The sequence below is a fragment of the Spermophilus citellus genome (assembly GCF_964194105.1).
Source record: "Spermophilus citellus genome assembly, chromosome: 11".
NCBI classification, from domain to species: Eukaryota; Metazoa; Chordata; class Mammalia; order Rodentia; family Sciuridae; genus Spermophilus; species Spermophilus citellus.
This window is the reverse complement of record NC_138192.1, coordinates 119021067-119597782: the sequence shown is the minus strand read 5'-3', so window position 1 is coordinate 119597782 and position 576716 is coordinate 119021067.

Here is a 576716-nt window from a genome sequence, read left to right as displayed (position 1 = left end):
GGAGAAAGACTGTGCAAGGTCTAGAAAACAGGGTCTAGGAGTAATTATTAGAGGGAAAAAAAAAAAGACGTTCTAACTGGAGACAAGCACAAAGGTGTGATAATCATTTTCAAATATTTAAAATTCCATTTTAGATACTAGGGACTGAATTTACCCCACAAAGCTCTAGAAGACAAAAGTATATCAATAGCTTGAAGATTTGGATATGCAAATTTTAATCCTGTAGAAGAAAGAATCTACCAGTAATTGCAGCTTTTTAAACAAAAGAATGAAATACCAGTATTGCCAAGGGTATGCAGACATGGATATTTTTATATAATTGAAATGGGGATGGAAATTGGAGTTTCTTCCTGGAGAGACAATTTGGCAAAGTAGTTCAGAAAACTAAAAAGCCCATATCCTTTAATCCAGAAATTACAATTATAGATATTCACCCAAATAAATTAAAGATGCTGCAAAAATGTTTACAAGAAAATTAATTGCAAGAATTTTTTGAATAGTGGAAAATTTGATATATATAAATGCGTAAATATATATATATACATATATATATATATAAATTTGACAGATGTAAAATTTAATACTATGGTGTATTTAAAAATTCACAGTATAAAAATATTTGTAGCAGCAGAAATAGTTATATTAGTTGAAAAAGAGATTTTAATCTTTTAAATGTAGAAAGATGGAAAGAAAAAAATTAAGAAAAACATTCAGGTTGTAAATGTTTTGTGATATGATCATTTTGTGGACTACATTGGCATATGAACATCCAATTTGCAATCCTTGATCATTAATATTCCAAAATATTAATACTGCCACCTGTAAGTAAAGAGCAATTTTTTTTTTTTTTTTTTAGTTCTCGGCGGACACAACATCTTTTGTTTGTATGTGGTGCTGAGGATGGAACCCAGGCCACACGCATGCCAGGCAAGCGCGATACTGCTTGAGCCACATCCCAGCCCCAAAGAGCAATTTTTAACTTATGTGTGTTTTGCTGTTTTTTCCTATTCTGTCTAAACTGAAAATATATATGTTTTACAATCAGAAACAAACAAAAAACAATGAAAGCATAAAACACGTGCTCTTGCCTCTAGTACCTGACTCACAGTAGGAGGCTACACATTTTTTGTTGAATAAATGAATAAATTAATTAAATGTTATAAATATTTTATGGAGTGAACTCTCTAAAAGAGTTAATAGCTTCTCATTACTGGAAGTGTTTAAGCAGGGGCTGAGTGACTCTCAGCATACTTGGAGGGCATTCTTGTTTTGATTTAGATCAGTGATTTCCAAACAGTGGCACCTGGGAAACCTAAGCTATTCCTGCATTTCACAAAATACAAATTTCCAGCCCCTCGTCAGATTTATTATGTTGAAATCTCTAGGAGTTGAGTGGAGTTTTGGGGAAATTTGCAGGAGCTTTTGAAATTTTCCTGGGGAAGGGGAAATGTGTTTAAGATTGTTTTCAACTTGTTCATCATGAACTGATGGCTAAGAGGAGAACTTATATGGGGTATGCAGAACTTTTGCACTGACTGTCCCCTAGCATGAAATTCTCTTCTCTGGGAGCTAAGGGCTTACTACCTCTCCTTCCATTTCTTTGTTCAGATGCTCTTGCCTCACAAAGCTTTCCTTGGATTCCCATAAATTGCAACTCCTTCCTAGGACTTCCTACTTACTTATCCCTGCTCTTTATTTTGCTATGGCACTTATTATTTTATGCAATATAACTAGCTCATTTATTATTAATATTATTTATGGTCTGCCTCTCCCCCATGATCTATGATCTATGGAGATGCATTTTTTTTCTAATTTTTGATCACTTAAGCATCCCAGAATAGTGCCTGGCACATAGTAGATGCTCTCAGTGAAAGTTTATAAATAAACAAAAATAAGTAAATAAAGTGAATGAATGAATTTCTATGGTTCTAGCTGTAGGTGTCTAGTTGATTTTTCATGCCAGGTGATATTCCAGATAGTCTAGCCCAAGGTTTGGCAAATGTTTTCTGTAAAGGACTAAATATAAATATTTTCAGCTTTTATTAGTCATAAGGTCTCTATCACAACTACACAGCTCTGTCATTGTACCACAGAAGCAGCCAAAGTCAATACACAAAGATGAGTAGGGCTATATTCCCATAAAGTTTTAAGACAGATTTGGCCCATTAGCCCTAGTTTGCTGACCTCAGTTGTATCCACATTTCTGCAAGCCTCATTAAGACAGAATTCTCTAAGGGGAGTTAGAGCTGCTTCAGGTCATGTCTGTGGCTTATGCAACTTTGCCAAATCTACACACAAAGCTCTTGACTCTAAAGGATGAGCTGTTGGGGAAGATAGTCCTTCTAACTAACACTAGAAGGGCTTCTTCTACTTGGACTTCTTTATGAAGATACCAGATGTTTGCTGATAATGGCAAAATCCACACCAATAGGAAATAAATATTTGTATTTATTACTTGAAGAATGTACAGTGTATTTTGATAGCAATCTCCAGCTCCTCATTAGTTTTGGAGTACACCATCCCTAGCTCTTCTTTACTGGTCCCACCTGCTCTCCAGGGTGGGTGTTTTGCCTCATGTTCTGGACGCTTTTTCCTTGGGAAAGTATATGTCACAATGTTTTTTTTTGTTTTGTTTTGTTTTTTTAAAGAGAGAGTGAGAGAGGAGAGAGAGAGAGAGAGAGAGAGAGAGAGAGAATTTTTTTAATATTTATTTTTTAGTTCTTGGCGGACACAACATCTTTGTTGGTATGTGGTGCTGAGGATCGAACCCGGGTCGCACGCATGCCAGGCGAGCGCGTTACCGCTTGAGCCACATCCCCAGCCCTGTCACAATGTTTTAAACCAGTCTTTGCGGGAGAATTCTGCCTCAGTGGCTTTCTGCAGAGCCTTTTATTTTCCTTCAGTAGTTCCTGTTCCTTGCAGGTGTGTGGGGCTGCAGCATTCTTCACTGAATCCTCTCAGGGTGTCTATCACTTGCCATAGAGCTCTGGAGATTCAGCATTTCCTACCCAGGGTGAAAAGCTAGGGTGGTGGACACATGGCAGAGACAGAAATTGAATTCCTTTGCCCTGAATAGCTCCTTCCTGTTCTGTCTGATCTTAAAGCATTGCACATTTGCAGAAACATTGTGTGGTGAGAGGTCAACCTGTCTCTCAAGACCCAAGTGTATCTCTAGTGACAATGCCAAGACTTCAAATAATCTAAGAAACTCTAAGGTAAAACTCTAAACAACAGACATTTTAATAGACCTTCCTGGTTTGGCAACTCTTGTTGAATTACATTGCACCCAGTATCAATATGATAACCAGATATTTGGGCAAAATCCAAGGGATTCAATCAATCTTGTGGATATTCTCCTTATATAACCATATATAATTACCTGTTTTTAAATAGCTTATGCTGTGTGATCTAAGTTGGGTATCACCAAAGACCTCTATTCGGGGTGGCCATTCCATTTCTAATTAGCAGGGCAGCAATTCTCTACATTAACTAGTTGGACCAAATAACTGGAGATAACATCTGGGTAAGGGCAGTTGGTTTGGCTGCTGCAGGTCATGTGTATAGCCCATGGGAAATAAAGGTCAAACATTTGGCCTCTAGTTCAGCCCTTTTTTTCAAATAGTGCAACCAATTATAAGAACAAATCTATTTTATCAGAGAAATTGTTATTGTTAAAATTATCTTTTAGTCATAGTTTTTTCATTGCTATGACCAAAAGATCTGACAAGAATGACATTAGAAGAGGGAAAATTTATTTGTCACTCAGTTTCAGAGGTCTCAGTTATAGATGGTGAACTCCGTTCCTCGGGGCTCGAACATCACATAGACAGAACATCATGGCAAAAGGATGTGGTGGAGGAAAGCAGCTCAGGACATGATGATCAGGAAGCACAGAAAGAGAGCTCCGCTCGTCAGAAACAATATTCTTACCCCAAAGACACGCCCCCATAGACCCACCTCCTCCAGCCACACCCTATGTGCCTACAGTTACCACCCAGTTAATTCTTTTCAGGAGAGTAATGCAATGATTATGTTTTGACTCTCATAACCCAATCAGTTCACCTTTGAGCTTTCTTGCTTCTGGGAGACACCTCACATCTAAACTCTAACACTTATCAAGTAAAATAGAGTCAAAGTGGAGAAGAACAGACCTCAGCAAAACATATTCAGATTGCTTCCCAAATTTCAACTTTGTCCACTCAAAATATTCTCTAATCCCTCTTCAGGAGTTCGATCAAAATGACTCCTTTCTTGGATTTTTTGGAATCTGTACGATTTTCTTTATTCTACCTAAAGTCAACATGTGGAGTTTTCTTTCAAAGTTCTATTTGCTCTTCTAAAGCAGGCCTCTTTGTTGATTTTTTTTGCTTCTTCCTCAGCTTTCTGTCCTGGGTATTGACTGGAGAAACTGCCTCCCGGCTCGTCCTCTCAGTGGGCATTGGCTCGAGCTTCCACCCAGTTCCTGGTTCTTCACTCAGGAAGTGAACAAGGACACTCTCAGCACAGGACACTCCAACTTTTTCCTGTAGCTCCCAAAGAAAGAGGAGCTTTTCTTTTATGTTGACCCATCTACCGCTGAGCCACCTCACTAGTGTTCCAGGCTCCACACAGCCCCTGTCCTCTGCTTCCTGCCCACTCAGGACAAGCTCAGTGGCACAGGCTGGCCTCAAACTTTCTCTGCTGTCCCATAATCTTCACTGGTGATCAGGGGTGAGGTAGGAGAAGCTGTCATTACAGACCTCACTTCTGAAGTATACATCAGGCACAGAGTGAATGGATTTCCCTTGCCTGTGGGTGAATCCCCCTCTGATCAGTACCCTAAGGATAAGGGATCCCTGACTACTAAAACTTTTATCCACTCCACTGGGTAAATGAAAGTCTCACTTGCCTGAATTCCTACCTCTTATTTTGCTTTCCTACAGTCACCCAGAACAAAGTACTGCACAGATCTATACAGGTGCCGTTGCTAACTAGCAATTCAATCCTATCATACCCATCCTGTGGATTATGTACCTTTAATTGCTCTTATAAGAATCAATTTAATTGTTGAAATCAGAATAGACATTAATTTATCTATTTAAGGGTTGTATCCCATGCTTACTTGTCCCCTAAGCTTGTTGCATTAAAAATCACATGTTGATTTTGGAAAGGTACCGTACATACTTCTATGGTAATAAGTTGAAAGAAATCCATCCAACCCATTTTCCACCTTATTTTCTCCAGCTAAGACAGACATAAAAACAAACAGCCTTTGTCTCTAGCAGACAGCAGCATTTTATATCCATTTATAGATGAACTAAAAATACCCTCAAATATTACTTGTAATTGCAGGCAAAGAGAAGAACTCTCTTAGTTCTGAATTTTTTAATGCATGCAAAAAAGTTGCAAGAACTCATGATGGAATAGATGTTAATGCCACTGCTGACACCAAAAACTCCAATTACCCCAGGATTGAGTGCTGACTGATTCCTGATTTATTTTAGGCAAATTAGGCAGCATAATGAGTAAAACAAATACTTCGAGGATCAAATTCAAATGAAAAAATGCAAAGGAATTCAGGTTGATTTCCATGGTTATTTCTTCAATCATGGTAAAGTCTTGGCAGCTGCAAAGACCAATTAATGGCCTGGAGTTCCAACAATAACAAATGGATTGCTCAGAATGGATTTACGGAAAATTTGGCCAATCTGATCCACAGCTACCAAATTGGCAAATTCACTAGAAGTAGACGGAGTAGATTATTCTTCACAAGACCATGACCAAAAGACAAAAAGAAACTAATGTATGGAAAATTACTGTCTTTAGGGATCTGGGAAAGAAAAATAACTTTATTGGCCATTCCTTGTTTGACTGGACATGATAACCAACATGTGTGTTGTATTTAACAGTTTAAAATACGCTTTCATGAACATTATCTCTCAGAAGTCTCACTACAGCCCAAATGTCAATGAAACATACTTGACAAAGAAGCAAAGGCTCTGAACAGTTGAATAACTTCCATGATATTGAGCAGAAACAGTTCAGATGAATGGCATAAAAACACCTGAAACTGCAAAATAAACAAATAAAAATAGACATTTGTTAGAAATTGCCAGATTGTGGCACAAACACTTCCTTTGTGACCAAAATAGGCAGCCTCGTCCCTGGGCAGTATTTTTCTGTTAGACAGGGTGACCGATTGGTGGCCTGCAGGATGTGGCACAGCTGAAGTGATCAAGGGCACTCTCAGCACAGGACACTCCAACATAACAAATGCTGACACATGCCTCCTTGTAGCCCAACTGGCTTGAATTTATCTTCAGCCAGTTCTGAAACACATTTAGTACTTTCCTCTTTGGGTTTCCAGGGACTCAGGTGTGTGTACTTTCAACAAAACAACCTTACACACAAATCACTGGCATTGTTGAATTCTGTATCTTGCCCTTTTTCTCACCTCTCTTCACTTCTAGACACACATGTCTGGGCATAGAAGCAAAACTGAAAAATATCTGAAAAAAGTTTTAGCACTTTGAAAATGCAGATTTCAATTTGAATAGAATGACCCAATATATTGAGTAGTGCTCAGAACACAAATTGTTCAAACACCTAATAATCAGTTTCCTACATGGCACTTCAGAGAAGGACTTTTAGAATCACAGATACTCCCATTGTAAGGGAATTTAGACCTCCTGATCCAAACCTCTCATTTTCCAAAGGAGGAAGGCCCAGTAACAAAAGTAACTTTTTGTAGATCATGCAAAGAATGAATGTTTGAACCAAACTTAAAAAACAAAAGTCTTCTGGCCCGTATCTAAGGATTCTCTGCTCTGACTTCATATTAAGATGCCTTGTTACCTAAGCAACCATTTTTAAGATCAATTGGCAGGAAGCTACATGAATATCCTCCCCTTGTTGTGAACAGGGACCAAGAAAAATCTCACTTTTTACCTCTGATGTTTCTCAGGAGAAAATAAAATAGTCAAAGTCAAGGGAAAGAGGGAGCTATACAAATATTTTACCAGCTCCATCCCTGGCACTGCTGAAATTGCATTATCTTGAGGCCAAGATGCTTTAAAACTGTCTCTAGCCTGGAATATTAAAGCACTAGAGTCAGAGGTACAGAAACTAGAAGATGTGGGGGGCCCAATAAAAATTGTGTATGTTAAAGACATTGACCATAGTAGTGAGAGGTCAAGGGTGTGTGGAGAGGAGGTTCTCATTTTGAAGTTTTGCGACGGTACATGACTTCAACAGAAACTATCCACTGGCAGCATTTTCCTATCTGATGGGGAAGTCCAATTAGTGGCCTGTGGCATGTGGCAAACCAGAGGGGCCATTTGTTCCTGAACACATGTCACTTTTCCTGATAGTTTGAAAGGACTTAGAAAGCACAAAATTCATTCATTTCTTCTATAACCTATCAACATAGGACACAGAACAGGTGCTCAATAAAAGTATTTTAAAAATTACCTTGTTTTAGTCTTTAGGAAATAGCCCTCCTTAGGTAAAATAACTCAAGAAATATGAATTTCCTAAATTCCCTGAAAAGGTAAACAGAACTTTTTTTTTTAATAGAATAACAGCTAGAATCAATCTCCAGGAGCACTGAATCTAATCTTTCTTTGTTCTCTGCAGGGAAATGGGAGTCCAGGGAGGTCAGCCTGTAGTCTCCCTTTGTGTACTCCTAGGAGACACAGCCAGGATTAAGTCCGAGTCCAGTGAGTCACCAACATCCCAAGAGGACTCAGGGAGTTCAGGTCTTATGGGATATCACCCAAAAGGAAAGCATTTGACCATGATACTGGCTTCAGTTGTCCAGTCACACAGCAGAGACCATCACATAATGCTTCACACCACTATCCTTTTTCCTGCCAGTAAAAGTCCAATCCCCCGTGTGCCATCTTTATCTTGCTCTGTATTATTTGTCTGACCCACCATCCTTCCTTCCTCTCCCTCCCCAACCCTCCCATCGTCCCTAGAATTGTTTCTTAGCCAACTGCAAACTTCTCTATGACCTCCACATTTTTGCAGAAACTTGTGCTCACTTCTTGTCTTAACTAAAACTTGACTAAAACTAAAACTCACTTGTCCTTCAGGTACAGCTTTGAAGTCTGCTCACAGAGAAGAGGTTTTGAATTTTCACATCATGTGTCAGGACAACCTCCTTGATTCTTATCACCACTTATGGTCCAGCACTGCCCCCTACCTCCTGCCAAAACCACTGTCTCTGAGGCTTACATCATACAAATGCACCACCCTTGTCCTCTAATCCTCATGGTTGTGTATCAACCTCCTGGCCACTCTCCTCATTCACAGAAGACTTTGGTCACCAGCTCGTAGCCTTCCTCCATGCCTCATTATTTTCATGACTCATCACGAACATGGAGAAATCACCAAACGCCCTGGCCTCTCAGATCCCAGCTCTTTTACCTAGCATAGGTTTTCAGACTTCAAAAAATACAAGCTGTAGCACAGGAAACCATAAGCTCCTCTATCTTACTAGTTGAAACGTGGCAAGCCTCATGGTGGAGGAAGTATAAGGTACAAAAGAAACCAAGTGAACGGGTTTCCTCAGTTCTGTCTGTGGGGGTTGGGAAAGCAAGTACAGGAATGGCTAACATCTGTGATGAACCCTGAAAGACGAGCATCTGTTACAAGATGAACAATAGCAGAGGACAAAGGGAACAATGCAAGCCAAGGAGGAACATGATGTCAAGGTGGGAAATGGCCGAGAGCCTGATATGGCTAAAAAAAAAAAAAAAAAAAGAAGAATGCTAGAAAAAAGTGAAGAGAGAGAGAGTAAAGATACAGAATGAGGACAATTAGGGAGTGTGTTAAATACCAGGCTGAGAAGTACCGAGGGTCTGACAAAGAATGATATGTCGTATCTCTGTTTTTAGACAGGCTGCAACTAATAAAGACAGACTGCAACTAACAGTCTATAAATTATAGAAATAAAGTGCTCTTGGATCCTAGGTGTTATGAACTGAATGTTTGTGTCCTTCCAAACTTCGTGGGTTGACATTTTAACCTCCAATATGATGATATTGGTATGTGAGACCTTTGGAAGTCAATTAGGTCATGAGAGTGGAGCCCTGATGATGAGATTAATACCCTCTCCTAGAAGAGAATAAGAGGTCATGAATCTTTCATGAGATTGTTCTCTCGATGGACACAAATGAGAAAGCAGTCATCTGTAGACCAGAAGGAGAGTCCTCACCAGAACCCAACGTGCTGACACCCAGATTTCAGACCTCCAGCCCCCAGAAGTTTGAGAAATAAATGTTTGTTACTTAAGCCCTTCAAAATGACTAAGAACTGGAGCAAGGGAGAAGTTAATTCCAATTCAGTATCTAATTTTTGGCAGAAGCTGAAATTCACCATGTAATAAAAATATAGTTTTTATGGCTAATAATAAAATTCTAACTTAGATTTCATTGTTTAAAAGTAGAGGGGAGCTCACTGAAGTTTAATTGATATAAACAAACACTGGGCCTTTCTGGGCTACTTCCCAGTAGCACTTGGCTGTAGCTTCCCATGGCCCTTACCCAGTCACCAGATGTTGCTTAGACACTTGGAAGTCTCAGACCTAGAAAAGACTGGGAATTCCCCAAGTGCCACAGAAGAAATTTGATTTTTTTTTTTTTTCAGAAAGGCCTGAATTTGAATGGATTGACTTCATTTATTTTTTATTTTGGTCAGAGGCCACCCCATCTCTCAAGACCCAGGTGGCAATATCAAGACTTCAAATAATCTAGGAATTGAGAGGTTTGGGAAGAATGAGTGCTTGCTGCCCTGAAATCGTTGACCTGTGATAAACTTACTTGTGATTCTCCATTTGTGACATCAGGGGATTTGTATGCCTCACAGAAATCAAAGTCAAAAATTGAACTTGATGAAATTTTGTTTTTATCTTGTGTAGCTGAACCCCTCTGTGCAAAACACAATTCTTCATTTTTATGATTGCTATATGAAAATACAAGAATGTATGATTGATAATTCTGACTGAGCCGGAATTCAATTCAAACATTGAACACTTCTTATTCCATCAAGGTGATCAATTTGATAAACAAAACAAATATTTTAATTGAACAATGTTCACTTTGTCTTTAATGTCTTAAATGGTTAATCCAGTTATCTCATGTATTCTACAGTGACCCTGGAAAGGAATGGAATGTAATTTTCTTGCAAATCACCTTATAATTAAAATTTACTGTTTTTATTTTTTCCTTGAAAATACAGACATCCTTGTTTTTACAGCTTCAGATGGTAATACTTACTGCCCTGCTACGAAATGTATTATGAGGTCCCTCAGGGGCCTATCACCTTTACCCAAGATGACTTTGCAGATTATTTGGAACTCAATTGCAAATCTGCAATATAAATACATCCAGTTAATACTTACAAACACTTAGTTTGCCTTGTAAGGCCAAATATTGACTGGGATTTTATACATGAATTGCAAAATGACTACTGAAATGATATTTATAATTTCTCTTAATGACACTGCTAATGAGATTAATATTAGTTTGGAATATTTTAGTATGCACACTTCTATAAAAGGCAACAGTACCTATTGTTTTGGATACATCAATCAATGCAGAGTATATACACGCGGTTTTATTTAAATCAACTTGCTCCCATGAAACCTATAAAGAAATGTGCACATTTTCTCATTTTGAACCTCTCAAAAAATAATCTCTTCTGAATGAGTTGCAATTATGTATATCTCAAATTATGTCTAATTGCATCTTGGCGTTAGATTATAGGGAAAGATACAGCACAAGTGAATTGGAGTTTCCACGGGGACTTCCATGTTTGCTGACAGATTTCAGGTCTGTTGGATTGGAAATTTGGACAACTTGGACTCGAAGGCCTTTTATGGTGTTTGTCTTTGGGCAAAGCTGAGCATGTTCCCATGCATACTGGTCTGTGGGAAACTCACAAGCGTGTTCTCCCATCAGGCTGTGGGACAGTGCTCCAGCTGTCACATCGTGGCATGTCTGACCATCCTTGTCTGCCTGAAGTGCCAACTCATGTCTGCTTTATCTCCAGTCCATCTCAGTATAAATGGATGTTTGCAGGGCCTTGAGACCATACGGATTACCTCAGGCGGAATAATAATTGTTCTTGTAGCAGGAGAGAGGCTATTTCATGGACATATTGGGTTGGCAGAAAAGTGAATCGTTTTTTTTTTGTTTTTTTGTTTTGTTTTTTTTTTTTTTTAAGAGCAGAGCATTAGATAGAGCCCAAGTCCCCAAGGTCTTATTTGATGATTCAGTTTGTTTTTCAAAAATGAGGTACCCAGAGGTATTGGTGCTCTATTTTAAGCTGAATGAGAGCTTAACAGGAAGGGGCTGACATGCAGTTGAAAGGTCATCAGTAGACAGTGCTGGGCATCTAACTGAATTCAAAGTTTGCAACACACAACTACATCTGGTGTAAATAGTGTTTTGTGTCAGAGGGTTCTAGAACAGAGGCTGGCTCTATTTCCCCAAGGTTATGCATGGGAAGCTGATAGTTATCTAAATCTCTCTTTTTATTTATTTTTTCCTTTTGAGTATAAATATAGCACTCATCATTGGAATTGGGCCCTAACCTGAGAACACTTAACACCAACTGGGAGCAAAGAGAGAGACAGAGTAATTCCCTGAAGCGACATTATAGTAGTGGTCAGCAGCTATGGGAGTTGAGGCTTATAAATAAAACATGAAATGTATGATCTATTTTGTTTCTGAATTTATTCCTGGGGGTCAGGTGAACCAAATAGATCTAGTCTGATAGAGGAAGATTAAAAAGTCCAAGGAGAGTCTCACCCATGACGACCAATGTAAGTTGCATGAAAAACTCCTATTATGAAAAAAGAACAGGGGAAATAGAAACAGAAAAAAGAATGGATGATGGAATTTAATCTCTTAATTGGTGTCTCTGCTTCTGTTGTCTCTCTGCTCCAATTCCTCCACCTCACTATTCCCAAAGTTAGCTTCTGGAAATACAAAACTGTGCATATTACTAACATGTTTTAAATTTTTCAGGGACTTCCTGCTATCTAGAGAATTCCTTAATTTAGGATTCAAACCCTCCACTCCAGGCTCCCATCTATGGTGCCAACCTCATCCCTACTATGCCCCAGTGGCACCTTCCTTTCCAAACTTCCCCTGTGTATCCTGCCACTTCCTGCTCAAATGCTGCTTTTCAAAAAGCTCCCTCTGCTTTTGCTCCAGGTTTTGAGATTCAAAAAAGCAGAAAATATGTCTTAATTATGGACAATGTCTATGAGCTTTATTGGATGCAAAGCAATTGCTAAAAGATATATTTCTTTATCTTATTTGATATTAACATGAACTATCTGAGGTGTCACATTCTTCATGGGAAAACTGCAGTAGACAAACTTCAGTATGTTTTAGTCATCTTTGTATCATTGTAACCAAAAGACTTGGTAAGAACAACTTTGGGTGGGGGGAGTTTATTTTGGCTCGTGGTTTCAGAGGTTCAGTCCACTGTTGGCTGACTCCATAGGTTTGGGCCTGAAGTAAGGCAGAACATCATGGTGGATGGATGTGGAGGAGATCTAGGAAGCAAAGACAGAACTCTCTCTACTTAGCAGGGGCAAAATATAACCCCCAAAGGCCCGCCTCCAGTAACCTACTTCTTCCAGCCATACCCTACCTGTCTACAGTTACCACTCAGTTAACCCATATCAGTGGATTAATCTACTGATTAGGTTATGTCTCTCATAATCTGATCATTTCGCCTATGAACATTCTTGCATTGCCTCACATGTGAGCTTCTGGGGGACATCTCATATCCACACCATAATAAAGCAATGTGCCCAAGGTCACATAGCTGGCAAATAAGGAAGATAAAAGGAAATTAACAAAATCCAGAGCCCATGCTCTGAATCTCTTCAACAAATTGCATTACATCTATTTTTTTTGTGATCAATCTTCTACCAACAGGCACTATTTTTAGCCACAATAGATCAAATAATGCTCTATAAAATGTTGCTAAATCAAAGCCTCACTACATAATATAAAAAAAGAAAAGAAGTGGTTACTACAGACTGGGAGGAGAGTGGTTACTACAGACTGGGAGGAGAGTGTTTATGTCAGGGGAGGGGGGGAGGGGGGGGAGGGGGGACGGGTTCTGAGGAATGGAGGGTTTAGTGAAGGGCAGAGAGTTACAAGAAGAAAAAATAAGCTTTGGTGTTTTATTCCATAGTAGAGTAACTATAGTTTTAAAATGTATTATATATTTCAAATAGCTAGAAGAATGAATTGAAATGTTCTCATCAAAAAGAAATGATAAATGTTTGAGGTGATGAATGTGCTAATTACCCTGAGTTGACTATTTTACACAATGTATACATGTATTAGAATATCACTTTTTACCCAATAAATATACTTGATTGTTATGTGTCTTGAAATTTTTAAAAAGAATAAAAATGATAAAGAGACACAAAAGCATATTACCAAGAAACAATGAAATATTGACTTCAGAGAGAAGATTAATGGAAAGAGAAATACAGTTATCCTCATTAAATCCAGGGTGCAGTAGAGTAGCCTCTTTAACAAAGATCTAGACAAGAGAAGAGTAACTTACTATGACAGTTCTAAAGACCTGCTGCACTAGCTCTTGAGGTTGGGGAGGACGTTGTGAGCCTCAGACATACCTGCACAGGAAATCAAGATTTAATTCCAGGCTTTAAATGCTGACTGAACTCTACTCTATTAGGTCTTGTCTGATAATAGTCCTTCATGCTTTGTTAGGCTAAGGACCACTATGTAAATAAAATCAAAACAGTCAAGTTCAGCATGACAAGAGAGCCATCAAAACAGAGATGACACCAAGACAAAGAGTCCAAGTGACATTACAATGAAAGTGACATAGCCAACTGAATTGAGGGAAAGAAACCTAGTGCTGGCTGGCACGGGCAGTGCTGGCTCTTACAGAAGGGACTAGAGTTGAACTAAGAAGAGTGAATAGTTAGAGTTAAGTGGAGAGAAGTGAGACAACTTCCTCCATCGAATGTTGAATATGAGCCTGGATCTCCTGCAGATATGTCAGTCATAATATTTCCCAAAAAGTTTGACAGAAAATATGGATCCAGTCAGAAGACCTATAGAAATGGGTTAGAGGTTAAGTTCTGGACAGGCTGAACTGTACAGGTCTTTCCCACAAACGCATAGCATTCAGCACACAGAAAGCCTCAGCAATAGGAGCAGCTTACATTTATTGAGCGCTTACGATGGGTGGTCTCTGTGTTAACATTTTACGTGAACTACCTGCACAGAGCAGTCCTAAGTCCCCATTTGACAGCTCAGACAGCTTAGATAATAAACAAATCACCCAGTGTCATGCAGCTAGAAAGTGGTAGAACTTAGATTCTCAATCAAATACTGTGATCCAGAATACAGGTTCTTAAAGACCACACTACCACTTCCCATTAATTGCTGCTATTGAGCCTATTTTAATGCACTTTCTGGAGGTTAAGATTTGCACCTTGACCTTCAGTTTTCTGTAACTCCCCTTTGACCTAATAAACTTCTGTATAAGCTGATTTTATTCATAAGGACTATGCAGAGAGGAAGTGCCCTATCTTGCTGCTTGGATTTGGCTGTGATTTGGCGAGGAGATGAAAATCCTGTCACCCTGATTTACTAAGTATCCTCTGAAACTGAGAAACACCCTGCGTGAGAAGGGCCTGATTTTCACCCGAAGAGTAAATCATCAGAATTAAAGTTATAGCTCATTCCTTTTCCCCACCCCACTTCCTCCTCCACTGACAAAAAAACAAGATGGTATGCTTATTACATTTCCATTTAATCTTTCTATCAGAAACCTTCTTGAGTTATATAAGAAAATACATATGGCTGTGTCTTATCCAATTCTTGGTAGGCATGTTATGTTTGACAATTAAGCCAAGTTTATAAAATTTATCTACAGTACAAAAATACCTCTTCGTGCTAGCCAAGGGTGGAAAGGGTAGGGGGAGGTTTGCTTTCAAAATCCCATCCAGGAAAATGCTGACTCTTAGCAATCTAACACCAAGCTGATGATCGCAGAGGCTGACAGAGCAAGGCCTGTGAACTCCAAGGGGGCTGGAAAATAGGTTTAGAAACAATATCAGCATGGGCGACACATTTGGGTTTTTCCTTGCACACCTAAATATAACAGTGACTTGGGAGAGGTTTTTCTAGGAGACACTGGAAGACCAAGGACAGGGCAAAGGCAAAGAGTGAATTTCTATAATAGCTTTGCCCATTACCCTGCCCAGTGACTCCCTGGGCGAAAACTCAGTGGCAGGCACTGGGGGTGAGGATCTTTAGGGAGACCTATCAGGAAGGGAGAAGGGAGGTCCATTAGCCTGCTCAGGGCCCTGCTCTCCCTCATCCCTACTCTGTGTGTCATTTAGCCAAGACCTTAAACCTTCTACCATTCCATGCATCTCCATCTGTTAGCATCATTTAAAAACAAACACTCCTATCAGCTTCGTAATTGATTCCCAATTGATGAAAAGCAGCTGACTTTCTACATTTGCCTAACATTTCACTAAAAAAGAAAAACAAAAATCCGGCAGTAAATTTCTCAGGGACTGCCAAAAGATTGATTAAGTTGGTGAGCCTTCTGAGTTTCTTTTCTGTTGACAGCTGGTTTTCTTAAACAAGTTAGTACCTGCTGAGATGGGTTGGATTTTTATCCGATCCACCAGAGTCCGTGTCTTTAAAACACAGAAAACAGCTCTGCACTTTGATTATTTGTAAACCACCACCATGTAGTTAAATGGGTGCTCTGTGAGTAAATAAAGGAAGGCCTCGTAGCCCTGTTCAGGGAGCATGAAATACAGCTTGCTAACTTAAACTCTATTTTTCCCAGGCTAGACACACATTGTAATTTTTTTTCCTTTTGATTACATGATGTCAGCGTACACTCCATCGCCTCCTATATAAACTGACACTTGACAGGCCTATTTCAATGTCTTCCAAGCTGGCCGGCAAGGTTATTGTTTCCAAGCATCTATGCAGTCACAGGAATGGGAGTGAGTTCTGCTTGATATCCAGGCTGGGAAGCCTAGAAGGAGCCAGAGCCATTCCCCTAGCTTCACCTCCAAAGCCTCCACTGTCAGGCCTTTAGAAGTCTTCCCCTGCCCCCCCCCACCCCCGCCAGCTCTTGTGGGGGAATAACCTTGGTGGTGGTTCTGAAAGGTTTCAAAAAGAAATGTGTATTCAGTCACCGTGGACTCAGAGAATAACTGTTCCATGCTGGTCTCCATCAGAGCAGATCACATTTCTAAATGTGAAATTTATGGAGATTAATTTGTGAGAAAGAGGACTCCATCCCACCCAGGGGTTGAGCAGGCTTTTAAGAAACTCAAACATCTAAATGGTATTGGATCCTAGTTAACCTTTTGCTACTAACTATAAGAGTGTGTGTGTGTGTGTGTGTGTGTGAGAGAGAGAGAGAGAGAGAGAGAGAGAGAGAGAGAGAGAGAGAGAGAGAGAAGGTCAAGTGACTATGAGAAACTGTGAGAAACAAGGCTCTATTTTTTTTTAAAAAAGAAATGCTCCTATTTTGGGCCAGAATCTTTGGTTTCTCTTTTCTCTAACAGTGCTTCTCTTTCTTCCCACCCAGTACCCATGTCTGGTGTGGCCCAGCACTGATCATTATTTCTCAGGGAATCCTACTTATTCGTAAATCCACAAAATGGGCTCATTATAAACAGTATCAAGCTGAAAGTATATTCTAGAATGTAACCCTATGAGAAAGCTATTATAACCATTTCATAGTTATTTATCACCCTCAAGAAATGCAGAATTATTTCTTGTTAGCATCTTCACAAATCAGAACTTCCTTAAGCCCCAAGCAGAGTAAATACTTTTATCCTAGTGACCAGTTTTCAATCCAGAGGGAAAGGAAGAGTCCTTCATGCTATAATTGTGTCCAGGTCATTATTCCAAGAGGTGAGTCAGCTTGGCTAACTGAATAGCTTTCAGCAAGATCACTCAGAAAGCCCAGACACCTACAGAAACTCTGCGGGCTGTAGCCCCTAAGAACTCTTCATCTAGGGTGGAGTGAGCAGAACATGGTCTTCAGGGCTAGACAGATGCAAGCTGAACTCAACAGTCTGGCGCTGGCCCTGTGACACTGGTCTGGTCACTTTAACCTCTTTCTACCTTAGTTTGCACTTTTGTAAAAGGAAGTTGAAAATACTCCACCTTACAGAGCTCCTGTGAGAACTGAATGATATAACCTGGGACTATCTGCACCTCAGGAGTCCAAAATACACAATGGTCCCCACCTAGGCATCTTGTGCCCAGGAGTAATCATGTTTCCAAAACAGAGGATGCCTTATCAGTGGAGGCTCAGGCTGGGACAGCACCTTGCAAATCCTGTGAACAATCTTCTCTTGTCAGTAGGCATCTGTCTCCACCTGCCATGGTGCTAGAGAAGTCAGTTCCACTGCCCTCTGAATGTCAGCCCCATCAGCACAAATGACAGCTCTTTTACGGCTTGGTGGGGCAACCTGTAGAATTCTCTTTCCTCCTCCCAACCACATTAGCACCAGGGAGGCAGACTTATCTTTACTTAAGCTTAAGCTTCAGAACTTTCATTGATTCTTTCCAATACCCTATTCCCAACTTAGAACACATACCATTTGTATTCTTTTTCTTAAAGACAACATCCCCATTGGAATGAGTTCTGGACTCCAAAATACATATACTGATCCTGAGTTCACCACAGTGACAGTCTTCATCATTTTCCAGTTAATGAAATGAAAGACCCAAGATGAACATGCATAAGATTTGAGCTTCTCTGCCCAGCCTCAAGCTTTAGATTCGATTTAGGCCACATGGTTAAAACAGGACCATCTCCACCCTACGCCACATGACTCTGCTCCAACAGCCCCAACCCTGGACCGTAAGACCCAATTAGGAAAAAGCAAAGTGGAGATTCTGTAACCCTTCATCTTGCCAAGAACCACAACTAAGTAGCTCATATTTTTGTCAGTATAAGTGGTAGATAATTTTCATTTAAGTATAAATATCATATTTTGTCCCAGACTAAAGCAAACCCTGATAATTATACAGTTGCAAATTATTGTGTTAACAAAAAAGGTCTAAATTATCTCCTTCTAGCCTTTAATGAATTCAGCCACTTAATGAATTCCCAAAATGCACTGCTCTCCCCGATTCCACATTCCCTTGCAAAAACAGATTTGTATGGCTGTTGGAGAGAGGAGGGCTCCCATGTCATCCTTCCAGAATACTATTTATTTGCCAAATAGAAAAATAGAAAAAAGAGACCAAATTGTCTTTGATCAGTGGGAATTAGTTGCAAATGCTCAATAAAAATAAAAGCTGGATTTGACTCTTAGTATGTTTAGGACTTAGATGATGCAATCACCCAAATTTAGAATTTACAAGGTTGCTTTGTTCAGTTCCTCTGCTCAGTTCCCATGTAATGTTTTCTCTCAGGGCAAAAACATGAAGCATCTGGATGGAATCTATTCTGGCTTCAGGAAGACAAAATGCCTACTCTAAAGAAAAACTGTCCATCTTTAAATTAAATTCAAATCCAAGCAGCTTGCACCATAACCAAAGCCTGTTTCTCTATATCTTTATAAACTATATGATTTAAATCATCTGTGTGGTGACTCGTTTTTTTTTCTCCCTAGTCTTCGTGATCTTTTGGAATAAATATGGTGCTTGTTAACATGAGGAATTGATAGTTTGTTGCCATTTTCTATGGTCTTGACATTTGGGAACATTTGTAATCAATAAAGGCAGACACAAGGAAACAAATTTGATAACTGTTATTAAGGAATAAAGGGAGAATATTAAAACAGGATTCAAAAGAAGTGCCCCTGCCCAAAATCTAATAAAGTTGCGGCTTGAAATTTGTGATTAACTATCTGGGCATGGCACATAAAATCCTTCTGCATTTTTAGGAGAGTTTCTTCTCATTCATGTTTGCCCACATGACACACAAAATACCATACTATTTAAGCATCAGAGACAAATCCCTTCACTAGTGTCCATCAATTCCATTCAGCACTTGATGTGACAGCCAGCCAGTCCTGTACAAAATCATAGAACAGTTAGAATATAATCTATATGCCACCATTTTCTTTCTGTCTTTTTTTCTTCAGTCTCTCTCTCTCTCTCTCTCTCTCTCTCTCTCTCTCTCTCTCTCTCTCTCCTTCCTTTCTTTCCAGTAGTTGTCTTGCATTTATTCACTAGTAGAAATGCCCACATCTTCCCTGTGCAATTTGCTTGCACAGGATGGCTCTTCATACCTGCAGAATATGCTGTGGTAGACATGTCTTCAGTTGAAGCTACTTCTTCCTGCCTCTGCTGGCCCATCGATATCTCTCTCTGCCTGATATCTGACCTCACAGAGGCATAATCTATAGAGGACTCTCACCCACACTCAGCTCTGCTGGTGGAACGGGTTTAGCTCCCTTCTGTTTCATTGTGGAAACGTTCCCACTCAGCATTTACTGGAAGATTCCATTGGAATGTGGTAATCCTTTCAGATAAAGTTTGTTTTTGTTTTTCCCATAGGGACCCATAATAGTAATAGTAAAGAAGTAATTCCAATATGAAATGATAAATGGGGAAAGAAGGAAGGTGCTTAGCAAGGCTCGAGAGGCAGAAAATGGTTGGCTCTTCTCACGTCACACTACCCAGGAGGCTCCCTCTGTCTAAAATTTTCACCAAATGAAGCTATTAGAACTACAAACATATGATATTATTGCTTAATTAGAACAGAATTTTTTTCAAACAGGGTTCTGCAATGCAGTGATCAAAAATATTGAATAGCAGCTGAAGAAACTACCTGGGAAGAGGAGGAGTTGAAATGTAGGGTTCCAAGCATCCCATGCTAGCATTTACCCTGGAAGGCCCATGCCATACTTATACATTGGGATTAGTTGTACTTCAATTGTAAATATTATGAAGATTACACCTAGATTATCCTACTTGGCAGGTTGAAGAAAATTCATAGAGAATAAGAGGAAAACATTTCTTCCTTCTCTCTCTCTCTCTCTCTCTCTCTCTCCCCCCACCCCCACCCTTCTCCCCCTCACCCCATTGGTTGTCATTATCCTGCCCTGGTTGTACAAGTGATTTTACTGGAGAACCAATCTTCTCAAAGCTAAGAGGGACATAATGGAAATTCTCGGACAGTCTTTACATGTGTGTCATTTCTGCTCCCCTGTGGAAAGCTGTGAAGACTGATTCCAACTATAGAGGTACTTATTTTCTTAGCTAAGGATAGATACAATTAACCATACAGAATAATAAAAGCATCTAGCATCCAAACTGAATTATACTGGGTAGCAAAAGATTCCAGTCATCATACGGCTTAAGCTACGCTCAAGACGGCAGACATGTCTCCTTATTGTCAATTTTTGAAAATAATCCTAGTAGAGGTCCTGTGAGTTCATCATTGCCCCTGATACATAGAAAGGCAAAACTCTGCTCACACACCCAGGGGCAGCTATGTGGGAATTACCTAGATCATATTTTTGCTATATTTATCCCCAACTTACTTAAGATGAATATTGAATAGAGAAACAAAAGAAAGAAGGAAGTCCTTCAATAATATTCTCTAGGATCCCTGGAGATGTTCTCACCAGATGCAAAAATAAACAGACTCTACAAAATCCATATTAAAAAGACTACACCTTATTTTCTCAGTTGTGAAACTCCAAGCAAGGAGGTGGAGTAGAGCAAGACGGAGCTAGCTGCTTGTGAGGTCGACAGCTTTCCTTTTCCTCTCATTTGTGTGGGTGAAACACTCTGGAACGTGGTTCTCAGCACATTTCGCCTACTCCCTATCCTGCTGGCTTCTTTAGGAAACAGACTCTTCCAGTCTCTCCTGCAAGGAAAATGCAAGCTTGAGAATGTGCATTATTTCCCAGTATTAGATAACAAATGAAGAAAAATGCAGAAAAATGTTTTAAAGAAACCGGAGCATCTCCCAACAGAAAATAAAATACAGTAAATTACCATTTAGCTAGCTTGCAAACAGTTACACAAACAGAAACTAAAAGCGTTTTTGCACATTTTGCACTTTTTTTATGAGAAAGAGACAAATGATAAGTAAACAAGCTGTCATCAGGGATGGATTCAAGGTCCAGAAAGCACCCAAGGCTCAATAGCAGTTGGGCCCCGTCTTCTGAGAAATCTGAGTTCCATTATGAGTCTGTGTCCTCAGGTTCTTCTAGACCTTAGATACAATATGCGTAAAACAAATCAGGTTCCGGGTTCAAGTCCTTGAAACCTGGAAGTTCACATACGTAACATAGATAAACCCAACTTCCAAAATGCATTTGCTACTCACTCTGGGTTACACTGTTTGCCAAAGAGATATATTTTCTCCTCTCCTACTTATTTTGAGAGTCAAGTTCTAGAAGAAGCCAAGGAAAAGAATCATTAACAAGCCTGTGTCTTTTTTTCAAGGTCATTTGCCCTTTTAGGGAGTGGCAAAGTTGGTAGGCAAGTGAATAAATAGGTCAATGTAATTAATCATAAGCCATTGAAACCAACTCTGGTCATTTTAAGCGAAATGCATTCTTTAGTTTTTGAAGCCCGCTGGAATCTCATAGAAATAATGTGAGTCTGAGCACTAGGCTCCCGCAGAGTTGGCAGGAAATAAGGTAGACCAAGCAGCATCACTTGGACACAGTTACCACCAGCACAATTGACCTTTTCAGCATCTTCATTAATGGCAATCTGACTTCCTGCTACCAGCTTGCCTCAAGGTGCACCCTACGTCCTCAGTAGCCCAGACGTAGCAGTTTGGTGAAGCTTAGATGGGCATGTGCATCCTACCTTCCGTGAGTGGGAAAAGAGAGATATGGCACCTAATGCTGGGAACAGCACTCGGAGGGAGATGCTAAGAATCCCTCTCCTTCCTAGAACAAGTGTCCAGTAGCAGAGGAGTTACTAGCCACAGGGAAAACGGGGTATGTTGAAAAGGGAACAGCTGTTGATCAATCTCTGGGTACTTAGGGACTCTACAATCTACCATCAAAGCTCCATGGGTCCCCCTTCTCTGTACTTCACTCCTGAGTTCATAAACTACTCCAGTGGCCAAAGTGGGACATGTGGGTGACCTAGGTAAGCTCATTTTTGTGCTCTTCTAATATCTAACTTTTAATTTTTAGGGAGAGAGCTGGATTTCCATTCCTAAAAATTATAGTCATCTTTATTTATGATCAAGTGAAAGGATTTTCTTGAGAATAACATAACATCTTAACTTTATTTGGGATCTGCATTTCATATTAGTTTTTCTTTTTTCCTCAGCTGGACAACATTGGTGACTCTATGACTTAGGATAGAGGTAACTGATATGTGAGTACTTCCAAAGGCTTCTTTGAAATATACATAAAATTCCTTTTACTGGTCCTAACCTAGGCTCCCTAGGAAACAGACCTCAAGATTTACATGCAGAAAGTTTATCAGGAAACTTACTCAGAAATAATACTGGCAAGGGCTGAGGGAGAGAAGGCCAAGCAGAAGTCAAGGATAATCTACTCTTCAGTTTCAAGGGGGACCTTAGCCAATGCTATGAAGAGTTCTGGAGCCAGAATGCCTTTCAGAATTACCCCAGCTAATTCAAGGTCCAGAACTTTGTACCTTCTCATTAAACAGTTGGTGGGTATGAAAAACCATCACAGGGGAGAATATGTCTGCTCCAAAATTTTGGTTGGCTTCTTTTCCTAGAGAAGCTTACAACAAGAAGGTTAATTGGACAAATTATAGGCTCCACTTTCTTTAGCTGGTTCTTAAACTGAAACTTGTACTCCTCTTCTTCCTCCTTCACTACCCACTCTAGGTTCCTCTCATCCTTGATTAGTTCCTCTTTTGTTCTTTATAACTTACTTCCTGGAGAAACTCTCATCCTTGAAAGGTCTGAGATCCTGGTTCACAAGCTCTTCTCCTACCAGGGCTTTATTCTAAAGACCATCAAAATGAGCCAGTTGTGCCCAGACTTGCCCTGGTGAATCATCTGGAACCAAGTAAATCCTTCTCTGCCCTCATTGTGTAACAGTAGCACCTTCTGTGGGTGGTTAGAGTTAATGATCTCTGTCAGAATGTTGACTGTTCCTTCCCTGCTGGTTTTTTTTTTTTTTTTTGACACAAGGATCTCAAAGTGATTGGCTGGTAACTGAGGTATAAAATTTAATGGTATATTCATCATGTCCCTTGGTCTTTATGACTCAGGAATTCTAACAACCTACACAGCCTAGATTTATGGAAGCAACAAATTCCTGAAGGGATCAGATCACTAGGTATGTTGGTAGCAGGGTTGTCCTTATTCCTACTCATTGGCTCCTAAACCAAGTATTCCTCACCTCTGGGGCCCAGCACCATAAAATATTAAAACCTTCCCTGTAGGATATCATCTCTACTCTGGTACCTCATCTCTTCAAAAATCATCCTGTCATTCTACCAGGACATCACTTTTTATGGTTTGTAATAGGACCAGTAGATTCCACGACCATGTGGCTACTGCCGCATCTCCTTTATTATGAGTCCTTGAGTCTGATGCAATATTATGGATCCAGCTGTCCAAGCCCTCAAAGGTGCTGACTGAAGTCCTATGGGTGAGAAAAGCAAACCCTTACACAGAATATCAGTCTATTCCTATCAAAAAAAGTATATGCCACTAGCAAGAAGTTTCATTCTAATCAAAACCTTTCAAGTGACCATTTTTGATTAACCATTTTTAGCCATTTACTGTCCTTCAATGCATCAGTGGCCTCCAGCAACAGTCATACCATACCATAGTCCCTGTAACTACTATTTACTCTACACCTTGCAAACGAAATCACTCCTGCTTGTGGGTGACCAAGCTCCAAAAGCTCCCATAGGTAAAGAAATAGTAAAAATGAAAAAGATTACAAAATCCTGAGATTTGCATTAAGGAGGTTTATCAAAACATTCTCTTGGGAATAACATCTATGAAGAATGCAGAAAGACAACTGGGCAGAGGTAGAAGCTGATCTGTTATAGGCTGCAACAAAGGCTTGTGGAACTAAAGAGTTGTCCTAATTGAGAAAAAAGAGCCAGAACTTGGTATTCATGTTCCATCCAGACTTTGGATATAGGCTGCCCCAAAGAAAAGTTTAACCTTGGAAGAGGCAGCTTGTTTAGTCAAGGGCAATTCTAGAATGTCAATCAACTGTAATATCTATCAGCAGCTTTGGCCCTGGGAGTTGGGTGACAGCTCTAGTGGTGCCTTGGTGGCACATCATTGTATCTCTTGGTCTACATTATGGGCCAAACCAATTTTCTTATTTTACGTCCAACAAAAGAATTAATTCCAAAGTTAATCTACACTCCAGTTTCATTCTGTTTTCCCATAATAGAGCATTATGCTTCTTGGGAAGTAATTGATGGTCCCTGGCATTAGGCTCACAAAGTCCTATGTATTCTACTTAGAACAGAAAAGGAAATAATTTTTACTCCTACCAAAGGAGTCAAACTGCCAGACTTCAGCTTCCAAATATGGTCAGTGGAGTCTTGCTACTGAAGAAATCAATCAATAAATAAACTCAGTAGAAAAAAAGAAAAAGGAAGAAAGGGAAGCCGGGAGTAAAGGTAAACAGAGAGAAATTTTCAGTGTGTTAGACTATTGACTCTGTTCAGATCATCTTGGGGAAATATGGAACCATATTTCTGATTTTTTCCCAATAATATAAATGATCCCTAATTTTTTGATGGCTTAATTTATGATTATTTTCCACATTATGATGGTGCAAAAGTAGAAACCATACTTCAAATTTAGACTTTTGATCTTTTCCCATGCTAGTGACATGCTGGTATAGATTCTCTCTCTGGATGAAAGACAACAACATAAACCACAGCACCCAGTCAGCCACACAGTTACCAGGAACAACAGATTCTCACAGGGACTGTGTTACCAGTGTTTACAGATATTCAATAAATTATGTGAGATATCAATACTTTATTATAAAATAGGCTCTGTGCTAGATAATTTTGCTCAGCTATATGTAATGTAAGTGTTCTGAGAACCTTTAAGTTACTCTAGGCTGGTCATTAACGTGTTTTAAATTCGTTTTGACTTACAATGGTTTATTGGAACTTAACCCCTTTGTAAGATGAGGAGCATCTGTACTTTAGTATGCTTTTATGGTTGAATGTCCCTTCCACAACTTGAATTGAAATTATTGAAATTTAAATGCTAATGTATCAGTAGTAAGAGGTAGGATATTTAAGGGGTGACTAAGCCATGAGGGCTACACCCTTGTGAGTGGATTAATACTGCCAAAGAGGGAATGGATTACTTATTATAGGAGTGGGATCCTGGTATAAGGATAGAGTTCAGACCCTTTCTTCTGTTTTGCATTTTTGCTTGTCTTCTGCTTTCCACCATGGGATGATGCAGCATAAAAGCCCTCACTAGATATAATCTTGGACTTCCAGCCTCCCTCCAGAACTTTGAGAAATCAGTTTCTTTATAAATTACCCAATCTGAAGTATTGTGTTATAGAAGCAGAACATTGACTAAGACCTGTGTCTAGAAGATCAATGCATTGAGCAGCTGCCTGGTTTACCATGTAACCCAGATTATTCAGATCCTCCTTATTCAGGTAGGTGGTTTCTCTATGATTTTGGCTTCTTGTATATTTTATTTCTCATACCTGGTGTCATTAACTCTTATCCTTTTCTTCAGACATCAAAAAAAATGTCTAGAGTGCTCAGTATCATACTTTCTTCCCCCACTTTTTGGAACTTAGTGATATTATAGTTGTTTGAAGCACCCAACATTTTTTCCTTTGTCCCTTTAGTGTATCTTAGAATTAACATGATCCCCCTGAAACTTTTTCAAAAGTTGTTTCAAGGTAAAGTCATTCACTTATTCATGGTATTAAGAGTATCTGTTCTTTACATCCCTCTCTTTCATTGGACATAAGAGAATATATTAAAATTATCATCTAAGAATGGTTCTGGAAACCTAAAATATTTGATTCCTTATCCCAATTCATTTTGACTCATTAAATATCCCTGCAGTAAGCAGAATGTTAAATTTGCCTCAAGAAAAATCTCAGTTATTCTGAAGAATTAGTACCTTCGAATCTATTTTATTAAGAGGAAAAAAGTACCACAAATACTTGCAGTAGTTTGTTAGACTCTAAAAGAAGGGTCAGTGTTTTATAATTTATGGAATAACAATAAGAAGACATGAATTTGTCTTAATATGCTAAAGATGATCTGTTATAATATTGCAAAAAATATATCATTATGTTTTTGTGCTTCTAATAGCACTACAGAATGGGAAAATGCTTCATTCCAGTCCTTTGGAGGCTGTGACAAGGTAAAAAATATTTCTTTATATATGAAATCACTTATAAATTGTCAGGCAAAATAACTTCTATTAGTGTTAGAAGCAATTTTTAAAAAAATCTTATCAAAATTTGTTTCTTCTTAAGCAGCAATACCAATATGAGATAATTTATATTGAATGCAACAGAATACACTGAGTCATTTGTTCCTCAATTAAACACTTAATAAAAACAACACTTCTAGGCATTAGACAAAAATCATAAAATGATGACCATGATTCATTTGCTCACTTCCAGAAGCTCACCATCTGGTGAAGAAGAAAGACATATTTGGTTATATCACAAGGGGTTTCTGATACACATTAGTAACTGTTTAAGTTACAAACCAGAAAAGGTAAATAGTATTACTGCATATTAGAAATGTTCACATTTAATGTTTCTATCTGATTCCCACTACAACTACATGAAATAGTCATTATTCTTTTAAGTAGGTTTATCTGAGTTCTTGTAACTTGTAAATGGTTTATACCCAGCTCTCTCCAAAATCTCTGACCTTTGTATACTACCAGGGGTTGGCAAACTACAACCCAAGAGCCAAATCTTGTCTGCTTCTTGTATTTGTGAATAGAGTTTCACTGAAACAAAGTCATCAGTCCAGATTCTGTCTATGGTTGCTCTCATGTTTCAGTAGCAGAGTTAGGCCATCACAACAGGGGCCATATCACCCATAAAATTCAAAATATTTATGATATGGCCCTTTATGGAAAAGATTTTTCTGACTCTTGCTCTTTACCATACCACAGGGGACTCACTCGGGAGCAGTTTTTCTCCCCAGAAGACATTTGGCAATGTCTAGAGACACTTTGTTTTTTGTTTCAATTTGGCAATACCACTAGCATACTAGCAGGAAGGAGCCAGACAATTGTTAAACATCTAAAGATGCACAGGGCATCCACTCAAAGCAAATTATCCAGTCTAAATTATTCAGCCTAAAGTGTCAATAATGCTAAGGCTGGGAGGCTTTGCCATCCCAAATCCCCAATATGATGAAGCTTGTATAGTTCCATTGTTCAACTTCATGAAATATACATCCTTAGCTGCGGTACTGGCTAAATATTTGGCACTTTTAGTATGTTATTACATCAGTAAGTATAATACCAACTAGAATTCTCAAAATATTTGCTTCTTCCAAAAAAGTAAATTTGCCAGCTTTGGTGTTAATGCATCATGAAACTATGATCTATAAAATAGACCACCTGAAGATATCTATGTAAAGATGACTGATCAAACATAATCCCCCATTTTTGCACACTCTCAAAAGCCAACTAAAATGACAGTGAAGAGATCTTTCTGAAGACCTACAAGAATGGCAATGATGGTTGAAGTTATTACAGCAACACTTTGGAAACTAAAAAGCAAATGAGCCATAGGTAAATCATACCAAACCTAAGGAACTGAATCCTAAGGCAACAGTGGGAAAAGCAGACAATTAACAAGATTTTCTATTGAAGAATTCTCTCAAATCGAAGAAATTGGTTTAAAAAAAAAATCCTCCAGAAGGATGGTTAAAGCTAGTGAAAGTATACAGGATGGTTTGAAAGTCTAGTAAAGAAGTGGTGAGAGAGTCAGATGCCCTGGGGTAGGACACACCAGGCCATGATCAGGGATACACTGTTGTGAGAACAGAAGAGAAAGGTTAAGGGGAAAAGTCTATTCTGGAATCCCACCTGCAACTCCATAACCTGGGTGTCACTTAACTCCTGCAATTCTGGCAAGAGAAGAAAGAATACAGCAAACAATAAACAAAAACAGGGACATGGTTTATTTCTTTTTCTTTTTTCTATTCATGAAGAAAGATAAAAAGCATTCTGAGAAATTTAAAATGTGAGAGCAGAAATGAAAAATTCAATAAATGAATGATTAAAGTTGTAGAGATCTTCTAGCATATGTACAAAGAAAGAAGGCATGAAACAACAACAAGTAATTAGAGGGCAAGTTTAGAAGATATCTGAGTGACATAATTGAGAGAGAGAGAACCCAGAGAAAACAGCAAAGAAACATAAAAATAAAGACTAATCCAAGAAAATTAAATGTCTAGCACAATGATGATAAATCCACCAAAACTTAGAGTCATGCATTTCAGATGAAGAAAGAGGGATGATCCCAAAAGGCTTCAGAGAAGGTAAACATAAAAATCAAGATACAAAAGTGGATCCGAAATGGTTTTTAGATCTCCTGACAACTGGAAGATAGAAAGGATTCTGAAGAAAAATTATTTCCAACTTTGAATCCCATTGAAAGCCAAATTCTCATCAATTATTAGACCAAAATAGTATTTTCAAACATCAAATTTGCAAAAATCTTAGCTCCTCATCTTGCACCCAAACTTAGGAAGCTCCTATTCTCTGATAAAAGAGGTAGAAAAACCAATGGCCATGATGTCTAAAAAGCAGAGAATGAGACAGGTAGTGTGTTGCTGTGAAGCCTGGTGCAGGAAGCAAGATTGATAGGAGAGCAACTCATGGAAAAAGAAGGTATTTTTCAGAATATCCATCCAGAGGAAGAAACAATCAAGCATTTATACTTAATGCCTGTCCAATGTTGGTCAAAGCCTTTTCCAAAGCCAATTCTCCTGCCCTACCAGGGATCACCAAGTGAAGTTCCAGTAGCATCAGCTACCAAGATATCAGATATAGGCAGACAAAAAAATGAGAAGTATGCAGCATAGGCTCAAGTTAATATGCACCCAGGTTGCTCCCCAGTGAAGCTGCTCACAGAACTGATGGTCACATTGTGTCTGGATTAAGGAAGAGGAAGATTTGAAAAAATCTGAAGTGTTGCAAGAGGGTTGTGGTAACATTTAGCTGCTTGATTATTATTTTCTGCTGTCCTCCCTTTCCAAGCACACTTTTATCTGAACCCTCATGGATAGGTATAACCATGGGATTTTGTTTAGACAATGATTAGATGTAGCTACTTCTAAACTGAAACTTTAAAAGTGGTTATACAACTCTCATTGCTTCATCCCTTATCCCTGCAATTATAGAAATTCATATGTATGTGCTGGTACCACACTATGAAAATCACCTGGGATGCTGGTCCAATAAAGCTGGTGAAGAGTCATCCAGGGGAATCCAGACTTTTAGTGAACCTTTGTGCAAGTGATAAACAACTTTTATCAAGTGAAGCTACTCATATTTTGATGCTAGATTGACACGAGACAGAGGAAAAAAAACATTGGTCCTAGAAAAGAGTCGACTTAAATTACCAGGGTGATAGAGAATATCCCAAGATGATAGTTAGGAATCAGCACAGAGTACTCTGTTTACATGGGAGAAACTACAAGGACATACATCTTGAGGAAGGAAAAATTGAAATAACAGTTCATGAGTCTAATTTCCTGACAAGAGTTAAACAATTGGCAAAAAAAAAAAATTAGATTAAATTCCTAACCAATACATAAAAAAATCAACATATATAAAGCAAGATGACTCTTAACTACTAGAAAGGGGTAAAACAAGAGCTATAATTTGCTATGGTGCTCTGATAAAAGAAGTATTTACTCACTCATAAATATATAAACCCTACATATTGAGCTAAAACACACACACACATACACACACACACACACACACACACACAGCTTGCATGCACCAAGAAGGCTCTTAACAGATGTTGGCACCATGCTCTTGGACTTCCTGACCTCCAGAACTGTGAGCTAAAGAAATATCTAGTCTTTATCTAAGAAGAAAGGAAGGAAGAAAAGGAAAAGCACAACTATTTGTTAAGTGGAAGAATAAGAAGTATATGCCTGGGTGAGAAAGACAAGGAAGGCTTTTGTTTTTAATTATTTTTTCCAAGTTGGAAGTAAGTATAAAGTGAATAAAATCTTTAAAAACTATCAGTTCAAGGCTGTTATTTGAGGCAGGAAAGGAAATAGAGTATCAGAATCATCATCTAGAGAAGTTGGAAGTGTTTTCCTCTGAGGTGGGAAAAATGTGAAGAAGTAGAGATACATGCTACTTTCCATAACAAATATTGAAGAACTATTTGACTATAAACTATTTGCATATACAATTTATAATATTAAAATGAATAAAAATCAATTCGTTTGCTATGAATGTTATTTTAGAAATGCCTAGTTCATCTTTCCCCTCTCCATTTGTTGTTATGTGCTCAGGGAAAAGATAAACCCCTCCAGGGCACACCCCATCAATGTTTAATGTAATTATTACACATCTATGTTTGCATAACATAGTCTCAAACAACTCATCATGCTAAGTGATAGGTACCTATTGTTATTTAAAGTCTCAGAATTAACAGATCCAGGCCAAACTATAAACTCACACACTTCCCTCTACAACACCTTGACACTAAAGTGTCATGGTTTTATGGAAAGTTGAAATGCACAAGAAGCCAGAAATGAAGATTTGAGACAAAATCTAATACCAGGCAAACCTAAATGGTTTTGACTCGACTTGAAATGATGCCCTCATAATTAATTAAAAATTCTTACAGAAAAATTACAGAGTTATCAATTGACAAATCAGGATAGTGAACAAGTATTCAAAGAACATGACTGGGTAGATTCAGGGCAAAATAAATGGAATTTTGTGCTGAATCATAAGCTTCTTCTGATCACTCCCTAAGGCCAATAAGGACTTAGTCAGCACAGGCAGCATACAAGACACTGAGGGTCAAGATGAATATCCATAGTCTTTGGCCTGTTGCTGCCTCTCTTATGAAAATTGTGATTTTATATTCATTGATTTACTTACTATCAGGGATGTCATCTGTTTTTACTCATTGCTATATTTCTTGTATCCAGTAAGATGATAGTTTGTAAAGTAGTGGTCAATACATGTTTATAGAATGAATGAAGAAGTGAATGAATAAATAAACAAGAGGACAAATGACCAGCCATGAACTCGGGTCAGATGAACAACTCAAAGGATTGGGAGAGTGCTAATCAGACTACTTCCCTACTTCCCACCTCCAGCTCATTCCTGTCATGGTTTTTCTGCCTGTTTCATAGGTTATTTGATTTTCCCTGTGGCCCAATGATTATTCCTAGGAGAAGTGACCATGAGCCAACCATCTGAATCATTTGTAAAACTGAGAGAAGATATAAAACTTAACACACAGTCCATGGATAGGTACAATCAGTTCAGGGGCTCTTGCTGACAAACCCTCATTACAAGGCACATGTGTGAGGTGGTTGTTTTGTTTGTTGTTGTGGTTGTTGTTGTTTGTTTGTTTGTTTTTGCCACTGTGGCCAAAATTCCTGACAAGAATAACTTAAAGGAGGAAAAGTTTATTTTGGCTCCTGGTTTCAGAGGATTTAATCCATGGTTGGCCGGCTCCATTCCTTTGGGCCTGAGGTGAGGCAGAACATCATGGTGGAAGAGAGTGGCAGAATTAAACTGATCACCTCATGGCAACTGGGAAGTGGAGATTGAGGATAGGACCAGGGAAAAGATAGGCCATTCCATGTCACACCCCAGTGACATACTTCCTCCAACTAGGTCCCACTATTCGTTGTATTAATCCATGGATGAGCTTAGAGCTCTCATGATCCAATCATTACTTAAAAGCTCCACCTCTGAACCTGCTTCATTGGGAACCATGCTTTCAGCACATGAACCTTTGGGGGGATGTTCCAGATCTAAGCATAGCATGAAAGTTAGCCCACAATACTCGGCTGAATATGAAAGGCTATTCATCATTCCTTCTTACCTAACCTTATCCGACTTCACAAGAAACCTTCAAAGAATAGAGAAACTAAAAATGGTTTTGCCACACTCCTTTAGATAGAAAGTAGAGAGCAAAGAGCTCTCCTACATTCATTAATTCATTTAATTTGTATCTTTGTTCATCCAATAAGTTCCTATTGAGTCAATACATATCTATATGAATCAATCTGAGCCAATATCATTAAGTACTTATATGAATTTTTTTTATTCAACAAATGTCTATTAGACAATAAATATCTATATGATTGATGGACAAATATATATGAGATAGTCACAACTGACATGTATCTTTACAATATCACTCTAAAATGTGGGTAATGTGCTTTGAAGAACATTGAACAATGAAAAGATTCATCAATAAGGAATTTTTTCCTCTACTTAAATTTCCAGAAGAAAATATATTTATTTATTTTTGTATTGCATAGCAACATGTCACCAAGAAATACAATGATCCCTAGAGAAAGGTCATCATTTGCATTTTTTTTGGCTTTAAAGATTATCCAACATTAAACAACTGGTATGTTTTGCATGTAACTTGACATGTGCAAACTTGGCTCACATCTGTTAAACAACTGGCAGAGAGAGAAAAATAATCCATCCTCTTTTCTTCAATTACATAAAATCAGTAATCATTGGAAGAGATTTTGTTTCTGCTGTGAGTGGCATTCATGAAAGCCTCATGAACAGTAACATAACCAGATGCTTCCCCAGCAATAGGTAGGGATTGCCAGAGACAGCTCTACTCTTTGGAATACTGCAGTAAACATTCCTCGAGCAGCTTCTAGGAGTCAAACACCATATTAGATGCTAGTAGGGAAAAAGTGAAAAGAAAAAATAATAATGTTCCCTTTTTTCAGAAACCTCCTCCCTTGGGGGAAGGTTTGACAGGTCAACAATTACCATAAAATGTACCATAAAATGATCGCAGCTATAACGGTGTAGAATTAAGTTCTGGGAGCAGGTGCCTACTTTAGTCTGAAGTGATCATTGGAATGGACCTTGATGGACAAATGGAATTTTCAAGAAAGCAAAGGTGGGATGAAAAAGGCATTTCAGGCAGTGAAAACAGAGGTCCAAAGTTTAACTGAGAACTTTTGAGTACCACCAAAAAATATGTGGAGAGAGTAGAAATGAAGTCAATAATGCTGGAAAGAAAAGTTATAATAAAATAGAAGAGCTTGTTTTGCCAAAAAAAATAAATAAATAAGTAAGTTGTACACAGGGTAAATATGGTGAACTTGAACAATTGAGAATCTCCTGTAGTTAAAAACAAACAATAACAACAATAAGCATATAAAGACTAACTCTCAAATAAAAAACTCCCAAATCCTAAGTTTACTCGTTTTTTATAATTGTTCTATAAGAAAAGACTAAGTAGCAAACTACTTAGTTCCTCTCTAATAGCTACTTTAAAAGTCAAAGTGATTCAATTTTAGAGAACAAATATGAAATTATCTGTGGTTTTACTTCATATGATCATATTAAAGCTGAATTATTAAGAAATAACTACTAGTGTGGACATAAACATGAACTGCCACTTCTATATTTGCCATTTGGGGATTTGGTGTCATGCTGAGCTTCAAAACTATAAGCTTTGGCTAAACTTTCTGTTCTTCCTTATACTTAAATATATCATAGAAGTTTCAGCAACTAAACAACAAAAACAAATGTAGGTAGCAACTCATAGCCACTCCTTTCTCAAAGTCTTTAAGACCAGGAGCTACTTCTATTTAAAGATCATCTCAACCTATCATGACTCTGCAAAACAAATCATTTCTAATCAAAATGTAAAACTTCTGCTCTACAAAAGACACTGTTAAGATAATGAAAACAGACAAGTAGAACTATTCGCTAAAGATGTAACTGATAAAGAACTTCTACCTAAAATATACAAAGAACATTTAAAACTCAACAATAAGAAAATAAACAACACAATCTTAAAATGAGCAAGCAATCCGAACAAATAGCTTACCAAAGAATATATACAGATAGCAAGTAAGCATGTGAAAAGATGTCCATATCATAAGTCATCAGGGGAATGCAAATTTAAAATAATGAGATACCACTAAACACCTATTAGAACAACTAAACAAAACACCAACAACACAAAATCCTGCCCAGTACAGATGTGGAGCAACAGAAACTCACTCACTAGCTGTGGCAGCACAAAACAGTACAAGAACTTTGGACATACTCTTACTGTATGACCCAACAATCACATTACTAGGTAATTACCCAAATATGTTGAGAACTCGTGTCCTTACAAAAACCTGCACACAGATGATTACGGCATTTTTTATAATAACTGCCCAAATCTGGAGGGGTCCAACATAGGTAAATATATTAACAAGCTGTGGTATAACTTGACAATAAACTATTATTCAGCAATAAAAATAAATGAGCACTTAAGCCAGAAAAAAAAATGGAAGAATCTTTAAATGCATATTGCTGGATGTCACGCTGAAAAAGTTATGTATTGCATGATTTCCACTCTATAGCAATACAGAAAAGGCAAAACTATGGAGAGTAAAAATCAGTGGTTCCTATGGACTAGAGGGGAGGATGAATAAACAGGCAGAGCACAGAGCACAGCACCATTTTTAGGGTAGTAAAAATTCTGTGGGAACCTGTCGTGCTGGATACATAATATTATGTTTTAGTTAATAAATAGTAATGAATCAATATTGACTAATAAATCATATCAAATTGTTGAGAGCCAAAGGGGCCCCAGCAAACTTCCAGCTGCCAGCAAACTTCCAGCTGCCGGCTGATGATTGGCTCACAGCGGCCCCAGCAACATCTAGCTGATTGGCTCCTCCACGGAGCTGCTCATTGGGGGACTTCTTTGGCTCCGCCCACGCGACCCAGCCAATCAGCCTCAAGAGCAGGAGGATTGTGGGAGGTGGAGAGGTTTGTGTGGGGGTGAGAGGCTTATGGGAAGCCGGTGGTGGCAGTTGGGCTCTGAGGGTTTTTTCCTGAGGAGCTGTTTTGTTTGGCGTTTGTAGTTCTAAAAATAAAGTTAGTTTCTTTTGACAAGTGGCTCCTGAATTGTGCCCAGCCAGACTGCGGCATCAAATGTTTCACATTAATGTGGTACATTTATATTTTAATAACAGGGGATAATGGGGATTATAGGAGTTGTCCATATTATCTGCTCATTTCTTCTGTAAATGTGAACTATTCCAAAAATAAAATACATTCATATTTTTTAAAGTCAAAGAAACTGAAAAGTGCGATCTGATTTAAAACAACAACTAGTTCTAGCACAACTCCAAACTGACTCCTTATTATGAAGTAGATTTGGGTTTAAAAATAGTTTGACCAGTTCATGCAAACCCCCCTCAAAAACCCCCAACTGCCACCAAATAGCCGAGAAGACACAGCGTAGAAGATCTTAGGCTTCTGGACCCATTGCCACATGTGAACCTGATTTACATGCTGGAAACTGTACCGTAGTAGTTTTCTATGACTGTGACAAATTACCCACTGAGTGACTTAAAACTGCACACATTTATTATGTCACATTTTTGTGGGTCAGGAGTCTGGGCATGGCTTAGACAGCTCTCCTGCACAGAGTCCCACAAACTACAATCAAGATGTTGGCTGGGCTGCCTTTCATCTGGAGGCTTGACAGGGAAAGACCTTGTTTCCAAGCTCACTCAGGTTGTTGGCAGAATTTGTCTCCTTCTGGTGGTTGGCATTTTTCTGAGTGTTGGCTGGAGGCCACCCTCAGGTCTTCGAGGTTGGAGGCCCACAGTTCTGTGCCTTGTTGGCTTTTCAGTGTCGCTGCTCAGTTCCGTAAGCCAGCTGGGAGCATCTGCCTACATCTGCTAAAAAGGAGCCATGTGGCATAATGAAATCACCACAGGTGTGGCATTCCATCTCCTGTGCTGCATTCTATGTGTTGAAAGCAACTCACAGGTGGTGCACAGGATACAGATGTCAGGAAGAGAGGACTTACTAGATGTCACCTCAGGGTCTGTCTATAACATAAGCCAAAGACAGGACTTCAAGAACAAGAACAGAGATCATCAGACAACCCCAGTAGATCTCACAGCCTCATGAAGAAGCTTCAGATCTATGAAGATCAGCACTCAGGCCAATAGCTGAATGTTTGACAATTAAATGGGGATTATCTGAGAGTGTATATCCTCAAAACCCAGTGAGCATGCAAAAGATGTAGGTTTTTTTGCATTTCTGAGCTGAACTAGGAGCTTCTTATTTTTATTCTTTTCATTGAAGGATAATAATAGCATCAAGCATGTATGTTTCACCTATGTGTCAGACACCTTTCAATGTCTCGGTTAATCATTATTTTCTAAATATCTTTACATCTACAAAAAGGACTCAAAATACAGACAAGTTTCACGGCTAGTAAATGATAGAGACTGGATTCAAGCCCAGGCTACCTGAATCTTTGTTTATGGATGATGTAAAATAGTGAAGTGAGGCATGGAAGGCACTCCTGGAAAGGTCATAACATTTGAAAAGAAAATTATTACTCTATCACATCTAAGCTCAATCTCCCCAGCATGCTCTTTACCATCTGGTTCATTCACAGATTTTAATGAATGTTACTAGATCAAATTTTAGAGTGCTATAGTCCATCTGTGATAACGAGGACTGTGGAAATACAACTTTAGTGTTCTGCTAGTCAGTGGCCAAGGCTTACTATTCAATTTCTCTTTCTAATCTACATGTCATAATCATTTTTGCCTCTACAACAACAAGTTTAATTTCAAAAAGAGGGAGTTGACAAGCTGCATATCGGTGTGTAGTAAATTTCTGACATGTGAATTTCCAAAACGTGTGGTATATGTAAGGGTTTGTACTAAATACAGACGCAAGTAGAGGGAATAAAAATGAATGTGGATTATTTTTCCTCCAAAGAGCTCATAGTCCAGTTGGAGAGGGAGGCATATAGCAAATATAATAGAAGACCGAATGAAACGAGTCCTACTAATAGAGGAATGGTCAATGGTATGGGAACACAGAGGAACAGGGCTGGGTGTTTCTGGATGAATCAGTTGTCAAATTTGCTCCCAGCCATGAACTAGCTGCAGACTTCTCTATGATCCAAAAATGTTGACTTTAAAAAGTTCTCTTGTCCATTTAGAGAGTAAAGAAGAAGGAGTTATACAGAGAAGCCATGACTCTAGAGGGACCATGAAAACCACTGTCAGACACAGCACCCTCCTTCCAATGCATTAGTTTCTGATTCACCTGTGAATAAGCGACTTTGAGAGACTAACACCACAAGACCTCCCTTTCATGTAGAAAACTGGACAGAAAGGAAAATTTTCAGAACTCTAAGAATATCAGTGAAGGTCACCAAGCACTCAATTTGTTATGGTGAACATAACAGGTCCAGACTTCTGAAGAGATTTTATGCGGTGTTACAAGAGTAAGATTTCTGTTTTTTGTTTTTTGTTTTTTGAAATGCCTGGAAATGTTGTTAAAAGCACAGATTCTGGTTCAAGTGATCTCAGACTGAAAAATTCTGAATTTCTAACGAGACTCTGGGATATGCTGATGCAACTGATTGATGAACCCCACTTTGAGTAGCAAAGAGTTAATAAGAAAACTTAAGTATAAACTAGGTGTTTGACCTTTTCACCATAATGAAGCAATTGCGGTCCAGCTTAAAGATTGAATGACTATGGAGTGGATTAGGGAGAATTTCCTTTTTCTCTTTCCATATATTTTATTGGAGCATATTAATTATACATAATGGTGGGATTCCTGAGCATGGACACAATATAATTTGATCAATATCATTTCCCAGTGTTTCCTCTTCCTCTCCCCTCATTCCTCTCCTAAGACCCTTTCCACTCTTCCATGCAAATCCCTTGGATTTTCATGATATACTCCCACCTTTCTTTTCTTTTTTTTTTTCCTCTCTAGCTTCCACATATGACAGAAAACACAACTGTTGACTTTCAAAGTTGGACTTGTTTTACTTAAAATAATGGTCTCAAGTTTCATTCATTTTCCTGCAAATAACATAATTTAACTTTTCTTTGTGACTGAATAAAACTCCATTGTGTGTGTGTGTGTGTGTGTGTGTGTGTGTGTATACACACATACACACCACATTTTGTTTATCCATTCATCTCTTGATGGACACCTAGGCTGGTTCCATAGTTTAGCTATTGTGAGTTGTGCTGCTATAAACATGGGTACTATGTTATCACTATAGTATGATGCCTTTGATTTATTAGGATAAATACTGAGGAGTGGTATAGCTGGGTCATATGGTGGTTTTATTCCTAGTATTTTGAGGACCCTCCCTACTTATTTCCATTAGTGGTTGTATTAATTTACAATTCCACCAGCAATGTCAAAATATTCCTTTTTCTCTTCATCCTCTCCAGCATTTATTATTGTTTATATTCTTGATGGCTGCCTTTCTAACTGAAGTAAGATGAAATCTCAGTGTAGTTTTTATTTGCATTTGATTAGGGAGAATTTTGAAATTAGGCCTCAGTTGGTGAATTATCATAAAGAAGAATATATTCTGCTCCACTGTGTGCCATAAAATATTTTTTACATGATAGAAACTTGCTTCAAGAAATATTTACATATTCGTGTTCCATGATGTCAGCACATTTCAAAGAATTATTTAGTTGTAATTCTGTTTGTTCATATGAACCTTCACCATCTGTCCTTTAATATAAAAATGTCTAGTTTGATATTATGTAACAGGTGGACTATTCTACGTTCCAAATAGATGGCTTCCCAGAGAAGTTTTCAATGTGGGTAGATTCCCAGAGAGGATTTCGATGTGGCTGCATCTAGGTTTTGAGGAAGGTGAATCTTACATATTTGGAATATAACACTTTAAGGAAAAGAATATCAAGTTGAGAAAACAAAATTAGGTATGAAAGTGAATATTTACTTAGAAAATAAAATAGCATGTTTTTAAAGGCACTATTTTGCCTATCCTAGGCAGGGGTGATTTAGAAATGACCTTCTCTGGAAAGGCAGCCATTTGGAACTCACAGCAGCCTTCCTGTTACAAAATCAGCATCTCAGGGAAGTCCTCAAAATTTGTTTATTCTATAGCACATATTCTATAATATAATAATTAGAACATTAAACCTGTATTAACCCCTTTTAATATCACATCGTATGAGAATTACTGTGCTCTGAGATATCCAGAGTATTTCTAAAGATGTGGGATGCCCAATCTCCAATGACCTCCAGACCCCAGTCACCATACAGGCAGGATTACAGCCTTCCAGCTGATTGTCAATGACAGCAGCAACACCCCCCCACACACACACACAGGAAGAGAGAAGGGAAGGAAGAAAACCAGGCAGAGGGCATTCCTAATCCTCACTAGGAATGTTCCTGGTCCCAGCTCAAACCAGGTGCTTTGCTCTTCCTTAAGAAAGTCCCAGAATGTGGTCTGTCTCTTTCTGCTTCCATCATTTACTACTTTCAGTCTGGGCTCTACTCCCTCTCTGGCCAGTGGAGGACAAGACATATCACCACAGCCTTTCTTTTCCTCCTGTTCCCAGCATAATAGAATTTTGCTATTTTCAAATGTGGTAATGCTGGTACCTACCTCTACAAGTAAAAAAAAAAATGTTTTGGAAGTTGAGCACAGTGGCACATGCCTATAACCCCAGTGGTTCAGGAGGCTGAGGCAGGAGGATCAAAAGGTCAAAGTCAGGCTTAGCAACCTAGCTAGAACCTGTCTCAAAATTAAAAGGGCTGGGGATGTGGCTTAGTGGTTAAGCACCCCTGGATTCAATCTCTGTTACCAAAAACAAACAAACAAACAAACAATTAAATAAACAAAACAAAAAATAAAAGTATTGGAATAGAAAGGCTCTTTTCTATCTTTCCTATGCACAGAGGTCTTTGGGTAGGGTATGCCAAAGAGAAGATTTTTCTTTGTTTATTCATCATGCTGGGGATCAAACTCAGGGTCTCACACACATTGAGAAAGTGTTCTGCCACTAAGATATATCCTCACCCCAGTTTACCTTGATTTATGAGAAAAATACAGTGTTGGACCAGGCTGTTCAAGGTATCTAGTTACAGAAGTCAAGACCAGCTGCTGGCCTGGGTGTGGATGGGGTCCTGCAATACTAGCAGAAGGGTTGAGTTGGTGGATGGAGAATGGGGAAGCTGATTAGGATAGTGAGGCTACAATAGTGACACAAGGGGACAGTCCCCTCATCCCATACCTCAACCTAGTTCTGCCTCCCCAGACACTTCCCTAGATCTTTATGGACCTGCAGGAAAGAAGTGGGGAAGGGAGGACACAAGGAAGTTTGTAGAAGCTCTGCAGGGTGCCAGCAATAGAGATTAGAAACAGAGAACAGCCAAAGCAGTAGCCAGAGAGAAGAAAGGGGATTTGTGTAGCTACCTAATTAAGGAGGCCTCCTGCAGGGACAAGTCCAACTCCAGGGATGCAGATGTTGGGAGGGTTGTCCCCTGCCCTTTCCTTGAAGGTCAGAGTGACCTTCAGAATACTCTTGACTCTGAAGCATGGCATTTTTGAAATCTTTATCATCTTTCTTGACTCTGTCCCTTTGTGCTTGAACAAAAACATTGCTCACTGCTGCCCTCCACAAGCACAATTGCCACTAGAGAAAGTTCTCAACTCCTGGTTAGACTCAAATCTGAGGAACACATTTGCAGAGAGAGGTGTCCAAACAGCTTTTGGCGACGCAGTAAGGTGTGTTTGGTTTTTAATAAACCGATTGGGCCCCAGGGAATCTGTGATCCTGACAACCTCTAGTATTCACCCCCCAAACTCATGATCTATCACTTCTGTTTCATTTCCTATAGACCCTCCCCCTACTCACTTTAATTAAATGGAATGTTTTCAACTTTTATTAAAAGATACAGACATTTTAACCAAGTGACTTGATGTGTTTCCCAGAACTATAGTTGTGTCGATAAAATTCTCATTTATTGCAAGCTAGTTATTTGCGTGGTCAAAGAGTCACATAATTTGGGCATCCCTTCCTCTGACAACACATTCCCAACAGAACGCAGACAGATAACCAATGCAGACATGTGTTTTCAAGACCCACATCTCTTGGGGCTTCAGGTGGGGTCCATTTTTTTTATTTAGTGGCTCAGCCACGCCCCCCAACACATACTTCCTACCCAAACCTCATAAATTGGTAGGTCCATGGGTCCCAAGGTCATTTGCCTATAAACCTGATTAAGTGAAATCTCTATATCCTCAGGCCATACCACTTTGAGTGTAAAAACAAAATCAGTATTCACCTTACTCTGCCTTGACCTATTAAAACAGGTCTCCAAACTCTTCATCCTTCCACATTTTTCTAGTTCTTAGAAAATGCATTAAATGTGATCCCAAATTCAGCCAATTCTACCAGAATATGGAATCTACTTTTTTTTTTCCTCCACCGGTTCCACCCTGCTGTACTAATACCCAACAACAAAGTTCCCAGGCCTAGAGACCACAATGAAAGTGCCCCCTGGGAGGGGAAGGGCCACAGTGTGAAAGCCAGGCCATGCCACTTGCCACCATTTGAACAGGAATTCTGGGACTCAATCTGATTGGCAGGGAACATCCCTCAGATGGGGACATCTTCTTGTTGCCCTTGCTGTTGGCATCAGCATTGGAATTCTGAGTCCCTCTGGTGCCAAAGTCATCAGTATCATGGGGACCACAATCAAGAGGATGGATGTGCTCTCTGGACTCTCTCCCCACCTTGGTATCAACAGGGCTTACTTACACTAAGGAGCTCCAGAGAGCACAGCCCTGCCTCCTTCTCCAGTTCCCTCACTTTGCCCACATCTTTCTCTTCGCTGGCCTCAATCAGAGACCCCTGTTGAGGAGCAATCTGAAAACAATTTGAATGAGACACGCAACACTTTCATCATCCGTTCATTTCTTCACTTGATAGATGTCAAATGTTTTCCTGGCCCAGTTCCAGGAGCTAGATTATATAGCAGCAAATGGGTAAAAATATGCCCCTTCCTCCACATTCCGCACTCTAGAAGGAGATTGGGTAAACAATGAATGGCATATGCAGGCTGTCCCACCAGGGAAAAGCAGAGACCTGCCAAAGCCCAACACACTAGTTAAAAGCAAGGTCCTTGGATCATAGTCTCTAAGGCTGAATTCTGACTCTGCTGCTCTCCAGCTGGGTGGCCCAGGTAACTTCCTGTCTTCCTGTGTCTCATTCTACTCATCTAAAAAAATTCTACTGATGGAGATGCCATTGGACATACTGGATAGAGTAAACATGCTCAGGAATTCCTATTGTCTCACTTAACTTTGTGAAGTGATTCTAGCTAACCGGTGCTACTTAGCCATGTGTACAGTTTGAGTTGCTATTATAAACACATTAAAAAGTAATTATTGTTAGTGTGTAATTTACAAAATTTGTATAATTATCTCTAGTCTCTGGAAATCATGGGAAACAAAGTATTATAAAATAAGCAGACAAACTCATGACCCCATTTGAGAGGTGATTAGAAATTAGGAAAATTATGATCTAAAGAAAAAAATAGATACATTCCTCCCAAGAAAACTTAATGCAAAGAGAATGTAGAAGCTCATCCTCTATAAAGTCTATATGGCAATAAGGGGACTTCATGGGTTTGGGAGGGTGGGTGGAGACTAATTTGATTCGATGTTTTGTTTTGTGTGTATCAGCACAGCTGTCTGGTTGTCTGCATTTTGGGGTCATCTAGACAGCTGTAGGGCTGTTGGGTAGACCAGAGAGCTCTATGATGACGAAGTAATTACAACTCCTTTGACTACATATTTTATGGCAACTCATTACTCCACACCAATGATTTATTGCATTTGTACATATGCACATATAAGTTGCCATGACAGGATGATGCTTAGTAATTAATTTGCCAACATAGTTTTATGTAATATAACCCAGCCCTACTAAACGCACTACATTTAACAAAAGAAAGTGCTTAAACAGAACTCTGTTCTGAAAAGCCATTTGGTGTGATGCTGAAACATCATGAAACCAAAGCAGAAATGTGAGGCAGGAAGCCGAAATCTAAAACAGTGCTACAAATCCCACAGAGGCAGCCTGTGGGAGCTGTGAAGACTTCCCACCCCAAACTGCACCCCTCTTGCATTACATAAAACTAAATGGTCTTCCAAGAACCCAAAGAGAAAGAAATGAACAGTTTCTTCTCCTTTCAGATGGTCTGCAAATCCATCCATGAAATATTAGAGGAGACATGGGCTGGAGACATGTGAAGCTCCAGGAGTGTTTCTGTGTGAAGCCTCAGTTCTCAGAAGTGACATCATTGTGAATGTGGTTTACCTCTATGCAGGGAGCATCTCAACTCATGGGTGAAATTGTTTTTGTTTAGTTTGTTTGGAAAGCAAAATTGATGCACATGTTTTTCTTTTGTTTGTAGTATAATATTAGTGATATGCTTTCTTGAGTGGAACATCTCAGAACAGACCATTTTTCTTCTCTCAATTAATTGCTGCCGAATTTCTTATCACTTAGATAAGCTCTCTTTATTTTTTAATGACATTTGAGCTTGAAAATAATCACAGCACTGTCTGTACAAGTTATAAACAGTAACAGGACCGATTAGTTTTAAAAAGGTCTGCCTGAATATCGTGTCATGGTTAAAAGACCTCAAGGTAAAATAACATCTGAATTCCCATGTCGTTTCCCTCACCACCCTACACAGCCCACTCTCTCTACAACTCAACTCATCCCCTCCTGGCAGTAGCAGTTGGTGTCGAAGATGACCTGCCATCCCTCTGCTATTTGGCTCCTATTTCATGATGGTTGTGCAGAGGATAATAACCTATGCAAATTAGACTGGAAAAAAATCATGACCTCCACCTCCCTGTTAATGTCACTGCGTATCTCCTAGAGAAGTTTTTCATGATTTATGTCTCTCCTCTGCCCTTATTGACTTCTTTTGTCCTCTGCTGATTTGCATTCCTTCATATGTTGAGTTGAAAATAGTATTTTTCTGTAAGCATAGTCTCCCAATCATTCTGCATACTTCTTGAAGGCCTTATGTCCAATATTCCCTCTATAATGCCAGCCAGGACACAGGAGACCTTCTTTATATCATGTGCTGTCACAGGAATTTAAACTCTGGAAAGATACAGGGATTACTACACTGAATTCCTTGCAAAAAGTGGTCTTGCAATCAGAAAATAGCAAATGATAGGCAAACATGTTTACTTCAGGAAATTTGAAACTTAAAAGTCTTAGAGAGTATGATTGTAAGATGTGGGTGTACTTGCTTCATGTCTATTCTAAGAAATATGCATAGACACATCACTTTGTAAGGTTATTATACCAATCAAAAATAACCCTAAGCAATTAATGGGGTTGGCAGCAATTTCACAATTATATTCATGGGCATTTTGCATAAATATTCAGTCTTTCTACCCAGAAATACACTCTATGCTTATTTGTCTGATTGGAATCCCTGGTAAAATTTCATAACTTACTAAATACTTTAGAAGTCTAAAGTCCATCTTTTAAAAATATTTGTAAACATGTAAGCATTTTTTTCCTCTTGTGAATGGCATCTGATCTTCCTATTTTCTAAATGAGTTATGGCTAGTGTACTGAAAAGTATATTTCAGATATTTATTTCTTACAAAACTCCAATTAATCCTGATAGTTCTTTAGGGGAACCTGCATTTTTTTTTTGCAAGAGAAAAACAAAGATCTCCTGTGGATACCAAAATAAAAAACAAAAACAAGAGAACACAGAAGCGAGGGGACGATCATGCTGGAAATGTCTGGAGTTTCCCTGGCTGAGTGTGTGTTTGTGTAGATAAAAAAAAAAAGGAAAAGTTGAATAACATTTTTGACCATCTGTTTCTACATGTCTTTGGATGCCTATTTATATTGGGAGTATATGGCATATAATAAATTCTCGAATAATGTTTGCTAAAGAAATAAACATAGATAACAAAGCATAATTTGAATAAATGAGAAATAATAGCCATATTGCATGCAGGAAAACATGAGTGTTATATTTATAAAGGAGTAGTGAGGGTGAGTGTACCCCACAAAAGGCAAATAAAGGCTCAGTGGATCAAACTGGGACCTGAATCCATGAACTCTATCTGTTACAGTTGACAGACTTTGGATTTTAAATAGTGTTATATACATCAATTCAAGACTCAAAAGCAAGATGAATTCACATTTTTGAGTCAGGGAGTTGAACTTAAACAAAGCTGCCAAAAATGTATGTTCTGGGCCTGGTGGTTACTAGAAATAGGCTTCAGCAGCTGTGGAGCGTGTGGTGAGGGTCTTGAGATCCCAGCCCTCCTCTCCTGGGTAGGCTAGCCACAGTGGCCTCTTTTTTTTAATCCCTTTTTATTTGTTCTTTTTAGATATGCCTGACAGTAGAGTGTATTCTGACATATCATACACACATGGAGTATATACAGTGGCCTTCTTAAGACTACTAAAACTAATCATTCCAGACCAAAAAGTTATATTCCTCCATGTGAAGTTTACTCTTTAACTGGTGATAGGATCATTTTCAGGTGTTTAAAAATAGTAAATAAAGGTAGGATGAGAAACATGATTATTCAAATCAATCAGGAATTCATTAAGCCACTGGGTTGGCTCCCTCTATTGTGGCTGGCAGCTCATTGTAGTGAAGAGAGCTCCTAATAAACTCTAGGCTGTTAATCCTTCTAAATACTTGGGATGGAAAAGAACCATGAGAAAGAAAAAAGCTCTCAAAAAATCCAACCTCAGCATTTTGTTTCCTTGAAAAAAAATCACGAATTCCTAGGTTCACCAGCTGAGGGTATTGGGCATGTGTATCCATGTATGTTTTATAAACTCAAGGAAAAATCCCCATCAACCTGGTTTTAAATTAATTTGTGCATAAATCTGTGTAGGAAACCTCTTTATTTGGCAAAGGAAGGAGAAAAAAGAGACATCAGCTTGTCTTAAAAGTTTTGACTGATTTTTAACTGTGCCTGAGAAGTTTCCACTATATCTTCCAATCGGTGAAGGATTTGTGACTCTTTTCAGTGTGCCTGAGATTACATAGACAAATTACTTAAGAGCCCAAGGAGATTATCTCTAATTGGCATAAAAAGGATATGGCATTAAAAACAAAACTCTCTGAAATTCTGACAGTGTTTAATGCCCAAAGGGTAAGGCAGTTCCCTGAGTGAAAATACTAGAAACAGACAGAGCAGCATGTGATAGAAGGCCACCTTTTGAGGTCTTAGTTAGGTCTGGGGAGTTTTATTTTTCTTGCATCATGCTTCACAGAGATGTTCTACTTGCTGAATGAGGGTAAATGACACTCACCTTGGCAGGAATTCTGGGTGCTTGCCTGTTATATCTAGTGGAGTCTCCATGATAAACTACAAACACCAATGCTCACTAAAAGTCAACATGAAATACTTGCTGTCTGTATTACACAGAGATCAAAAGTGGAATAGGCAGAGAGATGAGGTGCACACTTACAGGTGGTAAGAATAGGTAGCCGTGAGTTTTTTCAGGGAGGTTGACAGTGATTATAATCACAAGTCACTGGGATAGGTGTTGGACTGGTCCCTAAGTCCCTGCTGTCGATGGACTTAAAATCCCATGGGAAAAATCAGACAGATTTATTGTAAGAAAATGAATAATATCAACACACAAAAGCTAACAGATAAAATCTTAAGACAAAGATCCAGAGTTGGGTAGGTCACTAGTGCTCATCCTGTTGAAGCTCATCATTGTACAGTTGCGGAAACTGAGGCCCACAGGGATTAAGCAGCTAACCTATGGTCACTCAGATGTCAGTTAGTCTGGCTCAGAACTCAGATATTTATGTTCATCACCACCAATAAAGAGGGAAAATGATTCATAACAAAGTAGGCTCAAAAAGTTTTACTGAATCTGCATATTTCAAAAAAAGAAAGAACCAACAAGAAAATGTTAAAAAAAAAAAAAAAACACAGACCTTAACAAATGATGCTGTGAACTGAATGCTTATGTTCCCCTTCCAAAACTGTCATGTGGAAAACCTAATCACCAACGAGGTGGGGCCTTTGGGGGGAGATTAGAGCACCCTCCTGTTTGGGGTTAGGTGCATGACAGCATCCTTGTCCCTTTTCCATCATGTGAAGTTACAAGAGAAAATGGCCTGGACCAGACATTGAGTCTTCCAGGGCCTTGATACTAGGCTTTCCAGCCTCCAGAACTGAAAGAAAGAAATTCCTGTTGTTTATAAGCCACCCCATTTATAGTATTATTTTAATAACAGCCCAGGTGGATTATGACAAAGGGATGAAGTATCAGAGTAGAAAAGAATCAGGTGGGCTCAGGCTAGACCCCACACACAGGCATAAATGGTGAGACAGAGCCACGAGAGGCTGGCTGAGCTGAAGGGGCCTCAGTGGGAATAGAAGGATGAAGCGAACTTCTTCCCTCTCACATCCTCCGGAACTAACTTTGGTTTTGAGATGCTCTTCATGAGATAAGGGCAACATAGCCCAAGCAGTGCAGTTCACCCATGAGCCTCTAAATACCTTTGCTTACACTGATCTTTCCAGGACACATCTTGTTGGACTTGAATCGTCAGATGGGAAGCCTGCTTCCCTGATCCTTGGGCCCATGTAAAACCCTCTTTCCTGAACTCTGCTGCTCACTGGTTGAGTTACTTATCCAACTGTGTACATTGTAAACTTCAAACAAATATGTGTTACAGTTTATACTTACTGTGAGTTGCACTGCAGGTACACAGCAATACAAGGTGTATCATCGGTCAAATTAAAGGCGATTCTTCTAATAGATCATGCTTCTGTCATGGAATCCTCATCCACAGGTCTTAATGTGAGCTACAAAATAATGATGATGACGAAAATGGTGATGATGACATCATTGATAACTGTTAGCATTTCCTGATATAGACACTCTTCAAAGTATAGACATGCATCACCCTGCTTATTCCTTGAAACAAGTTTTTGAGATACATACTATTTTCAATGTTTCTTAGAAGAATATTAGGCACCAAATGCTGATCATAAGAGACCAAAGAATTTTCTGTGCAGAGAGTTTCCTTTCAGGGCTGTGGCCTGCAGACTGCTTTGTATTTTAAATAAATTCAGATTCTCATAAGGTAATTGGGGTTAAATATCTCTTTCTCTGCTGAAACACTTATCCCATATTTACATTGTTTCCTTACATAGAAAAACAGCCATGACAGGTAAAAATTTAACTACTTGTAAGGCAAAGACATTGGCCTTTAACTATAAATACTTGACTATCAGTTCCACATACACCATGGCTCTGTCTCCTCCCTCTCACAGTAAAACATCTGACTGGAAGGCTCAGGAGAAGGATCTGAGCAGGTGTTACTTGATCCCTTATTTTAATTTTTATAGGCTGGTGTCTGCAAGCTGTGCACATTTTGCTCAGTTCCCTGAGCATCTACGTTTAGCAGAAGGACCCTGCTGATGAGCTAACAGAGAGTCCACAGCTGGACCACTGCTCAAGGCTGGGCATCCTAACATTCAGTACTAAGGAGCACCCTAGTGCCACTTAGCTATCTCAAGATCAAACAGCCCTACCAGAAATGAAACTGATGTTTTGGTGATGCTGTGCCTGACTCCTTGTCTAGCACTCAAAGGTTCTGAAATTGGTCCTGGATGAATGGTGCTATTTATGGGGCTCTCTAAATACTGCACCATGAACCAAAAGTTTTTTTTTCCTCACAAAATAAGAATTTGCAATAAAATACTTTATAGCAAAATATTGCTATTTATATATTAATATTCAATATTTAATACGTAATTTTGTTAACCAATATTTTATTTAATCTTTGCAACTGAGAATGAGACTGTCGTCAAATCTATTAAATCAATTTCTTTAATAACAGTTAGTTATATCACTAAAGAAACAGTTTGGATTCTTTAGTAATGCCTTCTGTACCTGTTTTTACCACTCCTCACTGCCCCCTACAAAAATGAAGCACATACTGTTAACTAGGCTTTACAGAACACATACTTTATACAACATGAAATGACAATATCTACTACTAAAAAGGGGGTAAAAGAAGAAAAAGGAAAGTGACTATATCTACTAATGAGGAAATAATTCCATTCTTAAATGTTTCCATGTTAAAAAGTAGCACTCGAATCTGTTTCAATATGTTTTACAATGATATGTCAACCATACCTAAATCTCCACATTTTGAGGGGAAACATCTTTTCAGACTTTTTCCCCTATAAAGTTGATAATCCCTATTTCATTTGAGAGAGAGACATTGGCAAAATGTTACGATGTTATGTTTGGGGATTCTTTAACATTCTTAAGCCCCAGACTGGCAAGAACAAAGAATCACTTTGCTAACTAATGTATTAAATATGTTGTCTATTTATATAGTAATTGTTTGATGGAAAATTCATCTCTTTTGTTCCTTCTTATCTTTTCTCTCTTCTTGTCCATGCAGTGTATCTATGAATTATGCATGTGAACATAATTAAAAGTAACAATTGGTGAATTGTACTCCATGGACATTGTTCCATGTTTCAAGTCTTATTTAGACTAAACCAAATTTATGCAAAGAGAAGAGCTTGTAATTAAATTCATAACCATCCTTTCTAGGGAAGTTTCCTTTATGTAAAAATGCATTGCTTGCTAGAGGCTGTTTTTCTGACCAAAAGCTTTGCATAAAAAAAAAAATCAGTAGACAATTTAGCAGTAATCCACTCCTTCCTAAATGAAGCTTTCCTATAACTGATTATCCATCATCCTTTATCCTTTACAGCTCTGTTAGTCTGCAAGCCATGTAGAACTGTTAAATATTAGCTTCTACAATGGTTTTGTTATTTGCAAACTAGGAAAACAACAATACCGAAAATGATGGAATGAGATCAATTCTTGGAACTCTCTCCTTTGATTACTCTCAGGAGTTCCCATAGTAATTTTTCATCTTTTGTTTGCTTGTTTGCTTTTATGTTTTAAGTACAAGATTCCTGGAAAATGAAAAAGACAGCCAAGACACTTAGGAAGATATTGTTCTATCCATAGGAATCTTACTCTGTAAGGGGAAAAAAATGTTACTGTGCTACTGTAAATGCTAGCCCAGCTCCAAGACTTTTTCTTCTGTGTTCTTTTTAAGTTCTCTTTCTTTAGGAAAATATATTTAATGAATGTCCCTATTTTATTTTTCAAACTATGATCCAAACCGCCAGCTTACTGCTATCCACACATTTTCTGAAAATCATCCGCACTCTATCATCTCTGAAAGCCTGAAATATTCTGTTCAGAATCCACCCCCATATTTTACTAGCACATACCTGGATAGTCTTTCTCTCTCTCGACCTGGGTCATCCTTAGCAATTTCTATCTCTGCGCTTATTATTTCCCTGAATCCAAAAGCTCCTCTGTAAAGATGGCACATGATGAATTTGTAGTAAGGAATTGACTATTTCCTGTCACTGTCAACAAACAATCATTTCTGACTCTGAGTCCATTTCTCTGCAGTGTGACAATATCGTAAGGATGGATAGACCTGAAGCAACTTTGGGTTAGCTCTTCGGCTCCGGGATGAATGTGCTGTGTGATCGCTGCTATCTGGCCTGCTTTTCAAAAAATGCAGTTTTTTAATTCTCTCTTCTTCCTCCCTCTGCTCTTCTCTTCACCCATGATTTGAAAAATGTCATGTTTAAAAGCTTTGGCTGGCCCACAGTGTCATCCACTTGATCCATCATCATCTTCTCAGCTCATCTTTCTCTCTATTAAAAATAAGATATTTATATTTCTAGATGAAATGGAGAAACCTGGGCCTGATAAATGACTTCCTGTTGTCATTATTGCCGGGTAGTGTATTATTGGAAGGAGTTCAGTCATGATCCAGTGTTACTGCCTTCCGCTATGCTGGCTGGAAACCATCACTCATATCCACATACCGTAATGTTTATTTTTAAGAATCAAACTGTTAATTAAAGAGAAGAATAATTAATACAGGAAGCATGGACAGAAAGGTGATGACAGGTGCCACAGGCCGCAGGTGTTACGACCCATTGCAGAAGTGCATGGGTTAAATTACCTTAAATTATAATAATCTTAAATTATCCCTGATCTCCAAATGGTTGAGTGAAACTAATCATTGTAGATCTTGGGGGAGAGAAACAGTTGTTGGAAATAAGCAAAGTCTTGTTTACTACAAAAAGCCCTTGGCAATGGGAAAGGCAGCCCTCACAGCCTGAAGACCCCCTCTTACCCAAAGCCTAGAATTTGATCATCTCGTAGACCTTTGAAATCCCCCAGGGGGTTGGGGAGATTACCTTGGATAACACCACATATAGGATTAAATACCCTGAATCACATCTTTCTCTTTCCAGCCCCTGTCCCCATATCTCACAATGGTTCTGAGTATTTCTTTAACATCATTCATCATAGGCTAAGCCTTCTGTTTAACCCAAAGAGAGAAGACCAAACTTTCTGGCAAGACCTGGATACAATTTAGAAATGTCAGCTTACATTTTATTTTCATTGCTATTACTTTCTATTTACTGTAAGCAAAACAGATATTCCCTCCATGGCAGTCACATGAAGTTTCTTTTAAAAATAAATTAGTTCAAGTTAAAAAAAAACATAAGTCAATTTAAATAAAATTTTATATTTGTAGTAGTCCATGTGATAGCATTATAACAGAATAATTGAAGAAAAGCCCTGGTATGAGTACGTGGAAAAAAAAATGTTAAGGTTTTACACAAGTGACTGAAGTTTGGAATAATCTGGTTTAGTATAAACCTAACTATTTGTGAGGATGTGTGTCAAAAATCACACAGAGGACAGAGGTAAGTCCTTCATGCAGTGATAAAGATATCAGGGGGAAAAAAAGAAAGAAAAACAGATACTAAACTAAAATCAGTATTAACCCCAGGAAAAAATTACCTGATGTTTCAAGAGCTATTCTTATGGTGTCTGTTAACACCCAACACTAATTAAGTCCATCAATTTCCTTTATCCTAAAAACAAACAAAGGTATTTAACAAAATCAAATGAAAAGGGAGTTAACAATACTTGATTCCTGGCATCTCATGAGATGTATTATAAAGTGGCTTATACTGAAACATATAAAAATAAGAGTATTTTGTCTGAGAATGGAAAAATCAAAAATGAGAGATTCAAGCTCAAAGAAGTGGCACACTCCTATAATCCCAGCAGCCTGAAAGGCTGAGCCAGGAGGATCACAGGTTCAAAGCCAGCCTTAACAACTTAGTGAGGCCCTACACAACTTATCAAGACCCTGTCTCTAAATCAAATATAAAAAAAGAAGGGTTGGGGCCAGGCGAGGTGGCGCACATCTGTAATCCCAGCAACTCCAGGAGTCTGAGGCAGGAGGATTGAGAGTTTAAAGCCAGCCTCAGCAAAAAAAAAAAAAAAAAAAAAAAAGTGAGGCACTAATCAGCTCTGTGAGACCCTGACTCTAAATAAAATAAAAAATAGGGCTGGGGATGTGGCTCAGTGGTTGAGTGGCCCTGAGTTCAATCCCTGGTGTCCTCCTGCAAAAAAGTGAGGAATTTATTGTCAACTCATAGGACACTTGGGGGAGGGATATGGAAGAATGTCTGATAGGGAAAACTGAAGTCTGAAAGATTTCTCTTATTTTGTCTGGAAAGCCCTGATTCTGATAGTAGGCTTTCCTCTTTCCCTATGGAATATCTTCTGTGCTAGGCTAAAGAAAGGCCTCAGGGGTCATGTTCACTGTGTTTATCTCCAGAAACCATCTAGTGTCTTGACCACAGCCAGCCCTTGTAAATAATGAGGGAGGGATTAATGAATGAATGAATGAACTTGACTTTATACAAGACCCATGAAATATAATAAGTGGCAAGGAAAAAATACCTCCTCTCCCAGAAAACATTATCCAAACTATTTAAGTCAACAATATTTCCCCCACAGTTAACCTTCACAGTGAAGGTCAAAATCAACGCAGTTCAGTCATTCTCTGCTTTATACTCGGGGCACGAGTTTTGTTCATCTTTCTGTGAAGCTGAAAAGATTATAATGAAAATGCCTAACGAAAGAAAGGAGGGACAATTGTAAATAGTTTTCCCTGACAACTGGTATCAGCATTTTCTCATAGCCTTGCATTTATTCAGACTAAAATGACAAATGTATTACAAAGAAAAGATAAGATCTGTCTGGATATGGCTTGAAAATAAAACAATACTGTACTGATTTTTCTCTCTGAGTATTGTCCTCCTTGCACAATTGCTGAACATTGGCAGAGCTGTTAACACCATTGATAGAAAACAAAGCCAAACTTGGGAGAGATTCTGCAGCCGGAGGCTTGCAAATGTCTAGGATTTACAGCGCAGCTTGGTGCCACTGTTAGAGTCCTCTGACTTGGATATTCTGCCTGCTACTGTGGGGGATTTTTCTCTTCATGCAAGTGCACCTTTTCTCAAGGTCACACATTTAGAGTTTCTTAAAGGGAGTCCTACTGGTCATGGGACTCCTTTCAGTTTGAGGAGCCTCTTGGGTGCTTTGAAGCCCAGTTTCTTGCAAGCTGCCACGCAGTCCTCCTCGAATGGAGCTTGAATATGTAGAGAAGAGCCATTTAGAAATAAAGGACCTCCAGTATTTCACCACAAAGTCTCTGCTCCCTTCCTCTCCTCTCTCCCAAGTCGATACTTCCACAGAAAAATTTTGATCATTTTTCAGGAAAACAACAATCCTTATGAAAGTTTTATGCACATTCAAATATATCTTAAGCAGGCATGAGAGCAATTAAATTAAGTCCTTAATCTACAGCACTCTGGACAAAGAGCAAGCTCAAAATATTCCCTGGCCTGTGCCCTACATTTCAGTTTTTAATATAAGCACAGTAACTTCAATTCTGGAAGTGATCGATCGGCAGGGTTCCAAATCGTCCCCCACTGCTCAGCAAACTACTGGAGGGAGGGAGTTTCATTTCCTGATGAATCATCCAAACCCACCCTGGAGGGCCTTGCAGGCCAAGGGAGGCAAGGCCAAGTTCTCCTGACTCTCAGCAGCTGCAATCAGTTCCACCATGGAAGAGGAAGAGATGCTTTGCTGATGATGCCAAACTGTGTTTCAGTAGCCCTCCATCTCTTCTTTTATCTCTTTTGACCTGTAAAGCAAAGAGACTGCAGTCTTTAAGATCCTGACACCTTTTCAAAGGAATCAGAGTACAAGGACTCTGACAGTGACGGCTTAAAGTGAACCGGCTAAAATGCCCTTGGAAAATGACACTTATTAAAGTGAGGGTCCCAGTTAGAGAAGAATTATCGTGTCCTGAGAAGAACATAGACACTGATGTCTATTAGGCCTGGATTAGATTCCAAGCATCTCCATCTTAGAGGAACAGCATAATTTGACTAAAACTCTGCTTTCTCATTTGCAAGTGACAGGAAGGGATGTGTTTCAGGAGGAGGACATGATGTGCATAAAGTCCCCTGTATATAAAATGCTAAATGTGTTGAGTCACTTTGTTAATCTTGTATCTATAAGAATGTTTTCTTGAAGAAGAGAGAATTTGAACTGTCATCTGTTTGTATATTTTAAAATTTTACTCTGCTCCATTTTGCCTTCAACATGTGTAATTTAATTGATCCCACTAGAATTAAAATTCACAAGAGCAGTATCTCTGTTTTCCTAACTGCTGTATTGCCAGCTATTAGGATATCTCCTAACGCAAATGCTATTCTTTCTTCTAGAATCAGCTCTTCAGACATACCTTCCCAGAATACCTCAGGTCCCATTTGCAATTTCTCATATGTTTAGGGTTGTGTCCAATATCTACAAATCAAGTGAAGTCTTCACAGCCAGGAGGTCTCATGTGTCTTTGGACAACTTCTAGCTTAGTACTTGTCATGTGAATATTGACCAAGCGAGGACTCCATGTGAGAAACTGCTGCAACTCTGGTAGAAACCTCCTCCCAGTCTTATTTCTCCCAAAGCACTTGATTTTTCTTCCCTACCATTAATCATGATCTATTTTCATCTCAGTCTCTCCACTTATTGTAAACCATGCCAATTCAGTCATTCAACACCCCTTATGAAACCAATAGTGACTTTTTAATTGGGCTTCTTTTAAAAAGGCAAACAGTATGCTACCTTTTGTTCTCTACTTAGTCTTTTAGAGTAACTAGGAGAGATTTTACTTCTTACAAAGTGTATCAATCACTCAACATTCCAAAGAAACAATAGTGCTCTATCAACTCAACTCTCTGAGCCTTCTGACTTCATTAGGAGGCCTCCGACTAATCAGAACGACTGCCCAAAGTGCACATTCTCCCACAATTCATCTTTCTCCGAATGCTACAGAGTAAAGCTGTGCTGATCAATCATTCAGAGATGAAGCCACTTCCTTCCTACTTGACTGAATATGAGGAAACAGTAAATGAGTGTCCATCAAATATTGACTGTGGAGATAAGAATTGTGCTCCGTAGGAAAAAAAAACTACTTTTCAATATATGCTCATGGCATATTTATTTCATCTATTTTACCATAATTTGGCTATACAAATCCCTTTCTAAAACATGTTCAGAATATCAAGAAATCATTTTATATATCTATCACATAAGTGTATGTGGATAATTGATTCAAGACCATTTTCTTGTAGCTTTTGATATAGCCTCTTGAGAGAAGGGACCATCATTTCTAACACTCCTGTTCTCATAGGGATGAAGTACAGCCAGAGGAATCATGTTGGAATCCTGGACTATTCCTTCCTACCCCAATATCTTTCAGTTTTAATTCTAGAATAAATTCTGGTATTCCTCAAGGTCATGTGGAGGACACACAACCAGGCATTTCCTAGAATGAAAAACTCTTATGCAAAGCAAAGGGGTAATTGTTCTTATTTTCCTAAGAAACATTCTCTATTCTCTCTGATGGCTACAATAGAAAAAAAAATACATTTTTTGCTTGATTTCACTTTAATTTAGGTGTGTTATATAGTTTTGGGTCACCGAGACAAAACACCTGACATAAGCAACTTTAAGGAGGAAATATTTATTTGGGCTCATGGTTTAAGAGGGTTCAATCTATAGTTGCTTGGTTCCATCACTATGGGTTTGCAGTGGGACAGAATGTCATGGTAGGGAGGGTGTGACAGAACAAAGCTGCTCACCTCATGGTGGCCAAAAACAGAGCAAGAGCAGGGAGGGGTTGGAAATGACATATACCCTTGTAGGCATGTCCCAGCGACCCACCTCCTCCAACCACTCCTCACCTCTCACACTTTCCACCACCTCCCAATGGGCCATTCAGTTATGAACTTATTGATGAAGTCAGAGCCCTCCTGATCCTATTTCGTACAAAAGCCCCACCTGTAAACAGTATTGCACTGGGGACCAAGCCTTTAACACACACACCTTTGGGGACATGCCCAAACTGTAACAATAGTACATCTTCCACCACAAAAGTCAAGTGGGACCAGGACAGGATAACAAGAAAGAAGGACTGATTCAAGCAGATCTTTAAAGGCAGTGGCAGACAGCTGGAAAACTCTCTCAAGCATTAAAACATTAGGTAGACTCATGCTTGTGGTTAAATAAAAGTGTGTAGAGATCTTCTGCTTCTGGACAAAATGAAATAACAGATGACATTTATATTCCCACCTGAAACAACCAGAAAAAAAAATGAGGCAAGACATATGCAACAATGAGTTTGAAGGCATTGAGTATTAGGCAAAATTAATAGCGATCCCAGAGAAATAGGGAACAACTAAGGTGATGGTCCCAGCTCAGGGTCTTGAGAGAGGTTCCAGGCTGAGATGTAAAGAAGGGGAACCCAGGCAGAGTCTAATTTGCTCTTTTAGTTAAGGAAATAGCTGAAAATCTGGGGAGACCAAGGTGTCCAGAGCTCACATGCCAAGCACTGGAGAGGGAGGAGATGCATAGGGTAAGGGGGGGCAGTGAACAGAGTCTCTCTGAGTGTGCAGAACGGTTAATCAGTGCACACATGTGAGGTCACTGCCCACAGCTAGGAGAGGACCTCTCCATACAGTGCCTAGTTCTCATAAAAGGCTGGGAACAGAGCCTGGTCCCACCAGACAGTCTGGAAATCTCATAATTCACAAAACACTGGGTAGACTACTCAGAACTGCCTTGCCACTATGGTGAGGAATAATTAGACCTAGACTAAATAATACACGGGTCCCACCTAACAGATCTAAATAGTGAGATTTGAAAGAATCAAGCTGTTTCCAAGTAACATAAATGTTTCCCATAACAAAACTCAAACATATTTATAGGAATACAGAAATAGCCCATTCCTAAATGAGGCAAAATTTACAATATCTGTCATCTAGTAAAATAAGATCAGACATTTATAAAAAAGCAGAAAAATAAGATACACAATGAGGAGAAAAATCAGTCAAACCCAAAACTGACCTGGATGTTAGAATTAACTGATAAAGATATTAAACCAGCTGTTTATAATGGTATGTCAATGTTCCAAAAAGTAAGTAGAAAAAAGGAAAGTATTTTTTAAAGAACCCAAACTGAAATTTTAGTGGTTAAAAACTACAATATTCAAGATGATAAATACACTGGATGAGGCCACTGGCAGATAGACATCATAGCACAAGAGATCAGTGAATTTAAAGACAGTCACAAAAGGAAGAAATTCAAAACAAAACAGAAAAGGGCTGGGGTTGTGGCTCAGCGGTGGAGCATGTGCCTCACATGTGCAGCGCCCTGGATTCAATCCTCAGCACCACATTAAATAAATAAATAAATGAAAGGTATTGTGTCCAAATACAACTAAAAAACAAATATTTTATAAAAAAGAAGAAAAAGACAATTTAAAAATATGGAGAGAATCAATTTCATGCCATTTAACAGATACATAATTGTACTCATTGAGGAAATGGAGAAATACTGGGACAGAAAAAAAAAAAAAAGATTGAATCAATAATTGTCACAAGCTGTCCACGGGAAGCATGTGGGTCACCGCACGTGAAAGCCTTGTGGATAGAGACATCTGGTGTCTGGGTATGGCCAGTGGACATTTCCTCTGGTTAACTGCCCAGGGACAATGTGAATCTCTTTTCTGCTCTGCCATGGCCCACACAGCACCTGAGATGGGTGTGACCTGCCAGTCAACCTGCTGACCATGAGACACCAGGAAGCAGGCTTTGCCCTTGAAACCTTATCCCCACCTTTGATGTCCCCAATATAAATAAAGCAAGCACGGGCTCTGTTTTGCCAGAATATAGAAACTCCATCTGATCTGCATGATCGGCGACCCTGTCCTGCCCCGGCTTTCTGAAAATATTTTCTGTGTCCTGTGGTTTTTCCATCATTCCCTTTTTCCTAGGTTTTATTTCTCAGCCAGCCCAATCCAAGGAGGGGAACCCCATTTCTGTTGCTCATGGGGGACACCCATGAGAAGTAATGGCCAAAATGTTTCCCAAATATGGTAAAGAACCCAAATTCAAGGATCCAAGAAACTCCATGAACTTGAAGTACTGAAGAAAGAGAAGAAGGAAGAGAAGAAAACTCTACCATAAAACTTAAATTACCCAACTGGTGATAAAAGCAACTGGAGAAAAAAGAAACATACAGAGGAACAGAGATAAGGCTACCAGTAGATTTCTCATTAAGTCCACTGCAAGCAAGAACACAGTGGAGCAGCATCTTTAAAAAACAGAAAGAAAAAAAGACAACCAGAAGTTCTGTATCTGGCAATAGCATCTTTCAAAAATAAAGGTTGTAGAGAAGCTAAGAGAGTTCACCTATGGCAGAACTTTAATACAGGAAATATTAAAGGTAAAGGAAAATTATTCCAGATAGAAATATGGATCTACACAAAGAAAGAACAATTAAAATGGTAACTACTTGGCTAAAAAAATTTTGAAGTTGCTCAATCTTATAATATAAAACTCCTTAGAAGATATTTGATGATCCCACAAAAATTATAAATATATAGCCTATTATGAACATAAATATTTATGACAATTAAAGCATAAAGACTAAGAAGATGACAATAAAATTATAGTTTCCCAAGGTTCATAGACTACCTCACAGTAGTATAAATATCACTTGAAGACAAAGCATGACTTTCTATACTCTAAAAACCTGATGGAACCAGCAAATTAATAAAACAACAATTATACCAATCACTGAACAAGAAAATAAACAGAATTTAAGTCTCAACAATGCAAAATAAGGTAGTAAAAGAGAAGAGAGGAACAAAGGAGAGGCTATATAAGTGGACAACAAAAGAAGAGATGATAAACTTAACCCTCATCATATCAATAATCACATTAAGTACCGATTATCTGAATGCATAATTAAAAGAAGAGATGGACACATTGAATTAAAAAGCAAGTCCAGACTAAAAACTGCTATCAGAAACACACATGAAATATAAACTTATAAATAGGTTAAAAGCAAAGGCTATGTCATGTTAACTTGCATCAAATAAAGCTGAGCATCTTTATTAATATTGGACAATGGAGGTTTCAGAACAAAATATATGATCAAGGATAAAGGAAGTCATTGATCATAGATAAAGAAATCAATTCTCCAGGAGGACATAATTCCAAAAGTCTACACCACTCATAAGGAAATTTCAAAATATATGAGGCAATAACTGAGAGATCTGAAATGAGAAAGTGTACCACAAGTGCAGGAGATGCTCTCCACACCATGCTGTCAATGGCAAGCACACTGCTACTGCAATGACCCTGCAGACCTGGACAAGAGCACAGCTGCCGGGTGTCTGTTCTCGCGACTAAAAGGCTCAGGGATCACTCTAGTTAAACTGGGCTAACTGGGCTACACGAAATAACCACACAAGAGACACAAATACCTTTTTCTTTGGGGTTGCTGTGACGGCTCCTCTGACCTTAAGGGTCTGCAGAAAGAGAGAGAGTGAGAGCAAGCGCTGACCCCTTTTATTGAGGAGAAGCTATTCAAATGAGGCAAGGGGTCAGGTTTCAGGGGGCTGAGTCTATCTTCATGATGTCCACTGTCAGAAGGTTGACTGACACCTGGGTAGGCCACACCCAAGGGCACAGTAAGAGGAGGGGACACACACAAGGCACTTCCATGGAAGATTCTATCCTAAACAGGGCAAGGGGTTATATTACAAAGGAACAGGTGAGCATAGCTCCACCCATGCATGGAGCTGTAGCAAGACACACCCATTTCTGTGACTAAGCGCCTCAGCACCCAGCTGGGGAGTGTAACTCAGTCACCCATAAGGTTAGCCTCCCACACACAGCCAACTTGAACCAATGGACACACAGAGCTTCCTACCCAGCATCAGCAGAATCCAGAATCTTTTCAAGGGTGCATAAAATATTTACCAAGATGTGGTATATGCTAGGCCATAAGCAAGGCTCAGTAAACTTATAAGGATTCAAGCCATAAAAAAAAAATATGTCAATGAATGGTGATGAAATTAAGATAGAAATCAGTAATGTAAAGATTTCGGGAAAATCCCCAAATATTTAGAAACAAAATAACAGATTTCTAATAGCCTAGAGGGAAAATAAGACTCAAAGGAGAAGGATTTTTGAATTGAATGAAAAGAAAACACAACATATCAAACTTTGTGGTTTTGTACTGAAGTACTGTATGAGGGGAAATCTATAGTGGTGGACGCCTAAGGTAGAAAAAAAGAAAAGTCTCAAATCAGTTAAAACCTTTCTGCTTCCACCATCAGAAATTGTATAGGGGGGTCAAATTAAAAGTTATAATGATCCGAAAGGCAATGAATGAAACAGAGAAGAGCAAACCAGCAGAGAAAATCAAGGAAACCTAAAGCTAGTTCTTTGCGAGTACCAGCAAATTTGATGAACATCTTCCCAAACTCGTCACACACGCACAAATATTAAATCAGAAATAAGGGATGTGACCATCAATAGAGATTCTATTGATATTAAAAGGATAATAGTGGACTATTGGGGAGAACTTGATGACAGTATTTGATGCTTAGAAACACTAAACTAATTCCTTGAGCTCACAAGTGACAGAAGCTCACATAAGCAATCATCAGTGTATTGACTCTAACAATTTTTTGAAATTGAACATAGAGTTTAAAACCTTTCCCTGTGTAAAACTGTAGGCCCACAGGTACTCACTAGTGAATTCTACTAAACCTTTATGAGAAAATAATAGCAATTCTACACCAGCACTTCCATGCAATTGTAGAAAGGCTTTCAACTCTTTCCAAGGACATTACCTTGATACTAAAGTTAGACAAAGATTGTAAAGAAGAAGAAGGAAAAAAAAATGAGCTAATATTCTTAATCATCATGCAAAAACTCTGAGCAAAATTAAAGAAACTTATTCCAAAAATGAATAATACATGACCACCGATTGGAATGTATCCCCAAAACAAAAGGTTTGTTTGACATTTTAAAATAGGTTAATTTGGTTCACCATATTGACAAGCTAAAAACAAACAAAATGTCTTGTTTTTCCTATAGATGCACAAAGAACATTTAAAAATTCAATATTTATTCCCAATAAAAAATATGCAACATTTTTCTATTTATTTATATATTTACTTTTGGCAGTAATGGAGATTGAAATCAGAAGGGCTCTACCTCTGAGCTACACCTTCATCCCCTTTTATTTTACTCTGAGACAGGACCTCACTGAATTGCTCAGGCTGCCTTGAACTTCTGAAGCTCCTGCCTCAGCCTCCTGAGTCACTGGAATTACAGGTATTCACCATTGCTCCTGATTCCAACATCTATAAGTAGAAGGGAACTTCTTCAACTTAGTAGAGCACATTACACACACACACACACACACACACACACACACACCAAAAAAAGAAAAAAAAAACTCCAACAAATATCATACTAATGGCAAAAGGCTGAATATTTTCTCCCTAGATCAGGAAACAGAATGTCTGCTTTTATTGTTTCTATCCAACATTGTACTGAAGCCTCTATTCTGGGCAATCAGGCAATTAAAAAGATCCCTCTTTTAAGAAACTTGGGGAAGGGGCTGGTTTATTGTGGCATGAAACAATCAGGTATGAAATCCCTTAATTGTCCTTACTAGTCAAGAGAATAAGACAAGCTGAGAGAAAATATTTGCAAAAATACATCTGACATAACTCTTAAAACTCACCAATAAGAAGACAACCAATGCAATTAAAAATGACCAAACGATCTCAATAGACACCTCATCAAAGGAGATATAGTAATGGCAAGTAAGCATGGAAATAAGCCCATATCACATGTTATCAAAGAAATACAAATGAAAATAACAGTTAGATACCACCGAACACCTATGAAAATGGCCAAAATCTAAAACCTCACACTACCAAATGCTGGCTAGAAAAGATGTGGAGTGACAGGAGCTTTCCATTCATTGATGGCAGGAATGCAAATTGGTACAGCCAGTTTGGAAAACAGTTTCTTACAAAACCTACAGCATATGGATTTTTATAGCAGCATTATTCATAATTGCCAAAATTTGGAAACAACCAAGATGTCTTTCAGAAGGTGAATGGATAAACAAACTGTGGTACAATCAGACAATGGAATGTTATTCCATGCTAGAAAGAAATGAGCTATCAAGTCATGAGAGACCATGGAGGGACCTTAAATGCATATTTCTAAGGAAAAGCAGCCAATCTGAAAAGGCTACATTCTGTGGGATTCCAACTAGATGGCATTTTGAAAAAGGTGAAGCTATGAACACAATAAAAAATTCAGTGGTTGCCAGGGTTAAGGTAAAGAGAAGGGAACATGGAGAATTTTCAGGGCAGTGAGAATATTCTGTAAGATACCACAATGATAGATAACGTGTCACAATACATTTATCAAAACCCTCAGAATGTATACAACACACAAAGAGCAAATCCCAATGCATGGGCAACAATGATGTGTCAATGTAGACTTGTCAATTATGATGAATGCACCTGTTGATAGCTGGGGAGGTTGTGCATACATTCCCTAGCTCATGGGAATTCCATGCACTTAGTACTCAGCTTTGCTGTGAATCTAAAAGTGTTCTAAAGAAGAAGTAATTTTTAAGTGATTTAAGAGGGAATCATTTGCATTGAGCAAATGGGAGACGGCAGGAAGCCAGAATGGGAAATCTTGTCCTTCACTAATCTCCTTTTCCCAGCTGAAGGTCCTAAAATATTTTTTATGCATAGAGGACAAGATCAGAGAAATGTACAATCTTTATAACTATAGAGTTTGACTTGAGCTCTGAGCCCAATACTGGGAACTCAGGCAGGAGAATCCTTCTGTCCAAGTGGGAGGCAGGCCCAGGACAAAGGAATAAAATGACCATCCACATGCTCCCCAGTTTCAGTACTGCCACCCTGAAATAACTCATATTCTTCCTCAGCTCATTAGCCCCCCTCTCCATAGCAGCCCCTTCCTCTCTTTGAACTTCTTATATTTAGATGTATACAATACATAGAAATCATCAAAATAATGTTCTATTAATGATCAATCAGTGGGAATTCATTGATATTAGATTGAGTCCATTACATATATGTAATTATACACTCTGGAAATTGAAAATGCAGAAGCAATCAGAAGTATGGGCAGAAGAGAACCTTACAAGTGTTATTCAGGGTCCCACCTTTCTCCCTGTCCAGTTTGAACTAATTGCTAATGTTTTCTCCCTGAAAGTTGCTCTCTACCCAGTTTCTCTTCCCTTCAAACTTCTAGATATGAAGGATTAAGGAAAATATACCAAGACTTTGTGACCACTGTCTCCCTAGTGATTGTCTTGGTTATGTCTGCACATTACCCACTTCACATTCTACACTGCAAAAACCACACAAAAAGCTATCTTTGTGTTTAAAGATGATAAGTAAAGGCAGTTATGGAGAGAGTGAAGTATAAGGAACATTCTCTAACAATTAGAACCACAGTGGTTTTATCTGCTCCTTGTTACAAATTATTTCTTAACCACATTTCTGATTCTCAGACCAAATGGTTTATGGCCAACCCTAGATTCTTACTGTGCAATCCTGAGCCTAAATCACCTGTCTCCCCTGCCTGGACTTGATTTTGACAGTCTTGCTAGCCAGTCTGGCCAATTCCCTTTCTCTAAGGAGTGCAGGGCCCCTGGTCAGGTAGTCAATGCTAACACAAAGCTCCAGATTCCTGGGTGCTCTCCTAGAACCCCTCAAGTTCAGCTTCATCCTCTGATCACCAATAGGAGGCTGTACCTCTTTTCTATCCAGAGCCTAGCAGACCCACTTGCTCCTGACCCACATGCTACTAAGCATGATTTTCTTACTTCTGTTGTCTTTAAATGAGTATGTACTAATAACCCTGGTTCACACCCACTGCTTCACCTAATGAGAGACTTTCTAAAATGCTCAGAGACTTTCCATGCCTTCTTTTATATGTTCAAGTACAATATCTCCATACAACCACTTTGGAAATCTATTTGGCAATGTTGACAAAAGCTAAATATTAGCATGTGTTAGGACACAACAGTTAGGTGTGTAGCCATCAGAAATGCTCATGCACTGTTCAGCAAAACTACAAAAAAGGATGTTCACAGTAGCATGCTTGGTGATGTCCAGAAAACTGGCAACAAACTAACAAGCCAAGAGGTTCCCTCCTATAGAAAAGATAAGTTGAGGCATGTTCATACGATGGGATTATTATACAGCAAAGAGAATAAACAAACTACAATTACAGACAATGCAGATGATTCTCACAAATATTATTGAGTGAAAGAAATCTGACCCAAAAGAATACATGTAGTTTGCTCCCATCTATAGCAGGTATTAAGGCAGATATTTCCTCAACTGTGAAGATAGATGTCAAGCTAGTGGTTACCCTTGATGAGGGGTTTGGTTAGTGACTAGAAAGGGCATGGGAGCAGTCCCAGGATTCTGGCCAAGGACTGTTTCTTGATCTTAGAGCTGGTTGTATGGATGTGTTTACATGGTAAACATTCACTGAGCTATGTTCTTATGATTTTTGCACTTTCAACTAACACTATGATCTCATATTTCAATCAATTACTTGAAAGAACTTATAGAAAATAGTGAAATGTATTTATGAGATTTTTACCAATGGCTCTATACCAGATACATTGACATCAAAACACATATAATTTTCATGAAGGAAGATCCCAGAGAAAGAGGCATCTTTTCCAAAAATCATCTGTTAATTTGGGTTTTTCAGATGAGAAACACTGAAATCAAATTCCTGGGGAGATTTTTTTTAATGCTTTTCTCAAGTTTAAAACACTTTGGTGGAAAAGTTAGACTAGAAATTCTAAACCCCATGACTCATACTGGCATTCCTGGACCACAGAGGAAACATCTTGAAGTTCTCTATTAAATAGTTGAGGCATCTTAACTCAACATATGATTCTTCTACCACATATGTAAAATTGTAGACATTTTTGCATAATGAAAGGTTTCAGGCAATGGATGTTGTGGTCCCCCAGACAACCAGACCACCTTTTCAATCCTGGTTAAAAAGTCCAAGGCCTGAAAAGACCCAGACCCTGCTTCATATACATACAGCATCTTCCTCACCTGTATAGACCACCTGAACATATTCACACATTCAATATTCAATCAGTCAATATAATTAACATGAGTCGCAGATACCAAGCAATGTTTCCATTATGTTCTGTTCCAGCAATAGCATTAGCAATCTAATCCCAAGCCTTCCAAACTCAGATTAAACTTCATGATAACCACAAATTATTTATTTGCAAGACTGTTGGCTACAATCTTTGGCTTTGCTTCATCTCCTGAGAGCAAGCAGATGAATCTACATCACTCCACGTGTAGGCTCAGAGCCAGGTACTCTGGCTGGGGTGGAGCCTATAAAGTTGAGTAACCCTAAAACTCAACCATTTATTGCTTAATATGTCTTATTGGTCCTAATGACCCCTCTCCAAAGCCCTATTTCTTACCTTTTAGCTATAAGATCTTGACCACTTTGCTTAATATCCATAAGCCTCATTTTTTTTAGCTGTAAGATGGGAATGATGATGATAACATTTTTTCCCATTGGACCCTTGAAATAATTCAATAAAAACCCTATGGACGGAAATTGACAATATGTCTGAAAAATAGTAAGAATTCGTATGAGGTGGGTTATTATTACTCTGATCATTCATGACCTTGTACTTTTGACTCTATTCTCTTGTCTACTGGTTACTGTCTTAGGGCAAGTTCTCCAAGAAGCACAATCTGAGTCAGGATACAAGTTCAAGTGTATCCTGCTTGAAACTGCTCCTAGGAGATGCTAGAAGAAGAGTCAGGGAAGAAGGATTAGACAGGGGGATAAGGCAAGGGAAGGTGGGAATTCAGGTGAAGTCTGGCCTCAGCCTGGTCTCAGAGGGAACTGTGAGGTATAAAGTGCACCTGTCTCATCTGAAGGCAAAGGTACTAAACATTTGAACCCCTCCATCTGTCATCACTAAGGAGTGAGAGGGTGCTGGGAACTGCCCCCAGAGGGTGCAACTTCAGAGGATTTTAGGCTCTATGTTGTAGCGAGGCAGCTCTGGGAACCTAAGGATGATTCTGTGAAGATTAGAGCAGAAAACCATGGACCAACAAAGCTGGTAAAGAAGAGCGAGTCTGGATAGGCTGTCACAGCGGCTGCTACAACTTCCTGTGAGTGGATTCATGAAATCCGTTGCCAACTCTCTTGCTCAGTATCTGTCTAGTGAAGCTCTCTGCCAACTCTTTCTAGCCCTCCTTGTCTTGAGACTCAGCTATGCCTTCCAAACCCAGACCTCCCCATGCCAGTCCCCATGAGAATGACTCCCAATCTCCTTGCTAGGTGGGATCCCTGAATCAACCTAAACTTGATGGTCTTGACAACTTTACCAGCCAGATATTAGTCCGGCTTCTCCACCCAACTGCCAGCAGACAAACTGGCATCAAATCTCTCTCAATTATGAAGTAACTCCAGAACTCTGCTGGAATCAATTCATTAACTTTTATTGGCCATATATTTCATATATATGCATCTGTATGTACAAATGTTAACAAAACAATTTTTGTTAACTTATATTTGACTTGTTTTCAGAATATGGGCAGTCACAGGAATAACAAAATTGAACACCAAATACCAGTATCTGTTAAACCAGGGAAATAACTTGTAAACTAAATAAATACACAAGGAGAAAATGTATAATATCAAACTTGGCACATACAAACAATGAAAAATGAATCAAACCTATGTTAAAAAAATCAATTCTTTTCCCCATAATTTATGGCAGTATTTTACATATAATAAAATCCTCCCTGAGCAAATAACTGATAAAGCAATAAAGCTGTCAGACGCAATAAACGGACCGCTTGCCTGAACTATCTGGAAACACTCCCATTCGGAGGCAGATACCCTGTTATATTAAGCTACATGAAGAAAACATTTATCTATTGTGTGATAAGCTTGACAAGTGCCTAAATCAGCTGCCTGAGAAGACTCTGTGGAAATGCATCTCTACAGAGGCTGATATTTAATTATATCACCCTGAGTGTGAGACGTAATTGCACCTATTATGTGATAGGAGCGGAAAAGGGGGAGTAGAAATTAACTTCCATTGAACAACAAAGTAATTATCCATTATTGAAGGGAAGGCAGGACATCACCATTGTATTTGAAGACCGGATTCATTCATTCAAGTTTCTGTTGCTCCCTCTACGATCTGCACGACCTCAAAAGAAGGTCACCCCAGCTGCTAAAGTGTTATCCACAGGTGAGGCTTCTTGTTATCTGGAAGCACTCACTGCTGTGAGCTTGAACATCCGGAACTCAAGATGTCATCTTTCTTCCTGGCTATTCTTCTTGTGCCCACACCCCTCCACCCACACAGTGGCTCAAGGTGGAATATTTGGAATTAATCTTGGCTCCCTTCTCATCCCTTGCATCTTTTTGAACATCAGTTCACAAAGTTCTGTATTCTAAATTCCTATCTGTCAGAAGCCCTCATCCCCATTTTCGGGTCCCACTGTCTGTCTTCAGGTTCCGGCCATTTCTTTCAAGCCCATTTCCTTTGCCTCTTCCCAGGTCCTACCATCCCTGTGCACCACAGGCTCCTTCAGAGCACTGACTAAGGTCCAGGTAAACTTGTTGAAAGGTCGATCTGGTCATGTCACTTTTTTGCCTTAAAATAAATGGACTAAGTACAACAAAGAGTTCAGAAGAACAAGACAGACCAAAAAAAAAAAAAAAAATGCGAGGGGGCATTCTCAAGGGTTCTACTTATAGAAAGTTAAAAAAATAATTATAAGTAGAGTTAAGAATGTACACTCAGGTGGTAGATCATTAACCAGCTGCTATTGTATCAAAGTTCCATGAATTCTGTGACTTAAAAACAAACAGATTTATTATCATGGAGTTCTGGAGGTGAGAAGTCTGAAATGAGTCTTATGAGGCTAAAGTTAAGGGACCCACAGAACCGTGATGCTCTGGGGGAGAATCTTTTCTCTGTCTTTTCCAGTTTCTGGAAGCTTCCTGAATGTTTTTCATATAACCCCTTTCCAACAATCAGAACATTCCGACCTCTGCTTCCCATCCCTTCTCTGACCATCCTGCCTCTCTCTTTCATTTGTGAGGACCTTGTGATTCCATGGGGCCTGGCCTAGATAGTCCAGGACAGTCTCTATACTGCAAGATTCCTGCCCTTTTTCACAACTGCAGTCCTTTTGGCCAACGCCTTATCTTATTTTCTAATGACATACCAGAATACCCGAGACTGAGCAATTTACAATGAAAAAAGCTCATGGTTTTTTTGGAGACAAGGAAGTTTAAGATTAGGCCACCATATCTGACAAGGGTCTCATGCTGCATCATAATATAGAAATGGGACCACATTACAAGAATGTATGTGAGAGTGGCCAGCAGACCTATGGGGAAGAGACAAACACACACACACACACACACACACACACACACAGAGTAACAGTGCTTTATAACAACCTACTCTTAATAACTAACTAATTCAGTCCCACAAGAGCTTCAGCCTCATGACACTTTTTAATAGGCCCTGCTCCAACACTGTTGCATTTCAGAATTAAGCCTCAGCATGAGTTTTGGTGGGAATAAACCATTTTCAAGCCATAGTAACCATGGAAGGTGACCTGTTCACAGATCCTGGGGACTAAGACATGGGCACATTTGGAAGAATTATTATTCTGCCTATCACAGGTGATAAAAACATAAAGAAGTGAAGAAATCATGATGTTAAGACTCGTAACTGAGTTTACCATCATGGGGTAAGAGTGGTTTTGAAGAGAAAGCAGCATGAAGAGGTGAGAATCTAGAAGACTGAGAATTATCTATTTCCTGCTGGTAGCTATGTAAGGATTCAGTTTAAACAAATGTTTGAATGCATACATTGACAACTTGTATATTTTAATATGTAGGTTGTGTATCCATTACCCAAAATCCTTGGGCTTGGGACTAGACATATTTTGGACATAAGAAGAATTTTTTGGATTTTGGAATATTTGTGCGCGCGCGCGCGCACACACACACACACACACACACATATATATATATATATATATATATATATATATATATATATATATATAAAATGAGATATGTTGGGGATGGGACCCAAGTCTAAATGGAACTCATTTTCATTTACATTTCATATATACCTTATATACACAGAGTGAAGGTAATTTTATTCAATGTCTTAATAATTTTGTGCACTAAACAAAATTCATGGTATAGAATTTCCACTGTGGCCTCATGTTGGCACTTAAAAAGTTTCAGATTTTGAAGCATTTCAGATTTTAGATAAGGAATTTTCAACCTAAATATGTTTATTTTGTGTTGATAAAAAAAAAAGGCATTTAAACCTGCCTAAAAGTTTCTATTATTCTATTCTGAATACGTGATCCTTACAATATGGCCTCAGTTTCTCCTTCCAGCCTCATCTCAAGGCACCCTCTGCCCCTCTTCTTGGTCCTCCTCCCCTTCCACCACCTCTAGCTCCACCCTCCAGCTATTCTGACCACATGTTCTTTTACTCCTTTGTATCTTTGCACATGAAATTCTCTCTACTTGGTCTCTTCACTTGCTTTTTTTTACCTCTTTACTTGATCCAACACTACCATGTACATTAAAGCCCAAGTCAAATGCTATTATTATCTTGTATTAAGCCCTCCCCACTGCCCACTCCTTCTAAGCCCCTTGGCTGATCCATTCCTTATTGCCACTGTATTTTGTCCATAATCCATTGCAGTGCTGGCCACGTTCAATTGTGAATTGATATTATGTCTCCATCTTCCTGAAAAAAATTCAAGAAGCTTTTGAGCATCTATTCCTTAGTAAAATGCTTGGTGTACTTTCTATACTTAATAAATGCACTTTTAAAATTTTTATTAAAGTATGACCTTTTTTCTTTTTTTTTTTTTTTTTCTGTGTTGAGAAAGATCTTGAGAAGAGCCAAGTTCCTACAGTTATATTCTAGGTGCTCCAAGTTGGATGTAAGGAGTTGCAGTTTTGAAAATAGGCTTAAATCCAAAGTGTACAGACACTTTATATACAGTTGATTCTCATCATTCACAGTTATGTTTTATAAAGTTGATGCAAATACCAAACAACTGTTCCTTGGAGAAATTCAGCGTTAGGTATCTGCAAGTCTCTGGTGACAACATTTTCATCAACAAATTGAGACATAACCTTGTTTTAGATGTGTTTATGTTTAATAGTACCTTATTTAATATATTATTGATTCATTAACCTTGAACTCACAGCCAGCAGTTCCATAACTCATAATTGGACAAAGCTCAGGCAACACACACATAAGCCTTCCAGTGCTCAGGGACACGTAGACAGCACTTCAGCACTTTACTTATGGGTTATTTTAAACAGAAAATCACCAACAAAAATCACAAAGATGAGAAAAACATGGCAAAAACTACCTCAGAAAGGTCACGAGTTTACAGTTTAAGAGCTGAAAGAAAGAAGGCAGGACGTCATGCATGTTGTCATCACCTTGTTCAGTCTCAGCTGGGAACACGGCATCTGGTGACTGACATTTTGTGCAGCTTTGTGCAATCACATGTCCATGAATGATCACCGGAACTCCACTGAGTATTAGTTTGTGAGTTGTGGTACTTTTTAATGAGTGTGCAAATTGGAAAATATGAAATACATGAATCATGAAGATCAACTCTATTTTGACCATCCCCGTTTTTCAAGAGCAGAAACAAAGACTCAGAGTATTGACTTGCCTAAGGTCACACAGCTAATATATGGGAGATACCATACTTAAACCGAGGATCTCCTCTGCCTGGAGATAAAGCTTGTGCTCTGACCCCCACAAGATAGTCATCAACCTGCAAAGTCACTTTTGGAGAATGGGTTATTGGGCCCACCTATGGGTTTGGGGAACCATCCTTTTTATGGTTTCTTTTGTTCAGTTGCACTCTTATGTAGGAACACAATTAGGTTCCCTTTCTTCTTTGAATTAGACTAGAGGATTGTAGTTACTGTTACTTTTCTTCACTGGTTTTTAATTTGCTCTAATGTCACTAACAGATTATTCAAAGGAATTATACTTTCCTACTTGTGCTCCCTCCAAAAATAAATTTAATTGAAAAATATTCACAAGCCTGACACCTGAGAGTTTATTAATTATTCTTCATTATTAATTAATAGGAACTCAGTAAAGATTTGCTGTTCTCTCTCAGTATAATCTATTGACTTGATTGACCTTGGATCTTTAAAAATTACAAGTGTATATGCTTCCTTTGAGTTCATCTCACACTTCTGGGATATAGGAAAGGAAGAAAACTTGCACACAGAGTCTTTCCTGTGTGAATTGCCAGTCTGTGGACAGCATGAAGCTTCAGGATTCTTCCATGTGCATGTTTGCAGCCTGGCTCACTTTCTATTTAGCCACAGATTAATGAGAATTAGGTGATTTCATTATTGATTTATGCAAAAAAAAACGTGTTTTCCATAGTATATATTCCAATGGAAGTGCTATCATGAGCAAAATGTTTTTAGGTACTCATTTTATGAAACTAACAGTCCAAAGACAAGGCAGATTACGATTCCTGTCTAACTATTTTTCCAGAAGATGCCTGGTTTGGACCAAATTTCCAGTAAATATTATGCCATCAACCTCTCTTTATTAATGTTCTCTTCAATATGATTATGATTATGACATTCATAGGATGAAATTCTAGAGTTACATCTAATGGAAACCAAGTAATTCTATAACGACTGCTAGGAATGAGTTTGTTCCAAGATGTTGAAATACAATTGGATATTGATCAAGTCAACCCATGTTTCAACCTCTCCCACGTTAAAGTTTAGTCCCTTCTTTCCTTTTTTTTCACAGAAATAAAAAAGGAAAATAAATACTTAGCAGCTATTTAGAGAAGTTTTGTGTTTACATGCTTTAGAGATTTTTAAACTAAATTTTTCCTCATATTCCCATTAAATTATATTGATCATTAGCTACTCTTTACTTTAGGGAGCTCTCCAAAGCCACCCAATAATATAACAGGTCAACAGTTTATTTCGTTTGTGTTAGAATGAGGTCCAAATGGCTTCAATTTCTAGGCTTAACACTCACCAGGTGAAATTCTCACTGCCCTCTCCGATTGATTCAAGAATTCCACAGCAATCTTAAATTGTCCCGGTGAGTTAGTGTCTGAGTTTTTACAGTTGCAGTTTTATTATCCTAAAAATGACAAGCATCCCTTTCCTCTGGATGCTATCGGAGGTTAAAAAAATATTTATGTAATCAGCAATGAGCACACAGAATATAAGAAGTCACTAATGACAAGGTATTTTATGTGAGGGATTGTAGGAGGGTCAGATTCAGAGCTTAAGCTAAAGTATTTTCCTGTAACTTTTCTGTAAATGAGCACATTAAAGTCAGAGAGAGAACAATGCTTTCACCATAATTCATAGTTTTCTGAAAGCTAAATGACCTTTTAAAAAAATTCTTGGCCTCAAGATGTGATAAAAATGGAAGGGATATGAATACTTACAATGCAGTAATGAATCGAAAATGGCTTGGTAATCCACATCCAGGGCTCACAGACCTTGTCCAAAAAGCATCCATTCATCCATCAGAACCATCCAACAATAGCTCCTTCTACTGGTATCTGAATTCTATATCAAGTTGAAAAATTATCCTGGTTATAAAAAAAAAAAAAACTTTCCTAGAATGATCTTAGTACATTTCTTTTTGTTGTTTACTGTAACTAATTTAAAATTCATTCTAACATATCAAAACCAGTAAGTTATAGATCAAAATAAATACATTATATTAGTCAGCTTGCTCCATTAACTTTACAATTTAAGAAAAAAATATCGAAAGCTACAGTCATTTTCCTCTTTCCCAGCAGGACTGTCTGATGAGTCGCAGATTTTGCCCTGAATGGAGAATCCAGATCTGTCCAGCTCATAAGGCATGCTGTCTGTCACTCACACTTTTGAGTCCCATTCCCCAGCAGACACATCCGGGTGCTCAAGTTCACTCCGGATCTCAGCAGCATTCTAGTGCTTGACTTCAAGCCTTGTTGCCAAAAAGAGATTGAATAGTGAGACCCCACTGGGCCTATAGCAGGGGCCCTGGGTGTTTGTTCACCATCATATTCCACTCTGGTTATTGTTATGATTAAATGAATTCACCTTGAGATATTTTCCAGTGTAGCCCAGTTAGACCCAGATCTCAGGGGCAGGGCCTGGGTAGCAGCATTAGGTGAAGCTCCCTAGACAATGCAGAGTAGAGTATCCCCAAGCTGAAGTATTTCTCTGGTGGTTTCTCTGTTTTGTAGAACTTTGATATACAAATACACAGCCACAAAACAGTATGTGGTTAGGCTGGAAGCTCTTTCTAACTCATGCTGACATAGTAAATCAGGAACAACTAAGCCTTGGAGGAATGACCTGTGGAACCCATGTAGCAGTGAATAACATGGGGAGTAGGCTTAGATGCTCTGCAAATGTCTCTGTGGCCCAGACAAGGTTCAGGCCCAGTAGTGTCAACCTTACAATTATGGAACAGGTAGAGCAGATGGCTTGGACCCAGCTTGTTCAACAAGGACTACAGATAGCAACAAGTGAAGCTAGGAAGGGAGAGAGCAGGACACCCTTAGTGAACTCCTCTGGCTATTTCTCCACTTGGAATCAGGAGCAGGTCTGCCTCCACTTGAACTGAACTGAGTAAACCTCCATGGTGCTTGATCCACCAATCTGCAGGGACTGAGGATAAAGAGAAAAGTGAGGGACCTAAGTGGGATACTATGATGCTATTCAGCATTTTGTGATTTATCCCATATATTACTATGTATATCACTTATACTGTATTATCAATATATTGCTGTTTTATATAATCTAAAAATTACTATGTATAGTTGTAGAATATATTCAATCTGAAAAAACAAGTTATTGAAAAACTTGGCCCTAGACGTTTCTACACCTAAAGGATTCAAATCACATCTTTGTGGCAACTCTTCTTCCATTTAGCAAAACAAATTGGTGGGCCTATTGGTTATAAAAATCAAGGCCACAGAGCATGAGAGGAATGATAAGTGAGTATGAATGAAAGAAAGGAGTCTCTCTGCACTGTGATTATATTATCATTGAATATATGAATCCTATATTATATTATAGGATTCATACTTTCTTTTATTTCTCTGCACTGTGTTCCAACTAGTGGCCGTATTATGATTGGTTTGGTTTTTCCCACCAATAGAAATTTTGGTTATTGCTAATTTTTTGCTATTCCAAGTGCATACACACACACACACACACACACACACACACACACACATGTCAGTATTTCTGTATGATATATCTCAGCAAGTGAGATTTCCATGTCAGAGGATAGCATTTCTTAACTTTAATAGGCGTATGGATCATTGGGGTTCTCATTAAAATGTGGACTCTGAGTCAGTAGGTCCAGGATGTGGTCTGAAATGCTCCAGTTATCCCAAGCTCCCAGGGCGTCAATGCTGCTGGTTCATGGACCTTGCTTTGAGTAGTAGATTATAGGATTCATACTTTCTTTTATTTCCATGGTTCTTGAAATGAGAGAGAGTGAAGATTAAAACTGAAAAGCAGAAAAGTGAGGACCGAAGTCTTTTTCCAACTCCACACACTTATGTAGCCCTGGAATTTAGTGAACATACTATTGAGTCATTAAAAAAGTAGAAAACTTGACATAGGCACTAAGACCATTGTAATAGATAATAAGTGGATGGAAATATTTTTTCACTTCCCAGTAATAACCAGGTGGTTTTCCCCTATTCCTCCCAGTGTAAATGATTTTTGCAGTAATCCTATCAAATTTCCTTTAAAATATTTTTATATGTATGTTTTCCTGCCTCTGCTTTAAACTCACTTCTTTCAGATTTTTTCCCCCAACCATATACAAGCTTTTACCCTCTTCACCTAATGGGCCAAACCTGCCTTGTGGGCTGCCAGTGTATTATAAAAGCCCTTACAACTTTCATTTTTCATAAAATGCAAATATCCTCAGAGGGTCCTGGGCCTTCCCTGTTGGGGGATGAATAAAGGAATTTCCAGCATGAGACAATGCAACAACTTACAGGACACCTGAAAGTCAGGTATGTTACGGAACAACCCAGGGTGATGGCAGGCCAAGTCTATTGCTCTGCAAAATCTTTTATGACTAGCTTTGGAAAGTGAGTTCAAGCAAATCACAGATGTTAAATTAATGTTAGGCAACTGACAAGATTTCTTCCATCTTGTCCTTTCTGGTAAATCTTTTTGTCAATCTGTTTTCCAGAGTGTTTCACTATAGAAACCAGAGACGTTTCAGATAGCTGATGAGGTCTCACTCACTAGGTAGGTGAAAAATAGCATCTGAGTCTTAGAAACAGAAATCCACAAGAAACATAGGAACCTAAGAAGGGATTTGAAATCATTTTGATATTATAGCGTACCCAGGCTCACCTTAATGACCATCTCAACAGAAATAAACATTGAAGTCAGTAAGTAATTTGAAGATTTACTTAATGCACTGACGGATGTTAGACAATCTGGAGATTATCATTCTACCTAGTTTTTTTGATTTGGTTTCTCAGATCATTTCTGAAAAATTAAAAACCTGCCACTCAAAAGGGTCCCTGGCCCTTATCCATTAGTGAGTTCAAGCAGATGATACAATTACTCCTTCAGTCTCTAGCAAGCAAAGAAATGGTGTTGCCAATGTCTGAATGCTAGGCAATGTGAAATTCAGGGATTCGCTGTTTTGGGATTGGTTGAAACTTGGAGGATTCCTGGGAAAGTTAACAATTTATAGTTTATAAACTATAAACTAGAACATAGAGGTTTATTGGAACCATGGATCCCATTTCTTGATCTTTTACAAAGACAACACTCCAGCATTTCTTTGAGAATCTGGATCATCTCCCTGGTTACAAGGACCCACTTACATAGGCAAAGGCAGAGTAGATTTGTGATTACAGGCAGATAAGATGGCAAAGACAAGCTCGTTGGCGGGTAGAGGGTAGTAAGCATCTGAAACATGCTTTTCAGGTGTCTTTAAACCTAAAGTAATCAGGGCAGAGTTTCTCCTCAGGCTTTCTAAATGGTGCAGTGTAACATAACAGCATCAGAATACAGAGGGAGTATCACAGCACCAGTCAGTGAGGGGCCGTTACAATGCCTGTCACATGTAAATTGTGATGGACTTCTGATTTGGTGGCCTTGGTTAGACAGTCTCAAATATTCATATTCTGTTTGCTTTTCTATTTTACTTTTGTTTCTACCCTCTCATTACAGGCTGTGCTCACTCTGGCAATATGATCACAGTTGAACAATTATTCTATAAAAGAATTATACATGGCAACCTTTTCAGATTCACTAGGAGACACAGAAATTAGAAATTGGGTTTCAACCAAAGATGCTATATACTGAAGTAGCTGCAATAAACTGAAACCATTAGGGTTATTTGCAAACTAAGTGGATGTGTCTTTGTTAAAATTTGATGTTTATTTTTAATATGGTTGCCTGCCCTTCTCTATTTGAACAGCTCATTACACCTTAAATATAAACCACATGCGCACTGGAGCATTTATGTAATTTTCTGGGGCAAAGAATTTGGGCTGTGATCCAACACAAAAATATATTACTTTAATATTTATTTGCATCTGTTTGGTATTGTCATGATCCATACAAGACTAAATCATTTTGCTTTCCTTTTAAAAAGTAAAAAGGGAAGAAAACTCTGTTCACAGACTACTTGTAGTCAAGTGGAGTTGAAAAGCTTCATTTGAGATTCCGTTCTCCTTGCAGTTATTAGAATCATAAGCATTGATGAAGAATGATGTAATGAATGACAAGTTCTGAACAATACTAAGGCTGATTTGGTAAAGCTATGTTTTTGGCTTAAACAATAAGATGTTTGATCAAATCAACCACAGAGAAGGAAATGGTATTGCAAAAGATGAGTTTCTAATTGAGACAGACAATGAACTGTGCATCAGAAACAGCTGCAGGGAAGCAGATCCTGCTGCATTTTTACATGTCAATATGCTGAATTTCTATATTAGACGGTCACCATTTTGATTCCTGAGACATCCAGGTGCCTTTACATCTGTGCTGTATATTTAGGAAGGAAGAAAAATAAGAGTAGAAAGTATTTTATGTTCACAATAGGGCTTTTTAAAGGTTTTTTCCTTATTAATTTCATTATCATATTAAGCTATGCAATAAGAACAGCATGTACCACAATGATGTTACTTGTAAGGTAAGAGCTCATAAAGGAAATGCACTTTGGTTCTATGCTAAACATCTACATTTAAGTGGTAAATTAAGAGAATTCGGAAAACAAGCATTACTTTTCTGAAGAAGGTACTGGAATTAGGCAAAATTAATTCTGGCATAACAAAAAGACCCCAAATCTCAGCGACCCCACGCCATAAACATCAGTATGGTGCTCACATGTGTTCTCCAACATAGACCAGCAGGGGCTCTGCTGTATATTCACCTAGTGCCCCAGGCTGAGGACACTCCAATGTCTGGTAATATCACTGTGTCTGTCCACTCTTGACATTCGAGATGTGGCATTAAGGGAAGAGAACCCCCAAAATCCACACACATCCTTCAATCTACAGTGACAAAGAATCGTGTTTACTCCCAGGACATTGGCCAGAATTAGATGTATGACCTTACATCAACTACAAAAGAGGCTAAGAATTGAAAGAAGAGAAATCTTACATTGGGTGAACATCAGAGTCCCTGTGGCAATGTTTCCTTTAATCTGTATGTTAGAGGGCTAAAAGTTGATTTCTTCCTTCAGCAGAATATATCAATATATCGTGTTGGGAGTCAATGCCATCTCTTTACACACTACCATATATTCTGTATCTAATGAATCCAGCTTTAATATGCTATAAAATTGTTGTAATTTATAAGAAACTATAAAGTGAGGTTACATATCATTAACAAAAATTAATTATTTTGTAATGGTTACATCTCTTGGATTTTGTGAGTTATTTTTATTTTCAAATTCCTTTTTAACATTTTTCCAGCAAGGCTCTTTGTTCAGAGACAAACAAATCATAAAATTAGTGAAAGTATTGACAGTTCCTCTGAACGGCTTCCACAGAGACAGGCTTATTATGAACCATCTTCATTGCATGAAATAATATAGGAATTTATATCCACTCTCATTTTGGAAACAACTAATTGAAATGCATTCTCCTTTCATACAACTGAAAGCAATTTTTAATTCAGCATTCCTTTATGGGCTGGGTAGCAATGGATCAACAAATCCCAAAGGCAAATGACATACTCATTGATCTCAGAAAAGGGCTGAGATCCAAGAGATTTTTGGAAAAATTCTAGGCTGAAATGGTATAAAGCGGAGAAGCCTGTGATGGTCTGAAGTGTGCATGTTGACGGACATGGGAAATAGACCAGGATATATGGGGATATTAACCCAGCTAAAGAATACTCCTCAAATAGGAAGAAATAAAACCTGAGATTGATGAGTGAACTTACACTGACCAAAAGGATAAGGAGAGGAAAGAAGATGTCAACCAGCAGGACAGAGATGTCCACATTCATAACCCACACAGGGAAAATGACTTTAGAATGAGGATCTTGTTTGCAGGGCCCTTCTTTAGTCAAATGTCTAGTTGTTTTAAGGGAAAGGATTTTCTTGCCTTTGATGTTTTAGTGCCATGGAGAAAATGTAAACTAAATTTGAATTTTCATAACCTCTAAATTTTGATGGCAGGCACTATTAACAGTTTTCTGTTTCAACACCTGTTATCAAATCACAACATTTTAGTTAAACTGGCAAATGATTCTCTTTCAAAATGAAAGTGTAAACGAACTCTGATTTTAAATCATTTTGACAATTATTTTCTATAGTTTGACTATTAATAGTTGCCTAGTATTCTGACATGACCTAAACACCCTTATCATATCCTTATGCAGTATGCTGAAATAAGGTGTATATATTTCTATCTTTGCCATTGGAACATAAGCTTTACAAGGACAAGTTCAATGCCTTATTTTTCTCTGAATTAGCTCGGCATCACTTGAATAAATTTGGTTATCAGTAATTGCTTACCAGATACTTTATACACATAGTCCAAAGGAGAATAGGATTTAATTTGATTGATGTACCAAGAATGAGTTTGGGCTCAGAATCTCTTGTTGACAGAAGGCTTTCAAAGTTAAAGATGGACTTTTCATCTTTGGAAAGAAACAGAATGTCTCAGGCCAAAGATTATCAAGCAACTTTCTAATTTTTGTTGGAAAGGGCTCTCTAAAGATTTCTCAGCAAAATTGGGATAGAATGCCACTGACCTAGATTATCATATTAAGCATTATTTTTAAAATGTATGCTCGGTGTCTGGTTCTCTGTGAATAACTCATAAAGGAAGGTAGTTTCAACATAGGCATATGGTAGCCTCACCAAAAGGCATAAAAGTCACAAAGCCTTAAGAAAATTTTTTGAAAATGGTCACAAAGGGGTCTTCTAAGAGAACACACCACACGAAATAATACTGTTAAAGTTCAGGAATCTCCATTTCAATAATGTTAAAGCAACCAAAATTAAGACAAAAGTCAACCACATTACATTACAGTGCATTTAAATGAAAGCAGAAAGACCAGTTCTGAGACACTTCAATAAGCCAGATCAGAGATGATGGTAGTTTAGATAGACCACAGTGATCACAGTGCTAATATAAGAAGCAGATGGGCTTGAGAGGTATTTGAAGATTGCTATGGTTCAAAGTTTGTCCCCTTCAAAACTCATGCTGAAATGATGTAATGATATTATTGGGAGGCTGGGCCTATTAGAGGTGATTACAGAGAGTGGGGGTTAATGCCTTTCAAATGGATTTAAGGAGTGGGTTCTCTCTCTTGGCCCTTCCGCCTTCCACCATGTTTTAATACAGGAGGAAGGCCCAAATACTGGCACCTTGGCATTGGACTTCTCACCTTCAGAATTACTAGCCAATACTTTGTTTATTAAAAATTGATCTCAGATACTCTGTTATAGCAGCACAAAATGGACTAACACAAAGGTTGTCCCAATATTGTTTGCTACAGTTGAATTGCAGGGTATGAGAGAAAGTAGGGAGATGAAGATTCTGACTCAAAGAAGTTCTGTTCACGCAGATGGGGAGACTACAAAGGAAGGGTATTTACTGAGTAAATCAGGAATTCCATTGGAATACATTGTTGAGATGCCTGTTAGACATCCAAGTACAGAGGTTTGCTAGGCAAGCTGAAGCAATTTACAAACTATCGCTTTAATTGTTGTAGCCCTAAAAGAGAACCTAATTGTTTAGGTGAAAAAAGGCTCAGATGAATAAAATAACCTTTCTAAAGCCCACATAGTCATAAAATGGCAGACAGTATATATACATATATAATGTGATATATGATTATATGTACATTTAATTTGAGATTTGTCATTCATTTATTGGCTTGTGGTACAATGGGTTTCGTGCATCATGTCCCACATATCTAAATGGGCAGCAAAGGATCTGCAGGACAGGAATAAAGGTATAATTCTATAGCCTCAAATTTGGCTAACATAATATTTTAGCAATTACAGATTTGTGTTAATTTTATCATTTTTGTTCCTACCAGTCAACTGAACACAGTATATTAATAGTTCAGTTATTAGCATAACAGAGTCCCTACGAATCATTCTCCACGACTATTCCCCTCCCTCCTTCCTAAGGAGACACCACCATCTTGACTTGATGGTCATCATTTCCAGTCATGCTTTTAACTTTTAATGTACGTGTACCATAAACAAAGACAGAATTCTTCAAGGGAGCCTAAGACATAATGTGCCCCTTGGATGACTGTATTCTTAACTGGTAGAGAGTTTATATCCTTATAAAACATGGATGTTTCCTCAAACCAGATGATATCTGAGAACTGTTTCTAAGTAGCCTTCCAGGGATTGTAAATTCTGTCTCAGGGGAAAACAGCAGACTTGTAATTATTTAAACTCACATATGAAGATCATTCTGGGATACGGGAGAAGAGTGGAGGGCATGGTTTCCAGTAAGGAACACCACAAGGTTTTCACAGGGAAACTAAGTCCACAGAACTGAGGAAATGATCCAAACCCAGAGAGAAGCTGTCCAGAGGCAAAGCTGCTAAGGGGCTCAATCTTTTCTTGGGACGACCAGACTGAGGACTCTCCCTTCTTGCACCTCCTCCCCTCATTGTCCCAATTTTAGCTACCTCCAGTGCTGGGGGCACTTCAGCTGTCTCCCTCATCTCTGGGACTTCTTAGGGAGGTACTCAGCTTTGTGCCATTGAAGGCACAGAAGAGAAGAAGAGAAGCACAGAAATGGTGAATGTGAACTGAGGCGGTCAGGACCAAGCTCTGGTCCACTCTAGATAATGGGTCATTGTGTTTTTGTGATGATCAAATCACTGATCAGAAATCAGCTTCTTGAGGGGCTGGGGATGTAGCTCAAGTGGTAACGCACTCACCTGGTATAGTGCAGGGCGCTGGGTTCAGTTCTCAGCACCACATAAAAATAAAATAAAGATGCTGTGTCCACCGAAAACTAAAAAATAAATATTAAAAAATTTTCTCTCTCTCCCTCCCCCCCCCCCTCTAAAAAAGAAAAGAAAAGAAAAGAAAAGAAATCAGCCTCTTGAGTTGAAAGTTCTTTTAATATCTGGACTTTCCCAATGCCTCCCAAATCAGACTTTGAAAATAGACTTTAGGCAGTCATTAAATAACTTCTGCCTTGACTCAAACACATAGTGAACTAGAGAGTCTGGGGGGTAAAAAAAGTGTTCAGCTCCTTTTCTTTACACCTATCTGCTTGTGATCTCCCTTCATTTTATCAAGCCAGTATTTGTCCAGTTCCATCCTGAGGTTACCTTGCTGTCATACCTCACTGTGCAGTTAGGAGATATCTCCAAGTGACAGAAGAGTAAACAAGGAGCTTTGTTCTCCTGCCTCCATGGACACTCATGTGACAAGAGCTCAGATCAAGCCGAGTTCACTTTGGTATTCTTTGCGTGTTTCCCATAAACACACTTTCCCCCTGACATCAGGGGCTCAATGACCCAGCAAAGGCCAAACTTGGTGTTTATGAAAAACAAATCCCCACATGAGATCAACCGTGCCAGCAAAGGGACCTCAGAATGAAAATGAATCTGTAGTACGTGATCCTTACCTATTTATCCTCCGTGGGGATGTTTGGCTGGCTGCTTTGGGCAGTTGCAAAACAGGGTGAGGCCACACATGAGTTCCAGTCAAACTGTTCTGGGAACTGTCTGTACAAATTTACAAGCTGAATGGCTACTGAATGGGTATTTTCAACATGCATAAGCAAATTGGCATGCTGTGACGGGGTGCCATCTTATGGAAATGGGAAAACATCCACCTCATAAGAGAGATTTTGTCATAGGCCCAGTAAAATACTTCATGTAACTAAGGAGAAAAGATGTCTCTAGGAAGTTGAAGCAGAAGTACTTGTCAGTCATGATTCCGTCTGTTGTCAGTCCCAAGCTCAGCATGGGTGAGCATGTCCTGAACTGAACTGGGATGACACTGAGAGGTAGTGCATATACATAGTGCAGAGACACTGCAGCTGAGTGGAGGGTGGGGAAGAGAGGTGAGGAAGGCTGGAAATCAACTCCTCTTCAGCCCTTCTGCCCTATTCTCTATTCCACATTCACTGAGGGACTTTTAAATCTTCATTATTTTTAATTTTTAAGGATGAATCTTTGAAAAACATGTAAAGCATACAGAAAATTAAGTGATAACCTAGAAAATTAAGTTTGGCTATTATATAACCATGGGTTTAAATGTAATTTTTTTAATGCTTTATCCCTTTTGGATCTTCTTTCAAAAGCTTCCCTATCATAATATTATCACAATCTTTCTTGTGTTTCCTTCTAAATATGTAACAGTTTTTCTTTTCACATTTTGGTATTTAATCCATCTGGAATTTATGTCTATATGTTAAAGGGAGCTTAACTTTTTTTTTTTCCATATGGGTTGCATAATTTTTGGAGTGGCCTATCTTTCCCTCAATGATCTGTAATGCCACCTGTGTCACATGCCTCATCCCTTCCACCCGATTCTACCTGGTTCTCTTTTTCTGCTCCTGGTTGATTTCCATATCATTTAATACTATCTATATTCTAGGCTTAATGTAAATTCTGTGCTAGACGACTCAAATCTGTACTTGCTCTTCTTAAGATTATTATGGGTAGTTGGCTCTTTGTTGAAAAAAAATTATGAGGAGTTCATAAAGTTTACTGTGAGTTTGGTTGGGGTTTAATTGTAACTATAGCTAAAATGGAAGGACTTATAATTTTACACGGTTGATTCTATCTGTAAAGAAACATGATGTGTTTTTTCCATTTACTCAGGTCTTGTTTTATGTTTTCACATGTGAAGCTTAAAGCTCATAATGTTCTTTATCTTTTGTCAAATGTACTCATAGGCACATTAATTTTACTGCTGTCCACAGGAACCTCTTTTAAATTTGCATTTCACTTATTGATTGTTCATACATAAAATGCCATTAATTTTTATATATTAACCTTATATCTAACAACCTTATTTTACGCTTTCATTATTTGTAAAACCTCTGTGATTGCCTATACAAACATTAAGATTATCAGTTAAGAATAAAAGCTCTGTTTCTTAGTTTCCAATATTTATCTATTTTATCTTTTAACCTTACTACACTGCATTGTATCTATCAGTCAAGGTGAAAGTTAAGAAGTTTAACTCATACTTACTAAGAGTATTTTCTTATAATCAGGTTGAATTTTATCAAATCCATTTGTGTTAGTTTACTGGGATTATCATGACTCTTTTTCCTTCAAATGTGATTGTATTGTGTTGTAATGATAGATTTCTTTGAAGTTGAAACCTTTTTATATTTAATTGGATAAAATTGTCTTCATCTTGATAGTTCAGTTTTTGTATACACTGCTGAATTCAATGTCAGATTTATTATTTTTGCATTTCTATTTGCAAGTAAATTTGGTCTATATTTCTTCTTTCTTGTGTTGTTCTGGATTAGTTAAGATAACTTCCTAAATTCATTTCGGAAGGTTTTTTTTTTCCCTTCTTTTTCTAAAAAAGGGCCTGTTTATTATTTTTCATGACATTTTGAAAAAGATCACCTGAAAACCATCTGAGTCTAATGGGCTTGGGGTCTAGAAGTTTTATTCTATCCATTTAATATATTTAAGCTTTCTATTGCTTCTTTAATCAGGTATAATAAATCATATTTTTCTAAGAAATTGTTCATTTGGTCTACATTACCAAATTTAATATCACAAAGTCATTTTATAGTATTATATCATAATTTAATCTGCAATTATAACAGAATTCATACTTTTATAATTATTTATTATTGCAATATCTGTCCTATGTTTCCATGTTATTGTTTTTATCTATTATTATTCTATCATCAGAACCGTTTTGAATTTTATTGATATTCCTTTTAATTCTTTTATTCCAATTTATTATTTTCTGCACTTATAGTTCCTTTCATCCTACTTTCTTTGAGTTTATTCTGCTTTTGCTTTCCCCCTAACTCCTTTATTTGGAATTGGATTATTAATTTTCAGTCTTTTTGTCTAATATGCTGTGTGATTTTGCTTTCATTTCCAAATATATGGAAAAGATAACTGCTTTTCTCTAGGTCTCTCTTTCTATTTCTACTTTTTTTGAAGGTGTTCTATGAAATGTTTCTTCTTATTTTTGTGGCCTAGAAAATGGCTAATTTTCATGATAGTTCTGTGTGCTTCTGAAGAATGTACATTCTTGAATAAAAAATACTTAGATCCTCATAAATGATCCATAAACACAAGGCCCATCAAACCTGATAATTGCTTTGTTTGAAAATTCTATAATTGTCCTAAATGGTGCCACAGATATATCAAATAAAATTATTTTAATGTATTAAAATTGTCTGTATTGAGGTCTCTGTCACATTCTAGTTGCAACTCTGCTGACTTTTGGCCTACAAATACCAAACACAAGTATCCAAATTACTGCATATAATTATTAATACTGATAATTATATGAGCACCACCACTTCTTTCCTGTGAACTCGACTACTTATTTATGATATTTTAAAATATTTTATCTAACTTTTCTAAATAGTTGTGCCAAAAGTGTTTTCAATTTTTTTCTTCAATTATCCATATTTCCAAAAGTAGATATGTAACAGGAAGGAAGGAAGGAGGGAGGGAGAGAGGGAGAAAGGAAGGGAGGAAGGGAGGGAGGGATGAAGGAAGGAAGGAAAAGAAAACAGAGGGAAGGGGGAAAAACTGAAACTGAGTAGACATTTTGGTCTTTTCTTCTGGGATTTCCGTGGCACCAGCCTAGAGTGAAAAGGTGTATCAGAATGGAGAAGTTCACCATTCCAGACATGTAACTTGTCGCCTTCTCCACTGGAGCAGAGAGCTGTCCCCACATAGGCCTGTTGGGGCAGCGATTTCTATTACCCAGCAAGAGCAACTGGACTGCAGACAAAGTGTTTTGCTATAGCACATGTTGGGGGCCATCTCCTGTACCTTCTAACCTAATTAGCTCATATTTGAAGCTTTCAATAAAAGGACACTCTTCGGAGGCTTCTGCTGAGTTTTTCTTTTCATGTGTGCTAATTATCATACCTACAATCACATAATCAACCTCTTGGGTTGCGAGGAAAAACAAGGGTGTGAGTGGTTAATTATAAATGCAAGTGGCCCATTGCTTGTGCAATCAGTAGACCTCCAGCATATTAAATTTTGTGCCCAGTTGTAGCATAAATATTGTAAGTAGCAGAGGCTTTCCTTTTAAAACTGACTTCACAAATCCACTTGTAATTTCCTCAAACTCTTCAACCTTTGCAACTTTATTTTATTTTACGTATTTATTCATTGTGCTGGTGCTCTAACATGTTAGGGAAGCTACTCTATCTCAGCCCTTTGCAACTCTTTTAAAAAGCACAAACAAAAAAAATAATATAAAGAGATCTCTGTCCCTGGCACCCTTGATGAATTCATTTCTTCTATTTTCCAAGTTGTGTCTTTTGGGCCCTCCCATCCAGAATTTTTAAGATGAACTGAACTGTAATATTGTCATACTGGGGTGCAATCCAATTGCATCTTTCAAGCATAAGAACTGTTTCAGTGTTGTTTGCTAAATTTATCATACCAAATCTAAAATGAAAAACAGTAGTAAGCTATAAACACTAAGCTAACCAAGCTAAGCTAACTAAGCTAAGTTTTCCACTCTAGAACTAATAAAGCTCAAACCCTCACAATGGAAATAATTGAACAATATTTACTTAGATGATGAGCCTGGTGCTCTGACCCATATGGTGATGTACCGTGAAGTCATACAGTAGAAGTCTTCTAGATGGCACTCAAGTTCCCACCCATTCATAACACTGGTGGAACAGACATACAGAGGAGGCAAATTTAGCTAATTTTTGAAATTTACCCCGGTAGAACTTGGATCCACTAAGTCAATTTTAACCTCTCCTAAAAGAGCTTCTATAGGATAGCTATAGAAAATCACTTTCAAAAATGTGACCCACCATACCAATATTTATTTAAGGTTCTAAAAATTAGTGTCGTTATCCAGGATTTATGATCAGACATTGGCAAATAAGCCTAACTCTCCTCTATGACCTTGAGAATGAGTGAGCCTCGTGAAATCTCAGTTTCTCCATCTGCAAAACGGATGTTGTAATCCATAGCCTAATTGCCCTGAAAAGTTGGGGGGCGGGGCAGTCCTCACTATAAAATACAAGAAAGAGTGAGATGTTATATTTGTTATTTATGGGGTTAATTTAACACTGACACAAATCATGCGTTATTGTGCTGCCACACCTCATTAGATCTGCAATTCTGTGTTTGCAGTGAACTTTTGGCCTGTGACTTTCCTTTAAGCTCTTTGGTTAACTATTCCAACAGCCACATGTGAAGGGTTGGTTCTCTTTTGAGTGAGCCTGTGGGTGTGTTTCCCTCATAGTTTCTGCAGATGCTTCAACTGAGTGTCATAGGCTGGCCTCATGGAGACAGCAGTATGAAATAAGCTGTCATTTTACCTGACCCAAAGTCACCTAACCCAACTCTTTCTTTTCCTACCCAACGTCAATTTCCAGGTAAACTTCAGACTTTCATTTAGAGTTAAGTATCATGCCCACGAGCACAAAGGCATTAAGGAGTCCAGGAAGGACCTTCTCATTGGTGCCATCTTATTGTGGGATAAAGCTTTTCTTTTGATTCCATATTGTCTCTAGTAGTTTTCTGAGACTGAATTCATCAGACAAACTTCAGACTAATGATCAAAATCTTACTTTTAAAAGTCAATGTTGAGAATAGCTTTATATTTTAAAAACTGCAATTTACTTTTTCAATTTTCTGTCATTTTTAAGGTATTTCCGTCACCTCTACAACCATACATATCAAGCCTTAGATCCTAGTATTAGAAAAAAAAAAAGATCTCATAACAAATCAAAGAAGGGGTTAAGGAGTTGATGCCCTTTACGGGGTGTTTTTATATTAGCCACATAAGTGGCCAATGCTTGACTCCCGAAGGATTAGTACTTCAGGCACAGGTATCATAAGAGGAATCTTCCCATTTCCCTGGAATCATACCAGTTAGAACAGGGAACATCTATTCACCATGCTGCCAGGAACTGGCCCCAAGAAAAATCCACCATCATGCCAATTTTTTTTTTCCCTAGTGAACAGTGTTAGTGAAAATAAATCCCATGTGTCCAGACAGTCTTTGGGAAATCAGACATAACTGGTATGGAAAGGATATGATGAATTCATTTTCATATTCTCATCCCTAAACTCTACTTTTAGCCCATAAATAGCAGCTCATAAACATCTCAGAATGATGCAAGTCTGTTTTGTACTTTTATTAAGTGATCTACTAAATCAACAATCCCATCCACTCTGAAAAAAAATCATGCTCTGATACACTCAAAAGAGCTTATAACTCAATACTATAACATTGCCTGTCCTTTTATATTTCTATAGTGATTCTCCTACTACACAGAGGGAAATCACCCATTTTATTGTGTTTACTGATATATGATCAATTTACAAAATCAGTTTCTAACCAGATATATCATACTTTAGTTGTTTCCTCCAAAGCTCACTTATTTTCATCATAATGGGATAGTACATAAGAAGAGAATAACCTTTTCTCTCTCTTTTTTTTCATGTCATGAAGCAAAAACAGAGTAAAAGCAAAGAAGTGTTTCCATTATTGCCTTATGAGAGTGTTTGGTTAACATTTTCATGTTTTGAGGAAGATAGAGACCAAATCTCCAATTACCCAGCTTCCTCCATGAGCACCAAAGTGGGATAAGACCCATCACAGGGAGCACAGAAAATTCAGAGGTAGTTCCTCTTCTCAGGAAGGGACTAGGTTTGAGAGCAAATAGTTAAGATGAATTTCCACACAGACCTGGGTTATGTAGTAAGGGGTTCTCTCTGAGGATATCTGAGATTTGTTGTAAGAAGTTGTGGATGAAGGCATCTAGTGTGATCACAACCCTGTCATTAAGCAGGGAAGTCCAGATAGAGACCAAATCCAAGAAGACAGGAAACAAATAAGAGAACACTGAGCTTTCTAACCTAATAAAAAAGCAGAAAAAAATCTAATCACCAGCAGCAAGTATCCATGCCATTAAGAGGAAATGGGGAGAATTGTCTGATCTGGGGAACCAATAAATTGGAATTTGGTTTAAGGATGACTTCTTTAGGTAGGTGGTGAAGAGAATTGCCTTGAAGTTTCTTAAAATTCTCTTTGAATCATCTCTTACTTTCTCCTAAGTCTCCTCTCTTTTCAACACCAGTCCTAATCACTCCTCCCAAACTAACCTAGCCTCATTATCTTCCTTTCTCTAACCACTTTCTCTGGTTTTCATCTTTTCCCCATGATCAAAGCTGCTTGGATTTTTCTAGTTTCTTTCTTCCATTTTTTTGTCTAAAAATTGGACTTACTTCAATTAATACTCAACTCACCCCATTACATCTTCACATTTCCCCTGCTCATAAAAGAAATGCTTCTAGAAACTTGAACTACTTCAGCAAATGAAATACCAACTACTCAGTCCAAATTTACCATCTCTCCATTATATTTCTAAGAACCGCAGTTTATCCTGCAACTACACACCTTTTTAGGAGACTTTCTTTCCTTTATTAACTCACTCATCTGCTCTCTCAAAATTCATTTGAAAAATATTAATTAAGTTTTTGTTGGCAGAGAAACTCTGTTAGACGCTGGAAACAATAACCAAGACATGGCTCCCATCTACAAAAGTTTACAATCCTCTGGGGAAGACACACATCTAAATACATTCAGTTAAGTATAATGTACATATGTACAGAATGATCCAGAGGCATAAAGGAAAAGCAATGGTGTGCCTGAACAGACAAGGGAAGATTTAAGCAGAAAGTGTATATGAAATGGTTACTGTGGATTAGTAGAATTTTGTCAAACAGAGGAAGAAAAAAAGTAATGCCAAGAACAATTATCCAGTTCATATGTGCCAGAGACCATGCTAAGACCTTTTCATTGATTATCTTAGTTAATCCTCATAATGGCCTCTGTAAGAAAGATGGTTTTATTATCTTCATCTAACAGATGACAAGACAAACTTTGAGAGGTGAGTAACATGTCCAAGAGGGAAGTCAGGTAACGGAAAACATGCATGCAAGGCACTACATATGACAACATAGGAAGAATTAGGAAAACTGTGGTAGTCTGTTCAGGAAGCAATAGGGGGAAATATAATTAAATAAAGGAAAAGAAGTAAAATAATAATCTGGAAAATCTATCTAGACAGCACGGATTAGTTGAAGAATTTTCCCTCCCTTTCTCTATTATGTTTATGATATAAAAAAAAGAGAGAGATACCTCCACCTAGTCTTCTTCCTCTTTGTTAATGAACTGCTAGGGGGAAATAAATGTGTTTGACTTAAGCCACAATAGCTATACTTTGGGTAATTCAAAGTATATCTGGCTTAAATCCATTCTCAGGATGATGTCATGACGTTATAACCCACTACCACCTTTCAAAGCTCTTACATTGGGGACCAAATTTTCAGCTCACAAACATTTGGAAGACAAACCTTAACAATGGGGATTATAGATTGGTTCTTGTTTTAGGGAACCCACTTGCCTAAGGGAATTTTGGATATTTTCAAAGAAGACAAACTATCTAGTATCCACAGCCTAGCTCAGTTCTTGCCTCTAGGCCTGGTAGATTCTCCAATGGGGTCAACTAAATGTTGAACAGAAGGGGTAGGTCACCTTCCCATTGTGCTTTGGATTTTAGTTGTGCCTTACTCAGGTCAAATATTTAGATGCTCAAATCTTCAACATAGAGAGAAATTTACATCTGCCAAGCAAATATCATGAACTGCTAATGGCCTATAATAATGAGACAAAGAACTAAAATAGAAACAGCTGAATTAATAAATTCAGCCCTCTGAAGACTCCTCTTTGAATAGTAATGGAATTGATGTGAATGCCTCCTGGGATCTAGGTCCTCTGGAAGAGAAACCGGAGACCACACCATAAGCCAAGAGAACAAAACACAACACCAACAGCTGTATTGCAGGTAGAAGCTGCCATGTGAAAAGGGAGATGCATCATTCTCTAAGAAACCAGAGGCAAAATCAGCTCCCTTTACTGATCTTTTCTCTTTTTCAGAACTTGGTCATAAATAGAAAAACTGGATGCTATTAAGATATTGCTTTTGCTTTCTCTCCACAAATGAAAGTTATGAAAAGTGAAGCAAAGTAAATGAATGATCCACAAATTGAAAATGCAGCATTGATCACAGGCCTGCTTCCCAGGACATCTGGACAAATACATATATCACCACTCTCACTTCACAGTAGCTCTCTCTCTATGAACAATTTGCATGTTCTTGCTCCTGTCCCATCAGCTAAAGTAGAGACCAGCTCAGAGCAAAGAATTTCTGGGAATCTCCATGGATTGACAAAAAACAAACAAAAAAGAAGTTTGTAAAAGTATTTTTTTCTCTTTTATTCTGCTTTCTCCCCTTGAGTCCATGCTCAAAATCACACAATTACAGTAGCAGAGCCAAGTCCAGACTCAATCCAATTTTGTCTGACTCAAATCTAAAGCTCTTAACCAGGCTAGATTCTCATTATAATATTTCTAAGAAATAATTTTAGGTCTTGGTTAAATTAGTGTGTTTCTAACAGTCATGATTCAGAATATATTGACCATGTCCCTGTGAGTTTTCAGAACTTAACTTGAATATTCTGTAATTCAGATAGGAAAGGGAAGTGAAAAACCAGTATGTAACCAAAACCCCATTTCATTCACTCATGAGTTCACTTATTTATTTACTTATTTAGTTCCTTCCAATTTTTCATCTTTCAACATACATTTATTCTACATCTCTGAACCAAACACTGCTGAAGCTGAGTATATAGGGTGGACAGGTCAGCCTAGCCCCTTGTATTATTGGAATCTAAAAGGGAACAAAAATCACTTTGAGATCACTTCTTCCCCTAATCCATCCTGTAGGTCACCAGGTCATACTACCAAATCATCTGTGATTCGACAGAGATAGTGCAATCCTTCTTATCTTCTAAGGGCCCAGGTGTGACCCTAATCTAACTAGTTATCTGTGGGTCTATTACTGAAATAGTCATTCTGCTTTACACATGATGGAGCAGAAGTCCCACTGGATAGGGAGAAAGGAAAGAACAAGATTTGTATCTCATGTCTGCCATCATTAACTCCAGCATCTGAAATCCATAAGTTAACTTCTTGAAAGCCCAGTTATCTCATATACAAAATTGGGAAAAGGAATATATCTAGATTCAACATGCTTAAGAATTATTCTCTGAATATCTTTGAATTTCACCAGGCCTTTTCACATATTAAAAAATATATTTTATTTAAACTGCATTCTCATGATAAGCAAACTGATGGAAAATGATGTTAGCCTGAGTAAAATTACATAGCTACTAAATGAAATAGCTTTGGTTTGAAAACAGGTGTTCCAGTTCCACATTAAGACCAAAACAGATGAAAACAAAAGACTCTTTCAGGTCAAAAATCATTAATTCCTGTCACCTTTACAGTTTAATCTTTACTTCTCATCTACTTAGAGCCAAATCCTTACCAAAGTTGACTTCTTCCTATTTCCCAAACATACTTCCCTTTGATGCTTAGATCCCCTTTCCTCTCCTTCTTTTTAGATTGTGGGCCAATAAGCAAGATGGTAACCTCATTTATCCTTTACTGCTTGCTAGTAGATAGTCACATGTATCTTTTTATTTGTGGGATCTAAGATATTTTATATTTAAGCACAACCTGAGATGCAGGTGTGGAAAACTAACCATTGCATACCCCAAACACCCTAGATGCTTTATAAAAAGCAATGTGTTCAAAGTCCCATTATAGGCACACCTAGCAAAAGTCCAAGGGTCTCTTTTGGAATGGATACTAAGAGGGGAATTTCTCAGATAAATTTAACAAAACAAAGACACTTCAGGGATAAAAACTTTGAAGAATTTACTCCTGTCCCCATCTCTTACACTTGATATCAGAACGTTAAATACATAAAATTTTCATGCCATGCCAGGTGATCGGGCCCTTGAAAAGGAAGTCCTTCTCTGTTGGTTCCAGACATATGCTGAAACCTGACTATGCTTTTAATGAATGATGCTGTGGGATAAGCCAAGAATCTCTAACTGGTCAAGAATAACTCAATTCCATCCAATCCCATCTCTGTTTTAGTGGAACTGATGCCTGGAAGTTTCCAAAAGGGCTCATAGGGAAGGTAAGAGAACAAGTAGAAAGGAAGAATTGTACCCTGTTACCTTTTATTGGCTGCTGTTTAACCTTAATGGGATTGTTGATAAAAGCCCACCTGTCACAAACACATCATTTGTTTGGTTCGAAACAAGTTGAAAGGAACCCGAGATGGTGCAATTTGATCTCCAAATCTCCCCCTTGTATTCTAGACATAGCCAAGAGTCTCCTGGAATAGGAAGCCTGAAAATCTTTGCTACTGCATCAGATCTATCGCACATACTGACTGCTCTGTGAAGTAGGTCTTGATGACTCGACCTTACATAGCTCATATCATTCTTATCCTTTCCTTTAACCACAACCCACTTCCTGAACACATGTATAATTTTGGTCTCTAATTATAAAGTGTAGTATGTGTCATTGTCCTTGGTCTACTGATCACTTCTTCAGGCCTAATCCCCACCCCTCCCCACACCCTGCAAATGAAATCCAGAATCTAAGGACAAAAAGAATGCTTGTTGGGATTTTCAAAGATGTCCTACCAGTCACTGCATTTTTATGCCTTCTGGACTGTGAACTAAATGATAAGTATAAATCAAAGAATGTCATAAAGAGGCCAAAATATCACCTGAAAATCTGAGAAAGGCTAAACCGTAAGCTGTAGCTTTAGGTTAGAGCCATAAGGGTCTTCTAAGTGACCCACTGATGACCATAAAGTTGATTCAGAATAGGCCACCAGGTCGCTATTGAGTCAGAGTGGAGCAAGCTACCATCAAAGCAGAGCACGGGGAAGGTGGATCAAGATACTGGCTTCCTACAAGGGTTTCATTCCCAATAGGAACAAAGTGAGAGTAGAGCTCAGTGTGATGAACTTCCAATCAAATCATTTCTTCTAGCTCCTGGAGACATGGATATGGGAAATTATATATCAGTAAATTTTTCTCCACTTGGAAAGAATCATCAGGATTAGAGAAAGGACTGTTTTCCATTTATACTTCTCACTTTTTGTTTTCTTAAATCAATAGAATGTAACATTGAGGTAATAATCAACCAGAAGTGTGCATGTCCCCTTTAGAGAAGGACATCGGTGATCTACAACAATACCCCCATTGCTGCCTTCATGAAATCGTCTTTCCCATATCAATCACTGCCCCTTTGGTTGTGTTCCTGAGACCACTGGTGAGCAGTTTAGATTTTTCTCCCAAATAGATTAAGGCTATATCAGGGCAGAATATTAATTAAATCGACTCCAAGACCATACTCTTTTCAAGGTAGAAAATTCATTCTCTCTTTTATTTCCTACCCAAATGACATTAAGCCACGCCACTCAACATAGTACGCAATGACACTGCAAAGCAATTATATGACCACATTAGGATATGACAAGGATGAAATACATGGATGCACTCCTGATCTTGCATTCCCACTTTATTGTTAGCATTGACACTATTATTGAGATGCTCCAAATTTTAATAGAAACTTCTGTCCAAAGTGAAATTTCCAGGGAGAAACTCATATTAAAAAATCAAATTTCCAAGCAAGTTCAAGTGCAAAGGCATTGAAGTTCAAAGGAACTAATATCCAATTTTAATTCTTCTACCTAGTTGAGTTAAAGTCTAATCAAATTAAATCCTAAACTCCATCCTCCTGCACTTATTTTCTCTGTTTTCACCAGTGGAGTTTTCTTAGTTCCCTTTAATAGCTACATCCTAGACTGTCTCCCTCAGCACTGAATGTAGCTCATTGAATGCCTTTGAGGTTACATTAATTCAATGTCAAGTTCTGAAGAACTTCATCTTTTAAAGCAGCCAAGAAGTTAAAAGGCCTTGTAAGAAAATTCGCCCTTCAAACGTGGAGAATGCCAATCCCTAACCTCTAAAGGAGCTTCCCCAGACCTGGAAACAGAGCATTCCCCAAACCATAACACTGACTCAGTGACACCTCTGTGAAGAAGAGCAAGATAGGAGGGTTTTCATTTCAGCCATTGTTTGCCAACTTCTGTTGTCTAAAATCCAGAACTTGTGAAGTTATATCAGTTAGCAGATACTTGATAATTAATAATTTGCACTGTGTTCCCTGCATCCCACATTTCTTGGTTTCCCCCTTCCACTCTAACATCTTGGTGTTAACCTGAACCTGGGTTCTTTGTAATTGCAGAGTCCACCCTCTGGTGACCAGCGATGTTCTCTCTGTGCTGTAAGGGGCACTTCTATGTCTGTTTTATAGATTGCTTAGCCCTAGTAAAACTACCTGCTAGCAAAGATTTTGACCTCATATACACTTTTGTTTCAGCTGAAAAAATATCCCCCAGTGGATTTCTGAACTGGAACTCTATTGCCATTTGCATGCCTGAGATCCCAGAGGCCAAGCAAAGTCCTGACCCTTGGGTCCTATGTTCCTCGAGACACCAGCTTCCTGTGATGTGAATTCTAGATTTTCTCTGACATGATTTTTCAGGATGCATGCACACCTATAAAAATCATCTCTTTGAAACTCATCCAGGAGTTCTTTGAAAATTTTCCACTCTCAAATCTGTGGGCTATGCACGTGAATTTAGAATTAGCCTCCCACAGCTTTCCTCTTTGCTCCTGGATGCAAAATGGTATTCAAAACAGCTGACTCAGGCCCAACATTAGCCATGTAAAGCTAGAACCTTCCCTGTCCTTCAAATATAGCTAATAGTGTTCTACCCACGAATGCCAGTGGGGAGGCTATTTCCTCTATAATCAGATATTTGTCTCAGCTTTTTGTCCACCCACTAGCCCTTTATAGCGGCCCCACATGTGAGCACTCTGAAAACCACCTGGGTCAGTTGCAGTTCCCCATATGTACAGTTCTCCCCATAAAAATAATCTCTTACTCATGGACAAAACCACCATAAACTTTTATCCTTTCCCATGATCAAAGTATCCTGTGGTTGCCTTAAAGACTCTTACTTAGGTCTCAGTAGTAAAGTGACAATTACGTGACTATAAAAATCACCTGCAGTTTTGTTAAACTTGCACAAATGACCAAAGTCAAAAGACCATACCCTCACACTAATCTGTAGCCCAAAGCCATACATCTTGGCCCGCCAAAAGCCCTGCCACAAGTATAATTTGCTCCCCAAAATTTTACTCTTTTTTTAAATTTTCAGTGACATCAGCCAATGCAACATATTAGAGGACTTTATAATATTACCTGAAAACTACATCCCCTTTCCTGCTGGCTAAAACTTAGTAGCAAAAGGCTCTCACAATGCAGCATAGAGCAAATGCTCTCTGCAGGAAGGCAGGTTTCTAGGAAGAAGGCCAGAATCAAGTCAGCCATTCTTCCAAAATTCCCCCAACTTCAGCAATGGGAGTTGAGTTATGCGTAGAAAGAAACCAGGTGATATACTCAGGGAAGAAAATGTCAGGGAGGGCAAACAATTTTTTCCTCTCACGATGTCCTATTTATCTCTAGCAGCACCTAGCAATGAACTTCTTGTTAAATGGACATTCAACATGTGTGTAGTTTTGGCCCAAAACTGAATTGGAAAGAAACCTGGATGTTTTGGCTTTTCTGTTTTACAGTCATTCTAACAAAAAACTTTTACAAAATGTTCAAGAAGCAAACCCCACTGAAATGTGTATTAATTCCTAGATTCCTCCGGTACACACGTTTAATCAAGGGATGCGTTTTTCTCTTTTTCAAATTCAATCTAAGAGGCTTAATTAAAGAGTCCTTTAGAATTAAGTTCATAATCGTCATTTCACACTCTGGCTCGAGACATGTTTCCAACCAGATGTTTTTAACCTGTTTTCCCCCACGTGGGCCAATAAGAAAGACCAGAGAAGACTTTTGCTCTGGAAACTTCACTGTACTTACTGATTTTCCAGGTGACTGTCCCCAGGCTTGGCCAAGGTCAGCCTTCCTTCATATCTGCATAACTGCAGACCATGAACCCTGGAAGCGCTGGCACAAACCATCAAGGATAACTCTCTCAATACTCAGTTTAAAAGCTGAAGTCTAGAGCAAGGGATATTTCCAGCCTGCCTCAGCAGCTGCAGGGACGATGCCCAGGGGGAAGCCCAGGCCGTGCAACCTTGTGAACGGAAATCTCACTGCCCATGGTTTTTTCATAATCTTAGGATCAGGACCACCATTGGGGTTATTCCATTCTGGTGACTGCAATGCCATCCACTAGGAAAAAATGGGCATATGAGCTAAAACAATTTTGATTCCACCAAAATCGCCTTGCAGGCTCCTTATGGTGCTGGGGCTGGGAGGTGCAAACATTCTTCCGTCTAAAGCTGCTTGACCTCCATTTGATTGAAAGCAGCATCTGGTCTCCAGGCTGCCAGTGGTGTTGCTCCTATTGAGAGGTAGCCAATTGCAGACAGATGTGACATTTCCTTAACACGTTGTGTTGACATCACTGACATATACCTTATTTGAACAATGGGCAACCAAGCTTCTCAACACTTTTAAATCTGAAGCAATTCCAACCCAATGTAGCCCAAAAGCCATTCTCTGCACGGGCTATTCCACAGAGAGATACAGAATGAGTCGGGCCCTGGGGCCCGAGCTGACCCTCCCCCATCTTTGTTTCTGCTCCATATCCTGTCACTTAAGCCCCAACCATTCCCTTTCTTACAATAAATGCGAATCACAGAACATAGAGTTAGAGTCATGAACAGGTATGTGGCCTATGAAAACATCTTAGATTTCAGCCACCCAAAAGCCCTCAGATGAAACACTCTTCCTTACAGCTGTCATGTAAGGACTTAATCCTCTCAGCAGGTCCCCAGCCTCTCCCTAATCCCTTCTCTCCTACTTATCTGGCTCTGTGTACCCTTACTGCCCTATACGCCATGAGGTAGACAGGCAGATACTATTACATCCAACTGCCCGAAAAGGGGATGTGGCTGACCAGAAGACACTTCAGTAGATTGTGGCAAAGCTAGAATTAGATCTGGGTCCTGATTCTAATTTTCAGTGGATCAAAGAGACAAGTCATGCAATCACCTAAGAGTTGTTAAGCTTTCATGATGGAAATGCTGCTAATATTATTTGTGTTATTAACATTATTACTAATGACAACAGCTAGAATTGCCCTTGCTCAAGACAGTGGCTAGAGTGGCTTCTTGCTTTATGAATCATGTGGCATCAAAGGCGTTGTTCAGATTTCTTTCTAGGCTTATTCTATATCAACTCTCCTCATTTCCCACTGTACTTAGGCATGGTATTTATGAAGTGCTTATTATATGCCAGCCACTACTTAGAGTGCATTACACGAATTAACTCATTTGATCCTCATACATAGAAGAGGGAAATTAGTATGATCTGCATTTCCAGAGGAATAAAAGTCAACCATAGTTACTTAGAAATGGAGACAGGAGTTGCCCCCAGACAGCACCAAAGCCTATGCTCTAAATCATGTGCGACATTCCTCCGAGATGCACACTGAAAGCCCTCTGATCCATAGTCAGGTTCAGTGGGGGAAAAGTTAACTAAAGCAGGAAGTCACTAAAAAGATAAATGCACGTCTAAATTTTTTCTGTACATTTATTTTAAATTAAAGGTTTTCAGCAATGTCTTATTTTCAAGTCTTTCAAAACCATTCAACCTAGTTTTTGTAAAAAAAAAAAAAGTCATTCTTTGATGGAGTTCATATTTCAATGGTCCACATAATTATAATGGCAAGTTTTAATGAGACTTGGGATGAAATATAACTGGATCTTGAAAAATACAAAAATCAACTAAGAGCATTCAGCAAGCCACAGATGTGTTAAAAGCAGGAAAGGAAAATGTCAGTTAAACTGATAAGTTGAGTAAATAAGAGCCACTTAATGCAAATTCTGCTACATTGAATGCTGATGTGCTCTTATACTACCAAATATTATATGGCAAATCTAAATGGCACATGATATTGAAATTCTGCTGTCTCTAAATGAAAATTAGTAATGCAAGGACTCATATAAGTACCCTCACTGTTGGGTTATATAGAAATTGTTCCATTAATTCAGCAAAGATGTAGATCAAAGGAATAACAAAATGTCTAGGCTTCGAAATGTCTAGTGCCAGAAAACAGAGGAGTCAAAGGCAATTCTGAAGGTTCATGCCAGAGTGTCCCAGGGAGTGAGCTCCAGAAGGAAGTCGAGAATCTTGGATGGACATGGAAGGGTACTGTCAGACCTCACCACATACCTGTCATCCATTTGAAGTCAGCAGAACATCTCTAAGTAAATACTCACTAATACTTTACAACTGAGGACTAATTCTGAGAACCAAGGGTCAAGGGCAAACCTGAGGGAAAAGTTTGAACGTCAGTCTACTGAGGCCATAAATTTGGGTACATTCTCCAAGGAAAAGAAAAGAGAGGGGAAAGAACAGATTTTTCTTTAAACAAGAGCAGAATCTTTTCAACACACCAACATGTAAAAGTTAGGGTCTGGAGGAACTTAGAGGAGTTGTCCAGAACTTCCCCGTCATGGCAGCCAGAACCCTTTTAGGACCTCAAGGCACAATACCAAGTCACCATCTTTTAGCGATTCTAATGCCTGGAAGTTCTAGAAACGCCTTGCTCCTTCCTTTCCAGAGTATTCCTTCCACAAAACTTCAAGACTTTGAGGAATGCTTATTCAATTTAAGGGATCAATAGGTATTAGTGCTTTGAGAAAAGAAAGTAAAAAAGCAACCAAAGGAAAGCACTACTCAGCCATCCAGGATGTACAATTATGTTTGAACATCAAAGGGGCAAAATTAAAGAGTGTATGTGTAAAGATTAATCCAGTTTATCTGATAGTGAGGAAAGAAGGCAAGGCAAAGTGGTATAGACAGGATTAAAAAGAGACAGTTTCCAGACAGGAGAAACGGATGCCTTACAATGCTGCCATTGAACTTGGCTGAAAGTCTTTCACAAGCCATGAGTCATGGGTGGGATTATGACTCCTCAGGGAAACTTGCTCACCCAGCAAACTGATCTAATCCCTCTCTAAGAGAGAGGTGCTTATTGTTCAAGGGTCACTTGCACAGCCCTGCAGTAGCTTTCTTCTCACCTGGGGGTAGAAAAAGATATCTCCTTTCCCTGCAGGGTTACACTCCACTGTCCCAACACGATTCTTCCCTTGGGGCCAAGGTTTCTGGTAGTATATTCAAACTTTCATATCCATGTGTTCCTCATCCATAGATTCAACCAACCTCAGATCAAAAATTTTGAAAAACAATTACATCTGTACTGAACATGTACTAACTTTTATAGTCATTATTCCCTAAGTGAAGTAGTATAACTATTTGCATAGCGTTTGCACTGTATTCAGCATTATGAGTAATCTACAGATGATTTAAAGTCTATGGAGGATTACATAGGTTAAATGCACATGCTATATCATTTTATAAAAAAAGGATTTAGTGTCCTGGGATTTTGGTATCTGTGAGGAAAGGAAGGGACCCAGCAACAAACCCATTGAGTACAATTGAGGGACAATTGTACTATTTTAATCTTAAGCTCACACATATACACCTGCTGTCTTAGCTGAGTCTGTTTAGCTGTATTATGAAAGTCATATGACTCTCTCAGCCTCCTCATCCCAGCAAAGCAGAGAGCAGAGCAAGTTCCCTGCATCTCTGGCCCCACATCAGTTTCCATTCCTGTCCCAAAGCAAGTAATTTCCTTTCAATCAAGATACCCACTCTCAGTATTGCTAGTTCCGGCTGTCTGTGCTTCTGGTTAGAGAAAAGTAAATCTAATACCTTACTGGGAATATGTCAAATGTGTTCCCCTCACATGAAAACATTCTTGTGGTTAGTTGCATGAATCAGTTTTGGATAGGTAAGAAAAGGTAACAAAACAAATTAATATTTAGTAGTAGAATTGTACACTTTATATTTTTGTAGAGATTTTCCTAGTAAACCCTAGAGCCCTCTGCTTGGATGGCCATCTGCTGTTTACACCAGTCTTTTTTATGTTTTGCATTTTTTGCTTTGTGCTTCTCAGATTTTTGCACATTTTCAAAGTGAGAAGTCTTAACAGAAATTCAGCGCTGCAAGAAAGAAATGACCCATGATCCTCAGGGGTTGGAGTCTGGCCAGGATTCATAGGGCATCTATAAATTCATGGACAGACAGTATCCCTAAGCTAGCTGCTCAGAGTAACATGTATCAGTGCCACAATTGAGTCAGACACTATGTTTCCAGATTTTAAATTGTAGTGGCAATTTTCCTAAGTTGTGTTACTTTTTGTGCTTGAAAATAACAGGGGAAAAAAATCACAACTCTTATTTTAAAGTAACATTTTTTATTCTAATCATTTTTGGAAAATGAGTAGAAAATAAAATAATCCAGAATCTCTTTCTTTCTTGAAGCAATCGCTGTTAACATTTAGTTATGTTTGTTTACTGTTGCTGCCTTTCTATTTTACCTATTTAGCTATTTTTTGCACAAGATTATGATATTAGTTCTATAGCTAACTTTTTTTTTTTTTTAGAGAGAGAGAATATCTTTTTTGTAGATGGACACAACACAATGCCTTTATTTTTTATGTGGTGCTGAGAATCGAACCCGGGTCCTGCGCATGCTAGGTGAGTGCTCTACCACTGAGCCACAATCCCAGCCCAACAGCTAACTTTTTTTGGTGTACATTTTATTTAGTTTCTCATGCCTTTTATCATAAGCATTTGGTGGCTGTATGATCGTTCCATGTGAAGATTTGTCACCATTTGTTTAACACGTCCTGTTATAAGACATCCAGGTGATTTCAGTATCTTGTTCTCATCTACATCACTGTGATTACCAACTTTGAGGATAAATGTTCCCTCGAATTCAATGGCTATTTTGAGATCAGACAAGCTGCTTCACCTCTATGTGAGGCATACATTTTTTCTTCAATAAAATAAAAATAATAATGATTATCTAGTCTCCGAGCACCTTAACAGATTAAGAAGTTCCTATTTTCAGAGTTCTTAGAATAGTATCATAAAAGTTTTAATGACAAAATGAGTAAATCTTTAGTTCTTGTTATTTACACAGACTAAACACTAATTCAGTGAAATCTTCAGTCTCAGTTCTATGCTGTGGGTTAAGAGGAAGAAAGGACAAACTAAAACAAGCTAATGTCATCTTTCTTATCTTCGGTAAAGCCGTTGGTGATCCCAGACCACACAATAGATGATACTTCAGCACTAAAATCCAAAACATACACCTTAAAGGGTCTCTTCAGAAAGAAGCGTTCTTCCTACAAATCAATAGCTAAATAAGTGGATGATTACTGTGTATAATGAAAACATGTAATCCTTACCTTTTTGTTCTCTGTAGAAAATTCTCATCTGTCCCCAAAACATATCCTTCTTTATGAGGATTTTATAAGCTTTTATCATTTGGTTACATATGTATTTATATCATATAACTTTGTGTCATATTTATGTCATATACCTTTGCTCGAAAATGTATATTTCAAAAAAGAAAAAAAACTACCTAAAATCTACTTATATAAGCACATATGCAAATGTCATTTTGTTGGCTGTCATCTCAGTGTGAATCCTTCTAGGCCACCTTCCCATTCATGCCTGACAAATATGGTTTCTATTCAATACTACATGTATTACTTTGTAAAAAGCCTTATTACTTAACACAATATCAGTAAACTTCCATAATGATAAATTGCAACTATATGATTTTATAGAAATCCATTTTTGAGTGTATGGTAACTGACTTAAATGAATCCCTCTGATTGTATAGCTGTGATCTTCTTGCTGTTATAAACAAGACAGAAATAAGAACCTTGAGATACATATATTTAGATATTTATCTAATCCTTCCCCTTAGGATAAATTCCTCAAAACAGACTTGCTGATCCAATCATAGGCATATTTCAGACTTTCCCAAATTACTGTCCAGAGTTTCAATGGCCATGTATATAGTATAAGAGTGTCCATTTTACTATAACTTTGTCAACACTGAGAAGTTTTATTGAAATTTTCTACCATGTGACCACAAAAATGTAATAGCTCACAAATATTTTTCCATTTCTTCCAGAGCTAATAAACTTAAAAGATACTCTACTTTTTAGAGGCATGTCAAATAGAGAATCTAGAAATGCAGAGTCTAGGAATAAAGAGCCTGGGAATATTCCTAATGTAGAATTTCTTAATGTTATTTGGGCTGGGGACCCCTAAGAACCTGAAAAATTTGCATACAATCTCATAAGTCTCTACCTATGGGCATAATAATGCACAATGATGTCTGCCATAATTAAGTTTAAATAAGAAAGCACAATCCACCATATGTCCACTCTACTTCATTGGAATAAATTCAATTAGTCTCTGTTTTCCAGTAGCACAGAGTTAGAACTAATCTCACCAGCCATGTTTTATTTAAACAAAGTTTCAACATGAGAAAGGTAAGCAAACTTGGTAATGGATGATTTAGGTAGATGAACCATTTTTCTTCAGGGCATTTGAGGTTGTGAGGTCTAAGAGGCGAGCCCAGGACACCAGCGAAGAAGCACAGAGGTTGAGTCATTAATCCTCAGATAAGTCACATACAGCTCCAAGAGCCATTAGCCCTTACAGATTCATAAAGCTTATTGGGGGTAAAATGAGTACAGGCAAACTCCTTTGAGAAAATCTGCTGTAAAATAGCCAATCTCAAAGAAATACATTAGGGGATAGTTATTAACTTTTCTTACAGATTTTTCATTTGACAATAGGTTTCATTATAGGTCTCCTCTAAACAGTACCTAAGAGCATTTTAAAAATAATTCAATTTTCAAAAAATGTGATTTACCACCCACTTATTGTGTAAAATGTCTTGTTCTCCTGAGACTAAAGATGTTCTATGCCAATAAACTACTTTAATGTATCAGCTGTGGCTCCTCAGGAGACCACAATACTTGATAGATAGCAGGAGTAATCCACTGTGTTATCACAGAGGCTGTACTCAGAAGGATAATCAATAGATTGGTGTCAACCTGAGGCAGATTGGGGGGATGTCACTAGTGGATTTCTTCTTGATTTAGACTTCAGAATATTGGTATTCTATGTCTCTGCCACTGATCTGCATGATAGAATAGTTAGCCCAACAGTAAGCTTTGTAGGTGACATAAATCTAAAGTGGCTGGCATTTTGCATCAGAAGATTAAATGTCCCTGTGTATTTGAAGAGTGTCCAGAAAGAAAGACAATTGAACATGAAAAGGATATGTGAAGGAGTTTCACAGGAGAGAGGCAACATGGGCACCAACCGAAGACAAAGACCAAACTGTCTGGAAAAAGCCTAGCAATCAGAAGTATAAAGAATCAGAATGGAAGAAATGGTGATAACAGTTTTAAAAGACACTGTTCATTTATGACGTTAATAGTATTTCTCAAGCACATAATCTGAGCCAGCCCAGATAGGTTTATTCACCTTTCCAACAGATCATTGGTGATAATGCAGTGTGTTTTAGTAGGGGCTAAAATCCAGGGAGTTTCTTCTCAGCTTGAGAAAAAGTCTTAAGACTTTAGGAACCCATAGAAAGAGAGGCACAGAACAAACGGGGTTAAAAGGTAAGCCTTGATTGAAAAGATTAAGCAACTGGTGTTTTCAGTCTCAAGAGTGATCCAAGAGTGTTTAATGGAGATAACCAGCCATTTTCCATTTACCTAGAGTGGAATTTCTTATAAATGGGCCTAAAGCACCGCACAAGGGTATAGAGAAAGAGGATCCTGGGAACAGTCAAAGTTAAAATAAGATTTAAGTAGATAATATGGGACCCTCCTTTGTAAAATCTGAAAATACAATAATCTCTTTTGGCTACGGGTTCAATGGCCTTTACATGGATGGAGGATACGATTCCTGACCTCCTGTGTCCCTTCTAATTGGCTCTGTCTAAAGAGCACAAATTCATGGATGTGTTTCAGATCTTCAAACTGGAAAATAGCCCATCACACAGATAAGAATAAACTTTTCCCAGACTTGTTCTGATTTTAGGCATTTATCTCCTTATTGTAACTATTTCAGCCACTTTTTTTTAAGTGGCTCTAAAATTCTAATAGGAATATGGGGTGTGGGTGCTAAATTGAAGAATTACAGCTATTATATTTTAGAGTCACAGATAGTTCTTATTACATGGGCAAACTCTATTTCATAGGCACTTTTCTTAACCTTGCCCATTCATTTATTTCTAGCAACTGTTTTGCTAATTTAAAAAATAGCATGTATTTACAAAGAGTTTGAAAAATGCATTTAGAAAAATGTAAACAAACAAACAAACAAACAAACTCAGGTAAGCAAAAGAATAAAACAAAAGTTGTTCCAAATTCCATGGCTCAAAGATAACCACTATTCACATTGTTCTCTCTCCTAGCCTATGATTTCAGTATCTATACCTTCCCTCTGTGACACACTTTGACACATTTGGGACATTCCCAGGGGCTTATCCAGATGTGGATAGTTGAGGTGTAGGATACCAAAGCTAGCCTTTGGATCATTCACAAGTCCAACAATCACTGCATCCATGTCTCACACTTGAGGCAAAGGACAATGTAAAATAGTGAGAGGAAAGGAAAGCCTAGTGGTTAGGTCTTGCTGAGTTGAAATCTTCGCCTTCTTATCAGTGTGACCTCAAGCAACACAGGTTAACTTCTAAGGCTGTTTCCTCATCATTAGAATGGTTAAGATTGCATATCTCGTGAGCTTATCACTTGAATTAAATGAGTATTCTCAAAACATGCCTAACACAATGCCTGCCACACAGAGGGGGCCCAGCAAGTATTGGTACTTATTTTTTTACCTTACAATTACAATAAAAAAATATTCCAACAGAGAACTACTGCTCTGTGTATGTGTATGCAACCTCCTTGGCTGAAAGTTAAATTATAATGATCATTTGTTCATAGTGATGATTATCCCACATATAACTTTGATTTACCTTCTAATGGTCTACTAATAATTATCTGCAGTTATTACATGTCATTACATGTTCCCTGTATAGGCCAGGTAGATTGTTTAAACTTTTTTAATTATTATAACTGGTTTGGGAAACTAGTAGATCATGGAAGTTCACAGCTCTTAACACAAGGTGCTGAACTACCCTCCACAAAGGCTGGGCCATCTCACAGTCTCCTAGTCCCACACACAGTGTATAAAGGTCACTTCTTGGTTTTAGGCCACGTCTTCCTCTCCCCAAATCCCTATCCACCTCCATTTAACCCTCAGGGTGATGATAAAAATGAAGTTCTTCTCCTTGCTGGTATACTGCTATGCCAGTCCAGCTTTACAAAACTGAGCTTAACTCCGGACTTACCATGTCCACTGTCCCATCTACACTTGGAGTTCACCTTGATGTCTGCTCTTTCCCTTCTTCTATCTTCTCTTTCAAGCCAGTTGCAAACTCCTGTGACTTTTAAATCCAGAATAACTTTTTGGTCTTGCCAATCACAATGACGACCCAGTGGATTTTTCTACATCTGAGCTCTTCCTTTTTCAGCAGCCACCATATCAATATGATCATGCTGGTTTTTGCTAAAATATGCTCCCGCGGGTCTATGCCCACTGTTGGAAAAAGTCCAGCCTATGACTCTGGTGTTCAACATTCTTCAGAGTCCAGTCAGGCTCTAGTCCTTCTGCTCCTTCAGAGACAAGAGAACCCCATGTTTGCTTCGATACCACTTTGGGAATCCTCTTTCCTCTAGCTGTTTGTCAAGATTCAGCTCGATGCCATCATCGCCTTAAACTCTTCCCCACCCTCTACCCAAAGGAATCTCTTCCGTCTATGTGTTAAGCAGGATAATGCAACCCCACCATGAGGTCAGTCAGTGGTGTTCTGATACCCAGAGTCTGGGAATGTTTTGTGTGGCTGAACATAAGGGGGAATTAAAGTTGCAATTGGTTAAAGTAGTTAATCAGCTGACCTGACCTAAAAATGTGAAGATCAACCTGGATTATCATTCGGGCAGACCTAAAGTAATCACAAGACTCCTTTAAATGCGGGAGAGGAAGGCAGAAGAGTGGGTGTCAGCATGATGCCAGGTGAGAAGGTGAGGATCAGCCATTGGTAGCTTTAAAGCTGGACTGGCCACAAGTCAAGGAATGCAGGCAGCCGCTCAAAGCGAGTAAAAGAAAGAAAACCGATTCTTCCCCAAGCTTCCAGAGCATGGTTCTGCTGACACCATGACTTCAGTTCAGTGAGATTCATTTTTGGAATTCTGACCTCCAGAAATGTAAGATAATAAACTGGTGCTATTTTGAGCCACTAAGTAAGTGGTAATTTGTTATAGCAGCAATCAGAAACTATCACAGTACAGTGGAAAGAGTATAAATGTGAAGTAAGGTACATCTGATTGACATCCCAGCTCTGTTGCTGCCTAGCAACATAACATGGAACATTTTTTTTAACTTCTTTGTACCATAGTTTTCTGATCATAAAATGTAGGGTAAGATGCTTACATTATGGGGTGGTTGTAAAAACTAAATTATAATATATAAAATATATATGTGGGGCTGGGGATGTGGCTCAAGTGGTAACGTGCTCTCCTGGCATGTGCAGGGTGCTGGGTTTGATCCTCAACACCACATAAAAATAAAGATGTTGTGTCCACCGAAAACTAAAAAATAAATATTAAAAATTCTCTCTCTCTCTTTAAAAAAATATATATATGTGTATATATATATATATATGTGTGTGTGTGTGTGTGTGTGTGTGTACATAGGTGTAAGTGTCTGGCACATAATAGACAATAAATTTTTAATAGTCCTCTAATTCTTTACAATGGACTCTTTTAATTTGTTCTTTCTAGATATACATGACAGTATATTTTGACTTATTGTACATACATAGAAAAGTATAACTTGTTCTAATTAGGATCCCTTTTGTGGTTGTACATGATGTGGAGTTACATTGCCTATGTATTCATATATAAGGAGAGGAAAGATATGTCCAATTTATTATACTATCTTTCCTATTCCCATCCTCTATCTTCACTTCAGCTCCCTTTGTCTATTACAATGAACTTCTAATCTTCCCCTCTTTTTGTTTTAGGTTAGCAACCACATATCAGAAAGAACATTCTGCCTTTGGTTTTGGGACACTGTTATTTCATTTAGTATGATAGACTCCAGTTCCGTCTATTTACCAGCAATCACCATAGTTTCATTCTTCTTTATGGCTAAGTAATATTCCATTGTGTTTATATACCATATTATTTTTATCCATTCATCTGTGGTAGGACACCTAGGTTGATTCCATAGTTTGGCTATTGTGAATTGAGTTGCTATAAACATTGAAGCATTGAAGTGGCTGTGTCACTGTAGTATAATATGCTGATTTTAAGTCCTTTGAGTATAAACCAAAGAGGGATAATTAGGTACTGACGATATTCAGAAACTACTTTGAAGATCTATAATCCAGTAAAATAAAAAATCATAAAGACATCTACAAATTTCTAGAGACATATTACCTACCTAAATTGAATCAGGAGGAGGATATAGAAAATTTAAAGAGATCAAATTGAAACAATGAAAGTAAAGATGCCATCAAGGCCTACAAACAAAGAAAAGCACAAGACCAGATGGTTTTTCAGCTGAGTTTACACCAATCCTCCTCACATTATTCCATGATGTAGAAAAGGAGGGAACCCTTCCAGATTCATTCTATGAAGCTAGTATCACCCTGATATCAAAACCAGACAAAAACACATCAAGGAGAGAAAATTTCAGAACAACATCCCTGATGAACATAGATGCAAAAATTCTTAATAAAAAACTGGCAAATCACATACAAAAACGTATTAAAAAGATGGTGCACCATGATCAAGTAGGGTCCATTCCAGGGATGAAAGGTTGGTTCAACATACAGAAATCAATAAACATAATTCATCTCATCAATAGACTTAAAGACAGAATCACATGATTATTGAGAGACACAAAAATCAGCATTTGCCAAAATTCAGAATTCAGCATCCATTCATGCTCAAAACACTAGAAAAACTAGGGATAGTAAGAACACACTCAACATTGTAAAAGCTATATATGCTAAACTCACGGCCAACATCATTCTAAATGGGGAAAAAAAAAATGGAAGCATTCCCTCTAAAAACTAACTACACAGGAACAACACAGGATGCCCTCTTTCATCACTCCTATTCAACATAGTCCTTGAAACCCTAGCCAGAGCAATTATATGGAAGAAATTAAATGGATACAAATAGGGAAAGAAGAACTCAAACTATCCCTACTTGCCAACAACATGATTCTATATTTAGAAGACCCAAAAAACTCTACCAGAAAGCTTCTGAACTCACAATGGCTTTTATATTCATCTTTTATTGCCTTGTGGGAACTTGATACATCTTGAACAATAAATTGAGAGTTGCCATGTAGGTATTTGATTATTAATCTGTTTTGTTTTACTTCTGCCTTTTACACCAGGTCCTTACCATACAATAAGCCAGAAGGAAAGAAGGAAATTTATTAATTTGGGGTGGTACATTCTGTTGTATCATTTTAAAAGATTCTGCCAATCTGGATACAAAAGAAGAAAAACGATTCATACAACTTCTCGGAGCAGAAAGAAAAGTTAATATATTTTGTCACAACATATAATTAAATTTCAGCTTTTCATGAATCTTCTCCATCAATCAATGGTACAATTTCAAATCGTAAATAGCCTATGATGATCCAAACAAACAGCAAAAATAGGCCACAAATTGATACAAATAATTTTCTCTCTAAGGTGTTGATTAAACAAAATGGAAGCTCATTGAGATCCAATTAAGAAGAACTCACCAGGACACCATAAATGACCCAATGTATCTTGTGGGTTTGCAAAAATAGCTCATAAAGTGGAAGAAGCTGTCTGTGGCTGTTTTTTTACTTTTTTGTGTCTATCCAAAGCATTGTTTTAAAACTCATCTCAGTAATCAGTTGCATATTGACATAAAGTTTTCATATCATAATTAGAGCCAAGGAGGGAAGAAAAGATGGAGGGTAATATCTCAGTAGATGCATGTTTTTCCATGCATCTCACTTAATTAAAGAAATTTGGAGTTTCAAATCCAACAGGTTGTAAGTAAAGGGTCAGGGAAGCATGCTGACAACAGAGCTCCTTTCCAAATGCTTCACTAAAATCTCAGCTCCAGCCCAGGGTTCAGGGAATTCAGCTCTTGCTGAATTGACCAAATATTTTCAGTCCAGCAGAACATTTTTTTAAATTCTGGAATGAATCAAAGCTAATTTCCTGAAGTATAACTTTCCAATGTAATTCTCCAGGAAATAAGGCAAAGAAAAAAAAAAAGCCAGGCATGGTGGTGCATGCCTGTAATCCAAGCAGCTGGGGAGGCTGAGACAGGAGGATCTTGAATTCAAAGCCAGCCTCAGCAAAAACAAGGCGCTCAGCAACTCAGTGAGACCCTGTCCCTATATAAAAATACAAAGTAGGGCTGGGGGTGTGGCTCAGTGTTTGAGTGCCCCAGAGTTCAATCCCTGGTACTCCTTCCCCCCTCAACAGTAGCTCACTCTTATGAACAGTAAGCAGACCAGCCCTGACTAATGACAGCAGGTACTGTATTTTGAAAGTGACAGGTGGGACTTCTTTCTTGCCACTTGATTTCTCTCATGTGAAGGGACAATTTGCTCACCACCATCACCGAACAGCCATTAGGTATCTAATGGAAGGGGAAGCCATGCAAAGAGATTACCACACAGCTCCCTGTCCTCCTCATCTTAAGTCATGCAAAATTAGCTCCCCCAACTACCAATTTTCAGAAGATCATTCTGATGCCTAGCACAAGTAGCATGTTATCTTGGGGAAAACATAGTTGCCAAGCTTCCCAACCTTGGAATTCTGGGCTTTATAGATTGTTCACATTGTTGTTGTTGTTATTGTTATCATTATAACTAAGCATTGTACCCAAGAACTACTTTCTGAAATGTGAGTTTAAGACAACTAACTACCAAGATCACCTTTTACCTCTCATTTCATCTCATACATATCTCAGTACAGAAATAAGCAAATTTAGTGCAATGATTAGAAATGGCCACTTGACAGGTAAAGTGACCAGAAATCTCTCCAAAACTTACAAAAGTGCTAAACTACACAATACCATAGTATTTATTCAGTCTGAAGTGCTCAGTACTAACCATTGTGCCAACAACTCTTAAGTTTATCACAATAATCCCATTGAGTAATTACTATAATGGTTTTTATAGATGAAGATATTAAGGATTATGGGGGTTAAGAAGCATGAACAAAGTCACACACTTAGTGAGCTGTGAAGCCACAGTTTGAACCGAGTTCTTTTGATTTAAGCTCTTTGTTCTTCTCTTCTGTCATTACTCCATGTCTCCTTAACAACCCCTACACACACACATGCATGTGCACACACACACATACACACATTCCTTTAATAAATTCAAAGCTACAACTATGCTTCTCAGCCCCAATTCAACTGTTCTCTGTGCTTTAAATATCAGTTTTATCTACAGATAAAATGTGCCAATGGGATGATTGACAGCTTGCCTACAGCTCATTTTAACAGAGTGAGGCCAAGCTTACCTCCAGAACATTCACTGATGAGGTTGAAATAGTTTAAAGCATCTGTAATGTAATAGTTAATCTGTCACACCCCTACATGGAAACATGTCCTAGTGAATTCCCTTTCTTATTCAAGACATTTTTTTTTAAGTGAGATAAGCCTCAAGTAGCATGAAGAAGAAACCAAATAATAGAAAGTATTCTGTGTCTTCTGAGTCCGGCATTTATTAGCTACGAGACTTGAGCAAGTCATGCAGTCTTACAAGATCCCTTTCCTCCTCTCCAAAGTGTTAACAGATATTGTATCAAACACAATGAAGAAGAAATGGTAAGTGCTAATCATTTGGAAATATTATTTGATGGCATTTTGTGTCCAAAATGTGAATAGTAGACATTAAACTTGGGCTCCTATCTACTGAATTCCTTCGTTAGTCCTAGCCCCATCCTTTGATTTCTCCAAGTCCTTCTTTGAGTCTCCAACAAGTTATACACAGGCAAAGAAGCCCCAGAAAGGAAAACTGTGATTAACATTAAACATCTGCTGCATTTCCAGAACAATGTTGGGGGTCAGGATATGAATGGACCCCAAACCTGCATGCTTTCCCAGGGCCCAACCTCAATCCTTTCTGGGGAAGGTGGGAAGTGAAAAAGCTTCCTTTCTCCTTGGAAAAAAAAGGAGGGGAAACATTCCATAGAAATGATTCCTCTGGTATTTCTGTGATAATATGAGAAAATTACATCTGAGATTTTTACGTTCCTAAATAGAAAATTTCTTGATAAATGGAAATTAAAAAGTGAGAACTTCTTGGTTCTTATTATTGAGTCCCAATTGCACAGTAGTGGCCACTGTGACATATAGTATCTCATCTAGTTCCCAATTTGGTGTTCCCATTGTTTCAGCAGTACAAGAAATAAAAGAAAAATTCAAATAATGTCACATCCACCGTCACACAGGTACCCTAGGACCTGCAAGCAGGCATCTAGAAAAAAATGAAGAATGCAGGCACTAGGTGAGAGGCTAAGGAAATCATGATTTTCAGGTTCTAACTCAATATTTTCACACCCTAAAAATAACATTCTTTTATTGTGATGGCATGAGAAAAGCCAGTTCAAACAGTTTTTTTTATATATATATAAGCCGAGAATATGCAAACCATGTACACTGGACTCAGATGACTTCAACCCTAAAAAGGAAACATACCTACAATCAAGAAACCTCAGTCCAAGCATGCTTTCCCACATTTCCTATGGGAAGCCAAAGGAAGTTTCTTTACAAAACTCGTATCATTTTCTCCAAGTCCAGGGAAATTAAATGGATCACATGATACTGATTGAAGGAAAGCTACTCAGAACCACATATGTAAGATGTTTTAATTCCCTGACAGAATGAGTTTCATGTTAATGCCTCTGTAGAAGGCACTGTATGACATTTCCTTACCTCTTCCAAGGTAGACAACCATCAGGCCAGCAGAGAGCACATGCCATGATCAACAAGCTGCCATGCTCTGTGAGACCCTCTACTAGGAAGCACATTTTGGAGGAAGAAAACCTACCAACAGACTAAGAAGAGAAGAAAGGAAACTTAACCTTCGTTTATAATGCATGACATCAGCACATAAGGTATTTCATTAACCAAAATTCCCTGTGCTATTCCTTTTGATGTTCAAGTCAGACGGTTTGCTTTTTCATTCCTGGGCTTTGCTAACTCATTGTGTATCTAGATGGTAAAGAATACATTTTCATATGACCAGTTTGGGAGTGAATAAAACTAGCTGAGTTTTTATTGAAGCAGATGAGATGAAACCTCTCATCTGGCCTAGAAAAAGTTGGCTTCAGGAAAATTAATGAGAAACTGTAAAATTTAATCATAAAATTCCCACAATATTTTAATATTTTGATTGCCCAAAATATACCATTTTCATATTATAGGCCTAACAGGAAGAAAGAGAGAACGGGATGAGGGGAAAAGAAAGAAGGGGAGAAAGGAAGTTTAATGGTAGTCAAAAATGTATAGTCAAATCTCAGCTCCTCCAGTATGTAGTTAGTAACTGAATGTATAAATTAATAAACATCTTCAGATTATTATCAGCAATATTAGTAGTACTTCAGCTACTAATAATAACTCACACCTTTTAGTATGCTCATTAGACAGGCACCATTCCAAGCACCATACATTTGTTCACTCATTTAATCTCTAACCCCAGAAGGTTAGGTACTATTTTCAACTCTATTTTATAAGTGGGAAAACGGAGACCCAGGAATTTTAGGTGACTTGCCAAAGACTACACATCTAGTTAAGTGGCAGAGTAATATTTGGACCTGGGAAGTCTGGTTGCAGAGTCCATGCTAGATCTAACCCCCATGATTTCTGAAAATCTTAGTCCAGGCGGCGTAAGCAATCAAGGGATGATGCATTGGAAGTCCAGAGACAGAATAAGTTTCAAGGATCATATAAACTGTGACCAATATTTTTGCCTCTAAAGGAGCCAAGGTTTTTCATCGATCTGTTCTTTCAATGCACTATTAGTTTCGTCCTAAGCACTTTCCCCTTATGGACACAGACTGTCCTTGTTTGCATGTGGGAGAAGAGAAGAGAGAGAAAATTTGGCACTCAACCTTCATTGGAATAAAGTCTCTGTTCCAATCTAATTGAGGAAATTGAGGGCACATACTCCACCCTAGACCAAAAGAGCCACTGGGAAAATGACACAGAATCAGATGAATTCTGTGGGGGTAGAATGGTTTTAGGAGAGTCAACCAGATTATCTACTACCATATTTTAGAAATGCCTACAGAAAAAAACAGTATATTCAGTCTTCAAAATAATCATGTCTTAATGACTTTATCACAAATGTTGTGAATTAGAGTATCTCTACATTTCTCTCCAATTCTGGCATTCTATGATCTTATGAGTTTATTCAAATTTTATTAACATTTCTCAGGGAAAAATGTTCTAGAGAAATATTTTCATGTACCTCAATTTTTCTAATAAAGCACAATTATGCTCACATCTTGCCATACCAGTCACTTGGGGAAAATCTGATGAAATAAAGGAAATACATAAGCCATTGACTTTTCTGTCTTCCTAATCTTCAGATATTTTCCATCATAATCTATGATCTACCCATTTGCATACCTCACGAGTGGACCTTCAGTAGGCCTGATATGTGGGCAAGATGTAGCACAAGATCTGGGATTCAGTTTGTCTTGAGTGAACACTCAGAAGGTACTCATCTCATTTATTCAAAGAGACCTGGAAGACAGGCAACCTGATTTACCACATTATAGTTTACGACATGAAAATAATGCACCCCAATAAGCAAAGAGGCACTTCTTACCCATGCAAGAATTCTCTAACTCCATGCATGTATCATTAACAGTTGCTGTGTGCTCCAGTAGAGACCTAGAGACCAGGAAGTCTCCATCTGGGAGCATGCCTGATGGTCTGCTACTTTCTGTAACAATCTTCACTTTCTATATCCTTTGCCATTAAAGAAGCATTGTGGAACTATAACTATGTCTACTGACCTCTTATTATCAATCACATCATTGTCCTATGGAGACACACTTGCAGTTACACAGGAAATTGAACAAGAGTGGTTTGAGAGTCAATCATTTTCTGTAAAGTCCCTATGTATTGAACATTAAAGGTGGCTGAAAGGCAGTTTTCCAAGGTGTTCTACATGGTCTGGTAGGTACCCAAGAACACCCTGAAATGACTGACAGGATCCTCCTAACTTCAGAGTTTAGAAAGTTGATAAAAAAAAATGCACCTATCTTGGTTGTCAGAGTATTCTTTACTGAGTCCAGGTTCTGTAGAAACTTGTGACTCAAAAGAGTAATTCAGAGACCACCCCAAGAGCTGCTCAAATACAGCATCTTGAGATTTACCCAAACCTATTGATTCAGGATCTGATTTTCAACAAGATTCCCAAGAGTTTCCCATGCACACTAAAGTTTGGGTAGTTATTATTTCCTTAAGGAATGGACCTATTTGACTTATAACAAACTATTCCCTCCCATCCCTTCATTAAATAGAAAACTCAAGTTGAGTCAGTCATACACCTATTTGCAAATGCCAATCCCTGGAGCCATGTGCTTAGAATAATGTATTAAACAAGACAGACATACAAAAATAGTGTTTCCTCATAAGTGCATGAGTACCCCTTAGATTCTAGATAGTCTCAGGTTAGAAACTACTGATGTTTTTATATATGAATTATCAATTAATAGGAATAAAATGAAAATGTTCTTTTAAAAACATGTGCAAAGTACTAAAAAATCTGCAATGGTATGGATATGGTTCTTCCCCTATAAAAACTCATGTTGAAATTTAATCCCTACTTTGAAGTATTTAAAGGGTAGAAAGTAGTATTTAAAGGGTAGAAAGTTAATTCAACTATGGTTTTCAGAGGTAGCATCTTTGGGAGGCGGTTAGGATTAGGTAAAGCCTTCAGGAGGGAACCCCAGGATTGACTCCCTGTGGTTCCATAAACAGAGAGACAAAGATCAGTCCCTACACACATTCTCCCTGTACCTCACCTTGTGGTGCCTGCCCTGTGCTTCCTTGGGTCTATGCCAGTGATAAGGCCATCACCAGATGTGGCCCCTTGACCTTGGACTACAACTGTGAGCCAAAATAAACTTCCTTTATTTCAGACCATGATATTATGTCATTAAAACCAGGAAACAGACTAATACATAATCCAATTTAGTTAAATGAGACTGTGTCACCTGAAGAGGCTTCAGAAGACATCCTGCCATGTTCAAGGGTGTGAAGGCTGGTCACGTGAGAAGGGACTAATTCTCTGTAAGAGGAAAAGGATAGGAACAGAGCAAAAGATGTGCAATAGGGGACATATTTCAGCCTCATTTAAAGAAGAAGTCCTTAACAATTAGAACTATCCATGGTATTGAACATGTTGCTCTCAACATCATCCAAACTGCATTAAGAATGAATGTGGGGGCTGGGGATGTGGCCCAAGTAGTAGCGTGCTCTCCTGGCATGTGCAGGGTGCTGGGTTCGATCCTCAGCACCACATAAAAATAAAATAAAGATGTTGTGTCCACCAAAAAACTGAAAAATAAATATTAAAAATTTCTCTCTTCTCTCTCTCTCTCTCTCTCTCTCTCTCTCTCTCTCTCTCTCTCTCTTTAAAAAAAAAAAAGAATGAATGTGGCCACGTGATACCAGGCCTCCGTGTCTCTAACCATGTCCCTCCTGGTTCACTGCATGCACCTTCCATCACATTAGCCTCCTGATCTTTCTCTGACTCATGCACCACGTGCATTCTGGCAAGGGGTTCTGCACCTCCTGACACCCCAAGCTGAATGATCCTCTCCTGCCATTTCCCTGACTGATGTCTCCATAAAAACTCATGTTGAAACTAGGTCTCTGCCCAAATGTCCTATCATCCAGTTCATGAGGCTGCTACTGACCCTTCTGTCTAGAAGAACTTCCCTTCCCATCTCGCTCTGTATTAACAGTTGTGCTTAAGAAACACACAACCTCAAATCCTCAGTTCTTACAACTATCAGTTACTTCTTGCTGGAATGACACCTAGACTCTTGGTTCATTGCAGATGGCTATATCCCTGGTCCACATGCTCATTCACTTGAAGGGGGAAAGAGCAAGACTTCAAGCTAAACCAGATGATAAATATTTCTGTCCAAAATGAGGGAAATCAAATCAGAGTGTTGCATTGTATCAATGTCAATATCCTAATTGTGATATGATACCAGATCTTACAAAATGTGGCCTCTGGGGAAAACTGAATAAAACTCCATGAGTTCTCTCTGTTTTATTTCTTCAAGCTGTGTACGAACATACACCTATCCCAAAGTAAAAAATTAGTTTTTTAAAAAATTATCTCCCTTACTCAAATGTGGCATGTAGCACATCTACTTAAATTTTATTGGGTACACAAGTCATGTGGAAAATATACCAGCCAAAGGAAAATATACCTGCTATGAAGAAGCGCAGCAAACAACACAGCTAGGTATGAGGATGTACAGCTCTTATCACAGGGTGCTATCCAGAAAACAAAACCCACATGAGATGCTTCAGTCAGCTTTTTTACTGCTATGACTAAAAGACCTGACCAGAACAATTGTAGAGGAGGAAAAGTTTATTTGGGGTCTCACACTTTCAGAAGTCTCAGTCTATATACAGCCAGGTCCATACCAAGGGGCTCAAGATGAGGCTGAACTTCATGGTGAAGTGTGGCAAAGGAAAGTAACTGACATGATGATCAGGAGCAGAGAGAAATTCTATTCACCAGATACAAATATATACTCCAAAGGCACATCCCTAATTCCTACCTCTTCCAGCCATACCCTACCTGCCTTCAGTTACCACTCAGTTAATCCCCATCAAGGGCTTAATTCACTGACTGGGTTAAGGCTGTCATAACTCAATCATATTACCTCTGAATGTTCCTGAATTGTCTCACACATGAGCTTTTGTGGGACACCTCATATCCAAACCATAGCATTAGGTTCATTCACAGAGATAATTTCATAGAATGAATTATTATATTAAAATCTTTCTTGAAAACTAAAACGGCAGAAAGAGAACACCGAAGCAACCAAACATAGTTTCTGCAAATATAAAGCTATATCCTCTAGATTAGGGAATCTAGATGAAGTTGGTTTTATCGGAAATTAGATGCATGAGAAGGAGAGGCCCCAAAGAGATGAGACCCAGAGAAAGTGAGGTACTACGCAGCTGATGATGTGCTTCAGGAAATAGGAAGCTTTGCTATCATCCTCATTTCTATCATTGTTTACAAGGCTGTAGTTGGAAGTTACTTTTTCTTTCTTTATCCACAACTTCATGTTCCTTTGCCTTTAGGTAGCACACTTAAGCTGGTGATTTCTTTTCTTTCTTTCTTTTTTTTTTTTTTACGTCAGGAAGTGATCTAAACCATCATTCCAAAAAGTTTTGATTCTTGATAGTCTCATCTCTTTTTTGGTTGCTATAGTTTCTCTTTAACTTTTACCAGAAGACAAAGGAAGCCTCAGAGGTACCTCATGGCCACACAATTTCTCTTGGAAATCAGGATCAATTACCCTAGCCAGTCTGAATTCCTTTCTTTCCCCATTTGGCCAGGAGATAGTCTTCCCACATCCAAATCCATGGAACCAATGCGGTATCCATACATGGAAGTATTTCTTCCTTGGGAAGAAAGGCAAGCAAAACCATTCATCTCACCATTCCAAAGATAGGAAATAATATAGGAAGTAAAAATTCTGAAAGTGGGTTATCCAAAGTAATAGTGAAGGAAACTATCCCTACTTCTAGCTTCCATCCTGGGACCCAGGTATTCCTGCTGTGGGAAAAACAACACCATATACTGATCACTGATCTGTCCTTAGGATAGACCCCAGTATGTTGTCTCCTCCCTAGAAAATTAATTAAATCTTCAGTTGGTCGTTCTACCATTCTATGGCATAGGCTGCATCTGGGTGGTAACGTATGTGATCAATCCTTCAAGGAGGAGTGAGTGTCTTCAATCTCCCTTCCTATTGTAATGGTCCACTCTGCACAGGTGACTGTTTCTATTTTGACTATATCTTTTTTTTTTTTTTTGCTGGTATTCTTTATTTATTTATTTTTTTAAGAAAATATATTTTACTGTTACTGAACATGCAGGATGGTTTACAAGCCAATTTGATAGTATCAAGATTCTTTTCTATCTCTTTGATGTCTTTTTTTTCTTTTCTTTTTTTATTGGTTGTTCACAACATTACAAAGCTCTTGACATATCATATTTCATACATTAGATTGAAGTGGGTTATGAACCCCCAATTTTACCCCAAATGCAGATTGCAGAATCACGTTGGTTACACATCCACAATTTTACATAATGCCCTATTAGTAATTGTTGTATTCTGCTACCTTTCCTATCCCCTACTATCCCTCCTCCCCTCCCCTCCCATCTTCTCTCTCTACCCCATCTACTGTAATTCATTTCTCTCCTTGTTTATGTTCCCATTCCCCTCACAACCTCTTATATGTAATTTTGTATAGCAATGAGGGTCTCCCTTCATTTCCATGTAATTTCCCTTTTCTCTCCCTTTCCCTCCCATCTCATGTCTCTGTTTAATGTTAATCTTTTCTTCCTGCTCTTCCTCCCTGCTCTGTTCATAGTTGCTCTCATTATATCAAAGAAGACATTTGGTATTTGTTTTTTAGGGATTGGCTAGCTTCACTAAGCATAATCTGCTTTAGTGCCATCCATTTCCCTGCAAATTCTATGATTTTGTCATTTTTTATTTCTGCATAGTACTCCATTGTGTATAGATGCCACATTTTTTTTATCCATTCATCTATTGAAGGGCATCTGGGTTGGTTCCACAGTCTAGCTATTGTGAATTGTGCTGCTATGAACATCGATGTGGCAGTATCCCTGTAGCATGCTCTTTTAAGGTCTTCAGGGAATAGTCCGAGAAGGGCAATAGCAGGGTCAAATGGTGGTTCCATTCCCAGCTTTCCCAGGAATCTCCATACTGCTTTCCAAATTGGCCGCACCAATTTGCAGTCCCATCAGCAATGTACAAGTGTACCCTTTTCTCCACATCCTCGCCAGCACTTGTTGTTGTTTGACTTCATAGTGGCTGCCAATCTTACTGGAGTGAGATGGTATCTTAGGGTGGTTTTGATTTGCATTTCTCTGACTGCTAGAGATGGTGAGCATTTTTTCATGTACTTGTTGATTGATTGTATATCCTCCTCTGAGAAGTGTCTGTTCAGGTCCTTGGCCCATTTGTTGATTGGGTTATTTGTTATCTTATTGTCTAATTTTTTGAGTTCTTTGTATACTCTGGATATTAGGGCTCTATCTGAAGTGTGAGGAGTAAAAATTTGTTCCCAGGATGTAGGCTCCCTATTTACCTCTCTTATTGTTTCTCTTGCTGAGAAAAAAACTTTTTAGTTTAAGTAAGTCCCATTTGTTGATTCTTGTTATTAACTCTTGTGCTATGGGTGTCCTATTAAGGAATTTGGAGCCCGACCCCACGATATGTAGATCGGAGCCAACTTTTTCTTCTATCAGATGCAGAGTCTCTGATTTGATATCAAGCTCCTTGATCCATTTTGAGTTAACTTTTGTGCATGGTGAGAGAAAGGGATTCAGTTTCATTTTGTTGCATATGGATTTCCAGTTTTCCCAACACCATTTGTTGAAGATGCTATCCTTCCTCCATTGCATGCTTTTAGCCCCTTTATCAAATATAAGATAGTTGTAACTTTGTGGATTAGTCTCTGTGTCCTCTATTCTATACCATTGGTCCACCCGCCTGTTTTGGTACCAGTACCATGCTGTTTTTGTCACTATTGCTCTGTAATATAGTTTGAAATCTGGTATCGCTATACCGCCTGATTCACACTTCCTGCTTAGAATTGCTTTTGCTATTCTGGGTCTTTTATTTTTCCATATGAATTTCATGATTGCTTTATCTATTTCTACAAGAAATGCCATTGGGATTTTGATTGGCATTGCATTAAACCTATAGAGAACTTTTGGTAATATCGCCATTTTGATAATGTTAGTTCTGCCTATCCATGAACAGGGTATATTTTTCCATCTTCTAAGATCTTCTTCTACTTCTCTCTTTAGGGTTCTGTAGTTTTCATTGTATAAATCTTTCACCTCTTTTGTTAGGTTGATTCCCAAGTATTTTATTTTTTTTGGATATTGTGAATGGAGTGTTTTTCCTCATTTCCGTTTCAGAAGATTTGTCGCTGATATACAGAAATGCCTTTGATTTATGCGTGTTGATTTTATATCCTGCCACTTTGCTGAATTCATTTATTAGTTCTAGTAGTTTCTTTGTAGACCCTTTTGGTCTTCTAGATATACAATCATGTCATCTGCAAATAGTGATAATTTAAGTTCTTCTTTTCCTATTTTTATGCCTTTAATTTCTTTCATCTGATAATTGCTCTGGCCAGGGTTTCGAGAACTATATTGAATAGAAGTGGTGATAGAGGGCATCCCTGTCTTGTTCCAGATTTTAGAGGGAATGCCTTTAACTTTTGTCCATTCAGAATGATGCTAGCCTGAGGCTTAGCATAGATAACTTTTACAATGTCAAGGTAAGTTCCTGTTATCCCTAGTTTTTCTAATGTTTTGAACATAAAGGGATGCTGTACTTTGTCGAATGCTTTCTCTGCGTCTATCGAGATGATCATATGGTTCTTATCTTTAAGTCTATTGATGTGGTGAATAACGTTTATTGATTTCCGTATATTGAACCATCCTTGCATCCCAGGGATGAATCCTACTTGATCATGGTGCACAATTTTTTTGATGTGTTTTTGTATTCGATTCGTCAGAATTTTATTGAGGATTTTTGCATCTAGGTTCATTAGAGATATTGGTCTGTAGTTTTCTTTCTTTGAGGTGTCTTTGCCTGGTTTCGGAATCAGGGTGATGTTGGCCTCATAGAATGAATTTGGCAGAGCTCCCTCTTTTTCTATTTCCTGAAATAACTTGAAAAGTACTGGTATTAATTCTTCTTTAAAGGTTTTGTAAAACTCCGCTGTATACCCATCCGGTCCTGGGCTTTTCTTGGTTGGTAGTCTTTTGATGGCTTCTTCAATTTCATCCATTGATATTGGTCTGTTCAAATTGTGTGTATCCTCCTGACTCAGTCTGGGCAAATCATATGACTTAAGAAATTTATCGCTGTCTTCACTATCTTCTATTTTATTGGAATATAGGTTTTCAAAATAATTTCTAATTGTCTTCTGTATTTCTGTAGCATCTGTTGTGATATTGCCTTTTTCATCCCGTATGTTAGTAATTTGAGTTCTCTCTCTTCTTCTCTTCGTTAGCATGGCTAAAGGTCTGTCGATCTTATTTATTTTCTCGAAGAAACAACTTTTAGTTTTGTTAATTTTTTCAATACTTTATTTTGTTTCAATTTTATTGATTTCCACTCTGATTTTAATTATCTCTTGCCTTCTGCTACATTTGCTGTTGTTTTGCTCTTCCTTTTCTAGGGCTTTGAGATGAAGTGTGAGCTCATTTATTTGTTGGTTTTTTCTTTTTTTGAGGAATGACCACCAGGCGATGAATTTTCCTCTTAAAACTGCTTTCATTGTGTCCCATAGATTCTGATATGTTGTGTCTGTATTTTCATTTATCTCTAAGAATTTTTTGATTTCCTCCTTTATGTCTTCTGTAACCCATTGATCATTCAGTAACATTTTGTTCATTTTCCATGTGATGTAGGAGTTTTCATTCCTTCTTTTATCATTGATTTCCAGTTTCATTCCATTATGATCAGATAAAATGCATGGTATTATCTCCACCCCTTTATATTTACTGAGGGTTGCCCTATGGCATAATATATGGTCTATTTTTGAGAAGGATCCATGTGCTGCTGAGAAAAAAGTATATCCATTTGATGATGGTTGATATATTCTATATATGTCAGTTAAGTCTAGGCTATTGATTGTGGTAATGAGTTCTATAGTTTCTTTATTCAACTTTTGTTTGGAGGATCTGTCCAATGGTGAGAGAGGTGTGTTGAAGTCACCCATAATTATTGTGTTGTGGTCTATTTGATTCTTGAAGTTGAGGAGAATTTGTTTTATGAATGTCGCAGCACCATTATTTGGTGCATAAATATTGATAATTGTTATGTCTTATTGGTGAATGTTTCCTTTTAACAGTATATAATGTCCTTCCTTATCCCTTTTGATTAACTTAGTCTTGAAGTCGATTTTATTCGATATGAGGATGGCCACCCCTGCTTGCTTACGAGGACCGTGTGCGTGGTATATTTTTTCCCATCCTTTCACCTTCAGCCTGTGTATGTCTTTTCCAATCAGATGTGTCTCCTGGAGGCAGGATATTGTTGGATTTGTTTTTTTAATCCATGATACCAGCCTATGTCACTTTATTGGAGAGTTTAAGCCATTAACATTCAGAGTTACTATTGATATATGGTTTGTACTTCCATCCATGTTTGATTATTTTTCCATTTTTTAAAAAATTTAGTTTGTTTCTCCACGATTTCTTTCCCCTCGCCCTCTGTCTTTACCGAGGCACTTCCCACTGACGGTTTTGGTTATTGTTTTTCATTTCTTCCTCGTGTAGTGTTTTGCTCAAAATGCTTTGCAATGCTGGTTTTCTGGCTGCAAATTCTTTTAACTTTTGTTTATCATGAAAGATTTTTATTTCGTTGTCATACCTGAAGCTTAATTTTGCTGGATACAGAATTCTTGGTTGGCATCCATTGTCTTTCAGTGTTTGAAATACATTGTTCCATGACCTTCTTGCTTTCAGTGTCTGTGATGAAAAATCCGTTGTTAACCTTATTGGTTTACCCCTGAATGTAATCTGTCTCCTTTCTCTTGTAGCTTTTAATATTTTCTCTTTGTTCTGTATATTGGATCTCTTCATAACAATGTGTCTTGGGGTTGGTCTACTATGATTTTGTGTGCTCGGTGTCCTGTATGCATCTTCAATTTGTATATCTGTTTCCTTTTTTTATTTCTGGAAAGTTTTCTGTAATTATTTCATTCAGCAGGTTACTCATTCCCTTGGTTTGAATCTCTGTACCTTCTTCTATCCCGATGACTCGTAAGTTTGGTTTTTTTATGTTATCCCATAACTCTTGGATGTTTTTCTCGTGATTTTTTACCAGCCTTTCTGAGTTGGCTAGACTCTTTTCAAGATGATATATTTTGTCTTCATTATCTGATGTTCTGGCTTCTACTTGCTCCACTCTGTTAGTGATACTCTCAATTGAGTTTTTAATTTGGTTTATCGTTTCCTTCATTTCTAGAATTATTGTTTGATTCTTTTTTATAATCTCTATCTCCTGATAAAGATGCTTAAATTCTTCTTTTATCTGTTTATATAAATCATTCTCAATGTGTTCTTTCACTGCTTGAATTTGCTGTCTTGTATCCTCTTTAAGGTTCCATTCCATCTGTCTAAAGTGTTCCTTGAGTTCTTTATATGACCATTTTTCTGATGACTCTAGGTCCTCCTGAATATTTAGGCTATCCTGCATTGTTTGTACTCCCTTTCTTCCTTGCTTTTTGAAGCTGCTCATGTTACTTCTTGTTCTGTTTGACTGCTGAGTTACTGTTTACTCCTATAAATTTATTTGATGCTTGGGAGGAAAGGTATTAGAAGGGAAGGGAAGAAGTCACTAAAGAGAATGAGAGTAAGCAGGTAGAATTCAAGGAAGGGGGGATAAGATAATTGAAAAGAAATGAAAAGCCAAAAGAAGAAAAAAAATAGGAAATAAAAAAAGGAAAAAAAATTTTTAAATAATAAAAAAACTTAAAATTAAAATTAGAAGAAAAAAAATTTTAAAAATTGTAAACAAAATTTAAAAAAACAAGAAAGAAAAATGAAAATGAAAGAAAAACCCAAATCAAAAAAAAAAGAGAGAAAAGAAAAAAGAAAAAAAAAACTAATAAATGCAGTCTTAGAGTTTGATTAACTTCTCTTCCAGTAGGTGGCGCTGTGCCCACCAGGCCAAGTTTCTCCTGTCAATACGCGGGAACCAATCACTGTGCAGCAGCTCCTCCCAGACTGGGCGAGTCTCCAATCCTGAGTGCCTAGGGCCTCCTCTTGTGTCTAGTCACTTCCCACTTTTCCTCTAGCCAGGCCCCTCTCACGGGTGCCACTCACCACAATACTGGCTACACGCCAGGTTTCCTGCTCCCGGGAGCCCTGTTTTCATGAACGACTGGGCATACTCTTCCAGTTTGCCATTCCCTCAGACCCAAAGTTTGTAGAGCTTAGGGCTGAGAATCCTCAGCGAATTTTACTTGCCCTCCGGTAGCCACGCCCCCGGTAGCTGGTGCAAGAGACCTCAGCTGTCAGTACTGGTGGGAGCAGTATTTCCGCGCCGCGGGTCCCGCGCCACCTCTGATTCCCTCGGGCTGGCTATCGCGCTCACGGGAGAGCTGGGAGGGGCCCTTAAGGTTTCCCCGATGTGTGGAGAGGGAAGGCTAGGGAATTACACACCTGTATCCGCAGGTTTCAATGAAGTTATCTCCTCCGCTGCAGTCTGATGACGTCAGTTCTCTGCCATGGTGGTATCTCTTGCAAATGGAGACAGTTCGTTTCCCTTTGCAGGGCGACTAATGCAATGGGTGGGTCCTTACTGTCTCTCCCAAGCCCCGTTTCAAACCTGTGGCCACTACCTATGAAGGCTTGGTAGGCATTTACCTCCGTAGGATGAGAAGGGCTGACCAGTTGTTTCAGCTGGATGGATTAGTGCTGAGTCACAGCTGTTTGTCTGCGGGAAGCAGGCGAACGGGAGCTTGAATTCAGCCAATCCGGGCTCAGTGTGTGTTCTGAGAGGCCCAGACTGCTTCGCCCCAGATCCACGTCAGCTCAGCATTGCCTAGTGATCCTGAGCAAACAGATTTAGGTTGTTTACGACTCCCTATGCCTGCACAGCTGAAGAGGTCAGAGACTTGATCTCTCTGCGCCCGCCGCCATTTTGGAATCCTCCGCTGGTATTCTTTAAATATTTCCCTAAGTGTATCTTCATCTTCGGGCGCGCTGGCTAGTGCGGCGGCAGGCGTGCGGGACCGTCAGCGCCCGGCAGAGGGCTGCGGGTTGCGGGCGGCAAGAGTCCGTCGGGAGCAGCGCGGCTGAGGTGGCAACTGCAGACTCTTGACTATATCTTTGACAAAAGGGAAAATGACCATGTGAAGGTCTATTGATGCACTTGGCCAATCGTGAGACAAACTTGGACCCAATTTTAATGTATTACTTGTCCACCACCTGCCTCCCAGGAACTAGTGGACCTCAGAATTGCTTTAGGTCTCCAAGAATTAACATCATTTCATAGTCAGTACCTTTATTCCACTGAATATGTCCCTTTTTGCACTTCCCTTCTCCTTTGCCACAGTCACTCATGGAACACTTAAATGAACATTTAAAAATAATAATACAAACCTACTGAACTTTCCCATATCCTTTATTTTTCTTCATAACATCATTTTTAAATTTGTTTGTCTTCCTGATTAAAATATAAGCTTATGAGGACAGAATATCTTATTCATTACCATATTCCCAGTAGTGCTTAGAACATTGCCTGAACATAAATAAGGATTTAATAAATGCTTCATGAACAAATGAGCATTGCAGGAAAGCAGTTTGGCAATGTATGTCAAAAAACTTCAAGGTCTGGGTAAAGCCTGTGACCTAAAAATTTAACTTCTAGAAATTCATCCTGAGAAAATCCTTACATTTCAAAATAATTCACCATTGAAAGAAATGTTCATCATAGCATTAAATTTGGATTTAAAAAGGAAATAAACATACAGAGATTGTGCATCCATTATTTTAGTAAATTTATACTGAGTGCTTACTAAATTCCAGGCATAGAGCTAGGTACCAAGGACACAATGGTTAACACAAAGAATATGATCTCTCAATGAAGCTGGAGAGACTGAGAGGTCATTTCACTTTTTATTTTTGTAATACAGCAAACAAGTGAACATTAGCTTATAGACACTCCACTAATAATAGCAATAATAATGAGAATATTTTACATTTGCATAGCACTTATAACTTTTTAAAGTAATTCTCCAGCCATTATATTTCTTAAAATTAGGTCATATTAAACTGCACTTGAGCTTCATTATTAGATCTTTTCTGAGAAAAGACTTGAGAGACTGTTGGCCCTTTTACATTAATTATGGACATATAAGATGAATTAATCAAATTCTGCTGTATTTGCTAGTAAGGTCAATTGAGTGGGGGAAAAAAAGCCACTCTGCAGGGTTTTGAGTAGGATGCAACAGAGAAAAGTGTGCAAGAATTTTTAAAAAGTTCTTGAAATGATTTTATTTTTAAATAGACCCTAAACCCACTGTCTTAATGAAGCATCACTAATAGCCTACAAAAATACCACCATTTTGCAGACTCAGGTCAATTGGCAGAGTTAGATATGTGGAGAGGCTAATGAAACCCTGGCTGCAAGACCCCATTGCATTCTTGATCCCCCTCTGAAGCTCTGTGAGAGGACCCAACAATGTTTTTGTGAAATTTACTAAAAGAATTTTTTTTTACCCTCATAGTTTAGATTGTCATCTTTTTTCATCAAACTTCTTCTCTTACATATTATTTTTTCTGCAGGTGGTGTTAGAGCAACCAGAGGCAGGGCTTCCCATAGAGTACGCAGGGACCCAGGCAAATATTTTTGTGAGACCCTGTATAAATAAGCATTTTCATTTTTTAAAAAAATCATGGGACTATATGAAGCACAGTGATTTATCAATGAAGATATGGAATTATGGGAGATGAGAGGAATTTACAAATGTTTATTGTCTAATCAAGGAATATATAGATATCATTTGTGGTATCCAGGTATCAGCTCTGCCAATTCAGGCAAAGGAACCATGACACCTATTCTTCAGGATCAAATATGTGGTTCCCAGGTCATTTTAAGACACACACCGCAAAAGAAAATTTGCAACACTTGTCGGACAGTGTCATGGCTTCCTGAAGCCTGTGGTAAGGAAATAATCCTGATCCTCCTGCTTCTGCAATAGTCCCCAGGATGCTGTTTGTTCAATGTTTACTCATAACACTGCATCACCCATTGTGCTACCTGAGAATACTGACTTTCAGTGATTCCAAAGTGGTTCTGTGCTTCATTGCTGTAGATCACAAGTGTAAACCTTAACCCAAGTAGGCAGGGCAATGTGAACAGTGATTATTTTTTTCTGATCATGTTGAATTTATCACTTATTAGGTTATAGTCTAAATGCAAAGGAACACATTGGTTGTCTATTTTTCTTTTTAAACTCTTCAGGCCATAATCATTGTTTCTAGAATGGGATCATTTGTCGTTTTGACTGAACCTTTGCTTTCCACCCACTCGAGAGGAGAGGAAAGCAGAGGATGGGGGAAAAGAGAAGTGTGGTCCTGTTTGTAAAAGAAATGTCCCTTCTCATTCAGCATGGTCCAAATAAATATCAGGGAGAGTATGTCATCACCATCTCTCACCGAAAGACGGACAAGAGACAACCTCAATCAAAGGGCCAATTGTCATTACCAAGCAATGGTCTTAAAACCTTTGGAAGAGGTATATAAAGCCACCCCTAGAAGCCTACCTGATAGATGGAGCCTACAGCAGGGTTAGGGTGACAGCCCTGGATGTTAATGGCAAAGGTCCTATGATGTAAAAGATACTGCTGTCTCCCTTCAGGAGCTGCAGACCAAAGGACTAGATTTGAGGAAGGACTGCTAAGAACCCTCAGTTCAAGGTCAAGGATTAATAGAGAGAATCCTTAGCTCAAAGCCCTTGTCCTGTGTCAGATGTGAGCATGAAAATCATCCTTGCAGCACTATTCTAGTGGCCCGGTATCACAGTTCATCAAGTAATGCCACACTGATTAGAGGGCAAATCCACTTATCAAGAACCTCAAACTCTGGGTTTGAGAATCAGGGCACATGTGCTCGCAGGGACAAACTTTAAAAAAAGCTGCTATCCAGATGACACTGCAGTTCCAGCCCGTCTCAGGAACCAGAGAGAAACAGATAATTTTGAGGAAAGCACCTCAGGGCGCTTGATTCCCCCAAGGCTCAGTGTTCAGGGTTGGCCAGGATCTACAAGCAATGCCAGCAACAGGCATTTTTATATGTCAATTCAGAAGATACTTTTAGTTTGGGTTTAGTAAACTATGCTTATTTTGTTTTATACCATTTCCATGCATAATTAAGATATCCTAGCCATCCCATGGCAGAGATGACTCCCCAAAATTTCTAACATCCATTTTAGCAATTTACACAGCATCATAGTACAAAGTTATAGGGCCAGAGGCCATGTCACAGCAAGATAGGACGCCCTAAAAATATGCCTAGTGGTAGTCGTGAGAAACATGGCTTATAAATAGAAAGCCAGAAGCTAGCCCATGGAAATCATCTTCAATCTTGATAGCTCACTTATGAAAGGAGTAAGATTGAAGCATCCCCACATTTAACAATAGTCCCAATAATTCCCATGAAATTAACATAGATAGAGAAACTTCAAACATGTTAAAGCAGAGACTGAATTATCTTTTTCTCTTCTGTACAGAAGATTTATGAAATCATTGTCATGTAATAACATGGCCAGAGTATACAACAAAATTATAGGGAAAAGTATCATAGAAGGATGTAGTCCATCTATTAATAGGGGAAAAATGTTTCTGAATTTGGTGATGTTTATGGAAATTGTCTTTTTAGCTTTGTGGCTTGCTGTGATTTCTTATTCTGAGTAAATATTTACTTTCACCCCTGATTTTTAATTCATTTTATTTAAAAACTGATCCTCAAAATTTTAGACATTTCCAGACTCACAAGGTGTAGATCTATCCCTGTTTACAGGGCCACACTTCAAAATAGCTGACTTATCAATTGAAATTTGTTATTAGCCATAAAAAATAAAAAATGTAGATTTATGAGTTCCTCTGGGTAGCAGCTACAGTATTTACACCCCAAAAGGAGGTAGTAACACTTAAAATAAAAAACTACGTATATTCTTATCAACTGAGACTTTCACCAGATGTAAACACGCACACAAATAATCCCTAACGGCTTCATCTTTGCTGTCAGAAGACTGATAAATATCCTACCTGGCAAAGATCCTGTTTCTGAGAATCCATTTAATTCCTAAGCAAGGTTTACATTAATTTTATCTTTGTTTTCCTACCAGCTCCTACTTTTATGGAATTCTCTTGGGAGAAGTTCCTGAAGTATCCAGGACGGTTATGGCCAGCTGTGCAGGGCTGGGCTGTGGGCCAATGTGTGTAACTGCCTGGAAGGCCAGCAGGTCAGCAGATTCCTGGCCAGGTTCTGCTCGGGCTGTGTTCTCTGAGGGCTGGTTCTACACTTCATCACTGGGGCAAGCTATTCCCACAGTCCCATGTGGTATATATGGCCAAAAACACACCCCAGTGGAATTTGAGCATTTGAATTTAGGGTGGTCAATTTTAATGCCACAGATGGAAAAGAAGAGCAGGATACTGGTGGGAGATGTTAGAAAGCAGAAACACTTTAGCGCTATATATAATCTTATATAATCTGATTTTAGAACAATTTCCCTAGGACAAGGCAGGAGTAAGACAAGGTGCATCCTGTTACAGTCAATAAGAAAATAGTGAGCTACTACCAGCCTCTTACTCTAGATTTAGCTTCCAGAATCAAACATACTTTTATTCTCTGAATTTATGTCAAAGGAATTAACATGAACTGTGTTAAAAAACAATCAAAATCAAAATTCAAAAATAAAATCTCAGTAGCTAATAAAATAAACATTTGCTTCTAACCTACATGAAATCCAGGACATATGCTTGTGGACTGTCCTCCAAATAGTGACTCAGGAACCCAGTTGCTCCAATCATGTGGCTCTGCCATCTTGTTGCCTTGGAGGATGGGAGATGGGAGGGTCACCACAGCAAATGCCAATCAATCAGGCAGGACTTTGTATATGCCAGCACTGGAGCTGGTGTTCCTCACTCTGCATCGGGCAGAACTCAATCACGTGGCTTTGTCTAATTGGAGGACAGACTGGGAAGTATCAACTAACAGGAAATAGATTTGGTGCCACTGGTATCATAATAAACCAGCTAAACCCTGAGCTTTAATATCAGTTCTCCACACACAGCATGTTTGCATGCTGAAGAGACTTTGAACATCTCCACTTGTTGCTGGCAATCATTTGTTTGACTCTAGGTTTTAAGTCAATAAAGCAAGGTTAGAATCTTATTTCTATAATTCTTCTTGTGTTTAAGTAAATCAATTTGACATCTCTTTTCTCTTATTTGGGTCTAGCTGACATTGGCTACAGGGATTTGAAGCTGGTAGAGTAAATATTTAAAATACAGAAACGTCATCTCACCAATGCACTAACTCTTCCAGGTCTCTTCATTAACATCATTAATACTGTCAGGCCTCCACTGTTTTGTTTTGTTTGTTTTGTATTTTTCCAGTTCGAGCTCCTTCTCATGGGAGTTTCATAAGGTATGTACAGTTAATTTGGTAAAATATTTTGAACTGAAGAGTTAGGGCGGTTAATAATGATTTCAAATATTTTTATTTCCCTGTTCTGATTTGCATTATAACTGTTATACCAAAATGAATATTACACCGAGACCCTCGAATAACTCTCAGACCACACAGTTTTATGCCAATAAAGCTTTCATTGATGGCCAGTGGTGAACACTCTACTTCCTAAAAGCCAAGATGCTCAGAATAACACGCCTGCCTTCAGTTGGCCTCATATTTAAGCCAAAAAACCACAAAAGGGATGTCTGGGGGCTTAGCCAATGTAAGCAAGCCAAGTTACAGAAGCTGTATTGGGCAGTTAACGAGACAATGCAATGGGTACATCGGTATTTCCCACAGGACTTTCCAGGTTGGCATAGCAGCAAGCAAGCAGAAAGTAAGTGGGTCAAAATGACCCTAGTTGAGTACAAGTTGGAGAATGGTTACTAATGTCTGGATAATCAGTCTCTGAGAAGGTACGTTGCCCAAGAAATATGGAAAGCCAAGAGAATAATTTTTCATTATTATAAGAATTTCTAGGTAACTATTAATGGGAACAGAGGTGGGGTGTTCCCACGGGAGAAGCACCTCTTACATGACATGGAGTCTCAGGGTAAATGGAGTCCGTCTGGTCATTGCTTAGCCTGGCCCGTAACATAACCAGCATCTTTTCAACACTCTTATGCAGCATTTCCTCTAGGGAGGTCCCCCTCTGTTGGTGGGGGGAAAGGAAAAAATTCCCCCTTTCTGCTAGGTTTGGACCTCTTTACCTGGCTCCATCCTACAGCTCTTTCTCTTGGAGATTCAGGTGGACATGGAAATACTACATATCCTGGGAAATCCTGAGCTAAAGGCTTCGGTTTTCTTCTTTTTTTTTTTTCCAATTTTCTCAAATCTTTCAACCATGGAGCTTATTTTAAATTTGGCTTATCTTTTATAATTTCTTTTTGGCTTTGCATTGCTCTACACAGATCTTGAATACTTTCTAATAAGGGGAACATAACACCCAAGGGGGAGTCCATAAGGGCGACAGTTGAGGCAGGGGGTTTCCTGAGGCCTCAGGCACCATCCTCAAGCTGTTGGGCCCACCATTGGCTTCAGTTTTTCATCTTCCCCCATGACTCGATTTCTCCTAACTCTACAATCAATTCATTTGTAGTGATAAATAAATAAGGAAAAGAGATTGTAAACATGAGACGCCCCGGGGGAGGAGATTCCGACCTCCCTCCCATTTAAATTAAAGAAAATTCATTCAGGTTTACTGTTTTCTTCAGTGTGTTCCACGTCAAAAAAAAAAAATTAAGTCAGATTTAAAATTTTCCCACTTTGGGCTTTGCACTTAAAAAGAAAAGAACTTTGTCCTCTCAGAGGGAAGGACTTTTAGAAAAAAAATAAACCAAATAAATCCAATAAACCCCCTACCAGCCATCTCCCTTCTCCTCTGGCTTTTCCCTGCTGGGGAAAAAAAATAAACTTTCCATTTGATTCTCCCTTGCTGACAGTCTCTTCTAACTGCATCACAAATTGAACTTTAAAGTAAATAAATGAATAGCACCAGCTGCTACGGGATGGGAAATGCAGAGACACAGGAGAAGGACCTTATGAGAAAGAGAAGCTCAGCCTCACAGACCTGAAAACTACCAGTCAGGGCTTTTCATGTGCCCCTAATGCACATGAGAATAAAGGGCTTTTCAGCAATAGTGATGCCCACACCAACAGCAAAAGCTTGAAGCTATGTCTAGGTGATTCACCAAAACTAGACAGTGAAAAAAATATATAGGTTAACGTGGACCATGCCTTTCCAATTTCCATCTTCTACTAAAAACACACATGCACATGTATGAAGACACGAATGGTGTGAATATACTATGTATACAACCAGAGATATGAAAAATTGTCCTCTATACATATAATATGAATTGTAAGGCTGTCCTATAAAACAAATCAGGATAAAAAATTTTAAAAAAATTTCCTTTATGTGTGTGCCTGTACACACACACAGCAACAACTGGGAGAACCACACTCAATTGGGGTTATTGAAAGCAGTAGAAGAGGTCATCTGTGTTCTGATGAGAAGTAGTTCTTTACCTGCAGGTATTTCCCCTCAATGAAACATGATGCCTTCAGTCATATGAGGATTAAGCAGAATGCTGTGTATCCCCCATGCCTCTCTGTTCTTTCAAAGTGTGAGTATGTATCTCACAACCCCAAGTGAACCATACTTTTCACATAACTGGAAGCATTTTGTTATATTACTTTATATCCTCACAGGGTTTGGAACAGTGCTTTAGACTTGCTGGACATTCAGTGAGGGTAAGGCAGAGATGACTTAAGACATGACCCCCCGACATTTGTCCTACCATTATTGACCATGTAATCTTAGGCAAAGTCATAATTTCTCTGAGCCTCTTTCTGCATCTGTAGAGTTGACATCATGAAAACCTTTAGGGTTCCTTCAAATAAATAAATAGCATTTAATGCAGTGGAGTAGAGTGGGTGAAGTGGGGTGCAGTGGGAAGGAGGGGATTGGTATTATGCAGGTATTATGGGGTTAAGGAACCCTTAGTTCAACTCTAGAAGCTCTGCTTTTCTCTATTTTAGATTTCAGAATTCCACAGTGAAATTTTGCTTAAAGATAGAACTGTGATGTTTAGAAAGATTTGGAAAACATTGTGTGAGAATGTGCTTGCTAAACTGAGCAACAGTGTAATGTGCTTTTATAGTATTGAGATACAATTCACATAAAGGAAAACATACACATCTCAAGTGTGCACATAATGGCTTTTTAAACACACTCCATATCTAAGTACATACTCTCTGTGTACCACCTAAGTCATCATAGTGAACATTTTTTTTTCACCCAGAAAGTTCTTTTATTCTACTTCCAAGAGTCCACACACATCTGCCCCCAGGAACACATTAATCGAACTTCTAGCACCATATATTACTTTTGCCCATTCTTATATAAATGCACTCATATAGTATGTGCTCTCTGTATGGGGCTTCTGTTTCTTAGGGTAATAGCTTTGAGACTCTTCTATGTTGTTGCATGTAACTGAAGTTTATATTTTTCTTTGCTACATAGTGTTTCATCCTATGAATACACCACAATATGTTTCTTTATTAATTGTTGACATCTATGGAGCTGTTTCCAGTTTGCAACTATTATAAATAAAGCTGATGCTGTGTGTGTGTACTGGGGATCACACTCAGAGCCTCATGCACATTAGGCAATGCTCTAACACCAAGCTATATCCCTAGTCCTATTTAAGCCTTTTTGTGGTCATCATTGTTATTTCTCTTGGACATCTAGAAGCAAAATGGTCAGTTTACAAGGTAAGTAAGTAACCAGATGTTTAAAGTAAACAGATGTTTAACATCATAAGAAAATGCCAATAAATCCCCCACAATGGTTAGACCATTTGATATTTCCACCAGCAACGTAAGAATAAGACATCTTTAGTTGTTCACATGCTAAATTTTAAATTTTAACAATTATAATAGGTTAAAATTATCTCCTGGTTTTAATGTGAGTTCTCCTGATGTTGTAACTTTTTTATATGTATATTAGCCATTATAATACATATATTAGCCATTATAATACACATATAAAAAGGTTATAACATACCTTTTGTTAACAGTTCAAGATTTTTTCAATTTTCTGTTTAACTTGGATGGTTCATCTTTTTACCATTGGTTTATAAAGGATCTTCATATATTACAACAGGATCTTTTATTAGGTGTATGTATTGTAAATATTTTTCCCTGTTTTCTCCTTGTCTGTGGATTTTCACTTTCTTAACAGTGTCTTTCAAAAGCAAAATGTTTTTAATTTTTATTGCTTTACCTAAAAATGATTTTCCTACATCAAAGACAAACAAAAAGATATTCTCTTATATTTTCTTCTATAAGCTTTATAAATAGGTAGGACCAACATGAGAAGTGTACATTTCCATTTGTTAGTTTCTTATTGGATCTTAAATAAGACATCTGAGGTTAAGAAATGCTACCGAAGCAACTGGATTTAAGATTTAGAGTCTTGTGATCTCTATTAAAGCTTCTAAGAACCAAAAAAATAATATTTAAGCATAATCTTATTTTGTTTTGCACCTAGCTAGTTGTAAAAAAGTTTGGAATGGCACGCATTGACAGAGGACAACCGCTCCTTCCCCAACAAGGCCAAGACAAGATTTGGCGTTCCAGTCTCCTGACTCCTGCTTAAGCATCGTCCTAGATATTTTCCATTAAAAGTGTCACAGTCAACAATGGTCAGCTTCTGCAGCCATGGCCATGTTTATTGTGATGATTAAAGCAGCATTGAAATGGCAAAAAACGTTCAAGATTGCTCTCCATCTCCTTGGTTAGGTCTGGGTCAAAGGACACCGGCTATGGTTTGCAAATCCAGACTGTGGCTTTTGCATCCTTGAAGACCGACCCTTGGGACTGAACAAAGAATTTTCAACCCTGGTGTTCTCCATCTCCTTTGGGAAGCTCTTCTAAAAAGACATATTGTTACTGTTCCAGTTTGCATCACCATTTGGTTTAATTATTATTCGTAATTGGGAAATAATTAGATAAAACGATGATGTAAACCCCAGTGGAAAATAGACATCTCTTAAGAACTCTAATGTTTTCCGTCACTTAAAAGAAAAGGGATATGACTTACTGGAGGAAAAAGCTAATTAGAAAAGCAGACACATCTTCTCCCTCTCCTCATATTTCAGGCATGCTGGCAAGTGCTCAAAAATGATCAGAGAGTGGCCTATTTCTCAAGGACCCCAGGAGAGTATGATAATTTAAATCATCATCTCGGGGAAGTGCCTTGAGCACTTGTCTTTGCCAGTTTATGATCTTCAGTGGGAAGAGAGGGTTTGGCTCTCCAAACTGGCATGGCCGTGCACAATATTGGCTCAAGAAATACCCAGGTCACACCCACACCAAATGAATCCCAGCAAGTTAGGATTCCCTACCAAGAGAAGCACATTTGAGCAAAGTGAGTAGACAGAATTGTCTAAGACAATGCACCCCAGCAAAATGAGAACAAGACTCTTCTTACCCAGGGTCACAGATCAGAAATGTTTGACAATGCAAAGAGAAGAGAGAGACATGAATAGATGCTCAGATGGGCCTCTCACAACTTGATAACCCTCAACGTGTCTCTCTAAATTAGTTTGTCCAGAATAAGATCATTTTATTTAAAAAGTCAAATTAAGGATAAATATCGGGTAACCTCCTAAGAAAAAAAAATTAACAAAAAAGAAAATTTTATGAAAGTGATCCTTCAATGTAAGTTCTTTGCTTTGAAAACCCAAATGCGTACTTAGCAAATCATACTGTGGTCATTTGAAAATGAAAAATCAGAAATCTTGAAAAGAAAGAGCTAGGATTACAAAAATCCTTTTTATCCCAACTGGTCCAGTTAGACTACTATTCCTCAAAAATTAGACCAGAGGGGCTGGGGAGGTGGCTCAAGCTGTAGCTCACTTGCCTGGCATGCGCAGGGTGCTGGGTTAGATCCTCAGTACCACATAAAAAAAATTAAGATGTTGTGTCCACCAAAAACTAAAAACGAAATATTAAAAAATTCTCTCTCTCTTAAAAAAAATTAGACCAGAGGCAAATCTGGCTTTCCAAGTCTTAATAATTGGCAATAAATCAGAGTTTGTTGATGGCCTTAGATCAGCCTTTCTATGGATGTTAAACCCCACAATCATCCCTTCTTTACCACACCCACCATCATTTTTCAATTCGTGAAACCTACACTTCTTCCAAGGTGAAGGGGAACCCTTTGCTTATAGGGTGCAGGACATCCTGGAACTGCCATTTCAAATTGTTCAATATTATTTACTGAATTACCACCAAGTAAAGGGCTTTACGCTTGGCAATTTGACATAAAAATCAATAAATACTGCAGAGAAGATGAGCTGCTGGGGGAAAGGTTTCTTGAGAAGATATAACTTTCTTTGAGTCTTGAAGGATCAGAAGGGTGGTAAAGAAGAGGCAAAGGCACTTAGATACACAAGCACTCAACATGTCTCAGAGAGTGAAAAGGAAAAGAAAAAATCTGATCAGAGCGAGGCACAAAGTGACAAAGAGAAGCCTGAGGGTCCTGACTCTGAGATGTCCTGTAGTGAGCTTTCACTAAGGAACCATGAAATGCTGATGATGCCTTAGAAAGTAAAGGACTTTCACTTTGCCATGGACACAGGGCCTTCTGAAAGTGCCTTTGCAGATCATCTGTTTCTGTTGTATTTTTTGAAGAAAAGAATAGTAGGCATGTCGGTGGAGGGGAAATAAAGCTGTATGATTATCAGGAGCTTTATGTGAATGGAAAGGAGTCAAAGCAAAAGTACTGAGACCAGTTTTCCCAAGTTGTTCAGGTTTATAGATCAGACCAGGGGTCATTTTTAACAAGACAAATAAATGAAAACCCTTGCTTCTCCTCCACATGATATAATTAATCTCTCACTATGTTGATTGATGTGACTCTCAAATTCATGATCCATTTGTCATTCTACCAGTAGTAGACTGGAAAACTAGCTCTCGCAAAAAGAAAAAAATATCCCTGATCAGTAGTGATTGTCAGTTTCCATCATGTAAATCTCTGACTGTGACTACTTCCAAGCTTCCATGACCAGTTTCATTGACCATGAGCTTCCTCAACAAAAGGGAGTTGGAAAGAGAAGCAAAAACCCAACTCTTGCAAGCTGGTCACAGGCAACTCTGCCACACCATGACACCAACTTCTAATTCTCCCATCTGTGACTCTTTCCCACCTTGTACCTCTCTTAGGTTCAGTCTCCATGGTCATCCCAAGGTAAACATGGTGTTTTTAGGAGATGTACACAGTTCCTCTTTTTCCTCCCAGGAAACACTTATAAGTCTGGAAACAACCTGGACTCTTTTCACATCTGCACTGGTCACAAGGATGTTGGGAAATGAAAGAGTGTAGAAATTTAAATCCATCTCCTCCTTCTAAAGTAAAAATCCCAAAACCCTTGCCTACCTACTGGTGGGTTCATATCAGTAGCTTGCAAACAGAAAATAATGAGTTGCCTTTTCTATAGTATGCCAGATGTAAAAAAAAAAATGACTCTAGATCCCTCTTTAGAAATCCCTTTATTCATAAAAAGTCTATTTTTATTTATAGTCTTATTTGTTTTCTCTATTCAGTATAAAATGTTTGGAAATAAATAATTAACCTTGTGGGTTTTTTCCTCTTCAATCATTCTTCTATAATTAGTGTCATGTATTCTTTCAAAATCAGTAGGAAAAATGTTTTCAGAGTGTTTTGCTCTTTCTTTGTGGAAACGTGGTTTAATGTTTATTATCATAATTTTGATTGCTGCTGCACCACCTTGAGTGATGTATTTTTTACTCCATGAGCTATTATTTGGCTTACACTCATGATTTGTGCATTAATCCCATTCAAGGTTATACAATAACAATCAGAAATTATGATAATAAACATTGAAACCACATTTCAACAAAATATGATAAACTCATGTGAGTTTTTAATCTTTTCATTAACAAAGCATCTTATGCTTCAGTGACACTTTAATTACCAAGAAATTACCCAAGAAAATATGTAATTATTTCTAGTAATTGACAGTGACTCTATACATAACACCTCTTTATATTAAAATAATTGCTAAAATGTGACCTTTTTTTTCCCCAGGCATGTGGTCTAATGGATTGCATTCTGGTTTTCAAATAAAAGGTAATTTAAAAATATGATCACTAAAGTACATAAGTAATTCTAGTTCAACGGAGAACTATTTAGTGACCTCAAAATAATCTTTGATAATGACTGGTATTAATAAAATTATCTTGATAAAATAAGGGTAATCCTTTAGATTTCTTATTCTATCCTGAGGTAGTAAAACATGCTATTTCCCAGAATGATTTTCTTAGTCATTCTAAAATTTCATGCAACAGAACATCCTTCAAGTAATGATGCAAAAAATCAGAATCCTTTGTTTATACATGCACATTCACCAAAAAAAGGACAAGCTACTTTCTCAAAATCCAAAGGTGTTTTTGGTTTTTTTAAAAAAAAAAAAGTCATTTTGATCCTTTCTACCCTTGAAATTTCAATAGTTTATGATTCTATGAAATCTTTTAATAACTTAGACACTTCCTTTAAACAAAAAGCCAATGGTTCAAATGTGTTCATTTCCAAGTTTCCTATCTGTTTACCTCATAATCTCATTTAGCAAGAGCTCTCATTCAAGAGCCAGCCACACAACTCTTCCTTATACCTATGCTTCTGTTATTTTCCACAGTTCTTCTTCTTTTCTGAATCAGAGCAGAGCATCTACTAGATAAGCCATCATCACACTCTGTCCCTTGAAAACTGACCAACATAGTAAATTTTTTTTTCTACCAACAACAATATACAACCATGACCCACACAATAACATTTTATCAATATAATTTAATTTGAAAAAAAATCAATACAGTTTTTCACACCACAGTGAGAGACTGAATTTTTTGTAAAGGCAAGGCATTGCCCACCTCAGACATTCTCTTGTACATGTCTATCTTCTTTGTAAAATCACCTCCAAGGGTCATTCTCCTAGTGAAATTTTAGGAGAAAAAGCACATAAACCTAAAATCACAGTAACAAAGCCGGTGTTCCTGCTTTGTGCTCTCTTGGAGGATTAGCACCGAAGGCTATCTTGGGAACTGTGAATCCTTAAAGATTCCATTAAGCCACTAGAAGGAAGGGGCAGTGGGAAGGAAAAGAGGACCAGGCAAGTCCTGGGATTCTTTGTTATTATCCAACCAGAGCCTCCAAATTTATCTGTTATCTACATTGGGCTTTCTGGTTGGTTATAATTTGAGGAAAACCTTCATTTTGTCTCAGTTTATAGATTAGAAAATGGAGCTTTTCAAGCACAACTGAGTTGCCTTGAGCCAAACACCTGCTCAATGGTGGTGTGAGGTCTAGAATGTGGTGTACGTGTCTCCCAGTGTTCCAGTTTTCTAGATGTCTCTATCCCAACACAGGGTTAGGCTCCAACAGTTGGGCTAATGGATTTCTTTAGAAGTCTCAGCATGTTTCCTCAGGGAGATAAATTTAGCCGGGGAGAGATTTGAGGCAACAAGCATCATTAAACAAAATATTGGCCCTGAATTAGGACCCAGCATGACGAAATATGCCAGAGCATTTACTATAACCCTCTCTCTTTCCATCCACACTCCAGATAATCAGTCAACCCTACCCCTGGGAGCCTGTGACTTGAGAGCTATGATGTTTAGACACTAAGTAGGACTTCCCATTGTTATGTAGACACCCACTGCTCAGGTGAGGTCTCAAGCCTGACTCTTCACCACAGTGGCTGAAGAACAGCGTGCTCCATTTATGTTGCAGTCCAGTCTTCACCCAGCATCACGCTGGCATCCCCTTCTTCCCATCCCATTCAGTAAGGATTCATCGTCTCCTACACTTGCTGGTGGGAAAAAAAAAATGCTTTGGTTTGGTTTGGTTTGGTTTGGTTTGGTTTGGTTTGGTTTGGTGGAATGGGAAGATTGAAAACATAATGCTTTCAGAATAATTTCTTCTGTCTTTGTTTTCTACTTGTCTCTATAAATTTCAAGTTTGACAGGGGAAAAAAGGCTTTTTAAAAAAAATTTTCTATGTGCTAGAGAAGGTCTCATCACTCACCAAATCCCATGAGCTTTTGTATTCACAGCACTGTGTCCTTCTTCTGACCTTCAGCTTTCTTACTGTCTGAAAATAAAGCTTTCCATGGGCCCTTGAAGAGCCCCACAGGGAAGTGTGACAGTGAAACAGGAGGTGCACAGGGCAAGTAGTCATCAGAGGAAAGTGTGACTTCCTTATTGAAAATCAAGTTTTAACATAAATCCCGGGAGTCTCCTGCAGGTTACCGGACTTAAAATTTCTTAGGAACAGAGGACAACGGTGGCACTTAGAGAACGCGATGATTTTACTTCTCTGGGCATTAGATACACATACCCCAGTTTCTGGCATGTAAGATTCCCAAGTTGTTTTCAGTCCACCTCTAGGAAGGTCCATTAGCTGGAGCAGACACCACCACTTCAGATACTTCTGTTTGGAATTCTACTGAAGAGACCCTAAGAGGAGTGTTTTAGTCCACTTTTTTCACAGCTATGACTAAAAAAACGCAACCAGAACAATTTTAGAAGAGGAAAAGTTTATTTGGGGGCTCACGGTTTCAGAGGTCTCAGCTCATGGACAGCTGGCTCCACTCAAGGTGAGGCAGGACATCATGGTGGAAGAGTGTGGCAGAGGGAAGCCGCTCACACACTGATCAGAAAGCAGAGAGAGATCTCTACTTGCCAGATACAAATATATACCCCAAAGCCACACCCTCAGTGCCCCACCTCCTTCTGCCACACTCTACCTGCCTTCAGTTGCCACTCAATTAATCCCATCAGGTGATTAATTCACTGCCTGGGTTAAGGCTTTCACAGCCCAATCATTTCTCCTCTAAACTTCCTCATATTGTCTCACACATGAGCCTTTGGGGGACACCTCACACCCAAACCATAACAAGGAGTAAAGAAGAAAAGAGCAGGAACCCAAACTACAGATTAGAAAATGAAACTGTCTTGATCACTCCAGGTGGGTTCCACCAGAGAGGGACTTCATCTGCCATCTCCTCGTCTGTAAAACAGGGCCAGTTACCATAGCTGCCTGTATGAACCTGTGACTTTTAGGCAAGATAAAAAATGTGAAACAAAGAGCCCCCAGCTGGTCCAAGCTCCATGTTTAATAAATGGCATCAATGAATAGGACTCAGTGCCCTTTCATCTTCTTAACAATTCTGGGAAGAAAGGGTTCCCATTTCACAGATGAGCAAAATCAGACATAGGATCTAGAAGGGACTTGTGTAAGATCACATAAGCTTTGGGAAGGTGGAGTGCCAGGGTCCAACCCCAGGGCTCCCTAGCTCCCTTGTAGGTAGCAGCCTGTGCAGAGAACGTCAGATCCCTACGAGGTTCTGATGTATGAGCAGAGAAGCGATGTAAAACTTCCCCTGGGTTGTAGGCTCCTCATCTCTTGGCAGGAGGGAGCAGCCTAGTCCGAGGTCATAAAAAAGCTAGGCCACATTGCCCAGGGTGGCTCTGCTATCCTCAGGCTTGCTGAAGCATAGCCCCTCGCTCCTGGTGAGAGTCTGAAACCCATCATAAAGGGAGCCCCCAGACTGTAATTGCTTTTTGTTTAATTTTCCACCTACTGTGAACAGAGTCAAGGTCCGGGCCACTGTACTTCAAATCTCACCCACGTTATTGTTCCAGATTTTGCGGTTCCGTTATTTCAGTCGAGCAAGGACAGGCAGCGATATGTAAGTCCCAGGTTCATTGTAAACAAAGAAAATCCATCAAAAGGGGGGATATCTCAAGAGAAATCCTTTCCAGGCTTTCATTACTGACTGTGAAGGATGAAATCTCTCAGCCGGCTCATGGTGTGGTGTCCCATGCACGTTTACAGTGCGGGGATTATTTTGTCACGGGAAGGCTTATACATCTTTTGCAGCAAGCCCATCGACAGGGTGCTTGTTAAATATATGTGTGGATCTCGGAAGCCCTCAGTGTCACCTGGCTTAGTGTCCAGACCCAGTGCAGTGCCAAAGAGAGGAAATGTTGTTAAACTGTCACTCCAAACACTACAGCTCTCTGGGCTACTGGAGGGACGTTTTAGCAAGCAGCTGCCTCCATTTTAAAGTTGAGAAATTAGTAAACCAGGAACTTCACTTTTCTCCTAGTCTCAGAAACTCACTGTGGAGCCTTGGGCCAATTGCAGAACCTCTCTGTGCCTCTTTAATCATCTGTGTTATAGGAATAGCAACTGACCTTCCTCACTCTCAGGGCTTGTGTTGGTCAGAGTAACCAATGAAATAGAACCAATAGGGTATATATATAAAGAGAAAGATTTATTTTAAGAAACTACTTCACATAGATTGGCAAATTTGAAATCTGTACAGCAGTCCAGCAATCTGGAAATTCCACTAAGAATTGATGTTGCAGCATTAAGTCCGAATTCCACAGGGCTGCAGGGTGGCAAATTTCCATGTTGCACTCTTAAAGCAGAATTGCTTCTTCTTTTAGAAACCTAAGTCTTTTGCTCTTAAAATTTCATCTGATTAGAAGAGGCCCACCCACATTATTTACTGAAAATCAATTGATTGCAAGTTAATCCCCTCCAAAAATTCCTCATGGCAACATTTACACTAGTGTTTATCCACACAACTGAGCATCATGACCTAGCCAAATTGACACATAAAATAAACCATCATAGGACTACTTTAATCTCAGATTAGATTAAGTCATACATAGGAAAGGCATTTCAAAGATATGAAGAGCTGAACAAATATAAGTTATTTAATAACCATTGAAATCCTGTGTCTCATGGGGCTTTGAAGAATGTAGAGATGAATGAGTCAATCAAAAGACCTGTACTCAAAGAACTTATCATCTAATTGAGAGGGCAAGATGCAGGGAAGTAAAATGCTCCTTGGCTCCCAAGAAGGTGCTAGAACTAGTGTGAAGACTTCCTGTCCCAACAGTTACCCCTCCCTCATTCAATTGCTGTCCCCTCTATCGCACGCGCATGTGCAAGTGCGTGTTCTCTCTCTCTCTCTCTCTCTCTCTCTCTCTCTCTCTCTCTCTCTCCTCTCTCTCTCTCTCTCATGAAAATTTATTCTTGATTTTCTTTATAACAGATTGCAATACATGATTATTCATTTATCTTCATGTCTCATGGCTTCATGCTGCTCACAGACAAACTGAAATTCCATGAGAGCAGAAGGGTCCTGTCTGTGTTCTCATCACCTTCTCCCCAACATTTAGTCATTTAACACATGGCTGGGCATGTGACTTGCATGCTAACTATAGTTGGTGAAGGGTTTGAGTAAATGAATATACATATATCTAAGTATTCACTACAGTAAAATTTTATCAGCTTTTTATTATTAAAAAAAATTCAAATATACAGAAGAATTGAAATTTTGTTTTAAACTATCCGAAATGCACTACCCAAATTTAACACTTTCAATACTTCCACCATTTTTTGTATGATCTCTCTTCTCTCTGTGTATTCATTTGTTATTTCTTTATCTCTTTAACTTTAGTGTTAAATTGTTTGAAAGTAATTGGCTAATGTTGTGATATTTTACCCTATTTTAACACACATCTTCTAAAATTAAGGTATATGTTTTCAATAACCCCACTACCATGCAGCCAGACTATGGAAATTAGTAGTAATTCCTTACTCTCCTCCACTATTTAAACCATATTCAAATTTAGCTGATATTTGAAGTTCTTTCACTTTCAAATAAGCCTATAATCAAGATTCTGGAACAACCTTACCAATACACACACAAATTAATTATTATTATTTTGTATTAAAATCGTGAAGCAATTCAATTGTCCTATAGTATGTTCCATGCTCTGGATTCATCCATTGTCTCTTTATGGTCTTGTTTAACCTGACCTTCTAGCCCCTGCCTATCCTGGAAAAATCAAAGTTAGAGCCAATAGCTTGAGGAGATTCGGTTTAAACATGTTGTGTCAGTCACCTTTTTGTCATTGTGACCAAAATACGTGGCAAGAACCACGTAGAGGAGGTAAAGTTTATGTTTGCTCACGATTCCAGAGGTTTAGGCCATGGTCAGCTGACTTGGTTGCTCTGGGCCCAAGATGAGACAACACATCGTGGAGAAAAGGCATGGCAGGGGGAAGCTTCTTCAGTCACAGCAGCCATGAACAGAGAGAGAGGCGAGAGGGAATGGGACACAGAGAAGATGCACCCTCCCAGCACAGGCCCTCAGTGACCCATCTCCTCCAGCCATGCCCCACCTGCCCATAGTTACCACCCAGTTAGTCCATTTAAACTAGGCTGGACTGCTTAGGTGACAGCTCTCACAATCCAGTTACAATTTCACCTCTGAACATTCCTGCATTAACACAGGTGCTTTGAAGGGGGCCACCTCATATCCAAACCACAACACCATCTTGTGAGATTCCTGACTAGATCATGCCTCTAACTTCACATTGCACCCTATCAGGGTGTTGGCTGGGCCACCATTTAGGAGGCTGAGGTCAACCACATGACCGAGATGCTGACATCCCAATCTGTTACATGTTCCATTGGTGCATTTCCCGCTTTGCATCAGCAGGAACTCATTCAAGCAAACTTTTGGAAAATGTAGTTATAATTTAAATCCAAGTTAAATTCCTTTCCCTGGGACATAATACAATCCAAAAGGATTGGTTTATTTGTATTACTTCCCTATCACTGTTCTATTTGGGGGGGGGGGGTGTGCTATGCAGGGTGCTCCGCAATTACCTTTGCAGAAAGTGTTCCTGAGCCAAAACTCAAGTCTTCATGAATTTTAAATAAAATCACCCTTCCATATACTTAAATAGATGGCATTTTATACAAATCTTTTGACTATGACATTTTCACTCAGCATTAATTACATATATCAACCTTTCATCCTTCCTGTAAACTAATATTATTTATTAAACTCACAAAAACTGGCACAATTAATCTTTACAATTCACCATTTCTCCTGCAAAGAACTAAAACATACAGAGTTGATTTTTGTCTCTTGAATTTTTTTCCCAACTGGGGCTGTGTAATTGGGTTAAATTTGAGCTGCTCAAATCCCCAGTACCACTGGGAGTAAGTGGCGGAGCGCTGGGGGTAGTCAATAAACGTGGAGCCTCTTTTGAAACATCATTTTTCCTTAATGGTAAGTAATTTTAAAACATCTTTATGTAGCAAAATAAACTTGGATATAATATAGATTACATTGCAAACTTCACATGAAATTGACAATAAAACATAAGACCACTTAGGTTAAGCCATCAGTCAATAGCCTCTCTCAAGTGCCTGCCCCTGCTCCACAGTTTCCCTACCACTGAAGTCCCTCTGTCACTCTCCCCTGCTCTTTGGAATTCCTGGTAACTGAAGCTCCAGGCTAAACTGTCAGCAAACACTGAAATTTACAGAAGCAAACATCTGTAAATGTTACCTAAGACTTTCAGTAGCCAATCTCTCCAACCCCGTCCTCTGTCCAATATATTTTAGTGTGGAAACTGGAACTGGGTTTACGGCAACTCACCATTTTTAGTTGCACATCTCAGGAAATGGCATTCACCTTCCTTACACCCATACTCGGGCAAGTGCCCCACTGTGTTAGCGTCCTCCTTTCTCCTACACCACATCTGTGCCAGTCAATTTTCTATCAATATAACAAATCACTGAGATAAATCAGATTAGAAGGGGAAAAAGTTTATTGTGGCTCATGATCTTGGTCCATGATCAATTGACACTGTTGCTTTGGGCCTGTGGTGGCCCAGGGAGGGAGTGCATGGTAGAACAGATCTGCTCACCTGAAGGCCAGAATGTGAATAAAAGAGGGAGAGGAAGGACTAGGGTCTCACTATCACCTTCAAGGCACACCCATCAGTAACCAGAAGACCTCCCACTAGACCCACCTCCAGAAAGTTCCACTGCCTCCCAAAAATACCACTCTAGGAGCAAGCCTTTAATCCACAAGTCTCTGGGAGATAGTCAAGGTATAGCCTATAATAACATTTTTTCTTCAGCAAATATTTATAAAAGGTTGACTGTGAGCATCACCCCTTCCCAAGCACTGCATAAGCAATATCTCACTTCACACCAACCTTAGAATGCAAGTACTAATACTCTCCCCATTTTAAGGTGAGAAAAAATGAGGCACAGAGAGTTAAGAGACTTGCCCAGCCAAGCACTGAAGCCAAGACCTGCTGTCAGATGTCTGGCATTTTATGGATAGAACTTGTCCTAGGGTTTTATATTTAGGAATACCTTGAGTTATAATATGCTTGATCATTTTGTTGATTTCAAGAAAATTTGCAGTCATCTTTGATTTCCCCTCCAGCCTTACATTTAAGCAATCAGCAAGTCCACAATATTATGGATAATCCTTTGCCTTTCTTATGTTCCCTCTGCCCCAGCCCCTGGTCAGGTCCTCGTGCTTTCTCACCTGGACACTTCTTACCTGGCATTTCTGGCCTTTATTTTTTCCTTCTCTGCAACTCTTGCCGCAGTTGTCTTCCAAAGCAAAACTCTGATTATGCTGATCTCTGACACATGTCTGCCATGGCTTCTATTGGCTCACATAATGGAATGAAAACCCAGACCCAAACTTGCCTTTCCAGGTCTAGTTCCCTGTGCACCACATACATTGCCCTATGTTCAGCTAGAGCAGGACTTCTCAAAGAGGCCTCAGGACCCTTTTGTATATGTAAAAACATAGGTTCCCCAGTTCTTGCTTTCCTTTACAAAGCTCAGTGCTCTCGAGACTGCTGATTGTGCTATTTTGAGACACACAGTGAATAAGTAAATTATTTTATAAGCATTTGCCACATATAAATTGAATGGAGAAACTTTCAAAATGCTAAATTTTCTTAAAAACAACAAATTTAATATACATTGACAAATGTAACAATTATGAAAAGTATCTATATTTTTTGAAACAAAAACCAGTGGAGTGGTGGTTTACATCTTAGCAAATCTCTCTAATGTCTGACCACTAGATTCTTATATTTGCTTCTTCATTCAAACTCGTGCACTCATTGTATATCAAGTAGCCTCCAGAAAAATGCTATTATATGTTTATGGAGAAATGAAAGTGAAAAGGCAAATACCATCTTAGTATTACAATGAGGAGTTTGGATCTCATAGATGTGGAGAATCCCTGAATTCCAGGGACCCCACTTTGAGAACCACACTTTATAAAAATTACTTTTTGCTTTTATACCAATTCATCCTAGGCTTGTGACATTTCTTTTTCTTAGAAGGTTCTTCCCACTAAAACTCAACATGTCCATCCATGCTCAAACTGTCACCTTTTAATGAAATCTTCCTCCATCTCTAATAGGAACTCCTCTGTCTGGTGGTGTAGTCCAGTGGCACCCCAGGATTCAACCCCAAACACCCTTCCAACCAAAAGAATTCCTTCCTCTTTTGCAGTTCCATAGCGCTTTTATTATACCACAATTCACATTTAAAACACTTAATTACTTGATCAACAATTACTGAGTGCCTACTATGTCCTTAGTATCTCTATTATACATAAACCATACTAAAATAGACTTAATGCTCTTCAGTAAACACAATGTTAAAAGCAATGCATCTGACAAACATCTATAAGGCTAAGTATCTGAGTCACTGCAGTTGTTGATGAATTTCCAGATGAGTAGAAGGATCCTGTTGGCCCACTTTTTTACATTAAAATTCAAGTAAACACCAGCTTTTTGAGGAAGGTGACCCAAATCTGATACCTATCTCTGTAGCAATGATGTGGTATGCATAACATTAGGTATGACATTTGACATTTCTAGAACTCACTGTCTTCCACTAGACTAGAATCCTCTTGACACTAGAAAATCTGTTTTTTTTTTAGTCTCTGCCTACTAGTGCCTATCAGTTTACAAACTGTTACAAAGTGTTTGTAAAATTTTGATGAACAAATGGCCCCCTGCTGAAAAAAATTATGTTAAATAAAGACCAAAGTCTTTCTCAGAAATCTCTTTGCACGGGACATGCTATTACCACTTGTATATTTGATGTACACACAAAGAGTCAATATTTTATGATTCTACTATGACCAAGTCGCAGCCCTGGGCACCATGGTGTCATAGTAACACCCAAGATGGGAACCCTACCGTCACAGAACTCAAAATTTCACCCAGTGTTACCTGTTAGGACAAACACCCATGGTGCAAGCAAAGCACCTAGATTCATGATTCTTTGTCTGACTTACAGCACCAGGCTGTTTCAAATTCCACCTCTGACTGGAAAAATCCCTTTTTATTTCTGCTTCCAACAGACACATAACTAAAGGCAAGGGCTAATGGGATGTCAAAGCAGTGTCATCACAGCTCCTTAATTGATATGAAGGTGCTCACATAACTATTCAAGGCAAAATGATGGTCTCACTGATGGGAGATATAGAAGGTACAATTTGCATCACATCAGAAAAAAAAAAAATCCTTGGTTTCCTCCACAAAGCACTAATGTTGTCAATACTGCTGACTGTGCTATTTTGAGAAATAGCCATCATACCCTCTACACAGTTAGAGAGTAAGAGGAAATATTGCCTCCCCAGGTGTCAAATTTCCTTTCTGTAATGGAAGGATATGTGGGACAGCATTTCAAACACAGTCACAGAGGAAAAAGGAGGCTGACAAGTAAGATGGATGGATGAGAGGGAAAACATGTGTTGAGAAGGAAGCTGTCAGATGCAGATCCCATTTGTGCATCCAAAGTGTCCTAATTAAAAATGCCCATCACAGAAGCCTTTGGGGAGGAAAAAGAAAAGGAAGCCCACATCTTTGCCATAGGAGAGATCTTAGAATAAGAGCTGGATTCTGGGGGTGCACTGAACTGCAGTGCTCACACCAGGGAGAGAATCCTGGCATATAGGATATTAACTGCTTGTATATCTCAACCCAGGAAACCTTCATCTTCATCAAGCATGCTTTTATTTTTGAAGACTATAAACATCCAGTTGAAGAACTGGGGTTTAGCTCAGTGGTAGAGTGCTTCCAAAGTATGTATAAGATCCTGGGTTTGATCCCCAGCAACACACACATGCACACCCCAAAACAGAGTTTTTAAAACTTTTGTTGGGCTGGGGTTGTGGCTCAGTGGTAGAGCGCTCACCTAGCACGTGAGAGGCCCTTCAGCACCACATAAATAAATAAAATAGAGATGTTGTGTTCAATTACAACTAAAGAAAATAAACATTAAAAAAATCTTTTGTTGAAGTTTTTTAAGTTGGAAACATTGGGGAGTTCCTGTGGAACTTGGGGCTTAGTTCTTCCAACTTCTCATCAATAATGACTTCTTTCTTTCCCATAATCGGAGCCCTGAGACTTCTTTGTTTATAGTAATATTAGTCAATTCCCTAGATGCTCTGGGCCAAATTAAATAAAGGACCGTAGGGAAATTTATCTATAAAACATGAATCTTTAATGAGCCGACATCCCCATAACTCTTGTCTAAGAGAGAGACCTGCAGAAGCACACAACCACTCACAGAGCGGAGTGGAGAGGGGGGATTTGAACAGATGAATGAGCATCCAGGATCACCTTTTGCTTCTCCTATAACATGAGGAAGATGGATGAGATAATCATGGAAGTCCTTTCCACTCTGACCTGTAAGCTCTATCATTCTTCTCAAATTTCTCTCCTTTCTAAAGGGTACTTACTGGCCATTTTTACCATGGAGTGAATTTGTGGTGGGAGGGAAATTGTGGTGGTTGGGAATATGGGCTCTCATATGAGATTGTCAGGTTCAATTTCATTTCTACCACTTATTTGCTGTGTGACTTTGGATAAACTACTGAAGCTTTCTGTCTTGTTTTCCTCATCTATAAAATGGGGTAATAATAGTACCTATATATCACACAGTTGCTAAGATTAAATAAAATAATCTACAAAAAAACACTTGATATAGTCCCTGTTACACAGTAAACATACAACAAATGTTTGCTGATTTGAATGTACTAGTGATGTACTAGTGATGGAAGAAGGTATTTTCTCTGTAGAATCTACCACTCATGTGATCAGAGACACATCTGCTAAAGTAGAAAAATATCCAGAACTATGAGGGAGATCCCTTGCTACAAAACAAATAAATGCTATTTAGTGATGTCCAGATTTCTTTTATAGTACAAAAGGAGAGAATAATACACTAGTTCAAATTTAAATTATGCTGCAAACAAATTCTGATCATTATCAACTTATTTTAAAAAGGCTTATTGAAAAGATTATGTGACCCAGCTCTCCCACTCCTCGGTTTACACCCACAGGACTTAAAATCAGCATACTTCAGTGACACAGCCACATCAATATTTATAGCAGCTCAACTCACAATAGCTTAGCTATGGAACCAGCTTAGGAGCCCTTCAACAGATTAATGGATAAAGAAAAATGTGATATACATACACAATGAAATGTTACTTAACCATAAATAAAAATAAAATTATGGCACTTGCAGATAAATGGATGAAACTAGAGAATATCAAGCTAAGCAAAATAAGCCAACCCCCCAAAACCAAAGGCCAAGTGTTTTCTCTAATATGTGGATGCTAATTCACAATAAATATTGGGGGGGTGGTCTAGGGAAGAATAGAGGTACTTTAGACAGGTAGAGGGGAGTGGAGAAAGGGAGGGGTTAAGAGAATAGGAAGGATAGTAGAATGTGTATATATGATTACATGACCCATGTAATTCTATATCATATACAGCCAGAAGAATGAGAAGTTCTACTCCATTCATGTATGATGTGTTAAGATGCATTCTACTCCTATGTATAACTAATTAGAACATTAAAAAAGACATACACACACACACAAAAAAGAGTATGTGACAGAAAAAGAAGAATATCTTGGGAATAAATAATGATGCCAGAGAAAGATAGATGAATGAAAAACTAGCTTCTTTTTCCTCTAGTATTGCTTGGTTTCAGTCCCTCTCTTGTGTCTATTTATGGCTCAGATTTCATTTGTGCTTATATAATTAATAAATTCTTTTAAATGATTCAAAAGACTCAATTTGGGGAGACTATGCACAACCTGTAGCCATGATTTGGTCATATATCCAAATCTGGTTTAGATCCTGAATCCCAGGATGGGCATTTTCATTGGCAGCAAGCCATCTTAGAGGTTCTTTATAAATAGTCTTAAGACATTCAAGTGCCAAATACAACTGAGACATTCAAAATGTCCCCAGAACATTTGACTTCACCAGCAGCCTTGCTATCACCTTGGAAACATTAAGTCAAAGCCTATCTCAAGCAAGACCTTATAACTGACCAGAGTGCAGCATCAGTGACAGATATTTATGAAATTGGGTGGTATCAATACACAACCACAGATTCAAATTAAGCTCATGTCAGAATGTGTTCAATGTCCTATGAGTGCTATGGCCACCCAATTGCTGGCTCCTCACACAAATAACTTGGTAAAATACACCTGACAGACATGAAGTTTAGCAAAGAAATGCTAGCTAAAGATTATAACCCATATTAACTGAAAAATAAAAACCCACCTACATTAGTAATTTCTGGCTAGCAGGATTTCCTCATCAGTCCTAGTGAACTATGGTTTTTATTTAGTATGTTACTGATGTGAAAAGATCATGACACAATCCTGAAGGATACATCAATGTTGATGGAAGGGAAGGAGGGAGGGAGCTTAAAAAAGTCTAGCTCTAAAATTATGCCAAACCAAAAGCAATAAATCCAGGAAACAGTGACTACTCTCTCCAGCCAGAAGGTTTGTGTGCACCTGTCTGTCAAGTTCATTCAGATGTTGCTCTTTATTTTTTCTGTTGCCTCATTGACTAAATCAGGCCAACCACATAGCCAATTCAATTCACTACCGAAAAATAAGCAGATGACCTCTTTCAGTGATATAGATGACATGTTTTGAAAAACAGCAGTCTTAGTAAAACCACACTATGCAGTATCTTCTACAAAGTGATCATTTAAGAATAATTTATTGGTAGGTTTAGTTATCCTTTTAACAAAAAAGGATGACAAGGAGTTCAATTAATACTTATTAAATCAAAATCCACATAGGAAATCTGCTACTTCAAGGAACTTAAACACCCTTTGAGGTTATTAAAATCTAAGAACCTTTAAAAAAAGAAACACCTAATCATTTCCAAGAAAAATGTGCAGATTTCCTTTCAATTGGTAGTTTATACAGGACAGCAAGCCTTGAGTATAAATGCCTTCAAAGGGATTATGTTCTACATGCCAGTTCTATCAAATGACTTTAAAACAGCAATGGCAAGAGAGGGACTTAACTCCCCTCATGTTCTCTATTGAAAAGTAAATAAGAACCTGCATGGTTAAACTGGTCATTTTTAATCAATGTTTAATCATTTATGATATAGAGAATGCACTAATGGTCCTTTTATGAATATTAAATGGGCAGAGATTTTCTGTACCCTTGGGTACAGAGGAAGGAGTCAGTCAGTGGCACCATTTGGCCAGTTTGCATGAAATAGATAGTAAACACTTTGGCGGACGTTTAGCACATAGAGTTTTACACTATGACTACACAGAAAGGAGAGGTAGGTATTTACAAAAAAAAAAATTGAAAAATAAACACCTCTGAATGGAGGAAAAAGCAAAGTCAAACATTTTAGGTGTTTTTCCCTGATTTCATAGATTTTCATGGTACTCAAAGACAGACACCAAAATGCAGTGACTACTAAAAACGAAACAGTGCTTGAGGCAAATTTCTTCAAGCTTTCAAGGGACATTGATAAAGTGAATAAAATAGAGGACACTTGATGAGCAGATTCAAATAAAATAAGATGGAAGAGAAATGGAGATTATTAATCCACTCGATATAAAATGTCAAACGGGAAGACAGGCAAAGATACAACATACACATAATTGGTGTTTGAAGAAACCAGAAAATTTAGAATGGAAGATTTTATCCTCCCCGTATATCTAAGAGAAGAAAATATTCATGATGTAAATCAGGACCCAAATCCTATAAGCTAAAAGACCACATCATGTTCCAAGGGGGATGATACTGCATGATCTTGCAGGCTTCCCCTCATGGAACTTCCAGACAGTGTGGACATCAGATCAACCAGGAGAGTATACAGAATCATCAGGTTGGACTCAGGCTTCCCTGCAGCCATGCTCAATGCCAAAGTACTAACCTGGCTACAAAGTTCTGGGGGAAAAGACATGCAGTCCAATAATTATGTGCTCAACTAAGGTATCATGGAGCTAGAAAGGCAAAGATATACATCCTCATGTACCCCAAAACTGAAGCAATATAGTGTGCATAGACACTGGGTGGGGGAAACAATGGCTTAAAGGTAAATTCTGGTCAATTGAGACATATGTACATAAGCCATAGTGAAAAGATGGGCGTGACCATTGAATAAGCTTAATTATAGAATTAGTGGCCAAATAATTGAGCAGAGAATATAAATTATATGGACCAAAGCAATGAAATAATATTATACCCAAAAAAGTTGAAAGGTAAAGGAGATAGTAAAATAAAGAAAAAAAATGCTAATCTCTTCTTTTGGAGTTGGCATTAAAAGATGCAGATTAAAGCAGAGGAATCATAAGCATATGTATACATTTACATATATACATATATGTACATGAAAATACAATCTTAGCAGAGCTTAAAATGTGTGTATGTAGGTGTGTGTATGCATATTTAAGGAAGTTTCACATGCTAAAGTAGTAAATAACAAATAAGTCATTTTGCAGGGGAGGGCTGGGGATTGAATCCAGGAGTGCTTAAACACTGAGCTACAATATCAGCCCTTTTTATTTTTTATTTTGAGACAAATTCTCATTAAGTTGCTGAGGCTGGCCTTGAACTTGCAACCCTCCTGCCTCAGCCTACCAAATCATTGGGATACAGGTGTGCACCACCATGCCCAACTAGGCAATAAATTTTGTTAAGAAAACATGAAAAATAATAGGTTACATTTTTGTACATTGTATCAAGATAAACTCCAGATAAATAAGAGAGATACATATAAAACTTAAAACAAAACTAGAAGAAATTACAAGGGAAAACTTAACTGATATTCCACTGGGGAAATTTTTCTAAACATTATGAAAAGACAAAGGAAAAAAGACATGAAAGTATTTGCAACAATAATGCAGCAAAAAGGTGAATATTCTTAATATTTAAACATCCCTTACAAACCTTTAGGGAAAATACAGCCCTATCTAAAAGAAAAATTGTCAAGAGTAAATATAGATAATTCTCAAAAATAAATATAGATGTTTCCATCTATTTTTATGGGGTTTCTAACGTGGGGTCCTCCTGCTCTATGCTTGGAGAGTTCAGAAGTGAGCTGAGAGCCCTCACAGAGTTTAGTCTATTGGAGGAAGAAGCTCTATTAAGGTGGATTCTCATCTTACGATTGGTTTCTCAGAACTGATTGACTTCATAATTACAAAAGGGTCCACAGTAGTGCTTTTTTGAATAATCATCTAAAGCATTTTCAAGCCAGCTGTTAACTCGAATCAATTAGGATGCATTTCATAAGAAAGCAAAGTGACCCTTTTCTGCTGCCTGCTATGCGGCAGAAGTGCATTATCTCATTTAGTACTCATGACTACTGGAGATTGGCTACTATTATTTTCTCCATTTTGCATATGGGAAGATTAAGGAGCTTTGAGAGGTTTAGCAATTTATCCAAACTCACACATTTAATAAAAGGCTAAGGCATAATTGAAGTCCTCTCAAAATCCACGCAACGAGGCAAAAATATTAGCAAAGGGCAAAATGGGTCAGAAACATATCTGCTAGGTCAGATAATGTGCTCCGTAGACAGAAGCTAGCTCTCTGTAAAATGTGGCTGCTTTTGCAACATAGACAAGATTAATTTACATATTCTTTGACTTTCTATAATATATTTTCACTTTAATACAGGAGCGTGCATGTGTGTGTAGGGTGTTTTCATTTTTGTCAGTTTCATTCTGCCTCGGATAGTCACAACCAATGCATTCTGATTCAATGATGTAATTACCCTTGAACTCTCTCTGTATTCCCAGGCAGCAGAGCAGGAAGTAACATATGGCACCAGTGCCATGGCAGCACAATTTTAGGCCTCCTCAAGAATTATGTGGTCATGGTAGTGATTTGCTATCAACAATTCTGTGACTCCTAATTCAGAGCAATGGATTCGTGGCCTTCAAGTGTAAACCGGGAGGTCAGCCAGGCAGCCGCTCTCCTATTCAGAGCAGCCTGACTTCAGCACACAGCATCTGCCTTTCCCTTCACATGACCACCGCACTCAGGAGAATTTGGACCAACTCAGCATGCAAGGACAATAGGACAGGAGTTTGCTCTGTAAATAGCACACAGCATGGTTATTAAAACAACTGACTGCATGAAGAAAAAAGGCAGAAGAGGACTCTGTGTGTGTGTGTGTGTGTGTGTGTGTGTGTGTGCTTGTGCATGCACACAGATGCACGCACAAAACAGGAAGTTGTTCATTCTGTGACCATTAACAAAACCTTGTATCCAATGACTAAATTATGGCTTTTGCAATTGCCAATGTGCGAGTTTTAAAAATATAATCTCGCATGGGCATTGGAATTTTCTCTTAGTTAAAAATCCACAGTGCCCACAGTTCTCATGACTGTAATATGGCATTTCTTTCTAGCTTGTTGAATTTATTTTTTTTTCTGCAAAGCTATGCTGTAGCTATAGATTTTTATTGTGTGAGGCTCTATATTCTAGCAAATTTGCAGTTGATTATCCTAAGCTCGTTCATGACCAATTTCCAGACCCAGTCTGCATGACCTTAGGGAAGCAAGTGTAGGACAACGATTTTTCTTTTGAAACTCACTGGACCTTTTATTATACTTGTGGTGGAGAGAAAAGCACAGTTAGGGACTAAAATCTATGTTCTCCCATGAAAAAGATATGGAGCCCTGCTTTTCATAATGCTATTAAACATATCAGTGGTTTCCTTCTCTTTTGGACATGCTGTATACCAAATCCTTTGAATCATGATAGAAAGTGTTCCCACACTCATTTTCTATTATAACATATCCATGTCACTTAAAATATATACGTGTCACTCTCTGCAGTGTATTTTGGTTTTAGAAATGGCTCCTTATTATTGCTTCTATTGTTAATCATTTGATGAATTTCATTGTGCCAACTGACAATAGATACCATACTGTCACTAAAAGTCAGATTTGCTCATTATGATGGTGTGACCAAAACCAAGCTGCCCCTTCCTTCCTTGCCCTGCCTGGTAATGGTGCAACACTCTGTCCTAAACTAGGATGCAAATGCAGTGTACGGTAAGAAAGAAAGGAGGCCACACAACCCAGTTTTGGAGTAAGAGATGGAGTTAGTACCAATGCTGCCATTAGACAAGTGTCACAGGACCTGAAAAAAAGACGAAATGTTATGAACAGCACTCATGGAATTTCAGAGACTGTCCTTCATTGGCTCAAACTTTGTGGCCTTTGACCTTCAGCACTGAGAGGTTAACTTTGCTATTTTATGGGTTTAAAATCCTTCAACATCTTTCCCTTGAACAGACTAAGCACCAAGGATTTAACCAGGAACACAGGGGAGTCTATATTTTTCGTCACTCCTCAGGGACCTTTGAGCACTAATATAAAACTAAACTCTTCAGGAACCCCTCACCCCGAAAGTTGTTTGCACTTGCTGACCTCTGCTTAGGTTCTCCATCTCCTTAATTCTCTTTGCTCCCATAATACCTAACAATGGGTCTCTCTGCTTTTTTCTCATTGTTGCTTATTATTTCTATGTTTCCTTGAAGCACTGGTCATATTCCATATGACCATGATATAATCTAGTCAGGGACATATTCTAGACATATTCTAGACACATTCTTAGGACATAGAGAATATATGACTCCATCTATATATCCTGAAGCCCTACAGAGCTTAATAAGGATGGGCTGACAGTGTAGCAATTATCATTCAAAAATTACAAATGCCAGTAAGGAGGTAGAAAAAGAGGAACTCTCTTATACTGTTGGTAGGAATGTAAATTAGTACAGCCAGTATGGCGGTCCCTCAAAACACTAGGAACGAAACTACTGTATGACCCAACAATCCCATTAATGGCTATATATCCAAAAGAGTTTAAATCAGTATGTAGAAGAGACTTCTATGCTCACGTGTTTTCTACAGCACTGCTCACAACAGCCATAATATGGAGTCAACCTAAGTTTTCATTGACAGATAACTGGATAAAAAAATGTACACACACATACACAGATGTACACACAATAAACTAATTTTCATCTATAAAAAGAAATGAATTTCCATCATTTGCCACAACATGGATGAAACTGAAGGACATTACATTACATGAAATAAGTGTGTGCAGAAAGACAAATGCCACAAATTCTCACTTATATGTAGGAACTAAAAGGTGAATTTCACAGAAGTATAGAATACAATAGTGGTTACCAGACCCTGGAAAGGATGTGGGGAAGGGAAGTATAGAGAGGGGATGGTTAAAAGATACGAGCATAGAGTTGGATAGGAGGACTATTTTCTAATGCTCTGTAGGACAAATCAGATAGGTATGGTTGACAACAGTTAATTGAATAGTTCAAAATAGCTAGTTGAAGGAATTTCAAATTTTCCCAACACACAAAATCTAATGATAAATGTCTCAGGTAATAGACACGCCAGTTACCTTGATCTGATCATGATAAATTGTATACGTGTTTCAAAATGTCACACTGTATCCTGTAAATATGTATAATTGCCATATGTCAATTAAAGATAAAGTGTAGGAAGGGAGGGAGGGAAGGAGGAAGGAAATGAAGTTGGTTGAATGTATGCATTATCTTAAAAGAGTTCAATGTTGCATCTCTGAATATCAATTAAAAGGGAAAAGTGAAACATTACATTCAACTTGCTATTTCTTTGTTCTGTTATCTTGAGCAAGTTACTCTTCCTTCAAATTTCTCATTCCCTCACTTGTAGAATGAGTATAATATCACCCACCCCACAGAGTTTTGACAAATAAAGAAGAAAATGCCTAGAAAGTTGTTTAGCCAAATTTGTAACCTATAATAAAAATCAAATGACTGTTAGATATTATTATCAACAAATTATTTAAAACGAAGATAAGTCTTTGACTTCTAATATTCATAGTTTTACATCAGGGCATTTTTCAGAATTATTTGCTGTTTGCTCTTGCTGTATTTGGGGCATTTTTGATTTTGTCTTTTATTGAGGATTTTGTTGTGTTACATTACTCTTTCATCTGATTTATTTTGAGACTTCCTTCAATTTTCCTCCTTTCTATGTGAGGAGAAATAGCCAGTAATTCAGGTGCCCAGTAATTCAGGGCTGGGAAACTCTTACATGTGTAGTCAGCAAGGACTCCAATTTAGAACCACATCAGCAGACATCATCCTCTGTAAATATTTCCAAAAAAACAAAAATGATGGACATGACTGTTTCTACTATTCCAAATTACCATATGTGTCCATCATTCAAATTTGTCTCCATTCACAAATAAGCCTCATGATGTGATTCTTGAATAAAAAGAACCATGAATCCAAATTCCTATGTACATCAGTTTTAGTCATTCTCATTATCATCAAGGTTTGGCAAGGAAAGGGAAGCTTTATAAATTGATGATAGGAGCAAATTCTGCATAATTTCACTGGTCAGCAATGTCTTAAAGCCCTTTAAAAACTAAAGGTCAAATCCTCCAAGTCAAGAGTCACTTATCAAAGGCAGCAATCTTATTTTACTTCTTTTAAAACCACAAACATACTTATTTCCCGAAAGGTCTTGGAGATTTGCTTGTAATATAAGTAGAAGTGGAAAGAAAGTTAACTTTAGTACTCTACTGATTGCTGACCACCCTGGTGCTTGAGGCAGGGTGGCCTCCTCCTTGTGCCACAAATATACCATGCCCTTCCCATCTTTTTGCTTACATTCAAATTTTCCCCATCCTCTAACCTACTATGCCTTCAAATCAAATCCTGGGCTCCACCATGTGTTAGTTCTGAGAACTTTGAAAACGTATTTAACTTCTCTAAATCTCAATTTCCCCATCTATGAAATGGGGAATAAAAATATTATCTATCTCAAATGGTTAAATGATTAAATTGTACAGTGATTTAATTTTTAGTCTAATTCCAGGCATAGCATAGCATACACTTCCTGGCCAAAGAAAACAATATCACTATTGTTATTCTGCCTTTCCTATCCTACCCAACAACAAAGCACAGTTACCTTACACCTTTCTGAGACAATTTCTCCCTTTACTATTCCAACTGCCTGGGTTTCACTCAGTGCTTGACTTATATGTTAATCAAATGTATATGGTTGCAAGAACAAGAACACTAAGACATCATGCTATGAAATCAATTAGTCAGAAGGACACCTGGCCAGGAAATGATGGTTTGATAGTTCTTCCAGTGATATTTCAGATGCCATTCAGTACACCTATAAAATAATTTTCTTTTGCACACAAACAAATAATTGTGAGTTTCCTGGAGAAAATTACATGGCAATACTAGACAAAGTAAACAAATTAAAATAGCCCAGTGTTATGGTGTCCCCAAAAAAACTCATGTGTAAGGCAATACAAGAATGTTGAGAGGTGAAATTATTAGATAGTGAGAGCTGTGACCTAATTAACGGACTAAGCCACTTGAATGGATTAACAAGATAGCAACTACAGCAGGTAGGGGGTGACAAGAAGCAGTGGGTCACTGAGGATATATTTGGTGGTTATATTTTTGTACCTGGTAAGCACAGCTACCTCTCTCTGTTTCCTGGCTGTCATGAACTGAGTGAGCATCTTCCCCTGCCAGGCCCTTCTGCCATGATATTCTGACTTACTTTGGGCCCAGAGCTATGGAGTCAGCCGACCATGGAATGAACTTCTGAAATTGTGAGCCAAAAAAGCTTCTCCTCTTCAAAGATGCTCTTGTTAGGTCTTTTGGTCACAGTGATACAAAGCTGACTAAAATACCCAGAGAAAATTTGACTTTGTTTTGCTAAATTCTGCCTAATGGTAGAACTAGTAATGTCCAGACTTATTATTAAATGCCAATCCTGAATGGAGATAAGTCATAAAGACTTGGGGCAGGATGTTCAGACATCTGCAAACAAGGTAAGAGAGGGCTCACAGCCAGATGGGAGCAAACCCTGGATCATCCAAGTTTATTTCAAATGAAAAAAAAAAGTAAAACAGAACACACACAAAAATAAATAAATAATATATAAATAAATAATACATAAATAAGGTACTCCTCCCAAAATTCCCATGTTTAGCTGATAATCTGAGTCAACAAGTACATTTTTAAGAATACAGACAGGTAGCACCTCAGAATTACTCAGAACCTCCAGAGATAAAGGAGTGAGAATGTATATTATTAATAAAATTATCAGTTGAGTTGGATGATCAGTTGGGTCTGGAGACCTCAACTGTATTTTCCTAGAGAAGAATCAATCATTCCTTCTGCAGCTGGGGATGCTCTGAATCCCAGAGAGACTATCAAGGTGCTGCCTGTCCTATAGAGAAAGACACCTGGAACCCTGGGAGGATGGGTAGGAACTGTTCCAACTTTCCTCTTGCCGTTTGAGACCCAACAACTAAGAGGAAGTTAGGGGTTCCAAGGAAAACCGGGTGGTCCCCAGCATAGGTTTAATTGCATGATTCCATTGCCAGGTGTTTTCCCAAGGGACAAAGCCTCAGTTCAGTTACCAAAAAAAATCTAAGAAGCATCCTCGGGAATCTTTCTGCCTCTGTGTTGTCATTTTACCTGCATCAAGAGAAAGTTCAAGACAATGTAAATAATGTATATCTTTTCCTTAAAAATCAGTGTAAATATTTCATAGACTGTACAGTAAATAATAAATACATTTGGAAAAAAACAATATAAATATTTGATAGTTTGTAGAGCAACTGTTAAGCCTGGGATTACATATGAATGTTCAAAAAAATCCAATAAATCCTAAATTACATACAAATGGTTCAAAAGTGACCCACACATAGTAGTGGGTAGAGTTTTTTAAATTGCTGTAGCTGTATTTGTTTCTTATCCAGGGGAGTGCTAAATCAAGATGTCACAGTCTGCAACAGCCCGCTTGTGAATCATCTGAAATTTTGGTAACTCCCAAGTGCCTATGTCTTCTGATTATACTTGGCTTGCATCTTTAAATAATAAAAACACCCTCTGCCTATGAGAGAAATGCAGGAATGCCACGCCATGCAGCTGCTGCTTTTAAGGCAAAAAATGTCCAATCCTACAAGGATTGCTCCCACAGAAAGACTGGGTAACAAGTATCAAAAGCCTCTTGCAAATCCAGAAGGTAAAATATTCTTATGCTTATCCGTGGGTCAAATCTTTGGATAAGAAGATTTACACACACAAAAAAAAAAAAAAAAAATGCTTTTTTTTTTTGGCTATCAGGGATTTGGATGATATTCAGGAATTCATTCACCCATCCTGCTGCCAACCCCTACTCCTTCACCTGTTCCATTTTCACCTTTCTGTACATATATGGAACTCCAGTCCCCACAACCCACACAAGTTCATCTGTGTCCTCTTCCATATCTATTAATTCCTGTCACATATGTCCTTTAAGACTCAGTCCCAGTACAGATGCCTTGGGAAATTGTCCTCAGTGAAGTGTGCACAGGCCTCTATTGTAGCATGTGCCCTACAGAATTCAAATAGATGTTTTTATTATTTATTCATTACCAGATTCCAAAACCTAAAAGAGTGCCTGGCACACTGTTGATCCCATGAGTATTGGGTGGATGGATGAGTGCATGGGTATCTATGTATGTCCATCTATTCTAATGGCCAGGGTTAGGGTTTTTATGCATCATGTCCTCAGACCCTGGTACAGTGAGTGCCTCACTGATATGTTGAGTGGACACGCAGATGGAATCAGGTAACGTGTCTGTGCATGGAGAGGGCTTATGCAATGTGTGAAAGAGAAAGGAGACAAGAAATAGGGAAAGTGCCTAAGGATAGCTTCACACGTCTCATGGACACATATCCCTGGGGTAGGTTTAAAAGTACATGCCTTAACAAAGGTTTACAATGAAGAATATGTTTTTCAAAAACAAATCCCCATAATATTTTTTTAAAGTTCCTGGTTACACCCATATAGTATTTATACAGTACATGCTTATAAGAAGCTGGAAGCATACCACATTTTGCACATTCAATTTTACATCAAATCACCCCTGTGCAGTTGATGGAGGTAATTTATTCACCTCATTTTCTCCTTGGAGGAAGCAAAAGCAAATTTAAAAAAAAAAGAAAGAAAAAGATCTAATGGCTTGCTCAGAGGAACATGAGAAGCAACAACTGTTCTAATTTCTTCTCCACAGTTCTGTAGCTCACATTGCTCTAAAAGGTTAGGTGATAAGTCTGGTATTAAGACAATCCAGCTCTGGGTGATCAGTCAAGAGTCAACATGGTGTTGAGCAGCACTCAGGTCTTTGACAGTGACCCCAAAGAAAAATAAGGTATGATCCCTGGCCTCAGAGAGCTGAGAATCTCAGGGAGTGGGATTATAATTGACTAACAAAAGAATCCAGCTGATAAGACAAACACTTAAGGAACACTTAAATCTCCATGCCAGCACTAGATGGCAGGTACCACCGAATGGAAGAAATAATGTATCATTTAGAGTTTGTTCATTGTACAAAACTGTAAAAGAAGGAGAAAACGAATTTACTGTTAGCAAATGAAGAGCCAGAAGATAGAATTGAAAGCCAAATAGGCAGGCAGCCCCCATGGTCCTTAGTCAAAGGAGCTTCTTGAAAGCCGAATCCAGCTGCCTTGGCTGGAATAAAGGAGTGATCCTCTTTTCCGTGAGTTCAGTTCAAGAGTCATTGTCCTAGAATAGAGAGTTCAGCTAGCTGATCCCTATGGCCATCCCAGGGCAATAATAGGAAGGATCCGAGAGGAGTAGACCCTAAGGACCTCTCAGCCTCTCACCAGAGAATCAGAGCCTCCTGATTCATCTTCCTCCTATGACTCCACCCAAAGAATTATTCCCAGAAAGGGCACTGAAGAACTATCAAGAGGCAAGAAGGCACCACAAGAGAGCAAATTCTTACAGTCAGTTTCTGTGAAAGGAATTCCACAGGGAGAAAATCCCTGGTCATGGATCAGGAAAGAGTCATGGAGAGTTAGGACTTCAGGTGGGTCTAGACATCTTGGCAGCACTTAGCTAGATGGAGCGAGATGAAAACTCCCAACCGAAGCACCAAGAGGTGAGGTGAGGTGAGGTGAGGTGAGGCATCTAAAGACAGCAATGTTACTGTCAATAGTAAGATTTACATAATAATAAATTTAAATTTTTTTAAACAATAGTTTATTTGGTTGCCAGGCAAAGAGAACACACACCAACGAAGATATGCACTGAATTAGTGGAAGAAATCCTGTGGGTTTCAAGGACTAGAAAATGGTTCCATAGGGCTGGGGATGTGGCTCAAGCGGTAGCACGCTCGCCTGGCATGCATGCGGCCCAGGTTCCATCCTGAGCACCACATACCAACAAAGATGTTGTGTACGTCGAAAACTAAAAATAAATATTAAAAAAATTCTCTCTCTCTCTCCCCTCTCTCTTTCTATCTTTAAAAAAAAGAAAAGAAAATAGTTCCATAGTGTTTATGTCAAACTAGCTCTCTGAGGGATGCAGAATAAGCTAATAGGTGTGTGTCATGTGCATGATTGTTCAAACATGTCCTGTTGTTTGTTGGTAGTGTTTCTAGTTAGATTCAGTGAGGACTTGAGTAAAGAAGTCACCGTGGTCCAATGTTCTTTGATTATTCTAAATAGTTACAACAAAACACAGCACTCAGTTTTGATATCTCTTGGACATGAGGAAGAATTCCCTCATGGAGCAGTTGGCTACAATTCGGCTTTCAATACTGGTGCCTTGTATGTACCTAATACTTTAATGTATATTAATTCCTCCAGGAATATAAATTCAATTGAACCTCACAAAACTTCTCTGCTATGCCTATGACCCCTGATTCTATGTTCATTTTACAGAAAAGAACCAAGCTCAGAGAAGTAAATGACTTGCCCAAGACAACAGTCGGGGTCAGCTGGCTGACTCTGTGTGTTTCTTTTTCCAAGTCATGTGTAACAAAGAGTCAACAAATATCACACCATGTGTAAATCTTAGTGATCCATGCTCTCCTAAGGTTCAAATTGAATTAAATAGCCTAAAAAATATGTTTTTTGAAGGATAGTGATGAAAATCCTCAGATTTTTAAAAAATAACAATACCCCTTTCAATGGGACAAAGAAATGTGGAGAGCACTTGTCATCAGCTAACAAATATTGACTTGGTCTGCACTTCATGCAAACTCTCCTCCAAGACAAGCCAGGGCCTATGGCCATGAACCTGGAAAAAAAAAATCATCAGAGTTGCTCTGGAAGGAGAAATGAGGAAGAAGCAGGACTGGCCTGTAACCAGAGCTCTAAGGAGGAAGAATCCAATTTGTATTGAGGGCAAAGGTGAAAACTAGAAGCAGAAGAAAAGATGGGAAGAAACCCAAGAGTAACAAGACTGGGGCCAAGGGCCCAAGAACAATGGCGGAGAACTTTTGGAGTTGGGGAGTTTTCCCAAGGCTTGCGATAAATCACCCACAGCCCCACCCAGTGCAAGGAGAAGGATGTTAAGGAAGAGGGCTGAGCAAGCTCCCAGATCTGGGTGAATAGGAGACACCAGAAAACATAAGAAATAACCTGTCTTGATGAGCTCTGAATGAAGCTGGAAAGATGAAACATAAACATTTGAAGATACAGGTAATAGCACAGGACAGGAAACCAATAATAAACCAGAGAAGCTGAGATGAGACGTAGGAGGTCAGGGAAGGGAGAGACAGTCCACGCTAGCACATTCTCTGAAAATTCCACCCAGGAATGAATGACCTAAACCTTGAGAAATGTGCTTATGGCCTATATGTCTCACCAATTTGCTTTGAAATGTTATCCTGGACTTAAAAATCACTCCTCAATCTGTCACTCTTGGGAAGTGTAGCCCTTGCTGCCTGTGCTCATTTTTCTTAGTCCTAGGCTAGATGGTTTCTCTGAAAGCCAGTTAGGGTATCACACTCATGTGTTTCATTTTATCTAATTTCAACAGATGTATGTTGATGCCCTGGCTCTGCACTTGGCACTGTATAATATATTGGACATGTGAAAATTAATAAGTCAAAGGCCTTAAGAAATTTAGTCATTCAGGAAATAGACATAAATGAAGGTTTGGAAAACATGGTAGAAAGATCTACAAAAGTAATCAGCATAAACGCTAAGAATAGTAATTTCTGTCACTAGGAGGAAGGATTTTTTTTCCTTCAGTTATTTAACAAATATCTGGGTGTTGACCAAGTGCCCAGCACTGTGATGAACACTTAGAATCAACTATTCAATAAGTCACAGTCCATCTGCTATGGTTCAAATGTGAGGTGTCTCCCAAAAGCTCGTGTGTGAGACAATGTGAGAAGTTTTAGAGGAGAAATGATTGGATTATGAAAGTCTTAACCCAATCAGAGAATTAATCCTCTGACGAGGATTAACTGAGTGGTAATTGAAGGCAGGTTGGGTGTGGCTGGAGGAGGTGGGCTTTGGGGGCATGGATTGGGGTACACATTAAACATCTGGTGAGTAGAGTCTCTCTCTCTGCTTCCTAATCATCATGTGAGCTGCTTCTCTCTACCACACTCTTCCACCATCATGTCCTGCCTCACCTGGAGCCCTGAGAAATGGAGCCGACCTTGTATGAACTGAGCCCTCTGAAAGCTTGGGTCCCTAAATAAACTTTTCCTCCTCTACAATTGTTCTGGTTGGGTCTTTTAGTCACAGCAGAAAAAAAAAAACTGACTAAACCACCATCCATTGGAATAGTTTGTATTATAAGTTGAGGAAGAAGTCCATCTGAGTCAGAATCAAGAAGAAACATTTGTTCATTGTGAGACTGTGCCACCAAAAAGGATAAAGAATTGTTGGGGAATAAATCCTATTAGGAATCTTCTTAGGAAGGACTACTCGGCATATCACCTGTTCCCACTATGCCTGCCAAACCACACAGGGTCCTCTAGAGGATTTGCCATGAGCACTAGTAACAATCCCAAACACTCATTGTTTAAATGAGAATTCCTCTGTTACTCATCACAAGGAGCACTTGTTACAGCAGGAACAGTCTACGTGTGGACAGAGGTGGGGCCCAAGTCCTGCTGGCAGCAGCCTTTGTACTACCCGTTTGTATTCTGGTGCCAGCCAAAGGGGAACTAAGCTGGGGTCTGCAGCTCCCCATCCTGGAGACTGTCCCAGGTTCTTAGACTGTACCAGACTCACAGAGTTCTTGAAAAACTTCAAGTCCACCACACAGAATCATCTCTGGCCACTGATTAGTATCTGTCTCTTAGGGATGCTGAGAGGATCAAATAAGTTAATAAATTCCAAGGTTTACAACCGCCTGCCACACAAGAAGTATCTTGTAGGTAACAGTTATTGTTATTTTTACTACTAGTATTATTCAGTAGTCAGTCCAAATATGCCATGCAATTGCTTTTCAAATTACCAGCAAGCAAAGAGAAAATGGGGAAATCAGTCTATCAACTTTAGACACAGGGAAAGATGGCAATTGGCTGCAAAATTCCATTACCTTTTTAAAACTCAGAACCATGTTTATGTCCCCATTTATGAAAACAAGAGGCGCCATGCCCTCCTAGTTATTAGGAATGGCAGGTGCCATGCATAAAAGCAGCCTTCAAGTATCTTCTTAAAAATCATGGGCAGTGTTTTTTTTTCCCCAAAATATTTATCAAGTAATTCACCTCATCATTTTTTCTGTCCATCCTAATCTTCATCTAGGTCTGCTATGTTCCCTGCAGGGAACATAAAATTATAAAATCCTGAAATGGGAATTATATTTTGGCCATGTCGTCTAACATATTTTCCTTTTTCAATAATCTGATTCCTCCTGAAAACTTTCCTATTACTATTTCCTAAGGGAAGGGGGAGGCATAATTATCCAAGGCAAAGCCAAAGCTATGCATAAGGATGGTTCCTCTGGATAAAAAGGGAGAACCTGAAGCTCTTTCAACACCAGAGAGTAGAACAGAGAGGAGGAAAACACAGGGAACGGAGGAGGTCCAACCCTGGGGCTTTCTCTCCCCTCCTCTATGGGGTTAAACCTTGAGCTGTGAAGGAAGTGGTGGGAGCTCCCAGATTGGCTTGGTGGTCCCCCAAAGGATAGGGGTTTGCTCCTCACTTTTCAAAGCACACACTGAAGAAAGCATTAGCTTACCTGAGAAGATAAAATGTGGGTACAAAGCCAAATGGGTGAGTGTATCTCTACACAGTACTCCCTGGCCAAGTGCAGTCTCTGGGACCCCAAAATGTACTGCAAGCCCTGTCTTCAGGAGAGCTATGGGGACTGGTGGGCCATCCTGGGATTGTTGATTGCTGTGGTCTTCAGCAACAGGTGCCAGCATGATGCCTAGAATAGCTATACTGAGCAGCCACCAGCTCAGGGGAGTGAAGGACCTATCAAAGGAGTCCAGAAACACCCATCCCCACCCTCCATAGCCCACACAAACTTTTTCTTGCACTGTGGGCTATTGGGAAGAAAAGAGGGATGAAAAGATCTCTTTATTTTATTTTATTTTTATTGGTTTGAAACATTACAAAGCTCTTGATATATCATATTTCATACATTAGATTCAAGTGGGTTATGAACTCCCATTTTTACCCCAAATACAGATTGCAGAATCACATCGGTTACACATCCACATTTTTACATGATGCCCTATTAGTAACTGTTGTATTCTGCTACCTTTCCTATCCCCTACTATCCCCCCTCCCCTCCCCTCTCATCTTCTCTCTCTACCCCATCTACTGTAATTCATTTCTCTCCTTATTTTTTTTCCATTCCCCTCACAACCTCTTATATGTAATTTTGTATAACAATGAGGGTCTCTTTCCATTTCCATGCAATTTCCCTTTTCTCTCCCTTTCCCTCCCACCTCATGTCTCTGTTTAATGTTAATCTTTTCCTCCTGCTCTTCCTCCCTGCTCTGTTCTTAGTTGCTCTCATTATTTCAAAGAAGACATTTGGCATTTGGTTTTTAGGGATTGGCTAGCTTCACTTAGCATAATCTGCTCTAATGCCATCCACTTCCCTGCAAATTCCATGATTTTGTCATTTTTTAGTGCTGTGTCATACTCCATTGTGTATAAATGCCACATTTTTTTATCCTTTCAGAAAAGATCTCTTAACAAAGAAAAAATTGAGAGTTGGAATTCTCAAATGACTATTTTAAAGAAACAATTAGAAATGCCACAGATCAGGTCATCTTTACTCGATGAGATTAAGATACCCATTTCACTACTAAGAAAAAAAATTGGGGGTGGGGGGTGGGAGGAAGTGGAGGTCAGAGGAGCCTCACTATAAAAAGAAAGTTACATGTTCTTACAGCTCTTATAAAAGACTACATGGGCTTTCCCACAAATAAAGGGACAGGGCACCCAGATATTCTAACAGCCTATATTCATTATTAATAATCTGGCCTGTTGTCCCCATAATCTTGACTTTTCATTTGGAAAACAGAGTGTTGTCCAAAAAGTATTATCATCTCAGACATGCTTAAATCTTTTAAAGAAGCATCATGTTCTTCTCAACTAAAAGGAAACATTACTAAACTGTAGAAAATACATAACAGGCTTCACACAGCAAATGATACTTCTCTTCCGAAGGTGACTCCCATGTCTTTGGAGAAAATTTTTTTTTCTTTTGTCTTGCTTTCAAATTAAAAAAAGAATCTGCTATACTGTATATACATTCTTCCCAATTTATGGAGAGAAGGCAAGTTCACAGTAAAAATATTACAGCCAAAGAACACCAGAAAGAGAGAAAATTATTGTACTATTAGAAGATTTCCACAAAGGATAGAGAGCAGAATAGATCTTAAAATGGAATTTTGGGTACAAAGAAGCAGACTAGCCCCTAACCCTCAATTCCTTTACTGGATGAAAACTACACTATCCATACTTTATTTTTCCCAAATCCCAGAGAAGCCCTTTTTTCCAGACTGGGAATGAATCTACTTTGCAATGCTGTACAACAGTAGAAATGGAGCAAAAAAAAAAAAAAAAAAGTAGTTTTCTACTTACCATAGATCAGCATGAAAACCTGAAATTATCACTGCCAAAAAAAAGAAAAAAAATAGCAAGCATGATAAAAGATAATTTCCCCCTTTAATGGAAATAATATAAAACAAAGGCTAAGGTGTTATTTTACAGTTTCAAGATCAAGGAGAAAATATTGCTAATGATAATATGAAATCCTGATGAGGTTTCAGTAATAAAAGTGTGCTCACTGTTCCTGGCCTATGATCTTTTGATAACAATGCAGTAAGATGTAATGAGAGCCACAGAAATATCCCCAGTCTCTGAACAGCAACACTATTACCCAAACTCTGAGAAGTAACCAAAACATTTTTTCAGAAAAAGCAAATAGCTTTTTGCAGAAAGATATTTACTGCAATCTTTTCTAGACTGCCAAACCAAATACAAAAACTAGAAAAAAAACTAGGTACTCAATATATGCTTATGAGACATTAACACAATATTCTGTTTCCTTCAAGGTATTTATAATGCAAACCATGTGGAAACATGGGACTACTTTTATTTTATATTACATGGAAAAATAATAAATCAATGTGTATCTGCCCTCTGCCAAAAGATATGAATTTGTTTACATTAATAGGAAAATAATAAATATAGTTTTATTTAGATGGTATTCTTTCTAAAAACTTCATATTTTTTTGCTTTAATAAACAAAACTCTTCTATCTCTTCAAATGTGCACTTTAAAAAAAAATAGTTCTTTCAAGAGGTAACATGACTCTGATATAAATCCAGATGGCAAAATCACAACGTATTTAAAGAATTCTCTTTCAAATGTAGACAATTTGGGATTAAAGCAGAAATGGAGGGAAAAGGGCAGGAATAAAAAGTACTGCCTGGGACAAGCCTGTCTCAAAAAGCAGAAGCCAGGTGATAAAATTTTTGTATTTTGTTTCAGTTTTTCCTTTCTGAAGTTTTCTGCCTTTTAACTATGGAAGGTGAGAGATTTAACAAAAAAAAACATAAAAATAAAAAGACTCTCATTGGCTAGCTGCTCTACAGAACTGCCAAATCTGAGCAGAAAAGAAAACAGCAGCTTTGACAAGAGTTAGCAACTAAATAAGATTCTCACACCTATGAAATGAATGCCCCCACCAAAAATACCCACAGGAGCTTTTAAAATCAAAGCTAAAAGTAACTTATGGCTAGTTTTGCATTGGACAAGCCCCAGGATTTGAAGGTTAAAGTGTTTTCTAAGGAGAGAATGGAAACCAAACTTAATTAATTAGAGATGGATAGTAAATTGAATTTAGTGCTCAAAGGTGCATTATACTTGGGAGCTGTACTTCTTTAAATAGCATGGTGGAGCAGAAACAGCACTAAACCCAGGTGTCAGAATATTGGGTGCCAGTCACAACTCTGCCCCTGACTACCCAATGGTCTCAAAGAAGGTAAATCACAACTTGCCTTGTTCTTCTCTGGGTTTCATCTAAAAACTGAAGGAATTAGGTTGGATTGCCCAGGTTTGCTCCTAGGGGTGATCTATTCCTGGTGGGGCTGTTTAGGAGGCTGGCACTGCAGGTTTAGGAGTTGTGGATCAGGTCAAGACGGATTCTTGTCATTGAGTGAATACTTCATAGGATTGGGTCTCTATTGATGATGCTCTCCAGCCCGGATCACCAGAAGTACACCTATATTCAACAGTCAACTCCCTGGCTCCTTGCAAGGAGAGAGACACCACTTCATGAACTAGAGGACAGTCATGACAGTGAGAAGGTTTCACAATGACCTTGTGTTAGGATGTGGACTTGTTAGGGAATTTAAAGAAAGACTTATAGAAGCATGGTTTTGTTTTGAACAGGGATGTATCAGGAAGTGGAGCAAATCTATCACTGGAAAGCTTAATGATTTTTTCCTAACCAAAAGAAGAAACAGCATCGAACTAAAGCTGTAATTTGTGAAGAAGTAGCAGACATTCATATTAGACCAGAAAGTGGAATGAATGTTTAGCCATTTTGGTTTGGACAGTGTTCTTGGTTTTGATATGTTCAAAATCAAGATATGTTCACAGAGAGGCTCTGTTTTTATCTTGCTCCATCCACCATCAGAGGGAATCGTCTGGTATTGATAATCTGTGAAATAGTTTATGTCCAACACAACCCCATAGTCTAGCTGTTACAGTCAGACAGTTCCAAGCTGACAGCAGTCAAGGGCTGCATTTTTCTTTCTCACCACGAAGGAAATAATTAACTCCAGGGGTAAGTAATTAGCTCAGGAGCCAGAAAAGAAGGCCCCAGGCTAGAAACTATTGAAAGGTAGTCAATCCATAAAGCTGAAGCTCTAGGAAAATGAGCCAGAAAACAAGTAAAAGGTATTGACTTGAGGGGGTAGGGAGGAAGACAGACATAGGAGCAGGTGACACAGGATAGCTGCAGAGCTAACCCCTGGAAGATAGGACTTCCACCAAGCTGCTCCAGATATGCACAGAGCAGGGGCAGTTCATTGCTAGAGAGTCTTTATAGGGATTCAGCTTGGTCAGACATAGAAGAGCTTGAGTATTTCTCATTTGTATGATATTTGTGAAAATTGATTTGTGTTTGAAATAACAGCTGTCGGTCTAATTTAATAGTTTATTTTATTAAAAATGGAATTAAGCCATTAGATGTACACAGTATTTAATTTCTCAATTGTCTATGCATGAATCAGAAGGAAGACCATTTACATTTTGAAAGCTATCAAAAGTATAGAAATAATATTTAAGAGAAAATAAGTTTACCCAGGTGGGGAAAATATTCATTTCAACTTACATGGAGCCTTTTCTGGTTTCAGAAAGTACACCCACTACTCAAACTGTATGTCTGCCCTATCAGAGCACATACTCTGATTTTTTTTTCAAATATTAAAAGAAAAACAGGTCTTGCCAACGCAGAACCATTTAGCAATGCTAAAATTCCCAGTCTGTAATGGTTACGCAGTTACACATTCCAGTAGGCATCTGCAAGACAGGAATTTAGATAACACCAAAAAGTTTAAAAGTTAGGCTGTACATGCTGAGGCACAAATCCTCTTTCCCCACATCTCTGGATCTCCTGGGGTATATGCTAAAAATGCAATGATACTAGATGCCACACAGCTATCAGCACCCTAGGGACCCAAACAGTTTTTGGAATTCACTACAGTTCTCATGGCCTGCAGAATGATACAACAGAGATGTGTTCGTTCCGGTAATTAACTTTGAGGCATCAGGGGCAAGAAGGTCTCTGCAGAGGGTGTCATAACTCCTTTCCTCAAGGGGAAGTCTTACTGGTGCCTGGGTGTACCCATGACCTTTGGCAGATGGAGTAGTATCGGAATATACAAAATCGGGTAAATAAAAACAATTATAAAAAAGGCAATTTGCTAAATGAAATCTGCATAAACTAACAGTTCATCAGAATATATGAGAGTCACCCTGAAGATTTTTTACCCCCTGAACAATTCCAACGGATCCTCAAATACCCTCTTCATTTTAAATTTCCTGCCGCAGTCTGCCTAGGCACAAAATCAGGAGCCACTCAAGCAGGAACAAACTTTATTTCTGCAACTCCCACCAATGCCACGTATGCTCCCGGGAAATATGCCGAACCACACATGCAGCGTTCTCCCGGGCCACACTACTCCAACAGACAAATCCCTCCTCCAGAAATCCCTCTTACCGCACTTCCCCAACCAATGGGAACTCTCCGGAGTCCAGCTAGAGCTCCAAAGTAGCAGGCCCAGGCAGACAGCAGGGGTCTAATATCCATTTGAATGCAGATCTTAACATAATCATATCATCTCAATGGCTTGCTGGTGTTACCTTTCAACCAAAAATGCCATGCATCATTCCTACTTGGCTATGGCTCTCAGCAATTTCCCTCTTGAAAATCCGTCCTGTGGGAATCAATAGAAATCAACTTGGCCTCCACATGTCTTAGACTTTGTTTCTTGGTTCGTATGTATATTTGTGCCTCATATTACACACACACAAACACACACTCGTATTTAATTTTTTATAATTTTATACCCATTGTAATTTTTATCTAATAACAAAAATCAAAACATCTGTGTCCCTCTCGGAGAAAACTTTTAGAAGACTTTTCTGAACAAAGTTATAGTGGAAAGAAGAAAGCCACTGAGTTATGATTGGCCACTGAGACTTCCTGGTGGTTCATACTGCAGTCTGTGTCACCTCAGTCCACTGTGACAGTGACACTGAACTTCAAAATAATGCCAAAGTTCACAGAAGCTCTCTGGAGGATGTTTCTTCCCACTGCCTGCTCACATGCAGCACCCTGTACCCACAGATGTCTGTGTCCACTGAGAAGCCCAGACGGTTGCAGACAGTGGTTCTCACACTATGCTGCAGGTTAGGATCTCCAGAAGACCTTTCAAAAGTCCCCCTAGGAAGTCCACCCCAACCATTTATAGCAGAACCTCTGCTAGTAGACCCAACTAGTGAGGTTTGTTTTTGTTTGTTTGTTTGTACCAGGGATTAAACCCATGGGCACTCAGGGTAAAGCCATTGGTTCTCAAAGCAACCTAAGTTCAGTAAGTATCTCAGTACTGTGACTTGTTTGAAGTGGAGCCAAGCTAACTTCCAATGACATCTGAGAGCCAGCCACCCATCAACCCCATCCAGAATTTTGGGAGCAGATAAAAGGACCCTCTTCTCTTTTCCCTTTTTGGGGACACTAGCACTACACATCTCTCAGAGCACCATATGTTTCCACTAAATAAACTTTGATTGAACAGATGAATAATAACAATGGCTCTTATAAATATATTTACTATGGACCACTGTTCTAAACACTTCATAGATATTGATTCATTTAATGGGTTCGAGCCATTGTAAATTTCAGGCCACTAGAGTACAAAGAGATATAATCACTCCATCAAAGTCCCCAAGCTTGAAAGAAATCACAGAGCTAGAGGAGCTGAGGTTCCCAGCCTGGCCAGTTGGCTCAACACTTGTCCCTTTGTGAAGAATGAGTGAATGACTAAACCCCTTTTTGCTGTTGGGTGCCTCTTCCTTTACAACATATGACCTCTTAATTGGTTGCTTACTTTTCCACCCAAAATTACTTTTAAGACTTCTGTCTTAATCTACTTAGTGCTGTTATAACAGAATTCCACAGACTGGGTGAGTTATAGGCAACAGAGACTTTTTTTTACCATTCTGGAGGCTGGGATGTCCAAGGTCCAGAGGGCTGCAACTGGCAAGGGCTTCTAGCTGCATCAAAGCATAGCAGAAGACATCGAGTCTGCAAGAGTGAGGGTGACTGTGATCATGGTCTCTCTCCTGATAAAGCCACTAATCCCATCATTGGGGCCCCACCCCTATGACCTCATCTACCACTAATTACCTCTCAAAGACTCCACCTCCAATTACCATCCAATATGAATTTAAGGACTAAGTTTCTTACACATGAACTTTTGGGGGACGCGTTCAAATCACACCAACCTCACGATGCCAGAGGGAAGTAGAGCGCGTTGCTTCCAACCACTGTGTCCCATCATAAGCATAAAATGAAAATCATTTCTTCCATAATGGAAACCTAGGTTACTTCCCACTCTTGCCACCAAAAAAAACAGCAAGCAAGGGGCACTCTAATTTGTATATGTTTTGTGTGGACTTTACAAGAGTTTCTGGAGTATCTGCAGAGGAGTGAAACTTTGTGGGTGTAAAGCAATCATGCATTTAAGTGTACACAGATTATGCACATTGTCCTCTTACTCTCCAGGAATAATAGAAACATTTTCTCTCCCATCTATGGTGCCCAAGAATAGTGTTGTATAGGTTCTGTGACCAAGCAAAACTGAATAACTAAAAACAATTTAGAGTCTTTTATTCTTTAATTGCCATGGTTATACCTAAGCCCCTTTCAGCATAAGCCAATTTTCTTAAGAATTGTTGCAATTATTTTTACTCTCACTAAAAATAGATTATGTATTACTTAGCCTAGTTAATGCCACATTCCAAATCCCAGTTATAATTTTTAATATGACTTCATTCTGTAAATAACTCAAAATGTATAAAAGCTACCATGTGTATTCTTGTTTTCCATATAACAATAATTCAAGATTAATAGGAAAGTTGCAATATACTTATCCCTACAAAATATGTACAAATATGTGCTTGGCAATAGTGTACAGCTCAGGCAACTACCTTAACCACCTTAATATTAGTCCCACTAAAAGTGTGTTAGAGTTTAAGAGGGTTCTGGGGGGCAGCAGGGGAGAAGAAGAAAGAGAAAAAAGAAACTATACCAAACATTCAAACCACCAAGAATGTGTTGGCCAGATTCAGATTGTTGGCAGGAAAAGATTTTTATAATTTCTTTTCCATAATTTAGCCTAGCTGGATAATTACATTTAGAAAAATGAAAAAGCAACCACAGATGTATATGTAATGGAAATTTTTTTTTTTTTAAATGTAGATATATCCCTCCTGGAACTAAAAGGGGGCAATAGAAGGCTATCATTATCAACTTTAGAACAAAAGTTGTATTCACTCCAACCAAAAGAATAATTAAAATCAGCCAGGAAGACACAGAATGCCGATCGTAAGCACTTGTCATTTCAGAAAGCCAGCTTGACAGTTGTACACCCACTCTCCCTGACAATCAAACATATTTCTAAGGAATAGATAAGCTTCCACAGGTGTGGGTAGCAAAGGCTTTATTTCCAAACCAGTTTCACCCAAGGAGTTGAGAACTTTGTTTGAAGTCGCTGCTTTGGCTAAAATCATTCTCCATAAAGAGTTGGAAGAACCTGGGAAGAAAGAGAGAGTACAGGCTCTGGGTCACTTTGGAGGTAATTGAACAATTTTAAAATCTGGGAAAGTTACTGAGCGTCTCCTTCTGAAGGTTCCAGAGGAGATTGTTTGGTGGCCATTTCCAGCTTTTAGCGGCCACCTGCACTCCTTGGCTCATGGCCCCCTTATGGTGATCACACCTCCCTCTACTCTGACCTTCCTGCTTCCCTCTGCTACTTTTAAGGACCCTTGTGATTATATCAGGCCCAACCAGACAATCCAGGGTAATTTCCTCTTCTCAAAATCCTTATTTAATCTTATCTACCAAATCTCTTTTGTCACATATTCACAAGTTCCAGGGGTTAGGACATGGACATCACTGGAGGCCACTATTCTGCCAACTGCATTAGCTATGTGCCTTTTGCAAGGTGCAGTTTTGCCAGACCTGTTTCCTTATCTTTAAAATGAGATTTTTTCCTTGTTGTTGTGAGGATTAAATCAAATTATGAGGGTCTAGTACTCAACACAGGGCCCAGCCCACAGAGCAAGAGCTCAGTAATCACATCCCACAACACAGGAAAGAAAATGTAACAAGAAGAAGAATGATGCAGGTAGGCTGAGGGTTTTTTTTTTTAATTAAACTCTTTTAAATTTTCTATTGCTCACTCTTGAGAACCATCTTTATGATGATATTGAAATAATAAGTTACTTGATTTCTTTTAGTGCAGATCAAAACTGGTGTTTATGTCATAAGATCAGAAGGACTGCTTAGACTTTAGTAATAGGTTCAAAAAGCACCTAACAGAAAAGACTGAACAAACCATACCCTAGTTCAAATGGAAGGGAGAAACTGAGGAATGGATACTGATATCAGCAGACTTTAAATGGCATATTTCTAATGATTCGACCAATAGATTTTCAGGAGTAAACAAAAGGATAAGGACAAAAACTTAGCTACGTGGATGTGTGTAGCAACGTTGTTTATAAAAGGGAAAAGGTATGAACATTAAATTGTCTTATGGTCCAAAATTGCTTAAAATTAGGCCTACATTGGAAAGGAAGCAAAAACCAGGAGCAGTGGCACATGCCTATAATCCCAGCTGCTCGGGAGGCTGAGGCAGGAAGATCACAAGTTCAAGGCCAATTTCAGTTTCAGAAGCTTAGCAAGACCCTGTCTCAAAATAAAAAATTAAAAAATTAAATAATAAAAAGAAGAGAGGAACAAATTATAAAAAAAAATATTGAATTATGATAACTTGTACATGATTTTCTCCCATAGGCTTAGCTTTATTTTCCAAGTTTTCTACTTTATAACAGGCCAAGTTCAATCCTGTTTGTCTGTTTAAAGAGTCTATTGATTTTACATTGCAATAAAGAATGAGCCATCGGGTTAGGACCTGCCTGACCTGGGCTCACCTACCAATGAGGTGGTTGATTCTCGTATCTCAGAGTCACGCAAGAGATGGAGCTTCCCGGTAGTCAGGAGTCCAGGAGATACATTCAAGCCAGACATGAAAGCAAGGGTGACCAGAAGAAGGCTGAAAATACCCTGCATAATGAAAAAGCTTACAAAAAAATATGTTTAAGTCCTGGATTGGATGCTGATGGAATTTGAGTGGTTGGCTAAAGACATCAAAAATAAAAAGATCTCTGAATAAAAATCTAAATTCTGTATTCTGTATGATACCATGTTGATATTATCATTCATTCTTACTCCAGTATTTACATGTGTCAACTGTACCCAAAAGCATTGGCCTGAGGTTATGGCAGGACATGGTAACAGGGGCACAGGGATGGAGAGCTATAACGCTGTTACAGTCTAGTGCCAGAGCCACAGATGATATGACCTTCCTCAAGTAAGTACACCTAGGCCCTGGACCAGCTACTCTTCCTTAACTATGTGACCTTGAGCAGATCAATTACCCTCTCAGAATTTATTTCCAGAAGAACTCAAACTAAAATCTATTGGAAATAACAGGAGGAGAAATAAGGGGAGGGAGATGAATGAGGAAAAACCCTAGTCCTTCAGCTTTTAACACCAGAACAATTATAATCTTTATCCCTTTTATTCATTTGTATTTCCTTGTAAGATTCTGTTTAAAGAAAGAGATCCACTGCTTTTTAAAAACAGTTCAAAACCTGCTTGATCTAGATGAGGTCTAATGTATTTCCAAACTCTCAGCCATCTATTTATAAGGACCTTGAGGTGAGCCACAAATTCAGGATACAAAGGAGTCCAGGGTGAGGGCCATATAACAAAGGCTAAATGTAAGGGAACACCCCGGGACAGCCAGGAAGCCAGTGTAGCTGGTTCTAAATCCCGTCTTTCCACTTTTCCAGTAAATTCCAACCACCCACATTTCTTAAGTGCTGGATTTGCTTTTTTTGTGGTTATGTGGGCCAGGTCAAATGGGGCAAATATTGGACTGTGATTACTGCCGTACCTCAAAGCTTTAGATGGAAAGAAAAGGATGGGAACAAACACCCATTTCTTTGCTGCTGTCCCTTGTAGTTCAGTTGGTTACCAAGATCATGGGAAAGAGAGGCCCAAAGAAGGACAGGAAAGTTCTATATTTGCTCAAACATGGCAATAAGAATAAAAGCCAGCAATTGCTCATTGTTTCCCTTCTTTCCCACTCTGAAATCCTGTACTCCTAACTCCTTCTCAATCCTGTACATTAACAAGAATGGCTTCCACTTAGTTAGCACCACCTACAGGTCAAGTGTAGAACTAATGCTCTTTGGTGAAAATCTCATTTCTCAGCTTACTCCTTGTAGCTACTGGTGACCCATTTTAAAGATAGTAAAGACGAGGTTCAAAAAGTATAAAAAAAACTTGCTCAGAACGAATCAAAGAAGAGGGCTCAAACTTTGACTTGCCTGGCTGCAAAGTCTGTTTCTGGAGCGCAGGCAGAATCATCAAGTTTATCGCATGAGCCACAAAGTATACAATGCAAAACTAGGAAATTCACGTTGTAGTCAAATACCTAGTAATTTTCTCCCACTATCTAAGTATTCTTTGTAACAAACGCATTTTGAGTAATAACAGAGCACATAATTTCTTTCTTCAAAATGTCTTCTGAAGGTCGTGACTTTTAGCAGAGATAACTATTTTCTATTTTGGTCTGGCTTTAATTTGAGTAATAGTCTGATTGAACACAGATATTTATGACATTTATTAAAGGCTTTTATTACTAATTTTGCCCAGAAAAAAATTCTAATGGAGATGTATTAGAGAATTTACATAAAATTAATGTCCAGACTTAATGGATGTCTAAGGTATCATTATTAACGGGAATGTTCCATATACTAGTTTCTTTGATTAGATATTAGATACAGTCAGAACTTATTTAAAACTGGACACATGCCAAAGTATCCAGAAATTCAATTTAAACACATTCTACAGGCTAATGCTTTATTTAGGTTGTGTCTTTACCATGCCAAACAGAAGCTGCAGTTACAAAAATCAATTGATTCGGTCAGCTGCTGGATGATCTAAAGGCCATATCATGCTCAGTTTGATTCCTGCTGATGCCTACATGAAGCCAGTCAGTGGAATCAAGATGAATTTTCCATCTATAGAAATTGACAGCCACCCATCCAGAAGGGCACTCTCACTGGACCAATAGCCTGGGTCTCACACAATTTTTGCTTGGCCCAGGGTACACTGACAGACTCTGTGGGATTTCCTGTCTTTCCTAAGACCTCCAACTCCACAACTGTGACTCTGGACAATACGGGCAAATCCCATGTCTCCTGCTTGCATCCTGCACAAGGCATATCAAAAACATCGAATGTGGAGTGTCCTCCCACTACACCATCCTCCAACCTTGAAATGCTGAGAGGTCACCCCCTTTCCTAGATTGAGAATCCTCTCTTTAGAGCTGGCTTTGAAGTGTCCATAAAATATGACACACAGGTGTGATAGCTTTAGTTCTCTCTAAGGAGTTCTAAAGCCATTCTCAACACCCTGAAGCAACTAAAAGCAGCCTGAAAGTGACTGAAAATATCAAAGAAGAGAAGGACCTGGGCATTTCCAATCAAATTAGGAATAGAATTGAGATTCACTCCTCTTATCATCCACAGATAATTTTCTTGTTTGGTAGCCATGAGGTCACCCATCCCTAGAAGATAGTAGAGGATAAGCCACTTGGTTCCAAAGTCAGTGAGTGCTATGGTTTGTGTGCATCTTCTGGTATTCATATGATGGAAACAACCCTACAAATTCCATTAAACTAACAGTATTTGATGGGTGGGACTTTTGGGAGGTGATTGGTTCATGAGGGCTCTGTCATTATGAAAGGATAAATCCATTCAAGGATTAAAGTGTTATCAATAGAGTGGCTTTGTTATAAAAATGAGCTCTCTCTGATACATGGTTGCTCTACCTCACGTAAGATGCCCTCTGCCATGTTACAGTGCAGCAAGGAAATAACGACCAGATGTCAGCACCTCTGTCTTGGACTTCCCAGCCTCCAGAACTGTAACTAAGTAAAACTCTGTTCTTTATAAATTACCTGGTCTATTGTATTCAATTATAGTAGCAGAAAATGGACTGAGAGAATGAGTGATTCTGTTTTTGTTGAAACTTTCTCCAAAGAACTCTCATTTTTTAGATTTTTTTTTTTTTTATTTTGCTGGGCCAAACCAGAAGGAGAAAATCAGTGACCTAAGATATATTGTGTTTGGCTCCCAAAGCAGTGGCTCAAACAATACTTAAAACAAACTTTAAAAAAATGAATTAATAGCTAGTTTTTAGAAATTAAATATATATATATATATATATATATATATATATATATATATATATATATAAAATATGTAGATTCCCAGCTTTTCTGAAGCATTCAGAATATATGGTACTACTGAGCACCCATTCCCAGCATCACTTCAGGACTAGTACTTGGTTTACTGAATCTCCACTACTCTCCATTGTCCCTGGTGATAAGTCAAGTTTTTCTTACCCTTAGTTCATTTGACTTGTTAATATCATCTGCCTAGTCCCTGTAGACATTTGATTTTGCAACCCTACCTTAAACTGAAAAATCTAGATACAATCTTAGAGACCATCTTCTCCAATCATTTCTTTCTGTAAATGAGAAAATGAAGATTCAGAAAAAAGAACTGACTTTCCTCAAATAGCTCAACATTCTGATAGAAGATGTGGGAGTACATTCCAATTCTTCGTTTAACCCATTGATTTCAACTCAGAATAAAATCACCTTCATTTTCACTCTCACCATTAATACCAAAAATAGCTAAATTGTATTGAACCCCTACTATAAGCCTGCACAGTGCTTAACTCCTTTTAGATGCAATTCCATTTCATTCTCAGAACAACACTAGCATTAGATATTTATGTTTATCCTGTTTTACAGATAAGAATGTTGAGTCTTGGAAAGATTTAAAAATCAGCCCAGTGATATATACAGCAAAGCACTGATCATAATTGAAATTCCAAAGTTCTATCTGTTAACTACAACATAGACTGCTTCTTCTGCTTCTAGATTTGAATTCATGCATTCATTCAACAAATCTGTGACCCTCCATTATGAGCCCTGCTTTCTTCTGGGTGCTGGGGATAGAGCAGTAAAAATCCAAAGTGGCTGCTTCATAGAGCCTGCAGTCCAGGGGTGCCCCTGCTGTCCCTATCATAATAAATCATATAATTTTATCCTGCCTCATAGAAGTTTTATACATGTAATCTTCTGCCTATCCTTTCCACTAAATTCATTAGTTTTTCTTCTCTCATTCAGCCCACAACAGCATTCATCCAGGGATTGTCCCCTTGTAGGTGTTATATAAATATTGTTAATTTAAATACCAATGAGGCTGCATGTAATGGTGCACCCCTGTAATCTCAGAAGCTCAGGAGGCTGAGGTAGGAGGTTAGCAAGTAAAAAGCCAGCCTCAGCAACTGAATGAGGCCCTAAGCAACCCAGTAAGACCCTGCTTCTAAACAAAATATTTTAAAAGATGGTGGGGGGAATCCAAGATGGCAGAATAGAGGAGGTCTTATTCTTGGTTGCTCCATGGCATGAAACCAAGAAGCAGACAGGCAGCTTCTCTGCAAGGAACTCTGCCTATGGGGTTATATTACTCACTCCAGCAATCCAGAGAGTGGAGCATCACACTCCAGAAGACCCAATCTAAAACTGCTGAGAAGAGAAGCTGACAGCATTTTGAACTCCAACAGAAAGTATTCTTTAACTTTTCATCAAGATTATTTTTCCCTTTCTTTGCTTTTTTTAAAAATTTTTCACTGATTAATTATGATCTTGATGGTACATGGACATTTATACAGTCTCCTATTTTTTAATTCTCACCTTTAGTATATTTAAAGGCAGTTATTTTACATGGATTAGTTTTTTGTTTGATTGTTTGTTTTATGTGAATTAGAATTTTGATTAGCATATTTTAGTTTTGTTTTATATTCTTTTATTTTTAATTTTAATTTTTTTGAAATTTTTGCTATATATATAATATTTGATATATATCTCCTACCTGTTTCCCTTAATTCTCTCTTTTTTTCTGCTGAAAGCCAACTCTATTTTTCTCTCTTGAAATAATCCTTTAATATTTTACCTCTGTCTTCTCTCCTCCCTCATAATCATCATATCCTATATCACTCTGTTCTCTCCCTATCCACCATTTGAAAATGTAATCCCTTTTGCAAATTTGCTATTTTTATTTTTAGACAATAAGTGATCATATCATTTCTGCTTATTGTGATAATTAACATTGTTGACATCACAATGGGAATTATTTGGTTTAATTCTATAAATTGTATGCATTAGTTGTTGTTATTATTTGTCTCTGCCTAAACAATGTGGTACTAGAAACCTTCAGGACAGTATATGTCCACAGGGTATAAATTCTACTGCCTCAGATCCATACTGTTAGGATGGGTAGACATACAAACAACATGAAAAAGAAAGGGAACAAATCACCTCAAGCAAGCCAAGATACTCCAATAATATGATCCATCCAAACCACAGTCTAAGAAATATCAGAGAAAGAGTTTAGAATGTACATAGTTAAACTGATCTGCAAAGTAAAGGATAATGATAATTTTTTAAAAGTGTAAAAAAAAAGAAGTAAAGGGTGATGCAATAGAACAAATACAGGTAGAAAAAGATCACTTCAATAAAGAGAGATTCTGAAAACAAACAAACAAAAATCCTTCAAATGAAGGAAACAATAAGCAAAATTTAAAATTCAATAGAAAGCATCACCAACGGACTAGGCAACTTGGAAGACAGAACCTCAGGCAACGAAGACAAAATATACAATCTTGAAAATAGAGTCGACCACAGAGAGAAGATGTTAGAAAAAAAACATAAACAGAACTCCCAAGATTTATGAGATAACATGAAAAGACCAAATTTAAGATGTATTAGGATAGATGAAACATGAAGATACAAACCAAAGTAATGCACAATCTTTTCAATGAAATAATACGACAAAATTTCCCATACCTAAAGAATGAAATGGAAAGTCAAATACAAGATGCTTACAGGACCCCAAATGTGCAATATTAAAATACCCACATCAAGGCACATTATAATGAAAATACCTAGCATATAGAATAAGGATAGAATTATAAATGTTATGAGAGAAAAATATCAGATTACATATTGGGGGAAACCAATAAAGATATCAGCTGATTTCTTGGCCCAGACCCTCAAAGCTGGAATAACATATACCAACCTCTGAAAGAAAATGGATGCCAACCAATAATCCTATATCCAGCAAAATTAAGCTTCAGATTTGAAGATGAAATAAATATCTCTCATGTAAACAAAAATTAAAAGAATTTGCAACCAGAAAGCATGCATTTCAGAATATTCTCAACAAAACATTCCATGAAGATGAAATTTAAAAAAAAGTGAAAATCAGCAAAGAGAAGAACTATACTAAAGCAATAATCAATCAAAGGAGAAACTAATTCAAATTTAAAAAAAAAAACTAAAATAAGCCAAAATGACAGGAACACAAATCATATCTCACTAAGAACCTTGAATATTAATGGCCCAAGTTCATCAATCAAAATACATAGACTGGCAGATTGGATTAAAAAACAAGAGCCAACAATATGCTGTCTCCAAGAGACTCATCTCATAGGCAAAAACATCCACAGACTGAAGGTGAAACAATGGAAACCAATGTATCATTCACATGAATGGCATGAAAAAGCAGGGGTTTCTATCCTCATATCAGATAAGTGAACTTCAAGTCAAAGTAAATCAGAAAGGACAAAGAAGGACATTTCATACAGCTTAAGGGAGTTATACATCAACAAGACATAACAATCATAAATATTTATGCCACAAACAATGAAGTATCTACATACATCAAACAAACCCTTCTCAATTTCAAGAATTAAATAGACCACAACACAATAATACTGGGTGACTTTAATACACCCCTCTCACTAGGATAGATCTTTCAAACAAAAACTAAACAAGGAAAATATAGAACTAAAGTACTATCAATAATTTAGACTTAACAGACAAATGTAGACTATTTCATCCATCAATGACCAAATACACTTTCTTATCAGCAGCACATGAATTCTTCTCTAAAATAGACTATATCTTATGCCATAAAGTGACTCTCAGCAAATAAAAAAATAGATATCAGATACAGCATCCTACCAAATCATAATGGAATGAAATTAGAAATCAATGATAGAATAAAAAATAGAAGCTACTCTAACACCAGGAGACTAAATAATACACTACTAAATGATGAATATATAACAGAAGAAATCAGGGATGTAATAAAAAAATACTTAGAGTAAATGAGAATAGTGATACAACATATCAAAATCTCTGGGACATCATGAAGGTGGTGCTCAGAGGAAAGTTCATTCACTGAGCTCATTCATTAAAAGAAGAGAAAGTCAATGAATAAAAGATGTAACATTACATATCTCAAAGCCCTAGGAAAAGAAGAACAAATCAATAACAAAAGCAGTAGAAAACAGGAAATTATTTTTAAAATTAGAGATAAAATTGAAATGAAAGAAACAATTCAAGAAATTGACAAAACTTTGGTTCTTTAAAAAAATAAATAACATTAATAAACGCTTAGACATGCTAATGAAGAAAAAGAGAGAGGAAACTAAAATTACCTAAATTTGTGATGAAATAGGAAACATCACAACAGACACTACTGAAATACAGAAGATAATTAAAAACTGTTTTGAAAATTTGTACTCCAATAAAATAGAAAATTTTGAAGACATCAACAAATATCTAGACATGTGACCTACCCAAACTGAATCAGGAGGACATACACAATTTGAACAGATCAATCTCAAGAAAATGAAATACAAGTCACCATCAAAAGCCTACCAACTATGAAAAGTCCAGGACCAGACGGATTCTCAGCCAACTTCTACAAGACCTTCAAAGAAGAATTAATACCAATACTTCTCAAATTATACCAAGAAATAGACAAGGAAAGAACACTTCCAAACTCATTCTATGAAGCTAGTATCACTCTGTTACCAAACCCAAACAAAGACACATCAAGGAAAGAAAATTTCAGACCAATATCCCTGATGAACATAGATGCATGGGCTCCCTCTTGTCCAGCAAGGAGGTCCACGGAACAGGGTAGAGGAGAGTGTGGCTCTGGGGTCACTAATCAAGACCTCCAGAGACCAAGCAGGAAGCAGGTCTGATTTTATTGCGCAGTTACCATGTATATATATACTCAGGCAGTAGCTAAGCAGATTACAGGCAGCCACCAATGCAATTTCTGCTAACTGTCCTTGTAGCAACCAATAAAGAAGTGGGCCATGGAGCAAACACAGGGACTGTAACACATGAACTCATGCCCAGGGGTAAGCGGCCTACCACTCTCACAGCTAGCACAAGGAGAGTGGCCTGCCACTCATACACCCTTAACATATGCCATGTATGCAGTTCTCCATGCACTTGTCCCCACACATAGATAAAAAAAATTCTCAATAAAATATGGCAAATCACATACAAGAACATATTAAAAGTATAGAGTACCATGATCAAGTGGGATTTATCCCAGGGATGCAAAGTTGGTTCAACATATGGAAGTCAATAAAGGTAATTTATCACGTCAATAGAATGAAAGTCAAGAATCAAATGATCATTTCAATAGATGCAGAGAAAGCATTTGACAAAATAAAATATCCCTTCATGATCAAAACACTAGAAAAACTAGGGATGGTAGAAACATATCTCAACATTGTAAAAGCTATATATGCTAAACCCAAGGCCAACATCATTCTAAGTAGAGAAAAACTGAAAGCATTCCCTCTACAAACTGGAAAAAGATAGGGTTTCCCTCATTTACCACTTCCATTCAATGTAGTCCTGGAAACTTTGGCCAGAACATTTAGAAGAAAGAAATTAAAGAGATACAAATAGGAAAAGAGGAACTCAAAACTGTCACTGTTTGCCAATGACATGATTCTATATTTAGAAGATCTAAAAAATTCCACCAGAAATGTTCTAGAACTAGTAAACAAATTCAGAAAAGTAGCAGGATATACAACCAACACCCATAAATCAAATGTGTTATTATACATTAGTAATGAATCCAGTGGAAAAAAAATTAGGAAAACTATCCCATGCATAATAGTCTAAAAAAATAAAACAAAATATTTGGGAACTAATCTAATAAAAGAGATGAAAGACCTGTACAAAGAAAATTACAGAACACTAAAGAAATAATTGAAGAAGACCTTAGAAGATGGAAAGATCTCCCATGCTCTTGGATAGGAAGAGTTAACATTGTCAAAATGGCCACACTACTAAAAGCATTATACAGATTTAATGCAATTCCTATTAAAACCCCCAATGACATTCTTCATAGAAATAGAAAAAGCAATCATGAAATTCATTTGGAAAAATAAGAGACCCACAATGGCAAAAGCAATTCTTAGCAAGATAAATGATGCAGGAGGCATCACAATATCAGACCTTAAATTATATTACAGAGCCATAGTAATAAAAATGTCATGGTATTGGCCCCAAAACAGGTACATAGATGAATGGTACAGAACAGAAGACACAGAAACAAACTCACATAGATACAGTTATCTCACACTAGACAAAGGTGCCAAAAACATACATTGGCAAAAAGATACTCTTTAGCAAATGGTGCTGAGAAAACTGGAAATCTATATGTAGCAAAATGAAATTGAACTCTTATCTCTCACACTGCACAAAAATCAACTCAAATTGGATCAAAGACTAGCCACTAGAACAAACCCTATGCGTAATAGAAGAAAAAGTAGTCCCAAATCTCACCATGTTAGCTTAGAAACTGACTTCCTTAACAAGACTCCTAAAGTGCAAGAAATGAAATCAAGAATCAATAAATGGGATGGAATCAACTAAAAAGCTTCACAGTGAAGGAAACAATAACATGAAGAGACAGCCTACAAAATGGGAAAATATTTTTACCACATGCAACTCAGATAGAGCATTGATCTCCAGAATATATAAAGAACTTGTAAAACTTAACACCAAAAAACCCCAAATAACTCAATCAATAAATGGGCAAAGGAACTGAACAGACACTTCACAGAAGAAATACAATTGATCAAAATAATATGAAAAAAAATGTTCAGCTCTAGCAATTAGAGAAATGCAAATCAAAACTACTCTAAAATTTCATCTCACTCCTGTCAGAATGGCAATAATCAAGAATACAAGCAACAATATGTTGGTGAGGATGTGGGGAAAAGGTACACTGATTTATTGCTGGTGGGACTGCAAATTGGTGCAACCACTCTGGAAAGCAGTATGGAGTTTCCTCAGAAAACTTGTAATGAAACCACCATTTGACCCAGTCATCCCACTCCTTGGTATATACCTAAAGGACTTAAAATCAGCATACTGCAGTATGGTGCTGGGAAAACTGGAAATCTATATGCAGCAAAATGAAATTGAACTCTTATCAATGTTTATAGAAGTTCAATTCACAATAACTAAACTATGGAACCAACCTAGGTGTCTTTAAACATATGAATGGATAAAGAAAATATGGTGCATATACACAACGGAATATTACTCAGCCTTAAAGAAGAATGAAATATGGCATTTGCCAGCAAATGGATGGAACTAGAGAATATTATGATAAGGAAATGAGCCAATTCCAAAGAACCAAAAGCCAAATGTTTTCTATGATATGCAGAAGCTATTCACAACAAAGGGGCAGGGAGAATAGAGGTATTTTGGATAAGATAGAGGAGAGTAAAGGGAAGGGAGGAGGCATGTTGGTAGTAATGATAGTAGAATGAATTGGACATTATTTCCCTATGTGCGTATATGATTACATGACCTACATGTAACTCTACATGATATACAACCAGAAAAATGAGAAGTTATGCTCCATTTATATATGATGTGTCAAAATGCATTCTACTGTCATGTATAACTAATTGGAACAATTTTTGAAAAAATGGTTGGGGATGTGGCTCTGTAGTTGAGTGCCCCTGAGTTCAATCCCTGGTACCCAAAATAAATAAATACAATAATTTATACATACATACATACATACATACATACATACATACCAACGAAGACTGAACAGAAAGGCAGTATAGGACGAAAGTTCTGCTTTTGTTCTCCCTGGAGTTTGGCCAGAAAGACAGGACACACACTTATTGTTCTGGTTTGTTCCTCTGTATACAGAATTTGCCTGTCTGACTGATGATACCCACTCTAATTCTAACACATGTACAGGTCTCCCTCCCAACTTCTCTAGCTTGCCCACCCCATTGTTGCAGAATCTTATAATCTGGTCTGTGAACTAAAAACAAGAACAGTTTATATGCCTCATAGAAGATAATTCTACTCTCTTCAATGGGAAATGCAGGGCCTCTTCCCCTTGGGCTTCTACCCAATCAATTTGCTGATGGATGCAAATAGACACCAGTTCAAAGGGACTGGAAGGACCTGTGTGCAATTTGATTAGAAGAGGGTGCCTGATTACATCCTAGTCAGAAGAGAGCTCTTCTTGCCCAGGAAGTGGACAAAGTACCAACCTCCTCTTTGTGATGAGATCATCTGATCATTTAGTGAAGAGAAATCCCCGGGGCCCTCAGCTGCCAGCTGCTGTCAGCCTGTAAAGCAATTGCTTGGCCCCCAGACTGCAGGTGCCCTGGTTGTTAGCTCTGCTGGTGTGGAGCCAGAACAAGACACATGGAAGGAGGGCACACAATGCTCCTTGAGTCCAGTCACAGTCACCTGCACAATCCATGAATATCCTCAGCCCATTGAAATATCCCTGCAGCACCCAGAACGTGAATATGCAAAGTGTATCAGAGAAAGAAGCCGACCTGGCACGTTTCCTGGCTTTAAAAGGACTCCAAGATAGAATTCATCTTCCAAATCATTGTTTATGAATCCACTCATCAATCATCCATTCAAAAGCAAACAAGGAGTGAGTACCTGACTTGCTCCTGGCACACTCCAAGTTCATTAATAAATCTTCATGAATCAGTTTTCCTTGAGGTTAATATTTTTAAACTTTCAGAAATACTTGCCTGAAACAGCTTAGGCTTTGGTATTATATAGACTTATATTTATGTAATTTTAATACTATTTTTCTACCATTCTCTAGGCTCATGACATTTATTTATTGGCAACTTCTGTAAAGCCCAGCATCTTTCAACAACCCCGTGAGGTGATGGAATTAGAATTTTACATCCTGATATAGTCTGAGACAAAGTTAGATCACATATACAGAAAAATGCTGCAAAGCGTTTCATATCCAGGAAAGCACCCAATCAACAGAGGCTTTGATTTTAATCTATTACATTGATAAACATTATTTTTTAAATTGGGTTTTCTCTTCCAAAAGAAAAAGTAGTCATATTTCCTTTAAAATGTAATATTACTAAAGAATTGTATTCACCTGTTTCATGGAAGGCAGAATATTAGTGAAGCCCCAATGAAAAGCTACATAAAACCAGAAATGTAAAGGAGAGAAGTTTTCTATTTCATGATTGTTAACATTTGCATATTAGAGAAAACACTACATTATAACATAAAGAAGCACTTGAAACTGAAAAAAAATCACCTAAAAACAAGAGTAATGAGGAAATCGTGTAAATATTTTAAGACTGATGTTAGTGAAAATTGGAAATAGTGAAAAAAAGATTATAAAAGATATAAGAATTAAAACTTACAATAAAGATTCATCAAGTCCAGGAAAAATAAAAAAAAAAATCAAGGAGAACAAGAGATAGACCATCAATAACCAGATTAATAAAGTAAAAAAAAAAAACCAATTTTTAAAAGTTTTCTATTCCCATTATTGGCAAGAGCCAAAAAAAAAAAAAAAAAAAAAGAACCAAATTTTAAGAATAAAATCTTGGGCTGAGGATATAGCTCAGTTAGTAGAGCACTTGCATCACATGCACAAGGCCCTGGGTTCAAATGCCAGCACCATACAAAAAAAAAATCTAATATAAAAGTCATAACAGGTCCTATCAAAGATATCTTTAAAATTTAAATATATGTATAATATATATACTTTTAAAATATTTTTAAAAGAAAACAAGAGATCATACTCTAATGTCAAATTTGATTTGATAGCACAAGAGGGTATGACATGAGATGAGATCCTTCTTCTAATCCTCTGTTTCTATCAGCTTTTAAATTTCTGCACAAAAATTAAACTCAAATATCAATTCTTCTACTTGTTCAGCATTTTGTGGGATAGCTGGTATATATGTGTAAAATGCAAATGAAAATAAGTTCAGTATCTAAATTATTCAGACACAGAGTTGTTTTCCATTATTCAAAGCAATTTCCTGTTGCTTTTTCTATAACACATAGATTTAAATATGATATTCAGAATATCTCCAATTTGAATTAAAAGCCAGTATTTTCCTGTTTTCCATACAAAAAGCAGGTGCTGGTATGAAAATATATCTGATAAAGAGCATCATGGCATGAAGTCCCTGAGGTAGTCCTTTGGATTTTTAAACATATTGGACTTTCTTTAAAGCCTTTATCAGTAGATATTTTTGCTTTTCCTTTTAAGATATTTTGGTTGCAAGCAAGAGAAAATGAATGTTTGCAAAGATGCAGTAGTATCTCATAAAATTCAACCAACCTTTGAACACACAAGGCTAAGAGAAGTTGGGAAACAGGGATTCTCTATTTTCTCTCTTAAAAAAATAAGAGTTATATTATACTAAGGTAACAAAATTGACTTGAGGAGAGACAAAAATACTGTATATATAAAGCACAGACACACATACTCATAAACACAGAGAATATCAATGGTATTAAAATGTCATTGGGTGAGAGCCATTCGGGAAAATAAATGTCTAAAAAGCCTCCCTAAAAAGACTGAGAAGCATGGCTACAGTTAACCTACCATTATTGAGACGCAAGGATTTCCCATTTTCCATTAATGTGATTCTCAATTTCCTATTCTACATTCTTAAAAACCAGAGAAGGCTAATGAGCCCCAGACAGAGGGTCAGGGCTGTGAAATAGACACCATTATTGGGGACCCACTAATCTGCTCCACAGGCAAGTCACAAAGAAGACAGAATTGGGGAACCAAAGCCACCCAAGAAGTGTCTAATACCCTATTTGTGTACTCCATACCTCTCTTCCTTATGGTGCAGCAGACTTTTGATATATTAGCTTTCCTTCTTTGTAATCCTTCTCAATGCTTAGGAAATAGGACAAAGTATTTGCTTTTGTACCTTCTTGGAAACTTTTGATATTGAAGTTTAACATACCTAAGTGCAGAAATATGGCACTTGCCGATAAATGGATGGAACTGTAAGAGATCATGCTAAATGAAATGTCAGTCCCCCCAAAAACAAAGGCTAAATGTTCTAATATGTGGATGCTAACCCACAACAGGGAGTGTAGGGAAGGGAAGAATAGAAGTTCATTGGATTAGACAAAGGGGAATGAAGGGAAGGTTGGGGGAATGGGAATAGGAAAGAAAGTAGAATGAATCCAATATAACTTTCCTTTGCTTATATATGAATACACCACCGGTGTAACTCCACATTATGTACAACCCCAAGAATGGGATTCTCATTGAAATGCGTTGTACTCCATGTATGTATAATATATCAAAATACACTCTACTGTTATGCATATCTAAAAACAATTAAAATCAAAAAAAGAGGTAGGGCCCAGTGTCAAGAAGTTGGGTGACTGGAGGCATGCCCTTGAGTGGGCTATTGAAACCCCAGCTCCTTTCTATTTTTTTTCTGTTGCTTTGCAGCTGCCATGAAGCAAACAGCTTCCTCTGCCATGCCTTCCCACCATGGTATACTGCCCGACTACACCTCCACACCACTGCAGACTGAAACCTCTAGAACCAAGAGCCAAAATAAATCTTTCCCCTTACCAAAAAAAAAAAAAAAATCTTAGTTATATAGATCAATGGATTTTTTTTCAGAATAAACTCATAGAACTACCAATCAAGATGTATGGCATTGCAGAATCTAGACACCTCCCTTGTAGGTACCCTTTAAGTCACTTTTCTTCCCAAAGAAGACCACCTTTCAGATTTGGATCACTATAGACTGACTTTTTCTGATTTTGAACATTGCATAAAGTCACATCCTACTCTCAATATTCCCTTTTGTGTCTGTAATCCATTAATCAATATTATATCTCTCATATATAGGTGTAGTTTATTGTGCATTGCCACACAATGTTTCAGGGTGTGTGTGTGTGTGTGTGTGTGTGTGTGTGTGTGTGTCTGCATACACGCACGCACACGCATGCACACATCATAATCAGTGTATCTGTCTAATGTTGATAGATGCTTTGAGTTGTTTCTGTCTTGGGACAATTATGAATAAATCTACTAGAGGCATTCTTTTGCATGTCTCATGATGAAGATATTTACTTTCCAGTGGAGAGTGGATTGTTGGCCATGTTTTGGTGGACACAATTTGATCAGTTACACTCTCTCTGGTAGTGTAAGACAATTCCCATTGATCCACAGCTTCACCAATGCTTGATACTGTCCGGTTTTTCTTTAGGTTTTAGCTATTTGGCAACAGTGTCATCGAATCTTGTTATGATTTTAACTTGAGTTTCCCCGTGTTAATCAACTTTCTTTCACAATAACAAATACCTGAGGACAAAAGATTTATTTGGGCTCACAGTTTTGGAGGTTTCAGTTCCTAATCATACATACGTACATGGAATGTACATACATCCAGTCATATTGTCTATTCTATTCTGCTGCCCTTCCTATCCCCCCCACTCCTCCCCTCCTCTCCCATCCTTTCTCTCTATCCAATCTAATGTGACACACTTCTTTTTCTTTTTCTCATCACAACATCATATATGTATTCTGTATAACAATGAGGTTCTCCTTCCATCTTCCGTGCAACTCCCCTTCTCCCTCTTTTTCCCTCCCACCTCTCTTCCCTATTTAGTGGTAGTCTTCCTCTCATGCTCTTCCTCCCTATCCCATTTTGAGTCACCCTCCTTATATCAGAGAAGACATTTGGCATTTGTTTTTTAGGGATTGGCTAACTTCACTTAGCATAATCTGCTCTAATGTCATCCATTTGCCTGCAAATGCTATGATCTTGTTATTTTTTTAGTGCTGAGTAATATTCCATTGTGTACAAATGCCACATTTTTTAATCCATTCATCTATTGAAGGGCATCTAGATTGGTTCCACTTTCTAGCTATTGTGAATTGTGCTGCTATAAACATTGATGTGGTGACACAGCCTATCAATTTCTATCAAGAGAAAAGCCTGCTGAGATTTTGCTGCCATTACGTTAAATCAATCCATAAATCAATCAGAATTGTTACAAATTTTAATGCTTTCAATCCATGTACATGGTATAATCTTCATTTATTTAGGTTTTCTATAATTTTTTTTCAAAAATTATCTATGATTTCCTTCATATCTTGCATTAAGTTCACTTTTAGATATTTGGTTATTTATATGTTGTGATAGCATTATTTTAAAGTGATGTCTTAATTTTTTTAATCTTTATTTCTGGTTTATACAAATTATTTTTACACTGACCTAATATTCAATGACTTTGCAAAATTTGCTTATTTATTTCAACAATTTATATATAAATTCTTTAAAATATTCTATAAACTGAATTATATTATCTTCAGTAATTTCACATCTTCTATTCTAATCTTTGTAACTTTTCATTCATGCTTGATCTTATTCCCCTGTCTAGGCCCTCCAGTATAATATTACATAGGAGTAGTAATAGTAACTAAACTTATATTACTTTCTATTACAAGGAGAAAGTATTTAACACTTTATCATTAAATATAATGTTTGCTGTATATGTTTTCTATAGATACCCTTTAGACTGAGAAATTTCCCTTCAGTTCCTAGTTTGCTAAGAGTGTTTTGATTATGAATGAAGACTGAATTTTTAAAATTTTCATAAATAAGCTTTTGTTTTTCTTAAAATTAAGAATCACTTTTGTTGGTTTTCTAAGGTTAATCTAGCCTAATATTCATGGAATAAATTGAACTTTATAATGAATTCAATACACACACACACACACACACACACACGCACACGCACACACTATTTCATTATTTAGTGTTTTATTTAGGATTATGTATTTAAGTTCATTAAAGGTTGATCTGTGATTTTTGTTTCTTATAATACATCTGTCAAACTTTGGTATAAAAATTAAGCCATCTTCATAAAATAAATTGGAAAGAGTTGCCTCCTTTCATGTTCTCTGGAAGAGCATATAAGATACTTGGAAAAAATTACTTTTGAGGTATTTGAGTCTGAAGTTATCTTTATGTAAGAGGTTTCATAACATATTCAACTTTTAAAATGAAGACAGGAAATTCAGATTGTCTTTTTATCTTTGTTCAGTTTTATAAAGTTTTCTAGGAATTTTCCATTCTGTCTAAAGTTTTTATTTTGAACCAGGTTGCTCATAATTTTCTACGACCTCTTCAATATCGGTATGATGGCTATGGTGTCTTTTTTCTTCACTCTTGATATTTTATTCTCTTTGTTGGTTTCCTAGGGGTCTTTTGATTTCATCCATGCCTTCAAAGAACCAACTTCTGGTTTGTTGATTGTCCCTAGTTACACTTCATTGACTTGGGTTTTTAATCTTTATTTCCTTCCTTCTATATCTTTTGCTTTCAATTTTCTATTTTGTTCTTATTTTTAGCTTCCTGAGATGTTAGATGAGACCTTTTATTTTCAGCTTTTCCTCTTCACAGGCACATTGGTTTAAGGCCATGCATTTACCTCAAATCCTTTTTTAGTTTTATCCCAGAAGTTTTAGATTGTATTTTCATTATCATTCAGTTTTTTAAAAAAGGGGAAAAAAAAGTTGTTGTTTTTTTTTTTATTTTTCCTTTAACCACTGGTTTTCTCAGAAATGTTTTTCAAATATTTAAGAATTTTCTAGTTACCTTTTTGCATTTCTTTATAGCTTAATTCCACTATGGTTGGAAAATATACTATACACAATTTTAATCTTTTAAAATTTGTTGAGACTTGCTTTATGACCCAGAATGTGGTCAATCTTGCAACTAAATGTTCTAGGGAATTTGAATTCTATAGATATTGAGTGTAGAGGGTTTTTCATATTAATTAAACCAAGTTGGTAGATCTTGTTGATAAACTCTTCAGTACACTTATAATATTTTATACCTGAAGACTCTAATGATTTTGTTAGAATAAGTTATGTTAAAATAATTGTTCACTCCAACAGCTTTGGCTATTTATTCTTACAAATCCAAATATGACTGTAGATTTTTCAGTACCTCCTTCTACTTCAGCTAGATTTTGCTTTATATATTTTGTACTTGTATTATTACTTTTATAAAATTTGGTATTATTATATTTCTTTTCCATAAGTTCCTTAAACATTATTATTTAATAATAATATGTCCTTATTTATCTCTGTAACGCTTTTGACATTAACATCTACCTTGTCTGATATTGGTATAGATACACTTGGTTACTTATGGTTCTTGAGTGAATAGCATACCTTCTTACATTATGTTTCATTCAAACTTTCTGTATCCTAATAGTTAAAAGTATGGCTTTTATGAGCAGGATGGGTGCCAGGAGTTAAAGTTACATTGATTTAAAGAAAATAAAGCAAAGCAATGTTTCCTGCACACCTGAGCTTATTAAACATGATCCATACTCACTGTACCTACATGTAGGCATGTGGGGGCAGGGTGAGTACCTGGCCTAAGAACAAGAAACGGGGGAATAATTAAAATAGCAATATGGTTAAGAGCACAGACTCCCTCCTGGCTCTTCCAGGTCCTAGTAGTATCCAGGACAGATGGTTCACAACCTGATTACTAAAACTAGAGAAAGTTGGAGCCATGAATAGTATGGCAATGGAGACCGAAGGAATGAATTTCTCTGAAACTAGAGAAATTTGTTCACATAAAAGAATGTGCACACAATAGCAAGGAAATATATCTAGAAGGAATAAGTATCCTGATAACGTTTATTAATGGGAAAAACTGGTTATATTCCAGCCACATGAAATTTTTCATTTATAAATCTCCTGACTCCGTGTTAGAGCTAAACTCGTGGGAATTCCATTTATAGCTATTACACTGTCAATAGTGCAACCTGGAATAAAACTCTGAACTTGTCTTACATTTTCCACACCATCTCTAACATGACCAGAACTCTTAAAATAGATGGCATGATAAACTTAAGAAAATCCTTCTTCCTCAAGATATAATTTGGTATGGAAAATACTAAGAAGTGACAATTGTGCAGTCATGATCCACTTAGTTCAAGTGATCTAGAGAGGGCCACAGAATTAAAGAGTGCCAGGCTACACTCTTATTTTTTTTTCTTCATGATAATAAAAAATACCAGACTATTCACATAGATTTATTTTGCAAAATATTACACCAAGAAATATTTAAATGCACTAAGTATATAAATGCAGTGGTATGGTTAAATGTTATAACCTCTGAAGTCAAGAAATTCAAATTTATAGTCACCACATTAAGCATAGATGTGAAAGCATTAAAGTTAACACCATATAGAGTCATATAAAATATTGCATGTGCAAAGGGGCTGAGTTACGTTCATACTGGGAACCATAATTTAGAATTTCCTGACTTCTGAACATATAACACATCATAGTAATTGATCTAGCTCCTTGGAGCTAATATAAAATATCTTGTTAACATGTTTTCTATCCAATTCTTTCATCATTTACCTTTTGGCTCTTGGAGAAACAATCCATCATGCTCAAATGTTTTCACACACCTGCACAAAGCTAATATAGCAATGGAAGAACCAAAGCGACTAGCATTGAGTGAAAAGATTTGTAAATCATGTAAGTGTATTATTACTGTGGACACTGAATCTGGATTATGCAAGATGGCACTTTGTCTTGGAGGATAGTATTCTTTTTTCTTTGTCTTGTCACATTGATGGCCTCATAACTCTGCTGGGTACTATGGAGTGTGAGGTATCAAGGTAGCTTATGTCTACAGAATATCTATAGATTGGTAGTTCATAAAGCTAAAATAGAAATATAGAAGAGAGGATGCCTATTTCATGATAGGCTAAGCCATGTTGATTTTATGGTTTTAAAAGTGCATCACACACTTTAGGGCAATTTTCTACTAGGTCCCAAGACTGGAGATAGATATATAGATATAGATATATATATATATCTTCTCCCAACTCTCTCCTGTCCTTCTTTCCATTTGACTGAGTCTGTAATTCCCTGCATTCTCCCTAGTGCACAAGGCTTGTGGTCTTGCTCCATGTCATACAAAGAAAACCAACAGCCAATGGTTCTAAAGAGATTCTTACATTCCAGGCACTGCTTACAGTACCTTATAAACATTGATTTATTTAAACTGGTAGAGCAGGCCTTGGCAAAATACAGCCTTCAAACTAAATCTGGCCTTCCAGCTCTTTTGGTAAATAAAATGTTTTAGGAACACAGTCCCACTCATTCATCTAAGGATTGTTGATGGTTGTTTCTACATGACATCAGAGTTGAGTAGTTACAATACTTATAGTTAGCAAAGCTGAAAATATTTACTGTCCGATGTTTATAGAAAAAGTCTGCCCACTCTGCAATGGAAGATCCCCCTCTGTGCTCACCAAGCCTCGCTCTCCAAGTCACATGTGACGAACTTAGATTCATGTATAAGAACTCTTTGTTTTCAGAAGGGAGAGGAAACTTCAACAAGAACAAAATAGTTCAAGCCTGATATTTAAGCCTTTCTCATTATAGAGCAGGTACTTGGGGCCCTGCTCATTACAAGTCCTAGCCATCACTTTTCATCCTTGTTATTCTGTTCCTCACACACTGTCATTGCCCGAACTTTACTTTTGCAATTTTTAATCACAAATTCAAGAGTGGCTACCAGCATCTGAAAGAAGGAGTCCAATAGCAAATGGTTAGACCTCTTCAATAATATGTTTGTATCTAAAAAAAATTTTTTAAGTATTTTGTAGATTGTAGTTTGCATATAGAGTCCTATTACCCTGTTTCCAAAAAGAAATGTTTTTCTTTTTGGAGAGAAGGGATCTTCCTTTGGCCCCCCTCAGAACGCCCCACTTTTCCCAGAAGCTACTTCCTTTGACAGCCATTGAGTACATTTTAGCGATATCTTCACTTGCCAAAACATCTGGGGTGAAAAATTAATGTAATCATTCAAACTATTATCCCCTAAAACAATGCTAAACATCTGTCTAACTAGAAACAGCTGTGTATTAGTTTTCTCTGGCTTCCATAACAAAATACTACAGACTGGATGGCTTAAACAACAGAACTTTACATTTTCACAGTTTTGGAGGCTGAAAGACTTAGATCAGGATGCCAGCATTGTCTGGTGCTGGTGAGGATTCTGTTCTTTGCTTGTAGACACCTTCTCTGTGTCTTCATATGATGGGTGGAAACAGGGCAAGCTCTCTGGTGCCTTTTTTAAAGGGCACTTATATCAAAAGCCCTACTCTCATGGCCTCAGACAACCTAATCACTGTCTAAAGGTCCCATCTCCAAATACCACCACATCAAGGAGTAGGACTTCAACGTTTGAATTCAGTCCGTAACAAGCTACATCTCTAACATTAAGTAAGTCTGACCTTTGATGCCCAGAGACGATCCCCCTAAGCAGAGGTTCAGTGAACCAAAGCACCAGGTGCTGCATGCCCTCTACCCGCCTTATACCACCCCTGTGCTGTGTACCTCATCCTCCCATGAAACTCTCTCTCTGAGAGATTCCATACCAAGGCAATAACCATAGGGGTGCTACAGGCTTTGAGCATTTGAAAGCCTCCACTGATATTAGTATAAATCCAGGTTGGTTGGGCCAGGAGAAATATGTGCCTGATACTTTCTGCTGTTCAGAGCACAGAGATTTGGGAAACATGTAGCTTGAAATTCCAGAGCAAAGCCAGGATCACATAACCAGATACCATAGTATTGTATCTTTCATTGCTGTTGAGTGTCAAAAAATAACCCCAAATTTCATTGGCTAAAAACAGCAAGCACTTGTCATTGCCAAGCAGGACCATTTAGGTGACCTAGAGCAGATGTGCTTGACATCTTCTGAGCTTCTTTATGTGTTTGCAGTCAGGTGGCAGATGGGACGGGAGATGACTGGTCTGGGATTGTCTTAGTCAAAGGTCTGACACCTTGGGTGATGGAGGTGACAGGCCATGTGGTGACCCAGTTTTATCCTCAAGGTGGTGGCAAGTTCCAAGATGGAGCTGGAGCACACAATCCTGACCCAGGCTCAAGATTGGCATGCTGAGACTTCAGCCATCTACTAGTCAAAGACAGTCATGAGGCCAACCCATATTCAAAGCCTAAACATGCATGCAACCTTTTGATAGCAGAAGCCTCAATGACACTAGATAGGATGGACATAGGACTGGGTGAAGAACAGTGGCCAGCTTTGCAATATACCCAATTAATGTAAGCTGAGAAATAGCAACTGTTCAATGAATGAATGAGCTCCAGACAGTCGTTCATGTCTTTCTCTCCATGTGCTGTTCTTTCCTCTCTATGGAATGACCATGGTGGTGGAAAAGAAAACAGAAATCTAGTGATCAGGTGAGCTATGTCGACTTGAACCATCACTTTCCTCCTTTGAGTCTGACTACTTAATTTTAAAGGCTTTTCTTCTTTGGAGGTCCTATGTTTAAGTCAGATTAAATCAGATTTCCCCCTCTCAGCCTTTCTTAGTCGACCTCCTTCAGCATTGTACTGGAGGTGCAGACATAGGTATTCTCTAGCTCTCAAAAGCAGTGCTTTGTTGATATAGGTGCTGAATAAACGTTGATTGACTGGTTGATTCTAGGTCTGCCTGACCCAGTGAGATGGTGTGATTGGAATAATTAGAGCTCAGAAAAAGATTTGGTGAGCACCTTTTTTTTTTTTTTTCTGAGTCTTCTTGAGATCAGTCCACACCAGCAGGATAAAAGTTGACATTCTCAGCCTAGAGAGAAGATGAGCTCCTGAGATGAAGGTAGCATATTTTTGTCTTACCATCATCTCATGAACTGAAACTTACTTCCTCCCTGTCTCCATTATCAGAGGCCTCCAACATATGGAAACTATTTTGATAAATAACTCACACACTGTCCAGGACATAATAGTTATACCAAATTAGCAAATTTAAAAGGTATGTGAGAAACACAATATCCTTATTTGAAAAAAAAATGAGTTATTTGTTATGTTTGCTCCAAACAGGCACCGTCACACTTTTTCATAAAAACAAACTTTTTCATATCAGCTCAATAATTTACTAAAGATTTGCATTTTGTATTCCTCATTACTGTACCTGGCACATAGTATGTGTTCATTAAATATTTTATAAATTTAAGTATATTGAGGCAAAAAAAAAGAGATTTACTTACCATACTTAGATTGTGTTTGCATGTTGCAAAAACATCTAGCTGACAAATGAAAACTCCAATCATTTCAGTGCCTAATTATGCCACACATTCAGACATCTGGGAAACATTTGGAGCATTTTGCGTTACCCCTGAATGTTTTGGTGTCCTACAGAGGAAAGCCTCAGGAAATGGCTGTGGGTGTTTGTGGTGAGGGGAGTGTGCAATGTGGGAGGTAATATTTTGAAAGTGGCTTCTGGGAGGGACTGTGCTGCAGAAGTTGAATTGAAAATTGGTTCACCCCTCTATGCTGACTGCCACGTAAAGTAAATTTGGGGTAGTTTTTGATCATAATAAAGCAATTAACTTCAAGAATCCCTGCAACATCCATTATGCTTTGCTTTACAAGCTTATACCAATGATTCAACAGGACATACAGCTTGAGAAAATCATTCTATACCAATTTAATGAATAGCAGCTATTGATTAAAAATAGAAAACATAAGGGTTTTGAATCCAAATGGAAAAATATTTATAAGTGGCTAACTAGAAAAAAAACCAGAAGATAAAATATCCTACACGTTAGCAATACATACAGCTCTATCTATTGAGTAAAGACTGGGAGACTCTAGGAAGATACCTTGTCTGGTCATGATTGTATCTTAAATGACAATGTACACTGACCTGTCTCCACCCAGCATGGAAACTTCATATGTGGATAGTTTTACTGGGTTCACATATCACACCTTCGAAACCAAGTCTTTTCTTAATTCATTATTCTTTGCTTGTGAGCTTTTTCCATGCCAGGTTCTAGTTCACAATGTATACCTTTGAAAGACTCTCACAGCCTAATAGGGTAGGAAGACAGGTCACCAAATAATTGCTAAATATAAATTTAATATTTTTGTTATACTAGTCTTGGACTTTGAAAGGTCTTTGAAGCAATCTTGTGTGGCTTACAACACATTAGTGCTCAGCTCTAATCTCCCTGTGGTAGGTAAAGTAAAATGGGATACCTGAAATGAGGAAGCAGAAAAAGACTATAAAGACAAGAGTCCTTGTTTCCTAAGGGGACAATAATTTTAGCTACACAGTTCCTCAAAATGATTACTTGCCATTGGAAATAATCCAGGCAATAGAGACTCTTTAAATCATGCATCTTTTATATATAGTTATGAATCTAAGAAGCTAATGCCACTCTTCCCCAAACCTCTACCTGAATCCTAGCAGTTCTTTCACCCTCGTGCTTTCAACCAAATGATGGTTTTTCACATTTTGTGATTTGTGTGATATAAGAAAATGAGATTGGCATGCTTATTTTTTTTCCATACTAGACACTGCATATTTTCCAAATCAAATGTTATAATACAAAATTATTGTGATACACTGTTGCAACCTGGTGGCCCATCATTTCATTGCTCCCTGCCAAGTGAAAGTTAGGAAGGGTTCATGCCTTATATTTGGAGAGCCTACTGGCTGCCACAGTTGAGGACTTGAAATAGCAGAGAATTAATGAGGATTAGTTCTAAAATGGCACTCTGAGGTATGTAAGCTACATGTGGGCATTAGATTCACAAATTTCCTCAGTTCCCCAGATATCACTGATAACCAAGTTCATAAGTAGAAGTTAGAGTCAACAAAGGCAAGGTGTTCAGACTCAAGGGGAATCCATTTTTCCCCCCACATTTTACATTTAAAAATATTTTATTTAGACTAGGTCTAGTTAAATTTCTTACCAAAGGCCACCAAAAGGGTTTAGCCTGAAGAGTATGTGGAATGGTTCTGGAACTATTGCTAAAGATAGACTTTTATTTTTTTTATTTTATTTACACATAAGCCCAAACATTGTTTATTACTGTTTTTTTTCCTATGCTAACTACTCCCCTTCTTTACAGTTGCCTGGTTAAGACACCACATAGAAGACCCCAAAACCAGGACCTGAAAAACACATATCAATTTGTTATATCCCAATTTGACTTGGATGGTAATTACATAATAATTTCTTTGATGAATATTTGTACTTCAATGTTTTTTCTTCCCATTTTAGGCTCGTAGAAAAATTATGTGTCAACAACATAGCTAGTCAAGGAATTAAATAAGTCATTTAAGAACAAAAAGAAGGTAAAAAGAGCATGTGAATAATCAATATATCATAGGCAGCAAAGAAAAATAGCCCATTTCAAAGTGGAAAACAAAACGGTATTGAAGAAAAATAGAATTTTCCATAACATCAATTGCACTTCATTCTCCAAACGTGTGCCATTTTAAATGATTAAGGTTTTTAACAATCCAGAATAAAAAGAGCAAAGAGTAAAGAAAATAAATCTTTCCCTCTTCAAAATTTGCCATATTCAAACTAGCCAACAAAAACATGGGATCACTTGGACACAGCTCTGGCCATAATTAAATTAGAATGTGTTTAAATTCTTAATGGCATGGTATTTTACACTGAGTTTGAAACATACACCTAAACACGCAGGCCATCATGAGTTATTAACATAAAGTGCCCCATAACTGGAGAAGTGTGGCAGCCTATTATCACTCCTCCCTGGTTAATGAAACCAATCATCCTCTCCAGGGTTTCAGCCACACAAACCAAAATCACTCTCCTTATAGCTTGAAAGGTTTCAGAAAGCATGCAAGCAGCTAAAAGACAGCCCTTTTACCTGATGAAATGACCCTGAAATAAAGGCTGGGATGTTTTTACTGAAGTGTAGATGCGTATTTTCTTCTAATGCTTTCTACCTGTCCACCTCTCTGCGTGAAATAAAAAATTCTATTCAGATCCCAAGAGACTCAAGCAGCATGACCACAGTTTACTAATTACTATTGAGAACCCTCGATGTCAGGAGAAGATCACAGTTCAGAAAGATAAGTCTGCCGTATTTGCTGAGCTTATTTTGATCAGGTTTTGCTGAAGTGTATACATTAAAAAAGCCTTTAGCATTAAATTACAGAAGATGAGAGGATTCAGACTTGTAAGAAATAGTGTGGCTATCAAAGAATGCACTGTACAATCAAAATTTTAATTGAAATTAGGGCTGGCTGAACCCCTTAGCTATCAGGATTCATGAGCCAGCATTGGGACTCAGGACTTTGGCAAGAACCGTGATCTCTCCTCTCTAGACATTTTGGCATAGACCTTAGGCACTTTTGCCAAATGTGTCTCACTGAGCTCTACCCATTGGGCTAATGATCCTCCTAATCATTAGGCCAGACCCAGTTAAACAGTTTTCATAACAATAGGTGCCAGAGAGTGACAGTCAGAATGGACAAGATTGCTAATACTATAAGCAAAGGAGACAGCTAGCAGCCTTCTCACCACGGAGACAAGGAGAATTGATCTTAGAATCCTCTTACAAGCCAAACAAACTAGTAGAAATGAAAGAACATCTCGTAAAGAGGAGAATTTAATATTAGAGATAGAAGTTGAGGTCAAATGAACATTTTGAGATAATAATAAGAGAAGCAATTTGATTGATGGAGGACTTCCTAATGGTCAAACCCAGACCATGGCTAGATTTTTTCCAAACCCCTTTTGGGAAGCCCAGCAGAGGCCAGGGGAGAGGCAGAAGTCTTTGGGAGTCACAGAAGAGGTGAGCCATGTACAGAGAGTCCCCAGGTTAATACAGGAGGATCGGCTGGCCACCTGATCCATGGTCCTTAGGGGTTTATATGGAGCTGAGAGCGTAAGACCCAGCTTCAAGTAAGACCAAATGAGAAACCAGAAACTAGAAGGGGAGGAGCAAAGCAGATATGGAAGAGCAAAAGAGAAGGTGGAATGAGCCCAAGGGAGATAACCACTCACATATGGGTTGCAGATTAAAGATTCCTTTATTGGATGTTGGCAGCCTGAGACCTGGTTAAATTGGACTCCTTTAAAAAACAGAGGGCTAAGAGGGAAATTGTATGCAGAGTCTTAAAGGGGTCTTGTCACAATGAGAACAATAAAAACAAAACCTGCTGCTACTACTTACTATTTCTCTGTGTTAGATATTATCTTAGGGGCTTTTATTCACAATAAATTAGAACCAGTATTAAAACAAAAATAACTACCATTCATGGCCCAGAACTGTACTAAGTACTCTGATCACATTATTTTTATCTAAGCTTCCAAAATCTTCACAGCATTGTCATTTACTGATTATTTCCATTTTACAGGTGAGGAAATTGAAGCTCAGAGAAGTTAAGGAATTGCCCACGTTTGCCCAGTGTATAGTATTGCAGCAGCCAAGCCAGCACTTGAATAAGTTTTTGTCTGAATACCAAGATCAAGACCAGGCATGATGGCCCCCACCTGTAATCCCAGCGACTTGGGAGACTCCAGCAGAAGGATCGCAAATTCAAGGCCAGCCTCAGTAACTTAGCAAGGCTGTAAGCAGTTTAGTGAGCTTTTGTATCAAAATAAAAAAATATTAAGAACTTGGGATGTGACTCAGTGGTTAAGCACCCTTGGGTTCAGTACCTGGTGCCAAAAACAAAGATACATTTCCAAAAGTTGAGTGAAAGTCTAGACACTGGGTCAGGGAGCTATTGGGGTGAAGTGGAAGCTCAACAGTTTTGAGGATATTACAGCAGTTACCCTTATAACCAGTCACTTATTTCATATTTGGGGTGGCACCACCCATGTCTTGCCACCTATTTCTTACTTAATGATACTTTAAAATCCTTTAACAGAACACAGAACTTTTTCTTGATGGCTACAGACAAATTTTAAAGACTCTCGAATACAGCTAATAGTGTGCCAAATTTACTTGAAGATATTATATGACAACATGGGAGAAAAAAAAATCTTCTAACAAAGGCTTTGGATAAAAACAGAGATAAAGCATGTGAAGGAAGCAGGAAGAGGCAGGGTGGGGATCAAAGGAAGAAAATAGTCATTCAGTCCTCAAGTCCTTACTGTGCTTTTCCTATGGCCCCTATTCTTATTTTCAAATGTGGAAGCAAAGGCTCAGAGAAATCACACAAATAGTGGCCCAGAAAACAGCTGAGTTCAAAGCCAGTTCTCTTTGTACGTTGTCTACTTTGGTAAAAGCCAAAGTCCCCAGCAATGTCATTAAGTAATGGTGGAATAGTAAGGCCTTATCCATCTATGGATGCCCCTTACCACCACAGATTATGGCCCAATGCCAATATCCAAAAAGAGTTCTCTGGCCAGGCCCAGTGATGCATGCCTGCAATACCAGCTGCTCAGGAGGCTGAAGCAGGAGGATTGCAAGTTCAAACCAGCTTCAGTAACTTAATGAGGCCCTATGCAAATCGGTGAGACTCTGTCTCTAAATAAAATAACAAATGGGCTGGGGGTATGGCTCTGTGGTTAAGCGCCTCTGGTTTCAATCCCTGACACAAAAAAAATTCAAAAAAAAAGAGCTCTCTGCCTTCAGAATTCTGGAGGCACCGGTGGTCATTTCTGGTTCTGATCATAATAATTCCTGTGGAGGACAGAGAGCTCTCGTAGGGTTGCAACTCCTCATGACACATGAGCTGGTAAACACTCATGGACCTTGTTAGAGCCAAAACCATGTAACTAACTCATCCAAACTTAGTATGAGACACTTTAATGTCAACTCTGAATTCCATGTTATAATAAACTTCTCTCACCAGCAAGAGAAAGAGAAACTCCAAGATGCTAATCTGCAAGTGAGCTTGTAAGCCTGAATACAAGCAGAGCTCACAGGGAGAACTCTGAGGTTTCCCTGATGGGGTGCCTCCTTTCTTTGACGGCTTCTTTCCCACAGTGTTTTTCTTTTACGTGTTCAAGTCCTGTCTAGGGAGAGAAGCACTAATTCCTCTTGAACAACCTGTGGCCTGGTCCCTGGTTGCTTCTGTAAAGAAGGTGGTGTCCCGACCATCAGAGATACACAACGGGCATGGAAAGTGATTCCTTTCATTAGATTGTTAGAAAAGAATGGAAAGCAGAAGACTGGAAATGGCTGAGTATCAGAAATAGCTCGTGTTTATTTTAATTGCATTCCCCCTCCCCAAAATTCTCCTGGGTGAAGAGAAGTTAAAATACCACTCTTAAAGAGATCACAAATCACATGATTATTAGGAGGTGACCTGGTGGTCTAGCAGTGGCTTAGGGAATGTGCTAAACAATCCTTTGTGGCAGTATTTAAGTCATTACAGTTGGCACTAATTATAAAAGGAAACCACATCTTTTTCTTGTAACTGTTTCACCATATGCCAGAAATAAGTTCCTGTATCTCCACTTGGATTACCGTACCTGATCTCTCAAAACAGACTTCCTCTAAGAGGAGGAAGTTGTGGGCTTAATTGTGTCTCCCATTCCCCACTTAAAAATAAAAAAAAAAGAAAAAACATATGTTGAATCCTAAATCCCAGTACCTCAGGATGTGACTGTATTTGAGATAGAGTCTTTAAAGAAGTACAAAGGTAAAATGGGGTCACTAGGATAAGCCTTGATCCAAGATGACTGACATCCTTATAAAAACATGATGTTTAGACACAGTTACATGAAGAGCAAAGCCCATGAGAATACAGGGAGAAAATATGGCTCCCAAACCTAGGAGAGTGGCCTCAGGAGAGACCTGACACCTTAATCTTAGATCTTCAGCCTCCGTAACTGTGAGAAAACAAATCTCTGTTGTTAAAAAAAAAAAAAAAAAAAAAAAAAAAAAGTCTTTGGTACTTTGTTATGACAGCCCTAGAAAACTAATACACAGTCCAAAACTGTAGGTTTTTGACATGGACAAGTCCATGACAGCCGGAATAAATCTCCCAAGTGGATGCTTACTCCCGTGATTATTTTAACTCAACTCTCAAAACCGCTGATGTAAAGAGTATTGCTAATCCTGAAGCTAGATGGAATAACATCTCCTCCTCCAAACCCCAGAGGCCCAGGGATAAGATGGAGTTGGGTAGCTCAAGGGTTGATGTGTCTGCCCTTCTATCTAACAAACACCATTAATCATAATTAAATGAATATTCTTTCTTTCCAGACCAGTGCGGTGGCCTGTTAGTGGTTTCTTCTATTCTTACTCCCTCCAATCAATTCTCAGAGCAATAAGGCCTCAAAGGCTTTGCATTGCACTTACAATAAAATCCAAAATCCTTAGTGTGACCTATACAGCTGCCTAGAATCCAGCCTAGGCCACCTCTGTCATCAGCCCCCCACAGTCTCACCATCCTCAGTTTGGGGTGCTTTCTGCCTTCCCTGGGTCCCTGCTGAGAACTTTCTGCTATTTGTTGCTGGGGGACCTCTTAGCTTGCTGGTTCTTCTCTAGGGGGTACTCTTCCCCATTCTATACATGGCCAACTCCTGCTGGACTTCCAAGTCTCAGTTTGAAGTGACTGCCTCCAAGAGATTTCTCCACCATGCTCCTAAAATACACCCTCTGTGTTCACGTTATTGTCCACCCCACCCAATGAGTCATTACTTCACCACAAGTATTATAACTCCTAAATATTTCATTCGCTGTCCCGTGTACTTGTTTTTCTCTAACCAGAAGATCAAGGGCTCTGTCTGATTGATCACCACTGCAGCTCCATGGTTGACTGAGTGAAGGGATGAATAATAGAGAAGGTGAGAGGACTTCGCAAACTCTATGCTGTTGCATAAATGCTAATTATAATTTTAAGATTTTTTAAGTCCTGTTGAAAGAACTTGTGTCTTCTTTTCTTTTCAGGCCTCATTTCCTCAGTAAAAAGGTAACTGAATTGATTAATTCATTCATTATTTGAAAATGATGTTATGAATGAACTGTCATCACAAATAATTTATGATTTATAGCGATGTGTGGGTTTTAAAATGGTTTTCACATATCTTAGCTCACATTAATTTTCACAGCTACACCATGAGTTGGAATTCATATTCCCATTTTACAGATGAAGAAATTGAGGCTAAGTAAACTACTCAAGTCCATACAGATCATAAATGGTAGGTACAAGACTTTTTCATGGCCTCACTGCCATTATCACAATCAAACTGCCTAATAATTACACTTCCTGCCAGGCATGGTGGCACATGCCTGTTATCCCAGTACCTGGGTAGACAGGAGGATTGCAAGTTCAAAGCCAGCTTCAGCAATGGCAAGCTGCCTAGCAACTCAGTGAGACCCTGTCTCTAAATAAAATAAAAAATAGGGCTGGGAGTGTGGCTCAGTGCCCCTGAGTTCAATCCCAAAATAATAGTACCAAATAATAGTAGTAGTAGTAGTAATAATAATAATAATAATAATAATTACACTTCCTGAGTCAACATGATGAATAAGATACTAGCATTGGGAGGATCCAAGCATATGTAATTATGAGATTGCCCTGTAGTTTGATTTGGTTTCAGAGAAGAGACTTTTCCTGTAATGGGCTTTGTTGAGCCTCTATGAGGGAGGGATCCTACATACTTTATTTTTTCTCTTATAAACTAATTCTTGAACTTGAGCATATTCTGCCACTAAAATATTATTGTTATCATTCTAATTTCAGGCAAATTTCCCCCAAATTACTTTGTTCTTTATAGCCCAGCATCATATTTTTTGCCTAATGAAAAATTATATTGCTTTTTTCTAGGAGTAGCATCTCATTTACCGAATTGGGTATTATTTTCCAGAAGATGGATGGTTCTGTGAATATTATCTCATTGATTAAACAGATATCTATATAATAATGTTATTATTAGGTTAGTATTCACAACAGATTATATTCCCTCTTGAGAGGATAGTTACAAAATAATTTTGCTAGGAAAATAGATTTTGTGGTCAAAGTTGAAAGACAATAGAATATGCAAAAAAACAATGTTAGTAACACTTAAAAAATAGTCAAGATTAATATAGGTACTATTTAAAATCCCCTGGATAAATGAGAAAAAGCAACAACTCACTATAAAAAAGAGCAAGATATATGAAAAAGGGCTTGCCGAATACATGCAATTACACAGCTAACAAACATAAAATACATAACATCACTAAAAAATTAATGCACATAAAGTAGCATTTGTATAAAACATTAGTAAAAACTTTAGAAGTTGAAAACATTTATGTAAGCAAAAGCATTCTGAGGTGTATATTATTTTAATTATTAATACAGATGATTTTATAATATCCACTTAATTTTAAAATGTGCATATATATGATTCCATCTCTAGGGCTCTGTCTTCTTGAAGTACTAGATTCTCTATGTGATCATAACAAACTGTTGTTGCATTTGAAATTTTTACATTTGATTCAACAAGTATATACCAGTTGCATCATATATTTGCCATCAGGAAAATTTACTCAAAAGAAATTGAGGAGAGGCTAAATAATAAACTCTCCTTGAATGGGACTGAAAAGGTGATTGAACTGACAAAGTCATGAGGACATTCAAAGAAACCATTCCCATGTCCTACAGAAGAGCCGCCCTCACTGCCAACAAGGGGCAATGGAAAAGACCAGTCGGTTTGGACTCAGCTGTGTATAAGTTCCAGTCTTTGATCTGATGCTACTTATGTGACTTTTGGACAGCCTTTTCACCTGTCTACCCTCAGTTCCCTAATAATAAAATACATGAAAATAAAAAGGCACATCTTAAGAAAAAAAAAGAATAGGCTGATATCTTGGTTGGCTGTTAATTTTTATAAAAAAGAAGCAGCAGAAGTCATGGCACGTATTATGCAATCAACAAATATCAGTCCCCGTGCTACAAGACTAAGGATCAGTGCAGGGAGGAAGGTGAAGCTGGGGCAGATAACTGCTCCTCTAGCCATTATTCATCATTCATTTCTCTATATTTGTTTAATGCCTTGTCAGAGAAACATAGCACTTGATTCTAAAGGTACAATAGACAATAGACAAGTTTGCTGCCAAGGAGCTATCCCTGTATACCTTTTAACATGTCCCATCACTTAGATTGGGTCAAAGGAATTCCTCCTAAACACCAATGGAGAAAACAAGCATCTCTGTAGCAAGAATAACTGAAAACAGCACTACTGATAAGACCAATACAGAGCGTTTAATGGGTGCCAGGCACCATTCCCTTCAATATGTAAATTATCCCACCCAATCCTTTCAACCCTGTGGTACAGGTTTTGACATTACTGAACAAGTCTTAGTGGGCAATGAGAAAGGGTCTTGCCACTTTGGGGCACTAAACTTACCCAAAGTTTTAGATGTTATGACAAGGTCATAGTTTAGAGCAAGCCGCTCTATCATGGACTTACACCAGATTCTATAGACAGGCTTCAAGTCAGTGTGATTCAGGAAGAATACTGGATCAAGAAGAATAAAAACTATTTCTTTGGTTAAAGCCAACAATCTGAGCAGTTCACCATGTAATCAATGACAGACACTCTAAGGTGCCAAGCCTGTGCAACTGGGTAGCTGACTCCAGATTCCTGCAGAAGAGACATGTGAGTCATGTAAACTAATAAATGCCTTGGTCCAGAATTTATCATCTGTTCATTCCACAAATGTTCATGAATAACTCCAATGTGCCAGATACTCTTTGACACACAGAACATAGCAGTGAACAACACAAACAAAGGTATCTGTCTACCTGTAGTATATATTCTTGCATGGACCTATATACTAAAATAAATGAGTAGAACACACATCTCCTTTATGAAAATTGCTACAAAGAAAAATAAAAATAGAGGTTGGTGCTTTAGCCCCTTTGTGGTATTGCAACAGAGTATCACAGACAGGATAATCTCCAAACAACAGAAAATTATTTCTCACAGGCTTGGAGGCTGGGAAGTCCAAGATAAAGCACCACAGGTTGAGTGTCTGATGAAACCCATCGCTCATAGGCAGAACCGACTGAGGTCTTCACATGGTAGAAGAGTGAAAGGGAGCAAACCCACTCCCACAAGCAATTTCAGAAGGACTCTAATGTCATCCATGAGGGCTTTGCCTTCATGGTTTAATCACCTCCTGAAGACCTCATTTCTCTCTTTCCATTTTCTCTTTTTTTCCAGCACTAAGGATTGAACACAGCACTTCACACATGCTAGGCAAGTGCTTCTACCAGCAAGCTACATCCCTAGCCATTTGTTTAATTTATTTTGAGACAGGATCTCATCAAGTTGCTCAGGCTGGCCTTGAACTTGTGACTCTCCTACCTCAGCCTCCCAAGCAGCTGGGATTACAGGTGTACGCCACCATACCTGGCTTTATTTTTAATTGATACATAATAATTGTATTTATTTGAGGGGCTAAGACCTCATCTTTTAAACTTATCAAATTGTCCATTCAATTAAAATACATGAATATTGACAGACACATTCAGAGCATAGCAGAAATTAAGAGCTCTGCTCAGGGGAGGGGAGGGGAGACAAAGTTTTGTTAACTTTTATCCACAACCTCAATACGTTGGGGAAGATCATTCCACATGAGTAAATGCAGCAAAACAGTCTTCCAGATAAAAATTAAAAGAATACAAATGAATAACAAAGAAACAAATTGCTATATTGCTATTTTTATGGTAGATTTTGCTGTAAGAGTCCTGATTAGTACTGTAAACACATTAACTATGAATGCTGCCTGCTTACTGAAGAGTTTAAAATATTTACAAGAATATGGTGAGTCAGACTTATAATTTTAATTAAATATTTAGAAATTAGATTTAGCCAGTAATCACTGTGTACATGTTTAAGAAAATGTAATTTATAAAATTCATACCTTTTTATTTATTTGTTATAAAAACAATATATAAAGAAATAGAGGAATGTTAAGCTTTTATACTATTGAAAAATACCCATTGATTAATATATTCATAAGACTAATACATTGGGCACTGGAAAAGTACAAGAAAAACCAACTGCTTCTCTCAAAATAAAAAACCTCAAACATATTACATATAATACCAAGGTCTGGCAAACTTAAGTAACTTATTCTCTTGAGTGACAAAGTCATCAAGGATTTGAAAGTGACCACTAAGCTAATAGCTTCCTAACAATCATAATATATGATTAAAGTGTGCAGAAGAAAACCTGATTCAAATAGGCTCTTAGTATTCCTCTCCCCTTGACCCAAGGCTAAACCAAACTGTAAGTGTTACCAGGGTAATTCAGGCTACCACTCAGGCACCCACCAGCACACATGCACATACACCCTCACGGATTATTCAGACACTGTGAAGTAATCCTAAAAAAAGAGTTTTCCTCTGTTCCCTTCCCTCCGACCAACTCTAAATCTTTTATAATGAAAAACTCATAGAATTTCACCTGTCCAAATGATCTGGACAGATATATGACACCAAAATGGTCCTCCAGTGAATCAAGCATCCCTCTATTCACTCCTGAGCTAAGACCTCTTGTTGAACCTGGACTGTCCCTATGACTTATCACAACCAACAGAAGGATGCAGAAGTGACCCTTCAGCACTTTCAAATCCAGTCTAGAAGAAATCTTGCAGGCCTGATTTGGTCTCTTGGGGCTCTCGCTCTGGGGGAAAACAAGTGGCCATAGGAACAGACTGATTCCTACTTCGGCTTCTTCCCAACCTGAGGCCACCATGATATGCACAAGTTTCAGCCAGCCACCTGGTAAAAGAAATGACCATGCAGTCCTTGGATGTTGCAGCCTGAGAGCTGGACCAATGAGCAGTGCAGCATTTAGATGTCTCCAATCTGAGCCACCATCTGACTACAGCTGCATGGGGTGCCCTGACAAGCAAGAACAGCCCAGTTGAGCACATCAACCCTCAGAACTGTGAGAGATGGGGATAAAACATTGCTTTAGACCACTGTGTTTTGGAGTGGTTTTTATATTGCAGTAGATACACAGTGATTACTCTGCAAATACTCCTTTTAGCATCTTCTCAGTACCTCTTTAGTTAATAAGCCCTAAATGATCCATCAGCCATGCTCCTTTTTACTCTATCCAGACTCCGACCAGCAAAAACAAACACTTTATCTAGTATTTCAAAATTATCACCTATTAGGATATCCAGACAAAGAATATTTTCTTTCTCCATTTTCAGGAAATAGTTGAAAACTAACTTAATAATGAACATTTTCCAAGCAACATTCCACTCGAAAACTCATGGGAGTTATAAAATAACCCCAAACTAAGAGAGTGGAATGGCTCACCCTTTAAATTCTTTATATCTTGAAGTCTTTGATTTAAATCATTATATTTTTAAAAAAATCAAATCACACAGTACTCTTAATAAAGCATTATTATTTCAAGGAAAAGGATAAAACTTTCCAAATGCAAATGTTTAGCTGGGGTAGAGTTGTAAAAGATTCCAAGACATTAGTCAGGAGATGGATTGCTTTGCTATTACAAGTCTGGGTTACAATATCACTGGAACCGAATTCCCGTCAGATTAGTCTTTACTCAAAATGAATGTTTGTAATTATGAAATGAAATAAGTTTTAATTTGAATTGCCTAACAAGGGGAAACCAAATATTGTGTAATTACAGGAGAAGAAATTTGAGATGGAAAACAAGATAGTGTTATTTACAAGTAAAAAGGCTTTTATGGGATTATGGGGCATTAATGTGCATATTTGTAGGATTTGGGGTGGCAGAATTTGGAACTAAAATATTTTTCATCAACGTTTATTTACAGAGTGCATGCAAGAAATGGAATCCCAGACACATCTGATATTGGGCTTATTTAAACCTTTTATATCCCTACTAACTCTGAAAAGACTCAATGTTAGCCACACATAATGGAAGCAATCACAGAGTGTGATAAAATAAGTATTTGAAAACCACATGCAACTTTTAGGCTCAAATCCAGAACTATAAAATCCACCTAGAGACATAATAAGCCTGCCTCTCCTTGCTCTCCTTGGAAGAGTAAAAGCAGTAAGGAGGAAAGATGTCTTTATTCTCTGTACACACCTCAGGGCACCTGAGTGGAGCCCCCAAATGACTTGCTAGTGCTTTATTGCAAAGGCCGCCCACAAGTGCCATTTTGCTCCTCTGGAGGACAGACACTTTTTATGCTTGGCAAAAATGCATCTTAAGCAACTCTTAGTCTCTTCCATTTTCCCTGTCCTCTCTCCTACAAACCCATTTCTTACATCCAGGAACTCAAAACTGTAAAAAATAGATTTGTCCCAATATTCTTTTCATAGATTGCTCACTCAGCCTTTGTGTCTCTGAAACTGTTGCCCCAATCTTTTCTGGGATAAAACTTTCCAATTAAGGATCTCCTTCCTCTGACAAAAACAAACGACTTCACACTAAACCACCCTTTCCAGAGGCATTGTCTCCTTAAAAGGAATGACAAAGAGACAGGTCATGGTTCCCTACATATGTATGTACTTCTTCAGACATTGTAGTTATTAGCAGAAAGTGGAAACCAGTCAGGCATCAGAATCCCTTGCAGTCTGTTGCAGCTTTGGGACTCAGTTCTGACCAGTGAAATCTAGACAGAAGTGTCAGACAATACCCTTATGTCTGGCCATGAAAAATTTCCATGCAGCTTATTTCTATGCTCCTTCCCCCATTCAGCTTACTAGAAGGGAGATAACCCCCATGATGACTTGGCAAACATCACTGAATCTGGGTTCCTGATTGACTTCATGGAAGAAGGTCAGCCATATTTATGTTTTCCCTCCCAATGTTGTTTAAAAGCAACAGGTGTGTGTGTGAGTGTGTGAGTGTGTGTTTAAATTGCAATTATAGTGCCCTAGAAACTAGTTAAGCCAAAGGAATCATTCTCTAGTGACAGCAAATCAGACAACTTGGAGACAGATTTGGGAAAGTTAAACCTTCCAATTCCTTGCAAATCACCTAGTTCAAAAGTCATCTACACATAGAATAATTTTAGGAAGGATTTGCCATTAGTCAGAGACAGAAACACATATGTGCCCAAATGTGTGAGTTAGAGAGTTAGAGTGTCTGTCCTCTTCCCTCTTCCTGCCCAAGGACTTAATTTAATCTGGCTTCTCACTGTCTATTCTCAGCAATCATTTCCAAGCCTCAGATAATTTCAATCAGTTTCCCCAGAATTTTAATTTAGAAGTTTAGTGATCAACAAAAATCTTCTGTGTCATGATCTACTCGTTCATTCATTCAAACACTTATTAAATATCCCAAATATCAAGCATTGTGTTAAGCACTGCGTACACATGGATTATTGTTCACTGGGGCCAGCAGATACAGTAATAGCCATGAGAACTAATAAGAACTGTAAAACAATAAAATAGGTAACCACATAGGTATCATTATTGCTTAATTTACTGATCACATCATGTGCTATAACATGTGCCAGACACAACACTCAGGATATTCCTTATTTTATTTATTCATCACGACAATCCTATCATCATTTTATAAATACAGAAATCAAGCAACATGAAGCAACATGAGGAAGTTGTTCAACACTAACCACTATGTTCAACTCTTCTTCAGTGTCATAATGAAATACCCAACAGGCTAACTTCATTCAGAACAGATTTATTTGGCACTCAATTCTGATGATTCAAAAGCATCACACCAACATCAACTTGACCCTGATGAGGACTTTATGGGTAATGGTGTCACAACAGTAGGAACTCAAAAAGAAGAGATCATATCACAAAACGGGAAGCCAGAAAATATTTCAGTGTTGTTGCTCTTATGACAACTCAGTCTCTCAAGAGTTCAGGGTCTCACAACAGCTACATTAACCCCATCCAGGGGCAGTTACCTGGTGACCTATGGACCTCCCACTACCCCACCTCTAAAGCTCCCACCATCTCTCAGTACCATATCAGTTATTAAGAGAAAGTGAAAACCAGTCAGGCACTACATTTGTCGGGACCAAACTCCCAATACAGGAACCATTAGGAGACATACTCAAACCATCTCCAGACCATGGAAACACTATCAGGTTGGGATTTAAAACAAAATTCTATCTCAATTCCAATGTCATTTCCTAACTGTATGACTTTTGGCAAACCAGTTAAATATCCTAAGTTACCATTTCTAATATGAAATACATCTGAAATGCCATCTTGGTCCCAAAGAAAATAACTTCTACTAAAAGTTAAATTGCAAGGCCTAGAAGTTCACAGTGTTTGGATGTACACTATGTATTCAAACCCCAACAGTTCAATTGCTTCTGAAATGTCAGTGGGGGAAGAGGAAGCTTAAATAAATATTCAGTGTCATATTATGGTTGAATTCTAGATGTTGGGTCTTAAATTTCTGCTTCTCTTCACACAAACTGAGACCTTCATCGAAAGATTTTATCTTCACAACATAAACCATATGATAAGTTACCACCAGTGTTCCTGTGACACATGGAGTTCATGTCTCACACGACCCCATGTAGGTGTGACTGTGGCTCTGGAAGAGCCCACAAGAGGACATCTGATAAGCTTCTGGGCTATGAGACGCATGCTTTCTAGAGTTCACTCTGTAGATACTGATTGGTGCTACATGCCCCTTGACGGAATCCCTGCAGGACTCCAGGTGCTTATTCAGGCTCAGCCCCAGACTATGAGTCCAGCATCCCCAGGAAAACTGAGAAGTACACATGTGGAAGAGACTTTGAGACTCTGCTGCAATAAGAACCAGGGAGTTAGACCCCTGGGCAGTCAGGAAACAAAGTTCATCAATACTGATGGGTTAAAGATTCATGAGTATGGGGGGTCTTTGTCCTTCAAGCATATTAGGAGCAGCAGGAATCAGCTTTGGCTAACAGGGATGAAATTCAGTGGTCCTCACATAGGATCAGATAAAAGAGGATGACCAAAGTAGCAACATTTAAAAAAAATCTTTAACACCACTAGTCTCTAAGGAAACTGGAACATGTTCATTAATTTATTTATATAAATTATATATAATTATATATATTATATATATATAATATATATATATAATTTCTTTTCTTTTTTCCATTTTGTTTTATTTTTCAAGTGAGTTCAGGTATAAAATTGTTAAGAGTGAAACTTCTGGAATCAGATGCCTACGTTCCAATCTTCACTATTTCCTAGCTTTGAAATGCTGGAAAATTTTCCTAACCTGTGTAAACCTCAATTTTCTTAACTATAAATGACAATAATAATGATAGCTACCTTCCAGGGCTAACAAATAATTGAGCTCCATGTAAAACACTTAACAAAATGCCTGGAATTTAATCAATGCTAAAGGAATTTAAGACATTCATCCAGCATATTTGAAATAGGAATCAAAGAGAAGAAATGAGAAAATATTTCAACAGCCTTCCACAGTTTTGCAGGCAAAAGAGATCAAAGATTGAACATGAGGAGCCAAAGGGAAAGAATTAGGGAAGAACAAGATGGAGAACAGAATATGAATTCTAAAGGTGGTAATGAACTTGGCCTTGGAAAAAAACACTTTCTGTGCCCTTGATCCTTTCTTCCTTCTGTAACTAGTTCCCCACTTCCCTGACATTCCAAGCTCCCAAAAGCCTTTAATCTTTCTTCCTTGCAACCTGTTCCTGGGAATGTATCTAATATCAGTCCTTCATAATGTAATGTGGAAGTAAATTATTATGATTATTCTTACAGGGATATTGGTGTTTTAAGTTACACTGTTAACTATACAATGTGTTTTGCTTTAGGGGGGTTTTGGTTTTGTTGAGGGGGAAGAACATGAACTTAGTATGAAACAGTAGTGGATAAGTGGTGGTGGGGGAGTACAGTTACAGCTAGAACAGAGCAGAGAGTTCCTTATCAGTAGCCTTGAAATCACATCATGATGGGCAACATAGTAATGAAAATAATAGCAGGCCCTGAGAATGTGGAAAGAAGGTACCATCTATGAACCAGGACACAAGGCCCTCACCAGACCCTGCATGTGCCTGCACTTTGATCATGACCTTCCCGGCCTCCAGAACCATGATAAATAAATTTCTATTATTTATAAGCTATTCCATATATGGCATTTTATTATAGCATCCCAAACAGGCTAAGACAGCCATTCATATTTGTGGGCACTTGCCATGAGATAGGCCCCGCTCTAACCAATTTACCTGCCATATCAACTGAGAAATTGAGACCCAAAGACAGACTAAAAACTCACTTGAAGCCCACTAGCAACTCAAGTGGTAGGAGTCAAACCCAAACAGTCTGGCTGCAGCAGAGAGCACAGGATCTTGGTCACCCCACCCCTCTGCTCCCTTCCACTCCCATTCAATGCACAGAACCCTGACCAGGTGGGCTTGCCTCACCTTGCATTAGCATTGTGGTTGGGGCTAGTCAAATTCCACTCCACTGTGATTGTACTTTCCTTCTTTTTGAAATAAAGAGATTTGACCAAATAATCATTCAGTTTCCTATAATTACTATCATTCAATGACTCTGATGATTTCAGATGTAAACTTTTAGAACTTTTCTTCTTCCAGTGTCATTTGTACTGAGCAGCATGACCATGTACTCAGCGTCCTCTTAAGGAAATCTGGCAACCAGAGCTGTGCTCTACAGGGATCCCCACTGTTTCCTCCTAGAATTATCTCCTGGATAATTCCCTCAGTCATCAAACCCAAATCCCCATTCCTTGATTTGGTTGATCTCTTTTGAGAAAAAGAAAGGAAAACAGAGTAAACTAATTCACATAAAAGTGTGAATGAATTTGGGGCTCCAAAACCTTATTTTATTACTCAGTGTTAAGTAAAAAAACTTGTCCAGATAGTGGGAAATGGAAAGATAGAGGGGTGTGACAAACCTTGGTATCATCACCAGCTCATCCCTCTCCAACTCTCAAATTGTTCCACTAAAGTGGCCCCATATTTCTTTTGTTTGTCATAATATTTAGCCAAGAGCTAAGCTCAGAATCAGTATTAATAAGTACTTGTTGATTAATTGAATATGAAAGTAATGGCTCTGTGCGCTCCAAATTTTATTTTATTAAGGTATTTTCTGTTGGAATCAAGTGAGAATTTGAGATTAGCTCTTGAAAAATCATCACCACCTAACAAGTCAGGTATTTAGCAGAACACTTTTACATGCTCTGACCTGACATCTTCCTGGAGAGATCTAGTGACACATACCCAGTACTTTGCTACTCAAATTATCAATAGGCTTAGAAGGAATGAAAATGTCTGGCCCCACCCAAGACCTTCTGAAATAGAATCTATATTTTGACAAGACTCCTACATGACCTATTTGCATATTAAAGTCTGAGAGGTAAGGTCCTTTTATTTTGCAGAAGGGTTGGAGAACCTGCACCTTGACACACAAAGCTACCTAATGAATTTCATGTTTAATCTTGAAAAATACCTTACATTTTTAGAGACAATTTGGGCCTACAGATAGGAATTAAACACACACACACACACACCACACCACATGAAAATACACACAGAGACTTTGTCCTAGCCCTGCAAGATGTTGTGTTATGGTGAATGACAGATATCTTTCAAAAAATAAAGAAATAAAAAAGCAGCCAGCACCCATTGTGATGTTTCAAGAATGTGTGAGAGAATTTCCTCATTTTACCCAGGTACTCAGAAAGTTTGGCAAAAGACATAGAATCAAAACCCTTTCTATTTTCAGTCTTGAGACACAAAACTATTTCAGGGCCGTGAACCATGTCTCATGTAACTAAACATTCCAGGGGCAGTTGACATCAGGCATAGCTGCATCCAGAGGGTAAGTAATGGCCTCCATTGTCTCCATTTCTTGTTCTTTCCTCTACATTAGTTTTATTCTTAGGCAAATTCCCTTTAGGAGTTTATTACACACAGGTTTACCAACGCTTCTCAGAACTCAAGAAGAAAGCCTCTCTTTCCAATTGTTCCTAAAGCCTTCCATTGTCCTGTTACGTGTTGTATGACTATCTCTGAAACAATCACTGTGGATTATAGACCAGCACTTGGATTTGCAATCTAACTAATTATAATCATTATTATAATTATTACTATCTTGCTCAGCCTGCATGAACCTCAACATTAACCTATATGAAGCAGCAGGGAGTAATTCCCAGTTGGCAATAGTACATATACTGAATGCTCACTGGTTGGTAGCTGTAATTATCATCATCATACTAGGTCCTTGTTCCTAAAGAAATTGACTTGATTGTTCAATATTGGAAACTTCTATTTTTGTTTTACAAGCAATCCTCTCTGATTATAAGTTTGTGAGCCCTATACCTGCTCAGCATAAGTCCTACTAAGAGCCTCTGTCATACCAGATGACCCACTGTAAGAGACAAGAGCCACCAAAGAGTAACAGGTGAAATATTCTGGACTTTACACAGGTTTTAGATAGCAACTTTAAAAAAATTTTTTTTTAAACCTCAGGATCATGAAGATTTAAATATCATTTTTCTGTGTCTTCCATAGGCACTTCAGATTCTGATTTGGATCCTGGCCTTACTCCATGAGAGAGGATTTAAGGGAAAGCTTTCTGTTTCTAAGTCACATGAGGATCTTAATCAGGAAACCCCTGATTTCTGCACCTAGTTTCCATTTGTAGGAGTGGTCACTAGAAACCCCACCCCACTGGGACCATTTCCACATGGAGTTTATTTGGGACAAGCACCCATCCAAAGGTTATTCCTGGGCCCTATAGAGTGAGGCTTTGGAGAAAAGGAACCACAAATGATATGCCTTTGGTCAGCTGGAGTTGTGGAAATAGTCCTTTTCAATATACATCAATTTCCAGAAGACATTCGGGACATATGCTCTAGAAACGAGGTAGGACATGTGTCTAGGGGCATGACTGGCCATAGATACAACATCAATCCAAATGGGTCAGAGTTCAAGCCAGCACTTCCCCACACAGAAAAGACCTGATGACAAACTGTCTCGCTATGCTTTCACTATCAGCATTTACCATTCATATGAAATTAAAACTCCTGTCCCAAAGGATGATAATATTTTAATTTCACCAGACTCATTTCTTAGCAATCAGTGGAATCTCAACTAATATTTTCAGGGACAGATCAAGGAAAAACTACTTCTTAAAAGTTTACCCAGTCAGTCCACATAAATACTTCCTTAGGAAAAGAAAAAAGTTTAATGAAAAAATACAGCCAGCCTGCTGATGATGGACAGCTCTCTATCACAGGGGCAGTGAGGGGAGAAGACAGATGGAGGGAGGGATCAGGACCACTCTCAAAGGCAGCATTGCCTATCATTTCTCCTCCCATGACTTCACCTTTCCACTTTCAGGGAAGTTCTTCCTGCAGGATTAGACTAACTTTCCTTTTTAATAGAAGGAAAAAAGGAAAAACAAAGGAGAAACACCAAATGAATTGCAATGATGACCTTCAGACTGCTGAGATTGGAGGTCCAGTCTTCACTCTGTGCTTGTAGCAATTTCTCAATAACTGATTAAAGGATTAACCACCCAATTCATTCAAAAGAACACAAGATTCATATACTTATAAAGTCTGGGAAGACATACACCTGAATTAGCATAACAATAACCTACACCACAAGAATCAGATAGAAAAGTAATTCACATTCATAGTTTGAATTTTAAAACTAACTAAAATAGAAAATAGGGACTACCTTGCCACTAGCTCTAACAGCATTAAAGAATGAATACATGTTGATGTTATCTGTACCTCTCAAGCAATCAGGGCTAATTAGAAAGGAAAAGTGTGCATCCATCAAGTGAAGGTTAACAACTGACATATCTATACATGTTTTATCTGGAGATCTTAAAGGGATTCCATCTGATTCTAACTGGCATGCACAAGAGGTGAATTCCCAGTTACAATAGAGCACAGAGATATAAGCACACCCCTATATTCCAGAGAAGGTGGAGTGGATTGGAAAAATGTCATTATGAGTAGTGAGCTCACCCCGGGGGAGGTAGGTGCTAGAGAAACAACATAATCCCAGGCTTTTGTTTTTTAATCTGACCCCACCTCTACCTTGCAGAACTGTTTACTCAAAAGGACAAGAATCACATTCCCTGGGTTAGTACAATTGTAACACACCCTTTTGGGGAGGATCAAATGACTTGGTTCAGGAATGGGTGTTGGTTCATTGGCCACAGGGGAAGACTACCCAAGCAAGTCAATGCAGGCAGGTGTGCCCCTGGGAACTGGCAGTTGACTCCAGGTTAATCTGTTTGCTGATGTCTGACAGTTTGCACAGGGAGATGAAAGGGCAGGGAGAGAACCCAAGGCCACCACCACTTCTGACCTGACACTAATACTCACCTTACAAGGAGCAATTTCTGGCTGCTGATTCCAATCCCTAAGCAAGAATTTAATAAAGGAAATGAGAGAGAAATGCAGATTCTAGTGTCAGAAATTAAGACTGATACTCAGAAGCAAGCAAAAGGAAAAATCCAATGTGAGTCTAATTTCACTAGGTTTTTTGACTTCTCTCAGGGATGGGAGATTCTTTGTCCATCTTCCCCAAGCTTCTTCCATCTTCTCAGCTAAGAAGGCAATTTAGTGAGTCCTTGTCTTGATCTTTAATTCCAGTTCCTCAAGTCTAGCTCCAAGTAGGACAAGACTTCAAGGTCTTCCTCTGCCTTTCCAAGGGACTCTGAAAGGTGTCCTGCTTCAGAATGCAAGTTCACCTTATCTACTTGGCTACTCCCAGTTGCTGCTCCTGCTTGGGCTTTGCCTTTCTCTCCCTGGGTGTGCCCCAGATCTGCTGTGCAGCCTGTCTTCTTCTTTGACAACCTGTTTCAAGTGGAAGAAGGAGGGAACCTTTCCAAAAAGTTCTACCCTTCTCTACTACAATAACCTGACCAACTCCCATTCCTCTGACTCTGGGCTGGGTTGAGTTGTTCCACTGTGTCTTTGTTAGTGATTATCATGTTCCTCACCCCCTACATATCCCACCAAGGTAGACCCCACCATATTTCTGTGCTCTTGACTTCCTCAGCCTCCTGCTCTGAACACTGACTGGTATTCAGTCACTGAAACCAATGAACGTCCTGTCTGTGTCTGGGCCTGAGTGGGCAGATCAAGGACACACAGAAAGGAGCTAATCCAATTAGTATTGAGCTCAATGAACAATCAGGATCATTATCTAATTTCAGCCACTAATCTAAATGTGAGGAGTGAACTCGAGTGAGTCAGTTTTTGTTGTTCCTGGTTTGGTTCTGATGGAGAGACCTAAGCTGTGTTAATATACCAAAATGCTGCTGCTTGATTTTTAGTAACTTCACTTGAGTCTTCTTTCTGGCTATCATACCATAGGTCCACAATCACCGGGGCTCCAATTCCTGAAACCAAGCCAGAGGCATAGTCCAGCAAACCAAACTTTCTTATTTCTAAACTAACGTGAAAAGTATCATTAGAAGGGCCAAAGCTGTAGCTCAGTGGTAGTGCTTGCCAGCCATGCACAGGGCCCTGGGCTCAATCTTCAGGACCACAGAAGAGAAAACAAAAGGTATCATTAGAAAAGTATTATAAGAATATAAAAGTAAGTCCACTTTCATTTTATATTAACAGATCATCCATCATCTTTCTAGACAGGAATAAAAATTATTTGAATTAAAGAATTTGGGAAAACCAAGAACATGTGATCATCACAGGTGGCGCAAAGAAATCCTATAAATTTCTATAAATCTCTCCACGGTAACTTAGAAAATAAACCTGGTCAATGGTAAATAGGATTTTGAGATTAGTAAGAGATACACTCATGGATTTATTTATTCTGTGTCTCTGATCTGACCCCTTTGACACAGAAAAAAAAAAAACACATGAAAGTGTGTGAGTCTTTTGGAATGAACCCTGGAACCCCATCAAAACCAACCCAAGTCCAGAGGAGTTTTGAGACTGTCCCAGTGGACCAGAGCCAGCAAAGGGACAACCAGAATCATGTTCAGATCTTCAGTGAATAGGAAAAAGCAGCAGGTGGTGTGGGTAAGGACCAAGATAACAAGGACAACTCAGACTGAGGTGACACCCGCTGGCAACTCTCATTCTCACAGATGACAGAGCACCACTGGGACTTTACAATACAAGAACAGCCAAAAAGGGTCCTTTTTTTGTGCTGAACAAAGTGATTTCCCAGCAGGGAAATCCAGTCCCAACAGGGTTACTTTGAAAAGCATCACCAAAATGCAAAAAAAAAAAAAAAAGTTCTCAAACCCATCCCCTCTTCATGCTCCCCAGCCTCTTGGCAGTGAGATGGTGCAGGTAACTTGTGGACCAACATCGGTCTCAAGAGTCAGCTCTACTCAAGTATTGAATGTATTTGTCTTCACACGTGCCTCAGACACAAATGGATTTGGGCTGCTTGGTTTTTTTAATAAGGCCATAGAAGAGCAGTTTCAAGGAAACCTGTTCATGATTTATAATATGAAGCCATTTTTCTGATCGTTTTCCACTGAAGAGAGAAAAGAGATTAATTGGCATGGAGCAATTTCCAAAGTCAGCTCAGTGACTTTTCACTAATGGGAAAACTATATTCTAGCATCATAGAGTTTTAAAGATTGACAGGACTTGGAGATCATCGCATCAAACTTCACATTTTCCAGATGAGTTACCCAAATCAGAGATAATCAGCAATTTTCACAAAGTGACATGCTATTATTATTGAAAAGGCAAGAAGTCCTAGACTCAACCTATACACCCAGCTCTATCCTGTTTCCTTCTCCCTATGAACTAAAAAGTCATTCGGGACTACCAGGAAATATAACAGCCACACAGTTGAAGAATACAGACTGGCTGAAGGCTACCTTGGTCTTAAGAAAGCCCCATCAACCCTAATATTCCCAGTTAGGTTCATGTTTGGATGTGTTTTAATACCTGAAGTTATGCATTTCTATAAAGAACATAGGAAGATTCATTATTCTAAATACTAATATTATGAGAGAACCTATTAATGGATCCCAACTCCTGCTCCCCCTCCACCCCACCCCAGGGAACTCTCAGAAACCTCTGGAGAGGCATCTGTTTTCACCAAGCAGACGTTTACTGGGTGGGAAGTTATCTGGAGAAGACACACAGGCTAGCTTGGGCACTGAAAAATCAATTTTGTACAAACATTAAACACTTCAAACATGTCTTCAAGGCCGTCTGACTGCGATGATCCTGGATACAGCATTTCTTAAATAATTTTTCAACATTTAGGTAGTTCAGACTGTTTCAATGGAACCATTTTATTACTCCAGTAGAGGGGTACAAACCTGATGAACCACCACTGCAGGGCATTCAGGTTCTTGGTTTTCCTGAACTCCAGCTCCAGTATGCTCATAGCTGATGCCCTGTCCCCTCACATTTACTGACCCAGGATGTGCCACAGCTGCCACTTACCCCTGCCTTAACCATTAGTGGCAAATGCTGAAATTCCAGGCCTCTCGCTCTCATTTGAGCTCACCATTAGATCCAAGGCAACTTTCATCTACATGGAAAACGCTACAAAGTCTCACCCTAGGCCTCCTGTGGCTCCCTCCAGGACTCGGCCACCTAGGGAAAGAGAGCTAATTTCTACCCAGTGACCCATGCCCATGCAGGTCAGTCACCCTAGCTTCACTTTTCCATCATCTTTGGTTCCCTTTTCCCAGCCCCATTTACCTGCAGTCCCAGCCTTCCAACTATTTTTATTCCTTGAAAAAAGAATGATGAAGGGGAAGTTTTGCAAGACAAGAGAGGAGAGGTGGATTCTGTGATCAGAGCTATTCAAGGCCAATTCTTATCTCATTTGATGGAGTCTATGCCAACTGGAACTCTTGGTCTTCAGTTGGTGTGTGTGTGTGTGTGTGTGTGTGTGTGTGAGAGAGAGAGAGAGAGAGAGAGAGAGAGAGAGAGAGAGAGAGAGAGAGAGAGAGACTTTAACTGTCCTAAAGACTTGACCCATAGAACTGGCACACAGAATTGATATATGGAAAATAGTGTGTAAAGATGTATGGAATTGAATGGAATGCAGTTGCATTTGTGTGGATTTATTTTAGGCTTAGTTAACCAGACACATAATTTGTAATTTATACTAACACTTCTCAGAACATTTTTGTGACTATCCCAAGAAATTATTCCTTGGTTGTTCAAATGCTGAAAATCCATGTTGTAGAATAAAGGGTTAGGAAGAAAAACAGAAAATTAAAGAGTTAAAATTAAAAAAAAATAAAGAGAGAATATGGGAAGAAACAAGATATATCATAGAAAAAGAATAAACCCAAATTCGAGACACCTATTTAAAGAAATAAAACAACTAATTATTTGAGACTAAATTTCCCTGTATATAAAAATGGAGAATATGGTATCTATTGGTGTTCTGTGGGAGATAAATGCTGTAGTCCATGTGAATTTGCTCTAAAGACCATAAAACACAAGCTCCTGGCACATGCCAGTAATCCCAGTAGCTCAGGAGGCTGAAGCAGGAGATCGCGAGTTCAAAGCCAGCCTTCTCAAAAGCAAGGTGCTAAGCAACTTAGTGACACTCTGTCTCTAAATAAAATACAAAATAGGGCTGAGGATGTAGTCAGTGGTCTAGTGCCCCTGAGTTCAATCCCTAGTACCAAAAAAAAAAAAAAAAAAGACTACAAAACACTAGCAAGTATAAGCAAGTATAAGGAAGAACAGCTATAGTGACCGAATGGTTTATAACATGGTCAAACTAACCAGGTTCATCTAATCTTAGCTTTGATTCTTATTAGTTGTATGTTAATCTGTCTGGATCCAAATATCTTCATCTAAAAAATGAAAATAACAATAGTAGCCACATTGCATTGGATTTTTAAGGGCCAAATGAGATTAGCCATAAACCTAGCACTGTGCTTAGTACATATAAAGTATTCAAAAGTGTCAGTCATTTTATTGCTATTATTTTAGTAAACTAATAAAAATAACAAAAGAAAAATATAAATAACAACAAATAAAATAAAGCGCTTACCATGTGTTTGGTCTAAGTGTTTTATGTATTCAAATTATTTAATGGCAGGAAAAGATTATAATTATCTCTTGGGTATACAGTCATAGTACAGATCATTACTCACCCTGGAACTGCAGGTCCTAGATCAACTCGCTTGTGCTGATTCACAGCTTCAAAGGACACATGCATTTTCCTATCACAAAATTTCCCTTCTGCAGACAACCATCAATACCATGTTCTAAACTTTAGATTAGACTAGAAAGAAGATGAGGATAAGGGAAGAGTATGCTATGGAAGCCCTCTGTACCTTCCAGATGATAATTACCACTTATTCTAGAGCATTTTTCTAAAAACAATAATCAGCTCTCTGATGCTACAGACACAAACCGAGTAGCCAAATCATTTAACTTCAGTCTAGCAGTACCCACCTGCATTTAGCATCAGATCCCACAAGGGACTCAGTCCTATAAACCGCCTTACTTCAGATGCCAACCTGAGCATCTTGGGCCACTTGTATTTTTGACCAACCAGCTATATATTGGGAGTTCACGCGACCCTCTCCTCAGTTTCAACAATTTACTAGAATAGCTCACAGAACAGGAAAATGCCAACGTTTGCCAGTTGTTTTATAGGACACAACGTAGTAACAGTTTAATGAAACAGATGCATAGATCAGGTATGTCTGTTGGGGGTAGTATGGAGTTTCCATGCCCTCTCTGGGCTCACCTTGATGTGTTTACCAACCCAGAAGCTGAAATGGTGACTAAATCCATAGTCAGGCTCTGCAATGGTCTTAATGTTGGTCCCTTGGATTTTACGTGTTGGAAACTTAATCCTCAAAGTCATATATTAATGATATCTGGAGGTGGTGAATGGGTGAGTAATTACCTTGTGAATAGATTAATCTATTCATGGATTAATGGGTTACTGGATTAATGGATTAATGGGTTATTAAAGGAGTGACTTTGTTGTGAAAGTAAGCTCTCTCTGGCATGATTCTTCTATCTCACCATAGGCTGCTCTGCATTATCAGCTGTGTCCCCTTGACTTTGGGTTCCACAACCTCCAGGACTATGTGAAATGAGTTGCTTTTCCTCATAAATTATCCACTCCTTAGATATTCTATTATAACATCTGGAAAGAAATTAGGGGGGAAGGGAGGAAGACAGGAAAGGGAAGGTCCTGGAGAATGAGACTGGTCAAATTGTGTGCATGTACAAATATGACAAAATGAATCCCACTATTATGTATAATCATATACACCAATAAGAAAGGGAAAAAAGAAACCAATGGGAGAGATCTGAATAACACTGTTCAAAGTGTTTTTTTCACAGCATGCCATCCCATGGGACATTCTCTAGAAAAAAAGATCATCTGGGATTGAGAAACCCTACATGTTCATAGATACACACATGAACATACTAAAGGCACCAAGACATAAAAAAACTGTATAACTTCATTTACTCAAATATTCTCGGACTCAATTGGTCATAGAATCCTTATTTCTGCATTAGCACACTGTAAGAGAATGCAGCTTAGAAAATGTTGAACTGGAGAACTCCTTGCCCCTCCAGGTAACATGCACCTTTTTCTAAAGGACTTCAATGCTTATTGAACATAACACAGTCAATCTGATGATGTTCGAAATGGATGTCAGAAGTAGAGTAGTCAGAGCAACTATCTCAAGGGAATATAGTCTTGCAGCAAATTGCTCCATGAAGTCGTCATTACTGTTGTTCACCAGATTTCTCCAAGCCCATAGTAGGAGTGTACTTCTCTGACCCCTTAATGTTAGGTCTCATCACATGACTTGTTCTGGCCAATTAATTATTAGTGACTGGGTTATGTGAATCTTTCAGAAAGAAATTTTAAAAGCCAGGATATAAGCCACCACATTTTTTCCCCATTGATGAGGTGATTTCAGAAGCCTGTGTTGAAATGTAGCCTCTGTCTACCTTATCCCTAATGCACTATTATGAACAGAATCCCTTTTATGATCCATGATTGACATGTAGACAAAGAGACAAATGAATCTTTGTTATTTTAAGTAAGTAATATTTAGATAATGCTTGTTATAATAGCCTGATCTATTCTAATATATACCATCGAATACATGTTAGAGCATTTAATTACCTACTCTTTTCTATTTTTTACCTGGTCCATAAAACCTATCTCACTTCATTCTCACTTTTAGCCAGAGATACCACCATTATCTATGAACTGAGTTCATCGTAAAATAACTACTCTTTTCCAGAATAAGGAAAAGAGAATTTCTCAATACTCAGAAACTCCCCATTCTCCATTCAATGCTTCTCCCACTGTGTGGGGAGAATCATCCTCAATAGTTTAGAAAGATTCATGCCTAATTTTATTGAAAGGGGAAATCAGTGCATTCCCTTTGTAGATAGGGTGACTGAATAATTCATTGAAAGCTTCATTATCTATAATTGTGATAACACACGCTTTAAAATAAAGTATTGCACATATCAAATATCCCTGATACATTTCTGAGCAAATATGTGCACATATGTAATCAGCTGTGGTAATCAACCGCACATCAACAAAGAATCGGAGTGTTTCAGGGGCGTAAAGATGCCGTTACAGTGAACAATCATTTGGCAGTGTGGCTTATTTTAATAGACACATCACTTTAAAATAAGTCTCCACCATCTGCCACAGTCTCTAATTACAAATGCAACAAGAACATAATTCACAATTGCATCATTAAAAAGTAAGACATAAGGGATTTAATGCATGCCTATGTCCTTTTTTAATGTAGCAGACGTCTGTTCATCTTGTGTTTCAGGCACAAATTGGCGGTAAAACTTTTTTTCCCCTTCATACTGAAATTTCCCAGAGAATAGAACATTGTAAGAGTCAACAAGAAATCCATGGAAGGGTGCTTTGCTCTCATTCATATTCATAGGCTATAATCCTATCAATATTAGCTTTACTTGTCAATATTTTTTCATATTCAAAAAAACCCTATCTTTAAACAAAGTATGTATGAAGACTTTTTAAAAAGTCTACTCAGCAAAAAACACAAATAAGACAATATCATCTGACTAAGCTTAGAATCCACATGTGGTTTAGGTGTCTGCAGTAAGTTTATCTTTTTCCAACCCACTTTCCAAATGTTACACAAAACTGACTTGATGACCCAGGTCTCTGAGGGACCAACATTAATGTAAGAATATGTAGTGTCTCATAGTAAGTCAATTCTCTAATTTTGCTTCTAGATCAAATGCTAATTATTCAGAGTACTAAGGAAAAGAGGTATCATGGCATAAACTGTCAATTTAGAAATTTGGATTTGCAAGATTGTCCTGCCTAGGTAATTTACCTGAAACAAGGACACCTACCACCAGATAAATGAAAGTCATGGTTAAGGCACTGAATAATAGTGCTATTAAATAATAAGAATACCTATTTAATTATGTCTTTAAAATAAAAATGGTGACAATCACACTTTATTTTTGAAAATATGAAAATTGAACAATCAACTTCATTGTAAATCACCACCAAAATTCAATAGAACCATGTGAAAAGAAAAAAAGTTTGTGTGTGTGTTCCCATGAGTATATACATTCAGTTATCCCTCAGTATTCATGGAAGATTGGTTTCAGGACCCCTTACAGATGTCCAGATCTATGGATATTCTAGTGCCTTACATAAAAGGACATAGTATTTTTGCATGTAACCTATGAACATCTCCTGTATACTTTAAATCATCATATCCTGATTATTCATAAAAGGTAAATGCTTGGTAAATGTTTGTTATTGTATTATTTAGGGGATAATGATAAGAATAAAACTCTGCATGTGTTCAGTACACACACAACTGTTTTAATATTTTCTGATTTCAAAATTGGTTGAATCCTTGGATATGAGAGCTGCAGGAAGCTATCTGTGATTTACATGAGGGTCTTGGAGATTTAGGTTTGGCATTACAAAATATCCATGGCTCTCCCATAGCAATAGTTTGCCTGATGCACGTGACCTGTATCTCTGCTCTAGTAGGAGATCCCTCATGGTAGCTCTGGAGATGGGCACAACTGGTTGGGAACTGGACAGCCCAACTTTAACCTTTTTTGGTGAAGAACATTCTATAGAAGGCCTTTGATGTTTCCCAATATAAATAAAGCAGGCGCAGACTTCATTTTGCCATGATTTTAGAAGCTCTATCAGTCTAATTGGCTTGCCTGTCCTGCCCCTGCTTTTGAAATTTATTATCTATTTCCTGTGATTTTTGTGTCATTCTATTTTTTCTAGCTTTTATTTCTCAGCCAGCCCATTCTACTGAGGGAAACCCCACCTGCACAGAATGCAGATAAGAGAGGGCTAAGCATATATAAATTCCCTTCATAATCCCTAATCCCAAATAAGTAGCACTAATAGCTTTTTCTAACCCTGGTAAGTTTTCATGTCTACCAACATCATCCTTACAATAGTAGATTTTTGTGTGTGAGAAACATAATTTTTTTCCAAACTAAGCAGAGATAAAACTATCCATTCCCTTCCTGTTGTGGTATGACACATACATAACACTTCATGATTTCCCCCCCACACCCCAGGTGGTTTGCTTAATGAAATATAGACAAGTGGAACACATTCCTGTTATGGTTTAGGTTTGGGTTCACTAAAGTTCATGTACTATAGAGTGGTCTCTAATGCAGCAGTGTTCAGAGGTGAAGTTTTGGGGGTATGATTGGACATGAGGATTCTGATGTCATCAGAGGATTAATCCACTGATATCTGAGTAGACTACAAGGAGATAGCAGAGGCTGTAGGAGGTGGGATATAATTGAAGGGAGTGAGCCCTTGGGCATATGGCCTTGGGGACTATGTCTTATCCCCAGCCCTTTCCTCTTTCCCTGTCTTTTGGCCACCATAGGTGAATAGCTTTCTGCCACCACACTGTGCCACCACAGAGTTCTGCCTTGTCTCATGCTCAAAACAATGGATCCAGCCATCCTTGGTCTGAACCTTCAGAAACCGTCGACCAAAATAAATATTTCCTCCCTTAAGTTGTCTGTCTCACGTATTTGTCACAATGACACATTCTGACCAACACAGTTCTATTTACCTGCACTCCTATAGTCTTTGAAGTTGAAGATGTATATTCTTACCACAAAGTTTTATTAATGAAATATTCTGTATAATCTGTACCTAACATTAGGCAAAAAAAAAAAAAAAAATTGGCCAAAGATAATTTAGAGTTACTGGTTCTTGAGTCTGAAAAATCCATTAACCTATTTACAACCACTGATGATTTTTTATTTCATTCTGAGCAGTTGGTCTGGGTGTACTTACTTCTACATTCAGTCTCCAAGCATTTCTCAGGATTTCAGTGAATGCAATGACTTCAAAACCACCTAAAATTCTCTTTTAGGTCTTTTATAGTTCAGACTCCTTCCACATACTAGAGAGCTTTCCTTCTCTCTTCCTGGATGTTATGGTGCATTTCTCACAGTTACTGCTTCTCACATAATGTCTACCTGCTACAGAAGAACAGAAGGCAGAGGGACTCTCCCCGTCATCAGAGGGAGATCTACTTCCACCTGTCCCTATGGTTGCCATCTTGTTTCCTTTCAGGCTAACCTTTTCTTGTCCTGACCAGAATCTCCTCCTGTTCTCGGGGGTGCTCCTAGGAACCCATCTTTCCTCAGTCTTCCATTCCACCTTTTGTTGTATGACCCTTTTCTATAACAGATGAGTAGCCCCAGCAATCACAATTAGTCATACAACAGAATGAAGCATGCATAACCTTCCAATGTTCATAGATGACTACATGGCTAATGTAACTCCACATCATGTACAACCACAAGAATGAGAGTTATACTCCATGTATGTATGCTATGTCACAATTCATTCTACTGTCATGTATAACTAAAAAGAACAAATTTTTAAAAATTGGTCATATGACTTTCTGCATTTCTCACGCATGTATGCATATATGTGTGTAACAGAGGGCAGGGGGAGAGATTCATCACCTACTTGGCCTAAAAGTTTTATTTCAAAACACCAACAATTAAAACTTGGCTATCTCAAAGGATTGTTTTTTACTTCCTCAAGCTTCAAATTCTTTCTTCTTTGAAGTCAAAATTTCTGTTATTCCAAACTTAAGCCAATGGTCCTTCAGAGTTTTCACAGTGATCATTTCATTCACTGAGCTCCACAAACAGAAAAGTCATTCCTAGAAGATATTGGGTTTACAAAACCTAGGTCATAAACACACAACAATTTTTAAGGCATTCAAACAAATCCACAAGTTTTAGTATTGAAGGATAAAACAACTTCTCAACAAAGCCTCATTATTCCCACTTTCAAAATAACGTAATTTTACCTTCTTAACAAAGAGCAATAGAATTCAAAGTTCATAGAATCATACAAATATGGGCCTAAAGGAGTCCTTGAGAGCACAAAACCTTCTAACTCATGTCTGTGTCTTCAGTCAGAAAGGAAATTCCTTATTAAACCTCCTGAGGATGGCAGTTTCTACTCTACTTTATTCCAGAAACTTCAGCAGGGGAACCCCAACTCCCACCTCTCACCTTCACCATTCATAGCCATTCATTCCAGGACTTCCTGTGGACCAGAAGTTCTTCCTAAGCTCTCTGCTGCATCCTCAGACATTTCCTTTCATCAATGGAAAAGAAGAGCAGCTATTTGTTCTTCACAAGGGTGAACAGTCTTCCCTGTACTTTAAGATATATTGGCTGCTTCCCCAGCCTTAACTTCTCTTTATTAAATAATGCAAATGCCTTGATCTTGTCATTATTTTCATTTTATTGATATTATTTGGTCAGCGTCAATCCTTTTCCTCAGAAATTTTATAAAAATATTTTTTAAATCAAATTGTTTCCATCATATCAGATTTTAACAGTTATGGCTTCTGCCATTGTGAGTTTTCTTTATTTCCACAAAGTTCAGATTTTTCCCAGATCAAATTCTGTACGTCTAAATTTTGTCAAGAAGATTTAATTTTTCCATCAATTTTCTAGCCAATAACAAATTCCACCATGAGTCGTTTTAGCCGTTGTCAGTTTTATTTTGTTGCCATCAGTTCTACTGGTAATAGCCATTATGAATTTGATCAAAGAAAGATAGCATGTGTTTATATCTTAGCAAGCCCATGAGAAAATTGTCAGCAGTTTTGTTTTTTTTTTTTTGTAAGTCAAAAAGCAAGATATATTAAAAGGGAAGCAGAAGAAAAGAAAAGAGACCTACAAGGACATAGAAACACCCAGAGCCACACTGAGCAAAACCAAGAGAGAAGCTACAGCTTTGCATGGAACTGAAAATTCAGCCACCAAATACATGGCGCTGTCAAGATGTTCTCCAGCCTTAATGGTGGAACCTATACAGCCAGATTCTTCTTCATCTATTTTTCAGGGACCGTTTAGATTCATAAAATTATATTCTAAATTATAGGAGCTAAACCAGAATACTTCATCCTCTAAATGATTTCTTTGTTCCTCTATGAAAAGAGAAGGTTTGGCCATGATTTGTCCATCATCCATTTGTTCATTCATTCACTAAACAAAAAAGAGATGCTCACTACCAGAGATCATGCTAGGGACTGGAGATGCAACCGCTAGAAGGTGCCCTCACCCTTAGCTGCTCTCCTGGGCAAACAAACCTTATAGAGTGACAAGTAAGTAAATCAAATATATAAACATCATTATCAGTGATTTGAAGAAATAAATAGGGTGGCTAGACAGACTCTGGAGGAAGGGAAATCACAGTGAAAAACAAAACACACAGAGTTGGGAATGACAGAAGAGGAGAGGGAGCAAGCACCCCAAGCAGGGAAGTGGTTAGACAGCCCCTGCCGCAGGGTGGAAGGGGGCATGTTTGGAGATCATTGGACAAGTGAAATCCTCTAAAATAAGATATCTCCCTCTAACAATGTGAACAAAATGTTTATTTTCAATGAATTAAAAATCTTAATGTTCAAGATAAATGTTAGAATATCGAACTCAGAAACTAATTCCACCAAGCTGGCCTTCACCTTAAGTACTCAAAACCCAAAAGAAAGAAAAATTGTAAGTATGCAAGTCATATTTCATATTAACAAGTCTAAGATTACATATTTTAATCTGCTTGAGGGATAATTGGAAGTCTGCTCTTTCTTGAAGTTCCTGAAACATAATTTTCCCCATTGGTTTAACCCACTATGTGAAGCCCAGAGGAATATTTCAGCAACAAAGACCTTCCCCCATCAAACACAGGAAGAAACCTAACTTCATTTCCTCCTGTTCCTTCCTGCCACAAATCTACCTTCATATCAGAAGATAAACTGACCCTCAAACACAGGTGTAATTCAATATTCTATTTCAAATGCCATCAGATTTGAAACCCAAGTAATTAACAGCTCACTTGGGACCCTATTGAAATAAAACCAACTTTGATCCTAGTCCTAAATCCCCTGCAAAATGGATGGGCAACCCAACCCCCTCTGCTTTCACATTAATTGAAAGGAATAACTATATCAGAAAAAAATGTGGTATGCAGGAGAGCAGGTTACAAGAGGAGGGAGGTATGTTTCACTTGATTATTAAAGGAGCTAATTTGAGTGTTGGGAGAGGGTAAATATTGACATGCACAGTTATTCTGTATCCTGAACTAAGCCAGCATGTCTGGCTTCGTGAAGGAACACAAGCATATGAGATGCAATACATTTTTACTTTAACATGCAAACTTCTAGTTCTCTTATTATACCCCAGGGAAGGGCCATATTTTATTTCTAATGTTTTAATATAGAGAGAATGGCCTTCTAGCCCAGTTGGTGACTATACCCAAACTCAGGGTATATGACAGGGTAGTTTTCAGAAACTGGTCCCTCTTTGTTTTCAAATGCCTTGACTATCCCTTGAGGTTTACATACCATGGTTTCAACTATATATCAGCCTTATTTGTAGAAGGTACTTGGATGAAAACAAAGGAGTTCCTAATGATGAATCAATTACTTTGAAATAGATAAACTGGAGGCCATAATCAATGATCGCTTATGCCTCTAATATCATCATAATGACCATTTGTTAAACTCCTACTTTGCCAGGCACTGTGGTACTGACCCCAGGTTCTTGTCATCTCAGAACTGCTATCTTAACCACTGCTTCAAGGTAACTCACAGCTACAGCACCATAATGACAGTCATCTGTCCCAATTCTGCCACATCCTGGCCTGTGACCTTGCACAAGTCTCTGAGCCTCATTTTCTTCTACTGAAAAAAAAATGAAGAAATAAAACCTACCCACAAATATATGAAATATTTTAAGTATTTTTATTTTATTTTTAATGTTTTTCATTAGTGCATTATAGCTGTACATAATATGGGGTTCACTTTGACATACTCATACATGCATAGAATAAAATATACTGTGTACACATATGAATATACCACAGTGAATTCCACCTTCATGCTTACTTATAATGCATCAATTATTTTTTTTAAATAATTAATAAACAGAAGGAAGACCAGTAGGATAGAGAAATGGGGAAAGGTAGAACAGGATGGAAAGAGGAAGTACTAAGGACTTAAATGGAGCAAATTATATTTCAGGCATATATAAATTATTTTTAAACAAAGTTCTACGTGACTGTTGTACATTTACTACCAATTACTGTTACTAAATGCCTACAAATTGCTTGGTAGGAAGTTAGATACTTTACAAACATTCTTTTAAGTCCCTACATGGCCTGAAGACTAAGTCTTATATACATATTATCAAAATATTTAAGTATTATCTTCAATATCTTTCCCAGGATTTTGCCAGAGTAAAAATGCTGTCAACGATGATAAAATATTCTCAGAGATTACGCTTGCAAAGGGGAGTTCAATTTGAAATATCTATCATCTTCAGAATTTTTTTATAGTGTCTGGAAATAATCTGCCAATGCTGCATGTATGTAATCACAATGTGTTTATATAAAGTAAATACGCATCCGTAATAAATACATGAAGCTGTCAATCATGCAGAAATAAAGCAAAATTTGTGCATAGGGAGTGAAAAGTCATTGGGTCAACTGGTGTCTCCCTGTACTCACTAGAGCCCAATTAAGTAAAATTAACATGTGCCAAGGTGAAGAAGTCGAGCTAATGGGATTGTAAATTTTCCTAAGATGTCAAAGGCACAAAACTCCTGTGTGAGATATGGTACCTTCCCATCTGCTAAGAGAGTCATTGCTTTCCAAATGGCCTTCATCCTCTCTGGGCAAGGTAATGGCACAATTGTGCTAGGTGACGACTTCTGCCCAGTTGTTTCCATGGCTCCTGTAAAGTTGAATGACTTGCTATACTCTTTCCTTCAGAATTATCAAGGTCTAAGCAAGGTTACATCAAGTAAAAAAAAAAAAAATGGGAGTTACCAATTGTGTCTTCCTAGGAGATGTGTCCATAGATATCTAGGCCCCTGCAATTTTGTGAATTCTTGACCACCTGTATTAGTCCACAAAGACTATCTTGGTTGAGGAGGCAAACCCTAAATCCTCCATGATTGAATATGGCAAGTTTGTTTCCTGCTTATATACAAAGTCCTCTTCCCGTTGGAGCAGCTCTCCAAGCCACCCAGCTTTCTTCTTGTGGCTCTTCCATCATAACCTGTGACCTCCACAGTCAACAAGAAAAATCTAGAGGGTCATACAAAAAGCCTAGAAGTGATGTATGTCACTCTCACTCATTTCATTAGCTGGCCCTAGTCACACAGCCCTGCTTTACACACAAGGTACAGTGAAGTCCCATCTTATGCCACCCAAGGAGGGGGTGAGAACCAGACACAGCATTCTCCATTTATTCCAAATGCAAAGGCACTTTGCTCGGTGCTGAGATTCAAGGATAAATTCGACCCAGTGCTTTCCCATGAAGAGCTCACATCCTTATCGAGGAGACAGCAATAGACAGAGTTTACCATAAAACAAGGCACACTGTGATTTGTTCTATAATCAAGCAATAGATGTGATGCATGGGAAGTGCAGAGAAAGGAATATAAATTAATTATAATGGAGTCTAAAAGAAGATTTCACAGAACAAGTAACATACGAGTGGAAATGAAACTAATTTTTTCATGTCACTCAAAGTGCATTAGGACAATATCTGAGAAAAGAAAGGAGCTTCTCCAATTCTTTCCTAGAATGGTTCCCAGCAGGGAAGGGAAGTGAGTAGGCAGTAGAAGGAAATCCTGCAAGTTGCTGCCCCATGTCTCCCTTGCAGTGAATCCTGTTTGGGATAGAGATGTGTCCATGTGACATAGCTTTCTGTCTTGATGTAAACTACACCCTTAAGCCCTATAATTAAAACTACAAGTAAAATTAATGCTGTGGGAACCTCGTGTTGCTGTGACTCCTGGTACTCTCAGCACAACCCTGTCTCCCTGAAGGTCATGGACTCTCATGTGCAAAGCACCAAACTGGAAATTATCTAAACCCAGAATCCAGCATTACAGCCCTCACTAGACCAAGAGAGAGCAGTATGCCTGAGAAAGGAGTCGCTTCTCCGAACCTCAGTGTGTCCACCTGTAAAATGGAGACCATCATAAACACCATTTTCCAAGTCTCTTTCTGTAATGCTTTTCTGCATAATGTGACTTTGACTATGCATGCATTAGACGCAGAAAATCTGTCACAGTGCTAGTGGATGCTGTGGACGAGCCCCCTCTATGCCTTCACTGAAAGAGGTGGAAATTGAAAAATTCGATTTCCCAGACTCTCCCGCAGTGAGAGTTCAGCCTGGAGCATAAAGGCTCCAGGATTTCAAAGGTGCAAGGGGAGTGGTGACCGCCCGCCTGCTCCTCTTGGCTGCTTTCCTCCTGGCAAGCACAGTCCAGGAAACATGGGGCTTGGCTGCCACAGTGCTCCAGGGTGGCTCCTCCAGCTCCCATTGCACAATGGTGGCAGTGATGGTGGCCTCTCTCTCGATTGCCAGCTTCCTGATTCCTGAATCAGAAGCTTGGGATGTCTTCTTGAATGTACCCATAGTGTAGCTCCGGAGGTGGTAGCTCCCCTAGGAGGCTAGTTCTGTCTTTTTCCGGAAGTCCGTTCTGAGAAGCTAGCCTACTAGTTCCTGCTCAAGGGATTTTCTAAGCACTTTATTCCTTCTATAAAACGTCCTTCTGTTTAAAATACCTGCTGTGGTCTCTGCCTAATCCATTAATTAAACGGTCCTCAGGCCTCCTGGCTTTCATGACCTCAAGCCCCCTAGTCTGTGGAGGATAGTAAACTTGAAAAGGAATGAGTCCTGGAATGAGCCTGGGCCACCTCAGGAGCCTACCGTGGGCTTCAGAGATCTGTTCCGATTTCGCCAAAAGGAATAAGTATAAAAAGGCCTCGCCTGGTTACAAAAAGGTGAGGACAAGAAACCCCCAAGGCAGAGATCCAGGCAAGCTACCCATTCAAGACGAAGAGGCACAAGCTGCCTGTGGCCAGGTGAGAGTGTCTGTCCTGTGCTCCCTCCCAGCTCTTCCCTATGCCAGAGCAGTGAAGGGGACAGTAGGGAAGGACCTTTCCCATACTCCCGACCTTCAGCTGGATGTTAGCACACCCTGGGATGGGAGAACCACCCCCCAAACAGGAGACTTTGGGTTTCTGGGGACAAATGACTGACTTTAGTGTTTTGTTCAAGAGAAGGGAGCAGAGCATGTACAGGGATGGCAGAAGTGCTAGGGACCGAGTAGGGGGCTCTCGTCTCTAGGAACCAACATGACTGGGGAGGGAGCAGCAAGGACTCCGCAGTTGGTGAAGCACCAAGCAGAATACAAGTGAGAGGCCAAGGTGTTGTCCTGAATCCAAAGGGGTGCCTGGGTCCCCATTCCATGACCCATAGGAACAGAACTGACCACAGTTCCATACACTAAGATGACAGGTGATGGGGGGAGGAAAACACGGCCTGTGGGATGCTGAAGGAGTCTAAAAAAACTATCTGCCTCCAGATGACAATGTGACATGCAGTAATAACCAAAAGACGGTGACTGTGTGGGGAGTCTAGTCTCCAGGCAGTCTGCCCAGGAACTGTCATGGTGGGCTCCATGAAGTAACCTCTTTCTCCATCGCTGGTTTCCAGGACTTTCTGAATATGACGAGTAGGTTGTTTCCTCCTCACCCAAGTTAAAAATGTGGTTTTGACTGGAAAAGCTACCTATGACACCATGGAGAGAGTGGGAAGGCCGGGCGGGGACTTGTTGGCTATGTCTGATCAGCCCTTGAGAGGCAGCTCTGAAAGCGTGTGGACACTGGGAGCCACTGAAGAACCTGCAGGTGAGGAAGGCTCAGAGGGCCCTGGGTCAAGGCAAGTGCTTTCCCTACACCCTGTGCCTGGAAATTTGGATACTGTGGGGGTTCAAGACGATTGCCACTGCTTCAAGCTTCCTTTCTAGCCCTAGATTAAACTTATGTCTAGATTTCCCTTCTGCTGAAGGAAGGTTCCTCCAGATTCCTGGTCATATGACTTTTAGGAACTTTTCATCTCTTGTAGGCACAAAGCACCACTCAGCACTGTCACTGCTCTGGACTCTGTGGTCGCTGTCACTGACCTCCAAACCTGCAGATCCTTAACTCCTTGGTTTCCCATAGAATTGGGCAAAGTTTCCTGATCCCTCAGAAGCATGTTTTTCACAACATCTGCTGCCAGAGAATGCTAAGCGAGTTACAAGGGCCAGCTCACTTGTGACCCTTCCTGAACTCCATGTCAGAGCAGAGGTGGAAGACAGGAGGTAAACTCTCAAAGTGCAGTGTCACATGCACCTCAGTGTCACCCAGGAAGAGTCGATTGTGTAATGTAGGTGACACTTAGCAGAGAGTCAGGAGCCCTGTGTCTTCTTGGCTTGGCAGGTCATTTCACCTCTCTGACCCTTGCTGGTTGCACTCTGAAGTCTGCTGCTTCAGTTCAGACCACGTGAACACAGATGTTTATTTTTGAGTCCTGACATCCACATTAACATAACAGGAGAGCGGGAAGAACAGGAGTTTCCACGGTTCCTTTGAATTGTCTACAGGAGCCTTGTTATGGGGTCCAAATGTCAGATAATCATATCAATGAAACATGCCCTGGATTAAGCCAGCAGAAACATCTTTCATACAAAATAGCAATAACAGTAGCTCGCCTTGGTGAAGCATCCTACCATTTTGAAGCACTTTTGAGTCTTACTTTTTCTCTCACTTACTCTACTTCATTCTGTGAGATAGATGAGGAAGCTTTCTACTCTCTATGTTCAGTTTCCTTTATCCAGCAAGATCTTCATGATCAAAATTGGATATTTGCTTCTACTCCAGATTTCTACTTCTCAGTCCTGTAGTCCAGAGCTCTTTCATTTCTCACGCATATCAAATGTTCTGAAGGGAGTCTCCAAAACAGACCAAACTCAGAAGGAAGCCTTGCCTGTTAAGGCCGTCATGTTTCCAACCATCAGTAAACAAAATGTCCTGAGGGCACACCAGACAGGCAGGAAAGGAAACTGACAGGTTTCTGCCTGGGACTTGGGGTCTCCGTAAAAAGCTTAGGAGAAGACATACACTCTAGAAGAAATCATGCTGAATCCATTTAGACATCAAATTCCCAACCAACTTCTGCCCAAAAAGGGAAGGGGTCACTTTTTATCTTGGTCTGGCCTTGGGCTTCCCCTAGAGCCTGTTGCTTCTCTTCCTGGTGCTCCTCTGCCTTGGTCAGGTCCTGAATTTCTCTTGCACTCTCTGTTCTTCCTCCTAGTGTGTCCCTTTTGTTCTCTCTAACTCTTTTCCCTCTCCTTCCTTCTCTTTTCTCCCCTACAGAACTGATAAGCTTGTTTGTTAAGCCTAGACAGCATTAATGCGGACTAGATACTCACAAAACAAAATAATTTGCAACAGAAGCATTTGCTTTTCACAGAATTCTCTTGTTTATTCCTTCTTAACCAGATTCAGCTAGTGGATATACATTGGGTTTGCTCTTTTCCTTCCTTTGGAAAGTACTCAAGGAAGTCTTGTGTTGTGGTACACATTTAATTATTTGTGTGGCCTACCCTGCTATTTGTCTGTTTCTTTTTAGCAAATAAATCTACAGATTCCTCAGTAATTGGCTAGTTAAGACTACTTTAGAGTCTCTCCTTTAAATGAAAGTCCAAGCCTTTCTATGTAGATAGAATCATCTTTTATACATGTGAGCAAATCGGTAAACTCTATTTCTAAAATTGTCTCAGACTTCCTCATATAACCTGCTCTCAGAGAATTATCTCTTGGCCTTGGGCATATATGGAAAGAATGCACATACAACAGACAAAAGTTTTGCTGCCAGAACTCTTTGGGCATAAAGACTTTTTTAAAAATTTCTGCTGTTCTGGAGCTACTTTGCAAAATCGTCCATTAAACAATAAATAAATAAAACAAAGACAAAGTACACTTAGTAGGACATAGGGCCAATTCATGACCTCTGAGCACTTCTATGATAGACCAGTAGGGCCTGAGAGTCAGAATCTCTGTGAAGTTTTTAATTTGAAAAATATCACCACATATTCCTAGCCTCTATGTCCCCAGAGGGTTGGAGATGGCTAGTCACAGGGTCACTGAGACACGGCACTATCTGAGCTCAGGCTGAAGGGAGCGGTACTCTTCAAGGTGAAGCAAAGTCAGTCTCTATGGTGTACAAATTCTGAGGTGACTCAGAGTGACCCAATTAATATCACAAAAACCTCCGCTCTCCAGTCATTGGGCAGTTTGGGCGGGAGGGGAGTGCAGGAGCGTTTGTGTGCCTGATGTAAAGGTCTACATGCTGCGGAGAGGGAACCTGTAACCCAGCTTCTGCCTTGGGACAGCCCTTCAGCCCTGCTGCAATAATCAACCGCGTCAAATGTCAACACTGAGTTTTCTCAAATTTCACAATTTTAATCAACAATTTTGAATATGCCAAACTGGTAAATACATGTCAAAAAATTAAGAACAATTACCTTTTCTGCTCACAATTATTTTTAATGAATGCCCAAGTTGGCTCAGGTCATGGATTTTTACCTGACCCACCAGTGCAAACATAAAGCTTTTCATTTTAAAACCATACATGAATCATGAACACAGCAACGTCTGCCGCTGTAAACTGCTGGTATGTAATTAAAAAAATAGTGTTTTCCTCTTTAAAAAAATCATCTTCCCCTAAGCAGAGTTGATTTTTGTTTTGTGATTTCTAAAGTATAGCATGTAAACATGAACACCACCTTATGTTTGAGCCATTCCTTTTTATACCCAGAGAATTTTCATTTCTATCACCACATTTTAATTTTGATTCCCACGACAAGTCATGAAGCAAGTATTCCCTTTTCTTCATGTCACAAATCCTTGATTTGAGGGTTGGAAAACAAGTGACATACCGAGAGCCTCAGAACTCTTTAGAGCAAAGCTGAGCTCTCACCTGGGCTCTGATAGTCCGGGAATCTGTCCACTCTCCACCATCTCCTTCCTCAGTAAACGCCATAATGAAGCTGCACATGTGGCTATAATGGTGATAACTGGGAGTCTTCAGGCCTGAAATTATCTGCAAGCTCTCTCTCCCATGCATTTCTTCTTTATAGCTATCAAAACCAGTTATATATCCAAAGAATGAGCCAGCACACCTCAGAACAGAACCTGGAATCCCCAGAGATGATTGGAGTCAAAGGCACAAAGAGAAGCTGCCCCCTCCTCACCACTTGAGTCCAACCAGCCATGATACCCATTTCCAAGGCCACATTATAAACCTAATGACAAACCCCAGGGCTTCTGCAGATAAGGCAGCTAATACTTCCAAAATATAATCATAAATCTGTAGCAGTCAGAGGCCAGGGCAACAAAACAAAGACTTGGACCACCAAATTATCAAATGACCTTGGTTGCTAGTTTCCTGCATTACTAAAGAATTAGGGACACTATTTTCCCCTGCTCTTTACCCAGTATCTCAAAGGTAACAGTCAACCATTCATGCATCTATACCTCAAAAGATGGGATACAAAAATAAGAGGCACAAGCAAGAAAATAAAGAAATAACTATTGAAGGCTGATCACAGAAATAAACAAGCAAAAGGGATTGACAGAAAGAGAAGTTATGTCTGAAGAGACTGAGGGCATCACGGAGAAATATTAGGGTGTTGGTCAAAGTGAAAATTGACTTCTAAGCCTGATGTACAAATGCAACTTCCTGCCACTTCCCCATAGGGCAGACTAAACCCCAGTGCCACTCCACTTTCTCTGAATCCCTGAATCTTCCAAGAATGGGAAACATTTGGGAACCTCATTGGCAAACACAGTGGTGATTAGTGCTAAATACAAGGTATATATATTAGACTAAAACTGTCTAGCTTCAAATGACAGAAAATTAAACCCAAACCTGCTGAAATACAAATGGGCACACACAATAGCAGGGTCCACATGGGGAGCTGGATTCAAGGAACAGTGGAAGGTAGACCCTTAAATGTTCTCATTAGCTTCCTCTTACTTGTGTTCTCTCTCTCTTCCTCTATCCATCCCAACCAGCTGCTTCTTTTTGTGGGTTACTGTCATTCTGCCCTTACAGCAGGCCTTCCATGAGTAAGGATGTATACCTCTGGGGCATACAGTTAGACAACTCCAGGCTTACAACATCTCAGCTAGCAAACCGAGAGCACAGAAAATGTGCCCATGGAAACATTTTGTGGAAAAATTCTCAGTCACTCAGTTTGAGTCTCAAGCCCATCCCTGAGCCAGTCTCCATAACCAAGAGAGTAGGGTACTATGGCAAATCTGGTCTTAGTCACATGACCACCTCTATGCAGTGTATCTCTATACCACAAATCACATTAAATGGTGCAGAGGAACTTCTCCTCCATTCTCTACCCATTCAAAGAGCGAGTAATTGTATCAGAATAAGGTTCAGATGAATTCCTTCATCTGGACAAGAGAAAAACAAGTAACCTTTACCAGGCACACTTAAAACTTGGGTCATCCTTGCTCTCCAATTCATGTTTCCCAATAGAAAATGAAGGCCCAAAACAACAAATACAAGTGGCCTAGAGCCTGCATTGCATTCAATATCATCCATTTGCCTCACTACCCATTAAAGAAAATCCAAGATACTGTTCAATTAGGTTTTCATTGAAAACTGAAAGTTGATAAATTTTTATAATCTATGGGTCTCAGATAATTTCTTAGTCTACAACGACACGTGAATACCAATCGTGGATATGCAAGAAAGGCCAAATTCTAAATCTATTGGTGAAAATGCATCTTTCTGTTTAGACAATAAAGGTAAGCTCTTACAATTAAGGTAATGTTGCAATTCCCCAGTATATTGCAATCAAACCCAGCCAAGCCGGGATCAAAGGGCACAGAGAGGCAATGGGAAAGCCGGTGCTTTTTCAAATCACTTGCTTCAAAGGTTACCCTTCAAAACAATTTTTAAATAATAAATTTGTTGTAAGACTACAATGAAAAGAAATTATAATAAAAGGGTTAAAGCAAGGCCCTAAGATTCAAAAAGAAAGGAAACAAAGGGTGGCACAAATCTTACGTGCTGGTTCTCCAGGGAACTAAAATCTCAAGCCCCGTGTCTAGGCCTGGCCTCGGGCTTCACCTCCTGCTTTTATTAGAAGCTATTTTTCCTCTGAACCGAGCTGTTTGCACCAGATAAGTGAAATGGAGCATTAAGACCATTATTTGGATACTTGAGGTGGCAGGCACACAAAGGAAAATCTAGGAAAAGTTCTATTCACTTGAATTAATTGAGATGAGCATTTATTTTTTGTTTAAATTGACCCTGTAATTGTTTCTACTCTTGTCCTCATGAGGTATGTGGAGACATAACCTGGAGGGCTAGTCCATTTACAGCAAGAAAGAACTCGGCACGCTGAGATGCCCTGTATCATTCACCCATGCAGGTCATACAATTGATTCTCTTGCAGAGGCCCGCCATATGGATTGATTTAGCAGCATTTCACTGGCTGCCTAGAGACACGGCTTGAGTCATCCTGTATAAATTACTTAACTCTCCACCACAAAGAGGGGGAAATAAATGTTTTCTTGCACAGCAGTAGCAATTAATGTTCAACATGTTTATGGAGTTTAATAATATACGGCCCAGCACCGATCTCTGTATGCAACGCCATTATCCTGAGAGAGAGACTTAGGCGGTGTCAACAGCGTACAAGACACAGATGATTGATTCATCAATAACTGGGCCTGGCCTTATTACAGCAAACAAATTAGACGTCGTGGAATATATTGCCATATAGACAGGACTTCCTTCTCCTCAAATATATGTCATAATTGATAGTGGTGACCTTTTGGCAACACTGAAAAACAGCTTGCAATTAACAGGCTCCCTCTCCTTTGAGAGCCTGCACACATTAGTGGTTGCTCAAAGTTGGCCCAGCTGGGTGGAGAGGAACAAGGTCTAGACAACATCTTCTCAGCACAGTGTTTGCCAGGAGGCTCCATTACCTCTCCATCTCTGCCGTATTTCATTCTGGAGTCATGCAAAAGGGAAAGCAGCAACTCTGCACCCGGGAGCCACAGCTGCCTGCCAGGCTCTGTTCTGGACACTGGGGATAGAGCAGAAAACAAAACAGGTGGAGGATGGCAAGGAGCAGGACAGCAAATAGACACTTTTAAAGTTCTGGTAGGTGGCATGCCAAAGACAAAAATAGAACACTCCAGAATCTATGTATTTTTAAAGGCTAAAATAGGGATTTTAGCAATAGGAGACAGTTCCTGAACCCAGCATCCATGTGATTAAATAATCGTCAAAGTAAGCGAGTTCCTGTTGCTTTCATACTTTCCTTCCCCAATTTTTAAAAATATAAAAGTCAATCCTGGATAGGAAGGGGTATTACCATGATGTGGTCATTTTAAAATTATTGTGTACCTTACATAGACCAAATTAACCAAAAACAGGTAGGTTGCCTAGAGATAAAAGAAAAACAAATAGGAATTGTCTTCATATTTTAAAAAAAATTGTAAATAATAAAAATATAGTACCAGGACACTCCAAATCACAGAAATAACATATTGTATAGGTTGAACCATCTAAGGAATGCTATGTCTATCTAACATTTTGTTCTCATGAAATTCTTTCTCTCTCTTATGTGACATATGTCTATACAGTCAAGTTGAAATTTATATTTAAGGAAATTGTCCAAATAAACTAATTTCATTAAAAAAAAAAAACTTCCAGGATGGAATACCTACGTAGTCTTGAGGCAAAAGTCCTCATCACGCGAAATCTCTAGAATATTTCTTCAATCTTCCATTCTCATCTGCAGATACCATGTTGGCCCACTGAAACATGTAGAACCTTCTAACTTTGCCTTGTAGTTCTCTGCCCCTTTTGAGTTAGTAAGTTAGAACAGTTGGGTGGGTTTTGAACTCTTAGGTAATTTAGCCACAGTGACCTTGTCTTTTCATGTTCCCATGATAATGCCAACATCATTCCTGTGAATCCTGTTGTCCTTGAGTGGGAAATGAGGAGTGCCTACTCACTGGCAATGGCTAATAACCCTGGGCCCACACTTGACATTCATGAGGATGTGATCTTCAAAGCTTTGTCATCTTATATGGGGTCAGAGCCAAAAAGCAGTTAAGAACAACTGTACTAAGTAAATAGTGATTAAAGAAATAATTAGTGCACATGGTAATTTAGGTGCATTTTCTTCCCATCCTCTCAGTTTTTTCCACAATGGAACAGCCCTCAGCCTGTTCATCCTCAGAACCTTTCACCACCCTGCAGCTGCTCAGCTCTAAATCATGGGGTGGTGATGTCCACAGGCTGCATCCTTAGGCTGATTTCCAGGCAGACTGGCTGTATGGAAGTTGTGTGAAGGAGAATTTAGACAAGAGTAGGGGTGAGCTAGAGCATTTCCTTCCCTTCCCTCTCTGTTGAGCATCCCGTTTAGCCATGAAGACCCCAGCTCTGCAGTTACAGCCTCCTAGGTTCCAGCCTCCACTGGCATGCCCCAGCACAGTGGTTCTGGCAACTCCACCTTCCCCTAGGGTAGTGGCAAATTCCTGCTCTCGTTACTCTCTGATTTGCCTCATTGTCCCATTTGGCTTCTCCACTCTTCCATCATCTGTGCAATGAAGCCCCTGTATTACATTCATGATTTCAATACAAAGTTCGCAAAGAGAATTCAGTTCCATTCATGATGAGCATCTACTACAGAGCAAGCATTGTGCTGTACACTGGGGAGACTATGTTGCACTGCCTGCTTCCAAGTGGGTCTGAATCTAGAGAATACATCATTTCAAGATTGTGTGGCAAGCAGTACGGAGGTGGGGCAGGGAGCTCTGTGAACCCTGAGGCTGGCTCCTTAGCTGGATCTGAGGGTCAAGAACGTCTTCCTATGGTTGATCTGAACCTTTTGGGATGAGTTAGCCAGGAGAAAGGGGGCTGGGAGGGCTCTCAGACAAAGGAAGCAGCACGAGTGACAGCGTCAAAGCTTCAGGCCGAATGCCTTGTGGTGCTGGCTCAGATTCCCCCTGGCCCCCGGGGCTTGGTGCCGGCCCTGGTTTCTTGTTGTGCACGTCAAAGAGGCCAGCTCCCAAGGCCTTGAAAGATTTGTGGTGTCTGTTTTCATATTCAGCCTATAATGGTCATGTGGGAACGTCCTGACCTGCTTGGGTCTGATAAGGTTCCTGGTTGAAGGCTTAGTATGAGTCGACAAGGACCACCTGCCCCCCTCCGTCCTTGCTTCCGCCTACCAGTAACTTTCCATTCTGTCTGAAAGAAATATATAAGTATGAGCTGAGATAATAAAGTCAGATTCCCCCTGGATGAAGGACCTCGGACTCCTGTGTCTTTTTTAATCCCGACGTCTCCCGCCGGACTCGGTCCATTTTGCCGGACGCGGCATTGTGGTCTGGGGTCAGTGTCAAGGTGGTGAAGGATGGGGCAGGTACAGTCTGCAAGCAGGGCCACAGGGTATAAGGCCAGAGGACAGGAAAAGAGGTCAGAGACATAGACTGTAAGGGACTGAATTCTCTTCAGTGTGCAATTAGGAATAATTAATGATTTTTAAATCAGTGGAATAACATGGCCACATTTGCAATTTTTAATCTAGATGGATCACTTGGGTCAGATCATAGTAAATGGTAGCTCTGCAAGAGACAAGATAGAAAAGGGAATAAAAAAATTACCTGCAACATATCATACTATTAATTTAATTCAACCCAGCAGCATTGAGCTCCTATGGCCTGTTACTCATAGTGTTGGTGGGAAGAGGAATATGAAATTATGAGTATATACCATACCATCCTCATCTGTGCAGTCCTTCAAAGTTTACCTTATAATTGTGAATACACTTCATGATTCTCATTAAAACCCCATAGTAGGTCTTAGAATCCCCATTTTTCAGATGAGAACACTGAGTCTCTGAAGATGCTGAAATATGTCCAATGGCATATAATGAATAAGAGTTAAATCCACCAGTCTCCTGACTGCTGAACTTAAGATAATTTTCTATTTCTTACTATTAGGATAAATTATTGTCTCTGACAGTTAAATATTCACTAGCTGGAGAGACAATGTGAAGATTCTCATATACATATACATTAGTCTATTTCAGAACCAATGCACGTCCTTGTTACCAGGCATGAGCTTCTTTTAGGGTTTTTGTATGTCGTTCCTTAAAGCATTGACAATAATCACAGATAACCGACACAATTCCTCCGGATTGGGACTGGCAGGAGTTAGTAGGTTGCATCCAGAAGAATCTCAATGAAGATTTTAATTCTAAGATTCTGTGACCTTCCCGTTCTTCACAACATAACAGAGATGTGGAGGCAGAGGAGAGTATCCCAAAGAAAGTAATTAGAGCAGAATTTGAAGAATATACAGGAAGTCTAAAGGATGGCAGCATTACTCAGCCATAAAGAAGAATGACTTTATGGCATTTGCTGGTAAATTGCAGACCATCCTGCTAAGTGAAATAAGTCAGTCCTGAAAAGCCAAAGCTGATACATGGAAGAAAATCCAAAATAATGGTGGGGGCAGGGTTAAAAAAAAAACAAGTAGAAGAAATATCAGTGGAGCAGACAAAGGGGAATGAAGGAAAGGGAGGAGGGGATGCCATAGGGAAAGACGGTGGAATAAATCTGACCTACGCACATACATGATACACTGTAGTATATACATCCACAAGACACTGATTTTAAAGAACCTAAGTAAATAGCAGAAAGATTAGTAGAGGAGAGGGGATGGAATGGGAGAGTGAAAGGAGAAGTGCTGGGGACTGCATTGGAACAAATTATATTTCATGCTTTTATAATTATGTCACAATGAATCCTATTGTTATGTAAACCAAAAAGAATCGATGCATAACCAAAAAAGAAAAAAAAAATACTTTTCTCTGTGTAGTGGCCTCTCAGTTCCTCCAAGAGAGTGCCATTGGTCAAGACCAGGAAACTGCCCCCCAGACTCTGTCCTGGGAGGGTGAGGATGGAGTGGTCACCGTCATCATAGTCAGCCTTTTAGAGGAGCAGTCTTCAGGCCTCTGGATTTTCCAGTAGCCCACCCTTTTGCTAGAACTGATCTCCCCTCCCTATAAATACTAATGATGAGTGACGAGGCTACCTCCTCATGCCCACTGGGGGTTAAGAGAGAGAGCAGCAGTGGGACCAAGGACATGGAAAAAACTCAATGTCATTGCCTCTGTAATTCCCATAAAACCTGCCTCTCAGCCACTCCTTCCCTTTCTTAGGATGGCCACTCCCAAGCCATGAGCCAAGTCCCCCCTTGGCACCTCTCCTCACCTTTTCGGGGTAGAGCCAGTGTTTACGACTTATTTCTACCCCCAATTGTTCCCTTCAGTAAGTAATTCATTTAGGCAGCCATGGCTCTGCCCACATTTGAGACTCACTTTTTGATTTTTATATATATTTTTTTCAGATTCCACATATTTGTCATAAATAAACTTCTCATCATTACAGGCAAAAGTGGAGGTTGAGATGATTCCAGAACTGTATTGCTTGCCTCTGCACCACATCTACCATGTAAATAAAAACTCCAATCAACTGCAAGCCCTACAGATACAGGGGCATTTTCTATTTTATTTACTATTGCATCCCCAGCATCTAGTACACTCCCTGGCACATGAGAGGCACTTGATAAATGATAATAGTCAATATTTATTGAGTATTTACTCTGTGTTTGTGTATAATAAGTACTTTACACACATGACCTTACTGAATCATCAGAGCAACCCTTAGAGGTTCTATCATCGGCATTACGGGATATGGTATCTAAGATACTGGACAGTAATGCAAATTGCCTTACAACATATAGATCCTGAGCAAACAACCTAGAATTTGAACCCAACCAGTCTGGCCAGAAAACTAGCACTCTTAGCCACTAAGGTAGGCTGCCTTTAGCTAATCGACATCCCAGTCGATAATGCAGATTGTACTTATCTTCCTTCTTTCTGGCCTGCCCTCACTTGAGTCTAAGATGGGTTAAGACAGCCCATCTTCAAAGGAATTTTATTTGCAGGCTTTGTGGGTGGCTCTTCACCTTGGGAATGAAAAGACCAGGGGCCCAGGCAGCTCTCCTTTCTCTTATATGAACCTGCAGTTTGTTCGGTCAGCAGGGCCCCTCACGACACACAGTGCCCATAAGTTTTCTGAGATGCAACAAGACTGCTAGATGGCAATATGTCGCTTCCAGCAAAGCCAGCATCTTCTCTCAGGGTAGCTGTGCATTTCACCAGTCTCTTGGTAATAATGTTCAAGGGGGATTCTGATGGGGAAAAAAATCTTTTTGGATATGGAATTGCCTCCTCTCCAAATATCTGTTCTTATTTCTCATTGGGAAAATCAGCAGCAGGGGGAATAAATGTTCTTGGCTTAGGCTGGATTTACACTGAAAGTTCCATGTCTCAGGAGTGCCATGGTCTTCAAATGTACGTGTGTCTTTTATAATGGTTACCCAGGTGATTTTAGTCTCTCCAGAACGTTCACCTTCTGATCCGGTTTTGAAAGAGATGATACCACTAAAAAGCTGCTTTAAACTTGAAAGCAGATGCTCAACACTCAGAGGAAATGCTTATGAGGAAAAAAAAAAAGATGATTTTGACCTATATAGGAACATTTGAGACTAAAGTGGTTATTATTCTTCAAGATTCCTGCAAAGAACCAACTTTTCTAGACTCGAAAATTCAGAGACATCCTTCTTACTGAATCCTGAAAATCTACCTTTGTTTTCTACCAAAGTAAACACTGCATCAAGGATCATCACATACATCACTGCAGTTTGATCTCGTAAGTTCACTTCACCAGAACCATCCAGTAAGAACCTATAACCCAGTGGGATACTCTCATAGAATATGCAGGACCAACCAAGGAGAACCAGACCTGCTCCACCTCTAAGACTATCTTCTCCCATGTCCCCATCTGTTCTATAAGCAAGTCTTCACAGCTCTACCACCTAAAGATAGAAGCCCCAATTCCATTTCCAAAATATCGCTCTAATCCAAGTCCAAGGTAACCTATATATGTCTTTGACTTCATATGAAATCATGCAATCAGTGGTCTTTGGTGACTGGACTCTAACGCAGCATAACGCTTTTGAAGTTCATCCAAGGTACAACATGCATCAATACTTTGTTCCTTACAAAGGAAGGAACTCATCTTTTTTATTGTCCAGTGGAATTCTATTGTATGAATGTGCCAGTTTGGTTTATCTGCTCACAAGTTAATGGGCATTTAAGTTGTTCTGACTTTTTGGCTATTATAAATAATATTGCTATGAATATCTGTGTATAGGTCTTTGGGTTATCATGTGTTTTCATTTATCTTGGATAGATACCTAGAGTGAATTGCTAGATCACATGAAAAAATGTACATTTAGTATTTTGAGGAACTGCCAGTTTTTCCACCATGGCTGAACCACTTTATATTCCCAACCAGCCATGTCTAATGGTTCCATTCTCTCCACAGTCTCACTGACACTTGTTATTTTCTGTCATTTTGATTATAGCCATCCTAGTGGATGTGAGGTGGTATCTTATTTTTATTTTGATTTGCATTTTCCTAATGGCCCATGATGTAGAGCATGTTTTCATGTGTTGGTTGGTTATTTGCATATCTTCTTTGGAGAAATATCTGGTTAGATTCTTCACCTATTTTTTTAATCAGGTATTTTGTCTTTTGGGTATTGATTTGTATGTTCTTTATATATTCTGATGATCAGCCCTGATCTGCTCTATGATTTCAAATACTTCTTGCCTTTTCACTCTCTAGGTAGTATAGTGAGCAGCATAAGTTTCCAATTTTGATAAGGCTGATTTTGATAAAGTAGTAATGATTACAGTTCCTTGTGATTTTATTAGTGTCAGAGTTAAGAATTCTTTACCTACCTGGAGATCATGAAAACTTATTGCTGTGCTTTCTTCTGAGAATTGTATAGCCTTAGCTCATTTACTTAGATTGGTGATCTATTTTTGAGTTAATTCTTATGCATGGTATTAGAAAGTGGTCCAGTTTTACTTTTTTGCAGGTAAATATCCAGTTACCCCAGCATTTATTTACGTGAATGTTCTTTCCTCATTGAATTATTTTGGTACCTTTAGTGAAAATCAGTTGATGATAAATGTGAGGGCTTTTGCAAGGGGGGTGGGGGGACTCTAAATTCTATTCATAATAATGATGTTAAAATTCTATATGTCTATCATTATGCCAATACCACACTCTCTGGACAACTGTAACTTTGAAGTAAGTTTTGGAATGAGTCACCTTTGAAATTGAAAGGTATAGATTGGTAGATATACATACATCACCAGAGCTTGTTCTTTAATGTGTTAATAAAGCACATATATTTTATATAACAATTTTAGAAATATATTTTCCTAACTGTATTTTAACATATTGTTATCTTCATAATTCCATTTATAGTGGGAACTTTGTAGAGGTTTCTGCACTTAGAAATACCTTCCTCAAAATCCACATCCTACACCATGGCCCTGATCATGTTGCTTCCCTGATGAGATCCTCCAATGCCTCCAATCACACTGGATAGAATTCCCTCTGACCCCTGTCTCTGCCTGCTCAGTGACCCCATCCACTTCCACTTTCCCATACTAGAGAGTGGGAAACCCTCTAACCTCACTGCCTTCTTCCTGTTCTTAAAATCCCCAGGCCCTTTGCCACCAGGGTCTTTGGCTTCAGCTCCTCTTCCTCCTCACCCCTGGGGGATGGGACTGCCTATCAGCCAGGTTTCAACTCCAGTCCAGGCTTCCTTACCTTGTTATGACATTGGTATTCACCCTTGTGGAAGTTCTGTAAAGCCCATGGACACCTTCTGAGAACCATGTTTAAATATATGAAATAAAATACATAGAATTTCAAAGAAAACCAATAGTGGGATGCAATTATCAAAATATTAAAGAAACAGGTGGTATAACAATATCTGAGCTTTTTATGACAATATTAAGTAACAATATCTAGTTGTTTGTCTCATAAATATCAGCAGTTTTAAGGAATAAGGAGAAGAAAAGGCATTTCAAGATACCCACAAATATGGGATATGAGACTACCTGAAATTTCCATCAGTGAAAAGTCACAGGCATAACCAATTCTATAGTGATCTTGTTTTTTTTTTTTTTAAGAGAGAGTGAGAGAGGAGAGAGAGAGAGAGAATTTTTAATATTTATTTTTTAGTTCTCGGCGGACACAACATCTTTGTTTGTATGTGGTGCTGAGGATCGAACCCGGGCCGCACGCATGCCAGGCCTATAGTGATCTTTTGCCTGTAATCGTAATTGATAAAATACTCTATTTCAATTAGATATTAGAAAAAAAATGAAGAGTTTTTGTTCCTTAGATTTTGTTTTTGTTTTTACCCTCAAGTTAAAAGACAACCAATATTTCATCCTGGTTTAAATCTCCACTAAATATGGAGTGGGGCTGGGAATCTACCTTTTTAACAAGTCCTCCCAGCAAGTCTACCTATAATGTTACTGTATATGATGCCCAGGGAAGCAGTAACGCCCTTCTGCTGAGTTTCCCCCTTGTCCCATCATGGACTTAGTCTCAGGAACTTTTCAAGAGAGAGAAATTAAAAAGCAGTTCTGGAAAGTGGGGTAGCACAGTGGTCAAGTGCTTTCCTAACATGTGTGTCCCTGAGTTACATCCCTGGCTCCAAGAAAAGTAAATAAGCAAATAAAAGTAATTCTGCTTGGGTGTCTTCAGCTACAACCTGGGATGTAATCATGAGCCACAGAAAGTCAGAGTAAGACATCCACCAGTCCCTGAAGCCCTGTATTTTGTAAATCAGCAAAGGTCTTCATGCTCCAAACCTAAAGAATGCTAAGAACAAATGAAAAGAATTGGGGCACTGAAGGCATGAATGCAACGACCTCAAAATAAACATACAAACAAACAAAAATTCACAAGATCTAAAATTAATACATAATTCAATTAAAAGTCTACAATATAAAAGTTAGAAAAGTAGTCAGCTGACTACAGCCAAAAATGCACTCATTAAATTGAATTGAAATGATATTTCCAAAAGTGAATGTGCCCAGGGACAACAAGGTCTTAAAATGTCATATCTATCCAAAAGCATCCCTACATGACCCTTCAGCCCCACCTCACTCCAAACTAGGAAGGAGTGTGCAAGCAAGGCCCAGTGCTATCATTTAAGGAAACTTCAGAGCTCAAAAACTCAAAGAGACCTGGGAAGTCATGTCTTTCTTCTCACCCCAGTACCATTGGACTTCTGCCTGACTCATGCCTTAGGACATGGCCCCATCTCCTATCATCTCTCTATAGTTCCAAATTGATCCTACCCAAAGGCCACTACCTCAAATCCTCATAAGGATTCAGGGGAGCATTCAATTCTCTAGGCATTTCAGACATAGTACCTTGGGCCTATGCACTTTTTAATAGCCTAAGATAATGACTGAAAACTCAAAAGGAAGGAAGAAAAAAAGGAAGGGAGGAAAGAAAGAAGAAGAAAAAACTGTATTGGGTTCCAGGACACTCCATGGGTACAAAATCTGCAGATGCTCAAATTCCTTATACAAAGACACAATATTTGCATATTACCCATGCATATCCTCTAATATACTGCAAATCACCTCTAGGTTGCTTATAATACTTAATACAAAGTAAACACTACGTAAATAATTGCTATACTGTATTGTCTATGGAATAAGGAAAAGGAAAAAATGTTTACCTGATCAGTACAGATGCAAATTCTTTTTCTAAATATTTTCATTCAAGATTGGTCAATGCCAGGGGTCTATATAGAACCCATGGGTATGGAGGCCAACCACATAGCACACCCTCCACCCTGGCTGAAAATTTATATATTCCAAAATATAAAAATGGAAAATTTAAAACCATTTTTAAAAGTAAAATTATTGAATCCTTACATTAAACTCTTTATAACAAAAAAATTCCATGTTTAATATGGGTTATGGGTTAAATATATTTGATATGATGTAAAATGGGACCTCTTAACGTAAGAGGGCTGAAAGCCCATGAAATTTTTAAAATCCTTTGAACCAAGAGGGATATAAAATTATTGGAGAGGGGTATGAAATAATGATCAGCAATTGATACCCAGCTCCCATGTTGGCTATGGAGAAATAGCAGGTGCATGCTTTTGTGAAAGGGACACTTGCAACTTAACTCCAGGTAATTGTCACCTTCTGGTAAACGGATTCTGGCATTGCTAGAGAATCCAACCTCCAAGAAAAGTCAGGGATCTGGATCCTGATACAAAATTTCCAATTCCAAATGTTGACAACTGATTTTAGGTTCTAATAAACAGTTTTGGGGCCACAATCAAAATTTGACTGTGCTGGGTTTGGAAATTTGAATGCAGAGTGCTAATTCATACCCAAGGTAGAAAACTTAGGAAGTTTCCCTCAGGACAGTAGGACATGCAAGTTCTCCAACATGGGTTGGGAGCATGAGCAAGAAAGCAAACTATAAATGACTTAAACCTATATTTATAGGTCCAAAATTAGGTTCTGCATGAATATTATAAAATTATTTGAAGAATAATTAGTTCGATAATGAGTCTGCAGGTGAGAAGCAGCTGTTTTGCCCCTGGGCTCAGGGTCACTGTCTCTGCTGTGTGAAGAGTCAGCAATAATTAGAAGAACCCGTGGTGCCAAACTAAATTAAAATTTTTCAAACCGTTACTCACTGTATGATATAATTTTGTTTCATGTTCCCAGGATGAGGAAACTCGAATTAAGTCTCTATTCATTACAAAAATAGGCTAACTAATTTAAGGCTATGAACTATCTGTTTGTCGATGGTATTGAATGGTTTCTATCTACTGTAACAGATATTTCTTCACTAAAATAAATGGCAGTTGATTATATGCCAATGGTTTATTTAATAGCACTCAATTGTACTGAGCTCTGAAAATGTAATGAGTCTCAGTGGACCCTCCTGCCTGCTATTTTTCTGAAAATAAAATATTGATGTAATTGGATTTCCCACCCACATTGATCCTCGAATGCACAGATGGGATCAGTTTAAGTAAAAATTGGGAAATGAAGAAATTGTGATAATCATTGAATAAAGCTGTTTATTTCAGGACACAGGATGTGTTCAATTAAGCCACCCTGAAATCCACAGACACCTTCGGGTGGTGTTTTTCAAAAGTCCTGGGGATAGTTGTAAATGCCAGGTAAAGGCCAAGAAAAAAATAAAATCTACAAATGAACACTGAAAAGCAAAGAAAATCAACTTTCAAAAAGACTTCATGGACCATACCCTATGATACCAAACCAATGATGATTTGGTTCCATCGATTTAATAAGGAAAATGCTACAAAACCAGTCCTTCAACATCTTTCAGGAGAAAGATAGTCTATTAATTGAATCTTCTGCTTTTCAACCTGGCATTTTGCTAGTCTGGAGACATTGCTCTAATCACACCCTAAGAGCAGTCACCAGAGCTGTGAGGGTATAAGCAAGACCACAGGGTTGAGCTCTTAATAGGATGGGCTTACTCTATTCAAAGTTCTTTTGGTCTTTCATTTTATTTTTTCTGTCTTTCTTTAGTCATCAACCTCTGGACTAATCCTGTTAATAGAATGATCTTGCCTGATTTTTAAATGCCTTCTCCGTTCCAATCCAACTTGAGCAATTGAAATGCTTTCTTTCATCAGCATTCAAAAGGCAGCATTAGCAACAGTAATAAAAAGGCTCAAATCCCTACTGATTTTTCCCATCATTCTTAAAACAAGATAAACAACTCCCCGGAGTATTTAGGTTCTCAGCATCTGGATAATGATCATATTTTTGTCTTGCATGTAGACCACACCCTCACGAGAAGGGGATTGGTCAAATGGCGCCACCCAAAGGTTATTTCAAGATCTACCATGCTTTTTGCCATTAAAGAGAACAAAAATGGCTTCCTCTTCTCACCTTGAACCCCCTTGAGTGAACAAAGCTTCATGGTAGAGTTGTATTCCTAAAGTGATATGACTGGTGACTTGTACATTAAATCAAAATTTTAAATACATTGGGTATCATAATATTTTGAAGAACATCATTATGAATTTTCATGTAAAATAAATAATAACTTGTATTTCTGTAAATTTGGATTAGGTTTCATTTAAGTAAATATTCCCCCCAAAATGTGTTTCCATATCCCCCCAATAGGTGAAATGCAATCTAGAAAGCAAATCCCAGAGTCAAAGTAACCTAAATCTTATTCTAGTTTTTTTTTTTTTCTGCTGCATAATATTAGAAAAATTGCTGAACATCCCCAGTCCTGAGTTTTTTTCAGCATCTTCAAAGAATTAAATAAGATTTTTTAATGTGAAGGGGTTTATAAACTATTTGTTTTATACAATATAGTTGTAATTAATAATGATTATGGTCATGGTGTGAAAGAGAATAATTTGAGTGGTCATCAAAGCAACAATAGGGAGACAGAAATTGCTACCAGATCCTTCAAAACATCACTGTGAATAACATTCTTGATTTCAATAGATCTGTGAAGGTCACTCTACTAGTTCCCAATATTCCCTTAAAATGTCTCATCAAAAATCAGTTCAGCAGGAGCCTCCTTCTAAAAGTGCATTGAGTCTCTGAATATGCATAGATGCAGACCTCTGCCATATTATTGAATTAGTGCATGAAGGAGTCCCTTGCGAATCTTGGAGCAAATTAAGGCAAGTCTAGCTTTGTGTTTTTGACATTTTAGTAGTTCGTTTCTTTTCCTCTGGGGAATCCTATGCACATTTTCTATAGTAAAGAGGTAATTGGTAAATATTTTAGATTTTATTTTTCCCTCTTGATCCATTGAGAAATGTTGAGTGTGGTGGGCCGGTAGGTATTCAAATGGCAACCAGGGCAGATAAGGGAGTTTATACAAATTAGCACGCCAAGAGTCTAATGTTAGTATTAACAGGCAAGCCAAATTTATTCCTCCAATTGTATTCTAAAAAAATGTACCAACACCTTGTAAAAGTCTCAGTCGAGGCTGTGTCAGGGCATTTTTTGAAGCCACTTAATGGGAGAACAATGACTAGTAAAAGAGGTCTAAAATTAGTTTCTTATACCAGACCTCCCCAAGAGGTGGTAAAAGCAAGCACATAGGAGGTCTTCACCTTGCTCTCTACGCCACTCTTCTGAAACCTTTTGTAACCTGTGGAGAGTGTTATGGTTTAGATATTATGTGTCCCCCCAAAAGCACATGTGTGAGACAATGCAAGAAGATTTAGAGACGAAATGATTGGTTATGAGAGCCGTGATCTAATCAGTGCATTAATCCCCTGATAGGGATTAACTGAGCGGTGCCTACAGGCAGGTAGGGTGTGGCTAAAGGAGGCGGGTCCCTGGGGTCAAGCCTTTGGGATATATGATTTGTATTTGGTGAGTGGAGGCTTTCTCTGTTTCCTTGCATTATGTCATGAGCTGCTTCCCTCCACCATACTCTTCTGTCATAATGTTCCGCCTCACCTCAAGCCAAAGGAGCCGGCTGTCTATGGACTGAGACTTCTTAAACTGTGAGCCACAAAATAAACTCTTCTTTCTCTAATTGTTCTTATCAGGTCTTTTGGTCATTGCAGCAAAAAGTCTGACTACAATAGGAAGTTATTTAACCCTTGTTTGTTTCTTTTCTCCATAATTAAAAAGAGGGTTGGAATTTACGTTCCCAAGCCTAGAACACCCACAAGGTAAATTGTACGCATTAGTCCAAAACTAAGTCATACTTAAAATGCATCAGATGATGAAATGAAGATTATCACAGAATCAAAGGACCTTCGAATGGTAATGCTGGATGGTATTCAAATAAACCACATGTGGTCTGCTTTCCCAAAATCTCTTTTGAATCTGAATATCATGATCAATCCCCCAAAGGTTGGATTACTCTGCATTTTTTCACAAGAATCAGTCTGAGGATTTATAACTCTAAGGGCCTTAAACTTACAAATATGGAGGACTCAGACACATTGGGGTCCTGATCTTCTTGCAGACACCTCCCTTGAAGCCACGTTCATGCTGGACTATCTACGACTACACATTATTCCCGTGGTGTATTTTACCCTTCTCTTTACTGCAGTGAAGTCTTGTATTTGTAAAGCTTTTTATGGTTTATAATGTCTAGATATACATTATGAAACTGGGATTATTCATCATTTATAGAGGAAGAAGTCCTTTCTGAGTCACCAAAGTGGAACAGAGCCTAGAATCCTTCTAGAGAGGGAGTCCAATTACTGGGTTAGACCACATGGCTTCTTAGACCTCTAAAATTATGGGATTCTATTCCTTCTTTAGAGTACCCCAAAATATGCTTCCCAAAATATCTAGTATAATCTGGAGTAATAGTACACATTGAGCTAATACTCCCGAGTCTTTAGAATATCCCAAGAGCCTTCAGACACCAACTACTAAACAACCTCACCCATCCTCCTCTTTGCTTCTGATGACTGAGTCTAACTTGGTAGAGACCCAAGGCTTCCCTCACAATCAGCTCCATTCATCGACTGAACCAACAAGCTCCCCACCCAAGAACAAGGCTGCAGACACCCTGTTTAGAGATGTGTGGCTGTATTACTGTGGTTGGGAGAACTCAGCCCTCAACCTCAAATGAACCCACCTTAAGATCCCCACAGTTGCCTGTTCTTCCTGTTTCTGACTTGCTGCATAAATTCCCCCATTCTGCTTCAGTCCTTTGTTGTGCCAATGCTGTCTGCTCATTCACTGATGTGGGCCTCTTCCCTTAGTGGTGTTTCTAGTGTGTCAAACCCCAACATTCTGTGTAACTAGGGAAAAAAATGTGTGTGTGTGTGTGTATCTCCACAACTATCCATGACTACACATTATTTCCATGGTGTCTTTTACCCTTCTTTTTACTGCAGTGAAGTCTTATGTGTGTGCATGTAAGAGTGTGTGTGTGTGTGTAAATATATATATATTTTTTTCAGGATTTTCTCTGCTGAAATTAACTGTAGCATCATTTGATGTTATTTCGAGAACCCTAACTACATACCTCCCAAAGCTCAGGGGCGCATGCCAGAAGCCCAGCAAGCCATTGCTGCGTAGATCCTGCCTTTGTTGTCCAAGAGTCAGGAGTCAGCACCTCAAAGGCACTTATAGGATGATGGGTCCATGAGCACACAGCCCACACCCAGAATCTGAAGCCTCTCAAGTCAGGACTAGTGTCTTAGGGCCCAAAGAAGTGGTGGACAGAATTTTTCATAGCTTTAATTCATAAAATTCTCCAAATTCTGGATTTCCAGGTGAATTTTTAAGTACCTAGACACCATTGCCTGACATCTCACATGCCTAAGTTAGCGCTCTGGTTTCCACTCAAAGGTCAAATCCTCAGAAAGGAATTCCCTGGGCACTGAATAACCCCTGAAGAGCACTTCTCGCCTACACCCGCACCATTCCTGGCTGTTGATGTCAGGATCCTTTGCTTCCCAGCACTGGAAACTCACTGTCGTTTCATACATTTCCTCTTTATTGTCCATCTCTATGACTAGAATATGAGCTCCCCAAGGACAAGGCTCTCATCTACCTCACTTATAGCTACTAGAAAAGCTCCTGGCAAAGACGATATTTTTGATTCAATAAATGAATAAATGAGTGGACGAATGAATGGGTGAGTTGTCTATGAACAAACAAATCTACCACTGTGGGTGCTTTTATATGTGCCAATCACTGTATTAAGCATTTTTCATACACTATCACAAACATTTTTTTTCTCCAAAAAATCCATTTTTTATTTAGGCAAAGCCTAATTAGAAATCAGCTAATTGACCTTGAAAAGGAAATATAAGTAAGAAGGTCGAAGGGAGCAATACTAGATGCCAGCCCCTTTGGAGTCTCTTATTATCTCTTTTAATTGTCTTACCGATTCTATTGGATCTGAATTAATATCAGTTTCATTTTACAGATTATAAAACTGAGGCTCAAAAAATTTAAGTGTCATATAAGCTATTAAATAAGTAATAGGACAAGATTATAAACCAGCTCTAACTCTAAAGCCCTCTCCAAAGCAAGATTACAAAAAGGCTAAACATTTTCTGAAATGAACTCTTTCCAGAATAAGTTAATGTTAGGTTGGTATTTTCAGAGCTTATTTGAATAAGATTGGAATGGCTTATTGTAGCATTTAATAATTAATTGCTGTAGGTATATGAAGAATGACTTTTTTCTTAATGAAAACTTTCAGGATGATATTATAATGTTAATATTCTCAGAAAGTACTCTCATGTGACATGGACTTCGATGTTAATAGGAGAAAGTATATTCACAGTTTTTTTTTCCAGAGATAATTCCTAAAAGCTGAAGTATTTAAGAATCTTCATTGAAGCAAATTCTATTATATGAAAAGTAACTGCTTGACAGTTTCTAAGAATTTAATAAATCTCTCCAGGAAAAATTCTGGTTTCAAAAGGAAATTTCAAAAGGGACTCTATAATACTCTCTGTTTTCTTGTATTTGATTTACAAATAAAAGACCTTTTCGGGCTCTGGCTCTTAGATGCTAGAGAAAAAAAAAAAAAAAAAAAAAAAGAATGTTCTCTTTGCATTATTTGGTGAGAGGTATTATGTTACCTTTTTTTTTTTTTTCCTTTCAATATGAGAAGCCCACAGATTTCACAGTGCAGATCCACAGCTACAGAGGTTTGCTAAAGGGTCTGTGGAATGTCATCTTCACCTGGCCATATTACCTAGAAGTCACTTGCTTGTGAGGTAACAACGCCCTAAGCACCTCACACTCTGCTGCAATGCCGTTCACATTCCTGGAAGGGAGCGCAGCAGTGCACAACACGGCATGTCCCATTGTCACCATTTTCACGTATACCATTCAGTGACGTCAAGGAATGTCTTCAGAACCTTTTTATCCTCCCACACTGAAGCTCTGTACCCATTAAACAAACTCTATGCTCTCTTTCCCTCCATCTCTCATAGGCACTGTGTTTCTTTCTGTCTGTATGAATTTGACTACTGTGGTACCGTAAGAACTGAAGTAATACAGTGTTCGTCCTGTTGCTTTCCACATTCTTGGTACACTTGACCTTTATTTCCATCCAAAGGAGAAACATTCTCTGGTGTCCTCCATGAAGTTACATGGAGTTCTGGCACTTTGAAAAGGTGACTTCTTCTTTTTTTTTTTTTTTTAAATGCTGGTCTTACATACTTGGTAGTAATAGTGCTAATGAGTCTGCGACAAATTATCAAGATTATATCATTTGCTTTTTCCTTCATTAGGGGAAAAAAAAGCCTGAGGGGATAATATGTTCTACTGTCAAGGATGGAAGGGTAGGAGTTGCCACAAGTCATCTTTTAGAACTTCCTAGAATATCAGGAACTATAGTCACAGAGTCAAAATGGGAAGGGACCAACGGGAAGAATCCTTTTTAAAATTAAAAATAATAATGACTTAAGTTAAAAATAGCAATCATAATTATTTTCCTGCCGATTTTTGTGAGCATTCATGACTTTGCTCATGATTTTTATCTTTGTAACCTTGCCTGTTTCCCTGTGATGACTAGCAGGGGGAAAATTAGAGAGGAAAAGAAACTTCCTGCAACTGGGGGTGGAGATTAGGCTTGGAGGGAGGGCCTGCTGCTCTGCGTGCAGTCTGGAGAAATGGGACCCCCATGGAGCAGCCATGGAGCAGAGAGGAAGAGGGCAGCAGGCCAGGCCCTCTGAGGAGGAAGGCGCTCAGAAGAAGGTGCCAAGGACTGGACACCAGGCCCTTGGAGTGACCTGGCATATGATTGGGTCAGCACCTGGTCAACTCAGGGCCCTCTCTATACTCAATCAGCCGAGATACAGGCTGAAAGCCAGATAGATGAGCTGAGCTTCCAGGACCCCAGGGTAGCATGAGATGGTTCTGGTCTCAGGGTCCTCCCAGATCTGCATTAGTGAAACCACCGGTTATCGGTGACGAGTCCAGCTTCCCCACATGTTGAAGTCTGAACATTAGAGAAGCAGGCCGAGGCAAGCATATAAAGCAGGGTTTATTTAAAAAAGGACAACATAGACTTCTCCCGGGAGGAAGAAAGGGGCCATAGCTGGTATCCTGGTATCCTAAGAAGTGAGCTGTTCTGCCCTTTTTTTTTTTTTTTTTTTTTTTATTGTTGGTCATTCAAAACATTACAAAGTTCTTAATATATCATATTTCACAATTTGATTCAAGTGGGTTATGAACTCCTATTATATGGCCTAGGCTTCCTCTGTTCTCCTGCTCTCTTTCTCTTATCTTTCTCCCTCCTGCATATGTGACTAGGCCCAGGAAGGCTCAGTGGTTGGCCAAAAGGTGGGGAATAGGTGGGCTAAAGCCGGAAGGGCAGGATGGAGCAGTGAGGACAAGAACACAAGGAGGAGAAACAGAGCCAACTGGCGCCATTGGTCACAGCAATGCTGCTGTTCAGGCTTTGAGATAGAGGTACCCTGCTCACCCCGGGGTGGTCACGACAGCTCCTCATTCCAGCCACTGCCTCTGTCATCACAGGGCATTCTCCGTGTGGCATTTTCTGCTTGTAAGAACACTGACCACGTTGGGTTAGGACATACCCTGATGCCCTCATCTTATCCTATTTCCAAATAAGTCCCATTCACAGGTACTGGCAGTTAGGACTTGAACCTATACTGCAGGGACAAAATAAGCCCATCAAAAGACTCTGACCTCAAACTCAACACATTGTGGCCCAGCCTCCTGGCCTTGATCCGGACCTGATTTCAAAACCCCTTCCCAAGAGACTAGCACTGTTATTCAGTCCCTCCTTTCTGTGTTTTTATTCTTCTTGGCTAATAAATCAGACCTGTGTTTACTAGTCCCCACCTGAGAAGCCTGTTGATCCTTTGGCATTTCTCTGACTTCTCAGAGAGTCCTTAAACGAAGATTTGTGGCTTCAAGATATTCAGACCAGTCCCCAGCACAGGTGCCTGGTTCTGCCCTGGACACTGCCTCTGTTTCATCCCTAGGTCCAGCCCTTTCCTGGCCCACCACCCTTAGAGACCTCCTTAGAAAACCCTTGACTCATCTAAAACTAGCATCTACCACCTAGTGGGCTTGGCACAATCCACCCCAAACACTCACCTTCGAAAAGCAAGTTTTTCTAGTCTGCTCTTTATGATAAAGAACGGTCATATCCATGATGTTGAAAAGATAACCCTTACATTTGTACCTGCATAGCTTTTAGGCATCCATCTATTTCGAGAAGTAGGAAAAACTACTTAGCTTTAGGCACCATAGTAAATAAACTAATTTTGATTGGTGGAGGGGCCAATTATGAGAAATGAATTAATTTCTCAAAAATCCAATGATTAAATTGGTCAGGTTGACACTAACAAAAAAAATGGAAGCGGGAAGTTGCAGCAATGTCCCAAAATTTATATCTTAAAATAAGACAAGAGCAGATCTGGTGGCAAATTTTGCTTTTATTTTAATTATTGGATTCATTTTTTTTCATATTCCAGTTACCAAGTTGCTATAGGCTTGGTTTAAAGGTAGATTCACATACAGGAGCAGCCACAATTAATCCAATAACCCACCATCCTCTTTTTAAGTAATAGTCCCTGGTCAGTTTAGAAAGATTTGAAGATCTCTCAAGTCCATAAAAAAAGCCAGGCATTTTCTAAGGAACTGCAAATTCCATTCCTTCAGCACAAATAGATGGCAAATGATAGAATTAGGCTGAAGTTGTCAATATCCATGTCATCTTATAGCTGCAAAATATCCCACAGCTTACAATTTATAAAAAGATTAACAGCTTGGCCATGCTGCATCTACAAACATAAACTTAATGACATCATTAGAATCTTCCGCTTGGCCACATATATGAACCCAAAGAAGAAAGCTAACAGTTTTCCCACTACCAGTCTCTTTGGATATTGATATGTGTGTGTGTGCCTCTCTCTCTCTCTCATCTGCCTTATAATCTTCCTTAGTGAGGTTTTAAAATAAATCATCCTCACTAAATGAAAAGAAAGTAGAACTGACCAGCACAGGCTTTTCTGTGCCCAAACTGAGCCAATTCTCCAGCCACTATTTCTGCTCCTGGGGCCACCAGAGACTAAATGGAATATTTTTATCCCCTGCCAGGAACACATGCCAGTATTTACTAGTACTTATGCAAAATAATTTTCCAGAATCATTTTTCAAAAGCTGAATGCTCAGTTGACTTATAAAGTCTAAAATGGATTAATAGGAAAGAAATAGACAGTCCCAGATGCACAAGTTATCAATTTTATGCACAGGATGAGTAAGCCTTATGTATTTCAGTTAAGCTGGAATTACAATAACCCTGTTTTTCTCAAGAGAGATGGTGGCTGCTATAAAAATGAAGATGTGCTTTGTTTCACTTGCAAAACGGGAAGTATTCTTGGCTGGATTAAAATGATTGGCATGATGGTTTAAAGATGCTGCCTTACCAACTGACTTCACACCAGCTGTAACCCTTATCTAGATGACTATGGTGCACTAAGTGATGTTAAGATGTTTTTTGAGGTCATTCATTCATTCATTATTTTATTCAATCAACATTTATTGAGCATCTACTGTGATAAGACATTGAACTAGCATCTTTGAATTAAAAGATAAAGTATCCCCTCTTGCAGAAACCTCTTATCCTATTCCCTTTACTATCCTAGAGATATTGTCTTTGTATCAGTTAGTGTTTTGGAGTTGTAAACAACGGAAACCTGTCTAGCTAGTTTGTAAATATGGAACTCTTTGGTAAGGCGAGAAGCAGTTCATTGACTCTAGGGACAAGGCAAAGTACAAGGTCTCAGAAAGGATAGAGGTCAGCTCCTTCATGGGGTTTCAAGGGAGTAAAAAAAAAGTCTATTTGGCATAACTACAGTCATCTTACCTTCCCACCCCCACTTTATGAATACTGTTCTTCTTCTCAAGAGATAGAGACTTGCTGGTCTCTCTTCTCTCCTTGAGAGATAAAAAGTTGCTCTTCTCTATTCATAAGAAACAGTGGGCTGGGGATGTGGCTCAAGTGGTAGTGCGCTCGCCTGGCATGCGCGGGCGCTTGGTTCAATCCTCAGCACCACATAAAAATAAAAAAAATAAAAAGATGTTGTGTCCACCGAAAACTAAAAAATAAATATTAAAAAATTCTCTCTCTCTCCCTCTCCCTTCCTCCCTCCCTCCCTCCCTCCCCCTCCCTCCCCCCTCCCTCCCTCCCTCCCTCCCCCCCTCTCCCTCTCTCTCTCTCTCTCTCTCTCTCTCTCTCTCTCTCTCTCTCTCTCTCTCTCTCTCTCTCTCTCCCCCCTGACCCCTTGGAACAGCCTGTCAGGGGCCTGACAATAAAACTGCTTATGCCTCTCTCCTTGGAGTGTACCTGTGTGATCCTGTACCACTTTCCTTTCAGTGTAGATCTTTGAGGTTACTACTCTCAAAATAAATGTTCTTTTGATCTTTGTCATATTACTTAGGATTTTAATTATCTCATAGTGCATCACATACTCATCCCTTTCCTAGGTATGGATGGGATATCTTACCTGACAGACTCACCAAGATCGTCTCAAAAAGAGAAGCAATTTCCCAGACTTAATGGGCACTGGGCAAGCAGAGTGGCCTTGTCCTGGTATTTTTTCCTCCTTTTTTTCCCCTCTTGGCCTTTTTTCATTCCTCATGGCTGAAGCCACTTGATGTCCCATCTGAAGGCTAATCTTACCTTAAGCTTTGAGAGAGAGAGAGAGAGTTGAATAGTTCAGAAAATCACCATTAGTTCATCCTCACCTCCAGTCTTACTCAGACCTTGAACCTGACTTTAACAACTGGTTTCTGCACTGTTGCTGGGGACTTGAACCCTAGGAACCACGCATTCATGGTCGTGGTCTTTCTAGTGCAAGCATAGTACCTGCTGCAGAGGGTCTTAAGAGCTGCTTATGTCTGATACCTGCACAGCACAGGGTTCTAGCTTCTTTCTCTACATAGCCACGCCAGCCTGATCACATGTCCAAATATCCCAGTCCCTGTCAAATTAGGTTCCTGCCTTCTGTTCCCAGGCCTGACTTTCCTCCTTTCTTCTGCCTAAAAGCTAGAATTCTGCATTTGAATCTGCACCATACTACTAAATAGTTATGAAGCAATGCTTTTGATTCCAAAAGGCCATGTAATCTTGAATAAACTGTACCTTACCAAATCTCACCTACTCATCTGTAAAATGGGCACAATAATATGTACTTCATGCGGTTGTTATTGGGATTAAGTGAGATTAAGTATTTTTTTAAATTACTTGGCATGGTGCTTGCAAATAGCACAATGTTTAATCCTTGATCCTTCAATCAAATGTATATCAGAATTTTAATTGATGATGCCTTTTTGCTATCTGACTCCCTGGGTTTCAAACTCTCCAACATCCATCAATCATGAAGCTTTTAGTGATCCTGTGCTTCAAGCTTCTCTTTCCCACACTGTGGACTGGCCCAGAAACTTAAATCCAGTGTCCCCACCTCTAGCTTTGGCCTATTCTCCCAGCACTACATTCCTTTGGTCCAACTCACCTCCCTCCAACCAAGCCCCCTTCACTGAAGCTCAAGCACAAATCTCCCTCAGCCTTCCCTTTCTTTGCAGCCTGACAAGCATCACCTAATGACTTGGCCCTTCTGACTTACTGGTCCTCGTTAGGACTGGTATGAAAACAGTGGGTCTGCTTCCGAACAACCTGCTCTCCTAGGGCCACTCATCACTTACCAGATGGCTAAATAAGTTCTGATCTTATTTCTTTTGCTGCAATTATTTGGGTAAATATTTAGTTACTTAAATTCTGGAAAGATATTTTTCATTCCTCAGCAAATATCTTTTATCCAAGACCACTTAGGTTGAATTCTAGAATATTCTTTGTCAGTTACATTTGCAAAGAAGTACACCCAATGTAAGTAGAGAGCTCAATGAGTCTTCACCCCCAGCATGCAGATCAAGAAAGGGAATCTATCAGAACTCCAGCTGCGCTCTCATGCTCCCTCCAGTGCACTCCCCACCACTGGGAACCACTGGCCTGGTGCTGAATGGCTTCATATGGCACTCACCTCATGTGATTAGTTTCCTTCCTCCATCATTACAGCTATGAGGTTAGTCTAGGTGCTTGCAAGTAGCTTCAATGGGTCATTCTCATTTCTGAACACTACTTCTTTATGCGAACACTTAACGCTTGTCCATATTCCCTAGACGCATATCCTGCTTCCAGTTTATGGTATTAAGAATAATGCTGTCATGAACATTCTAGCACATGTCTTTTGGTTGACATGTGCACTCTCCTCTGTTGAGTTTATACCTAGGGATGGAATCGCTAGTTCATAGAGTATGCATATATTCAAATTTAATAGATACTTTCAAATAGTTCTCCTCCTTGGCATGCATTTTCAAAGGAAGGGCAGCTGCTATTCTAGAGAAACAGCAATTCTTGCATGGAGGCCTGGCTCTGTGGGATCTAAAATCTGACTCTAGGACCTGCCGTCAGAATTCTTAGTTCAGTTTCCCTTTTTGTCTTTGCTCTTTGTGCTCAGAGGAGACTGTTTTCATTACCGTCTGGGCAGGTGCAAAATACCATCATTAAATCAAGAGCTTATATGCTTGCCTGGAAGCCTTGTGGGAATTCCTCAGAGCTGAGAGTACAGCTCACCCCCCAGCTTCATGAGCCTCCTGGTGTCAAGTGAATGAGGATTTGATCAAAGACAAGACACAGGAAGGGCAGGATGAAGAGTTTGAGGCACAGAATCAAAAAAAAAAAAAAAAAAAAAAAAAAAAAACAGGCCTCTAAGGACAGAAATCAGCCTGGGCAAATACTGAGGAATGCGCTGAGAGCCAGCTGGTGAGAGGGAATTATGTAATGGCCAATGGGAAGGCAGTCTGGGTAAATATCTGAGACCAGAACAGTTGCCCACCAACAGCTAGGCAGAAAACTTTCTGTTTTCTCAGTGTGGCAGTAGTGGGGGAGCAGCCCCATGGGATGAAGCAGACATTGCTCTTTAATTTCACAGCTTACTACCTCCTCAAGGTGACTGTTCCAAAGATCAGACCCTGTGGCTGAACTGCCAAAACCCTTCTCCATGTTGTCAAGCCTTTGAAAATCCATGTCTACTGGTGCAATACATTTGGAAAGTGATACAGCCATAGATAATGATCCATAAGGTACTTAGACTCTTTAATGTAGTAATCCACTTTTGAGAATTTCTTGTAGGGTATCATTCAAAACATAAAGAAGAAAACCAAATATTTTAACTTGTTCATTGCAAGTATATCCAGAATGCTTAAAAAAAATGGGGAATAGCATCAATATCCAACAGTAGTGGACAATATAGCAATTAAAACTAGTAAAAAATAAATTTCTGTGAAATTTTGTTTAAATTAAAATCTCAGGATATGAAGTTGTACAGACATTAAGATTATAATGAAATAAACATGCACATGGAAGTGAAAAAAAATTAAAATTACAAGGATTATAACTAATGCTTATGCCCATGGTACACAAATAACATTCTAAATGTGTTACACATGTTAACACATCCTCATAACACCTTTTAAGGTACATAGTATTAGCTCCATTTTATAGATGAGGAGATTGAGCCCCAAACAGTTAAAATAAAGTGTCCACATTAGCAAATAGTTTGACCTCCAAGTCCTTAAAATCTAAGAAGTCGTCAAGAAAATACAAGTCATATTACAAAGTGACACTATTGAATCTTCCCATCATTGAATGCTTTATAATATCTTTATAACTAAATCAGATGTCACAAACATTTGTTGGTCATCCATTATGTTTCTTCTGTGAAGCTAAATTCTTTCACAGGCATGATTTCATCAAATTTTCACAATAATCTAATGCCATTGAGATCATTACCTTTATTTTAGGGATCAAAAAATTAGAGTGAGGGTATCTAATTGATTGTTTTTCTACTCAGCTTTTTCACTGCTGTGACTAAAAGATCTGACAAGAACAATTTTAGGACGAAAAGTCTATTTGGGGAGGTCATGGTTTCAGAGGTCTTGATCCCTAGACAGCAGGCTCTATTCCTCAGGGATCAAGTTGAGACTGAACATCACAGTGGAAGAGTGTGGCACTGGGAAGCAGCTCACGTGATGATCAGAAAGCAGAGAGAGACTCCACTTGCAGACACAAAATATATACCCTGACGCCAGACCCCCAGGGAGGGACCCACCTCCTCCAGCCACATTCTGCTTGCCTTCAGTTACCACTCAGTTAATCCCCATTAGGAGATTAATTCAATGACTGGATTAAGGCTCTTATGAGCCCATCATTTTCTCCTCTAAACCTTTTTGTATTGTCTCACACATGAACTTTTGGGGGACATCTCGCATCCAAACCATAACAACTGTAAAAGCCTCAAGCGCAAACACAAGAAATCAAACCTTCTATAAATTGACAAAACCATCAGTGAAGAGAGGTGACTATAGGACAAAGAATGCCTGCCTTCTGCTGGATCTGGGCCAAATTGCAGAAAAATTTCATAGCATTAAACTAAGTAGTATGAACAAATTATCTGAAGGACATAAAATGGCCATTAGAGGAAGAGGACAACAAATGGATTCATGTCAGTCAGCTTTACATTACTGTAACAAATGCCTGAGCTAAATTACCTTATGAAGGGGAAAGGTTTATTCTGGCTCACAGTTTTGAAAGTTTCATTCCATGACCAATTGGCCCCATTGCCATGGGCCTGTAGTTGCACAATACATCATGGAAGAAGCACATGGTGGAGGGAAACCATTCACCCCATGAAGCCCTAACACATGAGTTTGGGAGAGGGGCATTCCAGATGCAAACTATAACATGATTAATTGATAATTTGGAGGAGTTTTGTAGTAAATCAACACACTAGACAATTATTGAGAATGTGAGTTCCATGGAAAGATTCTTTGATTCAAAAACTTTTCATCTTGAAATCAGACTGAGAGAGAGAGAGAGAGAGAGAGAGAGAGAGAGAGAGAGAGAGAGAGAGATTGATTTACTGAACTAGTGCTAATGCAGCAAGTTTATCCCATGCCTAGAATACAGGCATTGCATATTAGACCTGGATCACATACCTCCTGGGTGTGTGTGTGTGTGTGTGTGTGTGTGTGTGTGTATACATACATACAAATATATATGCATGCATACACAAATACATAGACATTTAAATATACACCTTACATATGATTCATATATATATAATCATATGTGTGTGTGTGTGTGTGTGTGTGTGTGTGTGTGTGTAATTCTAAAGAAGCTGGCATTATAGCATACAAAAAGCATCCTTCTCCATTTAGATTGTCAAGACCTCTAATTTCGAGCACATCTCTACATGAGACTTGGGAGTTTCATACCAACCTGTACTTTTGACTCCCTTATATCTTCTATTCTAATGTGCTGGTTCATAAAAAAATCAAAGCAAAAGTAACCTTACACCAGTTCCTACCAAAGTTTTGCCCATTCTTGAAAACAAACCTGCCTCCATCTTCTGCCGTAACACAGGTCCATGTCTTCCTCCAGTATCATTGTACCCCCCATTCTCAGAGAGTGCCTGGCATATAGTAGGCATTTGCTGTTCAATAAACTACTGTCAGATGAAACTAAGCAAGGAAGCCCATAGTCCTGTCTATCAGGAGCTCATGAGCATCAAGAAATAAAAGCAGTTTCGGCAGAAGGGATGTCAGGGTCAGAGGGTGGGCAGGGTCCCAGATTGTAAAGGTGAAGATTCTATCCCTAGGCTGTTAAGCAAACCCTGGGTCCTTAACAAATCTTGTAACTTTTCAGAAGCACTCAATCTGCCTCAAAGACTAGAGAACACTTAGATTTCAAAAGCATTCGAGTTAGAAAGAGATTATTTAACTTAACTCTCCTGATTTTCAATAAAAAAAAAATCTAAGATGATAGGAACTACAAGTGCTTCTTCCAATATTATGAGCTACTCTGAAAGGAGACAAACCCAGGAATTCTTCCTCTCATCACAGTGATGTCTTACTCCATGAGGATTGGAGAGTAGCGTGTGTCAGGGTAAGGGGTAGAATCACAACAGAGTTGATGCCACTGAGGAGCTAGACGGCAAAAGAAGAAAGGCAGCCAATCTGGTACCTCACTGGACAAGGCCCAGAAGCAAGAGAAGTAGAAAATCCTTCAGGCAGACCTGGAATATGTAAACCAGAACAACTGGGTACAATAATTCAGCTATCATCTGTTAGCCCAACAGAAAGACATTTCCGTTGGAGAATAGGGGAATAGAAAGAAATCTCTGTTATACATTGCACTCAAACCTGGTGAAAACATCAAAATAATCTCATTAAAATGCAACACACTTACTCAAAACAGACAAAAAACAGTCTCAAAAATCTGTTTAAGGAATTTCACTTAATCCTTTCCTCCAGTAGACCTTTTATTGTTTTCAAATTTTTCTACAAACTAATACTTACATCACTGAATTTAGGACAAGGGCCCATCCCTGCAAGAAGTCACTTAAATGAATGTTCTTTCCACTACCTGAAGGGACAAGTTGGTATCAAATCAAATCTCTCAGTTTATTTGGTGAAAACCCTTTCTGAAAACCCCTCAAGAGGTGACCTATCTTCATATTCTTTAATAAGTGAGAGTTTCTTTCAGACTAGGAGGTGATAAACAAGGTCACTTTTAACACCAAAGAAACATTTACATAAACCAACAGCATCCAGAATATGCAATTAAAAAAACGAATAGTTAATGAGCCTGCAAAATCATATGCATCCTTTTCCAGAGAAAATCTTGCTGAATTATGAGTGATGGAGTTTTCTATGGTTGAATCTCTTCTTTAATTGAGTAAATAAGCTAAGGTAAGAAAGCATAAATTAAAGCCTAAAAATACACACACTGCGTGGGAGAATGGGGATGGAGGTGTTCCAGTCAAACAGGAGGAAGATTTATTTGGTTGTTTTTTTAAAGTATTTGAGTCTTGTTTTCATTTAACATTGTGTGTGCACATACAAGCACACAAAATAGATTGTCATTTTGACCTGCTCACCTCTAGTTTGCCTGGATGTCCACACTCTCTATCTTGATACCTTCCCACTCCCACCAAGCAAAATAATGTACTTTGTTGTGAATGTTTCCCACTAGTGTGGTGGATTGTATTATTGGACCCAATTCTTCATACCTCCTTGTACTTGTGATTTATATTTAGCTGTGGGCTCACTTTAGAGTGGGGTAGATGTGACAGTGTGCTGATTCCAAGCCTGGGCCTTAAGATGTCTTGCAAGTTTCTGCTTGTCCTCTTCGTACCTCTCTATGCAAAGAACCTTCTGTTCCAAGAGGAGGATGAGGGATACACAGAGCAGAATTAATCTGTCCAAGCCCAACCTCAAGCAACCAATTAAGCCCACCAAGTCAGCAGAGCCCCTCAGCCCAGCCCAGCTAAGATCAGCCATCCCCCAGGCTTCTGAGCTAGAATAATAACATTATAATAACTACATTTGATTATATAACCTAGTAGCTAGAATAATAACATAATAATAACTGTTTCTTTAAGTCTCTGAGTTTTAGGATGGCTTATTACACAGAAATAGCCAATGTATACACTAGATTTACTCAGAAATTTAACAAAGGAGAGGGCCCATCCTAACACATTTCCAGTGATGGAGAAGACATTTCCCTATCACTTCTACCATTTATGCACAAAAGCTAACACTGGTTGCACCTTCTTCAAGGTACCATGAGGACTAAGTCCTCAGTGTCGTAGCTAGATTTCTCACGCAGCTGAACACAAAGGATTATGCTAAGAAATGTTGAAAACTGAGAGAGTAGGAGGGAGGAAGGGAAAGAGAAAGAAAGAAGAAGGAAGGGATGAGGGAGGAAGCAAAAGTCCTCTTATTCTAGAGGTCACTATATCATTTTAAAGGAGGCATATTAAAGCAGAGACATTCAGATGGATATCTGAGGTCTTTGTTACAATTGATGAAATGTCATGTTTTAAATAATAAAGATAACCCTTTTGCATAAGAAGACATAAACAAGAGATACACCTGGCTGTCCCAGTGAGGTAAAGTTCCCTAGAAACTACAATAGTGGCATCAGCTAAACAAGCCAAGATTTCTTTTTTGCTTCCAGGGAACAGCAAAGAGGCCTCCCCTAGGTTTCTTGCTCCAGAATTTGAGTAACAACCTCGGACTGCCATCGAGTCCAGTGAATTAGAGAGGCTGGAGTGTCCTTTGTTCAGCTGTGACAGACACAGCAGACAAGTCCTGCTTTACATTATACACAAGGGAAGTTGGGCTGAATCACTAACTCATGGCCAACTGGCCCTGCCCTCCAACTAAGGCCTAACTGCCCAGATTGCTCATGTTGGCCAGATCCACAGAACTGTGAAAAACTGTATTCCTGCAAAGCAGCCGTCACCTGAACAAGTAAGTGATCAGGGAAAACCAGCTCCTTTATCCAGCAATGTCACTGTGTCTCTTGGATTTATAAGGCTCTCTCCCTTTAGTTAACTACCTGCATTTATCCTCTCAGGAGAGTGGGTAGCATTATCTGTCATTCTCATCTTGCTGTGTATGTAATTAGACTGTTTCTGTTCAGCAGAGAAAGGCTGATGGTGAAAAAAATGGCCTTTGGCTGGGTCGGCGAGAAAGGTCCTTCTGTAGTCCTGGGCAAAGGCTGAGAGGGAACTTATGGCCTCCAAGCTTTTCAGCAGTATCCAGAGGTTGGGCCTGTATGGGTCTGTACACTGAAGGTGCAAGAGGTGGGGCTGGGAGGGAAGACATTAGCAAAGTCTGGAAGGTAGACCTGGAATAGGAGGTGCCCAGAGAGCCTTTGAAATGCATCCATGGTGGCTCTTAGGGCTTGGTCTCCTCCCATACCATAAGTCCTTGGAATGAACATGGGTGTTTGGGTGGGACCTGGGGTACTCAGGGTCCTTGGGGCCACTTCTAGTCAGAAGCTATTGACTTCATTTAACTTACTTTTTAAAAAGCATTTATTTTTTTTAGGTGTTGATGGACACAACACAATGCCTTTTATTTTTATGTGGTGCTAAGGATCGAACCCAGGTCTCACCTGTGCTAGACGAGTGCTCTGCTGCTGAGCCACAGTCCCAGCCCTTAACTTACTTTTTACCATCCAAATATTGTCATTTTCTAGTGTGCCATGATGTGTAAAGGGTTAGGAAGCCTTGGTGTAGCTGAATGGTGTAACGGGGTGAGCTCTCTGTTATACAAATCTCCTATTTTACCTCAGGGTACCACACCAGACCCTGTCCTGAAGCCAGGGAATCTGATTAGCCATCCCAACCTTCCACACCATGACTGGTGCCTTCCTCTCCTCATCTATAGAAGGAGAAGATTCTAGTAGCTGGTCTTTAAGGTTTCTTCTGCCTCAAGTTCTCTGCTGTCTTTCTGACCTTCACATTCTAGAAAGTTCCACCACTGTCATTTACAGTTCCACCCTACAACTCACCTGAAATGGCTTTTTTTTTTTTCTCACAGAGGCCCTCGCAGACAGACCAGCTTAAACCTCTTTGCTGCGTGGTGCTTCCCTCGGAAAAGCCCTACTACACTAGCAGATTCATTCGTCCACCCAGCAAGGATTTGCTGAGAGAAGTGCGTAGTCAGAAACTGGACCAATGGATTTCAATCCCAGTGACACTGCGATGACCCTGGGCAAGTTACTTCACCTCCACTTGCCTCACTTGCCTCAATGAGTAAATGAAACTAATAATCGTATCTAAATCTCAGGGCTGTTTCAAGTGTTAGGTGAGATGACCCTGATGGAGCACAACTCCTGGGATAAGGTAAACACACGATAAGCCAGCAATTATGATTTTGACAATGACTTCTTCACACATCACAGGCTTGCCCTGTGCCATTTTCTGGTAGGCTATAACTCACATTTGCTTTTCTAGCATTGTGACGTCCTATGCCTGACACAGAGCCTGGCATATAATCATAGAATTCAGGTCCGAAATATTGGTGGAGTGAATTTATGGACACAAGTAGTGTATTTTGCCTTCAGTCCCATCAAATTCTCCTCTATGCTTGTTTTCCTAGTTAAGATTTTCTGCCTCTTCAACTTAAACTGAAGCTTTCTTTGTTCTCCATCTCTGGTGAGAGCAAGAGACCAAATGTAAATTTGATTCACAGGAGAAATATTACCTTTTGGGGAAGTTGCATGAATGCCTTTCCCAAACCCTCTTTCTCCCAGCTCCCCAGGCTAATTGCCTCTTAAGGAATAACAGTTCGGGGAGCCAAATATCATGACCAACAAAAGAAGAAAATTCAAAAGATATTTATGCATTTGATTTCCAGATGTGGACAGGTCTTGTTTGTGCCTAAATGGTACTGACAATTTATGGTTGTCTTTGGAAAATCATTGGATAATGATCCAACTATCTAGAACTCCTTATTTTATGCCTGTTAAAAGAAAAGAAAGTTATTACCCAGGAAAATTTCCAGACTGCCATAAAAGAAAACCAAATGCTGCCAAGAACCATCTGCCATAAAACCTCCCCTAACAGCTTCTTACCTTTATGTATCTGCAAAGCACCCTTTTTAAAAATGAGGAAAGGCCATCAATCATTTCTCTTAAGGCTAATTGCAAATGTTTGATTCAGAAATTAAATATTATAAAATATGAAATAAGGTATGTGGCATTCTGGAGTTGAGTGTGAGCTTCTCCCAGAAGAGAACGCAAGGATCAGGGCCACGGGACCAGCGGTGCCACTAACACACTATGGGCTGCCCATCAGCGCCCACATCTGCTAAAAGAAGGTGACTTATGGGAGATCCTCTGACCTTTGAAGTGTTCTTGTGAGAATCGATGACACAAAAGATGTGTGAGCACTGTGAAAAATTAAGCATGATATGAAAAACCAAAGATGTAACCTTTCTTAATGAAACTTACAGAACAAGAAATCTGTACGGGCAGTTCCAATATTTCTATGACATTCAAAGCTATTGTAATGAAGACTTAGTAAAATAATAAGCAGGTTGGGCTCTAGGTAAGTGGTTCCTAAATCATCTGAGCATCTTCTTGAGCATCTGAATCCCTAAAAACCTACTTGGTGAAGCAGATATTTACCTCCTACCACAGGCCTAGGGAGCAAGAATTTCCACAGACTTACTGACTCAGAATTTGCGTGTGGGACCTGGGAATCTGTATGTCAGCAAACTTCCCAGGAAATAACGATAAACAGGGAGATTGGAAAGACACTGGGCTGGATGGTTTTTAAGGTTCTCTGCAACAGGAGAGAAAAGAAAACCTGTTATCTGTGTGATCATCTTCATTAATATCTGCCACCACAGTGAATGATTCCCATGTCAAGTTCCACTCTATATTATTGCTCTATTTGGCCCCTACCAGGACCCGTCCATCAAAGGATAGATTATAGACTGCCACTGACACCAGCGTCCCCTCCCTCCACCTACAGCAGAGATGAAAAGGAACATGCCAATAGAAGTAGGGATAGGCACGTCCTCCTCTCTACCTGCAGCCATGGTTCCAGTATGAGTAAAAGTAGACTGCATGTGGGGCACATTATGTCCACTATTTCAGAGATTCATGTGAAAATTGAACATTTATTCTGAATAACTGAGCTATTGGATATCCCTTTCTTCTTCTCTCCCTCACTCCCTCCTTGCTTCCCTGTCTTCCTTTAACATTACCCTGATATACTGATTATGTGCCACTCCTATGCTAAAGGCTAAACTCTGGGGGTGCCATGCTGGACCTGGTGCAGCTTGTGGTCTGTCAGGGCAGCTACAACGTGATGGCAGCCTGAGACAATGCTCTGAGGGAAGGGCACTCTGCTGCAGAGCCCTCTAAAGGGAATCTGCCCTTGTCTGGAAAACCAACCATAAGATACACAGAGCGGGGGCAATTGATTAGCAAAGCTAGTTAACTAACAAGAGAATTGAGGCAAAGGAGACAGTTTATACAGAGGTCCTCCTGCACTAAGTCCAGAGCAGCCACCCCAGAGATGGAAGAAAAAGTGAGTGACATGACGTGACACCAAAGAAGTAGAGCAATGCCTCATGGGTCATCCAGGTATCACTGTGGACTTTATCACATAAGCAGCAAGAAAGCTTCAAAGGGTTGTACGCAAGGCAGAGAAAGGAGTTGATGGGAACACTCCAGAGACAGGCGGGGAGCAAGGGTGGAAACCAGGAGACAAGGAGAGCTGTGGAGTGAGACCACGTGATGTGGCTGTGGCAGCAGCTGTGACAATGGGAGAACTGGGCAGTCTTAATGGATCGAATTAACAAGGGATGAATTAGAGTTTTATTGGGAAACAAAATAATCACAATATATTCAGTTTGGCAGAAGAGCAGGGCGCTGGTTGGTACTGGGCAGAGGTGTCCTTGAGAAACTGTGATCTAATCCACTTTCTTAGACACATAAGGAAGTCCTGACCCAGAGATGTTAGCAACTTGTTTAGTGAAGATCACAGGTGGATTCAGTGACAGAATAAAGGCTAGAGTACTTCCTGTGCCCCTCACTATGGGATCAATATGAGCAATAATCAAGGCAGAGAAATTAAACAAGCTGAGTCCAGATTTAGAGACGGGCTGAATCCAGACTCTTATGCAAAGCTGCTGGACATACAATACACATGCACACACACACACACACACAATCTATATATATCTATCTATATATCTCTATATATAATATGTATTATATATTATATATAAGTAATATGTAAATATAATATATAATATAACATATATATATATGTATTTTTTTAATGGCCCTAAGACTCTCAGCTGGCCTGGACCTAATAAAGCCTCAGGCCATAGCATACTGCTATGAAAACAAAGATTTCACAAGGAGGACCAAGGAACTACCTCAAAATACCAGGAGAACAGCCCTCTTCCTTCCCCAGCCTCAGAGTCCACCAGGAGCATGCCCAGGACAAAAGCAAACCAACCAAAAGACCTTACTCACACTCCCTCATGACACTTACTGCACCCCTCCCCATCCACTCGTGGGGGCCTCTTGCACCTACTTTCCCAGATCTGCTCCTGGGGTTGATGGAGTGCAGATGGATGCAAAGAGCACCCACCTCCGACCCATGCAAGTCTTGGGCTTTGCAAACAATTACACAAATAGAGGCGAAAGGCTCCCCTGGTGAGCATTAAACTCACCCTCTGCCAAAAAGATGAGCACAGGCAAAGGAGTCAGAGACCCCGTGTAAGAGCTGGAACAACTTGCCTCTCATACGGATTGATAGTGTGGCTGCCATAAGATTAATTGTATTTTTCCTGGAACAAAGCTGGAAATCACTCAAAGGGCAATAAATGCTGAAATCTGTCTATGCTCTGCCAAAATTTCAGACAAAAAGCCAATAAGGCAATTTTTACCTTACGTGCTTGAATGGATTTTTCAAAAAAAAAAAAAAAAAACCAGATTCATGCTGAATTCAATGGACCAGATGAGCCCAGGAGTGCAAAAGAGACTGTTCACCTTGGTTTTTGAGGAGGAGGTTTTCCTGGGTCAGTTGTACTTCAAGCCACCATGTATTGGCATATGCAACCCAAGAGAATCCATACCCTGCATTTCCTTGTTAAATCCCATGAAAAAAAATAATGACTTATCAGATGTGTGGACAACTCAGAGTTTCCAAAGGCGAGTTTCTTTTTAATGTAGAGAAGCCAAGAATGTGAAGATTAGGAGAGAAAGATAAACGAACCTGTTAGCCACTGCTACTTTAGGGTTTACAAAATGTTTCAAAGATTGATATTGCAAAGCCTCATCCTGGAACTAGACCAAAGCCCTACAGTGTTCCCTCGGGGTTAAGTAGATGGTGATAATAACCTGTGTCTTATACTTGTATAGTAATTTATAGGTTGTAAAGAATGTTCATACATCGTCACATTTATCCTCCCAACTAACACTGTGAGCTGGGTATTATTATTAATCTCACTTTACAGGTGAGGAAACTAAGGATCAGGTATTTTAAGTTGGCCTGTAGGAATGTATGAAAAGGAATAATCTAGCATTTAGATACTGCCAGCCAAACATACAAATGTGCTTATGACAAAAAAAAAAACACAGTAAGGGTTCTAGCAGAAATCAGATGACAAACTCAAAATGAATCTGTTTGGAAGGTTTTAAAAGGGACTATTTACAGAAGTGAGAGGCAGATTTAGAGAGTACACAAAAGAGAGATTGGAGCTCCAGGATTAGCAGGATGGCTGTTACATTCCTCCGCCTAACGGGCAGGGAGAGGAAGAGCCTCTGTGACCTTCAATCAAAGCAGGCAGTGAGCTAGGAAAACAGATAAACCAGCGCCTGGGCCCTGAGTAGGTTGCCTTTCTATTACTGCAACAAATACCTGAGATAATCAACTTACAAAGGAAAACGGTTTATTCTGGAGGTTTCAGTCTGTGATGGGTTGGCCGGGTTGTTTGGGGCCTATGAAAAGGCAGCAATAATTGCAGAGGCACATGGTGGAACAAGCCATTCGCCTCATCTTGGTCAAAAAGCCAAAGAGGTAGATAAAGAGACCAGGGTCCCCACAATCCCCTGTGAGGGCACATCCCCAGTGACCTAAAAACTCCCATGAAGCCCACCTCTTCTTGAATGTTCTGCCACCTCCCAAAGTGTCATCCTGGGGCCCAAAGCTTTAACACATGGACCTTTACAGAACATGAATGATCCAAACTAGAGCAGTCCCCAAATGACCAAAACCAGGCAGAAGTCAGAGGAAAAGAGAGCAACTGAGATAAGTCACATACCTGAGCCTCTTGTAGCAACAAACAACATGGGGGAAGATGACAGATCGGAAGGGCAAATAGCAGGTAGTCAACCCAGATATCTTCTGTGTCAAGGCCATTTCCCTAATAGTGGCTGTGGTTCTCCCAGGAACCCTGACCTACAGGAACAGTTTCTTCTTCACATGGGGACTTTGAAGAACTGTATACCAGCAAACAATTCCCAAACACTTCCTGGACATCCTGGAGTTGACAAAAAAGATCTAGAATTTTCAGAGAGCATGAAGAACAAGCCATGGTAAGGGGTTGCTTCCATAAAATCCTCAGAAGGAGAAGTTTATTGATCTCAGTGTTGAACAGAATAAGATTGATTTGGCACAGATCCCTTGCTTACTGCACTCATCTCAGTTTCTCCTCATAACCTTCTGGAGCAAGTCTATTGCGATCCGTGTCTTAAATAGGAACGTAGCACATTCTGGAGAATTCAAGTAACTTGCCCAAGATCATATAGCTAAGTAGCAGACTAGGATGTGAATGCAGATTTGTCTGACCACAAAACATGTTCTCTTGGAGCTTATTAATTGGATGGGGAGATAAGTCATGCTTATTTGAAGAAGTCACAGAATAGTAAATCAGCAATATTTATTAGAGCTTACTCATGTTTCCCACTGGACTTTTATGCTGCTAAAAATATCCCACCACAAGGACATTAAGGAAGCTACTGTGTAGCTCTCTTCCCATGTGAGTTGAGTTCTGCTTTTCTATGCTGGAAAGTACAGTCTGCCCACATGTCCAGGTAGAAGAGAACAAGAGTATTGGCCACCATTTGCAGTTTTTGCCATGGACAGAAAGGCAGCTCTTACTTGAGCTCTCAATCCCAGAGCTCATCCCTGGTTGGCAGGAGGAGTGGACATTCCTAGATCCAGTGATGGATTTAAATGAACTTCTTCTCAAATCTGCTATTTTGCTCTTAGCCCAAATACAGAATAAGCCCCCAAAGATGGCTATCTTCAGTTGCCATGGGCAGCCGAGCACAAACAAGACTTAAAATTTCTCAGAAAGCCCCAGCAAGCTGGGTGCAGTGGCACATTCCTATAATCCCAGCAGCTCAGGAGGCTGAGGCAAGAGAATCATGAGTTCAAAGCCAACCTCAGCAAAAGCTAGGTGCTAAGCAACTCAGTGAGACTCTGTCTCTAAATAAAACACACAATAAGTCTGGGGATGTGGCTCAGTGGTCAAGTGCCCCTGAGTCCAATCCCAGGTACCAAAACAAAAGCCCCAGCACCCCAATTCCATTTTGTTTTTCATAGTTTCAAAATTACCCAGGAATTAACTAGTTGATACAGTTTCTGCCCTGGAGGTGCCTACATTCTGGGGAATGGCAGCAGGACCTCCTCAAAGCAGGTGTCTTTCAGCTTGTCTTGCTCACCCCGTCTACTCCAATTCCATTGCCAGGGCTTACTCCTCTCCCTGCAAGGGCTGCTGTACATTAAGATTCCATTTCACAGTGGGGTGAAAAGATAAGATGTATCTTAATTTACCTGGTGTTCTGCCTACCTAGCTTATTTAGATTTTCAGCCTGCTGAGAAGGAATTGGGCCTAGCGTAATGATCAGCTCAAGACTTAACCTGTTGCTGACACTTGAATGTGTTCTAACCCTGGTTAAAATTCAGGGACAGCATTTAGTCAGGCTGCCTGGGGGTAGGAGATCCACTCTGGCCCTCTGTCATTACTTAATTTTCTGCCCAGCAAAGTCAAGAAAATAGAACTTGTAATAAGATTAAGTCTGAACTTAGAAAATGTCACTCCCTGAATTCCAACTACTGCTTTTAATGCTTCTTGGCATGGGTGAGGCTCCATATTTCTAAGCCTGACACCCAAGCCTTATAGTTCCTACAGTTTCCAGGAGCTTGCTGGTCCTCTGCTGCCTAGCTTCTACAAATTATTAGAAATTAATTTGACTTGGTTCAACATTATCTGACAATTGCAATGACCACCCCGTGAACCTTTCTGGCTAATTTACATCCCCGCCATGTGGCTTAATGTCTCCAATGCTGGCGCACATTATTTTAAGCTCATGCCAATTATAATTTTTTAATACAGTCTGAAAATCATGCTGTTACTTAGCAACAAAGGTCACTCCAATAAATAATAATATCTCGTGGGCCTATTGATACCCTCGATTCTTTTTCACGGGGATTGAGAGTTAGTAGGGAGACCTTTCCCAGCTACTGCTAAGGTTTGATCTATTGACAAGTGCCTGCTATGTGCAGCTCCTTCAATTATGACCAAGCTTGGCTCCCCCTTCACTGTAAATCTTCCTTTTCCTAATTTAGGCCCCTGGACCGAGATTAAATGGGATGAGTTTCCCTCCTTCCAGCCCTCCTCCCAGTGTCCCTTCTACCTAGGGAACAAACAAGCTGGTTAATGTACAGATCCAAAGGGCAATGGGATTCAGAAACAACAAGCTGAAGTCCAAGAAACCTTTTATTTCAGAAGTCAAGGATTGAACATCTCTAATGACACAAAAGGCCATGACTTTTTTCTCCTCACAGAATCTCATTTTCCTTGGGAAATGATCTTAGAAGCATGCATATAGCATAGGTGGATTGTTAGTGGACAACCCCAAAGGTAATCAGGGCTTAGGGTTCTCATAGCATGCCTGACCCCAAACTTGAACCCCAGTGCATCCCAGCTAAGTATCTCCTAGTCTCCTATACCTCTCGCTGCCATCTCTTCTCAGCTGGGGCGAAGTCTCCTTCTGCCCCGGGAAATGGGGAGCCAAAAGTCACCTTAGGAAGCTCAACACTCAGTGTTGTTTAGAAACTGTAAAGGAAATCTTTGTTGTGGGCACTCAGAGAAGAGCTTGCCGCAGTCTGGCTGGGCACAATTCAGGAGCCACTTGTCAAAAGAAACTAACTTTATTTTTAGAACCACACATGCCAAACAAAACAGCTCCTCAGGAAAACCTTCAGAGCCCAACTGCCACCACCGTCTTCCCACAAGCCTCTCAACCTCCCCCACTCCTCCTGCTCTTGAGGCCAATTGGCTGGGTCGCTTGGGCGGAGCCAAAAAAGTCCCCCAATGAGCAGCTCTGTGGTCTGAAAGGGCAGGGAAACAGCCCAATGAGCATCACCGCAGAGGAGCCAATCAGCTAGATGTTGCTGGGGCCACTGTGAGCCAATCATCAGCTGGCAGTCTGAAAGTTTGCTGGCAGCTGGAAGTTTGCTGGGGCCCCTTCGGCTGTGGCTCTCAACAAGAGCTAGCATGTCTTCACAAAGTCTTTCATGTCTCAAGGGAAGGGAAAGTCTGGCCAATCTTTTTGCCATTCTTCCTAATGCCCAGCACAGATTACCCTAAATTCAGCCTCAGGCAAAAGTCCCTTGATTCTCTATCCCATTGGGAGCCTCCATCTTTAGGCAACCAGACCAGGATTTCCTTCCCAGAGTTTGACTCAGTTGAGGCTTTACAGGTGTCTCACACCACCAGTCCATATTCCCTATTCTATAGAAAGCAGGTCCAGTGTTGTTAGTTCACATTAATTCATTCCCAAGTACTATGCCAAACACTTTCCATGTATTATGTGTTTAATCTGAAGACAGAGGGACTACCATTATTCCCATTTTGCAAGAGAGGCACTGGGGCACAGAAGAATGCTATATTTTTTGCTTGCCATGTATCAGATACGAAATGTGTTAAATGTTCTGCCTCTAAAAGTTTAATTCCCTTAACTTCCCACATACTATGAAGTCATCCTCATCCCCATACTCATGATGACACGTATTTTAAGGGCCTTGAAATCAGAACAGATTGGAAAATCTTGAGTGGTCCTAACTTCCACAACCCAGCTATGAAACAAAATTACAGGAGATTCTGTTCTTTCAGTCTTGTTATTTGAGATGCATGCCAGCAAACTGGGCCAGCTGAATTCCTCTTTCCTTCTCCAGTTTCCCCATAGTTGTAAAGGTGCAAACTTGGTAGCATAATTCACTGTATAATGTTCATTTTCAAGACACTGTTCTAGACACTAGAAGAAGTGGAGATCCATAAAACACCCTAGTTATGATCTGAACCAACAGTCAAGAAATACCCCATCAGGGTAAAGAATCTAACTGAATAGGATTTGAGCACCACTGAACTTAGCTTTCCTCTTATCATCACTTTACTAGGTCCTAAGGACCAGAGGAAAATACAGCCATCCGGCTTGCTGATTTCCTTCCAGACCAGCACCTTTCATATCTAGATAGAAGGTCAATGATCTATAGAGAAAGTGCCCAAGTTGTATCATTTCAACAAGCACCAGCAGGGCCTTCTTTCATTCACCCTATGTGTGGAATGATTGGCCTTTGTTTGGCTGATTAACCCTGGTGTGTCTAGAGGTCTGAAGGCATCGCCACCAGGAAAAAATGGGCCATTGTGTCAGGGAATTTGCCTCCATTATTTCATCGAAATTAGAAATCACTTGAGATTTTGTTCCTAAGCCAGGGTCGCCTGGGGCCTCCAAAACGACAGCTGTTAGAACGTGCCCACCATCCTCGGGCTTCAGCTGCACATCACTTAGAATCAGGGTAGAGCCTCACTGGCCTCAAGCTCACCCTCTGGCAGGAAATTGCTTCCTACACTCATCCATGGGACAAAAGCCAGCCACACTATCAGGATCCACAAAGAGGCCAAAAGGCAAGGAGCCATCCTCTCAGATCAAATTCATTGCACCCTCTGCTTCTCCATGCTGCTCTCTCTCCCTGACCTGTTATGTCCCTCGTTCGATTAACTTGATTTCTGAAGTGTGTCTGTTCCACCATGCCTTGGTGGTTCCCTGTTTTCTTCATCTTAAACTTATCCTTGCCCTATGGTGTATGAAAGTATCTTCAAACAGTGCCTTGTGTTCTCTGCTTGTCTATTCATTCATTTACTCATTCTTCACCAAACATTTATTGATAGCCATTAGATGTGCGTGCAAGATACCAAAGATACAAATGAATAAAATGCCACTTTTGCACTTGAGGAAGTTAGGGTCAAGTAAAAAACTGCAAGCCATTGACCCTGTAATTCATGAATAGCACAGAGGAAGGTGAAGCAGACTAGGGGTAAGAGAGACACCTACACAAAAGAAGAAGAGAATAGGGGTTCCTGTGCCAGGTCCTAAGGACCAAGGAAGGTTCCAGAAAGAAGGCTTGCCTATACTCAAAGGCAAAAGAATATGAAAGAGCTGGATGAGTTTAGGAAACTGCAACAAATTCTTGTCAGATTGTGTTATGTGAAGAGTGAAGCACAAGGAATGTGAAGGTCCAGAGATAACACAGGCCGGAATCTAGATGGCTTCATGTGACCCACTGGAGACTCTGCTTGACAACATCAATAGCTTGCAATTTCGAAGGGTGACAATGAGCCACACCTTGCACAATGAACTACACATACATTTTATCATCCAGGCTTTATCCCCATGAGGCAGGAATTAGATTGAACCATAGGAAATTTGCCAGTGTTCCACTCTTTTGACCTACAGATATGAAAATCCCATGGCCCACAAGATAATAGAGTATCGTCACCACTGACGACTTGGGAAAATTAAATTTGTTTCTTGCTAGTATTTCAGGGCTAATAAGTGAAGGAGGAAAAATTCAAACTCAGCAGGACAGGTGATGTCAGAAGAGGGGTTAACTTTTAGATAAGGAAGCAGTCCTCAAGGAAGTAAGAGTAAACCATGAAGTCACTAGGGTGGAGCATTATGGAAAGATGGGGGGGAAAGTAAGTGCAGATTCCCCTCAAACCATATTACCTCAAAGAGGGAAGTATGGCTGGAGTGGAGAAAAAGACCAAGGAGGAGAAGTAGGAAATGAAGGTGAGAAGTAACATGGAATAAAATCATGTGGACTTTCTAGTTGAGCAAAGACTTTGGCTTAAAAGCTAAATGAAATGGAAAACCATGTGACACACATTTCAACAAAATCCTGCTGGATACTGGGCTGGGAATTGATTGCTGAGGGGCAAAAGGCAAATTTGAGAGGGTCAGGGAGAGAACAAAGGTGATGGGGGTTTGGATGAAGGTGGGACCATTGAGGGAGAAGAACCAAAGGGCTATGCCAATGGTCAGGATAAAAGTTGTGACAGAGAAGAGTCGAGAATCGTGCCAAGATGTTTGACAATTATAGATTCCAAGAAGAAATTAAAAGGGAAATTGAAAATATCTTGAAACCAAGAAAAATGGAAACACCACGTACCAAAATGGTGGAATCCAGAAAAAGCAGTTTTAAGAGGATAATTTATAAGCAATAAATACCTACATCAAAAAAAAAGAAGAAGCCAGGTATGGTGGTGCATGCCTGTAATCCCAGCAGCTTGGGAGGTTGAGGCAGGAGGATCACTAAGTTCAAAGCCAGCCTCAGCAATGGTGAGGCACTAAGCAACTCGGGGAGACCCTGTCTCTAAATAAAATACAAACTAAGGCAGGGGATGTGGCTCAGTGGTTGAGTGCCCTTGAGTTCAGTCGAAGAAGAAGAAGAGGAGGAGGAGGAGGAGGAGGAGGATAAGGAGAGGAGGAGTAGTCTCAAATAAACCTGATACTAAGGAGGAGGAGGAGGAGGAGGAGTCTCAAATAAACCTGATACTACACTTTGAAGAACTGGGGGGGGGGGGGACAACAAAGCCCAAAGTTAGCAGTGGAAGGACATAAAGATCAGAGCATGAATAAATGAAATAGAGACTAGAACAGCGATAGAAAAACTCAACAAGACTAAAGTTTGTTTGTTTTTGCAAAGCTAAACAAAACCGACAAACTCTTAGCTAGATTACAAAAAAACTCAAATGAATAAAATTAGAAACGAAAAAGGAGATCTTACAACTCATGACACAGAAACACGAAGGACCTTAAGAGACTACTCTGAACAATTTTATCCAAAAAATTTCTAGAATAAATAAATAAATAAATAAATTCCTAGAAACATATAACCCGGTAAAAATGAAGAAATTGGAACTCTACACTGACCGATAATGAGTAAAGAGATGGATCAGTAGCTAAATCCTCCCATCAAAGAAAAGCCCAGAGACAGAAGATTGAAAATGGATTCTTATCTCACCCCTGATTATAAGAATCAACTCTAAGCACATTAAAACTTAAACATAAGACAGGAAACCACTAGAATAAAACATGGGAGAGAACACCATGATATTGGTCAGGGCAGTGATTTCTTAGATATGACCCAAAAAGCACAGAAAACAGAAGAAAAACCAGAGAAATGGGAGTCACCCAACTACAAATTGCCACAGCAAAGGAAACAACGGACAAGAGTGAGGAGACAACAGATTGGGAGAAAACATTTGTGATTTATGTGTTGGATAAAAAGCTAATGTCCAAAAACACAGCAGGAACTCACACTACTCAATACCCTACTAAAATATGGCCAAAGAAGTCAGACAGACAGTTTTCAAAGGAAGGCATACAAATGGCAAGCAACTCTATGGGAAAGAACACTCAACATCTCTAATTATAAGAGAAATGCAGATTAAAAAACAACAAGGAGATATTGCCTCACATCTGCTAGATTGGCGATTATCAAAACATATGAAAGACAACAAGGGTTGGTGAGACTGTGGAGAAAAGGGGCCACTTACCCACTGTTGGTGATATTGTAATTTACTACAATCATTCTGGAAAACAGAATGGAGGCTCCTCAAAAAACTAAAACTAGAACTACCACATGATCCAGGAATCCTACAACCCGAAGGAATTGAAATCAGCTTGTTGAAGAGACAATGGAAACAATCTATGTGTTTGATTATATCTCAAGCTAATGGATTAATAAGACCAGTAGTTCCTAAGCACGCCTGACTCTTCCCCAGTAGATGCTGCTATAAAAGAAAACAGACACTCATCAACAGAACTTCCCATTGGCAGCCCAAACCCAGAGAAAAATCATAATTAACAGCAAGAATCCCGTTTCTAAATCTGCCCCTTGCTTCCCAGCTTTCATTAAAAGTCTTCTATCTGGTATGGAAATGACTTCCCTGACATTCCCTGACTTGAGTGACCCTTGATTCACCAGCACACACTTTCATTTCCTTTTCCGTTGATAACACTCCACTCCAAGCAGAATTTTCCCTTCCAAATCCATTGTAAAAGAAATTATGACATTTCACCGAACAAAGTCGAACATCTACATGAACACACAGTTACGTGTGTAATACAGGCACAAATGGGTTCCATATGTTTTTTTTTTTTTTTAAAGAAGAAGTTTCTACCAGAACAAGAGGGCATCCAGAATTAATCACACACACATGGGTTTTACTTAACAGTCTGCCGGTGGCTTTGATTTCCGAGAAGAAAATTAACATTTTAGTCTATGTAAATAATCTTTGCCTTTGAAAGAAACAGAAGGGAAAATGATTCCCCCCCCACACACACAAAAGAATTTTCTCCTTCTGGCTTATATGCATCAGCTGAGGTCAAGGGGAAAATCTTCTGCCTTGCAACACTCACCTTCATTCAACCTTGGTTAATATCTGGAATAGCTGACAAACTATGCTTTGGCTGTCTGCGTCTTACTCTACACCTAAAGGTAATCAGATAGCATTTTCTGCACAGTGTCACACAGCTCTCACATTCATTTTAAGTAGTTACACAAGGAGAACTGCCACAAAGTGTGGGACAGCAGGTGGTTCTTCCCTGCCAATCCCCAGAAAATACAGATATGCTGAGCTTTTATTTGATCTTCTGGAGGCTTTAATGCATCATTATTCGATCACATTGCCTTTTACACGTGTTAATGTGTGTGCTACACTTTCAAATATGAGCAATGTTGCAAATCTGCCCCCACCCTCCAAGATAAGTAGAGAAAGGACTTTGATGATTCTCTGGAACCACCCTAATGTGGCATGATAACTCCCACTGTGATATTTAGAAGAGAGGGAAGCCTCAGGGATTCAGCCCTGCTGTCCCCACCCCCTCGGCCCCCTCACCTAGGAAATAGACTCCCAAACATAATCAAAATTGCTTTTTTCATGGATGCTTGTAATACATCATTTCAGAGAGAAAACCCTGGGAGGTAGTTTTTGGGTTTTTATCTTTTGAGTTGTTTCGTTGTTGTTGTTGCTTTCCTTTGTTTTGTTTCTCTTTGTTTTTGTTTTTCATAACTACGTCGAAGTCTCTAGCCGCTGTCTGGTTAGAAATGTTTTGATGTTTGATTCTGACACCAACTCATATAGCCAAAGTGACCCTGACCACAGGCTTCTTCAGCCAAGGGCAGCTTTGGGAAATGGCCAAGGAGGGAGCATCCTGACACCTGGCTCAGGAGCGGTCCACCTCGCCAGGTGTGTGACTGATGTAAGTCACCGATCTTCTCTGGAGCTGCACTTTCCTCATCTGGAAATGAGGCTATTCATCCAGGTAAGACAAACTGAATGTTCAAAAACAGGAAAAAGACTAAGCCAGCTGTTGCACTTCCCATCAGGGAATACTCTGGAGTGGGGATACAGAATGAGGGAGACGGAGTGGTGCTGGCATGGAAAGATTTCCAAGACGCACTGACCACCATAAATAGAAAAAGAGCAAGTGACAAAACCAAAACTGACAAATGTTCCCATTCCTAAAAAAGGCAAATTCCTTGTAGAAAAGTAAATTACCATGTGTTTAGGGATAAATGTGTGTGTGACATTCCTGTTCACCTTAGAGGTGGGTGTGAAAGGATACTTACTCATCATATTGATGACGTAGTAGTAATTGCCTCCGGGGAAGAGATCATGATTGGGTGCATTAAGGGGAGAACTTTCTCTTTATGCTGTGTTCTTTGGCACTCTGAGTTGTTTTTTTACAATGAAAACCCACTTATATATCACTTGTGTAACTTAAAAATGAATAAGCTAGGTTGAATCATTATTTCTTATTTCAAGTGCTATGGCAAAAAGTTAGGTTCCTCTGGAATATTCACTCCTCACAATATTTATTCCTGCCGCCCCACTCCCCATTGCATCTCAGGGATACGGTGTTACAAGCTGAACATTCGCTCATCCCAGGCTCCCTGATAACTCCAAATAACAGGGTGACATAGATAATGAGGCATACATAGATGTGCTAGGAGAGGAAGGAGGTGGAACCTCTTGTTCCTGTCTTGAAAGGACAAGATACTAGAGCTGCCGCAGCCATTTTGCCAACATGAGATATCAAGGGAAAAGCTCAGAGAATTGCAGAGAGTCTAGGCCATATGCTGTTTAGCCACTAAATAAGGATCAGCAGCTGCCAAGCCTCCAAAATCCTTGTTTCATTAAAAAGTATAAATCCCTATTAGTTTAAATTGTTAGTTGGGTTTTTGTTACCAACAACAAAATGCATTCCCATCAGACACAAATGCCTATCACCTGTGAGGCAAAGTCAAGCTAGAAATGTATTTCAAGAGAGACCAAGAATTATCAGCAGCGTAAAATATCAGAGATTACAGAGGTGGATGAAATTCAAAATATAAATAATAAGAACAGGGATAAAATAAGAGTGTCCTGATTTTCTCATAGGAGTGTTGAGTCAATTAAGTAAGATGCTGTGTAGGAAGATAGTTTGTAAATGGGTTAACTGCAAATACAGAATGTTTTTGTTGTTGTTGCTGTTGTTTATTTTTGCATATGTAATCAGATGCACTCTTGGTAGCGGTAACATTTCACAGTCAAATCATGCATGGTAATTGAAATTTTAGCACATCACCTATATGACCTATGGGTCTAAGGAAAATTGTGTGATTCCTGTCCACCACTGTTTCTTCATCTAGAAACTTGGACTCACAATGGTAATTGCCTCCACAGGACTAAAGCAAGGATGATATAAAATAATATATTGCAGGGTTGAGTACAGAGACTGGCACATGGTGGCCAAGGGAATGAGTGAGTCATTGTCCTTATGAGATGACCCAGAGGGTACCCCAAGGCCCCTGCATGTCAAAACATGCCCCCTCGGCCTCCCCACAAGTCAGAGGAAGTCCCAGGAGAGCAACTGTTGGTGTAAAGCCTCAGAGTTTGCGGCTGCAAAAGAAATGAAGTGTTCACCTGAGCCATGTAACCCAGGTAAATGTTCAGGGCAGCCTGAGAAGCATGGGAGGTAGGCTCCGCCTCTCAGGGAATGGGAAGAGGGAAGACATCAGGGTAAGGAAAGGGAAAGAACACCCAGAAGACCAGTCACAGAGCAGTACAGGAAGTGCCCCCAGCCCAGGCATGACTGATGGACAAACAGTGACACAGAGGGTAGGGGTCACGGGGGGAAATGGTCCAAGGGCTGCTTCAAGCAGAAAAGGGAGTATGCAACGGATCAGATAAGCTAGGACAGCAGAGGGACATCCAGGAGGAAGGGCAATGTGACTCAGGCCAGGAAAAAAAAAAAAAAAAAAAAAGACTGAGCACATTTGGGAGTGACATGGGGGTGGATACCATGCAGGAGGGAGACCAAAACATTGGAGCTATGTAAGGGGTGTGCTGTATGATGAGTGGGAGGAACACAAGCATGGCTGGGAATCTGAACATGGAAGACTTCAGATGGATCCGAAGCCTCAAGTGCAGCCTCTAGACAGTGCAGGGTCACAGAGATCCCATTTAGTGAAGATGACCAGAGCTTTCCCCCCTCCTGCCTGTCCCTGCAGAGATCACAGTGCAGTGGTACAGGGGTAGGCAAAGAATCAGGGACTGAGGAGTGGTCATGTGGGTGAACAGGGGAAGAAGGGACATGGGTAAGTCTGAGAAGTTTTATGATAAAGGGCAGCAAAAATGATGGCTGAAACTTGGAGCAAGCCAAAGAATCCCGAGGAAGAGAGGCAGGGAGACAAATTAAAGAGTAAGGGGCGGACCACTGGCGTGGTTAGGCAGAGAAGCACTGTGCTCTGCCCACTGGTTCTGTTAGGGACCTTGGGAAAGTCAGAAGCCTCCCTGAGCCTCAGCTTTGCATCTGAAAACTAGATAGGAAGGGTCTCGAAAGACAGCATTCTGAGCTTCCTTCAGGTTCTACTGAAATGTTTAGAAACCTAAACACCAGATTGCTGCTCAGTGACCCGGAGCAAGCTGCATTATTTTTTAAGCTTCAGTTTCCTTGGGTGCAAATGGGACTAAGTCTCCTATTTCAGAGGACTCATGGAAGAAGAAAACAAATAACATGGCAAAAGTTCCTGGCACACACCAGGACCTGGTTAGCTCTTGTTATTTTGTTTGGCAACATTATCAAAAGACAAAAAAATGACCAGTTCAAGAAAAATGTATGGTTCAGGGTGTCTTATAGACCCAGATACAGTTTCTTACTGTGCAATTTACCTGGAATATTGAGGTGTTTATGAGAAATTAGTCAACTCAGAAAACAAGTATACAGTAATGAGTGCATGCACACTGGTCCAGCTCTACCCAGGGTTTTAATATGTTTAAGGAGTCCCTCCTCCAAAAAGTCTCCTTTAGTTGTAATTATGCTGTGTATAATGTCTATATGTGTGTGTGTGTCTTTTTTGTCTCTTTAAGATAAAAGTTACAAGGTCTCCTATTAAAACATACTGTCTTCTGGAAGGCAGAGCAGATCAAGCTTTTATCAACTGTTAACACCTTGGATAGCCATGAGTTTAACAGATGAGCTACTTAGTTATTTTATAGGCAAAGCAAATAGTTGTGATCCTGAGCTCATTGTTTTCACCCTGGGGAAGGGGATACAGAAAAGTCCCATCTGTGGGGAGATGAAGGAAAACAGGGGAAATAAGGCCAGATGCCACTGAATTGAGTTCTTCTGAATGCCAAAGAATTTCTCTGGGGAACTAGAGTGAGCTCTTGGGAGCACCAGGACTCCACACAGAGCACGAGGGCATCTTGGGAATTAGGGAAGGCTGACTCGAGGAAGCCCAGCAGGGGACTGGCTCAACACCCGTTCTATGAAGGTCATCACATGAGATAAGCCGAGTCAATTGAAGAGTCTGAAAGGCAGCCAAGTTCAAGGCCAAGGATCAGGCCAGAAGTGGGTCTGTGAGGAATCAAACACACCCCCACATGAACAGATGCTCTGACAGAGGATGCAGAACTTCCTGCTGGTGGAGCAGGGCATGCCCAGCCTCTTACGGTAAATCTATTAGAATCCACCTGGGAAGGCTGACCTAAGGATTCTGAAGCTCTGAAAGGTGTGTTCAGTGGATAGGGAGGTGGCAAAAGAAGGGGTATCTTGCCTTTAGGATGTTCTGGGAAATCAGATCTTATGGAGTCAGTCCAAACTTCGAGAAAAGGAGGGGAAGGAATGGACAGCAACCATCTTGGAGCTATGGCAGGCTTGTGGAGCTGACAGGCTGGAGCTCTGTGGGGGCCAGGCCCCAATCTGTCTAGTTCACTGCTGTGTGCCCCACATTTCCAAACATATAAAGCCAATGAATGCACTAATTATTTTTTAAATTAATTAATAACATGTATCTGACAACAGGGAAATAGATTTAAAGAAATGTGCTCAACTCACACAGGTGATAGACAGCAAAAGTAAAATTTGCATACAGGCAATCTGAGTTCAGAGTGCTGCTTTTTTATAAAAAAAAATATGTTTTAGTTGTCAATGGGCCTTTAATTTATTTATTTATTTATTTATTTATTTATTTATATGTGGTGCTGAGAATTAAACCCATTGTCTCACACGTGCTAGGCAAGTGCTCTGCCTCTGATCCATAACCCCAGCCCCAGAGTACATTTTCTTTTTTCTTTTTTATTTGTTTTAATTAGTTATACATGACAGTAGAATGCATTTTTGCACTTTGATATATTATACATAGATGGGATATAATTTTTCATTTTTCTGAGTGTACATGTTGCAGAATCATATTGGTCATGTAGTCACATTTATACATACAGTAATAATGTCTGTTTCATTCCACTATCTTTCCTATCCCCACATCCCCTTCCCTCCCCTCCCATAACTTCCCTCTACGTAATCTAAGGGAATGCTATTCTTCCCTAGTGTCCCTGCCTTATTGTGATGTAGTATCCACATATTAGAGAAAACATGTGGCCTTTATTTTTGTGGGATTGACTTATTTCACTTAGCATGATATTATCCAACTCCAACCGTTTACTGGCAAATGTCATAATTTTACTTTTCTTTAAAGAGGAGTAATATTCCATTGAGTATAAATACCACATTTTCTTTATCCATTCATCTAGTATGACATGACCATAATTCAGCAAAGTAGCAGTATATAAAATCAACATTCATAAATCAAACGCATTCCTATACACCAATGATGAATCCACTGAAATAGAAATTAGGAAAACTACTCCATTCACAATAGCCTCAACAAAAAATAGAATACCTGGGAATCAATCTAACAAAAGAGGTGAAAGACCTCTATAATGAAAACTACAGAACACTAAAGAAAGAAATTGAAGAAAACCTCAGAAGATGGAAAGATTCCCATGTTCCTGGATGGGCAGAATTAAAATATTGTCAAAATGGCCATACTACCAAAAGCATGATACAGATTTAATGCAATTCCTATTAAAATCCCAATGACATTCTTTATAGAAATAGAAAAAGCAATCATGAAATTTATTCGGCAAAATAAGAGACCCAGAATAGCTAAAGCAATACTTAGCAAGGAAAGTGAAGCAGGAGGCATCACAATACCAGACCTTAAACTATACTACAGAGCCATAGTAATAAAAACAGCATGATATTGGCACCAAAATAGATTTGTATACCAATGGTACAGAATAGAGGACACAGAGTACATCTTCTTAATCATGTGATACCGCTCCTTCCTTCTCCCTGAGGCAAGTAAGTATTGAACTTGTTGATGGTTGAGTCCATTATCAATAGAGAGAGGGCCAAGTGAACTGGAATTTGAACTGATGTTTAGCATGCAGAGTTAATGATGAATTAATCTACTTGAACAATGAGATCCTCCCGAGGCTGCTGAGTCTCTCTGGTTATACCAGTGTTCTGTCTGACCTCTGTTATGGTTTGATTATGGAATGCCTCCCAAAGGCTCATGTGCTGAAGGCTTGGTCTCCAATGCAGTCATGTTCAGAGGTGGGATTTGGGGAAATAGTTGGGTCATGAGGGTTCTGACCTCATCAGTGGATTAATCCACTGATAGTGGTGAAAACTGTGGGCATGGCTGGAAGAAAAAGGGCCCTGGGGACTTGCCTGGAAGGGGACTTCTTGTTCCTGGATGCTTCCTCTTTCTCTGATGGCCAGCTGCTATGAGCTGAGCAGCCTTCCTCTGCTAAAGCCTTCCTCCATGATGCTCTGCCTCACCGCAGGCCCAAAGTGCTGGAGCCAGCCAACCATGGACTGAAACCTCTGAAACGGCAAGCCAAAATAAATCTCTCCTCCTTGAAGTTGTTCTTCTCCGACATTTGTCACAGTGGCGAAGAGCTGACTAACTCACCCTCTCTGAGGTGGAGCCCCTAACAATCAAATCCTTTATTTGGCTGAGCAGAAACATAATGGTACGCCTTACCGTTCCTGTGAAAGTGTGCCCATCGTGAAAGTTAACCTCTACGTGAGAAGGGAAAATTCAGCTCCCTGCCAAGAAGTCAGACCTGGCGTCTTTTCCCTCACGGAGCCTGAGCACATCCACCACCAGCCTTTTCTTTCTACCTTGTCAGGAAGCCAAGAGTGGCATTTCAAAGGACAAGCTTACCCGCTAGCAATTTCTCTTTTCCTTCCCCACGTGCTTTCTTCTCATAAAATCGACCAGACAGTGAAGCTGCGAAGATTGATGTCCTGTTCCTCCTCCTGCCTCCAGTGGGCATGGCCCAGGAGCTGTATAAATTTTTAAGTGAAAATGTTTCGAGACAGAGATGATCTCAATTTAATAATGACAACAACAACAACAACACAAACACACAAAGAAAAAGTGAAGGGCTTTAATTGATGTAGCAGAGGGGCGAATTCAAGAGAACATATGGCACACAAATAACGAGCTGGACAAAACTGCAGGGAAAAATCTCGACCTCGGGTTTCTGAAAAGCTGTGTCTTAATGCTCGCCCACATCTGGAGCACATACATCAGGAGTGGACCGTCCCTGTGAAATGTAACTAAACAAATCAACTGCTCTGCTCCTTATTTCAAACACTTTCGTTTTTACAATGAATGGGAAATCTATGGCAATTGCTGTTATAGCATTTATGATTTAAAAAATCAGCAGGTAGACAGATTAGAGAAAGTGAAACAGAGTTTCATATATTCTGCAATCCCATCCTCTCTGCCAAGAATGAACTGCTAACGTAAATCCCAGAAGTCGCACCTTTGTCTGCCACCTCCTGTTTCCTTGCCCCTATGCAGGATTGTAAATGATAGAACTTCAGTGGGACCTAACGTAAAGTGAATTCACCAGACCTGAGATACGGCAAATTTTAAGAGAAACTAAAAGTCATTGGAGGATTTCCTATTCCCTCCATTTTCCATGACAATTGGATGACTAGTTTTCCCACTCCCTAAATTCTGAAAGTCAAAAATAAAAACTTGGCAGGCATGTTAATCATCAAAGCAGAGGTACAAGAGCCATGTCACGGGCGGAGGTTGTAGCTCAATAGTAAAGTTCTCACCTAGCATGTGTGAGGCCCTGGGTTCCATCCTCAGCACCACAGAAAAATAAATATATAAAATAAAAAGCTATTGTGTCCAACTACAACTAAAAAATAAATATTAAAAAAATACATCTCTTGAAAAAAAAAAAGCCATATTGCATCTAGCAGAGGTGGGCCCTTTACCAACCAAAGGAAGGATCTACTAATAGCTTCATGTGAAAAGCAAATGCCCCTCCCCACTTGAAACTGTTTTTCTTTGATCGCCCCATAGAACTTACACACATCTCCCAGCAGACTTTTCCCTGATTCTATAACTTTTGAATATCTATGTATGTGATTATCTGTCTATCCGTGTACAGATATTTTGATACATTTATGGATCCACACATGTATATGACCATATACACATAATAATATAAATATATATGTCTGTATACAGACCTGAATGTGCATAGACATATATATTAAAAGAAAGACCACATGCTAACATGTCAACATCATTTTTTAAAAATGAAAATGTATTTTCCCTTGCATGTGACAGGCAGTTATCCTCTTGGGCCTCAGTCTCTGAGTCTGAAAAAAGGAAAGACTTGGAATCATGGGTGGAAAATGGGTTTCGACTTGCTTGCCAAATCTGATCCCTTGCCAGGGTCATTATGTTGAAAAGCATCGGTGAAGCTATGCCTGGGCCCAGCATAAAAGAGTACTTATATTTATAATGAGTATTTATATATAGTGAGCATTTATAATGAGTAATTAAAATAAGTCATAACACGAGGCAGATCAGACATGATATTTCTATTGCTCTCAATGAGCCTATTAAAGTCTAAATCCTATTCCCTTTGTGGGAGAGTTATGGTGGGGACAAAACAGAAGCTTGGAGTTGGTCTAGCCTTTAGGGTTTCACCACCAAAGAAACATTATCTAAAGAGATGGAATCAAAACTTGAACCCCAGCATTCTGCGTCCAGATCTGTTATAGAACACCACACTGCCGTCCCTAAATTCCACCCAGCTCTGTGAAGGAATCAGGCAGGCAGAATCCAGCCAGGAAGTGGGAACTGCTCATCTCCAGGTAGTTTAAGTAGAATAAATTTAATTAGGGAATTAGTTACACGGGTAACTGAAGAGCTCAGAAATGAAGCAGGTGAAGCAGTCTGGGGATTAATAGCAGCAGGAAATTGCTATCATCCTTAGACTGAAAGGACACAGGGAGAAGGTGAGGATCCCAGAGACATGTCAGAAGCGCCGGGGCAAAGTTGGAAGAGAAACTGTGGAGAGCTGGAACCGTGGAAGAGAACGGTAGGAAGGATCTGCTTCTCTCTGCGGCCTACTCTCCAGTCTTTTGCAAGAGTTGACCAAACTCACTCAGAAGCCAGTTACCAAGAAAGCCTGGGAAACATAACTATATAACCATAAGCCTGGGACAGACAAAATAATATAATATCAGATAAGTAGATGAATACAAATAGGACTTCAGGTCATGGCATAAAAATTAAAGGCTACCTCCATATCTTAGGGACAGGCCCGATTTTTTCTGGCTAGTCCATTAACTTATTCCTGTTCCCCTCTCTGTTCCCCTCTCTCAAGTAGAGCCAGAAGGGTCATTTTTCTCCCATCTGAATCTCTCACCTCTAGATTCACGGTCAAGGGGCACAAACAGGTGTATAGAAGTCTTGATAGAATTTGCACTGCAGCCAAACCAAAAATAGTCTCCCATCCAGTTCATCCCAACTCTGTGTGAAGGTTTAAGACACAGACAGAAAAGGGAGACTTCTAAAGAGGGAGGCCCAGGAAAACAAGTTCTCTTCAAAGACCCAGAAATTAAATAAAAATATCTTTAAAGCAGTAGATCAGAGAGAGTTCTGTGTGTTCCAGATTCCTACTTCAGAGTCTCAGATAAGGATTCTCAAATGTGGTGTTGACTATCTATATCAGAATCTCTTCAAGACTCCCATTAAAGACTTAATAGAATTAGTAAATCTAGATGTAGAACCTGAGTACTTTATTTTTGGTGGAGTCTCTGAGATAAGTTGGGAATAAGGTGCCTGAACAAGGAAATCCTCAGCATCAAGCAGGAATTCAGGGTGTGCCTCTGGCCTTCCATCCCAGGTAAGCTAATGATAGCCTTTAATGATTCATGTCCTCTGTACTGTCTAGGGTGTGCTGCTCTGCTTGATCACTCACGCCCTGCCCATTGCTCCGTCCTGTCTCTTGAGTCTATTTCACCTCTGGACTGTGGAGCTACAGTTCCTTTCTCCTTCTCTGGGGAAGAAGTCTGGGGCTGACAACTTGGAAAACTTGCTTCCCCTCCTCACTACAGTCACCCCCTATTCTCTCTCATACTGAACTCTCCAGGAGAAGCCCTCCCCTGAAGCTGGGGTACTCGAGCTGCCAGCTCCTCTTGTTTCCCGTATCACTCTAAAGTGGCAGAGGAAGCAGCTGTAGCAGACACAGCTGCCCTGGCTATGGGTCTGGGAGGCTTGCCCAAAACAAGGGGTGGTAGCCCTGTCCCCTCTGGGTTGACTGAGGTTAAAGAGCCCTGGGGGTTAGTGCCATGTTGTACCTGATCTTGGGGGACACATTTTTCTTCCCAGCCCCCCCCCCCACAGGGAAACCTACCCTCCACTGATTGGCAAGTGCCCTTTCTTCCTCTCAACAGGGAAGGATCAAGATGCAGCATTGCTATTTGTACCCAGTATAATGGTGTTTCTTTTCCTTTAAACAATCAACAGGGGCCACCTTCCAGAGGATGGAAGATGAAAAGATGGCGAGATTACCTGCCAGGACCATTTAGACTTTAATGATTTTCATGTGAGTGCTTCCAGAGAAGCTGTACAGCCACCGAGTCATAGGATGCTGTTCTAATAAAATTAAAATTACTAAAATAAACGGCCAGACATCTGGAAAGCACCGAGAACACAACATATTATACAAACTGACATCCAAATATTATACACCTACGTGGCCCTCGAGTTACAACAAAGGCATTATGCATGCTAAAGCCTTATTTTAAAAATTTTAATTTCCTCGTAAGTAGATTTTAATCACTAGGTAGCCAAATCATATTCAATATCAATTTCCTTTATGTTGTCCAGTGGTTTATAGTCTCTTTGTGTCCAATTCTCAAATTCACATTTACATACATTCTAGAGCTACAAATACAAACCAAGGGCTATTCTAATGAAAAGTGTTTACAAATATCCAAATAATAAATTGCCCTTCATTTTTTTCATCTAGCTGTGTCAGATTTGGTTAGAAACAGATTTTAGGTAGGATTAAAGGTCTAAACATGAACACGTTGTGATTCTTTGAGACTCAAGCTCTGTATATGACTCTTAAGAAACAGAACCCTAAACACCAAATGACATTCAGTTTGATCATGAATATTGATAATATTATATTTATTTTAAATATAATGTATTCATCAGTACTCAACGAAAAGTAAAATTAAACTCATCAGGATCAGAATAACTGTTTGGTTTTGCAAAAGTCAAGGACCCTCGTTGGGTGGCTTAATGATTTCTTGTTTGTGTTCTGTTTGCATAAATTATCCATCAAGTGCAACCATCTCACCGGATGCAGCGTGGCACTTTCGGGGGAACAAGAGCTGCATCAGGATCCTCATTAAAGGGAAATGCGATTGGAATGGAGTTATCATTCCCTGCCTGGCAGAGCTCTGCTGTCCCTAGGCTCCATCCCTCTGCACCAATTCCATTTGAAGTTGGAACTGGGCTCACAGACCTGGATTTTTAAAAGCAACGGATGCAATCAAACAATAGACGTTGTAAGAGACAGCCGCAGCAACCATAGCCAAAAGTGATAAAGAAAGGGCAGAAAAATAGCATAATGGGTTTCCAGGCAATCAGATGAGTCTCTGAGAATGCAGGTGCTGGTTAATGCTCTCTTCATTCATCTAGCCATTTATGTACCACCAAAAAGAAAGAAAGAAAGAAAGAAATCCTTTTCTCAATATCTATAGATATTCTTTCTACCTCATGGTGTTACTCTCTAATAAACTGGGTATGGATCAGGTCCAAGTCATGCTGTGTGTAATACTAATTAAGTAAGACAGGCAAAAATAATAGCATCCTTGTTTCACATAGCACAACTATCGTGTTCCAGTGTGGGCACATCCTGCAGCTATTCCAATGTAATCGTATTACTTAACTCAGGAAAGCCTCTGAGAATGCTGTTTTCTAGAAAAAGATAATGCAAAATGAAGTTGCAGAGCAGCAGAGAAGCCACATAATAGGAAAAGAGTAACTTCCCAACAGAGTGATAAGATGTTATGTTTCTGAGATGTGCACAGCTGAGCATATGTTGTATTGGAATTAAAAAATGCAGGTGAATCCAAGGGAAGGAAGAGACACACCACTTCTTATTGCAATCTTAAATAAAACTGCCCGTGTGCCTAGAGATGGTTCTGGTTTGGTTCACAGACATTCAGTTCTGAAATAAGAAATTGAAGAGCATTATCAAATGACGATTGTCACCATAAACTGGACTTGGCTAAACCTGCCCTCCAGGCTGAGACACTATTACCAGCAGCTTAAGCTTGTCACAGATGTTACATGCAAGACAGCATATTTCTGCAAGATCCACACAGCTGGGGCCCAGAGTCAGGCTGTAACTGGCTCAGACTGGTCTTTAATATTCTAAACTGATACCCAAAACAGCAGAGATGTGATGTGCTTAAAGCATATAAAGTGCATCCTCAGGCCTAGTAATAGCTCATAATATGACCCTGCAAATAGGTTCAAGTACATGAAGGGACACTGGATACAGATGACAGGAAACAGCTGTGCTCTATTTGCACAAAGGAGAGGAAAAGAGAGGAAGGAAGTTAAAATTACGACAGGCAGGTGTGACAAGTATTAAAAGACAGAAATAAGGACAACCAAGTTATTAAACAGGGACAACATTATTAGGAAAAAGCAACAGAAATAGACTTTAAAACCCTGAATGTCAATGTAGGTGTGCATGGTAACAGCAAGTAGCTTGTACATCATTTTCTTCAAAATATATTATATCAAACAATATGAGGTAGCCAGTTTGGTAGACCACAGATGGTCAAATATCAGTAATTTCCTGTGGTTCCACCTAATGCTTCTGAAGAGAATCTCCAACAGCATTGAAAACATTAGGCAATCAATAAATATTTGTAGGATGGGTGAGCAAATAAACAAAATTTAAAGTGTTTAAAATAAAAATATTTAACTGAATGAGCAAGAATTCCCTAGTTTGTATTGCATATATAGCACTCTCTCCTATAGATTTCTTTTTTGAATCTACATAGATTATTTTTCCATCCAAGTTACCTCCTTTTACTCTGTCTTTGAAGTTATGTTCAAAAGGGTCACAAACTTTGGCCATCTGTAGACACCATTAGTATTTGTCTTCCTCACTCTTTGACATTACCAATGATAATGGTGAATGAAAAGAATCAAGCCCATGTCTTTTTCTAAACTTTGTGGGTACTCATTGGAAAAAATAGATACCAGAGGATCTGATAATGATTGTTTGCTTTCAAGTCTTTGTGCAGGTTTAGAGGTGCTCAAAGAAGAATGTTCATCCTCATTGAAGAACCTTGAATTTGTTCTATTCGTCGTGCAGGGGAGATGTTCTGTGATCTCTTGGCGTGGTTACGTGTGCCAATTGCATTCTTTTGGTTGCACAAGTTAAAACCTTTGCAGTGACCCCTATTTTTCTCTTATTTTGCTACACCCCACATCCAGTCTATCACTAAATGTTGAAGCACCACCTATGTATATCCCAAATCCAGCCACTCCTCATCATCTCTTCTGCAAGTCAGCCTCACACACACCCCAACCCCCTCCAAGGCCCAGCCATGATCCTCCCCCTCGATGATCACAAGAACTTCTGACTGGTCCTTCTGCTTTTAACCTTGCTTCCCTGTACCTTATACTCCATAAAACATAAAACTCATCACCCTCAGAAGCTTCTATATCTCCCCTTTTCAATCAAAGTCAAAGCCAAAGTCCTTGAGATGGTCTAAGAGCCCTTCCCAGTCTACTCCACAGACACACCCTTCCCCACCCCTGTTGCCTCTCAGCTTAGTCTCCTACTTCTTTCCCTCTGAGCACCCTGCTCCAACATTGGCCTCCTCTGACACCCACTAACGTCTCGAGTTTCTGCCTAAATGACCACCCACTCTTCCCCAGCTCTTCATGTCTCATTTCCCTGCTTCCATACATTCCCTTAGGCTTTTGAGTGGTTTTAAAATAAATCAACAGGGCTGGGGTTGTGGCTCAGTGGTAGAGCACTTGCCTGACATGTATGAGACACTATGTTCAATTCTCAGCACCATATATAAGTAAATAAATAATATAAAGGTCTATTGATTTTTTTAATTTTTAGGTGTCAATCAATCAATCAACCAACAAACTCTTTGCTATTTCTCCCTTCAAATATTGGTGCCTAATTTCACTCCTCTTCAGTGTGGGCTTTATTTGGTCACTCAAATAGAATGTGGCAGAAGTAACAGGTGTCATATAAAGGTATGTGGCTTTCTGTTTGTGCATGCTTACTCTTTCCCTCTCTCTCTCTTAGAAGGTCGCTGCCCTGTCATAAAGACACCCAAGCACCTACATGGAGAAGTCCTCATGGGGTGGAACAGAGGTCTCGTGCCAACAGCTGTAGGAGTAGACACCATGGCAGAGGGTCCTCCGGCCCCCATCAAGCTGTCAACTTGCTGCAGCCCCAGTCAATATTTCAACTTCAACCTAAAGAAAGATCCTGAATCAAAGACACCCAGCTACTCTCAGATTCTTGACCCATAAAACCTATGAGGAAATATAGTCATTGTTTTAAGCCTCTAAGTCTTGGGAATAATTTGTTACATAGTGGTAGGTGACTAATTCAGTCCCATCACACCTAGACATATAGTATGTTTACTTATCCTGCTTATTGACTATCTCCTACAAGGATTACAAATTCTATGAGGGCAGGGATATCTATTTTTCTCATTACTGTGATCCCCACACCAAAACTAGCTAAATGAATGAATATTTTACTTTTTAATAATGAATAAGGTTGACATCAATATACCCATACATCATTGGATCAGCAAAAATGTGACACTCAGACACATATTCAGGGCGGTAGCAAGACTATATATGACTTAGATTTAGGTAGTCAGAACAATGATTCACTTGGACATACAGCAGATGCCTATCATGAATGTGGTATGGAAATAATGACCACAAGGACAAATCTATTTTCCTATTGAATGCCAAGGATGTTTCCTCCCTGAAAAACAAAACCATCCATAGATGACTTATAAGTCGTTTCTTTAGCCAGATGGACAACCAAACCATGAGCAGAGCTTCCTACAACCATGAATGCCCAGACTTTACATCTCAGTATCCTGGTTCTGGAGGGGTAGAAGGAGGCCTTACCACCTTTAACTGTAAAATAGTCCTCTGGATTATTCTGCTGCACAGCCAAGACTGAGAATACCTTCACTGGATGGAGAAGGTTGGCAAATCCAAGGTCTACTTGTGCTGAAGCACTTCACAGCAATTCAGCAACACTGAAGTCCCCTTCTTCTTCATCATTCATTCATTCATTCATTCACTAATATTATGCAGTTGCTCGTGCCCTCAGGGGAGGGGAGCTGGCAGAACTCAGGAGCTAGGGAGGGAAATTGAGCTTCTGCTTGATGAGACATTCAACCCACAAAGCTGGTTGTCAGCATCCTAGCCTCCTCCCTGTCTTCCCACCATCCAAGGCTGAACACACTCTGCACACACACACCTGGGCCGAAGCTAGATTGGACACATATCATTAAAGAGACGTGGGCTGGACGACAGCTGACTGTACAGGAGGGCTGAGGTCATGAGGGTGTTTTAGTCAGCTTTCCCGCTGCTGTGACTAAAAGGTCTGACTGGAACAATTGTAGAGGTCTCAGTCTATGGACATCTCATCCATTCTTCAGGGCTTGAGGTGAGGCAGAACATCATGGCGGAAGAGTTGTGGAGGGAAGCAACTCACATGATGATCAGAGGCAAAGAGAGAGATTCCATTTTCCAGACACAAAATATATACCCTAATATATACCCCAATTAAACAAAGAAAAACACACACACACACACCATATATATGTGTGTGTATATATATATATAAAATCCCAAAGGCACGCCCCCAATGACTCACCTCCTCCAGCCACATCCTACCCACTTTTAGTTCCACTCAGTTAATTCCATCAGGGGATTAATTCACTGATTGGGTTAAGTCAGTCTCAATCCAATCATTTTTCCTCTGAAACTTGTTGCATTGTCTCACACGTGAGCATTTGGGGGATACCTCACATCCAAACCATAGCAAAGAGCAAAGGAAAAGAGCACTAAAAGAACCCCAAAATTTAAGTTCTTCCAGAGGATGAGGAACTTGCTATAAAGACTAAAACATAAATCCCTAAGGCTAAAGGAAAGCCAGACAGCACAGAGTCCTTTAAGTCAAAGGCACAGAAAGTCAAACAGAGGGGTAACCAAGCCTCAAGGCTCTGTCACCTAAATGGATGCCCTGCTTGCCCTTATCTGTACACTTTCCAGTCTATCCAAATAAGGGATACCTCTATCCTAGTAAGTGACAGTTTACTGAATCTTCTACTAGCAGTGAGAGAGCACACAGTTTTCTAGACCATAGTTCTACTCCTAGTCTCCTACTAACTAACTCTGGAGCTTAGGGGGAAAAAACTTGAATTATTTAAGGGTCTCTGTTTCCTCATCTACTAAGTAGTATTATAGGAATAAACGATCTCAAAAGGTTTTTCTTTTTCATTTCTAATTTTTAATTAAAAATAGGTGGTACAGGGCTGGGGATGTGGCTCAAGAAGTAATGCGCTTGCCTGGCATGCGTGGGGCACTGGGTTCAATCCTCAGCACCACATAAAAATAAAATAAAGATGTTGTGTCCACTGAAAACTAAAAAATAAATATTAAAAAAATAGGTGGTACATACATGCATGTGCGTGCGCGCGCGCGTGTGTGTGTGTTTGTGTGTGTGTGTGTAACCATCCATTACTCAATGTTTTTCTCTGAGAAATGGAAAGTGCTGTGTGCAGGGGAGGCTCGATGATTTGACTTTATTGGTAAGGGAGGCAAACACCAGCAGGCATATGCTAATTTCCAGAGTAGTAGCTGACAGCCTTATCCTTCATTTGGAAAGTATTTCAATACCAATTGGATGAGTTAGAACAAATATCCCCAGGCATTCTAGCAGTACCAGAGAACTGTCAGAGCTGGAGATTAGACCCAGAACTTCATCTGGGTTACACAATGCCCTGGGCTTAGCGGCAGCTGACAACAGTGTTGAACTCCCACCCTGTGGTTCACAGGCCTGTCTCTGGTTGGGGTGGGGGGGCATCCAAGGATGGTAGACCCACACCAAGGGCATACACAGTAGCTCCCACCTTATGGCTTAGCGTAGGCAGGGACATGATTGATGCTGTAGCAGGTGGTGAGCTGACGGCCGTGGGAGGTTGTAACTCCTTGTTCCCTCTGCCAATTAATTCCCAAAGAGGGATCACGCTAAAGAGAGAGTCCCAGTCCTCTCCCTACTCTCCGGAGGGGGAAAGAACTATAGAGATTTAGAAAAATAAGTGGAAGATGGGGATCAGGAACAGCCATTCCCACCACATTCTAAGGCAGGGTTTCTCAATCTCAGCATCATTAATACTGTAGGTGGGATGACCCTTTGTTGTGCAGCTGGTCAGTGGATTGTAGGGTACCTGCAAGATGCCAGAAGCATCCCTTTTCCCCACTTGTGATGACCAATAATATTTTTAGCCATTACCAAGTGTCCCCTAGATTCTTGCCCATGAAGAATTACTACTCTAAAGAATGTCCCCCATAAAAGGGCCCAGATAAACCAAGCTGCTGAAGGCAGAATTGCTCACCCCCCACAGTGACACTTCAGTCAACACTCTGCATGAATTTATGTTGTTTGTACAATTAAAAATAGATAAATAAATAACAAAACCTCTACAGACAACTCCACCCTGCTCCCTCTGACACCCCACATCTGGATATTGAAAGCTCCCGCTGACACCCTGCCTTTTGGAGACCTCACGCCACAAAGCAAACCTGAAAATCCTTATGTTCCCAGCCTTTGTGCCCCCTCCCAGCCATTCTGCGTTGAACTTCCCCTGTGTGGACCCCAGGAACAGCTGGTTTGTGAAAGGAATTATTTGTGATAGAGAAGAAAGAACAACTAGCCATCAGAATACCTGTTGGAGATTCACCTGTATCATTTACCAGCTGTGTGACCTCCAGCACATGGCTCAAGCTCTCTGAAGCTATTTACCCAACTGCAAAATGGGAGCATCCTGTTTGTCTTGCCTTTCTCTAATCATCATGATGCAACTCAAACAGAAAGCATAGAACATCTACAGAAGGCTGGACAGTGCTATCTATGATGATCACTGTTGTGCTTGAGCCTCCCACCTCTGAATTAGCAATACAGGAATCCACTGAAGGAAGCGGAGAATATTCTGAAATACCAGTCTTCTTTCAGTTTCATGCTCACATGAACCAGAAGTCCTCTCTGCTTAATGTCCAAAAATGTGAAATATCTCCAAGCAATTTCTTTATGAAAGATCCTTCGTAAGTCCAACCACCATGGATAACATTTACTTAAAGCTTCTACGTGCCCTTAGAAAACATCAGTGAACAAAACAACCCAGGATCTCTGCGCTCAGAGGGCTTATTTATTTTGTAAATGGGGAGACAGAAACAATTAGTAAATAAAAAGTAACATTAAATAAGTGAATGACACGGTGTGTGAGATGCCGACGGATGCTGTGGAAGGAAAGGCACAGGAGAGGAAAAGGACCGGGTGTGTCACTGGTGGCAAGCAGGCTGCACTCTGAAATGGGCAGCATGGGTGAGAGGTCAGATTTGGGCAGGGGTGAGGAGTGAGCCCTGAGTCTCTGGGGACAGGGTACCACGAGTACACAGGCTCTCAGGCCACAGCCTGCCGGGTGCATCCCAACAGCAAGGAGGAGGTGACTCTGGTGACCGCAGCAGAGCAAGCTCAGGGAAGAGGAGAAGGACAGGTGGAGGGAGGGGTTGAGGCGATTGACAAATAAGGAGCCCATGCGCAGCACACTGGGGACAAACATCAGCCAGTGGGTCCCTCCACAGGGAGGAGGCAAACCACCGGGGCACATGCTGCCAGAGGAGAGGGACCAGGGGTTTCCGAGGAGCGCGACTGTTTTGGACAACGGCCTTGTAGAGGATTAGTTTATAAGGAGTGAAGCAGTCAGTGGTCTGTGTCCAAGTTCTTCAACCAGAGACTGCGTAGGCATATCAGGCATCCACTATCCTCAGAAAATGGTCACGTGTCCTCTATGAGGGACACTTGGTAGCCCATGAGGAAGGGGAATATTCATCTCGGGTGACTTCCTCTACTCTTGAGTAGACATCCAGTCTCATTAAACACACACACACACACACACACACACACGTCCCAAAACAACAACAACAAAATAAATAAATAAAACCAACGCAGAAGGCTCCAGTTCAAAGAGAACAAGGCCAAACACCATTCACCTTGACATGTTGGCCCACCCACGCTCCTCCCCCAGGCAGGATCTGAAGGGGGCTGTGCTGCCCTCTGCAGGGGCCAGTAGCTCACCCCTCCGACCCTCCTCATTTCCCTTCCCCTGGGTCCTTAAGAGCAAGCCATGGGTCTTGGGCTGTGGCTTCTGTCCAGGACATAAGCATCCCAACCTTGCCTCTTCTTTCCCAGGTTATTTGCAAAGAGACACTAAGAGAGAACACACAGTTGGCTTTGTGCCCGAGGGCGCGGCAGCTAAAGCAGCGGGGGATGTGCCTCTCCCAATAAAAATTAATGGAACAAAACCCCCCTGCGTGCTGCCTCAGTTTTATCTCCCAGGGAGCTTACTTTTCCATCCCTCTCTCACCAAGCCCTCCTTCTGGGCTCTCCTGTCCCCTGGGTGTCTTTGGCATAGGTTAAAGGACCATCATTAAAGGGAAAGGGGCCAGGAATAAATCAGATAGGGGGTATTTCTCATGCACCCAATACCGGTGCATGCAAATGAGTACACAAACACGCACAGGCATTCATATACACATACACTTGCACACAGATGTATCTTTCTGTTGTTTTTTAGTAGGTGAAATCATTAGCAATTTCATGGGGAAAAAGAACTACACCATGAGAGCCCAGGCAGGAATTAATGTGGAAAGGTATGAGAAAGCCCTCTAAGGGTTTGCAAAAATATCAAGAGCCTCTGGTTTCCTTTTTGCTTTGTTTTTCATTCAGAAGCACTGTATGTGTACATTTTTGTTGTGAAAGACTCATGACAGTGTGCTTACACACACAGCAGTAGCATACAAGCAACCCTGGCTTCCTACCGTCAATCACGCCCTTCCTCAGAGGTAAAATTCTGTTGTGCTGAATTATTCCAGACTATCAACTTGGTTGCTCTGGGAATGGTATTTTAAGAATCCCCTTCCCTTTATAGTTCAAGGTTAGAGTTGGCCAAAAGCTACATGTGATGGGGTGGGAACGTGAACCAGCAGCCATTATGTTCTAAGGTTGTCATGGGTCCAAGGTGAGGTGAGACAGAGCAGAAGTACTAGCCAGGTCCAGTTTGTTACTATTTCCCTCTCCTTGTCTAGCTCTCCTTCCCAAATGTCAGCCCCTTGACCAACAGTGACTCCAGGTGACCCGAGATGTTTCACTGTAAATTCAGAGATGAAAGCCACCAACAGCCCACAAGATGGTGCCTACTCATGTCAGCTGATTTACATACTGGAAAAAAAAATGTAATCCCCACATAATTGGACAATTTGGGTACCAACAGCCATAAATCAAAGAGGGAGGGAAGGAACACAGTGGATAATGGGGGATAAAATGCAGGCCCAGGGTCAATGATCAGCAGAAAGACTGATAACATGGCCAAGAGACCAGCAGCAGGTGCCGGTGAGCTTCGGGAAGGCCCAGCACACACAGCACTCGGGGGGACAGGGGTTGAAGAGAGGACTGGTGGCATTTGTGATGGGTTGACCCTCCTGGAGCTGCCTCCCCCAGCCTCCATGCAGGGCTTCCCTGCAGGGCTGAAACCAGGAGGCATGTGTACTGAGCATCCCAACCAGACCCTCAGCCCAGCATCATCAAGGGAGGGACAGTTCCAGTCCCAGTTCTTGTGACTTGCACTGAACTCGGAGTTAAAGAAGGCAAGAGGGCCAGGCCTGATGGAATGTTTAGAATGGTCGCTATCTATTATGCTGAAAGCTTGAAAGCCAGTTAGCCAAAGCAATGTGTATCTAAGTAATGATGCAGCACTAGATGGAGTATTATACAACTATTAAGCATGATAGTTATGAAGACAGAGTATCAATTTAATATGGGAAGTTATCAAAAGATGGAACATTCAGTAGTAACTACAAATATACTCTTATATTCATGTGGATAAACATTACAGAGAAGATCTCAAAATAGCAGCCATCCTAATGAGGGGGTTGTAAAGTTATGGGTGCTTTTTCCCTCTACTTTGAATATTTTCTATTGGCTGGTAGACTGTCTTAAATATAATGTAGAAAACTAAGTAAAGCTGTGTACCAAGGTGCCTGAAATGAACCTGAGCCCATACATGGTGTTGGTTCAAAGTGTATGTGAGCATAAGACCCCACATGTGCACCCAAATGAACACATGTATCACATGCACACTGCACATGACATGCATATGCCACACAGGCAGATAAACATCCCACATGCTCTACAGAGGCATAGGCATGTACTTTTTCCCACATGCATTCCACATGAACATAATTTTAGGTAAGAATTCGCTCCCAGGGTTTGTCGTTAGCTGGTGAGCAAGGGACACCTCTCCCTTGTGTCCTCACAGGATAATTTGCTCTCCATGCAGGGCATGTCATGAACCAAATGGAAGTCCTAAACCAGCTCCTACTCCACGGACCCTATTTATCTAGGAGCAACATCCGGGACCTGTCAGATGCAGCGGATCAGATGCATTGAGAGAATTCAGAGGACTAGCTCCACAAAAGCTACATTCTTTGTTTGGGAAAGCCCAGCCTCATCCATTCACAGACACTTCTTCCTGTTTCTCTTGCACACACTGGTTCTTGCAAATTTATTTGCTTCAGGGAGGTGTGCGCATACACGTGAAACCTGCCCGTAATGGTCGTCTCTCATTTACGATGCTGGTGTCGGGCTTGCTGGAGTCTTCCAGCATTCAACATTAGGCACGGTACATTGCATGTACATAAATCAAATTAACATACACTGTCATTGCCTCGTTGAGCAGCTGTATTCTTTGTGTTAAATTTCATAGTTAAAATGAAACACTTTTCCATTACTAGATTGCAGCTCCACTGGGTGACTGCAATAGTTACCTGCCAGAATTAAGCCTTGTAATGCCAGCCCTGTCTCAAAGTGGCACATGCAAACTGGATTTACAAAGTGACTGAGGAGTTGCTAATTGCCACCAGAATAAAACATTGATGCTGTTTCAAATCTTTGAAGCAAATGTTTGTATAAACTCAACACCAAAAGTAAGTACATGCTTGGTTCATTTGGTTACAGCAGGTTATACTTTGGCCTGTGGCCTAATTTATTTGCTGACCCACACTGGGTGCCTACTCATATACTTTATGCATCAGGTTTTGTTTTTTGTTTTTTTTTAAAAAGCCATGCTAGGTATTATTAGCCCCACGGCACATACAAGGAACTTGAGGCCTAGGAAGACACTGATCTCATGACATAATTAATAGATGATATGACCAAGACTCAAATCAGGATCTGATTGGATCCAAAATCTCCATTCCTTCCTCTTTGTCAAACTGCTGCTGGATGAAACAGTAGAGACCCACAACTGCTAGAAAAAGCAAAACCACTCAAAGTAGATGCTTTGCTGGTGATGGATTAGTAGTGGCATCTTCTTGCAGAACATACATCATGGGTATTCTTAGTACACCAAGTGCCTGTCCTTGGGATCCCAGATGTCCTTTTCCCTGTCATGTGTGGTATATATGGTTCATATGTTAGGCCCAAGGTAACAAGATACAAAGCTTCCACCCCACTGCCTCATCAAGGCCAGATATGGAAACACCCACTGTCACCCCCACCCCACCCCCCGCCTGACACTTCAAAGCCAGGTGGTAGTACTAGTCCAGCTTCCTCAATTCTTGGCATTTCAGCTTTCGGGGGCTCCTAGGTCTGTATAAGCAGCCTCTGCCTCACTCCTTCCAATCAGAACTGGCTTAAGTCTCTGTTTGATAGCTGATTATGCTTTCCATCTCAAAACTGGACCCTGATGCCATATCCATGGCTTTCATAGCACCTTGAACCTGCCTAAGACTTGAGCCTCAACTAATGTACAGAATCCTGTACTTTTAAAGAGTGTGACACAGTGAAGGGAAGACAAGGTGATCAATCCAGTGCCCTGAGTCTGGAGGACACAGACTCAGTTCCTGAAAGGGTAGCACACATTGCTGTTTCCTGGGCCAAGAACTGTAAATCTCTCCACGTGCAGAAATTTTGCAGTTTCAGAACAACTACTGTGGGTCAGAAAGCCTAAGACTGGACAGCCTGAGCTAAAACCATTACCCAAATATTTTGGTAGGCTACAAAGTAGAAGAATTATATGTCTTGGACTGGAGATTCTTTGCTCTGCCAAAGAGCCATTTTACCACAGGGTGGGTAACTCACCTTTTCCACTCCAGATAATCCATGTGGCAATTAAGATGTTCATCAGAGCTGGCCATTTCAGCGTGACCATGATGGGTGTCTGCACCTCATGGGGTTGTTTAGGAAGCCTCAGGGTTCCACTCTTCAACGTATTGAGTTTATGGAGTGTTTGCAGACTCTGAATGTTGACTCGGGGTGTCCCTAGGGCAACTCTTCCAGGAACTTTGTGATAAGTTCAATGGAAGTTTTATCTCAGCTGAGAAAAGCACAAGCTCTGGGAACAGGGCATTCTGGGCTCTGCCACTGGATAGCTGTATAGCTTTGGCAAGTGGCTTCATTCGAGCGTTTATACCCACGAGTTAGAGGTAGCACAGAGCAGCAGCAAAGCCCACAGACCCTGGAGTCAATTGCCTGCTTCTCTTTGCCCGAGTTCCCTCACTAGTTTTAAAGTAGTACCCATGTTTCCTTTTGAGGTGATGGAATGTTTGAACTGGATATAGGTGGTGGCTGCATAGCATTGTGAATGGACTGGCATCACCATGTTGTTCGCTTCAAATTGACTAACTTTAAGCTATCTTCATTTCATCTCCGTAAAATTTTTTGGAAGTTCTAGCCACATCATTAGGTTGTTGCAAAAATTTAAAGTTAGTATATATAAAGTTCTTATGGCCATACTTGGCCCATAGTAGGTACTATACAATTATTAGCAATTATTTTCCAGAAAGTATATTGGGCAATTTGCACATATTTAATCCTCACAACCACCTATAAGATAGGAACTGCTATTATTCCCATTTTGCAGATTAAAAAGATTTATGTTTTGAAGGGTAAATTTGCTATTCCAGTTAATATGGCTAGGTGGAAAATTACCCCTAAACTTACGATCTAAAGCCATTTATCAGCCTAAATTCAGATAAGGAATAACAAGAATAGTTTGCCTCAGTTCCACAATGTCTCCAGACTCTACTAGAAGACTCAAAGTCTAGGGGCTGGAATTGTCTGACACCCTGTGCACTTACAGGTCTGGTTGTTGATGCTGGCTATGAGCTGGAAACCTCAGTTTCTCTCCACAGGGGCCTCCCATGTGGTCTCTCGGTGAGGGTTTCCCTCCAACATGGTGGCTGGGTTCCAAGAGAAAGGTCCCCAGGGAGACAGAACCTGATGGAAGCTGGATCATCTTCATAGTCCACTGTTAAGCCACACAGAACTACTTCCACCCCCTGACATTGATGGAAGCAGTCATAAAGTCTTGCCAGCTTCAAGAGGAGAGAAAGGAGACCCCTCCCCTTAGTAGATAATGACAAGATTTGGAAAGAGAAAATTGGTCAGAGCTGAAATATTTCTGTAGCTATTACTTGAAAACATTCCACCACAAGAACATTCCCAGGACCACCAGGCAGTCAATGATGGAGCCCATGATTCAAGACATTGACTCCTGGGCCCAGTTCTTCTCCACTGGAGGCTGAGAACCAGTGTTTTCCTTCATCAAATAGAGGCAACAAGATAGCATCTACTCTACAATACAATAATATATTAGGGTCTTAATTTCTTAATCTTTAAAATAGGGTTAATAAGATTTCCTACCTGTTCAGATAGTTGTGAGATTTAATTACAGTGAATAAATCAAAATGATAAGCCAATGGGAATACTCATGTCAACTGGCTCATACATGCTCTTTCCAATAGAAAAGTCTATGTGAAAAAAAACAAATGAAGATCAGCAGTTTCTTTGCTTAAGATTACTGGAAGTACTGAGCTATTTCATCCAGATTTAGACCTACCAAGGGGGATAACACTCTTTCATCCTTACCTCATACTCTGTAAACAGGAGTTAGCAAAATGGCTATTCTCTAATTCTCTTCTTGTCTTTCAAACTTGTTGTTGCAACATCACTTCATGAAGCAATTAATTAAATTGCTGTTTTTCTTATATTAATTATTATACAATAGTGTCTCCCTAGTGAAGTTTTCAGAGATGCCCTAGTCAACAGTAATTTTTTTAAAAAATTCTATTAGGGAAGATTAATTTCTAGGAAGATTTTTATATACCCCTAGTCTCCCCCATTTTACATTCACTCTTGCTAGTTTCCCTTCCAGCCAGGAATGCTTCTGGATCTTGCATTTTGTTTTAACTCTAGAGGATGAACTTCATTTGGTCCCGCGGCTCATGTGCAAGCTATATGCCACTTTAGTCGGCTCACTAAATGAAGCAATGGAGTCACTGTCACCACCGTAATAACACATTCTGACAAAAACATGAAAGATAGCGTATCTCTGCCTTAACTCATGTGGGTATCAGTAGAGGGGAAGAAAGTAAATTCTTTTAAAATACAGACAGAATCTTTTATCAATGAAAAACTGTCATCCGGTCTTTCTTATCTCTTTGTGCAGTGACAGCGGGATTTATCTTTCTTAGAAGCAAGCCTCTAAATGAATATCATGCCTGTTTTTCCAAGGTGAGTAGTTTTTCATCTCTGGGCAAGTAGACATGTTTTACATAGATGTCATGGTGCACATGTGCTGTTTGTCATCAATCCCGGTGCCCTCTGAGATGTCCTGGAGCCCTGGGCTTTGGCCCACATTCCTCTCAAACAGGAGAGCCCCTTGCATGCAGAGACTTCTCCACAGATCCTCAGTGAGCAAAAACTACATGATGTGAAGGCAGTAAAACCACTCTGCATAACGCTATGATGGCAAATGCATGTCATTGTAGATTTTTCCAGGCCCATAGATACAACATCGAGAGTGAGCCTTAGCCATAGACTATGAACATGGGGTGATACCAATATGTCAATGTAAGTTTATCCAGTGTAACAAATGTACCATGATGAAGGGGGCATTGACAGTTAGGTGGGGCTGATTCTGGATGAGGTCAAGGGTAGATGGGAAATCTCTGAATCTCATGCTTCCTTTTGATGTGAACTCAAAATATAAAGTCTGTACCACCAAGTTTGTGATATAGTCTGTCCTGGGCCATATTCATTCCTTTGTAGCCACTAGCCTAACATCCCTTCCATTGAATGGACCAGTGTAGTTTGGAGTCAAGATGAGAAAGAAATCTTTCCTCCAGCAGAGAACTCTGCCATTAGCACATCTTTTTAGGCACCACCACCAACAAAAAAAATCCAGTCTTTTCATTCTTTGATTTTTAAAACCACGCATTTTCTGGGAAAGGTAGCTTTAGATTTTCCTCTATGGGTTTACTGTCTTGGCAATAAGAGTATCCAGCATCAAGATGATGATAGAGGTAATAAAAATAGCTGATATTTATTGAGCCTCTGCTGTGCATCAAGGACCCTTCTGAGCAGACTGCGTGCATGCCTTAACTCATTTCATATTTATAACAGCCTTTGAGGTCATACTATAATTGTCCCCATTTTACAGAGAAGATACTAAGACACAGAATGGCCTTGGAGGCCACGTGGCTAGTACTACGATGTGAGTGAGACCAGGTAAACCGTTTCCAGAATCTGAAATCTCAGCTTCTTCCTCCAACTACCTATCAGGAAGTCCCAAGGTGGTACCACGTCCCAACTTGGCTATTTTCCTAACATGCCAGAAAGTTACACGCTGACAGTGTGGACTTCCCCAGAGGCCTTCACTGGATCTCCTCTCTTTTGTTCAAAGTGCAAAGCATGATTCCTGTTGAGCCCAAGATGAGACCAAATCCAGTATAAGAGGGAAGATTCCCTGGCTCAGACCAAGCCCCAGGAGGCCTGAGTAGAAACTTTCTAGCTGAGAAATCTTGCAGTTTGGGCTAATGTAAGCCAAAAGGAGAAATTATTAGAAGAGTACTGAGATAGGTACAGAACTAAAGGAGGATGGAACCCCAGACCTCAGGAACAATCACAGCCAGGACAGTTCTGAGGACCCAGCCACAGGAGCTAGAAGACAGTCTCCATGCTCACTTGTACCAGATAAGTGAACTCTCACTACAGTCTGTCTTCATGTGCCTCATAATGGGTGTTCATTCCCAAGACAGGCATCTCATTGGTTTACCTTGGGTTGTGTGCTCAACTGCACATGGCATTTTCATAAGAGGTAGAAGAGCCTCTGGGTTCATTCTAATCACAGAATTCATCCCAGGAATCTGCAGCTCACACTTTGCCATTGTGACTCATTTTGTCTCTTTAGGGGCATTTTATAAACCATGGGGCAATTCTCTACAAAGGAGAGCTTCATTGGAAGCTCCAAACAATTCTGAAAAGGATGAGGACAGGCATCGCTTTCTTTCCTATGGATCAGAACAAGGAGACAGAGAGAGAAGAATTTCCAGGGGACACCACAGTTCGAATCCCAGGTCTTCTAACTCCCAGATGCTGCTTCTCACCCCACTTTGTGCCTTGATAGCTCAATGCAAGCAGGGTAATTTCGATCTCTTCATGGTTTAGCATCTGGAGGCTTTGTCTCCCCTCCTTCCTCTCTCCACCCAGCATACACAGGTATGCCTGCAAACACACTCACTCAGGAGCCCACCCACTGCCAGGGAACGAGCTCAGCTCCACAGCACAAGGACCCCCTCTGTAGGGAAAGGAGAAGAGGATGAAACCATTGAGCATTCCTGCTGGAACTTTGTTAATGGTAACAGACAGGGACTAGAGGGGACTTGTCAGAGATGTGGGGAAGCCCAATTGCTGAGTTGCTGCAGGAGGCTCTCCCAGAGCACACTTGTGTCTATTTACCTAGCACAGGATGGGGAGGGGGATTTATGAGATGCAGCAGGGTGCAAGCCTCAGGGAACACTTGAGTGGTTCTCAGTCAGGCATGAACCAGTCTGCAGCTGAAGGCTGGGGGTGGGGGGGCGGCACTTGCTCCTTTTCACATCTGGGAGAGCACCTGGCTGCACCCTCCAAGGTGCACTGCCAAAGAATCAGACCCCATCAGAGTTAACAAAGTAACATTCACTTATGCTAATGGGCTTCTAGGGTTAGTTCATCATTACTAGCGGAGTGGATTGGCCCAAGACAAGCTGAAGTCATAAAACACACTTAAAAATCTCTCTTGTCTTGAAATAGGCAGAGGAAGAGAATTTATTATTATTGTTTCTCAGTCACAAAAAGAGAGCGAGGGTAAAAATGAATGAAGGTCACCGTTCCCTTTACAGCTGATCGACTTACCTTTCTTCTTCGCTCCTGTGCCTAAGTAGTAAATTGAAGTTGGAAACACAGAAGCATACTAGATGATTTTCTGTTGTTACTTTCATTTTCCCCCAGAGGAGAAAGGACAGCCTATTTAAAACAACTGAGCTATTATATCACAATGCTTCTTGTTTAAAATTCAAACGTCATTGGAAACATGCATCAGCAGAACTAACACCTAACAGGGATTGTGAGACCCACATCAGTTAAAAAATAATAATCCCAAATATACAGGCAGTTCAGAACTTTGCAGTTTTTCAACATGTACATACAAAAGATTTTAATATGCATAGATAGCACATATTGGTATGTGATATATAAATATACCTAAAGTAATATGCAAACATACCTAAAGTTATTAAGTAGGATGTAAGTCATATCATGCATATAAATTATGTGTATTTGCATATATGGTACATATGAAAAACGCATGATCCTCACACTCAGGGAGATGGATGGATGAAAGTGGGACTCACGTTGGAATGACTTGTCCAAAGACATCAAGTTTGAAATAACACGGCCATTCAACTTGGTTTTTCTGACTTCAAAACCTATGCTCTTCTCTCCACAATACTTCATCTTTTTCAGGTATTAAACCAAGAAATATTAAGACATGTCAAAAAATCATCCTGTGATTTATCTAAATGAGGCATGTGTACTCAAGTACCCTAGTAGCCTTCGTCTACTGGTGCTATTGGACAGTCTACAACAGAATGTCTGCAATAAACCAGCATGAAAACAAACCCTGGATTGATATAGATCCCTTAGGAATAGGAAGTTCAGGGTCAATAGCTCCAGAAACATGAATAAATATTTAAACCAACAGAGGAATTATCCCTCTGGGGAGGCACTTGGCTTTAAGAGTGGCAAGAAATGTGCAGGAGTATACAGACGGGACCCCAGCCTCGTGCCAAAACTGACCCCCAGAAAACAGCCTGAGTGGAGGTCCCCAAGCTTGTGGAGCCCCTAGCTCCTATCTGGGTCTTCCCAGTGGCTGCATCCAGGGGTACCCATTATTCCCTAAAGAAGTCCCATCCCACGGTTCTCTCAAAAGCAGCCTGAGGGCAAATACTCTGTGCCTTCACTTAGATGTCCAAATTTGCAGTCATCGAAGCCCACATCTGTTCTTCTGGCAGCAATCCCACAATTCTTCATTGTTATTATAGGGAGGCCCTGGGGTGTCCCCAGAGCTCCTGAACAAGTTCTGTTGAGGTTCTTTTCCTCCAGCCTTCTAGGTCTGGGATGGACCTTGGTCTGTGCAGATAGTGTGCTCACTGAAGTTCTACTGGGCTCATGCCCCTCCCTAGGGGCTACCCACTGGAGGATACCCTACCCCCAAGGACCAGAGAGCTACATGGAGTTCTGTAAGAAATTGGGAGGAAGAAGCCCTGTCCCTAATTCTGTGTCCCTCTGTCCCCTAGACCCTAAATTATTCCAGCATATATGCCTGGAGTCTGCCAAAGTCATCGGGAACCCAATTCTTTCAGCCCTAAACTCAAGCTAGGTAGAAAGCTCATCTTCTTATGTCTCAGAGAAGGCCCTCTCCATGACAAATGTCCTCCTTCCTTTCTCATTCAACACCTACCATTCCAATAGTAACTTAAGTCAGTGGACACCAGCAAGGGTTGCTGACAGCATTTGGGTGGTTGAAGTTATCCCTCCCTGTCATGCCTGCCCCGAGAGGTCTGAGAAGGCCAAGATGAGGGTGGGCTGGAATATTCCTGAAGGGCTTCCTGCTGGAGGTAGTATTTCTGATTCCTAAAGGAGAAGTAAGACTCCAACAAAAAGATAAAATAGAACGTTTGCTACCCAGAGCCACTTGGTCCTGATTTGTTCACAGTTCAATGAAACTAATAAGCCAGGTGTTGTCAAGCAAGAATGGATCTAGCAGAAGAAAACCTTACCCCTGGAAAAACCAGGACCTCTCCAACTGACCAACCAGGCCATTCTCTTTTCTAAGTACAAAGGCGTTTTCCTCGTATCTGTTGAATCCACTTTCTAATTGGGCAACCCCTCCCCTCAGAAAATGCCAAAGAAAACATTGAATCTAATACGCTAGGTCCTCGTTTCCCCATGCTGCTCCATCTTCCTGCTTTTGATACCAACTTTGAAAAGCAGCGCTGAGGTGGAGGGAATAGGCCTTGGAACGTGAAACTCTAGAAAGCCTATCTTTTGGGTGGATGCAGGGTGCAGCCCCAATATCTCCTGACCAGTGGCCATTGTCAGTGCCACAAGGTCCCTTGGGAGATAAGAGATAAGGCCGAGGGAGGGGCTTTCTATCTGCAACGCGGGTCCCCACTTCTCAGCCAGAGGTTTCCAAATAGTCAGGACCTTTTGCCGGACCCCAAACCCACATTCTTACATGTTAAAGCTTCCAATGGCTTTAATGTGAGTTCCATGCATGTAAGGCCTGCAGGATTGGACCCTCTGGGAGTGTAAAGTGACAACATAATAGAGAAAAATCACTTTAGCAGGCAGCAGTGACAGCTGGGCCAGCCTTAGCAAAAAGGGAAAAGGCCTCGGTTTAGACAAATTACTGAATGAAATGATCACATGAAAAGCCTTTTTTACAGCTGCCACTAAGAAACCCAGAAAATATAAAACATGTGAAAAAGTAAATAAAGGAATTTTTGAACCTTTTTTTCCCATTAAAGGTGTGGTAAATGGTTAAAATCCTCTAAAAAGATCCTCAGTGTTCTGAATCATGGATCTGAACGGAAAAATGTGGCTATTCAGATTTTACATGTCAATTATTATACAACCAATAAAACATAAACAATGAAAGTGCTCCAAAAATCCTGGAAAATTCCAAATCCTATTTCAGAGTCTCCACAATCAGACTCCGATCCTCTCATTTCCGTGATTTTGACATCTCATTACCCTGCATTATACCTTAACAGACTCGTTTTCTAACATATATAAAAACGACTTAATGCGTCTTCGGAACCATCTCAATTACCTAACTGATGAGGGCTATCAGCCACTTAAAAATAAAACAGACATTTCCTTAACAAAAATCATTGGGGGGAGGGTATGATGGGATAAAGCCTGAGTTGGGAAAAAATTTAATATATAAGATGTTGCAGGGTGGGGCACCCAAGTGGCCCTTAAGAGATCTGGTTTCTGGTATTGAATCTGCCGTTAATTTGCTGTGTGATTTGGGGCTAGTATTAACCCTCCCTGGGCCTCGGTTGCCAGATCTCTAAAATGAGGGAGTTGGGAAGGACGCTCTCAAGGACCCTTCCTACGCTAACAGCCTACAATTTTGAAAGCTGCCCAGGGGAAGACCCCTTTAGAACGTGTGCTCATGACCTAGTCATTTTCAAATTTAGAGACAAAAACATTTTTTAAGTCTCCCAATTATTTTCCATAGATCCATTACAAAAACTGACAGGGACCCCCCCCCCAAAAAAAAGGGCCAAATAATACAATGATGTTCTTGTGGACTGACCCAAGTAATTCCCAAGACTCTCTCAGATGAAAGCAAAAAAGACTTCCAGAAAACTTTCAACATCCCTTAGAAAGGATTTGGGGAATTGCTTCATTTGCCCAGAAGAGGCTTCTAATCCAAGGGCCCTTGCAGTCCATACTCCACTTCCAAGAGCCAGGCCAGAGCCAGGTAAAAAAAATGCCTGAACCAAAATGTAGCCTAGCCAGGGCTGCACACTTCAGGAAAACAGGAAATCTGACAAGTGAATAATACACATATTCAAACAGGTATATACAAGAAATGCATTACTGAACAGTATTGACTACCCTTCTTCTTCCATGACCCTTCCAGTACTCATACTAAAACTTTTCAGCCATTGCATCTGAGACTTCTTCCTAATCACTGAGGTCCATGCTCAACCCTCTGTGTGATGTGATCTCCTACAGAGTACTGAACACCTGCCCACCTCTAAGCCAAAATTTAGTGTGGATCAGAGCAGATTCACTGGTAGCTAAGGAGCCCCTTGCTTTCAAGAGAAGCTCAAGAGCAGGACTGGAGACAGCAGTAGGAGCTGCAGAGCTTCTCATATTCCTTTCCACCCAGTGCTTGGAACTGTTCAGAACTGTTCCTCTTCCCATGGCCCCATCTCCATGTGCCTCTTCATCCACTCAGCCCAACCCAGGGAAGAGCAGCAGCCACAAGCAAAAGCATGCACCCTGGGAGAAAGGGTCTCTGTTAGTGGAAGTGTTACGCTCATTGTCTAAATGGGTCACCATCCAAAGGGATTGGACTGGGAGGGGGATTCTAGGCACCAGTTGGCAGTTCTGTGACCTAATGAGGATAATCGCTCCATCCAGATGGGAGCCTAAGAGGCTGGTAAAGGTACCAAGCTAGTTAGATAAAAAATGTGGGTTTCTTTTTCCTCTTGAAACTTGACTAAACTGTATCCACATAGGTGGATACATATTCCTTTCCACCCTCTGCTTGGAACTGCTCAGAAATTTTCCTCTTAAGAAGGGCTACTCAGTTGGCATCCAGAAATCCAGATAGGAAAATAAGAAGAAAACAGACATTTTGGCTGGCAGTAGAGGACCTAAAGTTCTGTGTATCTGTTTTTTCTATTCTACTGGAAATTGACCATGTGGGGAGTAGAGGATACTCAGGACCAAGAGAAAAGGAGGGAGGGACAGAGAATAAAGTGCACGTGTTGGGAACATAGTAGAAGGTGGTGGTCCACGATCTGGTATCACAGATCCATGATATAGGGTCAGGCACTGACTCTCAAAGGGTCAGAAATACTCAGGGCACTGAGTTCCTAGCCAGAGGAAAGCGAAAAGATGAAAGAAAAGGGATGAAAGAAAAAGAGGAGAAGAAAAGGAAGAAAATAGAGTCAAAAGGAGAGGAGAAGGAAGAATTGCAAAAATGAAATATGTTCCAGTAAACCCAAATGTGCTTTTTTATATGTATCTGTATTCATTATTAGGGGTAAATTTGTTATAGCATAACATGGTAATTGCACAGTAAGAACAAACATCAAAAACAACAATTAGCCTTTTAAATAGCCCTTTGATCTACAAGCCAAAGCCCAGTGGCCTCTCCATCTCTCATCTTCCTCATCGACTCTGGTCATAGTTAAGCCTTGCCAACCACCATTGTTCTCCAAGAAGGCTGTGGAGGGAGTGATAGTTCAGCCTGATTGAACTACTTTGTCCATAAGGATGTGGAAAGCACTTCATGCCTGGGCCCTTCTGTGGGTGTCATGAGGACACAAGCATAAACATGTGCCTCCCAAGAATTTTTGCTTGTTTAAAATTTTTGATGTTAATTTGTCCATCAGCAGTTAGGTCTTAGTACATTTATCAGGTAAAGGACATCTCTCAGTGTTCCTGACATCAGGTTGCCCCTGCTGTGCCTCTGGGTTTAGATTCAATGCAAATACGTCCTCAAGATTCTGCAATCACCAGGATTGGAGCCTCAAGAACCACTCAGTCAGAGGAAGACGACATGACGTCTCATGTGCAGATGACGTCACCAGCTTACACTACCCACACATGGACAATTGCAGCCTAAACATCAAGCCTAATTGTGACCATTGCCCTGAAGCCCAATAAAATGAATTTAGCTGGGCACAGGGGGCACACCTGTAATCCCAGTGGCTCAGGAGGATGAGGCAGGAGGATCACGAGTTCAAAACCAGCCTCAGCAAAAGTGAGGCACTTTGCAACTCAGTGAGACCCTGTCTCTAAATAAAATACATACTAGGGCTGGAGATGTGGCTCAGTGGTCGAGTGCCCCTGAGTTCAATTCCCAGTACCCGCCCCCCCCCAAAATTAATTTAAGTGAAGAAGCCCTGCCAATATTGAGATTGTTGTTAGTCTCAGGAGAAAGGAGCTGTCCATTCCAAATAAGGAGGAAGGGCTGTCCATCTTCAGGTAGGTGACAGTCTTTTCTGCTGCCAACCTCACCTTGAGCTTCCTCACTCCTGGCCCTGCTTTGGGGAACCAATACCCACAGATTCTCCTGGTGGAGCCCAATAGCAGCCTGAAGACACAGACCCTGATAAATATCTCCAGGTATATCAAATGTTTAACAAAGCCCACCTGAAATGGGACTTGTCTTTCTTTCCTTCAGATGTTTGGGCATGCTAGATTCCTGTCAGTTCTTCTCTGGTCTATCCCAGTCATCTTCAAACTAGTCCCTGTGCCTGCACTCTCTCCTACATCATCTGTGTAAATACTTGTTGACATCCATTACCATTTGGATCTGGAATGTCCCCAAAGGCTCATGTGTCAAAGGCTTTGTCCCCAGTACAGCAATGTTCAGAGGTGGGGCTTTTGAAAGTGATTGGATCATAAGGGCTCTGAACTCCTTAGTGGATTAATCCACTGATAGCTGAATGGACTACCAGGAGGTGGTGGAAACCATAGGTGGTGGTAATCATAGGTGGTTAGAGAAAGTAGGTAGGTCACTGGAGGTTTGACCTTGGAGAATGCATTTTGCTGTGAGCTCTTTCCCTCTCCCTTACTTTCCCAGCCACCTTGAGGCGAGAGTTTGATTTAACACATGCTCTACCACCATGATGCTCTGCCTCACCTCAGGCTCACAGCAATGGAGCCAGCTGACCCTGGACTGGAACCTCTGAAGCTGTGAGCCAAAATAAACCTTTCCTCATCTGAGTTGTCTTTTCAGGGATCCGTCAGTGAGATGAAAAGCTGACGAACACACACCTTTGCTGTGCCAGGACCTGGAGATACAAATAAACAAAATATAGTAACTGAACTTGAGGAGTCAGTCTCCAGTTGGAGAGAAAAATATATAAGCCAATGACTACAAAACACTGTGGTTCTCATCTTGGAAGAGACACAGATGTCTCCCAGGAGTGGTACAAGAATGAACAGGGAAGTAAGAAATCCTGATATAAGTCCTGGAAAGGAGGAACAATTTTCAGACAGGTGAGAAAAGGAAGGATGTCCCCTTCACAATGTCAGAGAGGCACCATGAGCAAGAGGTCCAAGGCCAGATCAAGTAAGGAGCCTTCAGGGAGCGACAGATGGGAAGCCCCCGAGAAGCAAGCTGGGAAGGGAAGTGAGTGGGGACTTGGGCCCCCAGTTAGGAACCTGGTCTCATTGTGCAGGCAGCAGGAGCCATGGCTGAATTATAGGAGAAATCTGTTAGGAATTTCATCCGAGGTGTTCACAATGTGGATGATGCCCACGGGACAAAGGAGGAAAATCCACTGAGTAGTGGGATGATTTGTGTGAGAGCAGAGCAGAGGTTGCAAACCAGAACAATGGCGGAGGGAAAGGGGCTGGGAAGAGCACCTTTGGGTGCTGTAAAGAGTCAGCTAGGTTTTATGGTACAACTGGTCAGCCTGGCCAACTGATCAAGTCATCTGTGGGTAAGCCAGGGGTTTCTGTCTAAGGTTACAGGCTTGACTCCACAGGAGCTCTGAGTCCATGGGGAACACAGCCCTCTTGCAAATGGGCATTTAACACAGCCTGTCCTTAGAGCACTGCTTGCCTTCATCAGGCACTGCCTCTGTGCCAACAGAACACACTCACAATCTTCTAACACATGCTTTTGATTTTAGAATCATGATTAGCCCATCTTAGCAGAGTTGTGAAACTCAGCTTTGTTTTTTTAGCAACTATAATTTTATTAATCTATTTACTTCTGATTGCTCTAATAAAAAAATAAATAAAATCCTTCCGAACCGCCTTTGGCAGATAGCAAACCCTGAGCATGAGCAGGAAAAGAGAAAGTAGTGAAGGAGAAGCATTTCCCTTGGAAACATTGAGAAAGAGGCAGCCTGCTATTTCTCCCATTGCCATGGGACTTTTGAGAGGATAGGAAGAAAACTGAACTTCCTAAGATGAAACGCAAAGGAAAAAATGCTTAGTCTACAAGCTCCGTGATGGTGAGGGCAATGCTCACTCTCGTGCCTGGTACATCAGACATAATCAATATCTGCTGAGAAAGAGGGAAGGAGGAGTCGCTGTTGTCAGGAAGAGCACTTGGGGACTCAGTGACTCTCTCATGGCTGATGTCCTCTGTCTACTCACACCCCCACCTGAATCAGAAAGAAGAATGAAGCCCAGAAAATCCGATGGCTGAAAAGCTAAAAGTGCATCAGTGTCCTTAGCCCTTCCTCAATTAAGCCCCATTGTCCAGTGGGTCACGTAGTTCTGCTTCTGAACATAAAAGTCTTTTGTGAATACCACACTGCTGTACCCTCTTCCTTCCATGCTCTTGCCCCAAGTCCCACCTCAAATTTGACCTCTTTAAAATAACCTGGCTCAACCTCACATCTCAGATGGACTCTAGGGACCACCATCTACCCCCTTTATTGCTATTTACAACACTGATCATTCCCCAAATTTATCCCATTTAAGCTGGCATGCCTGTAATCCCAGCTACTCAGAGTACAGAGGCAGAAGGATCACAAGTTCAAGGACAGCCTGAACAACTTATCAAGACCCTGTCTAATAATAAAATAAAAAGGGATGGGATGTAGCTCAGTGGTAGAGTGCTTGCCTAACATGCAAGAGGTCCTGGGTTCAATCCCCAATACTAGACAATAAAATTATCTTGTTTACAGTTGTGATGCTTAACAACACAGATATTTTCTATGAGAAATGCATCATTAGGCTATTTCATCATGTGCAAACCCCATAGAGTATACTTAACACAAACCTAGATGGTATAGGTCAATCAATTAATGTGGCCTCTTAATGCAATTAAGAGATGCTGTAAACATAAGACATGCGAGGCTACTGCTGTGTAATGAAACACGTAGTCTTATAGTAAGCTGTTTATATAAGTAGGAGTGCACACTAGTGATCAAACACATGGTAAACATATAAATGGGTAATAGCACTTATTACCATTAGGAAATATTAGGTACTCACAGAATCATGTGTGCTCCACATTTACATCACTGGCAGCACAGTAGGTTTATACAGCCTCACCACAAAGGGTTTAACATGCTGTGGCTTCTGTGATGGCTACACCATTGCTGGGCAATTGGAACCTGTCAGCGCCATTATTTTCTCATGGGAGCACTGCCTTATGTGTGGTCCATTGCTGAACGGAACGTTCTCAGGAGGCACATGGCTATATTTATGTGTTTGTTCATTTATGACCTATTTCCTCCCCATAGAATATAGGTTCCATGAGAGCAGAGATACTGTTTTCAGAGTTCATCATTGAATCTGAACTAAGAACAGTTTCTGGCCCATAGTATGTTCTCAACCAATATTTTGCTGATTGGATATCAAGTTAAAGAGATGGAGACATGTAGCATAAGGGTGGATCTATAAATGCTTGCAGAATAAATGTGCATAATGGAAAGATCTATAACAAAATTACACTTATGTAGATTAGAAATGTAAGCACACAAGACATTTTTCAAAGTGTTAAATCATTCATTATGTTGAGGTTAGGAAAGGATTGAGGTGTTAGAACAAAAGAAACCACACACATACAGACAAATGAGAAAGAAGCTGCCATGGACCAATTCTGATCATAGCCATGATCTGAGATAAGAGGAAAAAAAAAAGAGGAGATATCAGAGGTACTTAATACCAGGCCCACACTGAGTTATTAATTTATATGTAAACTATACTAATAAATCACTAGATCGTAACTGCTCAGTAAACTGTTTATTCCATGAAAGAGATTAATTTGACCCATATTTTATTTGTTATGCTACACTTCCAAATAAAGATCCCCCTCCAGAACTGTAAAGGAGAGAAGAGATTCCAAATGCTTGGCCAAGTGGGCATTGAGTTTGAGATTCTGCTGCCCAGACAGAGCAGACTAGGGAGGTCACCCTCCTTATGGGGTGATCAATCTCTTCCTTCTTTGCTCACTGAACGTCCTTTAGGAATGACACAAGCCTGCTTTACTTATCAACCAGTTTCACCAAGCTCATTTCTAAGGTTCCAAGACCTAGGGAGCACTACAGGAACATGAAACCAAAAAGGTACACAGAGATCCCTGGATCACCCAGGAGGGAGGAGGTAAGAGATGACAACAGAACAGTTTGCACAATCGGACCCAGGTCCCCATCAGCCACAGCTGCTGGGCTAATCACGTGAACATTAGAGCAAGACAAAACTTTTAGCAATCTAGATAGACTTTCCTACCCTTCTGGTTTGCACAGTCCTGGAGAAACTAGTGCTACGCTCATAAATGTAGAGCCAGGGCTGGGGACACTGTTCTGACTCCTTTTGCCATGCTCCTTCTTGGAGCCTGAGAGGTCCACATTGTCCAACTGCTGACCTGTGCAGTGAGAGACTTAAGCTAGGATGCCCACAGCTTCCCAGAAGATGGTCAAATGTATGCTATGTTTTTAAAATATATTAATTTTTTTCACCCAAATTGAATCCTTTGCTGTTTTCAACTGTTTCTGAAGTTTAGAATATTCAATATTTTTAGTACATAAATACATTGATTTATGTACAGTGACTCTCAAAATATATTTCTTGGGTTCTACTTTTTTTATTCTTAAAGTATTAAGAATGGTAAATCTGCCTTCGTGTGTGTATTCAAATTTTTCACATTCCAAACAATGCAATCATGACTGCACTTAAAATAATCATTGTCCCATGCTCACAACCATCCTTATTATTTCAAATGCAGAAAAGAAAGAGGGAAGCAAGAGGAAAAACTCTGATCTTAAGATAACTTGTTGGTGACCCCTCGAAAGTGACAACCAAGCAAAACTTCAAGAAACTTGTGACTCAGAGCTTGAATTTCAGGCAAACGCTGTCCTGCATTTCTAATGAAAAATGGATCCTTCCCCCTGCTTTTGAAGTGCTCTTTGGGAATTGTTTGAGTGTTCTTTGCAATCTTTTATACCCAGCCTAAGGACTCTGACAAACTCTCTCTTTTCCTTCAAAGGCTTGTTAACTATGTGATGAATACACCTGTCACTTCCAATTCTAACCTTACTTTCTGTTGTGATGGCTGTAGAATTTGGTATCTATGGCAACTTTTCAGTGGTTCAACATCGATTAAAAAATGATTGGCTTATCAGGGTTGCTTGGTTGATTGATGGAAATGATCAGGTGCTCAAAATAATCATGACAGATAAAGTCTCTTGATTAGCCAGTATTTGCAAGATTCAAAATTTAGATTTCATTACTTTCTTTTTTATTATTTCCATGCAAAAATAACCAGAATTTAATTCTACTGAAGTAGTTGCAAGTTAATTTGAACTGTCTTGATGAAGGAAATGTGATTCAATCCACACATCTTATTTAGGATTCAAACAGTACATTTCATCTATTCTAAAAAATCCACTTCCTGATTTTCTAATACCCCAAGGTCAGAGACTAAGTTATGATTTTTTTAAAAAAGAAAATCAAGTTTGGTGCTGAGAAACATTTCAGGCAGGTTTAGAGCATTTGCACATTAATTATAAAGCTTTTCATGCTAATGGTTCCTCAAGTGTGTAAAGAAAGACAATATTGTAAGAGAAAAACATTAACCAGAGCCTGACCCTCCTAGGAAATTTAACACCTTATTTTTTAATAGAATGTTTAAAGCAAGGCCTCCAAAAGTGGGTTGATGTACCATTGATAGTATATTAGATAACCTCAGGTTGTCCATAGACTTTTATAATTGCCAGGTATTTATTTTAGTATGATTTGGCTGTTAGTCAATCAATTTTTTTCCTTAAAAGAAAAAGGCAGCAATTTCATATTACGTAACTTAATACTTCTTTCTTTCCTTCCTTCCTTCCTCTTTCAGGGTCAGTGGCTGAATCTGGAGCCCGGTGCATGTTAAGCACAGGCTCTACCACTGAACTACACCCCCCCAGTTATTTTTTTAAAATAACTATATTTATTTCATTTCCTAGGCTGCCATAATAAAGTACCATAAATTGAAAGGCTTAAATCAGCAGAAATGTGTTGTCTCACAGTTCTGGATGCTAGAAATTTAAAATCAAGCTGTCTTGGGCAGGGCCAGGCTCCCTCCACACCTCTCCCTGGTCCCCCTACCTGAGCTGCCAGTGCTCCTGGGCACTCCTCCTCAGGCAGCTGCATCTCTCCAGGCTCAGTCCTGGGCATTACGGATTGTTCTCCTGTCTCCACCTTAGAGGGGCCATCTTTTTAGGAGAACTCCGTCATATGGGATTAGGGGCCCACCGTACTTCAGCATGACCTCATCTTAACTGATTGCATCTCTAATGACCCCACTTCTAAGTGAGGTCAAATTCTGAGGTCCTGGGGGTTAGCACTTCAACATATAAATTTGGGGAGGCCACGATTCAGCCCACAATAACTAACACATTAAGTCGGTGATTTCAGTTGAGGGTAAAAGGGGTTGTTTGTTTTGTGTTGTTTTGAGTTTAAACTGACTTTCAAAAAAAAAAACAGCAGGGATGCTTTGTGAACATAACAACATTTGTAAACATGATACAGAGAATCACTGGTGCTGGAGGTGAGACCCAAAAGATCCCCCACTCTTGACAATGTCACCTTGCAGCAGCTTCTGTCAAGAGGTGGAGTCTGTTTTTTTCACCTCTTAAATTCTGCCTGACCTTGGGGTTTGCTTTGGCCAAATTAGCAAGAATGCAGTCTGCGGAAGCTTGAAAAGTGCTTGCTCGTTAGAAATTGCCCTCTTGTCCCCACGGTCCTGCTGAAAGATGTGAAAGACCACATGAGGCAGAACCAAGGCCAACAAGTGGCTGGGAAGCCAACCCAGGTGCTAACTGTTGACACGGGACCTGCACCCCAGACCAGGTAAGCCAGCAAAGCCATCCAGCAGAGCCCAGTACAAATCATCATGCTGTTGAATCTTGAGCTAAACAAACCAAACAGGATGCTGTTTAAACCACCACTCAAACTTCTCATCAATTTGCTATTTATTTTGCTTAATAGTTTCACAAATATCCTAGGGGTGCTTTTCATCAAAGCTGTTCCTAAGGTCCCTGAAAGGTGAATCTGGGGTGAAATAAGTGCTGAAATCATTGGGGAGCAGTTGGGAAGGCTGGATGAGGAAGGTACCTTGCAGCACTTGGCTTGAAGTGAATTTGACAAAGAAAAATAAAAGAACCTCAGAGGCAGAGAGAAAGGATCCAGGCCTACCAAGAATGCAGATGAGTCATGTTCCCACCAATGTCTCTTTCTCTCCCACATTTTCTGGACATTTTGGTTTGGGGGAAGTCAAGAAAGAGATTGCCATAAACATTAGCACCCACTTTTGGTGACCCAACCACCATGGGGCTTTATGAGCATGTATGATCATTCTTCCCAGAATCCACCCTGTGGGAAGCTCTGTGTTTAAGGCCCAACTCTGAACAGCCTAATGGAAAGAGAATTAGACTCTAAATTAGGATTCCTGGGATTTTTACCCCCCAAGGGATTCACATCTATTCTTAAGTCCTCCCAACTGGTTTTCCACTCTGCAGTTAGAATAATCTTTTCAAAACATAAAACCGATCATGCCAACTCCCATTTAAAATTCTTCCTCAATTTTCTGTTGCTCTTGGAGTGAATACCGGATTCCCTAAAAAAAGCTTATGTGACCGTAAGTCTGCTCAGGTTGCCATAACAAGACACCACAGGCTGGGTGTTCTAAACAGTAGAAACCTATTTTCTCACAGTGCCAGAGACTGGAAGTCTACGGTCAAGGTACTGCAAGGATTGGTGTCTTTTCCTGGCTTATATATGATAGACTTTTCACTGTATCCTCATGTGCCTTTTCCTGTGTGTGTGCACGTACTGGTATCTCTCTTCTATTTTAAGGACACCAATTTTATTGAAATAGACCTCCCCTTTATGATTTCATTTAACTTTAGTTATCTCCTTAATAAACTCTCCTATCTCCATATATAGTCAGACAGAGGGTTAGAGCTTGTCTTCAGGCCACCCCTTCATACCCTGTGTATGCCATTGACTAGCCCTCATTCTCTGCCTCCTGCTACGCTGGTTCTCTCCCTTTCTTGGACTCATCTGTCATTTAATGGGTTATGAATTTATTCTAACCCAGGTGATGCCTTGCTTTCATAAGAATGTCAACAACTCCAAGAGAGCAAGGAAGAATTGCATCTGGTTTTGCTCACCAGTTTATCCCCAGGCTCTGTACTTAACGTACAGTAAGTACTTGATTATAGTTTGTAGAATGAATGTAAAGTTTAGCAAAGGACTTGAGATTTATCATAACCACGCAGGTTCAACGTGACTTGGAGATCTAGGAATTAGTGCTACCTATTCATTCATTTATGCAGTAAACATGCTGAATAGCATCTACTGAATGTTAGGTCTGGAGAACACTAAGATCAATAAGATAGACAAGTATCAAACCAACCCCTCTGAAGGCCATTCTTATTGAACTGTATTTGCTATTTCCTTTATATCCAGTCTTTAGTCTATTCTGGTCTCAATATAAACAACTACTAAAATTTGTTAAACTATGTTAATAGTTAGCTGTTTATATTCATTGCACATATATTAGTTAAAAATCTTAATGCTAGAAATAAAAATCACTCCATGTCATTAAAAGTTTAAAAGGCAATTATCATGCTTTCAGGGATATGTCCTGCTTATGATCCCTGGAAAATGACTGTCAATAAATTCTTTATGGCTTTATGGTAGCAAAAGAGAGAAAATACAATACAGGTAAGAATTTTAAAATATTAAAAAGTTGAAAGATGTATACCAATTCTAAAAATTATTCCCCAGGACTAATGCAACTATTAGATGAATCACATGTTTTAATAACACTGTAATATAAAGTAAATTAAGAGGAAATCAAAATAAAGCACATATATCCTGTACACACCAGTGCTTCTCAAAGTCTTACAAAAAGGAATAAATTGAACAAGGGAAGAATTTAGGAGATAATTACTGACCCCAAAACTTGACTTTCTAAATGTCTTTAAATTTGAAAATTGCAGCTATCATGTGAGAGTTACCTGCAATTTGCTGGGCTCCCTGTTAGATGTTTTACATGTTAGATGTGCTGATCCTCCAGGCACCATATAGAACAGGAATAAGCATCCCCATTTTACAGAAGGGAAATTTTCAAATCAGAAAGTTTGAAACACAATTAATCAGCAGCCAAGCTGGAACTCCAACTTCAGCCAATCTGACCTCAGAGTCCCCATTGTTGGCATTATCCCATGCTGCCTCAAAGCTGTCAGGAACAGGTTCTGACTGATTCCCCCAAAGCAAAGTCTGGGATATAAATAAGTAAATTAGATGAATTAAAGTAGGTTTGTGTCTCTATTTTGAGACTGGGAGTGTGATCCCTAAATGTCTTCTGAAGCCCAGAAGAGAGAAAGGAAATGTCCTAAGGCTTTTCATTTATCTCCATGAAGCAATTCAGAAAATTTCCCTGCAAGAGGAATTTTTAACTTAGAAAACAGTGATACAAATATAGGTGCATGCATGGCCAGACATCTTCACCCAGGAGAGCTGGGGACCAAACCCTCTCCAATGTGATATCAAGAAGAGTGTTGTCTTCAAATCTTTACCCTGCCTGCTGCAGACGTGGGGAATTCCACCTGGGAAAATTTCTTTCCTTTGGGTTAAGGAACCCTCTTTTAAAATGCATAGGACCTAGCAAGATAATTAAGCCATTAATTCCTTGGCTCATTTGGTTTATTTGAGAGCAGTTAGCCAATCACCTAGCAGTCCTTAAAGGAAGTGGACCAAGACAAGCCATTTCAGGTGCAAATGGCCTTCCCTTTCCTATAAAGCTGAAAGAACCCGCCCTACTATGGTGCGAGGAGATTGTCCTCATTTTGTTCCCAGTAAGAGCTCTGTGTTTTGAGATGTTCCCATCTGTACATTGTGCATAAAGATAATAACTACCTGGTAGAGCTGTTTTGAGGTGAAATTAATCAAATAAGCACAAGACAGGATTCTAGGTCTTCAGTAAAGCTCTGGAAACCATGCCTGGCACACAGTGATCCCTCAATGGAGGTGAGTATTTTAACCTCTTAGTCTATTAGTTTTGTTTTTTTGTTTGGTTTTGGTATTGGGAATTGAACCCAGGGGCACTTTACCACTGAGATACATCCCAGCCACCACCACCCCTTTTTTTGAGAAAGCTTCTCCCCCAATTGCTTAGGGCCTATTCATTTTCTGCGACTGCTTTGAACTTGCAATCCTCCTGTCTCAGTCTCATGAGCTGCTGGAATTATAGGTGTGTTCCTCCTTGCCGGGCTGTTATCTCATTTCTAACAAGAGTAACAGAACTCTCAACTGGAAATGCCTGCTTTCCTTGATCATCCAACAGAGGTGTACTGGATGCCTGCTACAGGAGGGGCAGGATGCATTGGTGACTCTAAGGTACTCATTTCCCACACTCGTTGAGTTTACACTCTAGAGGGTGAGGCTCTGAAGGAAAGGAACTGGGACCCTGGGACGGTCTTTCTGAGGAAATGACATTAATTGACTTGAAGATGAGGAGTTGAGTGCACAGAGCTTGGGAGAGTTCCAGGGAGAGCTTCAGCTATGGCTGAAGCCTTGAGGGCGGAAGCTGAGAGTGTCCCAGGAAAAGAAAGAAAAGCAAAGGGGTTCTTCATATAGTCTAGAGATTAGTGCTCTATCTGAAGTGTGAGGGGTAAAGATTTGTTCCCAGGATGTAGGCTGTCTATTCACCTCACAGATTGTTTCTTTTGCTGAGAAGAAACTTTTTAGTTTGAGTCCATCGCATTTATTGATTCTTGATTTTAATTCTTGCACCAAAGGATTCTTATTAAGGAAGTTGAGTCCTAATCCCACATGATGGAGATTTGGGCCTACTTTTTCTTCTAATAGACACAGTGTCTCTGGTTTTATTCCTAAATCCTTAATCCATTTTGAGTTGAGTTTTGTGCATGGTGAGAGATAGGGGTTTAATTTCATTTTGTTGCATATGGATTTCCAGTTTTCCCAGCACCATTTGTTGAAAAGGCTATCTTTTCTCCAATGCATGTTTTTGGCACCTTTGTCTAATATAAAATAATTGTAATTTTGTGGGTCAGTTTCTGTATCCTCTATTCTGTCCCATTGGTCAACAGTCTGTTTTGATGAAACAACAAAAAATAAAAAAAAAATAACCCATTCAATAAATGGGCCAAGGACCTGAAGAGACACTTCTCAGAAGATGATATACAATCAACAAATATATGAAAAAATGTTCATCATTGCTAGCAATTAGAGAAATGCAAATCAACACCACTCTAAGATTTCATCTCACTCCAGTCAGAATGACAGCTATTATGAATTAAAAAAAATAAGTGTTGGTGAAGATGTGGGGAAAAAGGTACACTCATACATTGCTAGTGGGACTGCAAATTGGTGCGGCCAAATGGAAAGCAGTATGGAGATTTCTTGGAAAATTGGGAATGGAACAATCATTTAACCCAGCTATCCCTCTCCTTGGTCTATACCCAAAGTACTTAAAAACAGCATACTACAGGGACACAGCCACATTAATGTTTATAGCAGCACAATTCACCTCAAAACAACTCTACCAGGTAGCTAAACTGTGGAACTAACCTTAATGCCCTTCAATAGATGAATGGATAAAAAGAAAATGTGGCATATACACACAATGGAATATTACTCAGCAATAAAAGAGAATAAAATCATGGCATTTTCAGGTAAATGGATGGAGTTAGAGAAGATAATGCTAAGCAAATTTAGCCAATCCCAAAAAAACAAAAGCTGAATGTTTTCTCTGATATAAGGAGGCTGATTCATAGTGGGGTAAGGAGAGGGAACATGGGAGGAATAGATGAACTCTAGATAGGGCAGATGGGTGGGAGGGGAAGAGAGGGGGCATGGGGTTAGATATGATGGTGGAATGTGGTGGACATTATTATCCAAAGTACATGTATGAAGACATGAATTGGTGTGAATATATTTTGTATACAACCAGAGTATGAAAAATTGTGCTCTATATGTGTAATAAGAATTGAAATTCACTCTGCTGTCATATATAAATTTTAAAAAAAAGAAAACCAAAGGAAGTAATAAAGAGAGTGGCCAAGAGGGAGAAGCAGGTGGAAGCAAGACCAAGTTCATGTGCAAACAAGGCTTGGGAGGCATACTGAGGATTTCTGAACTTCATACTGCAGAAACAAGAAGTTCTAGGTTTATCAGTGTGGACAACTGTGGTATGCTTGTTCATCTCTAACTGCTCTATAGAGACTAGATTCTTGGAGACACGGGTTATAGGGAAGGAAGCCAAAGCTCAGCAGCTACTGTCATCATCCAAGAGAGGGATGGTGGTAGACGAGAGTGGCCACTGGTAGTAGAGATGGAGAGTAGGCAACATTGGAAATTATTTTGGAAATACAATCAGTAGGACAGTCACATAGAAAATGACCCAGTATGTCCCTCCTTTTTCCTCTTTGTGAGTGGCCCAGTCCAAAAGTAGAGTCACCACAGTGACACTGTGGTCTCAGGAGAAGGGCTACACTTTGGGCCCCCTTCAGCACCGACTTCTCCAGCCCACAGAAGCTACTGTATTAGTGCTTTGTGTTTCAGAAACAAGGGTCAGTCTCCCATGGAGGAAGGAGTTCACCTGGACAATGGACTACAGTCTATCTGGGTCCAATCTAAGTATCCTCCAGTCTCCGACCCTATCTATCTTTAGCATCGTGAGTGCTCATTCCAGACTTCCAGGAAGTCTTCAGTGAGGAGGGGGAGGCAGATTCCATAAGCCTAAGGACCACTGAAAGCATTGCTGCTTCTGAGACCAGAAGCCTCGTCTGTGCCTAGAGGCAACTGTACCTACTCCTGGGGGCAGAGGCAGACTTGGGTCACACACACCCCCAAAACAGCAAGAGTCCACACAGTTTGTGGATGCAGCAGATGGGAGAGCCAGCAAATACCCTTAGGAACTTTTTTCCCTTCAGTTCTGGGAATCAAACCCAGGACCTCATGCATGGCAGACAAGCACTCTACCACTGAGCTATAGCTGTTCTTAATGAGCTTTGTCCACCCCTGCCATTCTTCTGAGGGCACCAGTACCTCCAGAACAACTCTTTTCTCCTTTCCTTCCCTCTTCCCTCTCTGCTTCTCTGCCATTTCCTATTCCCACCCATATTCTCCTCTCACAAGAGTAGATACATGTGAAGAGCAAATTTTAAGATTTTCATGTCAGATTGGCAGAAGTTTAAAAGACTAATAATATCAAATGCTGGAGTGGATGCCAGGAAATGCAACATTACCATTCATTTAGGAAATGTGTAACTTAGTGATGCCTTTTTGAAAGCAATTTGGCAGCAACTATCAAAATCTTAAGTACATATGCCTTTTGAGCAATCCCACTTCCAGTAATCATGCTGTAAAAAGTACTTGTTCATGTGTACAGAGAAGGATGTTCAAAGTTGTTTATAGCTATTTATCCCAGATAATACACAACACTGGAGACAACTCAAATGTCCGTCAATTGGAGAACAATTTAAATAAATTGTGCTATAGCCATACTATGGAATACTATGAAGCCTGTGAAAGAAATAGAATTAAACCTAAATGACTTCTAGGACAAGACATGGGCAAACTTCAGAGCAGTTACAACACCTGTGTGCTCACTAATCTTTTTTTTTAAGAGGGTGTATGTGTAGGTATATATAAGCATGGAAACACATATAAAAGAAAATGGAAATTTCTAGTGAAAGAAGTGATGATTATAGGAAGCTAAAGGTGAATATCCATGATACATAGGTATATGAAAAGCAATTCATGGAGACAGAGAGTAGAACAGTGACTCCCAAGAGCTTTAGGAGGAGATGACGGGGAGCTATTGTTTAATGAGTACAGAGTTTCTGTTTGGGATGATGCAAAAGTTTTGGAGAAGGGTGGTGGTGATGGGTTAAGAGCAACATGAATTAGTCACTGAATTGTACACTTAAAAATGATCAAAATGGCTGGGTGCAGTGGTGCACATCTGCATTCCCAGTAGCTTGAGAGGCTGAAGCAGGAGGATCTCGAATTCAAAGCCAGCCTTAGCAAAAGCAACGTGCTAAGTGAGACCCTGTCTCTAAATAAAATACAAAATAGGGCTGGGGACGTGACTCAGTGCTCAAGTGCCCCTGAATTCAACCCCTGTACCCCCCCTCAAAAAAGATCAAAATGGTAAATTTTATGTTAAATGTCTTTTATCAGAATTGAAATTTAGTAAAATGATTACCACAAATGATTGCTTGAAGACTGATTTCCAACACCAGACATCTAAGGATAAGTCAAGACTCTTTGTTTGTAAATAATGGCACTTAATTCCAGGAGGTCACAGAGGGATCAACTTAGCCACCTCCTACTCCTGGCTCCACAAGCAGAATGCTAACAAAGTATTTATAGGCTGAGCACCAGTCCAAGCTCCTAGCCTCAAGACCCTTAGAAATGGTCTTCTTTATTGACACAGTCATCTAATCTCCCTGCTTCCAGTGGTGCAAATTGAAGGACTGACTTACAACTGTCATTTAAGGGGGAACAAAAAGAAGAGAAAGGCCATGATGGTTTAGCTCAGTTCTTAAAAGCCCCCACGTGGAAGGAACAGCTAATCAAGTGCTCCAGCGTCTCAGTGCTGAGCAGTGGCCATTCTACTGTGTCAGCTGGCTTCCTGGAGGCAGAGCCCCTAAGGACGCCAAGTCATCTCTGCAAATGAGACTTGAATTAAACTACCTGGTGCCCAAACATGTCACATTTGGCATCTGCACATCATTACTTGAAGCTCATTCTACAAAGCAGAGAGACGACATTGATTACATTCAGCCAGACCACTTTGGCAAGGAAACCAAATAAACACAAACATACTGGAGTCTCATAACGTTTCACTGCTCTTCCACGGGCATCTGTCAGAATAAAAGAAAGGAGATGTTTATGCTGAGGCAGGAAGTCCAGGTCAAAGGTGGAGGGAGAAAGGCTCCAGTCCTTACAAAGAACCCAGGGCAGGAAAGCAAATGTCACTGATAGAAAGTCCATCATTGCCATAGGTAACCAAATATTCTCAGCCTTTGATTTTTACAGGCAGGTGATTTATGAGTCATGACAAAACAGAAGGGACATACCTTGAGTTAATGCCCATTTAGATGAGGGGATAAAACTTGTATTTACTCTCAGGTCTCTTAATATCTCAAATGAATACTAATCAGAGATATTGAAAATGAGGATGCCATTTTCTGCTGTATCTCATGTCATCTGAACGACCTTGCACTTGAGAACTGCAAGGCAGGAATTTATTTGGTCTCCAGGAAATTGTGAATGTCTAAATTAGCAAATCCAAGCTATCAGAGCACCACTTGAAAAATATAGAACAAAGCACAGAGGAAGATGCAAAAAATAGCATTTGGAAGAAAAAAAAAAAGGGGGGGGGCATAGCCTAAACTTTCTTAAAAGCCTGATGCTGCTTTTGCAAGGAGCAGAATGAAAACTGCATTTTCTGTTGAAAACAAAGATTGACTTTGACTCTGGGGCTGACCTTCCCCCAGAATCAGCTGCAGGAGCATGGCCAATTTAGAGTAGTTTGAATTGGGGAGACCTTCTTGTGTCCCTCCCTGCCCCCACCAACTGCAAGAACACCTGAGTAGCCATGCCAGGGCCTTGGAGCTCACTGCCTCACTTTGTGGAGCCCCTTCATCCTCCTGAGCTGAGAGGAAACCTCCCCTTGAGTTCACATCCACTGTTCTTAGCTCTTCTCGCTGCAGGGAGCCAACACCAAGGTCATCTCCTTTGCCTCCATTACTGATTTGGAGAATGGCTCTCCCCTTTTTCTTGCAAACTGTTCTCCAGGCAAAGCATCACAGGGTCCTTGAAGGAAGTGACTTTGGCAAGCACTAGATCCCTGCCCTGATATCCTGGTCAACATTTTCAGCCTTTTAGCCCGAAAGTTTCTTTGAAGAAAAACTTGAAAAAGCAAATGCCTCCTTTTCCCTCCACTAATACCACTCTAAGCTGTTAATGATCAATTACTCTTGGTATGCAGGAAGGAAAAGCCGGGGAAAAAAAAGGCTTTGAAGAGAAAGGTTAAAGAGGAGAGGGATAGAGAGAATGAAGTGTGGGGCTGGTAGGGAGAGGCAGAGAGAACAAAAAAAAAGAAGAGAGAATGATAAGAAAATCTGTGCCTTGATTACAACTTTACCTAATGTGGATACGGCATGTGCACAAATACACACACAAGACTCAACATTCATTAAGTAGCCCAGACAAGGATCCAAATAGCTCAGTGCACCTTCTGAGCGTTAATGAGTCCTCCATTTTAACAACTTAATTACTTACTCATCCTCTTCCAGCCACATGGACATAGAGGCAATGTTTACTTAAAGAGCTTCACTCTCTTTACAAGCCACCAATAAAGATAACTGGAAATATCAAAATTCTCTGTGAACTAAAACCTCGCAGAGAGGCCTCACATATGATACTTTCTAATTGTGACCAGGAGCCAGATGGAATAACCTAATAAAAGTCAAAACCAGGGACAAGCAGAGCTATAATACATATGGTCAAGTGGTCTGTTCTGATATGGAAATTTCTTTTGCAGAACCGAATAGATTCTATAGGCATTTTTCAGACTTTAATCTCATCTGGCTGATTTTTCAATTTCAACTCTCCATCACAGCCCCTTCCCTCACCCCAAGCCTCTCCTATAACCTAGCAAATCAGCTTATTTTGTTCAAGTCTTTTTGCCTTAATGTTAGTAGAAAAAAGTAAGATTCTCTTTTGACAGCAATATCAAATGCAATTCAAACCTTTATTTATCTTTTGTCTAATTAAAATAGAATTTTTGGTCACTGGGTTTGATCCTCAGAACCACATAAAAATAAATAAATAAAGGTATTGTGTCCATCTACAACTAAAATAAAAAATAAAATAAAATAGAACTTCTATTTTCCCGCACACTGCTGAGTCGTGCTGATACCACATCATTTCAACTGGCTTTCTTAGATTGCACTAAGGAGCACAGTGCCCCCACCTCAAGGAAGCAGTGACAAGGAGAAGGAGTGGGGGGTGGCACTGAAAAGGGTCATAGAAGGAAGTGAGCTATGGATCACTCTGGTATCTCCTTTGATAAGAAAAGATTCACTTGCATAGCAACTGTACAAAGTATTTTCATACAAACAACCTTGACTCTCACGACATACTGCTGAGTAAGCAGGGGCATAGTGATTGTCCCCGTTTTACATACAAGAAAACTGAGCATCAGAGAAGTCAAGGAATTTGTCCTGTGTCATGACGACTTACAAACCCAAACACATAGGTATAGCCTATATTCAGCTCCCCTCTGCTGCTCTTTTGATAAAGCCATCTGAAGACCTGCCTGGCTCTAGCTTTCTTGCAAAATTAAAGATCCCAAGCAGTTCTTGGAACTCACTATACAAGCACTTTTGACTAGGCCTCTATCTAGTTGACTCAATGTCAAGGCCAAAACCATGAATGTCACACCCCCATACCTACCTCTTCAGCAAGTTTTTGTGTGGGCAAGGAAAATGATAAATCAGCTCCCACTGAAGCATTCTCACTGGAACTCCAGAGGGTTGGTAGCTTGCTAAGATCTGTAACTAGTCAGTGGTAGCACCTGAACTTGAACCTAAAACAGATGTCATTCCAGATCTTACTGTAAGCATGGTAAAGTGGGATTCAGAGATTCCCAGAAATCCCTAATACCACCCCATTTGGAAAATTACATTTTGTGTGTATATCACATCAGATCAAGAATTCTCAGCAGGAAAGAGTCTCATGAACCTTATCATGGTAGTATATATGAGGATTGGAGGACAAATCTTTAAAGATCCCAAAAAAGAAATAGTTATTCAGAGGAATAGTCCTGTCTTGGCCGATGAGGGTCCAGTTTCCAGGAAGACCTACAGGTGCTGGCCATATCACCAATAAGTCTCAGAACCTCAGTGAATGAGTGCCTTACCCCTCTCTTCCCATATCTATTACCTGCCCTGTCTGAAGCCAGTTAAACCTGAAGTCAGTTCCTCCCCAGCAGGTCCAGCTTCTGTCCAGATCCTTCAAAAATAGGTAACTACAGGAGATTAAACTGCACCTAATACTTACAGCTATGCACTCAGCAAAATGTAGAGAGCATTCTAGGTTACTCAATGCAAAGCATCTAACTGAGGTTACCATTATAACATAAAGCACAGCTTTGAGTCAAGCCCTGTGTACCCCTACAACCTGACGGTGGTGCCAATCACCACCCACTGAGCTTGATTCTGTGCCACTCACCATGGGAATCCCATTATTTACATTAATTTATTTACTCCTCATTAACCCCAAGAGGTATATGATATTATTATTTCCATTGCAGGTGAGAGAACTGGAGCCAAGAGTGATTAAGAAACATGACCACCAGTGAAACGCCAGTCCAGCCAGGACTCAACTCCTATCTGCCTGATTCAAAGTCCTGGGCTCTTACTTGTGGTATTAGCATTCAGAACTAGCCAATGAGAAAAACTTAAATATTTGAGATCGGCGGGGACAAAACACAAATATTCAAGTGCTTCTTTCAAACTCCCGGTCTCCACAATGATGCTGGATCTTGGCAAACACACACTGAAAATGAGCTCCTTTTCAGAGTAGTTTCTGTGCTGGGGCCAATTCTAAATACCATATAACCAGACTTTCTCTCTGTATTTTTGGAACTTTCTCAGGCATAACAGGAATGAAAACACTCATCCACTGTAGGGGAAATGGAGATGAAGTGTGGAAGAAAAGTTTTGCCAGCCGAGTTGGCGAGGGGATAGGAACACGGGAGGGGTGACTGGGTTCTTCCTCCTGTGTTCTAAGCAGAGAGAAACCCACCCCATCTGGCCCAGCCCTTTCCCTGGGCTCTTTCTCTAGCTTTTCCCCCAACACTTTATTAATTCTTCACTTTCTACTTCTGTCTTCTTTCCACTATGCTCTTTTTCCCTTGTGGGCTATAATCATGGTTTGGAAGGGGACACAGACAGCAGGGTGCCTAGAGGAGGGAAAATGGAATTCACAAGACCAAGATCATGTTGGGGTGCATCTTGGTTTATTTTTAAGTCTCCACTGATAAAATAACAAGGCAACGTCAGGGGATAGGAAGTCCACTGGTGTACAAACAGAACCCTGGCTTCTAATCCTGGCCAACGAGGTCTATAACCTCCAGTCTGTGTTTCTTGGAGTAAAATGGGAGGAAACAGAATCATCTTCCAAGTTCCTTCTCAATTCTGATCCCTAGAATTTCATTAGCTGAAATATGCCCTGAGATATTATCACAAGATAATATTTTATATTTTATTTTACTATATTTTATATTACATTTCATTCTCTGATGGAGTAACCCTGAGGTGAGTCCCAAACACAATAATTAGACTTCTCAGTGTGAATTACTGGTCTGATTACTTGTTTAACTGGATCATTGTAAAATCAGACTAGATAATTTAGAACTTTCAAAGTGGATATCTTTTTCTCTTGATACTTCACGTAATCAAATGAATCCCATAATTGCCAAACCTCTGCTTTGAGCAGGCAGGGACCCACCTAAAGATAACGATATTTTCTCACTTGGGAAGGGTTTCTAAGCAACAAGTGTGAATAATCTTTTCCACTGGAGTGGAAAATCCAGCCCTGCCAGAGACCATGTGGGCTTTACATTATTTCCACACCGCTGTTGATTTTGTCAGACTTCTCAAAGGCAAAGAGACACATAAAGACAAATAAGAATAAAGCTGAAGTGCTAGATATTTATTTTCTTTTCAGTCCTGAACAGCTTCCCTTCCTGGGAAGGACAACTCTACTTAACTTGGAGAGAGTATCACCAGCCGGAGGCAGAGTTACAACCAGTGACAAAGAACTATTGTCATCCCAGGAATCCAACAGAACGGTTTCTATGGCTGCTGCCTGGAAAAGCAAGTTTTTCTTTTCCTAACTAGTTATTAAAGTACTTAAGTTTAAACCAGGGATATTTCAATGACATCAGAATATGGACCAACCCTAAGCCTTTGTGAAAACTTAAATGACTGCTTTAAAATGTCCTGTTAACTTTCAATTTTTTTTGCATTTTTCATTTTTCAGTTTCTTTTTTTTTTAATACCTGTTTCCTTCTCTTAGCATGGCTGTCTTGATTCAGTTAACAAAAGGAGGTTTTTGTTTTTGTTTTTTATTTTTCTCAGAAGGAACTTAGGAACAATGATATTCTTTGAACTTACTAAAGGTAGCTATTTAGAATTTGCTAAATTGGACTGAGCATTTCATGTCTATCGGGCACACTCATCTGATAAGTCTTTGATGCATATCTCTATCGGTTTGTGGTCAGGACCAAAATTAAAGGCAGGTGGGGAAAGCAGGCCAAGGGCCTAAGAGGCAAATCTAGAACATGTAACAACATTGTTATTTTTGGCTGGGGTCGGAGCTCTGCATCTTTCCCCTGCACTAGGAGTCAGGGCTTGTCTGGCAATGCAGGGGAGGCCTCTTTTTGGGGTCATAGTGGGCTGACGGAGGACTGAAAGAAATGGCTAGAGCTCCAGTGTGACAGAGAAGGAGTGTGTCCTGGTGGCCAGAGGACAAAGCCTCAAGAGGAGGAGGGCGTGGTTCTCAGTGAGAAAGTGGTGACTTCCTGGCATATTGGCGCCTTTTCACAATTTGTACACCAGCATAAGTCAGCATGATTGATGTTAAATTAACAGTACACTCTGGAAACTTGAATATTTGAATTATTGAATTATTTCCCTTGAATTATTTCCCTACTATTGGGGAGATATTTATAAAGTTGTCTAAGGTGACAAAAAGATCAGAGGTTTACACCAAAAAAAGACAGTTCTTTACTCTGTACTTTTTCTTCCCCAGCCTTTCCTGGAACCAAGTAGTTGGAGAAAAGAAAAGAAGGATGCAGAAAAAAGGACGGATGGGCAAGTCTAGACAGCCAGCCTTCCTCTGGGCACCAGGACAGCTCCTCGGCTGGCCTTGGCCACCTTGGTTTTTCTGTCCTCCATGTAGGAAATGTCCACTTATTTTACTCTTCAGCTGAATTTATATTTCCTTGTCAGAAGTCTTGACCACTGAAACAAAGCACAAAACAAAGTAAAATTTTTAAAAAGATTCAAGCCCTAGGATTCCGACCCATCCCTGAGGAGAAAGGTCTGCCATCTTTGTCAAAGTCAGGGTACAGAGTTTTTGCATATAAGGGAAGGATAGGGGAGTGCATTTTAACACATCCTGCCTATACTATTTGTGCATAAACTTTGGTAGGCACCTGAAAAAAAAAAAACTAGAGCATATTTCTGGAAACACTGAACAATGTGGCAACAAGGCCCCACTAGCTTTCTGAAAGTACCAACCCTTATGTGTTGAGTCATTCCCATAAAACACTTCTAGGAGGCATCAGCCAACCCCAGAGTACTGGATGGTGCCCAGGAGATGGTGCCATGGGCACAGCCCAGGACACAGTAATGCTAGACTTGTAGATAGAACATTTGGCTATGAGTTCCATGATGTCACCAGGCCCAGAAACTTGACCTTGAGTCATTTCTGTGGTGCAAGTGCTCAGTTGAGAACCACTCTTTCTTCCTGCTCAGGATCCAAGCTTTGGGGCCTATCCCACATCATTTGGCTTTCACTGCCACTCAGGGCACAGGACTGAATCAGACCTTCTCCCTAGTCATCCATAACCCTGGGGATCCAGGCTCTACATTTTTTTCCTAATCTTTTCTTAGCACCTATATCATTTCACATTCCACAAACAGGGCACGAGGCTTCCAGTATCGTGACATTCTTGCCACCATTGTTATTTTCTGTTTCCAAGCTCCATTTGGCAACATCTCTCATCTCTAGCTCCTTTCTTCCATTTTTCTCCCAACACCTACTACACTAATAATAGCTAGCTTTTGCTGGATGCTTTTCTCAACATGGGGACTTTGTGTGTATTTACTCAGTTAACCCTGTGTGGTTCCCATTTTTAATGATGAGGAATTGACCTGCCCCACCTCACAAAGTTAGAAAATTGGGATTTAAAGACAGATGATTGAACCACTCATATTTATGGAGGCCTTAGACAACCTCATTGTCCCATCTTCTGCTGTTGAGACATAGATCACATCAGGGCTGCCCTTCATATTCATTTGAAGCCTGAGTAAAAAGGGGAGACATTCATGCTCCACTCTAAGGATGGAAGCCACAAGCCCTTACATGTAAGAGACAGCATCACTGACCTTTCCTTGGCCCAGGAATTCTGGATGAGTGATGGATGCTCGGGCCATCAGCATCCGAAGCATCCAGGAACCAGCTAAGGATCTGGGATCCTGGAGCCCGCCCCATGCCTACTCAGGTGGCTGAGGCTAGGACCAAAGGATCTGTGTTTTTATCAAATCCCCCAGGTGATCCATAAATATGGTGATATTTGGAAATCACACACTAGAGAAACACAAGACCCAAATGATCTATGGGACAGTATTTCTTTCACTAAGGTGTGTTTGGAATTAGGAATGCCATTGGGAAGGTATTTTTCCATGTTGGTCTTATGAAGCATGCTTACGGCTGCAACAAATGCACTTTAATATACATATCTGCTCCCTGACAAAACATGTTTAGGGATGAAAAGAAACAACAGCACCACACACATACAAATACAGAAACAGAAAGTGGGATAATTCCGTTAACTACAAGGCTACTTGGTTTGTTTTGGCTTTCATTAGTTATGTTTTGTTTGGGGTTGGGCTTTTTGCCCTTGAAAGATTTTGATGTTTTAGCCTGCAGGGTGACATTCCTTAAAACGTTCTTGCCCAGCAATTCTTTCTAGAAAATCAAGGACTGGTGGTCCCACAGCAGTGGTGCCAGGGTTTGTCCCAGGGAGGTGCCCACAAGTTCTCAGCAGCCAATGGGAGACAGGGTGGTAACACAACCACTCGTGAATAACCAGATGTGATCAAGCTCCTGGGAGTGGATTGTATTTTAGAAATACCGTGGTAGAAAAGCAGAATTTCAGACCTGGAAAGAATTTTCAAGATTTTTCAGTGGAGACTCCAACTTTAGAAACTTTAGCAAGTAGAGACATGAGGAGCTTATCAGCACTCAGAACCCGGACTGGGACTTCTGAATCCTGGTCCAAATTCTGGAAAGAACTCACCAGAGTTTCCCAAAACTCATTTAATCGTTTATCCCTTAATATTGTATTTCCTTTCTGCCTTCCCTTTTCCTTTTTTTTTTTTTGTGTGTGTGTGTGTTGTTATTAATATCTCTCTTAAAATCAACTCACATTTTTAAGCAGATTTCCTGAAGAAGTGAACTTTGAGTTGGTAGTATAAGTGGAAGACCAACATCAGTTGTTGGGAAATAGGTCCCAGCCCTCTCTTTCTTAGCCCCCAGGATTTAGGGCCTAGGTGGATTTAGGTAAGGCAGGACACTCTATTGGGAAATTCTGCCAATAGAACAGAGCACCTGCCTGGAGCCCTAAGCCTGCGCCCCACCCCCAACACCCCATTCTCTCTTTGTCAAAGGGGAGATTAGCAAGTGTTGCAGAGCTATTAGAATCATCACAATGACCAACTGAGATTCACTTTGGTTTATCCAAAGATTAAAGGAGAGTTAAAGGGATCTCGCTTAAAATTTAACTTTAAGTCTACTCTACCTGCCACCTGTCCAGCCCACCAGTGGGGCCTGTCCTTAGGTAAAGATGCCTACATTAGAGGCAGGCTAGTGCTGTCCTGCCACTCTCTGGCTTTGTCCCCACTCTCACGACCTCTCCTGCTTGACAGTTTGAATTTGTGCTGGGCAGAGACACTATACCCTCTCACACAAAGAAATGGGCACTGGGTATTGAATTGCAGGTGAAAACACAAATGAAGAGACCTTTTCTGTTTGGTCCCTGGTGGTAATTATTATGCTCCAAAACAATGATAAAGTTCACAGTGAGATGTCTTAAAGTGTTGTCTACTTAAGTATTTTACAGTCTTCTGTTGCCTGTGAAACAAGGTATACATCCCCCCGTTGAGCATGAGGTCCACCGGATCCCAATATACTTTTCATAGAAGAAAATGCTTCAAAGTCACAATTAGATTTGGGGCCTTCCCAATCTAACCGAGTCTCCAGCCAGCTTTCCATACTTCCTAATCAACCAAAGGCATGGAACCCACTAAGGATTAGCAGTTCTCAGTCTGGAAGACCATTAGAATCACCTAGAGAGCTCTGGGGACTCCCAAAACCTTTCCTGTACCCAAAACCCATATTATCAGAATCTCTGAGGGTGGAGCCCAGCCATCACTAGTTTGAAAAGCTCCCAAGAGATTCCAACCTGCAGCTAAGAGAACTCTGGGATGTCACTTCATACCTTCAGGACTTGGACCCAGGGATCTGATTTTAAATAAATACAAGATTGTAATGGGAAAACAGATTTGGGGAATCCAGTTTAACCTCCATAGTCTATAGACTAAGAAACAGAAGTCCCACATTGCCAAATCAGAGACCCAATGTCAAAAACTGGTTATAGCAGGACTGAAAGTAAAATCCATGTATTCTAATTCCCTGTCCCATACTCTTCCCAGGGTGCTGTCCTGCTTTCTAAACTTTTCTCACTCCAACTTTTGAATATTTCTTCTGCCCACCACATATACCAATGACCCATATATCCCTTATCCCTGAAACATAGTCTGGCTTTTATTACACTGATGCTGCTCTTCCCACCTGGAATAGCCTAGGCATTCTTCCAGCTTAACCCAGTCCAGGCTTGATTTCTTTAAGACTGGTCCCACTTTCTGCAGAAGATTTCTTAGTGTCTTGAAGAGTGTCAACCTCTTCAAGACACTCCACCTCTGCCTTCTCTTGACCCCTGCAATCCATACAGTCAAAGTTTAGCATGAAGTTATTCTTTAACAACACAGGGCAGAAACTCCCAGAGGACAGAGACCAAGGCTTATGTTCTTCTCATATCTACCCAGTGCACTTAGAGTAAGCACTTAGCAAATGCTCCTCCGTCTCAGACAGAAACCCTCAAAGCTCATTCAAGTGTAACTTGTTGAAAATCACCTTTTGGGGCCCTTTCAGAAATCTGTTGCAAGGAGAACAAAAAAAAAAAAAGAATTACTTTCTATGTTTCTTTTTTCCTATATTACTTCAAAAGAATGGCCTTGAGGTTTATGTCACTTGCAATCAAGTGGCAATGAACTTGACACCTAGAATACCTAACTTTTCAAGAGATCAGCTTGACATATGCATAGATATTATGCATGTCTTCTTTTGTGTGCTGTCTTTCAGCAAACATCAATGGCTTTTCAGAATAACAGACAATCCTGGGCTATTGCTGCACAAGCACGTGTACTGCTAGAAACCACTCAGTCCTAGAAATAAGCAGAAAATCCTTCTAATGCCTCAGGGAGTCAAAGGGCATACAAATATGGCAGCTCTCCTCATTTACCACTTCAGCACTTAGCTCAATTGATGTCCTCAAATCAAAAAGTGCCAAAGCTCAGAACCCAGAGTTCAGCTTTAAGATTTCTCATTAAGACACTCCAGTTTCTAATTGGTTTTATTAGAGCTTTACTAAGCTGTTTGGATTTTTTTTGTGTGCAAATAAGTGGTCAAAGTATAAATTACCTTGTTAGCAATTAACACTGAGAAGTCCATGTTGGCAGAAATGTATACTGGTAAAGTTACTTTGGAAAATTGCCTGGCAGTTCCTCAAAAGGTTAAACATGGAGTTACTCTATGATCCAGCAATTCCTAGATACGAAGCCAAGAGAAATAAAAACATATGCATTCACAAAAACTTCTCCATAAATGTAAATAGCAACATTATTCGTAATACGCAGAAAGTGGTAAAAGCACAAATATGTCCATCAATTGATGAGTGGATAAACAAACTGTAGTTTATCCATAAAATGAAATATTTAATCATAAAAAGGGAAAAGAGAAATGACCCATGCTACAACATAGATGAACCTTGAAAGCATTGTTAAGTGAAAGAAGCCAGTCAAAAAGGACTGTATATTGTGTAACTCCATCTATGCAGGCAGAAAGTGCATTAGTGGCTTTGTAGGGAAGTGGGAGCAAGAGGCTGGGGAGGGAGGGAAGTGGTCGCCAATGGGTTGTTTCTTTTGGGGGAGACAAAATGTTCTAAAATCAATTGTGGAGATGGTTGCATACCTGAATATACTAAAAACCACTGGACTATATACTGTGAATGAGTGAATAGTAAAGTATACAGGTTATATCTTAATAAAACTGTTATAGTAAAAAAAAAAAAAAAGATTCCAACCTTTCTACCTCTTATTAGCAATGTGATCTTGAGCAATTTGTTTCAACCTCTCTAGGCTTCAGTTTCCCCATCAGTAAAATGTCTCTGCATTATTTTAAGGATGAAATAAAATAATCTTATAAAGGGTTTAAATTTAAAGTAATTCTTCAATAAATGCTAGCTATTTTTTCTATTATTTCCTACCCTCTGGAAGAAGAGTGGTCAACTGGATTCCGTATAAGAAACTCGTATGGTTTGGATATAAGGTGTCCTCCCAAAACTCCTGTGTTCATGCAAGAATGTTCAGAGGTAAGAGATTGGATTGTAAGAGCTATGACCTAACAAGGTCATCCTTGTTTGAAGGACTGGGTGATAACCGAAGGCATGTTGGATATGACTGGAGGAAGTGGGTCACTCGGTGTGCCCTGGAAGGGTGCATCTGAGGCCCATTTCTCCTTTCATCCCTCTCTTTCTGATTCCTGGCCCCTCCAGGAGCTGAGTAGCTTTCTTCCACTGGGTCCTTCCCCAGTGATGTGTGCTGCCTCACCTTGTGCCCAGAGCAATGGAGTTGGCCATCTATGGACTGAGACCTCTGAAACTGTGAGCCCCAAATAAACTTTTCCTCCTCTAGGATGTTCTTGTCAGGTATTTTGGTCACAGCAAAGCAAAAGCTGACTAAATAGAAACCAAGAAGCAGCGATCCCATCAGAAAAGGGACTCAAAGAAGAGGAAAGAAATCTTCCCCAGAATTCTTCTTGCATCTGTACTTCAGCCCAACCCCACCCTCTCTTTGCCTCTACCCCATCAATATGAAAAAGGACTTAAAAGATCTCTGCATAATTTCTACTCAGTGAACTGTCATTTAGGCTGCTACAGCAACATTCCAGTTCTTCCGGAGCCGGAAGAACTAACCAAGAGAAGCAAAGTGTGTTTAATTAAAGCAATGGTGGAAAGCAAATAGAAGGAAGCTTACCTGCCAGGCACACCTCACACATCTTCACAGGCAGAGAAAAATTCCATTCTGAAGGGCGGGGAAATTATTACTATCTGGAGCAGCCAGCCAGTGAGAAATTATGCTCTGAGTCTTAGCTCAGCCAGCTTTCATTAATGTTGGAAAATATCACCATATAATTCAACCCAGCTCAAGTCGTACCTCCTCTCTAAAACCTGTCTGGCTGTCCCAGTCCTCAGTGATTGCTCCCACCACCAAATTCCTACAGGATGAATTCAATAACAGAAGAGATCCACCAGGACTGAGTCTGGCACATTCACAGCTGCTCAAAAATGATCTTCCAGCCATCCTATGGCACCGATTGTTGGCACTAGTCCTTGGGCTCACAACAAAGTCCACCTGTTATTATTTACATTTTTATTTATTCATTCACTCATTTTGCATTACTGCAGATTGAACCCAGGATCTTGAGCATGCTACATAGATGCTCTACCACAAAGCTACATACCCAGCATTTATTTTTTTAGACATCCACTTTTGATCTCCCCAACCCATTTGTAAGCCCAGAGAGGACAAGGATCCCATGGTACACTTCCCCATTTCCCAGAATCATGAGCTCCTTCATAATAAGATTTTCAATAAACATTTATTTATGATGATAATACCCATTCCACCTTTTTTGCAGAATAATGTCTGGAGATATGTGGGGGAAAGTATTACCATAAATATTATGCAGTTTAAAGATGCATTCTGCCACTAAGACTTCACATCAAAATTGCATGAATAGATGGGAGGATTGATTTTTTAAAACAGAGGGAGTAAAAAAGCAGTGCTTGATAAAGGACAAAATGTACTCAAAGAAATTTTATAGCTAACCCATCTGACCCAACCTTCCCCCAGCCTCCATCCAGCTGCCATTATAAATCCAAAGCTGGTTTGGACAAATATAGATTATTGAATCTGAAAGGATTCAGTTTGTACCCCAGTCTAATCTCCTTCTTGTTAGACATGTTACAGAACAGCTCTGAGCCTCAGTTTCCTTTCTTGGCATTTGTGGTACAATAAAAACTACCTTACTAGCATTGTGAAGTGAAAGGCACAGTGCTTAATAAATGCCAATTATAATAACTATAGTAGTTTAATTAAGGATTTGTAGGCGATTCCAAGGCATTCTGTGGTTGAAAGTCCTTCCTGTACCTGAGTTATCTTGAACACATTACAGCTTCCTTAACTATAAAATGGGGAAAATGATGTCTGCCAATGACCACTAGTTATCCACCAAATGCCCCATTTCATCTTGCTGAATACTCAGCAAATCACTACATTTGCTAGTCATCTTTGAGGTCAAAGGTGCCCATGACACTCGATTCTAACCAGTGAAATGGGTACCAAAATGATCATGTGTAACTTATAAGACAAATCTACAAAAACTTTCCACACTGATTATCCCATGCTCTTTCCCTGGATATTAAAGGCAAACATGGAAGCCACAGGTTATAGAAGGCAGGCCATCCATCAGCCTGAGTCCCTGAATCTATGTGGAACAGAGGTTCCACGCTGTTGTTCACCTGATCCTTGATAACCATTGTCCTAGAACTAAACTGAACTGCTCTGTAAATGAAAACACAATCTGTTGGGTTTAACCAATGAAATTTGGGGATTTATTTGTTATAGCAGCTCATCACAACTTCTAATGCTTATCCATATAGGTGTTGAACAAAGATTAAACAAAATAATATTTTTTAAAAACTCTTGAGTCAATACGATTAATTACAATCATGGGTCTTTTACCCACCTGAAAATACACCAGTAAAATAATTTTTTCCTTTGGAGCAGGAGTTTTTTAGAAATATTTAAATGTACAGATTAGAATTTGCTTTCTGAAGTTTACCGTCAAGCAACATTTTCAAGGAATTCTGACTATTTATATCCTTAAGAGTGGTCTCTAAATGCTCTATGATCTGGGATATAATGCTTTCCTTGAAGCTTAACTAGAAACCAAGAAGGTTACTAGTCCAGTCACTCAGCGGGCAATGGACCCTTTCAAGTTTTCTGGAGTTACCTATAACTTGCCAGGCTTCCTATACTCACATATAATGCATCTTTTCTTTTTCTTACTGTAACCAATTTGGCACTATTTCTTCTCTAACTTTCTTTTAGAATGGAAAGTTTTTTCATGGTCTACATAAAATTCCACAGAGTTCCACAGCCCTATAGACAAAAAGTAAAAACTAATGTTCTTATTCTAGCAGCCTCTTATCAGGACATAAAGACCTTTTAAAACACTGCCCTGGGTAACAAATCTCCCTTCCACAGCCATGTCCATCCTGGCCTAAGGGATGGTGTCTGGAGAAGGAGCCTAGCACTGGAGTGGGGAGAGCTGGGGTGGGCTGTACTGGAGCACAGAAGGATAAGAGGACAGGGGTAGTGAGTGAGGAGGGGTCAGGCCAGCCTGGGAACAGAGACTATGACTCTGTAAGACAGGGAATGATGGTCTATCACTCCAGGCAGAAACTGGAAGGAGACAAGGGGGAAATATGACATCAGTTATTTAATGGGGAAATAATCCCAAATAAACCAGACTCACATTTACGGGAGGCAAGGGTCAGGGCCAAGAGTTCATTTGAGATCAAACCAAGAGGGGTTTCCCTGTTCTGTCTTCTGCTCTGGGAACACTGGGCTGCTGTGGGCTGTGACAGGGAAGTGAGGGACCATGCTGAGAGGCTCTGGCCAGAGTGGTCTCTAATAGTGCAGGCACACTGGGCGCCTACAACCTGGACCCACTTTACTCTGAAGCACAAGACCCGAGTGTGCCCAGCAGTTAGGTCCAGTACTTATTCAGTGGATTAGAGGAGGCATTAGAGAAGAGCATTATTTGGGGGGTGTTATCTACTTCTCTGGTTACTTGTAATAACCTGAATTAGTTAACATGCTCTTTCCAAATTTTCCAGTGATGTCTTAACACCTCTGAGCAATTGGACTCCCTTAATTGGACTCTCTGAGTGATATATTCTCTTTTGAGGTAATGCCAGGGAGTAAACTCGCAAACCGACACACCCCCTAATTTGAACCCACCCTCCTCTCCCGTCTGGAAGCACATCTCCCTTCAGGACTCAGAGCCGTTGACGTCTATCAATGACTGACTTCACCACAACCGAGTGTGGGATCCCACCCAGCATGTCTAATGACTCACTTTAGGAAAGGAGGAATGATAAGGCAGAGAGAAATAAAATCTGCATGATCAGGGGAGAACTATTTCCAACAGAAGTGTCTATTAAATTAATATACACTCTCATGAGAACACCAGATCGATTCAATATTGAACTGAGGAAGTGACAAGAAAGCATTTTACTGATGAACCAGCCTGCCTCTGGGAGCTTTCTCCCATTGTTATTCTACTTCCTGATGGACACTTTTTCCCTCAGATACTGTGGGTGGTGCCTGTGTGCATGTTTGTATGTTTGTGTACATGTGTTCATGTGTGTGTACGTACATGTCTACTTGGATTGTAGTTTCCAAACTGCAGGTTATTTCAGTGTTCTGTTCTCCTAGATTGCACACATCATGAATTCGTATGACAGAGTTTCCATTTCAAGGCTAAATCATATTGAGAGAATGAAAAAAAAATATCTATTTCTTCAGGTGTTTATATTAATAAGAAACACTGACATTGTACAAAATCATTGTAGTGAAAAGCGTTTTTGTGACAGAACACAAAGACCCAGGAGGGAGAGAAAAACAACTTTAATTTAGAAAGCTCCCACTGCCCAGACCTCTTCTGCCATTTATAGCACTTTGCATCTGCAGTTCTTCCCTATTGCAAACTTAAATGGGCATTTCTTCCTGAGACTAAAAAATATACAGATAATTAATAAAATTTCATTCTTTTCCCTTTCTCTCCCTCAAAAAAATAAATACATTACCTGACCTTCGAAACACGCCTGTGTCTCATTTCGTTAAGCGTAGCCTTTGTGTTTTCTTTCGGTGGAAGACTGATGGTTTAGTCCAAGCTGTCTCTCAAAGTCTATAGGTCAGAAGGTCTTCATTTATTTATCCTCATGCTCCTATTACCCAGTTAAATGGCTGAATAGCAGTCAATGGCCGGGAAAAACAGATATTTGAGAAGTAAAACATTTGTTATTTGAGAAATTACAAGTTCTTTGGTGGGGTTTATTGTACACTAACTATTGAATAAGCATAAGATATTGTATATTTTCCTAACTTTGAAAATAATAAATCATTCAAAGCTATGCACATCATTTACAAATAGCTGGTAGACATTGCTCTGTAGTCAATAACAGGGGCTCCAAGGAGACTTGAATTTCTTCACGACTGACATCCTAGGGTCACAAAACTGACACATGAACTACCCTCCCCTGAAACACACACACACACAGTGCAACAGGAAAGCCGAAACAGAAAACCAGCCTCAGTGACAGTGAGTCACAGGGACTGTTGGGATGAGGGAGCTTCCCACACGTTCCTAAGGCCAGGATCCACCTTCTAAAAGCAAATTCACCAGTTGCCCTCCCACCATGGGTCACCTTCCGGGCTTCCTCACATCTGTCAGTAACTCTGCCGGTCTCCAAGGCAAGATATCCATCAGCAGCAGCCCCTCTCTGGCCTTCCACCCCTATGTCAACCTGTGACCAAGCCCTGTCATCTCCACTCAGAACCTCTCAACTCACCCCTTCTCCTCCACAGGGGAAAGTTGATTTTTGGTTGTGAGGATTTTGTATTTTATTTTGTTTTTGCTTTTTTTCCCTAAACAAATCCAAGCAATGCTGCTGTTAGGATATGTCGTTCGGTATCACCACCTACCCATGCCTTCCCTACCTCCTAACATTTCTATTCTGCCTGTGAGGACATAGGCCATGGAGACAGGATCTGCTCTGCAGGTACTCAGGAGGGAGCATGGCCCCACTGACACCTTGACTTCAGACTTCAAGCCTCCCCACCATGAGAGAATAAATTTCTATTGTTGAAGCCACTGGTTTATTACAGCAGCCACAGGACACTAGAACAAGGCAGAGAGAATTATCTAGATAATTAACAGCTTGCCTAAAATAGGCAATCGAGACTGTATTACCTTGAAGATCTAAATCGTCTCCATATTTACCTTCATTCTCTCCTTTTCTCTGGATATGCATGGATATTCATGGAAACAGGTAATAAGATCCATGCTATTAGTTATAATGATAATTGTTGTTTTCATAATTTTATTGAACATCTATCTACTAGGTGCTAAGCTTTGGTTATTTCCATTTATTTCTTATGGTTTTCAACCCAATCCTGTTAATACAAGAGCCTATAAGGAAAGGTTAGTCTGAAAATAAATCTAGTTTTTTCCTTAAGATATTTACAAAGTTTTCCCCACTGGAAGCATATCATCCACACAAATTCTACCCTTCTGTCTACTTATTTCTCATGTCAGGATGACTGGAGGCTCCAATAGGCCTTTTGAACCATACTTTTCTACTGAAGTTTCTGCTCCTGTCTTTGGTCCCCATTAAGGAAACACCAGGAATCTCCTCCAAAGACAGCTACCCCAGGATCACATGCTTTTGGGGGTCTCATTAGAGCCCCCGTACCCAACACCATCAGTCACCTTCTCTCCTCTTTCAAAGAAACTAACAGAAGAGCTATCTAAGGAAGAACACTCACACCATCTTTGTGTGCTCTTGGACGTTTCTGCAAATGGCACTGTTGTGACAGGAAATCACAAACAGATGCCCCTCCATCCTCTGCCCCCCAGGGGTGACTGATTGTGAGGTCAGCACGTGGCCTCTTCGTTTGGGAACAGTCAAAGCCTAGGTTCTTTAATTGGTAGCATCATACATCACAGCTGCGGAAGATTAGAGACAGTGTTTTCAAATGAAATCTTTCTTTCATTGTTGTAGCTGCTGTTGTTCTTATCAAGCCTGGAGTCAGGCAGGAGGGAAAAGCAGGAACTTACTGGGAGTATCAGGTAGGCAAGCAAGGAATCTTTTAGGATTAAATGTCAACTGGAGATTGCAAGACTGCATTGCCACTGGGGGTCTTTTAACGTTCAGGACAGTCCCCCACAACAAACAACTATAAAGCCCAAAAGGCCAGTGTTGTCTTGACTGGGAAGACAAGAGTGAGCTTCAAGTGACTTCAGGATGAGGATGCTGAATCCTCCAATGGAAGACTAAAATGTTATTAGGATGAATATCCTGAGCCTTTTTTGGGTGGCAGAGGGGATTGAACTCAGGGGTACTGGACCACTGAGCCACAAACTCGGCCTTATTTTATGTTTTATTTGGGGACAGGTCTGAGTTGCTTAGCACCTTGCTTTTGCTGAGGCTGGGTTTGGACTCTCGATCCTCCTGCCTCAGCCTCCAGAGCTGAGCCCTTTGATAGTAATTTCATCTGTTCACGGCATTTTGAACAAAAACAACATCATTAGAAAAAATAATTAGGTTTTCCCAAAGGAGAATTTTGAGCAGGGACCAACTCATTTGCCAAAAAAGTTGCAAGTGCTGCAGGTGGCCCCCTACGGTGTTCCAACTGTGTTGTCTCCCAGGCTTTTCAGCTTTCTCTTTTTTCTTTGAAGCTGCTTCATCTTTTCTCTAGATATAATTGTCATGTTGTTTGTATTAAAAAAAAATGCATATCTGCTCTGCTTAGGAAAAGGGTAGACAGGAGAGGCTAGAACTGTCCCTTCTCAGGGATGACATAACCAGCACCACCCTCCCCTACTGCTCTCTGCTCCTGGGACTCCACACAAGTGACTTTGAAGACCTCTGTCTAGCGGCTGAGCTGTTAGAGGAACAGAACTGCGGATTAGGAGGCCTCGAATGTTGGTGTGCTGATGCACTTCATGGAACCCCTTCTGACACCTGACCCCAAAGTGTATTCTCTTGGTAAATGTTTCTGTCATGTCAATTTATCTACTGGAATCTAAGGAGGAACAGAATTGATGACCATTCCTCAATGATTTCTATTCTAATTAGAAAATCGCTTATGCGAATAATACACAAGTATAATTTACAAGCAGTGGAAGTAACCACAGAGCAGGTGATTTAGGAAAAAAAAAATCTATCATTCTAGCATGCCTCAGGCACTTCTCTGCCCTCCTGACACCCACCCTCGGTGTGCTGAAAATAACGCCGTGCTTATAAAGCAAAAATTAGAAACGTTGATTCTAATTTACCATTTGGAGACTAGAAAAATATGATGGCTTAAGGCCAAGAATGCATTCTATGCTCCTAATTGTAGGAGATGCTCATCTTTCTTCTAAATAGTCAAAGCTGCATCCACCAAAATGGCGTATGTGAAATTGTAAAAGGTATTTGGATTAAAATTACAAAGCATCAATAATACGTGTCTTAGTTCATTCAAACTGCTACAACAAACACCTTAGACTGAGTAAACAACTGAAATGTATTTTTCATACTCTTAGAATCTTGGAAGCCCATGGTTAGGGCAGTGGCAGATTCGGTATTGAGAAGAATGTGTTGCTCATAGATGTTATCTTCTTGCTGTGTCACATAGAGGGAGAGGTGAACAAATTCCAAAGGACCCCTTGATCTGGGCACTAAACCCATTCATGAGGGCTCTGATCTTGCCCTGATCATCTTCTAAAGGCTCCATCTCTTAATATTATTGTCTTAGGGGTTAGTTTTCAACACGAATTTGAGGAGAAAACAAACATTCAGACCATAGCAAAATGCATAAGAAAATCATTCCCAAGCACACAAGACGCCATCTAAATTGAGTACCATCTATCTGAAAAGTTCTTAAAAATGCTATTATTCATTGAGACAAAAGGTCTCAGTTCTATCTGGGTTGGCCATCCTCTGAGATGGTTGATAATGATCCCAACCAACTGGTATTCACACACTCCAGTAGACCCTCCCACGCTGTTCAAGGCCATGGTCTATGTGACAAATAGCGTATGGCAGAGTTATGATATGTTGAGGGCCATAGCCAAGTCGGGATGACGCATGGCATTTTTGCCAGAAGTAGTGGTTGAGAGGTGATGCCAGCGAGCCATTAAGATGATGACTTTTGAGTTCTCGAGGAGTTCCCGTTGAGTTCTGGTTGAGCTCTCAAGGGGATTCCTGAAGAGTTAGCATTGGTTGTGGAAGTGCCGGAGGAGGGATTTCCGGTTGGTGGTTCCTGGAGGAGCCGTGTGGCGTTGGGAGAGTTCCTGGGGAGCGTGTGTGAAGTGTGCTGGTGGAGTTCAGAAATAAAGTTTGTTTCTCTTGAGTGGCTCGTGATTTATGCCCAGCCAGACTGCGGCAATGATATGCAACTTTCAAGCGCCCATGATGTGAGCTGCCCCATAGAGAAGCCTATGTGACGAAGGGCTAAGGGACGACTCCAGAAGATAATATCCTGAAAAGAACTTGGGTTGCCAACAACCATGTGGATGAGTTGAAGAGAACCCTGCCTTGGCTGGGCCTTCAACCAAAGCCCAGCCAACACCCTGACAGCTCAGAAGGCACTCTGAGCCAAAACCATACCACTAAGCACTAGATTCAGTCCTCACAACGTTCCTCAATGCCATGAATTTATGAATGTCTATGTCCCCTTAAAATTCCTATGTGGAAACAAATTAACTAGAAGGAAAACTAGAAGAAATATATTCTTGGCAAAAATAACAGGCACAAAGACACAGAAGTGTTAAATATCATGATATGCTGGGAAAACTACCGATAATTTAATGTCATTGGAAGGAAGAATACGTGCAGGAAGTTTATAGAAGATGAGGACAAAGAGGAGGTTGCTGGACAAAGTCACACAGGTATTAATGAATAAAAGCTTTAGATTTTAACTTGGCAATTAAAAAAAATCCATGATTAACCTAAAAGTTTATGGTTAGGGCAGTGGCAGATTTGGTATCTGACAAGAATGTGTTGCTCATAGATGTCATATTCTTGCTGTGTCGCACAAAGGGAGGGATGAACAGGTTCTAAAGGACCCCCTGATCTGGCCACTAAACTCATTCATAAGTATACATTCATTCATTCATTCAATAAAAAATGGGTATCCACCCTCACCCTGGGCAAAGTATGACGCTGGTGTTGAGCTAGGTACACATCTGAGATGGGGTGGTGGTCTTTCCTGCCCTTGTTGTAATCTGGTTCAGAAAAAAAATACACTAATTAATTCATATTATGTGTAGGTCCCTTTAGTATTCATGTAGAGAATGGACGGGGGTAGGGCCAGGAGGAGAGATAAAGGGTTTCAAAAATGCATCTTCAACTTCCACTCGCTTCATGTGCCTCACCTGCTTTCAATTTGCCAAAGACGCTTTCTAAAAAATTCCATTTCTAGGACTATTAACTGGGTACACCCCAAGCTAGGATTTTCCAGACCCATTTCTGTTGAGATCCTTTCTCTATTCTCCATGGCAAGAGAGACTCACTAAATGTAGGAATTGAAAGAGACCCAAGAGAGATTCTGGTCCTACCCTGTATGAACATAGAAAGCGAGACCCAGGAAAGGGAAAAGCCCCTCCAAGCTGGTTACCATAGAGCTGACCAACTCCGGGTTCCATTACAGAGCTTTTCCCCACCTCTCACTGATGCCATCATCCCTGGACTGCTGAGCTCCAGTGGCCTACAAGAACAGCATTAAAAAAAAAAAAAGAAAAAGAAAAAGAAAGAAAGAAACAGAGTATCGTGGAGGTCTTAGCTTCATTGAAACAGCGATGGCTTCATTTGGCAGCTATCCAAGGTCCCTGTGAATGCTGTTTTCCTCCACTCAATTAGACAGAACACAGGGGGAAGATCAGGCTGAGAAATTCTCTGGGGTCTCATCTGTTAATTGAAGCCACTGTCAGGTTTTCCGTGGTATGACAAATGATCAAAGATTTCTTCTCTCTTTCTTGATCACTCTCTTATTGCAAGGCAACATTAGGCCAAATTACAAGTAAGAGATTGTACAATCTATTTTAAAATGGAAATAAAACAGTCAAAAGGGAACAGATAGGCCTAATCACTTAGATATTTTCAAAGTTTGATGCCAAGGAGCATCCATTTTTCAAGAGAGAAGAGAGTCTCATTTTAAACAACTTTATCGAATGGCGTGAGCTTGGTGTAACGTGGGCCCAGTCCCTCTCAGCCATGTTTCAAACCTCTATTGCTTAAAGTCATGCAGGGTCTCAGGTCCTTTGGGCACTGGATGCATCAGAGGCTGACAAATTAATAGCCTGTGTCTATATTGGCATTTGTGTTTTCAATTTAATGGTTAATTTATTTAATGAACAGCTTCTGTCCTCATAAAAAAGATGTCAAAAGTGTATAGGGCAGGCAATGTGATAAATAGATGGGTCAGGGAAGAGTCCCTATTCCTCAGGTCAATTATTTGCATTTTATTCATTCCATAAACATTTGTATTTGAGCAACTGCTATTATTTGTATAGGTTCTGAGTGTATCCCCCAGAGATTCCTGTACTGGAAGCTTAGTCCCCAGTGTGTGATGTTGAGAGGTACTAAAACCTTGAAGAGTGGGGCCTACTGGAAAATAATTAGGTCACTACGGGCATTGCCCTCAGAGAGGATTAATATAGTTCTCTTGGGACCTGTGAGAGTGAGTTGTTTTATTAGAAAGAAACAAGGCTGGCCCCTGAATCTCTCAGGCTTCCTGTCTCTCGTGTGATCTCTCCCCGATCACATACACACTTCCACTATGATCCATCTGCCATGTTGTGATAGAACCAGAAGGCTTTCACTGGAGCTGAGCAGATATGGGCACCATGCTCTTAGTCCTCCAGACTTGTGAGCTAAATAAACCTCTTTTCTTTATACATTACCCAGTAACAGGTATTTTGATATAGAAAATGAAAATGGAAATAAATGCACTAATATCATACCTAGTATGTGAGTACCTAACTCCAGGCTAGGACTGGGACCTCGAGCTGAAATATACACTATCCACCCAAAAAGAGCTCAAGTTCAGTAGATGTATCAGCCAGTTCAGAGTCAACCTATAGTGAGTTAAGTTGCCTGAAACTCTCTGAGCTTAATGAAGACAGTTGAATAAAGTACCACATTGAAGACAGAACTGTCAGCCTAAACACAAATTTATAAATTTGCTGATTGTCAATGGGCATTCCTCCCAAATAAGGGAGGGGGACAGAAGAAAAAAAAGAAAGTTTATCCAAAAATAGAACCAAGAATTGCCCATGCCAAATAACAGGGGTAACAAAAGTCCTACTCAACATGGACAGAACCAAAACCACCAATTATCTCCAGGTAAGATTTTCCAACCACTAAAATCGTGACACAATCTCTTTTCTTCCTCCTTTGTGCTGGCAGAGCATTCTTGAAGCTTCTTACAGCTCGGTTGCTTCCTGCCTTTCCTGGCTACTTGTGATATCTCTACTTGTCTTCCTCCAGGGCAACTGATGGATTCTGGGTCACTAGTGCCTAAACTGCTGCCTAGTTCTGTTGATTTCTCAGTTCTCACTGGTTGAGGTAAAGTTTCAAAATAAGGGGTGCGTTTCTTGTCACAGACACCCCCAGACCCACTTCAAACCATCAATGCAAAGAGAAGTGGTTGAAAGCACAATTGTGGAGTCCCCCTGTCTGTGTTTGGATTCTGGCTGGCTCTTATTGGGTGTGTGACTTCCCAACAAGAGGTTAACCCATCCTGGGTAGCAGCCTTTTCATATACAAAATGAGAATAGAAATAATACTTCTTGGCATTGTTGTGAGGTCTAAATTTATTAATTTATAGGAAAGAATTTGGGGGGGGGAACAGAGTGAGAATATTTGTCCTACCCCAGAAACTAAAATGTCACTGAAAAATTGCCTCTTATTATAAGAAGATTTGCTATTTCCAGGAAATTAACCATTTGGGGATCTGAACCACCTTGCAGAGTCTTATGCTCTAAATTTTCCTCCCACCTTTTTTTTTTCTTTTCTGTATTAAAGAGAAACTCTAATAAAGACTAAACATGTTACCTAGCTCAGTGATTCATGCCTTTAAAAAAAGAGAATTAAAGGAAAACTGGCAGCCTCAATATTAATTTGAGTCTCTCATTAATCTACTCTCTACACCTTTAAATATATATTGCATGGAAGAGACTATGAGCCCCATGGAAGTTTAAAAAATATTGTTTTTATCTTTGATGCCACATCACCCAATACAGTAGCAGATATATAGTAAGTGCTCAATGAATATTTCATAAATAAATAGCTCATTCTATTTTGGGTCTTATCATTTACACATTTTCTTGATGTAAATAAATTTATGAATTGTACTGATACATATATATGTGTGTGTGTGTGTAAAATTTTATAATCTGAATAGAAAGGGAAAAAGAGCCCCAAAAGGCCATAATGAGGTTTTAGACAGAGCTGAGCAGGACTCTAGGCCCAAATCCACCTAAGTATGAGAAGCAGCTTTCCTGGGACATACTTGCCCCAGGTAGGACAAAGGGCTGCCAATTTTATTTTCTACTCTCTGGAAAGATTACAGAGTTCAAAATTAAAAGTTGTGTACCTAACATGTATAATAGCCATTTTTAGTTCAAAGGACACTGGCAATTCCAAATGAAATGCATTGGGGAGCAAAAGGCATTAATTTCCATAAACAGTGACATAACCACAGGAAAAGGTCACACAGCGTATTTATACCAGACTTATCTTCCCCCTTACAAACAAATCAATCCTTGCTGTTTACCATCATCCTTAGAGATGTAAACAATTCCCTTTTTGACCCCTGAAACCCCCTTTGCTGGCCAAGAACAAATCACTGAGATCATTTACCTTTATATAAGTTGCAAACCCAAATTTGAATCTTGTTCACTTTATTTCTATTTTCTGTCTCCTTTTGAGAGTTACCTTTAGTTACCCAGATGCTGAACAAGACTGTTAACTATGTGAAACACTGATGTATGCAGATCAGGTCCAGTGGATTCTCAAATTATGCTAACCTATAGGAGAGGAAAATTTGAAAAGAATTCCAAGTGAGAAAATACCATATGTAGGGACTGGGGTTGTGGCTTGGTGGTAGAGCACTCACCTAGCATGTGTGAGGCACTGGGTTCAATTCTCAGCACCACATTAAAAAAAAAAAATAGAGGTATTGTGCCCATCTATAACTAAAAAAGAAATTCTTTTTAAAAAAAAAGAAAATATCATATGTAGTTTAACCAGTAACGAACACAAGATTTTAATAAGCTTAAGGAACTATCATTTAGCATTTCTTTCCTTCTCCTAAATTTTTAGGAAAAAGAGGAGCATGACAATAACGAGAGCAGTTTAAGTTTGGGCCGCTTTAGTTCATCAGAAAGGCTACCTGTTTGTCAAGATAAGACAGGAACAGAACACCTGTATTTGAGAAAAGGAATTGGGGGGGAAAATGGCTGTTAATAAGAGCAGTCTCCTGAGAAACAGAAAATGGAAAATTAAGTTCTAATTCAAGTTTAATATCAAGAACCCATTTGGACTCTCTTGTTCTAAAGAACACATGAAAATCATATAAGATATTTCTGTATTTTTCTGTGAGGTCAATTTTCTTTGCTTGCATTGCATTTTGTAAGTAAACACATCACATTTGGAGCCAATCAGTAGCTTATGAAAGCAGGCTAATGTCCTAGTGAAACTGCAGGTGTGGTCCCTCAAAACATACCTCTACTGCCACCTGATGTCGACATACTGAAATTGCAGGGCAGATCTTCAAACCAAAATTTCCTCTTAGAAGACTTAAATTTGCATAACAAAGACATCTTTGTAATTTCACAAAGAATACACTTTGACTGACACTAATGCAAATGAGAAAATGTAATGACTTTCTTTTAAAAAACTAAATAAAAGCATCAAGGGGGCAAATCTTGTCTCCATAAAATTACCAATATAAAATTTTACACAAGTGCACCTCATTGTTACACTGTTAAAGCATAAAATCTTCTGCTCTTTTTCTGCTTTGGTAGACATCTTTCCAGAGACTTGAACAAATTTTTCAATAACAATTCAGACATTTGCATTGGTCAGGTTACTGGTACAGTAACTGCTGTAAGAAAGAGACCCAAAATCACAGTGACATCTACAAGATAGAATTTCTCCCATCTCCATATTTTTTCCTCTCATGCAAAAAAAATGAGGTGCAGATATTTACTAAAATGGAGTAAATATTGCTCATTTTCCTGGACGTGCTAATGGTATGGTAGTTATGCTTTGGTTTTATTTTTTTTAAGTTTGTAAATTTTAGAAAGGAGGGTGTGGTAATCAGATGAGGCACTAAGGACTCTGATTCACAATTGTCAAGAGATGACTTGATGATTAGTCTCCTGGTCCAAAAAGCATGTCTGCTACCATCCTCAGGTTCTCACCCCATACCACAAAACAAAGAATGGAAGAAAGATAAAGTAATCTTTCCCTTTAAGGACTTGAACTAGAAGTTGTACAAATTACATTGTACCCCTTCCCAATGCTCAAGACCCTAGTCCCATGGTGACATCTAAAGGTATGCTAGGAAAAGTAGTCTTTAAGAGGGTGTTTTGTATCCAACTAAAAATTCTATTCATATGGAATTCTTTTACAAAGATTAAAGGAAAAGATGACCTGGATGATGTTTTGATTCTCTCCTTTAATCTACCCTAGGTGGTCTTAAACAGGTATTTCTTTGAAGAAAGATCAGGAAACTTCCAGAGTGAAGGGGGCTAAAGAGAAGTGACAAAAAAAATACAATACATGAGCTAACGTTTTATATCCCTTTAAAGGGCATTCTTAGGACAATTGGAAAAATCTGAGTATGATTTATAGCTCAAATAATTATATTGCATTAATATTAATTTTCTGATTTTAATAATTACACTGTGGTTGTGTAACAGAACGTCCATCTGTGAAGGAAACACACCCCCGAAGCATTTACAAGTAGTCATCATGTCTGCAACTTTTTTTCTTCAACAGTCAAATAAGGAAAGAGAGAGGAGTGGAGAGAGGGAGAGAAAGAGAGGAACAAAAGTGGTAAAATGTTAACACTTGGAGAATCAAGATGAAAGGTTTTGGAAAAGGTTTGTGCTATTCTTGCAACTTGGCTGTAAGTCTGAAATTGTGTCAAAACAAAAAGTTAAAAACAGTACCACCTTAGTTCTGGCTCAAATTAACTTATTAGGTTTGTTAAAATCTGGTTCATTTACAGTTTAGTGATTATATAACACCTTGGTTGAACTTGAATTTCAGATAATTTAGTAGTCTTAGTTTCTATATTTGGTTTAAGTCCTTTCCCCTTCTCCCAACTCCATATTACAATGAATGCAGACATTATTCACACGGCAGTAGGAATGGGAAGAAGAAGCCACATATATGCACAGCTAAAGTTCCTGATTGTAAACTGTGATCCTGAGCTCCTGGACCAGCGGCAGGCGCAGGCATTCTGCCCCAGCGTCTCCTCTGCTGGGAGAGAACCACAATTCTTGCCCATGTTTGCTCAGGCATCACCAGGACACCAGCCTTCTGTGAGCTTCCATTTTGGGGAATGCCTGGAAACCTCAGGTCCTGCCAGTTCGTAAACCAAATTCAGCATCAGCCAAGTCTTTATCCTCATCAGAGCAGACAAAGCTATCCCAACAAAGTGTTCGAGTGTCCCTGACCAATACCTCCACCTCCAGCATCCAGCATTACAGAAAGTCATCCTCTCCACACAGATTCCTCTCCAAGAGGAAGAATCCGAGACCTTCTGTTCCAGCACACTGGCATCCCTGGTCCCGGATCTAGCCCAGGCCGACTAGCTGGCTGACTCTTCCCCATTACCTAGAGCTGACATCTACCTTTAGCCTGGGGCACACAACTTCATTGAAATGGACACACACATCTGACTCTAGGGTCTTAACGGTCAGCAACAACTCCTGGTTCTCATCCAGGGTCACTTAGGTTTCTGTCTATTTTTAAGTACCCAGCTACCCTTCGATGCTCAGATTATTGCATGTCCTTCCAAGCACTCGCCTCACTCCAGTGTTTGAACAACTCTTTTTCACACTTCCAGGGAGGGACATTTGAGGCCTGAGCCAGTGTCCATGAGTGATTGGAGACTGCCCACGTGCCGGCACCCTTCAAACTGACAGCAGCCTGTCCCCAGCAGCTGCAAGACTTTGACAGCAAGAAACTCCTCCTTTGCTGAAGTCACTCATAAACAGGACCCTAGGGGAAAGCCCCAGGGGAAGCCATTTTCCCCCTCATGCACAGCTGCATTCAAAGGGAAAGTTAATGTATGAAAAGCTTTTAACATGTTCTGCTAATAATTATGCCCTGAATTTGCCAAATAAATTCACATCTTCTGTCTTTGCGTTTAAAAAACATGTATTCCCAAACACATGCTCCCACAAATTGTGATTTTTACTGATATGTTCAGATTCCTTAAATATTGGTTTATTGAGTTGTTTGCTTGATTGATTTTTAGTTGGGAAATGGTTCACCAGTGAGTAAAAACTGTATTTTGTTCTCAGTTGTCTTCTAAAAATGACAGGCAACTAGGTAGATTCAAACAATCTTTGGCACCATCTCAGACTAGAATCCATAACATGCAAAGATCACCTTGAAAGAACAAGGAAATGTTGTGTATTCCATCCCTGGAGGCAGATCATTTTTTCTTGTTTTAAATATTATTCTGCCTTATAACAGCTACACACAAACAATGACTTAGATTTTTGTAAACTCTCAAGCCAGGGACTCAGAAGCCAAGGCTGGAAGACTGGCCCATTTTAACCCTCAGACTGTCTCAAGCTACAGTGATCGGAAGCTCCAACACAACTGAGACTGTGGCTATTTCCTCACCACTAACCTTACCTGTGGACCTATCTGTATGGCCTTTCTCCCTTGTGACCACTGAACTGATGAGGGAAAAACAAATGCCTTGGCTTAGAAATCATGTGTTCCATTTCCTGACCATGGCAGCTCTAAGCTCTGCTTTTCACTGGGAGCCTCCACTGGTAAATCTCTTCCCCCGACCAGGGACAAATTTGTTGAAAAGGAGAAGGAAGGTCCAGGAGTGCTCACAACATTTCAGCTTCTGAAATCAGCAGAGAATTACACTCAGTCCTAATCCTCTTTTCCTTCTTCACTGAAAGCTGACCTGATTTTAATAATTCTAGGGACTGGCTCCCTCCCTCTACCTATGAGAGGGCACAACAACATGCGTGTCCCACCCCCCCACCAGAGGTGAAGGAGGGTGTGGAAATGTCACACCCACACTCTTGAACTCACATCTGCAGAGGCTGCTAATGCATGTGGAGAACCACTACCTGGTGAGGCTGGCTTTGCCTGGCCTTCGGTCAAGTGGTTTTCACGGCCTCATGGGGAAGTCATAGTGAGCGTGCAGTGCCCAGTCTACATTCACCCCTTTATGGCTGACTGTGCTCCTGTGGGCACATAGTTCATACCTGGAGCAAGGAACACAGAAGCATGCCTGGAAGTCAAGATGGCATCTGGGAGGTTGAGGAAGCCACCCTCGCTGGTATCACTGCATATTTACTCAACGAACACTTACTTACATAACATGATGAATCGTCCCAAGGAGTCAGGGCTGAACCCCAACTCTGTCACTCAGGAGCAGTGTGATGTGGAACAAGATGTTTGCTTCTTGGTGCATCGATTTCCTCATCTATAAAAAGGAAGTTATTTCTGAGAATTGTGGGAATTCAGTGAACTAATACACCTATAGAGGATTTTGAGCAGTGCCTGGCACTTAGTAGACTCCATAAATGTTAGTTCATCCTAATAGCCTTTAGCTGTTTTCATTTATTTTGGTCATTTCTGTGAAGATCTTCAAGAAACTGTTCACTCATTTATTTTGGCTCTTACCCTGGACCATTCCAAATAGAGCAAGGATATAAGCCAATAAACAGCTGGAAGGCAGGCACAGTGGTGCACACCTGTAATCTCAACAGCTCAGGAGGCTGAGGCAGGAGGATCGCAATTCAAAGCCAGCCTCAGCAACTTAGCGAGGACTTAAGCAACTTAACAAGACCCTGTCTCAAAATTAAAAATAAAAAAAAATAAAAAGGGCTGGGATGTAGTTCAGTGGTTAAGCACCCCTGGGTTCAATCCCCAGAAAACTGCCCCCCCCCCAACAAAAGAGAGAGCTGGAGAGCTAGAAAATTAAAACTCTCAATGCCAACTCCAGGCCTCTGACACTGGTTATCTCCTACCTCCCACATTCCATGAAACCTTAAGGAATGGCTGCTGGCATTATACCCACCCCGACCTGTGGGTCCTCTTCTTTCACTGCTGTCTCTTAAGTCACTCTCTCTATTCTTCTAAATTCTAACCTTTTTTGCATTCTTCTTTTAATAACTGTACAGGCTCTGGGGCTTCAGGCTTCAGTAATGGCATTGCTTGACATCACTGGGCTGAGATTTCTGACGCCTGAATGGTGCATGAAATGATTCTTATAAAGTCACACTGTTCACAAGTCGAGTGTTTGTCTGGGTCTCCTCACTGTCACAGAGACTGTGAAGGGTCAGCTAAAACATGCTGAGGGGAAATTCTTCAGATCTGATGGACTGACATTTTGGAAAAGTATTTACAAGGTAAACTTAAAGTCGATTTTGAGTTTTTGAATTAAATCACTATTATCCTCTGTCTGCCTACACTCTACTGGAGCAGGAAGCCAGAACTGACAAGGACTGGTTTCTAGAAACACTCATAGCACTCACAAAACATATTACCTTGGACAAGAGAATTTCAGGATTCTTATCAATAAAATACAGACAAAAATACCTGACTCTATCTTGTTGGGTGTTATGAGGGTCCCTTAAGATAATATGTGAGTGAGCTTTGGAAATATTTATAAAGCGTTTACATATATAAAACTGTATAATTAATAATATGGCTTATGATCAACTCTGAAAAGTACAGGGCGGAGAAAGCACCCAACAAGAAGTCAAAGGCTAGATTTCTAGCTCGGCATCTACTACAGATCTACTCTGTAACTTTGGAAAATACCTTCCCCTTTTGGGTGCTCAGTCTTGTCATCTGTAAAATGAGAATGTTCGGCTAGATGAGCTCTAGGTTTCCTCTCAGATCAACGGTCAATAAGCCCACACCAAGCAAAGAAAAGGAAACGAATCAAAGTAAAATAGATAGGTCGTTTTGTTTTGTTTTTAAAAAAAAAAAAAAAAAACTAAAATCTAAAACAAAAATAAAGAAAATGCAAAAAGTCAGACAGGTTTATTGATCGTGACACCGCTTCCCCAAACCCAGACATGCCCTCATAGTCTGCTTTGCCATTAGCAACAAATAGTTTTTCAACACATTGTTTTAAGGAGATTTTTAAGACAAACCATTTACAAAAAAAATAAAAATCTTAGTTGCAAATAGACTAATTATGGACGTCTGCCTACAGTCTCATATATATCTACATGTGTCTGCATGCAAGTGTGCATGAATACACAAGTCTACACACATGCACACAATTCACTGATACTCAATGGAGGTCAACGCTCAGGAAAGTAAGACAAATAGACATGGCTGCCTTTTTTGGTATATGGAAGTCAAGGCCTTTACAAATATTCATTTACATAGCATTTAAAGTCTCTCTGGTGGATGAGTAAACGGAGATATTTAGAGGATAAAGTGGCTATTTAGAGACCAAGAAATCAGGTTATGTGACCTGACGATGGCTGTGTACTGGGTTCAAACTCAAGAGTCTACCATAAGGACTTCATATTTTATCATTGGTGTCCTTTCCAACTGGAATATTTTTCCAGAGGTTGTGCTCTTCTTAGGAGATGCCTAAGACCACACCACACAGTTTCTTTGTCTCAAACTCCCTTGTACCACGTTTGTTGGGTGAGATTGATAGCTGTCAACTTTCATGTTCATCAACTACATTCATTGACCCCTCTGTACCAGTCGTTTGCTCACAGTTTCACATCTACATTTCTTTTTAATTAACTGTAGACATAAATTCAACCTTCAGCTTGTTATTTTAATAGTAATTGTAACAATTAACCCATAACTATTTTATCACTAACAATTATTAAATAACTTGTGTGTTCATTAACATAATAAGTCTCATTAATTGCATGCCATCTCACAATGAGATTAACCTATGAGGAGCAGACAGAAAACATAGATTGTAAGCAGAATCGGAGAATCTCCTTGGAGCTGTCTGGGTAAATGTTCAAAAAGTTAGAATTCAAAAGGTGGGGGTAGAGTGTCAAGGGATAGGGGAGCTGCAGCATCAAAATAGTAACAACCTTAATTAGAGCAATAAATGTACAAAAAAGGGTTAATGCATGGTTTTGAAAAATAAGACATTAGGAAAATAATACTAGCTAAAGATTTTATGAATGATCATTAAATCAAAACTTTCATCTTCAGTATGAGAGCATTTTTTTCCTGCAGTCACGTAAATCCATATAGCATTGATTTACTTACAATTCCTTGGTGTATTGTGTCTTAACCCATTCAGCTACTATAACAAAATGCTTTAGACTGGGTAATTTATAAACAATAGAAAACTATTGCTTGCAGTTCTAGAGGCCAAAAAGCCCAAGATCAATGATGGTATCAGAAAATTAAATATCCAATAAGAGCTTGCTCACTGCTTCAAAGATGGCACCCTCTTGCTGTGTCCTCACCTAACAGAAGAGACAAGTGGGTTCCCTCCAGCCTCTTTTACAAGGGACTAATCCTAGTTGCAAGGGCAGACCACTTCTTAAGGTTCCTATAACACTGGGAATTTAGCAGTAACACTCAGACCACAGCATACTGACACCATGAGTGCTGGTTTCAATCAGCAACCACTTACCTATTTGGGTCTTCACTCTGGACTCTTTTCCCTTCCACCTTCACTCTCACCCATTAATTTACCAGGCTACTCACCCTGCCACAATTCCCATTTGCCTACAAAATTTCTCTACTGTCTCAGTCTATCATGTCTCTCTCTTGGGCTCCTGTTGTTTTCCTGACTCTTGGTAGCCAAGCTAGTGTCAATGACACACATATGCATTTGTTGTCTTCTCCCTTTGATGGTAGGGTTGGATTTACCACTTGCACCACTTTGACTTTGGTTTTTGCCCCAAAATTTAATTGCCATACTTAAGGTTCCTGACTCTCTTAAGATCCATGCTGTCGGCCCTGGAGGATGGTAAATGGAGTTAAGTGTGATGGGACCCTGAATGTTCCCAAGAAGACCTCTGCCATTCCTTCTCAAAAGATGTACTTCCTTGGGGCATCCAGGATACGTTCCAAAGTCCTCTTCCTGTCTCTCAGAGCTCTCTATAGCTCATTCCAAGACTATCTTATCTCTACCTATGTCATCCTTCAAGGGTGGTCAGCCATTCTCCTAAAAGGTCAAATTATGGATTGAATTGACATTGCACTGTTTCACTTATTACACTTTTTATTTCTAGAGATTGTGTTTCATGTTTCCCAAATCTGTTGGTCATTTTGAATGGTCTCTTGTTTCTTCCTCATACTTATGATTCACTCTTCTATTTCTTTCAACTTATAAAACATAGCTATTTTAGATTCTGTGTCAGATAGCGCCTTCATCAGAAGTCTTGGTAAGATTGCTTCTGCTGTCTGTTGTTTGTTCTGACTCTGGTTCATGGTGCCAGAGTTCCTCATGTGTTTTGTTATTTGTGCATGTGTCTGTGTGAGTTCACATCCATTGGAAACTCTGGAGTGCTCTGAGGGGCATGTTGGTGGTTTATTCCTCCAGGAAGGATAGATATTACTACTTCCAGGCATCTAAGGACACCACTAACTTCAGACTACTTTAATTCTTGTGGTCTTCAAACATTCCATATTGTGTGAATTCAGACCCCAGATCTACATGAGGAGAATATTATGTTTATTCTGAATCGAAGACTGAGGTAACACGCTTCTTTGTTGTCTCTTTTTATGTGACTTTATTTTCTAGTTCATTCTTCCACAAGGGCTATTGCCCTCCAGGGAGTTACAAACCAACTCCTATCTTGCATTGGCCCAAGATTTTTTCTCCCATTCCCCCAGGTGTTCACTGAGATGAGAAGATTCCGTTAGGCCAGGTCCAAATTAGGGCACTCCCAGCTCTTTGGGTTTGTCTTTTCACCTTGTTCAATGCCTCTGAAGATTACTATTCCTTTCTTTCCAGTTCAGCCATGCATTAAAGAATGACTTATTTCTATGTTATGCAACATACTTGGCTGTTTTGTAGTAGAATTTCAGGATGTCAAATTCATATTATTGCAAGAAACAGAAGACCTGCAATTTACAATATCTTTCAGCACTGTTTCTTGCCCTAAGAACCTTGCTATAACTACAGTAATTTTGCTGCTGAGGTGAATACCACCAAAACATTCTGAAACTACATTCCTGTAACACTCTGGAACCCAGGAACTCTTAATTTTGAACAGGGGTCAAAAACTTTTTCCTTTGGGTACCAGATGGTAACTAATTTTTGGCATTTAAGCTATACAGCCTCTGATACAACTATTCAACTCTACCATTACAGCACCAAAGCAACCATAGACATTATAGAAAAACACAAGCATAGGTGTGCTCTAATAAAACTTTATTTTCATAGACTTGTATTTGAATTTCATATCATTTGCACATGTTATGAGATATTATGCTTCTTAATTTTTTTCAACCATTTAAAAAAATAAAAACTATTCTTAACTCATGATCTATACAACCATAGGCAGCAGGCTAGGATTTGGCATGTGTTTTATACTTGCCAGCCCCTTCTTAAGACGGTTTTCAACCAAGGGTAAACATCAGACTCATCTATGAAGCGCTTTTTTTTAATATTTATTTTCAGCTTTAGGAGGACACAATATCTTTATTTTATTTTTTTATGTGGTGCTGAGGATCAAATCCAGTGCCTCATGCATGCTAGGTGAGCACTCTACCACTGAGCCACAATACCAGCCCCTCATCTTTGAAACATTTTGAAAATAGAGATGCTCAAGTCAGGCCCAACTTTAGACAACTATGTGAAAACTACTAGTGATATAGCCCAAGATTTAGAGATTTTTTTAAGGTCCATAGGTAATTCTGATAAGCCTGTTGTATTAGCCTATTTTCCATTGCAATGACAAAATACCTGAGGCTCAGTAGTACTTGATAAAGAAAAATGCTTTAGTAAGCTCAGAGTTTGGGGGACCGAAAGTTCAGATAGCATGGTGCCAGATCTGGTAAGAGCAACCCTGGCTGCATCACACCATAACCGATGGCACATGGCAGGAGGAGTACACATGGAAAGGAGAAATCACATGACAAGACAGGATGGCAGAAAGATCAGGGAAGGGCCAATCCTGTTCTTTCATAACAACACTCTTGCAAGAACTAACTAGGGCCCCTTGGAACTACCTGAGCCCTTTCTGAAGGCAATGTCCCCAGTGACCTATAGCCTCCCACTGGGTTCTACCTCTTAAACATGTCACCACCTCTTAATATCACCACACTGGGGATCAAACTTCTAACACATGAACCTTTGAGGGTGCACACCTACATATATCCAAACTAGAGCATGCTGCTAATTCAGGCAGTTCCTCTAGATCCTGGTCTTCCTTGGCCTTCTCAGAGATCCTCATACAATACAGTCAGTTGTCCACAATTACCTCATCTCTCTGACTCTAAAGTGAGCACACGATTGCCTAGTCAAAAGAACCTACCACCATGCAAAAATAAATACATACAGAAAAGTAACTGAGAAATATCTACAGGCTGCAAAAACACACATAAGTTTAATGTATGATTTTTTTAAAAAGAGGGACATCAGAAAGGAGAAAAATTCCATAAGCAAAATAGTTTTGCTATTTGGAAACAATAACGATTTACATCCGTATCTCATACCATGCACCAAAATAAATACCAGATGCATTAAAGAGTAACCTTGAAGAGAATTAAGCCATAGTAAGAAACTAAAAGGCAATTGAACTGAATATTTGTCAACCTCTGGAGTGAAGAGGAATTTCTGAGCTTAAAGGCTTAGGAAAAACCACAAAGAAAATCTACACAGTTTTAACTGCATAAAAATTATAAACCTCTGGATAATAAGATAAAGTAACTGAAATAAAGAGGGAAATCAAGAAATAAATTTGCATAGTTGAGGTATAACTAGTCGACAGAACATGAGAAAACAGAATTTGAGTTCAGAATAAAAAAAAAAGCAAGTTAGTCCACAATAGCATTTGTGATCTATCAAATGAGAAAAGTTTTCATATATAAAAAAAGGACCCATGTCAGCTAGCAAATAGTGAAATGTCTTTTCATATATTACATATTTGCAGTCAGGAACAACAGGGGAAAAAATGCAGATTTCGGTAAGATTTCAAACCAAACTTCTCTTACTGGGTGTGTAATCTTGTTATGCTCAAATTGGGGACCCCCAAAAGACCACCAGAGACCAAGATCGATGTAAGCAGCAAAGAGGTGTTTATTGCGAGCTAGCTCGGTGCTCCGCACACACAGCAACTGGTGACGCTGAGAGGCCCCGAGCCCAGGGTTTGTAGCAGTTTTATATACTCTTTGGGGGAAGGCAGGGACTTCACATACATCATAGCATCTCTTAGCAAATCATCACACACCTCAGGAAAATCATAAAACAACTCTAAAACATGAGTAGCACATTCACTGCCGGGAACAAGTTGGGTAAGGGTGATTGGCTAGTACAAGAGGGGGATTCCTTTGAACTGATTGGTTTAAGCCGTGGAGGGGAGTCCGTGCTGAACTACATGGTTTCCACCGTAAACTATTGGGAGGGTCACCTGGCATCCCAGGTATTTTCCATGTCTTCTGCTGATTGGTGGTTGCTAGGGGGTTGCTATGGGTCCCCACCTAGACTGACTGAGTCAGGGACACCTGGCCAGCAGATCTCTCCTGTTATTTGTAGATAAACCACTCAGCAGGGTGGGTATATGCCTAGGAGTGCTCTGTGGGTCTTTCCAAGGACAAGGGTTGCGCCCCCTTCCTTGGACAGGCTTTGCTCTGAGGTAGAGGCTGGTTTCTCAATCTCTCTAAAATCTTGAAACAACCTAGAGATCTAAAAGATAAGACTGTTACACAAACTATAATATCATCACTTAATAACAGATTATGAGGCCCTTAAACACTATATTTACAAACACCATGAAATAACAACATGGATAAACCTTATAACATATTAATCAAAAAGGATAAGATATAAAAGTATATAAATACAGAGGTTACATTTACTTAAGTGAAGCTATTCACAAGGAATGTGGGTAAAAAGAACAGAGTTATTAATAATATTTGAGCGGGTGGTGGCTGTTGGTTCTTCAGATTATGTTTAATAAGATTGCATTATACTTGCAACTAAAAAGATAATAATCTTTTAAAAAGCATCGTTTGAAAACCGAGGTGTGGCAGACCAGTAGACAGGAAATGGTAAATTTCAGAACTGTATTTAGAAATTTTGCTGTTAAAAATCCTGATTCAAGTGAATTTAGTGCACATGGCCAAATCCCAGAGCAAGTAGCTAAGAATTAAGTATTAACTCTGCCCTGTGTTTTCTTTACACTTGATATATCATTAAGACTACAAAGTAAATAGCTACTGTTCTTACTGATAACTAAGTGAAGCCTAATTGTGTGGTTTTAGTCTCAATTAAAATTGCTGAAAATGTGATAGGGTTTCTAACAGTCTCACAGATAAATAACACTTTTAATGCACAGCCTCCTATGTCCTCAGCTTTCTGCAAATCTCTGTGCATAGAGTTTTAGGTACTTTCCTGGCACTTTAAATTTACCCTCCTTTGTTTGACCTTGATGCAGTTTCCCTGTTTCTTCAAGGACATTTGAATTTGAAGACAATATGCAATTCTTTAAATGACAATGGCATGCAATTTGAGCAGCCAACCCACATCTGCCACCAGCCTTTTGTCTTCTATCAAGTTCCAAAGAATGTGCTCCAGTTCACAGGGATTTCAGGAGGAATTGGCAAATCACAAACAAGATCGCCTAAAAGGAAAAAAAAAAAAATACCCTGCTCTCTGGGCCCCATCCTTGACCCCACCCTCCTTCTCTGGGTGCTCTTGAACTTGTAGGCCAGAATGTAAGGAATCATCTGCCTTCAAGTGAGGGGCAGCATTTTAAACAGAAATGTGCATTGTCTAGCTTCCCTGCTCCTGCTGCCAATGCCAGAGCAAACCCTCTTGCTGTCAGGTCTGCCTTGGAGGAGATTTCTTTTCTCCAGGTGGCCAAGATGGAAACTGCCTTGAGTGGAAACTGATAAACACTGTTACAGATCTCATGCGGAGTCACAGTCAACTCTTCCTGGAGACCCCATTTCAGGGCTTTGCAAAGTGAGAAGTGTCCATTACAGCTGGGCATTTATGCCTTCAAAATGCTCATTTCTTCTTATGAGACAATAAAATACTTCCTGGAGCAACAGCAGGTGAGCACAGAAAGCATCTTAAATATCTGACCTGAAGTGCCAAAGATGCTTAATAATCTTTAAAGTAACCAACAATATTGTTTCCTCCTGTTACCAGGATGTTGTAAAATGTCCTAATTAGTCTTTATGATAATGCCGACACCTCCACAGCACATAAAAAGGACTTTTAATTTTTAAAAGGACAACTCTGGTTGGTTTGATTTTTATCTCTAATTGGCCTATAATGTCTACCCCTCTGGCACTCCAGACAGGCAAACATTAATTTAACAAGCAACTCATACACCATGGGAGACCAGAGAATCCAGTGTGGAAAAGAAGGTTCCCGAATTCCAAACACATAATTGGCTGCATTCTCTTTTACCTCCTGGAAGGTGCTAAAGAAGACAGACTGCTGCCCAAAGGACAGGGTCAGGGGTGGGGAGGGGGTCCCTTGAAGGCAGCTGGGGCCCTTTTAAGTCCCCATTGCTACACAACCAGGATTCAGGAAATTCTAGCCACCCACCTTGGCAAGCACCGCAGGAGATGCCCCACAGGAGACCCAGTGAGTGGTGTGATATGCCAAGAGGAGGAACTGAAGCCAGGAGACCAGAGATTTGTCCCTGGTTCTGCACCACAGGCTCTGTGCTCTTAGACTGGTCGTTCATTGTCCCCAAGCTCGCTTCCTCAACAATAAAATGAAAAGGATTATCTAAAATAATCTCCAAAATCCCTTCCAGCTTTGGAAGCCAAGATTCGCTAGTGAGCTCAGCTCTGCCAGGAGCTTGGATAAAGAGTTCCCGTCCCTGCCAGCTGGTAATGCAGAGGCTGGCTCCGGCCACCTGCAGCCCTCAGCTCTTCCGCAACACCCAGTCTGACACTCAGCACTCATCACAGCCCAGTGCCCACCACACTGCCCAGGAGGTTCCAAATGAGCCTGGAGCAGAAACCAAGTGAAGGTCGAGTTCACAACAGCTTCTGCCCAAAGAAATAGATTTGGGAGTGCAGGAGATTTAGCCAAGTGATCCCGGTGATCTAGCTCCCAAGTAGGAAGCTGTAATGGCACATCCTCCAGAATCAGAGGAGCATCACATTTGCATGAAAGGGAAGAAGAGTCCCTTTCTGTGCATTGAAACTGGCTTTTCACATCATCCCTCTGGATACATCCCAGGGTTGATATATGTTTGGGGGACCATAAGGACACGCGGCAAAGGAGACATAGTGGGGGATGCCACATATTGACCCCAGATGATTCCAGTTGCTGACTAATGAGGCTCCACTGGCTGCCCTACTGACTGCCCTACTGGCTGCCCCACTTCCACCCCACCCCCTTCAAGTCCCCTTCTCCTCAACTGCTGCTGGCAAAGAAAGCAGAAGCTGAACTGAATCGCATTGCTGTTGAAAAGCCTTTTTCTTCCAAAACCAAGAAAGCCATGACCATCTTTTATTTATATTTCCCATTCTTCGATTTAGAGTAATACGTGTAATGGCGCTGCCATCCCCCTAGCCACCCTCTCAAATAGGGGAGCCAGTGCCAGGCATCACACACAGCTCATCAGCAGTGGTGGGGGACAAGCCCATGGAAGTTGTTGTCTTACACACTGGCTACTCGGAATGAAACGCCCTCCAGAGTTTGATGTTCTGCCATTGAGAGAGTAGTCCCCTGGCCAGCCTCTCGGAGGATCTGTTAAATCAATCACGCTGCTAAACACATTAACACCACACACATACATATTTTTAACTCCAGGACCGTGAAGTCTGAAACAAAACACAAATATAGTCAAGAAACTTTGAGCCAAATTTTCACTCAAACCTCAACAAGGGCTCCCCTCAGCTTTCATCTGTTCAACTCCATTGACATTTCCCTCTTCATCCTCATAGTTCAAACTCAAATTAATTACCGGGTGGGAGGAAGAGAGGAATATACATTAGAGCAGTGGTCAAGGCTAAAATGGGGGTTTGTGCAACTCTGGATGATGCTCAAGCTTAACCTTTTTCTGCTAAATGTTACTATTTTCCCCCTTTTCAGGCCATGTGGTAGCCATCAATCTTAACTTGAAACTCACTTCCTTTTGTTCTGTACATGGTCGGATCTAATCACGACTTATAAAACAGAATTCAGGACACTTGATTCCACTTCACCTCAGCCACCAGACTTGGAGAGAAACCATATTTCATACACAGAAACGCTGATGTCTTAAAATGGTAGAATCATTATAGTCTTCCATGAAAAGAAATCAAATTACAAGCTATTTGTGGAGTTATGTGGGAATCCTTAAATTATGAAAAACCAATTTGCATAACCATCATCCACTCGCCTTTAAGTCACCTTGGAGATGGGTGACTGAGGAGCGACTGCTCACTCTACATCCTGGCTCAAGAAAGGTGGCATGTGCTCTACAGAGGTGGGGGCTTTGGTGAATCACTGCTCTGAGTTCATTTCTATCCCCACCCCCCAAGCCCACTGACTGTGTTCTTCACTATCTGAGCCTCAGTTTCCTTACTTATAAGATGGTAGTCATGTTCCACTGTGACGTCTTTATGAGGGTTAAGAGGATATAAGTAGGTAAATATAAATATGTAAAGTATACTTTGCACACAATAGAAGAAAAATCAGTGAATGATGCTATGATTATTATTTTTATTAAAAGTAAGATTTTTAAAGGTAAAACTGTACTCATCTAATAGAGTAGGGACAGACTTATCTAAGAGCTGGGTTGTGGTATAAATACCTAAGGAAATCTCACACTAAACTCATCTTTTTGCTCACTTTTCCAGAGCCAAGAACTGCTTCTGGAGTCTTCCCCATAGAAACTTCATTGAGAAAGAAAGAAATGAATGCACAAATCCCTATATTATCATTAGAACACAGGTAAAAAGTGTGCAGCCACATGGCTGTCTGTAGGTCTACAGAACCGAGCATCCTTAAGACATGGCCCTGCTGGTCATCAAAAGCAGGGCTTGAGTTTACCCACACTCCTCTTTAGCACCACCCTATTAAAACTCATCTGCCTCTTCCATTTCCTTACATGTGGCATATTTATCTGTCTGGTCCAAACTTGGCCAAGGACCCCCAGACTATCTCCCTGAGACCTGATCCTCCCCATTGCACTCCCCACTCCATAGTCTGTAGCACAGGGGGCTTGACTTCAGTCAATAACTGGGGTTGGGAAAAGGACTCTGGGTCTTGGCACATAAGCATGCACACTTGAAATTTACACAGGGACCCCAGTAAAGAGCTGCTAGAGGTTATCTGCAGTTATACCTGCAGAATTAAAATCAGAATCTCCTGATACACCTGGAGCACAATATTCCCTAGGAATTTGCTACCAGTTACCTCCTCTGAGAGTCCATAGGTGGATCTACTGTCCTACCTGTGTTCTTGGGAAGTTTCATCAGCAGAGCCATTATTATGTCATGTGACTGACTGCCTCACCAGCAACAGATCCAGGAAGATCAACCTCACTGACAGAAATAAAACAGGACTAAGTGGGCAACAACCTTACCTAGAAACATGGGCAAGGCAGAGGATTCCAGGGCCTTTCCCAAGAAGTTAAGAAATGGATGACGGAAATGGAGGGACTGTGTTAGAGGGGAGAAGTGATGCTTCAAACTTCGTGGACGTCATCTTCAATGAGGCAGATCTAGCAATAAACAGAAAGAAAAGAGGAGGACAGGGAGGGTTGATAGAGAAGTGACCTTCTTAAGTAGAGGCAAATCACCTGTGCTACAGAGGTACCACCTACTCTAATCACTGCAAGGAACCCCTGCAGAAACTAAGAAGGCCTTCCATGTCACCCCACCCCTGTGATGTCTGCTGTACTTCAGCAGAGGCCAAATCAGACAGTGGGGTGCATCCCTCTTAAATGCTACAGCAATTGAGATTCTACTAATCTGGTTAGAAGCATAACATGGATTCTCCTGAATGACAGCTACCAATAAAGTCAAGGGTTTTTATGGAGTAAGCATTTAAAAAGCACATTTTAAGTGTGTATAAAAGAATAAATAATATCTATCATCAATCACACCCTTTTTTTCAGCTTAGCTTTATTCTTGGGATTTGTTTAGAATTCTTTCCAAATCACCTAGAACTATAATTATTTCAGAGTCAGGGTCTCCTTGGGATTGATTTGGGTTTTAAGCCAACTTAGAATCAAAAACCTATATTGCTTTTCCTAACTGCCAGCTGTGGTTTTTTATCCATCTAGAAAATCGTGATTTTCCTCTTTTATAGCTTAATTCTGAAATAACTTATCACAAACTTCAGCCATGTTCCCTCAGAGTTCTACTTTTTTCTTCCAGATCATTTAAGTAAAAGGGGAAGCAAGAAAGTTATGCCCAAAGCCTCCACCAATCTTCATGGGAATTTTTCCATCTGAAAGATATTTTCCAGTTTTTCACTTCAAAAGAAATGGGAAGAGCACTCCCACCTCCTCTTCCTTTCATGCTTCCTCCATACTCATCTATTTGGTTCCTTCTCCATCTGGGCTCTTATTTAAAGCATTTTGCATATAACAGTACTTTTCTGGTCTGGGGCTCTATCTCAGTAGTAGAGCACTTGCCTAGCTTGCAGGAGGCCCTGGGTTTCAGCTCCAGCACCTCAAAAAATAAAAATTAGAAAGGCTGTATAGTAGTTCTCTCAATGAGTTGGCCATCTACAACTTCTAAAGTCAAAGGGGAAGAAATCCCTTCTGAAAAAGACCAGCAGCAGATACACTGGGCTTCCTATCCACTCCATTTCTCCCCACATTTCCCAACCCATCAGCACCTTCAGGCCTTTGTTCAGGCCTCCACCCCATTTTCTTAGGTATCCACACATGAGTTCGAGAAAGGCAACTCTACTCACATCTCTAGAGGTGGACTCTGATTCATTCTAATCCATACATGATCAATCCATTCTGCTTTGCCAAGTGTTGATCTACAAATGGACACGTGACCCCACTCCAGCCCATGAGACATGAAAGGAAGTCTACCTGGAGCTTCAAATACAAAGGAGACACTGGAAGGAGACTTTCCCTCTACTTCTTGGGAAAACTTTTGTATGTCATTTTGATACTTAGAACTGCTGCAGCCACCTGACTAGCAGTGTAGGGGCAACATCAACATACAGAGGCAGGCAAAGCCAAAAGAGATAAGAAAGCTAGGCCTGAGGAATTGAACCTGGAGCCTGGCCAGCTTCTAGGGACTTCCTAGGTGACATAACAAACTTTCTTATACCTAGTCTAGGTTCAATGAGGAATTTTTCTATTACTTGCAGCTAAAATTATCCTAAGAGATGAAAGTTCCTTACAGCAAATAGAAATGTCTAGCAAAGGTCTTAAAATACAAATTTAACTTGGTGACATGACTCTCTCCTCTCTTTGCCTTCACACAAAGATTGGATGGGATGATGGGATGATGTCTAAGTATGTTCAGTTTGCACTGAACTCTTATCATTACAATGATACTAAATGTTTGATGGCTTTAGTGTTGTATTCTGTGAAGCTGACCTGTAATAAAATGGGGAGAGGTGAAGCTTTTTTTTTAAGAAAAATTGGCATAATTTGAATTCCCAGAGGCTGAAGAAGTCTTAGGAGATAAGCCTAGAAGTTGCAGTAATGATTTCCAAGGGAAATAGATCATGCAGCAGAAGAATTTCTTGTTCAAGGCTGGAAGGTTAATGGTGAATAACTATATAAAAATTATAGCAAATGGGGAAAATAATGTTATTTTGTTGGGATGTAGGACTTATAGGGAAAAAAACCCCAAAAGAGTAGAGATTTGGACTCAATGACTGCCATTGATTTATTTATATATATATATATATATATATATATATATATATATATATATATATAACTGTTTGTGACTCATCTCTGATACTTTCCAGGTTCTGAATTTTTTACTAGAATATCTTAAAATCAGGACTGGGACCTGAATTTTTCTAGGATGTTACATCCTTTCTGGCACTGCCTCCATATATATTTCCACCTATAATTGTTGACATCTGTTTAGAATTTATGATTTTTCAAACGGTTCACTTTTATTTTCTGTCTTGATCTTCCCAGTACACTTATGAGACAAAAAGCTTTAGTATTATTTTATCAGTGAGTAAACTAAAGGGAACGGAAATTAAATCTGTTTCTCAAGATCATACAGCTAGCAAATGCAAGAGCTAACCACCAAGGTCTTCTGACTCCAAGTTCAAAGTTTCCACTTCTCTCTGGCCCTTCTCTCCTCCCCATTCCTATAGGCTGTGACAAATTTGAAGTTATGCTACTGATCAGCAGCAATTGATTTGAAATAAGAAATCTTTGTATTCAAATATAAACATGAATATTTGAAAATTGCTAATTTGGACCAAATGTTGAGCTTAAGATGATTGCCAATCTCTTTTGTATGCACAAACTCCCTTAAACCATTTGTTCTCGTGCAACATTCAACTTAAGATGTAATTCATAATACACATATAGTGTTTCCCATGCACCATGTTTTCCAGCTTCTAATTCACTTTAGCTCATCAAAAGAGAACATAAAATAACTCCAGAGCTCTAAACTTCTGCAATTACCTTGTGGAGAGGGAAAGGGAAGAGTGGGAAGAGTTTTTACAACTGAGAAAATCCAGATTTCTTATTAGTCATGGTCTAAAAATGACAGCCCCCTGCCTATCCAGCAGGATTCCCTCCACCCCACCCCCTACCCACGAGCTGCAGCTGGCAAAGCCTGCTGCAGACCATATTTTTCTGCCTGGCAAGCCATCTACAGACCTGAGCAGGCAACCCATTTTTGCACAAACTGGATTGGTCCCCATGGCCTTGGGGGCAAAGTACCACCCAAGAGGGCTGGAATGAGGCACACACGAGAGTATCCAGCTGCAGTTCCAGCCTCTGGACACGGCACCTGGCCACCTAAGACCCACCAAGGAGTTGAGTCAACACCAAGGTCTCTCCACACATGCAAACCTCCTTCCCCTACTAAGAGTTCACACATGAGCTTAATAAGGTTGCCCTGAGCTCCTCTGTGTTTACCACCTCCAGTAGCCTTTGTTTATCCAGCCTGACCAGAGTCAGGAAAGGCTGGTGAGCAAGATGATCAAGGGTGCCCCCCTTACCCCCAGAACTGACCAAACATGGAGAAGCCACACCTACAGCTCAAAAGGACAAGAGTATATAATTTCTGAAACTTAGGAAGGGGTCCCTTGCCCCTATCCAGATGTATTTTTCCAACAACTATTCAGCTATCTGAAATATAATAAGAGGAAACTACTATTAAATATAAACATAAAATAAAGGCAGCCCACATTATGTTTGACAGAATAATCCCTCTTCTTCCATCTTCCTGTCTTTTCCTCTGCTTCCCGCACAACACCGCCCCAGGTTACAAAGTGGACTTCTCCTTATAAGAAGGGCCACTGGGGCCCAAGTTCTCTCCCCATCCCCCAGCTCTACCTCCTCTGTTACCCAAATTGAGGCATTTTCCTTTAGGCTTATATTAGTAATTGCTCATGAATTTAAACCCCCAACAGAGGCCTGGGCTCCAGATGCAAATAGCTCAGAGCAACGTGGTTAAAACCTTTTTATACCCTTATCCCATGAGGACAGATACATTCCATCCAATCAAGGTTGGCTTCGTGTACAAGCACTGAAGAATTGGTTTGAGATTATGTTCCCATTTCCATGGTGTTCTCAACTAGGATTCTTGAAACTTGATTCTGAGACAGACAGCTGCCTGCTGAAGGCTGTTGAGGAGTGCTGTTGGGATATAAGGAAGTGGGGAAGGAATCCATGATGTTCTGCAATGAAGACCTCAGGCAATCCCAAGGGAGGCTCTGAAGCTGGGAGAGCCTGTAAGAGTTGTCCCATGTTGAGATAAGAGACAAGGCCTTTTTAACCCCACTTCAGTCAGTTCAGGCCATGGGCGTACCGTAGGAGTGGACCTTGGGTGAGGAAGTTCTCTGTGTCTGAAAGCAATTCCTACTGAGGCTCAGAGGTGATAGCCAATACCAGTTAATATTCCTGAGAACTGCAGATGGATGCTTCAGTTATGAAGAGGAATCTGGATGGAGCAGTCTCCATCCAGCTCACCCCTTATACATGTATATCCACAATTTCATGTAGGAAGACTGCCCCACCAAAGGAACAGTCTTTCCAGGATATGGTTGACCTTGTTTCCAGAACAAACTTATAAAACAAAGACTTGTACAAAGAAAAACTTTTTCTTCTACTCTTGATTTCAAGGTTGTACTGAAACTCCTCATTCTTTCTTTCAAACACTTTTATTCTAGATTCCAGTCATGCTTATCTAGAACCTCTATGGTCTAACAGCACATTTAGTGACCTCTTATGGTTCTGAGCTTATAACTTCCGGGTCAATATCAGGCAATGGCTGCTATTCTTGGCTTTTTCCCATTAGAACTGGGTGAGGTATCTCAGTGGATCTTCTAGCAATCAAAAACCTTCTTCACCTGTGTGTAAAGCAGTAGCTTTACCTTTTCCAAATATTGAGGATCAATTCCTTGTAACAAAATATGATTTATGTTTTAGACTCCTGGTCTCTTGGCACCAGAAGCTCAAAGTGAACAGTCAACTGTCATAGTTTAAAGTTCAAATAAGTATTGGAATCATTATCCTCAAAGACTCAGAACCTCTAGACCTAGAGAGCCTAGAGTTGTGGGAAAGGGAAGCAACAGTTCACCAGGTGAATCACTTAATGCCCCTATTCCCTGGGTTTCCAGCCCCATATGTTCTACCATTGAAGAACACCACATAATGATCCTTGTATATACCATCTCACAACAGATAGCTGATGGGCCACCTAGCTTTATGACTTGGGTCTGATACAGCCTGCTTGATATCTCATGATCAGCCTCTACCAAGGCCCAAGGATATGCCAGATGTGCTTTTCCAGGGATGTATACTTCTCTGGTATAAATGAAATTGTCTAGTTCCAGAACCCAAGGAGGCCACGCTGATATTTTGCTGTTGGTGCTCACTATAGACATCACATAGTTTTGTTTTTTTTTTCATTATCAGTATCTCTAGTTTCATGGGGGTGGCCAGGTCATGTGACTCAAGCAGCAAGGCTACTTCCAGCCCTTTCCTTCTCTGGGCCCAACTTAAAACAGATAGTCTTCCATGAACCCATGTCAATAGGTAGGAACAGTACAAAAATATTATGTCTCCATGACTTGAAGCACATTTTAATTTTCTGGAATGGGAAATGCAAGTTGTAATAAGTTATTCTTTACTTGGAGAATATATCCAGCATGACCCATAACATTAGACCCCTAAAAGCTTCCTTAATATGAAAGGCCCTTCAATCTTCATAAGGCTTTCTTTCCCATAATCTAGAGTTCATGTGACTTAACAAGACCTCCAATGTATCCGTTATTTGCTGTTCATCTGGCTGAATTAACATGTCATCATCAATATAGTGGACCATTATAATATTCAAGATGGCTCCTGACCCTTCAGACTATATGCACGAGGGGGAAAAGTTAGTACAGCCCCAGAACAAAAGCATGAATGACTGTTGTCTGTTACACTGGCTGCAAACTGATCTTATTTTCTACAAAAGATGAAAAATAACACATTTGCCAGATTAATATCCACATACCTAGCCTGAGGCTATGTTAATCTTCTCTAGCAAAGAAACTCACCTCCAATTAAGAGCTACAACTGGAGCAGTTATTTGGTTAAGTCTGTTGTAGCAGCCCACTGTCAACTGCCATGATCCAATTTGGGGGCTACTAGAGAATGAAATAGGGCTATGATGCGGAGAGACACTACTACTTTCCTTAAGTCCTTGATATCTGGGTTGCATGACTACTGATGGACAACGATACAAAGCAATTGCCAGGTTGTCAAAATAATCCTGGGAATATTCAGGACTGTCTAAAGGGAAACTAGCATTGATATTTTGGCCCTGGTACCTCTGCTTCCCATTCCCATTTGTGACTTACACACTTGTGTGGTCAGGAATTCCAGAAGAGCCTAACTTTGGAGAGCCAATCCACTTTTGTCTATGCCAGTGAGGACCCTGAGCCAGAAAGACCTGGGTCGTAATGCTACTGGGATCTTGTTTGTACCCATTGGTTGGTGAAATATGGGCAAGTCTAGAGTACTTTGGCACAAATTGGAAACAATGCTTTTCTCACTGGTATTTCTGTTTCAATTATGAACAAAGAGTGTCTTTATCATTAAAATAGAACCTAATAATCTTGGAAGATACTGAAGTCATCTTTAGATCACAGAATGTTTTGCAGAGCACTGAGTCAGATCCTTACAGATTTAGATCCAAACCATCAGATAAGCATCAAAAGACTTACTAGTCACCATTATCCATTAAGTAGCCATTTGACCTCCCAGGATTCATCTTTTTTCTTTGTAAAATGAGAGTTAATGTAGATGTGATAAAGAGAGTCTGGGACTGAAATTGGGTATGACTTGTGTAAAATCCCTAAAGAAAAGGGGGAGAGTAAAACCATACCCCTCAAAGACCCATTTCTGTTCCCAAAAACATAGCCCAGTTAAGGGGAACCTGGGCCACAAAGATCTGATACACATTATCTTGAAGATTTTTTCTTACGCACCCTGGGAACTAGGGCAAGTTCGTATTAGCTGTAAAAAGTTACTTTCTTGTGCGTACACCAGGAGAATTGCACCAAAGATGCTGGTCAGACAAGCAAACTAATGTTGATGACATCACTGCTTCAGCAACCTAACATAAAGCCTCTCTGAGTGGGGACAAATGCAGAACTGAGGGCACCATGGAAAGGATATGTGTCATTCATCCACTTGGCTGTCACTCAACAAAATGCCATGAGGGAGAAGAGGTGTTGCTTGGCAAAGCACCCTGAGGGACAGAGGTGCTATCTGTCAACCTGTCACCACTGAACATTTCTTGGAGCAGTCACTGGTCTCCTGTAAGCTTTCCTCCATAAATCATACGTCTTCCATGCTGTCTCCAGGCACTTTGTTTGGCTTTCCCAAAACCAACACCACTGCCCTGGCTCAACGAAGCTGTGGACATGACACCTTGGATCTGCCAAATTGCTCTATGGCCTTCCATGAGAACTTTATCATTTTAGGCTTCAAGTTATAATCTACAAGCAAAGGACAAGCTATGATGTCCTCCTAGATTCCTCCCAGTTCAAATAAATGGTCATTATTCTTTTCATATATGTCCTCAACCCTAAAGCCTTCCTAAAAAATGGAGTCAATTTTAATACCAACAACTTTTTTTTTAATTTTGTGTGTGAAGGTGGAGTGGCACTGGGGATTGAACCCCAAGGGCTCTTTATCACTGAGCTACATCCCTAGCCCTTTTTATTTTTTATTTTGAGAAAGATTCTCCTAAGTTGTCAAGGCTGGCCTTGAACTTGCAATTTTCCTGCCTTAGCCTCCCATGTTGCTAGTGTTTCGGGTGTGCACCACCACGCCCAGCTGCCAAAAACTTTTCTATGGAAAGCTTCAGGTGTAAAGAGAATCAGCATATAAAACAGATGGCTGAGCACTTGTTAAAATAAACATTTGCCAAAGCTAAGTTAGACAAGGAATCGCCTGGAGTTATGAGCTTCAAATGCAGCATTAAAACTCTTAATGGACTTGAAGATACATTTGGAGATTTAGTATTTATTAATATCCTCACTGATTCTATTTTCCGCTGCAAATTCAATGCAAATGCTATTTTTACCAGCATATTTATTACATTCCTTGAATGGCATCAAGGCATCTTGCAGAATTACACAGAAATGTTCTGAAGTTGCTTTAAGAAATTGCTATTTTTATTCTATAGAGTTAATTGAACCTGCCGCTATATATCTAATTTATGTAAAGCACCAAGACAGCAAGTTGCTAAACAAGTGTATTTGGTGCATAATATTAGGTTTCACTTCCTCTAAAGTGATGGAATATAGGCTATCAAAATGGTCTTTCTTTCCTAAATGTAATGGCTGATTTTTATTTATAGTTGCATATTATATATATTTAGATCTATGTAAGCTGATAAATATGGTAGGATGCAGCAATTTTCTCTGCTAGCATTAGCAGATAAAGTTATTTAAGTCAATATTTTAGTAATTTAAGCATTGATAATCAGCTCTTGAATATATTAATGATTATCCATTTCACTACACATCATTATCTGGATCAATTTGTCTATCCCTCTTTATATAGATCTAACTGGCTCAACTTCTATTCACAGATGTAAAGTGCCATCAGTACACATTACTTTTTAGTACTTATTGCCTCAAATATTGATTTTTAATTTTTTTGTCAAACAGAATGTGTGCTCTCATTTTGTGCTACCAGAATACACATTGTGGGTGGCAGCCATCATATTGTATAAAATTTCCCTAAATGCAGGAGGTTTAGGCATGAACATCAGTATTTTAAGAGTTATTTTTGTTTCAAGAAGTAGTAGTTGATCATGGCTTAAGTAAAAAGGGGGGCATATTAAATTCATCATACTATAGTTATAGTTATGCATACTCAAGTTTATAGCAAGCACAATTTACAAGAGCCAAATTATGAAACCACCCTAGGTATCTGTCAATGGATAAAGAAAGTGTGGTATACATACACAATAAAGTTTTATTCAGTCAAAAAGAAGAATGAAATTCTGTCATTTTCAGGAAAATGGATGGAACTTAAAAATATTTGGCTTAAGCAAAATAAGCCAAATTCAGAAAGTCAAAGGTCATATGCTTTCTCTTGTATGTGGAAGTTAAAGAGGAAAAAGGAAAAGAAAAATTGGGGGAATCTCATGGAAGTTGAAGGAAGACCTATAGAGTAGAGAAAAATTGTCCAGGGAGAGGAAGAAAAAGTGGTAAATGGGGAACAAGATTGACCAAATTATATTGCTATATTGTGCATATGTATGAATATGCAACCACGAATCCTACCATTATGTATAATTATAATGCACCAATTTAAAAATGGGGGAGGAGGTATTTACTGGAAGAATTCTGGATTGTTACCCAGAATGAAAAGGAAGATTAAATAAGTAGGAACCAGGATGTCTCCTGGTCCTCAGCAGGAGACAAATAACATTCATTGAGAATTTACTGTGTGACAAACAGGGTCTGCACATTCTCAAAGTGTTTTCTCACTTAATCCTCAAAACAGTGTCATGAGATTGGTTCCACCACCTCCATAGGAAAGAAAAAGAAACTGGGAAAGAAAACTTAAGTAACACACCAAAGTTACTAATGCTCAACGAGTTCACATATAGTAGAGCCAAGACTCCAAGCCACCCAGGTGTGCCTCTTTCTAGTTCATGGCAACAGAGTGACACCTCCATCAACTACCTTACTCCATGTTTCACTGTTTCAGACTTCAAATTCAAGAAAGGGAGACTCTCCCTCTTGAGGGAGGTGGATACATACCATACAACTATGGTCCGTGGAGATGATCCCTGTATATCTCAAGAGGTTCCAGAGAAAGAGAAATCCTTGTAAGCCAGGCAGCCCAACCAAATACAGTCATGTGCCACACAATAACATTCCAGTCAACAACAGGCATCATATATAGACCACAGTGGTCCCATAAGATTATATTGTAGCTGAAATATTTCTATCACCTAGTGATATTGAAATCACCATAACATCAGAGTATAATGCATTACTCCTGTGTCTGTGGTGATGCTGATATAATTTAATCTAGTGTGCTGTCAATCAAATAAAAGCATAGCATGTACAATTATGTATAGTACATGATACTTGATAATAACTAACAGCTATATTATTCATTTATGTATTTATTATACTATACTTTATATCATTACTTTAGAGTATATTCCTCCTGCTTATAAAGATGTGTTCTTTAAAACATTATATTCTGTTATACCAGCAGCAGCTTCATATAGCTCTTATTGCACCCAGAGGCTACACAGAGTGACTGACCAATCCCCTTCCCATTGATGCAGAGCTTGGCCATGAGGTGAATGTTGTCTCATGGCAAATGGAAATTGCATCTGACTGTCGACTTTGGGCTCAGCCACATGACTCCCTAGGTTTGTGACATGTGAATAGATGTGATGCAGGAAGAGACTTGAAATGTGCTCATTTGGTTGGACCTGATCTCTCATGCCAGGGAAAAACAAGTCCTGGGTAGCCGGCTGGTCTCAGAAGAATGGGAATCACAGGTGCCAACCTGGGTAGAGCCCATAGCCTAGGGTCCAGCCCTGAGGTCCAGCTTCACTCAGGCAGCCTCCACACACAAGGGCTAAATACATGCCTGTTGTTCATACCACTTGAGATTTTACAGCTGTTTGTTGTACTAGGATATGCTTGAAATCAGCAGATCTAATTTTAACATTTAATTTATTAGTTTAGATATGCATTCATACACTTTAAGATATACAAAATCATACACCAACACAATGCCTTTTCTATTCTCACACTTGACGAAACAATTGCATTAAGATGTTCACAAACAACTCAGACAGTAGTGCATTTGTGTTGCAGAGTTTTCTAGAGGGACTATTCAATTTTGCACTAGAAAATTCATCCCTATTCACAAATACCTAGCCTCATAACTGTGGAATAAGATTTTCAAAAGGTCTTTAAAAGGTTAGTTTGTAGTGAAATTCAATGCTTATAATTATGAGGCCATAACCTCAGGATTGATTACTAAATTATGTTAATTTTTTGCCTTTTTTTAACTTAATGAATTAGGAGATTAATTAGCATTGATCAAAGTCATCTCAAGATAATGTCTTTCTCAGATTATCTCTACCAGTTGGTGACATGATCTCTCTGCAATTACTTGGTGAGTTTGGAACAAAGCTCAGTTAAGGATTCCTGGAAATGGCTCACATGGTCAATCACTTTCATAAGATGTGCAAAAGTAAAATATAGAAACTGCAACCTGTTAAGACCAGTAAGCCTTCCCCTGCCTTCCCCTCTACCAAGCTTCCCCGTTGGCAGACCCTGTTGGAGTGGTCATCCATATGCATGGTAGAGATCTAGCTAGAGGGAGGCAGAGCTGAGCACAGTTTTCTGTTGTGGTGACTCACAGTCACATCTGTGCATCAGAAGCCACGATTAGCCATCGTGAGATAGGGATGGTTTTTAGGAGCACCCCTATCATCCGCAGTGTCAACTTTTTATCTGGCCAGAACCACAACCAGAAGTCAAATCAAAACTCTCCCAGATCTTAGAGTACCCAACACGGAAGTATGTGGGTACTGGAGAAGAAACATAATTTGAAATGTGTGGAACCAGAAGCTAGTCTGTGGAAAATTTTTCCAATCATCAGAAATTTAAAATTGTAAGTAGAGGATTTGGTTCTTATTAATGTCTAATAAGAACAGAAGTTCTCTCTTATTAAGGAAATTCACTCAATAATGCAGCATATACAATTATAAATGCACCATTGATTTTTTTTTCTTTTTGATGAGAAACATGTGAACTGAATTTATCAGAATTCCTGGATCTATTGGGGGAAACCCATAGCAGTACCACAAACTGACTGCATCAGCTCTAACAGCTCAATTACAAATGAAATTCGCTAGTGGTTTTCTCAAATCTGACAGCCGACCTGAATGTAAATGACGTTACCAAGAACAAATTATGAAGTTCAGAGGAACTTTTCTGAACCCTTCATACTTTTTTAATTCCAACAAACCAAATTATCTTTCTATTCTCATTGCGGAAAATGATATTATAAAATCATGGTCCTATGATGACATTTTCTGAATTTCATAGTTCTCTTGAGTTATCTGACAGCTTTTTAAGAATAGATTTGTTTTCCCTTTTCATTGTAAAGAACTATTCATCATTGACCAAATTTTGTGTTCTTTTTTTATAAGGAGGGTCACTGAAAATCATTGCTAAAAATTTTACTAAATTTAGAATCATAATCATGTTGGATTTTGAGTGGGAACGAGCTCCCTTCCAGCCAACCCCTGTGCTCTTGGCAGGTGAACGTGGACACGCCCACCACCAATTCATAGACATCACACACCCAGGAGGCTCACAAGGGGAGTGTCTGACCACAGAGACTTCTTCAAAGAAGAAAGAGAAAGGAAGAATTGTTAAGCTCTCCTGCCAAAGTTCAAATCCTGGCTTCTCAACTTCCTGGCTGGCATTTTGGGTAAATTACTTAATCTCTGGGGGGTAATCGTAGCACCTCTCCCCCAGGTGGTATATTAAATGAATTAATCCTTGGGTGTATTTGGATCAATACCTTTCCTGATGTTGTCGTGGTTATTTCCCCCCACACAGCCAGGGCCTGTACTTATTGCTAGATGTCCTTAGTTTTCATCACCAGCTTTATCATTCCCATTTTGCAAAAAGATGAAGTAAGTTTCACAGAGCTTCACGTTTTACTCAGTCTTATTGCATAGCAGGCATGAATAGAAGAGGGAAATTTCAAATCTATGAAAATCTGACTCCACCTTACCTCTTTGTGTTGTACCACAGTCCTCAAAAGCTGATTTTGCTCTCACTTCACCCAAATAGAGGGAGGAAAATGGATTATGTCAGTGCTAAAAAAAAATTGGCATAAATTGCTGTAAAGTAATAATTGATGGTTGGGTCGTGAAGGGGCTTGTTTGTTTTAAATAAACAGAAAATCAAAAATGTTGAAAATTTAAATATATGAAGTCCTTGTCATTTCATATCCTTTACAAATCCAAAGTCATTTGATTTAGGGACATAAAAGCACTTCTATATGAATTGGTTTGCTCTTGGAATTAGTCTGTTATATTAAATTAAAAAGCATTTTTTATTCAGGCAATCCTGACAAATTTTCCAATTGTGCTTCTTTGGGGTTGTTTTTCATTTTTGTAACAAATGGCAGTAAAGCTGCTGAACTTTAAGGAACCTAGCATCACTTTTTTCTTCTTCTTTTTTTTTTTTTTTGCCAATTTATAAGAAGGCAAACCATTGAGGAGAACACAACCATACTGTAATAAAACAAAGAGCTATTATGCAGTCTGGAGTAGGTTTCTTTACAGTGAGGGGTGAGACAAAAAGTGCTCATTTCAGAAAAGAAATTAAGAGGAAGAAAGGAAAAGCCCTCACTTCTTCCTCCAGGCTCCTGTGGGTTGAAAACAATGTCTGCCAGGTAGAACATAATAGTCAGGGAAGTTTCTAGTAATTTGTGCTTTTATTTGATTTTTAAAAGAATTTTTTTTATCACCTACACAGAATTTGGAAATCCTCGCTAATTCCTTAAACGCTTAATAATAAATATTTTCACTGTAGTCATGTATCACTCCCATAAGCTTTATCAGCATAAGCCAGAACCAGAGGCTTGACCTGAGGTTCCCATCACAGCATTCTGTCCCCAGGTAGATTCCTTCAGGCCCACACAGGGTGCTAGAAGTTTCTTGAATGTACTACCAATATTAAAATTGAGAGATTTCACAGTTCTGAACTTCTGGCTCTTCTTTAAGAACCATGACATCTGGCCATTCTAGTCCTACTTCTCCCACAGCAACAACTTGCAGGTGCTAAAGGATAGCTACCCCACCTCACGTGAACAGAGCACCCATCCCACAAACTATCACAAGCCCCACCACCCCTCATCACTCCCTGAGAGTGACAAGCATTGACAACCACTTGTCATTATTCTTGAGTTCTTGACCTCTCATACTAGGGTAGAAGCCCTTGAATATTTGGTCTCGGGATTCCTTTATACTCTTAACAATGATTAAATACCCAAAGACCTTTTGTTTATGTGTGTCATATCTATAAATGTTTACCATATCAAAATTAAAACTTGAGAAATGTTTTAAATATAAACATATTTATGTCAACAGCAATAACATTTTTAGAAAAAAAATTCTCATTTCCAAATAAAAATTATTATAAGAAGAATTGCATGGCTTTATATTTTTGAAGGTCTCATTCATCTTGCATGTCTTGAATGTACTACCAATATTAAAATTGAGAGATTTCACAGTTCTGAACTTCTGGCTCTTCTTTAAGAACCATGACATCTGGCCATTCTAGTCCTACTTCAAATCATCTGTATTCTCATACCTGTTTTTGTATTTAGTCTCTTATATTATTTTGGCTATAGCATATGAAAAACCCTAACCTCACACAGTTGCATAAGTACTGAACAAAGGCAGAGGTGTATTGATAGACTCTTCAGACAATGGTGGACATTCTTCTTTGGTACTACACCAAAACTCAACACATGGTGAATTCCCAGAGATGAGTTACAATGTGGAATCTAAAGTTACAATGATAAAAATTCATCATACTCTGTTACATTAAAATTCATTGGTCTGGGAGCTGGGGTTGTGGCTCAGCAGTAGAGTGCTTACCTAGTATTTGTAAGGCACGGGGTTCGATTCTCAGCACTGCATATAAATAAATGAACAAAATGAGGACCCGTCAGTGTCTAAAAATTTTTTTTTTTAATTCATTGGTCTGTCTTAAACTTTGAGTGTATCTTCTATTCACGCAAGATTGGATAACATCATGCATTGGTGATTTGGAAAATGTTGGTTCGCTCAGTTACAGATGTTCTAACATTGGCACATTTCATTGTATAACATCAAGAAAATCACATTATTTTCTATTACAATCTCATCAGAGAAGTTAGGATGCTATCAAGCTCACAGTTTTCCTTATTTTAATGTCATCTGAAAGTTTCAGCTTTATCATTGGCAACAAACTATGACAAGCATTTTTCTTTAAGTAACAGGCTAACTCCATTCATTGTTGAGAAAATATCTGCCAGATGCCCAAGTGGGAATAACATATTTTGAATGTCAGCCATTCTTTCAGGTAAAAAACTATTTCTTAAAGGGGGGTGGGGTGGCCAAAAAAGTGCAACTCAAGCATTTACATAGGGCTTTTTCCTGAGATAGCCAACACATTCCAGTTGCAGAGGGCTTCCTATACACCTGTACTTCCAATTTTGTCACAGAATGTTTTTAAAGATATGTACACATCAAGGGCATTTTAAATGCCTCTGACATTTTTTAATGTGGGTACAAAACACTGAAGGACACAGTGACAACTAGAATAATTTGGTGCCACTGCCTCAATCTGTGATTAGTTTCCAACTGTGTTACCTACCACTAGCTTTTGCACCCCCAGAGCAAGTATCAATACAATGGAAAAGACAAGTGACATACTATTATGAAAATGATTTTGACCACAGAGACTTCTTCAAAGGGTTTCAGTCACCTCCAGGAATCAAAAGGCCACTTCTGAACACTGTCATCATGGAGAAATAGCTCTCCGTGTCCATTTCTCTATCAGAAGCAAGGAAAATAAAAGATTCTTTCAGAGGGTGACACATTTTAGGAAAGTGGAAGTGAGCGTCCCACCTATAAGGTTCTCAACACTTCCCTAATCAGTCCTGTAGCCATTGGCAATGGTTTGGATTTAAGCTGAACGTGTCCCTCCAAGGCTCCTGTGTTGAAAGCTTGGACCCCAGTGTGGTGATATGGGTGGTGGTGACACCTTGAAGAGTCAAGGCCTAACAGAAGACTGTTATGTCTTTGGGTTAATGGCCATTGGAAGGGATTAAGAGCTCTCAAGAGATGGCTTAGTTCTCATGAGAGTGAGTTGCTTTAAGAGTGAGCCTCACCTCTGAATTGCTTTCTGCTTCCTGTTTAAAGATGTCATCTCTTCCTTCTCACACCCGGTTGCCACCACTGCTATCATCCTGAGGCGATGCATTCAAGGTGAGGTGGGGAGCTTACCAAAAGCCTGCACCATGCTGTTTGAACTTTCAACCTCTAAAACTATGATCTGAATAAACCTCTTTCTTTATAAAGTTAGCCTGCCTCAGATATTTCATTATAGTAATGCAGAATGGACTAAGTGTGCAGTAATGGCCTGAACATGTTACAGTGACCATTCCTATTTCCCCACCCAGAGTCACTACACTTCAAATTGTCAACAGTCCTTCACACCCAATGTGAATGGACAAAGGGGATTACACTTTAGTAACTTAAAAGAGGTAAAGTTTGAAAGATGAAGGAGAATATACAGACTTTGCCTAGTTCCTATATTTTGCCTAAAAAAAAGAATGAAAAGGTGACTTATATTACCAATTTATATTACCAAAAGTGGCTATTAATATTACCAATATTTATTAAGGCTCTACAAGGTACTTAATCTTCCCAATGGCCTTTAAAGTAACTTTTATTAAGTCCATCTCACTTAGACTCAGAGTTTACACTCCACCCGCTAGGAAATGGAGCAGGCATTGACACTTAACTGACTGACTCCCCAGTTCCTCAGTTTCAGATATTCTAAAAACTCTGATGTTTGCAACTGGGATTCACAATAGCAATGCATTTTAAAAATCATGCATGAATTATTTCCAGTGATGGAAGTCATACCAGAGGGGGAGATGGAAAGCGATGGTAAATGGTGCTGACAGTAGAGATTAACATCTACTTTCATGTGCCATGATTAAAATGATGATGGTGATGATGATCATCATTTACTTATTGACAATATTTATGTACCAAACACAATTCTAGCTTTCAGGGACAGAGCAATCACTAGGGTCCCCAATGAAACAATGTCGCCAGTCTAACCTTTGGTTTACACATTTCATGTAGTTCATTTTGACAACACTGTGAGTCAGATATTAATATTATACATTAAGGGAGATTGGAGAGAGGGCTCTGGCTCCAGAATCTTCTCCCTGGAGTGTTAGCGAAGCTAATAAACTTTGTTTCTAATACAGATTCCCCTATTAAGTGTTAGTGCTCTATTTCATAACTATTAAACACCAGCAATTACTAGCTCAAATAAGTGCATCAAAATAATGCAACAGTTCCGATCAGAGTAATAAAAAGGAGAGGAATTAATTACAGAATTGTTTACCTGAGAAACAAAACCTATGACAGTGCTAAGTGTTCTAACATCCTATCTTATTTGACCTTTTCCTCACTCCAGGTAGGTTTTAATAACCCTCTTGCAGATGTGGCCCCTAAAGATGAGAGAGAATAAACTCACCCAAGTTTATAGATTACAATGCCTTCCCTCTCTCCTGTAGACCAAGGATTAGCAACTACAGCCCACAGTCTAAACATGGCCCACTACCTGTTTTTGTAAATAAAGTTTTATTGGAACACAGTAACACCCACACTTTCATTAAACGTGGCTGCTTCCATGTTGCAATAGCCTGAGTAAATGCAATAGAGATCATCTGGCCTGCAAAGTCAAGAATATTTACTATCTAGACCTTTGCAGGAAAAGTTTTTATAAGGGTTTTCTCAGCCCTTGTGGTGTTGTGATTTATATTCTTACAGTTTCTTTTTAACCAGGTCTTGAGAGTGGTCGTAATCCAAGATAGCCACTCTCTAGTTGAGCCATGACTGGGTGGGAGACACAGAGAGTACAGCAAACAGGGAAAGAGGGAGAAGACCTGAGGGACTCTACCTTCATGGGGTCCATGGATGTTACCCCACAGGCTTACCTGAAGGGGCTGTGGTTGGCTACCTCAAAGAAAACACACTCAAGGGACTCTGCTGTTGAGTTTGATTTTATTGTACTCAGCAGCTGTGGGATGTGTTGGGTCTGAGAGCAGTGAGATAAGGAACAACTGGGCTGTGTTGCCAACAGTCACACAGGAGGGGACTTTTCAAGAGGTCAAAGGTGATAACCTATGTCAGGCCTAAAAAAGGGATGCCAAGGAAGATGCGTGACCACTGTATACTCAATTTAAATCTTATCAAGGTCGTCAACATTCAAAACAGACATACAGATATTATTAACACTGCATTTTGTAAATTCAAATTTATATAACACTTACGTAGGGAAAATTTAAGCAATAAAATTTTTGAATGGTAGTTTTGAGTAATAAGACATTCTAAAATCAGTTTGGGGAGTTTTAGTGCAGTCTCACCCCTGCATTGGTATGAAGTTTCTACTTCTACTTATGTGTTCTACAGGATATCTTAAGCTGACCAAGAAGCTTGAAGAAGAGTGCTAAGAAGCATTTACCTTCTAAGTAAGTCTCCAAAAACATCACCACTTTTACCCTTAGCCATAGGATTCAGATATACAGATGGTCCACAAGTGATAAAAATTTATTACATGGATAGGTGACAAAATAATCACGATGTGATATATTTGCACTCTCATTCATTGTTGGATAATACAATTTGTATTCAGTAGGCATCCCTGCTTGTTCCCCAACACTGGCTGGGCCCTGGCACACAGTGTGAGTAAGGCTCACAGGTCCCCATCTTCTGGGGCCTTATGATCTAGTAAGAGATGCAGATGTGCCAGGGCCTTGCCTGCACTAACTGAACAAGGAGCAAACACACCACAATCATTCACTAGTTTTCACAACTTTGCATAAACAAAAATGTACACCCGGGCACTCACAAGATGATGGCAAGAAGGTAGGAGACAGAGAAATGTAGCTGAAAAGTCAGCAAAGATGAGAAAAGAGACAAGAGAAGACACCAAAGAGATGTGCTTTTCACTTAGCAAAATTTTCCTTTGGTCTGAAGAGAAACAGAAAGGATGCCAAAGGCAAATGCCAACTACATAGCACATTCTTCTAGATTATTCTTCTATATAATTTTGGGGGGTACAGGATACCGGCGATTGAACTCAGGGGCACTCGGGGGCTACATCCCCAGCCATATTTTGTATTTTACTTAGAGACTGGATCTCACTGAGTTGCTTAGTGCCTGGCTTTTGCTGAGGCTAGCTTTGACCTGGCAATCCTCCTGCCTCAGCCTCCTGAATCGCTGGGATTATAGGCATGTGCCATCATACCCAGCTTGATTGGATGACATTTACATCATGGATCTTATAGCTTAGCTTATCTATTATTAGATCTATGTTTGATGTTAGTAATTGCTTATCATAGCATAATTATGATATGGCAACTTTCTGACAGATGGGAAATAAATATCATGACGGAGGACCACTGAAGATTTCCACAAAAACCTAAATGAGCCAGTAGCATCTTTATATAGAGAATATTCTCTCTTTCTATGTTTCTTAGGCTCTGTTAGTTAGCTGTGGCTGCACAGACGCTGTGTAACAAACGGTTCTAAAATGTCTAGTGACTAAAAAGAGCAGAACTGTTGTTGTAGGTTACTGGGGGAAAAACAAAAAGAAATAATTACTTTTTGCAGGTCTGCAGGCTTGCGGTGCTCTGCTAGATTCAGCTGAATCTGGACCAACTTGTAATCAAGAATACAAGTCCAGTTTAGTTCTGCCAGGTGGTCGCTCATTCTGAGACCAACACAGCTACAGCTGTTTGGAACATGCTCTTCTCATGGCCAATAGCAGGGACTCGAGAAGTTAAGCCAAACCCCACAGATGCATTTAAAACCTTTTCTCACATTCCACAAAAGAAAACAGGTTTCATAGCCAAATTCGTTAGAGGAGAAGAGAAGTATGCTCCTTCCATGGAAGTGGAGAAGGGAGAGTGAATTTTTGCTAACTGCAACGTAACCTGCCATAGACCTCCTCTAAGATACTCTGTGGTACTAGGAAAGTATACTATAGGGAAAGCCATCATTGTTATGGCTTAGAGAATAGTAGACACCATTTTCTGTATTGATTCAGGCCATTTCCTTTGTACCCAGTGCTTTTTGCTTACTGGATTTTCCTCACTGTTTTATGATCAGTCTACTCATTTTTTTTTATCTTTTTGTAGATTAGTGTAACAGATCATGTGTCAGCAAACATGGTAAATAAAGCACTAGAAAATAAAGATTTCATCTCTGCAAGATACATAGCACTATATAGACTAAATAGTCTCTGATGCAATTACTCAATGCTATATTAGTACTAAAGCAGCCATAGGCAACACTTAGACAAATGGATGTAACTGTGTTCCAGTGAAACTATTTGCAAAAATAGATGGCAAGCTAGATTTGGTCCCTGAGACATACTTTGTCAACTCCAATATTAGATTCAGCTACAAAGGGTGCATCTCCTCTTATAGTGATATATTGCTCTACAACATCCCACCCAAATAAATTGGTCTACACTAGAATGGCAATATGTAAATCAATGGAAGTGTAACTGATGTGATACAGCAATCGGTATACGGGGTAAAAATGGGAGATCATAACCCACTTGAATCAAATTGTGAAATATGATATATTAAGAACTTTGTAATGTTTTGAACGACCAACAATAAATTTTAAAAAAAAAAGAAATTGGTCTAAAACAATTATTTTATTTCATCTCATGAGAAATGCATCTGCTGGGTTCAGCCAGATGATTCTTCTGCTTCGCGTGATGCGAGTGTCTGCGGATCAGCAGGGCTTGGGCATTTCAGGTGGCTCACTCACCTGTCTGGCACACGACAAGAAGACAGGACTCAGCTGGAACATTGAAGTCCCAGCTGCTGTGACTCTCCCTTCACCTGGCCTCTCTGATGCTGAGGCCTAGAACTGTCATTTCTGCCTTTTCTACCAGTGAAACACCTCATCCTTGTCTGTCATTTGTGACCCAGGTCATCTATGCCCCATGCTGGCTTGTTTCAGAGTGTCAACTTTCTTACTCCTGAACCTTCAAGGGAGGTGGGATTATTTTTAATAATTCAAACTGGAAGGTAATTTCTTATTCTACAAAGAAACAGCAAAACACCCTACTCTGAAGACCTCTCTCCAGAAAAATGGCACCTCCATCCAGTCACAAGGGAAATTAATTAAGTTATTCAGGGTGAAAGGAAGGGGGTGCCTATCCCCAGTCATGCCGGCGGTAGCTTCAGACATTCTGCTCATCGCTTAATTTTGTCTCCTCTACAAAAAGACTTAGCCCTGCCTAATATCTGACTGGATGTGCTAAAGGTGAAGTCTGTCACAATGAGGCCTGGAAGTGGCAAGGGTTGAGCAAATGCAGGGAGTTCCCTAGGGCCCCCACATGATGCTAAATCCAGCACAATTCTCCCCAATATAATACCCCCTAGAAATGGCCTACTCACCACGCCCTGCCCAAACCTGAAAAGTCCTTGAAAATCATCATTTTAGACTTTATAATGAGCTACCACCCTTTTATGGCCACAGTGTAATTTCCATAATGGTAGATGCACTCACCAATGCAATAAACTTTTTCTACCCCAGACTGTCTGCTTCCATTAATCAGGTCATTCTCAAGGTCAGACATCACTATCTGCCTCTGCCCCAAACTCACAGGTACTTCTTAGCCTCACCCTGAGTCACACCAGCAAACAACCACCTTGACTTGTACCCCCAGCCGCACCCATCCTCACACATTCATCTCCTCAACCACCTCTCCCTGCTGTCCTGGCCAGCTTGCACCTGTGCTGTCCCCAAAACCTCCTCATCTCAGCCTTCAGCCCAACACAGGAGACAGAAGGCAAAAAAAAAAAAAAAAAAAGAAAGAAACAAACAAACAAACAAACAAACAAACAAACTGGATTATCACAAGCACCTTGTCCAGCTCCAGACTTAAAAAAGGAGACAACCCAGAAGCCAAAATACTCAGGCCCTGGGTGTGAATGCTCTGGGATGTGCCTCTGTTTTTTCTCTGAGTGAAGTGGGGCTACCCCTTTCCATCCCTTATTGCAATAGAAGGCCTGAGGGCTGGTGGGTGCATCTTGAATCCAACCACCACATACCTGCACTGAATCCCATGTGCTGCATACCTACCTGGCCATAAATCTGAGCTGTCAACGCCCAACAGCGCTCACAGCAGGCATCCTGGAATGGACTCACCTAATCCCTTTCTGATCTGCAGCTGCCTCTTGGTTCTGTACACCATTTCTAGTCCCTTGGACTTGACAGAGAAGCACATTCTCAGTGTCTGTCTTCGCCCTGTCCAAGGCACTGGCTTGGCCTTGTTTACTAGCTTTCACTTTTTTACTTTTAAATCCCCCAAAGTGTCTGTGAGGACCCCCACCAGCTTCAGTCCTGTCTGCTGGGGGCCGTCAGAGTAAGAGCAGGAGTTCACAGAGGTCAGGCCTTTTTGTCTTGGGTGCATGGCCCAAATCAGGTACTCCTGAGTGATGCCTACAGACCTTGACCTCCTAAGCAATTGTCCTACCAAACAGAGACAACTGGCCCACAATGAGCTATTTCTGAATGAGTCTGCATAAACTACTGGTGAAAAGTGATACCCAGAGGAAGGCTAGCCAGACTGAACTACTTAAGGAAAGAAAGCATCTTTGAGAAATGAAATTAATTAACTGCTTCCAAAGGGAAAAGAAAGTAGGAGGTTGGGAGGGGGTGGGAAATTTTATATAAATTTCCAAAGGACAAGGGACTTGAAAGTAAACTCTGGGAATTGCAAGCTCTAAATTAAAAAATGCCATCCAACATTATGGCTTAGCAGTGTGTGATAGGCGCTCAAAATTGGGATTTGGTTATATACAAAGGAAAGCTCTGACAGAGAAAAACAATAAATTAAATGCATAAATCGAGAGGATTTGGGTTTTTTTAAAAAAAAAAGTTACTGCACAATATTCTCTGAGGGTGATTTTAGACTAGACCTTGACAGGGTGAGATTGTGAATATAAAAGCAAGCTTTTGTCAATCAGAAGGCACTTCTGCAGAAAGAAGTTTCTAGAGAATAACCAAAGGGAATTTCAAAGATCTAGTTTACATTCTCTGTGTCTTTGAGCCCATTTCCTTGGGATTTAAGAAACCATAAGGATTTTGAGATCTTTGAAACAGCTCTATAAAACACTGTTCAGAATAAGTCTCACAATCTATGGTGCCCCAGACGTGGCCATTTCATTTCTGTCTGTTCTACCAGATTCCTTTACCCACCAGCCCCCATCCCTCCAGTCCTTGCAAGGTTTGACCAGCTTCCCTGTACAGGGGGAACAGTAGCTACATCTTATCTGTCCACCACAGAACTCAGAAACACAAAGGAAGAGTGGGAACATGTCCAGGTGAGGAGGTTCTGGAATCAGAACACACCCAGCCCAAAGGAAAGAAATCCACGAGCTCTCATAAAAGTGATCCCCCAAACAGGAAAGGGATACTCACTGCCAGTGTCTGGGCTGAAAGGAGTTTCCATTAAAATGAGTAACTTCCATTCACTCAGCTCTGCGTGAGGAACTTCATACATTTGACCTCCTTAATCTTGCCATTTGACCCTGAAGATGGGTCGACCCACCGTTTGATCTCTGGGAATTTTGATCTTCTTGTATCCAAAAATTTAGCAGACAGTGCTTCAGGACAACTGTTGTCTCCTCATTGTGGGGTTTGTGCAGGCGTGTGTGTGTGTGGTTTTCTCTGTCCCTTTCTGTATTTCTGTTTTGCTGGCTCCCTGTCTGACTGCCACTGTGAATCCCCCGCTTTCTCTGAATCTGTCTTTGTCTCTGCATTTTTCTCTGTGTATTTGTGTCCGTATGTTGACATGTATATTCCTTTATGTTTCTTTCTTCTCTCTCCACCCTCCCCTGTGCCTCCCTCTTTTTCCCTTTTCTGACTTTCATAATCTCTGTATCTGATCCAAAGGAAAACAATTTCATTAAAGATGGAACAAAGTCAAAAAGCATTTACTGTAGCTATCAGAATATTGATCCGGATGTTAAAATGAATTATTTGGGGTGACTTAAAATATATATTAAAAAAATATTGGTGTGATTCTCTTAGAATTTTTGTATGCACCATGCCCTTGGAGTAAAATGACAAGGTCAAAATCTTCCAGACCCCAGACCAGGCCATGGGCACCTGCAGTCTGCATGGCCCATTCCAGCAGCCCCCAAGACTGTGACTGGCTGCAGGCTTTATATAAAAAAACGGAGGGGGAGGACTTCTTAGATGACAGGACATCACTGAGGTGTGACCAGCATCATGCCCCTGTTTCACTCGTCTCAGGGAATTGCAAGCCTCTGAACAGTAAGCTCTACTGAAATCTCATCCTCAATGCCATAGTAATAAGAGGTGGGGCCTTTGGAAGGTGAATAGGTCTTTAGAGTGCTGCTTTTTAAGCAATTAGTGTCCTTGTAAGAGAAGTCTAAAGAATCTTGTTCACACCTTCCACCTTGGAGGGAACCATTAGAAGGTGCCATGTATGAGAAACAGGCCTTCACCAGACATCAGATCTGCTGCCCATTCTCAGACTTCCCAGCCTCCAGAACTGTAGGCAAAGACTTTCTGTTGTTTATAAATTACCAAGTCTCTGGTGTTTTTGTTATAGCAGCCCAAAGGGACTAAGACAAATCCAACAATATATTTGAAGTACCTTCCATTTACCTCTCACACATCTTACAAGGGCACTATTATTATCATCTCTACTCTCCAGAAGAGAAAACTGAGGCACGAACAATGTAAGTAACTTGTCCAAAATCCATGCAATTAGCAAGGAGAAAAGCTGAGATCCACCACAGGCTGGAAACTACCACCCAACGTCACCTGTACCTGACTGCTGACAATGAACACTCGAGTATGGTGAAAGTGCTGGGTCTCCTTTCTTCTCTAACGAGCTCTCACAGAGCCCAAGATGGAAATATGCTTATCTTCAGATCAAACAGCTTGAATGTGCTGAGCAGCACAGAAAATATGGGGTCATTTCAAAGGGGGACTAATTTCTTTGAGAATTAAGGGGGGGGAAAATCACATCTCCCCTGACTTTTTATTTAGAGAATAATCAAGAAAATTTTCCTCTTTCTCTTTCACTGAATACAATTTATCTTTATCAAACCAGAGAAGAATGTAGTTCCAGCTGGGAGCTGCCCACAAAGCCTGTCGAGATGAAAGTTACAGTAATAGATACACAAAGCAGGTACTTTTTATCTGTGAAGAGCTGGCTTCATACGATTCTTTCATAAAAGTGAAAAATAAGACATTGTGTTTATGTGGAGCATACATTTGTCTGCATCACAAAAATAAAATAAAATAAAGGGGGGGGGGGGTGGAGTGTGACTAGCCACCGGGATGGCCTAAATCCTTCACTGTCTGTATTTGGTCTTGCCCAGCTGTTCCATAATAATGGAAAACCTGCTTTTTAAGCACCTGAAGTACAGATCAAGTGGCCAATTTAGTCTCAAAGCAACCACATTTGTTATCTGTCCTAAACAGGAGCCCAACCCATACTTTTTACTCAGCTAAAGAATGGCAACACTGAAAATTTTAGTAAACAGGACAATTGATGGTACCTGGCTTTGTGTCAAGCAAAAGCCAGCCTCTGCATTGAAAAGTCCTGACCTTGAAAAGCTGGTTAAAATGGATGATGCGTGGCTGCTGGCTGGAGACCCAGCCGGGAAGTAGGTCAGCAGAGCTGTAGGCTGGCTTCTGTCACTCGCAGTCTGAGCTCGTGCAACTCAGAGGGGGAAAAAAATGTTCTCCAGAGAAGAGACTGTGTGTGGTTCCAGGCAGCACGTCGTCGTATGGACAGAGCCATCGCCACCAAATGAAATCATCCCGGGGAAGCCGTCAGCCTCTGCCGCGTCCTGGAGGCTCTTTTCTGCTCCTTTAATTAATTAGGGTTTGGTGGGGGTTTTTCTGGCACGGAGGGAGGTGGTATTTTGTTTTGTTTTTGCTTTTTTGTGTTTGTTTTTCAACGGCCCAAACAAAATTTGTTGTCCACTTTCTCCGGGCCTCACCATACTGTCACCTCTTACGGGCAGTCTGCCAGGCACTTAATGGCCCTAGCTGGGCTGACAGCCAGGGATGGGCTAGTGAGGATGCACAGATCTCCAGAGGACTTCAAACAGGGCACAGGAAACTCCCTGTGCTGGAAGTCAAGCTCTGGACCACCCGCCCACCCCTCACTTGGACTAAGAGGGACTATAACGGATTGTTCAAAGGCAAAGTTTCTGGAATCCCCTGGGTTCGCTTCTAGAAGGCTTTAGGCACATATCCTAACCTTTCTGTGTCTCAATCTCATACGTGAGATGGGGCGAAATGCATAGTTACATCGTGGGGTTCTACTGTGCATCCATAAAAACAAAAGAGGAGGCTGGGGTAGTGGCTCAGGGGTAGAGCGCTCACCTACTTCGTGTGAGGCACTGGGTTTGATCCTCAGCACCACATAAAAATAAATAAAATAAAGTTATTGTGACCATCTACAACTCAGAAAGAAAATATTTTAAAAAAAGGAAAATAGCACATTGGAATTGGAATAACCCAAAGAGGATTAACCAAAAAAAGAAATTAATTACAAAGGAGTATGTATGGAGGATGTAACAAAAACACAGAGGAGGCACAGTGCCCCAAGGCTAATAACAGTGGATGCCATTATCATGCCCAGGCCTGAGAGGACACTGGGACAAGTGTGGGTGTTCACATCCAAGGAAGCTCAGGGCTCCTTGCTGGCAGCTGTGGCCTTTGATGCAGGGCTGCAACCTGTGGGCAGTAACCCTACAGCAACAGAGCAGAGAGAATAAGCGCACTGGCCTCTCTCTGCTCCCTCCCTCAACATCTCCTCCTTCCCATTACCTAAACCAAAAGAACCCAGAGAGCAAGGGAGTCCCTTCATACATTCCCCATAAGGGGCCCAGCAGGGCAGAGGAGGGCCGAGTGTAGGCCTGCAGGGGCGAGAGGGAGAGCCCGCGACAAGGACACAAGGACGAGGCATCCTAAGAAGGGAAAGTTGCAGCAGGAAAAGACCCTCAGCCTCACCTCGCCTGGTTCTGAGGTCTCTGCTCCTGCAGGAGGATCCAAGTCCCAGTCACTGGAACCCTGGCACCAGGGCCTCTGGGACCTTGGGCTAGTCCCTTCCCATTCTCACATTTTGTTTCCTCGTCTATTAAATGAGGGCATTTGAGAACAAGATGAGTTTAGGACTTTTGCAACCTATTGTGCTATGATTACATCCAGAATTTGAAGTCATTTATAAACAGCTTTTCCCAGTTTTATCTGTTCTTGGGTCCAAGCTGTATTGCTAGACTTGAGTAACACAGTGGGAATAACAGGGGTTCTTTAAATAAGGGACAAGTGCCGGATATAGCCACTGTCCTCTCCCATCCTGTCCCAGAAACCCTCAAGACTCCTAGGGGTCTCAGTCTCACATCCACCTTGCCCCATGAAGAAGCAAAGTCCAAAGTAGGAGTAAATTGGCCTGTGCTCCTCCAATGACCCAGAACCCCTCCCCTAGAGTTTACCCACTCTCAGCATCTATCTAACAACTTTCAAAATAATTTTCTTATTGTCTAAAATATACTTTTAGTATCACTTTACACATGCCTCCAACATAAAAGACAGTTAAGATCAGACGGTTCTAGCTAAATTAGGGTCAGTCCCCCGGGGCTGGCCTCTTAGCCAATACAGCTGCAGAAGCCCTTCTGGGGAAGCCAGAACCTGAAGCTCCTGCCCCACAGCATCCTTTGGATTTTCCTCCAGATGATCTCAGTCGCTCTCCCAGATCTTCCCTTCTCTCTTGGGTGCTGGACCAGAGATGCCCAACTAGCCAATTGCTATCTCCAGGGAGATTTGGGAGTCCAGGCAGGGTCTGAACCTGACCCCTGGAGGAAGCTCAACTCTGAATCAAGTCCTTTCAGACACACGATTTTACTCTGTCCAGGACAAGCTTGTCCTTCTTCAGGTACACACCAAAGTGAGCAGCCTGGTCAGGTCTGGAACCCATCCCTCCCACTGGCATCCACTATCTCCATCCCAATAGCTGCTCAGAGACCAGAAACAGGAAATCAGCTGACTTGATGGGGTTTCTGTGATTTTTAAAATTATTATTATTTGTACCAGTGGCTACCATCTTCTTTTCCTCTTACCACTGAAGTTGTCTCCTATGTGTTTCCACCTCTGCCCTAGAATACCATGCCAGCTGCCCCAAGGGAAGGATGGTGTGTGCCTGTTGAATGTGTGGCCATGTCCCCATGCCTAATGCTCTTAATGCACTAGTATATATCTGGTGAGTGAAACTCTAAATCCCCCGGTCCTATTCCTGTAGGTCATTTTCTCTAACTAGGTTTCAAGCCTCCAAAGCTAAAAATAACCAAGTTTTGACTCAGCAACTGGCGAATCTCCAGGTTACTTTTAGCTTCTGAGGTTAAGGAGGAAAAGTGGGCCAGACGTAGCCAGAACACACTGCCTGTCACTGAATCCTTGCACAGCCACTGTTAGATGCCCACGTGCAGCAGATACGGATGAAGGCTGGCTCTGCCTCTTCTTTTCCCAGGAGTGTCAACCTTAAGAGCCTACAATTTCTCGAATTTTATAGTTATCTCCCACAAGACTGTTAGCTCTCAAGGAACAAGGACCCTCTTACTCATTTTTGTTTAGAAGTGGACCTGAATAGTGTGACAAACATTTGTGATTTATCAGCAATACCAGCCAGAGCAATAGAGTGTGGGATCGTAGAATTTTAGGACTTGAAGGACTTCAGCCACCATCTGCTGTCACTTGGATGTGGTTTGTCTCCCAAAGGTTCATATGCTGGAAGCAAGTTTCCCAATGTAATGGTATTGAGAAACGGAGCCTACTGGGAGGTTATTAGGTCACTAGGGACACCTCCCCTGCAATGGGATTAATGCCCATCTCATGCCAGTGGATTCGTTCTTGTCATATTGGTTCAAGCAACAGCAAGTTGTTAAAAAGCCAGCTCATCTTCCTCATCCCTCCCTCTTGCTTTTTTTCTCACACACTGTTGACACACACCAGCTAATCTGCCATGCTGGAATACAGCCAGAAGGTTCTCACCAAAAGCCAGGGACATGCTGTTCAGACTTTCCAGCCATCAGAATTATAAGCCAAATAAATCCCTTCTCTTCATAAAATAGCCACCCTCAGCCAGGTGCGGTGGTGCACACCTGTAATCCCTGTGGCTCAGGAGGCTGAGGCAGGAGGATCATGACATCAAAGCCAGGCTCAACACCAGCAAGGCCCTAAGCAACTCAGTGAAACTAAATAAAATACAAAATAGGGCTGAGGATGGGGCTCAATGGTTGAGTGCCTCCGAGTTCAATCCCCAGTACAAAAAAAAAAAAAAAAAGTACCCAGCTTCAAATACTTTGACAAAGTAATATACTATTTAAATCAGTTCTGTCCAATCTGTTAGCCATTAGCTATGTGTGACTATTGAAATATAAATAAAAATTAATTAAATTGAAGTTGTATTACTCAGTCATAGTAGCTACTTTTCCAGGGTTCCATAGTCACTGGACAGCGGTTGTCATAACGTGAGGCAAACAAAGAAAATGCCCATCATTGCAGAGAATCCCTTTGGACAGCCCTGAAAAGGGTCTCATTTTACAGCCACAGAATTGAGTGTCAGAGAAACAGTGATTTTTTTCCTGAGTCACACAGTGAGGGAGAAACAGAAACTCAAGAGCAAGAATCCAAGTCTCCTGGTTAGAGCATGGTGTGTTTTGAATGCTGGACTCACAAACCCTAGATGCAAACTGCGGAGGATAAATGCTAGACCCAGCAAAGGATGGGAACCGAGGCTTCCCACAGAAAGCTGGAGGCCAAGAGATCTGAAGCCGGCTGGATTGTGGGTTGCTTCTTTTTTGTTTTGTTTTTTTGTTTTTAAGCCTTTCAAAATTGTTTTCATTTCAATGTTGGAGGTTAATACCCAAGATGGACACTCTTTTTGAAGAGTCTCTTTTGATTTTAATTTCTTAAGGTCCTCATTTGAACTCCCCTTTTTGTTTATATTATACCCAGCCCACAATTTTCCTTTCTTTCCAGGTAACTTGATCCTCGAAAATGTGCACAATCCATTCAAGCCCCCCTGCTTTTAATTAAACATCGACTCGTTCTTTCAACTGGGTCTTTTAGGATTTTACATTGTCTTTTCTAAATCGATTTTGTCTTTTCCTGAAATTACATCAAATCGAGTTCTCAAAAATGTATTTCTTAATCTTTAAATAGCTTGGAATGAATTTTGGCAACATCTCAAGAAATCCTATAAAAGGGAAGACGCCGGCTCTCCCCGTCTCCCTCCCAAGTTGAAACAGGGCACATGGAGCGAGTCAAGGCCTGCACACAGACTGCGGGCATTTAACATCCAACTGAGGCCCATAAACCCCAGCTTCAGATTCCACGTCTAAAAGGAGTCCACACATGTTGTCCCAGAATAGTGCATTGGAACCTTCGTCTTTATTAATGCAACACTGTGGGGAGAAGGTGGAAGGGAACCAGCTCCTGCCACAGGAGGCCTGGACTTCAGTGGAAACATTTGCCAAGAGAGTCACACCAGCCGTGCTGGCAGCCCTGGCCCTGGGAGTCAGGGTGGTCAGGCCTGGGGTTGGCCGGGGGAGCGGCAGGCTGGGGGAATCAAGCTCCCAAGGTACTCAAGCTCCCAAATGATCCAATCAGGCTGCAGATATCTTCAGAGTCTGCACAGGAGACTCACCTGATGGACAAATGGAGGGGAGGGGGGGACATTTAGGAAAATTCCCCTGGTGAGTCCTGTCTTTCGTGGTACATCTTCTAGGGTTTCTGAAGATTCCATTATCCTCATAAGTGAGATTCTTAACGTTACTGAAAGAAGGTGCTTAGTGAAACCTCTAGCTCTCCAATCATGGCAGGCTTGGATTTGAAACACTCCCACACATCCAACTGCCTCTTCTTCCCTGAAGACAGAGGCTTTAATGTTCAACAAAGAAAGAGAGAGAGGGAGAAAGAGAGAGGGGGAAGGGGAAGGAAAGAAAAGAGCAGCTCTCCATATACCAGCCATCTCCCTCCTCTTAAAGAAAAATGTTACCTAAAAATGACGGTATCAAAGTCGCAATATAGTAGCAACCTTTAAAATGTAAGTTCTGTTTTTTGTTCCTAATGAACAAAGAAACATGGTTCCCATAACCTGGAGCCATGTGTGCACACATGTTTCTGAGTGAGGACTGGCGTTGTGATCTACGTCTACCTCTTTATACTACAAATGAGGAAACTGAGGCCCAGAGAGGTTAAAGAATTTTAACAGTTCACAGATGGCTGAGCTAAAAATTGGGCCAGGTGTCCAGACTCCACACCTTTCTGAACAAAAGAAGAAAAAAAAAGTCATTCGATTACTTAGAGCAAGGAGAGAACTGTTTAAAGGTGGGAAATCAACACAGGCTCCTTACCCTCCCAGATCAGCCGTGAATATGGGTAATTAGGGTCATTGCTAGATAAAAATATAAAATGGAGAAGCAGAACAAAGCATACTAGAAGCAGCATCAGCCCTTTGTATTATAAATCTGATGAAAATGAAGGGTGTGAAAATATAGTCTTGTCCACAAAAGGCCTCAGAAACCATATAGCACCGTGAAAACAGAAGGGAACACAGTTCTTGTGGGTACCATGGGAGCTGTAGGAGCCAGCAGCCTCTCCCAGGAGATCACTGCATGTACGTATAATTGTGGCATCTGCAGGCAGCTTCACTGCCCCTTCCTGCCATTTCCACCCACTGGAGATGATGACCATGGGATCAGGTTGGCTCTGACATGAGCAGCTCAAGCAGCCTCCTTGCTCCTCGCTGCTTCCCTGCACGGTGGGGGGAGAGGAAGTACTGCCGTGCTCCAGGCACAGCTTCTTTCCTGTCAGTTTGGTCTTAAATCGTGATGGAGAGTGTTGACGTCTTACTCTTTTCAGGTGCCCTAGTTTGGATGCGCCTTTGCTTCCTGTATCCACATCTGAGGCTCATCTTTTCAAGATGGCCCCAGGGCCACTGGAGCACTTCGCCCGCACTGCCAGCCAGGAGTACCTAGGAATCCACCTCTCCCTGGGAGGCCCTTGACCAGTGGCAGGCATCTGTGCCGAGGGGCAAGCCCAGCTCCCTTGGACACTCCAGAGCAACTTAACTCCAGTGTTTCCCCAGCCATCAGAAGGAAGTTACCTCTGGGGGCTTTTGGCCTGAGATTTCACATTCACCTCACCTCTATTCCCTCCCCTGACCTGTGAGCATATCCTTCCTAAGTTTCTTGCAGACAAATCCTCCTTTTCCCATCGACTTCTGGGGAACCAGACCTAGGACTTCTTTCTCATCCCCTCTGAAGCTGGTATAGAGTTGACCTACAGGTACTGCTCTAGCAGCTCTTTCTAGAGGCTGAAGCACATCCTTTGTCTCTTCAGCTCCCTGGAGATCCTTTTCCACCAGGCTTATGAGAAAGGTGCTATAATTGATTACTGATGTCTGCCATGAGATATGAAGGTGTTGAGGACAGGTTAATGCATGTGAAGTTTTTCCATCCCTAATCTAGAGGAAAGAATGCAAGGAGATCTGTTTTTATTCCAGGACTTAAGTCAGTCCAAAGGCTTGCAGATGGCTCTCTGCAGTCCATCTCATGAAGGTTTATTATCTGACCACTAATAGAGTATACGTTGACCTAGAAGATTCCCCCTGCAGTTGCCCTTGGAATCTGTGGCAGAAGTGGGCAGCTCATGGAGGACATAGTAGGGGGAGCTTCTGGGCCCATCTCATCATGAGTACAAAGTGTTGGATCGATGGGGCTAGAGCTTGGGAAAGGCAGGTCATGAATGAGCTCTTTTGGTGCAGGCAGACTCTGACAGCCTCAGCTCAGCTCAACTTGAACTTGGACAGACCTGAAGGTGTGCATATATTATACGAATATCACAGACTGATGACAGGCTCAGGGCATGTTTGAAGATTAAGCTGTTAAGCAAGTAGCAAAGCAGATATTAAGAGACACTGAAGAGCAGAATCTATAAAGCAAGCTGGTCTCAGAAATTCAGAAATAGAGGCCAAGTCCTGGATGTCACAGATGAGGAATATGTTATCAGGACATAACCCTGGAGGCTTTCTCACCCAAGTCCTGATTTTTGATGGTTTTGTCCCCTTCTGTTTTATTGAGGAACTTAAGCAAATGAATGAATGAATGAATTTTGACATACTGATATAATATTTCCATCATCCCAGAGGGCTTCCCATTCCCCTTTCTGGTCCATTCTCTTCCCCAGAAGAAATCACAATGCAAACTTCTATCATCTTAGTTATGGCTGTTCTTGAACTTCACATGAATGGAATGCTACAATATGGACTCTTTTCTGATTTCTTTTGCTACATATTGCATCTGTGGTTCACTCATGTTGTTGCATGTATAAGTAGTTCATTCTTTTTTGTTACCATGTACTATTGCACCACAGGAGCATACCCACATGGATAGTTTGTTCATCCACTTGGATAGTTTCCAATCATTTCCCATCATGACTGAACATTCTGTATCTATGTTTTGGTGGACATGTGCACTTGCTTCCCTTGGTGAGTGACCTTGGAATAGAATATCTGGACCACAGGGGAGGTATACGTTTACCTCTAGATGGTCCGGTCTGGTGATTTCCTAAAGTGACAGTATCAGTTTACACTCTTACCAACTCGGTATGAGAGTTCTCCATAACCCACATCCTTGTCATCTCTCCATATTATCAGTCTTTTGTCTTTTAGTCATCCTAATGGGTAGGTAGTAGAATCTCATTATGGTTTTAATTTGCATTTCTCATCTAGGACTATTATCCTCCTGCACTGATGTTGGTGCCCAAAAGCTGATCATCTCTTCCATAACATCTTGAAGTTGCCTCTTTACCCTTTACATGTAGAAAGCCACTCTGATTGCATTGGCTACCCCATGGGCACTTATAAAGGTGGTCAGTCCTGGAGACAAAGAGATAAGGACTGCAACAAGCCAACTTGTACAATGGAGACTTAGTGGAAATGATGGGACTTTGATGCATCACTGATTTCGGCAGCCAGGCTCAGCCATTCCTAGAGATGGCGCTTCTAGATATCTCTCCAGCTCAAATGCCAGTCAAGTGCTTGTCTTATCCAGCAGAGCTGAGGAAGCCAAGCGACCAAGCAAGTGTGGAGAAAGGACGCTGTGAAGATGGAGTGAAGCGGGAAACCATGCCCAGAGCACCCAGTTACGCAGAGCTATACAAACCAAATATAAAATCCAGAATGCAAACCTCCAAGCAACCATGCTCTCCAGCTGTCGTGAACACGGTACCTCTCGAGAGAGTGCCAGGCACTGGGGGAACCAGTGGATAGCAGAGTTCAGGAAGAAGGGTGTGTGGTTTTTTTCTTCCTTTTAATCTGGGAGCATGAGTTCACTGAATCCCTGGGGCATCCATAAAATACGCAAGTTGGGTTTTTTTAACTTATTATCTATTCAAATAAATGAGGCACCGCTTGATCCAATTGGTCTTCAACTTCAGAATCAGAAATAGTGCTGTCCAGAGAACCTACTCATGGTGCTGAAGGCACCAATTCAGAATCAGTAGTCTGACGTGTGGCCCTAAAAGCTGCTTATCTTAGAACCTCAGGCAAGTAACTTCCTCTCGGTGAGCTTTATTTTTCTCATCTGTGCCATGAATAGGTTGACTAGGTTCACATCTCAGGTCTCTCAAGATCTGGTTCTCTGGGCCTGTGATACTAGGTAAGGCCCTTCAATCTAAATATCAATCAAAGTACGTCACTTTGCCAAGACACAAATGTATCCATTCCCATGCAGAGCAATTAGGCCTGGGCCAGTTCCTGCCACACGTCCAAGATGATAGAAAGCCTGACCCAGATTCTGAGCTGTATAATTGAGCATTAAGACACAACAAGGGCCCCGTTGCGGCATCATAATGCATGCCTGGCTGATTTATTAAGCATCTAACTTAGAAGTGCATTGTTCCGTAATGTCTTATAGTTTAGGCAGCTCTCCATGAAAAACACTTGTGGTGCGGACGGACAGCTGTGTTCAGATCCTGTCCCTTTGCTGCAGACTCACCTCCCTTCCCACTCTTCCTCTGTGCAGAGCCCCTGTTCTCTCCAGTCTGTGGCGCCCCCTGTTGGTGCTGGGAATTTTGTCAGCAGCTCCAGCTCTCCAGCATCAGCCTCCTAGTTGAAGAACAGTAGCCAATCACGTGGTTGCTGGAGCAGACTGAGCCTTAATAATGATGCCAGGCCAAAAAACAAACAGAGAAACCGAGAGGTAGGCCCCACAGCCTGTCCCCTTGCCCAGCCTAATTTCCTCAGTAGCACTTATCTCTTCCTTCCACGTTTTTATTTATTTAAGCTACTTCTGTTATCTGTCTTCCCCCCTGGAATTTGAGTTCAATGATAGGAAGGTCTTGGTCTGTTTTGTTCTCTGTGGAATTTCAGCACCAGGAGAGTTGCTTGGTCTTTGGGGCACTTGGTGAAATTTGTTGAACGAGTCATTAATAAATGGGTATGTCAGGGGGTAGCAGAGCTCTCGAGAAATAAAGCAGAGTAAAGAGGACAGGGTATTTAGAATACAAGAAGGGACGTATTTCAGATAAGGTGGCCAGGGCAAGCTGTCTGGTAAATCTGTCTTAAGCAGAAACTTGAATGAAGTGAGAAAATGAGCCACTCGGAGACATAGAAGAATGTTCTAGATTCATTCATTGTCTACAGTTGCTTTCATGCTGCCCCAGATGTCCACACAGACATGGTGGCCTGCAAAGCATCCAGCCCTCTCCAGGAAGAACATGCCGCCCCTGCCCTGAGTCATCAGGGCCACTGTAGAAATTAGACGCCACTGGTGTAACTGGCGCAGAGGAGTGACATGATCAGAATTAAGACTTAAAAGGATCAAGACGACTGCTGAGGAAAGGTTCAAGTGTGAAGGTGGTAGCAGGGAAATCAATTAAGAAGTGATAAATGTAGGAGGTTAGACTGCAGACGTAATCAGATTAGAAGATACATGAAGTCCAGCAGTTCTCACAGCCTGGTGGGGAGCTGGGTGGGGTTTACCCTCACAGATTTGGAGTTCATATGGGAGAGTTGCAGAGTTCTCAGAAAAAAAAAAAATAGGCAGTTTTTTCCTAAGTAGGGAAGAAACCACAGCAATGATGCTAAAGTTTGCCCCAAGCTAGCCCCTTCCTGGCCATCTGCTTTGGGATGCATGTTCTGAGCTTGGGCTGGGTCCAGAAAAGACATGCGTCAGCCCTTGGTGTCTCTGGTGCCTGGTGGCTCCCCTCAGAGCACCTAGCTGGAGGAGTATCAGAGCTTGGAGCGATGGCTGTGAACCAAAGACTCAGGAAGCCAGAGATTAGAAAAGGAGGTGATGCCAACAGAAGATGCTTAAAAAGAAAGTGTGCGAGTCACACACGTCCTTACAGTCAGCCCAGGGACCAGCGAGGCTGGGGTGGAGTTGCACTCCCGCCGTCTCTCTGGACACATCTCTGTTCCTGACAGTTTTTAAATCAGATATCTACCATTCATGGATTATTTGAAAAGGACTCAGTGAGATCATGGGGAAGCTAAGAAGGCCCAGAAGGAAAGGGAAGGCAAGATGAGTTTGGGAGTCGGACAGCCCCAGGCTTGAACATCCTAAATATAATTTTTTTAAAACTGTGGGACATAGGGCAAGTTGCTTAACTTCTCTGTGCCTCAGTTCCATCACCTGGTAAATAAAGGGGACTCAACAGCAAAGTTGTTATGAGGATTGCAGATGACATGTAAGTATGTACGAAGTCCCCGACTCCTATCAGCAGTTATTATTGATGAGATAGAATTACATGATGGAAGGAGTGAGCTGTGTCTAGCAGCTGTGTAGTCCGGAGAGAGAAATAGCTTTTCCCAGCCTCGCGGTTTCATGTGTGTGTGAAAGAACTCCAACTGGACCTTAGGAGGAAGGGGATTAAATGCACTTTGAGCTCAGAGCAGATGTAAAGGTACTGGGAGAGCCCTGGCAGAGGGGACACCCCAGGGGGCCGAGATCCTGTCGTTGTTAGTGAAGGTCCTGGACCCCTGAGGTCAAGACCTTTAATGGGGTGTAGGAAGGAAATCGACAAAGTCCCCAGGTCCACAGCAGACCAAGGCAGAGAGGCCCAGAGGCCAAGGGCCCAGGACTGGTGGAGATGTGTGAGTGGCCAGGCCCTGGGAATCCACATCGACCAGGACATGAGGCCCTGAAGGAGTCTCTCCTTTCCCTGCAAAAGCCAGGGCTGTGGGGAAGGCAAGAGGCTGGAGTTATGACAGATCATTGGGTCCCCTGCAATAAGGCGGTAAAATTCTCCATCCTTGCTGGCTCCGCCCGCCTCAGGCTCCTCACAGTACCACTGGCAGGTGAGCCTCGGCGAGCTGGAATTTTGTGCAGAATTACAAGTATCACAGAGTCTGAAGACTGGCAAAGAGCCAAAAGGTCAACCAGCATTGTAGCAGAAAGACAGGCAAGTTGCTTCCTCTCTGAACCAGTTTCTTCATCTGTAAAATGAGGGAATCATCTTGTCTAAATTTGTATGAGATTTAACTAAGCTTTGAGAATAAGGAAATAAGAAATCAGAAAAGTAGAAAGGATATGGTTGGCAGCCTCCCAAGCTCCCACTTGGCCAAGGGTCCGTCAAAGTGTCCTAGGCTCCTGGCCCCCTGATCTAGGCAGCAGGCCTTCCCATCCCAGCAGACCAGGGGCCTGTTAGAGTAGGGGCTCTATCCACATCCAGGTGAGTCCATGTATGGCTCTGCAGAAATGGAGAAGTCTGGGACCCCACCTGAGACTCTGGACAGCTCCAGGGGATCCTAGGGGAGTGTTTCAGTGGGACCTAGTGGGTTTCTATGGGCACATGGAGGAGACTGCATTTTGGTTCATGAAGGATACACAGCAATGAGTGACCCAGGGATGATGAGCAAGCTTTGGCTCCCCCCTGGCCCTCACTACCAACTCCTTACCCTATCTGAACCCTAGGTTGGCCTGGAATTACCACAGAGGGCAGGGCCCCATACTCCTAGCAGGCTGCATATCTAAGGCACTTGCCACAGTGTTCCTATGGACCACATGACAGACACTCCCTGAACACCTGCCTCGCTAAACGAGTGAATCAGTGGGTGGGTGGATGGACAAATACCAAAGTTCCAACTGTTCAGGGTGGATTCCTACAAACTTTGATGCATGCTCCCGTCATGAAAACGACACTTTGCCATCTGAGCTCTAGACTTGAAGGTCAACAGTTAAGGCTTGGGATCCGTCCAACCTGTTTCCTTCTCCACAAAAATGGCAGTGACCATGACTTCTGAGTTGACATTACAAGATCAACAGTCCAATGAGCATGGCCATGAATGTGGTGGAAATGTAACAGGATGTACAAAAGTAGCAGACTTGCAATGACCTGAAGTTTTCAGAAGCTTCTGCGAACCCACTAGAGGTGAAAAGGGAGAACACTGCACACTGAGCTGAAGGGACCTTTCCTTCCTTTCTATGCAGCTTTATTTCTGTAAAGATACACTGAAACGTTAGATGATGAAATCTAATGACAAAATGTAGAAACTTCTATAACCACTTCTACAAGAATGTTAATATGTTTTGTCATTCCATGTTTACTTTTGCTATTGTCTCATTATACTACATAATATAATAATGAAGAAGACAGTAAGTAGGTGATCCTACATTTCAAGGAAGCAGGAGACGAAATCTGGTTCTGCTGGTGAGGAGGGTGGCCTCCCCACTCCCCCAGAGATCCAGCTAAACTCTTAAGGAAAAATCCCAGGCATCATAAGAGAAGGGACTTTGCCCTCCTCTTGAACACATGAACAAAGAGCAGCAACTACTGTGTTACAAGGGATTCAACTCATCACAGTGTTGAAATGCCATGTCCAGTTAATGACAGCCCTGCTGCCTGCTCAGCTACCCCTCAAGAGTTTTATAGTCACTTATGTTGGATGAATCTCAAAACTGCAAGCATGTGTGAGAGGGCTCAAATATTGTCATGCAAGTTTCCAAACCCATAAACTATTTTACTATTAATTAAAGAAAATATATCAGCCAGGCACTATGGCACATGCCTCTAATCCCAGGGGCTCGGGAGGCCAAGACAGGAGGATTGTGAGTTCAAAGCCAGACTTAGCAATGGTGAGGCACTACAGAATTCAGAAAGACCCTATCTCTAAATAAAATACAAAATAGAGCTGGGGATGTGGCTTAGTGGTTGAGTGCATCTGCATTCAATCCTCCCTACTAAAAAGAAAAAGAAAAAATCATTAATTAAAAAAAATATATATAAAAAGGAGAGCAGGGTTAGTTTTGTTATGATTCCACAACTACTCGCTGAGACACTGTTGCTCTGAAGCAGGCTTATTTCCTCAGGTCTGATTACACTTTCCAAATCACTTGTATGTTCCATGTTTTAAAGCAGAACACTCCGAAAACATGCCATAACAGGAAATCAAACGTTAGTACAGGGAAAGGTCAGGTGAGAATTACCATTAAGTTCAAATGTTAATTTTGGGGAAATTTGTATTAGTCATGTGAAAGCACAAAAGAACAGAAGGAAAGCCAGAATTCTGATGAGAAAGTTAAACCATGCATTCAGCAAGTTCTCTTTCTGCTCACAGAAGAGGGTGAGCAGGAAGTTGGAGCAGCCTCTGCCACTCTTGCTTGTCGTGTCACTACACAGTGGGTCCCAGCTGAGTGACGAAAGGTATCTTGGGGGGGGGGGGGACACTTTATCACTTATGCTTCTTGCTTACATCACAAAGGAGCTAAATGGTCAGCACTTTCCTGCTTCTATGGTAAACATGCAGAAGAGTCAATGTTTCTAAGTTCGGGGTTTGATTTTTTTTTTTTCATTGCAGCCGTAGAGAAATGAGCTTTGCTGCAAGGTTGCTTTTTCCTAATTCCTAACATGATCACTGTGTGCCCTTATGTGACTAATACTGTCAAATGGGAGAAAAGACAGAAGGTGCAACTTTGCAGAGATGAGAAACCACTGCGGACAGTGTTGTGCAGAGGGGGCAAGGACACAAAGAACATGATGCACATTCCATTTTACAGGACAGGGCCCCTGTTGACTTACAACTTTTGGGGCACAGTCAGGGAAATACCTTTGCTCCTTCTGAAAAACAAAGCACTTATGGGCCAGAGACACAGAGCATTTTTTTGCAGTGGAAGCAGTGGTCCTGCCAGTATTGTCCTTCATAGGCCACCACACTGGAGCCTCTGCCACACCCTTCTTGCACTTGACACTGTGCTTGGCAAACTTGGCCTTGTGGCAAGTCACGCAGTGGAAGTCTTCCCCTTTAGGGAAAAAGCTTCCTGTCCTGATGACTTGCTTGCAGCTCCACAGATGAAGCAGTCCTTGTCCCAGATGGTCCCCTTGTACTCCACATTCTGGTCTCCTGCTACAAGGGCCTGAAAACACCCTTTGCCCTTGGGAGAGTCCTCCAAGTGGCACACTTTTCGCAAAGGATCTTCCTCTCCTTCAGCACATGTAGCTTTGCAGATGAGCATATTGGTGGTCCCAGCACTTGAGGAAGAAGGGTGTGAACATTTATTTGAAGGCAGCTGGAGGTCACTGACAAACTCACCCACCAAATCTTTAGAGTTGGTGTCAAAGTTGGTTGTGCTGTTCAGATCCAGTTTGAGAGATGGTTTCAAATTCATTCCATTTATTGTGTTAACATGTAACATCTACTGTGTTAATCATGGCCTTTTTCTTCTTCACTCAAAGGAGTTATTTCCCTGATACTTAAGAAGTGCAGGTGGATAGAGGACAATTCATGCAGAGCCGCACTTTTGATTTGAGTGTCTGAACTCTTCTATTAATTTGAGGTTCAGACAGAAAGAAGGCCTTGGGATTTTCCTTTTGAAATGACAACAGTTGCTTTTAATAGCAAATGACTTTCATGTCTGGAATAAGTCACTAATAGAATTAGCCAGATGAGAGCAACAAATACAAGTCTAAGGATATGACCCTAGCATCTGTCAGAAGAAAGGTAATAAGACAAATTGGGGTCCCTATAGTAGCGGATTTTTCTGGATTATCAGGAGGAGCTTTACAGAAGCCAAGCAAATTGCCTCCGTGCAGCTGCCCTAAACCCCCCATTAATACTTTGATGCAGCAGAACAAGGATTTCAATGCAAATGACTGTAAATGGATTATGACTAACAACGAAGAAAAGGAGGCGCTGCTCACTACTGAGAGCGCAGAAGGTGGTGATTCTCTGAGCCCCGCAGCACTTTCTGCTGAGGAGGAAGACAGCATTAGGATCCCAGTACAGCTAGGAGGAAGGAGGGAAATGACGTCAATTCTGGATGTGTCCATCTGCACTCCTGGGAGATGAAGATAAAGATGTCTGTTGTGCCCCCAGTGAAATGCATTTTCAGTGAATTTTCAGTGAATACTAACTCCCCCACAAAGACTGAATTTCTACATTTTTTATGAACCCTGGAAAATATCCTGCCTGAGAGACCCACTCCACTGTACCAGATAGAATGCCCAAAGGGAATGCGTGGCCCGATTGCCTCGTTGGCTGAAGGCAAGAAACCTCAGACAGTTGCTCTGCTACCATCCACACACACCAGCTCTCAGGGAGCCACCAGACATTTTCTAAGTGTTGGCTTGTTTTTAAGGGAGCGGCAGGTTGGTTTCTGCTTTTGAATCCCTGTTCTCCCTGTTTTGTCCATTTCTCTTCTGCCTATCTTATCCAAGGTGTAATGCAGACTGAATATTATTCTAAACAAAAGTGAAGAAGCTAAATGTGTACATTTCCTGGGCCTGTTTTAACTAAGTACCACCAACTGGGGGGTTTAAACCAAGAGAGATTTATTCTCTCCCAGTTCCAAAGCCTACACATCTGAAATCAAGGCAGAAGCAAATTCTTTTTAAAGCCTCTAGGAGAGAATTAATTCTTCCTTGCCTCTTTCTACTTCCTGTCGGTGGCCAGCAATCCTCAGCAATCTTTGATTGGCGGTAGATACTATTCTAATCTCTGCCTCCATCTTGAGGTGGCCATCTTCCCTCCATGTGGGACTGTGTCAAATCTCTCTCTTATAAGGACACATTATATTTAGGCTCACCCTAATCCAACATGGCCTCATCGCAAGTTGATTCCATCTACAAGGATCCTGTTTCCAAACAGGGTCACATCTACAGGTGCTGGAGGTGAAGCTTTCAACACATCTCTGGGGCATGATTCAATCTGCCACACAAGGTAATTCAAAGAAATTTTAAATAAAATTTTTCAATTCTGTGGGTTAACTTGATTTCTGCTCCCCTCGTGAGAGGATAAAGATAACATAAGCTGACATAATAACTCCCTAAAACCCTAGTCATCACTTTAATATGATTAAACATACCAATCCTGAAGGCAGTAAAATGCTCTGGAAATAAACTCAGATTACACACAGAAGACTAGTATCATCTTTGTCACTAGCTAAGTATGAAGTCTGAATAAAGTCACTTCATCTCTCTGAGGCTTTACTTGTCAAACCTAAAAGGTGGCACTCGAACTGGATCTGTGTTTCTGGTAGGAGATCTATATCGTTGGTTGTGGACCAGGTAATCATGCTCAAAACCAACAGTGTAGAAATTTTACTGGAAAAATTTGTGTTGTCAATTGCATGCCACACATCTTAGTTTCAGGTCTAAGTTAACTTTTGCTGAATAACAAACCACCCAGAAATGTTTTCATAGCCCAATAAGCATTTATTAGTGTTCTCATGTCAGTGGATCTATTGGTTCCACTGGCCTGGCCCCGGCTCAGTTGATACAGGCTGAGCTCACTTCTAGAACTGGAAGTTAGACCAAGGATAGTTGGTCATATGTGTGGTCATTGGTTGGATGTTGGTTGGCATGGTGGGTGACTGGATCATGTGTCTTGCATCATCCAGTCTGTTGACACATCCATTCACAAAAATATGCATCAAATCCAGTCTACAAATGTGCACATCCATATGTCTACACCTATACTCTCTAGATTGTGTTGCTTCCCGGTATCCTGGTAGAAAAGAAACTCATTTAAGAGATGAGGTGTTTGGCCCCAACAAGGAAGGGCAAAAGAAAAACCTATTCCTGGAGCTACAATCTAATTCTCATAACACAAAGCTCCATCTGGGAGATGATCCCGCTAGCATGCACCCCATCCACGGAGCAGAAGAGCATTTTACAGATCCCTTTCCCATACACTTCCTATATGTGCAGTCAGCTCATAAATTCTACAGTTAGGCTTAGTCCATTTCCCTCTTTGTGTAGATTCATGAATATTTATCAGTTCCTCCCTTCCATGTATGATCAAGAGTTGCACTTGCAGAAATATGATGTCAATTTAATACTATCAATGATTTTCCCTTTCTATACATGAAACAACATCAACAAAAATCTAAGCCAAACACCAGCTGCTGTAACTAAGCTCTAAGACAATAAAATAGTAACTCCTACTCCCACATGCAGTCCTAGGTAAATAATAGAACATGGAAAAATAAAGTCGTAGATGTCTCTAATTCATGTTTATAAAATTGTAGGGTTATAAATATTGAATTTTCTTAAAGCAATACAGGCCCACAGTGGGGCAACCCTGCTGTTGATAATGAGTGGTAAATGATAAAAAAGCAAATCTTTCAAGCGTGTCAGACCTGACCATACCCTTATAAATTGTCATAGCCCAAATGGATCCCCTTCCAATTTCAAAACTATATCTGTTTTCTTCTTTAAAACTTCTGCCTAGTTATTTTTATATGCTTCAATTTCTGGGTCAAACAAGATGCTGCTTCTTTGGAGGAATGACCTTATTTCTTAGGAGCAACAGCCTGAGTCCCAAAGCAATCTCCCCACACACATCCCTCCAATACCCGACCTCGGCCCCATTAGCAGGCTTGCAGTTCAAGACCTCCCAGATTCAAATTCTCTGCGTCTCTTTCCTACATATTCTTAACCAAGTTTTTCTTCCCTCAGGCCTCTCTGCCCCCCTGACAAAGAATATGTTGTTCCCTCACTGATAGGAATTTAGAAATTCCATCACTATTGCTCAGAGCAATGTGGCAAACACACAGGGCTTTCCAGGATGAAAAATGTCTGCTTTCCCCTTCACTAGATTACATTGCAGAAACTCATGAACCATAGTCCCCAGCAGTGAAGTCAGGTCAAAGTGACATAAAAAATCATTTCCCTGCCATACAAGGAAAACAAAAACACTAATAAAAAAGAAAGAGAATTTGTAGCACCTGCCAGTGCTTCTTAATAGTCCTCGAAGAACCCACAGAACACAGCTAAGAACATGGGAGGTACAAAATAAATTTCATTGAAAATAAGAATATACCCTATTCCGTATAATCTAATACCAAATCTTATATCGGTATCACACTATATGAGTCATAAAGAATGTTCCCATACACACTTTCATTGGATGCTCACTACAAGCCTATGAGGAAGGATAGGCAAAATACTCGGGTCAAAAACAAGTAGAAAAACTGATTTTTGTTCATGGATATAACTGACCCTTGGCCTTGCTCCTTCCAATGCCATGGCTCCAAGCTCAGGCACCGGGAGGGGGTAGGCATCGTCATGATCACCTACAGGTGGAGATGGAACCATAATGATCAACATACGATTCACTATCCTCTCCACGGTCAACACAGAGACAACTGGATAATGCCAAGGGAATATTCAAAGGAAGCAGAATTGTGGACACAGCTCTCTGGCAGTGTTCAGGGCACTTTGGCTAGAGTGAATCTCCCCACGGCTCACAGCTTTACTCCACAGGGTTTTACCACCACCGTGTCGACAGCTTTGCTTCAAGGTTTGATCTCATATTTTCTCTCAACAACTTCTTTTGCTGCTACTTATGACATTTTGCTCCCATGTTTAGTTCTTAGAATAATCTAGTTTTCTCACATATCTCTATTTGTGACAGAATAGTCACAACCTTGGGGCTCAATTTGTTTTGAGTAACATTCTCTTGAAACAACTTCTGGGAAGTTTGCCTAATTTCATCTATTTTCCTACCTTATTTTTTTTTAATCTCCCACTCCTCATTCTTAAAAACTTATATTTTAATAGTATTATGGTTGTGTTTTTTTAAGATTACAGATAAATTTTTTTAAACCATACAATTTATTTTTTTTTAAAAAAAGATTACAGATAAATATCGTAAGATCTGCAGATGCAATGATATGACATTTAGGATTTGATTTTTAAAATAATCTGCAGTGGATTCAGTTTGGATGAAAAAAGAGATTACGAATAGGCCATCTGTGGGGATGGTGTACTGCTGCACAGAACAGTAGCTGCAGATAACATGAGCATGGCTGAGCTTTAATAAACCTTGGTTTATGGGCATAACATTTTGAATTTCATCTTTCACATGTCACAGCCATTTAAAAATGTAGAACTATCCTTGTCTCATGGACTATGCAAAAAGTTTGACCCACAGTTTTCTGACTCCTGTTCCAATAAATTGACCCAAGGATACTTACTATGTCCATATTCTCACTCTCCCTAGTTTATCCTCATAAAGCCTCAATATTATTCCCTGTAATAATTTTCTATTGCTCTTAGAACAAATTATCCCAAACTTAATGGATTAAAACCACAAAAATTTATTCAGATCTGGTGGTCAGAAGTTGAACATGAGGAGGGGGGATAGTAGGGGATAGGAAAGGTAGCAGAATACAACAGTCACTAATATGGCATTATGTAAAAATGTGAATATGTAACAGATGTGATTCTGCAATCTGTATTTGGGGTGAAAATGGGAGTTCAAAACACAATTTGAGTCAAATGTATGAAAGATGATATATCATGAACTATGTAATGCTTTAAATAATCAATAAAAAAATATAAAATAAAATAAAAAAAAAAGAAGTTGAACATGAGTATTACAGGGCTAGACTGGATGCTAGCAAGTGATTCTTCCTGGTAGTTTCAGAGGAAAATTTATTCCTTGTTTCTTCCAACTTTCAAAAGCTATGGGCTAAGTCTACCAATCTTTAAAACATAAGGTTTAAAAGAATATTTTACCAAATTGGTGTTCTTCAAATTAAAGTTTAAAGTAAAAGAGTTTGGATTATAAAAAATTATGTCTCTTGGTCCATAGCTACTATACAAACTATGTTTTTATGCTTTTTTTAGAATTTTTTTAATATTTATTTTTTAGTTTTTCAGTGGACACAACATCTTTTATTTTATTTTTGTGTGGTGCTGAGGATCAAACCCAGCACCCCGCGCATGCCAGGCGAGCATGCTACCGCTTAAGCTACATCCCCAGCCCCTGTTTTTATGCTTGTTAATTTCATTTTGTATTTTCCTTGTAAACTTTATAACTGTTATCTGTTAGTGCCTTACGAAAGTATAATTTCTAACATAACAACCTGAGTTCATTTGTGATAATAGGCTATCACCTATAGGACAGACAAGATGTAAGACTTACTTCCAGTACTAATACTGGCCCCAATTAAATAGAAGGGGTAAATAACTGTAAAGTTATAGACAATGAAGTCAAAACCTAGTACTGTTACTTTAAGAATGATGTTTAAGACCAAAGCTTAGAGACTAAAGTTGAGGAAGTAAAAGGACCAAGAAAAAATAGCAAATATTTGGTTCTTGCCCTCTGATTCAGCTTAAACCCAGAGGACAAGGGAACTTCTCTGAAGTTTTTGCAACTCTGGATGGCATGAACTCCTGATTGGGGGGGGGGGGGGGTCGGTCACTGAGACCCTGGAGAACAGAAAGCAGACCAGTGCACATGCTTCAAAGAGGAGGGCCATTAGAGAGGGAGACACTATAAGAGTCAGAAGGTTTTAGTTTTTTTTAGTCAATAGTCAATTTAAGGCCTACAGATATTCCTAACCTCCTATAAGACACATTTTATATGTTTTCTAATATGACTATCTAGCCCTAAGTAACAGAAATAAAAAGATCTCTACTAAACACAGAAGTTATGCCAATAAAAAGATATTTTACAAAAATCAGATGACATTAGATATCTTAACTACATCTTATCAGGGCATCTGTGACATTATAAAAGCTAAGTGTTGTGTTTACATTCCTGATAACTCTGGCAATGTGATTAATATCTTTAAAGATTTATATTCCTAAATAGAGGCAATGTCCTCACCAGCCTTGTTATGGGAACAAGTTCTTAGCTCTTGAAATTTCTGGCGGCGAGAGATTACTGGTTTCTATCGTCATCATGATATTCATTGACATGTTCCAGATGCTATGACATTTATTTTTTATTAATCTCATTCCAATACTCATGTCTTTTTGTTTCTCTCATAAAAGTACCCACCTCCCAAATGATTTTATGAACTGTTCTTTCCAAACTAGACTTTTGCCATAGACTCCCCCTCAACTGACTCATACATTCCTAAAAGAGAAACCCAAACTTCTTGTCCCATACTGCTACCTCTCAGCCCAAAGCAGCCAGAGTGGTCATCATCCATGTCCTATTACAGAAGTAAGGGTTTCCTTAATCAGAAGGGGGAATTGAAACAGGGGCAAAAGGACAGTCAGTATAGGTAGTGAATGACTGATTGAGTCAGAAATATGGAGGCTAATTCAAAGGAAATAAAATGCTATATCTCCAGAACGCATTCCTCTCCTCCAACCTGTTGCCAAGGTTACCTGCCTCTGGGGAATTGTTTCTCCCTGCAAGGTGTTGTTAATGATTGCCCCATGGGCAGCTCCCTTCCTGCCTATGCCCCTGGGTGGCTTCATTCCCATTCTACCTTTAAAGTTGGGCATGAGAACAAAGAAAATCTGAAATCTATAAAAGGAGCAAGACAGACTTTATAAAATCTATAAAAGGAGGCACCAGCTTTGGACCCCCTCCTCTCTGAAGGAATTCTCTGTGCCCACCCCCATTCTATCCTTTCAATAAAACTTTTGGCTCTTGAAAAAAATATATTGTTTTAAAGCTACGGACATCTGTGGACATATCATTCTAGTTTGTGCTTCTGTCATTCCATCTCCTTCTCTGACTGTCCTGCTCCCTCTTAATTACAAAGATCCTTTGATTACATTAGGACCACCGGATAATCCAGGACACTCTAACTCAAAATCCACAACTTAGTGAAAGTCCATTTCACCATGCAAAGCAACATTTTCACAGGTTCCTAGGATTCAGACATCTCCTACCTCCTGGGGTTGCAGGGAAGGCTGTGTTTTGGCCAACCACACTTCCATTCAGATTTCATAGCATCAGAGCACACAAAAGAAGGTGCTGCCATTTGCACTAGATTTTTTATCCACAGAGATTTTTTTCTCTTGCCTTATTGCATTCTATGGGAGGCCTCCTCCCCATACAGAACAAGGAGAAAGCTGAAGTCCACATTTCCCCCAATGTTACCCCCCTAATATGATACTGTGAATCAAGACCACTGGACACTTCTCCACCATAAGTGATGTCAATGAAAATAACTCCTACATTAGAAAACCCTCTCAATGCTGATCCTATTTTCCTCTGAGTTATTTTTAAAGTTAAACAAATTCTTCTCAAAGGCACACCAGAAATTTGCTTTTAGCTTCTTATGTATGCGCAGCACAGACAATTGTATTATACCTAAGAGAATTAATGTGATTTAATTATATTATATTTGGGGGTAGTTTAATATCAAACTTCTTTTGTATAACAAATTATTTCTTTGTGAAGTTAAACTCAGTTATTGTGCTCATTCTTTATTCATTAAACTCATTAAGATCAGTTGGAATTGCTTATAAATAACTATACTATTGATTCGAAATATAGCAGATAAGTAAGGATATTCTAAGAGCATGAGAGCATAATGCTTGTTAGCGATCTTCTTGGGAATTAATATACTGGGAATGAATGCACTGCATACTTTTGCAAGAATAAACACACATCATTTGAAAGTTCTCCCTCCCCTCATAAAGGAAAGACAAACACTAAGTGGACTATTGTCTCAGAAATCTGCGAATAGGACCTAAATCCAGGGCCACCACATATGGTCGTATAGTTTATTCCCTGCACAAGGGTACCATCCAAAGAAGGAAGTGGAGTTAAAATATGGCCCATGCTCTGCTTCAACACTTTGCAGCCTTGCATGGGGCTATCAAAAGGATGGGCACTTCTTCTTAATTCACCCAAAGTCACTCTCTGCCCATGCAGCCCCACTTAGAGAGAATGCCTTGTTCTACTTTACAAAGGCACCCCATGGACCAGCAAAAGCTATGGCTGAAATCTACACAGCTAGCTTAACCAAGAAAGAGAAGATTATTGTAAAATTATAGGCATACTTCTTAGAACCCCAGAGCAAGAAGTAGATATCATGCAAGATTAGGAAAAAAAATAGAAAGCTATCAGTAGAGTACATATATCAATGTTTACTTATATATGTAGATCTCACAACAATCTTGCTAGATCAGAATTATTAATCTCATTCTACAGATGCAGTGTCTGACAGGCTAAGAATTTTCCAAAGGTCACCCAGCTAGCAAGTGACAGAACCTTTAGCCCAGGGACATCTGTCTGCAGCATCCTTCTACTCTCTACTGTCTCACAGTCTCTCTCATACTGGACATGTGGTTGCTGTTTTTCTTAGTCTGCTTATTCTTCTGTAACAAAATACCGGAGAACAGGTAATTTATGAGGAGGAGAGATTCATTCTCACAGTTCTGCAGGCTGGAAAGTTCAAGATCAAAAGGTGGACAGACCTGGTGTCTGATTAGGACCTGAACTCCATTTCCAATAATGTGCCTTGCTGCTGCATCCTCCAGAAGACAAATGCCTTGTCCTCAGGTGGAGGAAGAATGGAAGAGGAAAGAGCCTACGCTACTTGCCTCCAACCCATCTTATAAGGTACTAATCCAGTTATCAGGGTGAAGCTTCAATCATTTTCCAAAATGCCCTATCTCTTAGTAATATCACAAGAGGGGTTAATTTTCAACACATTAATTTGGGGGGACACGTTCCAATCATGACAGTGTCCATAGCTACTCACTGATGTTTCCTATTGTCTTCCTCCTATCACGGAAAAAGAATGCATTTTCCCTTGAAGAGAATATATACTTGTGATTTGCAGTGACCAATAAAAAATAAGCAGCAGTAAGTTTCACATCCAGTCAAAAACCTGTAAGAGTCAGTGTGTGACTTTCCCTTTTCTTTCTCTACTATTGGGACCAGAGGCATTCCAGATGGCAGCACCTCTGTCAGCCTGCATCCCTGAAGAAGGACAACAATGTGGAGCTGAGTCAGCAATCAACCTGCAATGGACTTGTAACTCTAGTGAAAAATAAACTTACTTAAACCACTAAGTTTTGGGTTTGTTTGTTACTGCAGCAAAACCTCATCTATTCTGACTGTTATAGCTATCAAGGGTCTTACAAACCAGGGAACCACAGAAGTTCTTCCCTTTTACCATTTTCCTAAATCCTGCCCATCTTTCACAGGCCAGCTAATTTCCCACCTTCCCAAAAAGTTGTCCTTAACTCCTCCAACTGGCATTAATCCTTACTTGTTTAATCATGATCATATTCACTATCAACATTATATAAATTAGAATTCAACTACATTCCACAGAATATATATCTTGATTTATTGATAGGTACATAGATAAATACTGCCTCTAGTAGAGTAGCCAGAAATTGGCATGTAGAGTGTAGAGATCCAAAAAAATAATTATGACATCCAACTGCCCCAAAATAAGTACATTGAAGAGGGAGGACAAGACAAAGGGCATTGAAAGTCTGCACACCTTGGTAGATTTGAACAGTGGAACATTCCTCTGCTTGGAGATGGGAAAGAGTTAATATTTAGCAGATTATATCCTGAGACAGCTAACATCGTTGGAGGCTATATTTCTCATTAATATAAAAGAGTTAATTATACATCTTGGAAATTCTATTCATGCCAAATCTTCTTTTAGGGTTAAGTCATGCATGATCCATTTATATTCAGGCATTAGTCCTGACAGTGCCTTGTTCTGTAGGGCCGTCTTCTGTGCCTGCCCTGAAGATCCACGGGGACTTTAGGAAGCTGCTCTCGTAGTGGAACATTTTGCTGAGAAGATGACCTACACTGCAAAATACTTTATATAACCAAAGGCAGGGCATAAATATTTTATAGCATAGAGTCCATGAAAACACATCTTCATTTCTGTAATGTGCAATCGCAGGACATATCACTGGGAGAACAGGACTTGCCTGAAAGATTCAACAGCTCCAATTTGCCATAGCTCATTAGGACACCCTGGAGAGTAAGCACAACAAATAATTCCAGAGCCCTGCTGCTCGTGGGTTAGTTAGCGTAGACCAACCACACAAAAGCAAACCTTCCTACCTCATGAAAAAGCCACCTTGTGTTTGCAAAGCACATTTGACAAGGAATCAGATGATATCAGCTAGAAGGAGGCTGCAAGACATTCTTTTCCTCCATAGGAGGAAAGGGGCTCAGAGAGATGATCTGAATTCCCCAAAGCAGCCCAGCAAGTTGGAGTTAGACTCACATTTGGTCATTCCCTGTTACTGCCATAGCACAAAGTGAGAAACCATGCATAAAGCAAGAATAGTGTGAGCTGGCCCACTGATGAGCTTGCATTCCCAACTTTGAAGCAGAGCATCATGTCACCGCTGGGGCTTTTAGTAAATGGTGGTAAATATCTGCAAACAACTTCAAATTTCTCATTAATAATATATGTTTCCATAAATTTCAAGCTTCACTGGAATCTCTCTCTTGGCATTCCGACATTAACATTTTCTACCATTAATGTTTCAATGAGAAAATTACTTCCTAGTAAATGCTCTAAAGTGATGAAGTAGAGTTAAATTCTATTTTTCACACCATTTTCCTCTTTACTGACCTCCCACTTTGTTCCAAATTGGTTCTATGCACCCAGATCTCTTGAGCCAAGATGTCACTACACTGCATAATTAAATTCTAAAATAAATAGCAAGGCCTCAACACAAAACTGACCTTCAGATTCAGAAAGTTCTTCAAAACTTCAACAGGAAAAAAAAAAAGGAAAGTTCTTATGTGTGAGTTGCCAGTGGGACTGATAATAGCAACAAAGGACCGCAACCCCTTTGTCAAGCCGAAGCACATGAGGAAAGATTCGCTCTTGTGCTTACTGAGGTTTCTTTGATGCTGCCTCACCAAGGTTTCTGGGGTTGAGGATACTACTGTACAACCCGGGCTTTAAATGTTCCTTTAAAATGTGATTTGAATTGTGCACAGAGGAGAGGGGTGGGCCTGCAGAGGCAAGCCTAGGCAGAAGCCCATTAAAAGGAAATCGTGGTGCACCTCAGTAGTCTGACTGCTGGCTTCGGAAGGAGGAGCAATCAAGTGATAAGCAAGGTGGCTGCCTGGGAAATCCTAATTGAGAGAAAATAAGTCAAGTATTGAACTGAAGACATTACTGAGCTACTAACCATCTCGGCACCATCTCCTACTACAGCTTAAACGGTTTGCTCTGCAAAGCCTCACGCACTGGAAGCTTGGATGCCAGGGTGATGGCTTTGAGGTGGGAGAACCTTACATTTTAAAGGTTAAATTTTAAGTCTTAAAAGATGCGGGACCTACTGTGAGGGGATTAGGTCATGAGTGTCCACTCTCATGAATGGATTACTGCTGAGTCGTGGGGGTAGGTAGAGATGATAGGAGTACATTAGTTCCCTCGAAAGCAGGTTGTTATCAAAAAAGCGAGCCCGGCCCCTCCCCAGTCTCTTACTCCCTTGCTTGTGCACACAGCCTGTTCCCTTTCCTCTTCTTCACCATGTTATGCACCAACACCATGCTGTTTAGGTCTTCCAGTCACCAGCATCATGATCCAAATAAACCTTCTTACTTTTCTACATTTCTCAGCCTCCAGGATTTTGATATACCAACACAGACCCTCTCCTGACTTCCCACAACTGCAATGGCACTGAAAGATTCCAAAACTCTCAACAGAAAAACCCAGCCTGGTGATCAATCTAATTCCTGGAACTAATCTTTACTATGTATTAAACTAAGGCACCCCTCCCCAATTTCACTTTGAAGCATATACATGATCTGCCTCTATGAAACAAAAGACTTTGGAGACTAGAAGACAGAGGGTGCTGAAAGGAATAGAATTACACTTCACACCTTATTCCTATTCAAAAATCAAGGCTGTTTATGGACCAGAAATCTGTGTAGGAATTGCTCCTGCAGAGGGCCACTATGTGGCTTTCTCACAATTTTCTATATTGCCACCAGAAACAATGACTTTCTGTATCCGTCTCAAAATAAGCCAAGTGACCTGTGGTGCCTACCATGTTGGGAAATGAAGTCTCTACAGATGCTTCAGAGGCAGGGAGAACAGAGGCAAGAGGAGCCCAAATACAGCATTCTAGAGGTTATAGCTTCTGCACACATGTGTTTCAAACTTACAAGAACAGGGGGCAAGGTCTGGAATTGTGGCTCAGTGGCAGAGCACTTGCTCACATGTGTGAGGTGCTGGGTTCAATCCTCAGCACCACATAAAAATAAAAAAAAAAATTAATAATAAAGGTATTGTGTCCATCTACAACTAAAAAAAAAGAAGAAAGAACACAAGGCAGTGAACTCTGAGTTGTCTGCTAGAGATGGGGACTTGCACTCACATCAGTGCCGTGCCCTTCCACGTCCCAAAATAAATGGGGAGCATTCACCATCATCTTGATGGACAGAGAAAAGATCCAAGAGCAGGTCAACCCACCGACACCAGCATTCTGAAATCCAAGTCTGTATGGATCTTGCCTCATTTAAAGAGAAGCAATGAATATCATGGGTGTGCAGGAAAACACGGCAAGGGGAAGGAGAAAGGACACGCCTCTGAAGACTGAGACGGAACATACTTCTGAAAACATTTTACCTAGGAATATAGGGGAAAAGAAAAGCTGAGATTTAAAAGGACACAAGATGAAGCTTCTATTGAAAATACAACATGAAGGAAAAGAAAAGGAGAGAATTATATAAAGAGAAAAATAAGGTAAAGAAAGACTGCCGAAAACCAAAAACAGTGATGCACTTACAGTGACGGCGGTAAAGATAGTGAAATAAAAAGTCCAACCGATGAATCACAGGATTAGCTGGAGATACTTTCTTGAATTGCTTTGGGCAGAGATTAAAATAAAGACAGTTAACACAGAAGAAGAAAATGGAAGACGAAAAATAAAGAATATAAAGTAAAGATGCAAATGATTAATGTTTCTGAAGAAAATACTAGAATAAGTAAAACAAAAGCAATAGTAAAAGATAAAGAGAAATGTCTTAGGCTGAAGAAATAGGGATTTGCTGTTTTCTGTTTGAAAGGATTCATCATGAACCAGGAAAAAAAATCAATAAACAGGGACATTTCACCTAGATTAATTTTTGTGATTCTTTAAAGTACCTGAATAAATAAAACATTATTTGAACATTCGAATAAGAAACAATAGACTACCTAAGAAAGGAAAAATAATTGGGTCAGACTCAGACTTCTCTTATATAACACTAATTGCCAGAAATATAATTAAGTAGGATCCACAGCTTAAAACAGAAACTCATGTGTGTTCTATGTATAAACACAATACAAAATGATTCTCAGATATACAAAGGCTAAAAATGTATATTCCTCATCTGTCTTTCCAATCAAAGAAAGTCACTCGAAGTAATTCCATCAACCAAATGATTCGACAAAATGAATATTTTAAAAATGAAGAAATCTAGATGTAAAAGGACTAATGTACATACAAAAACAATCATGGTTGTAAATTTGACTATAAATTCAACTGCAAATATCAAAATTTATTCTTAATTGAAAAATCATACAATGTAAAAAATGTATCACATTACTATCATCAGGATTTAAAATGAAAATAATATAAGCAAAATTGGGGAAGAGAGGAAGAAGAACCTAAACTTACAGTAAATTTCAAATCTGATTTAGAAGTAATTCAAAGATACCAGTGTGACTGGATTTTAACAACTAAAGAAATATAGGCAAATGTATGTTTTTGAAGAGCTTAAATCTATTTGTTACATGTATGCACTATATACTGATCAAACCCAGGTAATTGACATTTCCATCTCCTTTTCATGACTTAGTATGTGGACCCTTTGAGTTCCTCTCCTCTAGTCAGTCATGAAATGCATAATAGGCTGCTGTGCATCACAGTCACCCTACCATAGAACGCTAAAACTTATTACTTATCTTACCTCACTTGGGTAGCCATTTAACAGCCACCCCATATCCTTTTCAGCCTCTAGTAATCACTATTCTACATTCAAATAGAGTTTTTTAGCATCCACACATAAAAGTGAGCAATGTTTGTCTTTCTATGCCTGATTTGTTTCAGTTAACATAATGAAATGGGAAAAAAGAATATTTACTTGGAAAAGACGAAACTATGAAAACAACATTCTGCAATAATTATTGACAATCAAAATATAGGATATTGAGTAAATCAATCATTATTATAGAACCATGTAATAAAATACAACCCTTAAAAATCATATCAACTTGACAACTTGGTCCACAAGTAATTCAAAGATACTGTCTTCATCTGTTTTCTGTTGTTATGATAAATACTTGAAATCAGATAAAGCATAGGAATTTATTTGGCTCACAGTTCTGGAGGCTTGGAAGTCCAACTAAGGTACCAGCATCTAGTGAGTGCCTTCTCTCTGCGTTATGAAATGGTGGAGACATAACATGGTAAGACAGAGCAAGAATGCTAGCTCAGGTCTTTCTTCCTCTTCTTATAAAGTCACTAATATTGTTATGGGGGCCTCATCCACATGACCTTATCTGACCCCAAAGGCTCTACCTCCAAATATCATTAACATAAATATGGGGTAAGTCTCCAACACATGAAGGTTTAGGAGACACATTCAAACTATTAGCAGTTGCTAAAAACTAATTAACACCACAAACAAATAAAAAAGAGTAAAGAGTTCAAATATATACTGCTTGTAGGAGAAACAACTTAAAAATAAGAATAGTGTGAGGTCAATATCAGAGGATGGAAAGATAATAGGAATTCTGTGGAACCAGGGGGTTGCCTGTTGAGGGTAAGTCAATTCCAAATATCTCTTTCTAACCCTCTGTAGGCCAAGCAAAACCTGTCTGCAGGCAAGAGTCAGCCATCAGCAGCCACATAGAGTCACTTCACTCTCACCTCATTTAAACCCAGAGAAAAAAATTCTATCCTGAAAAGATGGGTTTCAAATGATTGACAGACACATATTTTTATTTTATGGAAACTGTGAATCTTTTCTTAAATAAAATTTGCATTATACTTTAAATTATGTGTAAGATAAACAAAAGATTTAGAATGTAGAGTGTAGATTTAGAGTAATGAGTTTTACAGATTAGATATGCCCAGGTAACCAATACCCCAGTTGAGATTTAGGACAGGAATTGGCAATGATTGTTTTCATGTGGCTGGCAAATGAAGAATAGTTTTTATATTTTCCATATGGTTGGGAAAAAATTTAAATAATATTTAATTGCTATGAAGTACATACAAAATTCATATTTCAATGTGCATAGATAAATTTTATTGGAATACAGCCATGCTTATTCATTTGCATATAGTCTGTGGCTGCTTTTCTGCTACAGTGACAGAATTGAGAAATTGTAAGCCAGACCCAAAATATGTACTCCCTGACCCTTTACAGAAAAACTTTGCCGATTCCTTACTTAAAACCTACCATAGCACCAGAAAATTCTCTAATGCCCCTTTGCAATAAATTTTCCATACCCTACACCCATCCCAGGCAACTACTGGTTTTATTTCTCTCATTAAAGATGAAATTTCCCTGTCCTAGGACTTCATATATGTGCAATCACACAGAACATATTGCTTTCCTCCAGTTTCTACCTCTCAAATAATGTCTGTGAAGTGTATCCACGTTTTCTGCATGCATCAGCATTTGTTCATTGCTACTGTTGAGTAGTTGTATTCCATTAGCTGAATATACCAAGGTTGTTTATCGATTCACACATTGACAATTGTTTCCAATTCTTAGCTAGTATGAATAAAATTTCTGCTGCCATTCATGTGTAAGTAACTTATTTGTGACTTATACATTCTTAGCTAAATACTTGGTGGAATTACTGAGTCACAAGATTAGTATATGTTCAATTTTTAGTGAGACTGCCTAACTTTTTGATTCTTTTACTAGCAGGGTAACAGAGTTACCTACTCAATAGCACTGAGTACTATTGGTTTTTAATCAAATCTGGTGGGTATGATGTGATATCTCATCACAATTTTGATTTGCATTTTCTTAGGACTAATCATGTGAAGCATTTTTCAATGTGCCTATTGGTCAGTCACACGTCTCCTTTTGTGAATTATCTAAACTGAACATTATACCCATTCCTCTTTTCCTCTTTACTTTGGCTACTTGGAAGCTCAAAACTCGATTAGAGCCTTAAATACAACTATATAGCACCTCTGGGCATCCAGGGGTTCCAACCTGAATCTTAGTTTCATCATCTCTTTGTCCTCTGATTTCTTTCCTGTTGTTTATTTATTTGTTTAAAACAGGTTCTCTCTAAGCGGCTCAGATTCATCTTGAACTCCTAGGCTTAGGTGATCCTCCTGAGGAGCCGAGACTACAGTTACGCACTACTGCACCTGGCTTCCCAATTTTTTAACTTAATTTTATCCCACTTTCAATTTCCGTAACATGACACAAATTCTGTTTGGGAATGAGGCAGGTGACAGCAAAAGGAAAAAGGGATAAAACTGGTTGGCTGGCTTCTTAGGTGTCAGGAACTGTGCTTGGCCCAGGGAATACAAAGAGGAATATGTCCCTGTCCTCCAGGAACTCATAGAAAAAGAAGCTAGTGGTTATAAGACAAGACAGGCGCAGCAGCAGAGGGCTGGCATTTATACACAATGGAGTATTACTCTGCATTAAAAAATGACAAAATTATAGAATTTGGAGGGAAATGGATGGCATTAGAGCAGATTATGCTAAGTGAAGCTAGCCAATCCCTAAAAAACAAATGCCAAATGTCCTCTTTGATATAAGGAGAGTAACTAAGAACAGAGTAGGGAAGAAGAGCATGAGAAGATGACTAACATTAAACAGGGATGAGAGGTGGGAGGGATAGGGAGAGAGAAGGGAAATTGCTTGGAAATGGAAGGAGACCCTCAGGGTTATACAAAATTATATACAAGAGGAAGTGAGGGGAAAGGGAAAAATAATACAAGGGGGAGAAATGAATTACAGTAGAGGGGGGAGAGAGAGAGGAGGGGAGGGGAGGGGAGGGGAGGGGGGATAGTAGAGGATAGGAAAGGCAGCAGAATACAACAGACACTAGTATGGCAATATGTAAATCAGTGGAAGTGTAACTGATGTGACTCTGCAATCTGTATACGGGGTAAAAATGGGAGTTCATAACACACTTGAATCAAAGTGTGAAATATGATATATCAAGAACTATGTAATGTTTTGAACAACCAATAAAAAAAAAAGAGCAGAGGGGAACGCGGGAGGGGCAGGGAGCTTCTGGGCGAAGAGGATTCTGGGCTGAGTATTGACTAAGGAGCCAGTACTGCTCAGAAAAAGATGGAGCCCTCGGGGCACTGTGGATGTGGGTATATAAGAAAGAATATTGCTCAGCTAGGGAATGTCTAGCACAAGAGTGCAGGATGCATGCTGGCCACACACAGAATTTGGCACATCTGGAACACAAGGAGGAAAAGATCAGGGAAGTGAAGTGTGAATCACGTGACCTCTAACATCCCAGTGCAAGTCACATGGTCAAACCCCAAATGGAGGGGCAGGAAAGCATCACTCCCCCATCACCCAGGAACTGTAAAGTCGCACTGCAAGAGATGCGGCCACGGGGAGGGTAGAGAACTGGCCATTCATGCAGTCCCCCATAGCAGCTTTCCATCGGGAGAAGTGATAAGGGCTACAGCAAATACCTGGACAACAGATGAGATGAGCTGAATTTCTGAACAACTTTTGGATATAAACAGCTGCCTGGGTGAAGTGATTTCATACCTTTAGGACACTATAGGGAAATACAAGAACAGCACAACGGCCCGGAGTATTCGGACTGTCCCAGAAACCGATCCCTAAATAGCTCCAATACAGTTACTTCCAACCACAGAGGAGAATTAAGTGAACTAGAGCTTCCTCTTGCAAACCGAAAACTGCTAATGAGGTTGTAGATATCATACTGCTCTCTAGATGGGATTTCCGTATTTAGAGATTCTGCCTCAAAAACTCATGTCAGCAGCCATTCCATTGCTCAATTATCATTAAGCATGTGCTTATAACCATAGAATAATTAAACGATAATGGGCACTAATGCAATTGTGTTGTTAAAAAATATTCCTGAGCACCAAGCTTATCCCAGTACTAGTTAACTGCTATGCTAATGTCTTGGCACATGTGACTAATAATGAAATGAGTTATAACTGTGTGTTTGGATCATATTACATTGCTTCAAGTGGATCATAATATTTTATAGCTTAATGGAGATTCTGGCTTATAGCAATACAGGAAAAATAAATCTCAGCCAATCATCATCCATTTTTTAAAAAAAATTTTCGTTCAGCAACCGACAAGGTTTAGCCATCAATAACAATTACTCTGAAACCTTTCTGACACAATAGGTAGATATTTAATATCAATAACATAAAATACACCCTCACTAATGGAGATATATTAATATATTGATTAGTTATGCAAGAAAGTTTATGCTTATTCCATTCCCACTAGTAATTATGAGCAGGCTATTAACTACCCCTTGAACCACATCTTTTAGTCCATTTCCCTTTCTCTACCCAAGAGTACACTTGGCTGGCAGATAATCAGAACAAACAGACATTCCTAGAAAATGAGAACCATATGTGCAACCGACGAAGCCCCAGCGCTTACTGAGTGCCTACTAAGTGCGGGTCAGCTCTGTCGGAGGTGCCAAGATGACAGGACAGCACAGCAGAGCCCCTCTACTCAAGAGGCTTCCAGTCTAGTTGGGGAGACAGACAGGATCCAGTATCGCAGAACACGGACTGGGAAAGATTGGGTTGGTGGCGTGCTGAGAGGCCGATAAGCCAGTGGGTGGGGAATGGGACTGGTGGCTAATGACTATAACATAAGGCAGAGGAAGCTGAGGCTGGGCTGGGAGGAAGCCGGGGAGCTGGAGCACAGGCTGCAGGCGAGGTGCCTTTTCAGCATTTGTCTTCGGTTAATGCACAGACATGACAGTCGCTAGGACTCTAAGGGGAACAGAACGTTAAAGGAAGCATGTGAAAGCAAAACCTGGAGATGCACAGAGACGGCAGGAGACTAAGGGCCGCCTAAGGGATCCACTCACCCAACACAGGACAGCCCTTCTGCCCCAGCAGGGCCGTGACAAGGACCTTGAGGCCTGGCCCCTCCTCCAAGGTGGAGGTCAGCCCCTGCGAGGGTGTTCAAGTGTGCTAGGGCTTGGAACGGGAACATTCTTAAGACCAAGGGTGGGAAGGAACAGGCAGCAAGAATTCAGAGGCTTCATAGTACATTGGGTACTAAATAAGTTTAAAATGATGCAAGAAATAAATGCGTTTCTTTGGTGTTTCTACCATTCTACATGACTTCAAAGTAAATGTTCCTGTCTATACCCCTCCTCCATCTCTGTTAGAAACTTACCTGCCTTGTCATTTCCATGCCTACACCTACAGGTATTCCTGTCCCCACACCAGTCCTGGATCCTAATTTCCTGCATATGAGATGAACACAGTGGTTTCCAAGGGGGGGGGGGGGCTGCAGGGTGCTCAGGATTAGCCAGGGAGCCAAAGCTGCCACTCACTGGCCCCAGGCATCTTACCCAGGGGTCACTCTGGACTCTTTGAATCACCACATCCCTCTGGAAAGCAGGAAACCAAATGGTAAAGGTGCCTCTTCTGCTCTGCTAGGTCTTCCCCAGTAAAGCTCATTTGCAATGCAAAGCAACATGAAGGGAACACTCAGCACTGAAGACATGTGCCAATTCCCCCAGACAATAGAAATGGTGAAGACTGATGTTTTGATGTTATTTTTAAGACATTAAAAAAAATAGAAGATTCCCATTCCACACATTCCCTTGAATGGTACAGAGGTAAATGGAGTGAGAGAAAGAAGACCCTTTTAAAATATGATCTGTTTTCTTGTGTGCAGGCTTCTCAGAATGCCAATGCCTGCAGGCTCTAGGGGAATTCAGATGAGAGAATTTCCTTCATTCCAAATTAAAAACAAGGGAACTAGACCTCAAGGCTATTCCTGCCTTGAAACTCTTCCTCAAACACGGTGTTTCACAATTACAATATGATTAACAAAGAATGATTTTCATTCAAGCAGGAGTTGAAACACAAGACACCCTGCCGGTCACTTTTGGTGGCAAAGTTGCTGCAAAGCAAATAATAAAGCCCTGGGGGCTTCTTGTGGTTTTCTTATCAGATCCAGTCAACAAGAAGTTTACATATATAATGGTTTGTATGAAACCTTATTGTTCTGCCTGATGCTCACAGAGGGGGCCTCTGCCTCACTGCAGGGGTTGTTAAAGCATTCCTGAATAGAAAGTATGCCAATTAGATAACAGCCATCAAAGGGTGGCTCACAGAGCCCCCTCACTGCACCCCCTCACTGCCTCTACCTAAGGTCGTTGCAACTTGAGGCAAATGCTAATGCGCCTTTGCACCACTGGTCCCTGATGCTCCCTAAGCACTTCTAACTCCTGTGCACAGCCTTGGGGTGCCTGTCCTCTTCAACTAGTTGGTAAGCTACAAGAGGTATGGGCTACATGCATAACCCATTTATCTTTCTGTGCTCAGCCCCTACCACAGGACCTGCCTACTCGTGGGCACCTAATTCGTGCTTATTAAATAGAAAATGTAGAACTTGATGCCCAGTAAGTATGCCACTTTCCCAAGATTACAGTTAATTAGTAACAGAATCAATCCACGATTACCTGTTCCCAGCCACCATGATGTCTTCTCAGTGCCTGAAAAGAAGTTAAAGATTGTCACGACTGGCTTCCCCTTATTAAATACTGTTACATGCCATGTCCCTCCCCCAGCTCCACACATGCATGTTGTTCATTTAGCCTTCGTTACATCCCCAGATGAGCGACAGCCTCCATTTTATAAATGACCAACCAAAGCCCCATTTGTTTAAAATCGGAGCAAGCAAATGGCAGAGCTCATAGGTGAACCTAGACCCGCCTGGCCCCACATCGCATGCCTTCTCCACCCTGGGATCACTTCCTCCCTAATCAGCAGAAACCAAACACATTTGTCAGCATGAATCGTGAATGACATGAACCTCTGACATGGCTAAATAAATGGTTGATACATTGTTTTGAAAGCATGAAAATTGGTTTCCTTTTGGTGAGAATTTTATGGAGAAAAAAAATCAGAATCAAGTTCAAAGTGGGAAGGGAAAGAAAAACAGGAGTTTAGAGAAGCCGTCTATCTGCTGAGATGGTATTGAGGTTCAAACTGAAATCTGTTAGGTACAAAAACCATGGCGACTGCCCAGGAGGCAGGAGGCCCCAAAGGATTCTGGGGAACCACAGTCTATCTGTACCTTAGTCCTGTGAGATCAGTAACGTAAAGGGCTCACAAAAAAAAATAAGCAAGCAAACTTTCAAAAGACTGGGCCTACATCTTCCTAAAACTCCAACAAAAATCTCCTGCTAAGAGATTGTCACAAACATACAAAGAATCAGGTTACTACCACAGCCGTCTTTTACCTACAGTTTGGAAATGTGATCTTTTCAGTTCAAATGTGGTTGAAATTTGTTGGGACTGGAAAATAGATTATTCTTTCCTTAAAAGGGCATACCCACTGCTCTGTGGCTGGCATAAACATGCTTTATCTTGGCTGATTTAGACTCTACTTGTGTCAGATTGGACCCAAACAATGTGTCTGATCTGATTTCTCTATCTTATCTCGACAGCAGGGATCACGTGGGCTTTGGGTATTTGAGCTGAATGCCAATCTTGAGGCTCAAAGAATAAAAACCACAGTCAAATTAGAATCATACTGGCTTCAACATTATGAACTGTTGGAACAAAACAGAACCAATCAAGATTCAGTCCAATTTCCTCATTTTATAGAAGAGGAAACTGAGGCCCAGAGAAAAGTAACTTGTGGACTGAAGAATCATTCAAGGCCAGGAATTGCCTCACACCAGTCTAGAGACTGCAAAACTAGCTCAGCAGAATTGCTGTGGTGTTGTTTTTTTTAAATTGGAATTAGTTGCAAACATTTAAAAAGAAGGAGGTTCCACATGGTGGCTCATAAACATAGAATTGCCATATGCTGCAGCAATTCCACTCCCGGAAATATGCCCAAGAGAACTAAAAACAGGTTCTTTGAATGGATGTCTACATAGCCATGTTCTTGGTGGCACTGCCAAGGGTGGAACAATTTGAGCATCCATCAGCCAATGAACAGATAAACAAAAGGTGCTCTATATATGCAGTGGAATAACATTCAGTCTTCAAGAAGAAAGAAGTTCTGACTCATGCCACTGCATGGATGAACCCTGAGGACACTACACCAAGTAAACCAGAATAACAAGTACTGTATGATTCCTACCTAGTGCAGTCAAGTTCACAGAGACAAGAAGTAGAATAGAATAAAAACCACAGTCAAATTAGAATCATTGAGATCTACTGCTGTAAGCATTTGAATTTATATTTCCTGCTACAGACACACAGCACTTGTTTAACATTTATGTCACTCACTGCTAAGTTATATAATCATACATAATAATCACATAGTATTCTTTATGTTATATATATATATATATGTGGTGTGTGTATGTGTGTGTGTGTGTACAGTATATGCTATTTTATTCCATTTTTTGTTGTAACAAAATACCTGAGACTGGGGAATTTGTAAAGAAAAGAGGTTTATTCTGGCTTATGACTCTGGTAGCTGGGAAATCCAAGAGTATGACAAGTCCAACGATGGCCTAATGCTACTTCAATTTCCCAGCAGAAGTTAGAAAGGGAAGCAGGCACATGTTGAAGAATGACAAGACAGTATGAGGAATGGCTTTGCATAACAACTACCTGTTTTCCTGTAACTAATCTAGTCCTGGCAAAACAGGAACTAATTCAAGAAAGACATTACTCCACTCATGAGGGCTCAGACCACACAATTCAAACAATGCCCAGTAAGCCGCACCTTTCAACACGGCCAGTCACATTGAGAAATTGAGCCCCAACATGAATTTTGGTGGAGACAGACCACATGCAAACCATCACACACACACACACACACACACACACACACACACACACACAGACATCCTTCCAGTGATATCAATAACATAAAGGGCTCATAAAAACCAATAAACTACTATGCACACAAGTCCTCAGTATACGTGCAGACACAACCAGTCCTGTGAGATCAGTAATTGAAAAGGTCCCTAAAAACAAACAAATCAGATTGCATGTGGCACACACTCTCCTTCAGCCACCATATTCTCCATGGTTGACGATAAATTTACCCCAGAGACCAAAGATGAATCATCACTGAGGCTCAGAGCACAGCTTTCAGATGGAAGTTCTAGTGGTGAATGATTTGAGTAATTGTGGCCTCCCTGGAATCTGAGACGAGTATGTCCTGAGCACTACTGCCCTGCACTCTTTCCTTGGTTATCTCATTTAAGCCTCCAGTGACACTGGGAGGGAGACACTGCCATCCTCGTTGGGGATGAGGTAAGTGTGAAGACCCACGCAGCGATGACTTTGAAGAGAACACGGCTCCTTTGAATTTATAAGTTCTGGAGTTTTTCTTAAAAAATCAGCCATAATCTTTTACAATCATACCTTGTATGTTCCTGGAACGTTCTGTTAAATAGGATTTTTGTAATGTGATTCTCATTTTAAAGGCACTAAGGGAATTTGGCATTTTTAGGGAATACATCAGAGAACCTTTTTATAAAACAAATAACCCTTTAGTGCTGTGAACACTAAACCATGAATGTAGCTATTTTGTGAGGTAGGTGTTTTGCAGAACTGGGTTTTCTCACAGTCCACCAAACCACTTCCAAAGCATATGCCAGAGTAGATGAGTAAATGAGAGAAGATTGAAGGTAGGAGAAGCTTCCAACTCTGCATTCTAAAATAATAAGAAGGAAGAAGATTTTTTAAATGTTTGGGTTTCCTTCTTCTCTCAATTTTTCAGTTGCAAAATGTTGAGTCATTCTTTCCTAGAAGAGGTTCTGAATCTAATAGGAGTTAAGATCGGATCTCCCCATTCAGCCTAAATGGTTGTCTGTAGTCAATTTTCTCTCATTGTGGCAGATGGGCTGGCTGTCTGCTGAGAGGCTGGGGTGATTTTGTTGGCTGAAATCGCAGCACGGACCATCCCAAACTCGGCTGATAGTTCTGTACGCCACTGTTAGTAAAACAAGAAAACCTAATTGAGCTGAAAATGGTCTAGTTGGTTGCACCATAGGCAGAGAAATAGACAGAGGCACAGAACTTTTCTTGGAAAAGAGAACTGAAAAGTAATTTATTCCTGCAGTTAGCAACCAATTCTAGCTATTATAGCCTTAGGCCCTAGCAGAGAGGGCCTCTCGGGAGTTGCTGGTAGAAAGAAGGGATGGAATTCACAATAAATCCCTGCCATGGGGCTAAAAGTTAGAAATTTTATGTTAAAATATGGGCATCCCTCATCCAGAAGCTGACTTCGAAATGCTCAGAATATAAAATTGCACAGGTGATGGTTACTTTCCTTCAGTAGCCTACAAATGTTTGTTTGATCTTAATGTCCTTGGATAAGAGCATCGATATTAGTTCTGCTAAGCTTGGGGTCTGAGAATGAGGGAGGTGACATAATACTGGGGCAAGAGAAGGAGGAAATGGATAAGGAGATGTAGAAAAGGAGTAGAAGGTAGAGGGAGAGAGAGACATGTTGTCCTGTAGTTATGTTGTCCTGGTGGGAGAGGAAACTGAAATAATAAACATTCATGTTTGACATTTCTCTGCTCACTTGCCAAACTGATTTCCTGATGCTTCACCAAGTTAACGGTCAGGCCTATACCCTCCAACCTGGTACTGAAAGACTCTTAATCTTAAATCACCACCCCATGGGAACAGAGGAAGAACTCTTATCAGACTAATCTTCTCGTAGATAATGACTCTAAACTCTTGACAAAATATAAAAATTAACCATAAGGCCTTCAAAAGCAACCAAAGCAGTGAGAAATGGAGACGAGTAGAAAAAGTCCTTACTTAGATAAGCACTAAATGCTTTTATCATAGATTTTTAGCTTCTGAACACAGGTTTCTAGGCCAGGCAGCTAAAATTGGGATAAAAATTTGGCAGTCTACTAGCTTAAAGAATGAATAACAGATTTTGAGGCAACCAAAGTAGCTGGAAAGTGATAGGGAAAATCCTGGAAAAGAGATGGCCAAAGAGAGAGCGCTCAAAATTTTTCACATAAACTCTCTGAATCTCCAGCTCACCCACAAAATTCATGTTAGAGCAGACTCCAAGCAACACAACTAAGGCTACAAGAACTGAACAGATATTTCCACTTTTCTGCCTGCCTTAGAGGAGAGTTTGGAGTCTGAGTCCAGCCAATGTTGCTAAAACAGAGAGTTCAATACTCTTCAGAAGAACATAACAGAATCTGAGCCTCTACTAGAGATTATTTACAATATGCGTGCAGAACACAATCCAAAACTATTAACCATACCATGATGTAGAAAAACGTGACCTAAACTCAAAGACAAGGTTGTCAATAGTGACTGATCCCAACATAATCCAGATTTTATAATTATCAGATATGGATTTTAAAGGAGTTTCCATAACTATACTCAAGGATGAAATGGAAAAATAGCTAATAACGAAGGAATAAATAGGTAATGTCAGTAGAGGGTGGGGGGAGAAATTATACAAAAAAAAATTGAATTCTCGTACTGAAAAACAGACATCTGAAATTAAATATTCAAGGGATGGGTTTAACTGAAGACTGGGAATAATAGGATAAAGAAGCAATGAAATAAAAGTCAATAGAAATAACCTAACCTGCAAAACACAGTATGAAAGGTTAAATTTAAAAAGGGACAGTATCAAAAGACTTGAACATATATGTCATTGGTGTTCTAGAAGGAGTAGTAAAGAGAAAACGAAGTAGGAAAAAACATTTAAAACAGTAACAAAGAAATTTTCAAATTTGAAAGACGTTATTAAATTTATAGATGCAAGAATCCCAGTAATCCCAAGGGGGATAAGTATAGAGAAAAATACAGGTAGGCATGTTAGAGTCATATGGCTGAAACCAAAGCCTCCAAAAAAACTGTTGACTATAATCAGAGAAAAGAAACACATTATATACAGGGGAATGTTGATATGATTGACCATTGACTTCTGATGGGAAACACTAGATGCCAAAAGACAATGAAACAACATCTTTAAAAATGTAGAAAGAAAACTATGTCTACTCAAAATTCTCTGTAACAAAAAATACCCTGCATGAAGGAAGGAAACATTTTTTTTATTGTTGGTTGTTCAAAACATTACATAGTTCTTGATATATCATATTTCACACTTTGATTCAAGTGGGTTATGAACTCCCATTTTTACCCCGTATACAGATTGCAGAATCACATCAGTTACACTTCCACTGATTTACATATTGCCATACTAGTGTCTGTTGTATTCTGCTGCCTTTCCTATCCTCTACTATCCCCCCTCCCCTCCCCTCCCCTCCCCTCCTCTCTCTCTCCCCCCTCTACTGTAATTCATTTCTCCCCCTTGTATTATTTTTCCTTTTCCCCTCACTTCCTCTGGTATGTAATTTTGTATAACCCTGAGGGTCTCCTTCCATTTCCATGCAATTTCCCTTCTCTCTCGCTTTCCCTCCCACCTCTCATCCCTGTTTAATGTTAATCTCCTTCTCATGCTCTTCGTCCCTACTCTGTTCTTAGTTACTCTCCTTATATCAAAGAAGACATTTGGCATTTGTTTTTTAGGGATTGGTGGCTTCACTTAGCATAATCTGCTCTAATGCCATCCATTTCCCTCCAAATTCTATGATTTTGTCATTTTTTAATGCAGAGTAATACTCCATTGTGTATAAATGCCACTTTTTTAATCCATTCATCTATTGAAGGACATCTAGGTTGGTTCCACAGTCTTGCTATTGTGAATTGTGCTGCTATGAACATTGATGTAGCAGTGTCCCTGTAGCATGCTCTTTTTAGGTCTTTAGGGAATAGACCGAGAAGGGGAATAGCTGGGTCAAATGGTGGTTCCATTCCCAGCTTTCCAAGAAATCTCCATACTGCTTTCCAAATTGGTTGCACCAATTTGCAGTCCCACCAACAATGAACAAGTGTACCCTTTTCCCCACATCCTCGCCAGCACTTGTTGTTTGACTTGGAAGGAAACATTTTTGACACATGAAAACTAAGAGAATCTATTGCCATCAGTCCTACACCACAAGAAATGTGTAAGGAAGTTGTTCAGATTGAAAAGAAATGACACTAAGTTGAAACTTGAATCTTTAGGAAGGAATTAATAGTATATAAATGGTAAACATTTAAGAAAAAAAGTCCTTTGTTTGATATACATGCAACCATTTATAGAAAAAATTACAACATTCTATTTGTTGTGGGTTTATAATGCAAACATAATACATATGACAACTATAGAATAAAGAATGGAGGGTGAGGGTAAATGGATCAAAAGGCTGCAAGGTTCTTAAACTGGCAAAAAGCACAAGTTTAAGTCTATGTAAATATACTATGGAAAGTTAAGGATATATATTGTAATCTCAGGGGTTTTCAAGATGGCAGAATAGAAGATGTCGCTTTTCTGGCTGCTCTGTGGCATGAAACCAAGAAAGCAGACCGGCAACTACTCATCAAGATGGGTGAACAAAAAAAAAAAAAAAATGGTGAGGGGGAGCTTAACTGGAATTTAAAACTGGACATTCAAAGCAGACCAGGAACTCAGGGGGCTGGTTGTAGTAAAATAAGGAAGAAATCCCCAGTAGCACAGCTGCTACCACAAAAGCATCAGCCAGAGTGGTCCCTCCACAGCAAAGTAGGGGGATAAGGGAATTAAAGGAAGCCACATTTTTAGGAGGCCTGAGACATGTATGGGTACTGAGCATTTAGAGTTAAAGAACATTGCTGGACAAACTTGAAAGGTGCTCTACACAATATCCTTTTGCAAGAAAGAAGTCACCATCTCTCCAGGCTGCATGTGGAGGACAGAGGAAGGAACTATTTTGCAGCTGTGGCACAGGGGCTGGCAGCTGAGGGATTTGGCTGAGTTTGGCCCAAAATACAGGCCCCATAAACTACACACTGTATGACACACAGTGTGATAATGACTAGGAGAAGATCAAACATGGATAAAGGTTTACATAGCAGACAACTGGTTATGGAAAACTACCTGGCTTTACCCCTCACCTTCTAATCTACCTGCTTGCAGGACCAGCTGGGAGAGACATCTGGACAAGAATTTGTAAGGCAAGAGGTGGGAGAGATTATTTGGATACTGAACCCAAGACCAGAAAATGTGGGGGTCACAGGTGACGTAGGGAACTAAGAATGGGCTCCACCACCACATGAGTGGAACACAGGGAAGATCTCTGGGGTACAGTCTTCCAGTGTAGACCAGCAATTACTGGCCCTGGCAATGTGCTGATTTAAAATCTCCAGACCAAATGGCATTCAGGGAGGATCCAGAGCCCACCAAAGCCTGAACTCTGCTTCCAGAAATTTTGCCTATGGGATTACCTCTATCACTGCAGCAATCCACAGGGTGGAGCAGCACACTCCAGATGACCCCACCTAAAATTGCTGAAAAGAGAAGCTGAGAATCTTTTGAACTCAAAGAGAAAGAATTCTTTGATCTTTCATCAAAATTTTTTTCCTTCATTTTTTCTTTTTTCCCCCTTTTTCATTATTCTTTTCCCTGTTTCATTATGACCTTAATGTTTAAGGACATTTATATATATTGATTTTTTTTTTCATTTTTAGCATTTTTAAAACTGATTATTTTTAATGGATTAGTTTTCTTAAGGATGTTTGATTAGTACATTTTAGTTTTGTTTTGTATTTTTTTAATTTTTTAAAAATTTTTACTACACATATACTTTACTCTTGCCTATCTGTCTCCCTTGATCCTCTTTCTCTTTTTTCTTCCACTAATGGACAATCTCTACTGTTCTCTCTTTCACTCTTCCTTTAATTTTTTTTTACTTATATCTTCTCTCTTCCTCCTTCATAATCACCACATACTGTATCACTTCTGTTCTCTCCCTGTACACCATATGAAACTGTAAATGCTTTGGCAAACTTGTTCTTATTGTAGGCAATAACTGATCATGTCATTTGTTTATTGAAATAATTAACATTGTAGATATCATAGTAAGAACTATTTTGTTGAATGCTGTATATTATTCACTTTGGTTGTTGTTATTACTTTTCTCCCCCTAAACAGTGAGGTATTAAAAACCTTCAGGGACACTATAAGTCCACATGGTAGAAATTCTACTGTGTCAGAACCATGGTGTTAGATGAGCAGACCCACAACCAACAAGAAACTGCAAGGGAACAAATCACCACAAACAAACCAAGATACTCTAATAACAGAATCCATCGACACCACAGTGGAAGAAAGTCAGAGAAGGAGTTTAGAATGTATTAGTCAAACTTATCTTGAAGTAAAGGATGATATAGTGCGTGATATCCTCAAAATAAATGAATAAATAAATAAAATTAAAACTTCAATTGAAAGCATCCAATAGATTAGATCAAATGGAAGAAAGAGTTTCAGGCAATGAAGACAAAAAATATAATCTTGAAAACAAAGTTGATGGGGCTGGGGTTGTGTCTCCATGGTAGAGTGCTTGCCTAGCACGTGTGAGGCATTAGGTTTGATCCTCAGCATCACATAAAAATAAATAAATAAATAGAGGTATCATGTCCACATACCAAAAAAAAAAAAAAAAAAAAAAAAAAGTTGACTATAGAGAAAAGATGTTAAGAAACCATAAACAGAACTTCCAAGAAATATGAGTTAACATGAAAAGATCAAATTTAAGATTTATTGGGATAGGATAATATTCAGACATACAAACAAAAGGAATAACAATCTTTTCAATGAAATAACATCAGAAAATTTCCCAAACCTAAAAAATGAAATGGAAAATCAAATACAGGAGGAGGCTTACAGGACACCAAATATACAAAATTACAACAGACCCACACCAAGGCACATTATTATGAAAATGTCCAACATTCAGAATAAGAATAGAATTTTAAAGACTTTCAGAGAAAAACAATGGGTAATATTTAGAGGAAAACCAATCTAGACCTCAGCTAATCCCTCAACCCAGACCCTCAAAACTAAGAGTTCTTAGAATAATATATACTAAGCTCTGAAAGAAAGTAAACACCAGCCAAGAATAATATACCCAGCAAAATTTAGATTCAAAATTGATGATGAAATAAAAACCTTTCATGATGAACGAAAGTTAGCATTCACAACTAGAAAGCCTGCACTAAGAACATATTCAATAAGATATTTCATGAAGAAGAAATGAAAAATAAAAGTGAAAAACAGAAAAGGAAGAAACTATCCTAAAATAAAAGTAAATAAATGGGGAAACTAATTCAAATTAAAAACCAGAAATAAATCAAAATGACAGGGAATACAAATCATATCTCAATAATAACATTGAATGTAAATGGCCTAAATTCATCAATCAAAAGACATAGACTGGCATATTGGATTAAAAAAATAATACCCAAAAAGAGACTCATCTCATACGCAAAGATATCCACATATTAAAGTATGTGGGAAAACATATAATTCACATGGATCTCACAAACAAGCAGGGGTTTCTTATCCTCAGATCAAGGGGACTTCAAGCCAAAGTTAGTCAAAAGGGACAAAGAAGGACATTTCATACTGCTTAAGGGAATCAATAAGACAAAACTAAATAAAGAATCGATAGAACTAAAAAAACACAATTAATAATTTAAACTTAATACATATGTAGACTATTTCATCTATCAATGAGTGAATACACTTTCTTCTCATCAGAAAATGGATCCTTCTCTAAAATAGACCACATTTTAGAAAATACAAAAAAGCAACTCTTAGAAAATACAAAAAAAAAATAGAGATAATACCCTGCATCCTATCAGATTATAATGGAATAAAATTAGAAATAAATGAAAAATTAAAAGTAGAAGCACTAATAACCTAGAGACTAAATAATACACTATTGAATGATGAATGGATACCAGAAGAAATCAGGTATGAAAAAAAATACTTAGAGGTAAATGAGAATAGTAATACAACATATCAAAACCTCTGGGACTCTATGAAGGCGGTGCTAAGAGGAAAGTTCATCACATTGAGCTCATTCATTAAAAGAATAGAAAGTCAACAATAACCTAACATTACAAAGCCCTAGAAAAAGAAGAACAAATCAACACCAAAAGCAGTAGAAGACAGGAAATAATTGAAAACAGAGCTCTTTAGCACAGTGAAAATTGAGACAAAAAAAATCCAAAAAATTGACAGTACAAAAAGTTGGTTCTTTAAAAAAAAAAAATCAATAAAATTGATACACTCTTACTCAAGCTAACAAAGAGAGAAATTTCAAATTACTAAAATTTGCAATGAAAAGGGAAATATCACAGCAGACACTACTGAAATACTGTCAATAAACAGAGTCTATTTTGAAAATTTATACTCCGAAAAAATAGAAAATCTTGAAGATACTGACAAATTTTTAGAGACATGATGTGACCTACCCAAATTGAATCAGGAGGACATAGAAAATTTAAACAGATTAATTTCAAGCAATGAAATTTAAGATGCCATCAAAAGCCTACCAAGAAAGAAAAGCCCAGAATCAGACAGATTCTCAGCTGAGTTATACCAGACCTTCATAGAAGAACTAACACCAATCCTCCTCAAATAATTCTATGAAACAGAAAAGGAGGCAATCCTTCCAAACTCATTTTATGAAGCTAGTATCACCCTAATACCAAAACCAGACAAAGACACATCAAGAAAACTTCAGACCAATATCCCTGATGAACATAGATGAGAAATCTTTTAATAAAGTACTGGAAAATTGCATATAAAAAACATATTAAATGATAGTGCACCATCACCAACTGGGGTTAATTCCAGGGATGCAAGATTGGTTCATTATACAGAAATCAATAAATGTAATTTATCACATCAATAAAGACAGAAACCACATAATTATCTCAATAGATGCAGAAAAAGCATTTGACAAAATACAGCATCCAATCGTGTTCAAAATACTAGACAAACTAGGGATAATAGGACATACCTCAACATTACAAAGCTATAAAAAATAAGCCCAAGTCCAACATAATTCTAAAAACACTCCTTCTAAAAACTGGAACAAGTCAGGGATGCCCTTTTTTTTTTTTTTTTTTTTACCACTCCTATTAAACATAGTCCTGGAAACTCTAGTCAGAGCAATTAGACAAAAGAAACAAATTAAACAGATACAAACAGAAAAAGAAGTACTCAAACTATCTCTGTCTGCTGATGATATGATTCTATACTAAGACGACAAAAAAAAAAAAAAAAAACTCCACTAGAAAATTTCAGGAACTCAAACAAATTCAGCAAAGTAGGAGAGTATAAAAATAACACCCATAAATCAATTGCATTCCTATACATCAGTGATGAATCAACTAAAAGAGAAATTAGGAAAACTATCCCATTCACAATAGCCTCAAAGAAAACAAAATATTTGGGAATAAATCTAACAAAAGAGGTAAAATAATTCTATGATGAAAACTACAGAACACTAAAGAAAGACATTTAAAAAGACCTTAGAAGATGGAAGGATCTCCCGTGTTCTTGGATAGGCAGAATTAATATTGTCAAAATGGCCACACTACCAAAAGCACTATTCAGATTCAATGCAATTCCTGTTAAGGTTCTGATGATGTTCATCATAGAAATAGAAAAAGCAGTCATGGAAATTATTTGGAAAAATAAGAGGCTCAGAATAGCCAAAGCAATCCTTAGCAAGAAAAGTGAAGCAGGAGGCATCACAACACCACATCTTAAATTATACTACAGAGCTAAAGTAACAAAATGGTATACGGTATGGTATTAGCACCAAAACAGACATATAGACCAATGGTAAAGAATAGAAGACAGAGAAAAACCCACATAAATACATTTATCTCCTACTAGACAAAGGTGCCATAAACATACATTGGAGAAAAGATAGCCTCTTCAACAAATGGTCTTGGGAAAATTGAAAATTCATATGTAATAAAATGAAATTAGACCTTTATCTCTCACCCTGCACAAAACTCAAAGTGAATCAAAGACCTAGACATTAGACCAGAGACCCTATGCCTACTAGAAGAAAAAGTAGGCCCCAATGTCCATTATGTCAGCTTAGAACTGAATTCCTCAATAAGACTCCTAAAGCACAAGTAGTAAAATCAAGAATCAACAAATGGGATAGAATCAAACTAAAAAACCTTCTTTACAGCTAAATAAACAATCAAGAACATAAAGAGGGAGCCTACAGAATAGGAGAAAATCTTTGCCACACACACCTCAGAAAGAGCATCAATCTCTGGGATATATAAAGAACTCAAAAAACTTAACACCAAAAAATAAATAAATAACCCAATCAATAAATGGGCAAAGGAACTCAAGAGACACTTCACAGAAGAAGAAATATAAATGGTCAACCAATATATTTTTAAAATGTTCAACATCACTACCAATTAGAGAAATGAAAATTGAAACTACTCTAAGATTTCATCTCACTCCAGAATAGCAATTATCAAGAATATAAGTAATAATTAATGTTGGCGAGGATGTGGGGGAAAAGGTACACCCATACATTGCTGATGGGACTGTAAGTTGGTGTAACCACTCTGGAAAGCCATATGGAGATAGAGTTATGTTACCCTGGGGTTTTTATTCCATAGGTATATGCATTTATCAAAACTCATTAGATGGCATGCTTAAGTTTTGTGCACTTAATAATGGATAAATTTACCTCAAAAATAATAAACTATAAACAATTATTACACCCTCATTAATGAGATAATAGATAGACAATAGAGCTTTAGACATATTGAGGTATAGAGGGGGACATGTACTGGTGTGTTTAACTTATTTTGAAATGTATCCAAAAAAGACAGATACATAGATCTATAGCTATGTGATGAAGAAAAAAAATGCTGATTTTGAAATAAAAGTGGTAATTTATGGTAAGCTAAATATATGTCACTTTACATGACAAAAGGGATTTTTCAGAAGGGGTTAAGAATCTTGAGGTGGGAAGATTTGCCTGGATTATCAGGGTTGGCCCAGTGTAATCACAGGGTCCTTAAAAGATGAAACAAGAAGGCCAGAGGGACAAAAGGACATATGACCAAGGAAGAAGAGATCATAGTAAAGCAGACGCTGCCAGGTAGTGTGTACAACTGTAGAAGCTAGAAAATGAAGGAATATTTCCCCTAAAACCTCCAGAAGGAACACACTTTGCTAGTATCTGACCTCTACAGAATTATAAGATGATACATTTCTCTTTTTTTATTTTATTTTTTTTTTAAAGAGAGAATGAGAGAGAGAGAGGGGGACAGAGAGAGAGAGAGAATTTTAATTTTTATTTATTTTTTCTTAGTTCTCGGCGGACACAACATCTTTGTTGGTATGTGGTGCTGAGGATCGAACCCGGGCCGCACGCATGCCAGGCGAGCGCGCTACCGCTTGAGCCACATCCCCAGCCCATTTCTCTTTTTTTAAGCCCCCAAATTTGTAATTATTTATAGCAGCAATAGAAACTCATACATAAACACATGGCTAGTCACCACATGATTCTTTCAATTTTTCTGTTTATTTGGTAAATGCCATGATAAATGGTAAAAAAAAAATAAAAATTAAAAAACCCTCCCATTGGCCAAGAATAGGTAAAAGGCAAGCTATCTGAACCATTTTACACTGACAACTTCCTAGTCCTCCCGAAGCTACTTCAAAGTTTTAACAGAATTCTTCTTAGACATTAAAACTAATAATAGTCCTGATTAGTAAGATAACAATTATTAGGAGAGAAAGGGAAACACAATTTTCTGGAGAATGTAAAAGAAATCGCTGTTTTTATTTAAGGAATCCACCATGTGGAGAGGGCAGCCTGACCCGATAGCTTTCTGGATCAAACTCCTGAATATAATTTTTCAATTCTTGCTTCTGCTTCTGAACTGATGATGTTTTAGTCAGTTTTGTTGTTGTTGTTGTTGTTGTTGTTGTTGTTGTTGTTTTTTAGAGGAGGAAAAGTTTGTCTCACAGTTTCAGAGGTTCAGTACGTGGATGGCTAACTCATAGCTCATAGCTCTGGGCCCAGGTGAAGCAGAATATCATGGTAGGAGGGTGTGAAGGAGAAAAGCAACTCAGAACATGGCAACAAGGAAGCAGAGAGAGCTCCACTTCTCAGGGCCAAAATATAAACCCCCAAGTCACTTCCCCAGGGACACACTCCCTCCAGCCACACCCCACCTGCCTGCAGTCACCACCCAGTTAGTTCATATCAGCGGATCAATCCACTGATTAAGTTAAGGTTCTCACAACCCAATCATCTCACCTCTGAAATTCTTGCATTATCTAACACTGGAACTTTTAGGGGACTATATCATGTTTAAACTGTAACAGATGGGTTCTCCAAAATATGCAAGATATGATATCATTTATTCTTTCTTCCCTTTCAAATAACCCAGAATATGAGGAAGAAATTAGGATACATGTAGAGTCAAACAGCAACTGAATAATTGGGTCAATAACTTGTATGTATAGCTTTATTTTAAGCTACCTTCTTATGACCAGCTGTGTTAGAGAAAAATAGTCTCCTCTTTACTCAGAGTGAGAGCTCTGCCCTACCCCCACAACTTTTTTTTTGTAAGATTTTAATCATCCAAATCTGGAAATTAGTCTTAATTATGTCATTCTAAAATTTCAGACTATCTTTAAAAAGAACAGTACAAATTCACACTAAAGAGAAAACAAAGATCAGGCAAACTTTAAACTTGATTTTTAAACTTAGGTTTAAAAATGGCAAACAAAAATTTAAAAGTTTTAAATCAAGCTTACAGCCCAAGCCATGGTTAAAAATAGAAATCATAGTCATGCATGAAAGAACCCTCTACAGAGCTGTGTTCTCAGGAAGGGGGAGATCTGATTTCTCAAAATCTGTTTTTCAAGCAAAATGAATAAAATATCTCAAATATTTTATTGCAAGTGCCAAACATGGCAGATGGCATTTGCATGGGGATTACATAACCACATTGAAAATCAACCATAAAGTCCTAAGAATATGCAGAGAGTGAAAATACCTCTACCTCGTCCCCACTAATCAGAGTGGCTCTCCTACAAAGAGGGCTCATGGTGTTCCAAGGTCAGAGAAATGCAATCAGGGGAGAATTTCATTCCTCTGCCTCGAGAGTGAAACGTAATCAAGAGTTTAGTGAGTGTTTTCTCATGATCACAAACATCTCAAACCCATTGATTTGAACCTGACATAGCCAGGGAATTCTCTGGAAATTCTTGTGTATTATTTCCACGGAACATCCAAATTTTCAATTTAATTCTGTATTTTTTTACCCCCAACTATATCTTCAGGAATCACTTTATGGCTAGATTGGTGCCAGGCTGTAATGGTGTCTCTAAATATGTTTCAGTTAAATTAATTTATAAATAGGTGAGGTTTTAAGATATGGTCTTGTTTTCTCCAATGGACTACGAAGAAAAGTCTTTTTCCCTCTGTAAGACCATGCATCAGTCAGCTCCCCATAGCCATGACAAGATACCTAAGATAAACAACTTAATAGGAAGAAATGCTTATTTTGGCTCCATTTCAGATATTTCAGGCATAATTCTGACAAAACTCCCATCATCCATCCCCTGCACCTAGCAAAGCTGGCAAGGCAAGCTCTCCACAAATGCATGTGGACTGACTAATTCTTTTTGTTGAAGCATATAACTGAGCTTTTTTTACATAAAATAAAGTTCACAGATTTTAAGAGTACACAGGTCAATTTTAACAATTGTGAACCATCATATAACCACCGCTACAATCAAGACACAGAAAATTACCATTACCAAAAAAATGTGTTCCTGTTTCTTTGCAGTTGTCTCCACATTTCTACTCTCTATCCCCATAGGAAACCTCTATTGAGCACCATTGTTTTACCTTTTCTAGAATTTCATGTAAATTGAAGCATACAGTATGTAGCCTTTGGAGTCTGGTTTCTTTCACCTGTAATAATATACATGAGATTTACCCATGTTGTTGTTGTGTCCATAGTTCATTCATTTTTATTTTTGAGTAGTGTTCCACTGTACAAAGCACCACAGTTGATGGGCATTTGGGTTATTTTAGTTTTGAATAATGGAAATAAAATAGCTCTGGATATGTAAGCACAAGTCTTTGTATGAACAAATATTTTATGATATCTTGAGTGAATTCTTTAGAGTGGATCACGTGGTAAGTGTGTGGTTGACTTTATTAGAAGTTGACAAGTGTTTTTTCCAAACTGGCTGTAATTTTTGTACTCTCACCAGGAATGTATGTGAATTCTACATCCTTATCATATACTTCATATGGACAGGTTTTTAAATCTGAGCCACACTGGTAGGCAGTGGTTATATAGTGGTGGCATCTCACTGTGATGTTTGAATCTCCCCAGTGGCTCAATTCATTGAGCACCTCTTCATGTGCTTGACATACTAATTCTGATCATGAGGTTTTGTGTGGTGCATTACTAAGAGTGAGAAGGGTCAAACATTTCTCCCCTGAGCATAGACACTTATACATTCAGAATCTATAATGAGACTCTCCAGATAAGACCACACCATAAAAAGCCCACATTTTAGAAAAATATTTCAAAATGAAATTTGACTAGTTAAAAAAAACAGATTAAATATCTGTCTTCTCTTCCTTAGGAGAGGGGCGGGGGAAAGAAAGAAAAAAATCTCATCTCACAAATAGAAAGATTTGGAAATGAAGTGGCAGTTCCTTCTCTAACAGTCTTAACTAGACACCCCCACACACCATATCCCTAGCTATCAGATGGCCATATGAGATCTGAAGGCTTCAGAACACTAAATTTGCCTCTCAAAAGAACCAAATGTTAAACTACACCGCACATGTCGTTAGTCTCTTACAGTATTCAATTTTCTCTTCATCTTATTATTTTTAGGTGGGATTCAAAACACCCACCAGGGATTTTTTTTTTCCCATGCAAGAGAACGTTTTTGTTTTGGTAGAAAATGTGTTCAACTCCTAATCATTTGTCAAAGTTTTTTTTTTTTTTTCATACGAGATGTAGTTTTCCATTTACTTAAAAGTACAGTAAATTACTCATATTCATGGCATCAAAAAATGTCACCTCTTTACTTAGGAAAAGAATACAATCAGTCTACACAATTATCGTATCCATCACTAACAATCCTGAAAAACCATTCTGGGGAACTTGTCTCTGTAATTCTCCTAAATTCTTCACTATCAACTGTCATGGACCCTAAGAGTCTCCCCTCCCAATTTCCCAATTCTCCATCTTCACTCCAATTGTAAACACAGATAACTGTAAGATGATCTTTAAATTGGAGAATCAAGCTCAATAAATTATTTTCTTTCAAAAACAGAAGGTCTCTTCAGAAGTAATTTATATAATAATAATGTTTTCAGGAGTAGAATTTTTAAAAAGACAAGAGGCAGAAATCAATTCACAGCTGAGATCCATCAATTTTCATCATCCTTCCATAATCTGTATTTAAATTTGGTTGGGGGTTACAAATGGAGCTGCCCACTGACATTTTGATGCTGCTTATATAGAAGCATAACCACGATGAAATGAGTAAGTCTTTCAGGATTTGGTGGATCCATTCTCATTTATAGCCACAAATGACGATAACTCTATATCCATCTAGATTTTAGTTTCCATCTTTAGGATAAAGGGAATATTCTATTTTCATAGATATTCAATGCTTGATGTTTCTTTGACAAGCATATTTTCCAATGTAAGACATGCCACTTGAAATCCAAATATAAATTTAAATGCCTGAGTTTAGCCAAAGAAACAGAAACTGGGTGTCAGATGAGAACATGTGTTTCACTCATTTATGTGTTAATTACTTCAACTAGGATGGACACCCCAAAGACATTTTGCTTGACATTCATCCATTAGTCCTTTTATGTAAACTAAAGTCATCTAATCAGTCACAAAACTCAAGAAGTCCAATTAAAAAAAAAATTATGGCTTGCCCCCTCCTACATTTCTCATGAGAGTCCTTTGCCACAATCCATCTCTAATATCCAGCCCCAAGATCTTTGAACTCTCAAAGAGTTGTTCCTGTAGCCACCCCCAGATACTTCAAGTCCCACCTCCATCACTGTTCACCTGCCAACCCTCACTCCCTTCATCTCTGTGGTCACAGGAAAAAGAAAAACATAGTCTAATCCATTTCTGTAGTTGTACCCTGTTGTGAGTGAATGGCTTGGTCTGCTTGAAGCCAAATTCACAATGCAATGAGCAGCAGAGGAAATACTGAATCAGAAAACGGCATTCCTACAGCTCAGCATTATCTTAATAAGCAGAGGCACTGATTTTGCTTTTAAAAAAAATCACCACACGTGGTAATTATATAAGGTGTGCACTAGTTTGAGGGGGAGGTCAGTGGACTGGCCCATCAGCAAGTGTTTCTTAGCAGCATCCTGTGAAAGAACTGCTCCAAAGTGGCATGTTCACATCCCTGGGTGCCAATGGCTACCTTTCCCCGCCCCGCCTGCCCCTGTACTAGAGCAGAACTGTGACCACATCACTTTGGAACAGTTCTTTCATTAATATGCTGCCAAGAAATGCTTGCTGATGGGCCAATCCACTTACCCAGCCAAGGCGTCCAAACTCAGGCTCCCAGAGTGTTGTCTTCTCCTGTTTGGCCAGACTTAGTTTGCCACAGGAGCCATAGGGAGATTCCTGGGGTTCCCCACTACCTCTCTCGTTGACTGCCAAATGGAACTGCCAAGTAGCAATAATTTCAAGGACTGGAAAAAGAAAAGAGCTCAAGACATGACATTTCCAACAAGACTGCTCCTTTGCAATTCTTCCCTGTATTTTCTGTCACATCATATGTGAATCTTTCCTTCCACCTGGGCCGCATCTAAAGATGCATCATTCCCATAGCTAAAAATGAAGCAAGAGGCCAAAGGTTGGAGAATGTTCAGCCTACAGCCTCAATGGTCCTCTAATTCAACTATTTTGTTTTACAAATGATATCTCTATGGCAGGATTAAGGTTCAGGGTAGGTGTGGCTGAGTTAAAATGATGCCTGGAGGTCAGGAACTGACTTAATGCACTCTGCTCCCTTTGCTCTGTGAAGTATATAGCTGCAAAACCAAACTAATAATAATAATAATTATAATTATAATGATGTAACTTTTGTTTTGTGCTGTTACCAGGTATGGTACCGAGTGCCTTTCATAGATTATTTCACTTGAACCTCACAACTGTATGTGGTGAGTGCTCACTATTTCCTTGTTACAGATGCAACTGATGCACATTTTAGCCCCTAGCCGGAGGTCACATAGCAAGAAGATGGAGAAGCCCAGGCCTTCAACCTGCACTCTGTGCTCACTGACCTTCAAGACCCAGTTATGAGCCTGGGCACTTCTTGAATCATCATCATATAAATTATTTTCAAGATCCTAGTAAAATCATATATGGTCTTAGATAACCAGGACAACCCATTTGTCCAAAATGTCAGAAAATAGATTGTAGAGGCCTTCTCATGATCTCATCAACAGTTATTTCAGTCTTCTCTGTACTCCAAGCAAGCTGGATTATTTTTAGAAGAGTAAAGGCCACTTGACAAGTCTTTACAAACCAGTGGTTAGTATGCAAAGAGCTTACCAATATCTCCTGCTTCCAAACACTTTTTGTCCTGCCACCTCTAGCTGTTGTGGACATCTAACTCTGCCTTAGAAAGCCTAACATGACTCTTTCGCCCCACTGACAGCCTGCAGAGCCTGACCCATGTGCACCGGCAAGTCCCAAGCAGACATCCAACTCCCTACAAGAAAAAGGGCTTAAGACTTTCTCTTGAAGAAGTCTGCTAGGGTATTCTGCAATGCATAAAGTAGTGGCAGAGGCAATTGAGATCAGTACCCCAAGCCAGGGGTGTTCCACATCGGAAAGCACAGAACTGGCCGAACAGAAACATGTTCTCATAGGAACCACAAGGAGTAGAGGTCAAGGATAAGGGGGCACTGCTGCCAGACAGATTTGAATCTTGGCTCTTGCATACCTCAGCTCAGAAATATCAGACAAATTGTTAATTTCTCTGAGCCTCAGGTTCTTCTTCTATAAAAGAAAAAGAACAGCAGCTATCTTATGGGCCCAGTAGAAGATTAAATGAGATTAAATATAATCTGGCACCTTGCTTATCACATGGTAACAAGTCCACTCTTTTTTTTTTTTATGCTTTGCTTTGTTTGGGGTATTAACTCTACCTCTTATGGAGAGAGAACTCACATCTTCATTTCAGGGAAGGGAAAAAAATGAGATGGGGGAAGGGTGGCTAAAAAAATTAGGCAGAAAATATTAATGCCATTGGATCCCAAAGACAGGAAAATCTAAGGAATTACTCTAAGTGTGGTCACAAAAATAGAATGTGGCCAATTATACCTGCTTCCCAGTGCTTTTGAAGTATATATTTATAGCATATGTTTAGGTGTTTGCTCTGTATATATAATTAGCCATTTTTCTTCAGCATATCCAGTAATTATTTTATCAAATGCACATCTGTTTTAATTAGGCATGTACACATTTTACTATACTGTAAAATGTCAAACATACTGTAAAATAGCTCAGAGTATATTAACACATAAAAACAAAAATTCACTTGACATATCACAAACAGCTGCAAGAAGCTCATAGACCCAACCAGCTGCTACTTGACAACTCCCAGCCAAGGATGTTTTGTTGGGCCCTTCAGAGATTCCTCCCAAGCTGGAGCTGTAGTTTCTGTGCTCAGTTCTCATGCTTCCCTTCGATGTGACTGTCAGATATGGTGTGTTATGCAGCACGTGCAACTTGGCTGGCGCCAGGCATGCCAGCCTTTCCTCAGCCTGCCAACCTGGAGACTCTTAGTGCAGATGATGATACCAAGTACCTCAAACTCAGGGGCTTCATCTGCCAACTAGTACATCTCCCTCATTGCACAGATGGGAACGTAAAGAACCAGAGGGAGGAACTGAGTTAGTGAATGAACTGGGGTCACTTGGGGTCTTTCTATGCCTACTCTGGTGCTCCTTGTACCATGCTGGTTTCTAATCCCGAGTTTGCATTAGAATCATCAAGAGTGCCATTCCCAGAGCCCAACCTGACCAAGAATCTTGTCCAGGAGGTCGGAGGTAGGGCTAAGGAATATGTTTTAACAAGGTGGTTAGTGATCTCAAAGCAGCCAGTTTAAAGACTTACACTAAAGATCACAGGGTCTACATCTCACAGCCTTTCTCCCTGGTATATCTTCATATTTTTATTTCTGAGGTCATTCCCATTTCTATTTGGCAGACATGTCACTGATAGGACTTTAAGGTCAATGACCAACAACTTGCAAGGCTATTGGGATTGATTAACCCAGAAGTACCCTCAAATCTTTCATGAACAGACTATTTGGTGGTAGACTATCACTGTTACTGATTATGGCTTTGCATGTGAGCAGTATTTTACAAAAGCACATGTTGCCAATGTTCAGACTCACCAGAAATCCTTCAGCATTATTGTTTAGCTAATATCTCTCTGACATGTTTTCTGATTGGTTGAAAAAAGAGATCTCAAATAAACAACCCAACTTTACACCTCAAGAAACTAGAAGGATAAGTACAAACATCAGCCTAAAGTTAGCAGGAGAAGAAAATAATTTTTAAAAAATCAGACCAGAAATAAATGGAATGTAAATTAGACAACAGAAAAGATCAACAAAAGTAAGAGTTCATTTTTTGAAAAGATAAGCAAAATTGGTAAACCTTTAGCTAGACTAAAAGACAAGATACAAATAGATAAAATAATAAATGAAAGAGGAGACATTACAATGGATACCACAGAAATGCAAATATCATAAGAGACTACTATGAACAATTATTTACCAGCAAACTGGATAATGTACATGAAATAAAGTCCTAAACCTACCGAGACTAAGTCATGTGAAAACAGAAAATCTAACACAGACCCATAATGAGTTAGGAGACTGAACTAGTAGTCAAAAACCTTCCAACAAAGGAAAGGCTATGACCTGACACTAATTTTTTCCAACTCTCCTAATAAAGTTGAAGAGAAGAGAACATTTCCAAACTCATTTTACAAGGCCAGCATTACACTGATACCAAAACTAGAAAGTGATGCTATAAGAAAATAAAATTACAGACCAATTTCTCAGAAGATAGATGTAAATAACCTTTAAAGAAAAAAGTGGCAAGTCAAAGTCAACAGGAAAGGACTGTACGGATGATCAAATGGGACTTATCCCTAGGATGAAAGGATGGTTCAATACAAATCAATAAATATCTTATTATCAGAAATCAATAACTGTAGCCACAGAAGGAAGGATGAAAATCTTATGATCTGCTCAATAAACACAGAAAATGCTTTTGAAAAATACAAAATCCTCTCACGATAAAATCTGCCCAAAAAGTTAGGCCTAGAAGGAATGTACCTCAACCCAATAAAAGCCACATATGGGAGGCCCACAGCTGACATCCTACTCACTGGTTAAAGGTTAGAAACCTTTTCTTTCAAATCAGGAATAAGACAAGAGTGCTGACTTCCATCTTTTCTGTTCTTTATATACTAGAAGTCCTAGTAAGAGCAATTAAGCAAGAAAAAGAAATAAAAGCTGTCTAAATCATAAAGGAAGAAGTTGAAGTGTCTCTGTAGATGACATGATTTTACATATGGAAAACTGAAGGCTCTATCAAAATAATAATAATAATTAAATGTACTATTAGAACTAATAAACAAATTCAATAAAATTTTAGGATACAGACTTCACATAGAAGAATCATTTGTGTATCTATACACTAACAACAAACAATCTGCAAAAAATTAAGAGAATAATCCCATTATAATAGCATCAAAAAATAAAATACTTAGCAGTAAATTTAATCAAGGTGGTAAAAGATCTGTACAATGCAAGTTGTTTTAGTCAGGTTTTGCCTCACTGTGACAAAAAGAGCAACTTAAAGGAAGAAAAGTTTATATTGGCTCATGGTATGAGAGGCCTCAGTCCATATATGGTCTATTTCATTGCTCTGGGCCCAAGGTGAGGCAGCACTTCATGGCACGGTAGAAGAGCCCAGTAGAGAAAAGCTGTGCAGCTCATGGCACAGTCAGGAAGCAGAGAGATGGAATGTGGGAAGGGACCACAGGGAAGACGAACCCCTCCAGGGCACACCCACAGTGACCACCTCCTCCAGCCACGTCTCCCACCTGCCTACAGTCACCACCCAGTCAGTCCATTCAAAATAGGATAGACTGATTAGGCTTCAGCTCACACAGTTCAATGATTCCCTTCTGGATGTCCTTGCATTAACATGGCAGTTTTTAGGGAGCATCTCTCATTCAAACCATAGCATCAACATTGATGAAAAAGTCAATTAGACACAAACAAATGAGAAGATTGAAATAATTATTATTACTAAAATGTTCACATTACCCTAAGTGATCTACAGATGTGATGCAATGCAATCCCTATCAAAATCCAAATGCCATTTTTCTGGCAATAGGAAAAAAAAATCCTAAATTTATGTGAAACCAAAAAAAGACCCCAAACAGCCAAAGCCAAAAAAGACAGAAAAAAAAAATTGAAGCTGGAGGCATCCTATAACAATTGCAAAATATACTGCAAAGCTACAGTAATCAAAACAGCATGGTATTGGCATTCAAACAGTCACACAGACTAATGAAACAGCATATAGAGTCCAGAAATACATTCACACATTTATAGCCAATTTAACTGTGATGCAGTTACCAAGAACATACAATGGAGAAAGGGCAGTCTCTTCAATAAATAGTATTGGGAAAACTGGATAACCACATGCAGAAGAATGAAGCTGAACCCTCATTTGACATCGTATTTTTTAAAAAACCAACTCAACATGGATTAAAGGTTGAGATATAAGACATTAAGCTTTAAAACTACTAGAAGAAAGCTGGGCATGGTGACAAACTCCTGTAATCCCAGCAGCTCAGGGGCTGAGGCAGGAAGCTCATGAGTTCAAAGCCAGCCTCAGCAAAAAGTGAGTCACTAAGCAATTCAGTGAGTCCCTGTCTCTAAATAAATACAAAATAGGACTGGGGATGTGACTCAGTGGTTGAGTGCCTCTGAGTTCAATCCCCAGTACATATCCCCCTCAAAAAAAAAAATACTAGAAGAAAACATGAAAGGATATCTTAATATTGATCTGGGCAATGATGTTTTTAGAAATGTCCCCAAAAGCACAAACAGCAAAATGAAAAAATAAATAAATGAGATTACTAAAATGTTCACATTACCCAAAGTGATCTACAGATGCAATGCAATCCCTATCAAAATCCAAATTCCAAACTAAAGAGCCTCTTATGGCAAATAAAACAATCAGCATAGTAAAGAGACAACTACAGAAGAAAACATTAGCAAACCATAATTCTAATTGGGGGATTAATATCCACAATATCTAATATAGAATTAATATCCATAGCTTAGTAAAAAGAAAACTAAAGAATCAATTAAAATGTGGGCAAAGGACATGAATAGACATTCTCAAAAGAAAATATATAGAGGCTGGGGCTGGGGCTCAGTGGCAGAGTGCTTGCCTAGCATATGTAAGGCACTGGGTCCAATTCTCAGCACCAAATATAAATAAATGAATAAAATAAAGGTCCATCAATATCTTTTTTTAAAAAGTATTTTAAAAAAATAAAACATACAAATAGCCAACAGGTATATGAAAAAATACTCAACATCACATATCCATCAATCCCACCTCTGTGCATATATTCAAAAGAAATGAAATTAATATCTCAACGAGATATCAGCACCTTTATATTAATTGCAGCATTATGTTCAATAGACAAGAAACAGAAAACAACCTAAATGTTCACTGATGGATGATTGAGAAAGAAAATCTGGGATACAGAGAGAGAGAGAGACGAATATTATTCACCTTTAAAACTAATGAAACCCTGTCATTTACAATAACATGGATGAATCTGGAGAACATTATACTACATCAATTACGCCAGGCACAGAAAGACAAATATGTTATGGTCTCACATATAAAATTTAGAATCTATAAAAGTTGAACTCATAGAAGCAGAAAATAGAATAGTGATTACCAAGGGATGAGGGAGATGGGGCGGCTGTTGGTAAAAAGTTTCAGTTAGTCAGGATGAATAAGTCCTGGAGATCCACTGTAATCACAGTGACCGTTATTAATAATACTATGTTACATATTTGAGATTTCCTAAGAGAATAGATCTTAGTAGTCTCATCAGAGAAAAAAAAATGTTAACTATAAAAAGTCATAGATAACCTAGTTAGCTTGACTTTAATAATCATTTCACAGCAGATACTGTCTTAGTCCATTTGGACTGCTAGAGCAAACCACCATAAACTGAGTAGCTTAAGTTTGTTGCTTAACAAATTTGTTTCTCACAGTTCTGAAAGCTGGGAAGTCCAAGTTCAAGGTGCTGACAGATTTGGAATCTGGTGAGCCCACTTTTTACTCATAGATGGCACCTTCTCACTGTGTCTTTATGAGGGCCTGACCTTATCCTAATCACCTCCAAAGGCTCTGCCTCCTAGGACCATCACCTTGGGGCTAGGACTTCAACATGGATTTGGGAGAGACACAAATATAGATATGGCTAAAGCTGTATCTTATATAACATGTAGCCACAAATATTGATACTATTTTATAAGAAGTTAATATAATAAAGTTTTCTATTCAAGAAACCAAGAAAAATGACAAAATATAACTGAAGCAAAGATGATGATGAAGATAAATAAATACATAAATGAATTAAAGATAGAAAAGCAAAGTTGATAAATGATACTAAGAACTGGGTCTTTGAAAATTCAATAAAACAGACAAATCTCTGGATAAGCTAATCAATAAATAAAGAAAGCAAATCATAAACAAATTCATTTAAGAATGAAAGATGATAGAGGAATGGGATGCAGAGAAGATTTTTAAAGTATAAGTTAAAAAATTCACTAGTTATGTAAATAGATTGGTAAATCTCAATGAGATGGATAACTTTTGGCAAGGGCAGCTGTGGGTAAGAAAAAACAAATTGAATCAAGATGTAAGTTTATTTTTAATTATCCCCGGTGAAAATTCTGGAGCCAGGTAATTTTATAGGTAAGTTATTATAAATCTTCAAAGAGCATAAAATTCCCATTCTACATAAATTGTTTCATTATACATACAATAAAAAAGATAGGGTTCTAATTCATATTATGAAGTTGTCATAATTATGATACCACACACTGATAAAATGGCATGTGCACTTGTGAACACACACACATAAGTATGCATAGGACAGATTGCTAGTCCTGAGAAAGGCCTGCTGATGAGTCTGGGCCTTGGCTGGCATCTGGGAACTTGGAACTCAAGTGGTCCCCACCTGCTAATTGATGAGTGGTCACTGTTTATGCAAACAATATGTTTGACACTGAGCACCAACTTTCCTTCTGGTCTCAGAGGCTTGTGTATGATAGGTCTCCTGTAAAAACCCTGGGGGCCGAGTTCCTAATGAGTTTCCCTGGCAGGCATGGTTGTGCCACTCACCAGCAGGGAATGAGCATCCTAGATGACTTCCCTGAAGGAGGACACTTAAGAGCTTGTGCCAGATTCCCCTGGACTTCATTCCACCTGTCATTCCCTTGGCCGATTTTACTCTCTGTCCTTCTATAAAAAATCATAGCATGAGTTTGACTGTATGCTAAGTCCTAGGACTCCTTCTCAAAAATCAACAAATCCAAGGAAGGTCAACACAATAGGCAATAGCCCTTATATGTAAATGTTGAAATTCTGTATTAGATACTAAGAAACGTTAAAATAATAATTTTCCAAAGCCAAGTTTTAGATCACTAATATGAGTATTGGTAACGTAGTAAACAGAAAGAAAAATATGAAAAAGATCTAGTAACATAGTGGCTGATAACAATAAAGTAAAATACATGATCATATCAAAAGGGTACGAAAAGACATTCCATAAAATTTAATATTAATTCCAAAAAACTAAAATCAAAAAGGAAAGGAAGAATATTTTATTTAGAAGATCTTTTATCTTCAACATGATGAGGAATATCCTCAAACCCTAACCATCCTCATACAAATGGGAAAATACAGTTGAAACCAAAATAAGAATTTCTACCATAACCATTACAATCAACATTGTCTGGAAATTCTGTGATACAATAAAATGTGCAACAAAAAATAGAGGAGATACTTATATGGCTAGAGAGTTCAAGAGTCTGGCAAATTATTTGAATATCAAAAAATATCCTCAATGCAATTACCTTTCCTTCATACCATTTATCATTGGTTAAAAATATAGAACAATAAAACAGCTCATGTATAAAAGCTACAAAAACTGCACAGTACCTAGAAATAGCTTTTAAGAGCAGCACAAGTAATCCATGAGAAGAAAACTCAAAACTCTATTGAATATATGAATAAATCAAGAGATGTTTCTTGGATGGCAGTACTGAATAGTATTAAGATACCAGTTCTCAAGTTAGCTATAGTTTTAATAAGTGAATACACAATAACCAGACCCTATATAAAAATAAACCCTGACGTACAACCTGCCTGTAGAAACAACACTTTACCTACAATATACTCCAGCTAGGCAGACTTGTAGGAAGTCAGACTGTTATTTCTAATACCAATCTAAGAAGTTAAAATTAACTTCTATAACAATTGGTACCAAATCACCAGGATATGAATAATAATTTAAAACTTCTCTAATTTTGTTTTTCCTGTTTCCAACCGAGGACCACTAGGGAAAACCAAACATGCCCACCTAACCAGCCACATAGGAAGCTCCACTTCCTGGGTGTACCTATATTTTCTCCACTGGGAAGCTCTTCCATTCCTCTGTTTACCTGGGGGGTCCCTGCCAGATGATGTAATGATGGCTGCCTCCTTGCTATATAGAGCAAGCTCTGAATGAATAGCCTTTGCTGGTTCTCATTTGGTTAGTCATTATTTCCATAATAATATAGATGAAAATTTTAGTGAGATTTTTTTTAACCTTGGCAAAATAATTCTAAAACCATCTTTAAAAATAAACATCTGAGAATAATCAAGAACATTTAAAAAAAATTAAAAAGCAGTGGAGAGAGTACTAGGTCTGCCAAGTTTTAAAACAATTAGTAGAACTGCATACATTCAACCAATGCAATGTTGGCACACGAATTGACAAGGTGACTCAGTGAAACCCACTGTACAACCTGGGGCCACATACTAATGCATGTGAAATCTCAGGACCTAAGAAGGGAGTCATCATAAGAAGACAAATAAAAATCTGTTCAGTCAATAAAGCTGACTATCAACCATGAGGTGGGGCTGGAAGAGGAAGACCACTTAAAACTTCATCTCAGAAATATTCCAAAGTAAATTCTAGATAGTTTAAAAGTTTTAATTGAAGAAATTAAATGATTAAAATAGAACTATAAAAACATATAGGTGGGGGCTGGGGATGTGGCTCAAGCGGTAGCGCGCTCGCCTGGCATGCGTGCAGCCCGGGTTCGATCCTCAGCACCACATACAAACAGATGTTGTGTCCACCGAAAACTAAAAAATAAATATTAAAAATTCTCTCTCTCTCTCTCACTCTCTCTTTAAAAAAAAAAAAACATATAGGTGAATAGTCGCTAATCTCTAAATGTCTAAAAGGAACAAAAACAGAAAATGGAAATTAATAAATATACGATTTATGCATTTAAAAATAAACAGGAGCAAAATAACAAAATATTCCTACAAAAAAACTATGAATACCTTATATATATGGTATATACATAATTACCATATATATACATATTACCATATATATATATATACACACACATACCATATGTCTGTGTATACATATACACACACACAAATAGGCTTTCATAAATGAAAATGTCACAGCAAAAATATAAGTGGCAAGGAAACAAAAATAAATAAAAATTGAAGTGTAATTTTTTACCTTTAAAATTAGTCATTTTCTTAAAAACAAGATTATCCAGTGTTGATGAGGTAGAGTGAAAACGGAACTCACTGTGGTAGATTGTAAATGGTATAATCTTTTTGAAAAGTGTTTTGGCAATGCACATGAAGAACTTAAAAAATACTCGTATCCCTCAAACCTTCTAGCCTAAAAACAGGAAAAAAAGAATCATGCACAAAGATGCTAGCTGCTGTGCTCTTTATAATAACAAAGACGCTGAAAGCAACTGAGATGCTTCAGAATGGGAGATTAGATGAGCAAATTATGGTACATTCAAAAAATGTTATTCACTTATCTTAAATGTTTATAAAACTATTTGGTAATATGGGAGAAATGCTTCAGTCAAATACTAAACCAAAAAGCAAAAACATAAAAGTACTCATGTGTTCAGAACCAAATTATTTAAATTATGTAAAATATATATAACATATACATATATAAATAAATGCATGTGTATATGCCAAAATGTGCATATAAGTAAAATATTCTATGTGGATGAGAATATGTATATGGAAAAAATGTAACTCTTCTCAGAAGGTTAGTGTTTGGTGGTACTTTTTGATTCTACTTTTCATCTCTTTTTCAATTTTCTATAATGAGCAGGGAAAACTTGGTTTAAAAAATAAAAAATAGGATTGTTCCTTTATAAATGATTTGTTGACTTAAAAATTAAAAATTAAAATTTTCAGGATAAAACAAATAAACAAAAATAAATAGAAAATAATTTGTTTAGGTTTCTTTTACCAAAGAGCCATTAGAAGACTTTTGGTTTTTTTTTTTTTTTTCTTTGGGGTTGGGGATTTTTTGAAAAGATAGTGATGTCCATTGGTGAGCTAAAGGGTAATCTGATTAGACACTGTCTTATTTTTTTATTTTGGAGTTTGTTGGGGGGGTACCAAGGATTGAATCCAGGGCGTTTAACACTAAGTCAAGTCCCCAGCCTGTTTTTTATTTTTTATTTTGAAGCAGGGTCTCGCTAAGTTGCTTAGGGCCTCCCGAGTGCTGAGGCTGGCTTTGAACTTGCAATTCTCCTGCCTCAACCTCCAGAGCCACTGGAATTACAGGTATGCGCCACCATAGACACTGTCAAAGAGAAAAGGATCCGTAGGTAGATGTACTTTCCATTCAGGCTGAGGTGCCATTCAGGCTGAGGTGCCATTCAGGCTGAGGTGACCTACGTACTTAGAAGAGTCTCCACAACTTTCAAGAAACTTCCTGTTCTTGCCATCAGCAGCAAAAGGTGAGCTTATGATCCTAGGGAGCACTGGAATTTATTACAATTGAGAGAAGTTTTCAAGGACCCACATCTCCTGACTTTGAAACCAGTTATGTGGGGTTCCATCTAAGATTTGCCTTTTAAACCCCTGATTTTGCCCACATGCTGCCAAAATTGGTATGAAAGTGATATTCTGTAATGCAATTTCACTAAGGAGAAAGCCCAATCAGTGCCACTAAATCAGAACAATGGATGCTTCCAATCAATAACTTTGACATCTTCCTAAATCTCTTTGTAGTAGTCCTCATCTTGCCTTGGAATACATATTTGGCTCATCACCCTTGGGGAGGTATGCAGCACATCCAATCACAATGCAGCTGCTCAGCACTGCTCCACAAATGTCAAGCACAAATCCCACTGTCTGTTTTTCTAATCAATCACCCCAGCCTCCACAGGCTTTCCTAGCAGGGGCTCTGATGTCTCCTGTGGAGATGCCTCTCTCCCTTTGATAATCCATACTGGCTGGGAACACTTGTCCAGCCCGGAAATTCCTAGAATGATGCACACACTTCTTCCTAGGAAAGTCACTTAACTCCTCTGAGGAGACTCTATGTCAGGTCCCCCGATCTAGCTTTCAGTTCTCTGTTCACAATCATGGCCACTTCTATCTGCCACTTGGGCCAGAGAGCTTGGTGAATGTGTTTATAGATCCTGGTACCACCAAGTCCTGGATGGTCCAGAGCCTGGACTGGATGGTCCATGCCCGGAGGAATAGACTTTGACTTCTAAACCCTAAAAACACAAATAGCCTAACTAGAGGACATGGCCCCCAGATACAGTGGCAATTTTGTAAAGTGGACTCAGGGGAACTTCCTCCTAAGATTTGTCAAGTGATTGCAGGTGCCCATATGCCACCTTATGGGTATTCTGGCCCAAGAAAAGATACAATATACAAATGTACCTCTGCTCCAGTAAAAAATCATTCTCTTTCCAAATCTAGCCATAGCTTCCACCTTACCCCATTTATAGGTTAGGAATTGTTGAGTTGAAATAGGCAAGGTCACCTGAATCAGCTCCCTTTCATCATTGTCTCTCTTCCTCTCTCAGCCCTTGTCCTCTCCTCCCACTCTCTCCCTTCTGTCTCCCAATCATCTTTCTCTTCTCCAATTTTACACACATCAATATTCATAGAGAACAAATACTAATGCAATAGCATACTAGGACACCGATGAGGAAAGAAAAAGACATTTATCCATGCTCTCAAAAATTTTGTAATCTAGTTATAGAAATAAGATTAACAAAAGACATGAAGCAGTCATAAACAATCAGATCCTAATTTTATTTTTACTTCTCATTTCTCAACCACAAATCTTACTCTTCCCCTTTTCTATTTAAAATAACAAATAAAAAGGTGACCTTTTATACACACACACATACACACACACACACACTTCAAACTATAGACAAAAATATAAGTTAAACATCTGAAAACTAACATTTAGCTGTAAGATAATCCTAGTGTTATTCAAGATCAAACTGTAGAAATAATGGTAAATTTTCTCAAGAGTTTCTTTTGAAATAGGGCCTTTACATCAAATGCCATCTGATGCTGATTGATAAAGGAAAAAAATCATTCAACCATAAGACATTTAATGCAATGCTTAATAGTCAACATGTTTTCTAAAAAGAATACTTCTTCTGGCAGAATCAGATACAAGGAGATTTAAAGAAGGAAAAAAAAAAAAAAAAACCAAGCCTCAGGTCAGCCAGAAGCACCGATGATACAAGATTAACTCCTGTGATGCACTTGCCAGGAGTGAGTTGTAGTGGGCCCTCTACAGCATCCCCTGGAGGACAATTGCATGGTTCTTGGGGGCATAATCTCATAAAGCTAATCCTGATAACAGTGTATCAAGAGCCAACTCCAAAGAAAAGCTAGACCACCAGGGTTAGGATCATCCCCCTGCACAAAGTGAACTAAATTGAGGCCATTATCGTAAAAATTTCATCTTGACTTCCCTCCCTCATCTTATCTCAGGAAGGGCTTGAGAGTGCCCAGGCAAAATATGTATTTTGTTTTGTTGGTTATTGCTTCTATTTGCCACATTTGTTTCATTATCCAGATAAAGACATTATCTGCCACTGTGCCCAGGGAAGGGCAAAGGAACAAGGGACACCGGTGTGTTTTTACCGGGAAAAAATATTTTACAGCCCTACACCCAGGCAAAATGTGATATATTTTTGCCGGTTTTCTTTTTCCCAGTGGGTGAAATTTAACCAATACTTTGTTAGCGAAGGTCTAGTCATTCCCCAGGAGAAAATTACAGGAGTGAAGATCTAGCCTCTGCCATACCACCCATGAGCTTAAAAGGAGAGATTTCTAGGTCCAGCCACCGTTTTGAAATTAGGTTCTAAAAGGAATAGGATTGTTACTATGGATTTCAGGGGCAGAAGGGCCAACATTCACTTTACAGTTCTCAAAAATAACAGTGAGCAAGAACATTTCCATCCTATTACGGCTCTGAAGAAAGACAGAAAAATAAAAAGAAAAAAGAAAACCCTGTTGAACAAAAATGAAGCAAGGATGGCAGCAGATGTTAACGACGGTAACCTTACACTATTGAGATTCACGTACCCCCTCCGTTACCCAAACATCGTCCAGATGAAAACAGACACAACTGGTAGCTTGAAACTAACAGCGAAGGGCTGCTCAGCCATCACCCTGTCAACTTCGTCTCCCCGACTATTTCCCTTGACAACTTCTTCGAGGGTATTTCAACCAGCTGTAAAATCTGCTTTCGCCTTCATTTCTCCCTTTCAAGGAAAAGCCTGCCAGTGGAATTTGGTGCATTCGGACAGACTTTATTAAACGACTTAATCCATCTCTGCCTGCCTAGTGTGGCCTAGGGAGTCCTAATTAATCAATAAGCATTTATTGAGTGTCCTAATGTGCATAATCGTCCTGAGTCAGATGCCGTGGGGCCTTCAAGGGTCTAGTTAGGAAAATGGAGCACAGGGCCCCATAGAGAATTTCCTGGCAGGATGAGTTAGCACGTGGGGAAAAGGAAGTCACATTTGTAGAGGGCTCCAAGCTACAAGCACTGAGCTCCATGCCTTATATACATTATTATTTCATTTAATCTGTATTAGTCTACCAGGGCTGCTATAACAAAGTACTACAGACCTGATGGCCTAAACAACAGAAATTTCTAGGATTGAGGTGCTGGATTTACTCTGAGGCCCCCTTGGCCTGCAGATAGCCAACTTCTCCCTCTTTGCCTTCCTCTGTGAATGCACATCTGTGTCCAAATTTCCTCTTATAAGGATCTCGGTCATATTGGAGTAAGGCTCAATCTAAAGACCTAATTTTAATTTAATTGCCCTCTTTTAAAACTGTATCTCTGGAGTTTGGGGATATAGCTCAGTGGTAGCTTAAATACACAAGGCCCTGGATTCAATTCCCAGCCCCCCCCCCCACACACACCAAAAAAAGTTTTTGGTAAAAACCTTATCTCTAAATACAGTCACATTCTGCACTGCTGGTATTTAAGACTTCAACATCTGGTTTGGGAAGGACACAATTCAGCCCATGATGTAATCCTCTCATGGAGGTAGGGGAATATGTCAGAAAGGACTTTTTAATTAAAAACAAAGAGGGAAAACAAAATCTGACTCAAACTACAGGTTAAGACTAGGTTCAGTTGTGAAAAATGGAAGTAGCTTAGTTGCAACAGAATTTAGCTCTCACCTTCAAAAGATAATAACCTAAAACTGAAATATTGTTCTACGATGGCAGGGACCCACATTGTTCTAGGCTTTCCATTCCCTTATTCTCTCCAAGATTCAAATTCCATGGAAAAGGGTAAGACTCTTCCAGAAATACCAACAAAGTTATCCTTGTGTCCTTTGACCCCTGATTGGATCCTATGCCAATTGCTATGGCCGGGGGAATGCAACGTCCTAGTTGGCTTGGGTCTGGCATCTACTCCCTAAGGGGCTCAGAGTGTGGCTGGCATGAACTCCAGAGGGAAATTTCAGCTGATGTTTCACTAGAAGAACAAATAAATACTACACAGCACAAACCACAGACATCCACAGAGTTATTATCCATATATGTCAAATCAACACAATGAGAGAGGCTGGTACTCACCCAAGCCCCCACGTGACTGGTGGAGCTAGGAATTAAGCCCTGGCTGTGTGACCGCAATTTCTTCTTCTTTCCATTCTGCTGCATTAAGAGTTTCAAAGCCAAGTGATATGCTGATGGAGTGGAGCAAGCGGGTAAGACTTTCTGGAGGAGATGAGTTAATGAAGGATCCATGAGACTAGAAGCCAAGGAAACTGAGGTGTAAGCCTGACAGATAGGAGGCAACCCATAGAAGACCATCCCAGCAAGATACCAAGAGAACACTCAGGACCAGGCACTGCTACTGAGTCGCAGCTTGCAGGTTGGCCGGATTGTAAACAAGCATTCTCTCAGAGGTGGGGAAAGTATTCCAGACCCCAGTGGCTTTGGGGAAAGCTGCTTGCATCCCTGTGGCATATCATCACAGTAAGCATCAAAAACAAAGGCTCTATGAAGTCCTGGGGATAATCTGATCAGCAATATTTCCCAAACACTGTTTGCTTGTTCCTTAAAGCTTCTGGTTTTTGGTTGCTTGGTCTTGAATGACCTTAGTGTTGTGAGAAACAAGTGTTCTGTGGAAAGCACTCCAGGACACAGACATTGCTGATTCAGTGCAAAGCTTTCTTTCCAGATGAGAAAACTCAAGTTTAGAGAAGTAAAAGGACATGGTCAATATTGTCTAACAGGTGAGTGGCAGCTCTGAGACTACAGCCCAGGCATCCTCATTCCAAACTCGTGTGTTTCCAATCCATTTGTAATAAGTAGCATGAGGATTGTGCTTTTCAAAATACTTTTATATTCAATGATCTTATTCCATTGAGCAGGACTATGCTAAACATAACATGTTCTCATTTAACATTTCAGTTTTCACTGAAGAGCAGTGGATAGGACCATCTAAGCAGATGATCTGTGTGTGTGTGTGTGTGTGTGTGTGGTGTTTCCACAGGTTCTTATATACATCCACACCAGAGGTGAGGACATTCAGAGTTAAATGACTTACCCACAGCCATCCAGTCAATATAGGGCTAGGAAATCTTTCTTCCTCCTCTCTATAAAGTAGATATACAAATCAATTGATCAAGAACAGTTTATTGGGTGTTCACTATGCTCTCAGTACTGGTCTAGACCCTGTAGGGCACAGAAAGCAACTGAACATCAACCCAATGATCACATATTTATTGTATATGAAGTTCTATACTGAATATCATTGAAGGCACAAAGTTAAAGGAAGGATATAAACACCCAACCAAATGAACTAAAAGGCCAACTATGACCAGAGAGAGAAACAGTCCTCGTCTGTCTAATAGGAAGAAACATCAGATCTGGGTTTGGGGCATCCACTCTAATTTCTGGGCTTGAATGAAGGCACGACTTCCCTCTCTGCAGGCCAGAAAAAGCCAAGTTCAACAAGATGCTGGTCTCCTAATTTTGCAGCTGAGCACAAGAAAGCCTATGACAAAGGTTGTTCATGGGGCTGAAACTGGATTTGCCCAGGCAAGTTCTAAAACACATTATCTGAGGCTTTATCCCCGAATAACTGAAACAGAGCCTAGAATTGGAGTTTTAGGATTGCATTTTCTTTCTCAGATTTCTTCAGGTGATTTGGTGTGGTCAGGTTGAAAGCAGTAGGCCAACTGGATGGGGAAGAAAGAAAGTCAAGGTAAGTCAGGGTTAAGGTTGGGCCAATGAAAGAAAAGACACAGGGAGTAAAAAAGAAACCATCAGAAGTGACTGGGAAACAATGGTCAAAGCCCTGTGTCTTAGTTGGTTTTCTGCTGCTGTAACAGAGTACCTGAGCCTGAGTTATTATATATTAAAGAAAAAATATATTTGACTTGCATTTCTGGAGGTTAGGAAGCTCAAGAGTAGGCACTGGAAATAGTGAGGGACTTTGTGCTGCATCTTCCCATGATGCAAGGCAAAAAGACCAGAGAGGGCATAAGCCAGCGAGGGCCGAATGCACTTTTATGACAAATCTACTTTCACCATAGCTCACTCACTCCCTCAATAACGTTAATCCACTCCTGAGGGCAGAGCCTTAGGATCTCTTACTAAGCCCCACCACCTGATACCATTGTATTAGGGATCAAGTTTCCAACACATAAACTTTAGAGGACACACTCAAACTATAGCATCTTAGAATTGCCATTAAGAGAATGTGCTGGACCAAATTATTATTATTATTATTATTATTATTATTATTATTATTAAAGTGAAGAGTCAGTGGCCCAGAACTTGCCTAGCATATGTGAGGTCCTGGGTGTGAGAACCATTCAACAGAAGGAACCAGGAACCCAGCTAATGTTAGGCAACATGGGTCAGGTCTGCCTTGAGTTTTCTCTATGAATGCTTTGTGAGGCAGTAGCATACCCCAGGGTTTTATGCTTGGTCCCCGACCAGTTTCTAAAGCATCTTAAAGTCCACAGTTGTACAAGGAATCCACTGTGTTCTAGCACTTTCTTAACACAGTGTAGCATCCCTGGGGATCTTAGAATAATAACTGCAAGAAGACCAAAAAGCCACCAAGTATTTACTGTGTCCCAAGGCTGCACTAAAACTTGGCCCTAATAGCTTATCTAATCTTCACAAAAGCCTACCAAATAAGCCCTGTGGTTATCTTCTTACAGCTAAACTGAGACGCACAGAAAGCAAGGAATTTGCCAGAGGTTCCACATCTTATTGGTAGAATGACCAAAATGTTGTGAATTGATCAAACCTGTTCCTTAGTCTTAATTCTCTGTTGTAAAACCATGCAGTGTGTATAGTCCCTGTGGCCCAATTTGTGACCAAATATGCTTGGTGTAATTTTAGCTGAATTTCTATTAGTGCCAGAGACTGAGCTAAGTAGGATCTGGTCAGAGGGCATTTGGAGGATGATGAGATACAAGCAGGAAGCCCTGAGGAATTCTTTATGGGGAATCATCTCATTTCATTCTCACGATGAGCCCAAGAGAAGTTCAGGAAGGTTAGGAATCCTGCCCAAACCCCACTGGAAAAAAAGGCAAAGGTGCACTTTGAACCTAGTTTCTCCAAATCTAAAAGCACATGATTTTACATCAGAGCCCTGACTGTTCTCCAGTGTATGTGGGTCTAACCTGTCACCTGACCTGACAGGCAGGTTTTTACTAATAACCCCCTAAATGTTTCTCCACCAAGACCCACCCAGCCCCCCAATGCTCATAGAGATGAGACCAGCGCTGATTGCCTACAGGACAAACCTTCAGTCTAAAAGCTAATAAGTAGCTTTGGGTAACAATTAAGACAAACAGACAAACAGCCCACAGCCCCCCAGTCTGTGGAAAATGTGGTTAGGAACAAAAGCCTGAGAGAATTCTACAGCCACCAATTGGAACACAGGAAATTCCACTTCAGGGCAGAAGGATTCAAACTCCACATCGCCACTCGCCAAGGTGTGACTAACTAGTTCCACCCTCCAGCACCCTCCAGCTGCGTGATCATTCCCAGGTTCAATTGTATCCAGGCTGACAGGGGGCCAGCCAGAGAGGGTCCAGCCTGCCACCAGCTGCTCTGTCAAGCCACCTGGCTGCCAGAAGACATGTTTGGCAAGAGCCCTCCTAAAAGCAGAAAAAAAAAAAAAAAACCTTCTCATCTCACCAGATGCAAGGTTAGGCTAAGAGCTGAGGCAAGTGCAAGACCCCTCTGCTCTGACGTATGGCAGGGAAGGGCACCTGGTAGGGGAACACCACCATTTGCAAGTCGGCTCATGATTACAGCACCAGACAAAATCCTCCAGATATGTGTTACTCAAAGTCATATACCTCGTTGTGATGGTGAATTTTATGTGTCAACTGGGATCAGCTACAGGGTGGCCAGATGCTTGGTCAAACATTATTCTGTGAATGCTCTTCAATGAGACTAGCATTTAAATTGGAGAACTTTGAATAAAGCTGATTGCCCTCCGTAATGCAGGTGGACTTCATCCAGTCAGAAGAAGACCCGAAAAGAACAAAAGACTGACTTTCCCCAAGTGAAAGAGAATTCTTCAGCAGATACCTTTGGACTCCAGCGGCAACAGCAGCTATTTCCTGGGTCCCCTGGAAAGCTGGGCCACCTTGCAGATTGTGGATTGCCTGCTTCCATAATGAAGAAAGCCAATTCCATAAAATAAAACTCTTTCTACATATTTCCATCCTATTGGTTCTGTTTCCCTGGAGAAGCCTAATAGGCCCACCCAGTGGCATCAGCATCTCCTGGGAGCAGAAGTGCAGATGTTCAGTCCCCACACCCAGTTCATCAAACCAGAATCCTACCAAAGCCCCCAGATGAACATTAAACACATTAAAATTTGAGAAGTGCTGATTGAAGGACCCCTCCTGTTTTATAGATGAGGAATCACTCTAAACAGGTCAAGAGACATTTCCCAGGTCCTGTAGCCCAACCATGGTGAGCTCAATGGATAATAACTCACACATACTGCACTTTCCCTTATGTTTAATCATTTTAATGCTCTCAACAGCTGTATGAAGTGGGCTGGTCAGAAATATCCCCATTTGCTTATGGGGAAATGGAGGCATGATGACATTAACTAACTTGCTCAAGGGCATATGGAAACTAGCAGAGCTGAAACACAAGCTCAGGACTCTATCTCTTTTTGTCCAGCATCCTGAGGTCTGCAGACTTTTTCTCTAAAGAACCTGATATCAAATATTTCAGGTTTTGTGAGCCATAAGGTCCAGTGTCCATTATAGCTATTCACCTTGAACACTGTCTCAGGGAAGCTGCCATAGGCCATAAACCAATGGGCATGACTGTGCTCCAATCAAACTTTACTTGTAAAACAAGCAGGGGCCAGATTTGTCCCTGGGTTCTAGTCTGCCAACCTCTGTGTCTCACATTGATCAATTCATGAGATGATGACCTCTATACCAACCTGTCCTCTATTCCAGCATCATTGAAAGGAGGGAGGGATCTCCTGAGGAAATAAAGTGTCCCAGCAATGAATATTTATCTGGGGAATAGAAGATTTTTATCGTAGTCCAAAGGGTGTTTGAGTAAAACAAGGCAGACACTCCAGGGATGTGTATAAGGTGGAGTGGGAGGAGCTAAGCAGGCTCCAGAGGGAGAATCCTTTCTAGTTGCTGCTCACCAGGTAAGACCTCGGCTCCTGCCTCAGGAATGCCCCAGCTGGAGAGAGGCATGCCCTTGGCTAACTGCTCTGCCCAGAGAAGGCCCCTTCTGCAAACTCCCTCCCAAAGCGGGTGCCTTTTCTACCCAACATGAAGCAATTGCTAGCCTACAGCAACCCTGGCGACTCCAGGTCCCATGCAGGCTGAGCTCCCCTCAAAAACCTTCCTGCAGTGAAGACCTGCTGCAGAGCTCCGACACAATCCTGTCACAGAAAGGGAGTGGGAGACAAAAGGAAAGAAGCCCCAGCCAGCGACGTCTGACTCAGGAAGCAAAGCTGGGCACCACCCTTTAATGTTGGCACTCATTAATGTTCCCGTCAATTTTAAACACTGGGGTAGAATTTCCAGACTTTGCAGATCATTTAAAAGCTTAAGGGATTATCAAACCAGTCATTTAAAATGACATTTTCACTGCACAAATATTATTCCATTAAAGAGCACGCATGGCACAGGCCGAGATCAACTTTGGCAGGGTTACAGGGCCTTCCTCCATTGCAAACCCCACCGTTTCCTCATAAAGCTGTCAAGCCCCCGCTTAATGAAACATATATAAATGTGATGACGTTAGCCATGTCACAGCAAGCTAATTCATTTTGGCTTTTTCCCATTGTGCTACCCTAGGAAGGCTTTTATCATTGTATCCTCTGAGGATTCACCCCCAGCAGGTCTGCCTTGGGCCCAAGGACATGAAATCCAAGAAAGTGTTTAATTTCCAAACAGGCCAAACATCTTAAATAAATAAATAACCAGCAGACCTGGCTTGAGCACTGGGGTAACCTGTATAAGGCAAACCATTGGTGTTTTATAGGAAAGAGATATTCTGAGATTAATAAACAACTCCCATCTCTCCCCCAGTTCCTTTGAGATACCGCAAACTTCAGCTTTGGCCGGTTGGTTTCCTTCTTTAGTTACAAAGAGAGAATCTTCTGGCCTGATGAGCGGTCAGCAAAATCCATTTTAAGCTCCATTTTCAGAATCTTTCAAAAAGTGTATCTATGTGATTTGGAGGCATTCCTCCATTCTGGAACAGTGTTCTCTGTGTTTGCTCATGAAGCCTGAGAGCAATAAACAGGGGCCTTTGGTGTGGTTTTTCTTTAGCAGTCCAGCAAGATAAAAATGATTTAGATGGAAAATGTGGAAGGCTTCGCAGACCCAGAAACCTCTAAGTTCATCCCCTTCTAGGGCACAAGGGAAGACTGATGAAAGGATCAAGCCCGTGAGAATTCACGAAGCCAGAGAAGTTTACTCACCAGCTGTATTTATTAGAGGTGCCTGGACTCAAGCTCTCTCACAGGCTCCGTTTCCTTCTTAAGGAAAAATAAGGAGACATAACTTTTCAGGAAAACAACCATTTCCAGTGGCTTTCTTCTTGCCACAAAATTACTTCCCTGAACACTTGTCCCTGAGGAAAATTCACAAATTGGCCCAAACGACTCAATGTCACTATTTTCAGTTGCAGACATCTGCTTACGTCAATGACAAGCTATAAATACTGAGCCACTTGGGAATATCTCTTACAACAATTCCACCTGTAAGTAGGCTTTGGCACCTGAGGCCCAGGAAGAGACACTTTGGGGGTAAATTGGCCAGTCACATGCTCCTGAGCAGTGAGGGCAAGGCAGGATCTCATCTCTTCTGCCAGTTTCCCCTTCCTGCTGTCCCCATTCCAACCATCATCCCAGGCACACACACCCAGGCCCCGTGCTGCCAGGTGCTACGTTGATACCTGACTCCAGCCTCCTCTCCAGGGGCGGCCTAGCATCTTGGCAGGAATGCCTGCTCAACCTGCTTCTCCCTGGGGCCACTCTTGTCCTTCCAGAGAGAATAGCATTCCTAGGACCCATCTGGAAAGCACTGAAACAAAGAGATATTTGGGGGAAAAGAATTAGAGTAAAACTATCATTTTCTAGGTAATTCAAAACTAACTTGCATATTGGAGGTTCTAGAAGGGCCTGCAATAGAGATTCTTTTTTCATTTCGTTTAACCTAGCATTTGGCAATCATACTTGACTACTGAATCCCATCCTCAAGTAACACGCATGACCAAGGGACACAGTCTCAGACACTCTGATAGCACACTAATTAAACACTACCACAAAGAAAGAAGCATTAAGTTTGCTTATAACATATTTGCTTATAATAATTCAGATTTCTCAACAACCAACAACCCACCCTCTTTCCACTGTACCTTTAACTAAAGTGAATGCCACATGGTGTATGCAGCTGTGTACAACTGTCAGAAAGGCATTTGTGTATGGACCCTCCCAGCCATCAAGGAAAGAGGAAAATGTGCTGCTTGGGAAACCTAAGTGCACACTGCCAACACCAATCGTCTTCCTCCCCAACAGCCTGGCTAGCCGTGCCAAAAATCACCCTCCCTTCCCTTTTTAATTCTGCCCTCCCTTATCCACTAAGACTGGGGAAAAATTATTTTGATTGGAATTAGACAGCCACCTGCAGCGAGATCCTTAGCTGTTATTAGCGTTCTGTTTAAGCCCTTCCCTAGCAAGCTCATTGAAGAGGACAGTGGACTTTTGAAGTTGCCAGTACTATCTCTGGTGATTTTCTCAAGTTAATGATCTCTAACCCAGCCAATCGGGCTGGCTGGGGGAAGTGATAATCTCCTCCCCAGGGTCGTGGTCAGGAATTAAAGGGTCTGGGATAAATTACAGAAGCAATCTCTGCCAAGAACCCTCTTCTCCTTGATCTCGCCCATGCTTCCTTAATGTATTCCTATTTGAAAACAATGTCCAGGTGCTTTTCTATCACCCCTTTCCTGAATTCCTCCAATTACTCAGACCTTTCTGCCCCTCCCAGGCATCACACCGGCTCAGAGTTGCGCAGTTTCCAAGGCACAGCAGTACCTGCAAACATTGCTGGCTTAACGTGACTGTTATCCAGTAACCTAGTATCTCAATGGAGAATATGGACAGTTGCCCTTCATTTTAGAATCCCCAACACTCAACCACCAATGCCCACTACACTTGTAATAATAAGCCTTTGCATTGGCTTCTCCATTTAGAGTTTAAAAAAAAAAGGCTTCCTATACAAATTCTCCAATTATTTTCACACGGTCCTATTTCCATGATTTGGGGATATCCCTATGGGTGCTTATTATCTAGCTAATTAAACAAGGAGCTCACTTTGGTACCAATTTTCTAGAGGAACTCAACCATATCTGAGCTGGTCTCCACAATGAATGACAAAGAGAAAGGACTCAAACTTCTTCCCAGTGGCCCAAGGCAGAGACCACAAAGTCATAGTTCTAAAACTCTGAAGAGTTCCTTAATTCCTTGTCATGCTTTGGATGAAACTCAGTGGGTGGCCACAGAGAAAGAGAAGCATCTTTCATTCCTCCAATGCCTTTGCCCTTCTCCTGCCACAGATAAGACCATTCCACCAACACCCACTCTGTGCTGCTTTTCTGGGGATTCATAGGAGTTGGCAGATTTCAATTCCTTTAACTTTTTCTAACCTGTGCATATCCATCTTTTCCACTGTTAACATTTTTCTTTTCACGGGTAAAAATAGAACTTAACTGTTGAGGGCCACAACCGAGTCTGGATGACGCATGACATTTTTGCCAGAAGCAGTGGTTGAGAGGTGATGCCAGTGAGCCATTAAGATGATATCTTTTGAGTTCACTCGGAGTTCCCATTGAGTTCTGGTTGAGCTCTGGAGGGGATTCCTGAAGAGTTCGCATTGGTTGGGGAAGTGCTGGAGGAGGGATTTCCGGTTGGTGGTTCCTGGAGGAGCCCTGTGGGTGGCGTTCGGGAGAGTTCCCTGGGAGCGTGTGTGGAGTGTGCTGGTGGAGTTCAGAAATAAAGTTTGTTCCTGCTTGAGTGGCTCGTAATTTGTGCCCAGCCAGACTGCGGCACTTAATATTAGAAGAGTTAAAATAATAGACAAAGTCAGGAACGGATTACAGGTACACACTTGCAATCCCAGTGACTTGGAAGACTGAGGCAGGATGATGGCAAGTTTGAGGCCAGCCTCAGCCACTTAGCAAGACCCTGACTCAAATTAAAAAAATAAAAATGGGTGGGGATGTAGTTCAGGGGTAGAGTGCCCCTAGGTTCAATCTCCAGTACCATGAGGGGGAAAGAAAGAAGAAAAAAATATTGGATAAATTCAGAGGCAAGGCTTCTAAAGAAATAGATCCACTAGTATTCAAATCCTGGCTATACCACCGTTAGGGATATGAGCTCTCCCCCAAAATCTCATGTGTGAAACAATGCAAGAAGGTTAAGAGGGGAAATGATTGATAACTGAATAGTAACGGAAGGTGGCAGAGGGGACGTGGCTTTGGGGTATATATTTTGTATCTGGCCAGTGGAGTCTCTCTGCTTTCTGATCATCATGTGAGAAGCTGCCTCTACCACACTCTTCCACCATGATGTTCTGCCTCACCTTGAGCCCTGAGGAATGGAGCCGTCTGTTATGGACTAAAACCTCTGAACCTGTGAGCCCCCAAATCAACTTTCCCTCCTCTACAATTGTGCTATTCGGGTCTCTCAGTCACAGAACTGAAAAAGCTACTAATACAACCACCTACAGGCTGGGTGGCCTTAACTTCTGTGAGCGTGAATTTCCTTGCCTATGAAATGGTTAAAATAAGACCTCTTTCATAGTGTCACTGTGGGGATCAAAGGAATAACAGACAGCATCTAGCACCTAATAAGCCCTAGGTGACATTTATTACTATTTGTTCTGTCTGAATTACTAGAAATATAATAATAACAAAAAAATGAGCCATCTATTCTCCTAAGCACACCTGAGGACCCACCAAACCTAAGGGCTGTTGACAGCAGTCTTACAGCCCTCTTCTTTAGTCATGAAAATCTCCTTCCTTGCCTTAGAGAAGATGTAGTTAAAAGAAAATCCACAGAAAATGAACGATACTTTCTGAAAAAAAACAGACATGATGTGTTGGTAAGTTTAGAAGAGCCAAGACAGAAATCTGGATTCATCTTCCTAAAACATTCAAGGCAGGGTTTAGATTTTGAATGTTCCCCAAGGGCCCATATGTTAAAGGCTTGGTTGTCCACACATATGTTAAAGGCTTGGTTGTCCACCCATGTTAAAGGCTTGGTTGTCCACCCATGGTGCTTTGGGGAGAGTAAGACCTTTAAGAGGTGGAAGGAAGTTAGGTCATTGTGGGTGTGTCCTTGAAGTGGCTATTGAGACTCTGCTCTCACTCACACTGGCTCTAGTTCTCTCTCCCTCTCTCCCTCTCTTCTCTCTCTCTGGCTTCCTTAAGGCAAACAGGCCCCTTCTGACATGCACTCTCATTGCAATATACTGTGCTGCCACAGGCCCAAAGTAACATGGCCAAGTGACCATGGAATGAAACCTTTGAAACCATGAGCCAAAATAAACCTTTTCCTTTATTATGTTGATTTTCTCAGGTATTTTGCCACAGCACTAGAAAACTGACTAACACACAGAGGAACTCACATGAACAGCCTATCTCGCGAGTGTCTCACTTATCCCAGTACAACCACAGGACCAGCGCACCCCCATCTCCATTTTACATGAGGTACAATCAGGCTCAGACCATGAGGAATTTGTCCAAGGCTAAGTAACCTGTAAGTGGCAGAGGAAGATTTTAAAACTAAATCTCACTGATCCAAAAATTGATCTCTTTCCATCCCATGCCCACCAGACAGAAAACTATCAGAAACAGGAAACTCAAAGAAAATTATTTCTCTTTGATGAGTTGAGAGAAGGCAAATATCAGGTAACTTCAGAAACATTCCTTTAATGTTGTTTTCATTCAAACTCATTCTCCTTTAGTACCACCCCTGCTCCACCCCCACAACCTTTAAGTTAAAGAGAAGAGCGTAAGTAGTCGTAGCACCTATGACAATTTAGACAAACTAAACAGATTCACTGTGTGAACCCTACCTTACAATGAATGTTTCAGAAATGCTTAGAAAAAAACAAAAGATCTCCTGGTTCCAGACAGCCTGGTCACTCTGTCTAGGAAACTACAGGGAAAACCTTCATTCAGTCAATCTGCAGGTGCCTTGGAGCACATCACCATGAAATAGTGGGGTCCCCAAAGAAGCATTCCAGAAACCAAACTCAGGCTCCTCACAGGCCAGGCCAAGCGCTGGAACTGGGATCCAAGAAGCGGAGAGCTCTAATACCTGTCCCCTGCTCTCATTCATACCTTCCCTGTCTCACACTGGTTCCTCGCCTGTGAGCCAGAATGGGCAAGCCAGCAGGTGGGAGGATCTGTAGACAGTTTCAGGGATATCATCTGCCAGCCATGCTGTGCCCCCACAGGGAGCTGCACAGTGTGTCCCTCAAAGTTCAGGGCAATGGGGCAGTTCAGCCCTCAGAACCAGGCAGACCTGGCATTGGATTTCGGCTCAGCCCTTTGTTAGATGCGAAGATACAAGCAATTTTTTTATTTGACCAGGTAAGGCCACTGGTGGACAGTGGGTTTGCCATAGCTGGGACATGTCTGCACCCCTGGTGATGCCTTCTCTGACAGTGGTACCCAGTAAAGACACTCACCCGAGCAGCCACGGTAGAGCCTCTTGAGAAGGAACCTGGCCAGAATCCTGTGAAGTTGACCCACAAAACTTTTTCTTTCCATTTATGCCACTGGACTTATCCTGTGGCATATCCTACCTGGGAGCCAACCATAAATCCAGTCTGAGAATATAATGCTGAGAGATGATGCTCTTTCTACGCTGCTCCTTGGACCATTCGTCACAGTGTCCTCTTAGCGTTCAGAATACAGAGTCATTAGCAAAAGAACAGGACAAATAGCTGTGGAATAGAGTAGCGGAAGGTTCAGGGATCTGTACTGTGGTCTTAATTCACAAGTCTGGGTCCGTTCAAAGTCAGAGAGACAAGCAAGAAAAATCCAGGGGCCCTCAATGAATTTGAAGTCTCACTGAAGATACAAGAAAACTCACAAGGAGTAGCTGAAGAGAATTAAGTGCCAAAATGAATTCTGCACCAACCCCAAGCATGCCAGAGGTTCTGAAACAAGAGGAAGCCCCACAGTGCGCTTTAAGGATGATGTCATGAACAAGGCCATCACTGAACTGCCCCCAGAAGTTCAAAATGCAGGTTGGATTTGTAAGCAGAGCTGTGTCTGAACTCTGGAGATGCTAGTCCTCATCTTAAGACAAAGGTACTGGTATTTGTGCTACAACACTCTTTGCAATGTGTCCTTTCCACAGCTCTCTTCTCAGACGTTGCCAGTCCCATCAGCCCAGAAAACTCCCAGTCCCTCTCGCCCTGGGAGCTGGAATCCAGTCTCAGCTCTGATGTGGATTTATAGACCAGGTGCCTGCCATGATCAGACAGACTGGGCCTTGCCACACGAGAGCCTGGCACTGTCTGACTCCTGTTTCACATTAGCACAAGTGTTTCTCAAGGTGCACCTTGTATTAAATCGAAAAATAAAATCAAAAAGAACCTACCCGAAAGCCAATAAAATGTGAGGCACCCTCTTGCAAAGTCTGCCTCCTTCTGCTCCCAATGTTATTTGGGAGAGCTTCTTTGAGAGCAGTCAAAAGGGATGCCATGTCTTCCCTACTAAATATGGAGAGTAATAAGTATGAGAGGGACAGCACATAATTGTCTCCCCCTTCAGAGCAGAGAGACCTTATTGGGAGCATTGCTCTTCTCTGGCGGCTGGAATGAGAGTTGATTTCTGGCCGGGAGGACAGAGTCCAGCTCCTAACAATAGCTCAGGCCTCGGCAGTCCTTTGCCTTTGTTCACCTGGCAAAGATGCTGGATGCAGAGCCCTGGGGTCTTACTGCAAGTCTCATCTACAGGATGAACATAAAGTGAAAGCTGCCCCCCGGGGGGGGGGGGGGGGGGGGCTGAAGGTCACGGTACAGAAGACGAGATTTATAGAGTGTTTCCAACAGCTCCATTGGCTCCAATGCAGGAAGGAATGCATGTGTCCCAGTGGCAAGTTCAAGTTGTTTTTTCTTCTGAAAAGATGTATGAGATGGCGAGCAAACACTGGACACCGTGCCAGAACTGGCAAGAGTGAATAATTCCTGTTTCTATTGCTTACAAGTTCTTAGACTTTAACTGTTCATCACCCTAAATTTTATTTTTATGCTCATGACACTCTGACTCTAGCAAGGCAACCGGGTGGAGAATCATACTGTAAGGAATCTATCTAAATGCTCCCAGGGATTCCACATATCCCTCGATCACTTTTATTGCTGGTAGGTGGGACCAGCATGTGAGCTATCATCCTAATTCGTTAGAAACCTGGAATTCAGACAAGCTGAACAGAACAAAGGAAGTTAAAATATTAGCTGTAAACAAAGCACACCCCAGCCTAGGGGGTTGAGCAAGCATAGCCTCTGAGTCTGGCAGAGCCAACCATTTCCTCTCTCATACACATTCAAGTTGCCTCCACCTCTGAGGCCTGTGTCTTGGACCAGTGGCTTAATGAGAAGCACTCTGGATTTCAGTCACAAGACTATGACCTTGGGCTTATCATTTTATGCATTCAGGCACCATGTTGACCAAATTAAAAGCAAATGAAAATTATGATATCAGTAAGAGGTCTCGATTATTTGTCCAACCTGGCTGGTTTCTACACAGAAGACTGGCCAGGAAAACCATGTCCTTTCCTCTCAAGGGCCAGCAGAATCTAAAACACCTGCAAAGAAGTCTTCTGCAAAGGACAATGGACCACTTCTCACTAAGGAGGTTACTCATTGTGACATTGGGGCAGGAGGACTCACCTGTCATAAGAGCAACAAACTCCCACAAATCCTCTCATGCTGAAACCCTAGGAGGTTGGTGACATTATCACCCATCCTTATTTTGCAAGTGAAGAGACAGATCTCACTGTGCTAAGCAATTGTGAAGGTCCCTCACCTAGAAGTGGTAACATCTAAGATCTGTCTGATCCTAGAGTGGATGCTACTTATCAAAGTGCCATCATACGTTCAAGGGCTTTATAAACTGAAAAGTGCACTGCATAGCTAAGGGATTATGGCCTGGGGGGCTTTCTTCAATACCTGCTATTTTAGTAGTAGTAACTGACTCAATTCCAGAGCCTCCCTCTCTCTTTCTAATGTTAAGCGTTGCTGTAGAACATACCGACTAAGCTACACAAGAAGTCTCAAGTGCCTTCAGTAGCAGCTCCATGCTTATAAACTAAGTGGAATAAAAACTGACCCAGAGCACTGATCACTAGATCCCTGATCTCATGCTGGGCTTGGCTTGTGGGATGAGGACATCCAACCTGGAGTCTAGTCTCTGCCCTCACATTACATACAAGACTTCATAGTGGACCAGCCAGTCTATGAACTTCTTGAGGACTAGAACCCTATACTAATTATCCAGGTACCTCTAGGGCCTAGCAGGTCTGTTTGTTGGGTCATTGAATGGATCAGTGGATGGACAGATGGATGGATGGACAGACAGACAAATGAATGGAGAGATTCTGACTATAAAGGAAGCACCAATGTGGAATAGAACACACTGAACTGGGAATCTGAAGACCTGTGTTCAAGTTCTGGCTCTGCCATTGACCAGCTGGGTATCTCTGCAAGTCAGGGAGCTTTCTCTGAGCCTATGTCCTCCTCTAATGGGGTAAAAATACTACTCTATCCATCTCCCAGAAATGCTGTGTCAAATGAAGGAATATTTTAAGATAAACTTGGTTTAAATCTATTTGATTAAGTTGTACTATTTTATTACATAGAGTCAAGGAACTGTAGCATGTCATTGTCAAATCCATTGCTTTTTACAGGTGGAAAAACTGCAGAACTGCAGCCCAAAGAGAAGGAGGACAGCTCTGTCTGCTGATGACATGTTGACCAAATTCGTGAGTGTCCTTGCCATGACAGCAAGCACCTACTTCGCTGGGTAGCCTATATACTTTGGCAAAACATTCTTGATACATGCTTCCTTCAAAAGCAGGGTTGGGCAATAAGATCTTTTCAGTATAACTGTTCCTGTCTGTTTAGGGCCGTTAAGAAAGTTTACCAGAATATGGGAAACATGGTCCAAGCCCAGGCACACTATTTCCTATGACATTTGAGTTTCTTCCTCTGGCCTCAATCTTCATCATCCTCCAGGAGATGTCCCTGTCCCTGCCAGATTGGCCTCCTCACCATCCTCTGATGTGCTTCACACAAGTCACACTCTGTGACTCTGGCCATATCACCCTTCCCCTTTTCCCCTCCACCCACCTTGAAGTCCAGCCCACGACTTCTCCATTTAAATTGCATTCATCCTTGAGAAAGAGCCCAAGTTCCATCATCCCCTAGATGTCACCCCTGACCACCAAGGCCATGAGGTCACTCAGTCTGCACATGGACATCTGTTGTGGGTAAAATTGTGTCTCTCAAGAAGATATGCTGCAGTCCTAACTTCCAGGACCCAGGAACACGACTCATTTTGATATGAGTCCTTGGGACATAAAAGTAAAGATGCAGTCATACTGGATCAGGGTGGTCCCTAAATCCAAAGACTGGTGTGCTTATATGGAAAGAGGGTGAAAGACACAAGCCTGACTGCTTGAGCCTTAAGCAAGGTGACCATCAATATTTCACCAGATGGAGTGGCATGGAAAGTGCCCTTCCTCTCTACTCCAATTCAAATTATAGCAGCATGCTAAAGTAGAACAGGCATGACTGCTTCTCAGAGAGTACAACCCTGTTCCTTCTGCAATTCAATGGCCCCAACTTATGGAAACAAGCTTACCTGAACCTTTATCTTATACCCTACTGCCACCAAACCTGCTGCAGTCCAAACGCCTGCCCCTGGTTCTCTGCCCCTGCCAGACTGGCCCACCCAGATCCTTGTTTCCAATACCACCACCACCAGGACATACATTCACCTGTGGTATAATTACATTGGTCTTAACTCATAATCATTGTCAGTTTGAGAATCAAATACTATATGGATTTAACCTTTGAGATGCAACAGCATGGCTCTAGTGTGACTGGACAGAGTTGACTGCATATTAAACAGGGCTGGTCACTTTGCAGGCACTCCCACTTGGTGCTTTTGGGCCCCACATGGAGCATGAGACTGGAAATGAGAACCTGCACTCCCCTCAGTAGGTCTGAATCTGAGTAGGCCTCCGACAGCTTCAGCGTCTCATCACATTGACTGGGCACCAAGTGCTGAACCACATGCCCTTTTCACAAAACGTGACCCTAAGGTCAAGTTGCCCACTAGCCCAGTACTGGACTTAAGAAGCAGTAACAAGGGAAAGTTTGATGATAAGTGATTTTCACTTTACCCCTGAGTATTCTCACTCATACGTATCATTTCCCCCTTCCCTCTCTGCTCATCATCTCCTGCACCACAATCATCCTTTTTCTGCCTTCCTATGATCCTAAAACCAACCCAACCATCAATGTCCAATTCCAACCCAGCTCCTCCAATAAACTTCCTCTCCTTCAAATCACTCCTGTCTCTTTGTTCCCCTTAAAATCTCTCTTTTGGCGTAGGATCATAATTATCTTATTTCATGGATTTCCGAATGTCTTTAATCTATTACTTATTCCCAGTCTGGAAGGCTCCTTCGAGAAAAGATCTTGTCTTATAATTTTTCTCTTTCAAGGTTTTGGTGATTAAATGAGCAAATGTAATCAAAGGGTCCATATGATGCCATGTCCACATGATGCTCAATAAATGTCAATTCCTTTCCCCCTTACACATCTCTGTATCCCCCTGAGAGCGCCTTGCAAATTCTTTTGAATCTTGTAGCTGCCTAATAGATGTGAACACACAAATCAGGGCATATACATGGTAGCATTTCAACTGCTTTCCTGAGGTCAACAAGCATACTTTAAACATTTTCATTTCCTCCCTTCATCCCTGAATTTGTGGGCCAGTAAAGATTATTTGTGTGCCACACCTCTAAATCTGAAAGCAATATTGTGATGCTGGGGGGGGGGGCATATAATGATCATTCCAAAAGCAGTCCTCTAAGGCCTTGGAAGCAGACTGGACAAAATCAGGAATCAGCCCAGCTGACCTTGAAGATAGTTAACTAGTTCAATACTTATAAAAGTTTAAAAAAAAAAGCATGCAATTGATCCCAATTTTTGCATTCATCTGATGTTCTTTCATTCATTTCTAATATTTTCATATTCACATAATAGATAGTGGATGTCTCACCACTTAGCAAATTTAAATCCTCAGAGGTTGTATCCAACAAGCATACCAACGTTTGCATACAGTTGATGATGTGAGTTACTAGCTGAATGCATTCTAGATATTTCTAAGAGGAAGTAGCAGAGGACACAGTCAAAATATTCCTTCCAGGACAGGGGATGTAGCCTAGTTGGAAGAGTGCTTGGCCAAGAGTACCCGAGGTTGCCAGTTCAAACCATGACACCCCCCAAAAAAGAGACTCCTTCCTTCCTCCCTACTCCTGTCCCATGGGACCTCTACCTTTAAAAAGGGTATAAAGACCCCCAAAACTCCACAGGCTATCTGGCCCTCTGGATGGAGCATGCTTTGCCCTCTGCCTTGGGTTACCCTTGTTTACATTAACAGAAAGAAAGCACCCAGGACCCCCCTGGCAGAGACCTGATTTCACACACATTTTGCCCAGATTCCTATTGGCTTGGCTGGAAACCACATATTAAAACCCACCAATCTTTCCACTTGAGCCTGATGAAAGCTTCAACAGAAACAGCTGCACCTCACATGTGGTTTAAGTTAATATCTTATCCCGGACGGTTTAACTCTAGCTGGCTGGGCTGCTTTTTTAATATTCACAATCTTCTTTTGTTTCACATTAAGAATATGTCTTTCATTACTCTCCAGGCCAGGGGAACACAATGAAGTTGGTAGCACTTCATTTTTGAAATGTCTGAAATAATTGTTTGTATTGTGTGTTATTTGCGGCACACTGTGTATGAGCCGTCTCAGAAGCAGAGGAAAGTGTTAAACAACCCTGACACAAATGTTGCCGAATGTTGCCGGACTTACGTGGAACATTTTCCTGTTACAAAAGCAAAGCCACACACTAATGGCTCAGATTTAGTTTCTAAGTCTCCGAGCTCCCTGAGTCAAGCAACATGATAAGTTCATTGTTTTCTTTCCTGCAATAGCGCTCAAAGCCATCCCATCCCTCTGCATATGGGAAAGTTCTTCATATGTGGCCTATTTCACTCACTGGCATTCACATTCTCTCTCTCTCTCTCTCTCTCTCTCTCTCTCTCACACACACACACACACACACACACACACACACACACACACACACGTGCGCGCACGCTTCTTATCCAGCCTGGTCATGATTAACTTTCAAGCTCATAGAATCATACAACTCTGCTTTCTCTGGCAAAATGCACAGCAAGTTCCAAGAGGCTTTGCCTGACGGTTCCTCCTAGTAGAATGTGATGTCACCTAAGAGCATCTGTACGGTGTGATGTCACTCATTATGAAATGCTGATTTGAGGTGCTGGAAATATTCCACAGGTTTCTGTTTGCCCTTCTACTTCCCTCAAAAATCAAGATCAAGCCAGGCACGGTGGCACACACCAGCGGCTTGGGAAGCTGAGGCAGGAGAATTGCAAGTTCAAAGCCAGCCTCAGCAATTTAGCAAGGCACTAAGCAACTCATTGAGGACTGGGGATGTGGCTCAGTGGTCGAGTGCCCCCAAGTTCAATCTGTGGTACAACCCCCCCCCAAAAAAAAGTCAAGATCAGAAAGACTTCAATAAGCCCCTTTTGTATTCATGAGTCATTAAAAATGAGGCTACATTTTTTTGATGGCTTGAATTTTTCCCATTTTTATTCCTGTGTTTCATCCCTAATTTGGGAAAAGGAGAAGAAGAATTATTGCTAACGTTTTGTGAGTTTTCTAATATGTGCAAGGCACTATTCTGCACGCAATCTCATTTAAGCCTCACGACAAACCCATCAATGGGTATTGTGATCATCCCTATTATATAGAAGAAGCTGGAGCACAGGAAATTAAATAACTCGACAAGATAGCATGGCAAGGAAGTTATTGTGGCACAGACCACAATAACCAGCTAACCTCAATATCTTCTGTTCCATTCTTCTCTAGTCATAGAACTACAGAAATCGGAATAGTATTGATTGCCACTGACTGGGTATATGGCTACCCAACAAAGATTATGTAGTAGACAAAGTTCCAAGATGGTTCCCAAGATTCCTGTCCTCTGGTGTACATGTCCCTTCCCTTGAGAATAGGTGGGACCTGTGATGCTGTTCCCTTGATGAGGTTACAGTGTATGACAACAATAAGGGATTCTACAGATGTAATTAAGGTCCCAAATCAAATGGCTTTGAGCCAATCAAAAGGCAGATTACTCTGGGTAGGCCTGGTCTGATCAAGTGAGCCCTTAAAAAGGATTGAGCCTTTGATGAAGAAAAAGAGTCAAAATCAGAGAGAGAGTCCTGCAGGGTTGAAGGAGGAGTGTCACAGGGTAGAGAGGAGCAAGGGACAGAACTAAGCAGCACTAGCAGGCTGCCTCTAGGAACTGGGCTTGGACACTGGCTGACAGTCAGTCAGCCAGAATGGGACCTCAGTCTTACCCTCACAAGGAACTGAACTCTTGAATTCTGCCCACAACCAGTGAGCATCAGATGAGATCACAGCCCTGGTTCACACTTGGATTTCAACCTGATTAGGCCCAGAGCAAAGTATCCAGCCCAGAACCGCCAGCACTCCTGATCTCCAGAACCTGTGAGATCATAAATTTGTGATGTCTACGCCACTGAGTCTGTGGTCACTAAGTTTGTACACAGCAATCAAAAATGAATATGTATTCCACTTCCCAAACTCCTTGGCAGCTGGGTGTGGCCATGTGACTACTTTCTGACCAACAGGAACTAACTGAGCGATATGAGCAACTTCCATTCCATGCCCTTCCCTCTTCCTTTTCCCCTTCCTTCCTGCTGGAGTACGGACGTTGTAGTGAGCTATCTTGAAACTCAGGAGTGAGAGCAGCACCCTATGAGAGGTAAGGCAACAAGATAAGAGGAAACCAGATCCTCAAATTACAAGACTGCTTTATCAGTCCTGACCTGCTTATACCCACTATTATAGAAATGTGAAATAAGCTTCCACCTTGGTTGCTGAAGGCACTGCTATTGGATGTGTATTACATAACGGAACCTCCACACTACCTAACATAATACATATGTGTAATCACTTAACTGAACCTCTCCCTACCTGGGAGAGTCCACCTGAACCCAGAGACTGACCATGTGTGCATAGCACCTTCCCACCCTGCCTCCCTGAGACCATGCTGCATCGTGGTAGAATTAGAGTCAAACACTTTGAGAGCTGCCTGGGATTGTAACAGTTCACTCAAACTAGTCAGATGGACAGGGAGGGGCACCAGATCACCTGGAGTGATGGAGATTTATTACAAGGATATATGGGAAGAGGAGGTGTCTCAGGAAATTGTCTTCTCAGAATTTCACCCCAGTTCTGAGACATACCACAACCACATGGAGAACCAGATTCATCAGTCAGCATCTCTGGGTGGCAGCAGATTCAAGTGATCTGTCCATTTTCCTAGCATTAACTTTGAAGAGAAGAAGTTTTGATTTGGTTAAGTTTCTACCAGTTGAATGAACACTTAGATAAAGCGGTTCCACCTGGTACCTCAGCCAGGGTCCTTCAACATCCCTGTGGACAGCCCACATATGGCTTCCAACGGCCTTGTTCCAGTCACCTGTAACCAGGTCTCCCTCTACCCATGACCTGAACCATATGTCAGATGCATGTGATAAGAGCTATTTTATCTGTCAGAGGTGGTGTGTGCACATGGCTGCCACTCCAGTCTTGGGACATGATGGGTCTCTCATTTTAAGGGAAGATTCCAGAAAGAGATTTTGTAGCAACTAGTTACTTCCCACTAACCAGGACTAAGGCTGGTCTGCAACCCCTATCCAGGCAGTTCCCAAGGTCTGGCTTTTCTGCTTCTAAAAGCTGTTCCTCGGATCACCTGAATTTAGACTTTATGGTATCTCCAGCACAGCATTTTGTCTTCTGTTTGCTTGTGATAATAGATTTTGAATTCTTATCACTTTTGAAAGACCATTTCAAAGCTCAAAACACACTGTTGTCATATAAAACCCAGTGGAGAAATAAGGCAATTATCAATTTTTTTAAATATCATTTCTTACTTGGGTATCTAAGTAACTCTTCACTTCACCATCCTACATGTGTTGTTTTGATGTCAATTTGACCCTGGTGTATTTACTTTTCAGTGAAATCCAAAATCACCCAAAAAAGAAACCCCTCCCCATATCTCACAGCCTCTGCAATAAAGCAACTTATGGGATCCGATTTAAATCTTCCTTGAAATGACTTAGCTCTCCTGTGCCATCCCTGGAAGCACAGAGCAGCCAGGGTGCAGGGGGAGGAGTCACCATGAAGTAGGACCTCGAAGTTACAGAGCTCTCTCCAGACCATCCTGGCAATTGCCTTTTGAAACCACACAGGGCTTATACTGCCATTCGCAGAGTTTCAGGAAAAAATTAAATACAAGCATAAAGGGAATGCAGCAGTGTTGTGATTTCATTTCTTCCTGACGCTTTGCTGGGAGGCAGGTGGAGGTATTAGACTATGCAGGGCCTCTGGAAACGCTGAAAGTTCAGAAAGACCTGCGGCCTCAATCCAAGCTTCTACACAGAATAAACAGCAAGGGCATAAAAGCAAACAAAACACAGGCCTTCTTTTCTTCCGAGTCATACTGGGATAAGTGCCTTGCCTCCTTGAGGTCCAGCCTTTACCAGACAATGCACCTGGGAGGCTGACCCTTCCCTCTGACTTCAGATTGAGATAGACCCATGGGTGGTGCCATGGTCAATTTTACCTGTCAACGTGGCTGGCCCAGCACCAAGATACTTGGTCAGGCATTATTCTAGGTGTTTCTCTGAGGTGTACTGTAGATAAGAAAAGACATTTAAATCAGTGGACTTTGAGAAAAGCTAATTACCCAATGTAAGTGTGGGTGGGCTTCATGAAATCTGTGGAAGGCCTCAACAGAGCAAAGACTGATCTCTTCCCCTGCTGCTACCCCTAGCAAGAAGGATTCAGCCCGCAAACTCTTTGAACTTGAACAGCAACTCTTCCCCGAGTCTCCATCCTAACAGCCCACCCCTCAAGATTTTGGACTCACCAATTCTTCACAATCACATGAGCCAATTCCATAAATAAATAAACAAATAAATAACTCTCAACACACACACACACACACACACACACACACACAAACATTGGCTGGTCCTGTTTCTCTGGAAAACACTAAAACATATAGCAATGGTAGAAAGTTAGAAGAAAGAGGGGAGAAAGTATTTATTCCCCAGCTCCTCCCCTATAGGGCCATCCCCAACAGATGATGGTCACCACACAGCACTGGCCATCTCTAGGGGAGTGTGGGGACATCATTCCTGGCACTGTCAGGCCTACAGGTGACAAACAGCCTCTCTCGCTAAGCCCCAGGCTGCACTGACCCTGAACAGTTTCTCCACTCCCTGCTCCAGACTTTCTAAAGAAGCCGCATCGTCCTTCCTTCATTTATCCTATTAAGAGCACACAGGGAACCCCCCCCTTGCAGGGGTTCTCAGTGGTCTGCTCCGTTGCCTGGTGCAGGTTGGAATTCCTGAGCAAACACCTGAGTGTCCACAGCCATAATAGAGGGTGGTCCTGGAAGAAGTAGGAAGGGTTGTGGCAGCATTTTCTGAAGACATGAAACCAGGCCCTAATCCTTATGGCGTTCCTTGGGATTTGGTGATGTGTAGAGCTATTGGATGTTTTTCTCTTCTCTTGTTTTTGTTAAGAAGTTTTCAGTGTGATAAAAGCAGGCTTTATGTGGGAAGAGAAAAGCAGCTGGCTCTAAAACTTTCTAGAAGAATTGAAGAAAAATGTGAACTACTTGAAAAAGTTAGCCTTATTCAAAAAGAGCATGAAGGCATAGAGTCAACTTTAAAGGGTGGCAGTTTTGAGAAGGGTCCAAGAGAAGCCCCAAATTTAAAGGCAACCTATGAAAAGCTGCATAGGTCCAAACCTAGCCATGGGGATGAAAGACTCTTTCTAGAAAAAGAGCTAGAAGAGCAAAAGGCCAAACACTGTAAACAGGATGAAATCATGGCAGATATATCGAGAAGGATAAAGTCCCTCGAAGGTGAATTAGGATCCCTCAGATCACAAATAACTGAAAGTAAAACAAACCTGAGACTGCTTCAAATGAGTGAGGAAGGACTTCAGCTGGCAATGAAAGAAGCTTTGGATGTAAGTTCCCAGCTTCAGCAATGTCAGAAACCAATCATAAAAGGAGAAGCTGAAGCATGGAGGGAACAAGGATGTGTCCAATGTAAAGAGAGCACCACATTGGAAGACTCTCAAGTCCATGCAGGAAAAGTTCAAAGTGATAAAGAAAATCACGAGGAGTCTCTGACTGAAGGCTTGCTGAAGATGAAAGATAGGTCTTCTCCAAGCGCAGGAGCCCAAACAGATGTTGGCAACTTGGAATGGGGAATGAGGAGTGAATCAAGAATTGGTGCTCACTTGGATGATGAGCCAAAAGGAGCTTTAAAGAAACTGATTGATGGTGCTAAGCTAAAGGCCTCCTTAGAAAACTTAGAAGGACAAAGATATCAAACTTGTGCTTTCTTATCTGAAGTAGAGAAAACAAAGGAAGACCTTAGAGAACAGATTAGAAGTCTGAAGACTGAACAGGCAACCTTACTGTCAGAGAATACACGGCTTGAAGGTGAGAATGAGAACCTTCAGCAGAAATTTAAAGTCATAATGGAACACTATCAAGAAAATATGATGAAACTCTATGGGAAACTCAGAGTAGAGGAAAATTACCGGGTGGAGCAAGAGAAGAAACTTTCCAAGGTCAAAGAAGAGATGGGCCATATGAAGAAAGAGCTGGAGACCTACAGAAAACGAGCCAAATATCTTGAAGAAGAATTGGAGAGAACCATTCAGTCCTGTCAGGGGAAGATTATTTACTCTGAGAAAAAAGCACATGAGAGTGAATTGGCGACTTGGATTGCTGAAAGAAACCTCCATTATTTCATGAAACAAAAGGCTCGCAATGGACAAAAGTTAACTGAAAGGGAGCTTCAATTTGAACTTGTAGAGAAAGATCCCTGTGCACTTGGTGTTTCAAAGGCAGCATTGGGCAGAAAGAATTCCCCCAATGGTCCCTCATCATTGGGTCCTCCTTGGCAAGGTGGATGTTATTCGAATTATGGTAGACCATCGCGACCAGCAGAACTCAGAAGTTCTAATATGCCTTCTTTGGATAAAGAGGATTGGCCTATGTCTTCAGAAAGTCAATCCAGTAGAAAGGAGACCAAATTTGATCCTGGTGATACCAATGTGCCTGATTCATCTCTCTCTGCTGAAAACCAAGCAACTGGCTCTGGCTCATTGTTGGCACCTTTCCCTCCAGTCAGAGGTGAATTGTTTCCTGTGGACCCAAGGAGTCAGTTCACGAGAAGAGGACCATTTTTCCCTCTGCCTCCTCCAGGAAACAGGTATGGAGCACCTCAAGATTATTTTCCACCAGGCCCACCACCCCCTCCATTTTTTCCAATGCCAGATGTCTATGCATGGAAGTGTTTTTCTCAAGACCTTCCCCCAAGAGCTGGATTTCCTCCACCCACCCCCGCATTCTGAAAGTAGAAGTGAGTTCCCTTCAGGATTCATTCCATCTTCAAATGAGCCTGCTACTGAACATCCAGAACCACAACAAATTCCTACTGGTATTTTGGGGCCAATCCCTAGAGAAAGTATAGGTTTAATTTTGGGAAGTAACAATTTAAAAGGGGCCATCATGGTGATACCTGGAGTAGTAGATTCTTATTTTGGAGGAGAATTAAATGTTACTGTAAAGTCAAATTTTCGGTTTACTCCAAAAAATACAATTACTCAATTACTTTTATTATCCTGTAATTTGGATGGACATCCACAATTAAATTTGGTTTCCAACCTCCAAAAAAAAAAGAATTCTATATTTTGCTATGAATTCTTCATTTTCCAATTTTTCTATTGATTTTTTAAAAATTTTCCTCATATTTTATTATATTTAATAAATTAGAAAAATTAGTCTATGATATGTAAATACTTTTTCTCAGATTTCCATTGGAACTTATTTGTGGTTTTTCTTGCAGATTTAAACATTAATTTCAATAAATATATTGATATAGTTTAAAAAAAAAAAAAGAGCACGCAGGGACCCTGACTGACGTGTGTCACCAGCATATGGGGGCTGTGGCAAAGCTGGGGTGGTATTCAGAGCCTTTCTTCATCTGACCCCAAACCCCTTTCCAGGGTCTTTTCTGCCATGTCTATTTTCTCTTCAAAAGACATAAGAAACCACCCCCCGCAATGTGCTCAGTTTTCTACCTCACCACAGCACCTTCACGCCAACACAGTCCTTAACAATTACAAAATAGGAATTTAAAAACAAAGAACAAGCGGGCACAGTGGCACACGCCTGTAATCCCAGGGGTTTGGGAGGCTGAGGCAGGAGGATCTTGAGTTCAAAGCCAGCCTCAACAACTTAGCAAGGCACTTAGCAACTCAGCAAAACCCTGTCTCTAATAAAATATGATAAAAGGGGCTGGAGATGTATCTCAGTGGTTAAGCACCCCTACAAAAAAAAAAAAAAAAAAAAACAGGAGCCACTGCCCACGGGGGGACCTGTCCTCTTTCAGCACCTCCTCCAACTTCCCTTCTATAATCATTTCTCATCCATTTCTTCAACCAGTCAAATCACTTCAGTTTATTTGGTTTTTACTTTAATTGTTCTGTCCAAGTCCCCTAAGCCTCCCCTCTCTCCACATAGTCATATTTGCAGCCAAATTGTTACCATATTTAACAAGGTATAGAAACTTCATGGAGTAAGTGATTACTTCACTTTGGTTTCACATACTGTGCTTGAGAATATTCAAGGAAGTGTGGCAGTTTTGTTTTATAATGTTTTGTTTTTAGATTTTTTAACACTCTCCAAGGGCCTCATTTTTAAATAAATAAATAAATGCGTACAAACAGACAACATACATACTGTAGGGAAAATGAAGAAGGTGTGTGTGTGTGTATAATTTATGCCTGCATCTTCTTTGCCTCTGGATTTTCCTAGAGTGTGTTAAAAATAGTAATACACGTTTTTCAGCCTGCCACTGTGTCTTCCACAGAAATAATGAAAAGCAATGAAAAATGGAAATGAGCAACATGACAAAACCAGTCCCCCTGAGGTTTCAACTAAAAAGCAAAAAAGAAACAAACAGAGCATCAGCATCCATGAGGTGTCAAGGCATCGGAATTACTGAGCCCTGGGTCAGCCACCCAGGTAATGGGCTTGGTGCCCACATACATAAAAAGGGACATACAAAAGGCAGTCAGACAATGCATTCAGCAGTTCTGTAGGGAGAAGAGAGAGCAAGAACAGGCACCAAGCAAAAGGCAAACCATGCATGAATTACTCAGGTAGCACAGGCAACTGGGTTATCAAAAACAGATAAACAGTCCTCACCTGGATAGCCCCAAGAAAACCACTGAAATGTGTATCATATGATAAAGGAAGAGGTAAGAGTCCTCCCCTCAACAACTCCCCTTGGGCAATTCTTAGTCTGACACCCCTACTGCCACTGTGGTCTGTGGAAGTCCCCACAAAGCCCTGCTCTCAGCAGAGGACTAATTTAAGACATGATAGCTTGCAATGATGTAAGCCTGACCATGCACACTCCGGCTGCAAAGGAGGCTGACCCAATCCACAGCATTCTGGGTTCTTCAAAGATGGTCCTTAAACACTCATGCAAATGTTGCATGCCCTGTCAAACTCTGTCTGGGCTAATTTTAATATGAAAAGAATAGTGTGCATCTCTTACTGCAATGTTTATTTTCTGGGCTTCTCCATTCCTGAAAAAGCCACTGGAAGAGCATCTATTTAAAATACCAAAGATTTCTACAGTAGCTGCATGTCAGTGAAGACTTGGAGCTGACCTGGGTGGGTCAAAGGAATGCCTCTCTAGCGGAGGGTTAGTGCTTTTGGAGAGAGCTAGTCACCATTCTCTTGTCCCCTCCTCTCTACCTCCTGCAAAGTTATGGCCCCTAGGCCAACCCTAATCCTAGGCTATTTCTCTTTCAATTCAGGAGGTATATGCATGGAGCTACCCATCTTCATGCAAGGAAACATGAGTCCTCTCCACCAAACCTGCTTCCTACTTTCCCTGGGCTTATCTGTGGCCTGGGACACAAGACCATATCCTTATGACAGGAACATCAACAGCCATCTCTTTTGCCTTGGTTTGAGGCCACCTGCCTACCTCATGTCTCAACATGATCAAAATACACCATGAGTGGCTGGAGATATAGCTAAGTTGGTAGGGTGCTTGCCTCGTATGCACAAGGCCCTGGGTTTGATCCCCAACACTACAAAAGAAAAAAAATGCACCATGAACAAAAGAATTTGGGGCCTGGTGGACAGGACTCATCTCTGAGGAGCAGATCACGCCATGCAGATGGATGGTTGGCAGACATCCATCCACGCCCTCTTCCCAGCCTCTTCCTGCAGTCAGGAGGACCTCAACCTGTACCCATTTGTGCTCTTTCCATCAATCTATCTCCCTATTTGCTCTCTTTAGGGGAGTGAGGATTCAAAAATCAATTGTTTACAAAAGGGAGTGGTGTTGTGGAGAAGTTCAGAATTTCTAGCTTAAACTTGAAGAAACAATGATATCATAAATACACCTTCCCTTCCCTGGCCAATAAACAAATATTTCTCTTTTTAGGGTTGATTAACAGCAAATAGATTAAGAAAGGCTCCCAAGCCACACTGTCTTCTTGAAACCACAAGCAGGAAAAAGCTCCTGCCCAGAGCCTGCTGCAGAAATCGAATACACTTTTATGGTCAGTGAGCACAAATGGAACTCAATGAATGACAGCTTTATAAAATAGCAACCACAGGTCCTCTCAGGGTTCACTCCAGCTCCATCCCAGGATTGTCTGAGGTCTCTTGTGGCCACCAGTGATGACACTCAGCCAAGCGCCCGCTCAGTCCCCTCCCCAGGGGAGGAGACCCCTGGGACAGATGCTCCCTGGGCCCCGGGGTTATGTACCCAGCCTTGTCAATCATACTTCTCAGAGATTCCTTTTACCATTCCATGACCCCTAAGTTTCAGAATCAATTTGTAAAGGAGTACCATTATCCCTTGACCTCTAGCATGAGGGACTCACCTCTGAAAGCTATAAAGCCCGTTACTAGGGCCTGGGATTGGGACTTGGGTTCTTCCTCCACATTAAGTCATATACTGGCTACATTTGGTTTGGTTTCTTTGTTTATGGGGTTCATGTCCCAAAGCATCCTTTTGTTAAGTGCAAACATCGAAGACTACTACAAATTTTGTAACTCTGGGACTGTCTTCACCAGCCTTGAAAAGGCACCAGGAATGACAAAGTGGCAACTTTTCTGACTTTCCTGATGATAAAAAACATAAAGAGCCACACAGCAACATAAAACCAATATTTAAGCACAAACATTTTGCAGATATACAATGAATTCAAAGATGCACATTAAACTTTGTAGTGGGGAGACATCTACAACCCACAAATGTATCAAACATGATAGCTGGCTCCAAAGATAGCCATGGTCAATCCCTTCCCTCCCTGCATCAAAAAGATGTGTGTACCTCTGCTCCCCTCAGTCTGAGAAGATCTGAGCTATAGAATGGTGTGGAGGTGACATGGTACCATCCCTGGGTATAGCCACTAAAAGGACAGTTTCTGCTTTCTCCCGCTTGGAGCCCTCAGCCAATGTGCAAGAGACTGGGTTATGCTGATGGAGACAGAGGCCACCTAGGGACATCACTAAAGTGCCAGAAAGGTGAATTAAGAAACTGCCTTGGTTCCCAACCCCCACCCATCGGAGTCCTCCCATCTAAGGTACCAAATATCCTGGAACAGAGATGAGCTGTCCCTGCTGGGCCCCATCCAAAATTCAGACATGAAAAAATAAGGAAACAGTTGTAAATCACCAAGTTTTGAGATGGCTTGTCAGGCAGCACTAGATCCAGAACACCAGGAAAGAATCTTTGTCAATGAAAGATTTCAATTTCTTAGTTAAGAAATGCATTTATATGCAAATGCCAAGGACAGGAAAACAGAACAGTAAGACTTCCCAGCAAGATCTCCACAGTTTGGAGGCCAGTGCCTACTTTCCCCTCCTGCCACCAAGACAGAAGCTCCAGTCCCTGCCACCAGCACTCCAGCCATCAGAAAGGAAGTCAAGGAGGATCCATTAGCAGAAAAGCACAATTTTCCAAGAAACCCAGCAGGGATTTCTATTTGTACCTCACTGGCCAGAACCCCCTTTGCATGGCCACCCCATCCAAAAGAGACTGAGGAACATGGGGTTCTAAATGGCACTTGTCATCCTGAACAAAATTAGGTTTGGGATAGTAAGGAAAGGAAAGAACAATATTGGAGAGGCAACTAGCTGTCTCTGCCACAGTCAACAAGGAAATTAATGACATTAGCCAAAGTCCAGAAGCAGAACAGGCTCTGGGGTCAACCCAGGGATGTTATCAAAGACCCAGGAATTTCCTGTCTCTATGCTCTACTTTTGAAGGCATTGGCTTCAGCCTAAGACCAGCTGCCCTACACTTTGTATGTTGCCTGCCAGTAGCATTCCGGCAACATGCCTCCTTGCTCACATCCAACAGGAGAGTCTGGCTTCCAGTCTCTCTCTCTTAAGAGCAAGAAAACAAGGGGTTACTTTTAAGCTTAGAAATTAAACTATGCTTGATAACATGCTGGGTGCCTTTCCAAGATCCTCGACCAACAGGAATATCATTAGCAATAAAGGGCTTTGGTTGGCAAGTTTGTTTAGGCTAAGAGTAAGTCAATCTCCAGTCAATCTGCCTGGGTCTATATCCATCCTGTCACTTTCCTAGTTGTGTAAATTTGGGCAAGTTACTTAGCCTCTCTGAGCCTCAATTTCTTTGTATGTAGAAATAAGTGAACTAATAGTACCTACTGATATAGGTTTAATGCAAGGAATAAATAAGATTGCATCTATAAGTACTTAGCATGTTGCCTGGAAACACGTAAGTATTAAGTAGATGTTGGCAATTATGATTATGCAGACTGTTTCACAAAGCCCAGTGTGAGTTTTTCAAACACAGAAATAAACGTAAGTCAGTGTTGTTCAGCCCCTCCTCCTCCTTTCTCTGCAGTTTTAATGATAAGGAACTTCCATGTCCTAGAAGACCCAAGATATTTATTTTTCCAAGTGCCACTTCAAAATTGACCTGTTCCATCTCTCCTGCTGCTACAGGTAAACTTGAAATTCAAACTGTTAATCAAACGGTGGACTGATCTGAAAATATATCTGTAAATTCACTACTAGATAATCCACTGAAGGACCCCATAATTAATCCGAATCCATCATTATCACATCTCTACTAAACTTATCATCAAACACCTAAAACAGTGCTTTAGGCTTTTTTTTCCCCACAGTTCATTTCAAGTACCTAATAACCAAATCCGATTCTCTATGCAGGAACTCCAACAACTGAACCATAGTCAGCACTTACAATTACCCCCAAAAGGGATAGTAGGGGATAGGAAAGGTAGCAGAATACAACAGTCACTAATATGGCATTATGTAAAAATGTGAATGTGTAACCGATGTGATTCTGCAAATTGTATTTGGGGTAAAAATGGGAGTTCATAACCCACTTGAATCAAATGTATGAAAGATGATATGTCATGAGTTTGTAATGTTTTGAACAACCAATAAAAAAAAACAATTACCCCCAAAATTAAATCTATAGTATTTTTTCAGTTTGACCGAATGATATAGATAGAACATAAAATATACTGTGTAATAAAAAGCAATTGCTGAGCTGGGGCTCAGTGGTAGAGCGCTCTCCTGGCCTGTGTGGGGTGCTGGGTTCGATCCTCAGCACCACATAAAAATAAAATAAAGGTATTGTGTTCACCTACAACTAAAAAAATACATATAAAAGCAATCACTAATATTTATTATTCATTGTAATTGACATTACTGTTACTTGCTAGCTATAAAAACCATGTTAAGTGCTTAATAACATTCTAGAAAGTTACTTTTATTATCCCCATTTCACAGATGAAGAAACCTGATGTAGGAGAATCAGGATTTGGAAATCCAGGCTTATTCTGACTTCAGAGCATGAGCTTCTAAATAGCAAGCAAACCAGTGTAGGAGTCCACCTCTTTAGAGAGAGCTTTGACAGACCCTAACATTTTATATCTGAATAGAAAACATAGTAGGTGTGGGAATCGGTCATTATTAGTTGTCTGAATCTTGGTCGAGTTGTGTAAATTTTCTGAGCCTCAGTTTCCCCATCTCATAGGTTGAGGTGGGGTCAGAGCAGATGCATAGATGGACCAGGAGAGTGGCCCTCAGTAAGCGCCAGATGCCATCTCCCTGGTTTCCTCTCCTCTTCCTGTCTAATCACACTTTTCTTGGAGGAAAATCAGTTAACTATGATTAATCATTGGTTCAGGCCTTGGTCAGATTTTAAGAATACATAGTTCGTGTTCAAATTGTTTTTGAAATATTGAATGCTGACAAAGGGCACAAGCTTGTACACATCAGTACCTTTCTTCTAAATAATGCCTTAGCAAGGATTTATATTTTATTTGTTCAAAAATGAAGCCCATCATCAGACCTCAGTCCTGTCTGGTACCTATGATGCCTCTGCTCAGAGTCACATGGGTCACAAAGTCAGCTGTGCCACTAAGAGGCTAGAACCAGGACGGGGTCCTCGTAGGAGGTCAGTAGCCTGGTCAGAAAGGGCCTAGGGGATAAGAATGGGAGATGCCACTTCCCAGGACAAGCAGGTTACGGTGAACACGCATCACTCTTTTGACCCATGGAGCACCTTCAAGCCCCTTAGCCGTATCTGGGTAATGCCCCAGCTTATGAATCCCATCTTCTTACCCGACTGCTAACAAAATAGCCACTGTGACCCTTTTGTCCCCATTTGCTCATCCCTGGCAGGGACCTTGCCACTCCTCCCCTTGGGAGTTGGAATCTCTTTCTCTTCCCCTTAAATCTGGGCACAAAAAACATCTGAGGACTTGGAAACCAATTACTCAAGAGATGCTGCAGCTTCCTCTATCACCTTCTCAGAACATGGTGTGGCCCTGTGAGGACCCCCGGGCTAGTCTCCTCGAGGAGGAAAGACCATGCAGAAGAGACCAACTGCTAGCCGTGAAAGTGAGGCCACTGCAGACCATCCAGGCCCAGCTGAGTGGCCAGATGGTGTAGCCACATGAGTGACCCCAGGTGAGAACAGTTAAAAAAAAAAACCCATTCAGCTAAGCCCAGCCCAGCCTGCTAATGCGTTAATTATGAGCTACTAAAATAGAGTCATGCATCACTCAATGAAGGGGCTGTGTGCTGAGAAGTCCCTTGAAGGTGATTTTGTTGTGAAGACATCACATAAAGTCAGTTATTTGATCCTCTTGATGCAGTCAAGCGATGTGATAAAAAATCCGTACAAGGCTCTGCCAGCATATCAATGCATGCTCTTTTACCTAAATATTTTTAATATATAAATTGAAGGATTAAATGTTAAAATAGCAAGTATAGCATAATAAAACATAAAAGTAGTACAATAAACAGTTATTTATTATCAAGTTTTCTGTTCTGTACATAATTGTGTGTGTAGTTGTATGACTGTATGTGTTGTGTGTGCAGGTGATGCAACTGGCATAGCTGTAGGGTTGTTTACACCAGCATCACCACACACACACAGGTGACGCATTGGCTATAACGTCACTATGGCTAGGATATCACTAGGTGATAAGAATTTTTGAACTCTATTATAATCTAATGGGACCCCTATCATATACATGGGCCATGGTTGACTAAAACATCAGTAGGCAGCATGTGCGTATATTTTGGGATGGTTTATTACACAGCAGTAAATGACTGAAACACTTTCCAATGTTCCTTCCAACAAGAAAGAAACCATGTCATCTAGGGTCTCTCAATAAGACATCCGCCTTCACTTTATCAGAAGTTAATGGTTTAAAGAGGCATCTGTCAAGAGTAGAGCAACCAAGGGGAGGGGCGTGGGAGGGGGCATGGGGGCAGGAAAGATGGTGGGATGAGATAGACATCATTACCCTAGGTACATGTATGACTAGACATATGGCACAAGAGACATTGTGTACAACCAGAGAAATGAAAAGTTGTGCTGCAATTGTGTACAATGGATCAAAATGCATCTGCTGTCATGTATGCCTATTAGAATAAATAAATTAATTTTAAAAAAAAATTTTAAAAAGAGTAGAGCAACCATGCCTGGTTCCCAGAGGGCAGTGGCAGAGGGTCTATAGGTCATCACTAGTGCCCAGGATCAGTGGTGACACTGTAGCTGTATGGAGGCAGCAGCGATGCCACAAAGGACCCAGTTTTTTAGATGACTCAAAGCATCATTTTCGGGTGTGAGGCTTGGTCTGAACCCAAGGCCAGATATGGGCACAGGCAGTTGATTTGATGATCCCCAAATAAGGAATGAAGGAAAGGGGAGGGAAAGACAGGGCAGCAGGAGTCAACAAGTACAATCCCCTGCTGGGAGCCACTGAGGAATCTTGCAGGATGAAATCGGGGTTCTCCCTCCACAGGATAAGTGTGTGAGCATCTGTGCTCCGATTTGTTGAGATTTGCATCGACTCCCCAATACTTCTAGGTCATCCTATGTAAGAGCTGGGAAAACTTCAGGAGAAGGCCTAAGAGGATAGCGACAAAGGGCACTTGGGGTGCGAGGCAATCCACGTAGGGAAACCAGCTACTACCATCATAGCTAAAATCTGAGGTGTCCAGGAGATGGGATGAGCATAGAGCTCACTTGCTATGCTACCTAATGTGTGTGCAGAGAGTGGCACTTTACAACGGGCTCTCCAGGGGAAGGATGGGGCAGGGACCAAATCATAGAGCACACCCATTTCCATGATGCAAATGCTACCATAAAAAAATTCAAACTAGTAACACAGCATCCTTTAGTCCACAAAGTTCCCAGAAATTTAATAATTGCTGCTTTAGTCAGCTTTTTCACTGCTGTGACAAAAAGATTTGACCGGGACAATTTTAGAGGAGGAAACGGTTTATTTAGGGGCTCACAGTTTCAGGCTCGAGGTGAGGCAGAAGAGTGTAGCAGAGGGAAGCAGCTCACATCATGATCAGAAAGCAGAGAAATTCACTCCACTCTCCAAATACAAATATGTACCCCAAAGCCACACCCCCAATTCCCACCTCCTCCAGCCACACCCCACCACTTCAGTTACCACTCAGTTAAGCCCTATCAGGGGATTAATTACTCATTGGGTTAAGACTCTCACAATTCAATCATGTCTCCTCTGAACCTTCTTGCATTGTCTCACCTGTGAGCCTTTGGGGGACACCTCCCATCCAAACCATAATAATTCCCTACCAGAAGCCAATATAAGATGACTCCAGCCTATCGCTGCTTTCAAATATCTAATAAACTCCTTTTCTGCGTAAGCTAACTTGATGTTTTAAACTAAAAAAATATGGGTAACTAAAATTAACTGCAAGAAAGAAAATTATACAGGTTGGAAACCAAGAATTGGGCAAAGACCAATAGTCTAGCCTCATAGGTACAGAGAGATGTGCTTTGGTGCCTCTATTCCCTCACCAGAATACCCTGATCCTTCCCCACCTCTCATGACATAATGCCCAATCCCATCACTAGGGAATGTCATGTGGTCTGAGCAAGAAAATTTGAGGGAAGGGGCTGGGTAAACAATGAAAGAGAGTCTCCCGATGAGAAGCAATGTTCAGCATCAGGAAATTATCCTTTGCCTGAAAACCAAATCCCCTATGTAGCAGTTTAAATGTTTTTCTACCAGCTTTATTCTTGGTGGAAGCAGAACAATTATCCACAACCCTCTGTAAAGTAACCTTTCAGGTACTTGAAGCCTTTTCTTCTCCAGAGGAAATAGTCTGAGGCTGGCCTGGTGTCCAAAATTCAATTTTCTGATGCGTGAACCCTCTCTAGGGCTTTCTTCTAACCTTGTCCAAGTTCTGCGTGTTCTTATTAGCAGTGAACCCAGACCTGGACCCAGGCTCCTTGCTGAGTTTTGACTACAGAGAAAAGGGAGGGAAAGGGGCCTCTTGGAGGCTATGCATCCCGTGGATATTTATAGATGGCACCATTGCCAGCTCTCCTTGCACCCTGGCAAGCTGCCAAAGCAGGGAAAGCAGGAAGTTGTAGGAACAGAAGAGGTCACCTTTCTGATTGTGACCATCTCCTCTTTGCAAATAGAGCAGAGGCCCCTGAGCAGAACCAACAGCTGATCACTTCTGTGCCTCCCCCTCAGGGGTTGTTCCCACCCCAGGGCTCATCCCAAATCTTAATCTTATCCAGCACCAGGACAGTGAAACATTTTGAAAGTTCCAAAAGACACACATGAGTGAAAGAATTTGGTAACTCTTGGAAGGGATTCTAAATTCAAGACTATGTCACAAAAATCCAAGGAATTTTACATATTTTTCCTCTCAATTCACTTGTGCCCGAAAGAAGACCCATTTGGTCTAAACAGTACTATCCAATAGAAATATAATATGTACCCACTTCATTGGACACCAGCAATTACAAATGTGAACCTGTATGTAATTTTATATTTTCTAGTAACCATATTTCTTTAAAGAGAGATGAAAATAATTTTAAAAATATTTTATTTAACTCAGTATGTCATTTCCACATTCTACCTGTAATCGATATTTGTAAATTACTAATGAGAGACTGTACATTCTCCTTTTGTACTAAATCTTCAAACTCCAGTGCTTATTCATACTTACAACACATTTCATTCCAGACCACCTGTATTTCAAGTGCTAATGGCCACCCTCTTGGATAGCATCATGTGAAATTATTGATGCGCAAAAGTGTGGTCCCCAGCATCACCTCAGAACTACTAAGTCAGAAACTAAGTGTGCAGCTAGTAAGTCACAGGTTTTGTTGTTGTTGGGGCCAGGGTTGATTCTAGAGATTGAATCCAGGGGCTCATGCATGGTAGGCAAGCACTTTACCACTAAGATACACCACCAGCTAATCAAGGGTGTTTTAGCAAGAATTCCAGGTAGGTGTGATGTGCACTCAAATTTGAACGTCACTAGTCTCCATATTACCAAGTCAGAGATACTTAATCCATTCTTGCTTCTTAGTATCACCAATGTCTAATGGGGACATGAGTCTTGAAGAAACTCTCATTTTTCTGTTGCTCAGGAGTCTATGCTAGTAAAGTTGGTTCCCCTGAGAGACGTTTTATTTTTTTTTTTTTGCCAATTAAATAAGTTTTCCATTGGTGTGCCCCTCTTTTTAAAATAGTTTATTTTATCCTTCTTTCCTCCTTGTGTTTGGATTTGATTCTTTCATCTTCTTGGCTTTCTAGAGTAACCACAATAGCACATGTCTTTTTTTAGACATATCAAGGGTTGTCAGATTTAGCAAATAAAAATATAGGACACCAAGTTAAATTTGAACTTCAAATGAACAATGAATAATGTTTTGGCATAAGCATGTCCCAGAAATTGTAAAGGATAACTTATGTTATCAAATATTTGGCAAAAGTTGCATGAGACTTACTTACACTAAAAACCATTTGTTGTTTATTTGGATTTCAAATTTGACTGGGCATCTTGTATTTTTTCTGGTAAATCTATCCAAACCACCCTAAATCCTTCTGACTCCAGATTTCCCTGGTGGTCAGAACTTAAGAGCCTCCAAGGTTGGCTTGGGTCGGAACTGCACAGAAGCAACCCTCATGCTGAGAACTATAGACCCATGGGTCTCATTTCCCAACAATTTGACTTAAAAAAATAATTCTGGATAAAACCAGCTGCTCAAATATTTTCCTGGGATTTCCAAGGATGGGTCCTCTGGCTTCCACTGAGTGCCAGCTGCCTCTCAAGATCAAGCTCTCATTAAAAAAAAAAAAATCAAATCAAACAAAGAGAACACTGTCAGTCAATCAGAGCTGCACAAATGCACCCACTTAGCTCCCAGCTCAAATTGGACCTCCAGATTTGCGCTATTGAAAGGAAATTGGCCTCACTTGCTTCGAAACAGCCCTGAAGTGGGGAAATTAATACAGAAGACACCAAGTCATAATGAAATCTGGCAATGGCACTGGGTTGTGTGGCATCATCCAATTACAGCAAATAGACACTGCCCAGGGGGAAAAGCCAGTCTGGACAAGAAGCAAAATTAGGACCCAACACAGTAATTACCAGAAGAGAGGGGAAATGTGTTAGGATGTTACAAAAATCACAGTTTGATGAATGCAAACACCCCAACAAATGAACAGGATGTCTACTCCAGCATTAGCCCCAAAACAAATGTTCTTGATAAATACCAGACCAGGAGCTCCTCCTACAGACAAAATCTTTTGAAAGCAAGATCTCGGCTCATATCACCTCTTCCCTCAAGCCCACTACCACCCATCTGCAAACCCACGTGGTTCATGCATGAATGCAGGTCTGGAGGAGGTTCTCTGCCCCTTCATTGACTTGGTACTTTCTCCCCCTCCTAGTAGACTCTGCAGAACCACAGCCATCAGGATGGAGCTAGGAACAATATCCAGGAGGCCCCAAGATCACCTTGGTAAACCAGGGTGCCACCAAGACCCTGGGATGCAGGAAACGTGAGACTGGTGGAAGGAAGCAAACCAGGAGACCAGAGAGAGAATGGATGCCAGGTACTCCATCCAGTATAAATCCAGATGAACTGAACACCCAGTGGATCCAGAGGTAAATCAGTGCTGTGTCCTCTGCTCTTGAGTCTGCGTGGGTGTATAACCTCATAACATTGTTTTATTTTGCCCTGAAGTTTCTTCCACACTTGGGAAACATAAATGTAGGGCTGCAAATGAATGAAAAGGGCTTTAACCTGTTTTTTTCAATTCATTTTGGAGTCATCTTTAGGATGAATAGTGTAGATTTCAACACAATATTAGACAAAAGTGATTTTGTTCATTTATCCAAATGAGCAGAAAAAGCTCATTTGATTTTTAAAAGAAAGATGCAATAAGGTACAAATAAGGACTAAATACCAACTGAATGAATATAGGAAGCTTATACTATTTGTCATCTTATTTCCAGACTCCAACAGAAAATAAAATAAAAAGAGCATGGATATGAGTCTCATACAGATGATGTAACAGGAAGGAAGAGAACTGTTATTTTTATAAGCAAAGTACATTTTGAGCCAGAAAACTTAGAAGGCAGACAGGGATTTCTCTTAGAGAGAAAACTCTTTTTGGTGAGAAAAAAAGGTATCAAAATGTTTTATTTTGGAAGAAAATGGCCCCTGGAAATGGCTTAGACAAATTAGCTAAGAAAATTATAAGACTCGGGTAGTTTATTGGTGGCTGCTCACCGTAAACTGAAGGATGAGATTTGGAGAAAAAATTTGAGACAGAGATGGGAGCCCCAACTGAAGGAGGGAGTCTAGGGATGTAGGGAGGAAAGTTAGAGAGAAATTCCCATGATGGAAAGGACCAAGGAGGGGTGCAACCTCAATAAAACAGCGACTGTAAGTTGCAATGTGATCCTAAACCTTGGTAACATCTGCTAGAGGCAAGAGTCTTGGGTTGGAGAAACTTTGTGTAAAGAACAGGGACTGCCTGAAACCTTCAAGAGGATATAGGACAGAAAAATGAGATAGAGGGGGCCAGACATGCATTAAAGCAAGAATTTCAGCAGGAACAGGAAATCAGAGAGGCAAGAACAGGAACAAAACCCTCAGGAATCTGCAGGAATGCCAGAGAGAGCTCCAGGTCTTTCAGCAGTGGCCGACATGGAGGCTTGAACCAGTTTCTATTCCTGGTAAAATTACTCTCACCCCAAACTAGACATAGCTGATTTATACCTCCAGAATTGAAACTAATAAATATTGGAAGGAAGAAAGGAAAGAGAGGGAGGGAGGGAGGGAGGGAGGAAGGGAAAGTAGGAAAAGAACAAGATTTTTTTTTAAGATAGGAATCTGATGACTAAAATTTTATCTGGCATCAGTATAATTCCAAAAGATATACATAAATTAGGCATCATGGATATGATATTGATAAAGAGATAAAGTAAAATATAAAATAAAGCGGGGGACATAAATACAAATAAACTGCTAATTGGAAGATACAGAGGTAATATATTTTAAAGAGGTTTAAGAAGGAGGCGCTCAAGTCGTCCCACCTCCCAGGTTCAATTCCCAGCACCTTGGCTTCTTCATCAAATGACCTTCACCACGTACCTGACTTCCTCTAGCACTCTCCTCGCCAATAAAGAGAGGATAATAATAAAAATAGTAATGCTTTCTTTATGAGATAACAGTTTATGTCTACTAGAGTTCCAATACCAGCAATGGAAAACTGAGTTGTTTAAGACCAACATTTCTACAAAGATGAATCAGAAAAACTGAACAGAAGCTTGTCCAAACAAAAATCTGTTTGACTACTCATGACAAACAACCTCAAGAACGGATGCTGCCTTACAGGAGTGGATCAGTCCTGCAAGACGGGTTTATAAAAATTATTTGACAGTTCTTAAGGGACCAAGATCTGGAAAAGGGAAATGAAAGCATGATCCTGGTATCTTATGGTCACTTGTTCCTTTGAGTCTGTTGCTAGTTCTGAAAGTAAAGAAAGTTGGTAGGTCAAGAAGGTAAACAGAACAATCCAGAATGCCATGGGTTGAAAGGTCAAAGTTTGATTTCGAGGCCCATGCATTATTTGGATGTGGTCATTGGCTCGTGTGCCAGAAGCTTGGTGCCCAATGTGGCAGTGTTGAGGTGGGACCCTAAGGAGGTGATTAGGTCACGGACCTCCAACCTCATGAATGGATGCTGCCTTGCAGGAGTGGATTAGTTCTGCAAAATGATTTTACAAAAGAGAAAGCTTGTCTCCTTTCTAGTCTCTTCCTTCTTGACTCACCATGTGACCTCTTCTGCATGCACTCCTTTTATTGTGTCACTGTTCACCATAAGGCCCTCACCAAAGCTGAGCAGATACCAGCTCTTGAAATCTAGAATCATGAGCTAAACAAACTTTTCTTTATTAAGTACTCAGTCTCTGATATTTTGTTATAGCAACACAAAATGGACTAAAATAGCCAACTAACATAGAGGGGCTCTGATAAATACAAAAATAATTAAGAAATAGGCCAGGGCTGGGGATGTGGCTCAGGCGGTAGCGCGCTCGCCTGGCATGTGTGTGGCCCAGGTTCGATCCTCAGCACCACATACAAAGATGTTGTGTCTGCCGAAAACTAAAAAATAAATATTAAAAAATTCTCTCTCTTCTCTTTTTTTTTTGAAGAGAGAGAGAGAAAGAAAGAAATAGGCCAGTCCTCACAAAAAAAAAAAAAATATATATATATATATATATGAAGTCCAAATCAACTTAATCACTGATTGGATTAAGGTTATCTACCCTTAGTTTTACTGCTACTTAGAGAAAAAGTTAATGCTTTCTGGAGTAAGCATGAACCAGAACTCAAATTATCTTTGCAGTTTTTAATAAAGAACACCGAGCATGTAATCAAAAATAACCAAAGAAATACAATCAAAATTCAAGTGAATAAAAATAGAAACAAATTTACAGAAAATCCATAGTAATCCAACCTGTACTTTAAATAACTATAACTAAATACATTCAGAAAATTAAATTATAAGATTTGGAATTTCATTAAAGAATTGCCACAAGAAAGAATTCCACTGGAATTCCAGAACCAAAACACACAATTACAAAAATTAGGAATTCATCGATGGCATTAACAGGTGATGAGATACACCTGAGAAATTGTGGCTTAAAAAATAAGGTCAGAAGAATGAGAATGAAGACACTGAAAGATGAAAACTACAAGAATAAAGGGTAAGAGATATAAAGAGGTACAACAAAAATATTTAATTTATGTCCTACTACATGTGGAGTGGGGGAGAATGAATTGCATAGAAGTAATAACTGAAGGATTAAAACTAAGACTTTTTTAAAAAACATATAAAAGGAATAAAGCCACAGATTCTAGGATCCAAGAAGATTCTTTTACTAAGAAAATCTGGCATATGATAAGACAACTGCTAAAAGTCAAATCTGAAACTCTTGTAATGGTTCACATTTTCTGGTCTCATGTTGGAACTTGTATAGAAAAATCAGAGGCCTTGTGCAATAAGTGTACCCCTAAATGGAGAATTTTAAAATGCTAAACCGTTTTACGAAACGTTGAACCCTAAGATTTCTCCAGGGCTCAAGCAAAGTTATCAGGGTGCTTCACTCAACAAATAGCATCCTAATCCTTATAATTGGAATCATTACTTTAGTCCCAGAAAAGAAGGAATTCTGCAATGACAGAGCTCCAACCCTAAAGCGTGGTTGCTGTGACTGAGCCACAACCGGCTCATGGAGGCTTGATAAGATCATGGGAAGAAGCAAAGGGGTGTTAGGTCCTGCTCCTCCTGTGCTCTTTACCGAGCAAGCTCTAATTAAGGAGACTTTCCACCTCTTTGTTTTTCCAAGAGTTTCATACCTACTGCTATTACCTTCTGCTTGAACCAGTGGGCTAACATTGGGCTTTCTTGTTCCTCATTAAAATAGTTTGCAAGTTAGCAAACAAGAGCAGAAGCACATATAGAGGTTATGCTCTTGTTAGAATATAAGCTCCTTGTGAGAAGAGACACATGCTGGGGTCTAGGCCAGGACTTTGGCATGCTCGATGGTGTGTCTTCTTCATTCTTAATCTATGGAGAGAAACACGTTCAAGGGTTTGTTGTGAAGATGAATCACAGACATCAGGGGGGGCTACGAACCCAAGACAGCTTCCATCCTCAAAGACCTAACATCAAATTGGGAAGACAAGAAATAAAGATATAGAGAGTTAATTAAATAACATAGGGTTAATTGATAAAATAACAACAAAAGACAAGTCAAGAAACAATGAATTTTTAATTTCCAGATACAGCTAATACCTCAAGAGAATATGGAGATTATTTCAAGCTGTGGTGGAAATGAAAACTTTCAAGAAGAAAATGGGATTCAAACTGGGCCTTAAAATTTGCATCAGATTTGGATAATAATCAGAGCTTACCATACGTTCCACAACATGCTATGTGCTTCAAATACAGTATCTCACAGAATACCAAGTAAAAATCCTAATAGGGTTGATATTTTTGCCTCTACTTTGCAGAAAAGAACACTAAGGCTCATTAAGTTATGTAATGCTGCCCAGGGCCAGGATTCAAATCCAGGGTCTAGTTCTGAAACACATCCCTCCATGACATAGGGCTTGGCTGTTCACTACTTTGTAAAGATTTTAGTAAAACTCAGAAATGGAAATGCAAGTATCCGATGCACCAATTTAATTGGTAATGGCCAAGAGGTTAGTTGGAACTCTCCAGATCAAAGTTTCTGGAGAACAGAATGATACAGCTACACAGATAGATCCTAAAGATCTTACTTATATTCCCCAAATTGTAAATAGGGGTGGGGGGGTATTATCATGAACTTGAATGAGGAAGGACTTCACTGTTTAATTCAAAATAATTTCCACTACCTGTTCAGTGTGATTCAGAAGTACTGAATTCCTATTTAAGAAAACACCAGACCTCCAGAACTCTCCATTCTGAATCCAGGATAATCTACATACGATTTTGCATAAGTTTGCATATCAAGTTCAAAGCTCCCCCTCCCCTTGGTTCTGTATAATATTAATTAATTGACGAGTGCAACCTCCAGCAGAGTTCCCCTCCCTTGCCTCCTCTGTTTGCTGCCCACCCTGGGCACCTGTGTTTCACCCCGGGGAGAATGAGGAGCCATTCTGGCCAGAAACACTTGACTCTAACTGCTTATCAGCCCCAGCTCTGAGGCATCGGAGGAGAAAGGCTGCCCCACCTTGTCGGGAAGAATGACAGTAAGCACCTGTCCCCTGATCCCCGCCTGCCTTTCCTGCAGCTCAGAAGCAGAGAGGAGGTATCCAGAAGCCCTTGGACTTTAAATAACAACTCGGGGGAGGAAGAGGGTGGGGGAGAAAAGTAGCCTTGGATTACCTGCAGAGAAGAAAGAGGAGCTAAAGATAGAAAATAAGAAAATCACAGTCAGGAGGGGCTCTAGGTTAGGCTTTCAACCAATTTTTCTTCTTTTTGTTCTTCGGTGAATAAGAAAGCATGGGACCCATAGCCTCACAATATCATGGCAAATGAACAACACCCCTGACCTGGCAGGGGACCCCGAGTCCCCTTTCTGCAGCTGGGAAGAAAGGGTTGGAACCAAAGCCAGCAGGGCCTCACACTCAGCTCTCAATTACTCTCACCCCCAGCATCACCTTGATCCAACCATCTAACAACACAATGCAGCAATTTGTGTTTCTTTCTGTCTACTTTCCAGAACTGGTAGAAGCCTGTACTCTAGGGTCCTAAAAAGTCAGGCATGGGTACACCAACATATGGCTCCCTCAAGGCTGGATGAGGGGCACACTTTCACCACCTAAAAGATCTCCATACTTGGAGCTGGGGCTGTAGCTCAGTGGTAGATGGCTTGCCTAGCATGTGTGAGGCACTGGGTTCGATTCTCAGCACTGCATATAAGTAAATGAACAAAATAAAGGCCCATCAATGTCTTTAAAAATATTTTTAAAAAAGATCTTCATACTCAGCTGTTCTTGGAGATGTGAGAATGATGTCAAAGTGTTAACTGTCGTTGAGCTCAGGAAATGCAGTGCTTTGAAGAAAATAATTTCAGCAAATGGGGGTAGCATTGCAGGGGACAGGAGGGCCAGCCCTCCTTTAACCCTCCCCCCAAAAAATGACATCACACCTGTGGATCACAAAACTGGTCTTAAAGGCAAACCACTTTTAATTACTTTAAGATGTTCTGAAAGCAAAAAAAGACATTTGCACGATAATCTACAGCCCTAAATCATAAAAGATCAGTAGAATTATTGGAACCAATTTTTCTAAGGACTTTGATTTTTAGAATTTATCTTTTGACATGTCCATGTCAATGAGAGAGTGTACCTGGTTTGGGGTCCCTGAGATGAGAATTAAACTAGATTTATGTGTCAGGCAAAGAGTCCACAAGATACCATTATTTAAGAACACTGAAAAACTTGCAAAGCCAGAAAAGAACTATAAAAACAGTTTCTTTCTTGAAAATAAATAATAAGTACCATCATTTGCATAAACCATTACCATTTATTACCTAATTAATATACAACAAAACAATAATCATGAATGTTATTGCCAGATTAAATTTTAACATTTATTTATTACAACCTTGAAATGTTTATGTAAATGTAATGGGACAAAATTATCATTAATATTCTTAGCCCTTTTTTTCCCACTACCACAAAAACAAATTCTAACTTCCCTGATTCCATTTCTTTCCCTTCTTTCCTTTGAAGCAAAAAAAAAAAAAAAAAAAAAAAGGCTTTTTTTCCCCCCTGAGCTATTTCTTTGACTGTAGCTTTGAGACTGGACCACATGGAGTCACAGCTTCCAGAGGGTTGCATGTACTACTACTCCTTAGTTTGTACTTGAAATTTAAGGAGACACTGGAAATTTTTAAAAGAAACTGGAAGAGAAATGTTTTATGACTGCAACCTGTAACCCCTCTCCCACCTCCATCAATCAAGAGTCTTGCAATGCTATCTTCCTCCCTGTATAGATCATGGAATGAGTGTTGTTTGCAAATACAACTAGTTGTGTTAGTCAGTTTTCCATCACTGTGACAAAGAATCTGAGATAACTTAAAAGAAGAAAAGGTTTATTTGGGAAAGGGGGAAAAAACAAGGGAGAGAAATGAATTACAGTAGATGGGGTAGAGAGAGAAGATGGGAGGGGAGGGGAGGAGAGAGGAGGGGGGATAGTAGAGGATAGGAAGGGCAGCAGAATACAACAGACACTAGTATGGCAGTATGTAAAAACACAGATGTGTAACCGATGTGATTCTGCAATCTGTATACAGGGGAAAAATGGGAGTTCATAACCCACTTGAATCAAATGTATGAAATATGATATGTCAAGAGCTATGTAATGTTTTGAACAACTAATAATAAAAAAAGAGAAGGGATGAGAATATCTGGTAGTTGGTTAAAGCACTCTAAAAGTCATTGGTTGTTTCTTTAATTATTGTGCAACAAGCCACATTCTATGAAGGGCTGACTGTATTTAACAGTTTACTATTTTCTGTGCTCTTGAGGTTGTTTCTTGCATCCAGGGCTGGCAACTTCATGGGCTAGGACCTGAACAATACCCATGACCCTGAACTCTGAAGGGCATATGCTTGGTCAAAGTTTTCCTGTTATCTTAAAATTAATAAAACTTTGATCCTACGTTTATTTGGGGGAAAAAAAAAGAAAAGGTTTATGTGGGATCATGATTTCAGAGGTTTCATACATGGTTTCTTGGCACTGTTTGGGGGGCCCGTGGCAACAACAGTACATCATAGCAGGAATGTGTGGCAAAATAAGCTGCCCCCAGTTATTGGCCAGGATCCCAATATCCCTTCAATGACATGTCCCTAATGACCTAACTTCCTCCAACTAGGCTCTAGCTCTTATAGATTCCACCACCTCCCAACAGCACTATAGTCTGGGGACCTAGGCTTCCACACAAGGGTTTTGGGGGGACATTTTAGATGCAAAATGTAGCATGAGAACAAACTAAGTTAAAGGCAATTGATCTATATTCATAGGGTGATTTGGGTTTTCAGCTTCCATCCCAAACAGCTGTGGAGATTAAATGAAACAATGCAAAGTCCCTATCAACAGTAAAGAGGTGTGAATGTGACTTCTGTGGCAATTGTTCTTAGACCACATGCTCTGCACAAACATACAGAGACCAGAAGGAGCAATCATTCTAATTCAAACTTTATCAAAACTTCAAGAGAACAGAAACAAATATATTCTGCCTTGGGAAACCTCTAGAGTCCCATTCCTTTTCATTTTTATTTTTTTTTAAACAGTATTAGAGATTGAATCTAGAGCCTCACACATGCTAAGCAAGTGCTTTGCCACTGAGCTACATCCCCAACCCTTTATATTTTATTTTGAGACAGGGTCTCACTACATTGCCCAAGCTGACCAGTTTAACTTGTGATCCTCCTGCCTCAGCCCACTGAGGAGCTGAAATTATAGGTGTGGGCCATCACACCCAACCCTGTTACTTTTAAATCTGAGAGAAAATCCCTTGTGTTTAAAGGTTTGGGGATGATTCCTAGGGTCTTAGGTTACCCCCAGCTCAGTTTCCTGTTCCTGGTGCTCTCACAAACTGTTATATCTCCCCTTCTGTGGCCACTCTCATAGTCCTGTCCTATAACCAGCTTAATGTATTGTTCCTATTATATCTCCAAAAATGCCACCTACACTTGAAGTTGTTGTGAACTGTGACCTGTTTTAACTAAAGATTGGGAGTCACAGAGGAAGCCTTATCACAGCACCACAAATACTTTAAAACTTCAGCTCCTGGGCCATTTCCATACAGGGCCTCCCTGAATGGACACTGTCCTCGGAATTCCACTCCCCCATCATAAGGCTGGTAACAAGGACTCAGAAGCTGCTTTTTCTAAAATCACCGACTCTTCACTTGGACCTGTAGTTGCCCCCATGCACCACCAAAAACAGGATAAAAACTTGTCATCTCTGCCTTCATTGTGTGTCTGTCTCCTTTATTACCTAAAAACTTTGAGTCAGATTCCTGCCCCACTCTGCACGTGGCATGTAAATCCCTTTAAGGAGTGTTCTCTACAGCTGGTCATGGGCCCCTCAAAGCTGAAGACACCAAGATAAGAGTGACCAAGGTATTTTTAAGATTTGCAGGGACACCACAAATCAACAGATTGTCATCCAGCTTTTATAAACATCCTGTTCCAGACCCCTGAGAGCAGCACCTAGAAGTCTTCAGTCATGGCCCTAAACTTTCCAGGAACATCAGAGCCTTGTCAGCAGATCACCAGGCAAGGAGGCTGCCCTACCGAGCAGAGCAATCATCTCATGGAAACCAAATTGTCCCTTAAGCAGTATGACTTCCCCTGGGTCTCACAGAACCAGGCTGGAGATAGTGACCGACCAGACCACAGTTTGACCAAGATCGCTCAATTATGCCTACCTCTGACTCCCTGCCCCAATTCTTTAAACCTAAAGTTCATGTCAGTACCCCTGAAAACAGGGCTGGGGAGGTTTGATCCTAGTTATCTTCCCAGGATAACTTACTGAATAAATTTCTGACCTGCCTTTCACTGTTATTTTTTCCATTTGGCTTCTAAGGGAAATGGCCAAATCTGGAACTTCCCAAAATCAGGCCCCCTTCTGACCTAGGATTCCAATAGCTTTTGTCTCATGATCACTCCCCTCTTCCCTGTCCACTTTTCTGTGTTCCTTCATTTTCATTATGCATTGTACCTCTGATCCTTTTATATCATCTCATCAAACCATCCTCTAGTGTTGGGATAGGGAGACTTTCCTACCAGATAGAACTATCCTAGTAGCCTATCTTCCCTAAAATAACTATGCCACCAGCCTAGCACCTCAACCCAGCTGCATTCTCCATCATCTGTTTTTGTTCTCAGTAGAGTTTTTTCCTTCTTCTTGTTTTATGTGCATGTGCTGGTAAACGGGGGCAGGCCAGGGCTTGAGGAGATTTTTCTAGAATTATCCAGACTATTTCTTCTACTTAGAGCTTGATTTTACATACCTGGAGAGAGCTGGGGTATGCTTCAGGTTCCCTGCTGTTTTTCATGTCTGTGTAATAAGAACATCTGATTCCTGACTTTTAAAAATCCAGCAAAACAGCCAATAGCTTAAATGTGCAAATTGAAGTTATTATACTGGCCCAAATTGAATCAATGGTCAATTAAGTGGCCTTATCGAGGCATACTCCATACTCATGTGAGGATCTCAACTGCAAAAACAAGTGGGAGGGAATAAATGGGAACCAGCCACGAGCATCCAGCTAAACCTGTTTCTTGACAATTACTGGTAAAAGTCCAGACATATGGTCCTTGGTTTGGATTTTTAAGTATTTACAGAAAATCATGGTAAAGAAGAAGAATGACAGCAGGTCCAAGTTCAAATCGAAACACTGACTCTTCCTAGCATTTGACTTCGTTTTTTTCTTTCCATATTTTATATTGGTGCATTATGGTTTTACATAATGGTGGCATTTGTTGTTACATGTTCATACATGGACACAATATAATGATTATTTGGCCAATATCATTCCTCAGTATTTCTCCTTTCCCTCCCCTCTTCCCTCCCCCTGGTCCCTTTCCTCTACTCATCTCCCTTTGATTGTCAAGAGACACATCCCCTCACCTTTCCTTTCCTTTTTCCTCTCTAGCTTCCACAATAAGAGAGAAACCATATGACCCTTGACCTTCTGAACTTGCTTTGGATCCTTTGACATAACCTAGCACTGACTTTGGATGCTTCATCTGGAAACTGTCTTGAGTCATTTCTGGAGGAAGATAGAAGATGAATGGATGGACATTCACCTGTGAGACAGGGTAATACTCACCCACCCTATTTCCAGGGATTATTGAACATGGGAAATGCCTTAGTGTTATTGCAGACTGGTTTCTTTTTCCTCGATCGTCAGAAGAGACACTGATGTTAAATATTCTAGACACACCGTCACCTGTGCCTTTCTACAGGGTCTCCAGTAATGGACGTTCTGCAGTTGCAGAGGAAACCCCTTAGGAACAAGGTGAAAGGACACAAACAAGCCCTCTCCACTTCCCCTGGGGTCCCCACCCTCCCTGCTCCCCATTCCCATATTCCTCATTGGCCATCCATCATCTCCCACCCCGTCCTTTTTTATCCTAAAGTGGTACTTGTTAAAGGCTCTGTGACCACTCCAGCTATTTCCTTTGAGGATGATAACACTGCTGCTGAAGCTTCATTATTATGCTAATCGAGCTTGGTCTGAGCTGCTTTCATAACTGCCACATTAAAGCCTCCCACGGAGGAGAGGCCTCCAGAGCCATCTGCATTGTGCTGGGTGAATATTAATGAAGGCAGAGTCCAGGGGGTGCTGTTTCTGAACCGGCCGTCAGGTAAAGGGGCCTGGTTTTCACTGCCATAAATAAATAGGTAAACAACCAACCAAACAAGCAAACAGATTATAAAACACAAATGAGTAGGAGCAGAGCTTCAGAGGAGGGAAAAGGAGAGTCTTGCCCGTACAACACCTACCATTGTATAATATGTACGGCTTTCATCAAGCCGAGGATAATGGTCCCCATTTCAGAGACAAGGAATTTAGGCCTCATAATTGCGAAGAGACTCATTCAGGGCCCATCACTCTTCAGTGATGGGGCTTTGCCTCACTCCAGCCTGCAGCCCATAGGGCGAAAAGCTGGGGAGCCAAGTTAGGTCACACTGCTGAAAGTAAAAAAACGAGATGGCTGGAGCTCAGGAATCAACACCTCAAAGCATGTGCTTTAACCTGAGTACTTCAGTTAAAATCAGTCTTAGAGCCAAGGTCTCTCAGACCATCTCCCATCACCACCTTCCACTCTCTGGGAGCACAGGGAAAGGTTTTCTCAGAAGTTCCCTTTGTAAAGGTAAAATTTCTAAGCTGATTCTAAGCTGTAAAAGTCTGAGTTAAAGTGTAAAAGTCTAGGACATTGTAAAGCTTCTAGATTACAAGGCCTGGGCTAAAAGGTAAAAGTCTATTGTTACAATTCCTCTGCCATCCCCGGAACCTGTAATCTCTGTAAAGTTGTTAGGACAATGCGGGAACTGCCCAGTAAATATCTCCATTGATTCCCTGGTTGTTTAATACCTAAGAGCTCCAGGTAGCATGGCACGTAAGCATATAGGCCCCAGAACCAATCAGTTTAAATGTGTACCCCGTTTAGAAGTGACCAATCACCCCTGCCCAAACTGTTCCCGCCAATGAATGGACTAATCATGTATCAGAATTGTTGTTCAATTTTCCCGCGCCTCATGATGATTTGTTCTGACGCATGCAAAGCCCCCCGCCCTCTCCAAAAAGTGTACTTAAGCTCTGCTTGACCTCTGCTCTGGGCTCTGGGCTGCTCTCCCTTCTTGAGTGAGCATGGAGCCCCAGCGCGCTGGAACGGATCCCTAATAAATCCCCCTTGCCATTGCATGGAGCTAGTCTCGTGTGGTCTCTTTCTCCGACGCTTCGCCGGACCCTTACACCTTATCTAAGGGAAGTTCTTCAAGAAGGAATGCAATTGTCTTGGATATAATCTCATCAAATGGGGAAGAAGACTAGAGTTGACATATACCCAGAGCCCAGATGGACTTGTCCCAGGCCATTGTCTTTTCTTTGGGTCCATTCCTCTCCCCCAAAATCAATGACTAAATTTGCCTACAGCCCCTACCTCCCTCTTCCCTAAGGAGAAAGGTCTATAAGTTTCTAAGTCTCCTTGGGCTACTGGTACTCACTTTCCTGGGATGCCCACTCTCCTATTGATGTATTAATAGGCAGTTTGTGTCAACTCAATTACAAATCTTCAAAGGTGAAGGGCAGTGCCATTCACCCTACCATATGACAAAGAAGAGACTTAAGTCAGATGCCTTAAAAATGTGAGTCCCAGGAACAAAACAGGGCCGAGCTGTCTTATATCCTGGTAAATTAATAATAAGCAGCCCTCCTATTTGCTGTGAGCTACTTCTCAGTGGCATCCTATGGAACAGTGAAAGAGGAGGGTGCAGGCAGTTCTCAGAGGCATTCCTAGACAACTCAGAGGAAGTGGGAGAGGAAAGGGCCCTGTATTGACATCACTGGAGAGGAGAGGAATCTCCCTTCCTTCCCCACTGAAAATCAGGAAGCTGAGCTAAAGGAGACGGTCTGCACCTCTCCTGGTATCTACATGCCAGGAGTCCACCAGGGGAGCGCTTGATAACTTTCTAATAAATTTCCATTCCTCTCTACTTCTACCCCAAACAAGAAGAAATCCTGAAGAAAAAAAAAAAGAGAGAAAATGCTGGTTGCTCTTCCCATGAGTTAGAGATGGCTACATTCTAAAATGCCAGATCCTTAAATTTTTCCAATCAAATATAAACACACCTCTTTATATTATGTACATAGTTTAATGCTTCCAATTAGAGAAATAAAGACTCTCCTGGGTGGTGTGCTACCCAAGAGTCACTGCCGGACCCTTCCTTCCTTGCTGGCAGGTGCCCGAGTACCAATCTCCAGATGTTTGCCATCTTCCCCATTCACCTAGATCTTCAGCAGGGACACTCCCCTCCCATCCCAAGGGTAAATGTTAAATGTTAATTGTTTAAACTAATCATGTTGATCCCATCTGCTTGCCAGGGACAGAATTGGGCCCAGGTATAACATTAACCCTGGTCCATAAAATATGAGGAGACTGTGGTGAGTCCTTGGGAAAGCTCCCAGCATTCACAAAGGGGATACAAGTGGGCTGGGGATATAGTTCAGTTGGTAGAGTGCTTGCCTTGCATGCACAAGGCCCCGAGTTCAATCCCCAGCACCACCAAAAGGGGATACAAGCTAGGAATTTTGCCCTCTTCCCACGTCTGGATGTGGGCAGTTCTTGGAGTTGTGGCACCTACAGATAAAACCAATCATACGGAGAAAGCTAAGAGGATCATGAAGAGGACAACAGGAGCCTGACGTCTCCAAACTGTAAACCCACCAGCTCTGGAAGCACCTGCTACAGTCTTCTCGCTATGCGAGATAATGGAGTTCTCACTATTTTTAGGCTATATTTATCTTCATGTCCTAATATCTGTAGACAAAATTGGCTGATGTACCTTCTTCTTCCTTGAGAACAGAATCTTGATTTTTTGGAGTGACCTATGCCCCTACTAAACTATGTGTCTAGCTAAACTAAGTGGTACCCTCACATGCCAAAAATCATGTTTCTGTCAATGATGAACCACACAAACTATGCTGATCCCATCGATTATACTGTTTGGTGGCATCATATTTATTTTGGTTTGTGAAAGAACACCCTGTGATATTTGCACAATGACAAAATCACTTAAAAGCACATTTCTTAGAACATGTCCTTGTCACTAAGCATGACTACACCTTCATTTATTTACCCAGGGTGGGTCTAGGATAAAAATTTAACCCTAGAAATCTGCCAATGAGAAGGTAGTGGCGGTCTTCTGGGGGCTTTTAGGAAAGGTTCCTTGCTGTAGGAGAGGGAAAAAATACATAAGGAAGAGAGATTATCTTCCCCTACCAAATAGCGTCATGTCTGGATGTCTTATGCATGAGTTGCAGCAGCCACCTTGCAACCACAAGAGATGTTAATGTCCTATTGTCATCCTGTAACCACAAAGTTAATGTGCTGAGGATGGTGGATTCCTATAATGAAAAGAATTTCAAGTTGGGTTTTCAATCACATGGCCACATAATGATGAGGCTTAGTCTGATAGTTCAAGAATGAATTCTTTGTAGTTATCTTCCCAGTCACTCATCTTCCGAACACTCTCTCTAGAGCAGGGCAGGAGGGATTGGTATATCAGTCAGGTAAAAGCAATTGCAGACACTCAAATCCTATCCTATCTGGGCCACAGGGGTAGTGAGTGCCAAGTGAGAATGTACCATTTATGCTTGTGGTGATAACAAATTACCATAGAGCTTGTGAGCTTTCATTTTATCATGACTTCCGTTTTCCTTTTAATTTAATCTTCTTAAAATTTTTATAAGGAAGAAGGAAAGCAAGGACAGATTAAGAAAGGCTATAAAATTCAGTATATCTTTAAAACATAGGTTTCATTATGCACATGCTTGTGAAATGTTTTCATGAGTATCAAGTCACTCACACCCATCCCACCAAAAACAAAGAGGAAATGGTTGTGGTTCTATCTGCTTTATTTCCCTGAAAAAATGGCTGAATTCTGTGAAAACCAGAGAGAATGCATGAGCATGTATGTTGCACACTTTCTAGATTGTACTTTGGGGAAGATCATGGTCAAGGTCCACTGATCTGTGGCCAAACAGCCATTCCAATCTTGGCTGCAACCCACTGGGCTCCATCTAGAAGCACCAAATGTTTCTAACCTTTTCAGTCAGAGACAAAGTTGGGGAAATTATGGTTTTAATTTATAAGAGCCTGAATGGCTATAATTGATTACCAATAGATATAACTAGACCACATTAACGTAAGCAGCTCAGCAAAAACAATATTCACATATATACATACACACACACATACACACACACATTCATACCTACAGCGATCCCTTGTTTTCCAAACAAGAAGAAATATCACCTTCACAAACCAGTTGGATCATTTTTTGGACTAGATAGAGTAATGTGTTCTGGGCCTATAGAATAATTCCCAGGCCATAAAAGATATTCTAATATAGAAAGAGTTTATTCTTTTAAGAGACAATATAATAGAATGCAAAGAGTATTTTTTGTGGGACCAAGAGATCAACTGTAGCTCTGATTTTATCCATGAGCAGGTATGTCACTTTGTCTCTCTGAATCTCACCAATGGACCTCAAGTTCTCCAAAAAGCTACATCCAAGTCCTAATTCCCAAACCTGTGAATATAGCCTTATTTGGAAATAGAGTGTTTGCACAAATAATGAAGTTAAGGATCTCGACATAAAATCATCCTGGACTTCAAATGAGCCCTAAATCCAATGACAGTTATATTTACAAGAGAAAGGAAAGGTGGTACGGACACAGCAACAGAGAAAACCCACATGAAGTCAGAGACAGACTGGTGTGATGTCTTAGCCAAGGAATGCCAAGGACTGCCTGCAGCCCTAGAAACCAGGAGAGGGGCCTGTGATAGGATTTCCCCATTGCCAATACCTGGGTTTCATACTCCCAGCCTGCAGAACCAGGAGAGAATAAATTTTTGTTGGTTCTAGCCACCCAGTTTATGGTACTTCATTCCAGCAGCCCTAGAAACTATTACAGAAGTTCCAGCTCAGAGATGACACCTGAAAGCATTGGCTTGATTAGAATCAATGCTCTCCACCCTGTGATTTGGGGTCAAGTTGTAGGGAAATTAAATTCACATAAAAAATATAGACATCTGAGTCCATTGTTTTGGATTTGAAGTAAGGAATGATGTTCAAAAACTCAAATTCTTTCTCTTTTTTCATCTGGATAAGGTACTAAAACAGGAAATGACTGATTAAAAAATAGGCTCAGCCAGTCAAAAATAAAAGCAATATAAATCTAAGAGGAAGACCTATAATTCAACCAGGACAGTCGGGCCTGCATTTGCACTCTGATTAAACTCTATTAAAACCCCCATTTTATTGGGATGCAAGAGTAACGAAAGCAAAAGGGGTGCTATTTCAGCAAGATTGTTTTATCTTTGGAAGTTTTTCCTAATATACAAAACTTATAACTCAAGAATAAATCTCCAAGTTGATGGACAGCTGGAGGCAAATGTGCCCTGCATTCATTCACCCATTCACAAATTCATTCATTCAACAGCAAGTCCAATGTGAGACTTAATCACTCATTAGGAACTGAGCTAGGGGCCAGGGGTAGACAATACTCTGGCCTGATAGAGTTGTAATCTGGAGGGAGGGAAGGCAAAGACGACAAAAAATAAGTGAGTAAGCCAACAAAAAAATAATGATAAATTATGACTGTTCCTTATAGAGTAGAATGACAGACTATGGTGACAAGAAATCAGAGATGGGAGGGCCAGTCCGTGGATGCAGTATGTAAGCCTCTAATACCTAAGGTCTGAAAATGAAGGGGAGCCACTCACCCAAAGAGCTAGGGGGTGTGGGATCAGGGGAGCATTCTAGGCAAAGGAGATGAATGAACAGATATGGGAATCGATGAATGAATGCATTGTCTCACAGTCCAACAACTTGAACATAAAATTCAGTGTGGGGGAAGGAGCCATTGTGTCCAAGGACCTGAAAGACAGCCAGTGTGGATAGAGTATAGGATTGGGAATAGGGACACAAAATGTAAGCAGGGGCCAGATAGATCTTGCAAGGCCTTGAAGGCCCTGATAACACATCTGGATTTTATTATATGTGCAACAAGAAGCTGTCAAAATGTTTTTAGCAATTTGTGTTTAAAGCAAAAATAAAATTAAAATTAAAAAAATAATTTTGGGAAAGATATTGAGAGGAGATTGGAAAGGAGCAGGAATTAGTGCAGAGAGATCATTTAGGAGGCTCTAGCTATAATCCGAGAGAGAAATGCCAGGGCTTGGGCAAGTAGAAGAAAGTAGGTAGACAAGAAGCAGCTCCTCTAAGGCAGCTAGGGACAACTTGCTTCATTCCGCCATGGGGCATCAGGCATCCTCTGGATGAAATCACCAGGGAGAGATCCAAACTATTACCCCTTGACTTGCTGTGAAGCCACATAGCCAAAGAGAGAAAAGAAATGCTCACACCCAGAATAATACTTGGGAAGTGAACTTGGATTCATTCTGGAATTTCACAAGAAACCCAAATTATGGCCTTCATATGTTGAGATTACTGACCCATTCCAGAGACCTGGGCTTACCATCTATCCAAGTAGCCAAGACAGATTAATCACTATTCAAAGAACAAGGTGGTAAAGCCGTCCTATCAGCACAATCCAAGATGGACCACCAGATATGAGGGCGAAGGAACCAGGGCATGGGAAGGACAGTAGCAGAAACAGGAGGCTGAAGAAGGAAATGAGGACATCTGGCAAGTGCCTAAGAGTTTTTGAAGAGCTCTGACAAAGGAAAGTCCTGTTCTTGTAGCTGCCAAGAGCAGACAACCAATGGGTGTTAGAAGATGCCAGAAGCAACTCAGTGCAGAGAAGCTTCCAAACCATCAGAGAAGCAAGTGGGCTGTGCAGCCTTATGGTAGGTGGTGCCCTCCTCATGCCCAGAGGTATCTAAGCAAACAGGGGAACACTGCCTACCAGGAATTTTGTGGGATTCATTTATCTGGTATGGGCTGGATGGTCCCTAAGGGCTTATTAATCTTCCTTCTAGCAGCTGTTCATGTGTGCGCTCACAGGGGAACCCAGGATGCAAGATGATCCCTCCCTCCAAAACATCCCCCAGCCTTTTGAAAGACCATCCAAGACCACATTCTTTCTTTCTTCTCCCAAGCAGAGCACCAGCTGATGCTGCGAATCCCACAATAAACAAAGCTTCTGCCAAAGGACTTGGCAATATTTTGGTCTCTCGATCATTCTTTTCCACCGGTTTTACTGCCAAGCAGCATCAGGGCTCTCACTGGTGTCTGTATAGCTGCCTCCCTAACCTCGAGTTGCAAGGAACCACATCAAAACCTTGTCATGTTACAATGCTTTTCCCCAAACGATGCTAAGCTGGGCCGTGCTCCTGGTGCACATGTGAGGCATCATTAAATATCATGACAGGATGTGAGCAAAACATCGGGGGCCTTCAGGGATCAAAGAAACGCAACACGGTTGAAAAGCAGCTCTTTAATAGTGGGGTAGGAGCAGGAAGTTTCCCTTTGTTAAACAGCAGCCCTAATCACTTTGCCCTGCCTTGCTCATAAAAGCTGCCTAATTGTGTCACATACGTCTGCACCTCGCATTCAAGGCCCCTCCACGTCTGGGTCCCCTACTGTCAACCTCACAGCCCTTGGGGTCATAAAAGCCTGGGGAATCAGCTTCTGGAGAGCTGATCTGGTTGCTGGGCTTTCTGGCTTTGGACATACAAACTCTCCTTCCAATTTAGTGGTGAGACTGGGGAATAGAGAGTAACAGTCTCTCCTCAAATGAATCCCTGTTTCACCTTCTTTAATCCTGTGGGACTATCACACTGGTATCCCAGATTAAAAGTGACATCTCATTTCCAAATGGAGAGCTACATGGACCCAAACTCTATCTCAGCACTGGGCAGTCCAGCTCAGCCTGCATCAAGACTAAAGCTAACTGGACTCCTGTCTGGTGGCACAGCAGTCCCTGATGGCAACCACAGTGGCCAGACTGGTCACCCCACATCCCCAAAGACCTCCATTTTTTTTTTAGGTCTCTGCAAAACATCACCAGGGAACCATTCATTTCAATACTTAATCAGGGATATCTTTATTTTGTGGTTTTTCTATTCTTATATATCTCTCTCTCCCCAACTTGATCCAACTTGAGCCACTTACCAGGTAAGTTGGTCAGCTTTCCACTGCTATGACAAAATACCAGAGATAATCAATTTTTAAGGGGAAAGGGTTTTTTGGCTCATGATTTCAATCCATGGTCATTTGGCCCTACTGCTTTGTACCTGTGGCAACCCAATACATCGTGGCGGCAGGAGCACATGGCTGAGGAAACCTGTTCATGGAATCCGGGAAGCAAAAAGATAGATACAAAAAGTGGCCAGGGTCCCAATATCCCCTTAAAGGGAATGCCCTCAGTGATTGATCGTCCTTTCACTAGGCCTCACTTCCTAAGGGTCCCACCACCTTGCAGGGGACCAAGCTTCAACATGTGGCCTTTGAGGGACATTCAAGATCCAAACTATAGAACAAGAATTTGCTTGGATTTGATTAAATTTGGCTTGAGGATCCAAGGGCAGGTGGGTATGCAAGTAGCAGATAATGGATAGAATGGGTGAAAATGAGCGCTCCATATTCCAAATCATTAATAGCAGTTTTAAGGTGCAAATCCACAGCCCCCCAAATGGGTTGTGTGATTGCTTGGATCACATCTGCCCACCCTCACCTTAGGTTAATTTCCATCCCAGAAAACTCTTCTCCCCAGTACTACACACTGCAGCAACTCATGAATATTCCATATCATAAATCTAAACTCTGATATAACCCATTTCTTTGGGTTCTCCTATGACCCATTGTCACCGATTATAACAGCCATCTAGAGTTTGCCCGCCTGGCTTCGGGGACAGTGCTGCAGGGTGGACACTGCCCCTTTGGAGTGGCAAAAGTGTGAGTTCGAAACCCAGCTCTGCTGTCTTCTAGTTGAGGGAGGGGGGGTGAATGGGACACGTGACAACATCTCTGAATTACCCCTGAGTAAATTCATTTTCCTCACTCTGCAGCTGCCAAAGTTTAAGGAGATAATGTGGGGACAGGCCTGGCACCCCACAATTTGCTTAATAAACAGCTACTGTTATTCCTATTTCCTGCTGGAACAGCTCATTCTTCCAGATTTGCAAGGACTTATATGGATGCTCACCCACAAAAGATGCACCCCAAACACGAACACTTCATACCAAAGAATATATCTATATGCACCAAAACATTTACATGAGCATTACCACAAACCAGCTAGTAAACCACCAGATTTTGTGAAAATGTTCAAGAAGTATCAGACGCAGGGTCCCATCAGGATTTGACTGCCAGCCTAGAACGGCTCATGTCTCTCCACCCCATTCCTTCCCAGCAATGAGGCAACCACTTCTCTCTGCAGGAAGCAGAAAAAGAACAGATCTCCTAACCCCGCCACCAGTTATTGCTTGTGATTCTTCCTCAGTTTTCTCACCTTTGAAATGGAACTACTGATGCCTTGCTTAGCTGTTATAGAATTGACAGCACAGTTGCTGGTCCTAAGAAGGAGCTCATGAATGTTTGTTGAACTGTCTCTGGGAGCTGAAAGTATGCTTGCATTGTGTAGAATTTGAGTCTGTTTCAACATTTGAAAAGATGTTAAAACTCCAGATTCTTTAGGTTAAAGCTCTGGGTAGACCAGCTGGGGAGGGGCTGTAAAATGAAGAGGCAGAGATATAGTAACATCTGATGGCCGACAATTTGCTCCTGAGAAGAGACACACTTAGGATTTTGCTTGTTGTGTTTGACAGGTTACTGTTGTCAGGCAATCACAAAGACTCCCCAGTATGTGGTCCATTTGGGAACAATAAAAGAACTATGAGGATCAGAACCTGCTCCAAGAAGAACATTTTTAGTTTTTCCTTTGAAGCCAACTTTGGATTGTTGGCACTGGAACTAAAGGCTGTCTCAGTCTGGCGCTATTTTATCTCGAGATGCAAATTCGTCCTGCAAATGAGGCATAGCGCCTGCACATGGCGCAGCTCTGGGCTCCAGTGCGGTGTCCTCACATGGCTCCACCAGCCTCCTCACTGTCCACTCTCCCCTGGAGCCCTGCTGCCTCCTCGCCCACCTGTGGGGGAGTCTGGTGTCTTGGAAGCCCAATCAGATCCTTGTCTCCAGCTACACCACTATCACCACACCAGCGTAGAACAGGCAGGTAACCCAACTTCTCTCCCCACACAAGAAATCCTTTCCCTGTCCCTCTGGCTGATGGTCCTACAGTCACTAAGTGAGCCCTCATATTGCAGGACAACTCACTCCTCTGTAACCAAGACATTTCTATCACTGAGCAGATCTGACTAGAGAACACTTTTCACACCAAGGTGAAACACGCCACCACGTAATTCCTAATTACTGGTCTCAGTTCTGCTCGTTGAAATACTAAGAATACGGGGTAAAAATGGGAGTTCATAACCCACTTGAATCAAAGTGTGAAATATGATATATCAAGAACTATGTAATGTTTTGAACAACCAATAAAAAAATTAAAAAAAAGAAATACTAAGAATGCAACAAACCCGTATCTCAGCCAATCAAATGATTTTGAATTTACTACACAAACCCCAAAATTTTCACTTTGAGTATAAAAGCCAAATTGCAAAATCCATATAAGCTCTTCCTTCCTCTCCCCAGTCAAAAAAATTGTCAATTATCTTCCTTCTTTTTTTACCCTCTCTCCCTGCCTCCTTTCTTCCTTCAACGAAACACCATTGGGCGAGGTGGAATGAGATAGAAACCCTGGGAGAGAAGACCCACACCAGTGTCAGGACCACACACCTGGGGGCCAGAGGTAGTGGGTTGAGAATTACTACATGGAGAGGGATGGAAGTAGGAGAAGATTTCTCACAATCACAAAGGGAGATACAAATACAGAAATGGAGAAAACCAGAATGTATCTCATGATACTGAACTGGAATTGGAAGTATCCATAAAAATTCAAGGTTGTCAATATAGAGAAACAGATCCTGTCTATATTATATGAGAACGATATAGACATAATTTTGTGTCATGTGATATGTAATGTCCTAGCTCCACCCATTGACAGTGCCTGAGAGCACTGATATCTCATTGGTGATGAACATTCTGTCATCCAAATCTTAGTCTCTAAATACAATTCTCCCCAAAAAGGAATGATAGCTTCTCAGAGAAATGGTTAGTTCCAGGACTAGGGCAAGGAAGGTAGATGCATCTAGAACATGTTGTGCTGCCAAAAAGTTAGGAAGTGCTTGAAGAATTATGACAACATAGCAAAGGTACAGGCTTTTGAATGTTCCCAACACAAAGAAAAATGACTGGGGTGATGGTTTGTCAATTACCCTGGTCTAATCATCATGTGTTGCATACCTGCATTGAAATGTCACACTGTACCCTTAAATATATCCAATTACTATGTGTCAATTAAAAATAAAAAATAGACATTTTATAAAAGCTATAGGAGCCAGTTTGGGTGGGCTCCCACTAGCCAAGTCTGGAAAAATTAGAGCATCCAGATAAATTAGGATAGTAAAAAATCTAGCCGTTGAACAAAATGAAAACCCACAAATTCATACATACATTTTTAGTGAACAAATGAATGGGGAGACAGAAAGCTTTTCCACATGGCAAAAGGGCACCTACTACTAGAAGTCACCATAGCATTAGAAATTCACCATTCAGCAACCACCATAGCAACAATTAATTCAGGCAAGAAATGTCAAACGATGCTACAACTAGTGGCTGAAGATGGAATGAGTGATGGGATTTTACCAGCACTGAGGTCCTTTCCTACAAGACATTTATTTAATACCAAGGAGCAGGGGATAAAGGGTAGCTTAACAGAGGAGAAATCCACAGGCACCACCTTAATCAAAGGATCAAGGTTAATACTAACAACAGCAGAACAAATAGACATCATGTGCAACCACCCAAGAGATTTCAATGAAAACGACACAGCATTCATGATATTCTAGGTCAAAACAAATAAACTGGATCTATTCAAGAGGAAACAATGGACCGACACAAATTGAGGGACATTCTACAAAATAACTGTCCTGGAAACTTCAAGATTCTTAGTCATGAAAGCCGAAGAAAAATAGAGGAATGGTTCCAGATTGAAAGACTAGAGGGACATGCCAATAGAATGATACAGGTAACCCTGGAATGGATCCTGCTGCAAAGGAGGTTACTGGGACATTGGCAAAACTGAAATGGGTTCTCAGGGCAAAAGGTAGACAAGAGTTCTTTGTACTATTTTTAAATTTCTGTGAGTTTGAAAGAGCTTTAAAATAAAAAAATATGTATGTAGACAGCAATTCAGTGTTTTTTTTTTTAGAGTTACCCCTTAAGAGAAGTCTAACGACACCTAAAATTCCACCAACATGATTTCTGCCCACTCCCACCCTGATGCTTCTCAGACAGAGTTTTGAACTTCGTTAAGTATCTCTGCAAGAGGCAACACTTAAAGCCAACACTCATTTTCAATCATGTTTCCCAAGGTGGCTTTCAGTGTATTAGGTCCATGAGATATTTGTTAATAGATATGAAAGGAAAAGGAAATTTTGTGGTTAAGGAAATTTAGAAAACATTAAGTAACATAAAGTTTCTTTCTTTGCAGGACTCCTCAGAGCCTTCATGGAGCTGAAGTGTATATTAAATTGACCTTGAGGAAATAGCATCTTGAGTTATTTGATCATTGCATGATGGTTCAAAAAACTACATTTTGAAAATGCAGGTTGATGGATTCTAATCAGCAGGCAATATGGCATTCAGGGTTTAGATTTTGGGGTAGGATAGCCCGAGTTCAAATTCTGGCTGCCCCACTTAGTAATTGTGTGACCTTGGCCAAGGTAATTAAACTCTCTGTGCTTTGGTTTCCATGTATGGAAAATAGAATAAGAAACATTCTTGGGCTGGGGATATAGCTCAGTTGGTAGAGTACTAACTAGCCTTGCAAGCACAAGGTCCTGGGTTCGATCCCCAGCAACACACACACACACACACACACACACACACAAATTCTTTGCTGGGTGTCATGAGGATAATTACACATGAAACTGAAAATTAAATTTGAGCACAAAGCTTGGTACATGTAAGGACTCAATGCATGTTTGCATTGCATACTGTTGCCACTCCTATTTATTCTTCTTCTTCCTAGGGAGGCTGTGGACTGAAACAGAGCCCAGATCAGTGGGGACATTAGAGAATGCCACCAAGATCAAAAGCAGCAAGAACTACAAAGCTTAGATCAGTCCATTTTACTGTTTCTACAAAATATTAAAAAAAAAAACTGAGCCTGGATACAGTTTTGGAGGCCAAAAGTTTGAGATCAGATGGCCCCATCACTTCACCCTCTGGTTGAGGGTCTCCTGGCAGATAGCATCAAGGTGAGAGCATGTGCAGGAAGGATCACAGGAAGGAAGGAACGGGAACAAGAAGCCAGAGACTAGGGCCGGTCTTGTTCTTTTTTTTTTTTTTAAACAACTTCTTTCCCAAGAACAAACACTCTAAGACCAGCATAAATTCCTTGTGAGGTCAAGGTGCCCATGACCTAGTGACCTTCCATTAGGCCCCACCTCTAAGGTTTCCACTACCTTTCAATACCATCACTTTAGGGACCAGCCTCCAGCACAGGAACCCTGGAGGGACAAACCACATCCAGACCACAGTGAAACTGAATGTACTCAAGACAAACCCCTCCAACATCCAACTTCAAGAGGACCGTCATCCAAGCCCTCTCCCTCTGCATTCATCCAGGCGCCCCTGGGAGATCCATTGTGCTCTGGAGGCAAGGACAACAGCAGGCCAGGCTGCTCATCCTACATCCAAACCAGGATACCCACTTCCCCAGGGAAGAGACAGTACAAGCAACAAGTTCCCCTTTGCAAATAGCTGTTGCTTCTTTCCTCTCTGTAAATAAGTTCCCTGGTTGGTGAGCACCCCACAGGTGCCGGCCTCTGGCCCTGCTCCTCTCCTTTCCCCTGCAGCAGAGAAGGCAGAAGAGGGGGCTGGAGGGTATGGCTACCTGCCAAATGGGGTGACCCAAGCTGAACCCCCATGCCCCACAGTCACTGCAGAGGAGCTGACCCCAGGGAGCTGTCAGCTCACCACAGACAGGCTTCACCAGCGCTTCGGAGAATGAAAAGCTTTATTAAACTTTCAAGTCCAGAGCAGATGTGTCCAGACATAAATATTCAAAAGAGCCCATCTGTTAGGTAAATCGTCTTTCGATGTAGGAACAGAGGGAGTGCACGTGAGGGAGACCCCATTGCTGTGAAAGCCCAGGAGTCTGCAAGTCCTAAAAGCAGATGTTCCTGTCTTTCAGACTAAAAGAAGCCTGAGCAAGAGAGAAGAGTCCAGGCCAGGGTCAGGAGACCCCGGACAGGGATGCAGATGAAGGAACCCAAAGGAGTAGGTGGGCAGGGGGATCACAAAAACCAGCCAAACCCCCCACACACACCCTCAGGCCAGAGGTTGGTTGGAGATTCCTACAGCTGCAGCCATCTCCCAATCAGCTGATGCCCTAGCAAAGCTCTTGACCACTCTGAGCCTATTTTGTCATTTGAAAAGTTCACCTCCTAGCTACCCACTGCGTGCAGTACTCTCCAAAGAGCATTATAGGGTGTAATGATAATGATGAAATGCTGATACCATATAGCCTGTGGTGTGCCAGGTACTGACTCACGTAATATTCCCAGCAGCCCTCTGAGGATTCTTTTACCATTCCCATTTTACAGTTGAGGAAACTGAGGTACAGAAAGACTGAGTGATTTTTGCAATGGGTAATGCTGGTAAGTGCTAGGCCAGGATTCAAACTGGGCATAACACTCCACAGCCTGAGCACGGATGCCCTATGCTGAAATGGCACAAAGACCAGGCAGGGGCTCAGGTTTAAAGCAGAAAGGGAACCACTGTTGAAGACCATAGAAGCATACACACAGCAACTGCTTAGCAATCCTGCTCCATGCTAGAAAGCATGGGCTCCTGTTAGAGGGAATGCTGGGGAAGTAGGAAGTAGCCCCCATCTTCAGGCCAGGCCCCAAAGTCCTCAGTGTTGGTACCCAGACTTTCCTGCCTGCTTCAAGCCCCCCTCCTCTCTACATGAGCAGCCCAGAAGGTCAGCTCCCTTTGTCCTGAATCCACTTTGCATTCCCTCTGTCCAGGAGGTCACCACCTGCGGGCAGTCTGTCCCCTCCTCCTCATCATGCCACTCTCCCCCCAATGGGCTCAAATCTCCCCTTCCCCAACCTTAAACACACCCACCCACTCAGCAAACTCCTCCCTCCTCTCAAGTCTCCCAGCACCTACCAGGGCCCCACTCTTGTGCAGTTGTTTAACTCCTAGGCTGTTCACTGGTAGGGACCATGCATTAGATACTGCTAAGCTATTCAAGAGCCTAATGTGGGCTCAGCTACACACACACACACACACACACACACACACACACACACACACACACACAAATACAGCTATACTGAGCTCCTTACCTTCTTAGCACATACTAAACTCATGTCCCACCAATCGGGCAATCCCAGTGGAGAGGGCGGCCTTCTCCCTAGTCCCAGAAGGCTTGTCAGGCTCTGTCTCTGAGCCAATCACTGCAGTACAATGGATTCAACGGTCTCATTGACCAAAACTAGGTTGAATACCTACCACTGGGTCCCACAAGGAGGAACAGAGGGAACAGTCCAACTAATATAGACTAACAGTGGGACAGGTAATCCTCAAAGGAAATTCTGAAGCTATTACCAGAAAAGGAGTGAATAAACACTGAGTGGGCAGATATGACATCAATAACAACAAATACTAAATCCATTTGGTGGGTGCTTGCTATGTGCCCAGAACTGGGCTAACAATTCCTACAACTGAGGATTAAATCATATATTTAAAGTCCTGACTGAGTACATAGTAAGAGCTTAGTAAAGGATGGCTACTTGTGATAAGGTGGGTTATGGTATCATCTCATTTCACAGAAGGAAAAGCTTGGCTGAAGGAAAATAAGTCATCTCTCAAGCCATGCAGCTCTGAAAGGCCAAAGAAGTGAGTCTTCAAAGCCCACCAATACCTACTTCCCTACCTGTTCTACCTGGGAAAATAATGCAGACCCAGCTCAGATGGGATATAAAGGATCTTTTCACTGTTAAGCCACCTAAAACCCCATATTACAAAACCTTATTTTTCCCCATCTATGTTGCATGTATTTTCACATTTCAAAGTTTCTGAAATTAAGGTTCAATATTCATTGCATGTAATTAAAGTGGTAGTGTTTCTTTTATCACCCAAAACTCTTTTTAAATCAGCATTGTATCTTATGATCAATCCATACTATAATCAAGGAAATGTGGTATGTGCTTATAGAGACTAAACTGTGAGCTCCTTGAGCAGCAGCTTATTCATTTTGTGTCTTAAACATTTAGAGTCTTCTATATTTATGTTGATTAGACAAGTAATATTATTCTAAAAGATGTCTCTTTGATATTCATTTATTCAACAAATAATTATTGAGCACTTGTCATGTGATGGGCACGTCAGGCAAGCAGCTAGGGGTAGAATACCAAGCCAAGCCTGGCGAGGTCCTTGCTCACGCATCTTTGTTGGGTCTTGATGGGGACAGACATGCCTGAGAGGGGCAAAGCTATCGGCATGCTCCAGAGCTAGCAACTTGTGCTGGTGACGATGGGCCAGATCTAAGATGAGAAGCCGGGAGTTTACCAACGATGAGGGTAGTTAAATGTGAGTTTGCAAAGGTCTTGAGACACATGCTGAGGGGTTTAGATGAAAGGTGGGAGGCAAATGGGAGCTCCTACTGATTTCTGAATGGACGAGTGACAAAACCAAAATAGCATTCTGAGAAAATTAGCCTAGCTGTCGGGTATGGAATGTACAGAGCGGGTTGAGGCTGCAGGTAGGAATGCCCGCCAGGAAGAAGGCTGCTCCCGATGCCAGCAGGAGAGGCCATCAGAGTGGGCACCACAGGAGGCTTGGCCGAGTCAGGGGCTCGAGAAGGTCAGATCCCACAGAAAGAATTGCCAGCCCATTTCAAAAGACACAGACCAATGTGGGAAAGGTGACCCCAAAATGGAAGGCTTGGGAGGCCAGGTTGCTCCTCATGGCTCTGAACAGGGGAGGGTAAGAAGCTTAGGAAGCCAGGTTTTAGGTGCCCTTTGGAGACCCAGTCAAAGAGCAGGGATGAAGGTCAGAACTAGAAAGAGAATTCACAAACCACGTCCACTGAGTCACACGCACTAGCTGTGGCCCACCCACCCTTCCAGAAACCAGACAGCAGCCATTCTACCACCTGGGCCAGGAAGGGCAGCCCTGTACCCACTTGATGATTCACAGAAGAATAAGAATGAACTCATGCCTTACATTTTTGTCTTGAGTTGACAGGCAGAAGATCCAGGCTAGGAAACAGTTAATTGGCATAACCCTGAGAAACTGCAGAAGCAAGATAATCAGTTAAGGTTCATTAAGCAGCAAAATAAAAGACATAGAGCCCAGGGTTGGAGCCCAGAGCTTGGCCTCCAGGTCTTCATGGAAGTTGGCTGTCTCCCTATCGTCACATTCTCAAAAATTCTCATTGAAGAGGGCTTGAGCTATTATCTCACTGTTTTGTGTTGTTATAACAGAATACCAAAGGCGGAGTAATCTGTAATTATTTCTCATGGTTCTGGAGGCTGGGAAGCCCAGGATCAAGGTACAGGCATTTATTTGGGTAGGGCTTCATGCACACCATCCCGTGGCAGATGATAGAGAAACAAGAATGAAAATCAAGAGGGGCTGAACTCACTTTTATAACAACCCCCTGTTGAGGTAACACACTCCCACAATAAGGAAATTCATTAAATTAATGAGGACAGAGCCCTCCGGGCCTTATACCCCACTTCCCCACACTGTTGCACTAGGGAGTAAGTTTCCAGCACATAAATGTTGGAGGACATGTTAAACCATAGCACCTATCGTGATATTTTTTAATTTGATTCTCAGAACCCACACCTTCCAGATGTTAAAGAGAACTAATGAAGAATTGAGTGTAAAGTACCTAAAAATGCCTCATGTAGTAGGTACTTTCTAAATATTGGGTTCCAAAGATAAAGTTTGGTTATGTCAAAGCCTATTATAGATAGAGACACAAACACTGGTAACTGCATGTGAAATCAACAAACAATGCCATAAAGAGCCATGAACACTTTTTCAACCATTATTTTTTAAAACATGAACAAAGCCCCTCATCCCTGTACTTCTTCTACCTTTGTAATGGTTTTTGATGGTCCAAGCGGAGGCAAGCAGCTCTCTTGTCAGGCCTCCTCTGAGTCCTAGGGGACTGAAGAGAAGGGTTGGCTAAGACTGAGGCCCTGAACCTTCGCTCACTGGGGAAAATGGTATGGTGGTTCTTCCAAAAATTAAACTTGAGATTCCATATGATCTGGCCTTTCCAATTCTAGGTATGTACCCAGAAGTGAAGGGGGCAGGGTCGAACAGTTAATTGTATACCCATGTTCACATCAACCTTATTCACAATAGCCAAAAAAAAAAATGGAACTGTCCACATGTTCGTGAACAGACGAATGAATAAACCAAATGTGGAATGTTACACTTAATGCCATACTATTTAACTTTTAAAAAGAAAGAAACTCTGACACATGCTACAACGTTGATAAACCTCGAAGACATGCTAAGCGAAATAAGTCAATCACAAAAGGACAAATATAATTCCACTTCTTTGAGGTACCTAGAGTAGCCAAATTCATAGGAACAGAAAGGAATATGGCAATTGCCAGGGGCTGAGAGAAGCAAGGATGGGGAATTATTATTTAATAGGTATGGATTTTCAGTTTGGGAAGATGAACAAGTCCTGGAGATGGATGAATGTACTTATGTCACTGAATTTGTACCCTTTAAAATGATTAAAATGGCAAATTTATGTTATGTGTATTTTACCACAATTTTTTAAAAGGCCTGGAAATAGAAAAAGTAAAATGTGTTCATCCAGTTAATAACAAGGGTAGGCCTCGGACCTCTGCCCAAGGTCATGAGGGTCATGAGTCCCCTTGTATACTTTCTCCTCCAAGGTGATGGCCCATCCCTACTGGAACACCAGCAAGCCTCAAGGCTCACTCCACCTCCAGGCAGCCATTCGACCTGGTGACAGTTCTAGCTGGCAGTCCCCCTTCCTTTCCCACACTGTTCAACCCTCCCTTAATCAGATTCCTGGAAGGAAACTAATTAGTCCAACCCCCCTCTGCTGTTTTCCCACAAAAAGTAGAGACTCTAGCTGTTTTATAGGGGAGGTGGCTAGACCAGGGGGCACCTGTTTTTCTTTACAGTGTCTTAAAGGGGGGCTGCCTGGGGAGCTTCCGTCTTAGATGGCAGAAGCCGGGAGCAGCGAGGTGAGGGGATTTGCCTCTGGCTTGGGATCAGTGGCAGTGTGGAGTCCAGTATGGGGAATGGCCTGGACTATCCACTTGGACAGCTTTTGGAGAAGACCCAGAGAGGAAGCAGAGCAATTCTGAAACACGAGCCTCTGTGACTGCTGAGGCCGAGAGTGCCAGGAGACCAGGTGAGAAAAAAACTGAAAAGTCTCCAGCTCCCTCCGTCAGACGCTCAAGGAGAACAGCAATGAAAGCAGAGCCTGAGCAGAGAGCAGAGGACACACTGGGACAGCCGCTTCCCCCAGAGGATGCTATCCAGCCCCTGTCATCCTGCAAGTGAAGCCAGGTGGCCCGACTCCCACCTCACCTATCAGCACAGGCCCTAGACCAGCACCTTCCCATACATAAAGACATGGTCAAAACCATGCTCTCATGCAGCTTGAACTTGGTATGTCATGGTGCTTTGAAGACCTGTTGGTTTGGGGTCGTGAGGATGCCATGGACTTGCCACAGATCAAAACTCAGCACCTCTGAAAAAAGGTTTTGCAAAGTCGGGAGATTCATGTTGGCCAGAGCCGGATGTTAACCTCTAGACCATCCACTCTTCACCATTTGTTTTGTAGGCAAGGCCCAGAGAAGGGGCACCCCATCCACAAGGCAGAGCAGAACGGAGCCTCAGTCCTGGCTGAGCGTTACCTACCTCAGCCTGCATAACTCATCTACGAACACCCGATGCCTCTTTAAACTCCCTTCACATCTGGTAGTTCTTTAAGGATAAAGACAGAATTGACCTTGTTGCCTTTTTCTCAAAGTATCCAACCCAGTGCCGAATGTGTGGTCAGAGCTCAGTGAATTCTTTCTAAATGAGAGAAGCCCCACAATGGGCCCAGGAAGGATATGAGGCCAGGCTGTGAGTCTCCACTTACAGAGGAGAATGCAGCCCACAGAAGGTCCCCCAGACTCACCAGCACTCTAGGGACTTTTTAAATTAAGAATAGGGAGTATGAAGCTGCTTTTTCAGTAAATAGAGCCCACCTCCAACAATCATACAAGATATAGTAGTATACATTTTGTTTTCTAATTTGACTTTCTCTTATTTATTCCCTGCATTCCAATTTATGCAGCTCTTTATATTATTCTGTGGCATGTATTTGGGTGTATGTCTCAAATCATTTTTTTTTAAAGTCAAGAAGTAAAAAATAATAAATAAATCTAATTCATGTCACATATGCTAAGAAAACAATGCATTTTAATAATTTATGTATGTAATTAATAAATTTATATATATATATATGTGTATATATATATATATATATATATGTATATATATATATATGGCCAGTGAAAGGAAAAGGAAAGAGAAGGGAGAGAGGAAGAGGAAAGATAAAGAAATACAGAGGGAATCAGAGAAAAAGGGGAAAGGAAAGAAGAGGTCATGAACCAAGTCTGACTCCCTGATAGCTAACATAGGAATGCATGCATGAACACACACACACACACCTTCCCACTGGAGAGAAATTTCACCACTGGGTGAAATTCTCCCTCCTACCAGCTGGTTCTCTGCACCTAACAATAAGAATTGCAGCTAATTATTGAATTCCTGCTATCTGACAGGTGCTGCGCATTCATTATTTACATACAGTTCTCACAACAGCTCTGAAGCAGGAATTTTATCCATGAAGAAAGAGCTCAGAGACATCAGGAGATTGCTAAGACTACATGGTAGTGGATGTGAGCCGATTTTGTTGGTCCAGCATCCCCCTCTTTGGCAACAAACCTGCGTGTTCCCTTTAGGAATGCACCCCTGGCCAGTCAGTATACTCCATCCCCTGGCCACCAAGACAGATTTACAGGTGAACATGTGATGCCACCCTGGTCAGTGAAATTCAACTCTGAGAATTTGGTTCAAATATTCAGGAAAAAAATTTCTTTCCATTGGGATTAGAAAGTAATACAGGCAGAGGAGCTAGGGATCAGGAAATAGGGAAAAGACAAGCAAGAATCAGATCTTCTCAAGTCCCTTGAGAAGATATAACTATGGTTGTATTTCCCTGTTGGGGAGCAAAGAAATCTCCCCCAACACTTTTTTTTTCAATCTAGGTTGAATTCTGTCACTTGCAACCCAAGTTTTTCTGACTAATATTCCTTGTATGTAAGTAGACCTGACCCCAAGGTTTCTGCCCTCCATCTCCCACTACACCTCTTCCCTGGAGCAAGGTAGGTCTGGCAAGCACCAGCTTGCCCCATCCCCTCACCTGGGAGGGTGATGTGCCGGATTGCTGCCACCCATCACTCCAACATCTGCCAGTGCCCATTCGTCCCCTAGAAGAGGTTGTCTCAGAGACATCAAGAAAGGACCTAGCACAGCTAGATTATGGAGCTGACGTGTTAATGGAGAATCTGAGCCATATGAAGTACACATGATTGTCCTTCTTGATTACAGCAGGAAAGATGGTGATGCTGAAAAGCTCATTTAGACAACTTGTCCCAAAGAAATTAAAACCAAGATAAAAGTTAGATTGAGCCCAAGGCTCCCCTTCATTGGCATAGATTTTCAAAGAGGAGAAAAGCTATCATGATTCAACCCTGATACCAAGGCACAGTTTAAAACAGGACACAAATCTACATCCAGGATCCAGACATGGTGGGAGCTTGTAACTTCTTCCCAACACCTCCAGGAGCAGAAGCCCTTCCCAATATCCCTGAGCTTTGAGCATCAGCCCTTGTTTGAATTATCCAGTGACAGGAGAATCACTCTATCCTATCACTGAGCAGCTCTCATTAGTAAAAAATTCTTTCTCAGATGATGAAAATAAAAATGATTAATGTAAAAGGAAAATAAGAACCTACAAAGCCAAAGCAATGGGGAAATTCTGCATTTCAAATCAGGGTAAAAGAGAGAAACGTTAGTGGGGATAGAAAATTTACAAAATATTTAAGCTGGGGTAAAGCTTAACAAGTCTTAATATACACTAAAAATATATTTACTTCCCTTGACATTTTCCCCAAAGATACCAGTAAAGTTTTAATTTAATTTAATTGCCTTTGGTTGCTGGACTGAGTTCCTCCGAGTACAATTCTCTGCCAAGGCTAGGCCACATGAGACCCAGTTTAGGGTTGAGTTATGTTTATGTTCATTTAAAATCTACTTTCTTGTAAATCCCACCCAGGTTATAAGAGTAGGGATGCAGTGATGAAGACATAGAACCAATTACGGACCAGGAGTACAGAACAGAGGCTTGATTGTAAGAGAGATAGAAATGAAGTTATCACAAGTAGAGCCAATGGTCAGAGAGGGACCTGCTGGAAGAGTGCCCAAAATAAAGAGCACTGAGCTAATTAAATGTCCTAAGGATACCATTGCTCCCAGCAAGTGCAGGTCGAGTCAAGTGTGGAACATGGCAAGACACTGAGATGGGGCCCAGGTAGGTCATTAGAGTGTGGCTCTGCCAGGCTCATTAATTGTAAGCAATAGAAGCTGCCGCTGGAGGGTTAAATAGAAAAGGAGATTATGAAGAGGACATTGGATATACATAGAATCTTCTGGAAAGCTGGAGAAACAGCTCTTGGCTAAGTTTTAAGAAATGACATTGAACCCCAAGTGCCATGGCACCAGACTTGCCTAGTCAAAAACAAAGCCTACAGTCAACAGAATGAAGAGACAACCTGAAGAGTGGGTGGCAATAATTTTAAACTATTTATCCAACAAGGCGTTAATATCCACATGAGAAAAGGAACTAAAAACCTCAGGAGCAAGAAAATAAATCTGATTTGAAAATGGGCAAATGATCTGAAGAGACATTTCTCAAATGAAGATTCACAAATGACCAAAAGAGCATGTCTATTAAAGGGCATCTCCCCATCCCAGACTTCCCAGAAGTTACTACATCAACAATTTCTTAGGTCTCCTTCCAGCAATTTCCCAAGCTGATATACAGCTCTGTATATTTACAACCTTTCAAGTCATAAATGGAAACACAGTACACAAAGGGAGTCTGCACTCGCTACCCTGCTGTCACCAAGTCCCCATGCATGCACTGCTGCGATGGCTGAATGGATCTACGACAACACCCACCACCAGGGCAAAAGCCACCACACCACTGCTGCTCTGCAAGTTGGGCGTGCAGACACGGCTGCCCACAACAGCCAGACGCCTTTACTGCTCCCATCCCCAGACACAAGGGATCCACACTGAGCCCATGTCCTCGTGCTGCTCACACAAGGATCATGATGTTAATGCCACCATTAGGGATCACTGATTCCTAATGGTGGCACTAACATCAGTTACCTTTGCACTGGCTGCCTAGGACTTATCAGGCTTCTACCTTCAAGAAAGGGGGCTCTGTGCCAGTTTTCTTGGATCACCATTGTGTAGTACCAGTCTGGTGGTTCAAACAACAGAAATCTACTTTCTCACAGTTGTGGAGGGTGAACACAGGAGATCAAGGTGTCCTCAGATCTGTCTCTCTCTCCTTGGCTCATAGATGGCCATCTTCTCCCTGTCCTCACATGGCTTGAGAGTTTCCAAGTGACTGGATTGATTGGTGCCTAGATAGTGGACTAAACACCATTTCTAGGTATATCTGTAAGGATGTTTCTGTATGAGATTAGCATTTGAATTGACAGACTGGGTAAAGTGGATTATTCTCTCCATTTTGGTGAGCCTCCAATCTGTTGAGGGTCTGAAGAGAACAAAAGGCAGAGGGAAGGAGACATTGGCCTTCTCCTTTCCCTTGGGCTAGGACTTCCACCAATAGCTCTACTGGTTCCTGGGCCTTTGGTGCAGGCAGGGCCATGCCACTGGCTGTCCTGGGTCTCCAACTTGCAGATAGCAGACTGTGGGTCTTCTCAGACTTCACAATCATATGAATCAATAATAGATGTTTGAGCATGTTCACTTTCAAATACTGCTGGAAAACCAAAAAGCATTAGTACCCCATAACAATAAGCAAATATATATTTTTATTATTTCACTTCAGTAAGAGCTTAGCAAAATAGTGTAGGATATCTGGTTTGGGCTTTATCATTGGCTGAATTAAAATCCTTTTTGCTTTCTAGGTACCAAGTATTATCTATTTTTTCCATTGTTCTGTATTTCATTCTGTCACTCTATTAGTAAAGTAGCAACTTGCATTTGAATCCATTTTTTAATGTAAGAATTCCTGCTACATTATCACTTAAATTACCTTCAAAATACTAAGAAGTACTGTACCAATATTTGTTTCCGGTACCTACTGTGTGCCTTCACATGACAAAACACCTGTATATTCATCCTCACAGTGGTCCCATGGAACAGGTATTGGTTTTCCATTTGGCAGATGAGAGAGAACTAAAGACCAAAGAAGCTCAATGACCTGCCAATCTCACATGGCTAGTATTTCACAGAACCCAGCTTCAAAGCCAAACTTTCTGCCTAAAATTGAAAATTCTTTTCATTGCACCTGGTTGCCTTCTATTAGGCAGGCCAGCAGGGAAATATCAACAGCATTGTTTTAGTCAGCTTTTTTGCTGCTGCGACTAAAAGATCTGACCAGGGGAGGAAAGGTTTATTTGGAGGCTCACGGTTTCAGAGGTCTCAGTCCATAGATAGTCAGGTTCATTCCTCGGGGTTCAAGGTGAGGCTGAACATCATGGTGGAAGAGTATAACAGAGGGAAACACCTCACAGGATGATCAGGAAGCAGAGAGAGACTTCACTCTCCAGTATCAAAATATGTACCCCATAACCATGCCCCCAATGAACCACTCCTACAGCCACACCCTACCTGCCTCCCGTTACCACTCAGCTAATCCCTATCAAGCTATTAATTCACTGATTGAGTTAAAGCTCTCACAACTCAATCATTTCTCCTCTGAACCTTCTTGCATTGGCTCACACATGAGCTTTTGGGGGACAGCTCACATCCAATCCATAACAAACATGGACATTTGGGAGAGACAGGCCCTCTACTCTAGCGTTCTCATTCCATAGATGAGGAAACAGAGAAACAGAAGCAAATAACATCCCAAAGATCACACAAGTAGGTGACAAATTGAGACAGGCGTCCATGTCTACCATTGTCCTAATCTGATGGGACTGAGTAAGGGCCAAGCAGTTGAGTAATTCTCAGAGCCTGAGAACTAGCAAGGATTAAAAACCCAACTCATGCTCCTCATTCAATCTCCACTGCCTCCTTCGTTCTTGGCCATTCCTCTAACTTATGGACTTAGATACAATGTTAACTGTCACAACATGGATAATCAGCTCTCATGGGCTGAAATATGATCAATAGAAAATGGGAGAAACAAAGAGGCCAGCCATTAAACTCTCCACCTTTTATCACTTCGGTTCCTCACCACATAGACCTCTCCGTCCAGCTGCTTGAGTGTGCTTCTAATATGTCAGCTAGCTTCCCTCCAAGCAAGGGATCCAGGAAAGACTAAAGCAGGAGCCACAACTCCTTTCCTGACTGACCTCATAATCACACACCATCACTTTTGCCATATGCTGCTGACCACACAGAATAATCCTAACACAATGTGAGAAGGGGCTACATAAGGGAATGAAGAAGGTGACAGGGAACAGAGTTGGCCATCTTTTTTTTTTTTTTTCTTAGTTCTCGGCAGACACAACATCTTTGTTGGTATGTGGTGCTGAGGATCGAACCCGGGCCACACGCACGCCAGGCGAGCGCGCTACCGCTTGAGCCACATCCCCAGCCCCAGAGTTGGCCATCTTGGAGGCTGGCTACTAAACCTGGGTTTGTCCAAAACAAAGTAAAGGTGTCAAGAGACTGGACTTCTCTACAGTTAACACCCACTGCAGATCCTAGGCACAAAGCCTGCCTTCCAGGTTGTTGGTACTTTGGTAGGGGAAAAAACAACTAATAATGTGTAAAATCATGTCATCTCCGTTTAGTATAAATAAGTATCCAATTACACATGCTCAATGTCACACTTCTGTGTGGACATGGCCCTAGCAATAACCACTTGCACATACAGAGCTGGGATTCGGTAGGAAAATGAGTGTTTCCATTTTTCCTTTGCTCCTGGTTGTTCTTTGTTCCTCTGTCAGCAATAACCCAATAATGGGGGGATGCACAACCTTCTGCAGAGTTCTTTTCCATAGGTGATTGCAGACTAAAGGCACAAAAAAAAAAAAAAAAAAAAACAACTTTGAAAAGCTGGCCAAGCCCAGGGCACAGGAGCACAAGGGTTCTTCTCCTTTCTTTCTCCCAATCACTTTCTTCTTAGGCAGGAGGTTACCCAGCCACTACTCTCCTGGACCAACCAACAGCTCGCCTTGTTTCTGCTCTCTTTCTCCTCTCCAGGACAAAATGTCTGCACACTACTTTCCTTCTATTACCTTTATTCAAGAATAAGATTGTTTCTACACATTTCCAGGAAATTTAAAAAAAAAAAAAAGGAGGGGAGGGAGCAGCCCCAACTTTTTATCTGTGGTCCTATTCAAAACAACCAATGTCATCCTCACAATTCTGAGGCAAAGTGAATGGAGTCAGTTTTAAATATGGAGGCATCTGGGGGTCCCTGGTGAACTAGCCCCCCATGACATTCCTAGCCTACACTAAACAAGAAACAAAACATATCTTTAAATTTCTCAGCAAACTAATGTGCATGTGACAAGAGCTGAATCAATAAGGAACTTGATAAAGTGGATAAAAATGGACTCAGGAGGGAGTGCAACATCCTATTAAGCAAATTCAACCCAGACCACTTTCAATCAGCCATTTCAAACTGCAAAATGCAGAGACCAAAGTCTCTGTGGGAGAAGCTGGATCAATATTTTAAACCCAAACTCCTTAACTTTGTACTAACAACAAAACAGGGGGGAAAAAATGATGTACTCTAAATTCAAAGACAGAAAAAAGGATGGGGAAAGCAGGGGAGGGGCAAGAAATATGTAGGTTGTAAGTTATATACAACTCCCAAGGAATAAATCTGTCTTTCCTGAACTAGACAAATGCTAAGATCCACCAGCCCAGCCACAAATGATCCTTCATGAATACTGAAAGAGGAGAAGGAAATATTCAGGTCACAAATTTATCTGATTGAAAGTCAAGAACTAAGTGAAGCCTGAAAAAGTTTGATTTCTTTTTTATTAATATTGGGGGAGGAAAGAAAATACTCTTAGATGCCAGGCACAGAGGCAAAGGAAGCATTGCAGGCTGCAGTTTTTTTTTCAAATTGCATGAATACCATCATATAAATATTTTCATTTGCAAAGAAAGTGTGATTCTATGTGAAAGAGTTCTCATGAATAAGTACCAAGCATTCAAAGCAGATCTGCATTGGAATTCCAGAAACATTTCTGCTGCCCTACCTGAGCACCAGCCTCTTCTTACCTATCCACAATAGCCAATCAAGAAAGCAATTCTCAAAATTACAGTCTGCTGAGAGGATATCAAAGAGCTGAGTTTTGCAGCACTTTGATTGGATTCTAACTTATGGGGGCCATCAAACATTTCCTCTATAAGGTCTGGACAAAGAAATGAAAAGTTAGAAACAATGTTAGGATGATAGGTATGATAAATTATTTTAGAGCCACTTCTCTGGCACCCTGTTCCCCCTTGAAGAAATTGCCTAATCAAAACTACTTCCAAGTGTTTCATTTGCAACTCAATTTATTTTGAATTTACCAAGGACCTACTATGTGTCTGGCACTGTAGGGTATGTAGGAAAAAATTTGCTTTTTATAGGTCTTTCTCTCCGAGTACTCCAAACTGTCCAGGGAGATCAAGGTGAAGGGAAGGCAGCTGGTAACTCCTAGAGGTCCCCTTGCAGATGGGAGGTGGAGGGTCAGCCAGCAATTGAACATTGCCCTTCACACTCAAGTGTTTGTAAATGTGGTTAAATGGAAACGCAGAAAGAATTTGAATGAGAGTCCAAGTCCTGGTAATGCCATTGAATTTGGGCAGGGTATTTAATTTATCTGAACCTCAGTTTCTCCATCTATAAAATGGAGAGAATAATCTGTCATTGGGATTTGGAGAAAATTGAAGGAGATATAGAAAGACTGCCAAGAAAGTGCCTGAAACCAAGTAGGTGCTGAGTAAATGTCACCAATCCCCCTTTTCTCATAAATTCTTTGGCAGAAGCTCAAGGCTGGGACAGAGCAAACATGCCCTCTGTGCCCCACCCACATCTGGAACAAGGGCACCTGGACACTAGGAAGACAAACTCCCCAGCCTGCTCTGGCCCCACCAGCTTACCTGCTCACTGATGCAGGTCTGAGTGAAAAAAGAATTGCTTCAGAGAGGAGAGAAATTGGATCCAACCTTGAGAAAGATGATTGAAGCGTTTCAGAAATTGAAAAGGTAATATGAATAGACAGTTTCCAAAGCCATTTCTACTCCTTTGTAACTGAACTAGACAGCCTGCTGATCCTCTGGAGGGGGAGGGTCTCTGGAAAGATCCCCCCCCATTCACCCAAGCTCCCTGAACACCCAGAGAAAAAACTGGGCTACAAAGTTTGGAGGACACAGGTCAGTAAGGCATGCTCCTGTCCCCCAAGGAGCCTTTGAGTACATCAGGGAGAAGAGAGAGATATGGATTAAAAGCTTTTTGTCTTATATATCAATGTTTATAGCAGCACTCTTCACAATAGTCTAAAGTAAAGGCAACTCAATTGTCCATCAATAAATGAATGGATAAACAAAATATGGCAAACACAATGAAATATTATTCAGCCTACAAAAGAAATTAGATTCTGATATATATTATGTAATGGTTAATTAGAATTGTCAACTCGATTGGATTAAGTGATATAGAAGATTAAGAAGCTTCTGGGTATGTCAATGAGGGTGTGTCTAGGAATTGGCATGTGGGCTGGTGTGAACTGAAATGGGGCCCCTTCCTTAGCCTGGGCAGCACCATCTAATAGATAAGAGGTTTGGATGGAATAAAAGTTGGAAGAACAAGGAAGCAGCAACAGACACAAACTAGATTCTTTTCCAATGGGTTCTTGATTGCTGCTATCACTGAGGACATCAGACTCCAGTTCCTTCACTCTTCCAAAGTGGACTCTTCCAGTGATTTCCACGGAGCTTTGAGAAGCCTTCATCTGAGACTGGGAAAGTAACATTGATCTCTCTTATTCTAAGGCTTCAGAATCTTGGACTGTGCGGCTACTGGTTCCTCAGCCCTCCAGCCTGCAGATGGCCACTGTGGACTATCTGGCTTCTGGTTGTATAAGCCAATCTAATAAATCCCCTTTTGATAATTATACCTGCGATTGGTTCCGTTCCTCTAGAGAATCCTGATTAACACATGGTACGTGGATGAACCTTGAGGACATTATGCTAAGTGACATAGCTAGATATGAAAGGACAATTATTACATGATTCCAGTTATATGAGACACCTAGACAAGACAAATTCATAAAAATAGAAAGTCAAATAGGGGGCACTAGGGCTGGGGCTCAGCAGTGGAGCACTTGCCTGGCACGTGTGAGGCACTGGGTTCAATTCTCAGTGCCACATATAAATAAATAAAATAAAGGTCTATCGACAACTAAAAAATTTAAAAAAAAAAAAGGAAAGTCAAATAGGTGCTCCCAGAGGCTGGGAGGAGAGAAAATGGGTATTTACTATATTAATTTCATGAAAGATAGTTACTGTGTGGGATGAAAAAGTTCTGTAAATGAATTATGGTAATGGTTGCATAATCTCATGAGTATATTTAACATTACAATTTTGAAAATCCTAAAATTCATGTGCAACTACAAATATTTGTATGAACCTGAATAGCCAGAGCAATGTTGAGCAAAAGGAACCAAGTTGTGGAGACATCACACTTACTGCTTTCAAATTATATTTCAAAATGACAGCACTCAAAAATACCATGGCCCTGGTGAGAAAACAGATATATAGATCAGTGGAACAGAATGGAGAACCCAGAAATAAATCCACTCATTTACAGCCAATTGATCTTTGAGAAAATTTCTAAGCACAAGCAATGAAGGATAGTGTCTTCAATAACTGATGCTAGGAAAACCAGATTCCCACGTACAAAAAAAAAAAAATGAAGTTGGACCCTTATCTCATACTCTTACAAAAAAAAATCAACTCCAAATAGATTAAGAACTTGTACATAATACCTGAATCTATTAAATTAATAGAAGAAATTTAGGAAAAATATTTGGATTAGTCTGGGTCCTGATTTTTTTTATATGAATCCAAAGCAATGGCAACAAAAACATAAGTGGATAAATGGGGCTAAAAAGCTTCTTCACAGCCAAGGAAACAATCAACAGAGTAGAGAGAAAATACACAGAATGGCAGAAAACATTTGTAAACCATACAACTAATAAGGGGTTATTATCCAGAATATATAAAGAACTCAAATAATAGCAAGAAAACAAATAACCAACTAAAAAATGGCTGACTTGAATAGACAATTCTTAAAATAAGACATACAAATGACCAATAGTATATGAAATATGCTTATCATCACTAATCATCTGGGATACGCCAATCAAAACTAAAAGATAACATCTCACATCTAATAGTACAACTATTATCAAAAAGCTAAAAGATAACAAATCTTGGCAAGAATGTGGAGAAAAAGGAGCCCTTATACCTTTTTGTTGAAACATAATTGGTACAGTCGTTATGGAAGATAATATGTAGGCTCTTCAAAAACTTAAAAAGACCCATCATATAATCCAGCAATACCACTTCTGGGTACATAGCAAAAGGAAATAAAATCCACATGTGGAAGACATATCTGCACCCCCATGTTCCTTGCCACACTATTCACAATAAATACTATTCACTAAGTGTGCATCAATAGATAAATGCATAAAGAAAATGTCACACACTCTCTCTCTCTCTCTCTCACACACACACACACACACAAATATTATTCAGCCTTCAGGAAGAAGAAAATCTTGTCCTTTGCAACAACATGGATAGACCTGGAGGACCTTATTCTAAGTCAAATAAACCATCCATTTTTCGTGATTCCACTTACATATAGATTCTACAAAAGCTGAACTCACTGAAGCAGAGAGAAGAAGAGCAGTTACCAGGGACTGGAGGAAAGGAAGGAATTGGTCAAGGGTACAAAGGTTCAGTTATGTAGGATGAACACATTTTGGGTATCAATGTGCAGCATTATGATTGTAATTAATAATATGTGCTTGCAAATTGCTAAGTGAGATCTTCAGCGTTCTCACCACAAGCAAATGATATGAGAGTTGATGGATATGGTAACTGACTTGATTTAATCATTTCATGATGTGTACATATATCAAAACATCACATTGTATACTGAAAATTTTTGGTCAACTGTATCTTAATAAACCGGGAGGAACTGGACACAGTAGTGCACAACTATATCCCAGTGATTCAGGAGGCTGAGACAGGTGGATCACAAATTTGAAGCCAGCCTCAGTAACTAAGCAATTTAGCGAGACCCTGTCTCAAAAATAAAAATTAAAAAAATAAGGACTAGAAATGTGGTTCACTGATAAAGCGCCCCTGAGTTCAATCCCAGGTACCAAAAAAAAAAAAAGCTAGAGGAAATTAAATGATAAAGTTTTATGTTTCAGCACAATAAAAAGTTGTATGTCAATTACAGCATCTTCCTTGGCCACTTCCCCATCTAAGGGGACCACCCAGCCCCTACCACAGTTTGTACCTTATAATTCCCTCTACCCCTAACCGTAGAAGATGGAGCCAAAAGTATCTGAACAAATGCCGTAATTTATAGGTCTTCAGGCATATGTGACATGGCCCAGATATAAGAACCACTCATCTGATACTAGCTTTAAAAATTTTTTAACTAGAAATTCAAAGAGATGGGTAGCCCTCAGTGTGGGAGCTAAAGCCGTAAATGTAGAGAACAGGATCATGACAGTCCGTGAGCAAGCGAAAGCTGGGAGGATGTTAAAAGTATGAATAAGAAGGCAGAAAAAACATTTGCCAGTGTAGGCTGTATCTGTCAACCTACCTGTCAAGGACCTGGCAAGGAAAAGACTGCAAACTCAACCTTAGTAACCTAAGAAAAATTGAATAAAGGTATTGTTTTTAAAGCTGGGGCAGGGTTTAAGGAAACTAGCAAAAAGGGACAACGTACCTGAGAGTTTGTAACAGCTCCGACGTGAGGGACCAGGGAGGAGAGGTCATTAGAACATGAGAGGAGAGCTGACCAGAGAGGGTTGCCCTGGGAAGAAAGTTGCAGCTAGCTCTCAGCAACCCAGCAGAAAAGGAGCTGGGAGGGTTGTCCTTACCTCCTTCTGCCCTCCATCTCCTGCTCTGCTTCCATTAGCCAAATCAAACCTGAGCCGATCCACTCAGGTGCAGCAGCCCTTGGCTGAGGAGAGGTCAAAACTGAGCTTGTGTGGTGTTGCAACTGGTGCTAATGGGTTGAATTTGAAAAGCTACTGTGAACTCTTATTTTTTCTTTTGGTTGTGGGGGGTATTGGGGATTGAACCCGGGGCTTGATGCATGTTAAGCAAGTCCCCCGACACTGAGCTGCATCCCCTGCCTTCCACTGCAAACTGAGTGACAGGTTGGCCATTCCTAGACCCTTACCACAGACTCCTTCATCACTTTCAATGAAAGTGGGATGCATTTTAACCACTAGGGCTCAGACCTCTTGAGAGTAAAAGTTTTCAGTCCTTTCCTTGTCCTATCTATCCTGAAACTCTGTTCCTAACTTTTTTAAAAAATTGTTTCAACTGTTCTCCTCTGAGAAAAACTCATTAGATTTATTTTCTGGCGTGTATTCATTTGTTTGTTGAATTAATAAACTCAGTTGCTTGCCTTAGCTTCTATTTTAGTCAGCTTTTTCACTGTTGCCACTGAAAGACCAGAACAACTGTAGAGAAGGAAAGGTTTATTTAGAGGCTCACCATTTTAGAGGTCTTAGTCCATAGACTGCTGACTCCATTGCTCAGGGTGAGGCAGAACCCCATGATGAAGAGTGTGGCAGAGGGAAGCAGCTCACGTGGAGATCAGGATGCAGAGACAGAGACTCCGCTTGGCAGATTCAAATATATGCCTCAAGCCACGCCCCCCATGACTACTTCCTCCAGCCACACTTCACCTGTCTCCAATTACCACTAAATTAATCCCACCAGGGATTAATTCATTGATTAGGTTAAGGCTATAACCAATCATTTCTCCTCCAAACCTTGCATTGTCTCACACGTGAGCTTTCGGGGTACACCTCACATCCAAGCCATAACAGCTTCTAATAGTCTTGTTTTACATGGTTCAACCTCTCAGGGAACAGAGAAGGATAGGTGAAGAGGAAAGGCAGATCTGGTGGGGTAAATGAAGCTAATCAGAGGAAACACTGGGGAAAATAAGTAGGTAGAGAAATCTTAATTAAAATGAGCAAACCAAGAAAAAGCAGGGCTTTGAAGTGGCAGAACATACAGCCAAGGTCACAAAGTCTTATGTTCTCCAAAGCCAACTTCAGGGCTCTGGGTACCACCTCCATTCCTGCTCTTTTTAAGAATTTTCCTGAATCTTCGGTTCTGCCTGGATTCCTGTGCATTGTCCCCTTAAGTACCAAGATGTTCATGACACTCAGATCACCTTGACAACTTCTCTAGAGTTCCCCACCCAGGAGCACTCTTCCCTTTCGGTGGTCTTTCTTCAGTGGGCCATTTTTTAAGAGGTCAAAAAACTGTAAGCCACTCAGCAGTTAGGATGCTCCCTTTCCACTGAAATCACCAGGGAAGAGGTCTGGGAAGCCTCCCTCACATTCTGTCTCTTCAAAATCCTCTACACCAGGCCAGGCAGGTATTTGGGAAATCCTTTATTTAAAAGTTAGGTCAAATTGCAAAAGGGAATTACAATAAAGAGGACCTGATGAAGTTCCTAGTAACTTGATCTTTCCCCAGCACTATCCAAAAGAAATACAGTGTGGCTTCTTCTCAGCTTCATCTTGAGAACCCAACTCAAAAGAGTCTTCTTAGCTTTTAACAGCTGACCCTTAGTTATCATGGTGGATCATTCCAGAATGGTCAGGATTAAATTTTGTTCTTCTAGGGAGAAGGAGAGAAAATGGAGAGGTTCTGGTCAGCCTCCTCCAGTTTTACATTTATAAGACCCAGAAAGTGTAGGCAACCCAAGAGAAGTTTAGCCTTTACAACCAAAAAGCTAAAGCTCAGACCCCAAGGAGGGAGAGATTACTGTGGGCAAGACGGTCCAAGCCAAAGACTAATAAATATGCCATGTTAAATCACCCATCAGCATTCTGGCAGCAAGTTGTGGGGCAGGGGAATGATTAACAGAGTGTGGCCAATTCCAAGATGGAGGGCAAGAATGAGTTAAAAAGTAGACACATGCACTATTGGATCTGCAACTAAAAATTCTATAGCCAACACATGTGGAAAGCAGCTCTGAAAACAATATTTAACAGTTTTTCATCAAAGAAACTCTGCCTTCCTCTCTAGGGGGTCATCTCCCAAGAGCAGAGAAAGTTAAAGCGTTCAAGATGCCCTCTATATCTATGATACTCTGTATGTGTGAGTGTGTGTGTGAAAGAGGGTGGTGTGTGTGTGTGTGTGTGAAGAATGTGTAAGAGATACATATACATTCCATATATGGTATATGCATATGTGTTATATGTACATTTGTGCATTGGGGGACCTGTGACAGTGTTCAGAGAGGACATATCCAAAGTATGTTGTAGAATAAGGAGGATGGAGAGAAAAGGGACATTGGCAGTAGGGTGGACATTGTCCAATCTGTCATTGGAAGACTCTCTCAATGATACAATAACCCTCTTGTCCGCAGCAACACCATTATCCAAGGCCAACTCCACTAACGATGGTCACAGGGTGGGTCTAACATATGGAAAAAATAGGAAGTCGTTCAGAAGGGGACCCCTAAATTTTACTTCCTCCACTGACCTGTTGCCGTACTCCCAAATTCCCACCAGGAAATCCAACTCTGTCCCTAGATGATCTCCTCTGGTCCAGTGCAGGTCTGCATGGGTGGTTCTCAACCCTCAGCAGGAATTTTCTGAAGGCCTGTTAAATCCCAAGGGGCTGTCCCCACCCTCACAGTTCTTGGCTTAGTAGATCTAGGGTGAGGCCCAAGAATTGGCATTTCTAGAAGTTCTCAGGTGGTGCTGAAGCTGCTGGTCCAGGGAAAACATGCTGAGACCCACTGGCCAACATGGAAAGACACAGATGGTTTCATTCAGCTGGCTCCTGTGATTTGGTTGGGGCAAACTGTAAATTTCCACAATAAAAGCCAAGAAAGACAGGCTGGGGGGACTCCTAGATAGCACAGCTCATCCTGCACCTGGACCCAACTGCACCTACAAGTTCTGGGAGGAGGAGAACATGGTGGGGAATCAGGTGGGATATAGGAGAACCTTCCCACTTTCTCCAGTAGGAGGGCACAGTGGGGACTCCCTCCCAAGCATGTGGGCAGCTCACAGTGGCTTTCGGAAGGCTCAGACCAGGCAGAGGTAAAACAGTCCCACAGAGGGGCTCCAGGACCACTGGCTCCTTCTTGTTTGTTTACTGTTCACATCCAAGGCCATTTCTCCAGGCTCGACCGTGTTTGCCCGACAACTGCAGACATCTGTTGCCCTTTGCAATGTTTCTCATTCTGATTCCTCTCTCCCTCTTCTTGTCTCTATCACAATGCAGCTTCCCAGAAATAGAATTCCGACAAGCTCCAGGAAAATCCAATGGGTCCATTCAGTTTAAACTACAATTGACCATCTTCCTGCTTGATTCACGCACTTGGAAATAGAGAGCACGTGTTCCTCAGAATTAAAGACAAAAGGGCCACCCCTGCCCCCAAATGCAGTTCCACAAGATTAATTCAAGACTGCAATTAGAAAGGGCTCTTTGGATTTTAAAACTGGATTTCTAAATAGTCCACATGGCTCTTTTTTTTTTTTCCAGAGAGAATAGTTTTCAAAAGTCCAGTTATCTACTCCTTTGTATGTTAAGGTATTCTTGTTATCTACAAGGGTATTCTATGGGTCAGACTAGGAACATGCATAGAGGGATATCAGGAATAATCAATACTCACGGCTCAATAGCTATACAGAGAAGTTGGCGTAGCTCTCAGATCACCATGCAGACAATTGCCTCATAAAATGATAGAGCCACCTGGTGCAGGAGTGACCAGACAAACTGACACCTGCTTCCACCAGCAGCTTTGTTTGGAGCAGCTCATTAGGACAAACGCTAAAGCTATGAGCCCAAACTCTCCAGCCCCCATACCCAGGCCCACATATTGAGCGCCTCTGTGACCAAATGGTCACTTTGTCCCTGCCAAAGCACTTACAGGGATCTCCCTTGGCCCTTTCTCCCCAGCCACCAAGTAGTGTTGCTCATGGCAGTGTGAGCACAACTAATACACACACACACAAAAAAAAAAAATCTCATTGAACACATATACAAACACCACACACACACACACACACACACACACACACACACACACGGAGTCGCCATCTCTCTCATCCTAACTGCAGTCATCATGAGATGTGTTCCAATAACAAAATCACCCTTCTGTGTATTTCTTGGCATTTATAGCAACACCTTGTCAGGTTTCCCTAAATCCATAAATACTCCATCACAAAGGTCCCCCTTTACAGCCCAGCATGGAGGAACTCAGCCATCTGCTTTTAGATTTCAACCGTTTTCACTTATCTTCCACTTTGTTTTATGGGAGGGGGATTAGGCCTGGATTTCCTCAGGTGCCCAGGCTTCATTCTGCGCCAGTCTGTTTTTCCATCTCTGGCCACATGTGGAGGCTGATAAGCGGAGCCCAGACACGCATCCTGCCTAACGAATAGTCCTTGTCAGTGAACTTTAACCTCCTTGGTGTTGCCCATTATGAAGCATATCTTTCACTCTCTCAGGGATAGGCTTTTAAAAAAAAAAAAAAAGCCACTCAGGAATGATACAACTGCATGCCGCTATTCAGCACATGGGTGGAGAATCCTGGGCTAAAAGGACAGTTCATCTGTGATGAATTTTAGCTTCTGAGTGAACATAATAACTTTTGGAGCAACAAGGATATTCCTCCATGAACAGCAATTGACAAACAGTCCTTGACTGAAGATGAGCAGAATCCAAGTCTACCACCTGGGTAGCAGGCAGTGTGCTGTGGGAAAGGCAGAGTCCAATAGAGATTGGAACAGTGATTCTCAAAGTATGGTACTCAGACCACCAGCAGCTATTAATCAGAAGCCGCCTTAATTAGATCTCCTGGTGGGGGTGGGAGTGGGGCTGTAGCTCAGTGGCAGAGCAATTGCCTAGCATGTGTAAGGCACTGGGTTAGATCCTTATCACCACATTAAAAATAAAGGCATGCTGTCCATCTACAATTACCCCCCCCCAAAAAAAATGTAAATGACTTGCTCAGTTAAAAAAAAAAAGAAAAGAAAAAATATCTCCTGATGACTAAGAAGCACCTCAAAGTTAGATATCAAGGGCATTTAATGGCCAATGTATGGTGGCACATGCTGGTCCTATGCATATACAAGCCTGAGTACCATAAAAGGAAGAACCAAACTGGTTTGGAAAGTCCTAGATTAAAGTCCTGGTTCTGTTCCCAGATGGCAATCTGAGTCAGTCACTTTACTTCTTGGGACAGCTGTAGAATATCCCCAGCTTTCAACCTTGACTAGACATTGGAATTCTCTGGGATTCTTAATTCAGATGCCCAGGTCCTATCCCCAGAGATTCTGCTTCAGTTGGTATCGCCCAGCCATCCGGATCTTAAAAGTCTCTCCAGATGATTATAATATGCAGCCAAGGTTGAAAACCATTGCACTAGGTGGCCTTAATTCTGACAGCTCTAAAACCCAATTATTAGGCCAATTTTGTGGTTCTGGATAAGTATCAGAGATCAAAAAAAAATTTAAAGATCTAAAGCTAAGACAATACCTAGGATATGCTTTGTTTTATTTCATTCCTGATTTAAATGGGTTTAAGGATAATAATAATTAAAAGCGTTTATGAGTTAGGTCCCAGTTAATCAAAGTCCCACTCTAATACATTTCTTTTTGTGGGTTTCATGTTTTGTATAGAGAAATTCACAGCATGGACTCTTTCTCACTAGAATCTCCACTCTTAAAGTTTTATTTAAGCAACTTGATGACTTACCTATCCACTTTTTCCTTTGAAGTCAACTTATAAATGTATAGTGAGCTCCAACCTCTAATACTAACTTGATCTTCAAATTCACATGGTCATTTAAGTTGGAGGGAGATGTTTAAGAATAAAGATGAGCTGTTTTCCATATTCCTTCCAAAAAACCATGCTACATCTCAACCCTTCCTGTGTGGATTTCTTGCTGTTTTATTTTGAAAAAGACACTGTGGTTTTAGTCTCCATTGACTGACCTATTTAGCTTCCCCATTTTGGATAAGTTTAGCTAGGTGAATCAATTGCTATAGTCTCCTCTGAGTTGTCACTTTTGATGACAAGCAGAAAATTGAAATTTGCAAGCCATTAGCTGTTAAGATGGTACATAAGATTTTAAGATTTGCTTTAAAAAAACACTCTACTTGTCAGATGAGGAATTATTTTTTTAAAAAAAATAAGCTCTCCCTATACACACATATATCCAAGAGAGTTTTAATAAATTTAATAGGAATGAAGTCATCTATGCCCTGTGAGAAACTGAGTTGTGGGCAGCAGAGACATCAGGAACCAAGCACCCTCACCCCATCCCCGCCCAACCATTTATTTTTAGGTCCTTTAATGTGTGGGGGCTACTCTCTCAGAACACCTGCTTTCTTCTTCTCTGAGGACATACATTCTCTCATTTCCCATTCTTGTGACAAAAGATAGGCTCCCCACCACTTCTGAGTTTAGAATGCCCACGTTTAAGGATTTGACTCTCACAGTCCCAGCTCCAAATGCCCAGTAGAGAGGATGTGATGGCTCTGTACCTGTCCATCTGCAGCCACTGAGGGGTCAAGGAACAAACTCGGCTACTTCACTGGCCTTGCTAGAAAAAAAAGGAAGTAAAGCCCAGAAAGAAAGGGCAACATCAGGAACTGGGCAGATTCCCAAAAAGAATTAACCACCATTCCTCGTTTACTTGAATAGTAAAGTTTCGGTAGCAATTTCTCCAAGACCCTCCATTATTCTCCAAGTGGGGCTTTAGTCATGGAATCCCCCACCTCACTAAGCCCTGGAAGAAGCAATAGGTCATTGTGTGTTCTATATTTTCTCAAGCATGATTTGCCTGACAATGACGGATAGTTGTCCCCGATATCTTCACTGTAGGATTAGAACTTGGAGTTAGGCAGATGGCTGGTAGGAATACAGTTACATTCCACAGCCCCTTTGCATTTAGGTATGGCCACTGCAGTAAGTTCTGGCCACCAGGGCTTGAGCAGAAGTGATAAATGCAACTTTTGAGCCAAGCTTCTAAAGGGAAAGGGGTCTCTCTCCCTCCCCCTTCCCTCTCTCCCCTCTTTCTTCTCCTTCCTTCACCCTTCTATTAATCACATGGACATAGTGACCAGGTATTTTGGATTCTGAAATTGAGGGAATATTCTAAAGATGGCAGAGCAGAACGCAGAAGGAGCCTGGACCCCTGATGACCTCAAAGAGCAGAGCCACCAGATCAGCTTCACCTTTCCTATGAGAGAAATACAGCTCTACGTTGTTTAAACCACTTTCACACACTGCAGAAACTATGTCCCGAAAGGAAAGTGAGAAAGCAAGAGACAGGCGAGTGAGAAGTGAAGGACAGAGACCAGGCAGAGATCCACACGAAGGTTTATTTGTCAAAGCTGACAAATAAAGGCCATCCCTCTATAGAGTGGAGAGCGTTGCCTGAGATAATCTGGGTGTTCAGCTTTTGTGGGGTAGGGGCTTGGAGTTGTAGATGTGGCACTAGGGGATAGGCTTGCATCAGAGCTAGGCGGGTGGGGAATAGCATGGGATTGGCTTAGGTCAATGGTACCATGGGGCTTTCCAGAGTCAAGGGGTCATGTCCTTCTGAGATTGACTTAGTTATGGTACCATGGGGTAGGTCACTAATAGGGGTGGGGGGAGTTCAGGTAAGAGGGAGTACAGAAAAGCAAAACTTATCTCATAAGATGGCGGTTAACATTTAAGATGGCTGCTCAGATGCTAAATCAAGACCCTATACTAACAAATACTATTTGATACAATTATAAAATTCCAAAACTTCAGTTATATACTTTAGAAATTATCCAGACCAATTTATGACACAAATGAGGATTTAGAGCACCACATTGGGAAAAAGACCAGGCCTCCTGATCCCTCCCCACCCCATTCCCAGCCCCAGAACTTTTTCTGTCACACTGTACTGATCTTCTCCACTAAGTAGGTAATAAAAAGTTAGTAAGGTATGTTGAAATTTGATTATTTTTTTTAGTTATACATGGGCACAATATCTTTATTTTGTTCATTTATTTTTCTGTGGTGTTGAGGATCAAACCCAGTGCCTCACATATGCAAGGCAAGTGCTCTACACTGAACTACAACCCCAGCCCTAAAATTTGATTATTAAAGACTTTTCCCACACACAAGATGATATGTGACTGGAACAATGGCAATCTCCTCCTTGTCAAGGAGTTCTGGTTCCAAGTCTGCAGCTCATACTTTGGAACTGCACTGTATCTCCACTCCCTCAAAACCAGATTTAGCATAAGGTGGGCACTGTGGGTCATGCAGGAAGACATTTAATCTTCCTGAACCTCTCATTCCTTCTCTGAAAAGTGAAATTGGACAAGACCCATTCGCACTGAAATTCTCAAGGAAAGGTTGCAGTCTCTCCAGTCTGATCCTGACCAAGAAAAAAGAAAAGTGATTTCTTTTGAAATCATTTCCCACTTTCAACAGACAAAGTGAAGCTTTTTAACATAAAGGTTTCAAGTGCCATGCATCCCATATTCCCCACTGCCCAGGCCACAAGAAAACCCCCAGGGGACTAGAGGAATGAAGTATGGGCGGCAGAGTGACATGAACCCTTCACAGCAGCTCCTGTGGTCCTAACCCTTTATTTGCCCTTTCCCTTTAGTTTGTTATTATGTGGACTAGGACGGAGACAGCTGGGATTCACCATCCCCCAGAGCGAGACTTGGAAATTGGGGGCTTCCAGAGAGAGGTGGAAAAGAAAGAGCAATAAAAAATTTTCATTTGATCTTTCATACACTTTGCCCTTCTTGATGCTTACAATAATAGAACCTGGGTTTAGAACTCTTCTCTTGACCCATTTTGCAGGGGAAGGAAAGATATACGTAGAACACACACACACACACACACACACAATATGATCATGCCCCACTCTGGACCCATGGCTTGCTTTTGACAACAGAGGAGAATTGTACCATTGACCCATAATGCAAGTCATTTCTTGCTTTTGAAAAAAAAAGAATATATATATATATATATATATATATATATATATATGATATATTATACAATATATAAATATATAACATATATAGAGAGATAATTTCTTGTTTTTGAAAATATATGTAAAATATATATAAAACATAATATATAAATATATGATATATGTACATAAACATTATATATGTATATAAACATTTTATATATATGTGTGTGTGTGTGTGTGTGTGTGTGTATGAGATTAAATTAGGAAAAAAGTAGAAAGGGCCCCAAATATTTGCCTCCACTTATCTAATGGGAGTGAAGAACAAAGAGCACAGAAAAAAAAAATCAAACCAGCACTCAACAATGTCTATAATCATCTATTTCCTTCTTCTAAAAATAATTTAAAAATAAGTTTTTAAATATTTGATTCTTATTTTCAATGCTACTCACACCTTAAATCCTCACTGTACCTCCACTTCCTGCATACAAAGCCAGAAGAAGCCTCTACCATCCTTTAGCCCGGGGGTTGGCGGGATTGATACAAAACTACCATAAAGGCTAGAGGTGGAAATCACATCTCCACCAGCAGAAGTGATGAAATCCTTAAATATCCTAATCTGTAAATCCTAAAATATCCTTAAATATCCTAATCTGTAAAATATCATTAGGGATTTGAAGTGCATCCCTCCATCAAAAATGGGGAAGGCAAGACAGACAGCGCAGTGAGGCTAAGAGGAGTGTTCTCCATCTGCTCTGGAGCAGAAGAGCCACCTGCATTAAGCCACATTAGACCCTCTGCCTTGGAGAGCTGCCGAGGAAAGAGGTAATTCCCCTGTGCATTCTGGGCTCAGGATATTTCATCTTTCCATTTGGTCTCACGGGTCCTTGTCTGCTGGGCCACTTGCCTGAGACACAGAGCAAAAATCCAATTGCCAAGATGCTACACAAAGTGCATACTCAAACTTGTCCTTGAGTCACAAGAGTCACGAGACGCCAGGCTCTGCCAAAGGAAAGACGGAGGAATGAGCATCACCAAGGTAGGGATGAGGTTCTCCAAGGTAGGCTGACATCCTGTCTCTCCTGAGAATAACTTTTCCTTCAAAATAAGAGGTCCTCTGGTTGTACTCCAAGTGATTGAAACTAGGAGGGAATCAAGAGCTACAGCCTGGAGCACTTAACACACATTAGCTCACTTAATCCCCTACAACCACTTACTAGCTATACAGGGTTGTTATGCCCATTTTACGTATTTAGAGAGATTAAGTAACTTGTTCAATAACATATGACCCCTCAATAGTGAAGTCAGGTTTCCAGCCCAGATCTGAGCTCTTTACTGCTAAATTACAAGACCTGCCAGAGAATATGAGTCACCAATGAAGCAGATATTTGGAACCAGGTTCCAATATGTATCATCATTCTTGAGTATCCAGGCAGGATTGGTTCCAGGACGCCTGGCATATACCAAAATTCACAGAGGTTCATATCTTTTATATAAAATAACTTAGGATTTGCATATCTTATAGGCCCATACTCCTATATACTTTAAGTTATCTCTAGATTACTTATATTCCTAATATAATGTAAATTCTATGTAAATAGTTGTTATACTGCATTGTTTAGGGAATAATGACACATTTTTTAAAAGTCTGCAAAATTCAATAAAGATGAAATTTTTTTCCTGAGTATTTTCCATCTGTGGTTGTTTGGATCTATGAATTCAAAACCCACGGTTATGGAAGCCTGTGGCATTGTCCTCCACTTTCTGAAGGTCCCTAAGAGGCTTCGGACAACTAGAATAGCCTGTTACCTGCCACTCAAGGATGGCTGTTCCTCTAACACCTGTGTTACACTGTTGTGGTTCATATTTTGGGAAATCAATAATTGGGGTGATGATTTTTTTCCAGGTTTCTGGGGTTTCCTTTTTTTTGGTTTTTTGTTTTGGGATTTGTTGTTGTTGTTGTTGTTGTTGGTTTTGTTTTGGTTTTGTCTTTTGTAGTGCTGGGGATCAAACCCAAAGCCTCACACATGCTAGGCAAACACTACCATTGAGCTATATCCCCAGCCCCAGGTTTCTGGTTTTGAATACTCCCTGCTTTAAAGAATACCAGCTCTAAGAAATATCGATTGTTCTGTAATTGGGCTTCTCTATACATTTCCGGAAAGCTTTAAAAAAAAAAGTTGAATGCATGACATTGTTTTTTTCTCGTGTCATATAGAATCTCTCTAAAGTGATCTGTCATTTCCATGCCTCTTAGAAACTCAGCCTTTCTCTTAAAAAAATAAAATAAAATAAAAGCAAGACCTCCTTTGCAAAGGGCAGCTCAAGTTTAAAAAATGTGCCAGGAAGACTTTTATGTCTGCATGCTGGATGGAGGCTTTGGATTAATGAGTTGGTCCACTTGTATCTGCAGGTGCTTGTAGGTCTTGGGGAACTGGGGCTGCTCTCATCCTCTCAGCTTCTGCTCCAACCCCTGGCCTGTGTTCCATCTGATACCAACTGCAAATGACTATGATAATCCTTTCCCCTTCAAAAATTGTCTTTAAGAAAAAAATTACTTTTTATGCATTTTGAGATAGCGCCTTCAAATTTCAAAACTAACAGGTTAAAGAATGCTAAAGATGTCAAAACCATCACTAGGCAATGTAAATTAAACTTGAATTTAATTACTAATTAAGAATAAGCTCAGGGGGCTGGAGTTGTGGCTCAGTGGTAGAGCACTTGCCTAGCATGTATGAGGCACTGGATTCGACTCTCAGAACCACATATAAATAAATGAATAAAATAAAGGTCAATCAACATCTAAAAAATTTTTAAAAAGAATAAGCTCAGAAAACAAAATTGTATTACACTGAATTGAAACCTATGTGTGAATGTCAAGTTGAATTCAGAGCATTGAGAGTCATAATGCAATTTGGGTAAATACTTACAAAGATAAGCCACTCACAGGATACTATTTGCTACAGCCAAAAGTCTATAGCCAACTGAAAGGACAGCATTAAAACAGGCTTCACTTTTGTAAAATTCAGCCTTGTCAGTATTTGTGAACACTGAATTCTAAAAATCACACCATAAATAAAAAATTTAACAAGCTGCCACCTCTTCTTTAAACTCATTCATGGGCCATATAAAAATTATAAAGTTATGTCTCTCCCAAATGTGCCCAGTGTCTGGGACCAAGGGAGCCCCAGCAGATCAAAGAGGAAGGTGTGCCATCCCAGGGGTCCTGGGCAGCCTTTTCCTGAAGCCCCAAGGGTCCTCCACATCTTGTAACTCATGCAGCTTTGCCCTTGGAAGGAAACTTAGAAGCTGACAGATAGCCACAGATACTCAGATTTAAGGTGAAAATGGGGATAATAGCCATTCCCACACGCTTCTAGGGCTCAGAGTGATCCCAGAGACCTCACTCCTCTTCCAGCTGTCCTCATAGCGGTGACTCAGTGGTGACTCAGTGGCTCAGGGAGGGGACACAGTTCCCAGTGTGCCTGGAGAAGCAGTGGGTCTGAGAGTCTAGACAGGGCTACCCATCCCTTCCCTTCTACAGGATCTTGTCATTGCCCCAGTTTTCCTGCTGTGAACAGAGAGGGTCTATGTGAAGGAGAGAGGATGGGTGAGGAGTGCTGGGAAATTACTGTGACCCCATTCAGAAACCACCCACAGTGGCAAAAGCGATCCCTATCCCCAAAACCAAATCTTCCTTTGCTCTATTTTACTCTATAAGCAGTGAAGTTGGTTCCCAGTCACAGCAGGGTCTCGAACAACATTGTCATTTTTCTTTTTGTATTGTGAAGCATATGGTATTTCAGTTTATCAATCCTGGAAGACACCAGAGCCACCACCACTGTCCCAGGCCCCAGAGCCACTGCAGGTTCTCAGGTGCCAGCGCTCCAGACCCAGCCCTGTGGCTGCTCCATGAACACTGGCCAGGGCCTGCTCCCTGTAGCAGGAGTCACCCTGAGTAGGTCCCAACTCCAGCTGTGTGAGAAGGTGGATACTCAGGGAAACGTAAGTCAAGACCATGATGAGTTAGCACCACACACCTGCTAGAATAGCTACCATGAAAAAGCCAGAGCCAGGTGCATACTCCTGTAATCCCAGCAGCTCAGGAGGCTGAGGCAGCAGGATCGCCAAGTTCAAATCCAGCCTCAGCAAAAGCGAGGCGCCAAGCAACTCAGTGAGATCTCCTCTCTAAATAAAATACAAAATAGGGCTGGGGATGTGACTTGTGGTCACGTGCCCCTGAGTTCAATCCCTGGTACCACCACCAAACCCCTCCCCAAAAAAAAGAAAGAAAGAAAGAAAAAGAAAAAGCCAAAAAACAACAAATGTTGGCGAGGATGTGGAGAAAAGGGGATACTGGTGCACTGTTGGTGGAAATCTAAATCAGTCCAGCCACCAAGGAAACAATATGGAAATTCTTCACAAAATTAAAGATGGATCTACCCTATGATCTGCAATCTCACTCATTGGCATATATCAAAAGGAATGTCCCTTGTTGAAGGCACATCACCTGCACTGCCATGTCCACTGCAGCCTTTTTCACAAGACATGGAAACAATCTGCATGTTTGTCAATAAATGCACAGATAAAAAAAAAATTGAGATAGGAAGAGGTAATGGAATATTATTCACCCTTTAAAAACAGGAGAGTCCTGCCATTTGCAACAATGTGGGTGAATATGGAGGAACTTATGCTAAATTAAGTAAGCCTGACACAGAAAGACCAATGCTACCGGATCTCACTTATATGTGGAATCCAAGAAAGTCAAATCCACAGGGACAGACTAGAATGATGGTTACAAGGTCTTGCAGGGGAGGGGAGATGTTCATTAGAGGGAATAAAAGCATAGCTATGTGATGAATATGGTCTGGATACCTAATGCCTAGCATGGTGACTAGAGTTAATAACACTATATTGAATATTTGAAATTCCCTAAGAGCATAAGTCTTAAGTATATGCATATGTTAATTAACTTGATTGCAGAAATACAATTAGCTTACATGTGGAAACTTATACAATGTATATGTATATTAAAACATCACATTGTACATCTTGAACATATACAATTTTGTCAGTTTTACCTCCAAAAAGTTTTTTTGAAAAAAAAAGGAGGAGGGAGATTAATTGTCCATACAGTATTGAAACCAGCCCATCCTTCTCCCTTCCCTTCCTTGTCCTTCCCCAAGATGCTGCCCAGAGTCAAATTTATAAATACTCTTAAGAATTCAATGATGCCATAATAACATTTGGATACCCCTTTATTATTCGTATATTTTATCTCTTCTACAATACCGCATTGGTAGCATTCAGATTCTAGTGCTGTGCCCACGACCCTCTTCTTACTTTTGTTTTTTGTAAAAAAGAGCCCACCATCCCTGAAGGTCTCGCACACGCCTTTCGATGAGTAGTTACGAATTCAAATCAGACAGTAATCCCGGG